A 534,985-nucleotide genomic window follows, 5' to 3' on the forward strand; every position below is an offset into this window, starting at 1 on the left:
ATGATACGTGTGTTTTTCTTTGGGTGACATTTGATATATACGCACACAATTTTTACTTGTTCAAATGATGTAATTAGTTAATTATTATATATGTGATATCAAAGCATATGTGAAGTGAAAGACAGGATCATTTCATTTAGACTAAAATCAATACCATTTCCTGCATTTAGACTGTAAAACGCTTTCAAAAGCGTATTGAACTTGTCCTTCCATTCGTCTCCCCTCTCTCTCTTTCACAGACCAAAAAAGCGCATACAGCCCATAAAACAGATACGCACACCAGAGATGCAATAAATGCCGATGTTACTTTCACAGGTTAAAAGAATCTTAAAAGAAAACAGAACAAAGATACATTAGAGAAAAAAAAGAGAAGAAAAGGGAAGTGAAGGAAAAACATGTTAACTAAAAAAAATACCAGTTTTAAAGTTCCACTGATCAAAACTTTGCATAAACAATGACCCAGATGACACAGATGCATTTAAAAAAGGTGCTCCTCATTTAACAATCTTCCACTGACTCTACAGTTCCCCACAGGTCTAATGAGCGTTTTAGCATCTTTTAGCTCATTTGTTTTGTTTTGGTTCAGTGTTACCACTCTCATCTACCTCATTTTCACCTGTTATAGTTCTGATTAACCCGTCCAAAGAGCAGATAGATCAACATTTTTAACAGGGGAACAGAGGGAAGGTGTGATGTCAGATACATCTTTCATGAGTTGTTCAGCTAAGTAGAGCTAAAAGACAAGAGATATTGGACTTTCACAACCCTGAAAAAACACTATTGTTGCTTAGCATCTGCTGGATATGTTTATACTGTAGGCAACTTATTAGTAGTCAAAGAAAAAAAGGAAAAAGTGCAACATTAAAAAGGGTTTTGACAAAAATATGTGCTATTAGAATATCAACTATTACTAATACCCCTGTCATTGGTCGCAGAGTTTAGTTTTACCTGCTGTTAGTATTCCAAACATCACGAGGGCTGAGGCAGCTCCACAATCAGCTCTGGATGTACAGACTAAAAATAAAACTGCTGAGAGTATATCCAAAGAGGGCTGGATATGTGGACAGAGATTCATTCCCATGTATCCCCAACCTGAGAGATAAAGAGCTAAGAAATGCACATATGCATATTACGTCAGAGAAAGAGAAATAAACAGAGAAGGAAAACAAAACATCTCAGAGAAAGATTTCCCCTTTAAACAGGTTTCCTGTCCACAAGGGACACACAGGAAATAAAACTGATTTAAGAAGGAAAGTCTCTCTATCTTCATCCATGTTTAATAAGTCTCATTGAAAATGTCTTCAGAACCATTTAGATTAAAAACTGACAAATCAATTTCTACTGAAACAAAATAAAAGTTATTAAACGACAAAGACAAATCCTAATTACAGTGCTACATCTGGACCAGTGGATAGTTAACAATACCACATTGAAACTGTTTTGGAGAAGTGTAATTAAATCTTACGCCTGCTGTGATATTCTAACATCAGCTCTGTGTTGGATTAGGCAAAGAATAAAGCTGATTCATTTGTGGAGCAGTCGGCACAAGCTCTTCTCCACATTCTAACGTTGATCCTCTCTTTTTCATGCACCTACCTAAGTACAAATTAGTCCAGGACGGCTCAGGTAATAGCTCAGTTGTACCGGTGTCACAGTCTCACGCAGCGGAAAACGCATCCAACCGGCTGCCTGAGCCTGCAGTGAGAGATAAAAGCCAACATATCACGAGGTAAATTAGATGACACCGAAGAGAGCGGCCCAAAAAAATACACATCAACACTTCAGAACCAAGCCTGACATCGAGATTTAGACTCCCTGGCGTGTGCTTTTGAGCTTCCTCAGCCATTCGGGCCCCCCCACCAGCACCTCTGGCAAGCATACACACCAGATCCAAGCGTGTTCGCTTACTCAACCACATTTAAATAAAAATCTTTAAAGCTGCACCAATGAATGTTGTTATATGAAAATTAGATCAGTTTACTATATTTTACATAAAAGGGGTCGATCCTACTGACGAAGCTTCAGAGAATCATCCACCGAATACAGCTTTCTTGAGCTCTCCAGCTCTGACTGTAAATAAAGTTGGACTACGTCTCCAGTTTCTGCTATAGCTCAAAAGTAAGGCTAAAATATCTTGCGTACGGTTGCCGCTGTATTGCATTTAGAGCCAAAGTCTTTGCACTAGTGATCATGGTGTGGAGCCACGATATCGAGGTCCAGCTGATAAATGTGCCTGACCAACAGCGAGTCGTTCTCAGCTGTCAATCATTGCATTTCAACCTATTATTATGGTATCAAATAAACAATTTAAACCAAACTTACTGGAAAAATAAGCACTTGAACAAATATCAGTGTGATAAGAATTACTTGTTTGAAGTGTACTTTGACTTGTCAATTTGGTCCATGTCCCCTCCACTAACATTGAGGAGGCAAGGTTTATGTCCTACACTGCACCCAGCCAGCAGGGGGCGAGCCACATGATTTGGCTTCACATTTGGGGAGCTGTCCTGCCGTCCATCTTTATGTACAGTCTATGGTTTTGATTACGTCAAACTGCTCTCACTAACCTCCTTTCCAGCCGAAGCCGGTTCCGCAAGAACACCAGGATGAAGCTACCCTGCTCTTCTTATACGGCACAGAATTGCCAACAGACAAAGGTCACAACTATCTGGTGAACATAGTGAAATATTTCACTGCTAAAGGGACACATTTTATTTCTACACATGAATGCATCATGTTTGTAGGAAGCTGAAATAGGCTGTTAGGCTTACTAACATGTTTCCAAAGGTTCATACTGCAAGGTGATAAGTCACCGTTGTGTTTACAGCTTGTTGTTCGACCCAAAGTGGTTGTAAAGATAATTCTGACAGGTTTAACATAATGGTAAAAGTTAGATTGGAGCTCGACTATCATGGATGTAAGATAATCCACATGAATCCTGAAACACACCGAACGCAAAGCTGATACAAACTTGACATCCTCTTTGTCCAGTTCTGTTCATTTGTGTTGGCCACATCTGGCTCAGATGACTTCTTTTCCTCATGTGCCGTATCTGCTTTAGTTATTAGTCTGAATCCAGTAGGAAAAGATCAAATTAAATCTAATTCGATCCCGCCTACATGACCGTATACATGTACGTCAAGTCTGCCAACAGCCCCACTCTCCATGAGGCCTGAATGAGGACAGCAGGTTCTGTTTTAGTCATCTGGACCGGCTACAGATACTCCCGTGTTTTTGTTCCAACTTATAAATTAGAAATGATTGCTCTGCAACGTATGATCTAAAGCTCTACTGACAAATAGAGCACAGTTGGAGACATCCAGGCTCAAATATAAAATATATTTTATTAAACCTAAAAGCACTTATCCGTACACGCTAAGAGACACATGCCGCGCACCTGGTTAAACAAACATAAATTCAGATTCTTTTAATAAATTGCCCTTAATCCCATTCTGACATCGTCTGACACTTCATTTCAAAGTAGAAGCATTTAAACTGGCTAAAAACCAACATTACCCCGAACACAAACACACACACACACACACACACACACGCAGGCTCTTGAGTAACACCAGATACCACATGGCTGGTTTAATATCCAGCAGTAGCTTTTGATTTTTACTGTAATGAAAGCTGCAACATGCTCTTCACAAGTTGATCATTGGGTTAGTTGAAGCAGGAAATAATTTTTCTTACACTTCGCTCTGCTTCCCCACAATTTAAAGAAATAAACACAACAAGAATTGGTGTTTAACTCTGGGAGCAGTGTTTGTCTGTGGGAGCTCCTGGAGGAGCAGTAGAGACTTAGGATGAACATATGGTTCGCTGCGTTCTCTCTGTTTTCCATCTTTCTCCTCGCAGGTTTCTACAAAACAGACCAGCTGTATCTTTCCCATCATCTCCTCCTCCTATCCTCCTCCTCCTCCTCCTCCTCCTCCTCCTCCTGACTCCACGGTGAAGGATTCTCATCCCTCAGGCAGATCTTGTACGATAAGACTCTTCAATTTCAAGCTTTAACCTGTAGATCGCGTGTCCTCTTTTACCCCAGCCAACTTGCTCGTCCTCGTTTGGACCCAGTGAACTCTTCGGCTCTGCATTGCTACTTGTCTTCATTTGCGTTATCGCTGACCATCCCCATTTTCTGCCTCCTGTCCAGCTTCATCCATCTCTTTATCTTCCACTCTTTCATTCCGTGTCATTCCTCCCTCTTCTCCCAATAACATTCAACCTTCAGAGCTCCCGCACCGTGCATTTGTCACTGACATTTTGGACATGCTGAGTTGCCATGGTTGATTAAAACCCTCTGTGACCAGTGATCCATATTGCTAGCAGCATTTTACTTTGATACTTATATCTGAAGTTGTTCTTCCTTCACATAAAGACCTGGGGGGAGCAGTGACTCCTCTTAGGTGACTAAACTGGGGTATACAACATGTTCCTGCCACATTGTTGATTTCCTGTGATGCAGAAGTGATGTAAAATCCATTAAAGGTTGTAAAGGCAGATGATATCAAATATAATTTTTTTGTGAACTTTCTGGGCAAATGAACACAATAGATTAAGATTAACTTTTGTTTAAAACAATTATAAGGTCTTACTATCGAGGCTACTTAGTAAAATCGATAGCATTTAATTTGTCCCTGAATTTAGAAAAAAGGAAATTGTTCATGATATCAAAACAATTTCATATGAAGGAGGTATTTAGTTCTAAACTCTGAAGCAAATCAATAGTCAATCAGTGCTGATAAAGCTACAAGAGGCTTAATTTCATGTGTGATAGAGGGGCCAGGGCACAAGTCATCACAATGAGCCTGCATTATAGCACACATTTATGCATGCATAATTAAAGGTTTCAGTGTATAATTACTTGCTGTCATGGAACATTTTCTCCGTCTTTTATAGACAATGCTGACATTGGTGCTGTCGCTCATGCAAGTCCATGGAACCCACGTGACGTTAAGGTCACCGGACCTCCTATCGCAGCCAGAGGGAACAATGAGTGAAACGAGAACAAACAAAGCACACACGGGCCGTTTTCTCCATCAGAGCAGTCGTGAGCGGTTATCAGTGTAGGAGGGATCTCAAGCCCTCCCTCATCACCATCAATCTGTCTAAATGACTCTGTCTCTGCCCGGCCTCTCCGCCGCTGATGCCGCTCGTCCATTTCCACCACACGTTTGATCTCCCTCCGGGTCATATCAACACGTCCCTCACTGGCTTTCTCCCTCTGTAATTCCTCTGTTTACAACCAACCCCGGGCATTTTTTTTTACCATTCCGCTATTCCTCCTCTCCATTCTTCACTCTCTCTCCCTCTATCTGCCCTTACCACTAATTCATGTGCATTTCTCCCCGTCTCCCAGTCTCCCCCCCCACCCTCCTGCCCCTTGATGAGACTGTTCAATGACTAAGTGAGCCCTGCTGTGATGGATAGCCTAATGGGAACGGAAAAAGCATTAAAACCATAACTCACACGAACATAATGTTCTGAGGATTTCGGTGAGATCCACTCAAGATGGTCCTGTATGTTTGTTTGTGTTATCTGTTTTTCGCTGCACACCGTCTTCGTCCCAACCAGACAGGAATTCACCACCCTCTTCTTCTACATGTGCCATTACTTAAATGTTTGGTATGTAGTTTTTTCCCCCCTATCTGTCTCATAGGCCATTTGTGTCATTTATGTCTCAATTAGGCTAGAGGTGAGCCACTAGTCGCCACAACTTACCTTACCCAATCTGTAATTGTTCCGTTTTACAGGTGTATCTGGACCTAAAAATACAAATATTAATACACAAACACGTTGGTTTTGCTGCTCATTATTCCACATATCAACTTGATTGGGACAAAACAGCTAAACTAGACCTGCTAAGAGATAATTAGCTTAACAGTAGCTGTGTCCCAATTCAGGGGCCTCATCCTTTGGAGGCTGCATTTGAAGACTGCTTTGTCTCGGCTGTCCCGTTTAGAGGGCTCCTTCAAATGTAGCTGACAAACGTGTTCTTCCATTCCTGAGCAACTACGGATCCAACGGGTCGATCTTTCTAGGGTCAACCTATCCTAGGATTCAATGAGCACCTCAAGGGCTCATAGAAGCTAATGGGGATGCAAGTAGGAAATCCTCCGTCGACCCACTGTGAGGCCACACCCCTCGTAATACGAGTAGCCTCTGGAATGGGACACAGCTGCTGTAACATTGATGATAACTGCTGCAAGAAGCCTACTAGTAATATTTGTTAATGGCAGACAGCTTTGTACGTGATACATAAACAAATTTAAGATAAAATAACAAATGAAGGGTCAAATATTGTTGCTTGTTTTTAATCTCTCACACAGTTTGCGATCAAAGACAAAGAATTCTATCCATTTCAAATTTTTGTGTGGTTAACTACTCTTTGCAATTTGAGGACAGGACATTTTATTGGAGAACTTCCACGAACAGACACACAGAGGCAAACATTAATTGCACACACAGCCATACACAAACAACTCTATTAGTGAAGCTGTGTCCTGTGAAAAGGAACAAACTAATGAGGTCCAATCAGTGACCATGTTACCACTTTCAGAACCAGACGCCATGGGCCTGTGCTATGTACACACACACACACACACACACACACACACACACACACACACACACACACACAAAGGATACCCCCTGGAGTGAAAAAGTGGAAAACTGCACCCAGGTGCTGGTGTCAGGAAAAGGAAATTGACAACTGAGTGTGTGAGGGGTCAAAGGTCATTTTGCACGTGTTCCACATGAAACCTGATGTAAGTGCAGCAAACTATATGCAGGGCTCGGTAGAAGCGTTACTCTGCTTCTATCTTAAACACACCCACATACCCACACACACTGACAGCCCTATCAGTAGTACTATTTGCAGTAGTAGTGAGTGAGTAGTGACTTATGTATGGCTGTTCCTTTACTTACAAAATAATTCCCTTCCAATAACCCTTACAATGGCAGATTCAAGCATGAGTATCTGCAGGTTCATATTTTTCATTAGCTTGGAAGGTAAAAACGTTTGGACTATTGGTACAAGTGCGGACTTCCTGATACTCGACACACAACAAAGGCAATGTGAAAACAGCTGGGGGAAAAAAGCAGCTGCTTCCAATATGTGTTTCAACCATAAAATACTTAGAATCGCACTGCAAAACAAGAGAGGTGCCTCCTAATCATACACACACATTTATTCTCTCTCACTCTCTGCAGTTTGAAATCACATATGAAGCAGATTACAGGCCTTTATAGTTGTGGATACACTGAAAACCTTTTCTTTCTTTTTTTTTAGCGGAGGGGGGAGAGAGAATGGAAACAGACATGTTGGAGGAGCAAAGGTGACGTGAGCTGTGATTGCAGGAGGCAGATGATTTTCCCCGATTGCTTGCAGTTAAGCCTCCGTTGTGACAGGATCATATAATATATGTGCATTAGCTTATTCGTCGCCATTATCGCGCCCTTACCCAGCATTACAATCAGTTCTATTAAAATTCTGCACAAGTCATCATTAGGCAGGAAGCAACAGTAGTAAAAAACACAGTGCATTACAGTGTTCATCTGTCTATTTCTCTAATGAATAGTGCCCAGGCTTCAAACTGGTGCTCGTGGTGTTTTACAAGAGACAGCTTGCCATGAATAACGGTATCTGGGCTGCGTAACTAGGCAGCTCTCACATAGCAGACTGTTTGTGTCACAGACGTATAGGAATAGCAATTTAAATGTTGAAATTTATAAAGGCCGAGCTCCAGGAGTGAGTCAGGACGTTTTTTCATTCATGAGAAGTGGATCAAACGGCGAACGGTTGAGGAAGGTCGATGAGAGGCAGACGTGGATCTGGACCTGCTTTGCTTAATGTTCCTTTTTTTTTTTTACGAGGGCTGTTAAATTGTCTATGTAGAGTGGTTGGCAGGCCCGATCGCACACTGAGAAACACATTCTCACAACCCTTCACCTGTCTACTTTCAGCATTCGACAAACGCTGGCATCGAATTTGAGAAACCGATAATTTCCAGAGTGCTCATTTGTCAACGCCATTCTTTCCCCCCGTCTGAATCAGCCTCAGTCAAATTCATAGAACTACATTCCTTGGTTTTTACTTGCAGTTAGGTTTAGTTTTATGGTTTATGGCAGTTTTATATTGCCAGTGCAGGAATTTCCTATTTGAAATAGCTTGGTTGCTTTGAATGGCGGGTCAGGAGAGGAAACTATTCTCTGTTGGGGGGCAGAGGGACATCACACGCTCGATTTGCTCATGTCTCCATGGAAATAAAAGCATATCATTGTGTACACAATCAAAAGGGTCCATGGATGAATCACTCACCATGGCATTTGAATATAGTCGCCAGCTCTAAGATGTGGAGCTTTATTTGTTCTGGACATGTCTGTTTGTAATTATGGCATTTTCAAGCACCTTCAGCCCAAGTGATCTGGCCCTCAAGTGAGAGTGATCACATCAGGAGTTTGATTTACTTGCCCTGCCGAGCCTTTAATGAACGCAGACTACAGCAGATCTCCCTAACCCTCTCTGGTTCGTCAGACGTGGTTCATTCGAGTTCATCTCACTTCCAGTTAAAATTGGCGAAGCTAAACTTTGTTTTCTCCTCTGAACAGCTCCCATGGGCTCCCTGTTGCCTGGATGCCTCGCTCTCTCAGAAACATGCATGAGGGGAGGTAGGAAAGCTATGCGAAAACATGATCATTGTTATCATAATTGGTTTGAACCCAGTGCAGACTGTCGCAGGCCGGGTCTGAGCTGGGCACTTCTCACATTTCTCTCGTTTGCCAGTCTGAGCAAACAGACCTTAAACAGATGGTCAGCGGTGACAGCCCACGTAGATTAAAGTGGATGAGGGTGTTAAGTGTTTCAGACGGGCTCTAAAAGGAGGAACCTTTAAGGGGAATCTGGGGCAGTCCTGGTCTCTCTCTCTCTCTCTCTGCTCTTTCCACCCTGCCCAAGAGGAAGGTTTAGATTGCTGTGCGGAGTGATGGGTCCCACTGCGAGAGGCTGCAGCGCAGGGTGGATACTCACAACCGCTCCACAAGAATAACAAAACCTCTACGGGCGGATTCCGCGTTGTGAAAAGTTTGGCAAGTTTGGTTTCTAAAAATAAAACAAAAAATTATTCAAGTAATTGTTATCCTCCCTTGATCTCCTTTAACATAAAACAATTGCGCTCTGATTCGTTTCGTGCAGTTGTGGCTTTTGTAGCGTCGGCCTCGCGGGACAGGGTTGGGTGACATGTGGGGCAGATGAGGAAGAAGCTATACCCAGACCAGAGGGAGGGGGGGGGGGGCTGAATGTCACCTTCAAATCTAGCAGGCGGATTGATTCAGGGCCTTTGGGGAGCAGCGGGAAAATACCTTAGCCTGACAGGAGACACTAAACTAAACAACCAGCGTTCCCCAGGGAGAGTGTTTAACTGCAGCTCGCTATGAGTTATGGCCCCGAGGCAATTTCTTTTAACATCATACTTTGTTTTATATGGCAGAAAATGTGTTTATGTTTGAAATGTACATTTCAATATACACAGCACTTAACCTTATATATTGAATGTTTCCTTTGAATTGCTGGGACAAATTCAACAACAGTGCAGATGAGTGATGTGAAAATATATCAACAGGCTTTTACTGTTACACATAATTTATCATGTGAGGAATATTTACATATGTCTCATAGCAACCTTTATGACGATCATCTGGAAAGGATGTAACAGTGATGGGGTTTTTTTTATTACATCATCCGTTTTCAAGTTAAACATAGTCAAAAACGTGTTTATTCCATGTATTCAGTACATGATAAAGAGAAAAGCCTGTTAAAGCTAGGGTTGGTAATCCTGGAAAAACTAGCAAAAGCATGCAAACGATACATCCAACCCACTCTCATCGGCCCTTTCGTCAAAGATAGGCCCTCGAAACAAATGCACGTGCACTGCCTGACAAACTACTAGCTCTCTGTGACTCGCTCGCTTACTTCTGGCTATTGTCTTTGCTTTAGCGGTGTATGATTGTGATGAATCTGGTAATTCGGTCCAAAGTAAATGATTGGTCGTGTTATTACAGTCATGCAAGGGCCACAGATGCTATTTCTCTTCTTTTTTTTTATTGATGGCTTTCAGAACGTGGAGAGGATTTCAACGAATGAGATAAAAGTGTTTCAGAAACATCTTAACAATCCTACCTTTAAATGTTTGCTGCAAATGTACACTGCATTTGCGTGTAGTGGTTAAAGAGGCCGGGAACGAGCTAAAACAGGACTCCCGCATCTTCAATTAATAAGTAAAGTAAATAATTATGATCGGTGGCTTCATGTTAATTTACTGTCCATCAGGCAAACCGGGACAAAGCCTGATAGCGTGTCTTTAAGTTTTTAGCGCCCCTCTTGCTGTGCCTGCCATTTGAGGTGTACATGAGAGTGTGCTGGGCTCACTAGCCTTTTAAAAACCAAGCAGTTAATGTGCGTTCACATCATATCAGTAATGGGAAAGTAATCCATTCCGATCTTGGGGATCCCCCACCTGCCAAATCCCACTTTAACTCCTTGCCTGCATCTTTAGACATATTTTATGTGACATGCGAAGAGCATTTTAGAATTGGGATGTTGGCGTGTTTTATGAGGAGATACTTGTTTTATGAAAGAAAACTGGACAAAAGTCAAACCCCTCTCTGCACACAGCCACAACCACTTTTCACTTTCACTCCCATTCAGTTGTGTAACTGAAAGCAGACTCTGTTTAATATTTTGCTAATATTTACCCTCATGTTGTGACGGAACACTGGAAACAGTCCAATGATACACTGTCTATTTCTGGACACTTAACCGGCCAGAGGCGGTTTGATTGTTAAGCCATCTCCATATATAACCAAATCCATATACCGTCCTCCAACTGGACTCGCTGAGACTGCCACTCAGTTTATATCTGCTCGATGCTGTCCTCTGCCAAAAAAGATCTAATCCCAACGTCCTCTTCATTCCGTCTTTATATGAAAAACGGAGTGCAATAAAATGTGTGTGTACTCTTTTTATTCTGCAGAAAGAGGCCACAAGAGGAACAACGGTCTCCCTCGGGTTATTACGCTGTCAGCAAGTTTGCACAAAATCATTACATTTCGTCCTGTTTCCCAATACAATCACTTTATCCATCAATCATTTCATCTCATATAAATCTCATTTGTTAATACATTTTTTCACATAAATTCAGCAGCACACTTGGGTTTGTGGGAAAACTTTTTTTTTTTCCCAACTCTCTTGTCTTGGAAGTTTCCAGATTTTCGCAATTCTGGGACATCACTGAACATAAAGTGACATCTGATAATCATCCATTAAGAATAGATGCTGCGGGAAACTCTTCCCGATGTGCACAGTGGTTTGAAGTCAATTAACTTAACCAACAAAATAGAATTAAAATAGAATTATTTTTGAAACAAAAAACACATTATGGTTCGAGGATGAGGTAAAACTTACTTTTGTTTGTCTTCTTTCAAAGAAGCTGGCAGTTATTCCTGTGAAACCATCATCTATACATTGAGGCTAATTTCCTATGACAATCAGTCAATGAATCGTGCTCGGACTGGTGGGTGCTGTACATACAGTGCATGGATGCCTGTATGCTGAGCGATGGGGCCACACACTGGGTTTCAAAGCTGTCGGGTCATTAAGCGTCCACACAACAGTGGCAGTGTGGAATGCTTGCGAGATAAGGGTTCACGACTCCACAGTGCATTGGAAAGCATGCGCGAGCTTAACTGACTTTCATACCACACGCTCGTCCTCTAATGTAATATTAGCATGGGAACGAAAGGAAGCACAACTGAGGAAGGAAGAAAATGTAGAAATTTGAAAGTATAATAGGGGTTTGTTCCTCTTTGGGAGTATTGATCCCAGGAAGCAAACAAATAGCCTTCAAGCTGGATGTGTGACAGGACGACTTCCGCTCTTATTATCCTTGGAGAGTGTAATTTCACTTGTTTGAGTCCGTGTGACAGGAAAGTATTGAAAAGAAGCAGGATGTGCTGAAAGCGAGTTTGTTGCCCTGCGGTGACGATGTCTATTCAGACTATGATTACATGGACGATCCGTGGTGTAAGTGTGGCCTGAATCTTATATTTCACATTAAGAGATAAGGCTGGGTGGGCCTTTACATTGCGTCGGAAAAACAGCAGCAATATGAATTATACCATGATTCTGAGCGAGCCAAGCGTGCCACTGAGGAGGTAGATATAAAAGTTGGGTCTTAACAAAGAAAAAGAAAACACATTTGATAGAAAAATTCCAGCAGGCAAACAAAGCACAAAAGGTCGGGCTGAGGCTGAATCTCAAACAAACACGAGGTAGATCCAAAAAATAATCAGGATCACCACTCCAGGCAAAGAGGAGAGCACCGGAAAGCTGAGGCACAGAGGAGGTGGAGGTGAAGTGGAGTATGGGGAGGTAAAGGAGGAATGGGGAACACGTGCGCAGGTGATGGCAGCAGAAGTCAGAACATATATACAAGAACAACTGGACTGAATCAAGGAAAAGGACAATTGAGCAGACTACAAATATTGTAGATGAAGGAAATGGAAAGCAGTGTTTTCCAGAGAAGTCCAGAGAATTCATTCAAATACTCGTGTGAGAGAGAGGGAACTGAACTGCAAGGGCCACTAAAACTATGAGGTCTGACTGTCTGCGTGGATGGTAACAAGTTTATGGACGATAGAGGAGTCTTGTGTTACTATGAGAAGTGAAAACTTTTTTTTTATTTCAGTATGAAACTGTGGTGGGACAAGTTAGAATATGGCAGCTTGGATAGTTAATGGTATGTGAGAGGCAGAAGATCGGTGCAGCGCTCGCTGAGCTGAAATTCTAAATGTGTTAAATTAACTAAATGGTGGTTTAAAAAATAAGTCATAATATTTAACTTGATTTCCACATTTACAAACTAAGTAGTGCTTGTACAAGTGGAATAAAACACAAAAGGGCAAATCAGCGGCCACTTTTCTACATGCAGCGAAAATTGCTTCCAGATAGATGTGTAGGTGTGTGAGAAAGACAAAGAGTTTGCAAATTGCAAGGTGTGTTAGCTCTGACGTAATGAGAACACTTTTGTGCCATTAGCTGTACAAAATGTAAACTCCAGGTTGCCTCACGAGCTTTTTCCAGTTTATCTCCCGGACTTTTAAACGATACGGTTAAAAGCTTTTGAACGGCTGGTAAGTGAAGCGTAAAATACTGATATAAGAGAATTTTATCACAAACCGTATGTTGTCTTTTCTATGTACTTTCCAAAATATTATACTATTATTAGACTTTGAACATGCACAACATGCATTGGCAACACTGGTCATGCCAATAAACCAACAGAGTGGGAAGGGGAGAGAGAGGAGAGGGGGGGGGGGGGGGGGGGGGGGGAGAGTGAGAATGGGAGGGAGCAGAAAGTTGTCAGAGAAAGTTCCGAGTTTTTGCTCTTGTGGTGAGCTGTGTATATTTTTGAAGCTCCCTCCTCCAACCCCCTGCAAACAGAACAGGAGGGCTGCAAGAAGGAGGAAGAAAGTGAAAGAGGGAAGGGTGGTTCAGTGAGTATGTGCTGGGAAGGGGTGTGTGTGCATGTGTGTATGTAGAGGAACACCACTCGCTCGCTCTCTCACTGTGCTTTAAGAGCGTTACCACTTCAGCCCACATCCTGGAGCTGGCCACCCGCCTCTCCACTCCTCCTCTCCTCTCTCCTCCAGAGCAACGCATGGACTCCAGCAGCTTGAAGAGAAGACAGTGAGGAAAGCAACTTTTCAGGAGAGAGATAAATGGTGGGAGGGAAGTCTGCTGTCGGTTTCCTGGACTGAGCTGCACGTGGTGGAGTCACAGTTATCTTTTCCTGTGTGTGTATATATAAATATATATATATACATATGTGTGTGTTTTGTGAAGTGCTGGAGCACGAACTGGACTGAAGTAGACTTGTGGATGCAACAGCAAAGAGGAGGACCAGCTCAAAGAGAAGAAAGAAGTGATAAGACGCAGACTGCAGTGGCAGGGATTGGACTGAGGAGACCGGAGGTTAGAGATAAAGAGGAGGAAAGTAGAAACTCACCAGACCTGACAATTGTCTGCTCTGCCAGTTGCAGCAAACCTCCTTCTCCCCCTCTCCCTCTCCTCCCCCTGACATGGGCCGCCTGCTGGCCCTGACCCTCGCCTACCTGGCCCACCTGCTGGCCGTCGCCATCGCCTCGGAGCGCCAACAGCACCGCGTGCAGCACGGCCCGTGCAGCTACACCTTCGTCCTGCCCGAGGTGGAGCACTGCCATCCCCTGAAGGACTTCCAGGTCACCAACACCCTCCAGAGGGACTCCCCGCCCGAGCCCGAGCCCGAGCCGGACCCGAGCCAATCCAAGCCGGGTAAGGCCCAGAAGGAGAGGTCTTCCTGGCAGGAGAGGAAGCTGGAGAGTCTGGAGAGTGCGATGGAGAATAACACCCAGTGGCTGCAGAAAGTAAGACCCCTGAACTGTTACCTAAAATAACCACTTTCTCCTCTGTCATTTCACATCTCTTACTCTGAGTTTTGCTCTCAGTCATTCTTGCCTGGTAGGGGAAAAAAAGGAAAGGACAACTATCCGATGTTCAGTGCTTAGCTGGGATTTCCTGGATGCTGTCTGTGTGCACATGTGGCTCCATGACAACGCCTGGTGTACGAGTGTTGTTCTGAATTTAAGACTACTGGGATACCAGACGTCCCTGTTGCATGCGAGAGCAGAACAGACAAGATGAAATAAGTTGTGCTGATGTGAGGTGCTGGCAAAGACACCTCAAACAGTTCTAAATGATTGTTTCCCCCCCCGCACGTAGGCAACGGGTACACACAAACATCACCCCGGACTCGTGATTCAGTTGATTTGTGAACGGAAAAAAAACTAAACTAAAACTAAAGTTAGTTAAAATAAATATATAACACGTTTCCCTCTGTGGGAAAAAAAAAAAAAAAAACCTTGTTTATCTTTGGGAGACACATTGCAGCATGTCTCTTTGCTGGGCTGTTGGCCTTTGCGGTTCCATTTAGCTGGGATTATGACTGACTAAATGAAATGATGCGATTAAAAGTGGCTTCACAATAGTGTTTTCATTGCTAAGGTCATCGGGGCACGGAATCAGTGTTGGGCCATTGTCTGGCACTGACTGACTGACACGCCGCCCCTCTCCACCCATCCCTCTATTCTTCTCTGCATCTCTCTCAGAATATTTATGGCGGACACTTATCCTCGGGGCTGATTATAAGCGCAATGTTTAGATTGGCCGACTGAAGGCAAACACGCTGATTATATTGCAGAATTTGAAAACTGTCAAAAATGAATGCCGCGGCTCGTCTGTGTTTTTCCTCTACCTTCCCTTCCCCAGTTCTCCTTTTTTTTTCTTTTGACACTCCATTCCTCTCTATCCATCTCCTTCACTTCTGGACACATCTGGACTGCTCCGCTGCAACGGGATGATGAATGTGTCTCATCTCACACCTCGAGTCATCGAGCATTAGATCCCCAACTCTTTGTCCATCTTGTCCGTGCTCTCCTGACACACCTGTATGAAAAACACACACTCTCAATTCCCCTGTGCGCATTCTGTCTGATGCTCAGCCCGAGAGCTGGAGACCTAGCTTCCACGGGAGGCGTCCCAGGAGGCCACGCTGTATGTGCATGTGTGCGATTCAGAGATGGAGACGGACACAGATAAGGGGCGAGATAGAGCACACACTTCCTCTTGCACACAGTATATTATTCCTGCGTACAGCCTGCAAAGCAAAAGGAAAAAACGTTGAATAAAAAAGCTTCACATACAGTACTGCACTTATCTTGGGTCTATTCCCGTCACCAGAGATGTGATTAAAACCCTGCTGACAAACATCGTGCTCTCTTGCCAAACTTCCTCCGCACGACGTTTGGAATGAGCACAAAGTTCCTACCTTTCAACGTGTTGCCCCCCCCCCACCAAGCCAGAGTGATGCATAAATTACGGCAGTGTAGGTCGGATTTCCACACAAACACGGCATCACCTTTCTAACCTTTGACCCCAGATGGCAAAGCCTTTTCAGCACCTTGTGGAGCTCATTAACCTCATCTGCATAAGTGTGTGGGGGGGGGGAAATGGGTGACGTGCATGCGGAAGAGCTTGAGGCGCGAGTATGTCGGTGAAACTCTGTACGATCCCACTCAGTTCTCCTCTGGGATGTTGCAAGTCTTACTGTGAGCCTTCCATCCAAAAGTAGGAGCGCGCACACACACACACACACACACACACACACACACACACACACACACACACACACACACACACACACACACACACAAATCCGCCATGTTCCACAGAGGAATCTTCAATTGGATGAAGTGCAACGAGGCTGCATTAATGTTCCACTTAACTTATTTGCTGTTTCCAAGAAAAAAAATCGGGTTTGTTTTCTTTTGAACTAACCCCCAATGCAGACCCCCCCCCCCCATCTAGTCCCTTCCGCCTTCTGATGCCCTGAGGGCTTGGCAAAAGAGAAGTGTGCATGCTTTTGTTAGTACTTTTTAAGAGGCTGTGGAGATTATGAGAAAGCAGAAATATTGCACAATGATCAGGGTGGCTTTACCACCCTTGGTGACCTTTATGTCACCCTCATTACTTAAACAACTAAACCGTTTTTTATTTTCTTTCCTTTTCTTTAACACGCGCCATTTTTCTCCACCTTTAAAAGTCTCAAACTATGGCCATAGACCTCCATCTTCAGTAGAGCAAAATGTGATTTCTTAGTTACCTCTCATGATAAACTGAAGCATGGATAAATTTGGCTTCATATGGCTGAGGTATGGCTTCATCTCGGAAAATGTACATTGAAACAACACTACACCCATGCTAGTGGCTCTGTTGGCCTGTGTTTAGTCACAAGTGGTGTCTGCATTCTACCATGCTAATATTTAGCTTGACTCAGATGATGTTTATCATGTTAAGTAAATACGTAAAATGTATTTATATTAGCACCTTTCCCAGACAAGAGTCAGGAAGTGCTTTAAATGTTAGTTGAGCAAAGTGGCACTGAACACAAAATACATTTAAGGCTGTTGGTAATGTCATCAGTTTGATGAATAACTCCGGAATCAATTCCATCCAGACGGTTCTGATAAATATTAACCAAAACCACAAATGTTTCTAAGAAGAAAATTCAGGGGAACTTCCCACAAATTTAGCCTGTTAGGAAATCACAAATATGATTAAAATACCTTTCCGGATAAATTCACATGTGAAAAAAAAAAAGACGATCCATCGTATTTTCATGAGTGATATGTTAAAAAGCTTTCTTGACCTTCGTTGAGATCTGATGGAACTAGAAGCGGGTCGTCCTCTGACCATAAGGCGGTTCAATCCCTGTCTCCCCTATTCCGCATGCTGAAGTGTCCATGAGCTAGATACTGAACACCGAATTCATACACTTTGCCGACTGTGAATTAATATTGATGGCAAAACTTTACTTTAAAGCACTTTGAGTGGTCATCAATACTAGAAAAGTGTTACACAAATACAGACCATTTACCATTTAAATGTTTTTCACTCGAGTTAAAGGAAAATATGGTAAGCATAGTAACAGCAAGTGCAGTTTGAAAGTGAAATTCCCTAGACCTAAAACTCTGAGCAATATATCTGCAAAGTTTGAATTTGATCAGAAGAGAGAAAATTGAAATACAGACAGAGATTTATAGTTAGATTCTTCAGTCTGGGCCAAAATGGTGGACTGACTGACCTCCCTAGAGCCTTGCCTCTAGCGTGGCCAAAACTTCACCAGCAACATAACAAAAAAAGACTGGTAACTCTCCTGGTTACTCGGGATTACCCACAAAGCTGTCAACCCTTTTCACAGAGACAATTTCTGAGACAGAAAGGAGCTGATTGTGAATGAAATGAAATCTGAGGATTGTCCAGAATAATTGTCTCTCTCTCTCTCGAGATGTCACTGTTGATTCCTGTGAATGTCATTTTCCCAGTGCTGCCGGGCACCGCAAACAAAATTTGTATCCTCCCCCCCCCGTCGGAATTGGGGTGAAGTTTTCATAAAAAAATGTTCATTCCCGTCCGTCACAATCGTTCAGATCCCGGTGTGCCTCAGTCCATCGTTGTCATTTCCCCCCACAACACCCGGCAGATATGTTTTCACCGTCTCCTGTAACTGCGGCCGAAAACAGATGTGGCACAACAATTAAGGTAAAACGATACAACTCATGTGATTTCTCTCTCCTCTGTCCCTCTTAGACACAATGAAGTTACGCTTCATCCCAAATGTGATTCATGAGGCTGCATAGTACCGCGTTTGACTGCAGCCATTAATGCAATTGGCAGTGGGAGACGGAGAGTATCAAGACCTCGGGAGTGAGCTCTGTTCCAGACGGTTGTAATGGGAACACTTTGGACGGGCAGCAGACAGTGGCTTGATTACACCAGGCTGAATATCACGCTGGGATCTTTGTTTCTTCCTTTGGACTTGGCTTTAATCCGCTTGGTAATCGCTTCAAAACTTTCATTATGGAAGGATTTAAAAAATATTTTTCTGCTGCCTTAGTTCTCCTAAAGTAGCAAAAATGTGAGCGATGGATTTACAGACCATGAGGGAGGAACGAGGGAAAGTTTGAAAGACAAAGAGAGAAATATTACTCGCAGGGCAAACAATTAATTGCAGATTCATCTCTATATGTCGGCTTGGATTGGTATTTTTATGAAGAAATTTAAACTTTTCTGTTACAGTTGGTGATAATCCTATTCCATTCTGTGATAGATATTTGTATTGGAAAAGAAAAAAACATTCTTTGTCTCATTTGAGTGCTCTGAGATTTCGGTGGATAGCCGCTCATTAGCTGGGTAATTTGGAATGCTTGCTCCGGAGACTTCATTTTCCAGTCATGTGGTTTAATGAATAAAGCCTCATCTTTTTTTCCCTCCCAGAAAAGTCATAAATATTAATCCTCCCCCCCGGTTCGATATTCTACTTTCCCTTATTGCAAAGGCCCGGGACCATTGGCCGTTAAAACATCAAACAAAATTCCATCGTTCACGGCAGGATAAGCAGAATTTGTCTTCCTGGTGCCATTTGCTCAAACCGACCCCATTAATAAGAAAATCTATTTATTGGAGCAAGATGGATGCCAGCCTATTTTTACTCCTGCTGTAACACATGATGGGTTTTCGCCAGTGTGTCTTTCTGTGAGCTTGTGATTGATTCGAGTATATAAGTGACTTTCCCCTAAGTCCAGCGCATGAATATCCTGATGTCAAAACCCCCAGAATATACGATTTCTGCTCCTCTATCTTCACATTGAAATGTCTGTATATTGCATCATTTTTTTATTGCCAGTTTGACCGATCTTGCCCGAGGAACACCTGCAGATGTATGGATGGATGGATGGATGGGTGGATAGATGGATGGCAAGGCATACGCAGTGCCCTGGGGATAATGAATTCTATGCCTTTGTCACAGTACCTGAGAAGATTGATGTGACAAACACAGATTACTCTTTCATCTATTTTGGTCCGGTTCTTTGCGCTTTTCAGTTTAGTCCAAACCAATCTAACAGGTGTGTAACGTGCCTCGGACCAAGGTCCGGAACAATGGACTCAAATTAGGTTTGGAACGGAAAGAAGTCTCAGTCTGGATCAAACTGAACCATGGTCGGGTTCGTTTGCAGTGTGAAATCACTTTTTTCGGACCAACTACAGGAAGTTGAGACAGCATTAAACATTAGAAGAAGAAAAAGATGTGTGGAGAGCAGAATAGCTTGCATAAGTCTTCACCCCCGTCTTCTTAATGTTTGAATGATGAGGAGGTTCCTTTGGTGCATTCGGACTAGTGTTAATTACTGTGCCTGGAGTTGGTGATGTTGGCAGTATTTCCATAATAATATAAAAGTGGCAACAAAAATGACCATTTCTTCGTTTCAAGTGGAAAAACCCACCGAACACGGTGACGTCACATACAAGCCCATATCAAACCAGTAAATGTCAAGAATTGTTAGACGAAGCCCAAGATGGTGACTCATGTATAACAACCTCAAGTCCTTAGTGTGCTTCCTAAATTGTAGAATGAAACTGACTAACCGGATCAAATGTACGTGAACCTTGGTCCAGACGTTCAGGTGTGAAAACCCCCTCACGTTGCTGCACCAAGCTTGGAATTATACAGGGACGTTATCTGCTAAAACATGATCATGGCAACAATTTGACATTGTGGTTAATATTCCCAGAGTCCGTCTGTTGTCTTCACAGCTGGAGAACTTCATCCAGGAGAATGTGCGCTCTGGGATGGAGGAAATAAAGCGAAGTGCGGTGCACACCCAGACGGCCGCCATGCTCGAGATGGGAACCAACCTCCTCAGCCAATCAGCGGAGCAGACTCGCAAACTGACGGACGTCGAGACTCAGGTGAGGTTAAGAGCTTGCGGCCAATCCAAATGCACAACACCCATACAATAAGAAACACTTATGAAATAAATTGGCGCATAGCTAATTAAATCAGATGTAACCTGCTGAGAAGCCGTGCCCAAAGGTTGCAACAACTGCTCGACGACAGCTGCTATTTGGTTCTGCAGGCTCTGATTGACGCAATGAGACGAGCTCGGCGCCTGACAACAAGCCAATTAAAACATAAAGCTCAGTAGCACAGCACAGATGTGTCTTCAATCATGCCACAGAGCTGTTATTACAGACCAGGCTTGTTTTGGTCCTCGTGCTTTTTTCTTTTCCCTCGCATCAAAGTCGCTATGAAGCGGCAACCTGTACAAATATCTGAGCTGCTTTGTTCCAAGTTTTTTTTTTCTTTCGTTTCATCCGCAACATCAAAACATGTCACAGGTGCTTGTGAGATAATTCGTGCTAAAGTGTTGATTCTAACATAAAAAAATGAGCGTCATGAGCCGTGTGCTGTGCTGTGCAACACTGCTTATCTGCCTTTTTTTCTTTTTATCCATCAGTCTCTTCATCAATATTATTCATCACTCCCGTCCGCCCTTGCTCACTTTGACAAAGTTATTCTCATATTGTTATTCAATCTGTAGGTGTTAAACCAGACAAGTCGCCTGGAGATCCAGCTGCTGGAGTACTCGCTCTTCACCAATCGGCTGGAGAAACACATTCTCCTGCAGACTCAGGAAATCTCACGGCTCGGTGACAAAAACAGGTGAGCGGTCACACTTCAAAGAGACTATACAAGTACATTTTAGGCACTTCAAAACTTCCAAGGTGGTTGTGCTGGAAGGTACAGGCACCTCATTTTCGGGCTGCATTGTGTTAGTTGGTGTTAGTGCAGCAGCTGGATGTAAAGTGGTTTTCATCCTTAGACACTGTGACGTCACGCTATTGTTTATGCTCTTTGCTTCCCAGACATCACCAATTAGTCCAGACGTGTGTCTGCCATACTTGTGTTTACCTTGGATTCTCTCTGAGAGCTTTAGTGACTGTAGGTGGCGCTATTTTCTTTGCACGTCTAGCTGCTGTATTTTTCTTTCCAGATTGCAAATGAGCTGGTGTGGCCGCTGCAGGAAACATAAAACGCATCACTTCCTGTGCACCAAACAAAGAATGTTTTCTCAGGAAAAAGCTACTTCGCGCAAAAATATTAGAGGCCTTCAAAAAAAAAAGGGAGACATACTGTGTCTGTACATTCACACGCATGAGACCAGTCCCTCTGGAACAACTGGAAAACAGCGTGTTGACTGACTGTGACCGACCAGAGCAACAGGGCACTTAACGACAATATAATCCCTATTCTGTACACGGGTGCGTTTGGTGTGTTAGGAGGAGTTTCCCATTCCTCTCTCTAGGAACACGAGGTCAAGCGGGGGCCAAGCGGGGGTTAAGAACAGGCCGCTCAGCAGTGTGAAAGGGAGTGGGTGTTTTCTATCTTTGTATGTGGTTGTTGATCATTCCATCCATCTGTACCATAACGTGACCAGGGGAGAACACGGTTCCCCCGGCGCCAACACCTGTTACACATCTGGCCCTGCGTGGCCCCCGCTCTGCCCTTTCGCCCCATCCTCCTTCAAGTTGGCTACATGTGTATCCGCCGTGAATACGTCTCCACGAGGGTGAACTCCGTGACGGGACGCGTGAATTAGAAGGGTCATAGTCAATTTGCAGCCAAGCAGCTGTAGAAGAAAAAGGGAAGTGCAGTGCTTGTCGGGGGGGCTACTGCTGCTGAGCCTGCAGGGCATGAAGCCTGTTTCTGAACTGCTGCCAAACTCAAAAAGAGAGAGTGACATGTTTGTTTTTATAGGAACTACATGTTAAATAGTATTGACAGGAAGTGCAGCACATAGACAGCCGGCTAACAGCAATATCTGGATGACAGTAACAATCAATATGCGCAAGATCATAGGAATTAGGGTTGAGCTGCGCAGAATGCAACGCGATCCCAAATATCATATACAGTGAACATATTTGTTCAGTCAACCACCACACATGAACGCTTTGTTTGGGGGGGGGGGGGGACGCATGAATGCACCATTTGTTCCCTCGCTTTTCCACATTTATTGAGCATCCCCCCCCCAAAGAAAAAAGGGAAGTGATGATAAAAAAATGATTTGGATTGATCCGCCGTTCCTTCCAGGCCACGTACCTGGAAGTCGCTGCCCCTTAAGTGGGAGATTGAGGACACAGGTTCAGAGCGGCAGCCGCGTGTGCACGGGCCTGAGAAGTAGCTTGTTCAATCTGGGTCGCTGGATTTGTTCCAACAAATAACGGTTGCAGAGTCATTAGTCAAAGCCATAAAGATCAGGCGGCGGGGATTTATGATCTTCATTTGGGAGTGGGGGGTGTGGCAATTGTGCACACACACACACACACACACACACACACACACACACACACACACACACACACACACACACACACACACACACACACAAACATTATGAGATTGTTGCCTCATGGCCATGATCAAGAGGCTTAGCATGCAGGCCCATCTGTGAGCACTGCTGCAATACAGGTGTTTATATGGTGTTAGCCCAATGAGGCTGTCGTGCTGATGCCTATTAGTCATCCTCATGTAAATGTGCACATTTACGCAACCTCCACTGTGAAAGCTGAATGGATGGATTCTCCTCCCGCACCCTCTCCAAGACGCCTTTTAGCACTTAATATAATCTTGTGATTTCCCATCTTCCCCCCCCCTCAAGTGCACTGAAGAATTTTCATCTGAATTTGTTTTGTTTGACAGTTTTCTGGAACAGAGGCTCTTAGCGCTGGAGGCTCGGTACGGGAGGGAGCGGCAGGGCCTGCAGAGCGAGAAGCAGCAGCTCCAAGAGCTCCTGGAGAGGCAGAGTCGACTGGTCGGTCAGCTGCAGGGCGAACTGGGCAGCTCCACGCTCAACAGCACCTCGCTGCAGAGGCAGCAGGCCTCGCTCACCGACACTGTTCAGCAGCTGCTGGCCATGGTCAGCCACTGCAATGGTAAAGCTGAGGGATTCATTATTTTTGATTGAACAAATCGTGCTGCCAACGTAATTAATTTGAAACAAAAGGGAACCAATATGCATAACAGGAGGAATGTTGTGTAGGGATAAAAGAGATTAACAAATATTGTCAACAGAATTTCTGTTTCATTCCAATTCCATTTCCTCCTCGGGGCCAAAACGACTCATTAACAGTATCAATAAATGGCAGAAATTCATTAGACAAACAGGAGATTTACAGTATTTCAATTAATCAGGAAGGGATTTGTGATTTAAGAAAATCAATTTAACATGAAAATAACACCTCGAGCAGCATGTAATTCTAATCTCACACACACGAGGTACATGCATGCAGTACATACTCTCCCACAGGCTTGGGTTAGGAGAGAGCTCGCATATGTGGTCGGGATTTGTGTGTAAAAAAGCCCACAGGGCAGCCATCTGTAAACACATGGCTGCCTATTTTTTCCCCCCCCACCAGAAATCTCCAGTTCGCCCAAAGAGGAGTCGCTTGGTTTCAGGGACTGCACGGAGATCCTGCGATCCGGAGTGACAGCGAGTGGAATATATAGCATTCTCCTCCCCAACTCCACCCAGACCGTGAAGGTAGTAAGGCTTTAAAGGTCACTGGCCTTTTTCTGGCAAATATCACGTAACAGACTGTGACTTGAAACTTTTTTTATCCATATGTCTTGCAGTATTTAGCAATGGGATCTTTTCACTTGTACTAACTTTGGGTTTGGCCCAGACTGCGTAATGGAAAGCTCACACACACGCACACGCACACACACACACACACACACACACACACACACACACACACACAACATAATGACATTCAGCGGGCTTTTATTATGTTTTTGGACCGCAGTAAACAGAGGCAAGGACAGGGTAGTCTGAGGTAATGGCAGTTCGCTCGGCTTTTTTGCTACAGAGGTTGATGGAAGTGCCACGCTGAGTTACAGAGATAAAATAATAAGCAACGGGAGCATTATGCCCTGCAGGCTTCACGGGGAGTGAGCGCACGCCGCTGAATGCAAAGTCAGAAAAGCTTAAGAAGTACCGCCGCTGACCTGCAGCAGCAAACTCAGCGATGGCATCGAACAGCGGGTCATCCTTTCTTTGAATCACAGGGAGCATTCTTGGCTGGGATCTTCACACCCAGAGCCTACCAGGGAAGAAGAAAGATAACAGTGGCATCCCTCGCAATCGAGTTTGCTGGTTGGCACCATCTCCCACTGCCCCTGTTTCCCCCCCCTGTTCTTCCCCTTCATTTCCTGTGGGCAAGGCAGCGATGTATTGGGCACTGGTGCCATGTGTTTCCTGCCAACTAGGGCCGACGCACATTTCCACCGGTGCAAGTTAGCGCTCCCCAAATCAATACTGCTTTCACTCTAATTCATCCGATTCCAACGAGGCGGGCGAGCTGGGTGGCTCGCGCAAAAAGTGGGGCAGATACAAATTGCCCTATTTTCGAAGCAGAGCGAGCGGAGCGTCCTCACTTGGAGCGGAGACAAAAGGCGCAGACATGTGTGATCTGTCCACGTTGTCTATCCGTCCAACCTTTTATCACCACGGCTGTGAAGAATGATGCCGTTCAGCATCTTTTCTAATTTTTTTAAGACCCGGTTGTGCATACTTTTTAGAATTACACACGCACAGGGCTCATAAAACACATGCAGGCTTTTCTCAGAACTGATTTAAAAAGTAATTATTTTTATCCCCAGAAAGCAGCCTTGAAAAAAAAGATCACATTATCTTTTTCTTTTCTTTTTTCTTTATTTAAAAAAAAAAAATAATAATGCTTAAGTTGTCTGGGTATTTGAGTTTTATTGTAATGGATTTGGCCTGAAATGACTCCTTGCTGGCCAGTAATAAAGTGTGTTTGAGGTATTAAGTACAGATCTGGTCTAAATCCGAGTAACGACCACACTTTGTAAAGTGAATTGAATTGAGAATTCCATTTTGTGTCCAGCATCTAAGGCCATAACATTGGCTTTATGTGCCAGACGATTATCACAGCACATCGCCAGTCTGCACTGTTTTCTAAGGTTAAAGATCCCGACTGCCATTGGACCTTGATACAGCTTTGCTATTCATGGGGGGAAAAGCGCTGGAAACTCTCATTTCATTTCGAGCAGAAAAATGGCGAAGCAGAGAGAGAGACCCTGTGGGATTCCGCCCCCATGCCAGCATCTATTCTGCTCGACTCTTTGAGACAGGTCACACGGGTTTGTTTGATGGACCAAATTCAAGCGACCAAGCAAAATCAATTCAGGTTCCTCAGTAATTATCCCTGTCGCAGGTTGTGGAGGTTGTTGAAATGTCACTGACCAAAGTCTATAATCTGAGGTGACAACATTATATAGACACGTACATATAACAGTCCAATGCTGAGGTGCGCTAAGTCCATTCACTTTGATTGAAGACGAATCTCGGATACAAAAAGCATCTAATCTTACCGCCCGCGGGAGCGATTCACACAGTCATATAATCACTATACCTAAGGGAAGCTGGAAAGTGTCCAGTTTAACACCTCCAATATGTAGAACAAGTCGACATCTCAAGTTCATTTTCTGATTTGTTCTTCCAAGCAGATCTGCATATGGCAAAAATGTGCGGGCCAAGAACGAAAGAAAAACAGCGTGTGTAACCAAAAACGCAGATGCCTCCTCCTCAACCCCCCCACTCAGGGGGATAGGAGAACATGCTGATATGTTAGTTTTTCCTTCCCACCTGGGTCATATCATTTCGTGACACCCTGAATCCCCCCCCCCCCCCCCCCCACACACATATTTCGCAAGGCTTTCAAGGCATCCTTCAAATAACAGAGAAACTGTAGCGTGTTTTATTTATTTATTGTTGAGTTAAACTGCTACAAGGGTGTGATAAACCCAGTGTAAACTACCTTCCCAGTGTTATTCAACAATTAACAGAAAGGAGCTTTTAGCTACTGAAGATTCAGATACTGGGTGAATATTGGACTTTGATGCAGCAGGTCGTTCGAAACTAGACTCAAAATCAAAGTATTGTATCTGCAGAACATGTACGAATAAAATGAAAAAGGTTTGTGACGAAATTATATAAATTAGGTTTAACATTTTGACCAAATAAAACCCAACTGTTCCTGCTTCAAAGTAAAATTGTTTCCTGATATAAATCTGGAAAACTCCAAAGAATCAACTTTCAATATGTTAATTCTTTATGTTTTAGCCGTTTGTTTAGTATTTAAATACTTTTGTTTGCAACTTACTCCCTACTTTTCCTCTTATTCCAGGTGTTTTGTGACATGAAGACGAGAGGTGGCGGGTGGACGGTGCTGCAGCGTCGCACCAACGGCTCCGTCAACTTCCACCGCGGCTGGAGGGACTACAAAATGGTGGGTTCCTCAGACTGTAGGGTGAGGGGGCAGCGTTGTCGGCGTATTAGTGGGACAGGAGGTTCCAATAACTATCCACAGGCGGTTTGGCACTGGGAGGCGTGGGAGGCGACTGGCCTGTGATCCCAGGTGACCCGCGGTTGTTGTATTTGGCCGCCCTCATGTTCTCTACCACCCCCCATGTTATTGCACCTGCTCGCACTCCCTCTCCCTGTCAATACTCCCACGTACACACACACACACACACACTGTGTACTTCAGTGACCACAGAGCACTACTGTTTGTATCAATAGCTTTCTTGCAAAAGGAAATGAGTGTGATGATGACAGTAACAACATTTCCAAATCCAAAACCCAATTCTCAGACTGGATACAGGAAGTTACTCCACCGCTCTGACCGAATCAAACACACACTCGTTTTTTTCTCATGAGAAAGATTTCTCAATAGAATCAATGTTCAATCAATGGAGCTACAGAGTTAAACAAATGCTTTCTGACTGTGTTCTATTGCACACAGAACATACGAGCGAGGCCGTTTTTTTTTTTTTTTTTTGATTGAGCGCAGTAGAGATTCACGTCTCACCCACACCAACAAATCAGTTGCCACAGTTTGGATTGGACATGAAAAGCGAAACATGATAAAGAGCAACAAAAAAACCCCCAAACTCTTTCAAGAACAATATTTTTACAAGTGGATGATAAATATTTGGCTCCAGTCGGGGCGTGGGAGCACAGGGCCCCCCCCGCCCCCCCTGTAGATGGCAGATAACATATAAACCAAAACGCTTCACTGCCCCGGACCAACCACTCTCTATAGTCCCAGAAAGTGTTGATCAAATGTCGCTGATCAAATGATAAAAAAAAAGGCTCAGAGACTCTCAGTTGACCAGTGACAAAGGGAGAGTGTGCCAGCGAGACAAAGTGGCTTAGAATTTAGATGTAAGCGAGAACAAAATGTGTCCGTCTTTTCAAAAGGATAAAGAAATAAATGTAACTTCAAATAATTGCACTTGATGCTTTAATAGCTATTGACTGTCAGTTACCTTCTCGAAACCATTTGGCCTCATCACACCAACGAGTCCACTTCTTGCATCCGTGTGCGTCGGCTGAAGTGTTATTGTACACTCGACGGTCCTCGGAGATTCATTAATCGAAAGCCGCGTGACGTCCCTCCTCTTAGGCCGCCACTTTGAACGGAGAGTTTGCGTGTCGTTATCTTGCTCATTATTTACATGTGGTTGATAAATGAGTTGAAAAACGTACAGAGTGTCTCGGTAAGGTGTCGAGTCACCAGAACAACATTAATGAACTGTGTGTGTGTGTGTGTGTTTAAAATAGACTCAATATGTCAGACATGCAAGTTTTGTGATTATTAGAATTTGAAAAGTTTCTCTTTCATTATTCTTATCATAAGATTTAAAAGTTGCAGGTTTAATAATCACTGCCTTGTAGATTTCCACTTGTGTTCATGATGACAAACTCCTGTTATGTCCCACTGTCCAATTAAAGCTCGATGTAGTGTCCATATCGATCCTATTGACACCTCTCATGTACCCTTTAGCTGCTGAGCTGTATTGTTAATGTTATATAACAATATAAATTCATAGATCGATAGAACAAGCTGCTGCTGAGCTCTGAGTGTCCATAATAACCTGATATACAGACATTTTATTGTGATGTATATCAGTTTAAATGAGGGCTGTAGAGACCTACTAGTGACAGGATGTTTTAAAAAATCATTGTTGCAATGGTGGCTGGGGACGGGATGCGCTGTCGAAAGCACCGGAGTAAGTATTTCCCATGTTCTCCTCATGCAAAACACTCAATTAGGGTATTTGTCAACTCTAAATGAGTTTGAATGTGAGCGTGAGGGTTTGTTTACACATATCGGCCACATGATAAGACTGGTGACTCCCCCCATGACCCTCGAGAGGATCAGCTGTGTAGCTGACGGACGGACGGATGCTGCCGTGGCGGTGTTCAGTTTGGTTGAGAGCCACATCCTCTCATATGTTCATATCATATCATAACCTATTCATGACCTCCTTTGTTTCACCGGCCTGCATCTTTAACCACAATACCACTAAACGTACATTTTGAAATATATTATTTCTTATATTTCTACTTTATCATGATATTTAGGGGATCATGCATTATAGTTTTTCCTTTGCCAAAAATATGACAGAAGATTTATTTGAATGCGAAGCTCTGAAGTGAAAAACAAACAGTGGTTCGGTCCACAAAGCCAGTTTTTTATTTCACTCTGAGTTTTGCGGGTCCAGTCAGAGCCATGATGGAATATTATGCTAAATTAATGTCTCTATTGACCTGCCCCCGTGCTTTGGGAGAGGAATATCAGTTGACTACCTCAGGCCATCAAAATGATAAATGTGGCTTTTTTTAAATTGAGGTCCATTTTTAAAGTTACTCCAAAAAAAACACTTGGCAGGTCTGTGGTAAAAAATCAGCCCCCCCCCCTGTTAGAGTATGTTCTCCTTCTATTGTTTCCCTGTCTTTGTGTGTAACCCAGGGCTTCGGGGAGCCGTCTGGGGAACACTGGCTGGGAAATGATATCATCCACAAGCTGACGAGCTCCCAGGAATACGGTCTGCACGTCCAGCTGAAAGACAGAGAGGGGAACGAAGCCTTCTCCCATTACGATCGCTTCTACGTAGACGGAGAGAACCGCAACTACAGGTAAATCGCTCAGCACGACTTCTATTATTAGATTATTCTCTTCATAACTGCATTATTTAATCTTACTTGTAATGATGACATGTTTGGCTCAAAATCCACTCCGAGAATTATAAAATTAGCTGTTTTGTTAAGTAGTAACGTGCGATATGACAAAATGCTTAGAAGAAGAACTTATTAAACTCCACAGTCTCCAATTAAATTCTTCTACTTTTTCAGGAATCTGACATGAATAGAACGATTATGAGGGTGCTTTATTTCAGTTAAGTGTTTTATGAGGAGCCTTCTACTGGGAAAAGTATAATTGCGACGCAGTAACACCCTGTCAGTTGTTGCCTTCTGTTTGGGCGTAAGACTCTTAAAATCACGACTTAGATTAGAAACCGTTATTAACATTTTAAATTCCTTTCTTTTCCTCCGAAGTGTTCTTATCCCCGAGCACTGACGTTAGAAGGAACCACTTGGAACGTCTTTAAGAATGTCATTCAAAATAATGAGCACAGCGGAGGGGGCACGCTGCCACTTTTTTTTCGCCTGCCATCCATTTCTCTCTTCCCCATCACCCCAGCTACCATTGCCCCCTGAAAATCCACCAGAGTACAACAGAAGCGCTCTGCGATACCTGCTCCTGCCAGGAACTGACAACACAGACAAAGCTCCCCCAGAAACCCTGCAATCACTAACAAGATTATGTGTGGGTGAGCTGAAGCCACGCCACCTCCAAAACAGCCGGGAAAAAAGAATACAAACCAAATATAGTTACGCGTTTCGATTTCATGTAAATTCGCAGGGATCTGCCCTTGAGACTGATGCGCCGAGAGATGACAAATCATAATCACACGTGGGTGTTGGCTTTCCAAGAACCCTAATAGCGCAGCAAATTGCATTAGCCCGAGTTTGTTCCACATAATTAGCGCGATGAAACGGAATGTTTCACAATTCCGCTGTGGGCGACACTGTGTGAGGTGAAGCACCTGAATGAATATAATCGCCTCTGTAGCTGCAACCTCTGACATCATGTTCTGTTTAACCAGCTCAAGATGTGCCAGCTTTACTAGCGTTCTCCACATGCCGGCGTCTTCCGAGGGGTTTCTGTTATTAATCCCGAACCACAGCTACGGTGCTGTGAAGCCAGGCGGCTCCTCAGCTGCATCGAGCGCGCGCTCCCCGCAGCAACACGGAGGTCTTCACCTAAAACTCATTAATATTATTCAAACATTAATCATCGGCATGACAGACCACTTTCCCCCTTGAGTAAGCCAAGAATAGCTGTTGTTAAAGTAAAGCAATGGTGAGCATTCCTTTCAACGTAACAATATTTTTCTTATTGAAGGATAGAATAACAATAAAGGGCGACCGTCACCTTGAATAGGATTGGCCTGTGGTCTGTGGTGTTGGTGGAGTAGCTGAACCGAATCCTCTGGAGGTCATGGCTACTGCAAATGTACTGGGGAGGAGAATGAGCACAGTTCACAGGCTAATCCTTTCCAATAGGATATCCTGTAGCCCTGTGGTTGCCGTGCTGTCTAATTTGATAGCTTTTAATTTTCTTCACGAGGCCGATCCATCATGAAAAGAAAAGAAAACACTCTCAGAGAAAATATCCTCTCATGTATAATTCCGCTCTCTCTGCTATTCCATCATTATTCACGTACCCCGGCGCTCTCACTCCCGTTCTGCCGACCCTCGTTATGTGTTGGTCGTGCCAGGCGAACTTACAAATTCAAGATTCTTCATTTAGTCATCAAGGACAGCTTGTCCCCGGGCTACAGAGGGTGGGGGGGGGGGGGGGGTTCACATAACTCAGGGCGAGTACTGCTCTAACAAGTCAGAACGACTGGGCAGCGGAGAGGAGAGGCCGGACAGCGAGGCTGACCTCCTCACCCGCTTCTTTCAAACACTGACACACATGGTCAGACAGATGGAAACATATAAACATGTGAGTTGGGGTTGTGTGGTAATAGAGCGAATGAATTTAACGTGGTCAGAGGTTGCTCTCAGACTGCTTGTTTCACATGGCACAGCATGGAGGGAAAATAATAACAGGTTCTTAAGGTTCGTTTTTCTTTTGTTGAAGTTTGGCAACAGTCAGGAACAATGGGGGGGATGGTGCCTAGTATTAAAATTGATGTTACGTGCCATAGGCTATGATCTCTGAGAGAGAGGATATAACCTTTTACTTTTTTCAATTTATCTTTATTTACCTTTGTGAAATAATATAAAAAGTAGGGTTGGTAAGATGTTTCGGAAACACTTTTGATCTTATTTGTTAAAATCCTCTTTACATCCCAATAGCCATCGATCAAAAACTAACAATTAAATAAAATAAAAAAAGCTGGTGTCTGTGGCCCTTGCAGGAATAAACACAACCAATCATTGTATTCGAACTAAATGAAATGATCGGCCGGGGGAACCTGTCTGTCACTAATCGACCTGTCTGCTTGCAAGCACCCTGCCTGTGCTCTTACTGCACAAGTCTTCAGCTGAAGAGACATACATTGCTGAAGCCGAGACAAAAGTTAGAAGTTTGTGAGCGAGTCCCGAAAAAAGTGGCAGAGAAAGTGCAGCCAAAGTTTCCCTGTTCCATTACACAAAAAACAACTCCCACTGCAAAACAATACAAGAAAAGTGTGCGTTCATGTGTTTTTGGGGCTTTGACGAGTGGGCAGATGGAAGGGGGTTGGATGAAATTTGTAACCTGCTCTTGCTAGCTTTTCCAGGATTACCAACCCTAACTTTGAGATGCCGCGTATTTACTGTTTGCCAGAATGAGTCATGTTATATAAGTGTGGACAATTCAGACAAACAATTTAACAATGAAGGTTTCTAAACAACAACCATAGGCGCCACAGCGACAGAGAGTCGCACTCACTGACTCAGATATTTTTTGCCTCTCTCTCATCCCGTCGGTATCCCGTGGTGTTAAGGACTCACAGATCAGCCCGTGTGGTAAACACTATGGTGCTGTGTTCACTTAACAACACAACATTAGAAGATTTCAGACACGCTGAAGTTCAAAGCGTTTTTTCCGGCAGTAACCAATCGCTGCCACTTGAAGCTGCCAACAAGCAACGTTTTCCCACCACAGCTTTAAATAATGAATAGAATTGCCTGGGGCTGAGTTTTTTCTTTCTGAGTTTTTTTCTTTCTGCTGAAATTCTTTGCACTTCTTCTCCTCCACACAAAAAAACCAGTCTGCACGCCGAGGGCTTCAGCGGCACAGCTGGACGCACCAGCAGCCTCACCCACTCTGGCACCCAATTCAGCACCAAGGACAGAGACAACGACCAATGCACCTGCAAGTGTGCACAGCTGGCGTCAGGAGGTACACGGCCTCCCTCCACTCGTCCCAGTCTGTGTCTCCCTGTAACCCGCCTTGTTAAACATTTGTATCCACCCCCCTTGTAAATCTCCCGGGGGGCTGCGTTTCATTTTCCCCGCGCGCCTGTATAAAGTTACTGCGGACTTACAGCTGTACGTTCGGGTGTTACATTTCATGAGCTGGAAATCAATTAAATCTGACTTTTCCCTTGAACTTTCTGGCACGTTTCCCCCCTCTCCAGGTTGGTGGTTTGAGGCTTGTGGCCCGTCCAACCTGAACGGCATGTACTACCCCGCCTCGTCCAGCGTGGTCCGCTACAATGGCATCAAGTGGTACTATTGGAAGGGTCCAAATCTGATGGCCACTACGACAACCATGATGGTGCGGCCGGCAAACTTCTGATGGCGAAGCTCGTTCAGGATGTCAGTCACCTCAAGTGGATATCACGGATAATGCCCAGAAAATGGGGTATTCTGGGAGGAATCAGACAACTCAGCTTCTGGACATCTTGGATGGGTGTTTTAGCAACTGCCTGGGGACACACAGACTCTCAGCAGAGGAATGTTTGGGAGATTCCCGAGTGAGGAATTCCACAAAAAAAAGGTGCCCAGACTATATTTTAATAAGGACTTTTGCTTAGAGTCCAGCTGAGAGAAGAAGGAAATATAGTGTATGAGCTTGGCTACCGATGACAACTTATCACAAGAACACAAATCTAATTCTGCAGTTACACATTACCAAATACTCAACCCAAAACTTAATCCAACTAATAAACTGATTTACCTATTTTGATATCAAAATATAAAACCTTGTGTTGTGTATTTGTCTATTTGCTGTATAAAGGTGTTTTTAGGCAACATGTCACCACTGCATATATTCACAGACAGCTATGTGTATAGTTAACAGAAAGTTATTTAATTAAAATATATTCTCGACCAACAATCTTAACATCGCACTCAATACTTTATAAACTTTGATATCATGTAATGTCTGTTTTTCACTCCCCCATTATTCTTCACTGATTATATAACTTTATTCCAAGAGACTGCAAAGTAGTTGTACTTTAAAACTGTTCAATTCGTACAACATGTAACATTAAACAACCCACAGTGACTTACAGGGTTCACCAGTGTTTATAAAACAGCAAAAAGAACAATAACAGGCCCTTTGCTGTATCTCCCAAAGGGCTCTTCACAAGGAAACATCCCCGATTCTTTACCGTCACACCTCTCGTAAAACTTTATTTGTGAGAGATTTTCGCTCATGAAAGCACATCATGCACTTTCACTGGTGTAATCTGCTTTTCAAAAAAGCAACATTTTGTTATAGCATCTGGGAACAAAAGTTGTAAATTCATTTTTTTTTACTCTGATGAAACAATAAACATTACACACAGTGTTTGGTGCCTGTAACCCTGCAGTGTCAGGCGCATGTTTCCATGGAAGTTATGAACATAAACTTCAACAAGCCTCACACGCCGGAATCGGGAAGACAGACCTGCCCTGCAACATTGATCTGATGAATCATCCAATAACACTGGTCCCAGTGGTGCCCATTAGAGAGAAGGTTTCCCCTCAACAAACAGTGACCTGCATCTGATGGTAAACGCTGGGGACAGCAGCCGCTGGAAGATAACACAGGAGTCCACTGGCTGCGTGTACAGACACACTACAGACATACAGAGAGGCGAGACAGACAGCGAGACTATAGATAAACAGACAGAGAGACTATAGATAGACAGACAGACTACAGACATACAGAGGCGAGACAGACAGAGAGACTATAGATAAACAGACAGAGAGACTATAGATAGACAGACAGACTACAGACATATATACAACAGGCAGAGGCTAGACAGACAGACAGAAAAGACAGATGGACAGACAGAAAGACTACAGACAGACACAGACAGACAGACAGACAATAGTAGACTAATGATAGACAGACAGTAAAACTATAAACAGACAGACAGTCAGTTAAAGATTCCATGTTCTCCTTTTCTAACGTCTGCAGATATAATACAACAACAGAAATGCAACATTATGTGTATAAAGACCTGTGAGCCAGTTATTGGTGTTTGCAGCTTCACAGATTCTTAAACTATGAGAGAGAAAAAATATTTGCTTTCTGATTATGGAAAATATATAGTACACAACACTGTGCACGGCTTCATTCAGTTTGTAAAGGACTCATCCAGGCTCCTGTGATTTACTACTCTGTTAGGAAAACATGCAGTTGCCGCTGAAGATGGTAAAACTACTCAAAGAGATAACGGCGCTGCTACAGTGGCCGTCCACATCTTCTGTGTGTGTGGGTAAATACGTGATGCAATCATGCCACAATCTGCGAGGAAACGACAAATATCATCACAAGTGGATTTGAGCACCAGCTATGAATATATGATGCGCTGGTCGTGACGACAGACCTGAGCCACTTATTGTAAAAGCACACACACACATGCATGCACACGCTCCGCTCGTATGCAGTGACCCCATTGCTAAACAAGTTTATTACGACCTCCAAGGGCTGGAAAGGCGATAGATCACAGCGGGGGAGGCCAGGGGTGAATCCATCAAAGAGACTTTAATAAAGACCACTTGATTTGGCCTGCTGGCTCAACAGATGAAATGGCTGTGTTCAGGTCCAGTGGAGCAGACAGGAGTCTGGGCCGCATCGCATCTCTACTTGTCCCTGTTTATTAGATGGGTTACTTGTCAGCACACAGGCAGAGAGAGAGAGAGACAGAGAGATTTAGAGCTGTGTTACCAGATTCTCGATACTTGGGACTGTCTCTTATTATTATTATATATATATATACACACCAGCTCTCATGACAGGGGGATTCCCAGCAAAACGAGGAATCGTTCATTTTGCAACTTTTATTACTCCAGAGATTATCCCATACACATAATGGGTAAAATGACTTTTTAGCTCTCTTCCCACCTTTTGCACAATCTTATACTTACACATTTCTTTGGCAGGTCCATGGAAACAAATCTATGTTGCTTGGACAAGTATTGCTCAAACCCAGATGACTTAATTTTGAATTATAGTACTAAACAAAGATTTCCAAAGATGCAAATTATGCCATTCAAGTAGAAAACTTGTATTGGATAAAAGAAAACATGTAAAAGTCCCTTTTTTCAAGGTGTTTGGATTTTAATTATTTATTCAATGTTAGATGACTTGAATGAAGCAATGAAAATCAAGAATATGAATTTTATGCGGTTGCATAAAAATTGCATTTTTTTCTTACTAACTTTGAAGCAGCTTAAAGGAACAGTTTTGTGTCAGTGATGAATAAATTGTTGTGCGAATAAAGAAACCAAATTCGACCAATCAGAAAGAGAAATCTGTTTGTGGGTGGGCGGACGGGGCAAAGGAGGGGATGGGCGTGCACACGTCCTCCTATACATTGACCAGCTATGCATATTAGCTGACGTGAACCTAGGTACTTTCTGCCCTGCTGGTGCTTTAAACCTCAGCGGAGGATTTATCATCTGACCCGGCCAGACAGATAGATGCAGAGGAGGAGCGAGAAAAATGTACAGACTGCAGGAGAGGCAGAGCCAAGTGCTCATAAGTCCTTGTCTCTCTGTACTTCTGCTCCAGTGTCTTTGATTCATAAGGGGTATGATAGTTGGCCGGGCCAAGGACCAGGTATGGTGTTTTGGCAGGAGGAGGAGAAGAGGCAGGGCTGGGGGACTGATTTGTAATAGTCGTCCTTGCTGTGTGGTTTACTGTGTCAGCACGCAGCATTTAACGGTGGTCATCGAAAAAGCAATACCGTCCATATATCAGCCTGTCACGTGAGATACATCAGCTCCTGCGTCTCCTGAGTTACTCTTTATAGAAAGAGAAAAGGCAAAGCGGCAGTCGTCATGTCATGTTTGAAAAGGTGAAGACAGGAGGACAGGGAGGGGAGGGGGAAAGAAATGCCACCTCGGGCCACTTGGGGGCACTGGTGGCACAAAGAATCCCTTCCTCTCTTGTCAAAGAGTTGTGGTCTTTCCCCCCACCTCCAAAGGCCTGGATTATATAACTATATATTCATTAACACACCTTCTGCCATGTGCTCCCTTCCCAGCAGTTGGTTAACTGAAGGCAGCGGAGGAATTAAAGGCTGGGGTGGGCAGCTGGGTAGGTGGGTGCGGAAGGCAACCTCAGGAAAATCACATTAGGATCCCTCATGAGGAAGAGCCCTTTAACTTTAACTCAACCGTTGACGATGAAACGATGAAAATAGATGTTCAATGACAGCGTGTGTTAAATTTTAAGCTGCTTCCTTAAAAAAAAGGAAGTGAGACAAACCTTTGCTGTCAAGAAACTGAAGCGTCGCTGTGGGTATACGGCTGAATAACTTCAGTTGTCTTGTTTTGCTTTAAAATAAACACAGCGGCTCTTATTGAGGGTAGAATCCAATTATAGGCACACAAAAAAAAAAAAACCTGACTCCAGTGGAGCTGTTGTCATATCAGCTTGCAGGCGATTTCTCCTTCTGTTTTCCTCTCTCATCTCTATCTTTCTATCTCTCAACAAAAAAAAAAAGAAGAAAACCTAAATACTCTCAGTTCTTTCCATCCCTTTTTATGCAAACAGCTTCTCTTCCCAGACTGAGTGATGTGGTAATAAGACATAAGGCAGACAGAGTAGAGGGGCTCTGTTTCTGTTCGGCTAAATGTCGGAATGGGCAAGACGTGACACAGAAGTCGCTCCGAGTACGGTGCCGTCATTAAAGACGCCGCTCTTCTGCAATCTGACAAGCAGCCGTCACCACTGGGGGGGGGGGGGGGGGGGGGGGGGGGGGGGGGGGGGGGGGGGTGTTGTGGAGTTTACAGAGGATGAGGCACGAACGAAGCAAAACAAACAAACCAAAAAACAACCCCGACAGCGCTGGGGAAACAAAGTGCATCGTAGGCGACGGAGGTCAGAGGAGAGTGGCGTGGTTTGTCCGTGCTAGTTGACAGCGTCGAGTCACATTTTAGAGGAGTGATGTGCACAAGGATGTCTCCGAACACGCACAAGCACAAGCACCGTTTCTCTCCCATCAGCTACAACCACTAGATAAAGCTCATGCCGTCTACAATAGCTGGAAACAGGAAAAAAATGTCACCGTGTCCCAAAAGAAAATCCCATCTCACGGCACCGGCCGAGCATCATTTGAAATGTACTCCCAGGTTCCTCGCTGACCAAGTTCACCCATTTATTCCCACACTCCATCTTCGCCCTAGTGGAAGCTTCCAGCTGCATAATTTCCCATCAGATGCATTAATGTGCCTGCCTACCCCCTAGAAAAAATATCTGCAGGAACTGTGTGATGCTCTCAAGTCAGCACGGGCCCGAGATCCCCGTGGAAAGTTACCGGCGTCTACTTTGAATCAGTGCTGCGAGGAATTCGAGGATGCTCAAGAGACAAGTAGCAGTGCTATAGCCTTCAAAGGAAAAAATCGAAAAAAGACCAAAACCGACAATGTGTGTTTAGCCAAAGCCTTGTGATAACCTGTTGCTGTGGAGTGACACTGCTTTAACTTACAATGCCAAGCTGCTTTTCGAATACATTAAAAAAAAAGTACATTCATACAGTTTTTTATTTTATACATTTTACCATTTGAGGGTTACAGGGGAGCTGGAGCCAATTCCAGCTGATAATGGTGAGAGGTGGGTGACACCTGGGACAGGAAATCACAAGGTCAAACAACCATTCACACTAACACTCACACGTACAGGCAATTTCCTAATCGGTCTATGGACTGTGGGAGGAAGCCAGAATACCCAGAGGAAAAAAACACAGGGCGGACACAGGGTGGAGACACAGCAGAAAACATATAAACTATTTGAAAATGTAATAATAATATAATCTGAATATCTGCTATACCTGCTTGTTTCCACTAATAACCTTGTTTTACTGTTACGTCCCATGTGCAATACCTCTGTAGAATGTGCAATTACGTCACTTTGTCTTTTTCACGTGCACCCCCACACTATTAATGCAAATAGTATTGTATTTCATTTTTGATTCGACTTATAGTGAGCTCTATTTTATAGATTTTTTTTTCTTTGTCTTACTTTATAAGTTCCCATGGCATTGCTCTCACTGCAGAGCTGACCTGTAAGAGTTAAACTTGAAACCACTGCTCCACTGCGCCGCATTTGGAACAAGTGGGGTAGGGCCTGGGAGCCAGAGGCAGGATTTGGCAGTAAGAAAATGTTGAAGGGTGCAGTTATTAGTAACATATTTTTTGACACGATTTTTTTATATTGCCACCATTAACCTTGAAATTAAGTTTATATACCAACTAATTTTTCATTTCTTCATTGAAACGCTCCTGCCCAGAAAAATTTAAAACAAATTCTATTCGTCAGTGCTCTCTTGACCCCTCGAGTTTGGGATGTGAGTTATTAATCAAAACAGGGGCAAATGCAAAATTTAAAGTAATGATTTAATAATTCATAAGGACAGTCGCCTTTTTAATACCAAGTACGCACTGCTCACAGAACAACACTGTGGGCAAATAAGAGCTGAATATTTAACTCAGTGAGATCTGCAGCAATTGCAAGTACACATACCGGTGTATTAATGTGTCTCAGCGTAGCCACCATCAGTCAAGCCATGTTTAGATGCACTGTATATATATATATATATATATATATATATATATATATATATATATATATATATATATATATATATATATATATATATATATATGTACATGCATATGCATATTCTGCCATAGTTGGTGCATTTAACCTCAGTGCTCCAGTATGTGGGAGAGGCAGCTTGTCTCTCGGGCATTGTGTTAGTGTATGTGTGTGTGTGTGTGTGTGTGTGTGTGTGTGTGTGTGTGTGTGTGTGTGTGTGCCCAGGTCATCTAGTATGTGGGCAGAAAACAGACGAGATGCTTTCTGGAGCCATCACACCGCCGACAGTCAGTAGTCACCGTGGAAAAACGTGGCACTGTTAGAAAACTGTTTTCTGCCGGACGTAGGCTTGACTACATCAAAAGAAAGTGAGTTCATAACAAGGCCAACAAACATAGTTTTCACACCTAACACTCCTGCTGTATTTAGATGTATGTGCCTAGTTACTTTTCTGTTCCGTTTCGATGCATTATGGTTATTATGATTCCGTGTCCCTCACCGTTCAGTACCTGGCCAGACAAATCAGAACAGGTTTCTCTCCCCATATACGGCCAAATGCCAAGAGCTCTGCAATTACTGCTGTAATTGGCTTGGATTGGCAATTAGTACTCAGCGTGAGTCAGAGTCCAAAACACACATCTACAGACAGATGTGAATTCAATCAAACCACCGCAGTCCCTCACTAATGCACTGGTTAGAAAGAAAAAAGCAGTTTTCGGTTCTTTCTGCTCAGAACACCTTGATGAGGTTACAAAAAGAGAGATGAGAGATTCTGTACCTTTAATACTAGCAAATGTTTTCAGCTAATTTTTCCAAGTTAATTAATTGGCTTGACAGTCATCAGGGTGGCGCGTGTCAAAATGTTAGAATGAATGACTATGAAACGGATTGTGTCATCTTTGCCAGGGTTAAATATTTTCTTTTATTCTATCAATGTGTACTGCCAACAGCTCCTAACACTCTTCATGATATCTAATACATGTAATCGGTGTTGCTGGGCGTGCTGGGCAGTTTGTCATTGGTGGTCTGACATAACAGGCATCACTCCGAGTTGCCCATGCAGGCTCTAAGGATTGTTTGCAGTCTTTGCCTCTGTCATGTTTTAACAAAGGAGGTTCATTTTACACACTTGAACTGGTGTTGAGCACCGCGCCTGAAGTCGGTGATGCTGGTAGAAACAGTTGCAGTGAAAGTAAACAAAACGAACCGGCTCAATCCTCTTCTCCATTCAAACAGAAAGACGACCATCTGCCAAACTGACATCACGCAGATGCTTGTGTCCATCTGCTAAACCGATCAATATCCAGTATAGGTAGAGGCAGCCCTTGAAGGTGATGACTAACATATGTTGTATAGGTTCTCTACCACGCTCCCTAAACTGCAACTTGGAATCCAAACTAACCTGATCGAATGTAAACAATGTAACAAAGAGATGAACCTTGCTTCAGACCAGGCTGCAGCACACAGCCTGCTTTGTTTGTGAGATGTATTTCCACTTTCAGCACCTGAGGCTCTGTGCAGCTCTGTAAAACAATAGTTAAGACGTTTCTATGCACAGTTACATGTGTATAGCTGCTTTCAGTTCCTCCATATTTTCTCCGGAGGACATGCATGTGTGAACTCAAATGTCCGAGAGAGACACTCCGCAGTTTCTTCTGACTTTCTCCTCTTGGCCTCCTTTTATAAAGTCTGTAGAAATTCAGGAGAATTCGATGTGAGAACACAGCAGGGGATCCCTCTGGATTCACAGCGAGCGAGTGGAGGGGTTCACGACTCTTCTAACCTGTGACAGACGCAAGAAGAAAACAAAACAGAACAAATATCTCCCGGTGAAAAAGCTGTGTCACACACGTAGAGGACACCAATGATGATTTGTTGCTGTTGTGAACGCGTCAGTGCAGAGAACCTCCCACTGCGTTGTGCGTATGTGAAGGGCACTCTGGGTAAACTCCTGATCCAATTCTCTGGACTTTACCTGCAAGTCGTGTCTGAAAACGGCTTTGGATGAGATGCCGTCTGTGGTTGGTCAAGGTGATGAGACAAACTTGTAAAGAAGAGACATTCTTGCCCAGCTACATTCAACAGTCCTGTACAAATGCAATATTTTGAGAAACTGCTGTGGTAAAACAATGGGAATTGAAAGATGGACAAACATGTTGAGTGATATAAACCTGTATCAGTGTTAAGGCGCGACTAAATTCCTCAATGAGAAACATGCAGCTGTCTGTGACCTCAATGACGAGTCCATAGAATTTTGCAGAATAGGCACGATGCACTCAACAAGCAGAAAAAGTGATAAAAACACAGAAAGAAAGCAAAACTGCACGTACAGTCTTTTATTTTTAAATGGTGGTTGCCTTTTTTAATTACGCACTATTAACAAGAGATAAAAAACAAACCATTTACAGCAAACAGCAACATAGTGAAATATAAACGAGATGATGCAGTAGACTAGAGGGACACAGACTCCCCTCACACAACCAACAACCAGTACCATGTAATATCATTTAATTGCAGAGCTGCAGCTCAACCAGTTTGAGACCCGGGGCCATAAATGCATGAATAAATCAGACGACCATGTGAAACTGGCTAACAGCCTAAACAAGCAATGCTTTATTATTTATACGCTGTCTCCTGTTTCATCCCCACCTTCTTAAATCACGTGTGGCTGGCTCGAGACAACCATGTGTACTTATGTGTGTCAGAAATACACGTGTTCTCACAAAATGATTTTCTGTTTTATAGAAATACTAGTTTATGTGTGGTAAGTATTATATACATGGTTTTCATGTGTTCACATTTATATGTGTGGCTCCTACTCGTATTTTGGAACAAATTAGTTTCTATTAGTTTGACACAAAGCAAATATTCAGTAGGTGATATTATTGCAAATTTCCAGCTTTGGAGGTAATACGCAGACATAATAAATAAATAAAATAAAATGACAAATAAAAATGATGGATACAATAAACTATTTTGATAATAAATCAAGATTTCATACTAATTTTAAGGTTAAACTGTAAAAAAGAATGGTTTCAGTTTCTAAAATGTGAGTATTTTTATAAAATGAAAACATTGACTGGATATTATATATATTGGACTGGCAGCTGATTGGACAAAATAAGACATTTAGTGATGTTACCCTTTGCTATAATGATAATTATAATAAAGAAAATAATAAATGCCGCCCTGTAACTTGTGTTCAACCTTCATTGGGCAACGGCTAATGAACTCATATGTTAGCCACTGTTACAGGCCTGTTCATTTTATATCATGCTAATTGTACTATAAGGTTTTTGTGCATGACACTGATAATAAGAAACATACATTAAATGACATGGCATTTGCAGATTGAAGGTAATGTAAAAGGCAAGGTTCCATGTTGAAAGTAAAACACTTCATGGGGTTAATACTGCTAAAGAAAAATCCTCTCGTGTCTTTTTAGTCCATTTCCTCTGCCACCACTCGTTACTTTCCTTATAAATTAAAAAGAAAAACCCATTATTGAAAATAATTCACAGATTTCCATAATACTGAGCCGTTCGCCAATAAGCCAAGCAGCAGAGACACTGCAGTGTATGATTTACAAGGGCTGGAGCTGCTCCAGAGTCAGTTAATAATAGAACAAATCCTGAGACAGTATGACAGCGACCATTGTGATTTACTGGGCTATAGGAACGTACTCAGATTCAGTCCTGCGCTCAAATAAAACTCATTTGAATGTAATATATCTTGGGTAAAACTTCGGTAAAGCCATGGAGCCAGGCACCAATTCAGTAGCAGTGGAGCGTTGCCAGAAAGTGTCACGTGCTGACACTTACTAAGTTTACATGAACACGGATATTCCGATATAAACATGATAAAGCTAATAGTCTCACTAGGACACTGCCATGTAAACCCCAAATAAGGTCATACGGAATAATCAATACGAAAATAAAGAAATGTGGAGTATTCCGACCTTAGTGTAATTGTTGAGTAATGTTTGACCATCCTCACACATTACTGTTTATGCCACTATATATATAATGTGTATTGTATATTATAAAAGGACAAGGGAATAGTGCCTGTCTAAATTCCATGGATAATAAAAACCCATGCTGTCTTTTTCCCTACAGAAGAAAATACCTTAAAACAGCCCCTATACAGTACGTCTCATTGTTCACGTCAAGCTACACGAGCACTTTTCTCTCCTTAATCCCTGCGTCTGTTTCCTCAGCCTTTTTCTCTCCTTATCTGTATGCCCCTCGCTCTCTACCATTTTATTTTCTCTGCCACACAGACAGCAACACACTGCGCGTAGACACCATGAATCACACTACCCACTTGCGACTCTTCCCAGAGCTTTGTAATGGCTTTGATCAATAATTGATCAAAGGGGGGGGGGGATCTTCTAACTGTTCAAAGAGTGTAAGGAGCATATGGATGCAAACCATTTTCACTTTCTCCCCAGATCCACATGAAAAGAGGAGCCACTCCGTAACGCTATCCACCCGACACACAAACTGGTTCCACAGTAACACGTCTGACAGCTGGAGGACCTGCCAAGTCATATACATCCGATCCCAGACAAGCGGGCCGCCGCGGCACGTCACCTGCTGGGATCTTAAATGTCTCGGGAGCTGAGATTTAAAATGTCAAGGCCTCGGGGGTTCAACTGCTTTCTGGTAGCAAGGGTTTTTCTTGAGAAATCCATCCAGGTTCAACGGTTCGGCCGTTGTCGCCGCCACTTGACAGCTCTATTTTCTGGCCCATGAAAAGAACATGTAAGGTCGTCTCCAACGGTCATTGCTTGCGTGTGCTGTGGTTGTGTGTGCACGGATCCAGAAGTGATGCGAATGGCGAATGACGTGAGTGAAAAAATGTTAGCTTTTTTTTTTGTATTTCTTGATTCTCTTTCATCTGTCCATCGGATCTACGGAGCTTTGCTTAGAAAAGGATTTAATCGTCTCTGCTGTCTTCTCCCTTTTAAATATCCGTCAGCCCTTTTGAATCACTACAAAGTAACTACAAAGTAATACAAAGGAAGCGGTTTGGTGAGCACTTGCTAGGTTAGCCTGCGTGTCTGTTGATGCAGCGGTGCGATATGTGTGCAACTCCAGTGTGTATTCGCTCCGGCTGTCAGGTGAGCCGAAAGGATTCCTCCGCATCCCTCCGCCCTCTCTCCACATGCTCGGCCTCGGGGACCCGGAGAAAAAGGAGAGGATGGAGAATTTGAAAAAAAACAAACACTGGAAAGTAGAATAGCAAGTGCCATTGTCTAGGAGCTGTTTACTCAGTCTTCAGGCTACATGCTGTGTTTGAGTGAACGTGCATGTGCGTGTGTGTGTGTGTGTGTGTGTGTGTATATGGCTGTATGCTCTTGTGTTTACTCCCCCTGCTTGTGCGGGCACCAGGTGTGCTATCGCAAACTGAGCAAGAGACAATACGTGTCAGTGAGAGGACTAGGGAGAGAGAGAGAAAGAGAGAGCCAGAGAGAGAGAGCGAGAGCGAGAGAGAGAAAGATAGAGTTGGCGGAGGAAAGTAAATGAAAAATTCATACGGCTGCAGGTCCCAGAAGCCCTTCTGTCTTTGCCAGGAGTCCTCAGCTTCAAACTGCTGGGCAGGGGCGGTGGGACTCTGCCAAAGAGATGGTAGGAGCGTGCACACACTCACACATACACACACCCACACAGAGTAAAGAAGCTGAGGGGGCAGCAGAGGTGCTATCTAGGAATAGGGAGTAAGCGGAAAGGAGAGTAAACAGCACAACAGTCAACATTATCCCTTAACAACAACAGGGTGTTCGGGACAGCATCCTAATAGTCCTCCGGATCCTTTTATAGAGGCCGCCATTACAGCCGAACCCCAGTCACTCCTGTCACAGCGTGTGATACATTGTGTTTGTCTCCTAAACCGAAGCGTGTGCACCGGAATAAAGTTAAAACCTTTGCTCTTTATAGCGGACATCGAAATAGTGGATGTGATGCAAATTGTGCTGAATGAGAAGCTCACTGCTGAGGAAAGTCACAATGCAGGCACACTAAATAAATCACAAGATAGGGATCTTTGTAATTATAAAGACAACATCGAGATGCAAAGCAGGGACACAGCCCTGAGCCAACTAAATAAAAAAAAAAGACACATACAGGAGGAAAAAAAGCAATTGAGGAGGACGAAGAAGAAGCCTCCTCTTCTTTTCTCACTATACTGCAGCGTTGCCATAGCCACTGCTGCATCCTTAGGATGCCAGGGCAGAGAGAGTTAGGAGGAAGGAAGGAGGGAGAAGTTTTACAGCTTTAACTCTCTCTCTCACTGTGTGAAAGTGGGTCAACAAACACACACACCCACACGCTGACTCACACACACACACACACACAGAGTACCCATCATTTTTCCAAACTCCTCAGCTCTTACTCATCCCTGCGCTGGGATCAAGCCCACGCGTGAGGTAGGGTCTTCAAGAAATCTGGCTTCTCTCCAAGGGCACATGAAAGCGAGCAGAGAGGCAGAAGACAAACAGAGTGTTTGACATGGATTCTCTAACGCCCGTGAGATGTGCGTGAACAGTAAATCCAATCAAGATTGTACACACACTCTGCATGAGCGTGTTTGATGAATTTAGCATCTAGACATGTAGCATCTAGACATATAAAGTTTTTTTTTAAAAACCCAGATCTTAGATGCTGTCCTTATGATTGTTTTATTATGTTGTTACTTTTAGGATAGACTTTTTTACAGAGCTCAATGTGAAAATCTAGGATATTTCTCTTATTTGCTTGCATGTGCGTGTTCTGCCAAATTGTACAAGATAGTGTTTTGGAGAAATCAGTAAAATGAATATGCTGCAAGTAGTAATTTGAAAAGCCAATCATGGTTTAAAAAATGGGAGAAGAGTGATCTGAGGAAGAAGTTACTTGTTTTGAAACGCAGAATAAACACAACCAAGATCCTGACATTTTATCGTTTGCTTGCTAAAAACAAAAGTTCTTAAGTTTACTCTTAATAGTCAGTCACTGTAAATTATGAACAACAAGAGTTCTGTTTTTTTCTTGTTTTTTCCTTGAAAATTGTGAAAATATTTGTTTTACTGTGAAATGCAGTTCCAACTTTTAAGGAATTATAAGTTTCCTCTACAAACTCACATGACTGAAATCATATCTAGATCTTACAGAATCGTATTATTCAGTTAACCAAGGCATCCGCTCAGTCACTCTTTCCATCTGTATTAAACATGTGATCGTGTTCGACTGTCTTTGTTTGTTCTGGATGTATAGAGGAGTTGTGAGGAAACACTGGAACTACAACAGCACTGTGGATTTAGTTTTGATTTACTTCACATTCCATCAGGGCACTTCTTGTGCTGCACAACTGAAATATATTTTCTTTTCTCCCAGGGGGAAGGTAGCTCCAAAAGACAAGTCTGCAGCTACTGGTTGGGTAGAAACACACAGTCTGCACAGGAAGCTGTGGGAGCTATATCCTGGAGAAGTAGGATGATGGATAGCAGGTTAAAGTCAGAGTTAAACTACTCCAATAGCAAATAACAGTAGGTGTACTGCACATAAGGCACAACTACACACACAAGCAATTCTTAAATATCTGCAGTTGTGTAGGTGTCTATTTGAAATGAAGAAAATCTGGGGTTTGTTACTAAAACAGTTCTGAATTTGAGCCAGTGTCCTGTGGACCTGCCGTGCTTCTGCCTCTATCACCAGTTAGGGAGGACTCAGTACACACATAAGGGGATTATAATGTGGCCAGGGATGAGGATCTGGAGTTAAAAACTGGCTAAAATAAAAACAAGACAGTCGTGATTAAGGTAACTTGCAATGCATTAGTGTTGTCAACTGCAACAATGATTAAATAGCAAAAATCATAATTTGTGCATTTCCATATTGAAATCAAGGTGTTTTTTTGCTTTCATTATACAGATGGCTGTCAGATTAAAGGACAGCCCATACAATTCACTGATTATCTATTCACCACTATGCCGATGGAGGGGTGGGTGAAGTGTTTGAGTCCACAAAACACTTTTAGAGTTCCAGGCGATACTGCAGATGCTGCAGATACTGCAGCAGGAACTAGGAGGAGGATACAAGAGGATATTTAGGCCAAACACATGGTGGAAATTACGCCATTTTGAGTCAAATTTGAATGTCGGGCGCTTACAGAAACTTGGATGATGCGGTATGGAGGCATTTTCCCTCAATCAGCATAGTGGTGAATAGATAACTACAGAATTTTCCATTCTGGGTGAACTATCCCTTTAAAAAGGATAAAAGAAGACAATGCCCCAATCGATAGGGCACAAGGGTTAACTGAGGACCTTCATTAGTATGAAAATAATGTGAATCATAGTCTATGACCTCAACCCAATAGAGCTCCAGAGACTTCGATAGAATCAATACCAAGGCACATGGAGGCTGACCTGACAGCACATGGTGGCCCAATACCTTGCTGCGACACTACACTACTAGCTTTCCCCTTATTTTGTAATCCGTCTGTAGATAAGCTTTCTTACCACAGTCAAGTAATATGTCAATAAGCAAGAACCGTTATCGTAAAGCATAATGGGAAACTGTACACAGGTTATCTCAGTGACAAACAATCAAATGTTAATAGCCAACTAGAGATGTTCTAATACGGTACCAGCATCGGAAATGCCTCAGAGACAGCCGAAAATGCTGCGTCGCACATCGCTGAGTATGTGGATCTGTCTACTGATCCATAATAATTAGCTTCCTCCAAATTAAACTGCGATTTTCTTTTCCCGGGGAATCACTTCTTACTGAAGCATTAGCCAGAGCTAGCTACATGTCAGCTACATGTCAGCAATTTCGTAAAGTTCCCAAGTAAAACTATGACGTGTATGGTATATGCAACACTTGAGTTTTCAGGGGTGGCACTTGTGTTGCCAATGACAACACTAGCAATCTCATAAAGCATTTGAAGAACCATCGCACGAAAGATCACGAGGGGTTCACCAAGGCGGGGGGGGGGGGGGGTAAGATGGGGTAAGATGAACTGCAGCAGCAAAGTTTGGAAACTGCATTCAACGTCCTGACAAATTTGACAAAACTTTACCCAAACCAAGAAAGATATCCAACAAAATGCAATGGTTCTGGATCTGTACTGTAATCTTAAAGAAAATCTGTATGCTAACACCTGACCTCTTACTCTGGTGTATTAAACACAGAGGATCACACCTGAGGCAAAAACCCTCTCCACAGCTCTTGACTCCCCGATACCCGGCACTGGTGGTCATATGTAGGTCATGAGGTCCTTCCATCACCTCGACTGTGGACATCCCTCTGCAAAAGACGATTGGTTTATCCTCGTGGTCAGGATGGTCATTTCCCTGTCAGAGAGGAATCAGCCCCTGGAGAGCCGGTTGGACCATTTACCAACAGTGCAAGACATATGGCACATAAACGCATGACTACTCTCATGTGCACGCACATACATAAACACTCAAGCCATTCGCCGACATGACACAAACCCAAGAGTGATGAGGACAGACCCAGATGTCAAGGAAAATCACTTTAAAGCCGAGTGGGTACGTGCGGGTATATGCGAGTGTGAGTGTGTATGTGTGTGTGTGTGTGTGTGTGTGTTCGCCATTCTCCAGCGCCCACATCTCTCTCTCTCTCTGTGACATGATGAGCATGTGACCGGAGCAGGGGAGCATTGAACTGAGTCATAGTCTCCAGGGGGTAAGTGTGATGATCAAGAGGACCTTTGGGAGAGCAACTGAAGCTTTACCTAAACAGCCTTCCACTCGCTCCCAGTCATCTCCTTAACCACTCACTACCCCGGCCCCATAAATTCATAGGCCCCGTCCCCGTGGACCCATACTTCTGACGGACGTCAAAGAGAAAAAGTTATTATAGACTGTTCGTCCTGGTGGGACTGGTGGAAGATACATTTGATTTCAGGATGTGACACAGAGCCAATATAGGGAAAGGCATTCTCCTTTGTTCACAATGTTCTTTGTTACTCGCTTTCATTCTCCATCACCCTGTGGCCTTAATACGCTCCTGTGGGCTTCCTCTGTTCTATACCACCCTCACAGAATATTCCCCGCTTGCCTCCCTTGACCCCCCTCCAGACGTCGGTGCCCACAGTTGCGGCCTAAAGCCCGAAGCGTGCGGCAGGCACAGAGACAGCAGCTGTGCATGACACATGTTCACCACAAAACTCCTCTCTTTGCTTCATTTCATCCTCCTCACTCTTCATTTCACTCCTCTTCTTCCAACTCCATGTTTCCTTTCTCCACTGGCCCCTACCAGTCCATTCAGAACAGGTGATCCCCCAGAGGGCCAGTTTGACACCCTTCACTAACTCTTCATGCTGCATCCTCCTCATCCTCTCTCAACCCCACGACTGAAACTCTGTTGTCAGTGACAACCAGAGACATCTGTCCCCAGAGCCGGCAGCACAAATTGAGGCGGATGCCTCAAGGAAAGGTCCAAACTCGGTGAAAGAGTGAAAAGACGCCGAGGGGCAGCTGCCGAGGATGATTCTGTGAAGAAGTCAACTTTTCAATTGTTATTTGTACAAAGAGTTTGACTGTGTTCTACAGCTTGCTACTGAGTCTAAAAACTACACTGCATCATGTATAAGTCTGGATGTGGAGGCACATACTCAATTCAACAGGAAGTGATACATAACAAATCATTTACTTTGTGTCATTAAATATTAAACACATTAAAACTCTGCTTGATGAGAAAAAATACATTAGTTACTACATATTAGATTTGAAAAATGTTTTTGAAAGAAATTAGCTGCTTCCTGGCAATTTAAGCAATTTAGGAGAGACATTCTTATTCTGCACAAAACGAGGCTTATTTCTTATATCCCACATGTTCATAGGTTTATGTTATTGAAATACTTCCTTAAAGCTTATAGCTGGCAACTACAAATCCCCTGAAAAGACCAGAACCTTCAAATGGTTTGTTTGTGTTTCAACTTTCTCAGCCTGACTCCAATTCAAGGCCAATTTGCTTCCCAAGTGCTGTAGTAATCGATGGGCGTTTTACGGGATTTTTTAACAATAAGTTAAATACAGAAATTTCTTTGTTGCTGTTGTTGTTACGGACATTTTTGGAAGAAAGACCCAGTTTCCTGTGAGACGGTTACAAGACATGATGATATGCTACCAAAACATTTGTGGTGTAGTTCATTTCTATATTACGACTTACATCTTGCCCTCGTCACCTTGCGTCTGTCTGCAGAAAAGGGATATCAAACTATTTGTACAACTGAGATGAAGAAAATTGTTGTTTTAACATTCAAACAAAGAACATGTTCTGTTACAATCTTCAGGGAAAGACTGTTGTTTTGCTTAAATACCGTGAAACCTGCATCCCCTCATGGATCAACGTCAATGCTTCAAGCAATATTTTCAATATTCTTAACATTTACCTTGAATAAATGAATATTTGCTTCAGTTATCAGTAGGGCTGTCGCTTTTTTACAAAAATCTAATTTGGACTCTTTGCTTGCTCTTGTTCTCCCTGTTCATAACAAAACAACGTAACACTAAAGACTTACTTTACTTACAGGTCAAGAGGTCATGCAGTAGGTCAGGCTCACAGCGATCGACCTTCAGATGGTCTGATGCGCTTCGAGACTGAATATTTTGAATTTGAACAGGTCATCAAAGTTCAACTCTGAACTTTTTTTCCCCACGTTCGACTGGCTATTCGGATTTTGAATAAAAAGTGACAGCCCTAGTTTCCAGGTCCGGATACTGAATGGAAAATAATGAAAACAGTTTTGAACGTCACATTTATGGCAGATATATGTAGTACGGCATTTTACACCGACACCAAGTCTGCTGTCACATTTAGTTAGGTTTACATTTTATTTAAAACATACAGATTCTGTTCCTTGCAAATGTCATGTCCTTATTGTGTTGATACATTTAGGAAAAGTCCATTAGTCCATTAGCAGTCCATATTAAACCCTATTTATGATACTCATCAACATCACACTTGAGCCGCACGTCAGTATAAGGGACCTTTGAATGTGATTCCGTATCAGGGAGCTTCATCTGCCTGAAGGTGCAGAGAAATGAAATCCATCAGGTCTAAATCTAACTTCGATATCTCTCAACGCTGGGCCCCTGACTCCAGCAGTTTGTTCCATTACCATTCCAGCGGGTTTATCTAAAATATGCCTTTTCCAGCTCATTATGCCCACTTTAGACTCCCATAAGGTCATTAATCCCAATCACTGTGTTCATTTTCACACATGCCAAACCATTATTCTGCACTTGGCATATCTTTTTACCCTTCTGTAAGGCTCTCTCGCTCACACACACACACACACTGACACACACACACACGTATCGCCACAGCTTCCCTCTACTTAGTCATTCTGTTTGTGTCGCGCTGTCTTTTGATTGCATAAAAACATAAAACACAGTGGGGGAGGGGGGGGGGGGGGGGGGAGGAATCACAAGATGACAATGATCAGAGGAGATCTTTGCCAAATACAGATTTACGGACTTGAAATGTATCTGTGCTGACACGTTGTAGCACTTCTCAATACTGCGAGTGAGATTAGCGAAGCAGATTGTAAACGATTCGCCCTCTTCCAGAATATTTGTCGCGTCGAGGAGTTTTCCAGCGTCGGCGCTCGATGCCTCGTAGATATTGTTTAGAGAAGAAGCGGATCCGTTAGGGCTCTGTCACACTGGGAAACAAGACTATTCCAAAACAGATTAGTGTGGGAAGTAAAGCTAATAGAGCTATGTGTTATAAATACCACCGCCTGTCCTCCACAGCAGCAAATCAAACAAATATTCCTAGGTAATGTGAGGCACATGACGGTACAGTATGTTTTTGCATGCTTGTGCGCCTGATATACAAGTCCATATGTGCGTATTTCCTTTGAGTCTCGGCATTGCTGGAAACCTATATGATCAATGTCAGGGTGCTGAGCAGTCCATTGGGGATTCGGTTTGCCGGGGGTTGCAACAGAGCGGGGATCAGAACACACAATCAGAGCAGGAAGATAAAGAGGGAGGACGATCAATGAGCGTGATTTAATTTGGGACTCTTCTAAGGCGTGCCAAAGTTCTCCAAACGGGGATTCATCTCTCGTGCAGGGTGCGTTGCAGATGTAGTAGTAGAGTATTGTCACACTTTTAAAGTAGCATGGCAGTCCAATACAAACCCTATTGTCTTCCCTCTGTCTCACACACATACGCACACTGATGCCGGCAGTTTAGTATTCTCACACGCGACCCCGTGGCTGTGAGGGAATAGCCTTGCAGAGGTTTTGCAGAAGAAAAGCACAATAGGAAAACTCATTTGAAGGGAACTCAGGAGCACAGGACCCACATTAAGCTCAGCCGCCGGCGTGAATGAAAGATCATGTCACAGTCATCACGGTGTGTGCTGGTGCGGGGGGGGGGGTCCACATTCACTCACACTTGAATGTTGAAGTGGAACCCCCCCCCCCACTGCATGTGTGTGTTTGTGTGCGAGAGAGTCAGTGGCTGAATAAAAATAGTGTATGAAAGGATGAAAGTCGAATCAAGGGTGGAAAAAAATAAGAGAGTAATGTATTCAACACTGTCCCCCGACTGAGATTTCCTGGGTGCGTTTTTCCATCCTTCATTCAATGGATTTCACAGCTTGCAACTTTACCAGACAAACTGTTTTCCTGCAGTTTACTCCACAGTTTTAACAGAATATTGATTCCTCAGGACAGAAGCATTATGTATTCAGCCCTGGATACAAAACACACCTGCCGGAGTGTTTTCACTGCAACTTACTTCCTTAACTTTTTACTTGGACAGCAACACAAAAAGTTGTGCGGCTGAGACAGCTTGTCTGAGTTGAGGCGGTACCGCACAGCAGACGAAATCGTGTATGCATCACAGTGTCTCAGATCACGATCCCGCTTTTTGCCAGACAATCCCCCGTGTGAGCGTCTGCGTCCTCGGCAACCCTCGGTCAGGGGGACACGGCCTCTAATTCCACAGAGGGCATTAACCTCCTCTTTTTTTCCCCTTCTGCTCTCCGTCTCCGACCATACAGTCACAGATTTCAGCCCATTTTCTTTTTATTTCCTCAAGGTCAGACAGGAGGAACACCTGTGAGATTCACCCTTTGAGAGAAATACGATTTTTACTTTATTCTTCACTTCTTCTGTCCCCTTCTGTCCACCCCTATTTAGCCAAGGTCAAGGAGATTTTTTTGCAGGTACTCCCCTTTTTCCCCAGTTACTCCACATTTCCTATTGTTTCGGAAATGTCAGAGCAGGGGGTCTCTGAATAAAACATCAACTGTGTCTCACTGCTGCTGAGCGAACTCTATAAAGGGAAATTCTTGTGACACGTCCGCTCGGAAAGTGTCTGACCCTCTCAGTGACTTTTGAAACATACTCAATCACAGTAAGGGTTTCAGCCCAGGGCAACAATGCAGCTGTAACATGCATTTTACAGCTCACACTGCTCTTTTCAGCTGCTCGGCACACTTTGAACTGTGACATCTTTCTGAAAAATTGGGTGTACCTGACTCAACCGGACTAAGTATGTTAGCTCTGCCTACAAAGAAGTTAGAAGGAGAAAAACCTTAAGGCCAGAGGGACATTCTGAAGCTTTCATTTATCAGTTCCTCTTTTCATGTATTTAATTTATTGGGCTCAAAAAAATAAAAACTAAGAAACAAACCAAAAAGCAGTCATATCAAATCCCAGAGAAATAAATTCAAATAAGGATGCTCTGAAAGGAAGAAGAGCATTTCTACCCCCTCTTTTTTGCTTCGAGATTAATATTTGTGGTTGATGATCTAGTATAAATAGAAAATTATTTTTGGTCATATGGTGGAAATGATGTCATCATGACATCACTGAAATCACACAAGTCTGAAAATGTGTCTTATTGTGTAATACATTTTGCAACCAACAATATACTTTATTTTGAGGAACCAGTCACTTGTCACTATATGGTCATGACGATGTCAGTATGAAATGCCATTATAACAATATAAAAATGTTAGCATTGCCTGATTGGGGTATTTACAGCATCGAGTTTGCATCGCACCCTCAGACACTTTTATGCTTGTTTGTCATTGGATGTTTCCGATCAGTAAAATCCCGTATGCCGCTAAGAATATTAATAAATCTACCAAAGTCAAATCTAAAGATAAATTACCATTGCAGACATTCACCACTTCATTGAGTTTGCCCCTCCTATGTCTAGACTGATGTGTACGGGAAATACTTTTTATAGCAAACCACAAAGCGTGGATGCATTACCAGGAAAGAAGATGAAAAAACAGTCCTGGTGACACAGCACAGGTGCAATCTGGTTCGTCTCCATTAAAAGAAATAAATCATCTAAAAGGCAAAGCTATAAATCAATAATGCAGAGTATTGAACGATTACTTTTACTGTAAATGCACATTGCATCTGAGTAAAAGAAAATGTGTTCTGTCAGAGATCGACCATCGCTGTTAGCCGCCAAAGGAATACGCCCCTCTACAGCATTCCAATGTTCACTAATCGATTAGGCCGAGTTCACTGCCATTACATGTTTTTCCATCCGTCCTCTCTCAACAGCTGCTGCTTAAACTAAAATTAGGTCTTAAGGGCGTCCGACCACATGACGTGGAACGAGCTTAAACAATCATTTCCAGTGGTGAGTTTCTATTGAGTTTTAATCAAGATTTCTACTTTGTTCCGTCTTCTCTCACGGTTGCCTGGCCTGCAGATTTTACAGGTCAAGGAACCATTCAGAAAGCTTTAATTAGCTTTCTCAAGCTAATGAGTTCTCAGGCATCATACAAATTGCTCTGTCAAACCCTGACTTTGAGCCAGTTCTTGCCAACTCGGATTGTTTGGGTGTGAGCTCAACGGAATAAAGGACTTTTAATCATGTTCAAATTCATTACCCCTCAAATGAGTAATGTTTCATTCTGCTCGTTTTTGCACCTGACTCGTGGTTAAAGCTGCCCCTTTGCCCGTGACAGACACCGCCGGCCTGTTTGGTGCAACTTCCATCATCATTACACTGGATGGATCCATCCCCGGCACATATTGAGGGGGAAGTTGTAATAACAAGTCGAGGCTGATGGACTGAGAGCAGGGAAAAGGAGGCGACACAGAAGAAAGGTAATTTCTGACTTGGGAGTAAATCCAAGCGGCGGGTGCCTTTCGTGGGAGACAGTGGGGCAGCGAGGAATCTCAGACAAAAATATGAGCTTTGGTTTAAAGATGAAAAATGCCACTATGACCCCATTCCCCTTCTCCACAGATCCAATTCAGCTTGGCCTAAATAGGGATGGGTATTGCCTAATCTGATAACTTGCCAGACCTGAAGTGTCTTCTCAAAACCAGTTTCCTGCTGGAACTGAATTTCAATCGTGTGTGTGGCGGTAAATGAGGGGGAGATTTATGTGGCCGCGCGTGGGAAAAGGGAAAAGGGTCCGTGTGACGAGGCGGCAGCGGCAGCAGTCACTTTGTACTTTGTCACATTTACAAAGACGGCATTAGGGCTTTGGTCCTTTTCACGCGGGGACGGACTAATGTTGCTGGTGTCCAACGCTGCCGTAGGAGTCATTCTCATCATCATTGTCAACTTCAGACTCAATGTCATTGTCGTTTATGTATATATTCATGTGAAATTTTACACCAAGATTATTGTACTACCCTTAAGCTTATGCCTGTTATGCTTTTTTTGGATTGGAATGTCTGGGTCATATCAAGCTTTTGAGGGGGTTAAAGAAGAGGAGACAGACAGCAAAACGTCCGGTCGTTATTTACCTCTCTCCATCTCTTTCTCCCTATTTCTCCATCCCTTTTTCCCCCTCACCAGCCTCTGATGTGAGAGTGATAGAGCTTGGAGCACAGCCACTCGCTGTCAGGTCCCGGCTAATGGAATCAACATGGTTGACGGATAAACCCGCCGCAAATAAGTTGTCAGAGCTGCGGGTCCTTCATCAACCTCGCTGCCATATGTGGCACTGCCTTGACCCCTCCCGACGCCACATCGGGGGGGGGTGTTTTATCTTCGGCGCGCTGGAATTACATTTCAACTTTTTATTTATTAATGTATACTTTTTTGTTCTTTGTGACATAAAGAAGTGGGTTATGGTTGCACTCGGGGTCAGAGCGATGTTCTATGGGACGGGTTTACGGGACATTTCTCCACTGAAGACTTGAGTTTAATTATAGAGCTGCACCTAGAGATTTGTTAGGAATTAATAGTTTGGGGAATGAACTCATTTGCTTTCTTGCCGCGAGTTAAAGAATAAATTTGTATAGTAAAACTAGCCACAGCCAACAGTTGGTTAGCTTAGCTTAGCGTAATGCCTGAAAACAAGGGGAAAGAGCTAGCCTAAGTATGTCTAACATTGAGAATATCCACCTAACGCCGCCCTTAATCTCTCACTAGTCTCTGTGTTATACTGTATTTACTGCCAATTAGTTTCCCAATTAATCAATAAATCTTGGTTCGATTTTATAAAAAAAAAGTGAAGGATAAGAGGACGTCTTTAAATGTATTGTTTTCTTTAATAAATTATTCGAAAATGTGCAAAACTGAAAAAAACAGCAAATCATCACATATCATTTCTGGCATTTTGCTTAAAAAATTACTCAAATGACTAAAATGTTCCAAACTTTTTGGGTCAACAGACTGATCGATTAACAAATATTGACACATTTTTGCTAGTGGTTTTACAGCAGCTATGTGCTGGACTATTTCTTAGCCTGATTTCTTGGCTGCCTGTTAATCAGTGACAACAATAATCCAATCCAATCCAATTTCAATGTTTTGTTTTTGTACAAGTTATATAAGATGTTAAAGATATAATATATTGATGAATATTAAAAGGAGCTGCAGGTAGGTGGATTTCATTTACTCGAATTTGCTGTTTCCCCCTATATCAAATCTATTTCCAAGAGAATGGAATCAAACTTCTCTTCAAACTCTCGGTAAGAAAGCGTATAACTGAATTTCCCAAATGGGGAACTTTTCCTTAAACAGTGGGACGCGCTGAGCCCAAAAGTTTCTAAATCCCAACTTTAAATACACAGTCTGACTTCAGAGGAAAAGATAGGGGATGTGTTTAAAAATAGAAAGAGAAGAAGCTGAGAGATTTAAGCCAATTCACACGAGGGCAAATTTACACGGCAAAAAGCCAAACACAGGTAAGATAAGCCGAGTCAGGCCGAGGTAAACCCGAGTTCAAACATCAGACCAAATACCGAGGGCATAAACAAAGACCTTGTGTTTGCCCGGTTTAATAATTCTCCGTCTTCAGTGTGTGATGTGTGTCTTTCACCGGGCAGCGCAACATTCCTCAGGCCCCCCCACGGCCAGAAGAGAAAGAGGGACGAGGAGAAAATGAAGACATGTGAAGTGAAGCTTCAGACATGATGCCTTGCTGTGTCCTCTCTCCATAGAATAAAGCAAATGTATAGACAACGCATCTCGCACAGCTGTCCCCCTAGAGACGGTGTCTGTTTGCTTGTTTTATGGAGCTGCTCAGACAAGAAAAGTCCTTCTGGATAGATTTAAAATAAAGATCTGTCTTTTTTTTTTTTTCCCACATCTACAGCACGATATGTTAGACTTTTTTTCTCTCATGACGCAACCCTCTCACCCTGTAGCCAGAATCTATGAAGGCAGTTGTGCTCAGCGCCAGCCTGCTGCTCTGCTCTCTCACTCAGAATCAATGGATCTGGGCTAATCTGTCAAACCGGGGGGGGGGGGGGGGGGGTCGGCTCCAGCCTCCCTCGTCCACCGTACATTTTGAGGAAGGTCTACCAGTTTTACAAACAAGCGCTGATTTGATTAACAAGAGAACGCATGCGAATTGGAAAAAGGAACTAGGTCAAGGATTTCACACATGCACCGCATCCCCGAGCGGCTCGCTTCACTTCCTCGGAGCTCCACCAGGAGCCACTGCAGATCCACCCGTGCTGCGTGGAGACAGACAGACGGAAATGAGTGTTGGGGGGGGGGGGGCATGCAGGGAGGTAAAAAGAGCTCAATGTATTAGATCAGCCACCCCACTGGCTTTGTATACCAACAGCTGTGCTCTATAACCCACTTGACAAGATTAAAAGTCCAAACATATAAACAAATAGACAATCTGCATCCTGGCTTGGAGAGGCTCAGTCATGGAGCCCGGCCCTCCCTCCCCCCCTCCGTCTTCTCCTCCTGCACCTTGTGAAATGCAGATGAGACGGCGAAGAGTGTTGGCACATAATTTAGGGGCTGCTTATGCGATCACAAAATGTGACCCACTTCAACGTCGCGCTGACTAAAAGACGCAAGATTCTAATAATATTTCAGGAGACACTTCATAAATCCTTAATAATATCCCGGGCATGCAGATAGATACAATCCCTAACCTCCCCGTGCTCGGCTTGTGCAGTTGTTTGCAGACGGAAAGAGGAAAGAGGAAAAAGGATGTTGGATGCAGAGAAATGACTAATGACAGATCCAGCTGCTCAGCAGTACATCTCTTACTACACAGCCGATCCTCCTCCGAGCGGGGGCATCCATCCATCCGTCCTCTCGCTCGCTGGCGCTTTGTGTTTTTTGTTTAGTTTGTTCTGACATGTTAATGGGACAGCTGATGGACTGGCAGCCTGATCCAGCCAGAGGGGCAGGGGTTGCTGGGTTTATTTTATTCTGACAGCGAGAGGGAAGGTCAGCCCGCTCATAGCTCACCTGCCTTCTCGCTCTCTTTCCCTCTGTCTGCGTTTCTGCTCCCTTCCATCCCTCCAACCTGATTTCTGCCTTTGTCTCGTGTGCTTCCATCTCCCACGGTGTGTTTTCGGGCTCATCAGTCTCAGCTCAATCCCTCTCTCTTGTTTCGAGCCCCTCTGAAACGTTCCCCCCGATGATTGGCCGACGGCTGCGAGGGAAATTGGGACAACAAATTAGTTGAACTTTGATGCAATACTGAAAGTAATACCCTGCAACAAAAGTAAGAGAAGCTCAAATAGCACCTTCTGCAAGGGGGAGGGAAAAAAAAAAGCTGAAGGCAAGAAAAGCATTATGAAACTCACAGGACTAATCTCTAGAAGAGTTTCTACAGCCTGCAGACTGCCAGGAGGAAAAATGTTTTGAAAGTAAGTACACTGAAAGAAAATACAAAACCAAACACAGGCAGAAGCAGACACACTGGATTTGCACCTGTACTGCTGAGTTTAAGTTGCTCTCCTGGAATTGTTTAAACCCTTAAAAATCCCAAATCGTTCCTCAAAATGACATATTTAGAAGTCAGAAGTCTTTTTCAATAAAAAAAGAATCCCTTCATGGCCTTTAAAATGGTTTGGATGCAACTCTACACCTTTGGCTCATTAAGTAAATGCAGATCTATGAATACGCAAATTAGCCCAAGCCTGCAACCCGCCCACCCACCGAGCTGCTCGCCCGCAGCTCCAACCCCACACATCAAACACTGTGATTCTAGCTTCTGTACGCTATGGATAAGTGGGAATATAGCAGTAATTGAGGCACACATGTACGAACGACAGATTGTAAATAAAGATGGACGACATAACAGCTCCCATAAAGTGTGGCCAAACTCTCTGTCGCCCCCCAATGGCTGGCTGCAGTAGTACACTTACAATCATTTTTTTCTCCAAGTTGATTTCTGTCACTTTAGGTAACTCTATAACACTGATGTATGTTCAAGTGTATAAAAACATATAAAACACGATTATGATTAACACCTGAGGCCCATATATCCTACACTGAAACAATATGGAAAGCTGCATACTGCACATTGGAGGGATTGGTTACCTAGTTACCTTGAAGTTACAAGGTAGAAATACTGGGACATGATGTATCTTGTATCATAATGAAAAACACCACGTGGACATGTTAACAAGGTTATAAACTTGATTTTCATATATAATATATAATATTATCCTATTCAAACACATGAAAAAAAATCCAGATCTAGATAATTCCATTGTAGCTTCATCAGGGGTAGTTGGGCCTTGGTGGAGGTATGTCCTCTACTGAGTGGCCTTCCAGTTTATCATAAGTTATTTATAATTAATAGCTATTTAATGGTTTAAAATAAACATGACTTCTGTTGGCTTGTCAGCAGTCTCCTTTTAGTCTTTGATTTACCAGGAAGCACAAACCTTCTGAAACATCATAGAAATATTCTTATACATTACATTACATTACACATGTAGGACATGGTTCAGTTTTATGACTGATATTAAGCTGGCTTTTAAGTAGTAGAAATCGTTAACTAATGATTAAATTATGGGTTCAAACATGTACGTGCGTGCGTGTGTGCTAAAATAGACAGTATTTTAGATAGCCAGTAATAAAAGTCAGATTGTTATCCTGGGAATCATGAGGTATTGAGTTTCTGAAAATGTGTCCATAAAAATGCAAAGAAGGGAAGCTGTTGCCGTAATGTAGCCATCAACCAGACCATTAGCAGCAGCCAGTAAACTCCAAACAGATGAAGCTCAGTCACATGAAGGAAGCAGAAAAAGTAAATTATAACAGTAAACAGGTATAAGGAAGGAAGAGAGAAAAGGAAGGAGGGATGATAATATTAAAAAGAGCACTGGAAAGAGAATAAAGGAGACAAAGAAAATATAACTTGTTTTCCTTAATTATCTCTCTCCATTTATTTACTCTCCATCCTTCCCTTTAAAGCTGCAGGGCCTTTAACACCCTTAATCAACCTCTCTCTCCCCAGCAGGGCCTGAAGCCATCTTCACTCGCCTACGTAATTGACTCATCGTGTTCGAGAGGCAATAAAAGTTTATGACTATTAAACATATCATCAAGCGCGCCGTCTTTTTTAGCAAACTATTAGTGGGGGGAAGGCACGTTGTGAACCAATAATTAATTGCTTACTCTGGGGATGCCTAATTACCAATTGTTGGTGGTATTAGCTGATTAGTGGGTGGATTTGACAGCCCTGAAAGGCTGTCAGTTGACAGAGGAGAGGATAGGGCATCCATTGGTGCTTGGAGGTGCCAACATAATTGGTCTTTAATTTTTGAAGTGTGCAGCGCGCACAGTGTGATGGCGGGCGGAGAAGTGACAGAGCTCTTGTATGAATCCCAAGGCTCCCCGTTGATTAGAAAAAAAGAAAAGAAAAAAAAGCTAAAGGATAATTAACTGCTTGCTTAAGCCCCGACGACATGACTCACATGTTAGATTCTTGGGAGAATCGTGCAATAAGTGAGATGTATTGTGTGCAAGTTGACATTCCCCCACATTTCTCAACCCTCAAGGACGTTTCTATATTTCGACACAGTCTCATCCGGGTGGCACCTTGAGGTCAGGACATATAGAAACAGGCAAAGGGCGCTTTCTCCTCCTCTGTATAATTGAGTGTATTTTTAGGGTTTGGCTTGAAATTGGTATGGGAGACAGGGGTGTTGTTCAGTGATCCATCCTTTGGTGCCAACCTTGGTGGCCGCGGTGACAAATTTAGACATAGAGGGTTCTCCTCCACCAAATTAGATCAAGCCAATGGGCCATGAAAAACCTCTCCCCGTGTCCCTGAGAAGAAGGAAGCCAGAGCGCTAGAGAAATTAACTTCCCGAGTCAGAAACTCGAGCAAGACGTCTGCAATCAACTATTTTATAACAGTTTATAAAGCTGTCAATTTAAGAATGTGGAGCTACGTAAACATGAATAACCGATATCACACATTATCTCGGCAGTTGATTCTATGTTAATATTCAAGTTAAATGTGCACTAGCTTATTTCTGACCCTAACCAACCAACACATTCGTACAGAGACAGCTTGTCAGATCTGTGTCCCGAACGACTTCCTCATTCGCTCATTAACTTCTGCCTGTATTTGACTCCATAGCGAGCTACAAGTTATTGAGCGCTTATTAATTCTCATCAATGTTGGTATTATGGGATTTTTTGAGGGCAAGTATATAAAGTGTATAGCACATACATGTCACGCTCAGAGTCAGGACACTCAGTTAGAAGGAAAGTGGGTAAATTAAGTACAGTAAATAAGGGGTGATTTGCCTAATTTGAATTTTTTATTCTGTTCATTTCTTTTTTCTTACAGCTGTTTTTACAAATGATGTTCTAGCAATAAATGAACATTAAATTATATATTTTTAAATTGCTCAAAAATAAATTGTTAAGAAATACTTTGCGTGCATGATATACATTGAAAAGCTTTGGTTTAGTTTTCAATTTGAAGATGTCACCTTTGGCTCTAGGTAATTGTGATGAATATGTTTCACTATTAACTGAAATTTCATGCACCAATATTTCTGCCAATAGATCCCTTTCACCTTAATATTACACACTGAACATAATAGGTGTGTCTCTTCAGCATATAATTTGCTGTCTCATCCTCTGGCACCAGTTTGATATTACAGTGCTTTTTTAAAATTAGATGTACTGATTGTTCCGTGACTGTAACGCCTGTGGAGACATACCTGGAATAACAGATGTATTATATATATTGAATATGTACAAATGCACTTCAACTTGGAATAAAAACCACAGATGATTGTCAATTCTCTATCAGAAATTTAGGGTCACGCTATGGAGACATGGTGACGTAGGGGAAGAAATACAAACCCGGAAAGAGATACTCAAGGAAGGAAGGGCTGGCTCCAACAGGAGAGGAGAATGCAGACAGAAAATAATCGTAGGGTAGGAGACATTACTTTTCCCTTTTAGGATTAAGATAAAAAAAAGAACTTGTTGCATTACTGAACCAGGGAATGGGAGGTCCCACTTACTGCTACTCTGCTCCGGCAGATTTCAGTTGGCCGAAAGAAAGTGGTGAGTCATTCTTTTTTCTAAATTCAGGGAGGGAGTGAGCGCAGGAATTAGTTTTGACAGAGGGATTGGGATCTGACTGAAGCTGCCTTTTTATCAGTTAGTTAAACGGGGTCAAAGCCTATCACTTTCAAAGCAGCTAATTTGGCACAGTGGCAGCTTTGATTGAGAACGACTCAGATCACATTTTCATCACTTGGTGTCATGAATGGAGCTGGATGCAGAATTAAGGTCGAGAGCAATTCTTTGTATGCGAGGCGGCTGAATGTTCACGTTAGTAACATGTTTAAATGATATTAAATGTTGAAACTGGTTTTTAACATTGGGGAATTGGAAGCCTTTACGTTTTTTAGTACCAATCAACATTTTAGTTGAAGTAACGTGAAAAATGCCATTAATATTTATAGCTGCGAGTACAGTCGATAGCGTGAAATGCCTGAGAAATATTCCCTGTTTAAGCTATGGAGAAAGTGATCAATATGATCTGCAGCCTGTGCAGTCCTCTGTGGATGATATATCATAAGACATGCATGTCAGGTATTGGTCCCTGTGACAGCATTGTCTTATCATTTTCACAACCTAAGCTTCAAAGCACTGTGAGAAGATCTTTCTGATTTTCATTTTTGCCTCAAAAAGTTACTGTGAGAATCAAACATTCTGTCAATAGTGGAAATATGGAAAGAAGAAATGGATCATTTCAAACACATGAGATGGTCTCTGTCTGCAACACTGGTTTTGCTGAATGGTAAAAAGTGTTTTAGAAAAGATGGGAGATTGGGAATTTTTGTTTTGCATTAGCTCCGTGTCTTTTAAAGGTTATGGTATTTTAAAGATGCAAATATATGCTAGTTATCTAAGATAAAAGATTAGTAAGTAATGGCGAGTTCAGGGGCTTTCAGCATCCTCACAGTTTTTCTTTTTCTTCACAACATGTGGTCACCTAATTGGTGCATTTAAGCATCGCAGGTTGAAAGTGTTCCCGATGATCAAGGCTTATCTGCCTAGAAAACCTGTTTTTATGATGGTAACAGTTTGCCCTCAGGCAGGGTTAAATACTTCAAATAGGGGTTTCCGGTTTTTCAAAGTTTGCTAAATATTGTCTGCTTCTTTGGAGAAAGATATTGAGGATGCAGAGTTCACAGAAAAGTCAGATGAGAGCAGAGAGAGAGAGAGGTAATAAGGACCTGGACGGATAGGAACAAGTTTGGACTTTTTGTAGCCCTGATGGCCATAAACCAGCAGAGGGGGCCTACCTGTGGGAGCCAAAGCCCCAAGGGCCATGTCTCTTCTTAACAACAGTCGCAGTCGCGTTCAATTACCGTTAACTTACAATCAATAAGATGACCTACAACACATGAGTGGAACTTGGCTGCCTTCGCTGATGCCTCCATTTTGGCGGAAAAGAAAATCTTCTTCCACTATAGATTTTCCCCTTGTCCTTAGGCTGGTCAATTACATCGATAACTCCCAACAACAATACCAACAGAAGGAAATAAGGTGGAAGGAGCTCCTCTGTGAGTTCAGTCCTGCTTCTCTCTTGACGTTCTGCCAGGCAGGTTGTAATTTTTCTTTTTTTTTTGTGCTCCCCTGTCCCTTTCACAGCCTTCCTGCAATTTTGTAGCCGTCAGAGCCTGGCAGCATGGCAGTTTTTCTGCACTCCCCTCACTGCGTATCACAAGATGGAATCAACGCCTAAAGGTTGGCAGCCAGTGAGACATGGCCTGTATTCTAATGAGAGCACAGAGGGGGGGGGGGGGGCATAGTGGTTATGGTGGCTATCTATACCCAAGCAGAGTTGGTGCCAAGCCCCCATGCCAATGTGAGTAGCAGTTTGTTGGGAGCGGTGGGAGGTCTCCGCATAATCGCTTCAATTTGTATTCAGCAGACAGTTAAGTCACAGGAAATCCATTTTTAAGTTGGGTTGATGAATCTGAAGCAAAAAAGAAGTGGGTGTGGCAGAGCTGGAAATTCAGAATGGTTTCCAATCATTCACAGGCAGCTGTAAAACTTTGGCGTTTCCTATTTTTATTCAAACAACCTGCTGCGAGCGTGTGAGGTGTGCTCGTTGTAAAACCTAGAGGTTATTGCAGAAGAGCAGGATTAATCAAATCTAACCCATAATCAAGTGCTGTAGAGGTCAGACATCACAATGGAGGTGGGCTTCCCTGCCGTGCATTATGAGCATCCCTTGTTGCTAATCCCTCTATCCCTCGCCTTGGTGAAGTTAAAAGGAAACTCTATAAGCGGCCCACTTTCATTCATCATTAATAATATCTCCTTTGTGGAACCTTCAGAGACGATTTGCAATTGTTACGTCTCTAAAGTCAAAAGGCCGTGCGGTGCAGAGCTCGGACAAAAGGTTTGTTGGAGCAGTTCAGCCCCGACAAAAGACTAAAGGGGCGGAGGAGATGAGTGGTGAGGACGTGGTTTGCTGCAAAGAGAGAGAGAGAGGCAATGTAAGGTCTAACATGCAAAACAGGGTCTGTCTGTCAGCTCACGAGTTGGAACTAACGCTTGTTCCCCAGACAGGAACATCAGAGGCACAGGGAACTTTCAGGGATATTTGATGATGCAAGTCACGCGGAGAGACACTGGAAAATGCCGTGAACACTTAAAACAACGAAACCGTTTCTGCCTGCCAAGCAATGGAGTAGGCAGATAGCTATTGATCAGGCTGTCTGTATGGTTCGTAGTTGATAGCACCAACAGCACTGGACTGGGCCCCCGTGTAATGAAGCAGCGAGCAAGTCTGAGAATCGTTTGGTAGATATTCAGTCTCAAGAAGGTGATAACTAAGTGTTCTGTCGACACGGGACTTTATCGACGATGAGCTTTGTGTGGGAACAAAAAGAATGAGAGATGGAGTTGGATGAGGTCGGAATGCTACTCCATCAAATCAGGTAGTGCATGTTCTTGTTTTCAGAGCACATAATGATCAACTCTGATCGTGTGGGAACCAGCAGTCCATGTCGAAAATGCTTGTTTTGTTGGAATTCAATTACTGAAAACTGCACAGGATAGAAAACGGATATTTTTGGTTTGTCATATTTGCAAAACTGTATAACATACAAGTGTACTGGTTTTTAAAACATGATTTGTAATCAGGCTGCTGCTCTTGTTAACACATGAGGGGGGTGGGCGTGTCCCCTCCGTGTTGGGGTCTGTTTGGATCGGCCACATTTTGAATCAGGCCTATTGATCCTCAGGCCTCTTTAAAGTTAGACCGTCCTCAGTTTTTCTACAGATCTGCGCTTTCTTTTTTAGAAAATCTCTGCATGTCACATGCAACATCTTGGATCTATGAAATCCTCCAGTTGCTTTTGCATGGAATCTGGAAGGAAGTGAGAATAGAACTGCTGCTCCCCAACATATCACACCAGACCCTGGGTTAGAACCGGAAGCATGTATCCATCTAGTCTGTAAAAGCCTTGTTAAACGCCAATAAGCAGTGGAGGACTACTGGGAGACTACTTTACAAAGACAACCCAGCCTCCAATCAATGGTAGAAAATGGATTGAGGATTAGGTTGCAGGAATATATATATGTCACTAATCATTCCCAAAACAAATCACATTTGTTAAGCACATGGCTCCAGGATAGCGACCACCTTTTAAGGTAATCTGGTTTCATGTGAACAAGGTTTTCCACTAGTGCATACAATGTCCAGCTGGATGAGAATAGCAGCCAGCTGGTGACGAGGGGGGGGGGGGGGGGGGGGGGGGGGGGGGCTCCTGAAGCTGCTGCTCAACAAGGTGAGATAAATTTGTACGCCATCACACACTTTTGAGGCTGTCTTCTTTTTTATTTAGAGAACAGATTATAAACCAATTTAGATTAACTTGCATTCTAACTTTCAATTAACATTTGTACACTGGTAAACTTTAATTTTATTATAAATATTTACAGGAGTTGCGGTTTTCACAGATGTTTTATCTTTAGGTTGGTGTTCCTTCAGTGATCATTGTTCAGCAGAGGCAGCGAGCTGTTAGCCAAGCTGCCGCTAACATTAGCACGAGCTGAATTATACACAGAGGGATTCCTCCACTCCAAAACAACATCGAGCAGTTTCTCTTCGGTGTTTCTCGGACGCTCTTGGGCAGATAGAGCGTCTGCAAGAGGGGCTGTTAAATCAGCCCTTGTCCCTGAAGATTTAAGATCCAGATGTCTGATGGATAAGATCCTTCAAGGTTATGAGGTCATAAAAAGTGATGGTGACTTGACTTAAAACACTAAGACGGTAGTTGGCTGGAAATATTTTATGCCTGGCAATCAGGACAACAGCCGGGACTTATGGGCAACTCTGATGCGCATGTACTGTACTCAGTGTTGACAAAATGAACACTGATTGGAATGATCCAGGAGCTGCGATAAATGCCCCTTCGTGCACGAGAAGCGCACTTTACACTGACAAAGCGGTTCATTTTCTCAGTCTCCAAGCCGTCAGGATTCAAATGAGACGGGGACGCTTTCTTAATGCAAACACTCAACCTGCGGTGGTCCCGCTGGCTCCAAATCAGTGAAATATCCAAATGAAATGAATGTACGTTATCAAGAGCCGGCAGCGATGCAAGGACGATTCCTCTTGCCTCGTGTCAGAGGTGATGAAATGAAACAACGGACATCAGCAGAGGGAATGGATGTGGGCAGACTTGCATGTGACACACAGCGGAATTATGTGGCTGGCTGGCTGGCAGTGGCAAAGAAATGGAGACGTATCTGCGAGCCCGACGATTGATTGTTATCCCCTGACTCAGTTGAACACAACCCTTCATTTGTATGATAAACAGCCGAGCACTTGTCTGTTGCTTTCCTTCCATCCCCTCCCATTTAGTGCTTAGCTGTTGCATTATATGTAATCCCTCTATCATGTTTATCCCTCTCTCCCACTTTTTTAACATAACATTACATTACATGTCATTTGGCTGATGCTTTTATCCAAAGCGACTTACAATTAGCGCATTTCACATCTATAAGGGGCCAGTTTTGGGGTTCAGCATCTTGCCCAAGGACACTTCGGCAGGGGCTGAGATTCGAGCCGCTGACCTTTTGGTCGGAGGACAACGGCTCTACCCCCCTCAGCCACAGCCACCCCCACTCTTTCTCTCTCTCCTGGTTAATGTGTCTCCCTGTATCAAATAAGAGTCAGTCGGAGAGAGGAGAGGAACCATATTCAAAACTCACCATCTAATTGGCGTCATGTAGCTCCAGCAGACACTTCAGCTGTGGGTTTCTCAGAGTTTTACTCATGTTAACATGAGGCACGGCCTGTGGGAACGCGGAAAAAGTGTATAACATTTGTGTGCAGATTGTTCGTATGAATTTGTGCGTGTGTATGCGTGTGTGTGTGTGTGGATGGGGGGGGGGGGAGTAATTAACTCGCTATGTAAATTACTATGTCTGGCTGCCTCTCACAGTCCATACAAGCACACAGCCCACCTCAGGCCATGTCCCGTCGAGTGTAATGTGACCATTGCAGCCCCCTGCACAGTCATGAATAAGATTATATTAAGTGGCATGGAGTCATTTACACACAATGACTACACTAGACCGCTGTGAAGGTGAAACCGCTGACGCCATGCCAATTGTGGTTGTGCTGCCAAAATATTTCTGAAGAACACCCACGTTCATGTGTGGGTGTAGGACTGTGCAAATGGGTTTTTGTCTGTTGGATGTGGTAACAAATAATTAAAATATATTCTGTATTCACTGCCCACAGCAAGCACATTTTTCTTTTTGTTCCTTTTCTGTGAACTTTAATGGGCTGGTGTTTGTCTAACAAATTACAGACATTCTTGCACGGCTTTCAAAAGTGCAGAAAAATGTGTCCCGAACCTCTCACCCAGCACAGCTAATGAATCATGACACACGACACACACGACACACACACACACACACACACACACACACACACGGAGAGAGAGAGAAAACACGGTGGAACAGACAAGCTGAGAGAAAAAAAGTCACATGAAGCACGGTTAGTTCAAGCATTGTTTTGAGCCAGTGCAAGATGTGAAAGGATATAGAGGCACAGAGGCAAACAAAAAAAACGAGGATAAAGTCACAAATGTGCACACATCAAAGTTGTAGGAGTTCCTAAACTGAAGTGTTGAAGAGATCATTGTGTATGCACTAGGAAGAAAAAAAAGACTGAAAAAGTTGTACGTGTAACGCACTATGATCAAAAGTGACGGGTCACATTTTCAAAATAAAAAAAAACAAAAATCCATTTGGTGCGCCGACTATACCCCCTGCCACCAGCAGCACCCACCCCCCGCCCACGTGGCCCCGCGGCCCCCAGCCCTTGCGATTTACAAATGCACAGTTGCTTGATGTTGGCTGTTGAAATAATGAGGAGCCTTCTTCCTGCACAGCACCTTTGATATGTTAAAGCACTCAAACTCACCAACTGGCAGCAGCATCTGAGCCGAATATGCTTTGCCTCCTGGAAACTAAAAGGGGAAGAGACATCAACAGAGGGGGGGGGGAGGGAGAGAGAGAGAGAGAAGGGGAAAGAGGGAGAGCAAACTGTTCTTACCCCAACGAAGGGGCACTAAAATCCCAATGTACCATTACTTCCTCATTCGGACCCACTCTTGGATGATTGACAGCGCCACTAGCATGGAAATAGATTTGAATAGCTGCAAGACTCCCAACGGGCAGCTTGGCAGAGGAACTCCCTCTGGGTGAGTGATTGGAGAGGTTAAGTCAAGATCGGGCTTGCTGCCTCACCCAGTAAACCGATACTTGAGGACAAATCGTGGACCTCTCTGCTCCTGTGAAACAGCGAGACAAAGCCTGACCCCCTGCCCGGGCACTTCCATATTTTTAACTCTCTTTCTACATGCGACAAAGGCAGCACACTTTTACCTAAGTTATAATTTACGATGTCTAATCTTGGATCGGACCACATATGCTTTTCTTAAGAGGAGAAAATGAAGCCAGAGGTGCTGCTGCCAGGGGGGTGTAATGAGAATATCATCTCATGCTCCAAGCCAAGCAACGGGTTGCCTTTGGTTTAGTAAATTGACATAAATCTCCATGATTTCAAAAGATGTAACAAATTGTAAAAGGTGCATAACGTCAGATGCAAACGTTTTGCCTTTCTACCTCTCTGGAAAAGGACCTCCTGCAGCCGGACCCCGATTTGCCGTGGGAGATTGTTACGTTATGCGGTGGCAACTGGTGGTTGCAGAAGGGTAATTCGCCAAAATGGCCACACATGATTGTTATTTGCATGATCTTGTTCATATCTAAAATAAAAACCATTATAGTTATAGCATTCTTTCTGCAGCAGAAATCCACATCCTCTGTCTTCCACCTCATCATTTTTGGTTGCGTGTGGTGCAAAATGGAGAGTGGTGTGGGTTTTATGGATTTATTTCGCAAAGCTTGATGAAAGACATGTTGGATCTTTTGTATTTTCAATACACAACACAATTTCAGTACATTTATCGTTTATTCAGATTTCCAGCCTTGCATAACCTTTAAGCTTAGGTTGTATAGATTTTAGAGATATTCGGCTTTTGACAATACTCCAAAAATGACATAACAGTAAGCAAAAATACCAATGTAGGCACTGGAGGACCAGAGTTCAAAGGGTTTATAAGTATTATGTGATCAATGCAGATAGATTATTTCTTATATAGGCACAAGTTCACTTTAAATGCTTCTCCATATCATGCAAGGACAGTGGCATCATTTCTAGAGCATTTTAACATCAGAGACACCATCGTTTACACAATTAAACTGGTAATAAGACGCTCTGAAGCAAATTGAATTCATAAAAGAAAAATGTGACGAAAGTCACAAACTGATGAATAAATGTGCCCGTGCATAAAGAGAGATATCAACAAACAACTTGGAAAAACATCTTCGAAATTGATGCATTCATTAACATACTTAGGTTCTATATATACATTTTAGGAAATCTAAGGATGATGATTGCTCATTAGTGCAGTAAGTGCTGAGGGCTTATTTATGCTGCACTTCCCATATTCAGCTTTAACACCAGGGCTCTGCATGTTTAGCTGTGGTGCCAATCATATCTGATTACTGCTTTCCTCAGTGAGGCTTAGGTTCAATTAGATGCTTTTAAATCGCGCCTCAAATATATGTTGCACAGCACATCGACTAATTATGAGACGTACAGGGTTTTTATGAACATTTTCAGACTTTAATATAATAACTATATATAAACCAAAGGAACAGGGGGTGGGGATGATGCTGAGAGTTCTGCAACACTGTGGAGAGACTCTGGAGAGAGAGGTTGCAATGTTGAACAGTGCGGCGGGAAAACAAAAAGTTTCTGGCTCCATCTGGGGGTCCCAGCAGGTGCAGTCTTTCTCAGCGGGCTGGAAACATTTAACTTATGTGGGAGATGAATCAACTCAATAGCTTTATACTCAAGAGGGTGGGAGGCGTAGCTCCATTTGAAAATGTCCAAAAATATAAAATAACAGTATAGCTTAGTGAACTCCCTCTTAACTTGTAATCCAAGTTTACGCTGATCCTGTAAAAGTGTAATTTTAACTTTATCCAAACACATTTTGAGCAGAGATAAATATTATTTTTTAAACAGATAAATTTGAACACAAATAAGCTTTTCAAAAACATTGTGAATCATCCAACTCTTCCACCGCAAATGCCAGAGCTCACACTTTGACTCTTAGTTCCAAACATTTAAAAGAAAAAAGTTACACTTTTAATTTCTACGTGAGGCTTTGAGGACGTAGCCTTGGAGAAACAATGGAGTTCACATTCACTCTCTCCCTCTGTTTATTTCCCTGCTCCGTCATTCTGTCTTGCCTCGTTTCTTTCTCCCTTTTTCACCTTTGTTTTCTAATGCTTTGGCCAGGGAACTGATGGGGAGAGGGAACAAATGATACGGGGGACAGCCGCCCATCTCTCGGCTGATACAGTATTGATCCGCGGCTCCCATCAGGGTGAAAAGTAAAGGCCTCCATGTGTGGATTCATTCAGTCCATACACACCGATGGAAATAAACACACACGTCCACGTAAATCTGCTCGGGGATGAGCTGGCACTCTGACAAGCGCACAAGGTTTGCCTACTTCCTGTTCAATTATTTTTTGGTATACGTGTGACACATTCAGATGAGTCTTCTCTGCTGTGATACCGGTTAATAGGGCCGATTATCCAGAATCAACATAATAGATATAAACATCATCAATTCCGCTCGTTGTACTTCCTTTGTGACAAGTAAGACATTTTATGTACAATATCTATGACACCATTCTGACCAGTCAAAACAATATCTTTAATTCTGTTTCAATTAAAACTCAAATTTTGACTTTAAATTTTGACTATTAACATTCAGACTAAATTTGCCATTTATGTGTATGGGGTTTCTCATTATAGATATCTACAATTCAGTTGAATTATGACCAACTTTAATTCAAGTCCCAGATATCTACAATTCAATTCTGACTAGTCATACTTCAAGGTCACGATATCTGCAGCACCATTCTGACTGCTTCAAATTTAATTTTAAGGTATCTTGAACTGAGGCAAATTAAAAAGGTAGCTTGAACTTGAATTATAAGCAGTCAGAATTTCACTGTAGACACCTGAAACTCGTAATTAAGTCGCAGAGATATCTGTAATACGTGTAGAAAGAACATTGTTCAAGAAGAGTAGCATATTGTTATTCGAAGAAAATGCTGGAAAGATTCAAATCTAGCTTTTTTCTTTTTAATCAAAATAATAGATTATCAAAATAGCTGGCTCTATTTTGAACTAAACAATATTTGACAACTCTGGGTGCTGGTGAAAACCTCACAACAAAAAGAAAAGCTGGCCGAGATCTTCACGGGTTACAAACAGATGACGGCTGTGAAAGACAGCCAGCTTTAAGATGCAGCATATGTTATGTACAAGATGACAAGATGTGTGGGGAGCGCCGTGGGCAAATTTGACAGTAGATTAATTATACTGAATATGTGGCCATATCGCAAAAAAACTCTATAAACGTCCTCATCAGCAGCCTCTCCGCAGCAGAGTTCATCGACAGAATACAGAGGTCCGTCTGTGAGGCAAACAAGTGTGTGTGTGTGTGTGTGTGTGTGTGTGTGTGTGTGTGTGTGTGTGTGTGTGTGTGTGTGTGTGTGTGTGTGTGTGTGTGTGTGTGTGTGATGTGTGCCATCTGAATCTATCCCAAAGATGAAAAAAGACGAGGAGTGATGAGTCATTTCCAGCTCATTAGGTTGGCTGGTGTGTTTGTTTGTCTGCAGAGCGTAAGTGTGCGAATCCCCAGCACTCTTGGCTTCCTTCTCGCATGGTACAGTGGTTCTGTCAGCGTACTGTGTCGTAACCAGCCTGTTGTGACACTTTAATTATGTCTACACGTTCTTATGCTTTCAGTCAGCGCACCGACAGCATTGATTTTAAATGACATAATTCTGAAAGCAGGCAATTGCCCTAGTTTTAAACTCGGCCGATTAAATTTGACTACGGCTGGTGTTATACTTCGGCAGTAACGGGCGATGACGACCGTTTTGATTCCATCTCAACCCTGAGTGAGGTTGTTGCCGTTGTTTCTTCGGGTTTGTGGAGTTTTTCCTGAGCGATCCAGTAACTGTGCAGGGTTTCTCTCTCCTGACAATACCACACTTTTTTCCCCTCTCAGTGACATTATACCTAAAGTGGGTCCAAATGTCAACCTGGTATTCTCCGACCGAGCCGTGCTGTTCCCTTCATGTTCTTTCCCTGTCGCCGTTTGTTGTCCAAGCTCCGACAGCAGTAGTGTAAAGGTGTATTCTGTTGCTATCCAGGCCGTCGCTGTCGGTGGTTTGTTCATGGATACACTGCTGGTGTGCAGTCACTGGGAAATGGTCCGGGTGCACAGGAAGAGAAATTAGCTGCACAGCCTAGTAACAGATGATTTGACTCCAAAAACCAAAACATCTCTGTCAATTTTTCTTTCCTGTCAATGAAAGTGTGTGGATAATTTATTTAAACTTTTTTTTATTCATGATAGGACAAATATAAGAGGCAAATGTGTTTTGTAATTTCCATGTGTTCACTTTACTGTTGGATCACCTAACTATATTTCCTGTATATTTCACCTACAGCAGGGCCTGAAATGTATTTTTAGAAAGCGTTTCACTTGTGTGTGGGGGGGGGTGGGTCTGCACTTTTTTGTGGGGGTTCTACAGTTCTTGTCCATTTCTTACCTCCGATTGCACATAGCTGTTCGTCCAATTTAAAAAAGGGATTCTCTGAACTACACTGCCGTAATTTGTCTCTTCCTCCTTCCTCCCCTCTTAGCGGTCATCTCTCCATCCTGGGTTTTTCTCGCAGTGGCTCCCTCCTATCTCGTCTCCATGCTCTGTTTCCTCCGCTTCATATCTGTCCACTTCATGACAACTTGGTTGGGGGAAAAAAAAACGAACCACTCTCCGGGAGGGTCAAGCATCAGATTGGTGAGGTTTGTATTACTCAGTGGATTGCTCTACGAGGAACGACATTTTAGTGGCGACTTCAAGTTGACAAATTGTAACAGAGAGTGGTGAAAGGCACAGCGCTGTATATTTTACAAATCACGCAGCTCATTTCATTATTGTTCAGTCCGATCCACTGATATATTCTGAACCTTGTTGTTAGACTGCTTCACATTCGTAAAGTTGCACTTCAGAACATGCAATTTTACCTTTCAGACATTGTTTAAACACCTTCAAATAATTAATAGATCTTGATAAAAAAAAATAATCAGGCACATTCAGGGAACTGATTTATGAGGGTGGGCCATTTGGTGCGGCTTGGCTGAATTCCAGGGGACAGCTGCACTCCACTGTCGTTTAGCTGTAGCTCGCTGTAGCTGTGGACATTGTTTCCAACAGTTAAGAAAACCTGCCCTGCTCTATAGCCGTCTTGTTCAAGGGGATGTAATTGACATAATGTAAATAAAGCTGACGTCTCATTTATATCTTGCCTGACTGCTCGAGATCCACCAAATTTCCAGATCTCAGCTATTAATTAGCTTAAAAGAAAAATAAAGACTAAAAGAATATGATTTCCTTACACTTCGGCTTATGAGTAATTTAAAAAAAGAGTTTCCAATTTAATATTGAATTCAATAAAAGTCCAAATAGATAACCCTCTTTAGTCCCAAATACAATTCTGTCTTATAAAATCTTGACCAACTGCACCAATGATGAAAAGCTAGACCAATAAATAGTTTCAGCCAACAAATTGCTATTTACAGAAAATATGGTACAGAGACGCCACACAGTGTTTGAGGTTCAGTTACAAATGCGTGACCACGAACAATAAACAAAGCACCTACACTTATATCCTCACTCTCTGCTCTGAAGACTCTTCGGTCCAGGCAGCGGTAGGGTTCTTAAAAATAAATCAACCTGCCAGATGTGGGTCCCCTGAGACGTGTGAAACGTGTGATCATTGTAACCCTAGAGGTAAAGGCTGGCACGGGGAATCATATAAGAGAGACTCTATACAGCACGGTGAACCTGCGTTATAGCTGCACGATCCCATAAACACTGGGGTGCCATATCGGAAAACAACCCATTTTGTCGTTTAGATATGAAGCATTTGAAGACAGGCAAGTCACTGGTGTGTGTGTGTGTGATTCACATCGACAAAAACAGGCATGTCAGTAAATGTGGCAGTGGATTGTGTCATTACTTTGGCTCCATCCATCCATTCAGCTGTCAGCCTCCAGCTCCCATGTAAGACTCTCTCTCTCTGCCCCGGGTTCAGGTGGAATAATGGTGGAAAGGAGCACACAATTCTGGTCATTCCATTACATACCCTGGACATGATTCCCCATGAATCGCAAACATATATACACACACACACACACACACGCACACACAATCTCTCTCTCTCCTCTTCTTGTTGTAATGGAACTCTGTAAATAGGGCCATTCCGAGTTGAGCAAGCTTCAGGATGAATTACACTATATAGGTTCCACAAGTCAAGGCAGCAGTGTAATGGATTTTTCCTCTTTTCATTTTTTTTTGTATACCCGTCTCTCTACAGTGTTATGTATTCTGCCAACCAATGCATGTAGTGTATGAAGCGGCTGAGGTGTGGGAACAGAGGATTAGATAAAAAAAAAACGAGGTCTATTGCTCCGAAGGCTAATAAACTCAGTGTTTCTGTTGGGCAGAGGAGAGATAACTTTGTCCTTGGCTCGCTCATAACCTCATCAGAATCGCTCAATGAATCACCGAGCGCCATAACTCAAGGCAGGGGCAGTTGGGATACAGTTAAAAAATACCCTTGGTGGTGGGGAGAGGTGGGGGGGTGCATCTCGGGTGAAATTGAGTTAAAAAAAAAAAAAACATGTTTGAAGGTACATATAAAAACACAAGCATTAGTTTCTTTTGCATGTAGTTTCTCCAGATGAATTTATGACGTACATACACAGTCCCAATTCAATGAGAAGAATGCGTGGTGGACAGATGAAAAGTTGATCCTTCAATATTTGCACAAATATCGAAGGGGAGAGATAATACTTCAAATTCAAGCTTGTATTATTTCCCCCGAATTCAAAAAGATAAATCATATCCTCATTAAGTTAGGTCAAAACAAATGTATTTCTATGAATATTATAGTCCAACAGATTTAGGTATTGGAGAATAATATCAGCTGATGTGAGCAGGTATCAGTATTAATGTTTGTAGAGATGAAAACTTATTTCCAGAATAAATAGCATTTATGGTTACATTTTATGTAAAAAAATATTTTATTTTCTTAATTCAACTGCTATGTTTTGTTGTGCTTCTGTGTTTTTTTTCTATTTAGTCATAGTCTTTCATAATAACCTTTGTGGTTCAACTGTGAAATGTTAATGCATTTCTTTAATAACGACATCTTAGGAATTGTGTTATGTATATCGACCAGTATATTGGTACCAGAATTATTGCTATTGGCCCCAAAAGCCCACATTGGTCGGGGGGTGTAAATAATTACCCCAAAATTTTGATAGGGAAAAAGGATAAGAGACACAAGACAGAAATAACACATGCTATACAAATAAGGTGTGAAGAATTGCAGCTTTAATCACACATGGCTTAAAAATATATAGCAGAGCTGACAGTTTACAATTGAACCTCGGTCTTCTGTCACTCCACGGCCCAATTAAAGTCCTAACTGTGTCTGTCCGAAAATAATCTGTGATTCCTGTGTTTGGCACCCACACACACACACACACACACACACAAACACACACACAGAGAGAGACACACAGACACACAGGTAATGTTCCTTGTGAAGACTTTCCAGCTTAACTTGTTTCAGACAAACTCAGTCGGGGCTGAGCTCTAGTTGTGGAAGAGAACTGTGCGGCAAACAGACTTACATTGTGAATTAACAGGATTAAGTGTTTTAAGAGGCTTGTCAGGTAAACCTGGACCTGCCTGCCTAAAGACTGAGGCTGACTCTGAGCTACTTTCAGCCACTTTGAAGTCTCAAACTATCTCATCCATGACTGGCATATCAGAGAGCCAGCACAACACAGCTACACAGGTACAGCGCTGTGATTTGGCATGCACCAGTATCAGCACAGTGCAGCGAGCAGGAGTGAAGGTGTGCACCAGCAACGCCTCAGATGAAACACATGCAAACTCGGGGTTTAGATACTCCCAGGACGTTTGACATATTGCCAGCTTTCAGATGTGCAAAGCCAAAGCCAAAGAATATATTTAAGTATTTCAGTTATTAATTTCTTCCTCGTTTGCAGTTATTACAAGATTTAAGAGACAGAAAAAATGTCTACATCCGAGTCGGACATAGTTTTAATAACCGGCTTCTAAGACATAAATTAAATTACTGATATGAAGATGAAGATGAAACAACTTTATTCCATTGAAGTAGATTAGACATTTTGTGAAAATGTAGCTCCTGCTCTCCAAGAAAACATTAAAAACATTCACACCTTCACATTCTGACAGAAGGCTCATAGATTTGTTTTTCTTGTGTACAAAAAAGATGTGTCTGTTTCAAACTGCGCATCTGTCACTGCTCACATACTTCCATGCATCCTTTGCATTGGCATGGCTGTTTAGCAATACATCCACTAGATGGCAGCGCAGAGTCGATGGTTCCTGAAAACATGTCTACGATGGAGGAGGTTAGGATAATGTCATAGATGCAAAAGGAGCAGTTTCTCCCTGCGCCCGGGCGAAGAAACATATTCTTTAAAAATTCCGCCATTGTTAAAATGTCTTCCTCGCGACCTATAGTCCTCTCGCTTGAGCTATTAGCTCCACTGCCCCCTATGTTTTTACGGTGGTACTGCTCCATTTTGTCAGTTTTCATCCGTAAGCTTTCAAAAGGTGTGTGCAAATACAGACAAAATGAACGCATGAAGGCTCCCTCTGTATATGTGTCTATTGTGTCCCTGTCACCATTTTTAATCAAATGCACCAATACCCTGCATTACCTACAAATCACATTAACGCCAGTAACAAAAAAATATGGAGTGGTAAATATAGAATAAGGTAATCGAGAAAACCACTCTACTATGTCTGCCTTTGATTTTTAGACGTATGAACCCTGGGATGTAAGAGACTGAGAGGTGGATTACTGGAGGCAAATGGAATCAACTGCTGCTAAATTAAATGTAAACTTCAGGGATTTCCATGTCACATTATTCAGAGAACTGAACATACTCTGCAGTGGTCTATAATGCTGAGTTCTACCAAAATAGCTAAAATGTCCCACGGTGGTGATGTGTACACAAACTGTTGTCTAACACCCTAATTAAAATGACTGTTCCCTCTTGTGTCCTACAATAAACACAGTTAAGGACATGTGAATAACAGCGAGACCGAATGGCTTTGTTGAACAAACATCATATCCAGTCAGCATCACTTGGTGGTTTGCAGATCAGTATGACCCGATCTTTCAAATTCTGTCCGACCCAACTCAGCAATCCAATCATTCTAAAGTCAACATTGTATTTTTATATGTGAAATTTAGGACTAATATCATTTTCTATAAAAAACCTTTTACTTAATGTTGGCCTGACTTGTGAAGTCGTAGTCGAATTTTCATCAACAACAGAAAAGAAAAAAGACAAAAGCTACAATAAAAAGGACAATTTACAACATAATGCCTTAAAAAATTTACCAAATCAAGTTACAAGAGCGAGAAAGATAGAGGACTAGGGCTGAACTCAACCAAAGTACTGTAAATCTCAATCAACTGAAATTCTACCTACATTTTCAACCAATCGACGGGTCTGTGACGACAGCCATCTTGGTGACAGTTTTAACGCAATTGAGGTTTCCTCAGTTTTCCTCAAATATTTTAACTGACACATTTGTTCCCACTTAACTTCAAATAAGAATATGTAAAGGTACCCAAATATGAAAGGAATCCAAAAAGCAAAACCTGTTGGTGTAGCACATTTTAGCCGCCTTAAACATTGCTTATGCAAATACCGTGTTTACCATTTGTCTTGCATTACAGAACTCTGACACAAAAAAAGAGAAAGCATATAATTATGGCTTCATGCTGGTTTGCCCCTATGATGCCATACTGTGGGGGTTTGATTGACAAGTTTAGTTGCAGAACAATTAAAAGGAAGAAAAGATAAAAGATATTTTAGTATATTTTTACCCTACCTGTGAGGACACGTTGTCCCAAAAGAGTTTCTCAGTTTTAGATTCCGGATAAATGTCCACATATAAGGGGTCATATTAGTTAATGGATAGAGCACATCCATGTTTAGGGTCAAAAGACCACAGGCCCGTTTAGTGTTACTTCATGCTGAGATGACTGCAGTCAGAGCGGGGAAGTCAGCAGGCCATGTTTTGCCATAATCGTGGGTCATACAGAGCAGAGATTGTTAACTGAATCACCACAGTCCCTCATTTTGAAGGACTTCCAAACTGAACACTGCAGCCAAAAATATTTTAAATGCTACCGTTACCCATTAAGCTTTGGAACCAGAAGCGAAAGTCTGCGGCAGACTTTGGTCGTTGCTATGGAAGCACATTATGCATGGCTTAAGTATGAATAAAACTAGCCTCGCAAAACTTCACCTAAACTGATTTTCTTGACACATTTTGAATTTCAATCACTACTTCGCTTGTGACTGCACGCTATTACCGTCCCTTCCTCCCTTGCATGTTTAAAACTGAGCTGCCAATGAAAATGTTCAAACCTGGAAGTGCATAGGTTATTTCCAACAAAAGAGTTTGCAATCCGTCACTTTGCTCAGCGACAAAGTAAACACACTTTTGCTGCCTCAACATAAAAGCCCTTCAGTGAGCATTAATGGTTACTGACACGGCATTAGAGTTGATTACAGCATGGGAGAGGGGGAGCAGGCCAATCAGAGAGCGACGGAGCTGAGGGCAACAAGGAAGCAGGAGCGACAAAACTACTTGAAGTTGAACATCGGGGGCCATTTAAAATACCATCTCTTTAAATAGCCACATATGTTGAGTCAATTTACCGTGATGCTAAAACTGCTTTGATGAGAGCAGGGACCATCCGAGTCTAAAACAGAAATAGGTTTGCTAAAGTGTGACATGCTGCACTGGAGGAAAACTGCAGTCCAGCCCAAACAGGAACTCTGGCCCCCGGCTGCTCACTTTCACTCCATCACTACATGTAAATCTAAATGTCCTGGTACAACGGCTATTTAAATGTAGAGGAAGTGAGCTGTTGGATCTGTGAAATGTTTCAACTTTACCAATATTAAATGTATGTGGTATTAAATGACAGTGGGGTGTTTCTGATTTGACTGTAGACGGTGAAATATTCAGTATCGCACTGTTTAATGCATTCACACATGCACACAGTGAACTTTTCTAGACTTCACCTGGAGGAGATGAATGGGAAAATGCTAATGTGCAAACCAGCTGGACTGGACATTAAACTGACTTTAACCGGTCGGCTCCTTGTACAAAGTCCATGTTGTATCCAATTGTGTCAAGACTAAAGGTAATTTCCATGAAAATGCCAATAAAAATTTCTAATTGAAAGACATTTGTCAACTCTTGGTAAGGGTCAACTGTGAAACTGTTCCATTGCATACTTTTTGCATTATGTCCTGACTTCTGCATGATCTGCTCAGGCAACCCTCACGTAAAATAAAGCATTTTTAGTGTTTCTAGTAGAGGAAATTCACATTCACATTCTCCTGTTGAGTGATACATGTTTGAAAGGGAAACTCTGCACTACGTCCAGAGAGTCAGGCCTTAGTTCACACGAGAAAATGGCTATACAGTATGAAGGCTATTAGAGTAAACCAGCTTTCTACCAGCAAAGATGTGTGATCTTCTCTTGTGGTTTGACAGAAACTCAGCACAGAATCGCAAATGGGGGAAAACTGAATTGTGGACTGAATCTGAAATGAACATCAGTGAAGCTGCAGGAGGTCATCCTTCCAGCAGTCGAAGCAAAAAAGCCTCCTGGATCTAACACACAGAACGAGGCAAAGCAGCGTTTTCTCCTCCCTGTGACTTGATGCTGATTTACCCTTTAAAGGTTCAGTGTGTAGAATTTAGTGACACCTAGTGGTGAAGTTGCATGTTGCAGCTGAATACCTCTCACCTCACCCTCCCCATCCAAACATGAACGAGAACCTGTGGTAGCCTTCAGTTGTGATAAAAACTCAAAGGGTGTTTAGTTTGTTAAGTCTGGACTTTTGTAAAAAACATGGCGGCCTCCGTACAGAGGACCCGCTCCCGATAAATAAATATACAGTATATAAATATAAAGGGCCCATTCTATGGTTAAGAAAACAACAATACGTACAATTTAGATGAAACACAGTGAAAATATCACTTGTATTCTTTTATTTTCAATTTCTCCGCAAGCCCCGACATTCATATTCGACTCGAAACAAGGTCATTTACACCATGTTTTAAGCCTAAAAGTCCACCAGAAGAGGCTAAGCTAGCAGACGTAAGCATTTTCGACGGCCCCTGAATGCACCTCGTCTGAAGATATAAACTATAAGAACACTCTGAAGGGGACATAAACCTTGTCCCATGCTCCCATGACAGCTGTGAGAGGTACAAGCCAGCAGAGCCATACACAACATTAAAGCTCATTAAGACCCTATAGTTACCAAATAAAAATAGATGATCGCTTGTGGAAATATAACAACTATGCACATAACGCAGAACTTCAGAAAAAGAAGTTTATATTCTCGGTTTCCTGCACTTCCCAAATTTAATTTAGATGCAATAAGTGAGCTAAATGAAAAACTATCATCACCAGGAGCAAAGAGTTCCCAGGTGGTGCTACAGTCGCGCTACAGGGCACAAAGTGAAAAAAAAAAAAAAAAACTGCAGGGAAAGAAAGTTGCAGCTCAGCCACTGAGATTGTCGAAAGATTAAATTTGAATCAAAGCACATTATGAAATAATTATTTTTCCTCTAAATCTTCTTTAAAATGATTAAAGCAGCCTCTACTTCAAGCACACGAAGACACATCTACATGTTGAAAAGTTTGATCAAGACTTTCAGCGAACAGGTAGAGAGATGCTGCTTTTTGCTACAGTTTCTACAAACCACACATTTTACTATTATGATTCAGAATAACGTCAAGAACACAGAAACTAATAATAACTGCATTTATATTCAGAACTAGAACCTGACAGATTTTGGGCTGATGCTGATTCTGATGTTAGGGAGTAAAAAATGGCTGGTACATTGGCAATGATTCCTAAGATGTCGTCATCAAACCTTTATTACAACAAAAGTTGTTTATGAGACTTTATATTTTAAAGTTTAACAATACACTTTATCATGATTTACTACAAATAAAAAGAAAACACAAATTCAAATGTATTGAACTTCCATTTAGAAAGTTCTATAACAATATTGGCTGTGAAAGGCTCATATCTGCAGATTTGTATCGGTCAGGCTCTACAGCTGGACCAGCTGATGCTGTCGCCAGAGTTTTGATTGTTTCACTGCCCACGACGTCTCCTTGAGCTCCGTTACAAGTTAGAACTTAAGTTATCGGAAACACTTGAAATTGGCAGAGGTGTGGAATCATGCCGCAAGGCGTCTTTGACTTTCACGCTGAATTTCTCAACAAGCCTCCAAAACTAGAGTCACACTGAATGTTCGGTCCGCTGATAGGATTTGTTGATCCAGTAAAAGGTGGTCACCTTGCTCAGGCTTTCGGACCCTTATGCTTCTAGTTCAAACAGCCTTCTGATCTATGTAATTCGTATCGCCTGAGGAGTGGGTGACATTTGAAACTAATCCACACAATGTGATTTCCCTTGGACCTGCTGTTTCTAAGGCGCTGATCATTTGAGAGCAGAAAAGAAAACAACTTAACAAAGACACAAGGAAAACGGCGTTCTTTAGAGTATTGCCCTGGGCTTGACCTTGTGAAAACAGAGAGCGGGATGTTAAGGTGGGGTAGAAGAGGAGCTGAGTAAATGTGACTGACAGGGACAAAGAATATATACAATCACTTAAGGACAAGGGAGGAGTATTATTATTGGTATAATACTCAGAAGTTACTAAGCCTGCTTCTCCAAAGACGAGTTATAGACACACCCATTTACCTCTGAAGTACAGCAGATCCATCCTAGAAGAGAATTATAGGATGTTGTGACCTCAAATACAACTCAAATGACGGCTTTATTATGCCGGGCTCCCGACTGGGCAATCAAAAAGAATGAGAGTGCTTTTTATTTTTCAAATGTTCCGACTTATTGCCTGCCTGTGATTTAATGTACTTCTGCAGCACAGTGTGAGCATTTACAATTTTAAACACCGAAAAAGTTGTTTATTCCCACATCCTATCTTACGTGTGTCCCCTCTCTGCAGGCTGGATCCGGTCTAATTTCTGTTCGGCTGTATCGCACAACCTCAAACTGCTCGTCGGAGGTATATAATAATGTTAAAAGCAATAAAACGTATCTGAAATTTGCCGTCTCAGCTGCGGGAGCGGAAAAATTAGTTTCACCCCGTTTCTATTCCAGTCTGATCAGTCAGCAGAGCTCTCATATTGCAGCCGCCTGGAGACCAGGTGTCAACAAAAGGCTCCTCTTAAAAGAAGGGATGATATACCTCTCGAGTGTATAGTATCTCCCTCTGTTCTCTGTGTTGTGTCACTGTGGCAGGACTGCTTTACTTCTCCTTGTGTTTTGATGTCAGCTGATGACAGAATAACTGCCGTGTGAAAGATAGCTTTTATACGCCTCTCTGTGCCCCAGGGGAGTCTCAATCGGCGGCATCACCGCGGCTCGGTCAGCTATCAAGAGCCGCGGATGACACTTCAGACACCCAAACTGATTTCGCAGTATATACACCGAGATGACGTTATTGATTACTTCAGATTTTATAACGTGTGTCACAGTTGAAGCGTCGTTTTTATGAGCGAGAGTCTGCGGCTGAAGAAATACAACGTGGTAAAGCAGAGGTTCAAAGCCGTAACAGTCTGGTGAGACACTTATATTGCATTTTTTTATAGTGATAAACAAATACACTTTTACAAGATTAACTGTTTAGCTTCAATGTTGTATTGGATCACATTTTATATTATAAATCTGTATTTCCCCCTGTGGTGGCTTGCTAAGATCAAATTTGTCCCGTCACAGTTTCATAATGATCCAAAAGACTTTTTTCACACTTCTGAAAATAACAGTAATAACAACCCTCTCTCTCTCTCTCTCTCTCTCTCTCTCTCTCTCTCTGATGGACAGTCCTCAGCATGACAGACAGATCTCAGCATAACATCGGTAGCTTCTGCTTCAGCTATGCATGTTCCCGCTACAGCCGCGCAGCGCTCAGCAGGCGGGCAGACCTCGGCCTATACACACGCCGTCTCTGTGTACCTGTCATGTACGTGGGGATAAGGGGCGTGCGGCGCGCGTGTTCACTGGGCGATCACAATAATCAAACCCTCATCGACCTGACACCAGCCCCCAGCCTCCCAGCAAATACTGCCACCGAAGATACGAATGGGAATTCTGCGGGAAGCAGCGGATCTGGTTTGAGTTATACAGAGTGTAAAATACATAAACGTTCACTTATGCTAACAGCAGTAAAGCTGCAGTCAAACAGTGTATTAATAACTACATCCAGATGGTTCATAAATGACTGTATTGGTATATTTCTAAATATGTATCTGATTTTCAATCATTAAATAATTTCAACAACCCAAATGGGAACAATTACCACCACACAAACAAACACACACACACCAGGACAGCTGGGTTGTATCCTTGGGTTCGAGGTAGAAAGGGAGGAAGACAAACTAAAGCAAGAATACCTCTTGCCACCTTAAGGACAACATTATTAGTCACTAGAAGGGGGGGGGGGGGGAGTCATGCACTGCTGAGTGTTATTTTTCTCCCTCCTATCAGCGGCCTCATCTCTCTGTATCTCACTTCTAACCTGTCTCGCTCACTCTTCTCGGGGAACTCGTTATCTCCTAGCAGAGAGGTCTTTGGTCTCACAGAGGCCAAGGAAAGGATCATTGCTTCCTAGTGTGTGTGTGTGTGTGTGTGTGTGTGTGTGTGTGTGTGTGTGTGTGTGTGTGTGTGTGTGTGTGTGTGTGTGTGTGTGCGTGCGTGCGTGTCATATAAGTGTTGGAAAAGGAGAGGTGTGATGCCATAATAAAAGCATTAATGGAGAGGTAAGGGTGGAAGGGCTCCGATAGGATGAAATACAATGTCAAGAGAGCCAGAGATGAACTGGAGGACTTTATGTGTGGGAATTCTTTTTTGAAACTCCAGCTCCTTGCTGTTATATTTTATATCCTCCTTCTCCTTCCTCGCCATGTCCAAATCTTTCTTCGATCTTATCCATATTTCTCTTCTCCTTCCTTACTGCCCTTCTCTGATCCTCTGACAAGCCGTCCTTCAGTCGATCATATTCGGCCTCCTTTTTTTCCCCCCCATCTCCCGGTTCTGTCCGCAGTGAACCGCAGCAGGAAAGCTAAATACACCGAGTGCCAGAGAAAGAACAAATAAGCAGGAGATTATATTCCCATTAAAATCTTGGCTGCACTCATTGTTATTGACATGGCAGAGATCCTTGCTCCTGGAGGGCAAACAGGAGAACTTGTGCATGAATATGCGCACGCACACATTTTTCAGCACGGTGTTGGTTTTAGCGATGGCTGTCTGCTCTGCTCCCAATAACACATCCACCTACCTAGAAGGTCTGGCTTTGTTGGGCTCGCTTGACAGGCCCCACTATCCCCTTGCGTTCCTATGAAAGTATATCAAAGCTCTGGAGCTCCCTTCGGATCACAGGGAGCCCGGCTGTGATACAGAGGCAGCTGTGTGTACATGTGCACACTGAGACAGTGCGATGTAAGTAAATACACCCAGCAGGCGCAAACACAAAATTGCTGCAAGGACAAAACAAACAAAAAAAATACACACACACACACACACATAATTGCACATAAAGTACTTACAAGCACAAACACACAGCGCCTTCACAGCCAGCCGAATTCACCATGAAAGGGAATGAGGGGCTGCTGTTCCACTCGATGGTCTCGCAGTGCGCGCATGTGGCTTGTGTGCGAGAATGAATGCGGAGTGTACTCACAAATTTGCATGTGGGGGGGCCTTGCTTGGCGTAAACCAAAAAACGCAGAGTGATGGGAAACGAGATCATCATCCTCATTCGGCTGGGACGACGCTGTGCAAAAGAGATTGTGCACCACTGATAGGTGAGTTGAACCGAACCATTAAACAAGAGATACTGTATCACTGTTCAATCTGTAAAATAATTCCACGTAAAATAATTCAACTCTGGGTAATACACACAAACCTTTGCAGAACACACACACACACACCAACTCATAAAAAGGGACGGTGACGCTTCCCTCGCAGTCTCCTGAACCCGTCTCTCAGCAGCTGGGCCTCTAAACTACATTCAATCTGCTCTAGCATTAACATTATGTCTTAATTTAACAATAGCCAAACCAAACCACATGATGCCAATTTTGTTCTGACGTCTTTTTATTGTTAGGTAAATAAAAAAGGGTCATCTGCTGCCTCTGTCCCGTTGTAACTTTTATAATCACAATTAACACAGAATCAACATCTGTTGGCTGTAATGGAGGTCTCTATATTCTCTCTGTGAGGTTTGTCACACCGATGCTTTTAGAAGCTAAAGAATTCGTAATGTTCAACTAATTTAGTGGTAAGCAGAGAGTTTGCTTTTGATAGTTACCAAAATAAAGTTATTTTTCTTATTAATTAATGATCTAATTTGTCTTTGCCATATTTTCAGGTAGCTGTACAGGGGTGTAGGACAATAATGGTAAACATGAGAATCGCAGTGTTTTGTTGTATTATTATTCTCAAAAACACTATTGATTTTCAATTAATAGTTAAATGAAAAGCTGTATGGCAGACAGTGGTTGATAGAAAAGTAAGAACCCAAAACTCCAATCAGCAAAGGCACCAAAAGTGCTCTTGTTGGACAAGTCGCAGTTTCTAAACCACTTCTCAGAATGGGAAACCAGGCCAAACACGAGTCTGGGTTAAGACCCCTGATGACTGAATCGCAGCACGGTGCAATGCTATTATTAGCATTAGCAAAGCTAGGTGACAGATTCACTTATTTTCCAACCACTGGTTGAATCTGCTCCCACGGTGGACAGAGCGTACAGAAGGCACTAAGGAGATCCTTGATATATATATATATATATATATATTCAGTGAAAAGTTGAATATATATTGTTAGGTCCCACTTTTGCTCAATGACAGCATGCAGTGATCTGGCACGGACTCCACAAGTTTGTGTAAAACTTGAGTTGACATCATGGCTTCTTGTCATGTCACAGTACGCCCGTCTTTCTCAGTTTTCAAGTGTCCGATAACGATCCAGAGGGTTGAGGTCAGGCGACTTGTGGAGGACAGTCAGGTCTCCTTGCTTTTCAAGTAGGTCTTGCAAAGCTTTGAGATGCTTGTGGTCACTACCCTGCTGTCGTGTGAATCTTTCTCCACAATGATGTAAAGCAGAGGGTACAGTGTTTCTTTGATGAACGGAGTGGTACTTCTCTCACAGGTGCCCATCTCCAGACTTTCTGTCAGGTTGATACACTGTCATTTCCTTTTCTCTCCTGTTCAGCTCCTTACATGCACCCCTCTGTTACTGCCATGAATCTCTTTTGAACGTGGATTCCTCAGTAAATAGGAAAGTTTTAAAGGCGTCTCCTATGAGGTGCTGGTATTTCTTAACCCAGACTCGTGTTTGGCCTGGTTTCCCAGATAAAAAAGATTTATATATTAACTCAGGTCACTTTCGGTCTACCTTAATTTGCTTTGGAGTGTTTGAGAGTTTCATTGGACACTTTCACTTAGTTGTGATGCAATTGTCTAATGAACATAAGCATAAGCATTGATGTGCTTGAAACTTGAGCTGGTCAATGACCCAAACTTGCGACTCTTAAATGTTTGTTTTTCATTTGACTTGACATCGCTTCTGGATGTAGCTTCAGCTAAATGCTTTTGGATCCTCAAACTAAAAAAATATTAGAGATTTTCAATATGTCCTCTGGACCCCACTGCACATGTAGGTTAATTAAGATTTTTTAATTACTTTGTATTTATCTGGCAATTACATTTTTTATGATATAGGCAAATATAAATGTATTTCCTCAAATTGCACAGAAAGTAGTGCTATGTTGTAGCAGGAACTGTGATAAATGAAAAAGCAGATCTCACTCTTCTGATTGCATAAAAAAATAACTATATGTTGAGTTGTTCTTTGTACTGCAACTGATTAAGAGAAAATCTAAGCATAAAGAATCGTTAACCGTGTATCGTGACATATATCGTCTCGCTAGATTCTTGCCGATATGCAGCCCTGTAGCTGTATGATGTGTATATGTGTGTCTGGCTGAGCCTGATAGCATAAAATATTGATCGGAGGAGTCCCACACCATGGCACCAGGGGAGTGTCCGGCCAGGCGGCGAGGGCCGACAGGCTTTCAGAGTGAAAAACACTGCATATCGCAGCCGTATCCCTGTCTCATTTAGACGGTCCTCAAAGGCCCCATCAGGGCTCCTTTTTATCTCTCTCTTATCGCACCATACGGGCTTTCAGACTCATTTGTGACATGGATGCCGCACACTCTTCTTCGCTTTACTCGTTTGTCTACACAGTCTGTGTCTGCAGGGAGAGGCTGCAAGTCTACAGCTGTTTTTTTTTAACTTTGAAACTGCAAATGGGAGTTGTATAATAGAGGTCATACGATGTTTCTTGCTACATACAGGATGGAGCTTTATGTTAAACACTGTTTCTGCTGTGAATAAACTATCCTAAATTCCATTCATCGTGCTGTACTGTTGTCAGGAAAACCATTGAAAACAAACATTGCTTGAATATTTCCACACAGGTCCGGACAAACATTTGAAAATGATATTCGGGTTTGGGTCGGTCACGTTGGCTCGGCTGATTTTTTTTTTCACGGCTGTAATCGTGGAAAACAAGCAATAACCATGTGTGTCAGGGACAGGATAACACAGTTTGCATCGACTGCACCAGGCTCGGGTCGCGTTAGGACAAAAAAACACAACATCGGCTCGGTTTGGATCCTCTCGTCTGTTCCACACAGACGAGCCAAGTCAAACTAACTCTAACATTATTGGGCTTTAGCTAGTGAGCAGCTCCAATTTACATATACTAGGCGTTTTTTTAACTGGTTATGAAACGGTCTCATTTTAACACCGCCACCTCTTTATGAACAACAAAAGTAGATAATCAGGGAGAAAATTGGCTTTTTCTATAAACTATTCTTAATGTCTGTGGTTAGGTCGGACCACAGGAGCATCAGCAAAGCAAATAAATACAGAAATTACATAAAAATAAAGAAAAACTGGTGATAAAGCACGAGCTAAAACGCGAGTCAACCTTCGTCGGGCATTCAACAGAGAATTACGTGATCCGGAAGTATTAAAAAACAATCCTGCATTGACTTTCTTCCTCCAAAACAGTTATGGCTTATGGTCATTATATTTGTGAATTGCAAGATCATGACCTCATCGCTCTGCATCCTGGCCAGACCGAGGTTTTTTTACGACAGAATACAGTGACAACACTAACGCTTTTGTCCACAGAGGAGCCAAAATCAAGGAAAATGAAAAGTTCCTTGTAGGGGCTTTAAACTGTGTTGTATGACCGTAAATTAAAGTGTGCAAGTGAAACAAAAACTAGCACTGGACTGCATCATGCTGTCCGGATGAGACTTATTTGCAGAATTAAGCTTCATCCTCTCTCCCACTCTATGTTTTCCCTGTGCTCCGCCTCTAACTCTTCTTTCTAAAGTCTGTCTTGACTGTCTAATCAGGCAGTGGTCAGCCTGTAGAGAATGTGGGGTATTTTATCACGTAACCACCACTCGGGTTTCTCGGAAGCAGCAAGAAGAATGGGAGATAAAATGCATAATGCATGTCGGAATTCACGTGGCCATGTCGCTCCATAAATCAATGACTTTTCTATACTCTCTAGCTCTTAATGGCACTTGAAAACATCAAAAAAACACACTTGATCTTAAATACACTTGAGCATAAAACACAGGGACAAGAGAGCACAAAGAAAGTGAGAGGGGGGGGGGGAAGCTTTATAACCCTGCACTCGCCCTCTGTGCCTCCTATACTTTGACAAGACTTCAAAGCAGAGAAAGTGCCCATCTGCCTGGGTGTATCAGCGGCTTCTGGCCTCCTAGGTCCCCACAGAGAGATAACCATGCGTAGCTCTAAACACCCCCAGACAGACCCTTATCCCTCTGGCTTAATGTCCTTGCGGCTAACGGTAATGCAGAGAGATGGATGGCTCCGACCTATCCCTCCACGCCAGGGTCCCTGGCTGTGAGATTGCATGCCTGATACTATCCTCCATCTCTCCGTCTGTGACAACCAAACTCCAGCTCGCCCCCACCCGCCGACCCACACCCCCGCACCCGGCCCTCTCAGATCGATGCGGCTCACTGATGTGCCGTCCGTCAAATCCACGGGCTAAGCAATACACCACCTACCTACGAGGAGTGATGTGTGCGAGACAGTGCATGAAATGGAGGTAACAAACACACACACACACACACACACACACACACAAGCATGCACACACCTATATGTGCCCACCAGTTCCTGAAATGGATCACTCAATCTGGTGCCAAACGATGAGCATTTTTCCTGGCGGTTGTGCCATCTTTCTCCCCGGCGCTCCGTCCCCCCAGCTCTCCCTCTACTCACATCCTTGACATGTCATGATCAAATGGGTGCTTTTAGAGTTCAGCAGTTGACCTGGACTCCGAGAGGCCGCCCTTCCATCACGTCCCCCCCCCACACCCCGTCTTCCGACTTGCATTCTTTTATCACTTCATCCCTCCATCACCCCTCCATCACCTTACATCCTTTTCTCCATCAACAAACCCGAACATTTCTCCTTCACTAGGGACGGATAGTTTCCATATCATTCACCTTAATGTGAACAACCCCCCCACCCCCACCCACCACACCCTTCCCCAACTCATCCTCCCATGCTCCACAAGGTACGATAACCGACTGGCTGAGAGGGTAATGGTGAAATGGGAGCGTGGCCACAAGCATGAAATGAAAACATGGGAGATCCACAAAAAGAAATCTATCTTGAACAGACGCCAAGTGGGAGCTGAGCACCGACATTCCGTCACAGAACCCTCAATGTTCCAATTTCCCAGAGAGAATTTGAAGTTACTATATTTTTTACGTGTGTATTAATTTTAGAGATGAAACATTTCCATGTGACACACAGCAATGGTAAAAATTCACACTCTAATGTACTGTAAAAAAAGTGAAACCTAAGCATCTCTATCACCCCCTGGTGGCTGGCTGTAATACAGGTCATAATTTAAATAGTCAAAACACGCCCAAAAATCTTTCTCAGAGGGTTTCTGTCATTTTAGCTAGTTCTTATCTCGCTAATATTTGTTCAAGTGTTAATTTGTATGGTAAATTTGTGTTTTAACTTGTTATTTGATAAGTGAGGATTGACAGCTGAGAATGACTCGCGATTGGTAGAGCTCGCACATCTGGGTCATACAGATTATTTACACACCCACATTATAATGACAAATAAAAAAATATATAGAGTTGTGTTTCTAATTAGACAACCTCTCCTTATACATACATGCACACACATATACACACACACACACACACAGGCATGAATAACTTTTTAAACTTCCTCATTATCCCCAGTACTTTGTCACTTTCAAAAAAAAAAAGCCACCACTGAAAGCAGCATTTAATTTATATGTGCAAATTGTGGTTAAAGTTCACTCCTCCTCTGAATACAAATTCAACCAAATGCATGCCATTATTGATGGAAGTGGATGAAAGGCGGCAAGAACCGAGGCAATTGTTCCCTTTTGTTCCACAGATCATCCGCAGCAGTCGCACTGTGGAGTAACAATATTAGAACTTCACTCTTTCGCCCTGATTTTTACGTTAGAGTTTGTTTGTGGACGACCAAAAACTAACAGGAAGGCTGCCCTATTCATCGCTGCGTACATTTACAATAAACAGCGTTTTACGAGATTAATGATATGATACACACGCAGGACGCCTCGTTTAAAGTCGGCGCTGCATATGGCCGGGGAGACGAGCTGTGGTTATACGGGCCTCCAGTTGACTGTGGGTGTCCGAACTTGTGCGTGAGGGGAACCGGTGCAGCGGTGTAAACGGGGGGGGGGGGGCGCAGTGTGAGCAATAAAGGAGATATTTACTGTAAATCTTTGGCAGCTAGGGGAGCGATAAACATCACAAAACACAATCGGCTGCTGCTTTAGTGCTGCCTACGCGTCTGTTCTCCTCCTGAGGAGAAAGGGAGTCAAGGAAGCAGAGGAGAGGGAGCGAGTTGGGCCAATCTGATTCATCGTAGATTGGATTTTACTAAATTGGTCAAATCTATGAACTATTTCCGATAAACACAGATGTTGAATCCTGAAGCTGAGGGCTCATTAAATTCAATTTGATTTGAACAAGTAGCCAATAATTTGATCAGATTATCATAATCCAATATTACCGATTTATTTTAGATCACTATAATTTCACTGAGTTGTCACAGATTATAAAATATAATCATCTTTTCTTCCAGTAATTTGCTTACTAGCCAAACACACAGCCATCATGATAAAGACCAAACTAGAGTACACGTTTTAAATTAAATTAAAACAACTAATTAATTTGATTTAAAAAATATAGATAGCTGAATAATAATTCCGGTCATTTTGTTTGTTAAGAACTGAAGTCCTCCTCTACTTCCAGTTTCTCAAAGTAGGGTATTTGCTGGTTCCCTTTGTCATATGTAGTTGTAGACTGTTATCTTTGGAGCTTTAAAATAAACTAGACATCTGGAGATTTTTCTTTGGACCTTGTGATGGTGAAATAAAACTTTAAATCAAACAATAAATCAAATAAATAAATGCCAGATTAGATGATAATGAAAAGAGTTCTTGGTTGCAGGCCTTATTCAAATGTTAAACACAAACAATAGCGCAAAATAGGGACATCCACCCGAGCCAAAAAGGAGGCATATATCATATGATTATAAACATGAGAGAAAATGCCAGTTAGCAAAGTTTAACTGGTCCTCTAACATTATGTAGTAGGTGGCCTTGATGGTACTGTCTCTGTTCATGCCTTTAAAAAGCAGCTGAAAACTCATTTATTCAACATATCTATTGTGTAGCCTCCCACAGTCTAGTTCTTTGTTAGTGTGGGTCTTTTTATTATTTCATTTTCTGCTACAATTGTACTTTTCGAAAGCACTCTGTGAAATGTGCTGTACGAAATACACTTTTACTTACTTTTAAAGTAAAAATTAACTTTAGACATTGTACTTATATTAGTTCAAATCAAATTGGAAGAATCACAACACATGACATACACAGCTATATTTATACTCGGCTGTATTGATTTACTTGATGCTAAGTACAGATCAGTGGCAGAAAATTAACTGCCGCTCTCAACGTTTACATTGACGTCCAAGCACATCAACACACTTATTACCTGAATTGCCTCTTTCTTAATAGAAACAGCCATCTCTATATCAGTCCTCACTAAGTTAAAGGATAAAGCCTCATTAGACAGCACAACCTATCAAATCACAATTTGTCTCAGAGGGCTTAACAAGGTGAAACATCCTCTGTTCTTAACCCTCAACAAGAGCAAGGAAAAACTAAAAAAAAAAACCTATTAACAAGGTAAAAAATGTAGAAACCTCAGAGCATGTGAGGGATCAGTCTCCCAGGAGGCACAGAAGCGCAGTAGATGCCGCGTGTAACTGAACATACAATATTTATAACATTGATTACAAGAAAGCGTTTTAAGCAGAAACGGAAAGCTGTGTCAATATTTAAAGTGTTCATACATAAGAAGGTGTCTAATAGAGACGAAGGGAGCAGCAATGACATTTATAATGGAGGAGCTATTGTGAGTCTTGTTGTAATCATAGTCCATGAACAGCCGCCACCACGATCATGATCCACCAAGATCAACAATCCACCATCACGATCACGACCCAACTATCAGTCAATTTCATTTATTATTTATTGTCAATTCTGCCACATGCACAGGACATAGACGGGATTGAAATGCTGTTTCTCTCTGATCCCCCGTGTAAACACATAAGTAAACAGAACATACAGTATAAGTACGCAACATAATAAGTACTCACACCACAGACTGAAAATGTCTTGCTTTTGTATTGATATTAGTATTGCTTCAGTTAGTTATTGTTTTGTTTGTGTTGTGCTATGCATGTTATTGTTAATTGACTGACTCGCACAGGTAGTCGTATTATTTTCTGTGGGTCATCTTTGTATCATCTAATTTTGTCAAGTTTGAAGAATATTAATTTTATTATTTGTAATTTTTCTATGAATTTCTTTTCATCTGTGCTGAATTAAAATAAAAAATAAATAAAACTAGTAAATATGAAATGGTACTGCAGGCAATACAAATCTCAGGATCCTTAACCAGACAGTTATATAACATCACAAGCACCTCAGCCACTTCAGCAGCAGGAAACTAGGCCCCGGAATGAGAAAGCAACAGAGCAGCGAGGGGCTGAGTTTAGCTCACTTACCAGTATTTGAAGAGGTCCATCACATTTAATCATGGTAGGACGTTGAATAGCATCATTGAGTTCTGCTCATTTCCAAGCAGCACCGAGGTCCTCCTCCTCCACAGGTGTCCACTCTCTCCTCAGGGCCTCCTCCAGTTTCCTGTGCAGCCTCCGCAAAGTGAACAGATTCCACGATGAAGCACAGCGGCTGCTATTATCCCAGATACTCTCCAAAATACTCCTTTTAAAAGATATCATTGCTATATTCCGCTGTGGTTTCTCTGGCAACACATGCAGCAGCTTCCACTGTTGTCAGAGTTTGCCACGAGGTCTGGAGTCAGTGCACTGCCGCCTTTCACCACACAACCTGAGTGGCGCTGTTTCACCATTTTTTTTAAAAACACACTAAAACCCCTGAACTGACAAATGCATTAAATGTTTAAAAAAATTAAATAAAAAAACGACCCAAACAATTAGTAGTTTGTGCTGATAGGGATTTTCATGTTATTGTTTTTCTGAGTAACAGACTAAAGCATTTTCTTTATTATTTAACATTTACTGAATCTGTAGTTTGTCACTTAAGCAATCAGATATTTTTATCACCATATACCTGAGTGCGGTGTCACCATTTTCAAGACACGTAAAAAACCCTGAACCGACACCCTTCACATGCATTACATGGTAAATAATTAGGAAAGGGCTTTGGTCTGTTAGCTGGGTGAAGAAATAACAAAAATAGAATGTAACTTGTTAGTTATATTGTAGTAGTTGTTGATAAATTATCACTCAAACTTGTGAAAGTCACGTTCTGAGTCTGTTGTCTCGTGTATCTAACTCTGTGGGACATGATCAGAAGCTAATATAATTTCTACCCCATAGTAGTCACTTTATTTTGTATTAGTGGAGGTATGCTCCATGCAGGCTTATGAATGGAAAAACACCTAATTTACTGCAAACTGTGATGATTGATGCCTTCTCACAGCGAGTATGCAACGACTTTTGCTTGAAAAAAACTTGAAAAACCAATCCAAATCGAAAACATAATTTCATTAAAAACTCAAAAGAAATTAACAATTTGTAAAATCCTTAAAAACAATTATGACACCTTGAGTGGGGGGGGTGCTGTTTTTTGACCCAGGATGATTTTGAAACCTGTTAAGACAGAATAGACACTAGGTGTGTAATGAGCAGAAAACCCTAAATATGAACAGCTACTGTATGGACACGTGAAGGATGCATTGCGGAGGTCATGGCAGGCGGCGCTGGTGCCAGGGCAGAGACTGTAAGACTGATGAGAGCGTGCCATCTGTGCGGCTCTCGCAATTTCTCACCTCACTGATGCACGGCACCTAAAATCTACTCCTTCTCCCTTCTACCTTCCCACCTTCTCTCTGTCTACTGTCAACACGGCCTCCATTCGTCTGCAACCAGCCATACGTCACACTCCATCTTGTTTCTCTGCAAATTTGCCTGCACGTGTAATTTCCCTGCATACTTGCGTGGATTTCCCAGTCACTCGATATACTGGGGGAAACATCTTGAGGTAAACGAGTACTTGGAGGGTCTCCTAATTGACTAGGAGGGCACTAACAACAATTGACAGTTGGCTACAATATGGGGAGCTGCAGAAATCGCTTTTCAATCGTGCAGCAGATAGAGAGAAAATGGACACGAGGTGGGGGAGAGAGTGACCTCAGCACAGAATCAGTGCCCCACAATCACTGATAAACATCCCTTAAGGCAAAGAAGAGGTCAGCACCCAGGAACGGGCGGTGAGATTTTATCAGGAGAGCAAACCCCGTCTCGGACAGAGCTGAGAATTTCCTGCCCGGACGTCCATTTACCAGAAGCAGTGGAACGGTTAGAGAAATGTGGAAATGGGCCCAGGCAGACAGAGTGAGAGAGTAGGAGAGAGAGAAATGGTAGAAATCAAATGAAGGACATAGAGATTTCACACTTGTGTATGAGTGCAGGCAGTCTTATGAGCCACCGGCTCTTAGAGAGAGGAATAACAGCTCGCAGAGGAGACTCCAAGATCCTCGACTGACCCAAACAATCCTCCACCAACGTTTTGGGAGCGTGCACTGAAAATCTTTAAACCCTTTCCTCTCAGCTACCAATGCTCTGTCCTTACCTGTGTTTAAATGAGAGCTAGAAAGTAGAGTATGAGCAGAAAGCATAGACTGTATATAAAGATGGACGACACATATCTTCCTTCTTCCATTGAACAAAAACAGACCTTAATTATCACTGACACAGATGCTGCTGCTGTTGTCATCATTTGGAGCCAGAGTCAGCACAGTAGTGATTGTGAAGCTGAAACAGGCCCTCGACCAATCACAAATCAGTATTAGCCATCAATCATGATGTCTTACCCTGTTTTCAAAGCATCAAATAACTCAAACCAAACTTACCTGAAAAATTTGTCAAACTTTGTTGTTATAATAACTACCTAAAAAAATGAGAGGAACCATCTTTAAGAGAAATGTATTTAACATGTACTGTGATTTAGTTTGGTCCATGCACCATCCACTAACGCAAAGGAGGAGGGGTTTATACTGAAGCCAGCCACCAGGGGGTGATCAAGATGCTTTGGCTTCACTTGTGGGGAGCTGTCATGCCATGTTTATATGCAATCTATGACCTTAACCATAGGCTAAACATTGTATATGTGCTTCCTCACTAATGAAACTAATTGTTGGGACTATGGCGACTATTTAGATAACGTGCCGGGACCCCAGGAACTATGATTAATCAGCATGAGCTGCTTGTGCCTCTTACTCTGTGTTTCTGATTCTGGGGGGGGGGGGGGGGGGGGGGCATTGTTTATACTGAGAACAACATTAAATAGGTTGAAAAAAGCTCTGCCATCTTCTCTTTAACAGAAGCAATCCTCCTATTAAGCCACAAGAGTTGTGTGAGTAAAACACAACATTAAAATTTTCGGCTACAAACAAACTCCAAAAAAGCCAATGGGAGCTGCAGGTTCAAGCGAAAGCCTAATCCTCTGTAGGTTCATAAAAAACGAGTGGAACTTTTCGCACCATCACGTTGTTTTCACATTGTCTTTTCAGTCAGACAATTCACGTTTGAAATGTTTATTGCTGCAGCAGAGGGGAAGAGTTTGGCGTACAGGCCCCGACTTCATCACTTCCCCAGATATTGAAAAAACAAAGGGAGACATGGGAAATCTTTGCAGCTAATATAATATTGTTTATTATAGAGGATTGTGGAGAATGAGGCACGTCACATGATTAGAGCAGTGCAGCTCGAGCAGACTCGATTGTTGCTCTATTTCATCCATTGTCCTTCTCGGGTTGATGACCTATACCACAGTCAGCCACCAGGGGGGCAGAAGAGATGGCTTTTTGGCTTTTGGAGAACTTTCATGTCGTCCATCTTTATCTGTGGCAGGAAAAGAATAATAGTTGTGGGGCAACCCTGTTGATTTTGTGTGTGTGTGTGTGTGTGTGTGTGTGTGTGTGTGTGTGCGTGCGTGTGTGTGTGTGTGTGTGTTTTTGGCATCAGAGCTTGTTACGTTGGATCTCTGCCTGTGTGAAGTTACAAAGCCTGAAGCACCCAATTATTGCCAGGCACTGTCAGTGGTGCTCATAGTGTCACATACATATGCTGCACGGGGAAGTTCAAATAAATGAAATGTGGTGTCGCAGAACAAAGACCGTCTCTTTTCCTGTGACCCCTTTCTTATGTTTGCATTGTAAGGATCATGAAGACATCGAAATAGAATATCTATACCGTGATTTTGCCTTGTTTCTCCTCTGCACTGCACTAACAAGACACCGAAGCCGAGCCCCCCCAAAAAACAAGATGTGTTTGTCTCTGAAGTACAGATCAGGAGTACAGAACCCAAGTGTGGCTGCTGATCACTGGATGCCTTCATGTAATGTGAGTTGTTCCTTCTGCAAACTCCCTACTGAGAAAAATAAAACACTGTGCCATCGTTACAAGAGTTTTAGGGATGAAATAGTATCCATTTACTCATCAAAACTGACGTAAATTTCTCACCCGGGCAAACGTTCCGTCAATAAATCGCCCGACTCTAGCAGGACATATAAAATGAAACTTTTTCAAAATGTTCTCAAATGATCATAAATCCATCTTTGAACAGCTTTAAAATAATCCAGAGTTGTGGCCGGCGGCTACGAGATAGACATGATTCAACGACCCGCGAGCCGGCCCTCCCTGCGTGCATATCTTCAAGGTTACTGCTGAGCCATTTGTTGCACGTTAGATAATTGACTCTTAGATGAGGGATAACCATGATTTATGGACAAAGGGAATACATATTCCTCCATATTTCAGTGGTGATTTATGGCTGCAAAGAGCCTCGGTGATGGCCATCTTATCTGATTGTACATCATGCAAAGTAGTCGATCAAGTTCCTGCAATCAGTCACACCTCGTCCGGGGCTAAGATGACAGGGGATGAGAGGCAGGGGCGACTCTCTCTCCGGATTTCTTTGGGGCTACGTAAAGCTCTTTCAGGCAAGTGATCATATGCATAGCTGGGTAAACCATGGCCAACCTAAATCACACCCACTCCGACCACATACTGGCCAGGTGGTGGGATTTATTCCCCTCACGACGGATAAACCTGTGGCATTGGAGTGAGATTCGTCTCATGCAGGAACGGTCCGCAAACATATTTGACCTTTTTTCATGTGCTTATTTTATATTTCTGCTCTGTAATGTGGCTTATTGGCAATTTTAAATCTTCAAATTCAGTTCGTATGTGCTTCTCTTTATCATTAGTCATCAGGCAGAGGGGCTATTTCCCAGTGCTTACATCATTTCTTTTTGAGTGGCCAATTCATTCCCCGCTGCAGTAGGCTGAATATTGAGCCCTCTCCGTCTGAGAAACTCAATATTTAATTTGGTCATAAGTAACTGACGAGGAGAAAAACCTTAACTCCCTCTTGACCTTTTGGATGCAGATCCTTAATACTTGCTCAGACACCATATGTGTGTGTGTGTGTGTGTGTGTCTCGGGCAAGTGTGTCTATGTGGAAGCGTCGTGCCATCAATTATTAATTCTCCATATCTAATTCAGGATCCTGTCCTCTCATAGTCAGGGGAGTGCTCTCCTTGTGTTGGAAAAGAAATGGAACTGCAGGTATAATAGATGCCCGTGTCCTCGTGGAAAGGATTCGGCCCAGATTCCCGTCCTCTCACACTCAGAAGTGGATATTTGGCAACCATGTTTAAAGGTCCCATATTGTAGAAAGTGAGATTTTTATTTCTTTCAAAAATGTTTGCATCAGGTCTAGGTGCTATGTAAATATGTAAAGTATTAAAACGCTCAATCCACAGAGAAATGCACTCAACCCAAATTCAGAAATCTAGGTTGTCACAATGGTTCAGTCAATACAACACCATTCTGGAAAGAGCAATGAATCTACAAGACACATAATATGACTATGAATTTATTTATAAATTCACAAATATAAAAGAGCTGATATAACTCCAGCCAATCAATAAACATGAATTGTATCTTACTGATTTACAGTCCACATCCTCCCCTGATTCGATTTAATACCACCACCTCTGGCTGTACCTCTGTCCAATTATTTGTCATGTGAACCTTTGTCTTGCCTCTGGCTTTCCCCCTGCCTCCGTCCGTGCCCTCACACAGTGTTTGGTTTATGGTGTGCACTTCCCAGATGCAGCACTCCACAGTTCACGATTCCACAATATCCCCAAAGCAGATAAATCCATAATGGATGTCCTTGCTCAAACCCACATTCTCGCTGAAATTTGCTGCCCGTTTCTATGGCAAACAGCTACCGTCTCCATTGGTTCAAATCATTAGAATAAATCTTTTAGGTTACATTTAAATAGCAGGGCCCATCTGCTCTAGGGGTGACTTCAGTATGTGGTGAGTGATTAGAGGATTCACAGTGGGGGAGCTTACAGTGCTTACTATTCCCTTTACCATGACCGGATGCATGAAAGAAGAGCAATGTGATGAAAGTGGAGCCAGTGCTTTCATTTCTTCTGAGCAAATGGTGGGGGATAGATTACTCCATGTCCACACAAGGATCCTATGTTTCAGTTTGGGTTCACATCATGTTGTGTGGAGCCCCTGGCTCGTGTCCAGTTCTTCATGTGTTGCAATTCAGACCTGCACTGAAAGGATGGGAGAAATGAAGTGACAGGGATGTGTTACATTCGCCTGGCAAGCTGACAGTCAGTAAAGGATGAAGTGGGATTACACAGAACCTGCTAACGGGAAGCAACGCTCCCCAATGATTTGGGGAATTCTTCTCCATTGTGGGAACCTTTGACCCACAATGTTGCCTGTTCGTTAATTTTACTGGATTCTGTTGATTTGACCTGTATAGATGAGATGGAAAAGAAGTTCTGAGTTGCCAGAGAAGGAAAAAGCAATGATGAGTTGATACTGATTAATAGTTTGAGGGTTTATTATTATGCAATGCAATTGTGCCATATGCACATATCTTGCTATTGAATGGAGGAATGTGAAATTGGCTATTATTAGCCACTTGTTTTTGTGCAGGTGGACTGCCACACTTTATTCTGTGCATATCTTGGATATGCACTGTAAGATATTGTATTCTAAGTTACTGCATCTTTTATTTTTATATAAAGAAACCGTAAGTGTGTGTTCAAACCAGGCATGTGTCTCTATTTGAAGACATTCTAATTGGAAAAGAGCATCATGCGAGGTCAGGTCAAATCTGCATCTCAACCACCGGCGGTCAGAGTTTCAGGTGTATTCTATTAGTAACCACTGATATAGCCGCAGGCTGCAAGACACAAAAGGCTTTATTTTTTCAAATATGCATTAGCAGTACTCCCCTAGACCTGTCAACAGACTGTGATGCCTTAAATTCCATTTTGAAAAGATATAGGTTGAAATACAATGAGTTAGATCATAACATCAATGTCAGTGTCATATGTGTATATATGTGTATTTAGCAAATTTTTTAAAATGTCAAACTATTTCTTTAAAGCTACAGGTGACACCTGTAAAAGCTGCTAATCTGTTGGCTAACTGTAAAACATATTCTTAGGACTTCCCAAGTCATGGATTAAAAGTTAGTTTAAAAAAGTCTCCCTTAAGTTGAGGTATGTTTTTCCTAAACTTAACTTATGATCCTCAAACTTATAGCTTTACATCGTCATTGTGTTCTTTAACTTATTTCAGACTCCTGATCTCCCCTTTTCCTCTCTGGCTCCTCATTGACAGGCTTCATATAAATGTTTTACTCTCTCAAGTAAATACTGCAGGGAGGGACGTCACCGCTAGACAGTATCCACACTTTTTTTTTTTATCTTGGCATATAACCTGTGTATACTGGATATAACAACATAAACAAGCAACGACATGAGCAGTATAAACCTCATGCATACTGTATATATCTAGACCTACAAGGACCGACATGAAGACGTGTGCTGAGCAATCATATACTTACACAACATCCCATGTGCTTCCTCTTGCTCACTCTGATTGACAGTATTCCAGTCCAAACCCCAGTAGATATCATTTACTGGTTCATGCGTCGACATTGTCAAGGTCCAGTGTTGCTGAAACAGGAAATGAGAGCTCATAAACCCCTAGACCAAAGTATTGGACAAGTTGGAATTTTGTCCTAATGGTAGCACTACATGAGAGTTTAAGGGAATGTCAAAGTTGTTGTTGATCCTCCAAAGGGGAACGTGAAGTGTGCAGCAAATGCATTGGCAATAAATCCAAAAGTTGTGGAGTTGTACAATACTGACAAATATTAATTTTAAGTCAATCTCATGGTTGCATTAGAGGAACAGTCACTGGATCACAGTGAGTAAGCAGGATTCATTGACTCCTATTCATCCAACTATCCAGAAATAAAGCCGAAATATTCCTGATACGAAAGCTGCCATTTTGTAAAGTAGCCATTGAGGGATGGAGCCACAGTATTGGCCAATCACATGTCAGTCTCAGCTGTCAATCATGACATTTCTCACCTTTTGTTATAGCATCAAATAAGTGATTAATCAATGTGATAAGAACTACCTAACATGACTAAAAAACATCTTTAGGAAGAAAGATTCGATGCAAACTTTGACCATATAGTTTGGTCCATGTCCTATCCACTAATATGGAGGAGGGTGGCGTTAATGACCCATGACTGCCGCCAGCCACCAGGTGGCGATCAAGACCCTTTGGCTTTACTGATGACATAGGTCACAAATCAGCATGGCAAAGCTCCCATGTGTCCGTATGTGTGTGTTTTTTTTTTTATGTCGACTCCAAAAGCATGTACGGAAATGACACACTCAACTCAGGGCAGCAGTCATGACTCCGGGCGCCCAAACAAAAGAAGTCCTCGGCCATTTGACACGTTACACTGTTGACTGCACTGCCGCCTCACTTTCACTCGGCCTCCCATGACCATTACGAGGGGAGACTTGACAATCTCCGTCTCGTTGTGCTCCGCTGGTGCTTTGTTACAAAAGAGGACTTTTCGGTAAAACCACTTAGAGTGAGTGTATTCAGCTTGAATTGATTCTATTATAACACCAGTATTAAATCTTACATACATCATTGTTGCACTAGAATGTCTAAACAGCCTGTCGACTTGTTGGTAAAGTTCTTCGGGATCTGAAAGCTTAATGGCATGTTGTGAGTATCCTTGCTTGGCTAAGTGCTTGTGTTTATTTTTTAATAATTCATAATGTAGCTCGGGTAATTATCCCTGTTGAAAGGCTTATTTTCAACATTATTAATTTATTCCTCAGTTATACCTCAATTTATCCACTGATGACATTTATAAAAATACAATGTGTGGACATGATATACTTGTGGGAAGTTGTGTGCTTGGCTCAGTAATGTGTGTGGGAACAAGACTAATATGACTCATAACGTGGCCAAGAATAGCAATGCGTTCAATTTCACTGTTTATATTATCTTACAATACCATGTGGGTGATGTGCTGAGGAAGAGCTGGGATATTTGACATTGTCCACGTGTCCGTCTCCTGTGACTCTGTCTTCACAGTGATAAATGTAGATAAAAGTACGGCCGCTCTGCCCAATGAAGAATAGAAAATAATATTTGAGGACCCCAGGCAACCTTTCATTGAATCCATCTTTTCTTTTGTTGTGACTGCAGCTTTTGTTTTCGTATAAATCATAGGCCTGTGAGTGGTTATTTTATCAGTATATAAGATAAGAATACAGAGGCAGGCCAAATGGTCAAGAAATCTAATACCTGGCTGGGATATTATTTTGTCTTCTTTTTTGGAAACTAATACTGACTGGATATGAAACTGGCAAATAAGATTTGAGAGCCATCTGCTGAAAACACATCTTTCAAATGTACCCGGCTTACATAAGGGTTTTGCATCAGCCAGGAAAATGCCACAGAGACACAGGGCACAGTCACTGCTCTTTGACCTGTGCCGCATTTATGCCCGCTCAGCTCTCGTCAAACCATTATCATCCACATAACTGCAAGCGGCAAAAATACTATAAAGGTGACAAAAGTCAGCCAACATTGTTAAAAAACATACATTTGTACACTGCAAGCATTTTGCATTATTGCTATAAGTGACTAAATGCATGTGACATTAATTGCTCATGGTCATTTGCAGAGACACAAAGTTATTAAGGGTCCGGGGCAGGGAAGACAACAGTGACTCAAGGATTGAAGGTGAGGAGACAGGTTAGTTGCCGATTATCTGCCCAGATAATCCTGAAGTGTGAGGGGTCGGAGCCCCCCCCGATCTCAAATCATAAATATCAAACATGTTTGATCGGCTCTGATTACATCCATATTTTATTCTGAAATCACGTTTAATCACGCAATTGTTCCACACTCCAGTTAAGAAGGTGGCGGTAATGTGCCTAAAAGTTGTTGGCCAACCGCCATCAAAAATAAATAAACTATGAGTAATTGTGAGTTTCTGTGAGATTTCAAGTCTCTGGAATTGCCACTTTGAAATCGCTTCGTACTAACGGCAAGTGTGTGTGGTCTGAAGATTATTTGATTAAATACCGGTTAAAACTGTGATTATGTTTGTGGTAAAATCGATTAAGAGGTAAAATTCCTCTAGTGTGCAGCAGCCCTTAGACAAAAGTTAGACAAAGGGACGTGGGATTGCAGGTGTGACAATGAGCACGCACACATGCACTCACACAAACACACACACAAACACAAAGCCTCCTAAACCTCATCAGTCAGTGAGACGCTACACAGACTTTTTTACTGTCTGAGTGTTTTTGAGACCTCAATTTGAATGGATGCTCCACAAATGAGTTTCCTGATTGCGAATCGTGTCTCATGATCTAACATGTTTTCCTTCACAAGCTCACGCTTCTGTTAATAAACATAATAATCTAATTATGACGGAATAAACAGTGCAGCCGTCATAACAGCTGTTTAGGTGACAAGCATAATAACTTCAAGTGCTTGATTCAGCTGCCGCTACAAATAAATGTTCCTTTTTTTCATTACAAGGCAATTATCCAAAGATAGACTTACTAATCGGTACTTAAGTGCACACTTAATTGTCCCAACTAGCATACATATCAATAGTGCTAATGTGTTTATATAAATCTTTTTACTTTTGTCTCAGCTGTGTGTGTGTGTCCACGTGACCTTTCTCACTCATTTTATTTATTGATTTAGAAGCGAGTTTGAGAGCCACGTCCTGCACTGTAGCCCTGGACCACCCTGCCAGAAGCAAACGCTGCAGTGGAACTGAACTGTTGGCTCTATAGCAGGCGGAAAGTGCTTTCAAGATTTTGCAGTTTACTGTGTTTTAGTCAGAAAAACGTTGCACTTTATTGAACCCTTGTCCTCCAGTATCTATCTGCCAGACAGCTGGATCTATTAAAGTGATCTCAGATGGACACAGAAGTAAAGTTTTGGATTGTGGGCATTTAGGGGGGGGGGGGGGGGGGGGGGGGGGGGCGCTGTATGATGATGTTTAGCAGCACAGATAAAGCAAGAAAGTCAAATGACATGAAAATAAATATGGGGAATTTTTTCTCCTGGTTAGATCAACTATTTAATGAACCTCCCTCTCCTCCGGAAATAGTGAAATATTGAATCTGTGATGTACAATGTATCCCCCTCTCCTTTAAATACGTACCTTGCAGGACCCCAAACTGCAGTGAGCTCCCTGAGTTTTGTTAAGCCCACCCGTGACCCAGTTCCGTGTTCAGTCTGCTTTGAATATTTGGCAAACATTGGACTCTATATATATATATATATAAAGTTGGTGACACATACTTTCAAACGTGTTTTCATTCAGCTGGCAGGAATTTGATGTCCCACGGCAAAAGCTTTTATCTTGCCACGGCAGAATTCTGCATGTGTCGATCATGCTTACCCGGGAAAGAGAATGAAGTGCAATCATATGAAAGAAAGAAATCGACTGTGATACATGAACTGCAGGCTACCTGGAGCCGGGTATTCTCTCCGTTCAAAAAACTAAACCGCCGCAGCTTCACAGGTTTGTTTCATGAATGTCATTACTTTACTTCCAGACTCACAGTGTCTTTAAAGCATTCAGAAAAAAAACCCAGTTCCTCAAGCACAGCCTCATTTCCATCATTCCTCATTGCTTCTTGACGGCTCCTCATTCTTCCTGTCAGCCGTGTGCCACTGGAAGCCTAACCGGAGGCTTTCAGCAGAGGCAAGGCTTACTCAGTGTGATGAGACTGCTTTTCATACTGTGCTTCCCTGTAAACAAAATGAAACATTTATGAGAGCTTTATGCAAGGCATCAGAAGGACCCCTGTCTGTGGCTGGTGGAGGGATATAATGTGCCTCTCCTTACTCCATCCAACCTCCTCCTGCTCTGGGCACTGGGCTAAAAGCAATGATGCCTTGTTAGCTCCCAGCGAGAAGTCAGCAGGCCGGCATGGCTGACAACATACCCCCCCCCCCCCCCCCCCCCCCCCCCCCCCCCCCCCCTCTAATACCAACTGAGTACATTCTTGATTTGTGATCAAAGGAGACCCTATCTGCGTCTCTTTCTTTTTATTCCTCCATCTATGGCCACATTGATCTTGTTTTTTTCATCATCCCATCTTTCCATTTATCTTTCCAACCGAGGCTGTTATGGCCAACACTCAAAAGGTATTTATCTCACAACGCCCGACGTGTTGGAAACAAAACACTAATGTTCGAGTGAAATGATCTCTCCAGTGGTCATAAACCACATAATTTAGGTACTTAACTCCAACACTGATATCACCTCAGTCAGAGAGGCTGAGGACACGTTCTGGTTTTTTGGCACAGATCCTCCGAGTCCAACCAGCTCCAATCCCCCCCCCCCCACTCCTCTGTCGGGCCAAAGTTGATACAGAGCCATCAATTCCATTAAGCACTGGCCTGATACACAAAACTAAAGCTCCCCTTTAGAACAGGTCTCTGAACCCGATAAGAGTTGGCCAGGAAATAGACTGAGTTGTAATTCATGATATGTCACCGTCTCAAAGTTTCCCTGCCCACCTTCTCCCAATAGATAACTCCAGACAGTTCTACTTTGTGACTTAATTACAGAATGTGGTAAGTCAGAGATAAAGTCATCTTTTACAGGGGGGGGATTTAGTTTGTCCTAGACTGAAGCACAAAAATAGAAGGTCTGAGCAAATACTGAATGTCCCTATTGATTTCTGCAAATTGTCGTAATAAAAGAATACACGTGATTTTCAAGGTTTCTCATCCACTGATTATATAGAGGATTTGTCTCACAGGGGGACACTGAGCCGATTCTCTGTCTTAAATAGTGTCTGTTATATGAACAGCAGCGTATTTCTAACACATTCCAGACAGCCTGTTTGTTAACTTGCAGATGCCCTCCTGTAAGTACACTCGTGTTTTGTATCGCAACAAGTGTGGAGCAGCGTACAATGCATGCAGACAAAGGCCCGCAGCAGGTTGACCGCGTACATTTTTTATGATTAAGTTTCAGAAACCCTCAGAATTTCTAAACTGACAACAATATTCCTCCTCTCGGTGTAAATTAGATCAAGTGTCTTCAGTCTTTCTAGTGCCACTGAGCACTTAAGCAACAATCAGGTAGAATGTTAACCATGTTCATATATTGAAGCGCGTTAGGATAGTAACGCTAATCAGCAGTTAATACAAATAATATAATAATACAGTTGAGGCTTTAACAATATAGCAACAAGCTTCAGCTTCCTTTCAGTGGTCGAGTAGTGGAGTTCAAGGTCACCTGACCCAGAGAAGTCCTGCTCTGCTCCTCTGTGGGTATTGAGGTCAGAACAGGAAGGAAGTGGTGCGCCCAGGAGGCAAGGTTAAGGCTGAGGAATAGCATGCTGATGAGCACTGGAAGGGCTGTGGGATTGGGAGCAGTTCAATTACTGTTACTGTAACGCCCGATGAGAGGAGAGCAAGAATGTCTCAGAAAGCAGGAAAGCACAAAGGGGGAGGAAACTCGGCACAGCAGAACGATGGAGGTCTGTAAGCAGGGGGCATTGACCACCCCGCTCTTTTTAACAACCACCACATGTTGCATCCAATGCTGTGTGAAACACTGCACTCCATTGGCCAGCTGGCCCATTCTGTTGTCATTGGTCAATTGCTTCGGTGCATGTAGGAAATGTCGGCATCCATTCTTGCTTTAATTGGCTTTGTTAGGGGAGTGCCAGACTATACGTTCAGTGTGAATTATGTAAATGTGGGGCCAACATTTTCCCCCTAATCCCTAATAAAGGATTATCTTATTTTATAGTCTTATATATTTTGGGGATCTTTTACATACACAAAAAACTTATATAACATACAAGAGGAAAGTGAAAAACTGATAAAAGAATATTATGTGTCCTTTAAGGTTCATTTAAGGCTAGGTGTGTATGGTTAATGCTTAAATTCCATAATATGAGGGGAAAAAAGTCCAGTGACTGTCTTTGAAAATGAAACGTGTTTCTTCAGCCATCCTCATTTTACCATTGTGGATAAAGGAATAAAATCCACCAGGGTCGACTTTAGGCTGGAGTTCCTCTGCTAAATCAAGAAAGTTATCTTACGAGAGCCGAGCAGAGAAAATAAAAGTCCCAACTACCCCAAATTACTCAAAATCACAGTTCTTCCTACTTTAAACTTAAACAAGCTCGTAACTTTGCAATATCTTTGGATATCCTGTTCCTTTATCCTCTGAAGTGTTTTCTAAGCAGTCACAAACCCGCAATGAATGCAAGGGGATCTTTAGGAATAACATTTTATTTTTCGAGTACACACACCAGCTGAAATGATTTCCACTCGGTCCTTGAATATATTCATCTGAAAGAACACGAATCTTTACAAGTAACTGGTGGGAGGGATCACAAGCAAATACAATGAACACTGCAGGAGGCTGATCACATTGTAACAAGTACATGAGATTACAAGAGGCTGACGAAACAGGACATAACCTCTTTTCTCTTCTGTTCGACAAATAAATAAATTTCCTTTTTTTGTTACGGGAGGGCCGCAGTCCTAAGAAGTGATTATTTTCTACTTGAATACTCAGGGAGTTGAGAACTTTAGAGGGGAAATGCTTGTGTTTATGTGTTGTTATGTTTCAAGGTTTGCTGTCAGTTGATGCACTCAGAGGGGAGAGGGAGAGAGAGAGAGAGAGAGAGAGAGAGAGAGAGAGAGCAGGTCGGAGCTGGAATGTGGAACACAGTGTTCCCAGCACACGGTGCAGAAGCGCATTTGATATTCTCGCTGTTGGAGCTTGTGTCCAGATTGGTCTGTTGAATAGACAAAATGTGCTACTGCAGAATTTAAATTTAAAATGCTGTTCAGCTCTTAAAACCCATCCCAAAACATAGAGCCGTTGCTTTATTTATTCAATCTGAAATGCAAAAGGAGCAACCCCAGTTAGTTGTATGTGATTATTTCTGCAACATGATACTTCTGCACGCATTTTCCAGGGAAAGCTCAAGAAAAGCTCAGATGTTGCTGTGATCTTTTGCAAAGTAAAAAGTACGAGAGGCAAGTGTCTGCTTCCAGTGGCTCATTATTTCAGTAATTATGCCAGTAAACAGATTCACACTTGGATGGAAATGGACGGCAAAAAAACTGTGTCCAAGTCCGCCAAATGTTGTCCCCCACCAGCTTCATCTTGCATTTTGAGTTGTGGGACAGACACACTTTCCCAGGCCCCCTTTTGCAGATGGTGATTAAATCTTTAATTGTCAAGGGGAGGTGGGACTGTGGAGAAGTGCGAGGAAAAACTGGCAAACAGATTTTTAATTATGGCCCACTAAATTAAGATACCCAGATTCGGTCCCCTATCTCGGGCTGATCTATTCCTCCTCTCCCTCTCCCTCACTCTAATGCCCCATGGCTCTGATTGTATTACTCATTCAGAGAGATCATCAGTCATTTCCAGTCACTGTACAACACGGCCACATATCATAACGGGCCAGGAACGAGAGAGGGAGGGAGGGAGGGACAGCGAGAGAGACACAGAGTGAGGGACACTGGAAATGGCCAAGAAAGAGCGAATATTAAATTAATTCCAGAGGATTCCTCCTCTGTTGCATCCTGCAAATATTCTTGGTGAGACGAGGAGAGTCTTCCAAGAATTACCACGGCTGTGTTTAGCTGAAAAATTACACTACAAACAAGACCATGTAAAGTAGTCGTAGGACATTTGTTGAAACAATTGTAATTAAATGTTGAGCAAACATGTAGGTCTATGGCTCATTTATCATTAATTATGAAAAAAAAAAAGTCATTCTAATTCTCTGAACAATGTGCGATATTTGTTGGAACGTCCATGGCCGCAAAACTAAGAACTCTAGGTTTTTGCCTCACCCAAACCGACAGGCTGGATATAATTACTGAATAGTGCTCAAATATATATTTTTTGGATGGGACATGGGCCGAACCCCCATGTCCCATCCACTCACATGGAGGACAATGCAGCCAGCAACCAGAGGACAATCAAGATAAGTTGACTTCAGTTTTATTGTCGTGTCATCCATCTTTTTTCTACAGTCTTTGCTCCATACGTGTATACGGTAATGTGTGTGTGTGAGTTTGCACGGCAAGTCTGGAGATGCACATACACATACACCATAAATAAGTAATGCAAGCATCATCGTCTGTATGAAGCCACCTCTGGCAAAGCATCACTATCAGATCACTCACTGAAGCCCTTCCTTTAACACACACATGCACACACACACACGCACACGCACACACACACACACACACACACACACACACACACACACACACACTGAGTGATAGAGGGTTGCAGGGGCTGATTTGCTAGATGCTTAATTATATGGCTTTAAAAATCCCCCTACTTGTTCTGGATCAGGTGTATCAGAGTCACATTGACCTGAGGCAATCCATACTTAACATGCTAGATCACATACTGTATCTGTGATAGTGGCTTTTACTATTTGATTCAAATTGACGTGTTAGTTGCCATTAAATCGTATTGTTATTAGGCTAATGAAACACTATGCACTCACTTATACAGTCACTATGGATAGTTCATTATGGAGAAGCCAGGTTTTAATATAGTCCCACTTTCCTCAAGTGCAGCACGTGTTACCCTGGTTACGTCATTTCTCCATTTCCTGTGAAGACATATAACTTCTGGAAAACGTACTTATTTCATGAATGGCAGCAAAACACAGACCTCACAAGTACAGTGTATCAACTCTAGTATAATAACGTTACTCGGTTCAACCCTTAGAAATTAAAAAAACATCTTTCTCAAGAGCAAAAAACAACCACCTCCTCACATTTATTTAAAAAGAAAAGCCTCCCTGAGAAATGCATTAGCAACAGGCACAACTTCTAGTTTTTAATCTATAGTTTTACCCAGTATGTTCACATTGCCCTATTTTTTAATGGGTATTTTTCTTTATTGTATTTTACATTATGTGAATGAAGTTGTATTGCTCGTAAAAACTGCACTTGTGAAGCTGGATGGCATCATTATTGCTTAATCTATTTACTATAAACAGAACACTTGTTAACTCATTTTATGACTGGACCATGAAAAGCGGTGACAACCACCAAGATGTGCAGGCAAACAAAATCCACCATTTTGCTCTCAGCTGTCAGAGAGGCGGCGGAATACGAGGGGAGTGAAATGTTGTTTTAAACAGACAGCGTGAAGACGGGCCGCCGCAGAGTTTGGGCCCATCAGCGTGGTCATTAAGCGGACTGTAATGGGCCATGATAGAGGCTCTTCTGCTCTGGCGCCGGGTCGGCGGACCTGCGGATCGCACCGCCATTATCGGCCGACGGATCGCACCATTATGCCCTTGATGGAGGGGAACTCTGGATGTGGCAGGAAGAGACAGAAAATGGTCTCGGTGCTATGTCTGCAAATCAAGCAGGTGCAGGAGAGAGGGCACATTCATGCGCACGTGCAGAAACCCACTTTTACATTTATCATGTAGACATCCTCGTTGTGGGGTTTTGTATCTTCATCATGCATTAAGTGAAATGTTGTCAGGATCACACACCAAATAGAATTTTGTTAGAAAAGTTATTTTTATTTCTTGAAGTGTTGGCATCTGGCTCCAGCCCATCCTCTACAGTCCACCTTTGTGTGTGAATCCACTTCCCTTTTTTTCCCCCTCCTTATTATTATCATTCATATGGCAACGCTAAAGGTCACGGACATCTGCATGCAGCCGGGAAAAGTTGAACGTGAGGGATCGCGGGAGGGGAACGAAACAAAGATGGTGAGTGAGAGGATGACAGAAATGCATTCACCGCTACACAAGCTAATCACAGTAAATGTCAGCCCAGCCACTCACTTCTGCCATTCCTTCCTTATTTATTTCATTCCCTGCCACACATTTGTCTGTCCGGATGACTTCCTGACAAAATGAAATGCGTCTTTTTTTCATTCGTCTACATGACTAATGAGGCAGGCCTTCTGAAGAAGCCGAGGAATAAAAAATAATAATAAAAAAAAAAAATCGGTGCAACAAGATTGACTCGGGGAAAGGAAAATAAACCAGGAACCCTGAGCTGCGGCCGTCTTGTATTCTGGCGTGCTCCATCTGCTCATTATTTCTCTGCCCTAACCAGCATGTGTTAGGTTCCTACTGAAATACCGTGTCCTAGGAAGGAGCATACACGGGTTTTCATGTTTTATAGAAATCAAATGAATACAGAGCACTTTCTTCAGTGACATTCAGACACTGATATTTTCTGTAGGCCCAGCTTGAAAAAAAAACTCCATCCAAAAACTTCAACAAAAAACCCGCCCACCCGTCCCCCTCCGCGTCCCTTGAACTTATCTCGTGTCCAAGTTTTTGATGGCCAACCATGTAGCCAGCGGACATCGCGGCACTCATTAATCTTAGAGTGACTTTCCTGGTGGGAGTTGGGGAATTGTAGCCTGTTATGTATCTCTCTACATCTTACTGAGTGCTCAGTCCCGCTGCCAGCAGTGGTCCGAGGCAGTGAAGAGGAGCAGGAGGAGGAGGAGGCCGGTCTCGGTAGAGAGGAGGGATGTGGGCAGCGTGAAAACCCACAGCGGCTGTAGAACAACACTCGCGCGGCGCGGCAGTTAGCCAGACAAACAGCGCTGAGAGACGCACTCGCTCAGCTGGTTTCCCAAACTCATTTTAGAGAAAAGAAGGGGAAGGGGGGGGGGGGGGGGATTTAATTTCAAAAGGTGGTTGATTTCAAAGTTGGAGATTATTAATTTCATCCTTCCCTCCCTTGTGCAATCTGCTTCATCTGTTCTCCTCTTTGTCTCTGATTGGGCTTTCATAACGTGCACGCAAAATGTTGTATCTGCCGGCCAACCAATCAGGGCAGGCGGTGTGGACGTGCCGCTAATCGTGGTCGTTTGGCCAACTCTTCAGCTGGAAGCCAACGGGAATGAAATTACTGTGGCAAATTCTCAAAGCCTCGGAAAAATTCATGCAACTTCATAGACGAGACAAGACAAAGATAAAATAAATATCCAGGGGCTACCATACTATGCAATAAACAGGGATCGTAAAAAATATTTATTGACAATATTTTCCGTATCCTTTGTAACCTGCAGCCCATATATCAGGCTTCCCATTAATCTACATATAAATGTCATTAAAAAAAATGATAACCCTTGATATTATCAATCTGAACTCTGCATCTAATAATTAAATAAACTTGAAATTGTTTTTTATAAACTGGCTGTATAGAAACCATACTTTGTCATGCATGTTTTTGTCAGTATTCGGTCCCAGTGATTGATTTGTGCTTCACCAGCAGAGACGTAAAGAGGTGAAACAGTTTTTCTCCAGCACAGTCCCACCATGCCCTTGTTTCGTGACCTTTTAGTCCATTCCATCGATTACCTCCCTGGCTTTTAAATTCATTCGCACTGACTGCTAAAAGAAAAAAAAGAAAAAAAACAGGCTTCCGCATACGAACACACTTTGCTGCGTGCACGTACTGTACGCATGCACGCCTATACACATTCTAAACACGAAATGATTAATGATCAGGCCTGGGTGGGTCCACTCCGCTCACGTGGACTCTTGAAGGGATGCAATGTCTGCAGAAAGAAAACGCCTGTGTCTTACTCAAAATGTTCTGCTTCCTGCAGAGTTACACATGGTAGAATAACCTGAAGTCTGATTTTAACCATTTTTGACATCAGCGGGCAACAAATTATACTTAAAAGATAATCTGACAGAACAAATTTTGGACTTAAGCACGTGCTAAATTTTTTATGTATTTGCCAAAATAATGCATTACCCAGAAAACACGTTCGGCTTATGCATGGGTTAGCAAAAACGTTCCACATGATCACAAATCTTTTACTCTGCTAAAGTAGGAGTCTAAATAATGAGCAACTGAGCAAATGACTGTAGTATAAGAACCACTTGTTATGAAGAATCCTCTTTGACAGCGACTTCTTTCAGGAAATCACATGACCAGACGTCCTATGCAACCTAGTAACTTTGTCCCTTTGGCTCAGGCTATTCTGTCTGCCTCACCTGTGTGTGACGGTTGGGTAACGTCTTGCCGTAACCCAGTCGGGCAGCCTGCATGTGACGCTGGTCTGAGGTGAAGGTCGAGCCTCGCGGAAGCTTTTTTCTTTTAGAGGAGGGGTGAGGAACTTTCAATGTCCCACTGGCCAAGCACAGCCCACAAGACCACTTTTTCTCTCTGGCCCTGGGATAAAAAAAAATAAATAGAACAGACACAGAAAGACATAACAAATACAACTCAACTAGTCATTGTTTTGTGTGGGATCACTGCTCAGTTTGATATGAGGGACGAATTATTGTCTTTACCAAAGTTGAGGATTACTTTTTTTGTTGTTTTGGCCAATTTCAGGTGAGGGCATAGCACCATCATCATCAATACCATCTGACATCATCAACCCGTCAAAACTATATGATCAGACATGCAAAATATATATGTATATATTGGAGGGAACATATCTATTTTGATATCAAAACCCAATAAAGGGTAATATATTATGTAAATAAGTTAATCAGGGGGCTAATCCTCCATCTTGCTCTAACTGAAGGTGAAATAGAATCACTTCTTAAAATAATATGAAATCTAACATTCTGCTATTGTTGTTGGCCATTATCAGAGGCAAATGTAAAAACATGGGGCTGGCAGTAGCAGCAATTCAGCACCAACGCTGGTGGTATAGACACACACACACACACGCAGACACACACACACACACACACACACACACTCTTGCAGGCCGCAGAAGTTCACCGAGTTATCCGTCATGCACAGATGAGGTAGGCGGTGTGCTCCAGACGTTGCACTCTCCAGAATGCAAACTTGTCTTCCAAAGCGCCACCTCGCTTCATCATCTCTGTGAGGGCAAGTAGACTGCGTACATTTCAAACGCCTTGAAAGTGTATTGAATGTGAATCTACTCTCCACTCTATTCAGATCGTAAGTACCGCACCATAGATCGTATCTGTTACATGCAAGGAGCTAAGTTTAAAGGTACAATGAACTGAGGTCAGCTGTGTCAAACCGAAAGTATATTTCAAGTCTCCCCTTAAAGAGGAACTTTCTTTTTGAATAACATCAACATTCAGCTCCATCACAGGCTGTCTAACAGTGAATAAACCGTTTTCTCACAAGCAAAATATAGCCAGCTAATTAACTTCCCTGCTGATGCATTGCTTTGACCCTTGGCAGTGAGCGGGGCGTGTGCGCTGGGCGCCATATTGCTCATGTAGCGCAATATGAACAGCGGTATTAAGAATTAAGACCACTTACTGTAAAAGGCAAACACAGATGTAGAGAAATCCACAGCAGCCGGCCGTGAAGTGCCCACAGTCCGTAAGTGAACCGTCGGAGAGTCTCATCGAGGAAGCCATTAACTGAGCTATGATGCTTGTCACCCTGCATTTGATCAATGCCCGGATTTTAAAGCCTCTTTTAAAATGTCACATCTACTTAATATCACATTATTCACCAGATCGAGTCCAGGCCTTTAAGGTTTTTCATGCCGTCTAAAGCGGTGGCCCATTCCCCCTCTTGTGCAAAATCGGCAGGCAAATGTCACCTGAATGGTAATTTGTGTATTGAACATCAAAGATTTTTGTGCCCGTTTTAAATGTCCATTCCACACGCTGTATAAAAAGGGGTAAATATGAGCTTTTGTCTTGAGGGTTTTATCCAGTCAACTAGCAGTTGAGCCCATATGCTGTGTGTAACAGTTTGAATATTTGAAAGATCATATAGTTGTCATATACACAAATGTGTGCAGGGTTCTTACAAAACCACACAAACACAATACCGAGCCCTTATTTGCTGCTGTTGTTGTATCCCCCTTATCCAAGTACATGAAACTAGCACTTGGCTTAACACTAGAGGGCTCACATGCATTGCCGTACAGTGGTGCTCCACTTTGTTTAAGCATTGGGGAGGTTGTTAGAAATCTCCCTCTCTCTCCCACAGATAACTGTCCAATGTATTATTGATCATGCTTTATTGTAGCAAAACATCCCCATTTTATAGCAGAGGACAAAAAAAGATACTGAGTAGGTGGAGTATAACATAATATCTGAATTCATAAGCAGGACTGCGTCGCATTGCGTGGCACCGGAGTGCAATTTGAGGACAGAGCCAAATCAGACGGAAGATTAATTTTATTTGTTTGTTTTTTTTGTCACAAATCTAGATGAATTTCGAAGGGGGGCTGAGTGGGTGGGGATGGAACTGGAGGAGGAATCTTAGTGGTGCATATTTTTTTGGTGTGTGCAAAAGTTGTAAAGTTTGTGCTTCCGTGTGCACGCTCCATCTCACTGCCGAGCAAATCCTGCGTCGCGGCGGCGGCGGCGCATGCACGAAGCCCGGGCAGGCTGAGCAGCTGGTCTCCCCTGTGGGAGTCATTAGCAGTGAAGCTCATCCTTTTGTCACACACTCCAGTGTCTGTCCCTCACCTCTCTGCCCTGTCGTGCCCCCCCCCCCCCCACCACCCCCCCCCCCCCCCCCCCCCCCCCCCCACCACCACCACCACCACCACACACACTCTCCTCCGCACACCTGCCATTACTTCCTTCTTCTTCTTCTTCTTCTTCTTCTTCTTCTTCTTCTTCTTCTTCTTCTTCTCTCCGACTTCAAGGCTCCCAGGGCTGGCTGCTCCCATAGAAACTGAGCTAGATAAATAGAAAAAGAAGGGGAGAGAGAGAGAGAGAGAGAGAGAGAGAGAGGGTGAATGAGCAAGATAAAGACGGGCCGGGAGAAAACAGGAACACAGCATGAGGGGGAAGAGAGGCGGAGGGGAGAGAATGAGGTCTGTCAACCTATTATCAGATTCCTGGAGGATGCTCCTATCCCAAACATACCTCTCCTTGTACCGGCAGAGACAAAAAGAGAGTTTCGCTCACGCTTTCTTCCTCTGCGCCGGTTTTCGCATTTGTTATTTTCTTAAAACCCCTCGCCTCCCCTCGTGCGTCTGTCCTTCTGGACCGCCTGCCTGCTCTCACTGCCTCTCCGCAGCCGTGCCACAGGGGAGAGTCAGTTATATGAAAGCCTCTTCTGCCCTAATCTCAGCGTGGCAGAGAGGCCGGAGCTGGCTCTGCGTCAGACCCCCACTCATTTGCCCCCCTCCCCCCCCCCCCGAAATAAAAAAAATCTCTGCTCATACTTACTGCTGACAGTTTTCCAACACACACACACACACACTCCACCACCAGCTCCAATGCTTGTCTCCTTTCTGGCTTCGGGCTTGTGACCCTGCTCAACCTTGCCTGTACTCATTAAAATGTAATTCAAATTGTTTGTCTGGCCTCCCTTATGCATAAATGTAATAGATATTTTAAAATTGCATTGGGGCACTAAGAGGTGGTACTGAAGGGAGGACAGGGAGAACGCATCTGGTTGGAATGTCGCTGAGGGAATCAGTCCCCGGCGTCATCGATATCAAGACAGAAAGCGAACTGCAATTAATCGCAGGGGGAATAGAAAATTGCCTCTTTTTCCTGTCGGGCCGCTGACTTGGAAATACTACTGTCATGGCCCGGAATTGAGGAAAATGAACTGTATTCCTAGTCGTGCCTGTCTCACTTGGGATGGTTTAGGATTCCTCCCATGAGGGCCGAGGCCATCCCTCACCGGATCCAGGCGGAGGCAAGAGCAGATTGGGAATGAACTCCCTCTATGGATTTTCGCTCCGAATAAAGTGGCTCATTGCCTCCAAATGGCCGTGACCCCGACACAGTTAACCTGGCGATTTGTCATTTTCAAGGACGTCCACTGGGAGTTTGAGGAAATTGGCCAACTTGTCGTCATCCTTCACTCCCTGATCAGTAACGGAGGCGAGATGATGGACACGATTGAGCATAACCTGAGCATAATCCCTTATCCCCTACGCCTTATTCTCTCCTCATTTTGTTTAGACATATTTACACACGACCACAGCGACGTCTGAAGTCTGCAGCCACAGCTTTTGCTTAAGAATCCCTGCGTATTCCTTTTCCAGCCCGTTAATCACAACTGCGGCTACTGCACGTGGAAGCAAAGTGACGTGGGCCCTCCCTGCTGGATAAATGAAAATACCATTGATTTCCTATGGAGGCACGGTGCCAGTGCACAGGGTGAATCAGGTGTTAATGAATATCAATGTTAATCTAATGAAGGAGCAGAAGAAAAGACAGGAGGAAAGGCAGGCTTACATCAGACTGTATAGATGGACCTTGAAAAGTTACTAGAGAAGGTTCAATAATTTAAGACTTTTAGGGGGCTTTGCCTGAAAAGAAATTTAACAATATCAGGAAATATCTTGTGTAGTATTTATATATTTACATCGAGAGAGACATTGTCGGAACATGGTTGTTATAACTTACTGTACAGGGCATCAGAAACTACTGTGTTGCTTTGTCAGCTGCAGCCGCTGTAGAGTTTATGTTGTTTATACATCTCTGTATTTTCTGCTGTTTTATTCTACAAGAGGTGGCAGCTATTTGATTTATGAAGGGTATTATTGCCACATAAAGCCTATGGACAGCCACTGTGGTGCCCTGGTGTTACTCTTATTTTGTCCACCTCATTTGTATCAATGAAGGTAAATAAATATCTTTGTATAACACACAATACAGCAATACTGTATACAGCTCAACCGCACACCACACACACACACACACACACCCTCACCCTCTACAATGTTGATTCAACTCTGAAATAAGTTCAGCAAATGCTTGTGAGTGTCTGTGCCATAGTTTCCAAACATCTCAGTCCAGACTAAAAAGTCCAGACTAAAAACGCTGCCCCGGAGTTTTCTAAATTAAAGAAGCAGCTTTTCCAAATGTCTCTGTTTTGGCGGCTCTCTAACTAGTGAGGCTGCCAGGCGTAGCCGTGGCGCTTTTGTATGTTGGCCCTGTGATACCCTGGAGACCTATACAGGGGGCACCCACTCTCATGCCCAGTGACCGCTAGGATTGACTCCAACCCCCCCTTGCAACCCTCAAAAGATAATCGGAATAGATAATGGAGAAACTTGTTTTTTTTTAGTGTACTTGACTTGAGTATAATTCCCCAGTCTTCTTTCAATCCCTGTATGAATATAACACGTTTTTATTTCACTGTAGTTTTTTTCTATGTAATTCAACTTTCACAGTCCTCAGCAACTTTTCCTTTACCCAGATACACAGGAGCTTTTTTTTTTACTTTATCACAGCCATTCCTGTTGGCCATTATTCCCCTCCAGTGGAGCGATTATCGGGCGGCAGGGTGAGGCCTGTCGTCTCAACACACACCGGGTCAAAGCAGACTGTCCTCCCCTTGCTCTACTACCATTGTTAATTCTCTCCTATTTTACACCATTGATCTCCTGCCTCCCAGCCCAAACATCCAGGTCTTTGTGGAGCTGTTAAGCTGCTCCGCTACTGGACTTTCTGCCCCCTTGTTGCGAGCAGAGTATCGATTCCCAACTCCTCATGAACTGCCAACTCGGTAAAAAAGAAATGAAGAAAAGGTGGGAGGGCTTGGTGCGATGAATGGGACGATGCTAATGAATAACACAGATTTACAGATAAGGCACAGTTATGTATTTATCTGGTTCACTTTTTCTGAGATATAATAAGCATTTCGCACAGTGTAATCGATATCCCCCCTCTGGTGGCTTTTTCTAGTGTGCGAAAACAAAGTCTATTCCACTTTCAAATAACTTCTTCTCTTGCAAAGACCCCCAAACAAAAACACACACTGACAAATGACAATGTTTGTGAAGCAACACATTTTACAGGATTGGGGAATGGTCACACACATGCAAATGTTTCGGTGGCACATTTTTCACCTTGTGTTCACTTCCAATCTGAGAGCGAAATTTGCTTCCTGTGCCGAGGCAACAAAACATTGCTTCATCATAGGTGTACTTATAATGGAAAAACTCCACAGGGTTTGTGCAGCATGGATGGTACCAGCTTTGCTTGTCATACTTTTTATCCTTGCCCTTTTTTATTCCGTCAAACACTAGATGTTCCTGTTTTGAAAGTCAAGAAATGAACCTTCAAGCTGAGTGTATTTCATGCTTGTTTTATCCCATTTTTATTTAAATCACCCCGACGACTGACACAAACTAATGAATATGTGAATAAAAATCAAACACTGGTGAGCAAATGTCCCCTTTAGCAGACAATAAAGGAGATAAGTGAGTCTTTGTGGAAGTCAGCAACCCTGGAGAGTCATCCAACCCCCCCCCCCCCCGCCCGTCCCTTTCCTACCTGCGTATTCAAGTCAGCGCTGCAGCAGCGACGGGGAAATCAGAGCAGCCCAGACATCGTTCTGCATGGCGACGTCCTTCAGCTGCCTCCTGGGGGACGGCCAGGCACTTCCAGGTCAGCTTCGAGATGTCCTTTCTCCAGCGTCTCCTCGTCTGCCCTGGGATCCCCTCCTACTCAATCGCATCCACAGCGCAAGTGGAAGGGAGACGGCGGGGAGCCATACTTACTACCTCATCTGGCTTCTCTCAGTCTGGAGGTGCTAAGGGGTGCTCAGCAGTGATTATGGGTGGGCCGATCACATCATAGTCTGGGATGAGACTGTAAAATAAGACACGGTATTAGTGGAAAAATTGACCAGGAGTGTAAACGGTATACTGCTGCTAAAAAAGGTGGCTATTACCTATTGGCCTTATGTAGGAAAGAGTTCCTGCGGCATTATGGAGTTACTTAATATTTACTGTAAATTCATTAAGACAAAATGTTTGATGAGAATAAGTGAAAAAACATATTTTTGAAATTAGAATCTCAAAGCCACATTTTATAGCAGTGCTTGTATCTGGGATATTCTGCTTAATTTTTACACAGTGGGCAGAATTGTGTAAACACAAATGTGACAAATGTGTTGATCATCTTTAATTACAGTCTATGATTAACACTGACTAATACTACCAATCTAATGTTTAGCTGTTAAGCCACGTTTACCGTTTTATTTTAGCATGTCAGCAGGCTAACATTTACTGATTTCAACAACAGCTGGAGTAAAAGCAAGAGATCACCAAAGTCACCTTGATGAATTATGAATGTCTGTACAAAAATTAACGATAAATCATCCAATAGTTTATAAGAAACATTTCACTAAATCCACTGAAAGCCTGTCACCAAGTCAGTTGGATTCATCCTCTGGGGACCATAAATATCAATCGTGAGTTTTTCTTTAATCCATGAAATCACGGTACGACATTGTCTCAACAACTGAAATCATTCCATCACTGCCATATTAATTGACAATAACTTATACCCATCTTCCCCATTACGCGTGCTGAAGTGTCTTTGGGCAAGATACTAAACCCCAAATTGCTCCTGACGGCTGAGCCGGCAGTGTATGAATGATGTGTGATAGAGAAAGTGCTGCAAATAGATGCACTGTACGTGTGTGTGTGTGTGAATGGACAAACTGTACTGTAAAGCACTTTGAGTGGTCATCAAGACTAGAACAGCGCTATATAAATACAGACCATTTACCATTTGCCTGTCACGATAGAAGATGTGTGCAGTTTATAATAGAGATCTATCTAACAAAACAGAATTAACCTCCTAAGCATCAAAGCCTCCACTGACATCTAACATAATAAAACACACGCACACACACACACACACACACACATCTCCGCTTCTAAAAGAAGAATGTTGGTCAGAGTGAGGAGAGCAGACTCAGCGCTTCACAGATCCGAATTCCTTAAAGATTTTACTTTGACTCATAACAGATGGTAATTAGGTTGGAATAAATTCTTCCAAAAAGTCAGTTTAGACATCAGCCCAGATCGTGCGAGAGACAATAGACAAGAGACAAGAGGCCCGGCCTTGCAGCATTGATTAATGCTACGGGTTTAACAAGTGAATCTGTTATCTTGAAAGGCTTCACAGGATTGTTGGTTCATGGAGATGAGGGTAGAGTAAAACTGCTGTTGCATCCTTATATATCAGCCGCAAATCCTTCATCGTGCCGAGGGACATTTATCAGCATCTCATTTATGAGAGCATGAGATTTTCTATGCTTTACCTTGGCCGCCTGATTTTTATCATTCAATAACAATGGGAGCACACGCACTGTGTATATCACATTCAGAGCAGTTTGTGCTGCGAAGCGTCAGTTCCCGTTAAGCTGAAAAAAAACGTGAGACAGTTTATAAAATATAAAATAAGACACAACCAAAATGTCTCTGAGGGCAACAATTCTATTCTGTACTCTTACAGACATCTCCTACACCCCCCTATACACCCATGTCCACATGCCTGCATTAGCCTAAGCCAAATTATCCGAGGTGTGTAACATAAGCCTCCGCAGCGTGCCTCATGTTTAATAAAGAGATAAGGGACACCAAAAATACCCATTGTGTGTGAAGATATTGTCGAGCATTAAGAGAGGTACCTACAGCCACTAAAGCCCAACCTCTTCTAATTCCAACCTAAGACGTCTAAGTAAAGGGAACCAGGATCGTGCAGACGGAACCATAGATACTGTATGTTCCCAAGTGGCATCAGACAGACGGTTCAGACGGTGGTTAAAACAGCTCCATATGGATGCATTATTAACATTAATCTCCTGAAATGAAAGTGGTGACATGTTTCAGGTGGAATCTGAGGAGCCAAGACTCATATCTCTGTCACATTGTTTGCATTTGATCTGGTTGGTTTTAGTTTCACATTGCAATTTAGGGAGCAGCCTAAAGACTTTTGCATGACATACCATATGTCCTGTCATCATCACATACGGGGGCTGCGTCAACCTACTTGACATTGAGTGATTTGTAGACGGGCGTGCGTCTGTTGGCGGCATGTTGTCAATTCAGCGATTGTATTTGCTAACTTTTTTCAATAAAATGTCTCAACCAGTTCACACGGTGCCACTGTAATATCATTATGGTATTAATACCAGGAAAATGAACGTCAGGAGGGAAGATTTCAAACAATCCTGAGAGTCCTTTCCACTTTTTCTTCTTCTATTGCGGTCTCAACATTCTGCAATTTGTTCGAAAGTCTGAAAATGCTAATGATCAGAACCATGGTTCATTTGATTCGGACAAAGACCACTGCTTTTGATCTGACTAGATTCTGGTTCGTTGTTTCAGACCGAGAGACCATTCATGTCTGTTCTAACACTAAGCTGAAAAATCCGTATCTGTACCAAACAAGGTCTAAGGACCGTTTCCTGTGTATTTTTTTCTTTCCTTCTACCCACAAACCTTCAGACAATATCTTCCCCGAAGATTGCTCCCGTTTTTACCGTTGATCCTTGAACACGTCAGCTGTTAAACTCTCTATCACCTCTCATTACTCGCAAAGTCATCTCTCCAGAAAGTCTATCCAGGCAGAGGGACATTACAGCCGAATACAACTTAACGTCTCGCATTGTTCTGTGTGGGATCATGTCCGACAGCTACAGAAGGAGAAATATGTCAACAAGTTTCCTGCTGTCTTGACGCATCTCGGATACTGTTGCTAAACCGAAGTTGATCCTCGCAGGGAGGTCTGCCTGCCCCTCTGCACACACAAGGCTGCGGGCACAGCGTGGTAAGCTTGTTTGCGTTTCTGTTTTTATCCATGCATGTAGAGTATCAGGAATACAGCTGAGCGCACACACACACACACACACATACAAACTAATTGGGGTGTCTGTTGTCGTACTGACTCTTGGGCCAGCAGCTATTGTATGCGCATAACCTTAACTTCCATATAGCTTGTTAGAGAGAATGTGTGAGTGAAAGGGAGGCGGGCTGGGGAATGTTTTGGCTTTGAGCGAGTAGTGCTTCTCTCTCTACCCCTTTAATTCCCCTCACAGTATCCAGCGCTCCTTCTGTTCCTCTCAAAGAGATAAAAATCTTTTAAATGTTTAGACAGACAGATTGAACGAGACAAGGGAAGGAGAACTTAAGGAAGACAACAACCTGGCTTTACCCGTATTGTACCAGATGAATCAAGGGCACGGCGGTAAATCCAACCTAACTTTAAAACTCTTAAAGTTCTCAAAAGTGACTTGACCATCAGCAGCAATTAATTATTCAGTGTCAATAACAAAGGGCTGATACAGTTTCCTCAGAAAAAAATGTGTTGCCTAATTCCTAGGTTGCATGATGTCAAACATCGGTAAAGACTTTCATGACAAAGTTGGACAAAAGCAATTTTTCCAAGCATCACTGTGGATATTGAATTTGAATATTTATAACCTCTTTCCATTCTTCATCCTCTTCCTCAACTATGTTGTCTTTCTTTCTTCATACTTTTATTGAAATTGATTTATGAATCAACACGGCCAAGCAACCTCCAGTACATTTCCACATCCTTGTAATTATCTTTTCCATTTTTTGGTTTTTTTACACACCCACCGACACAAACAAAAGAATGAAAGAAGTAATTACATATTCGTCCATACAAACACACACTGGTAGATAATATTCGTAGAGGTATACGGGCTTACACACAAACCTATTCTCAATTATATAAAAAAAACAAAACATAAACAACATAAAGCCAGACAGTGAATCCCCCCCTGTCTGGTTCCCTTTTGTATTCACATACATCTTGATAAGGAGCCTTTGACCTTTGACCTTTACTTGTGCTACAGGGATTTTGCACATTGTTTTGTGACTATATTCGTTTTTTTTCAAATTTGCTGCCTTTCAAAGGATTATTTCTGCATCGGTTGTTATCAAAAGCCAATCTTTTTTTAAACAATGGTCAATTATATTTAAAGCACACCTCGTGTCATCAGCTAAGTACCTGTTGTATACAAAACTGCACTGGTCTGTATTTAGTATATGTGGCATCACTTCTTTTAACCTCTCGACTCAAGTATTTGATTTATTGAAGTGTGTTTTGATCAGTGTAATACGATCATAAATATGTATAATGATCACTCAGTACAGTCCTTAGGTTCTGTAGGGATGGTTATAGACTCTATCTAAGACTGGTATTAATAATTCCCTAAATATTAGTCAAATTCATTTTTTAAGTTCCATAATTTGTCTTGTGATATCACTTCTATGAGGGACATATTCTTATGTGGAATTTCTTTCTTTTTAGTTTAAGTTTTCCTAGAGAGTTTCCATTTTCGTTATCTCCATTATCTCCACAGTTCTGAGCTTTTCCTTTTTGTCGCTGTGTGATAAAAGCAGTATTAATATTAAGTTTGCAGTTCACCGTGCAGGAGTTTAATTCATACTTCAAGCTCCTTTTATAACTTTCCTTTGCAGATTCAAAGGCTAATGGTTTCACTTCTCAGTACAGCTTCTTCTCCTCATGAGGTGATCTCATTTATTTCCCCCTGTATCGTTTAGTTCAAAGCAGTGGGTTTTTTTTTCTTTAAACTTCGATTCCTGTTAGGGGGAATTATTCATTCTCCATGTTTCTTTTGCTTCGAATTTAGCTTTGCCTTTGGGGTAACAGTTGCATGATCACACACTCTCCGCGTTCCCATAATACATGGGCTAATAAATGAACGCAAAGCAGTAATCCGATCTGCTGAAAGTGGAATGTCTACTAGAGATATATGTATAATCGTTGGTTTGTGGATGCAGTGCTCTCCATACATCTATTAGTGTGCTGTCTCCGGACATATTCTCCTGAGTATTGCTGCAGCCTCACAAGTTCCAGCTGCTGAGTCCACATTTGGACCCGAGTTCAAGTCCCTGCCAAAAATAATTATTCCTTTCCCCTTGTGTCATAAATTCAGCCCCTTCATCTGGGGTGTACAAAACATTCATCACAGATAATTCAATTGTCTCTATTTTCCTCACAACTAACATAAACCATCCTTTTTCATCCTGTATATGATTTTCTCTTTTCAGAAGGGAATATGGGTTCCCCCCCCTTCTCGCTGATCTGTATACAGATGAAAATACTTGAACATTAACTTTGGCTTTTGAGTCATTTTTCTATCAAATTGCTTTCTTGGATAAACGCCATATCTATGTTTTCTTTCATCAACTTTTTTACACATGGCTTATCGTAGAAAATAAGCAATATAGTATGTTCGAACGTTTTTCTCGTGCACAGGAGACACAAGCTACTACAAGGCAAACTAACAAAGTACAAGGTTTACTTCAGGCAAAGGTTGGCTGCAGCAATACCACTTGATGTGACTGAGAGATCTGGCGAAGACCGAGTGCTGCCAACGGGCGAGTGGTGGTTTAGATGATGCGGAACAAGTGCGTAGGAGAGTCTGGTGGGAACATGACCTGAAACCATGCCAAGCACACACACACACACAGGTCGGGACAGCTATTCTTGTCAGGACACTGCATATACTTCCATTCATTGTGGATAGAAAAATCAAATCCCTAACCATGGCCAATACCTTCCTAACCTTAACCTAACCAAGATTCAGATCTTAGCCAAAACCAGGACCGCAAAAATGATGTTTGAGGTCCACTAGTCCCGAACAAGGTCAGTTTCTATGCTAAGAGGTCATAAAAGAGGTCACAAAAACAAGCACACACAAACAAACACTACCTTAAAGTTTGGTCCATCCATTCCTCATCGTACGGAAAAGTGTACAAATAAAAGCATTGAGCAACATGCCTCGCCTCTTCCTGTTCACTCACAGCTTCCTTTTTTTTTCAAAACCTAGCTTTAGAGTTAATTAAGTTTATTGCTTTGACTTTCGAAATTCCAGCATTTTGGAAAAGCAAAGGGCAAAAGAGTTGTCCCTTAATTTGGTTTTCTCACCCCCTCTCTCTCCATCCCTGAGATAGAGACAAAGAGGGAGAGAGAAGCCAAAGTCGATTAGAGCGTTATCAGTCCCCAAACAGAGATTGTGAATTGGCAGAATATCTCTTAACTGCCAAAGTTAAAAAAGCAGAGGCAGATTGTGACCAGACGCACAACGTGCGTTTGTACACACAGATACACAGAAGCCAGAGTTTTTAAAACAAATCTGCAATTCGGAAGGCGTTTGTCATATTTTCAGTTTTAGTGACTTAAAATGCCATTCGCGTGGAGACGAGAGGAACAGTTGCAGTGAAAGTAAGCAAGTAAGTGTGTTTTCAATTCCTCAACATTCTCTAGATCCAATCAACCACCGCGAGTGTCTAGACCAGTGGGGTTTTCTGAACTGTGCACGGCCTCACCCCCTCTCAACCTTGATGAGATCCCCAGGACCTGAGCACCAAAGAGACTCTCATTTTATATCACATCACTTTCTTCTTATTGTGCATGGCAATACATTTTGTTCATTTTTCAACCGAAGCCTCTCCTGAGTAACATGACAACTGAAAATTAACAAATGCTCCCTTCCCTCTCTTGGGGGGTTATTAGTGCCACTTGTTCTTGTCATTCTTCCTCCTTTCAGGCCTCCGGGTGCCTCCTCTGGGCCACTGCAGATTTTAGATCATCCCATCTTAGTTGAACACTTTCGGTATCGCTGGAGCGATGGAGCTGATATTTTCCTTCCTGAGTTGGTCCCTAATCGGCTTACACAGACCTCGCCTCATACGTTTCACCTTGGTCATAAACTCATTGTGGAAACGTATTCTCCTCCCTGTTAACCGTAACTCTTTCTTATATCCACGTAGCCGTAGTGGATTTGTTTCTCTTTGTGTCATAGTTCATGAAGGCAGCTATAATTAGTCTTGCTTGATCCATGCTGTCCCTGAAGATGCGGCGGGCCTGAGTGATATTAAACCCCTGTGATAAATACCGCAGCAAACAATGGAACAAACCAGCAAACCTGAAACACAGAGAAATCCAGGGAAGTTAACAAAACAGACGGAGAAGAGTGAGGGGCAAAGAGACTACACACAAAAGCAGACAAGGATAACCGAACTCAGGTGAGACAATGGAGACGGAGGGAAACGAGACTAAGACAGGAAGTAAAACAAGAGAGACACAAGCAAACATCTTCAGAGTCAAACAGGAAACAATCAACTCAGAGTGCAACCAAAGTCCAAACACAAGGAGATTATAAATCCAAACTCAAAATCTAAATACCACCAGTTCAAAATTGAGTTCAACACAAAGTTTCACAAAAATGAATCAAAAGTCTGCAGAGACATCAAAAGTCTCTCACCAGGTCCGACAGTCTCTTTGAAAGTATTTTACAATAACATTTACGACACACTTTCACTTCTTACCACTCCGTTTTACGTTTGCTTTCCACTTCCTCCTCTTCTTTCAATTTCACATATTTCCTTTCCCTTGTTTCCTTGTTCTCTTTTGCAATTACTTTCTCTATCACTTCTTTTTCTACTTTTTCTTCCCGTTTTGTCTTCGTCCACTTTGACATTTCATCTTATTCTTCCTTCTCTTTCACCTGCATTTTATGTGCTTCTTGTATTTCTCCTTTCCACTTCCACATCTTCATTTCCCCTTTATCTACGTCGCCCACTTTTTCTCTTTCCTCTGCCTCCACTTTCTTAACCTCATTCATTTCTTTGCTTTCAAATTCCATTTCCTTTCCTATAAAATCAGTTCTTTTTACACTACTACTTCCATTCAGCTCCTTTTCCCCACTTCTTCACAAACACACACACACAAGATACATATCAGGTCGGGTGAAACACTTCTTACGCTCTGCTAGTGGTTGCCGCCTGATAACAAATTATAAAGTTCTGGTTGGCACAAACAAAGCATAGACTTCTGTTTGACAGGAAACCGATTATAACAGCCGGCGCAGACTCTTGAACTGTTTCCAGTTCCTTCCGATCTTCTCCAGACCTTCGTCGTTTGGATTTCTGTCAAACCAAAGTAGGTTTGGAGCCATCACCTTACTGCTAACTGGGAAATGGATGGAAACGCATTACCGCCTGCTCGGCCTGCCCCTCCTGTCCAGCGTTTCATCTCTCACTGTGATTAAATGGGAGACATTTACACCTGATTTGTTAATTCATCAAAATGGTACCTTGTGGGATACAAGGGGCTGTATTAATCACATTTTGGGCAAATGCATGTTGGTTTGCATAAAACTCAAACAGGCGCGCATTGCAGATTAGTCTTCTGGTGCAGGCGCCTCGGCAGAGGCTCGTCGCATTAATTTATTGCCCCAGTCAAAAAGTGTGAAGTGAGGAAAAATGAGAGGGGAGTGACTGAGAGATTCTATGTGTCTATTGCAGATGACAAGTTACACGGCGAATACAGATGATTTTACTTCGAATATCAACCAAAGATCTATGAAAGTGTTTTTGAGACGCAAAAAAAATCAATTTGAGATACAATAGATGAAGTTAGAGATATGAAACCTGCTGATTTGTGAAGTCTCCTCACAGCCCCGTCCACTTTAAAGAGATTGGCGAAGAGTGAATGGTAATCAGCTCGAGAAAAGCAGCAGCGTGTTTGTTCGGAACAGTGTTTATGGCTTGCAAGGGAAGAGGAGGTGGGCGGTTGCTGGCCATCTTGTTTTCCCCTCCTTTGTCATCTAATTTGTCTCATAAGCACAAGGTTTTATAACAGTCGTTAGAAGGTAAATCCCCTTGGCTCAACCTGCCACAGTAAAGCACTGGCATTCAGAACTTGATAAATGGACACTCAACACTGGTTATTATGATGAATGGGAATTCACAGTGCTAACCCTGCCAGGTATGGAAGGAAAAAACGAACCGGAGTAAAAAAATTCCTCTCAAAACTGCTGCCAATGGCAAATTGGAAACTGATGCCTACAGGGTCAGTTGACATTCACAGTATTGGCTTTTATTGGATTGTTGGACTTGCTGGAAGTAAGGCCACTTTGAAAAAAAACAAGATCCATTTCTAAAAAAAAAAAAAAGTTTGAAAAAGAAGTTTAAAACCTCTAAGGTCAGTTGGGGGGAAGGAAGAGTAAATAAACAGATCATACGTTACCATGGTGAACGCGGGTCGGTGAGGGTCCTCAGTTGTTTCGCCATCAGTACACGTCGCTGGGCCTTGTCCTGCAGGCATGGATGTGGCCAACCGCAGCATCACAGCGACTGTATTGTCATTAGAGAGGTACACTAGAGAGAGAGGAGGAGGAGAGAGAGGTGCGATGCTGCAAAATACATTCTGATCAATGGGGTATATCAAGCAGCCGAGGGAGAGGATGAGATAGAGGGAGCGGAGAGAGGCAGAGGCGGGGAAGAGGTACAGCATGGGGCGATTTAATCACAGCCATCGTGGCTGGATAATAAGAGAGGAGCGGGAGAATATAAATAGTGAGCGAGAGACTAATGGAACTCATTTTTGGAGAGTATTTAACCTATTTCAGAGAGAATCCAGGGTAATCAATTACAAGCGCTTTTAGCCTCGGCCTCAACTTTAATTACTCTTCAAATGTGATTATTCTCTGACATGCTACCTTCGTCCTAGAAATAGATATAATATTAGCGACATTAAACTGTTGGCTCTTCCCTGCGGCAGCTCACTGGAGAGCCAGACGCAGAAGAATTCAACCAGCACGACTGTGGATTCCTTTTGTATATGAATGCATGCACGCAGGAGTGTACTTTATTATTTCAGCTGCCATGTGTAGGCTCCTTGCACATGTCACCTACGTAGGACTAAGCTGTCATATCTGTTATTTTTATTCATGAATACTGACTCAGAAGACTAGCAGCAATTTTGAAGACGTATAGGTTCCATCAGCGGCAGCAGCTGTAGGGATCTCCAGAGGCATCTTTCACAAAGTAAGTCCAACCTCAAGGCTCTCGTTGGTTAACTGTACCTGGCTTCACTGAGCCCGACATTAGCAATCCTAGATAAGGGGTATAAACTTCCACGCATTAGAAACTTTTTGCATTTCTTTGTCCACTTCAGGACAAGATCATGTTTGAATAATTATTCTTTTGCTTTTTCATTGATTAGCTGATGGACAGTTTGGACAGACTTTGGTGATATGCAATTAGGACACTCCTCATTCTGACAACCAAGAAATGAGAAATAAAAAAAACTAATCTGCATTTAAATTAGACTTCCTACGTGAAAGGGTTTGTTTGATGAATTTATTTTGAATAATATTTTTAAATAACTTTTGTCCTGTAACTATTCAATTAACCAACGACTACTACACGATAAAAAATAATTTCCATATAAGCATTTAGCTAAAAGCTATCTGCACTCAAATGAAGGAAATTTCTACTCAAAGCATTTTTTATTTTTGTCACTTCTGTAAAACTTTAAAAGGCTTCTGAGAATCTTAATCAAGTGAATAGGAGCTGATGTTAGGTTTGTCACCAAATAGGCATACACTCAGAACTGCTAACAATTTCAATTCCCTCAACTGAACTGTGTTTTTCCAAGTTAGTAGATGCCAGCATGCGTACAAACTAAACATGATAAAGACAATGGTACATGCCAACATCAGCATGTCACTCTCACGTTTTTTTTAGCTGTTTTAAGAGGGTAGTGCTCTGTGCCCTGATTGACACTGTGCAACTTACCGAAGCATTTCCCTGATCTGAGCGACACGTCGGTAAAAACAGCCCAAATACAAGAATAACAACCGACAATACTAACCTGTGGGAGCTGTTACAGCCTAAAATCCTCTGTCCTCAGCCACAGTGTCAGCAGTCAGTTAAAGCCTTGGCCTACAGGTGTTCAGTCAATATGTGCTCAGAGTCCCCGTGACACAGAGGAGGTCTGTTAGAGTCACAGTGCCAGTCGAGCAGTAGGCCTGTTTGTTTGACAGTGAACCCAACACTAATCCACTGAATCACTCTCCAAGTGGAGGAGGGATAGAAATGGCTGGAGGGCGCCATCCAGAAAATATGCAACTCTGCACTCCCATTTAGTTCCGGTGAGACTTAGTGTGATGAGGCTGTTAACCCAACACACACACACACACACACACACACACACACACACACACACTCACACAGTCAGATACATTACATGTCGGATGGATGAATATATATAGATATGTATCTGTCACAGAGGACATTAATTGAAGGCGAATGCGATTGCATACCGACAAAAAACTCAAGCAATGTTACTGTAATTGGGTGAGAAGGGAAAAAAGCTGAATGGTACGCAGGAATCTTCTCGAGTGCCAATTAGGAAATTGAAGAGTGGAGGGAAAAAAAAGATTTGAGTGATGGGAATGTAGCTATTTCACCAGCTAATTCAAAAGGTTTCACAAACATGTATTTCTAACGTTTGTAGACACGGTTGGTAACCTTGCATTTTTCCTTTTAATAGCTTACGTCAATCTACGCGTCTCTAGTCTGTGGGTATGTTTTTGTTTCCAGTCCTTCTTCAAATGCACCACACCGTTAAATTCCGCCGTCAGATGCAGCAACAAGTAACAATGCAGCTAAAACGACAGAGTAGCTCAGACAATAGGCCTTTATGACACGACATTATCAATTAATGCAGCTTTGCAGATAGTCGAGGGCATTCATCACTGTGTAAATATTACAGTGATTAACTTTTGTTGTATTTCTATGAGAGATCCTATTAGAAATCACGAGTCCCCGCCTCTCCCCTCTGGTGGCGTGGCACAGGGCCCTGTTGGCAGAATGCTGAGGGTTGGGGTTGGTGGGGTCTACCTCCCGCTCCTAAAAATGTCCAAGAATGTCCCTCCTCAACGGACAGGCTTCCTCCAAAACGGTCTAAGACTGGTCCAAGGCAGGATGAGGCACTAGATCTGCATGGGCCAAAACCCTCCTCTGGTCCTGGGCGTGGCTCAAAGCAACATCCCCCCAAAAGTGAATAGATAAGCAAATAAGTAAAGGCAGGCTCGGAGCTGGGGGACCTGGTAGGGGGGGGGGCTTTGCTCGCCTCGCTGCTGGCCCGGTCTGGTGTCACGACTCACCACTGTAGAGATGTATGTTAGTTATTATAATGGTTATTATTAAATTATATGGTAACAATAATAATATATATATTTTAATTTTATTCTTTTTTAAAGGTGATTGCAACAGTATTATATCATATCATATTGGTTTATTATTACTTGTATAATGATGTTGATAGTACATCATATATTTATTGAAACTAAAGTATTAACACCACATCTTTTCCTCTCTCTCCGCTACACACTCCCTATACCTCAGATATTAACTTGTCCAAGACCACTTAATATGGACATGTACCATTGTCAAGTACCATGGACTCATGCAGACATCACCCCTATGCACATGCACACACACATATGCACACACATTCTTAATCTCTAACCCTAACTGCTTTGTTTTTTGTATATATAATCTCATTCTATACGTATTTCTGTATGCCTTATCTATCTTGTACGTCACTCTTCTTGTCACTATTTTCCCTATAAAAAAAGAAAACAAAGAAAAGCAAGAGTCCAAAACAGTCCTTCCATTTTAACAAACTAACAACAAGTTAAAGGCTTTTATAATTAATAATAATACACTATACTTTAATTTTATATGTTTTAACGTCACTTTGCACATTGAGCTGCTCGAACATTTTACCAGCAGCAGGGTGATGACTGTTTGCAGCATGGCAGTGGCAGACTGACCAGGGCAGCTCCTCATTGGTGGTTTAATACTGAGATCAACAAAAGAAAGTTTTCACAGGAAAAAACTCGAAAACCCATTAAAAATCGCTTCATCAATCAACAACAGTGGAAGTTAGCGGCTGGCTGTTAGGACACATTAGGACATTTCACAGCTAAAGAGACAGATGGTTTCCTCAGGAACTGTTGGACAGAAAAACCGACTGGGGCTGTACTCAGCATGACACGAACATGACTGGACCAATTCAATTATATCTCTGTATCTGCTGGATGGGTACGCGACTTTGAAAATTCAGCTTGATATGATAGTGTTGTGCGCACAATTTCTACTTCTAGAAAAGCGGTCAAAATTGTCAATATACGGGTTAAGGCAGAACTGATGGAAGTTTTCTCGATGAGACATAGTCACATCAGGGTGATTGAGTTATAGCTACGGGGGGGGGGGGGCAGGCTGGAGCATTGGTTCTTGGTTTGAATCCTGGTATTGACCAGAGCCTTTCTGTGTCGAGTTTGTGTGTTCTAGCTGTTTATGCGTGTTATGCAAATTGGGGTCAAGTCAATTGAAGACACTAAATCGACCGTGAAAGTGACTGGTTGTTTGTCTCTATATGTTGGCCCTGTGATAGACTGGCGACCTGTGCAGGATGTACCTCACCTCTCACCCAGTGTCGGCTGCTGGCTCCGGTCCCCCTTAAAGGATAGGTGGAGGAGTAACAGCTACTTTCAGCAAGTCGAGATAAACCATCGAGAGCTGGTTCTACACACATTTCTTGGGAAAATTGTGTTTACAAACGGTTCCATCTAGGAGCAGCACAAGTCGTAGAAACCCTGCACGCTTCTCTTGAGCCATTCCATTTTTTAACGAGTGTAGCATGACCTTTTCTTTACCCTCTTTTTTTTTGTCTGCCATCCCTCCAGCTTTGGGTTGGCTCACTAACACTCCTCCTAAATCTGAATCGAGTGAACAACCATAGCTGCAGACTCACAGCTCTCCGTACGCATCCCAGCGGATGAGCACTCTGTGACTCAGAGATGGCTCGACAGATGGATTATATCCCTGTTGTCAGTGCCTTGCTGCCGGCCATGAGGCAGAAGTGTTGATAAAGGCATGTCAAAACAGTTGTAGAGTGCTCGGACTATGAAGTCCACACTAGGGGGCCAAGATTATGTCGTCCGCTCCGCTGTTTCGAGCATGACTTGGAGTATTGAGAGGAAAGAGGGGAGAAAAATCACACGTATTTTCTGGAAGGAATGTTTTTTTGCTTGTGATTCTAAGAAAGCATAACGATGGCACTTTGTGCGGTGCCTCAGAAAAACATGCTGACTAACTGTTCTTTGGCGACCTTGCATCCAGTTTGAGTGTGTTTGCATGTGTGTGTGGGGGGGGGTGGTAATAAAGAAAGGTGGGGGCGACTATAGACGACGCGCAGCTTAAGTTTAATTGCTTGTGGTGGCAGTCAAAGTCAATATGCTGGTCAATGGCCCATGCATTCCGCAGGTTCATTTCCCCATAATTACTCTACAAGCGCCCGGCCAATGCATAAGTCTGTCATCATTAAAATAATAAGAATGGGTTGGGCACCGAGGACTGCAAGAGGAATGGAGGAGCAAATGCAAAAGAAATGAATGCATCAATACTACAATGAGTCAGTACGAGGGGAGGAGATGTCCTGGCACGGCCGAGGCACAGAATTAAGTGGTGGGCAGATCGTTGGTCTCTCCCACACACACGTAATCACACGCTCACACATGTTTATACAGGACATGCATGACGAAACGTGGCCAATGCAATGTATAAGCACACTTTTTAAGTGAGCTTTTGAAATACATCACTAAGAAAATGGCTTGAATAGAAGGGAGGTTTTTACAACGACTGCCGGTTAATTCCATAGTCCTTCAATCTAAGCTGTTAGTGGCTGCATATTAAGTAAAAGAAAATGTATGAATTAAAATTGAAATGCATCAACTAACATCCAAGGCAATAATCACGACTGTAACTGAACATCTGACGGCACCTACTGAACGACGAGGTTACGACTTCCGCGTGAACGACAATTCCCCGCATGTATTTTCGACACAACTGCCAAAAGCATCTGTGCCTCGGGCAAAGCAAACTTTTTTTTCTTTTGTGCAATTGCGGAAATTTGATCAGATTGGCCTTTTCCATTCAGCCGTCCTAATTGAATTCATATTTTTGGATCAAAAAATACCTGGATGGAAATCCAGTTATTGACAGAAACGTAATAAGCTCCACCAAAGCAGCAGCTCGGCTCATCATACTCCCCCCCCCCAAACCTGCTGGACTGCAGCGTTACGCAGTATGAATATGAGGTGTGTGTGTGTGTGTGTGTTGTGTGCGAGGTTGTGTGCGTCCTCTGCGGCGTGGCCATGTGTTCTACAGTCGCTGAGTGTAATCCTCGGCCTTTACCAGCTGCCCACAGGTCCTTCAAAAATGTCTTCCTCAAATTAAAAACAGGTGGACACAGTTTGATTAGCTTGTTAAAACACACCTGCTACACACACACACACACACACACACACAAAGTTATTGGAGCCTCTAGAGCTGAGCTAATTATTGTAGAAGGAAATATTAGTTGCATTAAAGCTTTTCACAGGTAAAAAAAACCTGCAGTGATCAGCACCCTAATGCTCCTCTGTGAGGAAGATACTAAAAATAGACAATATACAGTCGACTATTCCAGCTCACAGTCATTGCCTCTTTGTTAGACACTGAAATTACTGGTGCTCATCTTATCCAAAATAGATTTTCTTTTGAAATATGACGGCCATATAACCCCACCGCAGTTCGGTTTTATCGCTCCTATTTCCTGTTACAAGAGGAATTTGCTTCCAGAATACAAGCTGTCGTTGCGTTAGTGGGGTTCCACGGAGAATTAAAGGGGGACCAGATAAAACAAATTACACGGACAGTAACAAAGCTTTAAAAAAACAAACAAACTCCTGACACATTTTGTTTTATAAGCAATACAACCGATTTAAAAGTTACTGTGAAAACTGTATTGCTGTTCTCAGCAAAGCAACATGCATCAATGCAATATCACAAATTGGACTCAGAAGCGCAGACATTTTTTTTTCCTGGACATGTTTTAATGCTGTTGTTGTCGAGGGAAGAACCCCTCTCTATGATAAGCACTGCGCACGGCTTATTTGTCGTTGAATAAGCCGTTAGACTTTTATTTTTGTTACGCTCAATATCCTTTTATGAATTGAGGCCGTTTTTGTGTATTTATTGGACTGTGAAATTTAACTTACTCATTCGCTCCCATTTAACTTTATTTCATGGCCTCCTCATATAGCCCCTGCTTTTAATGCTGTCCTAAACTGTGACTTAGTAAAAATGTGCATTTAGAAACTGCACACTGTTGCCGTCTAATGCGTCGTAATCTGAACTGCAGACGCGGATTCCTCAGAATTGGTGGCATTACAATGCATTAATTAAGCTTATAGACAGCCTAATTATCGAGCAAGTATCTCACCGTTTTATGGTTGTGCTGTGATGTTCCCACTGGCTGCTTTTAAAAAGGCACCGGAGACATTCTCTGCAAAAGCACTTTATGGTGTGCCAGCAGGTTAACAGCTTTTTGAAAGCCCATTGAGTCGTTGTTACATCTAAACGTTCCCACACATGAAGCGTTATATCCCTGTGTCAGCCTTTACCAAAGTGACCGGCATGTAAATGTCTCTCAGTGTGTGTGTGCGTGTGCGTGCGTGTGTGTGTGTACAGGGGGCAGCTGAGTTTACACTGTATTACGGAATGATTCTCCACCATCACCAATGGGGACAAGGGCAATCGAACTCTGGCACTTCATGTTTTAAAAGCTCATTTATACATCAAACGTACCTCTGGTAGATAATAAGACACCATAATAGATTTTTTTATGAAAATGCATTACGTTGGGGGTGAAGCTAGTGCATGTGCACCCTCTTCCCTTCCCCTCATCTCACCCTCCAACAAATCCCCCTCTCCAGCAGCCGTGCGCCGGGTCCATAAAACTCATTCATATGAATATTTAATGTACAACTCATGTAATGCAAATTCGACTTTGTTTTATTTTTCTCCCTGTCCAGTCCATTATTGTGCAAAGCCCAGAGACTCACTGGTGAGAAAGCAAAGGCTTCACTCACGTGCCTCCATTACCTCAAAGACCAGACTTCGGTGTCCCAATGCAGACCAGACAAGGAGGCTGATTTCATGCATGGTTTAGCGTTCTCTGAATTGGTCTGGTGCTAATGGAGACCACATGTATTAATTATCATCTAAATGCTTTTTTGGGGGACGTGGGAAAAGGGACAAAGACAGTTGTAGAGTTTTCAGGAGCAACAGCTGCTCAAATACGGAAACGCATAATAAATACAAGTGGTATGTGGGCCTTTATAAAGGAAAATGGTAAAGGTCAACTTGTGATCGTTAGAGTCTGACGGCCAATACAGAAGAATCAGTATTTTAACATCATAAGCATTTTTCCTGAAGCGGCCAAGAAAACGTGAAGCACTGCAACTTAAACACAAGCAAATGAAGAAAACAGGTTCAAACTGACAATTTCCTCTGTTCTGTGTTCTGTGCCGGAACTATTTCTTCATCTAGCCACATCAGGGTGACAAAACAGTCTTGAGGAAGTCAATGAGCTCGGCTGCTTGTACCGTTTTTACTGTCCAGTTTTAATGAAACAATGCCAACTTCCGCCCACTGGTTAGGTTCAGGGCTACTGTCAGTCTGTCATTGCTTTCGTTATATAGAGGTGGTCATTGTTTAATCTAAACTGGGTGAGTAAATGCTGCTTGGCCAAGAAATGGCTCCCACTCCCTCCCACTGTCCAGAAATTAAGCCAAAATATCCTGTGTGAGCACGGCCATCTTTGGAGCTGGAGTCTGTGCAGTAGCAATCGTAGGAAGGTGCGAGTTTCTCTCCATACACATTCTCAGCTGTCAATTATGACATTTCTCTAATATGCTAATTAAAACCAAACTCACAAGAAGAATTAACTCTTGAACAAACATCAGTGTGATGGGATCAACCGTAAAATTTACAAGGTTTTTAGTCTGGTCAGTATCCGACCAGGAGGCGATTGAGACGCTCTGGCTTCACCTTTTGGGAGCTTTCATGTCTCCTGTCGTTATATACAATCTACTGTGCGGCCGACTGAAAGTGAGGATTTGTTCTACTAATGGTGAATTATAATAAAATCATTTACATTTTCAGTAGCTGATTTGTTCAAGTAAATTAAAGACAAATTCCTTCCTGCTTTCAGAGCCCCATCTCTTAAGGACTCTCTGCTTAATCCCTGCTCTCCCTTTGTGTTATACAACACTACCAAATCAGATGTGTTATTATTATTTGTTTATTTAATACGTAGCTTTGTATTATATCAGACCCTGAGGTTTCACATGAAGAGCACATGTGCCAAAAAGACTTGGCAAGAAAAGATGCAAATAAGATTACAAAAATCCATTATCTAGTATTTGAGTTAATTTTTCATACTGTCACTGAAAAAAATCAATGACACTGACCAATCAATATGTGCTATTTAATAAAGGGTGTGTGTTTTTTCTAACCTTCCATCTTCCACATCCATAATTTAATTTTCCCTAACTGGGAATTTGCAGAGGGCGAGCAGGTGAATGCAAATGACGGAGAGCTTGCATTTATATGCTAGTCTGCTGTTACGGGCTTTGAAACAGCAGATGGGCAAAATGGTGGACCCAGGTCGGTCCAGGCCCCCAACCCTCCCCTTTCCTTCTGTGCCAGTGTTGCGTTGCCAGGTTAAGAGTGCCAGAGTGCTAGCCCCTCGAGGACTTGGCGAAGCAATCTGTGAAGAATTGGTAGCAGAGGTCAGCGTGTGCGGTTAGCGCCCAGCGGCAAGCCAGCGCTGTATCCAAACCTCTGCCTGTTTTGGCAGAAGAAATAGAAATGTGAAGGTGGGAGGGTGGAGGAAACGGGACTGGCTAGAGACTGCAAGAGAGAAAGATACAATTTCGTTTACCAGTAAATTAAAAAACGCAACTCAGGAAACCTGTTGAGGTGTATAAAGGGATAGTTCACCGAAAAATATAAATTCACTCATTATCTACTCCCCGATATGCCCATGGAGGGGTGGGTGAAGTGGTTGAGTCCACAAAACACTTTTGGAGTCTCAGGGGTGAACAGCGTTGCAGCCAAATCCAAGACAATTGAAGTAAATGGTGACCAATTCTTCAAACGTAAAAAAAACAACAGAAAAAAAAAAACATAAAGTGCCTCCATACTGCTCCTGTGGTCTCATCCAAGTGTCTGTAAGTGATTTGTGGACTCAAACACTTCACCCACACCTCCATCGGCAAAGTGGTGAGTGGATAACGAGGGATTGTTTTGGTCAAATATTCCTTTAACAAAACGAGAATACATTTCGAGAATACAGTTCAGCCTGTGTTTCTGGAAGACAAAAATAAATAAAATGACGAAGGTGGCGGTGGTGACATTTCTGTGATCATGCAACTGATCGATATGTTTCATGAATGTATTGATAAATTCATCGGAGGAAACCATCTCCGATCTTTCTCTCCGTCTCCACTTTTTTTCTCATGATCACTTGCAGGTCTTCAGTGAGCAATTACGGTTGGAGACATAATGTGAACGCCACTTGAGGCTAAAGTGCTGGTCATCGCTTTATAGGCACATTTACCTGATTATTAGTATGCATGATTCTGAAATCCCCCTCCTCCACTATATCCACCGCTTGGGGAAGAAAAAATCTGCAGGTTTCCTGGTCTGCTGTATAATATCTGCAAGACAGTGTGTGTGTGTGTGTGTGTGTGTGTGTGGGGGGGGGTGGTGTGTGTGTGTGTGTGTGGGGGTGTGTGTGTTTGACAAAAGGAGGTGGGGAGAAGGTTGATATGTCAAGAGGCAGCACCATGTCTGAAATTGGATCTATGCTAGTTAGCTATTCACTTCACAACACTATGCAGCGCTGCAATAAATGACATTTGACAAACACACAAATCGTTCCTTGGCTCCTTCTGACCATTATGCTGTTTGCAGATTTACCAGATCTGTTTTGTTGCCGGTGGAGATTTAGCAACAATGTTTTTGAAGCTTTCTCCAGCTGCCCTGAAGACTGACTTAACTGCAAAAAAGAAAAAGAAAAATCATATAAAAAACATTTATGCTCCATTCCAATTATTCGTAAAGCGAGTAAAAAAAAAGAAGAAAGAATGCTATTTGAAGTATTTGAAGTCATTAGTGTAATGATTTAATTATTTATGAGTGCCTAGGCATAACTTAGGATGGGGAAAGCTTTCAAGATATTATTGAAATGAAGTGCAAATGGTTTTTTTCCTCTCCGTGCATGTTAGGCCTGGAAAATAGGTTTTCAGTCAGCTGTTTTTTTTCCACCCCTCTAAGATGGGAAGAGAATCTTAGCTTTGTGTACATCCTCCATTGTCCTATTTTTGCCTTTTCAATTTTGAGTTCTCCTCCCCATCAAACCGAAAGCCTGTCAGCACATTTCCCTGCCACTTCAACTTACCCCTGCAGCTTATGTCTGTCTGTACATGCTATGTCTACGCATTCAAGATTAAAGCAACACGGGACAAATTCAATAAACAGAGCAGGTTGGACAGACGTGAACCTCAGCACAGTGTCAGCGGAAGAGAGATTACATATATTGAAATGCAAAGAGAAGCAGCGATTGTGTCCTCTTGATTCCCACTGTCTCAAATGGAGCCTTATCACATGGACAGACACTTGTTGCACTTGTGCTCTTCTTTGATACCGTTCAGTTTTGTGCCGTTGCCAGGTACCTTTATTCACGGGACTGTGGCGCAGTTGCCAGTCAGCCTGCGCGCACGCTGATTCCTTGGTTTTTTGCCCGTTCTCGATTGAGCACGGGGCGTAATCCTCAGCGTGTTTTGCTCTCGGCTCAATCATCTGGAATGACAGAATTAGAGAGGAGGCATAGCAAAGTGCCTGCAGGGAAGAACAGTTACAGTCATGTAACGTGACTGTTGCATCTTACTTTTTTCATCTACCAAGAGTTTAAATACATTTTTACCTTCTTTTGTGGAACAGCAAGCATAGCTTACTCCATAATGTGCATTGATTGCCTCAACATCATCCATAAGTCATCCAGAGTGGCTGCTCATCGCGAATCCAGCGGGTGATGGAGCGATGGGGAGGTGAAGCTTGATTTGTGCGGAGGTCACAGCGTGCACGGCAGATATGACAAACAGCTTAATTTCAACATTTCCCTCTCCTTGCTGTTGGAACTCCTGATGTGAAAATGGGATCTTGAATACATTTGCATTTAAGCTAGACCAAAAAACCACTTGTTTAAACACAGTTGTCCTGCAGCTTAAACACACGCACACAACATAATGGTATTTTGCAAATGTACTTATTACTTACATACAGTTTTAAAAAAGTGAAAATAAATACAGTGTAATAATCCAAACCACAAAAGACTGCCTATAAAGGTAATAGTACAAAAGCACTTATAGTCAGTGGTAGAGAAAGTATTCATAACATTGTTATGCAGAAGACATGTACATAAAAATAAATAAAATTATAAAATTATATTGCAGTGTGATGCTTGATATAAAAATACACAGAAAGCTAATCAGTTGCGCAAGCTAATGTAATGGTATCATACTGTATGTGAGAGCAAACAAGGATAAAGTTAGATATATGCTTTATGATCTATCCTTCTATCTATCTATCTATGTAAACATACACTCACACACAATATGTATATTAGTTACTGAACACTTCTGGGAATGGCCATGTACTGGGCAAATACTCTTGATTATAAGGGAGTGGAAAAGGTCAGGCCATTTGTCACCGGCATACCTGGTCATTACGGCAGCACCAGTGGAGGCTATGACAAATGAACCTTTCTCACTTTAATGGACTTGGCATTCTGGTACTCCGAACGCACCCGGGAATCAACCAAGCCACATTCAGTCACTGCAGCGTGCCGGATCACTGCTGACCTCTTCGGCCAAAGAACCGGATGGAGTTAACAAACACCTGCTCCGAAGACGGGATATGTGTCGGAGGAGGACGTGGGTGGAGTTGGATGAATGGGAGAGCGAGCGTTGTGATGTTATGCAACCTTCTAAAAGACATTTTTGTGGAAGTAGAGCGTGGGAAGATCCTATACTGTTTCTTTGTGACTCCTTGTCTTGATTTCCATCGTTGTGCGATTCTTACTCTGAGTACTGTTGTGTGGGCATCTGGGGATAAGCATGTCTAATGCTTTTCACACTGCCGAACCGCAGATCCCACCCTCACCTAGAAATATTTGAAAACAAAATTAGGCTACTGTAAATTTTGGCTACGACTCAAGCTGTTTGCACAATGGGAGCGTTATCAATGAGGGGAGAGAGCAAAGCGGCTCCTCCAGGGACCTTGCATTTTCCCATTGACAGCACACTTTGCTCTCTGGCCGAGCCCCAAACACAAGAGCGAGCCCCCAGTGGCAGTAATTACTGCACCACTCAACCGAAATGACAAATGAACAAATGTCACAATACCACGGCCTGCTCGCTCCCTCACACGCACACACACACACACACACACACGCGCACACACACACACACATTGGAATCTAGAAACCGTCTCTCCCTCTCTCATCCACACACTCAAATAATGAAAGTTTTACTGCGGGAGGACAATCAAACAGAGCAGGTGAAGGCTGTGACAGGTGTACACACCCCCTCTGTGGAGACAAACTAAGAGATGGCATGAAAAGCAGAGAGCGAGGACGGGAGCCTGTTAGATAGCCTGTCAGAAAGTGGGCAGCTACGTCTGTAGCAGCAGGGTCGTACGCCGAACGCTAATTACATTGATGAATGGCGTTGGCTGCGCGTCCCGGTACCAGCAATTTACGGCCTCTGTGACCCTAACTACCGCCATACATGAAGGACAAAGCACGCAGGATGCAGAGAAAAAGAGGGAGAGGAGGGAGCCAGAAGCTCTTTCTCTGAAAAAAAGATTCGATGCTTGTTGACATTAGAGTCTGTACGATCACCACTTCATGGAGCCCACGGCGCTAATTGAATCTGCACCTCCACCCTGCACCGAACCCTCTTTACAGCTGGCAGGACCACCCTCACGACATTTGTCTCGTCCCACCTCATGAAACATGACTCACTTAAACACACACTGACTTGCACACAGAAGATGGAACACACTTGCACAGCTTTATTTCCTGTGTGTGTGTGTGTGTGTGTGTGTGTGTGTGCTGTGTGTCACTATAGGCAGAATGAGGAAAGAGAGAATATAGAGAATACTGAAGATAAGCAAACGAATAACTGTGTGCGTGCTCGCGTTTTTTGTGCGGCAGAGCGAGAGAGCAGGGCTGCCCCGTGATTGATTCTCCCTCTGTTTCCCATTGTACGCATCATCAAAGGGAGACGTGGTGATCTTGAATACAATTAGGAAGGCTCAGCCCTGACACTACTGTAATAAAACAGACCTGGGAGAAGGAATGAGGACGTCAACTCTGGCTGCTGCATCTGCACTTTCATCTATTGCCCTTTTCCCATCCTTTTCTGTTGATGCGATGGATGTGCGAACCAAGTGGGTTGGATGACAGGTCGAACTTTTCGGGCCAGAAGCTTCTTGCATCTTCTCTGTGCAATACCACTAAAACACAAAGGGTTGGAAATCAAATATTCCAAATGATTTGCTGGCTTCGAAGCTCTGTATGTAATGTGAGGCAAGTGTGGAGTTTGCCTCGAAGAACAGCCAGAGGATTTCAGATTGTTTTCTTTCTTTAAGATTTTGTGCAAGCTATTAAAACTTTAATTATATTAATATGAATCTATTATATGACATTATATTAATTAATTATAGCTACGAGCTATTGTTATTATTGAGAAGGTATTAAATATGCAGTTATTCTGGAGACTGGTTATGGCAGCTCGTTGAAACATGGCAGTGTAAGCGATATAAAAAATGTGTCACTGTAAAAAAGGAAAAATGGTGATCCATCTCAGCTCACGCAACTTGTTAGTTTACATATGGAGAGGAAATTTCACAGCTGGATGCCTTATCTGCAGGAAAATCTTTCGATGCGCCTAACTCAAGACATAAATAAATGGAAATCCACGACCAACCAGTAAGCGGTAACAAGCTGAAGTTAGAGGGTAAAAAAAAAATTGGTGGCTGGGGGGGATAGGGTCCAATTTGGCTTCTTGGCCATATTTTTTGATCAAATATGAGGGGGGGGGAAAGAGTTTGAGAAAATTTGAGGGTTTTCATCTTCAAGATTTTTGTGGCAGGCATGGTATTTCCTATGATTACTTATAGCAAACAGACCAGGTGACTTGACTGTAATGTTCATTTTGAAAGCAACAGCGATTCACTTTCAGTCAAAAATGCTCAAGTCGTCACAGCAAAGGGTCGACTGTCCACTCGGGCCATTCCAAAATCTATCTATGCCCACAGGAACCCATTTACAGGACACATTACTGGCTTAAACAATGAGCTGCTCGGAGAGTAAACGAGTAAAATATCACAGAGAGGATATTTAGTGAAATTATCTGCAGGAATACTAAATAAAGCAGTTGGCACAGGAGCATCCAGATGAAACTATTTTTAAATCTATCAGGAGACAAGTCAGTGTTCATCTTCTTGGCTGCACATGACCAACATTTACATATGAAATCTATAGTCCCCTATATGAAGACTAGTAAATGGATATTTGCATCATCTATCATGATTAAAGCATTTATCCGACAGAAAACGATGCGTGTTTGTTTAAGTCTAAAACTACTGGGAGGTGTAAGATGTTCAAATGAAGTACATCGTTGTTTTAATTTTGAGGCTCAGAATGAAGAAAATGCAATTAGTCTCTTAAAAGACGAAGGCAAAACAGCTTATTCAGAAACAGGCACACAAACAATGACAAGTTACTTGAAAACTAATAACTGCCAGTCACTCCAATGTTCGTCCTTTAGAGGTTCAGTGTAAGATTTAGGTGAAAGGGATCTATTGGCAGAAATTGAATACAAAATAATCCTGGTAATGTTTTCATTTGTGTGTTTTTTTACCCTAGAATGGGCCCTTTATGTTTAGTTAAATACTTCATATTTACATCGGGAGCAGGCCCTCTCTCCGAAGTTTGGCATATTTTTTTCCATGGTCCAAACTGGACAACCCAAACCACAACTGAAGGCTAACACAGGTTCATTTTCATGTTTGGAAGGGGAGGTTGAGGTGAGGGGTATTCAGCTGCAACATGCACATCACCACTAGGTGTCACTAAATTCTACTCACTGAACCTTTAATGTAGGGCCAATAAAAAACTGACCTGTTACATTCAATCAAGCACTGAGTCAATCATGTGGATCGTCCAGCTAACCTGAGAAATCTTTAATACAAATGTGATTCCTATCCTGTCAAATTAGATGTGAACAGCAAGATACTAGTTGGATTTATATCAGTCTCAACAACCAGTAACACAGTAACACTGACTGCCAATAAAAAAAAAAAGTTTTCGTGACATTTAATGTTGCAACATGTAGGTGTTTGCTCTTATTACATACTGAATATTAGCATTAACCACTGTTCAGATCACTTTCTCATCGCCAATCACTGCAGTATCCAGTCTGGCCTGATGACCCTTTGTCTTACAAGCACAACAATGGTTAACAGTCTTGGCAAGTGACCATCAACGTCAACTGCTACTGGCAAGAAACCACATTCAACAGCAGAGAAAACGTGCAGTGCATTTAACCAATGCTGCATTACTTCTATTTTAATAACTTAACATGTATATTTTTCTTTTTTTTTACATCTTAGTTTTGTACATGTTCCATCCATTAACATGGAGGAGGCAGGATTTGTGAGCTATACTGCAGCCAGCCGCTACCGCAACCCGGAGATGAGACTTGACGGGTACATTCTACCCATCTGCGTAGGAGCTGGCTGGATTGAGTTTTTGTTCTAGTTGGATGATTTAGGGCCACATTCCCTGGGCTGTACAAAACACCCATAGACTATACAGGCAACACCCACTTAGAGCACGAAAGGAGGCTGCAAGTGTGGCTGATGAAGCTCGGTTCTGTCTGAGATGCCGATGCTACTGGGAGTGAAAATCATCTATAGAACCCTTAGCAAAAATCCTCCACAATACACAGGAGGACAGCCACATTAGACACAGTCTGAGATTCCACCACAATAACAGATTCAGAAGCTGTCTCTTCCCTTTTGCAGAAGAAAATCCTGCAGCAGAAAAAGAGACTGTATCTTCATTCACTGACCAAGCACGAAATAAAGTTATTACTCCAAAATCTCCGAGACGTCTTTGCCCTGTCTCTAACCCGCTCATCTAGTCGTTGCTATAGCGATAATGATTAATCATCACAAGACAGCCAGGCCACATTGGCAAAGGGTAGGACATATGAAATAACAATAATTAATGCATCTAATTATTAACACAAATAGCCACAATTAAATCCTGAGCAACAGATTTGAACACATTTAAGTTTTCAGGAAACTATAGTTGGCTTGAGAGGTCGCTTATACTGCAAAGGTGGACTTTGTGCAGGCTGTGCACAGAGCTGCTTACATTATGAGTTTAATAGACAAGCTGCTCTGCTGTAACAAGATAAATGATGACTTGTATTGTGATGAAGAGAATAAATGAAATTCCTATGTAGACAGTCAAACATGTGAAAGGTTCTCAAACTGCAAAAAAAAGTTTATATGAAAAACATTTCTTTAAAGTTGTACCAAAATCTACAGCTTTTGTTAACTGAATGTGATACATTATCAGTGTTTCTATCCTTTAATATTTGATTGCAACACATTCAGTCAGACATGTCATGCAGTTCAGCTGCACGTTCCTCCATGCTTCTCCTCAAGGGGAGGCCTGTTGCCAGGCAACAGCCCAGAGTGTATGATTAAAACTTTGATTTCCAATCTATCACCTGAGAGACTGATGTGGCTCCTTCCCTCTGATGCTCTGCAGAGCAGCTGGGATGTACTCATGCACAGCCGCTCCACACAAGCCAAATGAATCTCTGCTGTGAAATGAAACATTTGGTTCACATGGTGTCAGGCCACTTCATCCTAAACCAACCTGACATCGAGCTACACCTTCAGAATGCCATTCTGGACTGCGGGCCAAACTTGTGGCCAACTGACTGCTTTCAATTTCACATTTATTTATTTTTTGAGGGAATTTGTTTCCTGCTGCTGCACGCGGCCCTTACAGAACCTGCAGGAGACAGAATTTCGTCAGTGTGGGCTTTTGTCCATCTTGCCTCGACTCCAGATAAAAGTAAGGTTGTTAGTGTGCGAGACAGATAAAAGGATGTACAAAAACCTCATTCATGTCTGCTTTGTAGAATAACGACGGCCACACAGATGGAGGTGTTACACCCAGATTTCATCATGATGACTGATTCTAATCTGTCTGAGATGCTCTCATGTTCTGGGTGGCAATTTGAAAACGGAATGGAGGAGGAGGAAATAGAGCATAGGTGTGTGTGAGGGTGTGTGTGTGTGTGTGAGAGACAGAAAGAGAGAGAGCCTTTCTAGGTTCCCAAATGATGAACAGTGTCAAGGCACCTTAACAGTTTGGCTCCAGGCAGTGTAGTGATACATTAATGACATATTTATCCCTGGCAAGGCACGTCTGTGGTATTGTGTGTGTGTGTGTGTGTGTGTGTGTGTGTGTGTGTGTGTGTGTGTGTGCAATTTATAGGCGTCCAATATCTATGTGTGTGCTATAGCAATGTGAGATTCCACTAAATGCTCCCCTCTGGCATCTGTGGCATCCCAATAGGTAGGAAATCTAATGTACAGGCCAAAGATGATGAGATGGTGGCACGGAGTGGCAGGGGTGGGACGAAAAACTGAGATGAGATGTTGAGCTAAGAGGAGAAAAAAAGAGAGGGGGGGGGGTGGGTAGAGGAAGTCGTGAGATGGAATGAAAGGGAGAAATGTGAAAGATATTTTGTAGCTTCAGGCGACAGGATGAAAAAAAATATAGAGGCCTGAGATTAGAGTGAGGAAGGAGACACGAGGGGGCTTGACAATGGCCACCACATTTAAAGCGAAGATGGGGAGAAAAAGGAAAGTGGAGAAGAGATGTTCCCGAATGATGACAAAAACAAGCATCTGTCAGTGTGACAGGTGAACCACGGCTAAAAAGAAGCATTTTATGACCTCAAGTTCTTTACCCCGAGGTTGAATATAATGCACGTTGCTGTCTTGACCAGCACGTGACATCTCATAAACCAGCAAGCAGCTCAATCAAAGAAAATTAATATCAAAAATTAAGAAACTAGAAAAGATAAAGATTTCACCACAGTTTTCCCATTGTAGCTGGCCTCTATGTGGCATGTTTTTAGCAGAGTGACGCAACGAGAGCTGCCACCCGACATTTTCTGGCATGCTTCACCCAGCACAGCTATAACATGAGCCGACATGGAAGTGTTTGGACAGCAGTGTACAGCAGGAAACCCTCACACACAGACCATAATCTGACTTTTTAACTCTCATCACCTCTTAAAACAACAAAAGATCAATGCTGAGAAGTACTTTCCTACATCGGTCAGATTTGATCAGTATGGAGGAGGATACTGTGGCCGAAACCTACATTTTACCCCAGTTTGAAACCATTTTACAACACACAACAAACTTGAACAACAGGAAATGCACTGAATGAAAAGAAATCAAATATTGTAGAAAACGCTGCTAAACTGCTCTCAAAATGTTACTCTAGAAAATTACATGGAACTACAGTGGCACTCTAATGAGATCCAGCAGTCCCCTTATGAAATCACATTTAAATTGGCTGAAACTGGATTTGCTTGTAAAGTTGATAAAATAAGATAAGATAAGATAATCCTTAATTAGTCCCACAATGGGGAAATTTGCAATATTACAGCAGCAAGAGTTTGAAGACTCAGACATAAAGTCACACTCATAAACAGTCCACAAACATGCCTGATTTGTTTCATTAAGATCCATGACTTATTCTCACAATTTTAAAGAAAGTAAAATGAATCTGCTTTCTGATCCAAATCCGCACCAAAATGTTGTTCCCTGTGTCATACTGCATCTTCCACCAAGTTTCATGGTGAGCAGTCAAGAAGTTTTTGTGTAATCCTGTAATAACAACCACAATGACAACATTGCATGACCCCCTTGCATGAAGGAGCGGAGGTAATAAAACTTTCAGATTCGTTTTTTTTGCCTTGCAGTTACATCCCTTGTCAATAGGGGGTACTGTAGTCCCTTAATCATCCCCGTCTTCCAGCATCCTGGAAAAAAAAAACTGAAATTAAGCCTGAAAACTACAAACCACTTCGCAAGGATCAATATTTATTCACTAGTCTGAGAACAGATTAGTGAAGATAATATCAGATACTTCAGGGATTTGACCCATTGCCCCTCAAAATAAAGTATTCCCCTTTTTCATGTTCTGCAGACATGACCTGGTTGCACCCAACCTGCCAGAAATATCATATTTATATGTTCTTTACAGATCTGAAAACATCTAAAGGCTAAAAAGATTTGTTAAGTCACAAGAAAGTAACAAGGGGAAAACATACAAAAGGCAATACAAGTTTGTTGGAGAATTGTTCTATTCTGTTGTATCCTGATGTCTGGATGAACGGTCCATTTTATTTTTCAATGCAAAAATCCTGGTATAAACTCTGCATCTCTTTGTTGGTTGCATTTCTGCAGAAGAAGTGATGCACAGAGCAGTTGGAGACAGAAGACGACACATAGGCCTTAGGCAAGTCTGTGGTTTCCTCTCAGAAACTCTCTCCTCTAGAGAGCGGGACGGGGAAACGCTCTGCACCACAGGAAGCCGGAAGGCGGGAGGAGATAAGCGAAGAGAGGTGCAGGAAAAAGCTGCGATCACTTTTGTTATTATATATTTTGACTGCTGTCCTCTGTGTGGGCCCTGTTCATGAGGTTATGTGCGTAGCAACACTCAGAAACAGCCTGAAGGCAAAGGTGAAAAGAAAACACATTCCCACATGTGACATGTCGTTTTGTAGCCCTCAGTGAACTGAGCGTTGATTTATAAGTTTCCTATATTCTTTTTTTTTTTTACACAAGGTATGAATGAACCAACTTCTTAACTGTGTCGTCGGCTGCATTCGTAGATCGATTGCGTCACAGCGGCGCAACTAGACTGTCCCCATTCGAAAGGCTCATCCAAATACGTCCCATGATTCATTGCACTTCAGTGACAAATTGTTTTTCACAGAGGTAATGACGGCAAAAAGTGAGGCGAAAACGTCAGGAGGATTTATTTAAAAATCGAAGTACTCAACCGAACAGCTAACGGTACACGTCAACCAAAGAATGATTTCGTATTTAGTTTGTTGCTAGGCGACAGCTGTACCGGCGGGACAAGCTAGTAACGCAATTAGAAGACCAGACTGTCTCATTTCGGTTCGGCCGACGAGGCGTATGCTGCCGTCGGAGGATGCAGGAAACATCGGCTGCGTAGAGCGGGTCCTCTGCTGAATTGAGACACAGCTCTTGTGTTCACATTTCAGAGATGGTGCGTGTTGTCACTATAGAAACCGAGCAGCCGGCCTCAAAGAGCAGGATTCCTCTGTTACCGGTGTGACTTTGCAGTATAAGACCCACAACTTTTTTTCAAATCAGAAACACAGGCTGAAGTAAAAAAAAAAAAAAAAATCTTAAACTCCCACTGCTTTGGAAGACAGAGCTGAGTCATATTTTGATTCTTTGAAAGACAATCTGGAAAATGATGAAATGTTGGTTAGGCCAGTGTGGGCTGTTCAAAAAAGTATCAAGACATTCTGCTTTGTCAGATTGATGAAGGATTTGATCTTGACAGACAGTATCTGACCGACAAGGTTTTTCTCCCTTAACAGCTGCACATCGAGCTGTGCGACACACACGGCTGCTATTCTAACCATATGTTTCAGTGTTGCTCGTTGAACGTGCTCATATTTTCAGTGAGCTGAACTGGTCAGTTTGAACCTGAGTGATACTCACATTTTACGGCACCGTAAAAATAAAAGATTTTATTTCTGCATAACAAAATGTGACAGTTTTTGAGTGAATATCCCCTGTGAAATCATGCTGTTGTAGCCAAAAACCTCCAGCAATCCATAGCACAGCATCTGAACATTATCCGTGCAACATTCTATTAAGCATGGCAAAGTGTTAAAAAAGTTAAACTCAGGGGAGGAGAAGAAGAGTAGGTGGTGGTATGCACCCGAGATTGTTATAAAGTGACACAGAGACGATTGATAAGCAGCTTTAACCGATTTATGGACTAAAACAAAGCTTATCGTGACAAAACATCAGCGGTAAGAAGTAACTTACGCATGTCGCTCTTCGATGTGAACTTTGTTTTCTATCTTTAGTTTTTATCCAAACTTGTTTTCCCCTTTTTGTAGACATAAAGTTGACGGCTCTCCTGCCGGGTTGCTGACGGCATTGACAGGCGATGTCAACTCGCCAAAGCACTAGCGGTTTCATCTTTAGCTGCACAGGCTCCTGCCATGGTCACACCAGTTCTCGGCAGGCAGGCAGAACTCGGCAGATCCCTGACGCGGGAGCTGAGAGGATCAGCCAATAGGGAATGACTTGCACCCCCTGATGAGGTAATCATGAGCAACTATAACTCCTCAGAGGAGGAGCAAATGGGAAAATTTCAACACCTTGCCAGCCAACCAGCGGTCTCCCTCACGCACTTACAGACATTTGCATTTTTAGAGTTGATTACCACTGTTGTGTTGCAGCCAAAAAACATTATTCACAGCAGTATGAGGACTCCATTCTGATTCCAGCTGTAATATATTTCCCCTTCGTCCACAAGGCACTCTGATCACCGAGGTCATAGGTTGAGTGTGTGGGTGGTCATAAATATACATTTGCGTGCTTCATCTTTACATCAGGGGCCTTTGGTAAAAATGTGTTTCATGTCAGAGCAGCTTCAAGACTTTGATACATCAGATAAACTCCCTCTCTCTGTAGCTGGCAGTAAAGTTAGCAGCCATGTTATCCTCCTCTGAGAAATGACTTTATGATTTTGCGCACCTGAAAATGTTCCTCCTTATGCTTTGGAGTCATCTTTAGCTTATTAGGCTGCAGTCATTGACAACTAACTTTAACTACAATCAGAGAAGGGTGTCATGTTGCCAGACTACAGTACAATAAAAGCCTTGGAAAGCACAGTAGTTGGTCCTCGTGGTTCTTTAGGTGCAGTGAAGTATATAGAGAGACTGATGCCTTGCAATAATTTAACGAGGATAATAAAATACTGCTAGATCAACTTTATACCACTATCATTAAAATGGGACTTTTACAAGTGACTTTACTCTATAACGTAGACTGTGTGAACGACATGACAGCTCAAAAGGTGAAGCCAAAACATCTTGATCACCCCCTGGTCACTGTTCGCAATAAACCCCGCCTCCTCCACAAACTAAAGATGGTTTCTCTTCTTTTCACACTGATGTTTCCTCAAGTGTTTGCTTCAAATAAGTTATTTGAGGTGAAACCTCACAATTGACAGTCAGAAAGTGAAATTATTGATGCTCTGAGGTAAATGTAATGAAACACTGAATAGTTGGATCATAACAGACATGATTTTCCATGGTAACAGTGAGCTCCACCAATTAGAGATGTCGCTATCACACACAAGGATTGTGGGAAGAGTTGTCCTTCTCCTTGACATCACAAGTAAAATGTGTTTTTTTCTCAAAATCCAGTTGATACCATACAGACTTGTGGCTTCTACAGAAACAAATGACATTTTTTCATAATCTTGTACCTTGGATCGTTAAAGTATTTTGGCTGATATTCAAAAACTATATTCAGAAAATGGATAGGACTTTTACTTCTGGAACAAAGCTGTTGAGCTCTAGATCACACGTCATCAATTCCTATTCCTTGATGTTTTGTTCCTGGGGTTTAATACATAAAAAAATAAGCCATGATACGGTAAGAACAGCCTCGCACTGGTCACAAAACAGCCGACGCACAACAACAAAGTTGGTGTTTGCTGCTGTGAGAGCGCAGTAAGCCTGGTACGGAGAGAAAGAATGATAGAGGGTTTTACGAACCTGTCTACAAGGATCACTGAGGTTCGGATTTCACTCTTGGTCAATCCCTGCATGCGGGGAGAAATCCCTGTGTCTTTAGGCCTTTGCTCAACATTGGTGCAACCACAGCGGTGCTGTTGAAAAAGATTTACAAAGCAAGCGGTGGAAAGGTGTTGATCCATGTGCAGAAAGGCCGTCTCTCCTGCCCTACCCCTTCTGCAGACCTGTTGCTTAATAACATTTAGGAATAATAATGATGAAATGTGCCTTTACTTTTGAGCGCGACTCGGGTAGAGTGATGCGGTGTTCCCTCACACTTGTTCAAGATTTGAGTGGATGTGCTGCTCCTGCTTCATCCACTCCCGCTGGCAGAGTATGATTGAAGTGGAATGACTGATAGTTTGATTTTACAAATACCTGAGGAGCTGAACAAAGCACCGTGTCCAGCGGACGTGGCACCCTATGGGATTGGTGTTTATGTGACCGGGTGCCCACAGAAGCAGCTGGCTGGGAGCTTTTTCATTATGGAGAGTGTAGTTGATTGCATTTTCTCCTGCACTCTCTGTAGTGTCTAAATGGAGCCACTATGCACTCATCGCCTCACCACCATCACAAGAAGCCGCTACAGGTCTCTATAAGTCCAGTCAATTTGGGCAAGAAATCCCAGAAAATAAAGTTTTTCAAAATTTTGGAACAACATAAGACCATCAACTATCTCTCTGACCAAATATGTAATTGCAAAATGCCTGAGTGATCTTGGCAAAGGACTCAATCTGTCTTCCCCGTTTATATACCTGTGCCGGGGCAGCAAAGACAGACACATAATCACAGTTTAAAGGCAGTGGGGAAATAAAGTGTGTGAGGCGGGATTGATGTGAAAAGAGTGTAAGGACATTAAACTGTCTCTTGAAGTTGCAATACTCAACAGAAAACCAGCTAATCAGATGAATCACACTGTGAAAAGAGAAGAAAGAGAATGGGGAGACACTGTATTTAGTGGTTTTTAAAAAGTTACCAGGAATATAATCAAGCCATTTTACAAGCAAAAGGCTGAGTGGGAAATGGTGATCTACTCAACCAGTCAACATCAGAGACTGTATATAAAGATGGACAACACATCTTCCATTTTCTGCACTATTCTTGAATGAAGCCAACATATCTTGATATAAACGCCGCCATCTTGCACTTTTTTGGAGCCAGAGCTTGTGCAAACACTCAACCAATTACAATTGGCAGTTTCAGCTATGAATCTTGATGTTTCACCTCCTTTTAATATCATCAAATAACTAATTAAAAGTTAGTGAAAAAATTTGCAATTGAATAAGCATTAGTGTAGTAAGAACTACATAAAATGCCATAAAATATTTTTGAGAAAAAGTTATTTGATGTGTATTTTGACATTTTTATTTAGGTCCATGTCCCATCCACTAACATAGAGGAGGTGGGATATATGGCCTATACTGCAGCCAGCCACCAGATGGCGATCAAGACGCTTTAGCGGCACTTTGGGTCGCCTTAATGTCGTCCATCTTTATATAGTCTATGGCTTAGGCCTGATCTCCATCGAAGTCCTGGTGGAGATGTATGTATTCATGAGCTCACTGTGTACACTGCTGATAAAAACACATACAATGTGCTGTAAAAAATCCATGCATGAAAAATAAAGGATACATGCAAAACCAAAAGTAAATATTCAATAATATTACTTTAGCTAGAGTCACGTGAAGCCTCTGTATCTACAAAACAAATAATGCAGAGAAAAACTAAATCAATACTGTCTGCCTCAATGTGCTCAAAGAATGTATTTTTTGATAAAATACATTTATTCACTCAATGATTATTTTAGCAACCGACTGCGAGGAATCAAAGTGATGGACAGAAACAAAATTCGATCAATATTGCGCATGATTTGCTGAAGATATAACAACTAAGGCCAATAAGAGGCTGCATGGGGTAAAATGGCTTTTATAAAACAGAAACATGTTATTGTGCATGCAAACTGCTTCTGTTTGCCACCTTTTAAAATGCTCCCTGCTGCGCCTCCTTCATAACAATAACCAAAAATAAGTCGTAGCTACAGGGATTTCTGGCAAAATACCCTGAGTCAGCTGAATTTAATTAGAATAACCCCCTAATCTCCATAAATAAGTATGTTTTATGGATTCCTCATTCATAATTTATCTTCTCTCCAACTCCAAAGCAGGGGGGGATACAAGTGCTGAGCCATCCTCAATTAACAATGGGGCTCATCTGATCTTGTTATTGACCCCACACAAAGCTGATTACTTCCCCCGCACACCTTTCCATTTCTGCTAAGTCATGCATTTGCGTCAGATGATCAGGGTCACAGGATAAAACACTGACAGGGAAGTATCGGATGTCGAGAGGCCGGGAAGACGAGTGTCAGTGAGCTCAGGAAGAGAAACTTGCTGAAAATTACTAAGTAGAATGGGACAGACAGGACAGGGTGCTCTGCTGTGGTATCTTGTACAATGTTAGTTCAGATTTTTTGCTTAAAAAAACAGTCAGTATTTGAAGTGGCTTGCCGAAGTAGCTGGGTTTATGAGTCTATTGAAGGGATTTAAAAAGGAATCTGGGATTATGGTGATTGCTGGTGATTAGTTTTGAGAAATAGTTTGCTCTTGCTATTTTATTTTTATATTATTATAGGAAGTTAAGAGGTCTTTCATGTATAAGTAGTGGACATGCAGTCTAGTCTTTTCCCACTTACTTTCCGATTTTCTGCACAGTCTTTTGAGATCTCGTATCCTATCATCAACCCATGGAGAGGTGTTGACAGGTGATTTCAGTCTTGTTTTAATAGGGGCTTTGATATTCAGTGTGGTTTGACAGAGATAATTGAAGCCATTGAGTAAAACAATAGGACCAGATGATTCGTAAGGGCTAAGATCAAGAAGACCTGTCCAAAAGTTAGATGACAATTCTGAGGCACTATGTTCATTTAAGATGCGTGAGCTTTTAGTAGCTTTGATGATTTTTAGGGCAACGTGGAACAGGGACTCCAAATTAACACAGAGATGGTCAGAGGCAAATACGTCTTCTAAGGTCAAGGAATTGATGCTCAGATCGAGGATAGAGACAAGATCTAATGTGTGACCACGGTTATGAGTTGGACCAGTCACAATTGAACTAAATTGAAAGACTCAGTATTGTTTAAGTATTCAGCTGAAACACCATTGGTTACGTCATCAATGTGGATATTAAAATCACCAACAATGATGGCTCTGTCAAAATTTAAAACAACGAAAGATAAAACTTCAGAGAATTCAGAGGCAAAATAAACATTTGGTTTGGGAGTGCAATAAATTACAAGGCCAAGGACTGGAGCAGTGCTACAAATTATGAACATAGCAGCCTCAAACCTAGAAAATCTATCTGTGGTAATGGGGCTGCAAGTAAAGCATTTTTTTTACAAACAACAGCTAGGACACCCCCCTGGCCATTATCCCTGGGAGTGCTTAAATATTCATAGTTGGGTGGGCAAAGCTCGAGCAACTGGGTTCGATCCCCAGCTGTATTTATATGTTTTCTGTTTGGCCTATAGTTAATAACAACAGGGATATAATAAGTACCCGGCGTATGTGGAGTCTGGGCCTGACTGGGAATATGGATGGGATTTGTGATGGTTGATAAGACATTTTTTGGTCTTTCATTGTTTGAGACATAAAGGGTAGGGATGCTTAACATAGGTTCAGGAAGAGTAATAATGAAATGTAATAATTTTCAGATCAGTTTATATTGGTTAGTTGGTTTTGGGGGTGCTAGTGGGAGTAGTACTCCAAGGCCGCACTCGAGGAAGACACTTCTAGGGGGCGTGTCTTGAAAGTCGACAGTCAGTCTCGTGCAGCAGAATGTACAACAGGCTGTATGTTAGCCGCTAGTATTCGCCAGCCTAGCGCATTGGGATGGAGCCTATCGTTTTTGAAGAAGGAAGAGCGACCCCAGAACAGTTTGAAGTTGTCAACAAAGCCAAGGCACTGAGCTGAGCAGGTGGACTGGAGCCGGCTGTTAAGACGATTCTGCTAAAGCTAAAGCAGCCCAAGGGGAATGGTGGTTTGGAGTAGAACAGGATGAAGTGAGACACAGTCACAAGGCACGGATAGCATGATGTTTTGTTAGCTTAGTAGTCAAGTATAGGAATATAACTTAAACTGGATATAATTGTCGCGTTAAAGCATGCGATGCTGGGCGGAAGTGACGTTGAGTGGAGGCTATGCTAACTGGAGCGGCCGGAGCAGGTAACTTAGGCTGTAACTCAACAACCTGATATCTGATCGGTGATTTCTGACGTCCTGCTACAAAGATTGTGTTTATATTCCAAGATCTTACCTGGTCGAGTAGCACATACTTGGTAGTTGGCGGATTGAGACGGAGTGTAGCTTGCCGGAAGTGACTCAGGTAGCCGCGCAAACTGTCTGAAACTACAGATCCTGGGATCCGATCGGTGAGATCTGCCTCCTTGCTACAGGGATTGCATTTGTAAGCTACAATATTACCTGGTCGAGTAAGAGAAACAAGTGTTGATTTGGTAAATGTCGATTCGAGATGGAGTCAAGACAGAGCTTCTCAGTGGTACGCACAAGGCCAAGGCATGTGCAGTTAGAATCTATAAGGCCACTCTGAGAGTTAATGCATTGTGAACACATATCCCTATGAATAAAATCAAACATGGTTTCACTAACTGCCCTCAACTGAGAGAAGCTTGGGGCCAGTCGGACGTAGCACAAGCTACAAACGTTGGAGGTATTTGCCCTGTGTTTACTGCTACTAAAGTTTGGAAAGGTAAAGGTCAATCTATCGAAATATGGGACGCTGTTCAGATCGAGCTAGTACCTCCAGGAAAGTTGCACCAACACAGGGGATGACGGTAATGACGGAACCACCCGCCAATAAACCAAAGAAGAAGAGCTACATCTCGATTTGCATTAATTTTGCTTCATTCTTGACCTCTTAACTTTGCATGACTTTTCTTCCACATGACACCTGGATGAAGTCATTACCTCTAATCTACCTAAATTACTAAGATTAAAAAAAAAAGTTGTTTGTTTTGACAAATTCTTTAACTTCCATTTATAAGATTCTAATATTTTCCAGAAGGATTTTCCATCTTCCATACATGTCAGGCTGTATTTGGGGGCACCAGTGAACGCAGCATGTTAGTGTTATGTGACACAGAATGTTTAAATTCCTGTGGACTTCAATAAACCTCTTCATTTTCTTTGTCTCCTTCATCTACCCCTACAGGTGTCTCTTGGAACTTCACAGACGATTGCCATGGTAAATAAAGGTTGAACAAAAAAAGAATGATATGCCAAGCAGAGTGTCGTGTTTGTGTCTGGTAAACTCAAGAAAACTGTTGTTTACATCTCCCGTAATAACCTACACTATTCTTACTTAAGCATACACAAAACTGCCATAAAAATCTGCCACCTGAGATCACCGCTACTGAAATGACGGGGCAGAGTATCTCTGTCACTATGGCAACGTAGCTGTGGAAACTGTCTTGTTAGCGGTGCTATTTTTCAATCCGGCAGTGAAGTGAGGCATGGCGGTTTGTAGTGGTGCCTCCATGTCGAGTGCTTATTACCTGACTGAACAGACCCTCGCCATGTCAGACATTTCAAAAGGAGCAAAGCCTTCTGGGTCGGGGCATTGTGTGTCATCAATAAAGTCATTCTAGTTTCGTGTGATGGCGGATAAATCCATATTAGCATGGACATTAAGTCTGCAGCTGGAGGTGTTCGCATCCTATTGGTTAGTTAAGCCTAAAGCATGCATTCCTAAATCATGTTGTGTCCTAATCACTTGCCACTGGCGTAATAAGCAAAAGAGTTGAAGTTGGTGCCTCTCTGTCTGGGCATCTGAACTAGATATGATAGTCCCTAAGCGTAGACACTACAATGGTGGTCACCAACCTTTTCGAGCCAAAGATCACTTTATAATTCCAAACCTAAGTTGAGATCTACAACCCTGATATCTTCCAAAAAGAAAAACACTTCGGAGGGTCATATTTATTATTTTTTGTAATTTCTTTTAAAGGCTGAATGTACGAGCATAAATATACACATTAATGCACAATATTTAGCTTCTTGGTTCAACAATATGTTCCGCAGAGGAGCTGCTACATGCAGCACAATCTTTTTACATAGGCTTTGCCTTGAACATGGCCATACATATGACTATTTCCTTGTATAAAAGTACCCCTGTGTACTCAAATAAATACCAGTACTATATAGTATGAAGCCGTGCATCTTCCGCTCCTGCAAATATTTGAAAATAAAAAAACTTTTTTAAAAACAAAACAATGGATTCGGTCAACAGAAAAATTGGAGTGCTTTAAGGCCTACATAAAAATGGTGCAACCATTTATGTTTGTGACATAAATTTAACTTCAAAACATTAAAACTCAGGTGAAAGATAATTTAATTTTTTTTATTCTGCTGTGAAATTTCAAATTAAAAGCACTCCAGCGTTTCACTTTATGAATCCATTCATTTGTTCTAATGTGGCTTTGATTGTAATGGACAGACCGGAAGGTTCAGGTCTTCATACCGTTGTGTCCTGGTGTTAAGCTTAGTACATAATCGGAATTGTTTTGAAGGAAATGCCAGTGAGTCCAGAGAGTTACAGAGATCGACAGCGAAGACTGTCGAGATCGACCAGTCAATCGCCATTGACGCGTTGACGACCACAGCACTACAATGCACTGTTGGTTGGTCCTTAATCTATAACCTTATCTTGGGTACTTCTTGGAGAGAAGGGAGTGAGTGTGGAATTGGACAGGATGGTCAAAAATTCCTCAACACCCACTGTTGTAGTGGCAAGAATATTGACCGTGAAAGGTCTTCTTCTTATCGGAGGGATATACACTGGGGTAGTGGTTGTAACTAGCATGCCAGGTATATCTGTCTCCATAGGCATTTTGGGCTATTTTCCTCTCACGATCCCACTTGTGGTCAGGATCTTTACTGTTACCCATCTTCGTCTTAACCCCTGACCCATCAGGTCCTCTGGTCTGGGTGGTGGTGCAGGGAGGTAGTTTGGTGAAGCGGGGCGGCCCCTCAACATGAGATGGACGATTCTGCTGGACGGGGTAGGTGGTTCTGAAAGGGGGCTGATTCAGTGACCCACTCACTGTCTGACTGTCAGAAGGCGGGATTTCTTTCTGACATACCTCCATCATTTGAAAACTTGACCTGACACTGCAATAAAATCAAACTATTCATCAGCCAGGTTTATCATGCATGTGAGATTATTAAGATACATGACTTATTTAAATGACCTGCATATGAAACGTATCTTCTGCACCCCTCAACAAATAAACAATATTATATGTTTAAAACTTCACATTGACTTACTAGTGGCTGTGGTAGTATCCTCTGGCAATGTGGTGCATGCTGATGAATTTATGCTCCAACACCTATTGGGGTGTGAACCGCATACTGGCCTTGAGCTGAAGCATGCCCTTCAGCATGATCACAAACATCCATCTATCATTGCAGTTGGCAACTTTAAATGAACCACTGAAGTTCCCCGTCTAAAACATAAATTAAGTTAAGGGTTATTTTCAGGCACCTCCAGAGGAGATACAAATGTCTCTTGGACATTTTTGCATGTGTAAGCTCATGTTGAATGATCTAAAACAAGACATACATGCAGGAGGTCATCCAGAGAAGTCAAAATAAACGTCCTGTTCTCCTTCGGCTCGATCCCTGTGGCATTGTAGTACTCTCCTGTTGTCTGTTAAGAAAGTTTTCTTGTTAGCAGTAATATTCTGAGCACATCAAACTTGGACAAAAACAGAGAAGGAATCCAATCTTTTACAGCGAAGCAGAAATGTGAAAAAGAACCCATCAGGTTGTTTTATGTACTTACTTTGAGTTTCCAGAAAGTGTCCTTGAAATCTCTCAAGAAAAACATATTAGTTTTAAGTCCTCGGTCGAGCATGGTGTCAGGGGGCTGACCCTGAGTCTCCACTATGTACTTCATCTGAAAATACAACACAGCTTAAAAATCAGTCTCGCTGAAAGGCCACTGATTTATTTCTATATCATGAACATATTATATCCAAAATTTCAAGATAATACAATTTCAATAAAACAGGAATCCAGATTCTTTGAATAATATGTACTGTTTCATATTCCCTCTGTCCAGGGAAGAGCATGTAGCCAAAGTACAACGCGGCAGCCATGCAGCCCAGAGCCCACATGTCTATGGCCTCTGTGAAGTGAAGTCCCAAAAGGACCTCTGGAGACCTGAGACAGAGGTGCAACAACCATGATCACATAGGTATTGAAGTGGTTTGACAGACACCTTTAACTGTGACTTTTACAGAGTACAACGCCTCACAGATACATTTGTGTGAATGTTATGTTTTATTTCTCTTGCCATATAGCTGCATGCATGTATGGCTGTTAGAAATGTTTATGAATGTTATAATAGTTTATTACACTGTTATCAAAATAACTAATGTTTTTTTTTTTTACTGATCCTTCAGTGATTACCAATAGATAATCAAACAATATTTGTGTTATTCACTTTCTGCCTTATATTGTCATTTGGTTTTCCATACAGTGAATGTTTATTGGGTCACGGTGGAGATAGGATATGCAACCTCGCCCTTTAGACATGAGGTTTCACAATTAAATGATGGTCGCACAAAGACTCATCTCACTTTTAATACTTCATTACTTCTTTTGACTTACACTTCATTTTCACTTCTTTTACTTAACTCTTTACTCATCTCTCACACTTAGTTAATATAGCGTATAGCGATAGTGTCTCACTGTTCAAGTTTATCTATAGAACTACTTTCTATTATGTGAGTTTAAGTGTCTTTCCTCTGCGATATAAATTTTTTCTTTAAGCCAAATCAACAGCTGCTGATATTATTCTTCTGATGTGGTCATCTTACACCATCACCTAGATTATCACCTACCCATTTCTATAAATCCAGATGTTTCATTTATTGCTTGTTGCATATTCACCATCCTTGTAAATATTCTCTTCCTTGGAGTTAATAGTTAATAAATCTCATATATGTTTGTATCCATTGTTGCGTTGTGTGTTCTTTTGAAGTAGAGAACGCGGCTCCAATGAATCAATAATTAATGACTCGTGATGTGAGACAGATTTTTAATGAAATTCTATAAATCAGGGTTGCTGATGCCCCTTTTTACGAGTGCAAATTCATCTTAACGCTACAACCAGCATGTTTGAATAAAAGTAATAAGAATGAAAGTGTTCCATATACTGTCCAGTAGCCTATATATGAAATAAACACATCTGACATTTGTAACTAAGCAAACGGCTTGAAAATCAGATGTCGGGCCCACACCGGGAAAGTGGTGCCTAGTACACCATCAAGAGATCTGTTGTGGATCTAGGTGCTCACTTGTATGGAAGGCTCTGAACATTTGCGCACAACTTGGCAGCTGACACGTCACGGGCCAGGCCGAAATCGATGACTTTCACTCTGAAGGGCTCCCGTTGCTGATCAACCAACATCACGTTGTCTAACTTGAGGTCTGTATGGATAATACTGGCATGCTTCAAGAGATTGAGTGCACTGGCGATCTGAAAGGTGATTCCAGTCATTCATTTAATTAAAATGCCAACAGTGTTTCTCCAGTATATATTTTCACACTGAAAGCAGTAGGACACACCTGCTGGACAATGGGTCTGATCATTTTCAGTGGGAGAGGAATGTAATTTCTTTCTTTCATGAAATCTAGAAGAGTTTTGTCCAGGTACTCGAACTCCAGGCAAATGTGTCCTTTATCAATGAAAGACCGGTACCACTCAACCAAGTTGCATTTGTTCGGGTCCAACGATTGAATTTTCTTTAGAACAGCCACCTGGATACACAGACAGATTTTATATAAATCCATGTGAAGTTAAACAAGCCAGTACACATGTATAGGTATTTCTCTAAATGAGGTTGAACAACTTTATAAAGCATTTTTCTAAAAGATGGTACAACCCAAATTGTGAAAAGCACACCCAGACTCCATTCCTACCTCCTGATTCGCTATCTTCACATCACTGCCTCGATTCTTGATCATTTTGATGGCCACAGTCTTACTGTCCTCCATCCTTAGGCATTTTGCAACTTTACCAAATGAGCCCTGCCCAAGGATACACTGCACCCAGTACTTGGAAGACCCAGAGGTGAGAACGGCTCCTTTGTCCAACTCGTAATGCTTGGTAGGTAGCTTGGAAGGCATATTGGAAGTCCCCATTGGATGACAAAAAACTACTAAAAAAACGTCATTTTCTTTGTTTAACTTTTTCTTGTTTTACGGCAGCTGTAGGTATATAATAATGTTGCATTACACGTAGTGCATCTTATATATTGTGTGCAGTGACTTTGATCTGTGAAAACACTCTAAACATTTTGGGTCAAAGACAAAATCAAAGACCAAGATCAAAGTAATAGTTTCAAGTGACACAATATTTTGAAATGAATGGCGGTAATGCACCAAAGAAGAATAAATGAAAATGAAATATTGATCAAATAATAAAAATGAACTGAAATTAAATAAACTGTAATACTAATATGTCATTAGTAAATCATGAATTTTTTGAGAACAGTTGAAATGCTGAGACTCACAATTACTAACAATGTTTTCTTCTTCGTTTGGTTTATTGGTGCGCGGCAACCAACTTAAAGGTACATTACTGCCATCTACTTCAGAAAATGTTAATATTTTCTGGATAAAAGATACATTTTATTATTGTATTTATTTCCTCATCCTCTTTCTGCTCATTGTTTCTGTACAGGTAGGATAAAGAGTCTCCAAACATTTTCTTTTGGTCATATTTTGCAGAAACCAGCAGCTAGTTGACAGATGAGACTTATCTGAAGATGGAAAATGTTTAATTGACATTATTACAACCACTAAGCTCAACTTGACATGTATAATACAATTGGAGTAAATATTGCAACATGTTACCTCTCACAGAAACATCAATCTATACCCCTCTTGAATAGAGGTGTGACATCTCTGAAGAACTGAAGTCCATGTGATATCTTGAGGGTTAAGTGTTGAGAAAGCAGTGGCATTTAGGCCAGCAACAGATAACTCAATTTTTTGGCCACTTGGAGGCAGCGGAAACAAGCTGGTAACACAACGTAGCCACATCAACTGGCCCGGACCGGCCCCATCCACCAAAATGTAATGTTTGCTTATGAATTAATCAAAAAGTTACAGAGCAACATTATCAGTCATATGGAGACAATGTTAAATCCATTTTAGCTCTGGTTTTGGTTTCAACCAACTCCCTGTGGAAACCCCTGGTTCTTGAACTAACAGTTTTGAGTTTGGTGCTTGGCAGTGCACAGTGGGGTTTTTTCCAGCATTTTCACTGAAAACAGTAAGGCCTAGATATGACATTACGGGAGCAGTGAGAGAAAACCACACCAGGAAGGACACAAGATCAAAGACCTCAAGCTGAACCGGGCTACAAAGTTCTGTGAACCCAAATCATCACTTTAATCAATGTCTTTCACATGGTCATTTATTACATTTCCGTAACATGATGATTGTTGCACTTTAAAGTCTGTGACATTTTGAGGCTTAGCTTTCAGCTCACACCCGCCTGATAGTTTTCAAGAAAAAACTCAAAACTTAGAACAGCACAAATGTACCTGTCATTGTTTGCAGTCACCTTCTTACCATCCGTGAAACTGTAATAGGCCATTTCTGCGACTGCCTTTCACTGTCATGTATCGAGTGCCATAACAGCAAATAAACATTCCAAGTTAGTCATATCACATTCAGAAATTTTCCCATTTATTCAACGTTTCAAGTTGAATAAATGGGAAAATTAAAGACTGAGAGTGACAAAAGAAGATTGAAAAAGAGATTAAGAGCTGATCTAAGTCTTCTTCCACACCCACATCTCGGGTATCTCTATCTCATTACGCCACTCAGTGAAGACACTTCCAAATTCATTATTGTCCTATTGTTATGAGCCAAAGATGGTGGTGTATAGAGACCCACTGTTGACTGTTATCATTGTGCTCGGATTTTCGTTTTACTCATTCATTGTTTTAGATAATGAGAAGGTTTCTCTACTTCTAAGTTACCTGCCTTTTTTTCTCTGCTCTCTTTATCAATTAAATCAATGTATTATTTGTTATAAAGAAGAGAAGAGGAGATTATTGTTAATGCACATTATTATTTCGCCCACAAAAGGTTGCAACTTCAGCTGGCTCATATGTGTTTTATATTGATAAATTTCATTAAATGAATAAAACAATCTCAGATTTGAATCCTTTCTGCCTTCAAACTCCTGTTAACCACATGAATCTCAGATTTCTCTCCGATATTTATTTATAATTGCTGCAGGTTAGAATTCCCACGGTGTATCAGCTGCAGCAAGCAAGCCAGCCGCCCTCGGACAAATTCAACTGACAGAGCAAATACAAATTTCCTCTCATCAGTCAATCCCTTCATCCTTGGTCCAATGTCTTCTGGGACAGCACAGGGTGGATTGCCTGATATTAGCCAAGGCACAGGCCGGCACACTGGGGGGTGGATGTGTGATGTCTTTGTGCTTTGATGTCTCCTCGAAAATCCCAGCTTGACACAGTGAAACAAGTGGCAGCGGGAAATTGAGTGGACTGATCCCAAAGTGATGCCGCTGCCTGACCCACGACAAGCACAGGGAAAATAATTAAAGAAAGAAACCAAATAGGCCAACACATTGTGATAAGGTTTATTAATTGTCTAATTTAGTGTTTTTGTGGCCATTTACAGTGGGGACAGAACTCTCAGTGCAAAAGCAGTTTCAACAAGAAGTTACGTTCACATCTGATTGAACACTCTCAGCCTGCTAAAGCTGTAAAGACTCAATCTTTAATTTCTCAAAACCACACACAGCCTCTGAGAGGAATTCAAGTAAACAGCTCATATATTTTAAATTGAGTTGGGGACCTGCTGAGTCCCAAACGATCTTTGCAATGAGTCTTGCTTTTCAGTACAGCGCCACGAGCCCCCCCTTATTAAAAAGAGCAACAAAAAGGAACATGGCTGCCGGACACCTGGGTAATTGGCAGCTGTCGTCTCCGGCAACACGGCGGAGTGTATAGCTGTCAGTGTGATGTGTCAGACTCTGCACGGTGATGAAAGCGACGCAGCTAATTGTCGCCACGTAAACAATCAAAGAAACTCTGAGGACCCATGAAAATATTTTTCTCCATTTCTCTCCCATTCCTCTCCCTCAGATCTTCTCCCATTGCTGTTAAAAGGCCTGAGGGAAGTGTTTGTGCGGCACGGTAAAAACAGATGTTGATGATTTGATGACTGGCGTTCCAATGACTGCCTCCTAGTGGGTGTATGTCAGTCAGAATGTAGTTGGGCTGAATTAGCATGTTATCTCGTCGGCTCATGGGAGCGATGTCACGGGAAGCGCCAACTGATCAGAGGACTGAAATTCAACAGACGCGATGATGCACATAAAGAGAATTATCAGTGAGACGCAACTTTACGGGAAACCCAAGAGTGGATCCCCACCACAGCACTCCAGTCGATCTTTCAAATGAACTCACATGAGGATCAACCATTACGCAGTGCATTTGAGCAGAATCAGATTCTAACCCGATGAGGAGGCAATCATGGAAATGAAATCAACAGCTTTTTCTGATCTGTATCGTCTCCCCCGATTGCTTCAGCCAAGATTAGTCAAATCTGCAGTAAGCCATAGCAATACCCTATGTCAACCAAAGGTGGCCCCGACTTTGTTTTGAGCTGTTTGGGCCATATTCACTATTTATCACATGGGCCATAATAGATTCATATCCAGATTACACCTTGCATAGAGCATCACAAGCTTGCCCAAAAAATACGAAACCTTTGATTGGGACATTTGGGCCACATTTGCTATTTTACGTCGGCAGCTTTAGGCTCACATCCATTTTGTCACGAGAAGGCCAGGCAATCTGTATATTAGTCAGTCTTAAAGTAGAGCAAGGCATTCAGTTAATGATATATATTGATTTGGGACACAAAAACTGAGGTTGTGTATTGTTTTTATAAAGTCCAGTCTTATGGACAGAAGGCCATAAGACTCGTGCTGTGAGGAAAAACAGTCTTGCAGGTCAGTTTGATTAATTATTGTGGGACATGCAGCACATGCAGTACATACACAGTGTGTACACAGTATACACACTATATACACTCACTCATTTGAACCACCAATTTATAATTTAAACACTTTGCATGATATTGACTTCTCTACTGATATGAACAACATGTTGTTAATCAAAAGACGTTTTTGTGCAAGAATGACATGTGAAGGTAAAGACAACCCTTCCTTATGTGGTGCTTTATGTGTTTCACTTATTAAAGCAGTTTTTTTTATGAGCAAATATCAACCTCTTTGTCAGATGTTACACTTTTCTATATCTGTATAAAAGCTGAGATTAGGGCATTTTCCCAGCAGGTCATGAGTACTTCAAAAAACAGATATAAGGACTGCGAGGCATTTTCTGCTGTCATCATCATTATCATCTGTGCAGCCGCAAAAAAAGTGACAACTGAGGGAACGTTTGGAGGCGTACTTTCATGTCTGCACTGTCACAATATACAAAACATTAAATGAAGAACTACAAAGAGGTCCAAAAAGTTTTTGTGACTATAAAGTTGAGATCAGTGGTGCATTATTAATAAGGTAACTGCTGAGATTTAAAGTTTTTAAAATCTAATGTCTTGTCCCCTGCTGTTCTCTTTTAAAATAAAAATATTTGCTCAAATAAACAGCTGTAAATATATGTGCTTATATATGTATATGATATATGATGATATTATGACTATGGTTCTGATCCCTTTTCTAATATGATGAATCAAAAGCACATTTGTTTAAATAAAGTTTGACATAGGATCCAATTAAGACCTTCTATGCTTATTAATATCTTAAATTACCGTAGTGCAGTGTTGTCTGATTTGTTTGCATCTGATTTGTTTTCCTGTTGATTCTGTGCAAGTGCCTGACAACAGGTGCAGAGAGAAAGTCTTGGAGCCCCGTCACCCCAACCTTCATACAGGATTTACACTGAGAGGCCACAGCCTATGATCTCAACCTGAAGGACAATATCAACAGACGTCTTTTATCTTATATGATTTACACCAAATGAATAAGACTATACTTCAATGAGCCAGAAATCACCACTTCAGTGGAACTTATAGGGGTTTGGACGAGCCTGATTTATGGAACATTTTCTTTCTTTCTATTTTCTAAAAACAGAAATCGATTCTAAAGCCCTTATTTACAGGGTTTCTCTCTGGGCCTTAAATCTACCATGTTAATCAATATATCTCCTCATTAGCTATACAAATATATCAGTCATCCACAGATGGCTTGGTCTTGATACAAACAGGATGAGATCCTTCCTCTCAACACAGACTCATTGGCTATTGAACCCTGTGCATAGGACATTCAAGCTACTCACTGGTCAAACGGGGTGTCAGTCAAAAGCCATCTTGAAAACAAGAACTGCGTTACAATGGTATCGGGACTTACATACGGAGAATGTTAGCATTGTCGTCCTCATTACTGAGATTTTGCCTTTTCTCCCTGTGTACTTCTCCCTGGCTTCCTCCCACAGTCCAAAGACATGCAGATTGGGGCTCGGGTAACTGGAGACTCTAAATTGTCTGTAGGTGTGAATGTGAAAGTGAATGGTTGTTTGTCTATGTTGTTAGTTGAAAGAGTGAAAAAAAAAAAACTGTGTTCAATAAAATCCCCCACAATTGAAAGTAGGTTTTATATTTTATTCCAAAACCTTCAAAATAAGTTTCAAGTTCAAGAAAGTAGAATAAGCTTAGACACAATGCAAAGCATCATATACAGACGGATAAAATACATTTTATATATTGCAGACAAGCCATGGTGGGTCTTACATATGTACAGTATGTATGTAAACTTTTATTTACAAACTTTTTTACATATACAAAAAGCCTTGTTTCTATTTTTCTTTGTATATATTTATATATATATATTTATATATATATATAGTTTTTCCATATACTCCCCACTAGCATTTGTACTACAATAATGAAAAAGAAAAACATTTACATATATGTCGATCCATTTTTTTCTTTTTATATTACAAATGTATTTTCATAAAAATATATCTCTGTACAAAAAAGGTTTTAATTCGTTAACATATTCTCTTTTTCTCAGAGTCACACTCTCCCTCCGTAGTTGCTCTCTGTAGTAACACAGTCTGCTCACGTCCACGCTTGTCCATTTCCTTTACACGTATCCCTTTTGGTGTACAGCAAGAGAATGACACTCCATCACTGCCTGTTACTGTTTCGTGGGTTTATTGAGGCGTTTAAGGGCCATGTTGATCTTGCGTCGGCGCAATGGGCTGTCATGCCTTTCAGCCTCGCGTAGTGGAGACCTACCGGACTGGCATGAAATAATATCATGAGAAAGAAAAAAAAAAAAAAAGACGAAAACTCGGGACCTTGCAATATCGTCGTTACCATGACAAACACACAGGAATGTAAAAGTCTCTGGTAATAAAAAGCAGCTCTCTGTAAATATGTTTGCTATGTTATACACTATAGATAAATTGGACATTCTGTTTTTATTTCCAAGGATGACACATACTGCCATTTTTTTTTTTCTCCATTACTGCACACAAACAGGGGAGCAGTTGACAGATATTGAACACGGTATAGATAGATAAATTCTGATGCACTCAGTGAAATGAAATACATTCAGTGGTTTTTTTCCAGCAATAACTCCGGCGACAAATCATACCAATCCTTTCCATTTATAGAATAAAATTCCTCTAAGCCCCGCAGCCTTTGAAAATACACCCCGCCCCTCCTCGTGGTTAAGTCCACTAGACACACTGAAATGGGCAGAATAGTGGTGGCAAATTACATTGAATGGGCCTGAAAAACACAGAGAAGCGTGGCTGTGATGCTGCCGTCGATAAGCGGTGACAATGACAAAACAAAAAAGGAAGATTGTAAATGACAGTTGATGCAGAATATGTCAAAACAGCATGACTGATGCATTTCTCTGGTTTTCGGTAAATGTGCGATGCAAGTGAGAGCTGCAGCTGCAGAAAGAACCTGGAAGTATTTCCCCCGACTGTGAGGAAATTCAGTGAACTCGCTGGAAACTCAAAAAAGGCCGTAGCCGTGATGCGTTTCATTATAGAAGAGATGGTGAGCAGGAGAGAACTCCCGAGCTGCGTCGGGCTGATAACGGAAATGAACTTAGGATGAGCGGAGTTTCGCTCTTAAAATATGCAAAGAGAACCGGGAAGTAGCCGGGGCCGCATGCTATCAAGAAAGACCGTCCCCCAGCTCTTACAGCGCGGCTCCATCCAGAACTCACTGATCTCCATTTACACAGGACTGGACTTTCTCTTGAGAACTCTCTGGATTAACCCAGATAGGTTCAAAAAAAAGTTTCTATCGGCCCATTAGGTGAAAACCATCCCCTGCAGAATCACCAGCAGGGATTTTAGAAAATGTCTCTGTCCCTATTAAAATTGTGCCTCACTAATGGAACTGAATCAATTCTTAATCTTAATTCTGTTATTTTGCCTAATATTAATCGGGTTGAATTTAGATGATTTTCTTTGGTTAAAACTGGGAAATTTTTTTAACAAACACGACACAAGCACAAGGCCAAACATGTAGCAAAGCACATAGAATCCAAGACATGGATCCCTGCACACCAAAATAAAGCGCTAATAAGCACGCTGCTCATGACGGAAAAGCTAAATAATAAAAGGGGTGGGACAAAAATGAATCGTTACTCTAAATAGAAGCCAACTTTTCCTGCATGTAAGATCAAAAACACCAGTGCAAAGAGCGCCAAGTTTATTCAAGTCGATGAACAGTGTGTCAGGGTCAGACTGGTGGAGCAGGCAAAACCACTTCTCTCCAATCGTCATATCGAATTGATGAATTCTTTAAAAAAACAAACAAACAAAAAAGAGCCACTGGTGCTGGTTCATTACATCATGGGGTTGTACCAAGGCACTATAATGAATGTAAAGTGCTTACTGGAGACTGGAGGAGCTACAAAAACAAGAACGGTGTATGAATCCGACTATTTAAAAACAATTTCTGAACTCTCTCAGCCTGAGCCCTTGTTTATGAAGAACAATCAAAGTTGCGTGAATCGTGTTTGTCCAATCCAGTGTTTAATCGGATAGAATCACTATTATCTAGGAGAAGAGGCCACCATCGCATTTGTTTGTTTAATATTTAACGCAGTTTGTTGAAAGTGTTGCATAATGTGTGTTAAACAATTTCCGGAGAAAGACCATCCAGAAGTGGCCTTAACCGACAGGGACTGGAATTTAATGAAGATTACTCATTCTGCGCAAATATCTGGAGCAATTTCAGAATTAAGACAAAAAAAAATAAAAAAACCGCACAGGGCAACAGGCGCTTAAACACTGAGAACTGAGCACCGGCGCCTTCAAGACGAATGAGTGCAACTGTTCCTCTCTCCTCCGTGAAATCTCCAGGGTAATTCAATCGTTTCCTTTCCCATCAATTCACGACCGGAGCGGGCAAGTGGCAATATTCTATCTGTAGTGTCGAGATAAGCGAGAGCTTTAAAAGTAATAAAAATGTAAAAGCAATTACCGACCCACGGCGGAACTGATTGAAGGAACAATAGAGTGATTTGTTTCATTTGTTGAAATTCTGAGAGAAATCATGTACTGTGGGTGATTGTGAGGACTTCATTAAAAAAACAGGTGCTGTGGAGGTTGATTTTGACTGGGAAAGACATTTATATCTTTATATATATAGATATATGTATATATGCATACACATATATGGCAAAGAGTACATGGTAAATGGAGCAGTCTGGGAAGTAGACTGCTATTTTGGGAGGCAGACATCACGTAATTGAGGTGCTGTCCCGTCAGCGGTAATGGAAAGATGAATTCTGTTTTCGGTATGGGGTTCGACAATGAAGCACAGCTAAATTAAAGGAAATTGCATGTAATGTCTCAATTTGCTGCAGTGAAATTCGAGCACTATTCACCCCACTCAGCATCCACAGGATACACAGGTATGGGAAAGTGGTAAATAGCTGGGAGCAGCGTGTTTGAAATCCAGTGGGCTTCCTTCCTTCACACACACATACTCTCACACTCACACACACACACTCTCACACTCACACACACACACACACACACACACACACACACACACACACACACACACACACACACACACACACACACACAATACGGGTGTCATTCACCAGCCAAGATAGAGTCCTGCCATTTTGTTGGAATACTAGTGTGATCCCGCTCCCTCCTGTGTGGCTCTTTCAAAACACTATTTTCTTTACATCACTTCCCATTTGCCATAGATTTAAGGAGTGTTAGCATTAGAGGCATATACATCATATAATCATTTCCAGCTAAATGCATGGGTGGTAATCAGTGCGGCAGCGGCCTCCCTGCTGTCACAGCTCTGATGAAGCCCTCCGCATCATTTTCCTGATGAGCAAAGACAAAACAAAGCCACATCACTCTTTTTTTTCAAAGGGCTGGAGCTGTCAGGAGTTAACTTGGGAGGAAAAAGAAAGATCTGAATGTAATCCACGGGGAAAACATCACTGATTCCTTCATTCTTCACACTCAGACGCCTCCAGGAAAACAGGAGTCGGGATGATGACCGCTCGTTTGATCTTTTGTTTTCCCGAGGCCCAAGTTTAGGCAGCTCGCTCTCTGCATCTTGATCTCAGAGACACACAAGCGTGTACCTTGAAGCCGGAGGAACATGTGAAGCGGTGGATCCGGGAGGAAAAGAAACGTCAACTTGACATCAGACTTGGAAGTCTGACTTTTGGAAATGAAGCCAAAAAACAAGAGAGTCAGGTATGACGTGGTCCCAAGACATTTGTTTATCCATTGAATTTCCTGCTCGGACCCGACTGATGTCTTTTCTCTCCTCAGAGCGACAGTGGGCGGTTTTTACCAGATGCCTGTGAAGCAAATCTGACAACATTACCTCTTGGTGAACGATCACCACACACCGAGAGGAGGAGGAGGAGGATGCATGTTGAAGCAAGAGGCCGAAGGAGCCTTCGGGTTTTGATCTCTTGCAGAATCTGTACACTGTCCTCAGATAGGTTTTTCATTGACTGGTGTCCAGAGCATCCAGGGAGACATGAGAGTGAAGCTCCTAAAACCCACATCTTTGCATTTCTTAAAGTAAAGTGACAAATACAGGAAGAAAAAAACAGAAGAGGTTTTATCAAATGATCTGACGTGTCTGGTTGAATCTTTGGGGCAGCAGACAGGAGATATTTTGGGACAGACTGCAGCCACATGTGCAGAAATACACACACACACACACACACACACACACACGCACACTCTTCCTCTCATATACACGTAAATTCTCTCTACAAATTCTCACTAAGTGCTCTTGTCAGCAGCCCTGGCTACCTTTTAACCCCCGCTCTGGACACAGCTGCCTCAGCAAACAGAATTTCATCCCTGCTTCCAAAAAAAAAAAAAAAAAGGATGAGTCAGGCTTGAGAAGTAATGACAGAACGTGGTGTATCTTCAACATGGCCTTTGAAACTCACTGAATTTTTTATTCATCCTCAGCCAGAGACCTGGAGCCTCCGTGGAAACCTCTCAACAACCTCTGGGAGCAGACAGTTGTGTGTGTGTGTGTGTGTGTGGGGGGGGGGAGACAGGGTTCCCAAGTACTGATCACAGAAAGCAAGCAGCGCATAAAAAAAAGAAAGCAAAAATAAAGCCAATGGAAAACAGAGATGCATGAATCCAAACAGTCCAGACTGTCTCTTTCTGACTCGCACGGGCCAACGACTGCCTCACAGTTCACTTGCACAGAGATCTCTGTTAGCTACTGGTCAATTTCTTGACTCAAAGTTGACCATTAAATTCCCTTTGGGTTTAGGCGGAGGGCGGTGAGAAAGGTCATCACAGCTTTGCTTCCAGCAGGGACTCCTGGCGGCTGCAGTTTCCGGTGGAAGCGTTTCCTTAAAATACGGAAAAAAACGATCGAGAAACCATGTAAAAGTTACCAAAAAAAAGAAGCATTTTGCTCTTGGCATTTGTTACAGTTGCTGTTGGCTTCACATGGTTTTTCCCTTTTTTTTTTTTTCTTCCAACTTCCTGCGAGTCAGAGCCTTCGCCACTAGAGATGGTTCTTGAATGTTTTTCAGCGAATAAAGTAATCTTTGTCTTTCCCTCTGCTCGCGGAACGATGGATGTCCTCTGTTGGCAGGCAGGCGAAGATGTGGTGCACCTCTCCTCCCCTAGGTGAATCAAGGATGAATGAAAAGATCTAACACAGGACGCGGGTGTTGGAGAAGACATGGGTCACAGGGGAGGATGAAGGAAAAGAGTAATGTACATGGAAAATAGACAAAAGGGGGAAAAAAAAAGGTAAGCAAAACCGAAGTAATGGAGACGATAAAGATGAAAGAAATCACACAGAGGGAAGATAAAAGCATTAATGCGATACTCTCAACAGTGTTAAAATAAATTATACATATTCTATCTTTCCCAATACAGTATAAACAAACTAAACGGGTCCTTTTTACAAGAGATATGGATCAAAGGGAACTGCAGATCGAGAAATCAGATTCCGTTTCCTTATCTGCAGAAGATTGTTGAGGGATTGCAAAAAAGTTTTAGTTTGTTTCTGAGAAACAGTGTCTCGCTTGATAACCTCACCTACTGTCATTGACATGTGGATCTAAAGACGCCTGAGGATCTCAGTTGTTCCCTGTACCCACAGATGTCTGAGTGATGTGTGATTTTTACCTCTGGAGGAAGCGGTTGCTATACAGCTGTGCACACTGTGCTGACGGTGAACTCTGTCTCACTGGCCAAGATGTCCGTGGGTTGGATGTTGCGGTCGTACATGGGGTTCTCGAACGTAGCTCGTCCATTAGTGTTCTCATGGCCCACGTAACCGTTGAAGGGGACTTTGGGTCTTCTTCTACAATGAAATGAATCCACATAATCCACAGATGAGTTGTGTTCACGTCAGCGTAGGACAACAAATTTGAAATATGTACAGCGGAGATACAATATGTGTCACAATATGATGGACTGTTTTTACAGGACGAAAAGATGGACACGTGTCACTTTTTTCCTCCCTTTGTAAAAAAAAATGAAGCCAGAATATCCTGGGCACAGGTGCCACCATCTTGCGCATCTTGCACATTACAACGGAAATGGGACAAATATAAGAAATAAGCAACTATTACTTACTGGGAAAAAAACATTAATGTGATAAGAACTACCTAAAATGACAGAAACATCTTGAAGAAAACGTTTTCTTTTTCTTTTTTTTTGTTCATGTCCCATCTGCTAACACGGAGGGGTCAGAGTTGATGAACTATTATGTTGCCAACCACCGGGGGGTGACATAGATGACTTTAGATAAAGTCTATTGTTCACACAAGGGAAGCACTGACTGACTCACTCATTACTATTTCAATCTATTATTCTAACTTAAACCAACTACTTTAATCTGCCTGTATAGGAGTCACAGATAATGATTTCCTCATTGGGATCATTATGTGCCTCATGCAAAACATCCATATCAGGTGAATATATCTTGAAGGGCGAATGCAAAAGTAAGAAAGAAAGAAATCAAGCAAAAATGTTGGTTCTTTACAGAGGTGATGTAACCCTTGACTCAAAACTATTTGGATTTCGGAAGAATTGCTGAACTAGTAGCATCAGCACTGATGTCATAACGTTGCTGGCCCATGATGTCGCAGTGTGAAAACTCCAACGCTGTGATGCTTACCTGTGTTTGTAGAGGTACAGAGCGAAGCCTGCAATGATCATAGCTATAAAAGGCACTAGGATGGCTGCCGCCACTGAACTGCTGTTGGAGGCAAAGTTGTAGCCTGGGTTTTCTCTGCTGGGATCTAAATTCTCTGCAAGAAAAAGAGATAAGACATTAAGCCTTTACTTCAGTAGGAAATGACTGCAGATATAGTACAGTATAAATACCCTATAAATAATACAACACTAAGACCAAAACACAAAGTTCACAAAAGTGAAAGTGCAGAGAACTTGACCTGATAACAGTTCAAGACAAATAGTAAAAGTAAAAAACTCCATTCGTTAAAGAGTTTTACCAGTTTGTTTAAACATTTCTTTCCGTGCTTTATTTTAATTTCCCTCCCTTCGAATTCCATTATCCGAACAATGACTCCTAATTACTGGCATCCAGAGCCAACAGCTATTAACTCATTTCAGATTCACTCTCCAATTCATGGAGGTATGTCTCTGCGGCGGCAGCAGCAGCGACGGCGGAGGAGTGACAGTCCACCTGTTTGCCACAGAGTGCCAAAAATGCTCCAATAAAGCACGAGTGACAAACAAGACGGAATTCAATTAGTGGGTTTTTGCGGGCGTTTGCCAATCAGCCCCCCCGCCGGATGAGCTCCAGCACACAGCACAGATGCACAAACACACTCACGGCTCGCAATCGCACCAGCGCAGAGTTAAACAAAACACGAAAAAACCTCTGCAAATTGAGGAGGGTTGTTTCCAAGACGATCAGCCCACCTCCCACACTCATATCCGTTACCCTGGCACCGGCCCCGGTCCTGTGTTTTAATAAAGAGCTGTTGGCTCAATCAGTGTGCAGTGTGGTGGTGGTGGTGGGGCCTTGTGAGGCCAGTGTGGGTGGGGGGGTTCTGCACCTGCTGTTCAAGTACCTTTCTCATCACACTAGATTTTCACATCCACTTTCACGCAGCCTTCTTGCTGTACAAACATAATAATTGATGTTAGCAGCGCATACCTTCATGCTCAGTTCAAGAATTCCTGCTCGGATCGGATCTGTGTTTGCAGCGACGCTACTGCAACCGCGGCTTTGCTTTTTAAAAGCTGATTTTGAAATCTGCCTCCATCACTCGCATCAGCAGAAAGAAGACAGCCAAATCAGCATTATCCATTTAACTTATTAGCTTGATTTGATAATTTGGGATAAATGTACCAGTACGAGGGAGGGAATCTGACCATGGAGGCTCTCAGCTGCATTTTAAGTTTAGCCACATGTCTCAGACACATAGTTCTCCACGTGTACAGGCTGTCGAGACTACTTGAAAAAATTATGTTTCTTAATGAACCACAACTAATGTGTTTAAGTTAATGCACATCAGATTGCTCTGCACTGAGAAGTGGGATGAAGGCTAACTTGAGGAGGTTTATCCAAAAAGTCTAAAACCGCTTGTGAGGTGGAAGAGACGTGATGCCTAGTCAGTGGTGGATGTAGCATTATTCTAAGTCAGGGGCCACAAGTAATTTGCATTAATGTGTCCCATCAAATACATGTTTCATCTCTTCATACATAGGCTACCATTGACCTATTTAACTGGAGTGTAACAGTGGGTGGCAGCAGTAAACCCGTGGTGTGACCTGCCATGGCAACAATCATTTAAGAATAGGTACAAACCTCCCATCGTATTTTTTTTATAATTAAGCTTTAATTACAGCATTTTTATGCAGCAATGAAAAAGTGCATCAACACATGCATCTATAATCTTACACATGCTATATCTCTCCTCCACGTGTGCCTTGTTAAGTAACCGTGGGGAAAACAGGGCACACACACGCGCCCTAGGAGTCCGGATCCATGGAGTCAGGATGTACAGATTTGCTGTTTACATACTGTAGCAATAAGAAGAGTAATCACAGCGAAGGAGGATGACGTGGGTGGGATTTCTAAGTCATGAACATAAAGCAGAATATACCGATAGCTGCGGCTTAGCATAGGTCAAGTTGCAGAAGGAAGCAGAGAAGGACAAGAACGGATATTTACTGTGTCAAAGCAGCGTGACGTGTGGTCACTTGATATGAGAATCAGCACAAAGAGCTGTGCCGTGCGTGTGGGTGTCGTTTTATGATTATTAATCCTGCTTGGGAGCTGTGTTTGCCTCTTTACGCTGGATTCACATCCTCCAGACGTCTTCTCGCATTTGCAAAAGTAAATGAATGACAAATCCAACACCGCAGATCACATGCTGTGAAAGCAATTGCTGCTCTGCTCAAGGATTCTTCATTCAGTGAAAAGTATTGGCACAGTTACACCTTATTTGTTATTCGGGCTCTTTGCTACACAAACCAAAACTCTTTAAAGTATCATAGAAAATAGAAATAGAAATAACTTTGGGGAATATTTTACCTTTTATACAACCATTCAAACACTCAAAAATAACTGGATACTTGGCTAGTAAGAGATTCTTGCAGCTCAGTGGTGGAAGAAGTATTCAGTAAAAGTAAAAGTCAAAATTTCAAGCCCATTCTTAAGTAAAAGCATATCAATAAAATGGATTGTTGCATTTTACTGCCGTAGATGTCTCTGTAGATGTTAGAGGTTGAACTCACTTTATTTACTGTTGGCTAGTTCAATATATAAGATGATAATGAGTCGGTGTGAACCACGTATCTCTGAAAAGTAAACATGAGCTCAGAAACACAGCCGGCTTTCTGCTTTGTGATGATGCATTATCCAGCTCACACAAAATTTGTGTTGACACATGAATTAACACCTCATTCTTCACATCAACACATCTGGAGATACATGTAAACCATGTATCTCCAGATGTGTCATCTGAAAAGTATCTTAGGTTGTCCTACAAATATAGTGAAAAGCACAATACTTCCCTCTTAGATGTAGTGGAGTAGAAGTAGAGAGGTGTATAATTACCAATATAAGTACAGTATTCAAGTAAATGTACTTAGTTACTGTCCACCACTGGTGCAGCTGTGTGTGTTGTCTAGTTCATGCACTGTAAAGCCGAAACATGGCTCTGAGCTGACTGAGGGGTTGAGAGTTTCCTTTCTGATTGAGGTGGAGTTAAAATGAAGAGTTCACTCACCCAGCCTCTGGAGACCAAACTGGCCAAAGCTTTTGCCTCTGACAAATCCCTGGTACACAAAGGAGTTGGATGAGGGGATGTAGGACACCTGGGGAGAGAGAGGAATGGAAGACAGACACTTCATGTGTCACATCCAGGCTTTACAAAGGAGCGTATCATCCGAGTGTCAGAAGCCGGCGCATGCAGAAAAATGAAATATCATGTCAAAGGAGCTGAGAGGTGCTCTTATGGCTGACATTTAATATGACACCTTTTTCTGCTCAAGAGCACAAACATCAACACACTCAGCCGCACTGACTGCACGCACACACACACACACACACACTTTTACACAAGAGGAATGCTCCACTTCGCACAAGACAGGCGTGAATGTAAAACACGCGCATAAAAAACCACACACTCACACACACACACAGTCGCATGTTCATACACAAACTGTGACCTGCTTTCTTAATTATATATGGAGTGTGTGCTCACTGGAGGTGCCGGAGGTTGGGGCATAATACGGGAGAGAGGAGTGGAGGGGGAGGGGGAGGGGGAGGGGGATGTCTGTCGAGTACTGATTACCAGGCAATGATTTAAGTGACATTTTAATTAAAGAGAAAACTCTTGGTGGGCCCTCCATCTCCCCAGAGTGACAAGGTGTATGTGTGCTTGTGCATATTTCACAAAATATTCACGTGTTTTTGTGTGTGTGTGTGTATGTGTGTGTCTGTGTGTGTGTGATGTAACATCGCTGCAGCTACAAAAGAGAGATGCTGTATTGAGCCCGACTCTGAACTTGCACTTACATGTCCGTCCAGGGCCCAGTTGTCTATTTTGAACTTGTTGACGAAGATCTCCACGGGGCCTCGGATCTGGTGGATCTGCAGCAGCAGCTGAGCCTCCTCCTTCTTATATGTACCTGCAACAGCAAACAGCATGACAGTGGTTTAGGAGCAACAGTCACAATGACCAGGGATCAGTGGTCGTCCCACGTACCTGATTAAAAACTTAAGGTGGTGGTACTTTTGAAGAAGAACATTGTGGAATACTCTCCCCATTGATTTCCAGTGTGCAGTATCTATTGAAGCCTTTCAAAAACAACTGGACGCCCATTTATTCACACTGGCTTTCGTCTCACCGTGTACATTGTACTGTTTGATTCTATTTGAATCAAATAAATACTAATTTCTCTTTCAATCTTTCATATCTGATTATATATTAATATAATTATATATTATGATAAAATAAATATTTCATATTTTTGATTCTCAATGTAACTCTTTAATTTCTGTTTAAATGATTCTTCTTGTATAGTGTTATGTTTATGCTTTTACAATTTGTCGTGATGCCTTTCATATTTTATCTAAAACACTTTGAAATGACTTGTTGAAATGCACCGTACAAATTAATTAGCGTCTCCTTTGAATCCACATGTTTTGATTGTGTTTCACAGTGTTTAAATTGCTCATTTAGTGTGTAGCACTCCTTGCTGGTGTTATTCAATTAATGTGAAGCACGTTCTCGCTTGGACCTGAAGAGTTTTATGTGATATAGCGACAGTTGGATGGAAAAGGTTGGGGAAATAACATAATTAGCTGATTGCTGTTGAAGTGAAAAGAATTTAATACAATTTTAAGCGTCTTTATATTTATTGACAAGACTCAAAATACAACATATATAAATGAGATTTCTCTTCGACTATCAATGTATGCTTTCTTTTCCTGGTCATGTCCATACATCACTTGTTAATGTTCCATCTATCCTTACTGATCTGTTGGTCATGGTCACTGGACATGTAAACTCCAGGACGTCTCTTTCACAGATCCTGAATACTTTCTATGTGTTCCGTGTACATAGGAGGAAAGAAACAAGTCTATAGCGCCTCAGGATTAATGTCTCACGTGGTGTGTGTGTGTGTGTGTGTGTGTGTGTGTGTGTGTGTGTGTGTGTGTGTTTGAGAGCTACTCTATGTAAACGTCCATTTCCTCTCACATGCATGCTGAGAGCAAACACTGTCCTAGCACAGTATTAAAGTACCTCAACTGTCTCTTATTGTCTAGTTTTAACCTTCATCATGCAGTAGAACCTTTTCCATCGCCTCCATAAGGAACTCGATGTATTCAATTTTGTCAGAGATAGAACATTCGAGTCTGAGACAAATTTTCACAGTTCATGATTGTTTGTACAAAATGGAGGCAGAAGTCTGACATGAAGATAAAAGACAACATTTGTGAACTAAAAGCATTTTAAGAAACCATCATTGTACTCAGGAACTCTGTGAAGCAGCCAGATGGCTTGATTCACTCTTAAATCACTCTTAAATCGCTAGCATTAGGGACTTTACTGACTCTTTACTGACTTACAAGACAGGTCAAGAATTGTCATCAGTAACTGTCAGCTGACGACATTTCCACAGATAATAAGTTCTCTGAAAGTGAAGCTGATTGATGCCTACATAGCAACGGAGACTATACAATTACACTGAAGCACTTCTATCTTGAAATCACTAATCAGTCAGTCAGGATCTGTAAAACCAAGAATAATTTTCGAAGAAACTGTGCGTCTGCTGGGTAGAGAAGCAGATTAAATCCCCCCCATGTGACTACAAGGCAGCGGCAGGAAAGTTGGAGTGGTGGAGGGTATATATGTCCAGCCAGGGTCTACATAAAAAAAAAAACATCTGCATGAAACCTTACCTGTGACCTCACCTAACCATAAAGTCAACATCTGGATAAGCCAGAGTCATTTAGGAAACAAGGGATGTGGACGGATGGAAGTTCTTCTCACTTCTTCTCAAGCTTTTAACCCATTGTTGCCTAAACATCCTACAGACACTTGGAATGTTGTGTTCACTCCTCCTTGTGTGTAACCGCCCTTTTGTCGACTTGACTGGAGCTCACACACTACTGTGTCTGTCGTGGCAACTTTTGTTAACAATTACAAATCTTTGATGGCACTTTGACAGAAGACAATTATAAACTTTGAGAACACACCTCTGCATTTGTTGGGGACTATTTTCAGCAGTGAATTTAGTGCACTAGTGACTATTTACGGAAAGATAGTGTATATAGAACTGACTAAAATTAAGCTACAGTGCCCATATTCATGGTAATTTGGCAACATGTCACCCGTCCACCCTGGCTGATGTGCTTTTAAGGGGTTTTGGAAACTGAGACCTGCGTTTAATGCATAAAAAACTGTTTTGTTAAAATTAGGTGTGAACAAACGTGATGTTAAAATTTACAATAAAGTAACGTGACATTTTTTACAGGTGCACGCACATCAACAATCTATAAGCCTGAATCAGCAACATTACTTTCAGTAGAGAGTGTGGCACTCAGTTTGTAGCCCGTAGAAAGTAAGTTTAAATACACCATAATGAAGATTGATGGCACCCAGGTACAGCGGAGTGAAGTGTCCAAGCCGTTTCCGTTGCAAATTCTGTCTTAATGATCACAGCTGCACAATGATTATGCCACGGGGGGGGAAAAAATAAAATGTCTGCTGCTCTGTAACAGCGGCAATGATCAGCTCCATGCAGGGAGCACATTCACTCCTTGTCCTCACTTGAATGTGTCTGACAGAAGTCTGTTTGGATAAAAGGCGAAACAGGGGGGGCTCTCATGTGAGAATGATGTCTAATACAAACGGAGAAGAGTCACGCAGAGTGTGTGAATGTGCGAGAGGTGTTTTTTGAAGGGGTTGACTGTAACTTTAGGAAAAACCCACCTGCCAGTTTGAGTTCCACTCCGCTGTGGTCGATGAGTGTCCCGTTAACGCGGTTGCTAAAGGGCTCGAAGGCAGTTATGCTGAGCATGGCCGGCTGCTTCTTCCCGAGGTACTCGTAGGATCCCCTCCACAGAGAGTTCTTCGCAAATACTCCACCAGGGACTTAAAGAAGGGGGAGAGGTGTAGCAAAGTGCAAGCATTTACTAAAATTCTAAGATATATTCTAAAAAATATTTTCATTTCTTAAAACGACCCATGGACATTGATCAAAAACTGACTTCCACTAAACTGTGAACCAGGGAGGGAGGTCTGTTTTGCTGATTTGAATATATTTAAGATCAGAGGAGGAATTAATCAGTGACACAGAATAAGTACTACATATAACAGCAATAATTTACTATCATTACATACTGTAATAGAGATCAATACAAACCAATTCAAGTTTAGTGATATTAAATTCTTTTTGAAACGAAAATTGCCAGAGCAAACATTTTAAAATGAAAAAGGACCTGTCTCACCTGGTAATTTGGAGGGTGGCTCCTGTACTGTCCCCACTGGGCTCTTACCACTTGGGCGGTTATCAGCTGCAGGGGACAATAACGCAACATTAACCAAAGACAATACTTCAACTATTTATCCTTTTAACAGGTGCAGTGTGTTTAAACTTTTTAAACACAGCAGCGGAAGGACTCCACCACCTAAAGTACTTTCTGTCTACCTCCGCACCAAATAACCCCGGTGGAGTGAGGCGTACCTGGGACAGGTCTTGCCCAGGTGTCCCTGCAGGACCACAGCTAAGTTGGAGACACAGTTTTGTAGCTTCAAGGGGAAGTGCTTTAATAATGCCTTACAACTCACAGGGGGGGCCGCGGGTCTACATCGCTGAGTAAACGGTAACACCCACACGGACATGCAGTGTTAAGAGGGCTTTACACACCACTGCACCAAGGACGGGGGACACTGATGGTAGTTTGAGCACAAACATCACCTTGAAAGAAAGTATACAGACACAAACGCACACACTCCTCCAGCCTTCCACTTTATTAGCTGCCAGTCTTTTGAGCTGCCCCTCCATCACTGCACCCACAGGCACCGTTAATGTCCCATACGTGTTAAGGCCAGTACTCTTTCTTGCCTTTCACTTAATGGCATAGACATCACCCTCTACATTTCTCTTTAAGCCATTAGCATTCGTCTACCCGAGATAATTGTGTGTCGATGACTATATTTTTTCCCTATATGTATTTAGGCCAATGCTTAGGGGTGTCTTAATGGCAGTCCATTTGTCTGCTAGACCTTGTTAACACCGCTTCGCCATTTATAAGAGGTACTTCTGCTAACCTAATCAATGGGATGCATTGGTCTAATCAGGTTTTGCCCCCTTGTTAATGTTTCAAGTCTTGTATGTGTGTGTAGCTCTGAGTGTGTGTGTGTGTGTCCATGCTGTGTAATTGTGTGATGGATGAGCCATTCTACCCTGGCATGTGTCTCAGAATAAGCAAGTGTTAACAGAGCTATTCATCAACATTAGCTGAACCCCCAATTTCCCAACCTGAGGCACCACTGAATTGGGCACCAGTCAAGATCCCAGTGGTTTCAATAAAAGCAGCTAATAGAAACTGCACTTTATAAACAAGAGGTGAGATGTTTTAGATTTTTAATACAGGTGCTTCCCTGGGAAACTGGGTGTGCACACTTCTGTGGTGTGTGTTTCTGCCTGTATGTTTGTGCTTGTGTTACCACGCCAGCAGGTCAGACACATCTCCATAACCAGCTAATCTCCACCAGTCTCCACCATCACGCCATTCCCATGCCGACTGGCCTGTCATCCAGCTCTGTTGTGCATTTAAGTAAAATCTCCTGGATTTTTGCCTGGCTTTAATCTCACTTTCTGACAATTTAGCTCCAATGGCCTAAATCCAACCTACGTGTTGGTATTCACTCTAGTAATGTTAATACTATTATTGAAATGAGCAGCAGCAAAAGCAGTAACAAATGCATGTATACACATATTTACATTCTTAATATCAAATATTATCCCCATGCTCCCCTATAGATGGAACAGAACCACGTCTGTACCTGCACACAGAGGTTGTTTCCCTGTCCAGCTCCCATCAGACCTGCAGGTCCTGTGCTCTGATCCTCCGGCCAAGTAGAAACCAGGCTGACATGTATAGATGAGCGTGTAGCCAAGAGATGGCAGCTCAATGGCTCTCACATCAGACTGGGCCGGCAGCTCTGGTTGGCTGCAGTGGTGGGCTGGAGAGGAGAGAGAACGAGGGGGAGAAACGGATTAAAGAGACCAAAGAAGAAGAGAGCGGGATCTTAGGGAAACAGGTTAAAGTTGGGATGAGGAGATGAGCCGGGGGAGAGGGATCAGAGGCGTACAAAACAAAAGAGAACAAATGCAGTGGAAGAGATAAAGTGAAAAAGAGCTCCTAGGTGAAGACGTGGGGTCAAGAACAAGACACGGGATACGTTGGTGTCAGACTTTGAGTAATGCAAACTTTGGCTCAAGGCTTTGTCTCCCACTCTGCTTTATGCACTGTATAGTCTTTTTTGCAATATGAGCATATTCCATTCTTACCGATGCACTCGGGTTGAAAACCACTCCAGGTGAGGTTGGGCAGACATGTGCGGGAAATGGAGCCCTGCAGTAAGTAGCCCTTCCTGCAGCTGAAGAACACAGTGCTGCTGATCTGTAAGAGGAAACGCAGGAGGATGTGGACAATGGACAAATCTAGTGCAAGCTGATTATGCACACACACGGCAGATTAATGATCACGTCATTATCGCACTGATTCAAAGGAAACATATGACCTCGACTTTTGGAGCTGAGGTAATATTATATTAGTATATTGTTATATGATGTGTTTTTTTTTAGCTGTAAATTAAATCATATAACAGTTAATTGATAAATATAGTAATGCTGGTTTTGAAATCACATTTATTACCACATTTATAAAGACAAATATCTACATTTATGGATTGAACATGGCTCATAATGCCGCATAAAATAAAAATGATGATTACTTAGAGTCAACCATTCGATATGTCTCCACGTCGTGACATTTATGTTGTATATATGTTTAGAAAGTTTAACGCCCTCTGATCAAAGGAGAAGTCAATCATGTGAGAGGTCAATAATATAAACCTACAGTCAACACGGGCAATTGTAAGGTACAGTGATAAAGGAAAATACCACATATTCACACCTGGTAGCCTTGACTGTTGTTCTGATTTCCAAAGAGAGGAGCGCTAGGGTCTCCACAGGTAGTGTGCGTGGGATCTGAAACACACACACACACACACACACACACACACACACACACACACACACACACACACACTTCTTAAATAACTGCATCGACTACCATGTTAAAGCAAGTCCCATTTATTACACATATCACCTGCGATATATATCACCTTGGAGACATTGCGTGGGAATTTTCCCAGGTCTCGTGTGAAACACTGAGAGTACAGGCCATAAATTACCAAACACACAGACACACACACACACACACACACACACACACACACACACACACACACACACACACACACACACACACACACACAGGACCTATACAAGTGGACATATATATACACACACAGTCACATTCACAAATCCTACAAAGTCTTTTATTGGTGATCTGAACCTACACTGAGTCCCTGCTCCGAGAGGCTTATAACACAATGCCAAGCTCTCAGGCCTTATCAGTCCACACAGCCGCATAATCGTGACATAATTTCCCCCACAACAACAAATGTATTATATTCACCACCTCAAAGTTAATATTAAATTCTCACTGGGTCTCATTTCCTTTGCAGCCTACGTTGCGTTGGGAGGACGATCAAGGAAGCTTCAAATTCCTAATCGTGACAATAAAGCTGAACATATACACCATGCTCATTATATGCTAGTTACCAAGACCTGGGGGTCAGGATGAAATATAACATTTCTTATTTCTCAAGGGGTCTCACTCAGCCTTAGTGCAGTCATGTTTGAATCGAGAGCCCAAACAAGGGAATGTAAAGCTAATAAGAGGTTGTGCAAGAGTTCTATTTTAATTGATTAAATCTCGAACCTTTCCCACGTGTCAGGAGTTATAGTTTTCCATCAGTTTCTAAACCAAATTGCTGATAAATGATGCATTTAAGCGGAGAACTTATCAGTGACCCGAGGCTATAATAAATTAATGTTTAAACTAACTATTATCGGGTCAAAGGTTTTCATGTTTGCATATTTTACACCTTCCTCACTTTAACCCCTGGATACCGCAACGGACCTAAGGGCTGAAACGGTGCATTTTATTCGATGTGCTTTGGTGTTTTTGTCGACGCAGCGAGATTTCCTTCAGTGCTTCGGCGGAGAGTGCTTCACAAATGATATTACTCTTTAATATTATGTTACAGAGGGCCAAGATGGAAGTATGAAATTCAATACGGGTGCCAGTTTCACAAAAGTGTCTTACAAGCACTTCTTCCATAGAATTCACAAATGGTAGCAAAGTAACGTTTCGTTTTGCAACTAGGACATTGCAGATGATTCTGTGAGCTCTACGGAGTTTTTGCCTGCTCATGCACATTCATCGGTGAAACATGTTAAAATGCACAGGAGAAGGGATCGGTCTCATATTGCAAATGGCAGTTTGCGTGTTCCAGGCAAGTTTGGTGAAACTGGGCCCTCGTGCGACACCGCATCATGTCGCCATGGAAAATAAAGATCTGGCTGAACCGGCAGTCATTCTGAAAGCAGTGTTCTGAGCTGTTTTAATTAATTAGACGGATAAATCATTAAATCTTGTTTGCTGGGTTAAATAGTTTCTGCATGCGTTATTTTCTTGATTGCGAAACGCTGGGGAGAACATAAGGGGTCAGAATTTAAGCAAGCTAATGGGTGGTGGTGCTAATTGTGTTGTACACATACAATACTTGTTCTGCTTATAGAGGCCATAAACACTGATGTCAGCAACAGCCGTTATCCGTTTTGTATCTAATGGCTTTGGCTATTACACTAACGTATTCTGACAAATTCAGCATGTTAGTCTCACCGTAAATGGAGGCACAGACGACGAGCTTACCTATGCAAGAGGGTTGTGTGCCACTCCATGTGCCGTCATACTGGCAGTATCTCCTGGTAGAGCCCACCAGGACAAGAGGCGGGTAGCAGGAGAAGGAGACGGAGGAGAGGTAGGTGAATCCTCGGTCCTCTCTCCTCCCCTGGGCTGGCATCCCTGGGTCTCCACAGAACACAGCTGCAAAGATGCAGGAGAGAGAAACATATGTGAATCGAACGTCACGCATACATACTGCAGGCCGACATACTGTACCAATCAATGACACTTACGGAAGCACTGCGGCTTCTCCCCGCTCCAGTTGCCGGTGCCCTGGCATGTTAACACGGTGGGCAGGGACAGCTGGTAACCTTGGTTGCAGGCGTAGCTGATGCTGGAGCCCCAGATGAAATCTGTACCCACGACCTGTCCGTTGGGGATGGTGGGAGGTGCGCCGCAGACGATCGCTACAAAGAGATGCAGAGGCATTGCAGGAAAATTAAGTCATATTATTTTAACAACACATTATATAGAAAATAAAGCAAATTAGTTTTTTATATATATATAGAAAAGTAGTACACACAACTTTTTTAATTTTGAAAGAATTACTTCACAACCCAGATCACAGATTTCCCTTGCTTGCACCCCAGCCCACAGGGACAACCCACTTGTAATTCAGAAAACAAAAGGTTCACAAAATGGCAAGTATCATCTTTAACAGAAAAACAAACCAAGGGAAATACAATAAAAGAAAGAAGAAAAAGAGAAATCGATTATCGACCACTGCAGCGCGGCAGATGTACACTGCATTCATATTATTATAAATGGTGTCATGGATTCCAATCCTCGTAAGTATAAGCGCAATGGAAAATTACTGTTGTAACAATAACAACATCAGTACCATCCATTTGCAGCTAAAACTCTACACAGCTTTACCTTTGCATTGTGGTTTAGTGCCGTTCCAGGTGCGATCCTTGGTGCAGATGAGAGTGGAGGCCCGGTCGGCGTCCATGGTGAAACCAGGAGAGCACTGGAAACTGACTGTTAGGTTGTACGTGAAGTCGTTCCCTACCCTCACCCCATTGGCTGGCACTCCAGGATCACCGCAGTTGATTACTGCAGAAAATATATAATTAAAACAAATAACAGCAAGTGAGAATAAATTGAATTGGCTAATGCAGCTGACTTGGAAAAGTTGAAAAGTTTGAAACCTTGTCATTGTCTTAACCACATTACTTGATGCTATAATTATATTTCTACATTTCCCTGTGCTCGGTAAAGCAGGAAATCAATAGCAAACACACACTTAAGGTTAATACAAACAAGTAAACACACAATTTTTAAACGAAACACCGCATTGAGCTTTAAAGTTAATGAACTGTTATATGTGCTTGACCCAAGCAGTTCACCTCACCAACAAAACTTAATCTAAAAAGCAATGTAGTTGATGAGTCTTCACAGGCAATTAGCACTTCATTTATGGCCCAACCACTTCTGGATGATAAATTTCTACCCTGTATGAGTTTAAAAATATTACTTAGTTTGCAACTGACAGACTTTTCAATCACCACCACCCCTGGTGTGATTTAAGGCTTTTTTTTTAATCTAAAAGCAGTGTCCTTGAGTGCTTTGATAGTCTACAGTTGAGAGCTTTTAGGCTGCATCGAGACTAAATCTTGTGATGGGTATCCCTCTGCAGCACCCCCCCCCCCCCCCCACCCACTGGCTCCACAATGTACCACATTTATCCTTGGTTATACTTTTACATCCTGCAGGGAAAACAGTGTGACTGAGCAAAAGACGGGAGAATTCCACTGAGTGACTCAGCAGCGTCGCCGTTCGGCTCTGCTGTAAATGGAGAAGGAGAATCCCAGGAGGGGCGAGGAAACTGGGTCTCTTGGAAGTGGGATGTCTCCCCTTGACCGAGCAAGTACTTGTCCGTCCCACTGGGCTGGCAAGCTGCTACGGTATGTCTATCTACCCTGGAATAACACCTACAGGGCTGAGATGCACCGAGATGATAATATTATCATAGATTGTCATTGCCAAACAGCCCTAACCCTGCCCCTGATGGTAGAGAGCTAAATCTAACTTTTAAATTAATTATCCTCACAGTTTTTAGGGCTACATACAGAAGTTTGAAAATGTATTAACTCTGGTTCAGATATACCTGCTGTCCACACTAAGTTGAGAGCCGCTAGATCTGCAAAGTCTGGAAACGCTGATGGTCCCATTTTCAATTAGGGTTTAAACTTGGACGGGCAGAACCGGAGATGTTTGGAAACAATTGACGTAGACACAACTTCTTGCTGATTGTTTTTTTTTTGGTCATGAATAGCCTTCACTGATTCGTCAGGCTGCTATAACATGACCCTCTCCCGGAAGAAAGCAGCCGGCATCAGCCTCGGGCCAACAGTGTAGAACGCAACATGGATAATCAATTACAAGCGTCGCTGACCCTGTTAGATTCTGTATTTTACAATAATACAACTGTTTCCATGTGTAGGAGACAAGCTATTATTCAAGCAATCTCATTTGTAGCCTTGCTCTTTCTGCAACTAATGACCAAATGTCTCCATGTGGCCCAGTGATATCATTTTCAGTTAGTGTTAGTATATGGACGGGGATTTAAACTGATATGGAGCCAAAACATTTGAAAATAAAAATGTAGTAGTATGGACGTAGCCCAAGCTACAGCTCAAATGGAGAGGAAACTCTATCCACGTCTGAATCCCTTTTCAGCCTATAATTTGTTCCGGATTAGCAGAAATCATTGAACTAAAAGCGCTCCTATTCACATGTCCCCGAAGGTGTTCCCGCTGAAGTGTGTCAACATATATCCTTTCGCTCCCCACGGAGTCAGTGAGTTCTGAAATCCATAATGGCGCCGCTCAGGGGTTTTATCCTCTTCATTGACGAGAAAAAGGTTCTCTATGTGACCTCTATTTGCTCGGGTCTCTTGGCTCTGCCCAGCAGCTGTGTGTCTTTTGTGAAACATGATGGCAAAGCGCTGTCAGTCAGCCCTGTGCCATTTCAGGGGATCATTCCGCGAACCAGTGTCCACTGATCCAGGGGAACCACATGAGTCCTTCATTGTTATAAAAGTACCAGCTGTTACAAGTGATTAACATGCCCCATGATAGTCATTGTCCCCTCGCATTTCTGGCCCAACATTACATATCTTGCATAATATTATCTACTTAACTTGCATGTCCCTTCTCTCTAATCCTGGATATGTATTCTGATGGTGCTGCCATGTTCGACCAAAGGGTAAACCAGTGTTGCACTACACATAAAGATCAGATGCGATCAGATAGAGAACTTAGATGTGTATGAGCCAAGAAAACAGGAAAGCATCCTATAACTGAGCATGAAGAAGTATTTAAATATGCACAAAAAAGACACAAACTGTGTATAGATGCGGTTTGGTTCCTTTTTCTGTGAGAGCTGTTTATTACCTGAGCACTCAGGCATGTTGCCGGTCCAGGTGCCGTTTACGGTGCAGTGTCGGGAGAGCAGGCCCGTGGAGTAATACCCATCCCTGCAAGCGTAAGTGATGGATCTGGAAAACGTCAGGCCGTCGTGGATCAGGATCTGGGCGTTCCGTGGAGTTCCCGGGTTTCCGCAGGAGATCACTGAAAAAACGAAAAGAGACGGCAACAGAAAAGGATGAGGAAATATATATTTACAGACTAAAGGCTCATTCGTTTTACCTTTACTTTCCAAAAGAGATATGTCCGTTTCAAAGGATGTAACTGTCACCTTTACATACTTCCATGTGTCTTTTACGTTGGCATGGTTGTTTAGCAAAATATCCACTAGAGGAAAGCGCAAAAGTCAAAAAGTAACATCATGTTTCATTGGAAATTTCTTCCTCGTGTCCTTTGGTCGTCTCAGTTGAACTATTGGCTACACAGCATAATGAGCCTGAAAGGGATAGTTCATGATAGTAATGAGTGAATGTTCATTTCTAGGTGAACTATCCCTTTAAGTCCCTAATGACCAGTTCAAACTGTTCTCATTTCACTTCTTTTATCCATTCAATTATCTCTATATTAAACCTGTCTTTCTCACAACATTAAGCCCTAAACCAACAAATTACATTTTTGCACCTAGCACTGTTATATTCAATTAAGGTGGTTAAACTCATGCATAACTTCTGATCAGAGATCACTAAAGGCAATAAACCACCAATATATATCTTGTATCGTTCTTCTGAGTGTATTTGACGAATCACAAAGTTTTAGTTTTCTAAAAGGGCCCTTTATCCCATATTATTTAGAGTTTTATATTGCTCTTAATATGCATTTTGGTATGACTCCCTTAAGCTAAGAAAAATATGGGTTGATATTCTACTATGTAACTTTTATACTCCACGTCTCTGCTTTCCTTCCGTTCCACCCAAACACCCCCTTCCCCATATTCCCCCGCGTCCTACTTCACAAGTAACTCCACTTTGATGGACACATCCTCTGCTCAGAAAACATCCCACAGTGTCTGTCCGTCCGCCACTGATGGTTCTGTTCATTACAGTCTCCAGCTTGCCCTGGGCCCTCAGAGACCCGTGGGCATCGCCCCGCCGTAATGACCAGATGTGGCCTGGCCCCTTGAAGTCTGTGCCAACCGAGAACAGGTGGGCAACCTTGGCTGGAAGGCACAGTGCGCACGCCACAGAGGGAAGGAGACGGAGCGAGGCACGGGGAGAGAGGTGGTGCTGGAGCGAGAGGAAGGGGTTATTTGCGTGTGCGTGCATGGGGTGCGCTGGGAGCACGAGTGAAAACTGCGTGGGAGACGGGACGGAGCTTCTAGAAATAACACTGTCTAAAATGAAGGAGAGAAAAGGGGCCATGCGCTCATTCAGAATGAGAAAAGGTCAGGAGAAGAATATAATATAATATCAGTGGTACATACTGTATAACTGGATGTAGGACGTGCCAGCTGGAAGGTGTAAAACTGCAGCTAAGTTTATGGCTGGTTTTTTATCATTTTAGTGTTGCTAGGTGATGAGTCAAAACCTGCTGTTCATGCAGTATAGCCTGACGTAATGTGAATGGAAAATAGAAAAGGAACTTGACTCTGTGAGGCAACAAAAATAGATCCTAAAAACGTGACAGCTGCAGAAATACTGTAAAAATAGAAAGCCATGCATACTGACAGCAAATTAATTGATTGTAATGTAAATCAGGCTAAATTTAAACACTTCCAAATAAAGAGTTTGTATAATTTTTGCTGCATAATCTTTACTTGAAACAAAAAGAAAAAAGAATTGTCCACCAGTTAGCATATCTAAAAAAGCAGCATCTAATTACTTGACAAATGACTGTGAATACAGTATTAAGCTTAAAATGTGCAGTTCAGGGACGGATTCTGTTCAGATCAGCTCGCTAGTAAAAGACAAGCAAGCACACATTCAAAACCTTTACTAATGAAGGAAATTATTTGGGTGTCTACTAACCCATAATTAACAATCTATGCATAAAAAAACCAATGCAGTGGGAGTGGTTAAACTTCTGTGCACTGTTACGCACCAACAATTAATGACGGTACAAGTTTGACGAGTGCATAACTACTACATTCATTTTTGTCTTTTTTTTTAAAGGCATTTCTGCTTTTTTAGTTTTCACAACTTGTAATGATTATGATAATGTTATTCATTTTTATCTACTTGCTGTTTTTTGTAATCCCACAAGGTATCGTTGAACATTGTTGAAAGCTCTATACACATAAAATGTATTGTATTATTATTATTATTATTATAATTTTCGTTATTATTATACATCTGCAAGTGTGAATTGGGGAGAGAACATGGGGAAAGAAAATGGCTGGGCTGGAACCGAAACTTGCGGCCGCTGCAGGAGGACTGGAGCATCATGAAAATTCATCACTTCTCAGTAGCGTGGAGTTAACAGTGTTGTTTTCTGAATCAAAAACGTGTTCAGTAGCAAAGCCCTTTTAAAGTGATCATTGATCATTTACATTGATCCTTAAAACAGCAGTGAAATGGTGTCGTAAATTTCCTTTTTGCAATGTTGGTGTAGCTTAAGTTAGCATCAGTGCATTGAAGCTTCATTTAATGCAGAGTAACTGTTAGCGTAGCTCACTACACATGCCAAGTAGCTTGACCAGATCAACGAGGCACTTGTTTCCTCCAGCTCCAGACCGACCCAGGCCAGATGGGTTGATGTATCTTTTCCATAGTCTTGTGGCTCTGCTGCAGGACGTCCAGTCGAAGACGTCCAGAGTACTTCCAATGCACTCAAGGGGAAATCGTCCCGATCAGATTCCTTAACAACTGACTGATTTCGAGGAAAAGGAGCGTCTGTTTTACTTCAAGCGTTTCCCTGGTATCCAGGACACTCACTCTGTACCTAAAGGGTTTGACTCCAAGTGACAGATGGAACTTTGAAGCTGCACCTTGGAGATCAGCTCCCTTTTCACCACAAATTAGTGGATACTTCACCAATCAGCCTATTGATTCAGTCTCACCATCACCTCACATGATCCCAACATTTATACAACCCTGTCTGGGAAAAATCACAGTGAATCCACTCAACTTACAACCAAGTTTGCACACAAGGCTCCCACTTACATTATATAAGGATCAAATAGCCAGGAAGCATTACTCTCATTGCCACTTATTCCAAAAGCTACTACTGCAAGACATGATAGTTGAAAGGCATGTAGACGACACCTAGACAAGGCCGAAATCCATGATTACTCTCCTTCCAAGCACTCTGGCAAAAACATTCCTGTAAATGCTGAATAATCCTGCTGTATAAAGAGTGTGCATGACTTTTCTTTTTTTTTTTTAACATTAGAGTCCTCCACCCCCTCTCCACTCCTTACCATGACACTCAGGTTGGGTTCCCACCCAGCTTCCATTGGCCAGACAGGTTCTCTCCGGGGAACCCTTCAGCATGTAGCCGGGCTCGCAGCTGAAGCGTACGGCACTTCCCACCGTGAACTCTTCTCCCAGACGGATACCATGCACGGGAACACCTGGATCTCCACACAGCCCGGTGGACTCTCCTGAAACAGCACGAAGAACATGTATTCATGAATGGGAAAAAATGTAGCAAGAAAAAAGGTGCATTCTTTATGACAGTATGAGAATATCACTCCTGTGGAGAACAGCACAGGCACTCCTGCATGAGTGATGTTTACATATTAAACACAATGATAGAAGAGTAACCCAGACCCCCTCCAAACCAATTGCCTCCCAAAGTTATACCCCTCTACCTCGGTAAGGAATGATTAGCTCAGCAAATACATCAAGTTTCATTATGCCTATTTGTTCAACCAGCAGAAAATATGCAATACGATTCATCGACCCGCCATATTTTGTGCTTAGGTACATAATTCCTTGTCCTGAATTGAAAACACTCAGAGACTGTTTAGTGCGTCTGTGCACCGCTCTCACCAAGAAGCTGGTCAACATCACTTTAATAGCGCTTAGCTAAGAAAGTCGGGCAAATCTTTACAAAGATGTTGTGTTTATTGCCCGTTGAAAGAACACTAGCAATCCCCTGGATATATATGAGTGTCATGAATTGTGACATTAAACTGTCAGCATGCTGGTTTATTGTCACACGGCTTGTGGGACTGTGCGCACGCTCCGGTTGGTGTGTCCCTGTCACATCTTCGTGAATGTGGTCGTATTTGTGGACTCGCGTGTCTGGACGACCCCAGGGCCTTTTGCATGGGGATAAGATATACTAGGAACCTTGAAGTGAATCGCTCTACGGGGAGGGGAAGTATGTGGACTGATGACTGCGATGTTATAGTGCTTCATAACCCAGCGGAGGTGTGGACATCCCTGCTCCTCAGTCAAATAAGACGAGATTAAAGCAGTTTTATGGGGGGACACTGTTTTTGCCCTTGAGGTCTGTGGAGCAGACAGGCAGCTCCGTCTTTGGTCCACCTACTTTGCTCATTACCTGCTAACAGCTGCCACACAAACAGTTTATTTTCTTGGCCTGGCGTAACGAGATCATCGGTGTGACTGGGAGGCGATATTACAACTGACTTGAGTAAGTGTTAAAGGCAGACGGGGAGAGAGGACGACAAGCTGGGCTGTGCAGGACATTGCTCCAAATATTAACAACCCGAAGCTGTTTGTTCACAAAATAGGGATTTGTTTACGGGTTATTTTCCCCTTTATTGATCCAAACCCTCAGTCAGTCAATCTGGGTGTAGTTTTCCGTACCAGAGCAGTGTGGCGGCGAGCCGCTCCACTGGCCGTCCAGCTGGCACATTCGCGTTGTGTTGCCGATGACGGTGCGCTGGCCGATGCAGCTGTACCGGATGACTGAGCCTACTGTCCGACGGTCGCCGGAGATCTGGGCGTAAGGTGGCATGCTGGGGCGGTCACACAGCACCACTGTCCAATCAGAGAAGAGAGACGAAAGGAAGGTGAAGATGTGAAAAAGTTAAGTAAGAAACATAAATTGTTTATAGCATTTTAGCACAATTACAGTGTATTGATGTTACATTGGATTTGTTAGAATTAAAGTATTTTACAAAAACATTATTTTGAGACCATTACTAAATCAAACTGAGACTGAAAATGTTGTAAAAGGAAAACAATATTTCCTACTCTAATAGAATTTAACCCAGCAGGAGAGGTACATTTATTCGATCCATCATTTAGTGACTTACGGCCGATTAATGCTTCTGCGTCAAAGCAACGCCGTAGGTACACACACGCAGCCTAAGCACGGGGCTTCAAAAGTCGAGGTACTCACACAGGCACTTGGGAAGGGATCGGTCCCACGTTCCGTCCCCCTGACAGGAGATGGAGCTGGTGCCCAGCAGGTAGTAGCCTGGGTTGCAGCGGTACGACACCGTGGTCTGGAAGCTGTAGCGATGCGGCCCGCTGGACAGCACCTGCCTCACGCTGTTGTCTACGTGGCCCGGCTCCGTGCAGTTCACAACTGAAGAGAGGGAAGCAGGGTAGGTGAAAAGAAAGAGACAAAGAGAAAAAAAAAGGCATCTTGTGTCAGCATTTTAGGTTCAATTTAATAAATTATATGAATTTTCTTTTTGGTCAAAGACTTGTTGTTCTGACCCTTTTTTAAACTATGATGTAGATAAATGTCTCACACACACATATGGGAATACACCCAATTTATAGGCAATTTTTCTCTTGCATTTACTCTCGTGTGTCTGTTAATTTCCTGATCTACTACTTCCACCCATCCAGAATCCATCCATCCACCCCAAATGAAGTAGGAGGCAGACTCCGGAAATAAACATTTGCTTCATTAGAGCCAGTCTCCTGCTGGCCGCAGTGGTGCAGAGATGGTGATGGATGGAGAGCTCACAGGAGAAGAGGCACCATGTCAGTTTAGCACCAGATGGGGAGAGTTAGGGAAGACGAGGATGAGGGATGAGTGAGGAGCGAGGGACAGCGAGGGGCGGGTGTGTGTTACAGAGTTAGAGGCGAAGAGACCCTGATGGCGCAGAATATATTAAAATTCATGACAGAATGTCAGGCTGTGGCTGCTACCAGCGCCGATCCATCTCGAGTGTCTCAGATCCGGGAGACGCGAAACAAAAAAAACCTTACATTGGCTCGATTAAGTCAGAGCGCAATGAATTACAGTTACTGCTCAGTCTTTTTCTATATTGTAACAGCAACAAATAAATGTGTACGATGATGCCAAAACTCTAATGGCTTCTAAAACCGTGTCTGAGAGTGCCCACGCAGCCATTTTGCCTCGCCAGTCTTGCCACCCCCCCCCATCCTCGAGTGTGCCTTTGCCAATGCCAAAAGGAACCCATTGTATGCTAATGTGCCTAAAAGCTCTCTCGTTCCATGCTCCCAAGCAGGCCAGCGCAGCTAAATCACCCCCCCAAATACCTATTATAATGTATTCCTTCCAGTAGAGAGCTGACCCGTGGTGCCATCATTTACAACTCACTGCATAATAACACTATAAAAGCGCATTTGAAGTAGTGGAGCTGCTTCAGCACGAGACTTTCCGAGCTCGGAGTTCAGCTTTGAATGAATGTGCTCCGGCGGCGCGGGCTCAGAAGGGATCCAACAGTCATCTCAAACAACTGACCTTCTGGTAAAAAAAAAAAAATGTTGTGCGCGGCCCAGTGGGCAGCAAGAGAGAGGAAGCGAGGGGATGAAAGGGAAAGAGAGAAACAACAGTGAGAGGCGCAGAAGGGGCTGAGGGTAATTCATCTCTGCTCCGCTCAGAAGTGGGGACCCCGGTCGCCCTCTCCTCCTCCTGGTCTCCTGCCAAGAGACGGCCCTGTAAGTGGGGTGTCTGAGGGTGTATTTTCCCCCTGTCCTGTGTCTCTTACCTTTTATCGCTGGAAGACAAATAAACACACTCAAGTCGTCCAAACAGGGTGTTGCTGTGGCTCTGTGACTCAGATTGCTAGTGATTAGGGGGGGATAGGGGACTGGCCCCGGCTGGTGGTACTCTCTCCTGCTTCCCTGCATTATTGATGGAGCCTACAGACTCTTGTAGTTAAAATCTAGACGGCAGAAATCATTACCTTTCTCTGATTGACTCCTGCCCTGGCCTCACCTCTCTTCCTGCCGCCTGTATCCATCCACTCTAAGAGAGGAGCCGACGGTTGAGCTTAGCCGAGGCGAAGGTGAGATGGATGAGGCAGACGCCGTCAGAGCGCTTCGAGTTCTCCACTCGGGGGGGGGAGCAAGAACGTGGCAGACAAGGAGCGCACGATTCACCAAATATGTCTCGCGTGCTGTAATTAAGGTGATAAATCTGATTGAGGATAAGACTTCTAAGCTACTTATGTCTCCACATCAACCGGAGAGGATAATGTGGCATCAAAACAGATGCCCACACCCACCCACACAGAGAGAGCACATCGAGTCTCCAGCGAAAATGCATCCAAGAGTCAGCGTCTGCACGGAAACGACGGCCAATGCTAATACGATGTTACTACTAGAGCGTGGAGATTTAAGGCGTATGTCTGGGAGAAAATCTCCCTGCTTTATGCATGCAGCCGCCACTGAGGAAGGATTCCTGGGAGACTCGTGACCTCCTCATCCTCACGTCTGGAAAGAAAAAAAAGCCAAATCCTTTCTCTCCTCATTTAAAACAAAAATTATAAGTCAACCCGTCACTGGTTCTGCCACCGCCTTGTCACATTCGTGGGCCCGTCCTTGCGAGCGGCGCCCTTTTTCTGTGCCTGTCATGAAGCCTTCAGTTGGTGGGGACAGATGTGGATTTGTTGCTTGTCGCAAAAATAACACCGCCAAATTAAAAAAAAGTCCTTGCTCTGCGTGTTCAAAGCGGAGCAGGGTACTTCTTATTCTGAGCAAAAGACAAGAACGCGAGTCTCCCAAGAATCCTGTGATTGTTTTTTGGCCGCGTCTGCATAGTTATTAACCAAGTGTGTTTCCTTGACAGACAGGTGAGCCTCAGAGGCAAAGAGGAAATAACATCACATGTAAATATTATCTGGAACCTCCAAGGACAGTGAGCTTGAGACAGTGGTAATTAAAAAAAATCCATGTTTTTTTTCCATTTCAATTTCCCCTTCCTAATATGTTTCTTTCAAACTCTTGCTCCCTCTGGGCGTCCGTGCGCTTCATCTCTGCGCTGCCCGTGATTGGGGTCGTTTGTGGTCAAAGAAAGGTTTGACCTTGTACGACACAATAGGTAATTTAATACCTGCCCCAAAAATAAATGGGAGAGAATACAAAAAGAGAGCCGTACTCCCACAGGCAAGTATATGGAAATGAGCACACGTTTTTTTAAAAAAATGCTCCGACTCTGCATTTGGTGACAGAGCTGGTGTCATTGGCTTATTTAGCTCCCACACATCATAGCAACGACTTAAGAGTTGCTCTGCTCTGTCTATACGTTGCTGACGTAGCTGCACTGTGATCACAGGTGTCACGATCCATCGTCTCCTGCCTCGCTCCACTTCATCCCAGTTGCCTGACTGTCGGATCCACCTCCTCACCCACAAACACCTGTTCCCTCATTTTCACAGCCATTTCCAGCAGCTTCGAGCCAGATTGTCTGCTTACATCCTAGTGTGTTTTCCCATTTCCCCCCCCCACCCGCGCCTGCATGTTTCTGTACCCGCCTGCCTGAGAGTCCGTCCATTTGTGAGAGAGAGAGTCTAGTCTGCTTCAAGTAAAGTTCAGTCACTGAACCTGCCGACCAGTTTCTGCGCCGGGGTCCTCCTGCTGCCCTCAGCTGTGACAGAAGGATCTGTGGGCCGAGCAGACCTTTATGTTTTTCTGCAGAGGAACTTAATGAAGTGACGCCGCCCATATGCATGGTCTTCAACTCTTCTGCCAATAAGCCCTCCAGCATGTAGCAGGAAAAATGCAGCTCTGGCATTGGCACAGAATCTTGTGTTGTCTAAAGTCTTGGATGATGAAGAGTCCTTGCCGTCGCAGATTTTGTGGCCTCGGCAACCGCAGTGCTCGCTTCCTCCCGTTCCGGTACATCAACTCTGCCTGCATCCCAGTTGGCTAAAGAGTTTTCTGATAAATTGATGTCTCTCTCTCTCTCTCTCTCCCTCCCACCCTCACTCACGCACGCACACAATTTTGTTTTCTGAATTCGCTTCTTCGTTAATACAACAAGGGCAAAGCAGCACTCCCCTCTGAGCATGGTGGAAATCTACGTGTAACCACAGTTGATAGTGTCAACTGGACCCACTGGTAAACAGCATCTTGCATCTGTCCTGGGACTTTGCAGTTATTCTTCCCGTTAATCCGTAGCCATTAGGGTGCTCCAGAAATTAAATGTGCGTTGACTGCTGTACTTGACACTTACTTTTACACCTGGGGAGGGTGTTGCTCCACTGCCCGTTGCCCTGGCAGGCAGATTTTACCGCCCCCTGCAGAACATATCCAGTGTTGCAGACAAAGCGCACAGCATCATTCAAGTTGAATTGGTTTCCCTGGGTCAGGCCGAAGATAGGGTTGCCAGGATGCCCACATGTAATGGCTGGTAAAATTCAAAGGAGAGAAGAGAACAATCACGTTAGCGCATTTGCAGAGCAGTTGGAGGGATTTAGAAGTTTAATGTTAAACACCTGGATAAACAAAGCCCGGATTAGCTTAGTAACCGTCACGGAAATGCTTAACTAATTAGTGCAGACACTGAAATTGAATGATGATCCAAACCTGACAGGCATCAGGCTCCACCGTGGCTGAGCATGTCATGATTTTCACCCCCGTGATTTGATTAATTGTGATTAATTTGATCTTTAGTCAAATGAACGTCTTGTGAAATGAACATTATCATTGAGGAATACTGTATTTTTTTTTTAATAATGACCACATCTTTGAAAAAGTCATGGTAAAACACACTGGCTTCTATAGTTTAATTTATGCAGGGGCTTTGAAAAAAAAAAAAAATCTTCAATAACCGAAATTAAGTAGTGATCAGTGCCAGATGGTTCAAGTCTAATTACACTAAAGTGGTCGTCCATGGCGATCTTAAAGTAGCCTGATTAAAGCGTCCCTTGGTAATATCTGTACAAAACTATGATGTGCAAAGCTATTCAAGTGAGAAAAGTCATCAAGCTTTCAACTTTTTAAAACCAAACCTGTGCTCCAAATAGAAAAGACTCTCTGATTCCCACAGATAAGCTAGCTACTGAGCGTCATCACTGGGCACTTACGGACGCAGACAGGGGTGCGTCCTGACCAGCGGTGATCCTGTTCACAGATTCGCACCGACACCCCGATGAGACGAAATCCTGGATTGCACTGGTACACAACGCTGCCTCGATAGTTGTAGTTCTCTCCATTGATCTGCCCATTCACTATGGGCTCCGGGGAGCCACAATGCCCAGCTGTGGTTGAATGAAGAAAGAAACAGTCAAGGTCGGACAAAGGCGTTTCAACATTTTGAGGCAAACTACAGGACTTTTTTGGAGCTGAAGATCTTACCGAGACATTGGACCTGCGTTCCACTCCAAAGCCCGTTTGACAAACACTCTCGTACCCGGGAGCCCACCAAGGTATAACCTGTGTTGCAGGAGAAGATGGCCGTGGCTCCATACACAGTCAGCGTTCCAATCTTGTTGCCGTTCGGTGGAGTCCCAAGATCCCCGCAGGAGATGACTGAAATGGGAAAACATTATAATATGAATATTGCAAATCCCATGTGGTCCAAATAAAATCAGAAATAATCATTTGTCTTGTCTGGGAAATTATTTTGTTTTGCTTTCGTCCATTTTATTTGGTTAGAAGATTCATGCCTGTTTAGTTATGTTTTCCCAATTTCACAGTGGAAATAAGATATGTTTGGATGCAATTAAATCTCGAGGCTGGTAAATTAATTTTTTGGCCGAGGATTTTCTATTTTTTTTAGAGCAAATGAGGGAGTTAATTCAAACAGCGTCAGGAAAAATTAGTCGACATGATTTGCAGTTTTCACTTACTGCCACAGACTGGGCGTGGATCTGGGTAGTTCCAGGTGCTGTTGGCTTGGCAGCGAATGACCCTTTGACCCCTGTAGTAATATCCTGGGTCACATATGAGCATCATAATGGCGTCGTATTGGTTTTGAGTTCCGTAGATCAGTCTCCATCTCCCATGCTCCACAGCGGAGTGGCCGATGTCGGGGCAAGTCACGGCTGAGGGTCAAAGGTCAAACCAAGATTATTAATTCAAATCTAGATTGATTTAATGCTGGTAACATTACGGTAGCAGTGTATCTGGTTAGCTTGTCACAAACACACAACATTTTATTGATTTATTACTGGATAAGAGTGACAAACTAGTTTCAATCTTAAACCTGATGGGAATATTTGGAACTGAGGACAAGTTAAGAGATTGTAATAGTACCACCGATAGTGCAACTCAACAAACTGGTACAAAAAAAGGGGAAATACTCACGTATACATCTGGGTGGGGCCTCGATGGGGCTCCACCTCCCAAATTCCTGACAGATCACTGAGGTGGTGACCGGCCCGGCGAGCAGGAACCCCGGGTTACACTGGTAGGTGGCTCTGGCTCCGAGAGAGAAGTCCTGGCCAACGACGCTGCCATTGACCGGAGGCACTGGCATTCCACAGGACATGACTGGAAGGAAAGAGAAATGTCCATCAGGAAGGGACGGCGAAGGAAATGCGGTCGGTGGAATGAGAACACAGGTAAGTATTTTCTAATAGCCATTATTTTATGCAGAGTGCCCGGCTCACAACAGGCTCCCAGTGCAAACACGAGCCCAGGGCCAGCCTTGATGTGCGGTAAACATTAGCTCGGGCCGCCATCTGCACAATAGTAAACAATCGAGTCGAGCGAGACCACGTGCAAATTCATGTAGCGATTACACCTGCTGCGGACTTCGACCAGACATTGAATGGCTGCGCTGCCGCTCCCAGTTTTCACTCTCAGCTGACACTGTTGATGAGGCCGGCTGGAAACTAAACTCAGGCAGCAGAGATTTCATGTGTTTGGAATAAAAGAAGGAAAATCTGAAATTGAAAAACCGTGAATAGATGTGTTTTTTTTTTTTTTTACAATGCCTTTGACTTTATATGATTCAAGTTTACTTTCATATAAAAATACTTTCAAACTCTCAATCGATATTGTTGATTCTTGCGCAGCCACGAGGTAATAGCTGTGACCCATAAGACTGAAATAAACAGTTCAGCTCAGGTAAATCGCGCATCATTAATGTGATGCATTGTTGTCTTCAAAGCATTTTTTGAGGGATGGCGACGTGAGCTTCCTTCAAGCACGCCTCAGGCTGAAGGACTGTTGATGAAGGCGCACTCTCAGCTCACTTGAATCCCAAGTAAATGGATTTGCTCCCACTTTTTTTCAATTAAATTAAATCAGAAAGATGAAACTAACAAAATAAATTCGTCTACCAATTGCTTTGCATTTGAAATATGAAGTTAAAGTAAGGAAAATACATTATTGACTAGATTTTTAGCAACTACCACCCTCTCATCCCTTCTTCGTGACCTGCTGCTACGACGGCGCCCTCACCTTGGCACAGCGGCACTGGAGCGTTCCACTGGTAGATCCCCTGTGCGCTGCGGGTGCACGTGGCGCTGCTCTGGCCAATAAGCCGGAAGCCCTGGTCACAGGTGAAACGCAGTGTGCTGCCCAGCTTCGTGCCGGTCAGGCTGTGCATCGTGCCGTTCAGGGGGTTGCTTGGAGGGCTGCAGTAGGCCGCTGTGGAAAAGATAAATAAAAAGAAATAGATAGAGATATAAATAAACATATAATAATGGAATGCAACAGGCATAAAAACCAAGTAATGATGCAAGGTGTTGCTGAGGAGGTGAAGGATTAATGTGCCTTCAGTAGCACAGATTCCCACATCTCTTGTGCATCTGTCTTCTACGCCTGGCGTGGCAAAGGAGGATATGTATTAATACCAGCCCTACGAAACAATCTCTTTAAGGTACAAACTGCAGACGAGAGACAAGAGAAATTGATTAAAGCAAAGTAATGCTCTGCAAAGCGAAACAGGAGTTTGTCAGCAGCTAGCGGAGGAGGATCATAAAAGTGATGGATACATAATAACGGCAGCAAAGTATCTGTTTTTGTTTGCTGGCTAAATTGGCGGCTGCAATAATCGTTCATCATCCGAAATGGCGTGAGCAACAGGTCCCTGGTTTCCCAAAAAAAATGGAGAACGCTCGGGCCTAAATTGCATTTCTGCACATCTGTACAATAACACGGCATGACTACACACATGCTGGAGACGGAGAGTTTCAGTAAAAGAACGCAGGGCAGTTCGAAAAAATATGTGATGGTAAAGTATGCAGCATTGTTGGATGGGAAGTGGACCATGGACACAAAAGATAACACGTTATCATTTACACTGAATTATTACGACCACGTTACATTTCTATAAAAATGCTAATTCCGACTCCCACTGCTCATATCTACTTACGAGAAATCCCTCACTTTCAAGTAAGTGGGAATTTTGAGCGTCGCGCAGAGACAATCAGATAAAACTCCCTCACACTGAAGCCATGACGATGGTGTAATATGCATTCTGCGTGCATGGGATGATGCTGCCTCACCTAAATCGCTCCGGCGAGTCGGAGAATTTGAGACTTTTCTAGAGAGCTCGCAGACGACTTAGTGGCACAGAAAGGTTTGACATTGAGGTTCACTAAGAAGCAGATGACACACAGCAGGTGTACTTTTGTGAAGCGCTGCATTCGAGTGTGAAAAGGTTGTCATCGCCACAATCATCAAGGGATGAATGTCCTCCTTGAAGCCTCCGCGAGTCAGGAATAGAACAAACCTGATGTTTAAATCAAATGATACTGAATCTGCTCCTCCTGTCAGTCACTGTGACTGGCGGCTCCTGAGCCAGCCCTCGAGTTCAGGTCTTCACTTCTTTCTGAGTCTAAACTCAAATTGCGTCTCTTTCTGTGTTCCTCGCTCTTTCCTTCTGCCTGATGCAGCTTGTCTCAGTGCAATCAGCCCTGCAGGCCAGAGGAACCGGATCACATGAGCAGGTGACTGCACTGGAATGGATAATAGAGAGGACGAGGGGGGGAGACTGGTGGATGTAGAGAAAGGGTGAGATTTAGGCATCGAGAGATTATGGTCAGGAAAATAGTGACAGATTGTTACAAGCGAGAGAGAAAAAGCAGTGGATGGAGAGAATGACGAGAAAACTGAGAAGGGGAGTTTTCCAGAAGAGAGGTTGGAGATGGAGGAGCGGCCCGTGGAGAGAAAAGATGGATTGATGAAGATCACAGCTGAATACATTGAATCTGCCGGCGCCATCTGTTTCTTCCCCCGCCTCCCGTCGAAAAAAGGCAACTCCACACTGACCACGGCAACTCGTGGGTTCTCAGCCGTCACTTCGCCCGTCTGTCACTTCGCCCGCCGTGGCAAAATCCATCACGGTTTTAAAAAAAAGCAAGACAAAAAGAGGGCAGGGAAACGACAGAACATCCGGTTGGGGAGAGACAGAGCGCTCCACGGAGAGGAGGAGGAGAGAGAGACGATTAGTCAATCTGGCTGAGTGGTGTTGATACAGCACGGAGGGAGCCTTTTAAATATTTACACAGTCATAATTCATGGGCGAGTTATGCAGGTGTCGTATATACCAACAGATCTTTCACGGGAGCGGGACAAAACACAAAAATAATAAGAAACAACGCTCCGCTAATTCCCCCGGCCTGTGCCGCACAGCGAGGAGTGCCGCAGATGCTCGCCGCCCCCGCTAGGTTGTCATGGAGATGGTTCATATTTCGAGCTGGTTCAGCTGCAGACGGAAGCTCAAATGTTGGACTTGTTGACTCAGTAAACTATGAGATTGAATGTACAACATCGTCGAAGAGCAACAAAGCCAAATATCAGTTCTTCAGTAAGTAGTGAAATCACTTTTTGCAAAGAAGTCCCACCTGAGTAGCGTATCCGGAAGCCTTTGTGGCTGGTGGTGTGATCGAAGGACCAGTGCAGGTAGACCTTGTTACTGGAGCTGGTGATGCTGAGCGGACTGGAGTAGTTGCCGCTGAGGGTGATGAGGAGGGTGCTCTGCCGGGACGGGCCTGCAGAACAAAATATGGAAAGAAATGTGAAAGATCCGAAGAAATCCAGCCGACAAAGTTTCATGACTTTGTGCAAAAGAAAAAAAGGCACCAATGTTTTTAAAATTATATTACATTCTGTTACTACTACTTTTATTGGTTTTTATGTTATTTCTCAGACATTTTTTTTTTATTTGTGAAGCATTTTGTAAAATTGTTCTGGGAAGTACACATAAATAAACAACAACACAACAGATAATGAAAATGCTTTCTCTATTTGTGCAGATTTAATTTAAAAAAACACTTAATTATGACGTGAATCCAATTTTTTCGGACTTATTCGATTCAAGGGATGGTGCTAATCAAGATTTGTTTAGCTTCTTGCGGCTGGAGCGGACAGATTCTGCTTGGTAATTGGCTCAGCAGCCCCGAGGTGAGCAAACGCCTGCTCCCCTTCCACTCGGCACAAGATAAAAAAAAAGCACTAATCAGCAACAGCAGTGTATACGACCGCCATTTTCTCAGAGCAGCCTGGCAGAGTTGCTGACTGTGCCTCTAATCACATGCAAATGTACAAGGCAGAGGGAGATGTTCTGTCACCATGAAAGGGGAGCTTGTGTGTGATTTTCCGTTAGTGGATGCCTTGTTAGCGATGGTAAATTCAGCTGTCGGGATCATTTTAGCCCATAATTGTGGACATTTGTGAATAAATGAGTCTTTGAACAGGGGATTATGGGGGGGAAATGCCCCAGGGAGAGGCGGTCAATAGACTTCTGAGATCAGCAATGTCAGAAAAAAATAAACGGATCAGGGTGCCAATTAAAATTTATAGAAAGTTAAAAAAGCCAAATTAAAGATGACCCTGCTCAGCTAAACTGCACGAGACCACATGTGACCGCATGTGACCGCATGTGCGCACGCTGACTTCAGTGACTCACCGTCGAAGATCTCGAGCTCGTCGAACTGACGGCTGGTCTGGAAGTGTTCAATGGTGAACGTGATGTTGTAGCCCGGTTCTACTTTGACCACCCAGGAGCAGGACTCAAAGTGGGGGAACCCGTTGCCCGGGGACTGGCTCATGATGACTCCTGTGGAAGCTGTGAGCACCTCGTTCATGGGACACGTCACTGGTGAGAGAAACAAAAAAAGAGTCAAAAAAGTTAATGATAGCCCATCTATTCCTGACATTATCTGACATTGGATGAGAGCTGATTTATACGTCTGTCTAACCAAATATATGCAGGTTTTCTTAAACGAGGGTGAAAACATGGACTCCTTTCCCATTGCCAGTAGAGAAGTTTGCCTTTCTGTTTTCTTTTCCTGGTGCCTCGTGTTCAACATCACAAATAATCCTGAGACTGAGGTGCTCTGTCACTTTGTTGACTTGCCAAATTGGCACGTTCACCCAGGTGTCACTTTTCCATCACTTCCGATCGGAGCCAGAGCCAATAAAATGTTTCTCTACGTCTACTGCAGAGTCATCGGACCTGGGAGTGGATTCTGATTGTAGCCATTGTCGACAGAAGTCAGATGTAATTGGCTACAGTGGGATTTTTGACCAGTGGAAAAGGGGCTATGGAGACAAACAACTATTCACTCTCACTTTTACACCTATTTCAGTAATACAGGCAATTTAGAGTCTTCAGTTAACTTAAGCTGTGGGAGGAAGATGAAAAAAACAGAAAGGTTTGAACCCACAGACTCCTTGCTGTGAGCTGACAGTGCTCCTGCCAACCACTGCACCACCGTGCCACACCGAGTTAAAAATAAAAATAATAATAATGATATAAATAACAATTTGAATTTCAGCAATACTGACTTGTTTGTTTTTCTTTGCTGATAACTTCTAATGGCTGTTTATTCTCTGTGGTGAATTGAATTTACCTTGAGACACAAATTGGATTGCTTTTATCCATACTGCTGTTGGAGGGCGACTCAATGTGACTAAAAGCACAACTAAGCTAATTGTCATTCTGGTCCTGATGCTGGTGCAGGAAAGACAGATCCAGGCTATGTCAGTCCAGAAAGAAGGATAATATAACATCTATGTTACTGAATCGCCACGAGCCGGTGTCCCCTGTTGTCCCCCCCCACCCCTGTGCTTGGTATTATATGTGGGACATCTGCGTTACATCCTTTAAGGTTTCATAGTGGTTTCAGTTTACACACACACTCCTGCATTGTTGCTGCAATGCTGTGAAGCCGGCGTCTAAACTTGCCTGAGGGTTTTGCATATAGAGTGAGAAGCGATGTCCCGACACGCGAGGAAGCTGACGCTGCGACGACCACACAATACGAGTTTCCTGTTGTTTGTGTACCTCACTTAACGGGTAATGAGCACTGAAGAGACAGACCGTGAATAACGGTTTCCAGAGCAGCGAGAGATTCGCGTTTGTTTTTCTTATTCGATCACACAGTTAAATCAACACCCCCTAATTACAATTTTTAGACAGAATACTGACCGATAACTGTAACCGTCAGGAGGGTAGGATGGAATGCAGGACACCGTAAGATGCCACAAATGTGATTGAACGAGAAACGTCCTCCTGCCGAGCCGGAGAGACGCCACCACTTTTAGACGTACGCAATGCACGAATCCCACGGCCCCTGATTCCGACATTTTGACATTACGCAGAAAACCAGGAGAACCGAACTCCATCAAGGCTGCCGACATTATTAAAATAATCAATATCCAGAAAATGTTCTTGTCCTCTATAAAAGGTTTGTGGATATTGATTTAAAAAAAAAAAAATCAATATAAACATTTATTAAGTTAAAACAGCCGCATCCCTACATAATAAACATTCATCTATAATATCTGTATATCTACACACAAGCACGTACAAACACAGACAGATGAACTTTAACCTTAAAGAGCACAGCCATGGAAATCTGAGTGGAGAGCCGCTTAAAGCTGTTCACTGTGCCACCAGTGTATTGATGTGACTATCACAGAGTGCTGGATTTAATTGTCAGCCGAGATAATGTTACTACGAATACTAGATATTCAGTTTCCCTCTCGTAGTGGGACAGGAGCTCACGCATGCCTAGGTCTAAAACAGTGTGTGTGTGTGTGTGTGGGGGGGGGCTCTCTGGCTCTATTGGATTGAGCGGCCACTTCAAAGTGACTCAGGTGCTCTCTGCATGCTCATACATTATATGTGTGTGTGTGTGTGTTTGTCAACCAAAGGGTGGCAGACAAATTTCAAATGGATGCAAATGTCCTTGTTGTGTGTGCTGCAATTTGAACAGCCGAGCCTGTTCTGCCTCAGGGTATGGGGAGCTCTTGGTACTTGCAGCTCCTACAGTGGAGAAATATTGAGTCGCATTCTAGCAGTGGCTCCTTTGTGGGACAAATGTGTGAGTGCACGTGGGTGTATTTTGTGCGTGCATGGATACGATTGTGTGTCTGTGTTAGCAGACGGGGTGTAATGCCTTCTTTCGGTGGGTTCATAGGGGGAAGACGTTATTAAATCTGCAGGAAAAAAGATTATGGCAGACAGCCTGGGTTAAACTTTAGCTTTGGTAAATAATTAGCATTTGTTTTACCTCGTTTGCTGCATCAAGGGGTGTGCGGGGGTTTGTTGCCTCGGGAAAGCTCAGATAATGTCAGGTGAGATGTCACCGACAGTAAGGCGTGTTAAAATGACTTCAAAAATATGTTCCTGTCAAAGCTGAACCAAACGTTACCACTAAAGGACAAAACAACCACGTAGTATCTGCAAAGCTGTTTTGTCACACTTTCATATTGTGTCTTTTTATAAAAGCAAACAAACTACTGTGCTGACTCAAAACACACAAAGTGGGAATTGAAGTTTATGGTAGGAACAACATCTCAGAAGCGGATTTCCGACATGAACTCAGGAAAATCTTCCAAAAACCCGGTCCAGGCATTTTCTGGATTTCACATATGCAGAAGTCAGATGGAGATTGTTCGGGTCAGACGTATTGAATGACAACAGTAAAATTTAGGTGAGAGGCACCTGGGTAGAGCATGCAGGAGCCAAAACATACCATATAAATTGTTTTGTTGTTTTTGTTTACAGCACATCGGGGTCAGCCCTTTTCACCCAAATCTCTCAAATCTCATTGTCTTTAAAAGTTGACTTCCTCGTGTGCATTCTCTACGTGTATGAAACCTCTTTTACATCCTGAGATATTTGTATTCTTTCAGTTTCGTATCCGGTACATGTTATAAATGTGATGGACTTCAGAAATTGCTTGGTGGACTTGCTTTCGGACACTTTCCTGCTGTATTCTCACGGCAAAGTTCCGCAAAATGTCGGGAGCACCGGATTCGGACATTCACATCCTCACATACATAATTTCAGGAAAACTTTCGAGCATGTCTGAAAGCAGGTAGAGATTCCACTTTCAGCAGCATCAACAACAGCACAGTAGCATGTGGCATCCTCGTGTTGCATAGGATGTTGAAATTGGAGATTGACAAAGTATTTCTTACATCGAGCTTTGGAATAAAAGTGACAGTAATCTCCTTCGATCCGAGACTTACGGAAGACATTCAGCCAGTTTGTGAAATCACTCACAACCTCGGGCACCTCGGCGGATGTGAGGCAAAAGGTCTAAATCCATCACCGATAGTGAAACAGATTTTGCCTGGAAGCAGCAAATAAAATCTAAGAGTGAAGTTCATTAAACGATCAATTCTCGGGAGGACGAGATGCGTGTTGTCGATGACCTTTCACGGAGCTCCGACGTGTCTTCAAAACTGCCTTCAGCTTGTCTGGGGGCCGATTAAAAGAGACAGGCAGGAGGGCTCTTATCAATAGGCAAGCTACTTATTAAACTAATCCACTTTGAAATGAAGCGTCAGTTGTGTTTGGCTGTAAACAAAAGGGTACGAGGGGACAAATCCGACATCTGGAAAAAAAAAGGCAGCTCGCAGCACACGAGGTGAGATGAGCAGTGATAGGGGCTCAAAATGAAATTTCCCTTTAATAAGACGGGGGGGCGGAATAAACGGGGCCCGAGGAATGGCAATCTGCGAGACGTCCTCTCTGTTTGTACAGAAAATTGCTGGTGATATGTAACAGCTTCCCGGTGGAAAACAAATGCATCGGAAGGCTTCCACGCAAACGAGCACAGACGCGCACACATGTGCAGCCCTTCGCATTCGTGCTCCCCGGCAAACAAGTGTGCACGTGTGCATGTACACATCCACAGGCTGTACAGTTTTGCAGTATTGTCAATTTAGTGTGTGTTTAATTAGCATAAGCAAAGGAGCAATAACTAGCTGACTGAAGGGGGCGGGCCACGACTAAAGCCTTAGCGTGGATCAGGAACTAACCACTCTAAGAAGTCAGGGATGACAATGGAGATTTAAAAAAAAAGGGGGCAGCACTAATCCATTCTGTCGGACGAAAGGAAGTTGCGGGGGCAAAAAAAAAGAGAAAAAAATGCAGAGAACAAATAAAAGAGAGCTAGCCGGAGAGGCGAGGGAGAAGAAGGAACCGAGTGGGGAAACTAATGTGATGGGTGATTATGCAGGTTTTAACCAGAAATCTGTCTGGGGGATAAACTCGGGGAATTTGGATCATCAGGAGTCATTGTGTTTTATTAATGAATTCATGCAACACTTTCTACCGATGCCGCCGCTGCTGTGTGTGCATGTGTGATGCCGGAGCTCCCTGCAGTCCCAGCAGGCGGCAGATGTAGTTAAGGGCTGTGGGTCCAATACGATCCTGTTTAATCAAATGCTCTATATGAATCAACCGGTGGCTCCGATGGCAGGAAACACCACTGAGGCTAAATCCATTTGCCATTGTGACTAAATGAAATAAAGAAAACAAGTGTGTGTGTCTGTTTGTACGAGTGTGTGTGGTGGTGGATTTTGTGTCTCTGCCTGCAGGTCGGTTTCGAGAGAAAAGTGGGGAAAGACGGAGACTGAGACAGATTTGGATATTGATTGACACCCGTGCGTTCAAGTGTGTGAGAATACACCGCGGCGTGTTTTGAAGCGAGAGAGGGACCGAATAAAAGAGAACAGAGGGGGGGAATAAAAATGTTACGTAAGAGCAGGAGCCTGACGCGAGCGGGGATGGAAGAAGCGGCGGGGGAGCAAGGGAGGGAGGGAGGAGGAGGGGAGTGCAGACGGAGGGGAATGCAGAGGATGAGAGGGGGATGCTGGCGCTGAGGGTTGGGGGGGGGGGGGGCGAGCGAACACTGCAGAGCCCGGCTCCGGTGCTGCCCTCTGGAAGAGGATCGCAATGACAAACCGCCTCAGCCGCCGCGCAACCCACACACAAGGTTGACCGGGCGTTTATGTCTAGACTGTACATGCATGGTTGTGCCACTGTGTGTGTGTGTGAGGGGGGGGGGGCAGCCTGACGTGCAGCGAGGGTTGTGCTTGTCAGAGCAAGAAGTGGCGATTTGATCGGTGCAGCTGCAGCCGCCACGTCCCCTGCATTTCAATGAGCTGTACACATCTTCACTCCAACCCCCCCCCCCCCCCCCCAGTCTCTTCCCGTCTCTCTCTCTCGCCCCCCCCCCCCCCCCATCGCTTTTTAACTCCTGTCCCGCCATCCTTCTGCTCAATTAGCAGTCTCTCTTTCATTCTCCTCCACCATGTGCTTTAAGTTTTTCTCTCTCTCTCTCTCCATCAAGAATCCTTTATCTTTGACCCTCCTCTCTCTCCCTCTCCTCTCCGTTTACACTCTGTACCTTGACTTTCCTCTCCCTCACAACTTCCCCCAGCTTCTGTCGAGTGAGGCTCTCCTCTTCATCAGGCTGCTCTGTGTCCCAGTGCGAGAAAAAGTGACAGGTTTGCAGGTAGGAGTTTTTTTCGCTGGAGCTAGAACTGTTTGTGCCCAGTCTCCCAGCACAAGGGGAACCATTAACAGGGAAGACGAGCGCTGAGCATTGGTGTAGATTTGCAAAGGGAATGCAGAAGTGGGAAATAACTAGTAAAAGTACTTTATTACTGTACTTAAATACATTTTTTGGGTATCTGTACTTTACTCAAGTATTCTAGCATTTTATCACAAATGTCTGTATTTTCTACTCCTTACATTGGAAGAAAGTGAAAAATCAGACCAACAAAACATTTCCCATCCCTGTCCTTATTAAAATGGTCATTATATATCTTTTTTTGTATTATTTGAAGTAAGAGTGGTTTAATTTAAATAGATCTCAAACTACATGAATGTGACATGAGTTTCAGTTTGCACGGATAGAGTCGGTAGGACTGGCCTTCAGAGGGCTACGTTTTACTTTTATACTTTGAGTACATTTCATAGACTGTACCTTTATACTTTTACTCCAGTAAAGAAGTTGAATCAGTACTTATACTTAAGTTGTCTTGAACATGAGTATCTGAACTTCTACTCAAGTAAAGAACGTGTGCACTTCTGCCACCTATGCAGAAAAAGCATTCGACCGTCAATCACTGCCATTAAAATTCATATTTCTAAAAATGCTAACAAATTCTAAATGGAAACTTTCACTTGCTCATGTTCAGATGCAAATATCTGCAGTTAAAGTCGAAGCAGTCAAAAGGCAAACCTTTGCATACACAGGATTTTCCTTGCTCATTGTTTTTTCTTCCTGACTTGAATTATGACACTGCCAGGCTCCGCTCTGCCTCTCACTGGGTGGCCCGGGTACTTTGTTCCACATCTTCATTATTGGCCTATTCATAGATCCTCTTCCCCTCTCATTGCCCTCCTTCTTTCGCCTAACTCCTTTTTATCTCTGCTCTTTCTTCATCTCACGCTGAGAGCATTTGCATATTTTTCCTATTTAGCACTCAGAATTATCAAACTTTGCCAACTCCTCCTCATCTACCGCAAAAAACCCACAAACAGAGTGAGGCACATAAAATGACAACGGCAAAGCGAAATGGAGGAGGAGGAGGAGGAGGAGAAGGGGGGGGGGGGCGAGAAGCAGAAGGCATTTCAGAAACTTTGAAGCAGAAAACAACGTAGAGACCCCTTTATGCACCCACTTTCTCGCCCAGAGGAGAAGCATTGCACACGACATTCAGTGTTATGAGGATGTGTTGGGAACACCGCACTCATTAAGTCCTCTGGGACGATGATATCTCGGCATGCGGAGAGCACCGCGGCAGCCACCCTCAGCCTCGTGGGAATGAAGTATCATCCACGGAGATAGGAAGTGCTACCAAACTGATTTGTGGCAGCTGCTTCATGACTACAGGCGGAAAAAAGTCCCCACGGGAGGCAGATCAAAAAAAAAAGAAAAAAAAAGAAACTGCGACTAGAGTCTGTGATTAGATCAAAAATGATAGTGGCTACTTACAACCCTGCTGGAAATAAACAGATGAAGGGGATGTGTCACCTTTGCTGTGATGTATATGTGAAACATCATGACTTAGTGGTACCCTCTGATAAGATGACGGCATCTCAAGAGGCCTACTATTCTGCAAACAAAAAGCATTTATCCACTATGATGGGTCGTAATGTGCAGCTTAGAGAAGAAAGTGTTACTGTTTTTCAAGATCTAACTGTGCGACTTAAGGTGGAAATCTTTTGTTATATTTTTACATGCATCCATTCATCCAGGGGCCAATCCCAGTGGAGCGAGAGGTGCAGTACACCCTGGACAGGTTGCCAGCCCATTACTGGGTCAACATGCAAACAACCATTCACACCTACAGTCAACAGAGTCTCCGAGTGACCTAACCCCAGTCTGCAGAGTTATCGGAGAAAACCCCTGCAGACATGGGGGGAACATGCAAATGACATTTTACAACTTTACATACTGTTTTCATACTGGTGCAAATTCATCCCCACTGGAAATATTCTGCAAGAGAGACGACACAGACCCACACTATTACTGTGTCAGTTACATTCTGCGCCATTATGTTGTTGGGTCTAAATGGGCGTCAGTGGAGTTGGAGAGAAGACCAGGTCTCAACCAAGCCAAGAAGTTTAAAACCAAATTAAACCAGTAAAACAAAAACAATGTTTTCTCAATGTTTTAGTGTCTTTATGATCAAAAAAGATCTGAACTTATTAAATTGTCTTTACATGATGTCTAAAGGTGAATAATCTTTTAATTATTTACCATGTCGCATGAGCTAAAATCCCCAAAGTGAAGCCAAAGTGTCCTAATAGTCAGCTGAAGGCTGCTGAGGAGGTCATGAAACCCGCCTCCTCCATATTGGTGGACGGGACATAGACTAAATTATAAACATAGACTGACTCGCAATTGGTCGTGCACACATATCAGCCGGACGTTGCAAATGCACAAGATGGCAGCGTTCATGTCTGGGATATTTGGGCTTCAGGATGTGGAGACGCGTCATCCATCTTTATATTCAGTCGATGGTGTGAACAGGGTCTCTTGGATACGTTTATCTCAACTTCTCAAGCCTCAGGAGCTTCACTCACCATCACACGAGGGCGGAGGCCCCTCGAACTCCAAGTAGGTCCCCAACCGGCAGGTCAGGATGCTGTTTCCGCTCAACTGGTAGCCTGGAAGACATCTGTAGCGCACTATGTCACCTGAAGGGGGAGATGGAGGAGAATGAGGTAGATTCAATGACAAGTCAGACAAGGTGGCAACAAGCCAACATTTCTTGAGAACTAATCATGATCCATTGTGTGTCGGTGAAAGAGAAAGTTAACGGTGGAGAAAAGTACCACAATAAATCCCCAGTGGGAGTCCAATAGATGAAACACTATGTCTGTGTCATTGCCTTTGTGTCTCTGAATGATAATGAGTCAAGGATGCATGCAAATAAACAGATAAGGAGAATTAATCTCCATTGTCTTCCACAGGTGAGAATGAAAGCACTTGCCCCAAATCCCTGTAGCATTCTGATTATTTTGCCAGAACCATTCATTTATATACAGCTGCCTCAACTCCGTTGGTGATGTAGCCTTGGGTGTGCATTCAAACCCACTGGCTTATGGGATGTGTAGTGAAGTTGGGGCAAGGGGAACCTGTCGAAGCTGGAAGGTGAGGTGACAGCCGGATTAACTATTCAGAATGCTGCAATTCCACGAGTCAGGATTGGACCGGCGTCTCTTACAACAAAAATCAACTGAGCCTTGACAGCAGTGATTGCGTGTGTGTGTCCGTGTGTTGCGTGTAAATGTGTCTTTTTTTGTGACAGCATTCCCACCTACCAATTTTAAACTCTTTGCTGGCCATCAGGATCTCCGCATTAGGGATGATAGGGGGAGGCAGGCAGTACTGCAGTCTGTACGCTTAATGAGAGAATCAAAGACACGAGGCGAGTCAAACACAGAATATATATGAGATATCTTGTAGAAATAGGGATCAACCGAGATCATTTACATACCTTGATAGCTGATACGGAACAGTCCCCCCTTCTCTGTGTTACTCCGGAAACGTACCAGCACCTGATTGGACGTGCTGCTGGGCGGGTCGTTGGGCTCGCCGTCGGTAAACACCCCTAGTTTCCTGGCCGTCTCCTGCGGACCATCCCTTGAGGAAGAGAAAAGTCCCGAGTTAACTATAACTTCAAAAAATAACGATACTCTGGAGATGCAGCGATGATAACCACGGGCGCTTTCTGTCAACCGCCTCCGCTTAAGTGCTCGCTCGGTCTCTAACCAAACAGCACCTCGAGAGTCTGTGACGCATGTGAGAAAAAGCAAAACATGGCCACGTGCCAGACTGTTGTCAAGCAGCTTCCAGCGGAGGAGTGTAACCAACCTGCGTTCACTTCATCAAACCCAACGCAATTACATCGGGCTGCTCTGCGTGATTATGTTGAAATAAGGTAAAAAAAATTACAGATAAGCGTGGAATGACAGGTCTGGATTGTGCCGTTCCTGCTAACTGCCATCTGAGGAGAGTGTCTCTGAAAGCTGCGGCCCAGGCTTGGCAGTCCCCTGGCGTGGGCATGGCCGATTAAGCCAGCTCCCGGATTCCTGCCACAACCATTCAGCTTAAAAACCATCTGTCTTTGGCTGTCAGACTGGGTATGGGCGATTACAAGCAGCTCTGGAAACGGCTGGCTAGGGACCGCTGCCTGACAGCGCTGTGGCCAAGCCGCCATTACGGGGCCCATTTCCTTGGCTCAGTAGTTCAGTGGATAGATACAAAGCGGTGGTAACTGGGAAACTGGGGAACATCATGGTCGCCCATCTTGGCTCTGCGGGAGCTTGCTGAGAAATATCAACACAGTGGGGGCCGTTTATAGAAGAGCAGCAATCGATAGAAAGCGGATATTTTGGCTCGGTCGCCATGTCGACTTAGGGACTTAAACTCTCCGTGGACCAAAAATCTTCACACTGATTTTCTATAAGCAGCCCAATCTGCAAAACATAGATGTCACCCCGTGCCATGTGCACTTTTCATCCGAGTCAAGTTGCCAGGTTGGCTGGCACTCAGATCTCCGGTCTCACTGAGAGCTGGGACCTTTGGAGCGAATCCCGGGGAGAAGGGATCAACTGGGATTGGCAGCCATCATGCATGCAAAATCTTGTCTTAGCTCGCACATATGGGCGGCTCAGGCGTGCATTATGGAGGTGATGAGAGGAAGCTTGACTCCTCTATTCTCAGTTAGGCAAAAAATATATGCACACCTACCACATACCACAACATTTCCGCCAGATAAAAAAAACAACTCTGTTTGCCTCTGCTCTCTCCCACTCATGTACTGGAATTAAAGGAGAGAGGGGGGGGCAGGGGAATTAGAGCCGAGTTAACTGGACTCTGACTCTTTTCATACCATTGAAGAGAGGCTGACATGATGGAAAAAGCTGCAGGTGTAAAAGGTGTGAAAAGAATGAGTGGGCGCCAAGGACATCAATGATAAGGCATTACGAGGGTGATAATAACAAGAAAAATTAATTCCAAACAAATTAATGAACATGGAAATATTTCAATGAGACGTAAGAACATGAAGTACAAGGTTCAACATTTTGTCGAGATTGCCTGAAGAATTAGGTTTGACTGTTTTTAGAAAAACTGGCCAAAGAAAAGCATGCACTGTAAAGGGGCGCTGCATATTCATGTCTGCTGTATATGCTCCGATGAGGCAATGCTAACGTATTCATACTGTAATGCAAATTCATAATGATGCCATCGTGACGTCATTTACACCATGTAATGACAAATTCCTACAATGTGATCCTAAATTATTTTTAGAAACTTTTTTAGTGTCTGTAATGCAATAAGATGCAGATATACCATGGAAAATGCATTTTCTAACTTTGCTCAATGTAATTTTCTGACTTCTTCATGACATAAATGATGATTTGATATGGAATAATTTTTCTGATCAATATAAATTTGAATTTGTCTCCGTAGCCGGATAATGTGCAGATATATATTTGAAAATGTGTTTTTTGAAGCATCTTTTACTAATCAGCTGCCACATTTAAGGAGATATGAGTTCCGCAGACAAGTAATGTGGAGGTCGAAAATAAACACAGCATTTGATAAAATGAATTTCCGCCTTTCCAGCTGTCGACAAGCCCTGGGAACGGTATTTACTCACCAGACAGTGAGGAAGTCATGTGGCCCATGAACCTGCAGCAGGGTGAAGTTGAGTTTGATGCCAAAGCCAGAAGACACGGTGATCAGCCAGGAGCAGTCGGCTGAACTCGGATACTCCTCTGGGTACCCCGGGGAGAAGACGGTCCCGTTGTCAGACGTGATGTTCACACCACAGGGCACTGAGGGAGGGAGACAGTGTTAATAAATCAGTAGGCCAGGAATACAACAGGAACGTGATACACAATTCGGCTCCCATTGGACGAAAAGGGGGATTTTTTTTATTCTCTCTTCGTCTACTTCCCCTTCTCGGTGTCCCATTCCCCCTCTTCTTCACTCTTCCTCTAGTGCCCAGGCGCTTGTCTGAGCGTAAGATTAGCCAGTAAAGCTTGTTAGGAAGTGGGGACTTGGATAGAGTGTTTTGCTCAGATAAGGCCTCAACCCTTTCCCATTGGGGGGAGAGAGAGTGCAGAGATGAGTCGAGGGGTTAGTGTGCTCTGGGCTTTTGTGTTGTTTGTGTGTGTGTGTGTGTGTGTGTGTGTGTGTGTGTGTGTGTGTGTGTGTGTGTGTGTGTGTGTGTGTGTGTTTGCATGTGTGTTAGGCCTATGAAGAGTGGATATGCATGAGTAACAGGACAGGTAACAACTGCATGTCTATGTCAAATCTGACAACACTGGAACCTAACAAGCCCAGACAGGCCGGATATCCTGAGGTCCAGAAGAAAGTCCTGCAATCCCACGCAAACACAATAAAACATGCACACGCACGCACACACTAGGAATAAACCCTTAACCAGCCTCAAATCTACATGAATAGCAATGGCAACTATACTTATAACATTCCTGAAGAACTCAGGAGGTTCTCGCCAACTTAACGATTTACCAAGGCTAACACTTCCGCTGGCGCCCTTAGAGAAAGCTCACATTCACAGCGGTGAGGCAGGGGAAATCGGGAAGGAGTGGTAAGTAATCGCGGGAGTGCAGGCATCTCAAGCAGACCAGACGGGGCATTGAGCTTGACGGCATTCCCTTGGAACGCCAACGGGTAAGAGATCGTCGGCAGAAGAGGCAGCGTGTTTCATCCCCATGTTTCTCACTCAGGTTCCATGCATGTTCATGTAATACAGTTGCCTGTTGTAGCCCTGTCACTTAATTTGACGTGTGATTTGGGACATGTCCCTTCCCCGAACATGGAGGAGGTGTTGCTCATGAGTGCCATGTTTCTATATTGATAGAATTGCATAGATGATAATAGCAATAAACTGCACATTAAAACTACAGATAAGGTACCGCAATGTGATTAATAGTCTATTATCTTATATTATTTGCATATGTATAAAGATATTTGCTCCTGTACACACATAAAAACACATGAAATCACACACACATAGTGGCAGTAATACAAAAGAAAAAAATAGCAGTGGGAGAATAAACTACCTCCTGTTGCCTCTGTCATGCTGCCTTCTCACTCTGCTGCTCCCCCCCCTCACTCCCACTTATCTCCATTCTTGCCCATTCAAAGTTCCAGTGTCACGGCCATCACCTCCCTCTGTAATTTTGCCCTCCTTATTGAATAATCGACAGCCGGAGCGTGAGAATGTGGTTCAAGGACGAGGCCAAAAAAAGAAAGCGCACCCATTACTTTTCTTCTCAAATTGGGCCCTATTTTCTCCATCTTTTATTTGTCTCCATTCCTCTTTTGCACAGTATTGATTTTCATTGTGGAGTTCCTCGCTTCATTAATGGGGGATGATAATTCACTTTAATTGCATTATTCATAATAGATAATCATTATCTCCGTGGCTGGAGTTTGCACTAATGGTGTAATAGCTCAATACGTCCTAAACAGGAAGTTACTACGTTATTAGTTCAGTTCCGCAATAATGAGGCCGTTTAGATTGTATTTAGTGTTTAGATTATTTAAATGTTTTAACGCGGTTGCTTTAAGACAAACCTCGGATCTCTTACCTTCGCAGCGAGGGAACGGGTGATCCCAGTTGCGGGTGGTGCCATGTTCGCAGGTCAGGATGGAATGACCCATTAGTTGATACCCAGGCAGACACTCAAAGGAGATGGACTGGCCCACATTGAAGCCGGCGCCCACCACCACCCCGTAGCGGAAAGGCTCCGGATCGGGACACTCCTGTAGCTCATACGCTGAGAGAGAGAGAGAGAGAGGAGCAATTAGATCAGTTATTTTAAATCAGTCATCGATTTCCAATTAAGGCTGTAGACACTTTTATTACCCTCGCCAAGGAGGTTATGTTTTCACCCCTGTCTGTTGTTGTCAGTAGGGTGACGCAAAAACCACTGAACTGATTACCATGGAACTTGGTGGAAGATTAGACGTAATACAAGACATTTGAATTAGTCATATAGCCTTGTCAAATGTTGAGATCTTAATGTAGCATGGACAAGCAGCCCCCACTAGCCAATCAGATGTAATTTGAGTCGGACGTTTAGATCCTGCCCTCTCAGACACTCAGACACATACACACACACACACACAGACACACACACACACACACACACACACACAATGTTTCAGTGGAGATCCTTCGCCTCCTTTCACTTCCAACCAGCACCAGCGAGTAGGAGAATAAAACATCTGCTTTCTGCAGTGAAGCAAATCGCAGCATCGCTTCGAGTAGAGTTCAACTTGGGTGAACTTTGCATTAGCTTATGAGTAATTGGGCTCTAACACACAAACAGAAATGTAAAGGTTAAAATTTTCATATTCATTTTCTGTTATTCTATTGAGCATTTAAAAAAATTCAACATCGCATTGACAATTAAAGAATACAAATTTAGAAAATTGTATAAAATATTTAAATTTAAACTTTTTCATATTTCATACAGAAGATTGTAATGATAAGCTTCACACAGCAGTAGAATGTCCAATAAGTTAAACTTGGACACACAACAATCAAAAAATATTCCGCAGTTTTCTGTGTCCAAACGGCAACAAAGCAGATCCAGGGACTGACTGTTTCTAGCTTCCTACTGGTGGGATGATCACCATGGTTGCTGACCAGCTTTCTGATCCAAAATGTTGTCCCTGCACGAAGCCTGCGAGCAAATCACACAACCACCACTGATATTCCTCAACATAAATAAATATGTAAATATTCTGCTTCCACAGCAGCTGGACGTCCTCTATTTCTACTCTCCGTCTTTAATTCCCCTTCCCCATCTGTCTGTTGTTCTTCCTCCCTCTGCTCTGCCTCCCACTCACTTGTTCTGCCTCCTCCTCTTCCTCCTCAGACAGGATTTTTCAGACATGAAAAAAAGTTTTGACACGTGCCGGAGGAGTGTGTTGCAGTGATCACAGGCAGAGTGGGTCAATAATGCTTATACGTTTTTTCTTCCTCTATAGATACAAAAGCAGAGCAGGCAGCAAGCCTTAGAGAGCAAGGATATAAATATGACAAAAGGAATTGATTTCCCCTTGTCGGAGGTAACTCGTGCAAAAGTGGGAGTCTTATATAATGCAAATGTGACGCCACATTTATATGCTAATATACACATAATATAATTGCACAATGCTGCCTTTCGATTTGTCGGCTCGTTTGTCGAATCGCAAAACACAAACTTCGTGCGCCTGTTGCATTCGTGGACGAGGGCAATTTCCTCCTCGCAGCCATGCTGATATGCACTGACGCCTTTTATTGGCACATAGTGAGGAAATCTTTCAGGGGATCAACAGTTTTATATACAGAGATTTATAGATCTGGGGAATTTACTGGCTGTGTGGGCTGATTACTTTGACATAGTCAATTCGGCAGGCTAATTCAGTAATGTTATGGCTTTACATGACTACACCTCCCAGCGCAGTGGCATTAATAATACATAAGTGAACATGAAGGGGGTGAAAAAAGTTAAAACTGCCAGGGATTATATATCATTATGCTTTTAACAAGTCATACATCATCTCTTTGACATTGATGCTTAGAGTGAATATGTGATTTTCAGGGAAATAGCTCTGACCATTACAGTTACATTCATTGAACCACATTTCATTAAAGAGCATTTAAAGAAGCCAAAAAGCTCAAGTTGCACTGAAGAAATGACTAGTTTGAAGATGCTTTGCACAAGAAAATGACTAATAAAACTGATACTGCCTCAGCTCTGCAATTAGCAAAATTAAGTCTCGGTGATTATGATCATTATTATAAATATATATTAACAGAGTCTATTTTTCCGTCAGAGACGATCCACAGGCGGATCATAATTTCCTGTTTCTATCTCCGCAATCTTTTTACAGGAGCTTCGGGGGACGCTGCGTCATGTTGGGATTCTTACCCTGGTACTCGAACCTGAAACCCGGTTTGTTCTGCGAGTGGTCACTGTGGTAATATACTGAGGTCTCATGGGAGGTGGTGAGCAGGGAGGTGGGAACGTCCTGGCCGCTGAATCTGCCAATCACGGCGCTCGTATCGAGGGGCCCGTTGCGTATCTCAAGGAAATCATGGTTGGCCTCGGTGGAGAAGTTGAGGAACTGAAGGTGGGCTCCTGGAAAAGAAAGGCAATTAAATTCATGCTTTCCTTGAAATATCACTTAGGTAACTTCATATAAGGTACATGAATTTAGCCATATATAGTTTTTTACAACTACAAATGTCACAATTCAGGCTACAAGTAGTATAATTAAATGTTCTTGTGTGTGACAAGCTCCTCTCGTGACGCTCACCGAAACCAACTGGCAGGTAGATTCTCCAGGTGCAGTCGCTGTTGCTAGGGTAGTTGCCAGGGAAACCAGGACTGAGAATCATGCCCTCCATCTCCTCGCGGATTCCGCCACATTGCGCTGGCGGAGGGCAAAAAAAACCCATTTCATTAGCATCTGCTAACAGTCATTCTCTAAGATTAAAATAATTTTCTCAATGCAGTGCTTTGTTTAGCGGCAGCAGGCGGCCTGTTCACTTTACACCAGACAGAGAATCATAGTCTAATGTCAGATGGTTCAGTCTTAGATGAAGCAGATCTGAAATAGTGTGTAATTTTAAACTAAAGCAACAAAGCGTGTTAAAGCAAAGTTGGACACTAAAGTCTGAGGGAAGAAAATATTGAAACAAATAAACCATATAATATATTTTTTTAGGTGAGGTTGCATTTCTTGAAAGTAAGGTGAGACTGCAGCAATTCATTTTGATTGTAATAATAAAAACCTTTTATTTAAAAAAGTAGTTAAAGAACAATGAGGCTCTTGCTCCTCTACTTGATATATCAAAATTCAATACACTGCATCTTGTGCCTTTCAGTTTACATCACTGATGGATGAATACAATTTTGACTCTTGCAGATACCGAGTGAAAGAGGAGATGGGATCAAGAACGATGAAAAGAGCGAGAGATCACCAAAATTAAAAAAAGATGAAAGGATGCTGAATTAGCTGACGCGAGGAAATGAGAAAGTCGGGGCTACTGCAAGAACCCAACAAAAAGGCAAAGGCGGGAAGAGAGATTAAGAAACAAATGGGACAAACAGTTTCTGTAAGTCAGGGAGAAACCCACATGGAGGGAAGCAGAGTGACGCACCATTGTCTTTTCTGTGAGGAATAAACGAGGGGGTTAAATGTTACACTGTAGCAGCAGAAAAAAAAGAGCCCGAGGTAATCAGGAAACTGCTGATGCTTGTGAACGCGATGAATCTTCCCTCGACCCCAACCAATCACAGCCTGAGACTAACTAGGCAGTAGTAGGTTGTTCCAATAAGCGGAACCCGTTTGTCAAGGTGCTCGCACGAGGCAGCAGGAGAATGCTGAAGGAACCTAACGCGGTTAAATTTAGCACACTGACACAAGTATAAAGACTGCGTATAAAGATGGACGACAGGATCTGTTCCCCAATAGTGAAGCCGATGCGTCTCAATCACAACCTGGTGGCTGGCTGCAGTATTGGTCATAAATCCTACCTCCTCCACGTTAGTGGGTGGGGCATGGACTGAAATATAAAGTAAAAATACACTATAGTTCTTATCACTTCGTAGTACGTCCAAGTACTTCATTATTTTATGCTATGGAAATGTGGTGAAACTTGTGATTGGTCGAGCGTGTGCAACGGCAGGACCTCGATACTGTGGCCGAATGCTATTCTGCAGATTCTGGCACCAAATTTGCAAGATGGCCGCCTTTGTGTCCGGAGATATTTTATATGGCCGTCTTTATATACAGTCTGTGGTGTGAGCGATGAAACAGTAATGGAAAGATAAAACATATCTTTTTGATATATGTACCAGCTTGGCACTCCAATGATGCTTTTTATTCATAACATGAATGTCAAAAATTACAGTCTGTGCACTGGGACCTTGGCCTGTATGATGACTGAAATGAAAAGCGTGTGAAATGGCAGAAAAGCAAAAGGTGACGGGAAGAATGAAGAAAGTCTTTTCTTTACCGATGCAGAGAGGAGGCGGGTAGTTCCATCGCCTCACGGTTCCAGGCATACAGGTGATGTGCGAGTTCCCCTGTAACGAAACATCCGCACACAAACACATGAGACAAAGAGTGCAACAAAGAACAGGCTGGATTAATTAATTTGTTCTTCCCACTCTCGCTCATCTGTTGCTCTAATTATTTGAACCTGATGGCTGCCTCCACAGGAATAAATACGTCGACTAAATGACTGCATCCATCTGAAGTGACGGAGAACAACAGAGAGGCTGCATCACAGGCATATAAAGATGATCATTCAGAGGGAGGGAGAGATTACAGAGGAGTTTCACTGGTTGCTGTTGCTCTGCCAAAAAACAAGCAACAAAAACAGGCATTTAATGAAAGCTCTGGAGTTGACTTTCAACACAGTGAGGATTAAAAAAAAGGAAATAACATTTTGTTTTTAAATTCTCTAATCGAACATATTGGACTAACGCAGATGACCTTTAACGTCATAAAGAGAGGCAGGTATGGGCAATGAGTTGAGACCAAGTAACACTATTCTAATGTTCTATTTCTGATCAAATGCTGCTGCTGATAATGACCTCAGATACCGAGAAGGATGAGAGTTTAATTTCCTCCTTATCTCATCTACCGATATGTCCGTGGCGAGACTTTATGTCAGATGTGGCAATTTATCCTTGTAGAATTTCTAGCGGCAGAGAGTGAAAACCAAGAAACCTTCATAAAAAAAAAGAACTTTCTACATTTAAGAGTTGGCTTCCAACTTTCCTTTTCGATAAAGCTTATAAATGGAGGCGGCTCAGGTCTTGGACCAGCTCTTAGTTATGCTGCTATAGGCCTAGATTGTGGGGGGGGCTTCTTCTTCCTTCTCTCGCTCTTCATCACATTAATCATTCATCAACACAGGATTGCGGACTTGATTTCTTCCCCGGAGTCCTTGCGGATTATGATTACATATAGATTGTTAAACTCAATAAACAACATGCCTGCCCACATACAATTACTGGCCATGCCTTTATCATTACAAATGTCACTGCTGCTCTGCCTTCCATTCACCCCCTACCTTCCTCTTTATCATAACATTCATTCATTTGTATAATCTCATTAAACATTGATAAAGCTCCCCATTAATGTTTGACACTGTCTTTCCTCATGAATGTTTTAAAACGGCGTTTCCCATTAAGTATCTATATTGTGACTGCCCACCATATTCTAATTTGTCCCGCCACAGTTTCATATTCAACCAAAACACGTTTTACACTTTTTGCAGCGTGGTCGCTCACGCTACCGCAAACTACCGTATGCTCACGCTGTGGTCCATAATGCTTTTACCGTCCACGCAGACAGTCAGACCTCATTGTTTTAGCTGCAGTTGTGGCATCAATGTGTTATTTTCTCTCACCTGAGAACTTATCTTTCGCTCTTTAGTCTCTGTACCTGTCAGAATCTGAAACCATTGCACCCACATCACCACCAGAGATTTAATTAATTCTGTGGTTGATGTGATCAGTTACACGCGATTTCACTTCAGTCTGCCCTGGGACAGGGAGCCCTCACGTGTGACTCTCTGAAGTTCCTACATTTGTTTTCCAATGTAAAAAAGTGTTTAACCTAGTCAGGTGTGATTTGTACATATTTGCAATACAAATAAAATGTGATGTAGGATTTGCTATGCACAGCGATAACGCCACCTGAGAGGGCTCAAAATAAAATCTTTGATGGAGGTCAGGATGATAGGTGTCTTTCCATTATCACAAATTTTAAGTGTGAGGTAAACACAAATTTGAAATCATCCCCTCAAACCATATTTTACGAAACAGGCTTCATGCCTCATCTGTACCGTAATTTATCAAAACATGCCATCGTAGCCTTTGGACAAATATCTGTAACAATTAGAACAAGCTAAGTAAAACTGGTGAGTGACACAAACCAAACCTGGTATTTCTGCATGAGGACATGCAGTGAGGGCTGATGGGAACACACAGTCCCGATACGCTTTGTAATGCAAAACAGAGAGGGACCGAGAAAGTTTTTGTAAACTGCTGCATCCAATGTGCTCCACAGATGTCACCATGGTGACAGTGGAGGCACTGGAGGACGTGCGGGATACAGTCAAACTTGGGATGCTGAGGCGAATTCTGAGTTTCTAACAAACCGGCTCCCCATCCCATAAATTATAACCAACATATGGCAGCTACCTGTCTAGTTACCCATCCTGTCTTTGGAGGAATTTAGGAGGAACACTGTCACGCATCGTTACATCCAGGTAGGATGACAAAGACGAATCGTGACACATCATCCCTTAATCTGTAAAACCGCACTTGACAATTTTCGCAAAAAAGAACACTGAGCTCAGCACATGCTCATCTCCTGTCTGGTGCCTATTAAAGCTGAGGTCAGGGTACTGCAAATGTTATTGCAAATATGTTTACACTGATTTCATCACATTTACATAATCAGAGCGTAAAGTTCACTGAGGCTTAAAAATGAAAGGATAACTTCCAAATAAACTTCTCGAGAAGAAGCTGTGAGTTATCTGGCAACGTGCACTGGTCCGCCCAGTTTACCTGAGTTTCTTTGACATTTTGCTTTATTCACTGCCGTTTAAAAAAAAACGTGATCGCTGCTCGGGGAGATAACTGACAAGAGGGAAATGTGACAGGAGCCGCGGCGACAAAGGCCAGAAAGGGATAAACATCGCCGTGGTTTTTATGGTCACTTATGACTGAACCGTATCTGCAGGTGGCAGATGTTACCTGTAGAGTGTATCCAGGTTCACACTGGAAAGACACCACGTTATTCATCTGGAGACGCTCCCCGACTTTGATGCCGTTCATGGGAACCACAGGCTCTGGGCAGTTGGTCAGAGACACAGCTGAGGGAGAAAAAGGACACATCAATATTAATAGTAACGGACTTAAATATGACAAAGCACACTGCAAAATGTGGAGAGGGACACAAATCTGAAATGTCCTTCTCCTTATCCCATCCTCAGGCTGTTCATATTTTTGTATCAGGTGGTTAGGAACCGCTTTTTCACTTACTTTTGTATTCCAGCCTGAATCCGGCCGCAGACACACTGATATCAGAGAAAAAGTGCAGGTAGAGTTGGTTGGAGGTGCTGTTGAGAAGCGCTGGAACCGTGGTGCCTTGGGGAGAAGATTAATAGTTGAGTTTAGCGATGATATGCCACTGCATCGGCCGGCCACAACTAAGTGTATAAACTACTGGCAACAGCTGAAAAGGTGGTTCTTTTTGCATTTACCGATATAAATGAGTGTGTGTGTGTGAGAGTGTGCATACAGAAAATATGTATTCATGAATGATTGTGTAAAGGTGCATTAGGATATTTGGGGGAGCAGATGCCAAATGGAAAATGGTATGACCTTCTCGGCTTGAACACAATTCAATTCCATTGTGTGGGTTTGTATTCAGCTGATAATAGTAGGCAACAAATATTCATCCAAAAAAAAACTGAAAAGAAAACACAATCCCACAGTAACCATCGCATTATACAGATATGACCTAAAATTGGTCGTTAACTCAGTCTTGTCATTTCTCTTTCATGCGTTTTGCTTCAGGGTTTGTCTCACATTTACTTCTGGTCTGTTTCCAAGAATAAACAAAAAAGATGAACTCCCTGTTGCCTTGTTAGGAATGAGAGTAAGTCAGATACTGTGAACAAAATTCTCTTTTCTGCAGTTTGGGCATTGAAATAATTTGTATATGTGTATTGTGTTGTGATGATGGTGTTGTGAACAATAAGTACAATATGCCTGTTATTCACGGGACAAATGTGAGAAGGACGAAATCAGAAACTCAAACCAACTTTTAATGTTGCTGCCACGATGAATTGTGGGACGGCATTATTCTCCTTTCCTTTCATAAAGGATGGTCCAAAGTTCCCTTTGCTAAAGGAGATAAGTTAGGAAGCACTGAAGCTCCTGTCCTTATCATTCAGAGAACGCGAACAGCTGTTATCACTGCTGGAATATTTCCGGGTCATTTCCCTCAGTTAGGAACCTTCCGAAGCCAAATGGACCATTCCAATGCACCCCTAGTTTGACGGTGTAGTGAAGCAGCATGGGATCATGGGAGTGATTGTCTCACCATCATTTGCGGTTAAAAGTCTACCTGACAGGACATGTTTCACGGATGAGGTAACGTATTCAAATTGTATTAACATTACACAGCAGGTCCTGAATAATTGTGATTCAGCTATCACAAGGAAAAAACCTCAGACTGACTAAGAGTGTGTTTTTCCTACATAGGTTTCCCCTGTTTTTGATTGTTGCAGAGACGGACAAAGCCGTGAGTCAAGCAGATATAACGCAATTAAAAGGCGATCAAACTGAAACAAATCACAAAATGTGGTATTTCTCTGAGCTTGAACATTGTTTGAAACATTTTGGATAACATAAGAACATAAGTCAAGGTCGAGTCATTTTTTTATGAAGAATCACATCTTTAAACGCTCTGAATCTAATTCAGTACCGTCACGAGTGAGGCTCCCATTTTTTAAACACCGTGCGCACCAGTTAACAAAATGCAGCGTGAGCTCCACGTCCTAGATGCTGCTCGCTGACAGCTGATTGCACTATGAAGTTGCTTTTGGCAGAGAAGCGCTTTTTCCAAAATGTGTTTCATGTCTAAGATTAAACACATGCAGGGGAAATAAAACTCACACGAACAGACGCATAAACACGGCAGTACCTGAGAAGCTGCCAAGCATGGTGTCAGTGTTGTCTCCTCCGTCAAACACCTCCAGTGAATCCCAGTTCTGCTCGGTGACAAAGCTGATTACCTGGATCTGAGGAAAAGGAAGACACAGAGGGAACGAGGGGACGCGGGAGGAACACAATTAGTGACAAGTTGAGGCAGGAAAAAAAAATGACAGAAAACATCCGAACTGTAGAAGGATGGGATTTAGTGACACGAAGGATAACAATAAATTCAAGAGTGTGTTTGTGTAGGAAAACCGAAAACATTAGGTTGAACGGTGGAAGATCAGTGAGTGGGAGAAGACGGTATGTGAGAAAAGGGGCCTTGTCTCGACGCTAACAAAACTAACTCCTTGTTAAAATGTTACAAAATCCCCCATCACGACAAAAGATACTTCTGTTTGCGAAACAACATCCCAAAGTCATCAAAGCCACGCAGGACTTTGCAAACAGCAAAAGTTCATAATTCTCGGAGGAATACAATAGAAGTCGTTTTGCAACACATGTCTTGCTTTCTTTGCTTTTATGAAAGCACCCTGGAAAAGGCTCTGTTCATGTGGTGGGCACTGGGTTTTGCAAATGAAGAAAACCATAGGACAGCTGCAGAGAATTTTGAATATTCTTAAAGGAGCGGCAGGCTCGGACTTTAACTCAGACTCTAACAACTGCTACCTCTGTTGGGAAAAATATGTCTGAAAACTTGTGTTCGGAGAGTTTGGGAGTTTGCCTTTCACATATGAGAACGGAGCGGGAGCTTGGTCGGGTCCGACTCGTGCACAACAACAGGAAAAATGTCCAGAACAGTCATGTGGGGGGAGGGGGCTGGGTGAAGCGTGCAGGAGGCAGGACATGACGTAGAAATCCCACTTTTGAGGCCACGTGTTTCTTTCTTTATGGTACATGCACCAGCTTTGGCCTTTATCTCAAAAAGCTCTTAAATCTCATTGGCTTTCCAGGTTTACATCTGCGTCAGAGTAGGACACCTCTTTTTCCTCTTCAGTGCATGTGTGAAAGCAGCTCACACTGTTAGAACAAGACTCGGGTTGGATGGAAACTTGTTTTTGCTGTGTGACAAATTAAAGTGAATGTGTGAAATGAGGCTACAATGTGCCATCTACTACATCTCTGTCCTCCGCATTTAGCTACAGTTCATCCATTCTGGCATTGTATGTGTCCTCCTTCGTTCTTTCACTCTCTCCAAGCCTCCCTTTCCGTTCCCTCTCACCAGCTAATCCATTCCTCGGCCCTCTCCTCTACCTCTGACGGTAATAGATCGGATACGAGCCAATTAAAGGGGCGGTCGGGGGCCCCGGCGCATCCCGGGGAGACGAGGCAGATCACAGATTGATCTTTCATTAAGGGGGCCGTGGCAAATGTGCCGGCGAGGCACCTCACTCCTCTAAGTTCTCTTCTGGATCTCGACACTTTGATCTAATGTGTCTCCGCTCGCTGGTAGAAACAGCGAGGGAGACACAGAGAAAGCAAGGGTGAGGGTGTGAAACAGATGAGGTGGAGGAGGAAAAGTAGGGACGAGGAGGATTCATCTTCAAAGAGTATTGACAAAACAAAAAAAAACAGCAATCCCTCAACGAACACCTCGTATTTAAGCAGCACAAGCAGGGAATGTGTGTACCTGTGTGTGTAGTCACAAATCACCTCCAAACCTTTACCTCCGTCTGGTGTATTACAGTGTTTGAATTTACATAAAATCTCAGTTCTTATTGTTCTTCTGTTTCACCCCCTAGCTGTTGCGTTGTGTGTTGCGCAGCATGCTAAGCGCGCCTACGGGCCACCTCGCATATTTGACCTGCAAGGACAGTCAGCTGAGGTGGGGGAGCTAATAGCTGAGGGACGCCACTGAGGTCATTAGCCAGAGAGGCTGAAGCATAAGCCTAAAACCTTTTTTTCCGTCAGGCAGATCCACAGGGACCCCGACCGGGTTCCTGGTGCAGTTCCATCACACACGCATCAAAGAATAGGAAAATGCAAACTGAATTAAGTCCCCAGTTCGAAAAAGTAAAGTAATTCAAGAGGCAATTATGTACAAATTTATTTCAGGTTGGGCAATCTTAACTTTCTGGTATAGTGATCTGCCAAATTAAATTCTGAGCCACTGTGAAGTCTATAGACTATCATTTAGCAGCTCCCCTGTACCCAGAGAACTGTAAATGCTGTACTTTGACATAATGTCGGTAGCGCCGTTAATTGGATGCAGAGCTGTAGTGGAGACGGGTTTAGGTAAATAAAATTGGTTAATTCCTTTAAGTGTCTGACCAGAGGCCGTTTTAACTCATATCTGTTAGAACTGGACCCAAACGCAGACATACGCAGAAAAAGCAGGAAATGCGGGAACAAATATTTCATCCGAAACCTGGCTTACACTAAAGAGCGCTGGTAAAATAACATAGGCAATCCAAACAGAGCCCAACTAAACAGACAACATAGACAGGGATAGCTGAAGACCGGTGAAACACATCGGGACAGGGGCAGATGATCATAAGGGCAGGAAACAGGACAAAGACAGGAAGCAAAGCAGTTTTAAAATAAAAGAGGAAAGAAGTGGACTTAAAGTGCAAGCAAAATAAATGCAAAGTCCAAATGAACAAAAGAAAATTCCACAAATGAGGAGATTCTGAGACTGTAACAAATGTAAAAGTCCAAAAGTCCTCCAGGCTACATCCAGACTACTGCATTTTTGTTTGAAAATTGTGTTTGTACACAGATTGCTCAGATAATAGCTGTTCTCCTACGCAGTCGTGTGGACGCCAGGTGTATCCATGGCGTTTGATGCTTTTTCAAACAAAAAACGCAGTAGAATGGATGTAGCCTTAGAAAAGCAGGCTTGGGGTTTGGATTTGTCAGAGGATGTAAACGATTTACACTTTGCCATGAACGCGGATGAATCACATCTGAAAAACCGAGAAAAATAAACTCTGTGGAGCAAACCTGGATTCCTGATCCTTCGGGAACAGTGATCTTCCACACACAGTTGAGGCTGTTGAGGTACGGCTCGGGAAAACCAGGAGATAAGATCGTCCCAGTTCGATGGGTTAGATTTCCTCCACATGGAACTGCAGGGGGGAAAAAAGAGAGGAGAGAAGATGTGAGTCGTGTGAACAGCAGCACATCATTTATCTCAGCTGCAGACTGCAATGTACAAATACACAGAGAGTAAAATTAGGTGCATGCATACAAGCACAGATCAGTTTGCACAATGAATTGAACATTAATTAATCTTCAATTGAATATTCTTCCTCAAACCTACAGCAGACGTGACTCTGCGAGGACAATCTAAATCGAGCACAGGGAAATGTAATTCTCCTTACCTGGAAAGAAAAACTAAACCGAACTTAAATCATTAAATCTCGACCCGGATAGAAAACCTCTTCCTGACTATACGCACCACATCCGATCCACCTGTCCGTGCGAGAAACATGCAAATCACGCAGACATCTTCCCAGCGTGTTCTGCACATTTACACATCTGGTGACCGTGTAGGAGCATCTGCCACAGCTGCGTGTCGAGTGTGTGTGAGAAAGTGTGTGTCTCTGTATGTAAATGTGGATCTCGCCATATGTGTGTGTGTGTGTGTGTGTGTGTGAGACCCTCAGCAGTGCCTGCTACCTACGTGCTGCCTGGCTGCATCTCGCTGTGTTAGCGACAGGTGCTGGCTGGCAGCCCACATCTGTCTCGGCCTAAGATTTTTATACTCAACGAATCAGTTTGGAGATGGAGAGATGAGACATTGCAAGAAACAAAGTAAAAGAAACACAGCCTTGGGAATGCTTGTGTGGGTTTGTGTGTGTGTGTGTGTGTGTGTGTGTGTGTGTGTGTGTGTGTGTGTGTGTGTGTGTGTGTGTGTGTGCGCGTTTGAGTATTCATGTCCTACCTATGCAGCTGGGTATGGAGCTGTTCCACTGCGCCAAGGCATTGGGAACAGTTAAACATTCGATGGCGCTCGATCCCTCCAGCATATAACCTGGACTGCACTCAAAGCGGATGGCGGCGCCGGCAGCAAAGTTGTTACCCATGCGGCGGCCATTCCGAGGCTCAGGGACTGAGCTGCACTGGGTGGCACTGGTCCGTGGCACAGCTTCGGAGAACCGCAGGGAAAGACAGGTTGATTTGATCTTGAGCACCATTTTTCTAATATAAAAAGCTGTTTTAAAAATTGCTTTCTTAACAGTTTATTCTGCGTAGGGTTTACTATAAAAAGCACTAATTTATCAGCGTCAGTTTGATCACAGGATGCGCCAAAACAATTAACACAAAATATGATATTCAGCTTCTCTTTGCCTTCTGGTTCCTTCAGCTTACTTACAATAAAATGCAAAAAACAAATTAATTAATTATTCAAGAGAAAAGTCCCTCTGAGGCGAATAGATGAACCAGGGAGTTCAAGCACAACCATATCAAAAGACTGCCATCCTTCTACAGTGTTAATTCTCCACCACACACATTACTGCTGAACCAGTGGATGAAGGTGAGTGCAGAGAGGAGCTGGGGCTGTTAGAACAAAGGATCTCCAAAAGAAACCGGGCAGCATAGGGTTTGTTTGTCTGTGTGTGTGCTTGTGTGTGTTACACACTTACCCTGGTACACCAAGTGAAATCCTTTGGAGGTGGACTGGCCTTTGGCGGTGAAGCGGATCAGGATTTGATTGGTGGTTGCTAATGGCAAAGACTCGCCTGAGATGGAGACAAAGTTCGTTTTTTTTTAACAAAGTGCTGCCTTTAGTTTCTATTCATGTGGACACAAAGAAATGCGTTTACTTACCATATATCATCATTAATGCCGTTAACTAACAGATATTCTCCTGATCGGTCAAGTATGACGACATTTAATAATGATAATATCTTTATATAAAGCGATTCTCAAAACAGTTACAATATATAAACAAAGAAGTCAAATAGAAAATTTAAATAAATTGAAACACAGACGTAGATGAATAAATAAAAGAATAAAAACACTTCACATGAAAAATGTCCATGTGACGGTCACTGATCATTTAGTGACTCTGTGTCCAGCATGAAAATTGAAAAATGCAACAGAGGAAATCTGCGTGTGATTGAGTGGCTTTTCAATTCAGCATGCTTACAAGGCATGTAACAAGAACACATCAAAATATTCAAATGCATGATGGTTATTAGGATTAGTCTTTTTTTTTTTTTTCAGATAGGACCATGTGCTTATCGTCCAACAATTTCCCTCAGCGACGTTGAAACCTGACCACAGTCAATCTGTGAAAAGTCACGTTCGGGGGAAAAGAACGAGCCTCGAATGTTTTGCAAACTCACTTTCCTGTTCTTGCTTTCCTCAGCTCTGAAATAGATTTTCTGTTCATTTATTTTTTACTTTCAAACCTTGACTATTGTAACTCGCTACCTCAACCTCCCTGTTAACCAATCATTACGGGAGAACCTGCTGCTGCTATTAAAATGGTGCGGCAACGCTTCTAAGTGCTGCGGAACCGCCTGCAGAGATAACACCTCCCCTCTATTTGCGTGACATATACAGAATCAAATTCAAGGTTGGACGTATAACACCTGCTGTGTAAGGCTCTCGGCAATCAAGCCTCTGCTTACATGGAGCGGAGGTGTAATAGCACACCGTACAGGCAGGACTGAGGTCACCTGACCGGAGCTTCGCGGCCGTCCATCTGTCAAAATTATAGAGCGAGCGCGATCGAGTTTTGTTGCCGCAGCATTTCAGCCGATAGTCAGTCAACCATTCGGGAGCGAACGCTGCTTTAAATGGGATCCGAGAACTTGTTTGCGCAGACGTGTCCTTCAGTAGCGTCTGTTCGATCTGTGTGTGTGACGTTTGTTTTTCAGACTGAATGTAAAGCATTCTGTGAGGTTTGCTGCATGATGCTAAATTTATGACAACTTACTGGGAGATTCCGTGGTTCAGTGCTTTTCATGACTGCTTTTTAGTTTACTACAGCACTATTCCTTAAAGGACATCTCTGACCATAGATAAAATATAGAATGGTGCTCAGGGCCTTCGCAAGGCCCGACATTCCTCTTATGAAACCAGATTTAAATTGACTACATCCAAATTTCTATTTGGATCCGGACCAAATTTCACACATACATAAATACCAGTCCCCCAAACATGTCTGATTTCATTTATATCCATGATTTATTCTCTGAGAAAACAATAAAAATGTTGCGAAATTGTCTGTTAAAGGGAAATAAAATACATCCTTCCACCAGGTTTCATGGAAATCTGCTCAGTTGTTTTTGCTTACATACAAATAAACAAACAAACCCTCAAACCACCCAAGGAACACATGGACAGGGGTGAAACCTGAGAGAACTACACATTCTCAGAAAGAGAATATGTTGTTACTGGGTTAGTGTATCTAACCAAACAGTGGTGTTCGTCTGTTGGGCCATTTTCTGTTTTTTTTATTGGGAGTTGTGTAGTTTTTGTGTAACCCAGCTCAGGGCCCTAAATCCATGTGTCTACTCAATGCTGGGATGAAAACTACCCAATCTGTGTAGGGTGTGACATTACTACTTTTTAATTATCCTAACCAGTTTAAGTGTTCAAACCAAAGAAAAACCAATGCGGTCTTCCATCTTCCTGTGGTGGAAAACTATTTGTTGACTGACGAGGAGCGTGATCCGAGGTGAGGGCGTCTCCGTCCTGCTGTCAGCGTGCTGCTGGCTGACTGTCATTACTCTGTGTCTGTTTGCTGTCGCACTGTAGTGGGAGGCGGACGTGAGTAAATCCAGAGGCAACAACTGTGCGTCAGCCTTTGTGTGTCAGCGAGTCCGTCCCATCCGTGCATATATTTTTTTGGGGGGTACTTGAATATGCGCATTTTTAAGAGCGGTGTCCTTAGATAGCACCGGCAGCACGAGACGCGTCACCGCCAGATTGTTCAGAGTTCGTCCGTCTGATCCCCGAGGCATGCTGGGTAGCTTATTAAAGGAACTCCTTGCTGCGTGCTGTCGTGGTGATGGCGTTTCATAATTCGCTCTGCAGCAGGTACACCCGTCGACGCTGATCAAACACGTGTCAGCGTGTAACTTATCAACCCCTCTGGCCGCTCTCCAGCCCTGAGCCACTTTGCCCTTAAATGATCCACCACGCTGGAGTATGAAAGGCTTCACGAGGACCGAGCGGAATTCATCGTCGGAGTTCAGCGGCAGTTTGCACTGATTCACGTATGGCAGTCACGGGGAGCAGTGTGAGGGATTAACACTCAAGCTGTTAAACCACAGTTTTTTAAGACTTTTTTTTTTAAAAAGCCCAGCAGGGATTTCAGGAAGTGAGTTTTACATTTTATGAATATACATGTTTTTTTGCATTTATTCAGCAGCATGCTCACGCTGAGACAAAAGTACCAAAAATTCAAATTAGCAATAGAAGTGTTCAAACTTAAATAAAGTGGAATGAAAAATGGACTGCGCAGTTACTTTTGATGGCAGAGTGAAAATTGCTGTTTTTTTTTTTTTTTAAATCACTTCAAAAATTTGCATTTAGATAAGTCTCCCTTGATTTCTTGATTCAGTCCCCCCCCCCCCACACACACACACACTACCTTTCTTTTCTAATTCCCACCTTTTATCGTGCATTTATTCTGCTCTTCTTTTTCCCTCTCACTGTTTTCTGTTCGTCTCTGATAACTCACACTCATTTCCTTTTCTCCTCAACAGACATGGACGTGCTGAAAACATAATGTTTAAGGTGATCTGCTTTTCAAGGTCAGTGTTAACAACAAACTACATTAATGTGATTTACTGTGTCGACGAATAGCATCCTGTCGACCACTGAAATGCTCATTACCTGGCGATATGTTTTACTACATGTAATCACGGCTCGTGCAATATATTCAGACTGAGTGGGTGTTTTTTCTTTATCAGCTCACAGACGTGTGGAAATTGATTTGCGAGTTTCAATGCATCTGCAGAGTAGGGGCAGGCGCACGATTCGGGACGATGCCTCATCTATGCTAGTTACACCTGCGTGCACTTCTTCAGCCACAGTGTCTGTGTGGGCTAAACGTGTCTCTCCCCTCGACCAAAGTGCGCCCCCGCTCCACGCTGCCACGCCTGGTTAGGGAGCTCCGTGAACCTGCCACCAGGATTCTGCAGTTAATATGGCATCCTGTTTATTGAGCTGTAAACTGGATTTTCTCAGGCTGCCCTGGACACAAACCAAAGTAATCATTTTGCGTTTGTCGAGCCTCGGGGCTGGGGGCGGGCCGAGATGAAGAGCCGGCCCAAAAACTTGCACGCTCTTTAAACACTGAAACCCCCCCCCCCCGCTCGCGCTACGTCTATTGTGACCCAATCTGCACAGTTGCGGCATTTATCACATCCATGCATCCGCGGTTTTACGACACCGTTGGAACAGAACGGATTTGCTCGCCCTCACTCTCTCACTTTTAACCTTGCGACTGCTACCCTTTTTTACTTTTCTCCATCGCCTTACATTACTGCGCCATCACGTTCTTTGCTCTGTTTGCATCGGTGCTGTAACTCTGCTGCACACATCTATTCAGAGATGTTTGCCAGAGGAGGGGGATTTCTGAAGTTTGGATGTTGAAGTTTAACTTAAGGATTAAGGACAAAAACAATATCAGGATAAGACCCAGATAAAGTGTGAAATAAGATCAGAGTAAATTTGGTGTTTGGACTCGGAGATGTGTCAAGAGTGGTTTTCGGGATTTGGTTAATGTCAGACCATCGGGTTGGAAAATAGATTAGTCAATGGAGTGTTGTTCCTGGGTCTTTATAGACACTTATCATCAGTGATGTGCTCTCGGGATGAGCAAGGGAAGCAGTGCTTGGCCAGTTAAAGCTAAAAAAGTAATTTAGTAATTTAAGATACCAAAGTAGATTCATATTTCTTCTTCAAAACAGCGTTCTGTTTGTTGTTGCCTTTTTGCATTCATGTTGTACTTTACTCCCCTCTTGTGGCCACAGACGGCTATCGTTTCTGGAAGCTAGGCTATCTACTCTCGTCTTGATGACTCATCTTTACTTGATGGAGAGAAGCACTTTCTCTATCACACACACTCCCAGAGTTCGGTTCATCTTGTCTGAAGACACCTCAACACACAGAATCAGGGAGACTGGGATCGAACCAGTGACGCACTGGTTAGTGGACGGCCGCTGGCGTTGTTGTTTTGAATTGCACTTTAGCTCAATGCAACTGAACAACTCATTCATTGTGTTTTGATGATGTGTGTCAGTGCTTGTCTGCATCTTGTTGTTTGGTCTTCTTTTAATTGCCCTAAACTAAATTGCCTTCAGGATATAAAAGTGAAGTTGTATTGTATTGTGTTGACTATCATTCCAAAGGAATAATGCTAATGCTCCTTCAGCCAGTAATGGGTGTGAAAGGTGTAGCTGGTTCTTTGGCTCTGATTTCCTCTTTGTAAAAGTCACTGAACACAACTTCCACTGCTTCCCATGAATATGCCACTGCTCTTCATGGGAAACTGGGATTTCTCATCAAAACTAGACAATAAGTGAGTTTTTAACTGTGAATAATTCCTCACCAAAGGGTATAAATGCTTTTATTCTTGTCATTAATTTTAGGTATTGCAACAATTTTGGTGCGTGACCATCTTTTTTTGGGCTTGTTATCGTGCTGCAGAAGATTTATGCAGCTGTTTTAGTGGTTCAGTGATGGATAAACAGCTGGAAGCAGACAACAGTTGAGAAAATGTTATTAATCTGGCGCCGATACTTCAAGTTTGTAATTGACCATTTTAATAACTGTGGTAATGTCACTGTCTCTTGATGAGAGGGAGGAAATCAGTGTGGGTGCATTTTGTCATGGGTGTGTACCCCCGGGGTTGACGTGTGTGTTTGTGCACCAGTTCAGGTGGTTATCAATGCAAATCCTCTGGAGCCTGTCTGCTGGTGTGTTGTCCCTGTGACTCTGTAAGTTGTTGTCACTGCTGAATTGTTTTTTTACAGCTCACTGGAGGAGCTGCCTGGGTCAGCAATTTGTCTCAGAGTTTAACTGGTTCCTTACGAGGAGAATAAACAACATTTAATTTAGTCTCCTGTGGTCAAAGTAACGGTGAGAGGGGGATCGAATCCTCAAGATTATTTGCTGGTAATGAATATGAAGTAAAAGGTGTTTATGAGTGTGTGATTATGATTTTGTGTTTGTGGGTTTTGTTTTAGTACCCGTGTGTGCCCCAGACAGGGAGCTGAGGACACGGGAGTGCTGCGTCGCCCCATCGTAAACCTCCACGATGTCATTCAGAGCCGTCTGGAAGAAGGCGAACTGACTGAAGACCACTGGAAGAGACAGATAAGGGAGGGAAGGGAAATTCATTAAAATTACAGAGCGCATCACACTCCCATCGAAATCTGAAATGTTTCCCAGAAAAAAAATGTACTTTGTAGCGTCCACATTCGAAAGAATATGCTCGTTTCTCTTCAAGCGAATGTGGATTATGCCAGCAGTTATGACAACACGACCGAATGGTGATATTACACAGGGAGATCAGCAGCTCTGTGTGGGTTCGATGGCTCGTCAGTAAGTGAAAGGCCCCGGCGGTGACAGCCAATCTGTTCTACAATGTGCAGCCGGAGCTCCACCATGGCGCTTTCATTCCTTTTAACCAACTCATTCATCGGCCGTAGCCTGGAAATATTCGGCCCTTTCACATCCCATCTATGTCCAGTTTAGTTGAGGTGGGTATTTCAGGTTAAAGGGCTGGATGAAGGGAAGAGGGGACGGAGGACGATCGCTCTCCATTAACCGACCCTGACCTCTGTATTGAGAGGGATAGCGTGTTGCCTTGGGGCCTCTGTGTCATTTTCCAGGAATATGCAATTGTGGAATTTAATTACTCCTATTTCATCGCTCTCGCTCCGACTTCATCGAGTTGAAGTTTGTTGCCCACAGGATCCAAGGAGACAAATATGGGTGACCGTCCATTGATAGAACGGCCGTTGTGACCTCTACATTCAAAAGACTGGGGTGAAGTGCGCCCACTCGCCGGCTGCTGGTGCTGTTTGGTGTAATTTAACAATAGTGGGAGGAGAGCTTTCCCTCAGAGGGCCGCTATGCTGATAAGAGACTACTAGAGAGCCAGAGGGAGGAGAGAGAAAGATCACAGAAAAGGACAAATTAAAGCAGAGGGCCGGGTTTCCGCAGGTTTCAACAAGTTCAATTTAAGATTTTCAAGACCTTTTTCGGACATAATTAATACGATTTAAAACCTATAAAAGGAACGACAGATATGAAAGAATATGAGAGTCCCAGAATTACTCAGACGCCCCCATAACTTGGAAGGTGTGAAAACTGATTCTGGGTGAGCTGGCCTCCCCTTTTCTCCTCCTCATCATTATATCTTTATAAAAAAGCTTTAATCATGTGATGTGTATTGCTTTTATATATCCTTATTGTCATTATTATATTATTCTGATTGTTCACGAGTTGCATATTGTTTGTTGTAAAGCACTGTGTTATATAAACTTATTATTTTCAATATAGACAACTGGGTTTCCCCACAATCCATGAGTGACATATCTACACACATTTTCTCTTCTTCTCCTTTTATTCCCTTCTTCCCCAATTTGTTCAACGGAGGTAAAGACACAACACGTTCTGTGAAAGGCCGACAGTTTGAACACATACATTCTAGGAGGTTAAGGAGGACTGCAGTGTCAGATCTGCTTGAGCTCTAAACACTCATACTAATATATATGTAGTTTTTGAAAATAATTATATGTATATATTAACATTTTTACTTTTGCCTCTCATTGCTGTCTTGTCTCTTGTCTTGTCTCGTGCTCTGTCGTATTGTTGTTCTTAGTGTGTTACTCGATATGTTCAGTAATTTGCAAATGCAATTATTTTAACGCCAGTTGTTTAATGAGTTTTCAGTACAACTCAATAAAAAACAACCAAAACCTAATTTTAAAGTGCGATGCGAGTAAAGTTAACATAATTAAGACCTACATTAATGTCTTTAAGAGCTAATAAATGACATATCAATATATTCAAGACTTCCTAAGGCCTAAAATGCAGGTAACCAAATCTTGGACTTTTTTAGACTTTTAAAGTGCAAATTGTCGGGAAGGAAAGTGAAAAATGTATATTTTTGCATGTTCAAGCTGTGTCCAGCTTCTAGATTGTTTTTTTCCTCTCTGTATAATTTGCTGCTTCCAAACTATCAAATCCCATATTGCAAGCAATCTGTGACCTTTCGGTTGGAAATGCCAAAAAGTAGCAAAACTCCAGGCACTGTCTTTCTGACGCCAATTATTTTTTGGTGAATATGTGTGTGTGTGTGTGTGTGTGTGTCTCAGACGGACATATTGTATGCCAAGTGTGTAAGACAATGATTTAATAGGTCCACTACAGCAATGTGAATGTGTCTGTATGGCAATGGGATAGAGGGATGTGGGAACTATCTACCACTGTGCGATGTCACCACGCAAAAGAATGTGCAATAAAAAGCACTAAAATTGCAATTTAAGAGGATGGTGTGGGTGGGAGTTTTTCACAGACTTGTTTTCTCCTACACATGTCACTGAGAATATTCATTTGTAGCCCATAAACACCGGTCTTCTTCTTTATTTCATTATATTCAGAGGTGGGAATGTATAGAAGTTAGTGAGGCACTTGAGCATAGTTTGAGCCGAATAAGGGCATTTTGTGCGCTGTAATAGTTGGATCTTAATTAAAGACACATAATTACCTTCACGTATAAACTCAAAGCCACAAACAAGCATGCACAATTAAAAAACCTGCAGAGAAAACGCGGCAAATTCGGTAACACAATGCTCTTCCCTTGCTTACCGTAATCCTTAGGCACAACCACAGTGTACAGGCAGGTTCGTGAGTTGCTGTAGTTGCCAGGGTAACCGGGAGACAGGACCACTCCCTCCAAACCCGAGTACTGTCCTCCGCACGGAGCTGGGAAGACACGGAGACGCGACATGAAGAGACGGGGCAAACACAGAAGGAAGGTCTGAAAGCCAATAGTGTAAGATTCCATTTCTTCCCCCGCCTCCTGTTTTCCACCTCCTCTGTTCCATCACTCCGAAATTACTTTTCTTGTCTGATTGGGCTTTGGGTGGAAGATGTCCCTGGTGTTTGCCACGGTGAAATTGCAATGTTTTCCAAGTGTCCCTCTGGGTTAGGCCTGTACGCGGTGAGGCCCGATTCTCCTCTCCCGCTTAAAGCCTCCTAAAAATGCTCTGAGCCAAACTTTCATATGTGCATGTTTTTTTTATGTGAAAATGCATTTATTACTTCACTCTGTCAGAGGCAGATTGGGTCTTTTACCAGCGTGTGTTAGTGGCATCGTGGGAATGTCAGGGAAGGGCCGGGATGACGCAGGTTTTGCCCGTGAGTGCGCGGAGCAGATATGCAAAATAAACAGAGCCGTCTATCCAACTGCGGATTAAATTAAAGCTGCACCCTCACATCTATTAACATGAGCAAAACCCACAGAGGCCAAACACATACCTGTAGGACATAGATCTGTGAGGAAATGCACATGATCACATGTGCACGTTCACATGTGATAAATCTATAGGGCACTGCTGTGTGGTTTTATACTCCCGCACCCCCGGTCTGTGTTTACCAATGCAGATGGGCTTGGGCTTGTTCCAGCTCGGCTTGCCGTCTCCTCCCATGATGCAAGTGAGGGTTGGGTCTCCCTCCAGCGTGTAGCCGCTGTCGCAGTGGTAGGTGACGGTGGAGCCCAGCTTGAGGTCGGCGCCCGCCCGCGTTCCGTTGCGCACCACGCCGGGCTCGAAACACGACTCCCTGGGGTTCTCTGTGGAGGGAAGTAACGCGGCGGAAAATCAGCGACAGAAGGGAACACAAGTCAATGTACAATAAGCTGTTTTTTTGCATAAAGCTTGAATAGAAATATGTCGAAGGTTCCTCATAATCTCTGTTTTCTTACTTCCCTCCTTTCCTTTTTTTTTTCTTTACTCTGTCGCTTTCCTCTCGCAGTAAATATATCTCACTGACTGCCACTTTCCTCTCTAATCCTTGACGGTGTCCCCTCATCTGTGGCTGCTGGAGGTATGTATGGCAGCAGAGACAGACAGGCAGCTGATTGAGAGTGGCATTGCTCTGGCCCAAGGTCTGCTGACTGCACACAACTGCTCCTCGCACAACACTTCACTGTGCAGTCAACTAGAGAAGACAATGCACATACGCAAGCTTTCTCTCTCTCACTCTCTTTCTCTCTCACTCTCTCTCTCACCCCTCCACACACACACACACACACACACACTGTATCCAACCACATATCAATCACCCCTCCTGAGGTCGTAAGAAAGATGTCTCGCTCAATCTACCATCACATTGTTCTTAGGTGGGGAAATGTGCATGTGAGGGGAAGCCTGTCAGTTTGGCACACTTCACACCCTCACAGCTAAAATAAACATAGGAAAAACGCCCAGAGCAATTTAATTCAATCTTAAACGCGGCCTCACAGCAAACTTCAATATTTGATGATTGAATACAAACACACACACACACACACACACACACACACACACACACACACAGACACACACACACACACACACACACACACACACACACACACACACACACACTGCTTGAAGCAAGGTGAGTGTAATGTTGTCTTTTGTTTACTTTTTGTCTGGAAGAGAACATTTTAAAAGCCTAAACTATCTCAACATCAACTACTCAAAAGCAAACTGTAAATAGTTCACATTTTTAAAGGGGACATAGCATGCAAATTCCACTTTGTTAGTGCTTCTACAGGTTAATGTGGGTATCTGGCATGTCTACCAACCCAAAAACTCTGGGGAAAAAACACTCGCGCGTTTTGTTATGGTTCCTCTAAGTCAGAAACGTCATGCTTGAGCGACTCGATTGCGCTTCCTGGGTATTGTGTCGTAACAAGGAACTGGAAGTCTCCCTACATGGTCTTGATTTTGTGTTGCTACGCTTGCAACGATCAAATGCCCTTGGTGCTCTTAAAGCAACGCACACACTCCCTGCTAAATCTTCTGTTTGCATAGTGATTATATCACCGGCTTTGCCTTATGGAAGTTCTAATCATTTATTCATGATGTACACGATGAAGCTTGATGCCTATAGCCTCTTAAGCTGGGAGCTGGAGACCCGCTGACCAGACAGGATGCTGCCCTTCATGGTTGAGCAGCGTGCTGAGGCCGGCCATGTGGCCCGCTCTGTCTGTCTGTCACCCAGGGAAACTGCTCCAGACAGGTTGGGCCCTTTCATCGGCTGATTTAAAACTGACCCTCTCCCCACAGCCGCCGACCATTTCACCACCGCACCTGGCACGGGACAGCGGAGGCGTAATGGATGTAGCTGGTATTAGCTCGGGAACTGAGCCGGGGGACAAGCTAGTTTTGAGAAGGTTGGTTGCCACGATGAAAATGGCTGATTTACCTAGAATGGCACTCAGAAGAGCACATATCTCTGCCCAGGTCCAACAGTCTCCTTATTAAACCATATATAAATTCACCAGATCCAAGTCACAAGTCATCAATATCAGACGTCTAGTAAAAATTGTCATCAATATTTATTAATTATTCTCCGAGAAATCAATTAAAAAGTAAAAAATAACTTTGAATCTCGCAACGATGAAGGAGGTGATAATAAAAATCCTGGATCTGCCCCCTGATCCAGATCCACACTAAAAATGAGTTCTTCCCTGATGCATAATCAACATTCTTCTACTAAGTTTCATGAAAATCGGTTTGGTAGTTTTTGCGTAATCCTGCTAACTTACAAACAAATGCTGATGAATACAAAACCTCCCTGATGGAGGTTAATAGAAAATACATTTCTTTAGCTCTGTGTGGTGAGAATCTTTCCTCTGAAATTTTGATAAAGCACAAATCTTCAGCTGCCCGAATTTTTCACCTTTTTATTTTCATTTAATTTCTCATTTGCTCAGTGAGAGAAAGGAGGGATACTCAGGGAGGAAGACGTGGACAGAGGAGGAAGGAAATGGATCATAGGAAGTAGCTCTTTCTTTTTCCCACGAGACACAATGGTAAAGAAAGTGAACAAAAATCCTGATCTATTTCACATCCTTCCACCAGGTTTTGTATTTTCGTAATCCTGCTCACTAACAGAAAAAAACAAACACGGAGGTAACAAGCCTTGCCCTGTGACATTTGCGAGAGAAAACAGACAAGAGACATTAACAGTTTGGGAAAATCCTCAAAGGGGCTCTGATAGCGTGAAGCCGAGGCACCCGCTGAAGGTATCGGATTAGTAAGAGATTGTCAGTGTGTGGGCGTCGATGTCTCTGTCTGTGTGTTCGAATGTGGCTCAGGCATGGAACCCCTGTCTCCCTGCATGTTGCAGAAACACAAACACATAACGATTGCTTAGTTAAGAGGCTGACGGCCCGACCAAAACGCCGGCTGTGCCAACTCGTCAACTCGCCGCTTCCCCCCCTGACCAAACGCAAACCGAAACCTGCAGCCAAACGCGTTCTCGCGCCATGTTGTTTGTCTGAAGCCGAGGAGGTAACTTATGTATTATTTGGTTATGCTTCATTAGTGTGGAGAATTGAAAGCGGGGAGAGGGGAGTTTTTTTTTTCTGAGCCACACACTGGGTCCATCTGCTCCACCAGATTGGCCATACAGTATCACACACACAGTATCACACACTGCAGTAAATAGTGCTGGGAGTGAGTTAAGGGGTAGACTCTGTAACGCGGCCCCGACAAAAGACTGCGTGTCCATGAATCAGAGGGCTGTCGCACGGGAACAGGTAGCTTTTTCAAAAAAAATCTTTCAAATTGCTTGTGTAGATGAAAACCCATCTGGACACCGGCCAAGAGACAAAGAGCCCGGGGTCGATCTGGAATTGGTTAAACGTCTGATACCTTAAACAGCTCTAATTGAGGCTGGGAAGATTTAGGGAGATTTAACAGTGTTCTCTCAAGCAAATCCCTTAACGAAGACGCTCCCGTCTAATTTAGAGCTTGTTGTAGCGTCCGTATATTTGTCAGGGAAAAGGCTTCTAACATACAGGCGCTGAGGCCTGAGCGGCTGAAACACATAAACGCAGATATCTCATGTCGTATGCTCGCAACAACTGGCCCCTCTATAAACGCCTGTGATCATTCGGTGCCATGTGTGCAGAACAGAGTGCCACATGTAAGCAAATAAATTAGAGTCCCCCCCCGAACAACATGCTGCGGTCAGCTAAGCTTAGACATGAGACAACAGAACGCTGTTTGCTGTAATTCTTTGGAGAAGCCTTTTGTGCCGCTGCAAAGCACTAATCAAAGAGCTTAGGCACACATGCTGGCAGCTTTTCATTTTCATAATTCTCTGCGTTAGTCAGCTACGAGAGGAGGCGCCGATCAATAGTGACGCCCGAGCAGGCCACGGCACAAATGGCAGGGCGGCGATCGGGACGCCGCGGCGCAGACACCCCGTTCTTTTCTCTGAGGCAATTTTCACACCAGTAATCTCGCTCGCTTTGGACCAGACACAGACAAAGTTGAAAAAGAAACAATCTGCAAGGTCGATAAGCAGCAGAGGCTAAATCCATTCTAGCCGTGCCAGAGGAAGATTTTTTTTTAAACACGAGTTGCTCAGGGAATAAAACCTCATACTCTATTTAAAATCCACAATGGACTTGAGAAAAAAAAACAAAAAAACTAGTGATTAAAAATTTAACACACGCAAACACGGACACACAAAATCCTATTTAGTTTTCTCCAATGTAAAGTACTCCCACCCCCCCCAAAAAGTTAGTTGTGCAAGCAAGAATAACCCACCTGTGTACTGCAGCACAAATCCATTGCTGCTTAAGGAGGCGTCGCTGCGGAAGGCCAGGAAGAGCGTGTTGGAGCTGCTCTCGATGCGCTCAGGAACGTCTGTGCCGTAGAAGCTACCCAGTAAAGGGCTGAGGGAGTCCGGCCCGTCATAGATATGCAGGAAGTCATAACTGGGCTCCAAGCTGAACCTAGAAACAGGCATCACATAACATAATGTAAGAGAGTAGTAATTATTAGTATTGTGATTTTCAGGTTGGCAGCAATGATCAAAATGCTGTTGGATCTTACTGGTTGAAGCTCAGAGCGATGACATAGTCCTCTGTGACGGACACTGTCCAGTCGCACTCCCTCCCATGTGGGTAAGGCTCAGGGTAGTCTGGAGACAGGATCAGCCCGCTAGGTCCGGTCAGATTCCCACCACACGGAGCTGTAAAATGAAGGCAACTGGTTATAATTCACAGTCATAAATCCAACATCAAATGTGAAAGCTTTTGAATATAAACAAAAAACCCATTAGAGAAAAAATGTTGACTTAAAAGTAGTGATTTGCCTCAGTCTGCCTTGTTCAATTAGTTCTTTATATGCATTATTTGTCCTTTCCCTTAATTTTGATAGACCCAGGGATAAAGAAACAGGAAATGTTGTCATCATGTCGTCCATCTTTATACACAGTCTAAAGTTAAAGTGCACAGGCAGCGGGGATACATCTCAAACCAACCGCTGATAAAAAAACAACGTGAGAAGAAGGAACAATGAAACAGCAGGAACAAAAGCGTTTGTGTTGGAAAATAGACTCAAATGAATGGCTGTGAATATAAAGTTTGCAAATATATGAAAGTGATTAACCCACATTATGATCTCCTGCTGCATGTTGTGTGGTGTCCCTGCAGGAAGTTGTAGCGACAGATGCCTAATTGAGACGGAGCTGATGCCTGTTGTCACTGGTTCCCGCACGTTCTCACACGCAAGTGTCAGAGAACTGAACTGCCCGAGCCCGGCACAAAAAGAAACGACGAAACTAATTCTGTTAAGCTCTAATTAAACAGGGCAGATAATTAAAAGGCCTCAGCTGCCACGGCTAACTGCGTTACGTTGTTTTGCGGCAACAAGTGAGATCGTATAGACCTATAAATAATATATAGGAGACTAAAAAGAGTCTGTCTGAGTGGTCTGTGTTATTAAGGAAACGGGATAATCAGATCTCTGTCTGCTGCAGTGATTGCGGGGGAAACGTCTGGGGAACACAGCAATCGGGTTTGCCACTTTAGATTCACTTAAGGAGTCCGTTAAGTAATCATGTTAGGAATTACCACCGTCTTTGGTAAAAGTCAGACCAGCAAGAGAGGTTACACCGTTTTCTAGAGATGATACACTTCATATGATAACTTTTACTTTTATACGGTTCTCCTCTGTCTTTGCCCATTATGAAACATACGTAATGAGAGAGCTCACTTATGCATCTTGTTATCTTGAAAGATTAGTCTCTATTCAGGCGTTTTGAAAAATGGCAGCAGTGTATCTATTGAACTTCCCCACTTGAACATTTCAAGACCAAAACAAAAGTCTGTGGCATTGATGAAACAGTGGAAAACTCTGTGTGTGTGTGTGTGTGTGTGTGTGTGTGTGTGTGTGTGTGTGTGTGTGTGTGTGTGTGTGTGTGTGTGTGTGTGTGTGTGTGTGTGTGTGTGTGTGGCGATACGAGTACCTGTGCACGTGGGAGGGTCCGGCTGCCAGAAGAAGCGGCCGTTAATCTCCGTGCATGTGATCCTGTTGAACCCCTGCAGGATGTAGCCAGGATCACACTGGAACGCCACGTGGTCCCCGGGCTCCCTGCTGTCTCCGCTGCGGGTGCCGTTAGTGGGCATGCCCGGGTCATTGCAGGAGGTTGCGGTGGAGACTGAAGGAGGAAGACGGAGCCCAGTCAGTGGAAAGGACATGGAAGTGATGCTCAGCTACAAGATGATGAAGATATCATTATCATAGTTCACAATTAAACCGGCGAGTGTTGACTTCTCTCTCTCTCTCTCTCTCTACACAACGTTTCCTTTACCTCCCTCCCTCCCATCATCCCTCCTCCTCACCAGAGAACTGCAGAGCGAAGCCCTGCTTGCTGGTGAAGAAGTCGGTGGTGAACTGCAGGCTGACGGTGTTGAAGGTGCTGTGAGCGTCGGGCGGCAGCATCGAACCGCTCAGCTCCCGCAGCAGGACCCCTCCGTCCTGGGGCCCGTCCCAGATCCGGAGCACGTCGTGGACCTCCTCCGTGTGGAAGACCAGGAAGTGCAGACTGTTGAAAAGACACAGAAGAGACGGTTCAGACGCCATGACAGCTGGGAGACAACAGTCCCTCTGAATTTACACTTTAACCCTCACGCATGTCCCCTCACAATTCAGCCTTTATAGGGCGCAACCTCAGGCAAACAAAATCGGTTTATTTCCCCATAGAGAAATTAAAAGGTTGGCTCTGAATACCACCTCCTATTAGCTTTTTAATGTTGTTCAAACAAATCTTAGATCCTTTTAATCGCGGCTAATTGTAACCAATACATTACAGTGTTTCCATGAACAGCTTTATTGAAGAGGAAGATCTAGGCTCCATTTGTTCTGTCACATAACGTTCGACTGGGGATTCAGATGGTGTTTGCTGTGTTTAGAGACTAAAATTAGATATAACGACAACAACAACAGAAGCAGAAGGTAACAAAAAAAAAATTATAATAATAATATCCAGGCAATTTAGCACTACAATTCATTATTGCTAAAATATACAAAAAGATAGTTAGAGCCAAGGAGGAGGAAGTGAATGCATTACATGGAACTGCTGGGGATTTAGAAGAATCAATGCAAATAAAAAATGTGATTAAAGGAGACAATAAGAACGGAGGAAAACACCGGGCCGAGTATAAAGGAGGGAAACAAACAGCATTCAAAGTGAATCACAGAGCAGCTTTGAATGGATGTTCCACAGTGTCAGTCAAACAGACATGTCTGCCACGGCATTTAATAGTTTCAGTCTAGACGTCAGGAAAACGATGCTGTCAAAGTATCTTCCCTTCACTTCTTGCCGAGACAGCTGTCAGCCAGCTGGTAGTCCACTGGATGGGAAAAGCACTGCGGTTGTGTACATGTATATGTATTTGTGTGTGTGTGTGTGTGTGTGTGTGTGTGTGTGTGTGTGTGTGTGTGTGTATGTGCGTGTGTCAGCCTGAGTGCAGGGGACTCCTAATGTATTGCTTGAAATCATATATGTGAGTTTGTGTAAGTACTCGCTTTCGACAGGCTCAGCAGGACTAAAAGTACAGAGGGTGGTATCTTAGACTGAGGGTGACGTTGACATGGACTCCTCAACATAAAGGAAAAGATTTCTGAGCTTCTTTATTCTTTGCAAATACATATAAGACATGATACAAAAAGAAGAAAAACATGCAAGCTCATTCAAATGACATCTTTGATTTTCTGCTTCCCTCTGAAACACAGATCAAGGACAAGTCTCGCATGCTGTCAAAATAAAAGAATACAGTGGAATGCATTGAGACGAGTGTGCGTTCAAAGTAAAGGAAGCACTTTAGTGTGTCGAGCTGAATCCACCTGCTTCACACAGAAATAAAGCATCAATCACAACACGTGTTTTTTTTTTTCCTTTTCGAGTTCATAACACCAAAGATAACTGACGATTCAAATATTCTCCGTCTTGTGTGCATTTAGTGAGAAAGTATATCAACCCACAGGTATCCAAATATTATGGCTTTTGTGCTTCCATGGTATGAACAATCATATCAAATGTAGTGAGTTTAATTGAAAATCTATAATGGAATCAATTTAATTACTCAAACCACTTTCCTGAAACTCTCCCTTTTGTGTCAATATTTTTAATTCGATGCAAACAACCGGAGATGTTCTGAAGTTGCTGTTATAATATCATATTATTATAATAAAATAATAATAAAACTGTTTTAATAAAATAGACCTTAAGTTAATTATTTTAAATAGACAAGTCTGTGAACCTCTGTACATTCCAGTATTGTGTCCACCAGCTCCAGCTCAGCTTATTATAAACCTGTCCAGTGGTCATTTACTCAAAATACCATTTCACATTCAATGAGTTGAATGGTGATCTCTTCCCCAGTCATCCAGAGGAAATCATGGCACTTTGTGTGCTGTTAGTGTCCTCATCGCTCTGCACACACACATAAACAGAGCCTTGAGCCAGGGATGATGCAGAGAAGAAACAGCAACCCACCGATACGTCGGGTTTTAGCAACACGTTCCCACCATCTCTGCATAATTGGTGTCAGACTCTGATTTCCATACCGTCTGATGTGCGAGCTGCAGCCAGGGGCCACTCAACAATGTGCTGTGCGTGTGGATACTGTACGTAACCTACTTGACAAGTCCTGTCGCTGCGCTTGTGAGCGAAGTGCACGGGAAAAAACAAACAGGTGCCGACAGGCGATCCAGCACATCCACACAAATGTGCACTGATAGGTAGAGTTAAGGGGTGTGATGCATTACACACTCGAACATGAGCATCCGCGCCTGCAAAGCGGCTGAGGGAGCAGAGACATGCGTGCATACAGTGCACACATTAACCTCCTTATCTGTGTGAAGCAGCGCATCACATGTTTCCAACCTGCATCATACAAGCGACAGTGTATATCATAATCCTATTCATTGTAATCGCCCTCCCCTGCATACAGCTCTATTGCTTATATTCATGGAAGCACTGAAGATGCCTTGCAGTATACAGTTATCATTCGAAGCTCAATACAATCTGTAAAATTGCAAATGGAAAGCAACATAAAACTAATAAATAGAACATGTTGGAGGAGATAGAAAACAGAGCAGGCTCTATCTATTTACATATCCTGAGTATGCTGGGGGGCCCCCGCGCTTGAATTAAAAGACTCACAACTGTGTTTTCTCTGAGGCACAGAGAATCAAACCCTGAAGTTTGTGGTCAATTAAAAGTTAGCGAAGAAAATCATTTTGTTTGTTTAGAGTGGTGGCAGCATTGAGAGTGGATACAAAATCCACTCAGTGCTTTAAATGCAAAATACAGGTATGCTGGGCATCGTTCTAATCACACATCATTCACACGGGTCGGGGGGGCAGTATCTTGTCCGAGAACACAACCGGGATTCAATCACTGACCCACTAGTGGACGACCTGCTTTTCTTGACCAACTACTGGTTGTAGTGGACCCTGAAATGCACCAGTAGAAGATGGCGGTTCTTCTTGGCTTTCGTTTTTTTATCTATATCAGATACATCAAAACACATCATCTTTTCTGGATATATGTACACATACTGTACAGAACAAAAGTATGATGTAAATAATCTGCATCCACATAAGTCCTGTTGAGCTACAGAAACAACACGATTAAACTCTGATAGATGTGGCTGTGACCTCATAACGTCCGAGTTAGCTCCTGCACTTCCACCAACCAAAGGTTGACGTTCAAAACCTCCAACCCTGTCACGTTAGCGTCTCAGGCAGTTAGATGCTTGTTATGCAAATGCTGATGTGAAACCCTCAGGTGTGCAGCCCCCCTCCTCCTACGCCCCACCTCCCCACACTCTAGACAGGAGACACCGAGGCGTTTCGCAGGATTTGCCACCATGAATAAAACAAAAACAGCATGTTTTGTAATACATGTACAGGTGTGTACCATCCCGCGGAGAATATGAATCTGCATATGTGCAGCCGGCGTGCTCACATGTGTGTACGCACACAGCATTGAGGGTGTGAGTGAGCATAGAGGACGGGCCTGGGGATTTGCATGAACAATGTCGGAGTCGAGCTCCAATCACGTGTATGGTTGATGCTGACATGCTGAGAGGTCTCGTGTTCTAATGCAACTTTCATGACTGCCACGGCATCATGTTCTATTCACAGATTTGAGTGTTGAAAGGAGGATGGGAAAAGGTGGGTGGAAAGAGGAAGGAGCGCACCAGGGGAAAGCAGAAGGTGAGGGGAGGAAACGAAAAAAAACAAGCCCAACGTTCATGGCCACTCGGCCGCCCGAAGACGAGGATGATGGCAGGAGGATAAGAGGTTGATGGAGAGCAGAGGAAGCTCTGAAGCATGGGGGGGGGGGGGTTTGTGCCGAGCGCTCGGATGGATGGGATGGACGTGGGCTGCATGTTGGGATAATTGGTTCCTTTTATACAAGATCTTAATGGCGTATCTCTCCTTGTCACTTTCCAAGAGCGAAGGCTTGGCAGGGCGGCAGCGGTGAGATGATAAGAGTGAGAGCGGGAGGGATATAAAAAAATAAAAAAATAAAAGATGTGGATTCTAGCACATATAACTCATATTGGAGATGTTGGATGCACCCAATCCTCTCGGTGGAGATGGAGACCCCGCTGCCATGGCTACCTCTAGATCTTGCGCGGAAGAGAGGGCAGTGTGTGTGCTAGAGTTCACAATTGTTTAAAAGCTTCACGGATTGTCGTCAAACTTCATTTCAGAGGAAAGACGGAGAGCAGTGAACGCTTTCCAGTGGGCAAAGTCGATTTAGAGCTAACTCCTGCACTTAAAAAAAATGCTTTGGGGGGTTGGGTGGGCTTGGTGGGGGGGGGAGGGACACAAGGGATGAATTAAACAACAGGTTTTTTTTTTGAAGAGTGGAATTACTGCACGTCTCACCAAGGAAAAAGGAAAATGTGGGTCTCGGTGCTCGGTTAGCGTTTTGCGGAATCATAGAAAGGCGTGTTTTGAAGTTTACGGCTGAGGGCTCTCCTTTACACTTGTCCCTCTTTTAATGAGATAAAACAGTTCAATCAAGTGTCAGAGGAATCGCTGCGAGGAGGCGGGGGAAGAGAGGAATGGAAGAGATTACTCAGGTCTCTTTTGACTCTGCCTTAACTGTTCTGTATTCATACGAGAGAAATAAAGAGAAATTGGGAGCAACGAGACTCTCCGGCATGAATACAGAGCAGTGGAGCTGCAGTCACGAGTCCTGTGGGGAGTCTTCACAGTAGGTGTGTGTGTGTGTGTGTGTATGAGGATGATAAACAAGTGTGTATGTTGGGGTGCTGTATGGATGTGTGTGTGTGTGTGTTTGGGATATGAAGGGATGAGGAAGAAGAGTGACGATCGCTTGCAGCCGCCTGCTCGTTCACGTCTATTGAGATTGCGTGTTTGAAGCCAATCTGACGCTGAGAGCCAACCTCATCAACGTGTGTGGATGTGGCCTCTGTGGGACCGTCCCAGTGGGATCATTCATCAAGGCTGACTGAGACACACCCACAGCACGAGACCTTAAAACACACCGAGCACAGCAGACGGTGTAACTGGCGTGCGGCGGCGGTGGGGGGGCTGCTTCTCTTTGACACCTGAATAAAGTTGTGCTCACGGCACTTTTTTTGGTCAGGTCAAGTGCTGAGAGGCACATGATGTAATGTCGTGTAAGCTGTGCTATCATACGGATAAAAGACAGTTCCCAATTACTTTCTGGCGGCAGGAGGTGTGAAAGTGGGAAATGAATCAGAGAGAAAAAAAAAAGCAGAGGTTAAGGAAACACACACTCATGCATTCACACACACACACACTCACACGAAATGGAATTCTTTTCCTTTATGTGCATATGCATTTGAGACTGAGGGTGGTTTTGAGATAGAGCATGACAAATGCGCTAATGGGTGTTGAACTGAAATGGGAAAGTGGTGTATGTGTCTCCTGAAAGGAAAAAATCCACCTAAAAAATAATGTTGTTGGTTTTTTTGAAATTGTATTTTAGAGCTGGGATTTTGTCATATTTGAACAATTCTCTCCTTATCTCCCATTTTGTCCTACAGCTTATATTCCCTGTTAAAGTTGATGTCTTCAAAGAAACGCTTGTGCTCCTCAGAGGCAATTCCACCAAACCAAGAAATGTATTAGGACACAGTAACAGTACTGTACTCCCTTTGCTGCCAAAACAGCCTCAGTACTTTGTGGCATGGAAGAAGTTGGAGACTTTCTATGTTGCTCACATCATTTCTGCAGAGTTGCCAACAGCAACGCTGACAATCTCCTGTTCCACCACCATCCCATATCCTCCATTGATTCATGCTACTGATGCCAGATTGTGACCCTGCGTGCCTCATCAGACGAGGCTACGCATTTCCAGAGAGCGGTCACCGGAGTTACCGCAGCCTTTCTGTCAGCTTCATCCAGTCCGGCCATTCTTCTCGGAACTCTCATCGACACTTTTTCATCCGAGGAGATTGGCAGCTTCGGAAACACTCTAACCAGCTAATCTGGCACTAACAATCATGCCGTGGTCAAAGTCCTTATTCCCCATTCCGATAAGAGCTGTGAGCATTACCTGAATCTCTTGACCTACCCTGTATCTGCATGATTTCATTGATTGCCGTGCTGCCGCATGATTCGCTGATTGGATCATTGCATGCAGGGGTAAAGGTGTTCCTTGAATAAACGGCTTTACTATACCAGTGAGTTTTTTGGTTGAAAATTTAAATATGAGTGATATGTGTACTGGTTTAAGTGTGGACTGGATGTGTGTGGAGATTAAAAAAAAACAAACAAAGCAAATCAATAAATGAGGATTTATGCAGCTCCACTGTAATGTACTCGAGGAAAAGTTCCACCATGCACCTTATAACACCTTATAAGGTCTCTCTGCTCTGCACACACTGTCTTAGTCATATTGGTGCCTTGTGAACAGCAGTCGGTCTAAACAGCACATGCATTATAAACCCCACTTTATCACCACATTTTAAAACCCCGCAGCTCTCAAGTAAGCTTCTTGCTTAATGCTAAATACCAATTTTTAAGATGAATAAATATGGCTTCATTGTGCAGTGTACCATGTGCCCTAAATCCCTCATTTGATCTCTGTAGGAGTACCTACTCAATGTTCCATTGGTGAAATGGATCGTTGCCTCCATTATCATCCCTATTCCTTTTATCTTGTTATTATCTCTTTATGGCTGCATTCCGCTCTCTCCCTCCCACCCATATACTTCTGTCAATAACTCTCAGCAAACCAGTCCATCGGCATTTTAGATGTCTTCTGTCGCACGGCACGACTCCTGGTCTCGCGCAGACCCAGCGTGGTTTGATTAGTGTGCTACCTTCATCTGCAGCATGCGATACACAAGGAATCCCTGAGCTAATGCATTGCAAATTCCCCTCAATAATGAATTTGCGTGGGTAGGATCAAAGGCATGGATATGGAGCGTACCTTGCAGAGGAATGCCTGGGACCCAAATGCAGAGAAGGCACTAATGAACCTAAACTAACACTCTTGGGGGACCTGGGAATGTCAGATGCGCGAGTTATGAGACAACATCCACACTCCAGTACATCCATGCAGATGAGCCAACCTAAATGTATAATGGATTCAGAACTCTGAGGTGCAGTGGACCGAAAACTATACACAGTGCAGTCATAAAGTCTTCGTATATGCATTGTGATGCTTTGGACCTAAAAAGCACCTGAAACAACCGAATACTAAAGATGGCGGCATTCAAAGCATTACAGATCATTACCAGTACTGAAACCAAAAGTCTGCTACATTCTTTACAACAGATATCAAACACTTGTGTCGGAGAATGACGTCTATAGACACAACATGTATGTTGTGAATACATAATGTTCAATTATGAACGTGAAAGTTAATCCAATTTATAAAGAGAAGAGATTACAGCCCTCCCACTTAAACCATCTATTGTGTTCTCTGCCTCTTTCACACGTTTTCTGCTTCTACACATGTACTCAAGGATTTAACTGCAGTCTCTGTGAGAGCACTGCGCCCTGAGCACAATCCCTTCAAGTACACTTTACATGTCAGTTCTGTCCCCTGGAAACCACAGGACGGAGCGCACCGAGCACATGTTTGCAATCATTAATGGATGGACTGTTATTGGTTATTTCGATGTATGGATTACAAAATAGGAATAAACAAATGCATGCAGAGGTTATGCAAAGAGAGCAGGAGGGCAGATCGTTTTCCCTGAAATTCATGAAAAGTCAATAGTTTAAAAGCTGGACTTAATAAAACACATTATGGGGGATCTGCTGACTGTTACATGACATGAGCCCATTTTCTCTGTAGGGTGAGACCAATAAGGAATCCATATCCTTGCACAGCCCATGATAACACTCAACAAACCACAAGACCCCAAAGTCTTGGAAGCATCCATAGATTCCACAGGATGCAGTTTGGACGATGGACCGTTGTCTGTTTTGCTGCGATGCCACCGTAACTCTGCCTCTCATGAGCAACTAAAGCACCTGTACAAGTCCAACTCGATATATACGACAATAAATAAATACAGTGCTAGAGCACGAACTCGAGTGGATTAAATTGGCTAACAAAAGGTATCAACCGCCAACCCTGAGCCAAAAACCATTGCAGGATCTCGCCGGCTCACATTTCATCAAGTTCAGGAAAGTAAAGGCTGTAACATCTGTAAGCCAGAGTTTGCTTGGAGCACTTGACTTTCTTTGGTGTCGTCTAAAAGCTGGAGGCTCTAATGTGGCATTTCCCCTCACTCAGTAGTAACTCAACCACTGGCCAACCGCAGCTGACCGAAGATTGATTACACAGCAGCCTGTGAAAGTGATGAATACCACTGCAAAAAAGGGGGGGCTAAATTGGAAGTATATTGAAAGGTGGTAGATTGAAAGAAAGGCTGGTGGGAAGAAAAAAACCAAAAACCAGTGTAATCAGGAACCTAGAAAGCATGAAAAAGGAAACAAAGGAGTGTTTCTCAAACCTAATAGTGCTTCCAGGGGCGGCCTCGATGCTCCACATACAGTGCAGGTTGTGCTCATAGGGAGCTGGGTAGCCCGGAGACAGGATACGACCGGAAGGCTCATCCTTGATGGTGCCCCCGCACTCCGCTGGGGAAAAAAAGAGAACAGACAGAGAGATTTACTGAGGCGAACAAGGAGAGCGAGCGAAAGCAAAATGAAAGCTCGTCAATGCTCTTAAAGTCCAATTAATAAGCAGAGGCGGCGAGGATATACCAGGAACCGGCATACCAGGAACTGCATCATGCCACTTCCAGTAAAGTGCTTCACATCGCTTTCCACTCATCGTTATTAATTACTGACATAGCAGCCATACACTCAAACATGATGTGTTCTTGTTTGCATCTGGAGAAGGAGGGAGAGCAGCCAACTCAATGCACTTTAATATATATATGTCTTTTCTTGGCTCAGCGACGGCAAAATCGCCGTCTCAACGATGATCTCATCTCGTTGCCTTTGAAAACTGATGGGCTCGTTGACTGAACAACACAACATCCAATATATCAAGTCAGGTTCGGATATTCCAGCGCGCGCGCGGCGTGTGCGGGCGCGGAACAGAAGCACGGTTGCCGTAATGGGAGCTGATATTAGTATCTACTGGGCAATGTGAAAGGCGATAGATCATAACAGCACGGAGGAGGAGTTGTCATGAATCACCAGAGGACACTGAGCATGTTTGCCGGTGTCACTGTAGTACTACTAGTAGTCAAGAGGATGGTTGGAGTCTCATGTCACGGTTTAACATGGTTTAACAAGCTACATCTAGGACACCACGAGGTCAAATCAGCTGCCAAACTATTTTGTCAAAAACTGTTCAAGGAAGGGAGGGGTTCTTTTTCAACCTGAAGTGATGAATTGCCATCAGAAATGATCTGACGCTGAAAAGCAATTGTCAGGCCCCCTTCAATTATCCACCTAGCGCCCTAATCCAAAAATGTGAATGGAAAGAAATGAGAGAAAAGGTTCCTCGACAACATCGGGTTTGAAGTGTTTTTGTTCGCACTCTGAGGCCATCTCAGCTGACAGGAGGAGGGTGAGAGTGCTGCTTTTCTTCGCCCTGAGAGGAAAATAGCTCCTTCAAAAAAAAAAACGGGAGAAGAAACGGAGGTCTAGGAATCATACTGATGATGATGGCGATGACGACGGCGGTGAAATCCATCTGTGTGTCGAGCGAGCTCTGTACACACACACACCCACAGGCAGACTGGCAAGAGGGAAGTATAGGAACTAACTGGATTACCATAAAACGCAGACAGAGGGTTCGACAGGGACGAGCTGTTGTTTTCCGTGCACAGACGTAAACATTTTGACACCTTTCATTTAACAAACGCCCGTTCCCCTTGTCTGCGGTCTCTCCTTTGTTTTTCCTTCCCTCTTTTCTCCTCCTCTCTCTCCCCCTCACCACCATCATTATACGTCTAAACAGCAATAATCACCGGAGTTGGCCTCCGATCATTTTTGCTGTCAAAGCATAAACTCCTAAAAACCTCACACTCGCCCACGTAAACACACACTTATTGTAAACAGAGTAAATGCTTTGTTCCAGACACGATTTTAAAGATATTTGCTTTAAATGTCTCAAAAGGAAGAAAAGGAGGACGGCAATTTGTGTGTTCAAATTGGCCTCTGAATGATGTACAAAGGCCTTTAGTCTTAAGGTATTACTTTATATAAGTATTTTCTATTTGTTATTTTTCAAGTTGTTCCATATTAAAACGGCCAATCAGGTTTTACTTTCTAAGTTCGAGCTGTTTAAGTGAAACAAGTTCATCCAACTGATGACCCTTAGACCCTTGACAATCATATATAATGTTGGTTTGACATTAATGTGTGGAAATGTGAAGTTATATAGAAAACACTTAAAAGCAGTTCTTTACACTGGATAAACAGGTTGATTTTAAGTGTAAATAAAACACAACCCTGTAAACACCTTAGTGCCCGGCCTGCTCAGGGATTCAACCTTGCAACCTCCCTCCTCTGTGACTTTCAGGACGTCAACTCTCTCCTCTGTTTTCAACTCAAATTCCATCCTCCCTCACTCCCTCCCTCCCCCGGATGCCGCACCACCTTTCATCTGTGTTCGGCGTGTCCCTGCTGCTGGAAAATAATCCCACCATTACAAACACAGGCAGTCCCGAAATTCACTCTGTCTGCCGGGCTATCATCTGCAGAGAAAGGGGCACGGCGAGGACAAACGCGTTCGGAGATACACAGAATGCATGAATGTTGTTTATACCCCAGACATGAAATTACCTGTCAGTCTGGGATGAAAGGGGAGCCGAGCAATATTATTCTAATCACCTTGGCTGATGTTACAGGGCACCGTTCTGCCCGCTTTCCTTACCGAGCTCGCGACTGGTTTCTGAGAGTCTCTGTCAAGGATGTCACCAAGAAGCAGAAGATGCAAAAAAATGAACAAAATCGCTTTGGGTTTGTTACCATGACTCCACATGTACCGTGTTCATGGTTTTAATCATTCTGAAAATAAAGCTCAGCAGGTTAACGGGGGATGAACTCAAATCAGATGGATGCACCGTCTCTTTAACTTTTATGGAGAAAGGTTTGGTTCAGAGTTAATTGTGGAAGTCTGCTCAGCTCGGAGAGGTCAGGGTTAAGCACCTGCCCATGAGCGTTGGTGTGTTGTAAATATAAGAAATGTCAGTATAGTAAAACAAAAAGGGGGGGACTTTGCCTGCATGATGCAATATGAAGATGACGAGCTACGCAGCAAACAATCATTTCTGAGGAGATAACGCACTGAATAAGGTGCTGGGAAAGCAACCAAATGAATATCCCCAAAATAGCATCGCTAAAAAAAAAAACAATCCTCACAGCTCCTTTAAACCTGCAGCAGCGTATTCACATTGTTGTCGGAGAAGGAACTAGGTCAGACTTTTTTTTTCTTTCCTTCAAAAAAGAAAACGGGTTTGGATTAGCGGTGATGTGCCAGACAGTCAAGCAACCGCTAACGAATACTGTATTGTAATGTTATACAACACTGCTATTTTACATAACCTTACAAGTTGATGGACTTTAACATAACACAATCTCGGCAAAACGAATTTGCCTCAGGGGACGACGGCTGATATGCTGGCACTTCTGGCATAGACAGTGGCTTTGCAGGCCAAGACGCCGTCGACTGTTTGCCGTACACTGTTGAAGGACGACTATTTTCTTTTATCATGAGTCAAACGTTTGCCCTCACGAAACACAAACAGTGATACTTTGACATTTTGCCTGATCTCTAATAAAAGCTGTCTTCATGTTTGGTCAGAGACTCCTGACCCTAACACCTTGTCCCTCGCCTACAGATTCAGCATATTCTCATGCAGTTAAGGAAATTACACTTTACAGCATTAAATATCAATGATGTAGGTACACGGGATGGTGCAGAATAACATAAACATTACATTCCATAATGTGCCTGACATTACTACATTTAGTCATGGACTACAACAAAAATAGTTCTGAAGCACTTTACTTGAGAATTTCCATTTTATGCTAATTTACACTTCTGCTTCCCTACATTTCTGTGACAGCTTCAGCGACTCATTAGTTTGACATAAAGATTTTTTTAAAAAACAAAATGCCCTATAGAGCTTGATGAGTTGTTTACCATCAAACTACCGACAGTGTGGACGCTCTTTGGGTACAAGCTGGCCAGCTGCAAGATTAAATTGCCGCCCACATGTTCATGCATTTTAATCAGAATCATAACGATGAATATATATATAGTTTATATATGTATAAAACATATAAACCTTTTGCATTTGGGTCATTAAATGCCTGTTTACCTTTCAAATAGCCTACACTCTACATGTAAAGGTTTGACACGGCCGCCCAGGTCGCCCACATTGTCACACCCTCCTCCCCTCATGTGTACCCCCTCAGATCTTCACTGATCTCAAGAATGCCCCCCCCCCCCCCCCCCTAAAATCCAACTGTAATGGACATTAAACAATGCAACACTGAGATAACAAAGGAACTGTAATGCAAGGGCCAATCAGCAGCATCCAAAGTGTATGGCACTGCCTCAGGAGATATATGTAATCTTTTTTTTGTTTTACTTTGGTTAAAACATTATCAACATGCCCCCTCCTCCAGAGAATCTTTCGATGTGTTCTCACATGGGCTCATCCGGACATTATCTGGATTTTTTTTAAGAGAACGTCCGCAGCCTCTTACTTGGACATTTGCGTTCTCCCGCCGGAGAATGTAAGGAGATTATCCGGAGTTCAGTACATGTCAGAAAGCAGCTTTGGAAGAGCATCGGACTCACCAAAGCAGATCGGGAGGGGCCTGTCCCATGCCCTCCTCTCCCCCCTCAGGCAGGTGAGCGCCTCGGGGCCTTTCAGAGTGTAGCCCGGGTCACAGCTGTACGACACGGAGCTCCCTGCAAAGTGACCTTTGTCCTCCTTCTTGTAGCCAAACTGGGGAACACCTGGGTCCTCACACTTCACCAGCTCAAAACCTTGAGAAGAGAGTGGGAGAGGGAACCAAACAAGTATTAGGAGGGAATCGGATAAGAATGCGTTCAGGGGATATTTATGTGGCAGAGGAAACAAGAAGACAACAATGAATTAGCAGATTTAAGATTGGCTGTAAATACGAAATGTAAAGTAAGGCGGGTGCGTTTGTTTGGAAGGAAGACAGCGTTACTCACTAGTGAAGTGCAGCTCAAAGCCTTTACTGGTGTTATCTGTGTTGCTGATGAACTCCAGCCACATGGAGCTGGAGGTGGAGTTCAGGGTTGTGTCGAGCAGCTCGCTGCCTGTAAACAGCCCCAGCAGCCGAGCGTTGTTGCTGCTGCCGTCAAAGACCTGTGAGGGAGGGAGGGAGAGAGAGAGAGAGAGAGAGAGAGAGAGAGAGAGAGAGAGAGAGAGAGAGAGAGAGAGAGAGAGGGAGGAATTAAGATGATCAGTTATGCACACATAGAAACGCTAACCAGGCTGCTTCTCAATTCAGGGGCCGTATCCTTTGCACGTTGCATTTGAAGACCGATCCTAACCTTCCATCCCAGAGAAACGCAGGCTCCAATGGTTGGTTCCTACCTGGGTCGACCGATCCCAGGATTCATTGCGCTTCGGTGACAAACCGCTTTTCAAAGAGGTAATGGTGCCGGCAAATGACGAGACGTCCAGCGTTAGAGTGTCACGCTTCAACTCAACAGAACAGATAACGCGACGCATATTTTGTAAAAATCAAGGGGCATTAAAACTTTCCCCGTCATGTTTAAATTCGCCTCTGTTGCTAGGCAACAGCATTCAAGGCAAGACGAGCTGGTGGCGCCTATCATGGCAAGCATGATCATCCCAGACCATCTTATTTGGGTTCAGCCTCCCAAGGACGCAGCCCCTGAATTGACATGCAGCTACGGAGAGAGGGTGTATCTCTCCCAACCCACTCACTTTGAGCATGTCATCCTCCTCCAGTCTGAAGTCCCGCGCCCGGAGCTGGATGCCTTTGCCGGGCTGCGTTTGGATGGAGTAGATGCACTCGTGATTGTTGCCATAGTAGCCGGGGTAGTTGGGTGAGAGCAGCACCCCTTGCATGCCCGTCACGGATGAGCCGCATTCAGCTAGAGAAAAAGAGAGGGAGCGTAGCAAGAGACAGACAGAAGAAGAGAGAGGAGGAGAGAGGAAGGGAAGAAGAGGAGGAGGTGGTGGTGGTGGTGGTGTTGGAGAGAGCAGAGGACATGTCAATCGCTATATGTTTGAAACTCAGAGGGAACTTATTCATGCCGTCATGCAGAGGGAGACGGGAGAGGGGATGGAGAGAGGGGATATGGCCACTGACTGCACCTGAATGTTGAGTGGCACATCATCATAATCACACCGCAATCTGAATATGATTAACAGCGGTGTCGGCTCTATTTGAAAATCACCTTTTTTCCCTGAATCGAATCAGGGAGAGAGTGACAAAAAGCGAGGAGGGCGGGATTCCATAGAAAACATATCAGAGAGAATTGAAATGACCACTATTGTGCGCAGAATGTGAGCTTCACGAGTGCGGCAGGGTAAGATGAGGTGAGGTCTGCTCGGGGGGGGGGAGTATAGAGAGGTATCAAGTTTCTGATATAAGGCTGAATATAGTAGATGTGTGAAAAGGAAGAAATATGTCATGACTGTCATCCTTTAAAGGTCTGGATTCATCTAGGAGGGGAAAAAAAACTGAACGCTACAATACTATAGAAAGAAAAACGAGGCAGTCGACTGAATGTTAATACATTTTTTTGCCGTTTTGTATTTCACAGGAGCGTAAAAACTGAAAAAGAAACGAGAAAAATATCAGGAATTATTTGGTGTGACTTGAAAATGTGTATGACTTCAACTGTAATTACTTGTTTCCGACGCAGTGTTGAAAGCTTAATGCCTACAAATTACTTTCTGAGTTTAAGAAATAAAAATAAAACTGTGCAAAATATCCTAAAGAAGTAATTAGTAGTAGCTCAGTGCCGTCTCCCATTTGCAACGACTGTAAGTGTGTTAATAAGTACGTCAATCATCATGAAAGTCTGTGCTTTACCTACCATTAGTACCATTAGGATGAATACATTCACAACACATCCATCGGAGCATCAACACACTGACCTAAATCCCTGCAGTTTGATCAGTGATGTTTTCCGAAGGCGCCCGCAACGAGCAGCGTCGATAATTAACATGTTTTCAACTGCTTAATGTCGTCCTCATTAGAGGTGCTGCTCTGTGTAATTTGGACAAAGTCAAAAGGGCTGATTCTGGGAAGCTATCCAATGAGCAGACAAAAAAAGTGGGCGTACGGAGGGATGGTAATGAGGAGGATTGAAAAGGAAGTGCTTCATCGTCCAAATGTTTTTTTTCTCTACACGTCTTAATGAGTGGGTGTTAGTGAGAGGGGCCGGTGTGGCGTAATTGTGATGGAGACCTCAGGGGGGAGTGAAAAAAAGCCAAAATAAAGCATGTGACCACCTACCAACACACCTTGGCAGAGGGGAACTCCACACCCGCCTCCTGCCCCCTAAGCACACCACCCTCGCCGGACCCTCCAGACGGTAACCTGGGAAACAGGAGAAGATGAGGGCATCGCCCACGCCGTACTGCAGGCCCTTCCTGGTGCTGTACGGTGGGATTCCAGGATCCTCGCATGGCTCCAAATCATACTCTGGCAGAATGAAAAGAGTGTGAATGCACATTAATCCTAATAAACTGTATTCATGCAGCTCTTTTCAAAACAGTGTTTTACAAGATGGAACAAAGAAAACATTAAAAAACTGTTTAAATGTCAAGCAATCATTATTCAAAAGAAGCCAAATATAAGAAAATAAATAATCAAATAAAATAGGGGTTACAATAATGCCATTTAATTAAAATAGGTGTCATAAGGTGACTCAACAGATAAAAGTCAGTTCAGAGCACAAGATCCATAAACGCACATTAATAAAAATATGTTTTTTAAAGCTTTTTAAAAAGGATAAGGAGTCAGCCAGTCTGATCTCCTCGGGCTCCCTGACAGAAAAAAATAAAGTCACCCTTGGTCCTCAGTCTAGAAATAGTGATGATGGGTGTTTTTTCTTTGTACTTGCTTTTATTACCAAGACTACATGCCACTTCCTATGGTGTGTAAACATGTAAATTTAACCAATTACTCCTTCTGTCGTGTTTTAAAAGGCTCCCTAAACTGGTTTCACATTTGACCTGGAGGGTTAACCATGTTTAAGTAAGTTGAATCGCCTATAAAAAACAATTTGAAGATTTTTTTTTTTTAATCAGGAGACCAAACGTCATTTATTACATTTATTACAGCACGATGTGCCTCGGGGGGGGGCCGTCGGAAGTAATGAAATCTTCACATCATTCAACCTTTCATCTGTTTTACAACTGTTTTTTTTCCATTTGTCCTAAAAAGCTAAATATGTTATGTTATATGTTTTTACTTAGATGTTTATATCAGGGGGGCATTAGGTAAAGGACCATCTGTGCTTCATCCTAATAAATTTATGCCAAATTGATTAACGTCTCTTGATGTTAACGCTTTCAGATTTCACTCTCAAGTGCACGTAATTACATAGAGACACACATTGATGATTATTTTTCTCCTCGTCTATGGTCGCTCTCTCCTAAGCCTGCTTTGCTGTTTGTGTCAATAACCTATTGAAACAGACTCCTGTGATTAAAGGGTCACAGAGTGTGATCTCTTCTCCGTAACGTCCACTCTCAAATTGCATCTAAGTCTCTTAATGTTCTGATCTGTCTCAACCCCCCGATCTCGTTCTCAGTCTCTTCTAAACACTTCAAGTTGCTCTGTGGCGCGGTGAACGGCACCCCCGGCCCTTTTGAGTCACCGAATCCCTCTCACCGGAGAAGGTGATGTTGAATCCCTCGTAGGAGACGGAGAAGTCGGAGAGGAAGCGGATCTGGGCCGTGTAGTTTCCGAACAGGCCGGCGCTGAGGGGCGACGGCAGCGTGGAGCCCGTCAGCCTCCACAGCGGCTGAGAGAAGCTGCCGTTCTCCGTCACCAGCAAATGGTCGTGAGGGCTCTCGAGGTGAAACGTGTGGAAGTTGAACTGGACACCTGGAGGAGGGAGGAAGAAAGAGCCGATATCAGTGTGTGCTACTGGTAATGTTCTTCAATGTTTGTCCTCAGGAAAAGTAAATTGAAAGTTTTTGTGCTTGTCTTTTAATGTAAATATATGCAAATAAATATATTGCTGTTAAGCAGTTGCATATAAAACATTGCATTGATTCCCCTTCTTTCTCACCAAACACATTACACCCACGCCGAGCGAGCATCTGCAAATGAGGCTGTGTCAATTCAATGCGAGCGCTCTATCAAAGGTGACGTGACCAGAGAGTCGTCTCGCGGTGCCTTCGCCGCAGGCCAGGCTCTCAGCCCTCCAGGCGCCGGGAGACAATCTTGTCCGACAAAGTAAACAGGCCTCTCGGCGAGGGGAAGTGACATTGTAACGGAAATTGAATTCGACTGCTGCGTGTGTTGACACGGAACTTCACCGCTAACCTTTGCCATGGGAGGTCTCGATTATCCAGGTGCAGTTCAGGTTGTGCGGGTAGAAGTCTGGAAAGCCAGGCGACAGGATGGTGCCGACGTTGCCTTGGATGTAACCGCCGCACAAGGCTGGCGAGCAGAAGCACGCCGGAGACGAATGGAAGGAGAGAAACGAGAAAAAGGGGAGATGGGTGAAATCAGAGCGGGCACAGGAGACGGAAGTAAAATCCCAGAAAAAGTTTGTCTGTGCATTTACAGTGTAGTAAACCACACTTTACAAGGGATGCCCTTCAAAACAGCATAAAAAGGAGAGAGTGGTATCATCAATATCATTACAGAGTGGGCAGAAATCAATATCGCCCTTAAACACAAAAGAATTTACAGATGAGGAAAAAGGGAACGATCAAAGGGTAAGCTCACTGCGGCACATACAAAACATTGATGATGAAATGAGGAAGAAACTTTTAAAAGCCAAAAACAAGAGTTGTAGAAAGAAACGCTATCATCCTATATAGATTTTATAATAAGGCAGACGTATATAAGGATTTTAACGTGATGCAATACGAAGCAAAGTGCTCCAAACCATTTCTCATCTTGAATCTGTAAAAAAACATACAATGAATTAGCTCTAATCCCATTTATGCATACGGAGGAAATCTGGCAGGCGACTACTCATTTCTGGGTCAATATTATGGAACGTACCATCGCAGCTAGGCAGGGGGCGGCTCCACTGAAAATTGGGTTCGCACTCTAAAGGCTCAGTGTCACTGAGTGTGTAGCCGGCCTCGCAGCTAAATGTCACCAAGGCGCCCACGTAGAAGTCGTTGCCGTGGCGCTGTCCGTTGACAGGTATGCCGGGATCCACGCAGTGATCCGACTGCAGCTGTAAGGCTGGAGAGGAGGAGAGGGACGTCAGAAAACAGGAAGGGGATCAACGCATGATCAAATACACATAAGTAAAACACCACCTGCCTTCACTGTAATTAAGCTTTTATTCTGTTTTGAATAGTGAAGGTCAATGGATGTTAAAAGCAGTGGTGGGATGTAACAAAGTAAATTTACTTCAGTTTTCAGGTACTTTTCACTTTTACTCCACTACTGTACATGTATCAGCAAATATCTGTAGTTTCTACTCTATGCATTGTGTTACATGTTTGCATTGTTTTATATATTTTCAAAAGTAATGAATAACGGGAGGGGAATTCGTCCACTGATCCAATCAGATCAGACAGGTAACCTTAGACCCCGCCTTCTGCGGCAGCAACAAACATAATGACTCAGTAACAAGCATTCACTCTAAAAGTGCTTTTATTTTGAACACTTAAAGGCTATTTAACAGGAAGTTCTTAGTTACTTTTACTTAATTAGATAAGTTAATTTGGTACTTTTACTTGAGTACCTTTTTGTCCATTTATTTGTACTTTTACTTCCGTAAAATGCGTGTGTACTTTGGCAGTTTACAATCCCATAGCAGCTCCGATAAATAATTTACACAAACCCCGTTCATCAACAGGAATTAACCGATGAGAATGTTTCAGAGCTCCTTCCCACTCCACCATGCAGAGCTCCCAACCAAGTAGTGCTCACAGTGAATTACTGGAGCTCTGCAGAGATTTTAAAAGCAAACTGTAACCAGTGTGAGCCACACAGGTGGAAATCAGAGGAGGATTTGTCTCAAGGGTTGAACTTGATGGGATGAGGATTTGTGTGTGTGTGTGTGTGTGTGTGTGTGTGTGTGTGTGTGTGTGTGTGCGCGCGCAATAGGCAGTGTGTATATATAATTTTGAGCTTGGCGATGTGTGTCATATCTGAGAGAATAATCTCCACCCATTTCCTTTCTAATTATAGGTGTTCTAATACGAATGGCGTCATGGTGAAATTGAGAGCCTGCAGAGATTATATTTACAGCCATGACTCCCAAGATTTTACTAGTGCGTTGAACAAGCATCACTTCTTTTCAGTCTCTGATTTAACTTGTATGTGATGGAGTCATCTCTATTAGGGTCTGTGGAGCAGGGGGGAATGAGCTCTTCTTTCATCTACTGTATATCTGAAGGTTTGACTTCACGAGACTTACTTTCATAGCGAATGCGGAAGCCGATGTCCGAGTGGCTCTTGTCAGTGGAGAAGAGGAGAAACACGAAGTTGGAGGTGCTGATGAGGAACTGGGGAACCTGGGTGCCTTGGTAACTGCCGATCATAGGCGACGATGGGAATCGCCCGTCACGCACCTCCAGCACGTCGTAGTTGACCTCCGTGCGGAACCTGAGGACAGGGAATTTTTTATTGAGCGTGGCGGCTGCTTCTGGAAATCTACCAAAGGGGGAAATATCAACTGAAATGGTAACAGTTTTTAGGCACGTTCTATATTTTGGAAAAATATCAATATTTACACGGTTGGAAAATGTGTGTTTAAGGAAATTAGCACAAACTGAAAAGTGGTGTGCTTTTCATTTATGCCCAAGGGCCTCAAAGTGGGTTAATCAAATTTTTGGGATAAATGGCCAACGCTAAGTGTAATTTGGAATTGATCACAGATGACAAAATACATACAAATATTTACAAATCCACCAAATTTGAAACCAACTGGATAGATCCCCAAAAATTTGATGAATATATTTATGAAACTGGTGTGAAATTAGCCTGAAACTGGCCTGAAAACTGCCTGAAACCTCATTACTCAAGTGAAAATATCCCTGACGTTAAATATCAAGTCAGCTCTGAAGAATTATTTGGTCTTTGTTTATTTATCTACATGAGCTGAAAGGTCACTGCCGCCTCATGTTTCTGACTTTGACGCTTGAAGGAAACTTTAAGCTTTTAAACCAACTTGTTAGCTTTTCAACATTGTCAAACCAGGACGGTTAAAATTAAATTATTTCCAATTTGCACACGTCTGAGCTGTGGGAAATCCTGAAGACATTTGGCACGCTTTGGTGAGTGCATCTGTGCGAGCGCGCCCGCGTTGGCGTGTGCACGTGCGCGCGACTGCGTCCGTTCGTGCGTCTCTGCCTTTGTTGCCAGAGCCACTTCATCTTCAAAGCCATGAATAAATTGCTCAGTTTCGGAAGCATGTCATCTAAATGAAGCGGTTTGTGATATTTTATTGATGTTACATAAAAATTAAAGAGCAACAAACATTTATGTTGTATTCATTTTGCATGGCGTGCGATCGTGGCGGGGATGGGGATGAGATGGGCTCGCAAGGATGAGCTGAAACGAAACACTGATGTAGCGTTTGATCCAACGACTGTATGTCGCCCTCTCTCTCTCTCTCTCAATCGGGACAGAGAGGGCCTCCTCTCCCATCTCCTCGTTTCCCCTTGACAGACCATCACCATTTACATACTTGCAGGTCCTGGTTGGATTTCTTTGTGTGTAGATGTGGCGGGTATAGAGTGGGTATCAAATGAAATACTAATGGGCACTTACTAAATAAAACATAGTGGTTTCCCAATAGGAGATGTATGTTAATGTGCATTAGATCAAGTGCTTTACCCGCAGCGATGGAAGACAGATGGGAAGAGATTAAAGCAAGTGGAGATAAGCACGCACACACGTGTTGAAAATAAGGAAAAGCGAGAGAGAAATTCAAACTTGTTTCCAAGCGTGAAAAAAAAAAAAAAGAAGCGATGCTATCTGGGTGACTCACTTGTCGAAGATGATCTTAATGGGGTAGCCCGGAGGAGCCTCGATGATCCATTCACAGTTAAGGGCCTCCTTATAGAGTTCTGGCCAGCCGGGGGAGAGGATGATCCCAGTGGGAGCCTTCAGATCTCCTCCGCATGGGGCTAAAGGAGAGAAACGGTACAAAAAAAAACAAAAAAACAGCTGCTGTATGACAATGTCCATATATGATCCCATGCACTCATCCCATTTCTTTAACTGCCGGGGTCTATTTATTGTAAATTGGTGACAGCACTTGAAGGTTAACCATTCCGCCTAAGACCGGGCCTGTTATTGCGTGAACGCCCTGCGCACACATTATGTGTCGGAGCGACTGCAGGAGCTTCTCCCCCCCCCCCCCCTACGCTTTTTGTCTTTCAAATCTGTCGTTTAACCCCTTCCCAGGAAGAGAAGAGGTGTCGCTGTCGCACCCATCAAACGGGGAGCGACAGAATATCCCTGATCGTTAGCACAAAAGACACTTGAGCACGTCGACCCCTCATCTCGCTTCGCCGTGCGCGTGCCGATCCTCGACCAGAGCGCACGTGCAAAGCGGAGGGCTTAGTAACAGTGCCAGCTCCTCGCTCTCTTTGAAGAGGAATGATTTAATCAGCCAACTCAGCATATTGAAGGACATCTATAAAACGCATTACGCTACAAACACCGGGGTAAGATAGATGGTCTCGGAGGAATACAAAGCTGCTCGGGCACACGGGGGGGGCGGGGGGGGGGTTCCTCCTTTGCATATGAGTGGTGAACTAGATTAGACCCCTTCAGACTCCTAACCATTCAGTCCAACAACCTACGCTGGTTGAAGCTTAGCTTTATCGTAGCATTGTTAGCCATATTAGCCTGCTATGTTTTGCTGGAAATAGTTTATTGACTACGGAATCAGGAAGTGGTAGTCACAGCTTGTTTTCTGTCTTGTCTTTTTATTGATTATTTCCCTTTTAATACACTCTATTTAAATGTTTGATATTACTCCCTGTAATACATCTGCTCTCTCTTAGATTTCACTATTTTATTCTCTTTTAAATGTATTTCTCTTTTGTTCACATTTATTTAGCTTTGAACTCATTTTTTGAATTTCTGCCTTTGATGTTTCCTCGTTGGTGTCTTTGGGAGTTGCGCGGGTGTGCGTGGGCAGCTGGGTTTGCTTGTGTTTCTTGGGGATGTTTTGCCTTTAGGTTCCTTCTTTGGCTCGACCACCACGAGTGGGTAGTTACATAGGTAAAGAAACACAGAGGTTAAATGTCTGGGTTCCATCGAGGTGCACCGGCAGGTCCAGGTGTCCATGGGCACTTGTAGGAGTTTCCTAAGTCCCTGTTTTTACTCAATGTTTAAATTAAAACAACACGCTGTTATTTAATCAGTTTACAACAGTCATATACAAGCTTTAAGAGCGGCCACCTGGGTGGGAAAGAAAGAAAGAAAGAAAGAAAGAAAGAAAGAAAGAAAGAAAGAAAGAAAGAAAGAAAATATATGTTCATCTTTCTCTTTCCACCTCTGCATATCTATCCCGGTGGTCTCTGGAGTTTTACTTATCCACTCAAACTGCAGTTGTATGTAGAGATTCAGGGAATTTTGTTGATTATTGACATGAAATTATTTTAAAAAAGCCACTGCAGCAAACAGACATTACATTATGTCTTCACAGAGCCGGGTGGAACGATGCTCCACCGCTCCTGTGTCAGCTACACCTTCACGTGAGGGTTTTACTTTGTATTTCTGCAGACGTGTAGTTTTATCTGAAGGTCTCTTAGATTTCCAGACCTTATCTTGATTTCTACATTTCATCTTAACCTCCATTTCCTGATGTCGTTGCCTGTGATTTCATGGCTTTTTCATTCGTCGTCTTTTTTCTGGCTTTTTTAGTTCATGTAATAAAAAAGATCACATTCATGTTTAGTATCCGTTTGGTAGAGTGGTTGTATTATATTTTACTGAGTCAACAAAAATATTGTTTTCACTCAGGGTTGCCCAGACTTCCATACGACATGTAACTATGGCAACAGCAGCGTAAATATATCAACACATACCTGTGTAATATTGGATAGAACATATTGGATAGAACATATGGAATAAAAATCCACTCAGCTAGTTAATATTTACAATAACTCTGTCGGCAAATCTTATGATTTTACTTTCCTTACATCAATGTGTGTCCCCGGCGTGAAGCTTCACCTTTTGTCACATAATTAAAAAAATTTAAAAATCGGAGGGTGAAGCCAAAACGTTGCCGCGGTAACCCCTCCCTTACCTACCTTCACAACGGGGGACAGCGTTATCCCACACCACGTTGCCATCCTTGAGAATGCAGGAGACGGTTTGAGAGCCGTGGGTCTTCACGAAGCCCTCCTCGCACAGGAAGGAGATGGAGCTGCCCAGCTGAAGGCTCTCACCGAAGCGCTTCCCGTTAACCGGGACACCGGGGTCTGGACACTCGTTGTGGCGAAACGCTGTCGGAAACAACCCAGAGAGAATACGGCATCAGTGTGAAGGTAGAAGCCAGGAGAGTTTCTTTACTAATTCCAAAATATAAAAAAAAAGGAAATTCAACTTTAACAGTGCCACTCTTTTGAAAAACGCTAGACGAACAGATCACATGCGATTCTGCTGCCATTAATCCTTGTCACACATTGCATTTTCACTGCAAGGATTCTAATTTCCATGGAGAATCTAAAATAATTACCCAAGTTTCTCGACCAAACTTTTTCCCTCCACTGTCAGCACTTAGTAATGCCGCCGTTTAACAAGAAGAAATGAGTTTCACTTAGTGAGTCACATTGATTCAACCTGCTGCAGTAATTCCAACGCGTGGGAAACCACAGCGTATGCAAATCGTCGGCGCCAGATGACACCGCTGAATGATACGTGGAGCAGACAAACGGGGGAAATTGTTTTCACACGTCTGCAAAAACTTTACCTCTCAGGCTTCTTAATGAGGAGGTACGAGTGAGAAGGGGCCGCGCAGTCACTATAGAAGAGGCATAACCCCGGAACAAGGCATGTAAACAAATACATCACCTGCGCCTCTATCTCTCTCTACATAATTTCTCACTCTTGTACACACACACACACACACACGTGGCGAGGTGACGCGACGTGTGGGTGTTGATAAATCCCTCTTCTGCAGCCACTGGACCCAAACAGAGTGCCCGCCACACCTCATCCATCACGATCATCCTATTTATTAACAGGCAAAAATCCCCTCAATACAGTTTGGCATGTCCTTAATTAACATGAATGATGGAAGTTGTCTGCTCAGCCCCGCAACCCCCACGGAAAAAAAACCTGCAGTTAGACGCCGCCGTCGTCAGGAACCAACCGTCAACTTCAATTAACCGCTCTTGACATTCATTCGCCTGCGCAGCATTGGTTATTTATGTGTTCATCTAACTTGCTAATTATTGCATTAGTTGCCACGTGTGAGCCGCGCCGTGGCGTTACACAGACACCTGGGCCGAGCTGATGCTGTGAAAATGAGCTGGAGCCCACGACCCAAGAGCATTCTGGGTAAGCTGAGGTATGTTGTTAGCATATTCAAGAACTAAGAGCAGGAAACAGAAGCAGTCTTGAGGGCACAATGCAATTAGAATTAGATTGCATTGGTTTAAATGAATATACAAATACGGATGAGTAAGTCTCCACGGCTACAATAACAATAATCATTATATTAAAGTAACTTCCCCTCTGAGTTTTGGCTAAGATTAAAAAAAATGCCTTGAGAGCGGAGTGATGGGAGGCGGGGCTAAGACACCTTCCGCCGTTTGCTGGCGGCAAAGACCACGGTCCTCCGGAAGCGACTGAAACACTGGCACAAGTGACCGGTGCCAAAACAACTGGGGCTAAACCTTGTCTGAGGGGCATGTTGGTCCTGAGCCGGTACACCCGCCGGCACAGGGGGGTGTCTCAGCCAGCTGTTCAGTGTGTGTGTGACAGACAGCTGAGGGGCAGGAGAGGATGGGGCACACCTCTAAAGGTAGACGATGTGCTGGTTGAGGGATTTAGTTTCAAGATAGATTTGAAAATCAGCACTTTTTTCCAATTTCCTACTTATGTGCGGTCACTGGCGCTAGGGGGGGCTGCCCACCTTTGATTGGAGGGTGGTAACTTTGTTTGTTAACTGACACTATGCAAGCGTTGGTTAGATAGATAGCATTATGAGTATAAAGTATTTATTGTGAAATAAAACCAACATTAATGTATTAATCAAAGAACAGTCGTATAATTTACTGCTCAAAAAACAAATCTAAGTGTGCAGTGTCTCCTTAATACTACAACTATGGGAGATGCATACATAAATGTGAGCGGATCAGACAATCTTGTGTGCATATGCCGGAGCAGTGTGTAACTACAAAGATTAGTAACTGGGACATTTTGTGCAGTTTGTAGACATCCCGGGATTAGAGAGATAAAATCTTTATTCGGTAAGATTAATTTAGAGATGCTGTAATCTCCGTGAGACTCACCTTGTAGAAATAAGGTTAAATAGCGCATTTATTTTTTATGACACCCAGTTAAAAAAAAAGAAATGTTACGTGTATTTCTCATTACATGATTTTAAGATTCAGTCCTTTGGTTCAAAGGAAATTAGGTTATTGTATTAGCAAGGTTTCATATTAACTACAACTGTATTTCTGGGGTTTTATAAGTCCATGTGCACTGGACACTTCTATGGGAACGACCATAAATACCATAACTACCTAACCAATAACTATTACTACTAATAATATGTTCTCAAGCAGCTAAATGCCAGAGTCTTCTTCTACTATACTGAGCTGGACCAAGGGTGAGAAGTACAAACTAGAGGCTATGAAAACAAACTGTCTAAATAAAAATAACATTTTATTGCGTGCATGAAATTGACTCGCACCCTAATCTCAAAGACAAGTCGTACTGAAACAAACCTCCCGACGGCACCATAACTATTTATGAATAGCTTTGTGGGTTTATAAGGTTAGGGCTGGACTCTTTGTTCGCAGATGCTTATTTTGGGACGTGTAAAACAAATAAATTGCACAGATTAGCCTCTATTTCACAATAGAGCACATGCGTTGAATACAATAATTCCGCTGCCAACCCCTCACGGTACAGTATATCCATGAAATGGGCTCACCAGCACGCAGCCAGCCTGTGCTGTGTAAAGAGTATAAAACCCATCCGGAATTTCCTCAGAAGTCAGCAGTTACCCAGAATAGAATTTAATGAGCGCAGCCACAATGGACGTGTCAGGTAAGGGTGCCGCATCTTTGTCTGGGTTCTATTTATAAGTCTCTATCTAGACAATAAAGACCAGTTTTTTTGTGTTGTGTCTTTTCTCTATATGACTATGCATGTGAGGGTAAGGACGGGTGGAAGAGTGTATGCACTCTGGGGGGGAGACCGGAGTAAACACAACATCCAGTCCAGTTTGTTACAACCTTCGAAAAACTCCTCCACTGAAGTACTTACTCGTAAACGTGATGTTGAAGCCTCGGTCTGTGTAGGTGTGGTCAGTCAGGAACTCCAGACGTGCCACGTGGGCACTAGTTGTTATGGGAGGAGGAAGGACGTCACCGGAGAAGGTTCCCAGGATCGGAGACTCAGCCTGACAGGCAGGAAGAAGGGAAGAAGAAGAAAGCCTGCTGAGATCGTACACATGATTATACAGGCTGCTTTTCCTACTGAGAGCACAGTAACTGACAGACAGGCCAGTGGATGAAGTTGCACAGAGAAATATTCAAAATAACTGAGGACAGCAGCTTATAACCCGTCACTACCTTTCCTCCATCCTTGATCGAGAGGAAGTCAAACTGTTTCTCCATGCTGAGATCGTTGAAGGCCAGATTGATTCGGCTCTCGGGGTTGGAGATGATCAGCCACACACAGTGCATGTTGTTTCCGTACTCCTGAGGGTAGTTGGGAGACAGCAGCACCCCGGATGGAGTGGTGAAGTTGAAGAAACAGGAAACTGTCGGAGTGATGGAGAGTTGAAGACATGAAGAATGAGCATTGAGACAATATAATTCGATTTGACTGAATCTGAATACATCTACTTCATAAACCATAGACATCTAAGATACCTGGGAGGAAGTCATATGGACACAATGTGTTATCTTGTAGAATAAGTACATCCAGGTGTACGATGACGTTAAACTTGCTAAGAGCACATTGCAACTGTAAAAAAAGAAACTCGTGAATACCCAGATGCAGAAGCAAAGTGTTTAATGGAAGTTGAAGAAAGTCAAATTTCCAAAAATGGTTAAGTTCAGAGGTAGGCAGAGTTTGGACTCCTCTAAAAGGGGGAAGTGATTTATTCAGTCCCTCATGACTCTGCATGCCTCTCATGACACTTTTGCCAACACACTGACAAACACAGCATTGACATCAAACACACCTGTACACTTATACTTTGTAAAAACAGCATCAGTTGGTCTTCGCAAAAAACAAATGACTATAATTGTTATTTTCATATCGAGCGGGGGAAGTGAGATCCGATCACAAGATGTCACAGGAGACACATTCAGGACGCATTTTATCGTCGGGTGCGACGAGACGAACTTGTGATCGACTCTCTCAGGGCCGATGTCTGAACAGCACCTGAGGGCTGGTGAGGTTGTTTGATTGGTCGGTTTAAACTGGTGTAAAGTCCTCCTGTTGGCTTGAATCAAGGGGATGCGAATAAATATCTCTAAAACCTAATGCACACAAACAACCTGGCAATGACAAAAAGACAACCCTGCCGCATTGTGTCTACACGACTACGACATATTGTTAAATATTAATCAAATAAACATCCTCTCCCTTTATTATGTAGCCAAACTGACTCCGGCGCCAGGAGCCACTGTCAGTCAGCTCAGTGATGTTTATCTAGATACTGCGGCTTTTTGTCCACCCCTATTATCTCATCAATAATACAACAGAGGGTATTATCTGCATGGTCAGCTCCCTTTTACTTTTTTCGCCCTCATCCTCCAACGCTCTCACGCTCGGTGTTTGTCTTTCATGGCGTTAATTAGCTAATAAGCCCCCCTATTGTTTCAGAATCCGCAGCCTCTGCTCTGCAAACTGTAGGGATAATCTGACCGTTTTATTATGCAGCCCTCCCCGCACTCATCGGCATTCATTTATGCGCCGCGTGAGCAGCGTTGTCCCTGTGCGTGTGTGTGTGTGTGTGTGTGCACACGGTGTATGGGACTTACAAACACAGCTGGGTTTCTTCGCCGACCACTGGTTGTTCTTCTGGCAGGTGATGTTCTTCTTGCCGACCAGCTCAAAGGCAGGCAGACACTCGAAGTACAGCCGGTCCCCGTGACGGAAACCTGCCCCCTCCCGTTTGCCGTAAGCTGGGATGCCAGGATCTCCGCAGCTGCCCTGGTCGATCTCTGCGTGGTCAGGAAACAGGCAGATTACTTACTATGCAAGCCGTAATGATAATAAGCAATTTCAAGAAGGGAAACATTAGTGTGGGTTGTATAAATAAAGACCCGTCCTTATTACCTGGTGTCGTAGTGGAGATATAAATTTAAAGGTCACAATGTAATTTGCACAATCCAGCTCCCTGACCGCGCTCACTTTAACTCCTATATTAAATGAAATTGTAATGTCATAGCAAGTTATATTTAACACCATTAACAATCAGGTGGGGGCCTGTAGCACATGAGAGGAATATTTTCTCCTCTTTTGCCCAGAAATATAGATATATATCAAATAGAAGAGGAGGGGAGGGCTTCTCATCCGAAGGTTATTACTGACTGTTGCCTCCAGCAGATATTGACAAGATGCAACTGCATAGATAAGAAGTGATCTGGAGATGCAGGATCGCACGTTCCATCCAAAACATATCAAACAGGGCTATATTCCGCTTTCAGGCAAATGTGAGTTCAGCTGTTTGACACAACATGTGTCCGTAGAGCGCTGAACGTGTGTCCCGGGATGACACATCTTAGAGTAGAGAAACAAAATAAAAAGTTCTTCCCTTGCAAGAAGCATTGAAGGTCACATAAGAGGAGGAACAGAATGTGCTCTATGGATAATCTGTGCCGAGCATGAAACGAAACGCAGATTATGGGATATGTTGCTTCTTGTGTCCTCCAATACCGAGATGAATAATCAATCTTCATTTAATATCTGTATGTTAGCGAAGGGGACAGGATTTATTTGACCTTGATGGACATGACATGATTAACATGGACATGGACTTAATGAAAGTAAGAAAACACAACAACACCAACATGGTCTTGTTTAGCTCTTATCTAGAAAACCTTCTATGAATTTTACATTACTGAAGAAATATATGACAAATGGAGTATTTTTTATTTGGAGGTTTTATCAAAGGGATTTACAGTACAGCAGCGAGTCGCATTCGCCCGTCCACACCCACACCTTCATACAGCAGCGCTTTCTCTATCACACACCGTTCATACACTGTCAGTGCAGCTGTCAGGGGCAATTTGGGGTTCGGTATCTTGCCCAAGGACACTTCAGACTGGAGGAGACGGGGATCAAACCCTTCTGGTTAGTGGACGACCCTCTCTGTCTCCTGAGCCGCAGCCGCCCTGTAGATCCAGTGTCTTTTCGGGAACAGATCGAGTTTTTTCTTCCTACAGTTCAGTCTTCAGGTGCTTTTCACCACTTCTTTAGTTGATTTGTGGAAACACCCCAAAAAAAAGTGCCGGCTCATCTGATGCACACCGGGACATTAGTGCAACACTTAAATCTGATTATCGACACTATCAACTGCTTGTTGCAGGTGACTGTAGCATTAGAGCTTGCGTTTCTCTCGATCAGATGTGAGGGTTCTGCAATCGTTAGAAGTTGGGTATTGTGTAAAAAAAGTCATCTGAGAGTCCTTACGTGAGCATGTCCTCAACACTAAGTGAAGTTGAGTAATGTGTCCTCAGCTGGAGAGTGTCATCAGTCTGGTCCTCACCTCAGCTCCTCCGTGTTTTGCATAAGAGATATTGTTCCTGTCTAGAACCTTAGACCGGATACATATAACTGAATGGATATTAGCAATTAACTATGGATGACTCAGTGTGCGGGGGTCATTACAGGCTGACAGGAGAGACTAGCTTCTATACTTCATGGCGATAAAATCAACGTGACGTCTCAGGATGGATTTATTTTTTTTTTTCTCCATTGGCGTCACCTTTTACCCCCCCCCCCCCCCCCCCCCCCCCCCCCCCCCACACACACACACACACACACACACACACTCGATCATCTTTCAAAAAGTCTACCTTATCTGTATCTCTCTATCTCCCGATCAAATGTATCCCTCCCTTTACTGAGTGCTCTCACTTGCACTGGAAGCTGACGTACGCACTTTCCGTCAGAAACGCACAGACACAGACACACACACACACACACACACACACACACACACACACACACACACACACACACACACACACACACACAGGCACCTCCATGACCATCCTTCGCCCTTAACGCCGCACCCGCCCAATTTCATTACGCCGAGATTTATGCGCATCCCTCTCTTTCACTCACTCTTCTTTCTACTTTTCCCGAGGATGCAGTCTGCATGTGGGAATGCTGAGGCATCCTATCGAGGGCTTCCAGATGGGGAAACACAGAGAGCGAATAAGATCATCCATCCAGGAAATGACGGCAGGGCCTAATACGGTTTTAAATCGCACCAGGGGTGATGCTGGGTATAAATCCATACCCGGCCCTAATGATGATCATCATTTAGAACACATATTTAGAGCTCACTGCTGTTTGGATGTATGGCTATCCTGAGGCGGCCTCACTCACAAGACAACTCATTGATCTTACACGTGGAAGTCACCTTTAAAAAGGAGGGGGACGCCGAGAGCGGGTTTTAAGCCGAGCCTGAGAGGAGAAGGAATGACGGGGGAATGTGCGAGATCCAAAAGAAACCAGATCGGGGAGGAGAAACCGGCTACGAGCGCAAAAACCACACGCACTGTATGACCCAATCATACAATCACTTGTTTGACACTGCAGCAGATTCACGGCAGCGTTTAAAGTAGAGCTTTGGCGAAAAATGGAGGATATAAATGAGAGGGGCCTTTGAAGTGAAGTCTTTTGTGGACTGCGTTAATCTGCTGTTATACACATGTTAGCGGATGTATCTGCGTCATCGTGGATGAGACGATCTCTCAGGCGCAACACACACAGAGGCAGGACAGAGCGAACCTGCGCTTGATTGTCATGAATAAGGGAAGAGACGTTTGTTGTTGTCCCCCCCCCCCCCCCATCTCCTTGACATTCCAGGGTAATCCGAGCGTTGTTATGGCGCTCAAACTCACATTACTGTCAACAACTGCGCCGCAATTGCTCGAGGCTTAGGATCACACAGGGACTTTGATAGCCAAGTATATTTGTGTAACACACTATCGCACATAATACCTTGATGGACTCCATATACCTGCAGTTCCATTTGGGCCTAATTCTATCAGCACCATTTGTGGGAATGGGATATATTTGGTAGTTTCTCAACTTATTGTAACTTTATGGCCCAACATGCTTCATCATGAACTCTCTTCTTGCTGCACTTTACCGAATCTAAACCCCAGACTGATACTGAAGAAAAGAATATAAAGGGCATCCGGTGCCAATCCAAATCACGACGCAGATTTCAGTTTCTCATTGAAGGAACGTGGCATTTTGCCGTGTTAAGAACTGAAAGTGTATTGTACTGGGGTTAGGTTAACTTATTATGTGTGCAATGTCAATTTATTTATTTCTGTGTATTTAGGAGTTTTCACACTTCACATGTTCAATCTCAACTTTCAGTGTGCCTTTGCAATAAAAATCTGTTCTTATCGTCAACCTTCGTTTTTTGTGCTTTTTGTAAAAGTACGGATTAAACACCGGCATCAGCAAACCCCAAACGAAACCCTCCCCTATGACCTCTGTGTCCTCGATGTTAGCGCCCCTCCTGCTGGTGCATGCATTCATACATGGTGCATCCTGTACATCTAATTGTTTTCGCATTACACACACTGACAGTGTTGGTAAAAAGCCCTACAGTGGTGCTTTAGCCCTGCACATGATTTTCTTTGCAAGCATTGGAAATTCATCTGAAAGATTGAGGCCACTGCAGAGCATGTGCAAAGATGCTGATGGGTAAAGAGGAAGTGTGTGTGTGTGTGTGTGTGTGTGTGTGTGTGTGTGTGTGTGTGTGTGTGTGTGTGTGTGTGTGTGTGTGTCCTGGCATGACGACGTTTGCAATTACACTTGATGATCAGCCTTAAAATACAAGTAATTGAGAATGCAAATTAGATTTCGGGTTGCTCCAATCTGGGAGGTGAAGTGGTTCAAAGCGCCTCTTCCCCTTCATTAAGTAGAACTCATTGTTTTAATTACACTTCGGTGCAGCACGCTGCTCCACTTTCTCTGTTATTTTTACTGATGAAAAACAAGCATCTGTGGGCAAGTGAGAAGACGCGCTGTGCTTCGGAGATCAAACCTCACACACACACACAGAGACAAGAGAACACACGCGCACACACCGATTCGCAGACTCCCACCGTCGCTCACTTTTGTCTGATCTCATTTTCACACGTGCATGCCAACATATACACAAATTAATTCACATTTGTTGAAGTGTAGACACACACACACACTCTCAGATTAAGCAACGGGGCAAATGTGTCATCAATCTGCAGTGATCTGCGGTGACAGCTGATTGACTGTTTCTGAACAGTTTATTCCATGAAGTAACTGCCGCAATTTGTGCATAGTTAGTATTGAACTGTCAATTTGGGGTTTCATTTACCGACAATCGTTGCTCGGAGTCGGTCAGAATGAAAAAAACAGCTCACCTGCAGAGCTCCTTTGTGTTTGCATTGTCAAAGAGAGATCTCTATTCCTATGTTTTATTGAACAGCTCTGTAATCTAGCTGCCAGGTGGCACACGTCAGGTAGCAGGGCTTTAAAGCACCTTGCCTATTTTTCTATGACACTTCTAAGGTCCTTTAAGTCGTTTACTAGACAGACGCAGCATCTCTAATCCTCGTGTTTTTGAAAGCAAGCTGAGGATGATCAGAATGCAGGGAAGGGCAACAATGTTACAGTCACCTGAAGCAAAATGTGTCGGAGCTCATGATGTCAGGGAGTCGCAAGGCGGAGGGGTACATGACCCAGAAAAGACATTTAATTCCACTCGAGGTCGTCTACGAAGCGGCGAGACAATATTATTGTTTCCTAACTGACTGTTTCTGTGAAACTTTGAAATGATGAAGCACCTCAGGGTCATCTGGAAAAAAGTTCCAAAGACAGTAACGTCACAAGGATGCCACTTTTATATAACTTTACCTCTTTTAAAGCTATTTGAGAGTCAGTTGAGACGGGGGAACCTCAGACAAGCCAAGTTTTTTCGTGCAGCAAGCGGGGCCAGCCAGGATGTGTGAAGGCTCCTTACCTTCGAAGGAGACCTTGAAGCCGAGGGAGCCGCTGGTGTCGTCTGTTTTGAAGTTGAGCCACATCTGGTGGCTGGTGCTGACCACGAGGTCTGGTGTGGTGGTACCAGACAGGCTTTAAAAAAGAGACAAGAGGACAACAAATCCCTTTAATGGTGGTCATGGAAATACCGGATGTTTGAGCTACATTTAAGCGTGTCAACTGTGAAACCAGGATAAGTTGTGTGTTATAATAATTATTATAATATTATAGTTATTATAATATAAGCATGGTTTGCACTTACTGCTGAGATCTAGAGTCACTGCTTTTGAGCCCAAGGTCACGTTTCTACTCCATCATTAAAAAAAACTTAAAATAAAACCTGACGTTAGAGTGACACCAGTGAACTTTTTAACACGTTAATGTGTTGTGGATTTAATTTTAAATAGATAAAACTGCCATACTTGCCCATCAATCTAAATTCAATAACCCATAATTTACAAAAAAAAAAGAAAGTCAGTCCCGTCAGGTGCATCCTCTTTGCTTAAATTATGCTTGAGAGATCTCTGCTTTGGTTCAACTGTGGCCGAGCCAGAGTCCAGACTTAAACCCCACTGAACGTCTGTGGAGACCTGAAGTCCGTAGAAGCTTCCCATCATTCCGAAGAAGCCTGAGAGGCTGTGCCTGGGAAACTGGGATAAACTTTCCAAATCCAGGTTTTCAAAGATGGTAACAACTTTACCCGAGTAGACTAAAAGCTAACTTCTGCCAAGGGGGCTTCTAGAAAATACTGAAATATGGTTCTGAATACTCAAGTAAAATAATTCAGTTTAGAACATGGCAACTCTCTCGAAGGTTTCCACATTTTTTCCCCCTGTTACATTGTTTTTTTTTTCCTCAGTCTAGTTGAGGGTTAAGGGCAGAAGATGTGCCACCTTGTTAATCCCTATAGATGCGAATCATGATTTTTGAATAGGGGCTTTACAAATCACAATTTGATTGATTGATTGATACATTTGCTAAAATGTTGTCAGTGTGTTGTGACTAGGGCTGTCATGATACCAAATATTTTGTAGTTGATAGTACGATAAATCCCTTGTACTTCAACACACACTCCTTTATTAAAAAAAATATATGAACATAAAAAAAACAAGACTGGCTATGTGGCTATGTTTTAACAATATTTAAACATTTTAGTATCGAGGGCATGTCTGTCACTCTTGGACTTTTACTTTCAAAGTATTTGAATACGTGTCTCAAACTGTAGCGCGAATCAAACAAACACAAATTAAGCGTCAGTAGTGTACGTGGCCTAATAACTTCTGATTAGTGTTGGTGTTTACTGCTAACATGTAAAGTGAGCTCAGGTCAGAGGGGACACTGAGGACAAGTGGCGGGGTAATACAGCACAGGACAGGGACACTGGACATGTAACATGTGTCTGCACTAATCCTTAAGCAGCAGTGGCAGTCCGTATTGTCTCCGGTACTATGAAAAAAAGAGTGACGTTTTCTTGTGGCATCCCCTAATTGTCATTGTGGTTGACAAGGAGGTACAACTATTTATCCATCAGCAATTCAATCTACAGCACAATACAAGATGCAGGAGAGGAAGAAGTGTATTTTCTGTAGCTACTGTAAATATTCAACTATCTGACTTCCCCCATCAAAGATAAGTGCTTTAAAACTGTTGCAGGCACTTGCAGCCTGTGAAAACCCTCTAATGCTAAATTGTTGGTGCCAGGAAAGTGGGAAATGAGGGCAGGATCAGTCAATGCCGCAGACGTAATTTAATCCTATCTGAATAGTAATTCCACCCAACTCTAATTACTAAGTGCATAGCTGCAGAGTAAGTGATTAAGGGTTCTACTTCCAGTGGCCGTACATGGGAGTAGCAAGGACGTAGTGTTGGACAAGTCGGGTCGGTGTTTTGTTAAATCTGTTTCTGTCAACTCGTCTCTGCACGTGTGGGAGGAAAGACTAAATTGTTTCCTTGTTCGTGGAAGCACAAGGGTAGAGTTTGCATCCCCTTTGACTTATACATTCCTGTATTAAATGCTTTTCAGATGAAACCTGACCATACAAGAGGATGACCACCTGACTAACCAACACAATGATATTCACTTAACATCACATCACATTTTCTTTCTCTGAGCTATTTCATTATAAACAAGGAACTGAATCACACTGGACACCGTGTCATATTTTATCTGCAAGATAATTGTTATAATGCACATCGGCCTCTTTAAGGTAATCGTCTTCCTTATTACAATTATGTCCCTCCCGCACGAGGACATCATTTTCCTGATGGAAATGAAAAAAAAAACACGTTTGTGGAAGATTCACACCAAATTGTCCTTTTCCATTATCAGACTGTCACTGAAAAGGGTCTCTCAAGTGAGGGGAAAAGAGGGCACTTGATTGGTTGTGACTCACTGCCTATTAACCAGCACATTTATGACTGTGCTGCTGCGGGGGGGTTACGCGCCTCTGACCGTAAAGTTACAAAAGAAATAATTCCCTTCACTCCGCGCACGCTTGCCTGCACCGCTGATTCACAAAAATATAGTCCCGAGTTAAACTGCGCTGATAGCTGCAGTATATTCTCCGGCTCGAAACCGCTGTGGTTTGTTTGTGCGCGAGAGGCACGTCCAATGGCAGAGTCGCTCGCTCTCTTTGCCCGTCATAAAGAAGTCCATAACGGCAGAGGTACTCCTTAATTGAATAGATTAGGTCATTTTCAGTTTGTGCGTGGAGGGAAAATATTAAAGTGAGAAAAAGCTTCACACATCACCGAGCCCCTCCTCCACAAACCTTTCCCTAATTTATCTCCCCACCTCCTCCACTTCCATCCGGGAGAGGCAGCCGCGCATAAAAATAGATCTATAAAAACTTTATTAACGTGGTAAATTCCAGCACAATTAATAACAACATCCTGTGAATTGTTAAGGAGCATCTGCTATTGCAAACTCCATTAGGGTGCATCAATATGCAGTTTGCAATGTTGCGCCACATGGCTGTGATCTTGTTTTTAACATCGAAGAGAGTGATGATTGACAATTGCGGCATCTATTTTTCATGCACCACTGCATCAGGTGGTGATGAAATGAAAGAGAAAGAGTACAACAGAGGGAAAAGGGCTGGAGGGTAAAGCGGGGAGCGAGGGGTGCTGCTGGGTTGCAGGGAGAGTGGAGGAGGAGGGAGGAGGAGAGGGATGTGTGCCAAGAAAGAAGAAAGGTGAGGAGGAAAGAGAAAGAAAGAGACAGAATACGATTACATGGGACACGAGTCGCAAAAAATGAGAAGCGCTGCTGGAGAAGGTGGTGCGGAGTAAAAAGCCAGAGGAAGTTAGAGAACAGACGGGAGATTAAGGGGCGAAGAGGTGGAGGTCGAAGGAGTCACTCACACGTGGAAGATGGTCTTCTGGTCTCCGATCACCTCGCCGTCTCCCACCGTCAGGGTGTCGTAGCCCCGCTCTAGGTCAAAATCTTCAAATGTCAGCTTGATCACCTGGACAACAGCGGGGACATCGCCAAGACAACCATAAGTGGCAGACATTTCAAACCCCTCCCATCTGTGACTTTCCATCCCTCTGTCCATGAGTCTGTCATCTCTCAATCTCCTCTGAGTAATTGTCTATGCTCATTACACGCTGTGCATATGGTATCCAACACACCTGTGCTTTGCTTTTCATAAATTTCCCTTCTTGCAAATACTCACGAATCTTCATTAAATATGACTCCAATCAGAATCCAACGCCTTTTTCCGGTGTGTTTACTTTGCAACATCTGACTTCCAGTCTGGCGATTATAAACTCTCTCCCGATAATCCGATATCTGATTGCCTGCCAGACGCTCTGCGTGACCCCTACTCTTTGCTCATCAAATCAGCAGGTTGCAGACACGTTTGTGGCCAATTTAGCCAGACGTACGACGACTTTTAAGCACATCGCAGAGATGTGGCAGGGGACTTCGGGTTGTCCGCAAGGTGAATATATGCATCGTAAAAGGTCAAAGGAAAGTTTTTTTAAAGATTTACATATTGGATTTTAAGTTTCGGGGAGGAAAAAAAGACACATATTCATTTCATTTTTTGTGAGTGTGGGAGAGAAGGTGAAACGAGCTAAGAAAAAATAATAAATGTGCCCTCGCTGAAGGAAGCAAGGGGTGAGTCCAATAAAGACAGACAAATAAATACGATTTCATTATGATAGCACATAATGTTGATAGATAAAGACAAAGGTGCGGAGTAATACGGCAGACTAAAATATATATATAAAACATTTTTAAAAGCAAAAGCAAAGGCAGGACTTGCTTTGACTCCGATTTTTAAATTAGCTGCCACTGATTTCCGCCAAATACCTAATGTTTTCAGAGGGCTGAGAGAGCAAGGCCTAATGAAAAAGCTTATATAAATGCAAATTGCATTCTGTCCTATGTTAAACCCGGTGCCTAATGAAAATTGCCAAGGTGGAGAGGAGAGATGGATGGTGTGCGGGAAAAATGGGTCCGATCACTCGATAAATAGAGTTTCATACCCCGAACTCATCTCACATCCGCTATTCAACAGGTGAGGCACAAAGGAAAGCAATTACATACATACACACATATATATATATATATATATATATATATATATATATATATATATATATATATATATATATATATATATACACACTTTATATTGTTTGCAACCTCTAAAAGTGTCTGTGATATATTGGTCGTTTGGGAACAAGAGACCCCAAGTGTCCCTGAAGCTGACGGGTAACGTCAATGAAAACTAAAAATGGCTGCACCCGCTGCCATCGGGACGTTATGAAGCAGCAAGAACCCACATTAGTCATGATGTCACGAGGTGGGATTTAGGTCTAGAAGAGCTGTGTCACACTCCCGCCCACCTCCCCGTGTGCGGTTCCGCCTCAGTCTCCCGCCCCGACCTGGCGTCTCCTCGGGCCGGGTCGGACGGGCAGGAATAGAAGCCCATTACGTCTCTAAACAGAAAGAACAGCCTCGCTCCATCTTCATCTGGACCAGACACGGGGCGAGAGACAGGATGCCTGCCGGGTATACCCAAGGGTGTCTGTGTGTGTGTGTGTGTGTGTGTGTGTGTGTGTGTGTGTGTGTGTGTGTGTGTGTGTGTGTGTGTGTGTGTGTGTGTGTGTGTGTGTGTGTGTGTGCGTGCAAGCAAGCAAAAGGTGGGGTTGGGTGGGGGGATGCGCCGTTATCGCGCTGCCTCTAACCTCACACGGCCCCTCCGTCACTCCTGCAATGAGCGAGCAGATTTGTACAACCATTTTGTTTGACTTCACAGAAGGATCTTTTGGCAGGAAATAGCAGCTGGGTGGCCTTGAAAACAACTTCAAAGTCAATGGCCTGAACAGAGCAACGATGACACATTTCATGATATCCTCTGAGCATGTACTCCAAACCTCTCCATTAGTCTTCTCGCCGTTTGTACTCTTCTCTCCTTTCCCTCTAACAGCTCTCTTTTGTCTCCTGTCGGCTCAGGTCCAGGGTTTCCCTTTCTTTCATTTGCCTTATCGCTCACATTTGTCCACAAGTGAGCTTTCAGTTGCTCAACCAAATAGCTGCACTGTTGCTTAAAATTTGCCTTTACCTTAGATGCGTCTGCGGCTGCGATGACCCACGTGCAGTTGGCGTTGTTGTCGTACTGGACCGGGTAGTTGGGAGACGTGATGACGCCGCCGGGTCCTCTCAGCTGACCTCCACACATTGGTGCTGCAGGAGAGGACACGGGGAGTTTGGTTAATGTTTAAAGACACATTCCTCATTTAGAATCCACAGAATGAAGCTGCGGGTCAAAGCCTGCGTTGGATTTCCTGTTAAATCCACAAGTCATGATGCGGTTTGGCTGCAGCTTGTGCAGAGTCATCCCTCAGCTACATCACCCTCCACACCTGTTGAGGTTTCATATTACTCATAGTGGCAATTGTATATGTTGGCTTGAATTATGTATATTTCACATTTTCTTGTTCCGTTCAGAAACGACCTGTGTGGGTGTTCGACACTCAGAACTCAGGCGACATGAGCATCCTAAAGAGCATCATAATGAGACGATCTGCCAAATACAACTGTGAAACTAGTCAAAATGCATTTCTTACATCCACATAGGAGGTTATGTTTTCCCCCGTGCGTTGGTTTGTAGGTTGGCTGCATTGTTTGTTTGTTTGTCAGCAGGACTACACAAAAACTAGTCAACTCAAGTTAAAACAGCACATTGCATTTGACAAATACAGTCTCAATGTGCTTTAATGACAGAAAGCAAAGATACACGATCAATATTTGGAATGACTTAACATATCATTTGAAAAATAATTAAAGAGAATAAAATAAATTAGAAACAAATAAAAGCAAATATAATAATATTGAAACATTTCAGGGAAAAGGGAGAAAATGTTACTATAATATAGTTCTTTAAAAGGAAAGTGACAAAAATATTGATTCAGGAATGATTTAAATAACTAGAATTATCGCACTGCAGTTTTTTGCCTCCGCCAACCTGTTCAGTTTCTGTGAACATATGAAGGTCAGTGTAACCTTATCTTTGACAACTGAAACACAGTAACATGAGGTCATTGTGACCTCGACCTTATTACGTCAAGGCACCAAAATCTAATCAGTTCATCTTTGAGTTCAAGTGAAAGTTTCCAACAAATTCAACGACTTTCCCGGAATAGTCTTTTACCACACCATAATACAAATCTTTTCTTTATATGTATATGTGTGCTTTTTGTCTGCTTTTAAAAGAAACTGTTGAAACTGTCGACCACGAGTCACGTGGTATAGAATTACAATACTGAACAGAAAAGGACGGATGGGACATGGGACAAAAAAAAGAACCAATTCAATTTCGACAGATCCGGACAAAAAGGGGCGGACACAAGATTTTCCCCCCACTGTCGATATGGCAGATTGGTGGAGGTATGTATGCACTCTACTGAGTTCCATTCCAGTTTAACTTTACGTGTGACTGACTAAGCTGCAATCAAGCATCACTTCTGAAAACTGGCAAATGGTTGCTAATGACATTGTGGCTATTATCATATTTTAAAACCGAGAGCAATCTAAACACAATCACCTGCACAGCTCAATTTAAAGACCCGTCTTGCCAATTTAATGTGGTGGAATTACAAAGAGATTTAATCAAAACCATAAATCATCCATCCATCCATCCATTATCTATAATGTTTTACTTTTCAGCATCAGCGTAAGAGGCAGGTTGAACCATAAATCACACACGTCTCAAATGTACTGCGATGAATATTGTCAGGCTAAGAAATGCAAGTAATTAATTATGACAATAAAACTAACTAGAGGATATCAGACTCTGCTATTGTTAAAATGGGTCACGGTACACAAAATCACGCCGTTAATAAGATTGGGTACAATCCGAAACTTGTGAGTTGGAAAACTTATCGTGATAGAAAAAAACATGTTTAATATACGTAATAAGTATCACACTTTAATATTCTCATTGAAACTAGTGGGGGAGTCGTTTTGGAAACCAAGCTTTTAAGGACAATGTGACTTTTCTTATCAATGCCTGAGGGTGTCTGCATGGCGGAACTATTCAAAAACCCCTTCAAATTAAAACAGAATTCGTAATGAGCACTTTGAGGGGCATTAGTGTGTACTTGTGTACAAATGTGGGGGGGGGACAACCTGAAGTATTTGAAAGGGCCTGAACCAGCTACCCTGATTTTAATGAGTTATGTCTGTAAAACAGGACCTTCGGGTGTTCGAGCCCCGCTCGGTGCTACACCCCCTCGCCCACCAAATCACCCCTATTAAAGTGCACAGAGAACTTTGCTGAAGTTAAGGGGAGAATAAAGTAATTAATATGAGTTGTGCTGACAGTGAGGGTGACCTTAATGAAAATAATACAGCACAGAGGAAGCCCAAAGAAGCAATCGCATCCACTCCTATTCCCTTTAATCATGAGGATCGTCATTGTGGCCGACGCGGCCCAGCCTGTGTGTTCAGCGACAGGCATATAAGTGCAGCGAGATAACCAGCAATCAAAATCAGTGTCACCAGCAAGAAAGTGTGAACGAAAAGGAAAACAGTGGATTTCATATCAAGAGAATCGTTTTTTGGCAGCAAGAGCTTAAGTCTTTTTTTCCAGTTCTAATGATAGTGCATTGTTTCGCCCTCTGAAATCAAACCATCGCAAAGCATATCACATGATGTGTCTTGTGCTGTGTATTTAGGTCCAATATTTTGATATACTCTGTAAAAGGGAGTATTTGATTATCTGGTCGGACATGCACAACTACTGCATTTTAGTATTTGTTAACTATTCCCAAACAGTAGTCGACTAGTTGATTAATCTTTCTTTTTGTTACGCGAAGATGATTAGATGCGTCATGAGAGTAGTTGTTCACATACTTGCTGTGCACTACTATCTGCGTACTAAGAATGCTATCATTATGAGTTTTACTCTAGGAGGGCGCACCGCAGAACTCGTACAAAACTAAGAAATTTGCATTTTTTTTAAATAAAAAACATGGCGACACTTTAGGTCTTTTGTTGCGCCTGTAGATGCATTGCCACTGATGTACCACTGCACCATGGTTAATCCACAGATGAATGACTGGAGTTACAAAAGTCACAAAACATTGGCAAGGTAAAAACTACGCACAGTGTGGTACGTAAAAGCACAATTTAAAAGCATTTAAAAACCGCCCACATAGCCCAGGATTTTGAAGGGTTCACGATAGCCAATTCTGATTTAGGACGCATCTCTTCAATTATTCCTGGACGATGTCTGATCTTCATTTTGAGGCAGAACAAAAGTGACAAAGGTTAAATGACGATGATGGAATGTGATATCTTTAAAGGGCAAATTGTGCTGACATTTTTGCAGGTGTCATGTCAATCTTCACTGTTTCTTTAGATGAAAGTGAAAAGCAGCTGATGGTGATAGTGGGGCCTGCACTCGGGGAAAAAAAAAACTGTCAGTTTTGTGTCATTATTTTAAATCAAAGAAGAACAGAAGACAGATGTGCCAGAACCAGGCCCTCGTCACCGTGTCTCATGTCAAAAATCCTCTTTTGTTATGACTGATAGTGTCTTAACTGAGATGAAGCACATTTAAATAATCCTTCTGACATCTTCTTAGTGCTGTAATTTAATTTAAGTGAGTCTAAGAGAAAAGTGGGCATTCTTGAATTTTGGACAACATGAAAAAACGATTGCACAGTGATTGAATTGCACAAACCCTGCAGGTGAATACAGTATTATCTCACAGAGGCGATGGTGTTCAAAAGCATGAATGGGGAAACTGGTACAAAATGGGAGACAGGTCTTTCCGGGGAAAAGGGTCAAAGCACATGAAAAATCACTGTAATGAAACTAAGGGTTCCAGGTTAGTACAAGTCAAACTTTACTGTTAATAACCTACAAATACAATCTCATATTTGCTCTTCTGCTCGTGCACTTCCTGATGCTGTGATTGATTAATTAATGTCAATGTTGGTGCATGCAGAATTGTTTACCCTAATTATTTCAACCTTTTTGGAGTTATCACTCAGTACTTTACAATTACAGGGCCATTCTATAGTAATGACAAAGCATTTAGTGCTGTTGGATCAATGAAACAACAATCAACCACCACCCACCAACCTTTTTTTTTTTGTGCATCTTTGGGCAAAAGGTTGTGAGCCCAAAGCTCCGTGAAGCTGAGGAGAGCAACTTCATTCACTGTGAATAACCTCTTTCACTTCAGCACATTGCTCCCACACTATCATCTCAAGCACTGTTATTAGAAATACACTGATTATAGCTGCTTAAAGGGGGAATGACTAGAAAGAGGTTATTTTGTATGGCTTGTGTTATCTTTCCTTTAAGATACCTCACTCCCGATGGTGCAGCGCAGTGTATTTAAACCCTATGGATCTGTTCTGTATAATTTGACAACTCTTTCTGTCTGCAGTGAGAGTGTTAAGATTAGTATTGACGTGCAGAGCTCTATTCAATTGAAACTGAAAAGAATTCCCACCTGAAAACGATGCCCTAATTTCTTTTAGAATGCATTAAATCATTAAAAAAAATATATATATTATTGAATATAGGATTTATATCAATATACAAGATCCAATTAACCAACCCCCCTTGGATTCTGGGAGGCGTGTGCACTGTGTGTCTGTGTGTGTTAGAGTGTGGATAGAAGAGCACATCAGGACCAGATGGGTCAGGTTGGGTTTGCAGAAGTTTTTTTTATTATATTCTGGATGGGCTTTGTCCCGTTGGCTGAGCTGTCTACTTGATGTTGTACGCTGAACATGCTTGAAATCAGGGAAATCATCTGAGATGGGTTAGGTTTGAAAAAAAAAAAAATGACTCTGTTAGGTTTTGCAGCCCGAGTCAAACTCTATGTGTGTGTGTGTGTGTGTGTGTGTGTGTGTGTGTGTGTGAGAAGGAGGGGGTCACTAGTATACACTGACCATTGTACAATGTCCCAATAAGGATTTTCACATTATTTTAGACCATTATCATTACAATATTGTTTTTCATATTTACATTGCAATTGCCATGTCATTTTTCACAGTGCAATTAGATTGTATAGAGAAAAAAATATATATGTTTCAAAGTCTGATGTACCATCGAAATAATTATACTTCCAAAAAAGTGAAAAAAACAAATCCAGTCTTTTGAATTCACTTCACTTTCAGGCTGAGAACTGAAACTGAGGAGAGCATGAACATCAGGAACACCGTACAGGGAGCCTGACCACTTTCCCTGCCTGTCACAGAGTGGTCAGAAGGAAGACATGACTGATGGGCAGCGCCGCGCCACCGTGGCTATACAGCAGGAAGCAAAAGAACACTAGCCAAAGGTCAAAGTCACGCCAGTCACCGGAAAATAACATAGAAGAAGCAAACGCATCACCATCACAGTTCTGAGTGTGGACATATAAATGGAGGTCATATTGAGAGTAACTCCATTACACACACACACACATGCGCATGGATGGACAACCCACAGGTCAGTCCTTACCTCTGCATATGGGCCGATCGTCACTCCAGCCCACGTAGCTGTCCGTCACTCTGAGACAGCTGATGCTCTTCGAGCCCTGGAGTTCGTAGCCCTCATCGCAGGAGAAATGCACCGTGGCTCCTCGCCTATACAGAAACAATAATAACATTAGCACCACAAACGTTTCCTGTAAAAAAAAAACAGCACTTAGCTGTGAGCACAGATGATGTATATGTAACAAGAAAAATACAAAATAAAGTACACATTAGCTGACTTCCTGGCTGTGATTTCCAAAAAGTGCTGCATTGTGGGAGATGGATGTTCCCCATTTGTCTCTGTTACAGTTGACCACTGCTCCGAGCGGAATGAAACTCTGTAATCCCACCGGTAATATCGGCGTCCCACAGAGGCAGCCTATTAACTGCAGCGGCTCAACTTTGTTTTAGTGTACACGTTTCTCTACCTGGTTTGGTTGCAGCGGCTTTATGGGGCGTGACGGTGGATAATGGGCAGTTCCTGATTTTGTCATAGTACCCAATAGTGTGGCCACATTTCCAGTGAGTCCTCCCAGCTCACTGCCGATTAAAACTCACATCATTAAAACTCACATTTGTAGAATTCCCCCAATTAATACTGAGACTGCTAATCTGAGACCTGTGTTGGAAAAAAAACCCCTGCGTGTTATAATAAGTCAATTCATGTTAAAATTGTACTTAAAAAAAAAGAACCAGTAATTTACTAATAATTACTGATGTTATTCATTTAACATAAGCTGAATGACTGAATCAGAAAACATTGTGTTGAAGGTTGAAGTTGCTTATTTGAGGAACCTTCGCACGAGATACAACAGAAAGGACTGAGGCAAATGAATGCAACGGAATAGAGAATGAAATGACCTTGATATGTGTTTTCACAATCCGTATGCCTTTATGTTGTGTAGTAACACTGCGTAGCTCATGGAAATAAACAATAGTCAAGTTATAAAACTGTAAACGCCTCAAAGACAAGTGAGGTTTCAAAAAAATGTTATATAACTTATTGTCTATTATTCATAATGCAGCAATCTATAATTATTTTATCTATTGAGTTAGAGATGGCACTTCATTACATTAAAGGCTTCTCAAATCATTCTTCACTTTATTTTACCTGAAGTCTGAGCCTTTTCTTTTCCCTCGATCTGGGATCCCCGGGTCTGGACACATGTTGTGTCCTTGGGCGACACCCATCTGCGACACTAATGGGAAAAAGACAGAGAAAAAAGGCTTAAGGACAGATTGGGTAACAGTTCGCTGAATTAGGGGAAAACTGACATGCATATTAAAATGCCCAGGCATTTTGCCAGGCAAGTCCTGGCAAGAGGGAATTAAAAAAACGCAGGGTCAGAATGGTCTAAATCCACATTTGCTTGTTTAACGAAAGGGGGAAAAAAAAGGTTGTTGCACCTGGCACATGGTACAACTGTGTTTTACTTTGTCTCTTAATTGATCATTGGTGTGTTTTGGGTGCGACAAACCCCAACATTCCCTTTAAAAGTCAGGTTGGTGTGCACTCGAACCTTCTCTGCAGAGGAAACCGTTTCCCTTTGAGCAGATCATCTGTGTGTGCACGTTGTGTGACCTCCTATATGTAAGGTGCATATTCCTGTCTTAAAGATGAGTCCCTAAAATAATAGTGACCACTGAGATCACTCACAAATCACTTTTCACTAACTCAAGATCGCAGTGCACCCACAATGCACCAGACCACATCAAATACGACCATGACACTCATGGGTGCTCAGATGGGTGCAGGTGCATTTATGAAGGCGCTGGCATGGACACTTGTTTTGTGCATTGCAACGCTTTGCATCAGGTATTAGTCAGGGCCCTCATTGTTCTCAGCGTGTTTGTTGTTAACTTCCTGCCCTCCGGTCGCCAATGATCACCTGATGCCGTTTTATCATTACAATGTAAGGTTCAAAGGCTGATGAGCAGAATCGGTGCTAAGAGCTCCCTTACTCTTTTCTTATTGTCAAACGAGTGCTTGATATTTGCACTGCACTTGCATAAATCAACTCGTTTAGCACACACCTTGACCCGCTTAACATTTCTCATCCAGAACATTTTATCCCCGGGCACAGTCCTGGTGCTGCTCGGTTAAATCATGTCACCGGGTGCAAAACAGTGGAAGGCAACGTGCCAGGAGGGGTCAAATAAACTCGGGCAAGCGGGGGAGCCCATCTGACGGACTGGGAGGGGTCAAAGGTCCGCGGGGGCCAAATCAATGCGACACCTGCTCATTGGCCACGGTCCAAGTTTGATGCGAGAGAGTAATGGGTTCAAAAGCAGAGGCTCGCTGCCGCTGCCAGGGCGAAAGAGAGGGAAGAGAGGAAGGACGGCAGAGGAATGAAGCTACTGTTGATTAAAAGAAGGAGGAGGCCAGTGTTAACTTCTTGACTGTCAATGTCATGTTTACTCACATCTCTACAGACGACACTGTGGTTTATCATATTAACAAAACAGATTGCGAACCCTATATATGCAATGTGAACATTGTAAGATAATCAGTCAATCAATACTTAATCATAGCAGCAGGTTAAAGCAGTGACATGGTGATAATGCAGCTGCAAGGAGGCTGGTTGGCAGTCAGTAGATTATTTTAAAGTACTACCATTTATTAATTCCTTTTTTAAATGTAATATACGGTACATGTTGCTTTAGATATTAAGAAAATACAAATAACCCCATTTTGATAGGATTTCAAGGTTTGACTGCATTTTACAGTTTGTATGAAAAGTTATCTAAGTAATGAACTTCATCATTTTGAACTCAAAACCTTTTTGCCTGTCTTTCCATTAGGGGTCATGGGCAGTCACATAATATGGAAATGTTATACATAGGGGATCGTGAAGTGGAGGAAGGTTTAAAGAAAATAAAAAAAAGTATTAAAGGGACGCAAATGAAAGGAAAGAAGAAAGAGTGATTTTTCTCTGAGAAACACGAGGATTAAAAGCAGAAGATGAAGTGGGAGGAGGAGGTGGATAAAATGATTTAAAAAATGGCCTTGAGGCAGGATTACCATTAATGCACCCCTCTTTTTGTCTAACAGGTTGTTCTTAAACCCTCTAACATCCATCTCTGCACGCCGCTCTCGTCAGGTGACTCGCCGCCGTCAAGCTATTAATGTCCCAGATGCTCAAATAACGCCGGGATCGGATAACAGCGAGCAGCGGAGTCAGACAGGCGGAGGGAGAGGGAGAGAGAGAGAGAGAGAGAGAGAGAGAGAGAGAGAGAGAGAGAGAACAAGGGCAAGGAAGACTGCCACGGTGAAGAGAGCCACCAATGCAATTACTGCTGTCCATTTACCATTAGAACAGCATCTGCAACAGACAGTGCGTCCTTTGTGTTTGTACCTTTTACAGTCAGTATTTACCCTTTTCTCTGGCCAAGGAGTGAAGGAGGATAAAAAGAAAAAAAAAAAAAAAACTTTTAAATAACAAGGAAGTTGGGGAGAGTGAGAAGATGAAAAGGACTCTGGCATCTCCTCTCATAGGAGGACGCAGACATTGTGGAGTCGACAGGCATATTCAACGTGTATTGAATTACTTGTACAAGTATTTTTTCCCCACTGTTAAGTCAGTTACTCGTGGCCACAAGAGTCGCGTCTGTTCTTTACTGACAGCACTGAAGCTGAACTGAAGAAACCTCTTGGATTAACTTCTACTATCGAACTCCATTGTTATGCAGTGCTCACTCTCCTTAAGAGAAAGATCTAATTATAATAGTATTGTCCTAATTCACCCCTTAACCCTACCACTTGGTCCTACTCCTTCGTTTTGCGTGTTGCTGTGAAAGGGTAGTGTTGACCCATTTCTCTACGTGATGTAGGGGTAGTGGCCATCTAGCCCTTCAAACACACCCCTTCAACCGTAGTGTATTCAGGACCCAAAAAAAACGAAGGGGTAGACAGAAACTCCCGAATGCTTTACAAACGGACGGAGCGAAACACCACGGTGACCGCTGCTGGTGAAATGCTCATACACGTAAGTGTGAAATCTTGCAAAAATAACGGAATATCTTAGTTGAATCCAGGAGCTAATAAAAATGTAATTTCAGGAAAAGCGCTATTCAACGTTCTGAGGGCACATGACTAGCGAAGGGCACTTCAGATCGAGGGGTAGGGCCGAGAGGGAGGAATTGGGACGGGGGACTAAGTGTAGATGGTTAAGTCAATCGCTCCCGGTAACACACACACACATCCTTATCTTTACCTGATCTCAGGCACATGTAGTCACCAACATATCTAATGCACACCGTCACGCTCCATCCATGTGCACTGGACATGTAACTTTTCCCTCAAATGTCACAGGGGGGGACTTCATAGTTAACAACTTCACTATTATTGTTTAGAGTTTTTAGTGGCACAAGTCAATCTGCAGAAGCTCCTGATGGAGCTGCCGAATTAGATGTGCTTTAGTCCACACTTGCAAGAAGTTTTTTCTTTTGAGTTATTCTCTTGTTCTCTCCCGTGATAACTCAGTGGCCTCTGTATTGGAAAAGTGGAACAATTATTTTCAGGCCTTTTTCTTTGCAAAACACGGCAATTAAAGTGTCTGACTTACACACTGATATCTTGTGGTGGTTGTCTTTGCTGGGCAGCATCTTTACACCTCGCGACTTCAGCTCAGTCATCTTCTTCACTGCGGAGGGAAAACAGCACAGACACACATGAGCGACAGAGAGCGCAATTCATGACGCCCACGCATTCCTGCCGTGGTAAATACCTGCAGCAGATGAAATATACAATATATTGCTCTGTACCTCCCTGCCCACACCTGCTTCACGGCAACTTATTATCGCACTAAAACACAATATTTGAATGCAACGTCCATCTGTAAAGGTCATATTTGTATGGCGATATGCACGATTCCCATAGAATATCATGTAATGAGGGGTAAAGGGAATAACATTACTATTTGATATTAGGATTTTTTTTAAGGCAGGGTCTGCAAGGAACGATGTGAGCTTTAAATTAGTTTCCTGATAATTGCAGGAAAAAATAAAAAATACTAAGTCATCATTGCAAAGTAAGCGGCTCCTCTAAATGCATATTTATTCATCACTTTTAGCAGCACCGTCAGCTGGTTTTGTGCACACTCACCCTACTTAATTACTCCGACGCTTCCTGACAATGGAACTTTTACTTGTTTTGCACAAATGTGTCTGATCCTTTGCTCAGTTTCAGCAGCATTTTAATTCAAAGCTAAACTGAGACATGTGTCGGGGGGGGGGGGGTGCTTATTGTGGGTCTGAAAGAAAGATCACAATGAAGGATCTTTCTCAGATCTGGTAGAGTGATTGCAAAAAGGAAGACAAAAAAGATATAATCGTGTTTGTATTGAGCAAACCAAGCTAATAGGTGCAGTGTTTGATTGGGGCTGTTTTCTCTGCGCCATGTATAACGGACACAGAAGCAAGACACAAAGCCAATGGAGATATTCAATCATGCGGCTGCTGTGGAATCACGGGCGGTGTCATGATGAGAATGGCTGGTGGGGGGATGGTACTAGAGATGGAGTCAGTGTTTAATCTAATTAAAGTATTAGTCTCCCATTTCTCTCTGATCTTCTAAACATATTTATCTAACACTGAACCTGTAATCCCATGGGCTCACCGCGTTTTCTTTTCCATGTTGATCATGCCTCCCCGCCCGCCCCCATCTCTCGCTCTCTATATTTTTTTGCCTCTGAGATTTCCAGCAGCTGGCTGGAGGTGAGATCCTTGGAGATCACCTTTATTCTGTGGACGAACTAATCCTTTTTCCCAGCTCATCCATTCTAAAGGTTGAATGGACATCGCCCGTGATTCCCGAACCCTCAGAGAGCAATGGGATGGGGTAATGGATGTGCTGGAGAGAGAGAGAGAGAGAGGCTTCTGTGCATGTGTGTGTAAACGCACATCTTAGAAACCGGTAAACAGTTTCTATGCTGTAGCTGATCTCTGTGTTTGTACGGTTGTGTGTGCATAAGAGGGGAAAAAAAGGAGTCTGTCAATCTTGAAATCACAACTTCTGCCAACATACTTCAATAATTCCACTCGCTGCCAGTGCAGTTTCACAACCGGCAAAATCTTAGGACAAGAAAGAACCTGATTATCCGCAGAAATGTTTATTTGCACCAGAAACTAGATGAAAATGTCAGTCAACCATCAGATATTTTCTCTCTACTGGATTTAACACATATTGGTGCTTTCTCTGTTCAGTTGTGTCTTGACAGTGAAGATAAAAAGCAAAGGGGTCACTAACACTTCCCTGCCCTAGGAGCAAGATCGTGGTCCACAAATTCTAAGGCCATCTGCCTCTAAGATCATGAGAAACATTTTGTACAAAGTTCACATTCTGGCCCGAGGGCAGCATGAGAGGAAAAGTTCAAGTCCAAAATGGCAAGACTGTTTCCTCTGGAAAATACAAATGTGCCTAATTTCAGGGCCGGGGGCTTGGTTTTGTTATTTCTTGCATGTGGGTGGAAATCAGATTAGCCTGGTTATACCTTGGTACTGGGCGCTGAACCCTCTCAGCTTGTGGTTGCCGTCGGAGGTGAAGTGCAGCCGGAGCCAGTTCTTGCTGCTGATGATGGGTGAGGGAAGGTTGGGGCCGGTGAACCTGCGGAAACAGAGACAGAAGAGAGAAGTGTCCTTTGTTATTAGCATATCCGCAAATGAGTGCTTTGAGGTGTAATAATGCGAAGGTAGCAGATTGCAAACGGCTGTAAGAATTAGCATACGCTGTAATCATAATATAAGCACTGATCAGCTCCCTTGTACGTGACGGCTCTTTCAGGCATTTCCAAAGTCACCTCAGATATTTATTTAGTTTCGGTTGTCAAGGCAGCGATTCCAGTAAAAAAGCAATAAAACACTAAATGTAACTGTGTCGTGTTTAATATATACCAGTGTAAAAAATACTGTAATTGATACACACATCATTTTCTTCTTGCTGCTATTTTGCTCAGTAATTATCTGCAAATAAACATGGAGACACAAATTTCTCTGTCATTAGCTATTCGCTGTTATCATCTGCCACTAGAAGGAAGCGGCTCTGCACCTGTGTCTGCGCCACATTATGCAATCCGTCAGATTTCCCATAAAGTCAAGTCCAATGGAAAGACAATACATTATGGAGGCTGGCGGAACCTCCCAGTCTTCCTGGTGATTGCCTTGTTTGTTCATGATAATTACACTAACATTTCAAAAGGAATGAGGACATCACATAGGAGGTGTTAAGATGCTGCACCTTTAAGATCTACTAAATCAAGAGGAAATGTCATTTTAATGTCTCTTCACCAAACGACCTAACAACTAAAAAAAAAAAAAAAACAGCGACTGGGAAAGAACAGTGGTGGCATTTGCAGAAAAAGGGCATTTAAAAGCAATGTTGAATTTGACTCTTGTGTTATACTTTTCAAATTGTTAAAGCCAACATCATTCGTATCTTGAGACACACTAACACAAGCTCCAACACACACACACTCCAGTATGTGCACCTATACCCTCTTGCCACATTCGAACGAGTGCGAGCGGTAATTCCACTTCCCCAACAGCAAATTAAATTTCCCCAACTGTGTCCACCTCATCTCCCAAACCTACCTATCTGCCTCACTTTATAGAGAGGATATATACTAAAGGCACACCTCCACCCAGCTCTTATTCATACTGCAGGAAAAAACACAAACTGTAATAGAAGCAAAGAAAGAGAAAAAGAGTCCATACCTCCCCCAAGGCCCAACAGTCCCCTTAAATTCAATTGAGCTGCTCTAAACTGCACACACTTATATATGTCAGCCCCCTTAAAATGCACGATTCTTCGTCAACATCTGCGACTTATTCCATGGGAAGTCAACGGAAATGTTAGAGAAAGTGCAAATAAAAAACATTCTGGATTCGCCCCAGGATTTAATGGGTGGGGTTTAATTGAATCTCCCCTGATCCAGGCCACATCCTTCCACCAAGTTTTGTGGAAATCAGTCGTGTGGTTTTTGCGTAATCTCGCTTACAAACAAACAAAACAACCGACAAATGGACGGACAGGGGTGAAAACATAACCTACTTGGCGGAGGTAATAAAGGAAGCTGCACTGTGTCGTAGCAAAACGTATTATTAGAGCTGAACATGGACGCAGGGAAAAATCAGTGAGTGGAGAACAGTTTTTCGACGGCGTATCGGACAAACTCCAAGTGAGACGAGAGACAATGAGGAAATGATCAAGAAATATGGCTTTCAAAATGTCAGTGATTTAGCCTCGCTGCAAGCAGAGGCAAAAAAGAAAATGTTGACGAGTGTAGAAAAGTGATTATGTCGCTGATGAAACCCCGAGCATTTCCCTCGGCTCCCGTGGCTGCTTCCATCCGCTCGCTTGTAAGTCAGCGAAGCCAATGACCTCAATCCTTGGCTAAGACATGATTTCCATTGAGGCGAGCTCCACTAATCAAACAGTAATGTTCACATCTCAAAAAGGGTAGAGGTCAGGGTCTTGTGCACGGACGGGGGTCGACCCTATTTCCTAACTAGATGAACGAGCTCCGTTTAATACAATGTTTGGAAATATGTGTGTGTGTAAAAAACAGATTAAGGAAGGGTGCGACACACACACACTCAATGACAGCAACAGTATCAAATCCAACAGCTCCTTTGGCGTATTTTGAGGACACCTTCCAAATGACTGCTACACTATCCATTGGTTATAATCCAATCATATACACCGTGTCTTCACTGGCATTGTATTGCTGCTCTTTCTTCATACTTGGTCATAATTAAAGGTATTTATCTGATCAGATTATTATTTCCCTCTTCCTTTCATATTGGCCCAGAGGCTGCATGGGATAATGTAAATTAAGCGGAAATGTTAAGTCATTTTTTATGACACCGGACTTGATTTACAACGGCGAGTACAAGAGTGATAAAGTGAGTCAGCATGTCTCTGGGGATGTTTTATCACTTAACAGCAGGGAGGGGGCTCGTGTAGGGTCCGGCGCATGTCACCTCCGGCTCTGAGTACTTAGCCGGGACCTGCGACAGCTGAATAGCCTTGCTAGCAAATCTCCTGCCAATGAATTGCCGTAGGCTACATGACCCCGCCAACCAGCATAGATACACACAAAGGCCCCCAAACACCAGATCCAAGTTTGTTTGTTGGTTTATCGGCGGGTGGCAACCAACGTCAAGGTGCATTAATCTACTGGATCTACCACTTCTTCTTCTGTACACGTACTCCCCCTTTTTAACATAGGGAGAAATGTAAATGTCCCTTTGAGATCATAGAGCAATTTAAGCTGGAATCAACTCTCATTAGCACGCAACAAAAAAAAACTGACGACGGATTTAAGATTCTAACAACTGTGGCAGTGACCGAGGATCAAGAACTGATGGATATGCCATTAGGGATTAGACGATTAATAAATATGGGATGAGGGATGAAAAGACCACCATAAATAACATTTTGACCCAATGTCACATCTGCCGTTTCCCATTTCAAAGTCCAATCCCAATTTTTTTTTTTCTTGTTTGAGACATTGAAGTTCCAGGGTGAAAGTGACCACGGGGAGCGACAGAAAAACTCCTGAGCAGGCTGATGGAGGTCTCCTGAAGGGTGGGACTACTATAGGTCCTTTTCACCTCGCCATCCCTCTCTCTCGCTCTCTCTTTCTTTTTCTCGCTGACCATATTAGATTTTATGTGGAATTGTCTTGAGAGTGCAGCGCTAAATCAGTTTCCATTTCCCGGCCCCCAAAGCTCCTCGGACTGAGACTTTTGATGATTGTCCAAGAAAAGAATGTCGGGCAGGGCAAGGTGACGGAGGCGGCCGGTGCCGCTCTTGACTGAGGGGGCCGAGCTGTAAACCACACATGGTGGTTTTCTGAAAACCAGCTTGGTTTCAATGCAGCTCTTTCATCTGAATCATCAATATTGTGTGTCATCAATATTAATAAAAAAGTCTGAAATGGTTACACGACATCTGATTAGCGGGTATCTGAAATCAGATTTGCAAACCCCCCGTCGCTTAGACTTGTTCTTTCACTGTTATATTAAGATCGAGGGTCTTGGGAAGACGCAGGACCAGTCACAATCCATTTTACGCAAGCCTAGCACAGAGACACTCTCCATACTGATGTGATGTGACTCATTAAATTGTTAATGCCTTTCGGGATTTTGAACAAAGGTCGTCGTCATCAGGCAATTCAGCAACCTTTCCTCGGTGAACAGGGCTTTTTTTCCTGCTTTATATTCATCGTTTCATGTCATCTGCTTTCTGTTCGAGGGGCAAGGTGTCAAATGACTCCATGCACAATCAGTACTGGGTGGAGTTTGCGTGTCAAAGGTGGCCGACTCTGCATTTGGATAAAGCAGCATTAAATCGGATATTAATTGCGATAGAGCATCTGATGACCGAACGTGGGTTCATGTGTGGGTGTTTGCATGGGTGTGCTGGAACGTCTGTGTCAGTTGGAGCAACGCAGGCCCATCAATCGGAGGTCTGCTCAGTATGCAGGTCCTGGTGATTACAGAAGACTGTGGGTCACGGTGACTTTACAGCCAAAAGTCGGAGCATTCTAATGAGGCTTCGTGAAATATAGCACATGCCAGCCCATCCAGACGTATATACAGACAACACAGCTAGTGTATTTTCACTATACAAACACGTACTGTATGCAGATATCAATAAATCCTCTCTCCCCACACCCTCCCTGTCTTTTCACAAACACACATGCACGTGGCACATCTTTCCGAGGTAAAACTAATCAGTGTGGAAGACCCTTAAGTCGAGACCGGCATTATTAATGTGCTGGCAGTGGAGCTGTAACTGTGACCTTCAAATGTAACTGAGATCAGACGAACACTGGGGGTTTAAATGAACCACCACTTGCTCCAAACAACACACATAGAACCCATTCATTTCTTCAAACAACAACCACCCGGGCAGTAAAAACCATCAACTTTACACTATAAGTCAAGGCCAGAGTATTAAGAGAGGCCTTCGGGGCAGTTATGCCTCCTGGGTCTGTGCTGCACCAGGAGGCGAAGCTCTTGAGTGCAGAAAAAAAAAGAAAAAGAGGCACTGCAGAGGAGGCTGAAACCACCGCTGGCCAAGTCAGTATAACTGCAGACCCATCAGAGCCAGCATGCCTACTCTTCCTTTAAACTCCCTGGTCCAACAGAGCTAAAATGTCTGTTCTTCTTCCTCTTTCAGCCCTCATGCATTATTCATTCACAGACCTCTGGCCCCATCAGAAAGCCTTGTTAAATCTTCTGAGGGATTCCTTTCTTCCTCTTCCCACAACTCATTTCTGCCCTCACAGAACATATAATATGGACACTGATTGAAAGAAATTTCCTTTTGGGAAGAACAACGCGGCAGCCTTCATCTTGGCTCCCCCCCCCCCCCGTATTCTTTTTTTTTTTTTTCTTAGCCTGGCTAAAAGCTTCCTGCAAATACTTAATTGGGTTTCAGTCATTTTAAAAACAATGGATACACACCTCAAGCGTGGGGATAACTCTGTGGGGACAATGTGCCACACAACATCTTGTCATTGATAACCAGCTGTCAAAGACAACTATCTCTTTTTTAAAGACAGGGGAAATACGAGGGCAATGGGGTCTTTGTTTGATGATGTGCTCTTCCAGTTTTAATACCTATGCAAATGAACACTAACCTTATTGGCTACTCTGCCATGTGGTTTCATTAGCACCAAAGAGAAATGCAGAGTAGCCACACAAGAGCAAATCTCAAGCTGTATGAGGTCGAACTGATTATTTTTTTTTTGTCTTTTCTTACAAGTACACGAGACACACATCAAACAATGTGTCACATCCGGAGAGAACGTCAGCATAGTTTTGGGCCACAGCAGTGATCTGTCACGCTGACGGTGAGAGAAGTGTCCTGTGAGGAACAGGTTCAAGTCAAGGCGGCAACAGTTCTGCGTGGGGGCTGATGAATAAAAGAATGATTTTTTTAGTTTGACCTGGATTGCAGTAATTACGGTCTACAGTGTGCATATGAAACTCAGAATATATCAAAGGCTGGCGATAAATTGTTTTCTTTCTACAACTTACGCACCCATTTATCAAACCCAATTTTTCTTTTATAGGTCCTAGCTTTTGATTCACTTAGATTTTTTGTGCAGTCACAATCTGCGGCCCTGTTCAGACCTGGTAACATCTGTCCTGAGAGATCCAATCACATCTGGACAGTGTTAAGTTGATCTGTTCACACTGTATGTGACCAGTTGGGATCAGATCTCACTTTGCAGTTGTATATGCAAATAAACACGTGTGTGTGTGTATGTGTGTATCTGTGTGTTGGTATGAGCGAGAGAGAGATAGACAGAGAAAGAGAGTGAGCGGTGTCAGGAGGGACTGAATCGGACATCTAGGAAAAAAGAGTTTACCAATTTTAGAAATGTATAAATCATCATGTGGTGATCAGTGTTAATATTGTGGCGGTGGCTTCTAACAAATTGATGTATGGACCCTGAGAACCGTAAAAGTAGGTTTACACGATTGCATTCACACAGCAAAAAGAATGTGGCCACATGTGTCCCAGACAATAATGCCATTTGAGTGATTGGATTTCAGGACTTGATTTCACTCTTACCATTTCCTTGGATAACATTTCATGGCAATCCATTAAAATGTTAAATTCTGGAAAAAAAAACAAGTGACCCACCCCAGAGAAGAGAGCGACCCCATTACTTCATCCGTCACAGTCCAATTTGAGAGAATCTGTCTGGAGAGTTAATCAGTTTCACGCACTATGACCCCGCCAATGCAATACATCATATATTGCAGAGAGATATTTTGGTAGCAGCCTAAAAAAGAAGGCGTGAGGGCGAGCAGACAAAATGGGGCCGAAACATAAAGTCAAGTGGCTGAAATGATGGAAGAATTTAGTGCCGCTTGTTCCACAGTTGATTGCAGCATCAACGTGATTTATTGCTCTTGCTCAAAAAGTCAAGGTAGATGCAAGCAAAGTCACAGGGAGCAGAGGAGAAGTGCTGCTGAATGGACTGTGGGACAATAGCGATGAGAAAAACCAAAGGGGAATTATTCAATGAAATTCAACCAAAATGACCCTGCACCGGCACAGATTACTTGTTTGATTAAAATGAAGCCAGCGGCAAACGCAGGAGTAGACAAGCTAGTGGCTGTTCTCTCCATTTCTCTCCTTCTGTTTAATCCCTTCTCAAACACAGCCGACATTACGCCGTCACCTTCACCGCTGAAGACACAAACACACACAACAGGTGTACACACACAGCGCATCACACTACTCAAAACAATATGTGCGCACACTTCTCGATGGCTGTAATTGTCCGCGCAAGGTATTGGATATGTGGTTAACAAGAGAAAAACAAATGAGTTTCCAAGGTCACTCTGGGTGGCTGTGATAATTGAGCCCTCCCTGTGGATCTATCAAACACAACAATAAACAGAGGCCAATAATATCCCCGGGCCCATTACAGGGACATCATCCCTCTCTTCTACGGGAGGCTTGAGGAGATATAGAGCGAGACCAAACAAAAATGAGGTATAAGAGAGACAGTCACAGAGTCGTCTCAGTGTGACAGAGAGAAGTCAATACGAGAACAGAAAAGTTGTGGTTAAAAAAAAAAGAAGAAACCATGGTGAGTGTTACTTTTAAACAGGTCCAATGTTCAACTTTCCCCCTCTATCTAACACTCCATAATCAATGTGTTACCGGCCTCGGTAATACCAATCAGCCACCGCGTTATAAACCAGTCACAGGATTTAATGTAGTGTCAAAATCATTAAAACCGCTCACAGGTTTTAATGTTGTGTGTTACAGAGTCAGAGTGGCAGTCAGGGGGGGGGGGGGGGGGGGGGTGGGGGGGTTCTCCATTTGGCTGCATATTCCTTTTCAATACTGGAAATAATACAATAAAATGACACAGAGACAATGCCAGCTTCAATAGAACCGGCTCTTATCATGCAACACAGTGCAGCGTCAAGCGGTGCCATGTTTAGCTGTCTAAGATATTTGTCTTATATGATACAACCACGAGAGTTTACCAGAGAGAGCTGTCCCTTAAAGTTCACAAAAAAGCTTGAGATCTGTTACCAAACATATAAAATGTTTAAAAATGACATGATATGAAAGATGAGAGGGGCGTCCCACACATCAGTAGTAGGCTTTTATTGTATTTTTCATATACATTTTTTAAAAAACAAATAGATTGAAATTCTAAATATGGAGCTACACCTTGCAGCCTTTTAGCTTAGCTTAGCATGAAGATGGATCAATAACTTGCCTGGCTCTGTCCGAAGGTTAACAAAATGACCAGCACCTCTCCAGCTCATCAGTTAACAAATTACATCTCATCAAGTGTGAAAATGACAAATCGTGCTCCCAGTGGCACGTCGAATTATCTTTCTCTTTAAGTATTAGAACTAAAGTTTATATATCAGATCGCCTGTCAGTGTAAGACGGACATTCATGCGACGCTGGACAATCACTCTCTCTCTCCTTCGCTCCGCATCACACTCGTTGTCTCTCTCGCTCTTTGTCTTCCCTTGTGCTTTGTGTGTATGAGCTGTTTTTTTCAGAGCGAGTCTGGGATGATGCAGGATGCGAGGAGACAGGTATGACCGCACTAATGATATTGAACCCAGCAACGGTATAAAATCCCCCGAACAGAGCCGACACACTGTATTCCCCCGGATACCAGAGCATCCTGAAAGAAATACATTGTTATGGTCTGCTCATCGCTCTCTGACTCCACGGCCGAGACCCCCATCCGCGCTTTCATCACCACTGTCCAGAGAACCTCCATGTGGCTCCAGCATGTGCAGAATTCAGCTGCTAAGGTTCTCACCCAAACAAAAGCCAGACAGCAACGCAACAACTAATCCAAAACCTGCTTGACCTTCTCCATCCCTGCACTCCATCTCTAGACCTACAGTCCTCAAGGTCCTGGACCACAGGTCTGCTCGCCATCCCCCTTGCACCAGCCTGATGGTTGCAGGGTGGTCGGCGTAGCAGCCCCCACACTCTCTCCTCGAGAATCACGATGCCCCATCTCTGTTCACAAAGACTTTTGACCACTACTTTCATCATCCCCGGCCAGAATCGCTATGATTATCCCCTGTCCTTGGTTTGTTTTCATTTTATTCTCCTAAATCTGTAAAGCAGCCCCGGGTACCTTGAAAGGTATAATATAAATCCAAGTTATTACTTTTAGAACAGGATCTGTTGGGATGTTTCCTGCATCTCTCTTTGTGTGTGTGTGATTGCATGTCCATCCACAGCCCATACAAACAAGCTTCAACTGAAACCATCTTTGATGCAAACACATCCTGGACAGATTGGCAGAACGTATTTGCATAATACATCACTTCAGAAGCAGGACGTCTGATACTTTAATCTGAATTGTCTGATCGATTTACAGAATTCTGTGCTGTGCAGTATAACCTCAATGACACGGTATCAGTTTATGTGTACCGAAGATAAGTGCTGTTGGTTTGAGGAAATCTATGCATCGTTTTTCTTTGTGATAACTTTTGAGGTTCGTGTATGGATATTAAATGCATGCATGATTTAACAGCAGCCCATTAGTAGCAGCAACTTACTGGCAATCATAAAACCAAATGGCATATAAACCTATGTTGCTATACAATCTGCTCTCGTGCACTTTTTTTATAATGAAGGCGCTGAAAAGTGCCGAGTCAGAGTTTCCCCTTTAAAACAATAAGCCCCGAGGCGCCTGCATATTAAAGAATAGTACAGTAAATAAAGGTCGGCATTATGTATAAAGCAAAGCTAATTAACGACAAGTGGGAGAGATATACAAAGAAATGATGACCATTAAAGTCCCTCTTTGCTTATTTTGTAAGGCTGCCGGCTCAGGATTAAAAAGCTTGAGAGTTCACATTCTTCTCATCATTTGATGGTTATCGATTTTATTTTGCCTATTTTTACTCAACACAGTTGCTTGAGCATATGAAAAGTAGATAGGGGTAGGATTAACGATAGACATGCGAGTGCTTGGGGGAAGAAACAGCTTGTATATCTCTTTTGAATTCAATTGCTTCTATCCACACATTTATTCTCATCCCCCTACTTCAACATACAGCTGCTGCTTTACCTGTCGCACGTCCTCCAGTTTTTCCCTTATCACTTACTGGTGCTACTTATCAGGGATTCTTGACTCAATTTCCACTGCGCTGCTTTTCCCTGGCATCTTTTCAGACGAACTCCGACGAGGCTCTTACAGAAATAAATAGGACTAAAACTCTATTTCGTGCCGGCGCCAAGTTGTCGATAGCGCCAACACGGACCCCTTATTCTGTGCCTGCACCTGTTCCAAAATCCAAAGGCCGCCCCCACCTTTTGCACCGGGGTAGGCGGAGCAGAGCAACCGAGGCTTCTGCAGGTCAGGTGGTGCAGGGAACTTTTTTAGAAGAAAAGAAAACACGTTACCGCCTGCTCAGAGCGATCGTAATCACAGAAGCAAGCAGCTATAGAGACATGTATGTGACATTCAACCACAGAAGATAAAAGGTGACCTCACAAAAAAAACGTGTTTAACTGTGCCCGTTTTATTATGAGGTAAGTATTCAATCCAGAGGAAACTTTGAAAGGTTTAAAAAATGCAATTAATTTGTAATCGTATATGTAAAGTAAATAGTTTGCAAATGGTAAATGGTTTGTATTTATATAGCGCTTTTCTAGTCTTGATGACCATTCAAAAGTGCTTCACGGTACAGTTTCCATTCACCCATTCACACACATTCATACAGTTCAGCACTTTCTCTATCGCACATCACTCCCACACTGTCATGGGGCAATTTGGGGTTTTGGGCACACGAGATAGAGGAGTCGGGAATCGAACCACTGACTTAAGTTGGTAGACGACTCACTCCAACTCCTGAGCCACAGCTGCTCACAAAGTGGATGTCCAGCATGTTCTTTTCTTATTTGGAGGTGACGTCCCTGAAACCATCATAGAGGTCGGAGAATAAATGTTCCTTTTATAGTTTACTCCAATTTGTATTCTACATTTTTTTTCTTTATACAGGTCAAACAGTGTGAGCTATAAGAAACATTTCATTGTACTATTACTTTAAGTATTTTGTTTTCATGTGCACCATATGGGCATGCATTGCAGTCTCTCCAGACATATAAATCGAACTTTAAAAGGAACATTATTTGATATGAGAGATATTGTGAGATATTTGAGGTTTATATTTGTGCCTTGCAACTGTGCCCTTCTGAAGTCAGCGTCCTTCTGGTTGTAAAGCCGCATGTTGGGCTGCCTCCGGCGTGTGGCAACGAGCCACTGAGATGAGCTGGTAAAGAATCGTGGATGAACCCGGGTGGAAAATCTGGTGTCACAATAACCCCCCCCCCCTTTCATCTCAGCCAGACCCCTCAGTCCCTTGTGGTATTACTCACTCAAAGCCCGGCTGTATTACAGGGCACATCTTTTTTTCCCTCGTGTTTTCTCTTTAGTGTCCAACTTCAGTTTTTCATGATCTTTGAGATCACTACAGCATCTCACTCGGGTTGCGAGGATTGATGCGAGTTGTGAGAATTCCAGCGCGGACGAAGGTGGGAGGAAGGTGGGAGGAGGAGAGGGAGTACGAACAAGCAGGAGATGAGTAGCTTCCAGGGGACGGAGGGAATGAGTCATCCAGGCACCGAGAGCAGTGAGAAAAAAAACTAAAAAACATATAAAATTCACTCAGACCTCAGCTTTCAGTGGCTCTTCCTCCGTACAGGCTGTCCACCCACCGTGTTCTCTCTCCCCAGGAGCTCCGCGCATTTGTTTTCTTTTAATTAGTGCGAGGGTCGCTGACAAAGCCATTCTTTTGTGCAACCATTCAAAAATGAATCCAAATACATGAACTGGAAAGATTCAGGAAAAAAAAACGATAGGGCTTTTATCCCACTGTTTTGTTAACTGGCCTTTTGTTCGACTGTTACTCTTGTTTTTTTTTGGGGGGGGGGGGGGGATTAGGATTTGTTCTCTGTCTTGTGCCATCACTCACTGTAATCCCTCACTCGGTCTTACTCCGCTGCTTCATCCTACTTTTGGGACAATATGCGAGGCAAATGGATGCCATCGTCAATGCTCTTGTCTTTTTTTTTCTATCTCAAACATGAAAGTCAGAGAGAGGGAAGACGAGCCTGAGAATGAAACAGGCTGTTGTGTCGTATATTTATGGGCTGTAAACGGTTTAGGGAAAGAATCATATTTCCTAATCGATATTTACATGGCCAATAAGAAGACAGGTTGTCGAAGTGAGATTAAATGGCAAATGGACCGCGTTGGGATAGCTTTTAGTGCTTTACTCTGCAAGTTTCATTATGTATATTAATTTATATGTGAATCATTCTCACAATGCTGTTACAGCCATCACAGGCACATTTGGGTTGTGTGTCTTGCCCAGGGACACTTGGGACGGCAATGTGGACTGGAGGAGCCGGGGATTGAACCACTGACTCTCTGCCCATGAACAGATGAGACAGTTGAACTGACTCCCAACCCTGAATCTAGATTGGTGGCACTGCCGAGGAAGTGATGGTGAAATCAAAGTACTCAAACAACTATTGGTGACCAAGGTGTGAGGTTTAATGGCGCCATTGTTTAAGACAAGCACAGAAAACTGATTGAGGTGTAGGGGGATATGCTTGGAAGTGGGACCAATTGTCTTTCATTATATTCAACCTGTCCAATAGAGCCTGAACTGAACTGATCCCAAAGACCCTGTTTGGTCCTGAGCGACCCAATCACAAGTGGGCAGCGCTAAGCTCAGGTGGGAAGTGGGAACGCACACAAATGAGTCCTGAGCTCCGATCACTCAAACCACGTTGGGAGGTGGTCTGGGACTGATGTGGCCACGTACGTGTTGCTGTGTGAAACGCCTTCTCGGTTGACGTCCTGTGACCCGCTGCAGTTTCACAATAAATCACATATCTTTTCACGCTCGTCAGTTATCAAACGTTGATTTGTTTGTGACCAGCACCTAATGATTTAGGTCTTCAGTGTCAGAAATGACAAATGTGTGAGATCCAATCACACAGGAGACAAATTCAGGACGACAGATCACTCAGGACGGATGTTACTTCCAGGACCGAACAGTTCCATAGTGTTTTATAGATACAGCTTTAAAATATATTCATCTCTATCAAGTGTTTGTGCTTTTTTTTTTGTATTTTCCTGTCCAATGTTGAGGGGGGGGGGGAGATTCCAGGTAAGTATTAAAGTCATCAATCAAGTAAAGTGGAAAGGGAGAGCACCGTGAGGAGGGGAGAAGAGCGAGGGTAGAAAAACCTGGAGGTGGAGGAGAAGAGCTATCTTTTCCACATTACCCATGACCGTGACCGATTTGTTGTAAAACTACCATCCAATTAAAAGAGAACTCTCCATCTGCTTCCTCTTGAGTCAGCGCTGACCTTTGACCCTGCCCCACCTCACCTCATGCGTGATATATGCACTGCCTCTGCTCATTGCAGGTGTGTGTTAAGAGGATAGAAAGTACCCAGGAACTACCGGAGTTCACATGAACACCACGCAAGGGAATTTAAGTGATAGAACACATATTGTAGCATTTTCTCGTTTATATAATGAACCTTAACCGCTTTCATGGGAACAAGAAGACACTTTAATTGCACTTCAACTGAGGATGATGGTGCCATTTAAAAGCAGAAACATGTGGAAAATTCAATAAATGCAGTCTTTCACTGTCAGTCAAATTTTTTCTAAAGCTAATTACATACTCAGAGATAAACTCACAGCACTTGACTACATATTAGACACACGGGTTTCTAAGAGGTAAACACAAAGGGTTTGTGAAAGCTACAAGCAAATTATCACGAGGCAACGAATGCATGCGCACACACACAGTGGTGTTAGAGTCCTCTTCACACGCCGAATCCCTGCACCCATCGATCTTTCTTAACGTATGTACAGCGATGGAAAGCAAATCGTATGTGCTGAACAGTGGGTGATTTAAAAAAACAAGCCTTCATGTCTCCTGCCTGTAATCAGTTCAAATGAATGCACATATTGCAAGTGACTGGGTCCCTTTAGCTACTTTCTCTCTGGGCTTGTTTTAGACTTTTAATAAGGCTTATTTTACACTGGCTTGATAGTCTGCTGGTGATGATGAAGATTATTACGGTGACGAAAATAATAATTACAGCCCGTGTATGTGTGATACGTGCACTGTGCCTGTACTTAAATGCTGCGGATTCCCAATCTCAGAGGAAAACAAAATGCTCATTGCTTGTCACTGACTAGGACACACTGTGCTGTGGGAAATATATATAAAATGTGGGTCCATGGAGGACATTGCAGTGGTTGCAGTTTGAAGGGAGACACATTATCCTCATCCTCACTTCCTCACTGTTTGGATTAATGAAGCCTTAATAGCCCGTGTCATTAGGCTGGGTGGCCACTGACTACACTGCAAAACCCTGGAGATTCTTTCATAATAAAACACTGTATAGGCCACTATATACACATAAAGGGGAGTGCGGGTCCAGGCCACTGCCAACACACAAGTGCTCTTCTGTTCGGTCCCAAAGGATCTGTCAATTCAGGGACGTCTGCCAATCTCCGTGGAAACTTTAAAGGCAATGAAATGGAGCTTCGCCCGCTCACCCTTCAATACCATCTTCATCCAAAAAGGCTGCTGATACAATGACACCCAGAAAAGGTGTAAACATGCCTTCATTTCACAACAATTACCCTCTGGTTGTAAGAGTGGATACACATAAATCATTCCCATGACATGTACAGCACCGACACACAATGATCAGCGCATGTGTACACAAACAAACACACATACATACACACACACACACACACACACACACACACACACACACACACACACACACACACACACACACACAGACACACAGTCATTCACAAAAGACACACAAAAAACCTGGGCGAAGGAGACGTACAGTATAAACACACTCAGACAAACACTCAGTGGAGGTTCTAACTATGTTAAATGAGTAGTATTAATCACCCCGCTCTGTCCCCGTGGTGATTATCAACACATTCATCAGCAGCATGTCTGCCAGTCAGGTGTGAGCATGCCAAGCAGAACAAGGGATGGGGGGGTGGGGGGGGGAACTGGGTGAGGTGGGAGGGACAAGACATGAAAAGACTGGAGATGGGGGGATGCAGCTCTCCGGGTGTATGATCTGAATTCCTGTGGGTCAGTCCAACTATGACATGTTTAACACCGGAACTGATACACCAAGCAAACAACTTATTATACAATTACAAATTAGCAAAATGAACCAAATGCTCAAGTGCACTGTGTTAAGAGGCTAATATCATAAGCTGAGTGTGCATGCAGGGGCTGTATCCTTTGGCCCATCCAACGGGTGAACCCTTCCTTGCCCAACCGACCCCAAGATCCATTGCACTTCAGTGAAACTGTTGCAAAGAGGGCATGGTGCTGGCAAGCGACAAGACGTCCAACGCTTCAGTATCTAGCTTTTACTTAACTGCACAGCTACAGATGGACGGCGGCTGCGGCTCATTTCATGACCCATTCAATAAAAGACAGAAATGCCAAATTTAATCGCTGCTGCATGTGAATCCTCACGTTAACTTGAAACATTCAAATGACAGAAAAACACATTATTTATTCAGCCTTTCCTTAGTCATAAACTGTGGACTTAAAACTGTGTCAAAAGTCCAAGCACAACTTGTCATAAGAAAATCCAAACTGCGTCTCTTTCAAACTGTTGGTCTTTTTTGCCAAGTAGGTCTACTTTATTAATATCGTACATTCGGTCCCCTATGGTTGTATTAATACATCCACAGCCTTATTATTGCTATGTGGTTGTAACAATTTGACGCTCAAATATTTCTATCAGTTTGTTCAAATTTAAAACGACACCATGGCAGAATCCTGGCACAGGACCGAAGCACTTTAACCTCGTGGAAATAGCAGGATGTTGAAAAGTGCAACAAGAGCAGCTGTTCAAATGTAGACGAGAGGTGCTCTGAGCAATCTGAGCAACCCACATCAACCTTCCCTGGCCCTCAGAAGCACTTGTGTTTGAACAATGCTCACACATCGCGCTGATGCCTGACCTCTTCTGCACAACATTCAAATATCCAGACTCAAGTGTGTTTCCTCCTCAGGAAGGTGAGGCGGTATTTGGTGTGCACGCAACAAATGGCAAATCGGAACTCACTAACAAAATGGATAAGTGCTGCAGTCGACAGAGCAAAGGCATCAACCTGTGCGTAGACACGCACAAAATCAACAATGTTAGACATCTGCGCACATGCACACAGGTGCAGCTGTGGTGGTTTGGTGACAGCTGTCTGCTCGCTGTGCACGCCGTCACTCGCCTTCCCTTCTCATCACCGTGTCTAGTGTGAGGGTCGTCACACAGCGCTCCCCTGCCAAACAAACAAACGCTATTAGCCCCCCCCCCCCCCCCCGCTCGATATAGCTCAGCTCAAAGCGCACGGTAATTGATATTCATTCCAACTTCAAAATTCTAAATGGTAAAGCATCGGTAATGAGACTGACAGCGGTAACGTCACTTAATTGGGACAGGAGCAGCCTAATGGCATGACAATGGCGGCACCATTGGCACTGTTGTTAATTTCCCTCTCATTAATATCGGAGCCATAAGCGGGAGGCACTTAAGAGAAATGAAATAGGTTGTGGGGGCGGATGCGTGGACGGAGTGGCGCAGAGAGAAACTAAATCAGTCTTCTGCCTTCAATTCAGCAAATAAAAATAATTCACTCATTTTGAATTAGAGACAAAAATATAATACATAACACCATTTAACTCGCAATTGTGTGTCCATCAGCGTTTACTGTGTGACTCATACGGAGAAAGCTTGCTGTATTATGTACACGAGTGTCATTATCGTTTATGTATTTTCACAGTATCGAGTCATTAGTATGTGGTAAATGAACCAGCTGACGTCTACAAAACCTCTATTCGCCTGTCACTTGACACCAGACAGTCGAGGGAAAGCAAAGGCAAAGCGGGGTCAATAACTACTTGTATTATTCTTCCTTCCAGCTCTTCGGAAACCAGCGGGGCAGCTACTTTAAAGCACTGATGAGCATCGTATGCGAAGGCACAGGAAGGGCACGGTGTCTTATGATAGGGCAGGAAGGCCTGACAAATAGTGATCACAATACACAGTAGAAAATCACGGGAGGGGTTGTAAGTACTATCCACCTATGTTATGTATGTTACTGCAGCATTTCCCATTAATAATCCAAGTAGGTTTCCAACTGAAGAAGAAAATCCGAGAAAATCCGATCTGGACATTTTCACAACATGTTCACAAGAACAGGAAAAATCTTGTTGTCTTTTGAAGATGACATCTTTGTTGCTGTTCTCTGCTTGTATGGCCCATCTGTCTCATCCATGAGCTATTTGCATTCTTTTAGCTTTATTCAACTTTGAGTCTGGCACGTGTTGCGTCATCAACAAAGACACTTTCCTGGGTTAGGGGTTTGCGAGAAAGGTTCCGGACATGTCAGGGGCAAAGCTCTAGACTCTGGCAGTCCGCCATATTTTCATTACAACAAAACAATGTGTTCCACTGTTGTTCTCTCTCACAGACAAACACATCGACCATCGGCAACACCGGAAGTTATCCTACCTGCGTTTTTGGCCCATTAAAACATCCAAACTTTATCAACAACCTTGGCAAAGCAGACCAAATTTGCCGTAAATTGCGCATTTTAAGCAGACAGACCTCAGTCTAATAGCAGCCATGTCTATGTCCATGTGCTATGTTGGTGTACACAGTAAATATATATTTGTCATATAAATATCTGACTTCAAATACACAGCAGGCTTGTGCATAAAGTGCCACACACTGCAAAAAAAACAAAACAACCATAGATAGATCCAGTAATTGCTACGGCTTGCACTTGCTGCTCTATATCACGACTGCATTACGGTTAAAAATACCTCTCATACATTCGGTACCTCCGGGCCATCAAGGCATCAAAGAGCGAGTGTGCCTCAGCTCTGCCATGGTGAAAGTGATTACAGCCGCTGCGACAGAGACCTTGTGTTAGCTGTCAATCAGCATCAGTCTTCCCCTGACAGGCAGAGAGCCTGTGGAACCGCAGTCACACGTCATGTTGTACTGTATGTCGCTTTCCTGAGTATGAGGGACAAGGCCCTGCGGTGTAGCCCCGTCTGCTCGCTGCATTCCTGGAGTGAAACGGGTCAAAGTCACCAGACAATAATTATCAACAATTGCATTTTCCAAACCTATCTACATCGGGATGCGTGGCGAATATTGAATTGCAGTGATGTTTTCTCTGATGAATGTGCGTTTCTTTCCCTTTTTCCTGTAGTTAGTACAAGAACTCTGGTATTGAGTAAATGTGTTGCACAAAAAAGGTCACCGACTTTGGCTTTTGCAAAAATCAATGCACTTAAGAAGAAGGTGTACAGATAAATTACGGTTTCAGACTGACAAATACCAGATAGCTTCACACAAAAGACGATAGAAGCATTTTTTAGTTTGAATGGAAAACCAAAAGCGTGGAAAGAGAGAATTCTTCTTTAAAAGCCACGGTGATGACAATTACTTGCCACTTGTTCGACTATTCTTCTACTGTTTAACTCTCAAGTTTCCGTTTTAAAAGATTTTTGTGACACTGTGAGGAAACGCCAAACGAGGAACACAGTCCGTCTGTAAACAAGGTATACAGCCAAAATAAATATGCCACCGCCGGCCCATTTGTTTGAACAGAGGCAATCAAAAGGTATTTCATCACTCTGAGCAAAACACGAGTCGCTGCGGCGTCTAAGAAAGACAAATGTTACATCTCTAAATGATATGACATCCCAGAAGTAATACCCAGAGCACATCATTAACCACCGCTGACAGACACTGTATTTTAACAGCGGGACTTTAGTTTGAGTTCTCAGGTTAGAATTAAAATCAATGATATCCATTTGCCAATGCCAGACGGTTGCAGAGAAATATGATCATTTATCGTGTACGAAATGAGAAGTGCAGTGTATCTCCCGTTGACTGGCGTGGAGAGAGAACGTGGAAACAACACTATATAAGACACATATGTGTATATTGTATGTATAAAAGAAGACACATGCATGTTGTGCTGCCTTCCCTCCACCTTCTCGATTTCTTTGCCTCATAAAAAAAAAAAAACCTCAATCACGACAAACAATCCCACCGGACTCAATTAGCTACAGTTAAAGAAATGGCGTGACTTTAAAGTCATGCCCATGAGCACCCGAACATCTCCCCACTAAGAAATATATCCCATGTGTGGGTGTAGCCGTGTGTAGGTGCACGCATGTGTGTATGTGTATGTGACTTAATCCTCACACTTCCTGTGTCCTGGGATCTGCCACGGAGCTCCCTGAGCAGCAGTGTGTGCTTGATAATTAGCCTCAAATTCAGCACTTCTGTGAACACACGCCTGGGTTGGCAGAGAGGAGTGTTGCCTCAGGGAAGGGTGACTGCTATGAGTGACTATCATCCACTCCCCCGTAACCAGTGGCAACTTACAATAAAGTCTTCTCTTCTTTCCCCCCCCCATCGTTCTTCCAAACAGAGCAGTGGGGATCAAGCACTACGGGGCCCACACCAGCAACAAGTGGCCAGGAGTTTAACCAGCTATTACAATGGTTCACACTTTCCTGTGGAAATGAACCACAAACCCAAGTGTTTTAAATGCCAAGGCAGATGATTAAGTGAGCGAGCGGCCGGCTCCTCTTTATTTCCAAGCCTACTTTGCCAAATGCTGATTTCAGGAACATTGCCCGCAAGAAGTAACATTAAGAAAAGAGAAATAAAAACTTTATTTGAGACAGATAGATGTACTGGAGTCGGGAACCCTCGGGGGTTCTGAAAAGAGATGTGAAATAAATGGTAATGCCTGCTATTATGCCTTTGTTCTTTTTGTTACAAGTTGCCTGTTACTATGCCTGTGTTCTCCATTTTTAAAAGATGCCTTCTAGTGAACAATTTTCTAACTCTGTTTAAAAAAATAAATCAAACTAAGTCACTTAGAGCGAACCATAGTGCCTTATAGCTTAGGTTGCAGTCTGCCACATGCAGGCAGTGGTTGAGTGAGGTTATAAGAGGTCATGAGCCCAGAAATATGATAAAGTAGAGTGCGTGAGAGAGCAGAGACAAACAAACATGATTTATGTGTTTGGAGCTTCAAAATAAATTACTGTTAAACTGTCATTTGGAAATATGATAAATGGTCTGTATATATATTGAGCTTTTCTAGGCTTGATCACCACTCAAAGCTCTTTACGGTACAGTTTGCCGTTCGCACTGTATACACACGCTGTATACACATAGTATAGTGCAGTATACAAACAGTGCATCTATGTGCAGCACTTTCTCTCTCGCACATCAATCACACACTGACCGGTCAGTATTTTGTCCAAGGACAGTATGTGGAATTGGGGAGACAGAGATCGAGCAGCCGACCTTCTGGTTAGCGGACGACCCGCTCTGCCCCCTGAGGCGACACCAAACATGTGATGGAAATGGAGTCGTACTCTGAAATTTGTTAACAGCGTTCGTTTATAATAAAGGGTAAATGTTAGTTTAATATGTATTATCAGCTATTTACTGTATTCTAAACATTTAACAATGTAAATGTTTAGAATAGGGGACACAAACAAATAACTTAACACCTCTGTAGCTAAATGCTGCATCGTGCATAATTTGAATCTCTTGCATGCTGAGTGCAGTGGAAGTTAGTGGAAGTTTGTCCTCTTGATGACAGTATATGATGCAGATAATTACATATAAGCAATATATTGTATATTTCAAGACAGTAAAGTTGACTTCAGTTTAGATATTTTACCATTTTTTACTCTTTAGTTCCTAAATCATCACAAACAGCGTGTCGTTCTTACTAAAATGATCAGATTTCCCCACAGGATCATTAATGTTTCATCATCTTTAATCCAGTTTAACTCTGACACGGAACAGCAATTGCTCGGCTCGGGGGAGTAATGTACTTCTAGTATTTATTTTCCACATTGTATAGCCCACAAGGCCTCGGTAGAATTGTTAAATGTTAATAATTAATGGACTCTGCTTGGTCATCTCCTCGTAGTCAACAATGGTTTGGTTTCACTCCGGCTTTACACGAGAGGGTTTACAAAATAAACTTTCAACATCATTCTCGCAATCGTCCAAATTTTCCTTTCCTCGTTATTAGATGAGGAAGATCGATGTGATCTGGCCGCTGCAGTCAAATAAATCGTGGAATGACGCTGCACAAACACTGTTTGACCTTGGTGTGCTCTGAATACCCCGGACACATAACTGTTTTTTGCTAATGCTCAGCAGACTCTCGGTTTCAGTTGCCCTGCTGTTCTGTGAACCCTCCATCCTCCGCATCTCTTGCTCAGCCTTCGCTCCACCACCCCCCCACCCCTCTCACATCGGGTGCCAGCGTTTGTTGTCCCACGTCTCTGCTCCGCTGCCGTTTCCCTCCTCTTCCCTCGCACCTTTGATGTCGGGGCCACGGCTAAAGCCTGAGCTAATCTGCTGTGGGGCTTCCTGAGCCGCAACCGGGCCAAGGGTTGGAATCAAGAACATGGCACAGGGGCAGGAAGGAGGGAAACATGAGGAATCAATGAAGTGAGAGAGGAACACTGCGAAATGCGTCACCTAGAAGGCCCCCCTTTTATAAATGTGTTGTTTATTAGAAATCAACTCTTGTTTTATTTTTGAAAAAAACATGTTTACAATCTATTTTTCTGTGTTTTCATTTTTTTTCTTCTTCCAGAAATCGATAATTGGAAATGAATTGTCGATGTCCTGAAATTACCTAGAGAAAGATGGATCACTGCAGTGGCAATGCTCTGTTTATTCCACATCAGCGGTAAGACTTCTTCCCCCCCTTCAAGATTAATAATGTTTCAAAATAAACTCTGACATTTATAGATCTGTTAGAATTGCATATTTTTCTATGGAAGACAAAGGGGACAGTTTCCCAGAAAACCTGACAGAGCACAATAGGCAAAGCAGTTTTATTTATTAAGCACCTTTTGTACTCAGAGGTAGATCCAAGGTGCAGTGCAGGGATATTAAAAAACAACATGGAGAGTTTAAGAGATTAAAAGATGTAAAATAAATAAAAAGGATGACATCTGTATAAAAATAAACATAAGTTGTTGAAGTGAACTAATAATGCGTATATAAATGTGTAAAATAAAAATACAAAACAAAATAGAATTATGGTTTAACCTTAGATTTGGTAAAATAGCTTTTGTGTTTTTGTGTATAAAATAGTTTTCAGTCTGTATAACATTACATTACGTTACATATCATTGAGCTGACGCTTTTATGGAAAGCAACTTACAATAAGTGCACATATAAGGAGTGTATAGTGATATAAAGAGTGAATGAAACCGATTTTAGAAGCATTAATGGACAGATAAACACAATGACGAGGCTTACAGCGGGACAATGCAGCATGTGCTCTGTGATGCGAGGCGTTACACGAAGGGTGGAGATGAAAAAAAGATGAGGATGGTGTGAGCTGTGAAGTGCAGGCGAAGAAAAGTATAAGAGGAGGGGAAAGCCATTGTGTCAGTGAGCTGCATGTAAAAAGGAAGGATAGCAAAGAGGCACAAAATGTATTAGCTGTGGTGTAACCTATAGACTATAGCCCCCGCCGCCATCCCCATGGCTTCCACACCGAGAGGAGGGACGGCAGAATAATCCCTCGGCAATACCATTTATCTGCCTCGCCTCGATAGGGCTATTTATAGCACATTAAAGAGGTAAATACAGTATGCCTCCACCTCCAATGCCAAACGTAAAAACAGCCTTCAAAGTAAAAGCTTCTAACAGGATCAAGTATTTTTGAGTAGAGGCAACAAAGGGGAAGAGAGAGAGAGAGAGAGAGAGAGAGAGAGAGAGAGAGAGAGAGAGAGAGAGAGAGAGAACGCAGCAGCTCTCTCAGTCAAAGGTTATCCAGAAACATATTCTTCACATAGAATACTGACTCTGCTTTATCAGGGAAGACGCACTTAAGTTCGGAACTCATTTGAATTTACACTGCAAAGAGAATTCATAACCATACGAAGGGATCAAAACGTTTCTACGTTACAGGAGCTAATTATGGATACAATAGATGGAATCCAAGAGAACCAACGCCACTGACCCAGTAATTTCACAGCAGTTTTTTTTTTTTTTAAGCATAAAAATCAGCCAATCGTATATTTCCAAGAGAAATCCTTGTCCTACATGCAATATATTTAAGTATGCGTGGCCGCTAATAAGCCCACTTAATCATCAAGGTTCGCTTGTAAAAACAGAGAACTGCAGTTCATAAAGGAATTTAGAAACAGGACAAAACTAGGAAAATGAATGCAAAGAAATGTGAACAGCAGCACATAATTACTCTGAAATATAAGACCTCTTGTGCACCAAAATTAGAAGGTATCCACAGGGTTTTTTTAACACAGGAAAACCAGCTAAAATAATGCGAGTTTGCCAAACTGTAGAAAGTCTTGACAGTGTTGCATTTTGCACCATAAGAAGAAACAAAATGCTGTTCGTCATTGTTCCCAAGATTTGAAAAACAAGTACACAAACACTCATGGCTGTTTTTGTGCCATCGCCTCGAAGGTCAATGTGCGTCATTAAGTTGTTTCGAAAATGTGCAGTGTCTAGACTGACAAAACAAAGAAGCAGAAGAAGAAATGAGCCACGCTCTCCCAGGTGTCAGGCTACCGTCAGTGCCCACCGGAAGCCGGAGACGTTAAAAGCCCATGTCTACACAAGGCCTAAAATGTTGACTTTATGGACTTTAACTACATCTTTTATTTCCATGTAACTTTGTAACAACTTGACTGATTTGATTAAATTGAACTTGTGGGTTTAATGTATTTATATATATATATATATATATATATATGAGTTTAACTTGATTTAATCAAATAGACATAATTATAATCTAGGCATAGGCATCATTAAACCCAGAAGTGGAGTCGGAATAAATCAATTCCCATTGCAAACAATAGACAGATGTTAGCAGGTTTTTGACCAGTGGGAAAGTGACTTCAAAGCAGACAGATTCTGGTCAGTTAGACTTTCATGAAACCTCACTGTTACTCCTGCATCTGCAAAATATGAGGGAGCAATTTCTTAGGAGGCCTCCGGCTCCAGCATCGGACACCAAAGTGCAAGTCAAACACACAATGCATGTTGCCAGCCATGCGGACCCACGGATCAAACACAGCACTCCATTATGCAGCATCCTGCACCCAGGGCACGTCAGCAGCAGTAATTAACATGACAGAGCAGTGTGAGCAAACAGACAGGGGGCGAGGATCCCCACACTGGCCTGCAGACATGACTACCCTGCTGCCTCCACCACACTGACCAAGGAAATAATCTGATTTAATGCCCGGTTTCTGTTTATTTATGGCTACACAAAAGACGGGCGACACAACAGCGTTTGTGCATGTATCCATGTGTCGAGCTACAACACAGCCTCGGAACCTGGCCCTCCGTCAAAGAAACAGCTTCATCCCTGATCCATTTCATCCATGCAAACAGCGCACTAATTAGCCATGCTAAGACAATTCGCACAGTTTTTTCCTGGTTCACTGGCCACAGCACCTTCCGTAATCCTCCGTTATCGCACAGTTGGGGGGGGGGATAGTGAAGCTAATAACACCGTGATATTAGCAACACTGATCTGCGAGTGATAGAGGCAGGCGGCCCCGGCCGTTAATTCTGTCTGCATGAGCCCCAGACCAGACTAATCCCTATTTTTAATTATTTTTTATTCTCCTCGCCACCCTTCCTCCCCTTCTTGTCAATGTTCTCTAATCAGACCATCTAATTAAAAAAACAGGAATGGTGGCGAGCAGGAAGCGTCTGTGTCTCAGACGGGTGTGATGTCAGTGGTGCACGTATATGTAGCACGTGTTGCCAGAGGGGCGATGATAGCCTGTGTTATATGCTCGAGTGAACTGCATGTTTAGCAGGTGTGTGCAATGCATGTTTGTCCACTTATCCTTTTCATAATTTATATTCAAAAACATTTGCGATTGACGGAAGAATGACAGTGTTTTAGGCTACATCCATACTACCATGTTTTTGTTTGCAAACAGCTTTTTCAAACCAAAATTATTTCTGTCCACACAAGCGATTTGGCTCTACATCCGTTTTAATCCCCGTCCATACTAACACACCTGAACACTTATATATGATGTGACCACTCATGTACACTGGGCATGCTCGTGCCTTTTTTTGGTGGTTAGTTGCAAAATAGACGCTAATTGCTCGAATAATAGCTCATGTAAAGAAATGTAAATAGTTGTATAATTGTAAAATGCAGAAATGAAGTGGACAACAGCTGTTAGCAAACACAACAGGGTAAGTAATTGAGTATCCATGTTGGGTTCTACACAGGGAGTCAAGGCTAGTGCTGCTTGTTTTCCTCCAGCAGAAGGTCATGTGATACGAGAGTAAAGAATCAGCAAAGGTTAGATTGTGATCTAGAAGAACCAATCAGCAAGCGGTTTCTATGTCCTCGTTTGCATATAGCTCCGTTTATGGCCGGTGCAGACTATAACACAGCCCCAGAGTTTTCAAAATAAAACAGGTTTAGTATTTTAGTATTTTTACCTTGTATTTAATGTATTTTGATATACCTGGCTGCTATGGTAACTTAATTTTCCTCCGGGGATCAATAAAGTAATCTATCCGTCCATCTATCTATCTATATGTGTAGCAGAGTTCAAGCATGTTTAAACCAAAATGCAGCAGTTTGGATGTCGGTGCGGTCTGGTGCGCTGACTAGGTCCCCGTCACACCAGACGTGTTAAAGCTTTGTCGAGATAAAAGTTTTCTCTCGGTCTCTGTCTTTGCTTCTGTCTCATTCTGTCAGTGGAGAAAGTGGGATTAAGAAAGATTGCAGTGCTGAGAGATCAATATGATGCCGACACCTCTCTGGCGCTATCCAAAAATCTCCTACCGAGCAAGGACCCACGTACAGAGGGGGGGGGGGGGTCTAATGGATCACACAACCACTGTATAACTTCAGCTTTGACTTTAACCCCTCAAGAAACGCCTGTTGTATTTTCCAAAAAGTATAATTGGATGTTCAAAAACATAATGAAAAAGAATAAATTGAATTTATGCGTCTCTCACAAAGCAACAAAATCACCTGCGCAGAAACTCACAGTGGAAAAAAAAACGAACTAATTATGTAATAAAAATGCAATTAAATCATAATTCACTATCCAACCTGCAATGCAATAAAAGAGCTGAAAGCTTAATGTAATGACTTTTTACCTATAATGCATTATTATATTTTACAGTTATTACAGGTTATTATGATTTGTGGCATGTTCTTCATGAAAATGTAATAAATGAACATGTTTCTTAATTATTTTGTGGCATTAAAAGATATTTGCTTGTATGCACCAAGATGATAATTCATGCTCACAAGTTATTATGTTGTTTGTTCAGTATAACTCACTAATAACTGTGCAAACTAGCTGACAAAAGTCTAAATGACGACACTGACTGCACCTCAAAGTGCAGCTAAGGCTTATTTTACGGTAATCGACGCCATTGCACGTCTCCCTTTGCCTCCCCCCTTGTTTATTGATGCAGTTGGTAAGGGTTTTTATGGAGGCACGCCGCCGTGCCGTCTCTAATCTCCGGTCAAGCCACGTTCACCCGAGTTCATAAAGGTTCCTCGGTAAATATATCAAGGTCGGCCGAGTGTCACCTCATACAAAAAAAAGACGACCTCAGTGTGATGAATAGGCAGAAGAGGGGCAGTCAACCAACACTCTTCAAATACACAAACCCAATCACAGAAGCAAACACATGTGCACATGCACACACTATACATGTCCGGCTGCTCCAAAGAATATATATTACATTTCAGACCAGCAGACACGTCCCTGCTTAATTTCCCCTTCTTTCTCTTTTGTTTCTTTCTTTTAATACCGCAGCCCAATTGTGATCCTAAACTACAAGGCCATCTCACGAATGATCAGCGTGTAGAAGAGGAACCCCGCTGTGCGAGTGATGTGTCCTCAAAGGTGAGAGTGAGACAGTCGCTATCATCTCTATCGCCTGCATCAAGTGTCTGGGCTCTCAAGGGACCACAATGACTCAGCCTTCAGGACCAAGGGCACATGTGTGACGGCTGATTCATGTGCGGACCTACGTCACTGCAAATACTCTTTAGTGTAAAAATAATCGGACTGTTTCATTCTGCCAGGGATTTAGTGGAGACGAGCGAACAGTGCATCGCTCCACTGGTATCAGCACAACGGCGTTTGATACAACAAAAGCAGGCTGATTTGCATTGGAAAGAAGGGGTGTTATCGGACGCCCTTGGGTGATGCTGTCACGTTAAATTACCAATCAAGACGGCTGGATTTTCAAAGTGAAGGCTGCGTATGTGTCGTGGTTCATGCCCTTATTTTGAAGTTGCTATGTGAAAAAAAAAAAAGAGAAGGATGCAGACAGAGAACAGGGAAGTGTTGTGGTTGAGCAGTGACCCAGATCAGACTGTGACATCCCCGTCCACCCAGGGGACACTCAGGGACAAGATGTTCTGCTGTTACTGCAGCACGGCCAAACTGCAAGCAAGGGTTCACCTTTAAAAGTCAGTTTGTCTTCTATTTGTCTTTATATCTTTTTTTTCATCACAAACACAAGCACAAGTGATGTGTTGAGATAATGCCACTAATACGGTAAATGCAAAAATATAAAGAATAATCACAATAATTATATAAAAATGGTGTTATCAAATGAAATGTTTTCTTTCCTTTCCATTTCGGTCTGGTTTGCAAATGTTAAAGCTTCATTCCACATCTCAGTGGCAGTTAAGCAGTTAGCGTGAAGCAGTTAAGGTGGAAAAGCACATTCTGATGCAGAGTTCAGATTACACAACTTTGAAAGACATTGGATCACTCAACAGTTCACGCTACCCGACTTGGCTTTGTGTGAGCTTGAGCTTGAGTCGTGAGTTTGTATAACCAGGTAAAACCAGGTTGAAAAAACATTTGATCACGACACACACCCAACATTTTTTACTTTACTTTTTAGCGTAGTACTAAATTAATTACTTTAGTACTTCACACAAAAGCAACATGCAAAAGTCCTGCGCTTTGATTGACTGTAGTTACTGCAGATTATTTGTATTATATATTTAGCCTGCTTGAAATGTATAGTCATGGCAATGTCCTGGCGGCCTTTCATTCAAGAGTTCACACATTGGGGATCCAATACCGATTTGGCTCCGATCTTGCTTTTGTTGCCAACTTCTGAAAGTCGTCTGCGAGGGAAAAATCGGGCTAAAAAATGTCGGTCACTCCGACATAACACATCCCGAATAAACCAGAAAGCATCTGCTCTCTTTCAGTTAAAAGGGTTTAGTCGACGACAGGTGCCATTAGTCAGTATGGTAGCCTGCTTTAAAGGACCTGTTGGATTTTTCTTTTCACTCCTAGAGAACCTCTTCAAGAGCAATGTGTGTGTGTGTATGCGTACAGCCACACACACACACACATCCAATAACACAAGCAGATGTAATGCAGTGACTTGGCATTGAAGAGCTGTGTGTACTTGTCCTCCCTGCCCTGCTTTTACAATCTAATTGCCGTATAGCCGGTGTCCTCAACAACCGACCACCGAGTGCGTTGTGCTGTTGGCCAATTGATTTCACGTGTTCCTTTTCCTCCTAAGCCTCTCCCCCTCTCATCCCTCCCTTGTCCTATTAATCCATCTCAGCTAATTACCGTGATTGATTAATCGAGTGCTGTGACGTCCCTCACGGTCATGTAAAGCTTAAAGGCACGAGAATGTTGCAGGAAACAGGGGATGTTGCAAGGCGCTGAAAAACAGTTTCCACGCGGCCATTATTCTCTTTTGATCACGCCATTATAAATAAACCTCTGAAGCGAGCCATTCTTCATTAGGTTAGCAGCACTTGAACCAGGAAGTGAATCAAGGGATCAAAGCAAACAGCGGGATGAAGCATCAGCGGAACCGGGACAACAACCGTTTTCACAAAAGTGATAGATGATGAAAGATGCCGGGAACAGGAGATTAATTGGGGTTTTGAGTGTGTTGACCCTTGAGACTTTCAGTTTGAACAGTTCCACGTGTCATATCCTGACATGATTAATCAAATTACATAAGACAGAAGACACTGTTTAGTAAAGAAGATAAACAGACCCTGTGATCCAATGTCCTAAAGGGCAGATATAAGAGTACGGGGGATTATAGATACAGAGAAAAACAGTGAAAACACTTGGATAAGAGGATATTTCACAAATAATATTATTTTATACAGCCACAAATATGAGATTTGCAAATCTGATATGGAAGATGTCACAAGATGACACTTTTAGCTTGAGAAACGGTGCATCTCAGGAAAAGCCGTTAGAAGAACCCGGGCGCCAATGTGCGGAGCTTCAAATGTGTCTCTGTGTACAAATCAAAAGCTATTAGTGCATCTGTGGGACTGTTAAAAAGCGACAGATTGGATCCCAGTGGTGCAGTGCTTAGTAAACACAACTAAAGAGACACCCAGTCAGCGCACACTGATCTGGCCCATTACCTCTAACCTCTGCATGTTCTCTGGTCTCAGTGGGATCGCGGGTGAGGTAACACATGGCTAGACACAGTCACATCCCCATCCAGGCTGCCTGCCTCGGGGGAGCTGGTTTATGGGTAACACCAAATATCGCAGAGTAAATTGCCACGCCTGCTGTTTCTTACCACAACACAGACAATCAGGGACAATTAACGATAATTAATCATCAAGACGAGGATGAATCTGTGGTGTGTTATTTTGACATTGTAACCACAAAACGGCCACACCAAGGTTGACACAACACGTGGGTTAAGATTTGACCCGTTTCTGCTAACCTTGCTCTCTGCACTCCAAATCCCCTTTTCCGTCTCCCGCTCTTAGCTTGAGCAATGTGACAGAGCGAGTAACAAAGTGCGGAGTGCTGCGGTGAGCCAATCTGCGGCACAGCACCAGGTGTTGGAGATAATGTTCCGCCGGAGCATTCCTTGGCGGGTGGTGCAGAGTTCATCATGGCTGCAGTTTTTGATCGATGGCACGTTGCAGAATGAGTCCTCAACCGAGTGCTGTTGTTAATAAATCCTGACTCAGACAAACATACTTTGAGGGGGGGGGGGGGGCATGGCGGCGAGAGTGGCAGCGACAGCTATCGATCGGCTGGTCGGGCACAGGCCAATAAGCCAAACTATGGTTTTGGATGAATAAAGCTGACAAAGCAGGAAAAGAAAGTGGTGAAGAATGAGAGAAGCATCCAAGAAGACAGCAGAGCTGATATTTTGAAGTATTGGTCAAAATAAAGTTAAAATGGCTAAACTTGTTGTTTTATCGATCAGTATCTAATATTCAGGTGGAGTAAACAAATTCATTCCTCAGGTTAAATCATTACTTATTCCAACATATAGGCTATATATGCATGAATGTGTATAAACATATGCACTGTTTATCTGTTTGGCAGGAAATCCAACATACTGTGTGACTAATAACACCACAAATGAATCAATGAACCTATAGATTAAATGGAATATTAAATCATATATGGGCCCAAATAAAAAATGTACAATGGTGCAAAAAGCTCTACTGTATGTTCCCATTGAATTTTTTATTTTTATTTAATTCTGTTTAACTTCCATACATCTGAAGTATTGATTATACAACAAATGGTGACTCCTCAGGTTCTGCTAAAGGTCTGAAAGCTGCATCATGATTACGTCGTAGATGAGTCCGGAGAGTCAGAGAGAGAGAAGGACGAGAATCTGGATGCAGCGAGATACAACACGATCGGGGGGCTCCTCTGCTGTGTTGTCTTTGACGTGATGATCTGTGACGTGCGTCAGGGCTCCACCAACATCCCTCACATCAGCCGTGAAACATTTCCATCTCGACCCAAAGTTTATCTCTCCCGTGAGCCCGCTGCATTGTGAAGTTGGGAGAAGTGCAGTTGTGAGCTTTTAGACATGGCACATCATCCCCATCGCAGCAGACATGCAATGTTAGGGGAATACACGGGTCCTCCGTGACTGTTTGTGAATCCACAAATCAAAAGCAAATCTCCTGACATGCTCTGCACGAACACCTTAGGGGTGCGTCTCCGAAATCAGGGAAGACTTTGCCGAACTCAGCGCACGCTATTCATACTCCGTAGTTTGCTTTTGTTTTGGGATGGATTGCATGTTGGTTTTATGATGAGAGCCCCGCTTACAGTAAATTACTTCAGAATGTATAATGAAGGACTATAGACTTTCATTAGACAATCAGATCAAACTACCCACTCAGATGCTTTATGACGCCCATCGAGCTGGGAGGGGGGGAGAGAGAGAGGGGGCGAGAGAGAGAGCCTCCGAAAGAGGAAGAGAGTGAGAAGGAGAGAATTGCCAGAGTCAGAGCCTCCTGGACGTGACCCGACTAGTGATGTTGCAGTGAATTACCGGTAAAGCTGCAGAGCGAAACGCTTCCTTTACTCCGCCAGTCTGAGTTGTGAGAAACAGGCCACAGCATAAGAAATGAATACAAAATAAAAAGAAATGAATTCAGCATTCAGGCAGAGGATATGCGCTCACTCAACTATCACACAGTAACTGTTTGCAAAACACATCGATGCTAAGTTTCCTCTGCCGATGCCCTGTATTCACAATAACCGCCTTAGTGGCTGAACATACATTAAATGATGTTTTCGAGCGGGTGGATGGGTGGATAACCGCCGATTGTTGTGCTGCCAGGAACATATTTGTCATAGGATGTGTTTCATAATGGGAAAAGTGTATGATTGGCAGCCAATAGCTCATCGTTGAGTCCCGCTGGGAGAGAGTATGGAATGAATGTGTTAACCCCCCCCCCATGGTGAACAGCTGTGATACATACATATGCACACAAATCTGGAAACGGGTCATCTAAGGCAAACTGAAAGTGATTTTTAAGCTGCAGTCAAACCCAAACTTGGATCTCATGAGGCAAAATTGTAAAAGAAAAAAACTAAATAAACTAAAAACTAGACCAGACTCTTTGAAAACACAAAAACAAAAGTTGAGGCATTTATCTCCACAAAAAAATGAAACCTACTCATAGTGCTGTTACTCCCATCGGAAGCGAGAGAAAACAGCCCCTGGACTTAAAAAGCTGTTCCGAAGACAATTGGCTCACTCTCAGGTGAGTCAACCCAACAGCCAATCAATATATATCCAGTGTTCTGTACTCTGCTCCAACAACTCTTTATCTCTTTGTGTCTCTCTCTCTCGCTCACACACACACACACCCACCCTCCATGGTTTGGGACAAGATGACACGTATCAGCGCAGCAGAGATAATCTATATGTTTGCCAAGTGTCAGTATCTCGGGTCCGGTGGGTGTGCGGTTAAAAGAGAGAGGGGAGCGGATTGGAAACTACCTACAGAGATCACAGATCATTGGATTCTCAGATCTCCAGAACATGAAGAAATGAGTTGCATTTTACCCAGCGGAGCTTTCTGTTGTCAGCGATAGATGCATGGAGGAACAAAACAAAAATTAAAAAAAAGATGAGGAAAAGGAAAACACTCACAGGAAATAGAGTTAGAGGAAAAAAGTTACTGGAATGAAAAGCCAAGACACAAGTTTTAGTTTTTGGAACACTTTCTGTAAAAATGGTGCGATCACTGAACTGTGACATGGAATTTTTTTTAGAACAGAACGCAGTTTTTTCGTTTCATTTTTTTGTTTCAACCAAGGGAGTAATGCCAATATTCAGAGTGCTTTCAACTACAGACTCCGACACTTTATACTTTCTATTTGCAGTATCCAAGGTGCTGCGGGAGTTGCTTTCATCATCTCGAGGGAGTACTGCTGGTGGATGAAAATGCATGACGGGGCTGTGCAAAAACAATTCTGCGCCAAAGAAAATTACAAGTCAAATAGCTGTGAGTTCCACTTAGCAGCAAGCAGGCGAATGAGCATCTGGCAATTGGTGAGCGTCGGGCGTTATTTACATTGCCTCAGAGTGGATGGTGATGGGAGAAGAAAATCAATGTGGATGCAAACAGTGTAATCGCAGAGTAATATGTTCCCCTGGGCGAGCCGCGCCGAAGACGTCCTGTCAGGGTAATGCAGAGTGGAGGTGGAATTCAGTCGCTGTTTTCACCAGCTCATCCCACTGCCACATTCAATACGCATGCACATCTCCGTTCCTGAAGCCGGCCTGCGAGCCTGTCTTTTTCCCCGCTGCCTTCTCAGAATGCCAACGCTGCAGGGCCGCCAATCAAATCGCCGGATGGCACGGTAAACAAGAGCCCAAGTGAGCGAGATCAGGTTCACTTATGCAAAGGGGTGATGCGGGTGATGGTGATTGATGGTGTTTATTCTGGTTCTTTTTCCTCCCGCTCAAAGCACGGACGCAGACACAGCAGGTGTGTATGTGAAGCCCGCTTTCTCTCGAGCTGTTGCGGATCGATCAGCGAAGCGTGGCTTTGACCCTGACCCTTGGCCCCCCCTTCTTCTACCGGACCAGTCAACCTGTCTGTCAGGTATCAATCAATACTACACCTAGAACTCCCCACAGATTGATGTAAGGGTAACCAGTGGGATGGTGGGATGCTAGCAAGAAGCCAGGTAGAAGTCACATGCATTCTCTGATAAAAACTCATGCACAACACTTCCATGTACAATCAAGTTTTAAGACAATTATTTGAATGTAAAGTCAAAGTCACATTTAACAGCAAACCTGAAAAGAAGAAATTCTATAAACTCAACCATGACTGTTCATAAAGATGGATGACATGACTGCTCACCAAAAGTGAAGCCAAGGCTTTGGTGGCTGGCTGCAGCATGGTTCATAAATCCTGCCTCCTCCATGTTATTGGTTAGATTTTGACCAAAATAAAAAATATATATAAGTACAAATATATATATATTTTTTTTTTCTCAAAGACGGTTTCTTTTATTTTTGATAGTTCAAGAAGTCCGAGTTAAGTTTTCTCCTGACAGCTTGGTTTTTATTGGCTGTTTGATGTTATAAACATGGGGTCACACATCACAATTGACAGCTTAGACTGACTTGTGATTGGTCGAATGCGTCGGCAGGACCTCGCTGCCAAGGTTCTATTCAATGATACCTACTGCGCAGACTCTGACAACAAATGTGCAAGATGGTGCCGTTTGTATTCGGAATAGTTTAGCTTCATTCCTGGATAGTGGGAAGTAATGGCGATGCGTCCTCCCTCTTCATTTACAATCTATGGTAAAACTGTGAGACCAGTCCAATTATATGTCGAGAGAAGGAGGGAGAGCACGATCCTCCAGCTCCACAGTGGGGAGGGCTCACAGCCGTTCACAGAGAGGATGTGAGCTTTAGGTCAGCACCATCATCAGCGCTCCACCTGACCTCTCTAATTATCCACCGGTTGGAGAGCCGTAAACCCTCCACTTTCATGTCCATCCTCTTTTCCAAAGGTCCTGCCCTCCTCTCCGCTCCTCTCCGCGGGTGTCGTGCTCTTTCTCGCTGTTTGAACCCTGTCGTCCCCGTCCGTCCATCCCAACTGCTCCGGGCTCGCTCCAAAATTATGGATACGCAGCTACTTAAACGCTTCAGAAGTAAAGTGACTGAGTTGAAAAAGGGCTGGTGAGTTTTTTATGTTTTGGGACGAGATGTTTTTTTTTTATTCAAACTTCATGCTGGTGAAACTCAAGCCAGCATGACTGGAGAGAAATGAAACAATAGAGGCAAGCCAGCACGTCTGCACCGTGCCCTCTGTCCCCTGTGTTGCCATTTCCTTGCAATGTGCATGATCAACTGTGACTTGTGCTCCACGACTCTTGCCAATAGCCCTTCTCCCTTCCTTCAAGCCACTTTCCCCCCCCCCCGCAGTTTCCCCTCGATCTCTAAAAAAACTGTGCAACCTCCCCGCAGGTGTGCTGCCATAGGCGCCCCCCGGCATCACTCAACACAAAAAATGACGGCGCCTTCTGAGATTCGGGCGTCCCGCAAGACAACAGAGAGCAAATCAAAGTGTGGGACAAGAAGCTGATGACATTGTAAAACATGCAAGAGAAGTGCAGTCAAGCTGCCGTCTGTGAGACGCCCGACCTTCAGTCAGCCGTGCAGACATTCAAAGAGACTTTAATACCAGACTACAAAGCACGATTCTCAGTCAATCAATCAAGTTCTCCTGGGGAAGTGTCATTGCCTTAACCGCGGAGTGAATGAGTGAAAGTGACACAAGTTTCCGTGAGTCACTGGGATATGTCTCCTCACCTGTTCTTTCTGAGCCTGTTTGCTGTATCAACAGTTCTCCATCCCTCTTCCTTCCACCCCCCTCTCTCTCTCTCTCTAGGTCTATGTGCATTCCAAGTGTTTAATAGCTCTGCCAGTGCTCTGGCTTGTCCCTTCCAGCCGACTGCCTGTGGCCGCAACTCCAAAGTCTCCTCTGTCCTCCCTTGTTGATCCAAACTGTCCATCTCCGTCAAGATCCGGAAACTAAACCTGCAATTTATTCACTTTTTAATCCAGGACAAAGAAAGTGCACTGGATTTTCCTAGTGCACGTGTGCGTTCATCCCAATATTACCCCATGTGCGTTAAATGAGTGGAGGAGTTGTGGCAATGCATTGTGTGGAAGAGTGCGTCTGTTGTGTGCAAGTTTTGATGAGTGCCAGGACAAATATATCAGTGTGGCTGAAAGTGTGAATACTTATTTCCATTTGGGCCCATATGGGTTCCACAGTCTGCAAGAGAGAGAGAGAGTATTTGTAAGTGTGTGTGTGTGATTGTGGGTAAAACGACACTATGTGGCTGGCGGTGGTAATCGAGCTCACTAATTACTTCCTGAGCTGAGAGAGTTGTCAGAGAGAGGAGGAGCTGCCACAGATGGCGAGAGACCCGCCAGGACATCCGAGCTCTTCATCATTAGAGGCGAGCATGTGTGTCTGTGTGCGACTGAGTAATTGACGGAATGAGTGAATGACCAAGATTGAGTGTTCAAATTCAACTGAGAACAAACCACAGACAACATGATACAAACAGCTTTGAACATAATCCGATGACCCTGATGTTAGGATCTATTCTTATTCCTCTTCTGTTCCCCACAGACAGCAATAGTCGAGAGGAAGTCACCCTGCTTTCCACTTGACACACCCAGCCCCCACCGACATATTCCAACCACCTCATTCCCTCGTGTGTGAAAGTGCCTGTGGGCAGGTGGAACACCAGTGGACTCCCCTTCCCTTCACGTCCCCAGCACAGTTCACACTCCAGACCAAATGCTGCAGGCGGAAAACTCACCACTGCGAGGAGCCGTCTGTGCCGCTGACCTCCAGCAGGTCATAATCGTCCTCCAGCTGAAAGTCGGAGAACACCAGGGCGATGGTGTCCCCCGGCTCCGCCAGCACCGTCCAGGTACAGTCGGCGTTGTTGTTGTACTCGGCGGGGTAATTGGGAGTGGTGATCACCCCGCTCTGGCCTCGCAGCGTGCCCCCGCACCCATCATCCGCTGCAAGAGAACGGAGGAGAGAGGAAGGATTACCAAAAGAGGGAAAACCAATATAATCAAAGACGTGTGATGCAGAGGTAATTGAAGGTGTGCAGAAATATGGAAAGAGTGAGGGTGGTAATTCGGCAAATAAACACAAACGCTTTTGTAACAGCTCAAGTTTGACCCAAGAAACGGTCAAAGTGAAGTCTTTTGTCTCTGGTCTGGTCTACTCCTGTGTTAAAGAGACCAAGAGGTGTTTCATTTCAGCCAAGAAACCTAACACAAGACAGCGGGCAAACCCCATTTAAGCCGAGTGCTTGGAGTTACATTGCACAACCTTTTAAAACGTTACAAAAGACCCACAACACGATGCTCTCTTAATGCAACACGAGAGCCGCAGAGTGAAAGAAAGACGTGACGTTATAAAACCACTAATGTATTATGCAACATTTCATTTAATCCTGTATTTTACAGAATTGCCATGTTAAAACACATTAGTATAAAGTGTCAAAAAGGATATTCTATATGGACACGTCAATTAAGAAAAATGATGATTAAAGCTGATTAAACCCCTTCGAGAACACTGTCTGGGCAGAGATGCTCCTGACTGATAACACTGACACGGACAAAATGATTCAGCAAGAAAAGTCAAACCAAAGTGTGTCACAGAGACTAAACTTAGAGGGAACTTAATAAGGGGAAGTTTTGCCAGGAACCTTGTTTGCTTTCTAGCATGAAATAATAAATTGGAATATTTTTTTTTCCAGCTACAAATTATGTTATTTTTCTTTTTGGTTATTGCTCAACTGCATATTTACAAGATCCGGAATTGGAAATTCTTGCAAGACAATGACTTGCAGCGTATTGTTCCTATGTCTGAAATCTTCGCCACGGGCCACCCACGCGATTTTTGAAAATGCTCCACGGTGCATTTACAGTCAGCAGGGAGCGGGGGAAGGATGCGTGACGCAACCCAATGCAACATGGAGGGAGGTGATTAAGTTCTGATTAATTCATATTTTTTGTTAATCAAAGCAACTCTTCCCTCCTCGAGACCATTTTCAGCAGAACATTAAATAATGAAGCGTGCATTTAATGTCGTGCCAGGATGATTCTCCTGCCCAGTTTCTGATATGTTCATTATGGCTTTTTTTTTTTTTTACAAAATCGCATCATGTGATCTGTGGACTGCGATTCCTCTGGTGGAAATGCAGACTTGATCACCACAGGATGTGCTAATAAACAGAAGGGACCCGTCCAAGTAAGTTTTGAATGACACCCCCTGAATGTGTGTGTGTGTGTGCCAGGGGTGATGTGGGATTCATTAGTGGCCAGCTAGTGGGGTGTTTCAAAGAGGGGGGGGGGGGAGGAGCTCAGGGGCGCCGGGCCCTGTCTATCATCCATCCTACCTGTCACCACGGCAACCCCCCTGAGGGAGGCCGAGGGAGTGTACGGACGAGCGGGAACCTGTGAGGTGTGAACTTGAATATGAGGGAAACCACAACAGAAGGGCGAGGAGACGGGGGGGGGGGGTTGAGGATGAGGAGGATGACAGGTGACAAGCGGGGATGGGGCGAGAGGGAAGGTGCAGAGGGAGGTCGGACAATGGAGAGAGAGAGGGAGATGGCGAGAGGGGTGACAGGTGATCGTTGCAGTGGGAGTGACAGGAAGTGGAAGGCAGACAGAAGAAAGGATGAGGAAGTGCATTGGTATTCTACACCAGACAGTTTCTTCACACTTGAAGGGAGGTATCTGACTCTCCTAACTCTACCCTTCACCTTGACTCACTCCTCCGCTCTCTGCATTTTGTGCCGGCGGCCGGCCGATGCGAGATCCCCACCCCAAAGGAAAACTAACAATGGCTATAGCATTGACCATATGAAACCAGAAAGGACTACTGACCCCTTCATTCTGTGAGGGTTCTTCCCTCAGTCAGTTGTCGATGCTGAACAGTGCATAGTTTTTTTGGGGATGTCATTGTTTTCCATTTAGAGCAAGGAGCCACACATTCCTTCGATTGTCATGGTAACCAAGTTATGGAAGCTAGAAAGTCATTAACTGTACTATGCATGGAACAAAAATTGTGTTCTTCACTCAGTTGTAGATATTAAGAAGCTTTTCACTGTCAAACAGATCAATGTGTATTTCTGTGTCAGTGCAAGGGGCCATTTTGATTCCTTTGAGTGTCATGGTAACCAAGTTAAGGGGAAAACACGAGCAATGCATGTAACGTATAAAATCATTCACATTCATGCATTGCAAAATAACTCATGTTCTTCAGTCAGTTACATATATTAAGGAGCTTTCCACTCATGAAGAGGACGTGGTGTATTCGGATGCTGGCACAGTGTATGGAGCCTCTTCAAATTCTCTGAGTGTCATGAGAAACAAGTTAGGGTTAATGCATGCAAGGCTATAAAATCTGATATATGTTTACTCGGCATTAAAACAAATGCATGTTCTTCAGTCAGTTGCATATATTAAGAGGCGTTCTACGGTTGAAGAGTACGCAGTTCATCTGTAGGATGTCAGTGTAAGGAGCCACTTCGATTCCAGTGTCATGGGTACTAAGTTATGGGTAATGCTCGCAAGCTATAAAATCATTCATGTTTGCTATGCATTGAATAGAAAATTGCAGGTTTTTTCAGTCAGTTGTAGATATTGTAGATAGTTATTATCTATGGCCTGGCAGTGCTGGCACACAAGGCCTTCTCCTCGGTCCAGAAGCGTGAATGTGCCAAAATGTTCTCCAATGCTCCCAAAGAAGAAGGCTGTTCTGCTCTTTCATAAAAAGGGGTTTAGGGACAATGACAATACACTTATGCGTTATGAAAGAGCACTCAGGTGTATATGTTGATTTTCATAGGGTGCTGCCAGACCTCATTTGACCGCAGGCACGACTGACAGTTTAAAAAAAAACGTATTGGCACGTAATCTGTGGTTTAATCTGTGGTTGTTTGTTTGTTTTTAGTATCACACAGAAACTGCTGACCTGATTTCCAAGAAGATTTTGCGGATCGGTGGGTCATGACCCAAGAAAGAACCCATTTAAGTTTAGTTTGGATCCAGATCAGGGGGCAGATCCAGGAATTTCTTCCACTTTCTTTAGCATCGTTTTTTTCAACATTTTCCTTGATTTCTGAGTGTATAATTTATAAGCTTGACGAACAACTGATATTTATGAGTGTGTACAATTTGCTGCAGCTCCAATTATATTACATTACGTGGTATAATCACATCCTCAAGTGTAGGAGCATTTTTCTTTCCAGGCAGGAGCCAAAGTGGGCAAAGAGAAGGAGAATGAAACATCTTGAGTCTGGGGCGTGAAAAGCAAATACTCAGTGATTTATGGTGAAAACACGGAAGCAAGAACGATGACAGAGCTCTAGAAAGTATTTGTCTATGGAAGGTAGGAAATTGGGTTGAATGAGATGACGAAATGCACACATAATGATTTCACATTTGGCTGTAGAGTGCAGGCATGTGCACATGTCAGCATGCGATCGGGTGGGAGGGGAGTGTGCTGGCACATGTTGCCCAGCCATGTGTGCTCCTATGTGCGCTTCCTGACTCCCAGCCTTGTTGCAGATGGCACTGTGTCTCAGCGCTCCGCTCAGCAGGCACACTGACACAAACCATTGGCCACACGGACACGCACACACACACACACACAGAGACACACAGAAAGACAGCAAACGGACATACCCTGACATGCAAACGTGCATGGGTGTGCCGCTCATGCTTTTAATTATGCACAAATTCACTTTCACACAAAGTGAAATCCTGTGAATGAGACACAATGATATCACCTTTGCCTACACTGAACTGTTTTCCCAAGCTATGTCATGTTGAGTCAGACAACACACACTGGCAGGTGTCGCTGCCGCAGGGGTGCTCGCTAACGGTGAGGGGAGGACAACTGGCACGAGCACCTGACTGCGGGCGACCACATGCGGTCCTGTCATGGTAAATAAGATATCAGTGTAACCGCAGAAAACCTTGTTAGGTCATATGATGGCAACTGTAAATAAATGGGCGTGCATGCTATATGATGTTTTATCAATTGTGAATCAAAGACTATAAATGGGTTGACTGGTCTTCATTTCAAAATCAACATCAGTGTTGCATTTACATTATAGATTTTTTGATGGTTTCCAGAGGCGACGGATGCAATGTCATATTGACTTTCATGTTCCAGTTAAGAGATCTTTATAACCCCTCAGCACATAATCAGCTAAGGTATGTACTGCATTTTATATGTGGTTTCACATACGTAAGTCATACATTGTACTTCGCAGAATTATGTTTGACAATGTAATTCTTGCTACTTGTATGAAAAGGCAACAAGTGATGTCACATTTGTTTGATCCAAAAATGACGCAGGCAAGTCGAAATGATGTGAAACTGACAGTGAAAATGATGAAGTTAATTCATGTTATATTTTCTATAGGAGGAATGTCTAGTGACAAAAATATTAGTTTTGAATAGGTCACCTATAAAAGGTGGGACATTTGCATAAAAAAGCAAACAAATCGATGTCTCATTTCGAGTTTGATTGTAATGATTAAGATAATACTTTAAACTTATGAACTTGAAATGAATAAGGGTCAAAACTGTATTTAAACTTGTTCAGGGCCCCCAAATATACAGGGCCGGCCCCTGATTCTGATTCTGCTGTTGGTTTACCCAGACTTTACAGCTGATGGAAAAAATAAATGCAACTAAAGTTTTACTGTTTTTTTGTGATATTTATCCATTTTAACATATCATTAGACTCAGATTTTATGTAATATTTATCAGACTACGTTTGCTCATCGGTGGGATATCTCTGAGCTGACTGACAATTCTGGGGCTTATAAATATGTTTCTTCCAATCCATTTACAGTGAGTGCAATTACAATATTGACCTTGTGGGCCAAAATATTCCAAGATTAAGCCTTGAATCTTGTTATAACAGTTTTATGACAGTTTTCCAGTGACTCTCTTGCATACCTCTGCAGTAGGGGAGGGGGAAATCCCAGGCAGCAGTACCGGCTGAGGTGGCAAGGCAGGAGAGGGTGGTGTGACCTTCCAGCACGAAGCCCGGGCTGCAGCTGTAGCGGATTTTGTCCCCGATGTTGAACGTGGACCCCTGCTGGTGGCCATTGAATAGCTGTCCAGGATTACCACACGTGTAGCTGGGCAAAGCTGAGAAGAGAGAAGGGGGGAGTGAGAGGGAAGGGGAAGGACAGTTAATGAGGCAATTTGTGGTTGGGTCTGTGGTACTGCGTCACGTTAGTGCTGACAAGAGCCGGAAGATGAGGGAAAAGTACAGAAAGCATCTGGTGACACATAACTACACATACATTATTGTATTTATATCTCAGTGAGGGCAGTAATCAGTGTAATGCATTCACTAGCCCCTTACTCTGATCTCAACCATCACAAATAAACCCTTATATACCCTTATCCTAACCTCAGCCTAAACCTAATTCTAACCTTAATCCTAAAAGCAAATCTTAATCCTCAAACAGGCTTTTGAAAAAGTGAGGATCGGCGAAAAAGTCCCCACTCTGTAAGGTCAATGCAGGAAATGGTCCTCACAAATATATAAGCACACACACCGACACACAACCCTCACACACACACACACACACACACACACACACACACACACACACACACACACACACACACACACACACACACACACACACACACACACACACACACACACACACAAGCCATCTGCTCACCACATACAGTCCAGACCATAACTATTTGGGCCCTTTTTGTTCCTCAGTCTCTCTCCGCTTCAGCACATTCAATTTAAATTAAAACAAGGTACACTGCATTAAAATATGAGCCAATTCTCAGGGTTTCATTTGAGTATGTTTGCATTAATATTGTATAACTGTGTGAGATGGAGCTCTATTAACACACTGCCCAAATAGCGGGACTTCTCATGCCATCGGATGTTTGGCTACTGAATGTTGCATGGGCAGCTGTGCGTCGACTGCTCACTTGAAACCCTCAGTCAACAGGTGACCATGCAAATGAAGTGCACGTTGGAAAGGTAGAAACTGACAACCAGGTATATCTATGAGCAGAAGTCTTGTGGATAGCAGAAATTAATGGAGAAAAAGAAAAAGCCTTTTTAAGACTTCGCACAATGTCTAGAATACTCTCCAGACGCCGACTTAATGAGCATAACCTCCGAAGACTCGTCAAAAGATGTGTAACTCTTGATAAGACAAAATAAAATGATGGGAAAATCTCCTGACCCAAAGCCATCTCAGGAACATGGCGATGGTTCTGACTTGGGTCTGTAGTACGGCTGCCAAAGGAACTGGCACACTGGCTTTTTACTGATGGTTTCACTGCTGACAGAAGCAGCAGGAACCAGTCAGAGGTACAAGAGATCATTCTGTTCCCGGATTCAGACAAATTCATCAAAACTCATTGGAGGACATTTCATGACACAGCAGGACAAGGACCCTACATGTTCAACCAAATCAACCAAAGAGCTTCTCAGGGAGAGGAGGTAGGAATAATCCTTGACCGGCCGAGTGGGTCGCCTGATCCCAGTCCGACTGAACAGTGTCCCACTTGGTGAGGAGCAGACTGAAGGCAGAGAGATCTCACAACATGAGGCTGAAGGAGGCTGCAATGACAGTCTGAGGGGGCATCAACAGGGAAGCTACAAAGTGGATGCTGATGTCTGTGGATCCGAGACCTAAGATGGTCATCGACTGCCAAGAATCTTCCACACATTATTAAATACGATGACTTTATTTGACTTCCTGTGCATTTGTTAAATTAGCTAAAGCGCTACGTGCTCAAAGGTCTCCCACACAGTTCTCTCGATATTGATGTACACCTTACTCAAATTAAAGCTTAGACTTGGCACTTTAATGAAATATCCATTATTTCATTTCCGACGGCAAGTGCTGAAGCACAGAGCCTGAGCACCACAGAATGTGTAACTGCCCCAAAACGCATGGTCTCTATTATATCTGGCCCAACAATGACTTATTTCAAGAAAAAACACAAATAAACTTTTATACATTGTATATTTGTTGATTTAAAGCCCACTGCAGTCACTCAAACACTGAGCGACGCCATGTTGACCATTGCTGCTGGTCCTGAACTGTACTTGCATGCAAATAAGTGAGGTCAGTACTGACAGCACAGTGTCTAATTGTGTGTTATTATGCAAATCAAGTTCAAAGTAAGTTCAGCCAATCTCTGGCTCCCCTTGTTCTCTTTCTTCTGTTGTTACGTTCCAGTAAATGACACACGATAGCTTCTGTTCTCCTCGATGACACACATTAGTGTGGGTAACCGCCCTAAAAGACCATTAGCTAAAATACTATATACGTGTGCATCTCAAACACACATGCACCTTGGCATCCAGCTTAGTCGCCCACCAACCCACTCGGCGAGGGGAGCTGGCCGGAGCATGTGCTGGACTTTGGATGAAACTCGGTCTCTCCACAGGGACCGGGCTTAGATCCAGAGGACCGAGTGGCTCCTGTACAGCAACACAGCTCACTGGCACCTTACCATCACACTCTTATGTACACTCTATGTATTTATGGACGATCAAATGAAATGTTTGCAGCTTCGCAATGCATTTCAAAAGAGTTTTTCCAATCCAAGGGAAATCAGCTCATTTTTTAGCCTAAGCAAAATAAAATGTTGACAAAAACAAGTCGCATACGTTTGGAATTTAGACTAAAACAGCCTAAATAAGGTTAAACAAGAATAAATAAGGAATTGAGACACTGTAGTTCCATTGTCTTTTTCAGCAGTTATATTTCCACGTCACTCAAAACTAGTAGATTTTGAATTTAGGTTTAATCTAGAGCCTAAAAAACAAATTATCTCCTCTTTCTTGCCCACTAAACTAAGGCCTCCTTAGAGCAAGGTCTAAAATAGACAGATCAGTCATTTTACCCAAAAGTGCATCCCAGAGCTTGAGCTGTGGAAGTAACTGGCTGGTAAATAAACAGACTGCACACAGCCTGTGCCCAGTCCACCCATCACACAACAAACACGACCTCCGAGGACTCGACTTCAAACATCACAAAAGGTAAACTTCAGCTACAAAACTGTGAGACAGCGGGAGCCTTAATGGCGCTATCACAGATTGGGCATGAACTCGCAACTGTCTGTGTTCGTCCATGCCCGGCAATAAGGAGGTCGGCAAAGGACATGTTGGAGATGGTGTCCCTGATTGACAGAATACAAACTCTCTTAACCTCTCACTATGAAAACATCTGTATTCATCAACTTCAAGTTTCAAACAAAACTTAACATTTTGGATTAGTATCAGAACTGCCCATGTTTACAGGCATTTTTCAACCAATTACATTTTGACCAGCAGCTGCCAGACTAAAAATAAACAAGTACCTTACAATTAAAAAATCCAGTATCAGCATTGTTGGCCGGCGGCAAAACACATCAGCCAAATCCTTGTTGTCCTCCGCACACATTTCCTTGTGACTTTTAGATTTTTTAAGAGGCTGTAAAAAGGGTAAAATCAGCCTCGGTTCGCTTCGGGCAGAAAACTGCAGCTGCATGTTGCTCTTCAAGCTACATCCCGAGCATTGATTTCACAGCAGGTGTTTTCCGTCACCTGCTGAAGGCGGAACACCTGCTCAGACGCAGAAGATTCTGCCCCAAATGACTCGCCGCTGAATTACCTTTTAAAATACCTGGTTAGTGCTCGGGTAGTCTCCCCCCCGGCCTAATCCCGTAGTCTGGTGGTGGACTGACTTGTCGCTTTCAGGCTCCACTGTGCCATAGCCTTTATTTTGACACCGCCAAGGCCGCCTTATTACAGCCTCCCTTCCATCACTACCACATTAGCATATACACAAGGCCTGATTTGCATTCTCGCCACCGGGACTCCGGATTTAGTGCTGCAGCACGGCGGCAGGGGGTTGCTCCCCCCCCCTGCAGTCGTGGCCATGTAAGCAGGATCACTTGTGTCAAAAAAAGTTTGAGGAATATTCTAGAGAACGAAGGGGAAGGAGGGTCACGTTGAGCAACGAGCGGGGTGTAGGGATAGAGCACTTTCTCACAGTCAGACATTTTGACTTGTCAAACGCACATGTAACTAAAACACATTAACACCGGCTGCATTCCACTGAGATGTGCCCGGTGCCAGCGCCCTGATATCCTACATGCTGGCGCACTGGCACAGATTACTGGCACGGCGAAACGGAACGGAGACATCATTAATGCTATTAGTTACACCTATGCGTTTCACACTACGACAAGTCAAAATGTCCGCCGCGAGAGGATCTATTTTGGGTTGTGGTGGGAGAAAAAAGATATGAAGAAGATGGCAGCTCTGTGCGAAAAGGCTGTGAGAGTTACAAGGGGACAAAGTGCGAGCGAGTGACAGAGAGATGAACAGGATGACGGATTTCATTGCATTGGAGCTGATTGAGGGCACAACACCGAGTGTCGGTGTGTGCGTGCATGCACTTTATATTTGTGTGCGTGTGCATGCGTGTGATATTCCCATCACACCCTCCATTTCAGGTTATTAGTTTGGGCAGTAAATTAAGTCTAATAGTGCCATTACTGGTGCAATCCCCAGAACAGGGCTATGCCTGGAGCACTGAAGTGGCAAATACCGTTTTTTTTTTTTAGGCGACTAAGAATCATCAATACTTTCTTTATTCCTGCAATGTGAATTTATGTGTCACCTGTGAACATCAAGAGTAAAAAAGACAGACAGTTTTTGATAGAGAGCATCGATACAGAAACATTCATCGTTCATAATACACCTGAAAATCACATTGATTTGCTCTGACGCAGTTGCTCTCCCACCAAAGAAGGCATAATTTTCCTAGCCGACAAAAATACAGTTTATACAAAGGTAAAGTATCTTTTTAAATACACTGAAGCTTAAGAACCCTGCTGAGTTTCTATGCAGCTAAAGCCAGGTAAATCAAGGCTGCAGTGTATAAAAACAACCAGCCTTTCTACCTCCCCCCCCCCCCCCCCCCCCCCCCCCTTTGTTTGTGCTTTAAACTAATTTATCACAACCTTTTTCCATTTATTCCTGCAGGCTAAACCCTAAACGGGGAGGGAGCATGAAAAATATGCAGTGAAACACTAAGAACCCACACAGAGCAGCTTGAGAGAAATAATGAGAAAACAATTTTAAAATATTTTTGCGAGACGACTGCGCTTTGCTCTCCATTCATTGCCACCACCTGCACCACACACTTTCACACATCGGAATTATTTCACAATTCCAGCAGATTCAGAGCCTCAATGTGGAAACTTAGCAGCACGTAGTGGGTTCTGCTTTAAAACAGAGGGGTGCCATCCTTTCAGGGTCCACCCCCCACCCACTCCCCCACCCACAACCAAAGCACTTAGGTGTTTGTCATGGCAGGTCCATAAGTCACCAGGATGGGAGAGTGTGTCACGGCCCGTCCCTGGGGCCCCGGAAGCTTTGAGCTCTTCCACTGCTGAAACGGCAAAGGATGCTCCTCGTCCATCAATGCATCCCACTCTGCGGTGCACACTAGCTAACAGTAGAGCCGTATGCACAAGCTCGACACACACACACACACACACACTGAGAGCAAGGAGCCCCGCCATCCATCACGCCATCCGTCCGTCCCTTACATCATCTCCTTGCATTCTTTCATTCCCTCCCTTCTCCTCCTCACCCCCTCTCATCCCTGCACGGTGACTGGGGGAAACCAGGACAGAAGGAGTAGGTATGACGCTCGTCTCCTCTGGGATGACCTTTGACCCTAATAAGACTGGTGCTCTCTCTTCCTGGGCGTCTTCGAGCCATGCTCCTCAATTTGTCATCCTCTCCTCCTGAGGCAAAGGGGACTGGCTACATACCTGATCACACTGCAGAATCTATTCGTCACAAAACAGCTCTCGGACAAAAAAAAAAGAAGCTAATGCTGCAAAATAAAAGAGATTGTGAATGTCTAACATGAGTGAGAGGCTTTGTATCAGGAAGTGCTTCCAATTTTATTAGATGTATGGACACAGTAGCTTGAAATGGTGCAGGGGGAGATTGAAGAAGGGTACAAGTAATATATTATTCCCCTGTATTCAAGCCACAACCTCACCGCTCAAACTGTGCATTATGTGTTGGCCCCTCAGGACCAGTCTGACTATTGTCAAAGACGAAGAAGTTGATGTTTTTTTTGCTATATCATTGTTATAATGGCAAACCTCCACCAGGGCCAACAGTCCCGTTTAATTCAATCAAGCCAAATTGCAGCCTGGTAAGAATTAGGAATGATTCATCAACATCCATGAATTAGTCTCTGGCAAGATGAAAAACAACCTATTGGGTGAAGTTTAAGAAAGTGAAGTCGGGTTCTTCACTGACCCATATCACATTCTTCCATCAGGTTTCTTGCTAATCCATTCAGTTGTTCCTGCTTAATCTTGCTTACAAACAAACAAACCAACAAACAACTGGATAACGATGAAAACATCAACCTCCTTGGTGGAGGTCACACAGGAAAAATGTATCTCTGCCATGTCGGCCATGATAGGAGTAGGAGGAAAGATCGAACACACAGGTATGTTGTCCAGCTTGACCAGCCTAGCCTCCATCTTTTAAAACAATCAGGCACAAGTGCAGTGAAATAAGAAAGGCACCAAGTTTGTGGAATCGACTTGTGGACCGTGCTTGAACTGGATGGCCTGAGGATGGCAGACCTACATTTTTTTACATGTCAGAAATTCATCCGATCGGCTGATGGTTTGTCAGTAAATATCTTCTCGCTCCTCGCTGCCCCCTGTGCACTGCACGACAAACTCCGCACAGCACAGCTGAAATTCAATCAGACTCTAAAATGAGTCACCTCAGAAATCGGCACAAAAACAAGGTTCGTGTCCGCCCAGATTGAGACAGATTTGTTTATTGTGACTCTGAAGTTACAAAGACCTTCGCTGAGTGAGACGCCTGCCTGAAGTAAGTGAGAAGTAATATGCTGAGGAAAAGAGCAAAAAAAAAAGTGACAAAACCAGCTGGGTAGACAGGCCTATCTCAGTGCAGCTGACACCACTGCAATCACCCTGTCTGCCAGGTATGGAACTGCAGAGAAAGACACATGATTGACAGTGTAACCTGGCAGGAAAAGTAGTTACACGTAAATGTGTCGAGAAAGCTACCGTGGAAGTTTAGAATAAAAACCCACGTACCAGACGAGGAACTAGCTCTTTTTTCTTTTTCTATGGTCTCACATAGCTCCATTCCCTCACTTTACCAGCTACATTGTTTCTCCTTCAATCTGAATCCTTTTTTTAGTCAAAGTTCCACCTTTGTTTAAAAAGAAAAGAAGCGATACATGGAGGGAGGATAGTACAGTCTGGGAATAGTGATTAAGACTGACCCACAGACAGAAAACAGGTACAAATAGACAGATGGAAAGAAATAAATAGTTGCAGCTTTATCATCAGTAGGAATCCTGCAGCACCTGGGCCTAGAAACAAGGACACAGAATGACCCCAGACTGACGCACAGTTTGTTGTGAGTCTAAGAAGCCCAACCTGGTTTTGGGATGATTGAAAGTTGGCCTCAGAACATCTTACTTCACTCTTTTTCCCCATCCTCCCTTCTCCTTCCCTCCTCATTTTCTCTCCCTCTTCCTTTCCGCTCCGTCTTCCCGCCGTGTATTTGGAAGTGACATTGCAAAATCGATCCCAACACACAGGTACATTAGCTCAATAAGCCGTTTCTGCTTTGTCAAGCAGCGATTCAATCAATGCTTCCTGTTCCCCGCACATAGGCCGGAGAAAGGCGGGCAACTCCCATCACTTTAGGTTAGAGAGGCTGAGGAATGCAAAAGGGAACTTAGCTGAGTGTGTGTGCATGTGTGTGTGTGTGGGTGTTATATGTGCATTATATTGCAGAGAATAAATAAGTATAGGCTATATAAATTTATGTCAGAGTTGTTTTGAATGCAGCTAATTGTGTTTACGCCATATTTTAGTTCATAATATTTAAGTGTTTGAACACAGTAAGTGTTTGAAACAAAGTTGTTGTAGATGTGCATCATTGTTGCACCAATTCATCTCTCCCATGGTGTATAAATACGCATTGAGACACAACATGAATGCAATAGTGACAACACGAATGCACAAGCCACAGTGGAAGTACAAAAGCCACACAACAGAAACCCAATCACAACAGAAGTGAGCGACACTGACAGTTGACAATGAAATGAGAGTTACTTTCTGTTTTTTTTTTTCTTTCTCCAGTCAAGTGTTTGACGTTTGTGAAAACCTGGATGAACCAGCTGTCGTTTAAAGTTTGATGCTTGTCTGTTTGAGGAGGAAAAATGCCTGTACCACTTCAGAAGGAACAGAAAATTGACCACAGAAAGTAACTCATGCCATTATAGTTGGTGGGACCTCGCTGCCACAGCTCAAACGCCGTGGTCACTATTGGGCAGATTCTGGCTCCAAGTGACGTCAAATGTGCAAGATGGCACATGTTTGGCGACATTTGGAGGAGCCTTCGATTTGGGACAGCCTAGTTGAGCCTAATCGACGTAATTGGTCTACAAATGCGGCTTCCGAAGGATGCAGCACCCAAATTGGGACGCAGCTACAGTCCATGCTCTGTCCCCGTGTTATCACCAAATTACATTAATATTCATTTGTTTTCAGGTTTTAAAGGAGCACGCTTTGTCACGTTTTAGTTCGGAATGTCATCATAATTCCATCATTTCATTACTGGGTTGTGTTTTTCGGCAGCACTACTTTCCTGCAATGCTCATTTTCCAAACTCAGATTTGAGGCAGTGGAGAGAGACACTTATCGCAGCCACCTTCGATTTAGATGGGCTGAGGGAAAGCGAGTCACTGCCTGAATGGTTTGGGGCTACAGATCCAACTTTGAAAATCCCTGTCTGACTTAGAGCTCAGCTGCGTGTAAAGCTTCTCTAACTTGACAACAGGCGAAGTTCTAGAGAGGGGTTTGTGCCTCTGAAGACACACACACACACAATCAAACACAAAAAAAATGCACACAAATACAGACGGGAATGAACTCCAGATATCGTCATTTCCCATGCACACAATAGCAGGTGCGGTAAAAATGGCCAGTTGCTGTGTGGGAGGCGGCGAGGTGTGAAGAGAGAGCTCATACAGAATTGATGGCTGCCGACAATGGCTGCAAAACAGAATAATGTGCCATTCAGTAGCCATTCACTATATATGAGACTAAACTAAGAGGGATCAGGGTGCATGGGAGACCTCGAGGAAAGCCAGAAGACAGATGAGAGGCAGGACTGGAGGAGCTGGGAGGGGAGATCGACACGTATGTGTACAGCCTTCACTCTGTCAGGGTTGAAGCATCTAAATCCCCCCCCCGGCTCTCAGGGCTTATCTCTCCACTGGCATTACTCTTGCAAACAAAAATCAAAGAAATCCAGAGGTCACGCCTGCAAGTTCAAGTGCGCAGATGCACACGGACACGTTTGTCCACAATCGGAACCATGTGAATACTCACTGCACCGGTTTACTTGAAAAGCTGCCCATTAATGACTGTGTCTGCTGATAGCTGGTGATGCTCAACTACTGCAGTGTGTCATCCATGAAGCTTTACTAATTCAGTAGATTATGTCTGTACACTGCAATAAGTTACAGTATATCCAATACAACAACAAATGAATACAACTCTATCAACTACACAAAACAACATCACATAAACAGGGTAGCCAGTATTCAACTCTATCATTTGAGAGAATGAGGTGATTAAAATGTTCTGCAGGAGCATTATAGCTGCAGCTTAACTAATTACATTGAGTGCGGAAACCTGATTTTAATATGTATTTTACACTCAGTGAGATTTAAATGTTGCATATTTAAGGAAAAGAAGTGAGATGTTAATCAGTGGTTGAATCCTATTTGAGAAGTAGTGAAACATTTTGAAAACTGGGATCAGTGTATCCCTGTATTATTTTTGTTTTCTACGATTTTTCTAACATACACATTATTTGAAAGCCAATATTTCCACTTAATGGTGATGCTAGAGGAACGGCCGGGAATCCTAAAAAAATATTATCATCCATATTCTGGGGAAAGAGAATACATAAACAAACACCAAATGATATGGTAATCAGGTCAGTAGCTGTCAACACATGTGCAACACGCATGTGTGATGCGGAGGCAGTCGACCCTACATCACCATACTTTGGTCTCGCTGTAGGAGCCACAAACCAGAAGCCAACTATTCTGCTATCTGTTTTGTTTTTTTTCTCTCTCTGTATTTTGTCTCCCCTCAGCCAATCCTCTCTCCCTTGCTCTGCAGGTTGCCTTGGAAACAGTAAAGGCCCACCAGAGAGGACTTAGTGGAAGGGGAAGTGTTGATGCGTGAATATGCAGGTTTGTGGGGAATATGACAAAACAAACACATTTCCGCTTACAGAGGCAGTACATCTGTGAATCTCCGTCATGTGAACATATCCAGGTCATCCTCAAACCTGCACCCACGTGTTCTATACATGTACATATAACACAAACACTGCTGACCCCTCCATGTCAGGTCAGCGGGTCAAATGCCACTTCAGACTGACGTCCCACTGAACATGTGCCCTTCAGTCCTCTTTCCTTTCCCATCAGTTTTGTTATCTGACTTGTGCAGAGAATAGAGAAGTGATGGCTTGATGAAGCGGAGGTGCACTGGAAAGATTAATCGATACTTTCACTTAACCTTGGCTTTTCCCCTAACCCTCTCACTTGCTCTCTTTCGATTCAATTCAACGGGTGCTTTGTTGGCAGGAAGGAAAACATTGTTGCCAAGGCATCAAAATACAATTTAGCAAAGTACACAATGACAAAAAAGAACAAAACAAGAACAATCAGACGACACCAAAATCAATACACATACATATATTAATTATATATTAACAGTGTGTCTGTGTGTGTGTGTGTGTGTGTGTGTGTGTGTGTGTGTGTGTGCAAAGGTCATTGAGTGTACCCCAGGTTGTGGTATGTTGACACATACACGTGCCCCATCACCTTTTCATTGAAGTTTTGTCAATTTAGAGATCTCATTGAAATCAATGACATTTTAACCAGCACAGAATTTGCATTACTTACATTTATTTGTTAATGTTGTCTCCATCACATGCATAGACTATATATAAAGACGGAAAATGCTTCCTCTCACTGTCCAAAAATGGGGCCAACAAATAGTGGGCATATGAATGCTGCCATCTTGCACATTTGAAGCCAGAGTGTGCAGAGTAGAGATCGGGGGGTTGGAGTCGCAAAAAATCAAGACTTGAACAAACAACAGTGACAGAAACCATCATAGACAAAATGTATTTAACGTGTATTTTGAGGTTTGCTCCATGTCACAATCACGAACCACCAGGGGGTAATCAAAAGACATCTCTCTATCTCTCTCTCTCTCTCTCTCTGGTTTCCAGGGATTTCCAGATTCACTACACTTCAAACCCCTGCAAAAAAATATTCCTTTGATCCAGACCCACTGGCCTCGGAATCAAAAGCTTATCCAGCAGTGATGCAGTGCTGTGTGTTCTGAGGTTGATATTGACATCTGGTGATTTCCTGCTGGTAATCATACCGTGTGTACTGTGTTGCATGAATATTAAATACACACAATTTAGTTACTTTATCCAAAGACAACAATGGTAGTGTTGTATTGTTGCTATATTTTAGATTAGTAGGACAAGTAAGAAGCAAATGACACACTCAAGTCATGTAGGTGCGTAATACAGCCTCAGGTAAACATTGGCAGTTAAAAGAACGTTTAGTTTCAGGTGTGCGAAGCTAAAAGTGCACATTAACTCAAAAGTCCTGTTTTAAAAAATACCAAAAACCATTAATATGCAGTTGAACCATGTCGTCCATGTATCTCTCTGGAGTTCTAACAATTACATGGCGTGTCAGTCTCAGAGTTTAATATCTGATTGCTGAGTGACGCACAGCCACTGTAGCTTGGTAAATCTCATCAGCTAATTCAGATAGTGTCAATTAGTGCTGAAATGAGCCCAACAGATGCTTCGATATTTTAGAGATGGTCTCTCACACTTGTCCTTGGGAAGGCTGTCCAATGATACATGAGCTTCGGGGAAATGTATCCGTCACGTAGCTTGATAGCTCAGCGATAGAATGACCACTTGGTGTTGTGTTGTGTAAAAAACAAAATAAACAATGGGCGTGCTGGGGGCGTGGCTGAGGGTGGCGGCTGTATAGTTGTGACATCACAAAATCCTGGGAGTCTCAACAGCTCGTTTTACGGCTCAGTTTCTAGATGCAGGCTCGTGTGCGTCATTACTCAGCTCCTGCATTGTGCGCTGTTCTGCTCATGTTGCTCAGTGTGCTTCCGCCTACACCTCCACCGCCAACGGAGCGAGAGAACCACAAATCTTCTCCACATTTCTTTCTCATCTCTACTGGCTTATTGCACTAGTTATGGAATTTTGATACCATTGATTGCAAACAGTGAGTCATGTTTATGACTTGGTGGGATAAAGTAATCAATATGACAAATTATACAGTATGTGTTACACCATAGTAGGAAAGATTAAAGGAAACAGGATCCTGTAATTGTATTATTCCGACAGGATAATTGGGGACAAATTCAACATTATAGTGGTTATTGTAAAAAATCGAATGGCAAAAACATGTATTTTTGCTATTATAAGATCTGAAGGGCTCAGTTCTCTGTTCCAAAGATGTGGCAACTCTTAATTAAGATCAATACTAATGTATTAATCATACATGTCATGTAAATAATACACTGTCTCACATTGTAATAGAGGTCTTTTTGGACAAAAAGGTAGGCAGAAGTATTTTAGTCCTGCAGAGCGAGTATCCTGTGCCAGACTGAAGCCTCTTTACTCCATGCTGCTCTGCATTTGGCTCAACTCTAACTCACAGCGCTGCCTTTGCTCTGTACGCTCCGCTTCACCACTTAAATCATCCTGTCATCTTCATTTCTTATGGTCACATTTTTGTAAACCAAGGGCCTGATTCTGCTTGTGTGGCAGCTGGCAATACATAACAGCTTGTTTCTCGTGGAGCAGGAGTGTCGGTCGCCCACGCTGACCTGCAAACTAGATGAGCGAAGAATCATGAGGTGCGTGAAGAACCTCTTAAGAAAGATTTGTTGGTCTCGCCATAGATTTCCAATCTGAGCGCACTGCTCTACCTGTAATATGAGCGGTTCAACTGGTTTCATTTTGATCTTCCGTTGCATTTCAAGAGCAGGGACGCTAAATTGCCCTGCAATCATCAACAACCTTTTGTGATTCTATAATAAGCTACATTTGGCCAATTATTGAACGGTAGTTAAATGCGGTGAGTCATGCAATCACAAAATTGCAGTTTGTTTTGCTCCGTTGCAAAAGCTAATTTCTTCACTTTTGACTCTTAATAAAAACTTTCCTCTGCACTACTTTACCTTATTTCCTCCTAACATAAGGTCACTTTGCCTCATTTCACATGGTTTATATTTCGTAAACATCTCGTCTAACTTCTCCGTATTGTTCCTTTCCTGCCTTTACTCCGTCCAGCCCCAAAAGAAAACCGGGTGAGTTTTGCAACAGACACCAATACATGTGGTCTAGGTGGAAAGACAACGATCGAATACTTTATTCAGACCCATCAATATCCTGTGAAAATGATCAGAGATGAAAATCCAGCACACATTCCGTCGTGTAAAGAAAGCTCCGTGCTCATGCTGAAGCTGAATCAAGGGGCATTTGGAATAAAGCTCATGAATAAACCACACGATCATCCTTTTGTCACTCACATTGTTCAGAAGCTTATACCCAGTGTATGTAAAGCGGGAAGCCACGTTCAGCTCACACAAAGGGAGGCCAATTTTACTTACTGGGTCGCCCCCAAACATCCCCACGCCTCCTCTACCTTTGACACGACACCTCAGCTTGTTCCCAGTCCTCGCCTCATTACCCCAAACAGCAACTGTGGATTAAGGCCTCAAATAGAGCACGGAGCGATGCCAAATGACGGGTGAGAGCGAGACACAACACAAACAGGTGTGCCTTGCCTTTACGCTCCAGCGATGGCGCGTTAGCACCGCGAGCTTCGGCGCGATGCTCGTCAGGCGCACAGAGAAAGCTCAGCGTCTGTGTGGCTACATGTGAAAGATATTGGTCTTGTTTGTTATTCGTCGACACCTCCCCGTTGTCTATCCTCCCTCAAGTAAATCCACCTGAAACTGCTCGGGCTGCTTTCCCTACCGCTGGCGTCAAAACAATGGAAATGCAACAGAGTTCGGCAAACATTGATTCTCTATAAGTGAAGTTGAACTAGAACAAACACAGCGGACCCATGCGATTGTGTGGAGGGAAGGATATTATGCACTGCTTGTGTGTAAACACTTGCGTGTGTGTGTGTGTGTGTGTGTGTGTGTGTGTGTGTGTGTGTGTGTGTGTGTGTGTGTGTGTGTGTGTGTGTATTTCTGTGCACATTTGCTCCTGGCTTATGAGTCTATGTGTGCAATTTGTAAAGGTTCTGCACAGTGATTTATCTCGGTATACACTGAATTATTCAAAATCCAATCCAGGACAATCAGCAAACCCATATCGAGTCAGTAACCATGATTTCACACATTCAATATGTGGAAACTAACAGCCATGGCAATTTAAGTAACTGTGACAACTAACAGATTTAAAAATATCATCTCAAAAAATCTATGACAAGACTAAGTCAACAAAGGCGCATCTACTATCACAACTTCCCTGAACCAATGCACGAGACCTTAAATTTGACCTCCGACATTTAGGTGGCTAACAAGTGAAGACTCGACAGTCGATAAGGTCTGAAAGGGATGAGTGGAGGGAATTGGCAATGGCTGATCGATAAGTCTGGTCTGATGAATGGCCGTGCGTTGCGGCGGCCTAGTAAATGGAGGAATGATTAAACACAGCAGCCAAGAAGGAGCCACTTGATTGATATCAATTAAAGTGATGAGAGAGGGAATGCACTGGTTACTGTTCATAACCGTCACTGGGTATCTCATCATGGATGGCGAAATGCGTGCAAGGCAACCGTAATGATGTTTCAGATTACAGGGCTGCTTAGTGATAAACGTGAGGATATTTATAATGATCGTGCGCCGTCTCTCTGAATAACTGTTATACCCAACAGTTGGACATTTTCTGGATCGATAAGAAGAGTAAATAAGCCATTAAATAACGCGCTGCCACAAACAATAGATGAGAAGTCTGATATTACTTTGCCTCGCTCTGCCTCCCTCCTGCTGTAACTATACCTCATTTAACCCATTAGGACCGAGGGCGCTAAAACCTTAGCACAGTTTGGAAACAACCACCCAAAACCTGAGGGTTTGCTGAGGAGCTGACAGAAATGCCAAGGTTAACAAAAACATTTGTCTTTTGCCCATTCCACTGAACTTCATGAACATAAAAAAAAAAATAGCAATAAAGCCTGGAAAATTGTTCCTCCTCCTCAAATATGTCTCTTAGCAACTAAGCCTTGGTCAGCAGGTCAGCGGTCTGGGTCTAAATCTGCGTCATTGTTATTTTCATTGCTGTTTTCGTCAATGAAACTTTGCTGTAACCTGCTTCAATAATGCTCCCCTCGTTTAGACCGTCAGCCATTGTCTGAAACAATACTTAAAAAAAAACTTTTTGCAGGGTATCGCCCGGTGTTAGAAGATGCACAGCTTCATACTGGCATTGAGTTGAGTACATAGGCCTACTTTTATTGGAGCAAATATAGAGTTGTACTCATACCAGAAACATCACGTAGCAGCTCCGTGACAGACACGCAGCAGAAACACAACCTGTTTGTACAACAGACGCCTGTGAGACGTTGCAGCCTCAACACTGTGTGGCACAGGTTTAAGAGCGCTAACAAACATAATGCATTTACCATGAAGTCTCGTGTCTCTGCCATGAGTATTTCAGCGAATCAGAATGTATTTCATCAGTCACATGCCCTTAAACAAGATAACATTGCGGATGAGACGCCCACATCTCATCCGGCTCTTAAGGCTGAAGCACACAGACATCGCACCCGCTCTTAAAAGTATCTACATGCATGTGTTGTCTGATCTAATTTAGTTAATAGCTTTATACTCCAACTCCCCTCTTCCTCTTCCTCTCTATGCATCCGTGATAAGAGACTGAACATGACGTGAAAACATTACAATCCAAGCACATTGGGATTCCCTCGCGCCCGAGCTCCCCTCCAGGCCTGTGCAGCCACCCAATGACCTGAGTAGACACAAATTATCTCCATGTTCGCCTCACAGCTTTGCAGCACATACTCTGCGCTGCATCGACACTTGGTAGTAAAGGACACAAATGCCAATTAGATTAAACACGAAAAAAGGCCAAATACAGTAAGAAACAGAGGCGCTGCAAAGTGTTCTACTTTGTGCTGTGCAGCTCCGTGTAGAGAAGATGATTCATCACCCCTGTCTCAAATGTGGATATTGAACATACTGTATGTACACACACACACACACGCACACCCATATGTATTCAGAAACACGTCTCTACCTCATCCCAGCTCAGAAACAATGACACCCTAATCCGAGGACAATATAGGCACTAATCCACACAAAAAAGGGATTGTACGGAGAGACAAACGTAGGAGCGAAAGGGGGGGGGGGGGAGAGCAAGCACGCTAACAAGCAAAGGAGACTAATCCTGATGAGAGATACAGGCCGGGAGAGGAGGATCAAAATGACTGTTAGGGAGGGCAAGACAGAAGGAGTGAGAGAGGAAGCGGGAGAATGGACGTTTGAGAAAAAGAGAGAGAGAGAGGATCATCTACTTTCTGTCTTTGTCTGTATGTGGGATGCGTATCTTGCAAACCATTCATGTAATCGGCTTCGCAATTTGATATGTTTGTTGTAAAGGACCCAGGAAGGTGCAGTGCAGAGTTGAAACTGATATGGAAACGCAAAACGTTCAATATTAATACAAATTCTATAAGCAGGCAACCAGCTCTGTAGCAGTCATTGGGGTCGGGGCAGTGTGCCGTCAGTTTTGGACCGAATTGAATTCTTCTACGTCCTTGGGTCAACTACAGCAGTGGACAACAACTGGGTCGGACTACGGGTCAAAATCGCCACCAGGTCATTTTGATATTTTAATTATTTGACTTCAGCATATCAGACTAAGACTGACCAACGACGGGTACAGATCCTCGACATGGCAAGACCATTCACAGAATCGCTTCCTGTTTGCCCATCTGTCTTTAAAGTAAAAGCATAAGTGATCACTTTGTTTCTGCAATGTTTTAAATTGAGCTGAATGGCATAGCTTTTATTTCTTGCTTAACCGACCTGTTTTTCATTATAAGAATAAACATCGACTATAAAAGCTTCACTACAGATTAACCAGGTGGGACGAACACAAAGTTGTCTAACGTCTCTCGACAATAAAAAGTGACAGTGTATTTTAGAACTGATTGAGGAGGACTCCCTAATGACAGGGAATCATTCTGACAACCCACTGCTAACAGGCACTGCACTAGCTTAACTGACAGAGATTTGAATTGAGATGTTGACCAACTCACAGTGTCATGTTACCAAAAAATAAAACCAACAATGAGCCTTTCTACTTTTCCACTATTTACATCCAAGGTGACTTTTCCGGACTTCTCTTTCTTCGATTTAATTGGCTCCTGCTGTGCCAGTAGCCAAAACATCAAACTCCAGCCCAAGTAATTAAATTCCCCTGTAACTTAAGCATGTCATTTAGATCCCTAACTCACTTACTGTCGTTGAGGTTACCGAGCACTTTGTACACAGAATTAGATTGATCCCAACACCCTCCATTGAACAGAGGGCGCATTTTCAAAAGGTGAACTCTCACCTTTACTTACAGCAGGCTGGCTGATGGGAGAGGGGGTTATCTCAGGCGGGAATTAATTACACCAAAGTCTATCATCCAGAGGGCTGAGCAGATGACATTTACAGGAGGCCAACCAAGGTGCTTAATTACACACTTTCATAAAGTGGCGGAATTAGTGTGCCAGACTGGTGCCAGATATAAACAGCGGAGGAATAACAACACCAGCAACCTTTCGGAGGAGTCAAACCAAACAGAGAGAGGGGCTGGAGTGTTGCGGGGTGACATTTCATGCAGTCAAAACCCAATAACAAAGTGCTCTGTCAGAGGCGCGGGAGCACTCCGGGTTCTTGGTGCTTTTTGAAGGAGATGAGCTCACGGACTAAAAAATGCATGGCTGCGGAGAAGGGGCGAGGGCTGTGCAGTGCGTAGCGGCGCAGCGAATGTGCCATGTGAAGTTCCCTGTGTTCTTCTGGCCTCCTTTTCATGAGGCATCTCCAACGTGGGGAGGAGGAAGAACGGCTTCATTCATTACCTCTCGGTCGTGAGCCATCCTGGTCTATCTCTTAGACTTCAATCCCTGTGCCTCTCTTTCTGTTTGTCTCTTCCAATTTGTATACTTTGGAGTTAATTTTCTTAACGACAAAAACACCATTAACAAGATTAAAACTAAAAGTAAAGTACCACTGAAAAGTAAAGAAATTTTTAAAATATATATTTTTAAAGTTAAATACTGCATCTGTGTGAGCACACTATGTCCTGATTAGTAAAACTGTTTCCTCTGCCCCCCAAAATATCTCATATGATTTGGCCACCCGACCTGTTGCGCTTCTATCACAGCAAAATTATGCAACGTTTTTTTTTTCCTCTTAAAAAGACTGCTTTAAATTCAAACTGTCTTATAATTACACGTCTTACTAAATGCTAGTGAGCTGCTAAAACTCCCAGAATCAGTCCCAGCAACTTCGAGAGCAATGCAGATCAGTTAAAAAGACTTTGAATTCATAAAAAAAAACAACGTTCATCTCTGATATTCAGTCAGTTAACTTTTTTAAAATATCAAGAACAGACTTTGCCGTATGTGTTTCAGCGACAGCACTTCCAGTTAGTTAAGCAGAGGATCATGAGGACCCACTCAGTCATATATCAGTTCAGTGAGTGGAACTACACAGACTCAGGTCAAGTGATTGAGAGGCTTTGTGTTCTGTACCTTTACAGAACACGAGTAGCAGCAGAATAACACTGTTGTTCAGCAAAAATGTTAAAAAATGTCCTTCAATAAGATACACTGCACAAAGTTGTGTGTCACTCATTCACGTCATCTCATGTTACCTGCCTTTGAGAAAAAAATAAATGATGGATTCAATTCATCCACCAACCATTCAGAGTTTAGTCAAGAGGCAGCAACAAAACAGAGGAGAGAAACTACAAACTAGAAGAGCACTCAGAGAGAGAGAGAGAGCATACCGCCACCAAGGCCCCACAGTCCCCTCATGAAACCACATTTAAATTCACGAGATCCAGAATTATATGTACTGTAGGTCTGCACCAAATTGCACACTCGTAATTATCAGTCCCCGCATGAAATATTCTCTGAGAAATCGTTGAAAAAGAACCTGTATCACGATGTTAAAGAAAGTGGAAAAACGGAACAAAAATTGTACTGGTTATTTTCTGACCCATACCACATCCTTCTCACACCTTCTCCTTGGCAGATGTAAAAAGGTAAAGGTATAAAGTGCAGAGGATGTGGAGGTCACATTAATGTTACTCTCAGTCGGCCATCTTCAGTGGAGTGAGCAAATTCAAGGCTTATTGCGGTCAGTCCGTCTGAATCATCTGCTCCCAGAGACAAAACTCCCAGTATAGATGATATAATATAAAGTCTCCTCTCAAACTGAACCCAGGAAATGACCAGTAATGTTAGAGAACCAGCGAGAAATATCCAGCCCAGGAATGACTCAGTGCTCTGCAGTGAACAGCTCAGGAAGCTGCAGCGATGCCAGGTTAACACAAACGACTGAACTACATCAGATTAGAGAGAGTGGCTCTGTTCAAACAAGCGGGGTGTTTGGAAACGGTAACTGGACTTACTGGAGTGAGTCTGTCTGTGCGACTGCGGAGCAGAGTCACACGGGCACCAATGCGAGACACGCCTGTAACCATGGTAATTCTACAGGATGGCGCTATCGTGTCACTGACGACGACAAAACTCTAACTGACAATAAAGCAAATCACCTAAATGAAAACACATTTCTGTCAAATGACGTGCTGGTTTGAACTGAATCAAAATACAGCTGCCAAACTTAACCTTGCTATACTCTCCACCTTCTCCCCCTCACTTCTTTCTATAGCTAACCACCTCCTCACCTGCTGATGTCTCTTTTCCTCTGCCCCCCCGTCTCCATCTCTCTTTGTTTGGATGCAGTGAGGGTAGGCCCTGTCAGTGTGTATTCTGTCAGTGGGGGAACAGCAGGGAGCGCAGAGGGCCTTTCACAGAAGCCAAACAAAGACAGGCATCCGAGAAACACCTCAATGTTCACTCTCCCTGACTGCACACACAGACAACCCTCCACAGCCTGTATGTGCAGTATAGAAATGCACTCGGAAAACACACACACAAACAGATGCACAACACTGCCAACGCATCCCGCCCACTGGCCGAGCGTTTCCCTTCAGTCTGGCTGTCACCGCGTGCCACTGTCGCACGGCTCATGCCTCGGTCCCTTCCCGACTTCTCCACCGACATGTGTTCAGCCCATTACAAGGTCCCACTCATATGCACTCTCATGAATGCACAACACACTGTGCAAACACACACAGACACACACACACACACACACACACAGCCATGCTTGCTGCAAGCACTCTGTCAAACATCCCCACATCACACTGTGTGAGGAAACATGGGTGAGAGTATTCAGTTTTCTTTAGCTGTAACTTTGTCACTTCAAATGTGAGTATTCTTGTTTTCCTGGTTTGATTTAATTTCTATTTAAAGTGTTGCCAATATACAATATACACAAAAAGGCTGAGAGGTGACTCAGGCATGAAAGATGCTGGATTGAGGTCCGATCCAACGACGCTCAGCTACAGGTAAAAGTGCAAAGCTGCAGCATTGCTAATAATAATAATAATAATAATAATAATAATAATAATAATAATAATAACAATAATAAGCTTAAACCTGTCATGTCTAGTTCACACAACAACATTTCTAGCCCTAGACTAATTTTGGGACAGCCTACATATTTTGGAACTAGCGGACAGAAGCCCCAGATCTAAGTCAAATTGGCGTTCGATTTACAGCAGCCAATGAGCACAATGCATTGTGTGAATTCTTCAAAGATGCGATTTGAAGGGCTTGCTGACATGTCACCTGTTCCGGTTTCTAGAATATCTAATATATCAAGAGGAACCAACGGCAACTATAGCCAATCAGAGCGGACCAGAAAATCCTAGTCAGGGGGTTCTCCTGGTGAAAGATTGTGTAATCGCCCCATGTTCTCATTCAATCATGTAGTTGTTAAGACTGTTAAACAGCAAGTGGAGTTTTATCAACTGCACAGAGATCGGAGGATTTTCAAAGATTTTATTCAGATACATATGCCCTTGAAGGAGCCGTCCTTTTCAAACCACGTGAAACCTAAATCACAACAGGCACACACTAATAATGCAGCAGGTATCTTCTCTATAATTCAGTAGCCCTGTTCGTACCTTGTGTTTAAATGCATATCGGTGGATAAGTGGACAGGTGTACCTGAGACACATTGAGATCTAGTCACTGCATTCAAATGTGTCCTGGGCCACATCGGAGGACCGCCTACTCAAGAACGTCCTCTGTGTAAGAGGATGTACGTGTGAGTTCCTACAAATTAAACTGGTTCTCAAATAGCGGAAGCTGGCTGTCCATGGAGAATGAACATTTTGAAAAGTGTGGCATACACCTCGGGTGTAATTCATTCTTGTCGGACCAGGCCCAGGAAACAATTTTGCAGACAGAAATGATCTCTGTGTTTGCGAATGAAGAAGAGAAGTGAGATCGGATCCCGTGTGGTCACTGGAGAAGCACACATGCTGACGCCAGGTAGGAACAGGGCTCATGTTTACGGGATGACCACACATCGATTGTTGTATACTGTCTCGTCCCTAGTGGGGAGCAGAAATGTGGCCACCCATGCAGGCAGTAATGGAGAAGTGGTGTTTTAGATGGACATATGCACACACTTCTTGGGCTGCGCGGAGGCCGTGCAAACAAACTCCCCCAAAGCCACAGGTTCACCGGGATGGATGACCCTCCTGTTCATGCTCCGCTGAGCAGCAGATAGATCGTGCTATGTTTGAGGGTGCACTCCTGTGACCACTTGTGCGAATGGCTGTGTACTGTGCAAGTATGTCCGTGTGTATGTGTGTGTGTGTGTGCGTGTGTGTGTGTGTGCAACTCCCCAGTGGAGGTGTTGCTGTTCCATCCACTATCTGGAGAGCAAAACAACAACTTGTCCTGACCACAGACTAGACCCTGTCTTACCGCCCACTCACCCAGAAAACAAATAGAGGGCAAGAAGGAATGAGGGTAGAGACCCACAAAAAAAATTAGTATCATCTCGCAGCACTGCAGCGGAGCAGACGTGCCTGGCAGTGACTTACGGGGGCAATGGGAACTGTCAGGAGCTCTCTTAGCTCATGTCAGTTCTATAAAAAGAGAGAACACAATAAAGAAAATATGAAAAATAATCCCGAAAAGACTCAGATGTGGGATCCGGTATCAAATATTAACATTACGTGAAGCAGGGAAAGAAACAGCTGCAAGCGTTTTTTTAAACAACTACACAACTCTCTTAACTCCAACCGCAGCAGTCGTTTTAAGTTACGAACAATCTGACGCATGATTACACTTGAAGTAAAGTGCAAGGAGCCGCTGTTGAACGTCACCTTTCTGACGAGTGTACAAATAATTTAGGGTGTTCAGTCAGAAACATTTAACTGTGTCCACGGAGAAAACAAGATACATAGACGTAGAGAAACAGAACCAGAATTCCCTTTTTTTTCTTCATATAAATCCTGGAATATAAAAAAAGTCTAAATTCTAAATCATAGATAAAGTGGTAGATGTGAAACCATGCTTCAAATTCAAATGCACTGTGGGAAAGTTGTTCAAAATGTATCAACATCTTTCGGAGGATGTCTAATTGTTTCTAGAACATTGAAATGTGTTATATAGATGTGTGTTGTTTGCAAAAGTCAGTGTGCATGCATGACGAAGTAGTGCGCGTGTGTGTGTGTGTGTGTGTGTGTGTGTGTGTGTGTGTGTGTGTGTGTGTGTGTGTGTGTGTGTGTAGTGAAGCTCCAAAACAGTCTTCATTAGGCTGCCGGAGAACTGCCGGTCAACAATCAGCCATTAATTAAGTGTCAGAAGCACTTAGCGGTCAAACACGCTGGCAGCCAGTTCTCATGGCAGACGATCACAACATTTACAATCTGCTCACACGGACGTGCCAGACCCACCAACATTCTCCAAGTAAATAAGTAAATACAGTCAGTGACTTCGCAGCCGTAACAGCTGGACTTCCGTTTAACTTAAACTAGGTTCTGGCTTCCTCTGCAGCAAACGACCCACGTGAACATCCATGATAACATGAAGGAACCAATTGTGGCTCTGAGCTGCTTTTCATTTGTGCCGCGACCTGATCGGACCCGCCGTCTCCATGACAAAATTAGAATGGCGCTCTGCTCTTTTTTTTGTGTGTGTCAATCTGTCATGTCCTGTGCAATCAATCGCGGCAACTGCAGTGACATTTCAACGTTTTTCAGAAGCTTGTGTTTTCTAGAGAACTGTAACGACTAATGAAAGATGGCGGCATCAGGTTTACAAAGCAAACGCTGTTTTGTTGGAGGGTTTAATTGAAAACTTGCAAAGCTACACTGTTGAATTAGTTCTCTAAAAAAAAAAAAAAAAAAATGTTGAGGGAGTTGATGAACATATTTCACAAGGCCGGGGTTTTTGCTTTTTCTATAAAGCAGAAAAATAACGGATCAAGATGGTCTGGACCTGGTTGGTTCGCTGGGGGCGTGTGAATGCACACAGGTAAACACACACGTACACAGCTTCGTTTGCAGGAAGTTCAAGTCAGGATGCTGTGTGGAAAACGGTGTGGTAACAACACAGGCGAGTGAATGCTTGAAGGAGTGCAGGTATAAGTAAACAAGTAAAAAAGGTAATCTTAACACGCCTGTAGCCACACACACACGGGACTGTGGCCACGTCTGGAGGCTTCTCAATGCCCCTGATGTCTTACAGTAGGTTTCTATTCGAGGCGCTAACAAACTCTTACACACGTTCCAGCTGCAACCCAAATTTCCACTGCTTCCTGTGGAGCTATTAAATCACCAGCCAATGAGCAGAGGAATTAAGCCTGCAATATTTGCATTGGGATTCGTTTTTTATGATCACGCTGAAAAGAAAATTGCCTCGTTGCCGTATCCCTTTTGAACTCCCGGCATAATTAGAGGTTGAGTTGTCATGACAGCACAACATGCTAATATGCCATGCTTATCTCACAATTGTAAATTAGTTTTAAGTATTATTATCATTATCACTGTTTGTATTATATCCCAGCATCATTAGGACTCAATGGAATCATTGAGGCAAAATGGGGAAAAAGACAGTTTGAAAAATCTTGTTACTGTGCGAGAGACAGTAAGAGGAAGAGGGGGGGAGTGATTAGCATGAAAACATAGAGGCATCAGACGCCTTGTTTTCAGAGCAGAGGAGAGGCTGCTGTGCATATGTGCATGCATATATTCACACACACACACACACACACGCAGAGTGCATTCACACCCTGCTACACGGTGCGGCTCCTTTGTATCTCTTTACATTCCGCGGTGTCACAGCTCGGTTGACGCACATTCCAGCACAACGGTTTCACGTTTCAATCGGATTTGATCAATGGTCCGGATCAAAGAGCGTTAAAGCCGTCGTCACTCGGGGTGCTTTCTGCCGCTTCCCGCTGACGGTGAGCCCCCGTGAGACATTTAAGGTGAAGTGACACTCAGTGAAAGACACAGGCCATCAGAGAGGCGGCTTCAAACAGCAGTGCATGAGAGATCAATTAATTCATGGAGTGGAGCCAATCACAAAGTTCACCGCATGCAGATACGACACCTGCTGCTGCTGCGCCGTCCCTGTCGGGGGAATATTATTTCAAACTGATTCCATTGCATTAATATATTATATTGTCTGATGTGGCTACTTCTGTCCAATTGAAATTTTTAAATCATCATGACACTTTAACGGTTGCTTTATGTATTTCAATTACATGTTCGATTCCAACGTAACTTTATTACATAAATTCAATGTAAAAGGTCATTTTTTATGAAGTGTTTTCTATCATGTTGAGTTAGTATGAATAAACCTGATATGCCTAACTTGAGAGTGATTTGATTCATACATTGTGTTTAATGTTTATATTTATGCATATGTTTCACTTCATTTAATATGTAATTTCATATGTAATTGAAATACATAAAGTCCCACTTATTTTTTTGAGCAGCAATGTACACAGGAATAACAGAATCGTTAAGTGTCCCAAGAAGTTATGACCGTTTGACGGGTTTCCCAGCAAAATACCTGGAGCCTGAAATGGAAGCAGCTGAATGTAACTCACCCATCATTCATTTTAATATTATCATCATCTGTGCTTTTACTACTGTGACATATCACGACGTGTGCTGAGAGACGGGCCTATACGGGGATGTGCTGCCGCCATGGAAACTATCTTTCTATAAACTGCATGACCACGTTTATTAGTCCAATTAAAACCTAATTAAATATAATTGATAGTTAAATACTTATTTATGTACCATAGTTTATAAAATAGCAACATTAAAAACAGGACCAGTAACTTACTTCAATCCAAACCTCCATTTTGCAACCTTTCATGGCTCATTTGATTCATCTATGTTAAATTAAGTGTATCTTCAGTTTAGTTCCGTCGCAGCCGAACCTCTGCTTGTTTCGACATAACAACAAAAACAGCCTGCAACTGTTGTTCTATGGAAGCACCAGTCTCACATTGAACTAACGGTGGCAACACACAGACACACACATGCATGTGCATAAACCATATTCTTATTCAAATGTATTTAATGAACGTGCATATATAACACAAATAACAAAATGTTTAATATTTGGCCGGGCCTGGTGCCATCTTTGAAATAGTACGATGCTTTGTTTACATCTTGTATGCTTGTTTGTTCATGTTTTAATTTCTCTTGTACATCAATGATTATTTCCTGCTGGCGGCGACTGGTCACATTTAATCTGTAAGTAGTCGGCATGGTTTGTGGCCAAATTTAATCTCTAAAAAAGCAGACCGCCTTTACTGATATTGCGAGAAAGCAATATGCTAATCAAAATCATTTAATCAATCTGTGTGAATTGCGTTTTGGCAAACAATTGCTTTAGCGAATTGCTCCTAATCGCAGCCAATTCTACCAGAGCGAGCAGCAACAGGGAAGTATCACTTAGACGCTCAGCAGGTTATAAAACCCCTTCAACCCCTCCCTGTAAATTAAACACACAAACAGGGGCCATAATACACCCGCTTAGTTAAAATGTGCGCAAGTCCCCGCGGAGGGAGATCAGGACAGATTTAAACCTGGTTTATACTGATCGCTCGCCTTTGTCATCGCACGTTCGTTTGGCCAACTCCTCGACTTAAGGGGAGAGGCCTCATTTTTCAATTAACCAGTGGACTCATTCATGCTTCACTGCTCTTTCATCGCCCTCATCAGCTCGGCCCCTGCCTCTCTCTCTCTCTCTCTCTCTCTCTCTCTCTCTCTCTCTCTCTCTCTTTTTCTCGTGCCCGATATGAAAGCGGGGCGGCGGCGGCAGTGGTCGATGGCGATTAGATGAGACGCTACTGTAGATCGGTACCGGTGGATGCAGGAGAAGGCGATGTTCCTGGGAGGTGGCTGACTAAATGGTGACCTGACTAATTCACCACATAGTCATTGATTGACTGATTTTTTTATTCCATTCTATATTCAAATTCTTCTCTCTGAAGCCCCCATCTACATTATACAGTTCTATGAATACATAGAATACAACACATTTATAATTCATGTCGTATTCAGAACTTGCATATACTGTTAATAAAGGTAAAAACATGTAAATCCTAATTTCTTCCCACTATTTTAGACACCTGCAGTGACTTGAAACTAAGGAGGCAGACTGCTCGAGTGTTGCTGCAGGGCTGGCTGTGTCTTTTCTTTCGGCTGACCCAGTTGGGAGGCACATTGACTATGCAACTAAGACACAGACGGAAGAGAAACTTGGCAACACATGACTTGATAATCATCACGGTGATTTAATATTCAAGAGAGAGAGAGGCAGAGCGAGTGATAAAATTAGGGAGAAGGCAACAGAACATGGGGGGGGGGGCGCTGAGGGTTGAGGTTCGAGGTGCAGCAGGAACAGGGGGGGAGAAGAGGAATAAGGAAGGAGAGAGACAAAGATGGAGGGAAGGAACGCAGCAAGACATGAAGGGATAAGACTTCTATTCCCAGCAGATATTTTCAGAAGCTCAGCGCGTGTTTCTAATTCCCTTTGCCTCTGTTCGACTCCTTCTCTGTAGCTACAGATTAAACATGAATAAAGAGTTTGCAAAAGAAGATGGTGAGGAGGAGAAGGAGAAGAATAAGACTGAAAAGAGGGAGTCTGGCGGTTGCCATGGCTACGCGAGGGGAGAGATTCCAGAGTGGTCTCAGCCATTACGCAGTGTGTTGGGAAGATGGACTATGCAGCACTTAGGCTTATTGCAGTGTGGGCTGAAAAAGAACAGATATCTAATATAGACGAGATGGGGCTCGCACCAAAATGGTGGATGGTGAGCGCAGGCCTAATAAAGACAGGCTGGAGAATACGCAGGTTTTACTGCAAACCGATGTGCCGAGAGAAGCCAGGCAGGCAGACGGAAAAAAAGACATGTATCCTATTTGAGAAAACGGATGGACATCTAGTGAGTAAAATTCAGACACGCATACTAAGAGGGTGCACAGACAACGCATGCATGTATGTATCTGCACCGAAACTCAATTAGAGCTAGATGCATCCTCCTCCGGTACAGCCAAGTGCAACCACTCTATTTCTACAAAGCCAAGACAAACAGCTGTTGTCTTTGGCCAAGCAGTGGGCTCCCATGTAATGATCAGGCACAGCAGCTAAAGATAGGACAGTGGAGGACTAATAAAGACTTAATTTCAAGCTTGTCCCTGTAAAAACCCACAATTAATGACAGATGGGTCCTTTAGGAGCTTAAGATTAACGTGTGTGCAATTTCTCTCCAGCAACGACCGTAGACTACTTAATAAATAATTCAAGATCAGTATATATTTGATTTAAAAAAAAGGAATATTCATGAAAGTACTGTCTGTGGACTCACACCAATTTGCAATAAGTGATTAGTTCATATTTACCAGTGGGGTGGTTCTGATATTACTAGGGAGTTTATCTCCAGGTGATTGGAGCCAATCGGTTGGGGGGGTGGTGGTGGCGACACCTCTGCAATAGAGCACTGGATGATTGTTGTGAGAACGTGCACGGGGAAAGCGTTATCTACAGCGTTTATGGAGAATTACAGAATCCACAGACGAGCCCTGCACAAGACCATACAAAGAAACATCACAGACTCCAGAAGGCTTCAGCCAATGCCTGTGGTTCAGGAGGAAAGACCCCAACTGGGCCCCAAGATGTTAGGGACACACACCCTGGGTGGTACCCAGGTCCGATCTGCCTGTGGTGGGCCTTCCTTAGAGGAGCATCTCTTGTGATTAAAAAGGATGAAACACCCGTAGACATCAAGGTACACAACTGATGATATGTCCCTAACATCCGCTGGTGGTTGGCAACTCAACATCGAACTATAGCTGACGACCTTCAGACGTACGAGGGATATTTTCCATCTTGTCAACATTCTAAAAAGCTGAATCATGTCTGCGCAGACGGTAAAATCTTTACGGATGTCCATCAATCCCCGGGCCACTGACGCGGGTAAGATTTCACCTGATGGTCAATCTGACTGAGATGGAGAGTGAGGCCAAGAGCGCTGTCCTCCTGTTCTTGTTGATGCATTCAGTGTCAATTTTTTTTTTATATAAAAATTCCGGTCTTGGGATTTCATTATCAGCACCAAAGACAGGATGCACACAGGAAGCCCTTTCTCTCATTGGAGATGGGGGACGGCTGAGAGGGGCTGGCAGGATTGGAAGGTTATTAGGTGGGATGTTTTTAGGTCATTTTGGTTTGAAGAGGTTGGCAGCTTAGCTCATCCATCCTATGAGTTGCCTCCTGCCTATTTGTATGTATGAATTCCCAACTGAAGTTTGAATCAGAAGAAAATGTTATACTTAGGCTGATGACGCAGCAGAATCATCGACTGTGACGCAACCAAGCTGTGCTCTGCGTAATGCCAACTAAACACAGACATAACTCTTTGTTCTTCAAGACACTATTCTAAAGTTTGTTTTCCTGTGGGGTAAAAGTTACACGCCCCACTTGGCCGTTTCTTGTGGAGAAAAGAAACAAACCTGACAACTGAGAGTATGTCCTGCAAATAGCATTAAAAAAAAGGAAATTACCGCAATAACAAAGATGCACTGATATAAACATAATTTGAAAAGCTTTTTATTGTACAACTTGGTCCATTAAGGACTATATAGTTCACTAAGGAGGAGTTATTGACATGCAGCAATAAGCTGTGCTTACTGTCAGACAATAAAAGCAAATTATTTACAGTAGAATTCAATTATGCATATAGACATGAGGTTTCCATATCACATTTTATTGCTATAAAACCGGGCAGCGTGCAGTTAGAAGCGAGGGAAATAACTGGTCATGCGCTGATATATTTGTTTATGAGTATATTTGGCTCAAATGGAGTGAAACAAACTGCTAAAATAAAAAAAAGAAACTATTGTGGAGGCAGAGGGAAGTAAATTGGCAAGCAGAGCTCTAGCTACATGGAAGAGCATGAGAAATGACTGAGGGAGTAAATACAGGACAAAGACTATCGGTTTCAACGCGGATATAATTTCAAAATTACCACCCGAGGAACAACAGATATCAGTAACTTCCTGAGACGATACGCAGCCTGATCTGTGATTATGTGCAATCTGTGGTTGTTGCTTGTTCTCAGACTTGTTCCCTGCTGATCATTGTTATCCTTTTCTAACTGTGAACTAATCAAATCAAAGCACAACAGTGGCTCGGTGCCAGCGGCTTCTGGTCAAACCGACTGTACACAAAGTAGCGCGCCCGCTTCTGTGACATCTGCCGGGCGTTTCCTCAGCTTCCAGGGAAGTTCAGTCGCAGAGAAAAGCTATTTGGAACTTCAAATGATTCGTGCTGAGGGCAGGTGTGAGTCTGTCTCTTCCCACAAACAAGAAGAAAAGATTTATAGTGAAAGTGGATCGGGCGAATTTTAAATTAAATCTTTAAAGAAGACTTATTATGCTCATATTCAGGTTCATATTTTTAATTTGGGTTATTACTTCAAAAGGTTTACATGCTCTGATGTCCCTGCTCATTCTGTCCATAGCTGCAGCTCCTCCTTTCAGCCTCTGTCAGAAACGCTTGGCTCTAGATCCTACCTCAACTTCTGTTTCACTCTGATCTATTATTTTCATTCTTCTTTTTTCTTCTTTTCTTTTCTTTTAGTTTTTGTTCCACTCTTTTATCAACCATTTTATTATATCATATTCATTTGTATTTTTCTGTCTATTCATTTCTTTGTTCATTGTTATCTCCATTTGTCTACGTGAATTAGTCGCAAATTGTTTTAAATTGTTTTTTGAATGTCTGTCTTATTATCATATTGTCAATCTTATGTGAAGCACTTGGAATTGCACTAACACAAAAATACCGAGATGAAACGCTAGAGAAAGAAATGAGAAATGCATAATACATCTCATTTAAAATCTCCTTCATCTCTTCTCTAAATGTTTCAGACATTACTCAATCTTACATACAAATGTCACAGACAATGACTACTGATGTATTCATGAAAAGAAAAGTATTTACTTTGGTCGGCATGGAAAATACCCCAAAATACTGCTCTTCCTAACCTGCTGATTTTAGGCTTGGTGTTAATCTAATCAGAAACCAGATGTAGCAGGTCCATCTCCAGCGTAGTGGGATTTCGGTGGCACAGAAAAGTCAAAGAAGCGATATAAGCCATGAGGAAATTGTCAAAATGGTTCAAAGGAAGCAGAGAATGGAATATAACAGAGCGTGATGAAGGGAAGCAGAAAATGGCCGGGGCTCTGCTTTATCTGGCGATTGAGGAAAAGAGTTCTACGACTCATAAATGTGCATATCCTGTGTGAAATGAAAAGCTATCGGTGGGAGCCCCCCCACCCTCCGTTCGGCTACAAACGAACTGACACTGTGCTCTGCATATCTCCTGTAATCTTCAGTGCAGTATCACCTGTCAGCACAGCGGGGGGCCTCTCGCTCTCCCCGTGAAACACAGGTCATTGCGGTTGGTCTCGCCAGTGTCATGTGAGGTGGGTGACAGGTAATTATGGCTTTGCACACGTTTCCCATGGTGCTCAACATGCTTGATATCCCTCATCCTGTCTCCCTGGTAACAAAATCAGATTACATTATTCCCTAAGCTTCATTGATGTATGAGCATGTCAAAGACTGGAGCGTATAACTGCATGTTGCATTAAAACTACGGAAATTCATAATTTAAAAAATACTTGCAGCTCCCGACAACTGTATCATTCAAGGTCAGAACGCATACACGTCAGTTTTGTTTCTAGTGATGAGCACTAAAGTAACAACGCGCCCCCCCCCCCCCCAGTGGAGTTAACAAACAGTCTCTTTCCTCCTTTATCTTTTGGTTTTTATCTCGTCACGCAATGTGGTCTCGGGCCTCCCGAGTCGCCTGACGTTGCTCCATCGAGCCACATCCCCACGTTCGTAATATCTCAAAAAGACTGACAGACCCCTGTCAGGTAATTAGCCTAATTAGTCGCTCGCTTGTATTTCCTTCCCTCCCCACTCATCAGGCTCGCCTTTTTCCCCCTGCGTGGGCTTGAAGCGTGCCATCATTAATATCATCCCGCCACGGGTCATAAAGCATTCCACGTCACCGCGATAAAGGTTCCTGTCCTGGCCTGGGAAGGGAGAGGCGATAACCTAGCTGGCTTTAAATTTAATCGTCTCAGGATGCAGTGAGTTCAGTGCACACCGCTACCTTTGCTGTGCAGTGTGAGTCACGCTATACACCATTATTTCCCCTTCACACTTTGTTTTCTCCCTTTATTTAAAAGATGTTGCCCTTGTTCCCTTAAAAACCAGCAACAGGAGCGACTGAATGATCTCATCACATTTGAAATTATTGCCATAAATTACTGACACGAGGGCAATGAGTCACAAATCTGAGAAGGAGCTTATGTGCCTCATTACACAAGTAATTTGACATTTGTGTTAAATGCATCACATCCACATTTATGCTGCAGGAAAGAAAAGAATAAAACAACAATACAATTTTTTCTGAAACCAACATAGAAGTTGCGTTACCTTCATAGGCGGCTTTAAATCCCTGCCCGCTGACTGCGTAGTCAGACAGTAGCCACAGTGTGAGCCTGGAGCCTGTGCTCACAATGGGTGAAGGCAGCTGGAACCCCGTTAACCTGAGAACAAATGGACAGAAGGACAATAATGATCAGTCAGGACAGGAAAAAAAAGGTCCAATCAACAGCCGAGTTGGTCGCAAGGTCAGGTACGGAGCCCGCTCGCTTCCGTCAAGCCAGCTGTTCCCTCAGGCATTCAGGGATAGCGCTTTGTGTAACGAGGCTCTGAATCATCCACAAATTATTAAAATGCCAGGACCTCAACAGGAGAGAAAACCTCAGTCTCCCTCGGTGAAGAAAGAGTAACTGCAATCATATATCCACAGAATGAATTACAAACACGCTGTGGGAAGGAACCGACAGATGAACAAACATAAAACCGTCAGACTCTGAGTCAACAGATATTTCTAATAAGCATCCAGTAGTTTTCAGATGTGGAATCAACTGGAAAAGGAAATATTTGTTATTTGTAGCTTTGTCGACTTTGCAACTTCAATACTCAATTTTCCTTTCATTTCCAAATCTTATTTTACTATCAGTCTAACACAATAATGAGAAGCTACTTGTAAATAAAGGATATTTCAGTCACACTTTAGCATTTCAGTTTTCCCCCTGTTTATATGGTTTGAGTCTTAACGCAACAAAACATTGGGTAGCCCAGTTTACAGCTCACACTATCGCCAATAACACTATATTATTTCCAAATTATATATTTAGCTAACGTCCTCCGGAGTTTTCAGCCTCTTTCTTTAGCGATAGTTGTCGACAGAGTCGGTCATTAAGATGTGTTAAGTTTCAACGCTGTTAGATGAGACTTGGTCCTATTGTTTGTAATATGTAAGAAGACATGCATTACTAATTTAATAAAAAAGATCATGGATAAGATGTTAGTGCCCTCTTGTGGTGCAAAGTGTTAACTGTGTGACGTGAGCTTGAATGATATGAGATACAACATGTGCCGTTTTCAGTTTAAAAAAAATAATGAAAATTAATACTTTATAATGTATTGCCAGCTTTTACATGGCCAAACACATGTTTGAAATGGGAATGTATGATGAAATATTGTTGAGGATTTTCCGTCTGTTTTTATAGTTTAATTAACAGTATTGCCTATAAACTACATGACGGATTATCCCGAAACTTGGTGAAAGAATGCGGTATGGGTCAGAAAAGAACCCCTTAAATTTTGGTGCACATCCAGGATTGTTTTTTTACAGGGCTTTTTCCAACATTTACGTTGATTTTTTCAGAGGATATATAATATATAGATCAGGCATATCATTCTTATACAGTCACAGAGTCAAACTACAGTGAGGTGTTTCTGATTCATTGAGGTAAAAGCAGACAGACTCACTCAGTTTGGAGACGCTTAATAAATCACTGTAACAAGTTAACAGCCTCCGAGGGATTATTAACAAGTGCACAAAAAGGACGTTGGAAACAAGCTATATACTTTTGAGTAATGAGTTTTGTCTTATTAGCTTTTAACAGGAGGTTTCATATGTTGCCAGATTCTTCTGTGCATGGATATATATGAATGAGTATCCTGATTTACAGATTCTAATAAAGGACAATGCTGGTCACTTCAATTTTGGATCGTCCTTGAATTTACCCTTCCCAAGTGCCACTTCAATTTTCTGCTCCCACATGTTTTCTCTCACTCCCCGTGCATAACTCTCTCCACAGTCAGCGTCACCCCTCCCTTCCATCTCTTAGCGTTAAGAGGCCACAGTGTTTCACTTATTCACATTAAGTATCACATTGGAGGTGGGGGAGGGATACAAAAAAAAAAGCCAAACACCAGTGCGGGTAAGATGAATTGGATGAAAAAGAGAAGAGGACTCTAATATATGCACGATTTCACTCCTCTCTGTCAGATTGTCACGGTGGGATATCAGCTAAACGATGGGACACATGTTCATGCAAATAGCCCCTTCGCTGACCGCAAATTGAGTTGGAAGGCAGCCATCTTGGTTGAGCAATGCACTGCGGGGAAGGCGGGGTGCATAGAGGGTGTGATGGAGTGGCTGAATAAAGGGGGGTGGGGGTTCTGCAAACTAGAAGGGATTCTTGGCGCTTCCAAATCGTGATCATCTGGCAAAAAACTAGATACGAGGCCCGAGTCGGTTGGGTGAGAACAAAACGGATACCTCCAGACAACACAAAGGAGCAGGCCTCACATATGTGGGGAGATTAAATATTGTCATGTGATACGGACTGTGGCGAGCTCTGCTGCCGGCGTTGTGAAGAAAAAAAAAGGCAGACTCGGGAATTGCCTGCTATCAAGAAAAAAGATGCGAGATATGATTGTAGCTGTGCGACACAAAAGAGCGGATATGCAGCGCAGGTGTCTCAAGTGAGTGGTAAACTGATGGAGAGAGAGAGAGAGAGAGAGAGAGAGAGAGAGAGAGAGAGAGAGAGAGAGAGAGAGAGAGAAGTTAAGAAAAATAGCACAGTTATGGGAAATCATCGGGTGGTTCTCGACTTGGGAAAGCTGAGTAATCTCAGACACAAGGGCCTCTGAGGAGGAGAATGGGTGGATGTGTGTGTGCACGGCTGCATCCACACTAAAGAGTATAAGCTGTATGTGTGCGTTAGTGTTTGCATAAGAGCATGTGTATGCACGCATGTGTGTGTGTGTGTGTGTGTGTGTGTGTGTGTGTGTGTGTGTGTGTGTGTGTATAGAGAGAGCAAAGGTCTATTAAGAGGGCTTTCCACCTGACTGGCCTCAGCATCATCTCAACGAAGACCCTCTGCTTCCAATTATCCAACCAGTGCCCATGGGAACAAGAGAGGGGGTGAGACAGACAGGTGGGGGGGGCAGAGTATATTTGAAGAAAGATGGCTGCATGGGAATGGACTGGAGATATTGTAATGAGGAGAGATGGCAGCGGTGAAGAGCGGGTGGAGGGAGGGCGGAGTATGGAAAGCAGGGAGGTGAGGGAGACATGCAAAGACTAACCATCAGGGTTCTCTGAGCGAGGATGAGTCATGGTGAGAAACTCCTTCATTAGGCCTCAACGCTACTCAGGGATTCATGCTCATGATGTCACACACACACACAGGCACACGCACACACACACACACACACACACGCACACACACACACACACACACACACACACACACACACACACACACACACACACACACACACTCATTTCATTTGAACATTTCCAAGCATGTGTGTTTGTGACAGTCCCATCCCTCTCCCTCAAATGTGTTTCGTCCTTTAACCTCAGTCAGTGTGTGTGTGTGTGTGTGTGTGTGTGTGTGTGTGTGTGTGTGTGTGTGTGTGTGTGTGTGTGTGTGTGTGTGTGTGCGTGCGTACTTGGGGTGGAGGATAAGCACAGTGCTGATACAGCAGATTTTCACCCAGAAGGAATGATGAAGACGAGGGGGAAAAAAAAGATGAGAAGACTGAGGAAGAAAAAAGGAAAAACAGATACAGCAGCAAGATTTTGATGGCCGAGTAGAGGGGAGACATTAGCCCATAAATGATGGGTGCTAAGAGAGAGAGGGGGAGGGAGAGGGAGTTGAAGTGCCGAGCGAAGAACAATATGTGTAGGTTTTCGTGTGTTAGTTTAAGTGTGTGTGTGTGTGTGTGTGTGTGTGTGTGTGTGTGTGTGTGTGTGTGTGTGTGTATCTCTTTCTTTATGAGACCCTACGCAGCTATAACTTGTCAGCGGTCAAGGTAGGGACCTGACACTCGTTTGCGCTCTAGCATATCTGTGCCTATCAGACTATATACAAACACTAACACACAAAAAAAGCACACACACACATGCAAACACACTCAATCACACACATGAATGGTTCCAGTACTAGCATTTATTGTTTTTAGGCAAAATAAAAATGAAAACTCAATTTAAAAACGACTAAAACATAAAAAATATCAAACTGTTTCCGGTTTGCTGTGTGTGTGTGTGTGTGTGTGTGTGTGTGTGTGTGTGTGTGTGTGTGTGTGTGTGTGTGTGTGTGTGTGTGTGTGACTCATCACTGGCTCTCCCACCAGTAGAAAAAAAAAAAGGCTGACCTGTGTGTAGCCTGTGTAGCCTAGCAGAGGTTAAGATGGCACTCCATTCCCACAGACATGATTTAATTCCTCCAGTTAATAGGACGACTTTCACAAGCAATTAGACTGTATCTCTATCAGCCTTCTTATCCGTTCTCTTCGGGTAAGCTGTAATGCACCACATCACTTCTCTGGAGGCCGTGATCTCGCCTTGATAGAGTTTCATAGTTAGCCTTCAGCGTTCTCCATTTCAGTTAGAACTCGTGGTGTTAAATCCGAATGCCTGCAGACGTGTCACCAGTAATCAGAGGCTTTTAGTACTTTTCGCTTGAGCTCATGGGATTGCAGCATCTAAAAAGGTCCGTCCTTGTAAAAGCGCGTGATAAAATACGCCACTTTTTTTCTTCTGCATGAATGGATTTCTGCTTGTTTTGGATTCATCACGTCGCATTGTCCAGCAAGTATACACACAGCTCCACCACCACCACCACCACAGGTGAAACTAGCTAGAGGGGGCAACAGTTTGTAACTCTCATACGCAGCCCTCCGCAGATCCCACACGCCATCAATAATTCAAACAAGACTGGCATCCTCCTGAATGAAAAGGGCTCACCACTCCGTCTTCCTCCTGAAAAGAGGTGCGCTGTGGCAATGCGAGCGCTTGTTAATATTCAGACGTGCGCGACATCACAAGGTATTTGCGCATCGGGGGTTGAACAACGAGGGTGGGAGAGTCTCTCTCAGATGTTCCTGACACTGAATGCTGATGCGGAGATAATCAACCGCAGTCAGCGCCAACTGAGAGACAAACCGCAGTGAAGTCATTAACAAACCAGGGTCTCTGGAGGAGGAGGGGGGGACGGGACGGTGGGGGAGGGCAGCTGATATAAGGGGGAAGGAGCCGTCTGGATTGGACGGTGAGGGGAGTGGGAGAGTGGCTGGTGAAAAAAAGGTGGAAACGTAATGTGCAGAACGATTGAAAAGCCATGAATGGATCAGTCAATCATACTTTATTTATACAGCACTATTCATACAAACAAAATGAGACACAAAGTGCTTCAAACAACCCTCTGAAGTACACACACGGACGCACACACATGCACACACACACAAAGCAAGTGCTTAATAGAGCACTAAGAAAAGACGACAGGACCAGCTGGGGGTCCCGGGCATATAACCTCCGTGGCTCTTTTTATGTTACTCCCCACCAGTCAGCTTGTACCGAAGAAGCCCCATGGACAGGCAACAAAAGCAAGCCCACCTGTCCAACCCCCGAACACACCAATGAGGAGACTGAAATACAAATAAAATGTAATTTAATTAAATAAGTAAAGCAATTAAGAAAATGAATTGGATAGAATAGAAATAAATAGAAAGATTTATATAATAGGAAAAAAAAAATCCAATCGTAAGAGATAATAGAGTGAGGTGATTTAAAACAAGTATATAACTAATAATTGAAAGAGAATTTTAAACAAGTGGATCATTTACAGTGATTTAAAGCATCACTCTGCAGACGTGTTCACGTCCGGGCAGGGAAAATGCACGGGCGGCGACACAGGCCCGATTAGTTGTCGCTGTGCAGAGAGACTCAAGTCATCAGCAGTTGAACTAAAGGATGTGTGCATATGAATGAGTGGAGGAGTTATAGAACACTGTACCAGCGGCTTTGCTACAGATAAGCGCTCCGTACTCTTGAATTGCATCTATTCCTTCAATCTAATTCCACCTAAGGGTTGGTATATGCAGTTATGTCTTACACACACACACACATACACACACACAGATTTACTTCCCCTGGAGTCCCCGCTGGTCAGCAAGTGAGTGACTGATGTGACTGCTTATCTCCAGGCTATCTGCACTCCATTAACAGTGCATTACATTGTCCTGATGCTATCTGCATCTGCCCACCAACATGGACACCTGTGAGGCAATACGGTGGGCTGCACAGTCCCCCTCGTACCACGTTACACACATCACATTCAGCAGATAGATGAAAATGGAGAAGGCCATGCAGGATTTGTACAACTTCGTATAACGTTGCTTGTTTTGTAAATACATGTACACAAATGCATATGAGACGTGACATAAAGTAATATCGCCGACAAATATGCATTTAAGGAAACAATATATGCAATAAAAATGATGATTACAAGCACCGGTGTAGAATACTTGACTAAATTATGGCTCAGTAGAGAGATGGATTAAAAGGAAAAAAAAGAAAAGGAATTGCATTCTTTGTTCATTTGTTCCCCGTGCAGAGGAATAAGTCAATTACACTTACAGCAAACAAATCAAGGCTGACAAATGAAACAAGGTGACGTTCATGCGTCCACTGTGTTTTACTCTGCTCCGCACAAATCGCTTCACAATAATCCTCAGGCAGAAAGGAATTAGCGGTGAGGAAAAAAAAAAACTAATTCAATGCCGTGCCACTCTCGCCCTTAGGAGAGTGACAAAGCTAAGTGGTAGCCATGAGATGCTGTTGTTTACTCGCCAGTGTGTGTGTGTGTGTGCAGGTCTGTGCGCGTGTGTATACATATCCATACTGCATGGAAGGTTATAAATCTACTATTGATTTGAACAAACACACTCAAGTTTATAATTTGATTCTATAATCTACAATATCATACATTTAGAGTACAGACCACAGATTTTATACAAAGATGGACAACGCATCTCCACCATCTCCCAGTATCCAGAAATGAAGCCAAAATATATGAACGCTACCATTTTACACCAATGATGTGTTTTGGAGCTAGAGTCTGCTCAGTATCTATCAGGGGGTGGAGCCGCAGTATCTAGGCAGTGTTGATACACCAGCTCGACCAATCACATTCAGTTTCACTGTGTTTTTACAGCATCGAATAACATATTAAATCCAAAATTACAAAAAAAAAAGCACTTGGAAATGCATTTGTGTTATGTACCTAAAATGATTCACCATCTTTGAGAAAAATATGTTTTCACATTTTTAACAGGCCCGTGTCCCATCCGCTAACATGGAGGAGGCAGGGTTTATGACCTGTACTGCGGCGAGCCACCAGGAGGCAATCTAGCCGCTTTGGCCTCACTTTTTGGGAGCTGTCGTATTGTCCATCTTTAAATGCAGTCTAGGGGCATGGTCACATTTACGTCACCAAAGTTGAACGCCATGTGAAGCCACACTGCAATTTGCCCTCGCCACAGGAAGCAACTGTTACATTCGCCCCCTCGCCCACACAGATCGGAATTGAACAGGAGCCGGAGGTTCATCACTGAAACATTTGCATATGTGTGTGACCGTCCTCGTCGGTTCAGACTCATCTATGTGAAAATGATTCCAGCCACAGTCACAGGGCGACGCTTTGCCTAAATAAAACACAAAGCTCAACGAAGTCCAAATAATGCGTCGATGCGTCAGCGTTTCTCTCAGGTTTAACAGACAGAGCTGGCTAAGTGCAGTGATGCAGAGCAAAAGGCACGATGGGAATGTAAGTGAAGACAAACACACAAAAAAACGCTTATGCACACAATCCTGGCTGCTCTTCTCCGAAATCTCCCAGATTAAAAAGATATGATGCAGCCACTTAGGACAGCACACAGCTGATGAAAACCCTTGAGCCTTGCATTTGTTCCCTGTGCGTTTCTCCTCCTGTCTTTGACTCATCGTCTGTCTCTGACCTCGTCTACTGTGTCGTATCCGCAACAAAACCTTGTGGACTCCTGTTTGTTTACTCTTGTTGTGCAGGGCTGTTTTTCCATCAGCCTGGTAGACAGACTCTGCTTCATCCATTCATTCATTCAGCCTGATACTGCGCTCCCGTTATTTTTCCCCCTACTACTGATCAATAATGGGTGACGCACCGATGCCATTTTTCTGTCAACATGGAAGCTGCAGAGACGGTTGCTAGGAGCAGTAAATGTTTTATCAAACATAAAAACAAACAAATATCATTTTTTGAAAGTCAACTTTTTACAAACCTCAACCACACTTATTTTCGATGCCATTTTTTTCTGTCGCTATTTTCCACAAGTGTAATGATTATAATGATGACGGTTTGATGGGGATTTTACTGTGTGTTTGGGAAAGGCCCCCCTCTCCTGTTTCGACGCGATAGCACCCCCTGTGCCATGCACATAAAGATATGGTTTTCTGACTTGCACAAAAAAACTAGACAGGCCAGCACACGCATATGAAATGAACTGTAAGACAGACCTTCAGTTGCTAAGTTCACACTACACTACATCCTCCTCGACTCAAACCCTCCATGCATTATGACTCTTTCTGTCCGAACCTGACCCGAGCTGCACTGGGTCTGTCTTACCCTGTCCATCACACTTATGGTTGCTGCTTGATTTCCCCGATTACAGACATGCTGTGTAAAAAAATCTGGGGGGCACCTGACCACTACATATACCTTCACCCACCTTAAGCTCCGATTGGTTAAAGGTGGCTGGAGTTGCCACGGGCTGGGAATTTAATCAGCGGACAATTCTATTCGCTCTTTGAAGAGTTCACACATAACGATTGGCGACCACTAATCGGGCCCCAATCGGAGAGTTGTTGCTGAGTCGCAAAAAACATTGGCTACTGGCAAAACAGGCTTAAAATGGTGTGAACTCAGCTTAATGCTCTTGTGGCTCAATGGGTGTAAATCCCTGCACCCAGGCTAGAAAGTCTATAAGCAGTAGTGGAGGCTAACAGCATCATATCAATGCCCATTGTTTTGAAATCAGACGTTTTCCTGCACACGTGCAGTGATGCACTGACGTTTCTTCCTAAGACGTTTGATGACGCTCTGACTCTATATTCAAAATGTGCACTGGTCTCTCTTTCTTTTTTTCTCTCTCTCTCCCTCCCTTTAGCTTTTCACTGTGATCCTCAGTTTCTCCCTCGCTGCGTGGAGGGATGCCACTAATAAACCCCCAAAACAAGCTTGGGTAGAGGATCTGATTAGCCAGTGGGGCTAATAGGGACACGGTGACCGATGGAGCGCCCAACCGACGCTATTTACTTTCTACCCGTCGCTCTGCTGTCGTTCGTGTGGCAAGGATGATCAAAGAGCAGCAGAGGGAAGGAGACAGCGAGGGGAAAAAGAGAGAGGAGGAGGAGGAGGAGGAGGAGGAGGAGGAGGAGGAGGAGGAGGGGGGATGGCTGTGGTGTGTTTGTGTGACTGAAAAAAAAAAAAGCACTGGTTGTGATCTAGAAGTAGCTGCAGGCTCTCGCAAACGCTGATGTGCCCAGACGCCATTCGTCTTGTGTCTGTGTGTTGTTGACAGCCTCTCCTTACGTCCCTCTCTGCCTCTAGAACTCAACGTTAATGTCCTCTGTCTCTTCGTTGTGCAGCCCTCAACATGTCTGCACTGCAATTCATGTAATTTCTGTACAGACCCATTCACACTCTTCACATTGCTTCTGATGGAACAGCTCACTGAAACTTCCCTCACATCTAAATAAGCACAAATGCAACTGGCCCCAAAAAGCATTTGCCTATTTGTATGCCATGTGTGTGTGTGTGTGTGTACGTGCATGCACCTTTCATCCATTATCACATTTCACAAGGTGTTTGGATACCTAATTAGACTGTTATGCTCAGTGTCTCCCAGGGATGAACGAGAGAAAACAAAGGGAAAGAATGAAGTCAAAGAAGGAAAATATAACCGCGGCAGCACAAAGAAAAAAAGGAAAAAAAGGAAAAAAAACAAAGAAATAAAATGCAAAATCAACAGAGGCTTGAAAAATATGCCAGGGATTTGCCTAAGCTGGGAAACAAATGGCGTGACAGTGTTTCACAGTCCCATAGATTACAGCTAAAGGGAATGTATTTCCTCTGGTTTTAGCAGTGGGGTTTTGGGGGGGGGGGGTAAATACCCACGGTTCTATGCCCCCATATTGTTGTTTTGTTTCTTTTTCTTTTCTTACATTTTTCCCTGCAGTGAGAGGGAGCTAAAATGGAATGTTTTTCAAACATCACACTTCAATTGAGTTCAGTCCGAGAAATGATTTCACACACGCAACAGACACTACTCTTGCTTTGCCAAGTAAACTCTTGTCTCCATGAGTTTGCTCAAGACAAGGTCAAGACAAGTCTAATGAAAACAGTCTGGGCAATTTCAGACAAATAATAATACATTATATTCTTCTACAAGGGATACAGTGTATGCCTGAGGATGGGATTCTTTTAAATTGTCTTATTAAAGGCACAAAGAGATTTTTTTAGGATTATAAAAGAGACTGATATCAGACGTTGGCGAGTCCATTTCAAGATATTGAGAAACATCAAAAATTCTAAATGAAGTGGCAAAAAAGACATCAAATGCTAAAATGATTTAAATCATGTGAAATTATGTCTATTCAATTTAACCTTATTTTAGCGAAAATGCTCAAATCTCCAAAATACAAAGTATCAGGGTCATTTCAAGAAAAATAAATCGTAAAACTATGACAATAATGTCAAAATAGTACGCGAATGAAGTCATAATTGAGAGGGATGTCGTAACATTACGACAATAGAGTAATAATTAAAAAACTTAGCCTAACATCCTCATTTTGACGCAGGCTGATCTTCAAATATTTCCCCTGTGAAATGACACTTAACCCATCTCTTAGTATTAAAACTTTGTTTGGTAAATTCATTTACTTTTCTTACTATTTCAACTTTATTTTAGTAAATGTACAAATTTGTCCTCGTAATATTATTTTACTCTCTTTATTCTTCAAATGTATTATCACACATTTACATATTTTTCCTCGCAATATTACGTTTTTTTCCTTAAATATTTGTTTTCCTTTTAATTGGCCCTAAAAGTCGGTGGCTGCATTGCACAGCTGAATAACCTATTGGTTTCTCACCATGGCTGCTGAACACACCTGCAGTTCAGTCAATAGCCTTATGCAGTTATTTGTCTCCCTATTTGACTGTGACATATCAGACATTGGAGACACAAACAGGAGGTGGGCCGCAGGTCTGCAGCTCATCATCCAATCAGGACGGACATTTCTCAGCAGGCGGAGGTGTCCTCATTGTCGGCATTTTGGATTTCTCCAGAAACGGCTGTCGCTATATATTGCAGATATGTCTAAAGTTGATTTGGATCATTTCTCATGGAGGCAAACACTTTTCAAACCAGACAGATTTTAGTGTCTTCTCAAAGGAACGCGTGATTAACAACATGCATAACGACAAATGGCAGAACATACAATCTTACATCATCAGTGACACACAGATGAAGTATCACAGCAGAGTGTATCACTCCATGTCTGTGCGCTGTGGGGAGCTCTGTGCGAGAGCTCTTACCACTGTCATTTTGTCAAACGTTTAAGGCTGAAGGGTTTTTTATGCATTTCTGGAAAGCGCTTGAGAGCATGTATATGATGTGTGTTCACCACTACTTACATATGCATGAGAAACCGGATTATATATAAACAGCACAAGCACATCGCCTCAGACTTTATAACATAAACCACTAATTACGGCAGAAAGAATATCGAAGAAACAAAGAAACCGATTTTTGATTCTGGCATAGAGCATTGGTTAAAATACTTTTTGGCATTTTCATCCATGGAGAGAGAGAGAAGCCATTGATGCACAATACTCTGTATCAATCTCATCTAAACAAGGAATGAATATGTATTATCTGAATTAGTTTGCAAAACAGTCACCTGGTTTTGCAAAACAGCCGTTGACCTGCAGGTGCTGACCTGATCCTTCAACCACCATCGCCCTGCAGTAATGTGACGTCAGCTAAAATCAGGCTGACCGTGCAGGATTGGTTGAACAGAGTTTATACCGGAGGTGAATCAAGGCTGCAGCACGGCACCATTTAGAGCGATGGAAGCGGGGTTTCACTTCAATGGAAGAGAAGAATGGAAATGGATCGTTTCCACTGATTTGTCTGATTTGTAAAAATGCGAACAATTGCACTTGGTGTTTCATCCAAACACGATTTCACCAAGACAAAGCTGCTGCATTGTTTCCTAGGCGATGCAACAGACACAGTCCCCACTACAAGATGGCTCTTTTTCACAGAAATTATGATTATTACATAAAATTAAAAGTAAACCTCCACTACAGTTTGATCAATCTGAAATTACTGCAAACAAGCGAGGTAATAACGGCAGTGAAATGAGCTACGACACGAGCCCCGCCTGCTCTTCCCACTTCTCCAACGCGCTGCGCATGCTAAACCTGCCGCGCATGCGCGCTCACGAGTCGCGCTGCGCCTCAGGAATTGTAATTGGAAAATTGTGACTGACGAGATTTGCATAAGTTGTCACGCAAATCAACACATTGAATTCCCTGCAGTGAGAAACGCATAAGATCTGCCTCCCACCATCCCTTTGTAAGGTGGTTTTTGATCAATTTGTTTCATGAAATTCTTGTATGAATCGCTGTCAAATTATATGTACATACTCGTTGGTACTGTATGTGCTCATCAAGATTCAAAATAAACTACACACATGTAAATGAAAACAATGCATGTCAATTTGTGGGTTTTGTACACGGGACTAACTTTGAATAGATGGATTTTTTTAATCAAATATTTGTAGATGACAACATTTTCAAATAACTGTTTCTGATACGATCTAGTCTATGTTTGGAAATATTTCACATTTGTATGTTAATTTTCTCTGCTGCTGTGCTATGCATCAATAATCAAAAAAAAAACTATAAAAAATTGTCTCCACCAACATTCCACCAATTTCTGGCCAAACAATTAAACTTATTCAACCTAATTTTGATTTTGTCCCATTTCTTGAATACTTGCATTCACATTTTAGTAACTGGAACGGTACAAGGCAAAAGGAATAATGATATATATATATATATATATTATATTTTTTTAACTGGCTAAAATGAGACCAGGGAGCACCATGGGGATAATTATACCTTTGTTTCTGGTGATTATATTTTCACCCCTGGAGACTAAAATTATCAATAGGCCGGCCTTAACAAATAATGAGGTGCATTCCCACAACACAAAAGAATGTGAGCGAGTAGAGGAGCCCTGAGAATGACACATCTTCTTGAAAGGGTGCAATGCGTATTTAATTGTTTATCTCGGCAGGAAAACATTTCATTTCATGCCGCTGGTGAAGTGTTTCCTGTTAAGAACATTGATAGGCCCCGGGACAGGAGAATGTCAATAGCAGTGCACACAATGAGTGATACGCAGGATGCAGGGGATAAATTCACAGCCATCTAGTTGATTATTTCTCTAATCTGGGGTTACGGGGCCTAATAATTCTGCCTCGCAGGTGAGCAGATGCCATAAATCTCCACATCATTTCACTTTTTTTTTTTTCCCCGGCGCAAGATGATGAAAAACAAACTATCACTCTTCCCCCTGTTTTTAGCAGTCTGTCGTTAAAGCTGGCGTTGATAAGTGGCAGTCTCTGCATTAACAGCCCAGATTCAGAGGACCCATAAATCCAACAGTGTGCATGTGTGTGTGTGTGTGTGTGTGTGTGTGTGTGTGTGTGTGTGTGTGTTTGCTTGCATATGTCTGGGGGTGTGTATGAAAAAATAATCTACCTACATAGATTACATGGATGTGTACGTGGAAGGTGTTGAATAAGATGCATAATCATGACCACTTCAAAGAAGTAAAACCACACAGCCTTGAAGCCATATTTCTCTAGCACACACACGCACACACACACACACACACACATACACAATATACTCCTTCAATAGATGTTGCACAACATGTTGACATAAAGCATGTGGAGCTTGGGTTGAACGCACAAAGAGGAAACGTGTGTGTGTGTGTGTGTATGCAAACACATGTTGGAGAGCTGGAGTCATTTTGCAAAGTATGTGCGGCACAATTGATTGATGGTCAAGGCCTTCACAGAAGAAGAATTACTGCCATGGCGAGCGCTCTCCAGCGGGACGTGTCGGTGTACGTCAGCCACTCTCACCCTGACCTGCAGACATTGGCCCTCTTCAAGCTTGACTCATTGACTAACATTGTGCCCGCTCACACATACAGTCGGAGACGTGGAGGCACACTAACACAACACACGCTGCGAGGGATATGGGAGAGAAACAGTCACTACTGTTTATATACATTTACATTTATGTAGGTCTGCTATATGACTAGCATTAGCTTAGAAGTGATAAAATAGGACATTATCGCTGATTTAAAGCTAAATGCATGCAAACACATCTCTTTTTATGTATAAGCAGGTGGTATCGTTGAAGAGAAATATGATAGAAAAATAATGCAGCTGATCCACAAGATGATCAAAAAAACATGTTAGGGCCTTTAGTTACTTAAAAAAGGAAAACTGCAGTAAATGATGTGTAGGTTTTTATCTTTACAGCCTTATAAACAACATTTGTCATTCTTTACTAACTAGGAGTTATTTTTTTCTTTGAAGCAGCTACTTTTTATAATTGTGTGTGATCTGAAAGGCTTCACTCGTATTGACGAACCCACAAAGAACTATGGCACAGATAAGCGTGTACATACGCCAGAATCAAAAAATCCTACATATTATTATCTAATCCCCATAGTGGAAATAATAAAGGAATTGGTCTGGGAACCTAAATGATATATCCGTCCTAAAACAGTTAAATAAAGTGACAGAAAATTATGTCCCTTAAAACGCATCTGAACCAAAATTCTGATGACTTCCAAGACAGAGGCTGCACCCTTCCAGTTAGGCCGAGATCGGTTCAGTAGTTTTTGCGTGATGACAAACAAACCAACAAACTAAACAAACCAGTTATCACCTGACCCTGTTCCCAGTTCCCCTCAGTTTCCAGCATCTTTCAGGCCCATAACTTCACTGTTGGGTTCAGTCACATCACTCTTGTTAATGTCGCTTGTGGATGCATCAGGCAGCTATTTTGAGCAAGAAAACCTCTGAAACCTGACTGAACTCCATTAGCACAGCACCCAACAACAGACGAATTAGCTACCTGGGGAACATAGTGCAGCATTTAGCAGCTGAAAAGCAACAACAGAGCTTAAAGGAGAGCGAATATTGGACCGAAAGACTTGACTTGGGCACAAACGTGATTTCTGAATGAAAGCTTCATAACTGACACATGACTAAATGAGAGTAATTTCGGGTTTAAATTCAGAATAGGTCATTTCCTGCCGCTATGGGTGTCACAACCAAAACAACAACAAAAGATGGAGTTTGGTGACATTGTGACGAAGTGAGGGATTGTGGGAGTCTTTGTCATTGCCATCATCTCATGTGAGCATTCCTTCAGTATTCATCATTCAAAAGCTTTTTTAGCGGTTTAGAGGTTTCCTTCATTCTCAAACAAATCGGGTAAAACAGCTTCACATTAAGAATCTATGAAGTGTTGCTGGTTCTTTGTCTCAGAGCGGCAGCGAGTCGACCTTTGCACTTGTTTCTTGTAAGATCCAGACGTCAGATCAAACTCAATTGGTCGACATATATCAAATATAACCAAGATGTAAAGGGGGAATTTGGCCTCAGATTTGATTTTATAAAGTCCATTTGTACAGCTTTTGGCAGACAACCGCAGCGCTGATGCATGCACAGCATGACACCACTGAGAGGTGTAAATGATCAAATGATCAATTAGCGGGGAAAACATTTGTTTGTTTTTCATGGTGTGTTTTAGAGAACAGATTTGTCAAGCTCAAATCCAAAAGACTCCAAACAGAAGCAAAATAAAAGCACACAAATAATCCTTTCATTCCTTCTCATTCAGACACTGCGCTTTCAAATCCTTGCTTAAAAGCGAATACATCTCAAAAACCTCTGTGACTCTGAGAAAATTACAGGGTTAACACTTTTCCAGCCCACTGCTGTTTACTCTGTGCTTAGAAGTGTGTTTGTCTGAAGGCAGAGTGTGTGTGTGTTTTCTTTTCTGAGTTTGCGAGTGTGGTGTTCATTTTATCTCTATTCCAATAAAACGTCATTTTGTGGACACTAAATCAGTTCGCTCAGATGGGCTTTATACCAGCCTTGATCTCCCTTTGTAAGCACAGTCTAGCCGTACACACACACACACACACACACACACACACACACACACACACACACACACACACACACACACACACACACACACACACACACACACACACACACACACACACACACACACACAAACAGATAAAGTTGTGTATCCATGACTTAAGCTGTTTACAAATGAAGTCTGGACACTTTCCTGGAATTTTGTGGAGGGGCTGCATGTGAGCATATCGAGTCGGTTGTCAGGCAATGGACGCAAATCTGGATGAAAACAAATATCTCAGGATGAAAATAAGAGGCGCCATACACGTAGGAGAAAAGAAAAGACAAGAACATTCAAGAGCTTGTGACGTTAAGGGCCTACGCTGGTGTAAATGTGCTGTAGACACACACACTTTGGTTTCTACAGCGGGATTTACACGTCATGTCCTGCCTCCTGCTGCTCTGGACATTTTCCTGTGAGTAGTCAGTGCGCAAGACTCGGACAATCTCCTGCTGCGTTCTTCATACGTGAAAAGGCAATCCACAGAGAAAGACCAGACCCGATTCTTCAGACATTTTCTGGAGTTCATTTGTAAAAACTAGTTTTATATCCATTTCCTGTAAACCCACTCGAACCATTCAATGGCCTAAAATCTATCCTTAAAACATGTCTCCACCTTTAAATCTTAGGACACAAGCCATAATGAGGACAGGTCCCTATCACTTGCCTTTGTAAACAGATTCTGAACACACACAAGCTGGTATTGTGACACCCCAACCCCTCACAGCCCCGAGGCCTGACTGTAGTGTTACTGCCACTCCCAGCGCCATGCACTAGTGCTCCTTATTTAGGTCCTATCGAGCCCGCGGGCGGAAAATCTGTCTCTCCCGCGCCTCCTCCTCCTCTCTCACACTCTCCTGCCCCTGCCAGACTGCCAGGCCTTAAGTCCCCCCCCCGCCCCCATCACTCCATCACCGAGAGGGAGGCATAGTGGCGAGAGACGCCTTCGCACACCCCAGTAGCCTTTTTCTCCCTCTGCTGAAATGTACTCAGCGCTCCCCCCCCAGTTGGCAGTTACAAGGTGAAATGTGACACAAAAGTGGAAAAAAGGGGGCTGCTTTTTACAAGTAAGAAATGTGCACTCGGAGTGACAGTGACTGAGCTGGTGAGGGTTCAGTGTTTTCCGCTTAAGGTCAAGTTGGCTGTTGCTTTAGTCATGGGAAGCACTCTGTGACTACAGTGCTTACAACACCACAGGCTCTGTTTAACCCTGGACACGGGGGCTGCCGGGGTCTCGGGAGACGTTCCATGACAATTTTTATGAAAAAGAAAAAAAATAAGAATGATTGCAGATAGATGTCCACACGACTTATCATTTTTGCTGAATTCATTAAGTGTAATTAACCATGGCAAACACAGTTCTGGCAGCAGACGTGAGGATATTAGGGAGAGGGGAATTAAAATGGAGATGAAGAAACAATTTTTTTGGCCATGTGGTAATGCAGCTGCACCCTTTTGAAAACTGTCCGTCCAGCTGATGTATAGTAAGTGCTCCTTCATCACGGAGTTGAGGGCCAGATGTTGTAAACACTCACATCCATAAACTGTGTTGTTGTAAAAACATTTCCTGTCAACAAGAAATAAGCAATAACACAGATTTGGTGAAATTATGATCCCGGTTGTGTAATGTTGCTCTCGTGTGGCTCTCAGTGTTTCTTATGTTAACAGGGTTTAGTTTGAGCACCGGTTTGTTGCATCACGTGACGGTTGTGTAACAACACAATGAAGGTGATGAGAGCGAAGGACGACATATGTAAAACTTGGAGAAGATGGATGGAGATGTTCCAAGACCATTTTTTTCCTTCATTGCGATACCTGGACTTTGTGTATACCGGGTACCAATCCAGTACCAGGGCATTTAAAACAATTACTTCTATAGGTTTGTTAGCAGTGGTTCGCTACAAACCCTGTGTGGAAGTGATGATGCTATCATGCTTGTATGGTCTGGCTCAGTTTTTAGCATTTAAAAACAAATACATACAGAGAATAATTCAAAGCCATATAACTTTACCATCGACAGACAAATAAATACATCTGTGGAAACACGACAATGAATTCAACAAGTTTTTTTGGTTTTCTTTCTTGCTTTGGGGTTGTCTTTGCATTTTCCAAAGTTTGCTGCTGTGGTTTGTCTTTTGTTCCCTTTGCGTTGGTGAACTCCTCGTGCTCTATAGTGTGATGGTTCTTCGAATGCTTTATGAGATTGCTATCATTGTAATAGGCAACACTAGTGCGACCCTTCAAAAGTCTTGCATACAGCACACATCAGCAACTTGTGGGACTTTCCAGTGTGAAACATTGCAGACGCTGTAGCTAGCTCTGGCTGACGATACAGTACCAAAAAAAACACTTAAACGAGCAGTACTTTCCAGAGGCAGAAAAGCACCATTGCTATTTTGGAGTGCTGGAGATGGAGCGATTTCATGGAAAAGAAAATTGCAGTTTAATCTGGAAGAATCTAGTGTATTTAAAGACGTGGTATCGGATGACATACTCTAGATTTGTGTCCTCTCCAACGCCCAAGCAATGCTGGTATCGTACAGGAACATCTCTGGTGATGTCATTGTGATTTTGATACTGCAAAATACTGAATACTTAATAGAATTGCTCCCTGGATGAATCATTCTACAAAGGAAAATGTCCAACATCTGTGTTCAAAGCATGACCGTATTCCCTTTCACTCATCCAGCTAAACAGAGATTTGAGATGTTTTGGCCAAGCTTGTCATAGAATACGAAGCACAAAGTTAAAAAAAACAGGCTTAACAACACTTCTTAAAAAATAATTATTTTTGTCACCGGACAGCAATGTAAAACAAAAACATAATTTGTGGTTTTCGGAGTTATGTGGTGTTGCTATTTCGTTTCACACACAAAAAGCAGGGCGCTGTGTTTTATTGCCACTAAGGCCCTGCTCATACCTGGAATTAAAACATGTAACTGGCATGAGAAAGCGTTTCCACATGTGCCTCTAGTCATCGTGCATAGTTTCTGTTTGCAGAGACCATATGCTAATATTTCTAACCAGTCAGAGTCTACAGATGTGAGTGGGAGTGTGTTGGGCCCACTGTAGTACTCATCTCCACCACTACTCTACGAGCCTCTGCTATGAAATATTCATCGTTTTAGTCATTTGAAGTCAAGACAAATAAGTCAACGTATGGGTAACACTGATTGTAGAAGCGTAAAAATACTTTCAGGTCATTATAATATTGTAGCGGGACTGAGGACCTGTGTTTGCTCGCGGCTAAAAGAATGTGGCAACATGCGTCACCAAAGACCCACATGTTTTACTAAGCGTGAAGAGGGCCTATGATGTTACCAGGACACGTACAGAGAGCAATAACAAAACTGTCTACCAACACTAAGTCAACCCACACTTTGAAACGTCCATTGAAACTCCACAAATATGAGATTGCTGTAAAAGTTTTCATCTCTGGAACTTTTTTCAAGTTTTCTCACTTAATTTAAAACCAATCCAATGGCATTTTCTTAAATTAATTTCAAAATATAATACAAAGTCTAAAATATAGTATAAAGTCACACTCTGTGATATTCTAAATGAATAAATACTAACTTTATATTACATCGACGTTTGAACTACTTTAGTCTCCAACACAGATTTTTCCTTGAGTTCACTTTTTCCCTACTACATTTTGTGCCTGTGTGAAGCTACCGAACACATCGAGGCCACACGATGCACTTAACCACTTACTCACAATACATCTCTGAATATTCATGAGATTATTATTATTTTTTTTTTCTTTCTAACTAAACAAAACTTCCATCCTATTCTCTCTCCGATTCTCAGGTGTCATTCGGGATCCGGAGTTTAATGAAGTGCCGCAGCAACGGACTGACTCATTCATGCATTTCCTAAGGAGCGAGCGTGACTCATAAAGAATATGCACACTCACAAACACACACACGCATCAGTGAGCACACACTGTGTACTTAAACACATAAGCACACATCCTGTATGAAGCCGGACTGATTTGTGGGCTGGCGTTCACGAATATAACAACAATTTCATCAGCTTTTCACTGACGGCGGCAGACAAATTAATGGGTAGATAAACAAATCTAAAGAAAAGTGACTGCTTTGAAAAGAGAAATCAGAGGTGATCATTTGAATATGAAGTGAGGCAAAACATTCATTTTTGATGACGAGCTGAGATTAAAAGGAGCAATTCTCCGAGCACCAAGCAACCTATGGCGTGGTACACATGAAAGGCTGATGAAATTCAGCGAATGCAGTGTGCAGGACACAAAATGGAGAACGGGCAGAAGAGATAAGATATTAAAAAAATAGGTGTGGGGGAAATGAGAGGAGTGAGGGAGAAATTGGAGGGAGAGGAGCGAGAGAGATGGAGAGAAAATTACATTTGACACAAGCGGGAGATGAGAGCAAAAGGAGGCCTGAATTATCAAACGTGCATCTTTGTGTGTGTGTGTGTGTGTGTGTGTGTGTGTGTGTGTGTGTGTGTGTGTGTGTGTGTGTGTGTGTGTGTGTGTGGAGTTTTTGAGTGAAAATACACATGCATGTTCTGACAGACTGCAGCTGACTTGAGAGAGCTGCCTCTTCCCAGCTTTTCCAAACTCACTCGCAGATAAAGCTTGAAGTCTCACTTTTACAAAACGCCTCCCTTGGAAGTGAAGAGCGTCGGGTCAAAGACGACACAGGCAGAATCTAAAGGAGATCCGTTTTTCCCTGTGAAATCCCGAAACCGCTTTAGCTTCTCCATCCCTCTCATCTTGTCTCTCTATTCCCAACAACCTTTTTCCTTCTTCCATTTTTGTTCTTGTCTTCCCAGATTCCCTCCTCTTACTTATCTTCATAGCGTGTAGACAGTGAGAGTGGAACGCTTTCCCTCCGTCCCACTGGAGCATCAATATACAGCAGAGCCCATAGGTCCAAACAGGAGAAAAGGCTGAGGAGAACAGCGCAACACCGATCCATAATGGATTTTCTTCTTCTTCTTCTCCTCACAGAATGGGAGGCGCAGCGAGGGGAAGGGAGTTGAGGGAGCGGGTTATCGACAGGGAGAAACAGAGAAGGCCTACAGAGTCTCAGAGCGGTTTCAGTAACAAAGGCCCTCACGAACGTTTCAGTCATCTGTCTCCTCAGGGCTTCCATAACATTAAAGTATTTGCGAGGCTAAGCTCAAAGCAGAAGGTGACAGGAATTAAAAGCAGCTTTGGTTTGGCGCCAACTGATCAGATGCGGAAATTGTTACTAATTGATCCAGTGTGTGTGTGAGGGTCTGCCAAGAGGTCTGATGGATGCGAGCAATAATGTATCAAAAGACAAAATGCATCAGTGAGTTGCAGCTCTCTGGCTGTATCTCGTTATTTCAGCTAATATAAAAGAGAAGTCTGGCTTTTTTGATAGCAAATTCAGGCTAGAAATATTTATTTCCACGGTCTAAACTCAATGAGCAGGAAACTGCAAATCAGTGAGACAATATCTGAGGCCTGCTCCACTTTAAATGTCGATTTGTCTTTGTATTTTGACCTTTCTGACACACACAAACTGGGTTCTAGTAAAAAACTGATCTTTTGAAGAACTCTTCTTGTGGTTGAGGATGTTCAGAAACATCTCAGTGTTGATGTGGAGACGGGGAAACTGTCCATTCACTTGGAGATAGGCCCGAAAAGTTGGATTTTTTTTGTGTGGGTGCGTGTTCCAGTTATGTGTAGGAGATGCAGACATGAAACTACAGCAGGGCATAATAAATGTTTAAATAAAAGTATTTAAATATTATTTTATGATAAATCATTGATACATTAATGGGGAAACTGGGCTATCTGTAATCACACTGATGATCATCAATCATCTGCACAACCCTAGTAGTTTGAGTCCAATTAATTTACTGACAGGGGTAAAAACATGAGCTCCTTGACAGAGGTATGACATAAAATAAAGTTAAAGACTAAATTGACTGATAGCATTATTGTTGTCATTCAATCACTTTCTATAAAAATCATGATTATATCGTTTATGAATTACATGTGATCAAAAAATCTGATAGTGTGACAAGCCTAGTTTAACTGTACAGCTCCTCTGGCTCTATGTTGAGGAACAGCCATCAGGCGGCTGTATAGAGGTCACTGCTACGGCCAACACACGTCCAACACAGAATTCACCACTTCTGATTGGCCAGCATGTCTTCATGGTGGGTGGTCATATCGCCACCTGTTGCATCTGCATATTCTTGACAATGAGATTTTATCGTCTGGTTAAATAAACATTTTTTTTGTTTTGTTTGTGTAGACAGGATTCCTTTTTAAGATCGAAGGAGGAAAGCCCCTGTTTTGATAAACACCAGTGTGTGTGAGGACCTGAGCTCAGTTTGCAAAGTTAGCACAAGGCAGCACTTTCCCAGGCTGCTAAATTGCTGGTTTTACGGGAGAAGAATGACGCTGCTGATTCAGAAGTTGTTTTTTTTTTGAGTCGTCACACACCCAAGTGGTCTTTATTTAATTTTGCTGGTAGCTCTGAGGAGCAAAATGTGCCCAGAATTCCACTGAGTAAACCCTGATGCAGTCACAGTTTCCACAGAGGAAGTCTTGTATTAGTCACCAGAGGCTTTGCCCGAACTGCCAGTGATTAAAGTCTCCATTATAATTTCACCTCTTCCAGTTTCCAGTCCGCTGCCTTTACCAATACCTCCAAGACCAAATGAGTCTTTAAGGGATCATTTCAGTTTAAAACAACTCTGGGTTTCATTTGTATGGTTTGGGGCGATTTTAGTTATTGCTCACAATCGTGTTGTACCTACTGCAGTTATTGCTGAAATCAGGGGAAATGATGACAGCACCACAACAAAATGTGATGATGCAAGGGATAAGTGGTTGTATGAAAAGATATGTTGTAAACAAGAGTCCAGCCACTATGAAGCAATCGGTCTTCAAATACAGAAGGATGCGGAGGCCCTTGATTCGAGACATAGCTTGTATGTTACAGTTGAATGCAGATATTGATCTAGTAAATGAGATATGTTTAAAAAGACTAAACACTTAACAGTTAAGTGTTAACACAGCGTCTCTCTACCTTCTTTTCATGCTGGCTGCCCAACAATGTAATACATATACTATGTAATGTATTACAAGCATCCAACAGTAACTTTATGTTCAAAGTGTCACTGTTACCAGAATAAATGATTTCCAAAACCAACACACATGCGCACATAAAGTCCAACCTTACCGTGTCCTCAGGTTCCCTGGGCTGGACGCCCCATCATATACAGACAAGAGGTCAAAGTCCTCCTCCAGGGCGAAGCCTTGAAACACCAGCTGTATCCGGTTGTGCTCCGCCGCCACGATCACCCATGTACAGTTGGCGTAGTTAGGATAACCGTAAGGGTAGCCGGGGCTCTCTATCGTCCCATTGGGACTGTTTAGTGTGTAGCTGCAGTTTTGAGCTGCGGAGAGAGAAAAAGGGAAAAGGTGGTTATTTATTAAAAGGGTTTAAGACCTGTTCGAATAGCTTGCACTGTGGAGAAATTATGAGTTTTAAAAAACCCCGAAAAATAAAAAAAACACTCCTCCGGATCCTTGAATAGAAATGATAAAAATACACACACAAATGCACACCACCAGTCAAGTGCTGCAACATCCATTATCACCTACAGCATGCAGCACAAGCCGTTAACACAGCGGTGCTAAATGGCTCACGACTCTCCCATCTTTCGCCACCTCCATCATCACACACTTGTTCACTCACCACATTAGTAATAGGTTCCCACATTAATACAAGAAAGAGCTGGGGGAGAGAAGACGGAGGGCAGCAGGGGAGGAGACACACGCGCACACACACACACACACACACACACACACTTGAATACCACAATTATAGTACTCATCTTGCATGTTTCTTTCGCAGCCGCTCAAACCGCCTTCAATCTAAAACTTTAATTGCGTGTGTTGCCATTCATCACCACTGAGAGTGGGGGTGGGTGTGTGGCACGCGAGCTCCGAAGGCGTGTGTGTGTGTGTGTGTGTGAGTCTCCCACTGATGTGAGCACAGCCCAGACTTTTACTCAATGTTCATCAAAGGCATTTAGTTGTAATTCATCACTAATGTGGACTGATGTGTGATTGCACTTTAAAAAATTGTGCAGCTCCGTGTGTTTTCAGTGTGGATTCTCAGTGCTGATGCGCAAATTAATATCTGCAGGGATAGCATCGTGGGTAACTAATTACAACTAATGGTCACGGCTTTCTCCTCCGATCAAACATGTTGATTTTGGTCCAATCCCATTTCACCCCTTGGCCCTTCCCCTTTGTTTTGCGTGTCCCAGTGTAGGGGTAGGCTGTCCCAATACCTGTTGGGACGGAGGGGCAGGGCTAAGGGGCTTTATAGCCCTCCAAACGAAGATTTTTCAGACCGACACTTCAAACAAAGGGGGACCCAGAATGCCTTGCGAATCACCGGCAAGCTGGGAGAGAGACCCACAAATGTAGTATTTTCTCCATTAATAAGGATTACAAAATTATGACAATGATTGTAATATATCATTTCAATGTATTATTGTAATTTCTTTCACAACAACCTTAAAAAAAAGATTACGAGCGCGCTAACGTTAGCTAGTGTTCTTTTTTTTTGCATGATAATCCTGTATTTTCATATCATTTCATACGGCAACCCCCCCCCATCGAAGACTACTGACGACGTGTCGGGTTTTTTCGCGACGACTAATGATGATGTAATGGCTTCTTGAAGTGCTGTCACAATTCGTAGGGGAAGATTTCAACCACTACCCCTTGTGACTCCGTTTCAAGGGGCCAAGATAACCCTCGAAAATAAGGGGTAGGGGTAGGGCCAAGGGGTGAAATGGGATTGGGCCTTAGTCTCTTCAGTCGTTAGTCTGTCATACAAAGATGACAAGAATAGTGAAGACGGAATAATGAAATATAAACACCGCGGACATGAGCTGTAGCGTGTGACCTAAGACTGCAGGAATACGCCGCATGCAGAGTTGATTCTCCTTTGAACAAAAAGCCGAACGCAAGCTCAGTTAAGGTCACACAAAAGGAGCCTGAATAAATGAGCATCCTCACAGAGGTACTAAATTAGATTGTCATGCAAGAATACATTCTATTTATACAAACGATCTGTATTTTCCCTTTTGTTTGCTCCAGCCACAAACCTGAATCATAATGCAGCCTGATTAAAATGTAATTAGGAGGATATAATTGGAGGACATCTGTTATCAGGGTAACCCACATTATTCAACACAAACAATGCAGCTGTAGATATACATTTTTTGTGCTGTTCATTTGTATCCCCACCCACAACCGTGTAAATGTCTATAGCAAATCGATGCAATGGAAACGAGCTCAACTACCTGAGGGCATTCAAAAAAACTGGAATCTTGAGTAAACACACTGCAGCTTTGAAACATGTAAAAGTGAAGCCGGCTTTGTTAAATCCCCTTCAGGGGAAATGTGAGTATCATTGAATAATTGAACGCTTGTGAAACACACAGATTCTGTGCTACTTTGTGTGCTCGCTCTCTGATGGGACGAAACAAGTCCCAAAGATCCAAAATCCCTCCCTCACGTCTCGATAAAACCAACAGTGGTTTACAGGTAGAGGAAAGTAATTTGCATTCCTTTCAGTGTTATAACACAACTGAAATAAATAAAAGTTTTTTTTTTTTTTTTGGGTCTTCTTTTAAAAGAAAGTACAGAGAGAAAAATAAATGACAGAAAAGCATTACAGTATGAACACGGATAATCCCTGGTTAGCCAGATGAGCAAACGCTGGATTTGTTTTTCGCAGCAATAATCAAGGCTGTTGTTTACGATTTCAGGGCCTATGTGGCACATTTATGAATTCTGAAATATCGTTTATGAAAAAAAGCAGCACACAAACAAACAAAACCAATATTAGCTTTTTGTTTCTGGTCAGCGCAACAAATCTGTATCACAATACGTTTATTTAAAAAAAATGTTGGTGGGCTGGGGGAAAGGGGAGATGTCAGGAGGTAAAGATCCACATTGTCTGGATGGCATCAGCATCAGCATCAGCAGCAGCAGGAAGATAATAGCATCTCCAGTCACAGTACATCCATCATGCCACCGTTGACTCCCCGGGGCCCGTCTCAGCAAAAAAACCTGGTAGGGGCCTCTCACCCGTCAATCTTCAACGCTTCATACGTGCTTGACCTCTTCCAAAAGATGCTAATGTGCTCACACTTGAACCCATGGACACTTCAAGACACTTGAGCCAGTTGTTGCACTGAGAGTTCAGCTCTTTTGTTTGGCGCTGAGATCTGTGTAGTGGAGTTTTGGAAACCAAACGAACAACACCGTGTAAAATAAGATCGGTATTAACAGTGCGTGTGTTATAGAGCGCTGAAAATAGTGTCATTACAGTGTGGGCTCGCGTTTCTTCTCTTCACCTCCCTCGTCTCTAACCACCGACCAGCGGCAAACACAAACAGACCGGAGCGAGCGCTATCGCCGTCCGATCTTGCATAAAAGCCTTTAAATAGGCCCAACGAGAGAGCATCCACACCCGCCATTACCAGCAGGTCAATACTAATATCCAAGTAAAACCTCCACCTCCAACCCTCCCGCCTGATTTTCATATACACAGCCCGGTCAATAATCCCTCATCATCTCCTTCATTACCAGGCCTCTATCAGACAAATGCCAATCAATGGCTCACGATGGCAGAGCTTGATAGGGGTCAGAGTGGACTGTGCACCGCTTGTACATAGGTAATGAGTTGGGTGGGTGTGGGCTGGGCTTGATTACAAAACAATACCAGCAAGGTTAAAATGGCTGAACTTTTATTGTTATCATAAATATCATCAGTCTCGGGATTTAACTGAAACGCTACGGTTAAGAAATTACTCTTTGACACTCAAGACAAAGCTCTCGGTGTTCAAAATGAATGTTTTTTAGATTGTAATCGACCCGGTGAGTTTGAGCAGCAGAAGTGAAAAACGCCAGGGTTCATGTGTTATTAGGGGGACGGAACATGTTGATATATACGACAGGTGATCAACCAAGCAGCGGAGCAAAGAATCTACCAAGCAAAGAATCTACTGAGTCTGCCAGAGCTCGGCCAAAATGCTATTTTGAAGTGGGCGCACCTGTGCCAAGTGACCGACGCTTAAATCGATAATGACGCACGCAATCTGGGATGAAAGACAAGGATGGCACTTTCAGAGAGTTTTTTGGGGTTTTTTGTCACGTTTTATCCTCCCTGAAAAAACGGGATGCTGAGAATCGAGTTGGACACAAAAAAAAACCAGACACATCAAAGTTCACTGGAGAACTCACATTTGCGGACATTAGGGACTGATTTACAGCATCATCAAGTTTTAATTTCCACATTACGCAGTGATAACGGGGATGTTAGCCAGATGTTTGTCTGCTGCGCTGTCGAGTCACACTGATCCATATTCTCCTTGGATCTTTGCAGCAGTAACTCACAACACAGTTTACCATCATATAAGATACAAGTGTGGTGGAGGAGGTACACACGAGGCACATAAATCTCCACAAAACCCAGAGCCTTTGATTAAGTAGATCCAGCACTCGGAGCCTGGTTGAATTATTTAAGCCTCGCCCAGGGTGCATTATGAAATTAGCTGCTGGGAGCTGGTGACCTACTCTGAAGCCCCTCAGTTTAAACCTATAGGGAAGAGCCCATCCTGCAGATGACCCCAGTGACACACCATAAAGACCCTTCAAACAGACTGCTGGCAGTGCTGTTTTAGCACAGTTAGACCACCGGCAAGGTAGAAGGTCATATTTTCTTGTGAGAAACACAACAAAAGTTGTGTGAGTTCGGGTGAACCATTATGAGCGTGGTACAGGAACTGCTTCAATGTGATGGTTCAGCAAAACTGCTAAACTAGTTCCAGTGGTTGGTGTATTCTATCCCACAGCATGTGTATGGGGAGTATTTGCATTGCCTCGTACGGGAATGTTAAACTATAAGCTCGATAACTGTGGATGTTCAACAGATATGTTGTCCACTGCTTAGCCCCACTGTGCCACTGGCAGCGTCCGCCTGGCAACTCCGGCGTGCATGCTGCCAAATAGGTGTCTGACCTTGCCGGGGCAGCGCTCCAGGTGTGTGTGTGTGTGTGTGTGTGTGTGTGTGTGTGTGTGTGTGTGTGTGTGTGCAGGTGCTATTGTTTGATTTGCCAGGGCAGTTGTTTAGTAGCGGGCCCACAGAGCTGCTGCAGTGCGCCGTGACACTTTGATGAATCGATGGTCACTGTGCTGCGCTCAGGCAGGACAGCAACCCCTTAGAGCGGAGGAGGGGGACAGGGAGAGAGCCAAAGAAGAAAGAGGGAGAGGTGGCGGCGACATAGGCTGAGAGACACGGCGTTGACTGACTGACTCTATGGATGTTTGAGAAAAGCTGTAAGACATGACATGGGAAATAATAATAATAATAATAGAAGCAAAGGTGAGGTGAGGGACAAACTAGGGGGGGAAATGCTCAAAAATAGCAGCGGAAAAAAGGGAGAGTGGGAAAGTAAGTGCTTGTCAGAAGGTCAACGAGAGGAAGAGCAATAGCCAGTGGGCGTAAATGAGTTGGAAAGAGGAGGAAGGCTATATCGGAGTTGTTGTGTTTTTCTTTTTTGAAACTATTTTTTGCATCTTGCTGCTCTTGTGCGTCGAGGTCACAGCAAACAGCAAGTGCGACATTCATAGCAAGATCGAGCTTAATCTGCACCGTTAGCTAAAGCTAGAGGTCTACTGGGGGATCAGTGTGTGTGTGTGTGTGTGTGTGTGTGTGTGTGTGTGTGTGTGTGTGTGTGTGTGTGTGTGTGTGTGTGTGTGTGTGACTGTAAAGTGAGGTGAGTGCGAACACATTTCTGTACACAGAGGTATTGGTTGTCTGCACATGTATGAGTGTAATCCCTATACCCTGACTGAGTACGGTGTCACATATCCTCATGTAACTGCTCTGCTGAGATACAATTACACTGACTACAGTGACGCTCAACAGGAGGAAATGATATCTTGGGGAACATAATCCCAACGCCGCATTCACATAATGCCGCAAAGACACAAACAATAGAGGCAATACGGAAGTACAAATCTCCTTTCTGGGCCCTGTCCCCCTTCTTTTTCTCCCTTGTTGCTTTATTCATCCCCGCTTCTGTCTCGTCTCCTCATCTGCAATTCAAGTTTGCTTTTGGACAAAAGACAATTTTGCAGGGAGCGTCCCGTTCCTCTAGTCAATAATAGAAACGCCTAAAGTCTAAAGCCTCGCATGAGGGGATACAGCTAAGAAGAAAGTTATTGTTAGAAGTTAAAGAGAGGTCCCCTTGGAACTTCAGCACAGTGAGTCTGTGACACTGACATTAAATGTAAAGCCGCGATTTAGAAACACTAAAGAAAATATATAGAAATTATCAATCAAACGCCACAGGAAATTATTGTTGCACTTGCTGTCCTAACATGTGCAGTATATTTTAATACCGTTATAACACCTGGAAGTATCACTACTATTATTATCAGTCTGACAATCAATCAACCTCAGTTTATTTCCTGTCCACAATCACAGAGTGTTTGCTCATTGTGGCAACTGCTGGCAATCGTGAGATATAATATTGTAAGTGCCTTGGCTTCAGATAATGCATGTTCTGATTTGGCGCTGTAAAAAATAAAATTGCACAGCTGAAATATGGAGTTCAGCTCTTTTTCCTAATTCTCAAGGGGAACCATTAAGCCTTGATATATGGGGTCCATCAGGAGCCATATACATAGCAGGAGCGTCCCATGGGAGCAAAACATGGAGTAATTTCCAACCCAACAAGTGAGTCCCGGGGGGTTTATTGAGTAACAAAGCTGTCTAATATCACATCCAACTTACCCCCATGAGTAAACTTCAAACAACCAAGTGTTTGTGTGTGTGTGTGTGTGTGTGTGTGTGTGTGTGTGTGTGTGTGTGCGCGTCAGTAACTGCCTCCCTGCTGTGAAGATAAACCCTTCCGCCCCATAGATCCTCTCAGCACCACTATTTGTCTCTTGACGTGTCAGCGCGTATGTGCGCCTTGACCGCATCATATCCAAATTAACCTCTAGATGGCCGCCATTAAAATGGAAATAGGCAAGCTCAGCGATCCTGCTCGCCTCAATACATTAGGCTAATGTCCGGGCCAGGACCACAACGTCTGCCATTACAGACAAGCCAAATGCAGTGGAAGGCGCTAGTGATAGGCTCCCTCCCACTGACTTGCCCCCTCCACCGCCACTCCGAGGTCGTTACCACTGGGATGAATGGTAAATGTTGTTTTCTTAAAGGGGCAGCAAAGCTCGTGCTTCCATAATGGTGCACATGCAAAGCTAGGGACGGTCTTCTGCATGAATGTGAGATTATCTTTGCAAACACAGAGAGTACTCAAGCAAACATACATGGATTTTCCACAATACACTCAACTGTAAATTAGGGAACACAAATCTCTGCCACGGTGACAACGCGGCTGCTTTCTATGTGGTGTTGTCCCAGTTGTGGCGCTCACATCTAGGACTGTGGCTGTTTGTTTTTTTCAAGATCTGTTGACGCCTATGGCAACACGTAGTTAATACAAACGCATTTACAAAAACCCGAACACACATTGTCACAACAACATAGCTGGGGGGCGAAATGTGTGGGGTTAGGACATAAACAACACCCACGTGCAAAGTTTAAAGCCTCAAAGACAATGGCTGTATGCTGAAACACAGTAAAGGCAAGCGTGCAGAAACGCACACTTGCGAGAGTGCATGCGCACACTGCTGCCTGGCGAAAGAAGCACAATGGAGCATGTGTCCTCTCAGACAGAGAGGAAGAGGAGGGGGAGGAGGGCAGGCAGTTCCTTCCAGCTGGGTCATATTTAACCAGTGGTATTACGATGCCAGCCAAAAGGACCTGCAACGTAGCCACCCACCCAGCAAGAGAAAAACCAGCCACCCACACACTTTGACACCATTTCAACCCATCCTCTCAAAAACTCAACAATGCACCCAGTTCCAACACTGCTTCAACTGAGGGAAAACTGTGTGGATTCTACATGTTTTTCTCCTCAGTCCTTGTCATCGATAAATTCAAATCGCCCTGTGGTAAGTTGGGGTTACTGTGAACAACGCAGGGGCCTCATCCACCCGCGCGCCGAGGTTTCCAACTGATCAATGGAAAGTAACCCCTTCCGAGTCAAAGGCACGTTACAGTCGATGTTCCTCCCTTTCTGAAAGACCCTGTTGTTTGCAGGAGAGGTTATTCAGCTCTGATAAAGACGCGCCTCCCACACACAACACAGTGAGGTGGGATGCCTGGAGAAATGTGTGTGTGCGTGTGTGTAAGTGTGTTTTTTTTATGTTTATGCGTGTGTGCGCATTTGTATTGATGAGGAAAAGATGAGGTTTCTTTAAGAGAACGTGAGGAGGAGGAGATAAGTGCAGTTCAAAGAGTCTCATTCACTGATCTCGTCGACTAAGTTTGAATGCTGTTTCCATGACAACGGGGATACAGGAGAACACATATGAAGACAAATCGCCAACCTCAATTACTTATTATTGCTCGAGTCTGCCTTAACACTTAATCTCACACATGCACACAACCCCCACACGGCCGTGCATAATACACCCGTGCGTCCTAACACACACACACACACACACACACACACACACACACACACACACACACACACACACACACACACACACACACACACACACACACACACACACACACACACGGTTCATGCCTCAAACAGCTTCTGTTTCCTCATCCTGTCACCCTGCTACTTATAGAAAAAAAGCATAGTTATGTTTGACGCTAATGTGCGACACAGCGGAAGTCAATTATCACCTCATTTTCATTCCCCTCACATCTGACAGCCAGGCTCTCCGAGGTACTTTTGACTCAGCCTATGCTGGAGAGCCATTGCTTTTTTTTAGGTCTTGTCTTGTATTTGCACTTAAAAATACACTCTCTGGACTCAAGCATCCATTTTACCTACTAATCCAAATCCGTCTGTCGGCCTGCATGTGGAACGAATATCTCGAGAGCGGTCCATCTTTTCAGTTTCACCCTTTTTGTATTTTTAAGGACCCAAGGGAGTGCAATGTTTAATTTGGTGCAATTTTTGCACATGATAAGTTCAATATCCATACAAATTTAATTAACAGACAAACAATGCTTTGCAGTCAGTGGGGGCGGGACTTAACAGGCAGTCTGTAGAGCAACTTGAACATATCTTCTTCTCCGTCCTCGGATAACTAGAGCACTGTGAGGCGACTGGTGCTCTGCAGGCCGAGGCCGAGAATTGAATGTTTCACCGACCCATGATGAACGTGCACTTTAAACATCATGGACAGCTCAACATAGAAATAATCCCAAAAACTACCATAATTAAAATCTTAAAAACTCAAAACTTCTCACAGGAAGCCACATCAATTAACACTGTTACAGGCAATACAAATTAAGACAATATGGGGGAATCTGGAGCATTCGAATTAGGGGACTTTATTAAAGTAAGAGACCTCAACCTACCGATCAGTGTGTGTGTGTGTGTGTGTGTGTGTGTGTGTGTGTGTGTGTGTGTGTGTGTGTGTGTGTGTGTGTGTGTGTGTGTGTGTGTGTGTGTGTGTGTGTTTTCATGGACATCTGATCCTCTATCAGCAGTGTGTGTTTAACCTGAGAGGAAGCACTGATCCAGGGGTCAGGTCATGATCATCCCAGCAGGATCGTTGTATCGGACGATCAATCAGCCTCATCCCAACTAACTGTAAATACACTTTGACCTTTCAACTCAGAACCTAACTGCTCCCCCAGGAACACTCCAGTGTCAACTGAAGACTACATGCATCACACTCAGGACATAGTTTAAATAACAATAATAACTACTGATTCACATAATGTTTTATGACATTGAATTTCCTCACTGCCAGTTGCCTTGGATTTGAAAAACTTGCATTAGTAATGTGCGTGTTCATTGAAGTCAATCAATATTTCTTTTTTTTTTAATTGTGAGACAAAAATACTTATCTTAGCTTGTATCAAATAAGCATTGAAGTCTACGATAATTATTTAAGATAATACAATCGATAAATACATGAACTCATTTTTGATCATTCAACCCCTGAGACATTCCAGGTACAGTTTATTTTTGGCCCAGTTCAGATCTGGTATTAACATCCGTCCTGGGAGATCCGATCACAAGTGGACAGCTTAACGCTCTCGTCTGTTCACACCTGGTATTAGAAAGCATCCAGATGTGTCTCCTGGGACCACTTGTGATCGGATCGCACTTCTCCGCTTTATGTGCAAATGATCACGTACAAAATGTGTGTTCGCAAATTCCAAATTTGATTGTTTTTACCCAGTTTGACTTTACAGATATGTTGGATGACAATGTCGCATTGTGTGTCGGCGCGAGCAAGAGAGAGAGAAAGAGAACCAGCTCTGCTATGAAGACTGTTTACCAATTTAAGAAAAGGGTTAGGGGTCAGTGTTGATATTGGGCTGGTAGCTACAAACAAATCAACATATATGGACACTGAGAGGCAGAAATTCACATTCAAACTGTAGCAGGTCAGAAGACATGAGTCAGCGGTTCCCAATTTGTGGCCCAGGACACATTTCTGTTCAAACAGCAAAAAGAAAGATGTCCAAATGTGTCCCAGATCACCTCGTAATGTAATCTGATCGATCAGATCGGACACATCTGGGCGAGTTCAGACCTGCCCAGTTGTGATTGAATAACTCAAGACAGATGTTAAAACCAGGTCTGAACAGGATCATTTGAGATTAGCAAGCATTTGTAAGTTAAACATCACTTTACCCTTTATCTCTCTCTGCTCCGACAGATACTGTGTCCGGTCCGTTTCAGCAGTAATGACGTCAGATGCTTTCCACTCACTTACGCTTATTGGGAATTTATATCCTCCGTGGCAGCAACACACGAAACATGAGCCAACACACAACTGGTGATTAGATTAACCTCTCTTAGTAGTGACTATAACATACGAGTGTCACACCACGTTGATCCTAATACACTGAGATTTACAAATGAGCCAGAATAGACATGAATAAAAATAAAATAAATCAATCCAAAAACTAAAAGTGGACCCGACAAGTTTAGAAATACAAGGCTCTCCACCTCCCCCTCTATCCACCCCTACATGATGACTCTACCTCTTTGCCAGAGATGGACCACCGACAGATTACCTATACGTTGAATAGAGAGGGACGTGGTACAGGGAAAGGTGGGGACAAGATACCTCCTGCCCGGGATCTAATCTTCAATCTCTGGGATCACTGGTATCCGATAAGAACAGTGTAAATCAGGAAGCTGAAGAATCCCCTGCCTGAGCGTTGTGTCTGTACAAGACGGATGGGGCATCTACATCCGTCTCTCAGGTTTCTGGGGATTTACAGTAACTGGAGCAAATTCCCATGTCTGATAACAAAGAGGAGAATCTGAATCAAGATTGAGACTTTGCTTTCATACCCTGGCTCGGGGGGGGGATGTAAGCTCTGGATTTTTTGGGGTATTATTTATCGTGACATTGGGTTATCTAGGGAAGATTGACAAAGCACGTATGTTCCTTTCCTGACACGTCTTGTCCAACAGCAGTTACAGGGCGTGCACATCTAAGAGCTGACCAGTACAACAGACACCCTGGACAAGATATTAGAATAAGGGAAAGTTAAATGAAAATCACGTTTGCCTGAAGAATCACGTACCCTGAGAAGGCACTTTGCTATAACCTTCCATCCAGTGTCTTTAAAGGAGCTGGAAATGCTAATAGCAGATAGCTGCTGTTAAACAGAACGACTCAGGGGAGTGTGTTTTGAATGTGAAGCACGAGCGCTGCCAGAGCAGAGCAACGGTGCTAGATTTATATTCCCTGCATACGCAAAGCAGCCAAAATATACATTTATTAATTTGATGCCGAGCTCAGGGACACGCTGGGAGTCATGTTTGAAGGAAACAAGAGTATTTCTCATTTGTTTTCCGACAAGGTGTTTCGCTGCTTGTGTTCGATGTGAGCTGCTGACTTTACAACCAGAGTCCTTGGATATATAAATGCCTCGGTTTCAATGTGTACGCCTCATATGTAATGAAAGCAATCCTTTTTTTTTCTATAATGGTAATACCATCTAAATGTAATACCGTTGTTAAGTCCAATGCATTCTCACTCCCAACTCATCACACACGGAAACACCTTTCAATGTGCAGGGTACGCTACAGAAATATTAAACTTACAAACACTTGTGTGGAGGCACTGACGGTGCTTGGTTAGAGCTCTGTCTCAATTCAAAGGCTGCGTCCCTCTGAGGCTGCATTCGAAGGCCCACTGTGTCACAGCGGTGCGACTAGGCTGTCCTATTCCGAAGGCTCCTTCCAACGCGGCTGAACAATGGGCTTCCATTCCGAGAAAACAAAAGTCCAACCTATCCCAGGATTTAACTTGCTTCAGTGATGAACTGTTTTCCCAATAGGTAATGTCGCCGGCAAGACGTCCCTTGCTTGGGTATCACGTTTCAACTGAAGAGCTAACGGTACACATACCAAGGGGCATTAAGACTTTCTCATTGTTTCCAACTTCAGCTCTGTTGCTGGGCAAAAGCCATAAGGGCTTGATGACCTGGGGAAGCCGATCACAGAAAACTTTTGTAGATCAGGGTTCACAGTGGAACCAAGGAACCAGTTGGTCTCCGTGGGCCGGGTAGACAGAGTCCTCCACAACTATGTTTAAGGAAAGGTTGCAGTGTCCTTTAATCAGGTTTTCTGCAGGTTTGGGCAACTTAAATTTGAAGACTTTTTAAGACTATAATGAATGAACTTCATGACCTGTGTCAAGTACCACAGACATAGAGGAATACCTAGAATCCAGAATTACTTACACTTCCCGATAATTGAAGATACGGTAATTAAGGTTGATGGATGAAGTGTTAATGGAACTTTAACATAATTAAGACATACCTAAATGTATGTAAGTAATACTTTAACATGTTTTAGATGTTTTTAGGGCTAAAATTCAGGTTATTGAATAATGTACTTTTTAAGACCAAGAGGAAACCTTGGTAATACAGAAAAAGTCCACTGTGACTTCAAAACCACAAATCAACAGTCTGTGGTCTCCTTCAGTCATGTGTCAACTTTAAACTTGCAGCAGAGAACAATGGACATCATTCAGACCCCCCCCCCCCTCCACATTGAAACATGATGCAATGTTACCCAATAAGTTAAAAAGGGAAGGACACCAAAGGGTTCCAAACAAAGCACAGTGACACTGTGGGAGAGAGAGTGTTTGTGTTTACTAGAAGAAACAGCAGAGGAAGCCATCGCACTTTATTGAAAAAGAATTGGATGTTCCTCATCATCTCACTGAGTGCCTCTTTAATCAAGAAATTCTGCACACGTGCGTCCAGCTAAGTTCACGAGGTCTAATGATTCAGTTTGTGTTATGAGCATGTGCATATGTGAGTGTGTGTGTGCGCTTATGTGAGTGTGTGTGTGTGTGTCAGCGGTGTGGCTGTGATCAGTGTGACAAAGCACAGTGACAGAGCTCTGGCCATCTGGAGACAGATGACAGTGTGAATCATCAGAGAGGAGGATGGAGGAGGAGGTGGTGGTGGTGGGATGGAGGGAGGGAGGGAGGGAGGCGAAGAGGAGAAGGTACGAAGGTAAGACAGAGAGAAGAGAAGCATGACGCATCAGCAGGTAGGACGGGAAACAAGGGGAGCTGACGAGGACGAAGCGCTCGGATCATCTGAAAGCTGCGTACATTCTGGCATGCACGCACAAGCACACACACACACACACACACACACACACACACACACACACACACACACACACACACACACACACACACACACACACACACACACACACCGTCTCTCAGTTGCCCCTTTTGAGTTAGCTAATGACCTGCTTGTCAACACTTTAGTCTAATCAGCCTGGAGTGAATGGGGATGGCAACTCACAGACTCATCCAAACACACCCATACATGTGCCCACAAGCTCACTTACATGCTGTTAGATGTGGAAATAGGAGTCTGCTTGATGCCTGATAAGAAATTGAGCCCTCCAAATAGGTCACTTACTAAAGAGAGGGGAAAAATCGCCCGGCACTCAAAAGGCACAGAAACACAGGGCCCAGATTATCTCCCAGCTGGTGTGAGCTTATCGCCGCTCTACTTCAACAGTTGTCTTCCTCCTCTGCCTCTTATTACCTCTCCCAGTCAGTTCCTTCCCTGCTGCTCCACTGTTTTCTTCCTCCCTGCTCCTCTATATATCCATCTTCAACTTGACCACCGCTCACTCCCCACCGTGCCCTCTGCTCTGTGCAAGTAGGCAAAAGCAGCATCTGGGGCGATACACGCCGACTCTGGATCCCGCACATTCCTCAGTTTTGAGTAAATACATAATGTCATCTGATTCTTAGCTCCCCGTTCCTTCCTTTATTGCTCAACGGTGAATATAGAGAGCAGATGGGAGACAGGAAGAAATGGAGCGTGCAGGTAGTTGAGAATTTGAGATTGAGAGTATCCGGCAGGTGGGAGCGGGAGAGGTGAGGGGGGAAAAAAGACAGTGAGGCACCATTATAGACAGAATCAAAACACAAATGAGGCACTTGGGACATATGGACTGATTTGTGTGAAGGTTTGGTTATACTAGGGTGTCATAAGACATATGAACAGCTGTGTTCAGAAGACCACAGAACTATCTCCAGTTTAGCTACCACCCGTCGTTGTTAGGGAGCTAGTACAGGTGTGGTGATTTACAGAGGAGTTTGGGATCTTCCTGGATCTTAGGGTGAAGATCCGTCTGACAGATTTAAATAATAAGGACGTAAATCAGCTGTGACACATTGTGAAGGTGGCCGATGAGGTCATGGGCATTCCACATCCACATAGCCAACTTGTTTTAGCCCCAATTTGGCCGACACTGCCTCTGTGTCATCCGGCCCACATATCATGTGGAATAATGGCACTGGGGCAGCCCGCTCCTGTTTGCCAGATCTGGCGAGCTTGCCAAAAAAGGGCCACATTTGTTTTGGGGTATTTGGGCAGCAGTTACTATTTTACAAGTGGGCCACATCCATTTTGTCGAGGCCAAAAGAAAGCTAGAGGTGCTGTATCATTGCCTGAGGTGGCCCACATGATGTTGATCTTTCAGCAACATGTAAGGAAAGGTCATTCCACACAAATCACTCCCTGCACTGAGTTTGAAACTCTTCTTTCAGGCCGGATATTAAGAGCAGCTTGTTATAAGTGCAATAGAATTATAAAAAACATGTGGTCCCCATTCAATGAACCAAAACATGATCTTTTTATGCATCAATTCTACTCATTGCAAGATCTGACCAAGACGGTGGTGTTGTCGTGTTGCACTTTGGTTAGTTTGTTTAAAGTAGACATATTAAGAGCATATCTGTATTTGTATTCTAGTATGCAGTGTTTTGTTGTCTTCTGCACCTCACTGCAAGTTAAATTCCCACACCTGAGAAGATAAACAACTGAACTCAACTGAGCAGAGTCCCCATAAAAGACGATCTATTACAGTCTGTTAGAGCTGCTTTCCTCAAGAGCCAGTAGACACCTTCAGATTTCTAGTGTTTTTTTCAGAGACAATGGACGAATGAAAAGCAGCAAATCTTCAAATTTGAGAAGCTGTCGTTATAGGTAACAGCCTCTTTGGCATTTTTACTCTAAAATGTTTGTGAAAAGGATCTGAAGTCTGTGTGTAATTGAAGGTTTAAATGAGGCCACTGAGCTCTCCACCGATGAGCAGCTGTTACTGAGGCTGTTGGCTGCGGGAGCTGTCCGTGGTGCTGAACATTGGCAAACGCAGCAGCGCCTGTCGCTGTCCAGGTTGCTGAAGGTGTCGCCGCACACTGTTTCTACAGTTTCACTCTAACCCCCGCTTCTATTCTTACACGAGGACACGAGATCATTCGTTTTCAAGTAGTCACAACAGTTTTTTTTTTTATTGTTTTTATAAAACTCCAAAAACTGATTTGCTGACGTTTTTCTCGCTGCGTCATTGACTAGAAACGCACAGACGCCTCACACACAAACACACACAAACACAAACACACACACTTTCCATCTCTTCCTCCCGAAGCCTCACGACTGCAGGAACACAAGCACATGTCATGAAGTTTAAAAAAAAGAGAGAGAGAGATAAAAAAAAAAAAGGAAAGCGAGCATCGAGCCCTCCAGTCCTCATAACATTTCTGCAAGTTTCATCATGAGCACAACACGGTGCCTTTATATAAAAGGGGAGCGTGGCTGAGGGGAGAGGACCATGCACGAAGCGTGATCGTGCCTGTAAACGGACACGCTGAGCTGACTGTCTCATGCGCCGCTGACGAATGATCTAATGCAGTCGAGCCGAAACGCGCACGGATGAAAGACGCGCCGTCCCCATCTTGCTCGTCCTTTCCTTCCCCACCTTTTTTTCCCCATCCCCGGCCTTTTGCACGATCTCCTCTGCGCGTTTAATAGAATAGAGGTTGATTAACGCGTATTGAGCGACGACTCCACTGGGACAGCTGGGTTTGATCCCACGGAGACGGCGCACTGCTCGCCTCAGATCTCTCTTTCACAGGCCTCTCGCACATCTCTATCATTGCCTGCGCGGCCCTTGGGGGACGATAATAAGGTTACGGGGGGAGTCTTAGAGAATCGTTTAAAGGGAGGCTGGTTGACAAATGACGACGGTTGAATATTTAAAAATAAAAATAAAAAGGCGCACAGGCCTCATGTGACGCGTATCAAACACGGCCTGCAAAAAGGGGGAATGCTTCGTTTCAGGCAACAGCGCAACATGTGTCAGCCATGGCTGGTCAATCAACTGTCCGGCCTCGCTTTGGAGCGTGGAAGTGGAGAGACGCCACGAACCCCCCCCCCCACGGCCTCCCCCTTCCCTTCCCTCCCCTCCCCTCCCCGCTCCGCCTCTCAGCATAGTGTGAGGCTCTGGTGCCGCTCAATGGGAGGATGGGGCAACTGCTGGTGGCAGCGGCAGCGAGGGACGCGCCGGACCACCTCAGCGCCACGGCGTGTGATACACTCCACATGTTTACTGGCACCGTTTAAAGTAAACGCTGTTACTGTAGGAGAGTCCGACCGGCCATTGCTCTCAGTAGATATGCGCAATAAGTTGGAGTCGCCTCCAGAATTGGGCTCAGGCGCCAGGAGAGTGCGCAGCGATAATAATAAAATAATGTCCAAAAAAAGCTCCCTAAAGCGCAAATAAAGCAAGCAGCCTCCCACGGCCACAGCCGCAGTGGGATCTACTCCGCGAGAGTGAAAGTCAAGAGGGAAGTGTGATGGTTTCGTGTGGACAGAGCTGAGTGTGTGATAAACCCACATCTCACCCCAAAACCGTGTGGGTGGTTGACGACGCAAGTTTGATCAGCGGCGGCTGGGGGGGGGGACGACAGAGTGGGTGTTGCGCGGTGGGAGACACGAGAGGCGGTCGTTTCGTGGTGAAGAGTAACGCACCAGCTTGGATCCACGCACACGCAGCAGCGATGAGATCATGATACGGCCCACTGTGCTTTGGTGATGCTGATAAAAAAAAACAACCGTGCCTGTCCCAACCCCCCCACCCCACTCACTCACTCGCTCGCTCACTCACTCTTGTAACTATGCGTTCTCTCTCTCCCAACCAAAAAGGTACGAGTGGGCGAGCGCGGAGCAATGCCTCGCTGTCAAATCCACACTGTGGCCGTGGCAGTATTCTTGGCTTTCGCTAAAAATAGTTCCCATTCCGCGGGTGTGGAGCCAAGACAGTGATAGAACGGTTGGCTCCCGGTGCCAAAGGACCTGCTCAGGACGACAAAAACCATCGCGGCGCTTCCCCCCTGAAAAGCCCAGGGCCCTAAATCACGACACACGCGCACACACACACACACACACACACACGAGTGATGGAATTTAGTTTAAAGACAAAGACAAACAAAGCAAGGATCAAATCACGGATCAGTAACTTGGGAGTGATCTTTTTGAGCAACACGCCAGGATTACAAGCAAACTGTCAGGATAATCTGTTGAACGCTGCCTGAGATTTCCATTTGCAATTAATCAAGGACAGAAAGCCAAGAGTCAGTTAATTAGGCCTCACACACACACACACACACACACAACACACACACACACACATACACACACTGAGATGACAAAAGAGGGGGACAAAATACACACTAACTCTTATTCCAAGGCGTTTAGGGAAAGTGGAGAATCTTAAGGGGTGTCTTATTGTATGGGGAAACTCAGAAGGCACATTTTCACTCTCTCTCACACACACACACACACTTGGACCGAACAGCATCATCATCCACCGCCTGCTCCTGCACCTCGGGGGGAGCCGAGCAGGACACGCTGCTGCTGCTGCTGCTGTATAACGTCGCCTCCTCTCACCCGAGAAGCCTCCTGGTGTTTCGGAGGCAACGTTCACACATTCACAACAGCTCGTTTTAACCCGACTCGGCTCCACACAGCCGCCTTTTGACGCACGGTCCTGCAAATGGACACGCGTGAGCTGAGTCGGGGATTGTACAGACAGAAGCTCAGGCACCAAAAAGAACCACCTCTTTGTGTATTAATAACTTTGGGCGCTGGGACACCGAGGAGAGGCTGATCCACAATGCGCCTGTATAGGATGGATGTATGTGTGTGTGTGTGTGTGTGTGTGTGTGTGTGCGTGTGTGCGGTTGTGTGTTGGCCGATGCTGATTTGCATTCAGTCAGGGATCGGGGAGGGTGGGCGCAGGAGCGTGGGGGTAAACCTGCTGCATTTTTGCATCTCCTCAAGCGGCACAGTCGCGGGGGACTTACCCTTCGCCGAGGCGGCCAGTAGCCCCATGTACAAGAACAGCAGCCGGCTCCAGCGGTGCGCCTGCACTCCCGCCTTCATCAGAGCAAAAATCCGTATTCCGTCCCCTCTCCTGCATGCGCATTCCGCTCTCCTCGCAAGTCCCGGTGCTCCGTCCCGATTTGAAGCGGCGGTCATGGCAGGGGCTTTAGATTCTCCTCTCTGGTGTGGCGGGGGGGGGGGGGGCGCGCACGGTGGGTTTTTCCTCAGATGGTCAGAAAGGGGAGATTCACTCGGTGTCGGCGCTGAGAAAAATCCCAATGCATGGAGGAGGCTCGGATCTCGCAGCTGGACTGAACCATGTCATGCGGGGACCGAGGGGTTCAGAGTCTCTGTCTGAAGAAGATAGATTTTCACACCTAAAAGGAGAGGAAGGGGAGAAAGGAGGGAGGGAGACCGAAACGGGGGAGACGCGATTCGAGTGGCCACTGGGCTACCTCACATGCGTAAAGAGGAGAGGACAAAAATCACGAAAATCCCTCGTCCGCTCCACATAGGCACCTGATAGAACCAGAGAGCGACCAGGAGATCCCTCCTTCCAGTTTATCCCACAGCTTCTATGTCCTTCTCCTTAACGTATCTCCACTTAGTAACAGCAGCATCTGGGGTGCCGATAATCCACGTCTGGAGGTATCGTAGGAACGAAGGAGGAACGGAGGAGACGCACAGGGGCTGCAGGGGGAAAGGTTTATCCGGATCCGAGATTTCCCAAAAAATCGCCTTGTTTCAGAAGTTCTCCACCGACGCTGGGGAGCGCGGTCAGTGCTGGCTGTTGTGCGGAGGGAACGATGCGCTACTGCGTGTATTCCCGGTTTCGCAGCGCCTCGCCACCGCGTCGTCTCGGGTCTGCGCGACGCCAAGATTCAGACTGCAGCCCCGCTCCCTCTCTCGCTCTCTCGCGCTCTCTCTCTCTCCCTCTCTCTCTCACCCACTCACTCTATCCCTCCCTCCCTCCCTCCCTCCCTCTCCCTCTCTCTCCAGTCACATCATATGCCCACATTTTATAAAGTACTGTGGTAAATATCAAACTTGCACCACTCACAAGTGATCAAGATAAACAGTGTGTGAGTTTAAAGGTCAATAACTGACCCATCAAGCTATATAGACTGTCATTTCTCTATTGAATCAACAGCAATATTAATATTAATATTAATAATAATAATAATAATGGATGGCGAGATGGGTTTTGTCTAAGATTTGGGCCATATGGTCCATCCATTTGGACCAATCATGGGGCTGCCCGGCACTTTAACACAGACGTCCACTTCCTGCTCACTACACGTGAAATTGATGCCTAACAGGCTGGAACCCCTCGCCAGTAAATCTGAATGTTATTTCCACTTCTGCATATGACCGGTATAATTAGTTTTACGCAACGCGCCGTGCGTGGAAACAGTCGGGATAATGAAAGGTGAGCCAACCCCTGACCCCTACATGCAGGAAGATGGAGATCATAAACAGTCTCCCATGCAACATTACATGAAACTACAGGGCAGCTCCCGCTCCTTTGTTTTCCGGGACATCACCGGATGCTGCATGTTTCCAGGTTATAGAATCAGCTTTTCTATAAACACATATGGTGAACTATAGGAACATCTAATAGTATGGCCTATTATTTGTATTCATGGGCATGTAGGCAACAGTCCATCATGTCTCCAAGCAACATTCATTCATTCGCTGTTCATTAGAGGTAAATAGTTAAACAATAACGGCAGGAATCACCATAGAGATCATGACCCCTGACCAGCTGACTTAGCATTCTGGAATTTCAACCGGTTGCCATAGGAACCTGTCAAGATCACGGATACTGTTTTCTGTAAGGACAGTGGAGGTAAAACAAACGATTGCACGCAGCGAGAAGACTGACGTGTGTGGGAACGTCACAGAGGAAAATGAGGCAATCTGTGTTACCACCAGTTGATCTCAAGAAAAACCACTCCAGCACTGATCCATCCACACGCTCCGTACGACGTCTGTGATCATGTCTGCAAAAAAACCATGTGGAGCAGAGCGAGTGTGGCTCAGGTCAGAGACCACCGGAGACAACGCAGATTAAAGACCCTACACCACCGGAGGGCACACGGAGTCACCGGTATGAGACAGAGTCAGGCACACAGACATCTGGCAGCCCCCATTATACACAATGAAACACAAAGGCTGTAGTGCATCTTAATGGAGACCCGTGTTAATCACCGTGTCCTGGTTCTTGTATTGATACTTTTTACATTGGTCCTTTGCAGGTTTATTCGGTCTTTATTCATCAATTCATTTCCTTCTCAGTAAAATCCTCTCACCTTCCCCTCCAAGACAAATGTAGCCTACTTAGTAGATGTAATTAAAGAAGTTAATGTCTATATAACTTAGGATGATGCTGTTGATGGTAAATTATCCTGTTTCCATTGTGTTCTTAGGAATTTCAAAAGAGTTTGTGTAGAAAGTGTTACTAATACTGAAATGCTTTATGAAGGTCAGGCCAATTGATATTGCATGTCCGAAATTATGGATTCATTATTGTTTAATAAACATTGATAAAGTCAATTTATTATTAACGTAAATGCATTGTTTACTCTGAATATTTTTAAAGGTCAGTTATAAGATATTCATAAGAAAAAGTGTTGGGTTGCCAGGTTTGGGGAAGTTCTAGTTGTTGGGTTGCATTTATACTTGTGTGTTTGGTTTAGTAAAGCAGTTAAAGATTACGGCAACCCATTAATAAAGGTTCCTCACTTTCTAATTATCCATAATGTCTGTAATTACAAGGGGGACTATAAGATAACTAATCTATATTGGCTAATGGGTTTTTACTCTAACTAGTTAGCAGTCTATGGGGGGGGGGGGAATTGTGAATCAATGGATGAATTGGAAGGAGGATGTATTAGAAGTTAGGGCCTGTTTCTAACCTGGATGCCATCATCGCAGTGTAGATCAGGTGAGCTGCTGTGCAGTCGTTGACCCACTAATGTTAATGTACACCATCTGCTCGGCTGCCACCAGGAGCTTCAGTGACATCTCCGTTATCATAAGCGTCCCGGGCCTCACCGGACGGCGTGTTACGCATCACGGTTCGGCGGTCGACAGGCTGGTTACTAAAGAATAGCCTCATTAAAAAGTCATGGTTTGAAGTGGGTGCTGCACCACACGCACAGCGCGGCGAGCCGTGGACCCAGTGATTCATCCTCTTTTCGCAAAATGTGAAGCTCGGCGCTAAGTCCAGTCGAATGTGGCAGTAGAATGACAGTATTCTCTTTTTAACTGATTGACCTATAGGCCTATTGGTTAACCAGTTAGTTTAGAATGATGTGAAATACTCTCATAATGAGGCATGGGATAATGTTAACCAGAATGGCACTCAGTAGAGCGTATTTTATTATTTTATTATTTGGATCTGCACCAAATTGCACACACTCATATAATCAGTCCCCCAAACATGGCTATTGTTATCATCAAGAACCCATTAATTATTATCTGAGTAAAATGTTGAAATGTCTAAAAAAGAATGACTAGGTCCACACCAACATTTTGTGAGTTCTTCACTGACCCACACCCCATCCTTCCTGACTCATGAAATTATCCGACACATTCGATTTTCTCTATTGAAAATGCTTGAATAAACGATAGCGTGAGGAAGTTAACCGTGTTGTGATGGAGACGTTGGTGTGATGGTCTGCTGCGTGTCCTCAGAAACAGCCACACCCCCTCATGCCTGTCTCTCTCTGTGTCTAGGGGCTGAGGAGCAGCAGAAGGTGACTGATGATCTGGGTCTGAAATACCACACAGAGTCCCCCCCCCCCCCATTCCTTGCTCTTATCTCTCGGGCCTCAGAAATTCCCACCGAGCCCCGTGATGGAAGCAGAGATGAAACTAAATGAGGGAGAGGCAGAGAGGAAAAGAAACTTGGTGAGCACAGTGACTTTGGTGGCTAAAGTTGTGTTAGCTGTAGTCGATTAAACCGCCGCTTTCCCAACAACAAACTACAAAAACAATTAGATCCAATCAGTTGTGTTCTATTCAAAACCTCTTCATTAAACAATAGCACTGTTGTCTGTTTTTTTTTTTTACATTTGCTGTCATTTCAGGGGAAACGTGTGAAATGAAAAATAGGTGACAACCCCACTTCATCTTGGGCAAGAGTAGCAGCTCCAAAGCAGGAGGAATCTTCTGACCCGCTGGCCGACTCCCCCCCCCCCCCCCGGTCTTCCCAACGGATCCCTCAGCATCAGATGCTCCCCATCAGTGGAGGATGGACAATTTGCCCCATGAGGCCTCCTCCATCTGCACAGGAGGTACACAACACAACTCTCCTACCAACCACCTGCTTACTAGAGGGGATAAATCAGCCTTGTGTCTCTGTCCAGCTTTGCTCTTCACATGCATCTCCTATGTCTGACTTAATAGTCTCTGGTGCTCCATACACAGAAGCTCATGCAAACGTTCCTGTACAAAAATGTATTACACACATTGGTAATTAAAGGCAGGCGAGCGGCAGCAGAACCTGTCCCAGGATGAAACGCTGCCTCTTAGAACTTGCATCAGTCCAGCTCACAAAGTTTTACCTTTTTCCCTCAGCCTTTTTTTTTTTTTTTTACAACTCAATTAATGAAGCTCTTTTGTTTCTGCCACAAAGAAACGCAGCTTCGCCACTTCCATTTACTTCCCTGAGCTTTAGACCCACTTCCTGATCATGAAGTCGTGTGCTGCTCAGTGCCAATCGCAATCCCAGACACACGCACTGACGCACACATGCCAGCGTTGCATGGCTCCGTGTAGGTGCTAAAACACTGTGACTCGGCATGAGCGTTGCAGAGAAGTGCACGGTGAGCCTCCCATATACTGGCTGCTGCTGCAGAACAGAGCAGTGGACACAGATATGAATTAAGTCAAGAACAACTCAAGTGCACAGTGTTAATTTTTCGGTATGGAGCATGGCTTGTACAGCACCTACACTCTGCAGTGGTGTCATACCTCCAGTTTTCTATTGATAGCAATGTATTTTAGCACTTTTTGTCATGGTTTATGTGGTCTTGTCTTAAAATTGTGTACTGTCTTGGATGGATGCCTTCTCTTTTTATTGCTGCAAAACAAATCTACCTACGGGTACAAATAAAAAAACCTAACCTAACGTATACCTTTGCTCCAGCGCTCTAACACTCCATCTATCTGTATATATTACTGTTTGAAATCCTTTCTGCTTCAATCAGGTGCATGACAGTCTCTGAAAGCTGCTCGGCTCTGCTCATGCATGTGCATATGTGATACATACCGCTGGTACTCCCCCCAGCGCTTTGCAGTCAGTGCTGATATGACAGAATTTACCCTCCGATAACACATTCCTGTTGATTCAATAGCACTTTGCTGAACCCCCTGAAGTGAGTGACTACTACCGCAAATACCAATGCAGCGGAAGAGGAGCGCATTTCGATTAAGGTCGCCCTTTGCGTCCCACTTGACGTGACACTGCCCAGGCAAGACAGTGCACATGTGAAATGGGTACAGCACTGATCCTCTCCTCCCTTGCTGTGCAGTTGCAGGTACAGATGGCGTGGGTGTAAATGCCAGGACCTGGGCTCGCGTTGCCAAAGCAGGCATGAGGGGAGCAGCTGCCCTTCAGGAGAAAGCCAGACCTTGCACCTTTCAGCAGATAGATCCCAAACAACAGAGCCGGTGGTAAGTTTATACCTCGGCATCTTTCTCCAAGTGCAAGTGTGTCGAGAGCTGTTGTGTCGAGGGGAGCGGGGATCACGTTGCACGGTGGGCCGCATAAAGAATTCATCATGATCATCACTTGTTGAGCGTATTTATTTTGCAATGCTTGCTAAACTGAAGTAGGCAGCACGTCCCCCCCCCCCCCCCCCCCCCCCCCCCCCCCGCCCTTTACTGCGTGTAGCATTTTTAAACATCAATATATTACTGTCAAATCAATTAGGATATCATGGAACATTCACCAGATGTAAACAAGGCTGCACTTGACTGGCGGTCTGTCCCACTGTCCCTGTCTGTGACGTCAATGAATTTGTCCCTTTTATTGAGATCAACACTGACACAGGTCCGGCAAAGTCAGTTGTCTGATAACGATAGAAATACAAACGTGTCAATTTAACAATATAGACAATTGATGTAGGCAGTTTTCAACCAGAGATTCCAACGCACGTCTATAGATGAAGTCATGGTGTATTCTGTGTCATTACATCTTTTAATTAGGGGAATTGATTTTCCAACTCAAACATGACTAACCGAGCAGACCCCCACGTTCAAAAAAATATTCAACATTTGCTTTCAGACTTGTCACTCATCAAATTTGGCTCGACGTACTTCTCAGAGATTGTAAATGTGTACAGTCACTCCGTCAAATTGTGCTTTCGGGTTTGCCAGGTCAAATTTGCATGTCTGAGTGTACCGACACCTAAACTGAATTGCCTCCTGGGAGAGGTTTGGATGTTTGCAGTATTATTTTAGCCACTGTGAGAACTTTGCAAGCGTATTTGGAAAATAAACATCCCTCGGAACTCTCACTGAATTCATGCAAAGTCCTCAGAGTGAAGATTACAAAGCTACTGATGCTGCTGAATGAACAGCGTACAAGATTGTGCATGATCAAAGTAAAAACTCCTTTTTTAAGTTGTCATGCTTGTCCTTAAAATATCAGCATCGCAAGCAGACTAGTAGCAACTGTAAAAACTGCACCAAGACAGCAGGTGGAGTGTTAAAATTATTTTACACAACCAATAAATCGTAACTGCCCACTTTTGAATCAGTCTTGTTGCCTTTCGTTTTCTCCATTGACGTTTCGAAATATCCCTATAAAAACAGCCCTCAGCCTGGAACCAGGCCAACCAGCCTCGAGATGATTCATGACCACAAATCACTTGATTCAGATGAAAAAGAAAGTGGAAAACGGGAAAAAAAATGGTACGAAACTGTACATAATCATTTTATGAGTGAAGGAGCTACACATCCCATAAACCAGTGCAAGTGAAGGCTTCTTCTTGAGTTTAACCTTGTAGTGTTATTCACCTATTTCTTTTCCTCATCTCTAAAAAAAAAAAGAGAGGAAATCGTGGTCTAAGGTAAACGTATCGTAACGCTAGATGAACAGATTGCAGCCGACATGATTGTTGCGGTTGTGGTAAACATTCAGAGACATCATTACACCTGGAGAATGTGTGTAGTGGAATAGTTCTCCTTGACATTGTGAATAAAACATGTCCTTAAAATGCAGTTTATATCACACGTACTTGTGGCTTCTACGGGAGCATGTAACATCTTTTTACAATCTCGTGGCTTATGGTTACAATATTGTGACTGATAATCAAAATCACTAGTTGAGCTCTTTTCCTTTTGTGCATTTAATCTTTTACTTCTTTGTGTCTTTTCACAGCCAGGTTTCCTCTCACTCAGAAATCCTCCAGAGTGACTCCTCCCCACCATTTGACAAATTTCTGCCCTGTTCCTCTGATCCACTTCCCAGTTAGGCCTGTCCACCCCACCATCAGGTAAATCTATTATAGAGATGTAACTGATACACACTTTTCTCTGTGGGCTGATGTGTACAGTGTCATTTGGCAATTTCCATATCTACTCATGAATAGTTATAATGGCTACATATCCAATGAGCCATTTGAATGGTTTACTGGTTATATGCATTTTCAAAAGTGCTCCAGTGTTCAGATGTTAAAGGGATAGTTCACCCAAAAATGAAAATGCACTCATTATCTACTCACCACTATGCCGATGGAGGGGTGGGTGAAGTGTTTGAGACCACAAAACGATTTTGGAGCCTCAGGGGTAAACAGCGTTGCAGCCAAATCCAATACAACTGAAGTAACTGAGGATTGACTCTTCAAAACAAAAAAACAAACATAAAATGCCTCGATAGAGATTTGTACTTATCCTGCATTATTACTTGGTTACAAGTAATTCAGAGCTGATCACTCAAACGTCAGCTCTCAGTCCAGCAGTGCTGCGAGATGCTGCACTGTTGTCCCTCTCAGTGCCTCCATAAAAATACCACAGGACAAGACTCTATAGTCACAGTATAGTTACCTAGTCCATTTCTAGCCTCTTCAGTGTCATTGCCTCCAGTGCTGTGAATTTATTTTCTTAGTTTGTCTATGATGTGAACAATATTTATGTCGAGAAAAAAAACAGTGGTTGAATTGGATAAGGCTCCAAATCCAATGATGTGAGTGGCCCTGAGGCCCGTCCTCGATCATTCGGTCAAACTGTGCTTGTGAAAAACCTGTGAACTAGCCTCTCTGTGGCTGCCTCATGGCAAACGGTTCGTGTCACACAGTAAAAAAGCCCATCAAGCTTTTCACAAGGTGAAAAAATGACTGAGGACCTTAAACAATCTGACCCACGACCAGATGACACTGAAACTCCTGCTGTCCCTGTTTGCAGCGTGTAGTAACGGGGTTCAATCATTTCTGTGACTCAACATTTTGAGAAACACACACGTGGGTTTTTTTATGTCGATAGTTAAACACTTTTTTACACATCAAAATCAGCAAGATCAGCATTAAAAATATATATACTATTACTAGAAATATTTTACTACTTGATTTGGTATCTACTTTATATACCTGGTGATCTCTTTGTCTTTTAGGGTGCACATTCAGTATGGTACAAAAAGCTGAAGCTCTTATTAGGATTTTACTTCAGGAACTGGCAGATTTTCTTTTAAAAACTTTGATCCACGGTGGCAAAGTTGATTCCACGAGTCTTTACGCTAAGCTAACAGACACCTGGCCCCTTCGATAAATGTGGATCGTACAGACAGAAGAGTGGTGCCGACCTCTTCATCCAACTTGCGGCCTCTTGCAGCAAAACGGTTGAGGTATTCTGTCGAGGTCGACCTTATGGGATCAATTACTGACCAGGAGAAGTCTTGAGCTTGACTTTCCGAACAGAACGTGAAAACAAGTGCATATTGCAGTTTGGAATAGAGTATTTTGAAATTCTGCTCCGTCTCTGGTTTCCCAGCATCACATCTGTGAACACGGAGCTAACGTGCTAATTAGGAGGAGCCCCTGACAGTGTTTTCTGCTAAAATATTTTTGTTAAGATAACAAGTATAAGGAGGTACTAAAAACTGTGTGTTAAGGGTAATTTCCTGATGTTGTTTAAGCTCCATCTTGGTCTTGATTCCGTTGAGACTTTGCAGAAAGGCTCACAAGATTGTTCTTTATTCCACATGTTCACACATCCCATACTTTTTTCCCTCTCCCTCCCTCCATCCCTTCCCACTCTGCCCTGACTGCCTATGACCTACATGTATTTAAATTTGGGTGGCACTTCCTTTTACCATATGCTGCTCTGACAGTGACAGCGAGGCCCGCTGCACTCTGAGGCGCGTCCCTTTGGCCCCGGCACTTCCAATCCAACAGGATAATTACTGAAGCCGCGATGCACATTCCCCCTGGGTGAGAGTGGCAATATGGGGGTCTCTCGGTGTCAGCTGAGAAATGAGATGCAAGGAGAGCGAGCCTGACAGAGAGAGGGAAAGAGGGAGGCTATAAAATATGTGCAATGATGGAAAGAAACATTATAAAAGATTTATTTTTGGCAACAAAACAGCTGATGCAGAGATGCAAGTACACGTGAGTGTGAAAAAGTTATGAATTATTTTATACACTGACGCGTTTTGAACTTGCTCTCTCTCTGTCTTTCTTTCTCACACACACACACACACACACACACACACACACACACACACACACACACACACACTTACACGCACACGTCTGCCTGTTCTTGCTCCGTCGCTGACCATAACTGTAATATTCTGAATTTAAAAGTTTTACAGAAACTGCCAAAGGATCTAAGAAGCTTTTTATAAATAATCAATCTTAAGGGTATGGATGAGGATGTGCAGTGAATGAAACTACAAACACTGAGGCCGCTCAAGTACAATCAAAGGTCTTACACATATGTCTAAATCCCGAGTGTCTCAGCCAGCCCAACAATTATTTAGCATTGATTGAAACCTCAGCTGCCCCAGTGCTCATATCCACAACATCAGATACTCCCTTTCAGAGAGAGCAATTAAGTGAAGCCCTTTTATAGTGTTGGGGAGTTGGCATATCTCGGGTGCCGTGGCTTCCAAAGTAGAACAAATAAATAAAATAGAGCAACAAATTGACAATTAAGAATGCCTGCACCCCCCCCCCCCCACACTTTTGGCAGACGGAGAACAAGAAGTGAGCGGCCAAATGGTTTGGTTGAGCAGCCTGATCGATGGGCTGCTGCAATAGTGGGGTTGTCCGACACGAGGCCCGTTTGGAGGGCACGCGAGAGAGAGGGGGGGGGGGGGTTTGGCGGGAACAAGGCTGGTGCGTTTGAGCCCCGTGCGCTCTTCAGTTTGTGTAAGTGTGTGCGTGAGTGGCAGAGACACGGGCTAACGTTTTTTGTTCCCCCTCTCACGTTCCTCGCTCTTCATCCAGCTAATAAGCCCGTCTCCGAGCTGTTGCTAGGCTACACAGGTCTGTTGTTATTCTCTGGCAGGTGGCCTTTCTCTTTCTTCCGTTCTACATGTGTGTGTGTTTGTGGATACATTAAAGAGTGTTTATTTGATATCAAGACAGAGAAATTGAAAGAAGTGACAGGACGGTGAAACAGAGATCAAGAAATGTGATTAGAGTTTGACACATCAATAACACCGCTTGTGCTTCTTCACCACAAACTCTTGCGTTTTTCTTTCAGACAACTTTAACGATTATTTTTTTCTGGTGTGCATTGGTGTTACAATTTACCCGTTGATGCATCTGTTTGTGTGTTACCCGGAGTCTTTCAACAGCAGCATGTCCATTTGATCGTAGACGTTATTGATTCTGCTTACGTGAACTCATTTGGCCGAGGCAATCTTTAAAGTAAAAAAGGCTGAGAAATCTTGTAACTAGGCAACGAAATAAGGCTCTACATGTCGTGAGTAGGTGCTGTAAAGGGAAATACTTCAAAAGCCCCCACCCCCCACCCCCCACCGACGAATACGGGATGACTGTCCCTCCGGTGGCTGTTTGCACGGGGGTGGAAATCGAACCTCGAGCAGAGCAGAGCTAATAGTTTCCAGGGCAGAGAGAGATCTCCATAGATTGGTTTTGAGGTGGGCATGTGAGCCACAGCCTCGGTCATGGGTTCGATCAATGTGTTTGTTCGTAATCAGGAAATCAGTTCTTTGCCTCTCGCTTCTCCAGCCCCCCGCGTTAACCCTTCAGTCCCCCCCCGGGTGAAGATTCCTCGGACCTTTCGCAGCTTCACATAAAATATAAATGGAGAGAGAGGACAAAAAAAAAAAAGAAATAGGTGAAACAGTTAAGGTTTGATTTATTAAATAAACAAAGTCCTGGGAATCCAGACGAAGGAACAGGATGAGTACCTGTTGCTTATGGTTCTTTGTAAACCAGATTATTATGTTATGCTGTTATATATATATATTTGTTATATGTAAAATCTTACATTAAATAGTGGTACTGACCCCATCCACATACATAATTGAATGTTTGCCAATTTAGGTCATTATGTAAAAAAATGTCAATATTCTGGGTGAAGGTTTTTGTTTGCGCAAAATAGGATTTACCAAACTTTTAGATGTTAATTTTATACATAAAGGGTTTAATGATAGGCTATGAGAAAATACTGTATTAAACAGGAATTTGAATTATTCTCTCTTTTTGTGTAAGGAAATATAAGCTATAATCATACTTGCACTGGCTGCCTGTTGGCTACCGCATCAGTTAAATGGGACTGAGTAACAGCTAACTGTGATTGCTCAGCTGGTTTCCTGTGTGTGTGGCTGCTGAAACTAAACCGATCCAACAAACTATTTCAGAGCCGCAGAGTTTTCCACCAACAAAGTAACAACATGAATTAAGTTGCTGATCAAATGTAGCAAAAATCCTAACCTCATTTTGAGAGAATTGTGAATTAATGCTACATTCCCCAATTGTTGTGCAAATGTTACAAGTTGGTTTATTGAGAAAAAAACAGCTAGTGGCGCCAATTTCCCAGCCAGATACCATTAAAACACAGAAGGAGGAGAGGTTGCGTAAAGATAATGGAAAAGAGCTCTAGTTAAATTGCAAACAGTGAAAAACAATGGAGACAAATGTGACACTATTCTTATTGCGCCACACAAACTTTCCTCAGTGGACATTTTAATCATTTGAGTCTATTCGCTCTGTTGGTTTTCAGTGCACTTTGTCACATTTTGCGCGTTTGCAACCACTTGTCAGTCAGAACCACAAATTGACACCACCTTTTCATGCATTTTACGTGCCAGTGCCAAAAGCTGGCACTGGCACATGGCTCCAGAAAATCTCTCGTCCAAAATTTGGAACATGTGAGAATGGTGGCTATTTTCTGCCACTGAGTAAAAGCAGCAGCAGCAGCGAGAAGCTTTCCAAAAACTCTCAAATGCAAAATAAAATGACTTTGAAAGTAAATCAATAAGAAGCTAACTTCAAGTGGTTGCTTTCTGTCAGCTATGATTTCCTTCTGACAACATCCCATCCCCCTTTTTCCTCTTTTGAGTGTTATTGGCAGCTGGCAAACAATGAATTAGTTCATTTGATTAGTTCACACTGGTGAGCAGTGTGGAATAACGGCCGCCAAAGTCCTGCACCGGGTCGGGTACCTGCGGGCGATCAAAATGATTGTGCAGTATTTTTAATGTCTACATCAGCTTGAATTAAACCTAGCTAGAGGCAAGGATTTATGTTATTGTGAAAACCTACGACACCACCTTTGAACCCCATCACACAACGCCGGGATAACTGTCAGTATCGACACTGAACTAGCTTGTACATCACAACGGTTCACAAGACAAAAATAGCAGGTGGTGAATATGTTCTCAGGGCTTAACCGCGCGTAAAAAAGTCGAACAAGTATTTGCTTTTGATCGCCACATGCCAGGCACGCGGTCGATGAGGAAACACATTGTCACAGCACCTGCAGTAGCAAAGGTGCTGTAAAAAATTCAATGATGCTATTCCACGAACGCAAATCAATCACAGGAGGTCACGGAGGCCATAATCCAGTTATTGTAGCATGTGTGTTTAATCATGGGACATATGTTAACAGGTTTGGTCTGGCTGGTCAATTCCGGTACGGAGCTTTGCAGATGTGAATGGGTGTGACAAGTCGGTTCTGATCCTGTCGAAATTCAAGTTGGCTCTTATTATCTTAAGGAACTGGCTTTGCACCTGTACAAAAAAGAAGGGCTAGAGAACACGTATGTAAAAGATTCTATCTCTGCATTGAAAAAAACACTTAGATATTAGCAGTTCTTAGAAGATAGTAGTCACAGACACTGAATTATCAGCAATACATTCAGTTGAACTGTAGCATGGCTCCATAGAAGACATAGCACCTTTGAATACAGGCTGTTCAGCTATAAAACAGTAAACCCACACTCTCCTGACAACTTTATAGGACTTTTCCGCACCATTGGCAGTTCTGTGATATTGCAGTGAAGGTGTTTTGTTACCTTTTCCAATGGAAACCCTCCAAAGTAATTTGTCCTGATTGTTTTCCTGAAAAATATTGCTGCATTTTTTTTTAACTTCACTTCCATTGTATTTTCTGAAATACGGCACACGGACAGTTCACTGAACTCATCTCTTTACATATTCATTTGGTTTGCCAAGGCAACGCTGCCCAACCTGGTGAGACTGTTTATCCACGGAGAAATACCTCCGACCTGCTGCTCATTGACACTTTCTTGGCTTTCAGACTAGTTCAACATTGATTCCTCCTTTCACATCCTCAGGCATATTCTTAATCTGTCTTTTTCTCCCCCCCCCCTCCACCTTTCTTTCTCTGTCTCTCTCTCCACCCTTCAATCACTTATCTAATCTCCTTCTCTCCCTCCAGCGCTTTGGAGCCGCGGCACACCGAGCCAACTGTCCTCCAGGATTCAGATGTCGTTTTTCCTTTCCAACAGGTGAGGCTGCTAACAATCTCATTTCCTCCGTGTCCCCGAAGTTTGGAGCCAGTTCTAATCTGCGTCCCTGAATTTACGCCCAACTGTAGTTTACGTGGGAGTCTGTGCAGGCACGCAGCAGCTGCGACTCAGCTCTCCATTGATTCTCACTTTATTTCATGAAACTGCCACCTTGTTACATATAAAAGGCGCTGCCATCGCACGATAAATCTTCCTCAGGAGGGATTAAACATGCTTCTGCAAGGATGATGCGAAATAGAAGCCACATTAGTCGACATATGGATCCGTGCATGTGTGCTCAAGTGTTTTTTTCTGCGTCCATGCATCGGAGTGAATGTGTGTGCCGACTAGCCCCATGCTCTGTAATTGAATAAAGGGTAAAAAAGGATTTTATTTGTCCGGGTGTCACTCCTGATGGATGCTCCTCATAAGACGAGCACAATCAGGCATCATTCCTCATCTTTCCTCCCACTCCTCACCCTTCCTCTCCATCATATTTTATTCGCTTTAGCCCCAACACTTGCTTCTCCCCCCCCTTTCTCTTTGTTGGCACTGGTAGCTCATGGTGTCACAGTGAATTTCATGCCGCCACATGTTGTGTCTGTTCTGTCCTAATTGAGGAGGAGGCAGGCTGTCTTAAATAATAAGTCGGACGGCCATCATAAGGCAATGCAAAAATGGCTATAGGAAGGACAGCTTTTCACCCGCACTCTGCCATCATATACACATCATTTTCCACTTTAATGACAATACATTCTGCATGGGGCGGATGGGCGAGGAGGTTTTTTGAGGCCGCATTACTATTTCAGCGGTTTCCAGTGGTTTGGATACAGTTGGTGAATTCTTTTTTTCCTCCATACTTTGCATGTCATGTTTTGGATGTGAGCCACTGTGGGTGCTGCCACAAGCTCTCCAGATCTCTCGCACTGTGTGCACAGCTTCACACATTGTTAAAGTTACATTCGTTCCAATGGAGGGGGGGGGATGTGGAGCCTGTAGCAGGCTAGTGCCCCTTGTGGCTATTGTTGGAATGTCTCACTAATCAGGACAACTCATTTGTAACAGCAAATACATTTTGAAGGAAAAAGTCACTGTTACCGGATATAATTTTCTATTGTGGTATATTTAGCTAACGTACATCATTTTGACACGTGTGTAAAACATAATGACAGGTTTAAAGCTAGCGGCGCCTGATTTCTGGACTCTCAGACTTCCTAAGTATTATTCCATATGTTACTCGTTAAGTTCTCTCCTTCTGAGAAAGCTCCTTGACCTGTAGATAGAGGGATTTCCATCTTTATGTACGAAGCATGTTTTGAATTAGATGCCCCTATGTGTGACGTCATTTTATCTCAAGTCTTGAGCGTTAACAAGTTCCCTATATGAAAGCTTGTCCGACACCGGCGACTCAGGCTTCTGATTTGGCTGAGAACGTCTCCGGGTATCTAGATGCCCGTCCTGACCTGTAACTTCTGTGTAATAAACTTTATTATACAAGCAAGAACGGTGTCCGCGGAGATTCCTTCATCATCATCTTCAACATCACTGCTGCTTAAATATACGACACTATCAAAATAATGAAAATATGTTGTGAATTCATTTAAATCAGATTATCAGTAAAATGTTCGTATCCAATGTATTCTTCCACCAAAGTATCCAATCTACAGCATTTAGCTTCTTTACAGTTATAATTAGGAACTTGCAGCTCCTGGTTAAGGTTAGTTAAAGATGGTGGTCCGGTGTTAAATCAGAACAAATTCACAGTGACTTCAGACACAATGCATTTATTTAACTTTAATAAATAACCAATTTGTTACTGAGACATAGCCAAAGATGTGGCTGTGGATACACACTCCGGTCTCCAGTAGTGGAGAGTCTGTCTGTCGGTCAATAGACAGATTTTGTCACTGCGGTAGTATCACAACTGTGCAAGGTGCAGTCACAGGGCTGCAGCTGGGATGTAAAAGAAGGCTGTGTTTGAAAATGGCCTTAGTCCATGCAAGTGTGACACCTGGGGGGGGGGGGTTTGGAAGTAGAGAAGTGAGTATAAAAAGTTTGCTCATGTGATTCCCATGTTCCAGATTTGCTTGAATTAAATTGTTGCATTTGATGAATGTATTCTCAAATTATAAATTGAAGAAATCACATATGTAGAAAGTTTCACATTTCTCTAACAATATGATGTATACTGAAGGCGAAGGGGTGTGCTCACCCGTAGATCTCTGTGTGCGCATCCACCATCATTCTGTGAGGAGTTGCTTCATTTGAATAAGCATCTGGTGGCACTATTTTTTTCCAGTTGGTGGCCATTAAACCAGTACAGAGGGGCAGATCAAGTGATTTAATGAGTTCCTACAAAAGGAGAATCTCCTGTGTTCCCGAGAGAAGACATCAAATAGGGTGATGGGGCCCCACCTGTTAAATGCCCTAAAACAGATTTTCCGATTAGACCATGAGCAAAATCAGCAAATGCATTTTTTTTTTTTTTAATTAGGTGTGTGAAGAATAAAAAAACAAAAAAACAAGCGGAAACATAAATCCATAGTGTTGAGTGATGGCCAGAAGCATCATCATGCCTGAAGCTAAATTTGGAGGTGGCCGGGACCACAGACTAAGATGCTTATCACCAGTCTGTAACATTTAATATTTATAGATTCAACACTTTTTCTCTGGCTTGTTAGTTGTGACAGAGGAGGTGAGGAATTATCACAGCCATCAGCGACTTTGCCACAGTTTCTCATGCTGTTAAATTGCCAGCTTATCAGCTTTCAACAGGACAAAGATGACACTCTCATTAATGTGGCTGAGCACCAAAACCGAGTGCATATCTCCGAGTCGGTTTACTTTCTGCGGAGCGCCGTGTGTATGTGCGTGTGGCGGCGGCGGCGGCGGCGGCGGCCTCCACCTTCAGAGCCACCGCACACCGCCAATGGTTCTTTAAATCATGACTCAGAAAAGTGTGACCTAGCCATAGTCATCTGTATTCATGGCATGTAATTACTGATCCACAGTGGGCTGTGTCTTTATTTTAAGTGCCGTCTGTGTGCGCGACAGTGTCTGTAAGTGTCTGCTTGTGATGCATCATACATCTGATAGGTGTAAGAAGTTGGAAAGGAACTCAAACACTGGCCTCATTCACCTTGTGTGGTGAGCAGCCGTTGCCGGAGGGGCCCATTTCTCAGTTAGCTTCAAACAGACAGTCAAATAGCTGCTCAAAGGACACCACGCGTCTCACGCTGTCTTCTCTTTTTCCGTCTCCTCTCTTGTAAAGTCGGGCAGAAATATGCCTTGTTGTGGCGAAATGAGTAAAGATTTGACTGAGTCGATGAAACCCCCGCGATTAATATTTAACAAAGCTCTTTAAACTTACATGGCACCATTGGCTCGTTGCATCAGAAGTGAGGGAAAACGAACAACACAGAAATAAATGAGTGGGGGAAAATGAGGAAGGAAAAGAGCCTGATCCTCCAGGAGAGGCTTTCAACTCCGTGGCTCCGGCGCAGTTGGAGTTTTTGGCCTCCAAGTCGCTCGTGCACACTCAACCTAATGATGTCTCATGTTGATTTTCCATATTTAGAGCCTGTGTATGGGGATACACAAGTCCTCTGTGGGTCATGTGGTCCCTTGAATATCATCACTTAGCAGGAGAGACGGTGACAGCAGATCCCCCTCGTGTCTTGACATACTAAATGAGAAAACATGCACCCCGTGGTGCATGGAGGCGCACGGAGCAGAGCGAAACCTAGCGCACGAATGCGGAACGCCTCCACCCACCTTTTTTTTGTGCAGGGAGGAGGAGATGAAGGTGCAAGAAGAGAGTGTGATGGGGTAGGTGAGAGGGAAGAAAAGGCAGAGGAGAGGAGGAAGAGAAGGGGATGGGATGCTTCATATTTAATTCCAAGGCGTTCAGCGTGTTTATCTGATGCTCTGATTTAGGTTATCTTAAGCAGAGTGGAACCGCAGTCTGACTCTTTAAAAAGTTGGGCTCAGGCACCAAAGATTCTATTATCAAACTTTTCATTTGATTCCTTCCTCATTTTCTTCATATCTCGTCTTCATTGATAATCTGTTGGAAGCTCGAGGCCTCAGATGGGACCAGATGTGGAGGTCCCGGATCTTTATACCACAGCAAAGCGTACCAATAACTGCTATTTGTGAATTTGGTGAGATTTGTGAGCAAAGTACTCTCATCTCCCAAGATCTGATAGGACGGGGTCAGTTGCAAATGACTAATTTTATCATTTAATTTAGAGATGGACTACTATGTTGAATCATCAGAACCGAATCCTTAAAGCTGCAATCGGTAGTATTTCGAAAAGTACGGAAAGTGTGTTGAGTGATAGTTTTTTTTCCAGGTTGACAAAGATGGCTACTTTCTCTTCTGGCCCAAATATGTACAATTATGTAAAAACAACCTGATACTTGCCTATGTATACTTATATAACTCCTGAAGATACCATGATCCGAATGAGTGAGTATCTTTACAGGAACGTGAGATTTTTAACGAATTAAACTTACAGACTCCTCCCCCCCTTTCCGCTCCGAAGCCGTCTCCATAGCCCCTCCCTAGTATACTAGGGTGCCTGAGAAGGATAGTAACTAAATCAACCAGAAAAAAACAACGACAGTGTCATTTCACAACTACACTTTCAGCAACTTTGCAAATGCAATAATATGACGCTCACCACCAGTAACAGTTATAATTTAAACACGCTAACATTAGCGCGACTGCTCCATCACATACTCAGTAAACCGCTACAGCAACATTTAAGATGTGCCAGACTCAGGACAAACATCAAACTGCTTTCTGGTCATTGCTCGCATTGTGCATGAGCAGTGATTGACACTCCGTCAGACACTCCCCCTGACTCTGATTGGTGGTTCAGAAACGAAAGTGTATTTTTGCAAAAGTTTCCTACTGCACCTTTAATGATTAAAACTGGATCTACGGTTGTGCTACATACGTGAAGTTAAGGCCACATATGTTGTCCAGGTGTAATTATGCATGTCTTCTTTTACTTTAACTAACTACATATCGTTACTACAGGGGCTGAACACGTGGGGGCCACGATAACTACGAATGGCCAAGTGTGACTGGTCAGCTCCAGCTAGTTGTGTCCTCTCCTGCAAGTTTCTGACGCCAGTGAAGATTGTTGACAGCACCAACGATTTTTAAAGAAATATCCACGTCAAAATTTCAGCCAACACGTGACCACTGCTCGTTATCACAGCGAATGAGACAAAGTTCAGCAAGTCCACGGAACAGTCTCCTGTATTCGTTAATGAGACTAAGTGGACGGCCCCACCGTCATTGTGTCGTAAATGAAATAATGTAAACATGTTTACTGGAGGGGAATTTGATTAAAGCAGGACACAGCTTGATAATATACACTCCGTCTGGGGTTGCGGTAGCGTGATCAATCTGAGGCTATAAATAAATCCATAAATCAAAACCTGGGCTGTAGCATTCAGCGGCGGAGCTCGAGTTAACCCCTCGTAAGAACTCCAGATTGTGTTTACTTTCAAACTCCGTTCAAACTAATGGATTTAGATTACATTTGAAAAAGCTAACTAAAAATGAAGCTGTTGTTCCTTGAATGTGTCAGGAGGTGTGTGTCTTCTCTTCACACACAACTGCTACACACCACCTGATCATGTGTGGTGGAATGTCATCACTTTGGCAAAGCTTTCATTCCACTGTCAAGACCATATATAAACTGTATATAAAGATGGAGGGCATGAGAGCTCCCAAAAAATGTTTTGATCGCCACCTGGAGGGTACCTGCAGTGTTGGTCATAAATCTGGCATCCTCCATGTTAGTGGATGGGACACGGACCAAACTGAATAATCTAAGTAGACTTAAAATTTTTCTCTAAGAGGGTTTTATAAATTCTCATCACACTGATGTTAAGTATGTTCAAGTGTTTCTTTAAGGTGCGTTAGCTTATGTCATGGTTGACAGATGAAACAGCATGAATCCATCCCTCCATCGTTACACTACGCAGAATCTGGCTTCAAACAGTCAAGATGGCAGCGTTCTTTACCGGGGTATTTTTGGCTTCATTTCTGGATAGTGGGAGGAAGTGGAGACGTGTCAACCATCTTTATATTCAAGTCACATCAGCATGTTCCGATTTTGTTTATGCATCTTTGCAAACGTCTGGGAATAAAAATGGACATGACGAATATTGGCAGAGTTAGAATGGACGACCTGTACAAGGGGCAGTCGCTGCTGAGGTCGACCGATGCCCGTGCACACTGCTGCTCATGCATTCTTTACAACAGCAAATGTAAAAGACTTTCCTGATCTTAGCAATAAGTGAATCACTTAAAGTACCAATCACTTGTCAAAAAAGGAAGCACAAGTTGGATTGGTGCGTGAAGATGAAGGGAAAAGAAAGAGGCCAGGAGGCAAAATGTCCAATTTATTGTGTTTTCATCGAAGATTAGTTTAGAAGCAGCGTTACTTGCAGCAGAAGGACGATTCATGAGAAAAAGGAACTCCGTGATTCAATTCGGTTTTCTATCATCAAGCGCCTTTCAGCCGCACCAAAGGCAGAGAACAAAACAAAAATGTCTTTGAAATGAAACAGTGCAAGCTTTTTCAATCCCTCCTAAATTCCTCACTGCTTTTCATCAACGGTTGTTTCGTGCCACTCTATTTTCCCCCCCGTATTTCAAATGCCATTTTCCGTCAGCCACCTTTTGTGCGCCTCCAGTGAGCATGTGGGATTGAGGCCGACTGCAGCAGCCGTTGATAACCGGAACCCGGCAACAAACGGCGAGGGCGACTACGGGTGTCAAAGTGTCGCAGCCTGATCTGTGTTCGACACAAGGCAGGGGCGAGAGGTGAGCACTGCAGCATTTTCTGGTTCAGCAGTGTCATTTGGGGAACACAAGGAGGAAGAAAGAAAATACAAGGAGGGACACAGTTTTTTACAGGTGTTAGATCCTTTTCACCCTCACTGTCTTCATGCTCTTTTTCTTTTCTTCTGCTGCTCACCTCATGTCACCTCCCTTTTTATCTCCCTCACAACTTTCCCACATTATCTCCCTCCTGTTTCTTAGTTCAACACCATGTGCACAATAGTGTCTCTGCATCTGTGCTTTTTAGTGTTATTTCTTTTTTTTCTTTTTAGTGTTATTATTTGTTATTTTTCCTCTAATAACATGTTATATTAACATATAATTGAGTTAAACGATACCAATGTGCATATGTAAATCTATAGCTTGGTTCAACTTCTGAGTTTACTAGAAGCCAATATTCATGTGTGCATTCAGAAAGTTTTCAAACCCCCTTCACCTTTTCCATATTTTGTTAAGTTGTAGCTTTCTGCTATAATAGAAAAAATGATACGCTCAAGACATCAAAATGACAAAGCCCCCCCCAAAAAATTGGGATCAAATCAATATCATATCGATATATGTAGTCATACCCATTTAGTACTTAGTTAAAGCACCTTTGGCATCAATTACAGCCACTGGTCTCACGATGTAACACAACAAACGGACTGAGTCGTTGTCCGGAGAAAGTCCGAAAAACAATTATGCAGACATTTGACAAAGTTTCCCTTTCACCCATGAACAATGCAGCAGGAGAATCTCCGCTCAGATGCGTTCACAACAACATGAGTCACTGGAGCATTCAGGTGAGAGGGGGGGGCACAGCAGGCAGAAGAAGGACGTAACGTATATATTCTGCTGCAGAGATCACATGTTTTTGTCTACAGCACATCAACACCGGCGTCGGCCCTTAGTACCAAAACATCTCTTGTCATCTTCCTCTGTGTCTCCTACATGTTCGGCACAGCTTTGTCATTCTGAGACATGTGTTATTTTTTTTTGTTTTGCATCTGTCAAGTGTTACAAACGTCATCTACATGCACACTTTCTCGCGGTGAATGCTGCGGAGGATGTTCTGAGAAACTCCAGAGAAACTCCAGAGCTTCTCACTCGGACATTTGTGTTCCCACACACAGAGGCTGTCAGCAGAGGATCCACATTTCAGTGCATGTCTGAAAGCAGCAGAGGCTGAATATATTTAAATCACTCATCCATTACGTTTAGCTAACAGTTTCTTTTTTTTTTTGTTTACTTTTTAACAAACTACCTCAACTGTTTATTCATTCTAATATATAACTTGATTGTATAAGTTGAATGCACTTATGGGAAGTCGTTAGGTCGTTCTTAGGTTGTGCGTTTTTGGTGTTAATTAGTTATTTGACAAATGCTGTGATTGACAGGTGGGACTGACTCACAATTGGTGCCACATCTGTAACAGCAGGACCTCTCTACTGTGGCTCCATACCCGGGTTACTGCTGTAATGATTCTGGCTCCAAGCGCACAAGATGGTGGTGTTCATATTCAGGATATTTCAGCTTCATTTCTGGTTAGTGAGAGGAAGTAGAGACGTTCAAATTAAACTTGAAACTTAATGTTTTTAGCCTCAATGTTCCCTGTGATCCTCCTCCTAGTTACTGCTGATCTTGCTGATCTTGTCTCATGAGCACTCGTAAGTATTGCTGATCTCATCTCTTTTACTGCAGCAGTAATTTGGGGTGAACGATCCCATCAACCGCAACATGTGGCTTCAAACAACTGACTCAGGTTGATTGTTGATGTAAATACAGTGGGCTAAAGATCAGCATCACACCAAATTTAAATTCCTGTTTGTTTGTTTTCTGTCTTCAGAAGAAAATCTCAACTTCTATATTTTTTGTTGAGAGCAGTTGAGTTAATTAGATGAGTTAATTCCACATATCCTTCTGTCAGCTGCAGAGATATATCCCCTGGTACAAGTGATATTTGCGAATCACTGGCTGAGATTATAAAAGGATGAGAGGATACGGATATAGAGAGTTGAAAGATTTTATTCGTGATGCCGGCTTTTGTTGGAGAGAGGTGGGTTTTTTGGCAAAAGAGCTTGTGAGAAAAAACTGTGTGGGATGTTTGTCTATGAGGAAGTAAGAACAAAAAAAGGGAAGGAATATTTTTTTTTCTTTTCCTCATTGACCGTCAAACTGACAGCGCAATAGGCGGATCACTGCCAGGCCAATATTTCCCTGTCATCCAAGCAGCATCCGAATGTTATCCTCGCCTTGATATTTTCTTATTTGAATTTCATCGCATGGACGTGAGCGAAGACACAAAGACGCACACATGGTGCGGCGAGCACACGGAGTGACGTGGACACATGCAGACACGGTGACGTGGACGTGTGCATACACACACACACGCGCAGATATACATATTTATGAGATCTCTCTGTCTCTCCTTTCACACTCACAAAAATTCACATATACCCACACTCGCACACCAGCCGTCCTCTTAGGCAAGTACCTGCGGTTAATCACTCCTCACAGAAACGTGCACGGAAGCGTGCGCAGCCCCCACACTACAGTGGGATCAGTGAGGACAATCAATCAGTAATACAGCATCTTCTGACAGCTCCCACGTTTCTTCCATTTGCCCTCTAGTGTCTTAAATATTTAGACTGTTTGACATCAAATGCATACATGAATGCAAATGTGGCAGATCTCAGTCCCTTTATCAGACACACACACATGCACAATAAAAAATAAACTGCGTGGAAAAGCAGCAGGCTGCAGTCAGAAGCAACTCGTCTCAGAAACCAAAGACGGGAGCAGAGCCCCTTTGTAGTTTGCAGCTTGGTTATTGTACAGTCAAGCACAATTTTGAACCGCTTGATTTGCGATAGGTAGAGGAGAGCTTGGACACTGTGCAGGCTGTGAGAGTGATCTTCTGATTGTTACTTCAGGAAAATTGTCTCTCTAGTCTTTGACACACAAGAGGGGGAAAGGCAGTGTAAAGCATGCTTTTATGGCAGTGTCTTATTCTCCTAGAAAAGTGAAACCAGCAATAAAGCAGTGTGAACACAGCCCTCTGAAATGCTCGTCTATCAAGTAACTCATCTCGGCAACAGTCAGCACCACTGCACCTCAGAAGGTAACATCCACCTCGGTTTACTGTGTAGCTGCTGTGTTTTCACTCTCCGAAAACAAACACCACCATCTTTAACTGCTGATTGATGGGAAGTTTATTCCTTGTGGCATTTTAAATATTCCAAGCCTGGCAAATTGGCTTATTTCAAAATGGCATCAAGTCCACATATTCTGACCTTGTCCCTCCGAAGATTTCCAACAAAACGGGCATGATGAATGAGCTGATCCAAATGAGGCTAAACAGAGAAATAACAAATGTAAAATGCTGGCTCGGAGGAGGGCGCAGAAGAAAGTGCCTCAGAACGATATTTAGGGAGGTGGCTGGGAGCCAGCCCTTTTTGTATTTAAGTTTCCGCTGGAAAATCAATTTGCTATTTGCCAAATCATTTATGCACTCAGTACCTTCTGTGTTTCCATTGTGCTCCTGTGGTTATTAAAGGTGTCTGTTATTTGCAGTGAAATATTTTAATCTCTCCCATCATTCAGGCCCGAGTATAAACATTCTGCAACTCATGAATCCATTGATGCCTTTCAGAAGGCAGCGAGCGAGGCGCTGGGTTGTGGGGCCTCATCACCCGCTCCTTTTTTACACAACCGCCGTGTTTGAAAGCGGCTTTTGTGTCACAAATCGCTTATTTCATCTCGGGGTGTGTTTGCGCGGCTCGTCTAAACGCGCCCCCGTGACACGCTGTGTAATCACACCTGTAGAAAAATGGCAGCCGCAAAAAGTAAAGATTTAATGAAAAGAAATGCAAAAATATCACCTTGACTCCCGACATCTCAGGGAACTCCAGAGAGCGAGCACTTTTATTTGGGTGTCAGGGAGACGCAGAGTTTAAATCAGGCAGCGAGGAGTCATCCTTGTAAAACATTGAGTAGTGCACTTTAGGAAACCGGTCCCTTTAAAAGAGACGTACCCCGGATAGACGTGCTACATCACATTACACTCCTCCCTGCACCCTGCCTTGATGAAAGCGCTTGTTTGAGCCTCGAGCCTGTCATTGTTTGCGCTACCCAGGGTTTAGCACTGAGCTGCGTATACTGTAAAAGTCCACAGCAAACACCGGAGCCTGTGCCTACCAGAGCCAGCCTCCTCCTGTTGCAATTACTTTTGTAAATTCCCGTCCAAAAGATTTGTGTGCAAATATCAACCTGTTGGAAGCTTGGCGCCTCTTTAACGCCGAACACCATGTGTGGCATCCAGAACTTGTACTTGTGTCAGGATGTCTTAGAAATGTGTGTAGTATGTCAACATCTATTTGCAATGATGTCAGCGCATTTGCCAAATTTAGCTTCGGAAATTAAAGCGCTCGGCGATTTAAAAAACCTTGTGAAATGGAGAATGTAAAAAAAAAAGAGAGAAAAGAATTCCATTTACTTCCTGACACAACACATTATGTGCAATTATCACATTAGGGCAGCAACAGTTGCGCTGAATGGAGTTTTCAACCTCTGAACTCCGGCATTCAGAACACTGTGGGTTTGTATATATCAAGTCAATTACTATCTATGAAGCACTTATTACTCCCTGCAGGTGACGTAGACACAAATATCAGACCCTTCAGCAAGTCTAGCTTTCAACTGAATTTCCATTGATGATTCATTTGAATGATATCTATTTACAAAAAATGTAAAAAAAATGTAAAAAGGGACTAACTGTAATTGTTCCATGGCTGGTGATGAAGAGAATAGTGAAGCTATTATCCTTTTTGTTTTACCCAGGTGTTTGTCTTCAGACTTTGGTTTTGCCGTGGCTGCTTGCCACAGAAGGGTTTAGCGCGGCCAACTCAGGAGCCTGCTGGCAGTGACGCCAGCTCTGTACCGAGTGTAAACCGGGCCCAGCAGGTAGAGCCACGGGGATACGGAAAACAAGCGCGCCCCTGCCATGGTTTCATGTTGCTTTAAACCATATTATGACGCTTTGATGTGTTATTTCTCACAAAAACATGTTTTTTCACAGAGGAAACATTCAAATATATAAGACTAGACCATATTCCGGTGATTAATAGACTTGTTTTCCAAGAAGCTTTTCAATAAATGCATTTTAACAGTTCAGGAAATTGTTGTGGCAGCACCTCAGAGAGAGTGCTTGTGAAATCTGATTGGCCCCTGAAGTGCCTTTTTCACTTCCTGACAATAAAAAAAACTTCATTTTCTAAGCTTTTTCATGTGCTTGAAAAAAGGAACAACTTTTAAAAAATATATTCAATGATGTTTGGTCGAAGCTAAAGAGCTAACAGTAAAAAAATAAATGGCATAAATGTGAATCAGGAACTGTGCATTAATGCTGGACTTAAAACTGGCCCCTCTGTGTTAATGTGGCCCCTTTATGACCCCTGGTTTAGAAAAATCCTAGATCCACCACTGCTCCCATTCGACTCTCAGAGACTCTAGGAACCACACGTAAGCCTGTATTTAAAGAGCGAAGTGCTTTATTGGGATATTACGATGCTATGAGCTCTGGTCATTAAGGGCTTTGTACATAAGGAGAAGGATTTTGAATTTGACTCTGGCTTTTCAAAAAAGGGAGCCAGTGCAGAGAAGCTAGTGTGGGAACAGTATGATCCTCCTCTGCACGTTGCTGTCAGCACCCGTGCTGCGGAATTTTGGATCAACCGGAGGCTTTACACAGACATCCTGATAAAAAGGAATTACAGCAGTCTAGTCTAGAAGTAACAAGGGCATGGACTCGTTTTTCAGCATCCCTTTGAGGGAGGATGTTTCTGATGTTTGCTGGTCCTGTGATAATGCAGCTTTATTTGTGAAACTGTAAAAGTGACCTGCAGTAATTGAGCTGCGTTAGAGTCCTGCTGCATAATGACTGATTTAACCGATTTTTAATCTTATAATCGTCAGAGCACACGAACTGGAGGATTCGGTGAGAGCGTAAGAACACACATTTGCCGTTTGATTCCAGAACCTTGGAATGTCACAGAAACTTGTTTTTTGATGGCGGTTGGTTCACAACTTTGGACGCATTACCGTCAGCTTCTGAACAAAGAAAAACAAACATGGAGGACAACTGAAAAAAGCGAAAAAGTAAAAATTGAAATTAACTCTGGATGTAGTTGTGGCTGAGAAGGTGGAATTGGCTTAATACATTTTGCAGCCGAAATGTATGTTTGTTTTTAATCGCAGCTGTACAAGTAATCAACATCCGGTTGGCGACACTTCCCGGTCAGCTCGCTCTCATTTCTATTTCTATTGTTGGTTTCACGTCAGAGACGATTATCGAAATTATCAAACATGTTACAGTTCCAGTTCGGGGAGGCTCAATAGGTAGCATTAAGATTATTTAGTAAACCTCACACTTCAGGATTATTTGGGCAGGTAATCGGCACAGACTGATCCTTAGGCTGAACCCCCCCCCCCCCCCGCCCACGGGGAGGGTTTGCTCCTTACAACAAGGAGCAAATCGGGTCCAAAATCGGGAAGATTATCTTCTAGTGTGCAGCAGCCTTTAGATTGTGTGGGTAGAAGAAGAATGTCCAAGAGACTTGCTTTCTGTTCGAGACAAAGGACAAGTCCTGGTCAAACATATACCTCCAAGCGTCCTTAGAGTAGAACTGGAGGAAATATAATGTCGTACATACATGATCATATAATGTCTGAGGTGCTTTGGGTGAAATATTCACAAAAACTTCAGCCTCTTCTGATTCAGAGGAGCAACAGTGTTGAGTGTCGTGCGCAGCAAGATCATCAACCGTGTGGGAGTAGAGTTGCGATGGCAGTGGAGTAAATAACTGCGGAATTATATTCTTATACTTGGTCACAGATTTAGATATACACAGATTGTGGGATTCTTTGTGGTCCATTATTACCAATTCGAATGTAAGTAAAACTGCTCACACAGTGGAGGGTTTGGGGGAATCTTATTAAATGTTTGATATCTCTGCCATATGTCAGAACAAGATCGAGGGTAGTGATTAAAAACAGCAGAGTGGGTTCATTTACATGTGGAGAGAAGCCAATTGAGTCTAATAGTGAATTAAATACAGAACTGGGGCTGTTGCTGTCAACATCTACATGGCCGTTGAAATCACCCACTGTAATTACTTTATCTGCGCTAAGCACTAACTCCGATAACAAGTCTGGAAATTCAGATAAATATTCGGAGTGAGGGGGAAAAGGAGGATGATTTACAGTGAGCAGCAGAATTGGCTTTTGAGTTGGAAGGCTTTTAAATGAGCTATGACTAAATGTGGGTCTAGGGCTGATTAATAAGGTGGAAAATGGCTGTGACCCCTCCTGCGCTTCGAGGAATGTGAGAGTTAATATAAGTAGCAGGTGCTGATTCATTAACACTATACCGACATGTTCCCCTCGCCGCAAACCGGTTCCAGCAGCAGCAGTCATTTAGATGATAGCGATCTAATATTTAATAGTCCATGTTTAAATGCACTGATTGTTTTCATTCTCATTAGATTTTAATGTATGATGCCTCTTCTGAGAGGATATTTCATTTATTTGAGAATAAAAATCTGCTCCATTACTCAATGAGAGTTTTTTCTCATTCCTTTTATTACTTTGGCAACTTGCGCGGGCACCTCAGGAATTTGGGATTTTTCAGACGGAAATGAATTGATTCAGAAAAACAGAGGAATAATCTTGTTAATTCAGGAAAAAGACCTGTATTACTTTATATAAATATAGTTAATTCAGAAAAACAGAGCAACTTCTTTTTATCAGGAAAACATGAACAAATCTTGAATTATTTTCAAAAAATAGAAAACAATATTATAATATATATCTTATAATGAAACAAGTTGATGTTTTATCATATTAACAGAAAAGTTTCTTGTTAATTTCAATAAAACAGAGCTGAATTAGTTTTAGTACAAACAAAGTAATATCGCCAATTTAGATAAACAGCAGAATTAGTTTTCTCATGCTTTTGATTTATTTGATTTAGGTGGTCTGGGGACGGCTGGGTGACGACTTTAATAGAAGCCCAGAGAAGCGTATTAGACTGAAACTCCATCTCCTGATCTGGCCTGTCATGACTTTGGCTGTCTAATAAACTTGCTCAGACATGAGAGCTGTCTCTCCTCATCAGACCTGGTCTTCCCCCAGAAAGTCCGCCAATTATCTACCATGGCCACATTGTTTGCTGGACACCGACTGCACACGCAGTGATGTGGATGACCCCAAACTAATCATGGTCAAACATGGTCATGTTCAAAAGTTTGTCTTTGTACATATACAATAAACAGAAATGACACAATATATTTACTGCAACTTGCAAGAATCAAAGATCGTGATGAAGTTCATGATGTAACAGAATTAAAACTAATTGAAACACAGGAGAGAGTTTCAAAGTGCATTACATGTAAAGACGCTCTTAAGTAGGTACCTCTTAATCTGCGAGTGCCTCTATCAGCATCCCTAGTAACTCTACAATGTTTTTGGTACACACCTCTAATGCCATACGACAGTTTTTACAGCCATCTTAGTCTTAAAGCAATAATAGCTGCTATAACTGCTTTCAGACATGCGCTGATCTCCAGAGGTGTATGTGCAAACGAAATATGTCGGAGTGAAGGCGTCCTGAGTTTCCGCAGACGTTCTCACATTTTCCTCACTGAATATCGGAGATCAAAGCTCTTTTTGAATGTCCTTTAAGTCCTTTTAACTGGTTTACTGTTTGATATTATTCTAGAACGTGCTGGGTCTGATTCTTTAAGGTGTGACTATCAGTCGGGCATTCTGGGTGGGGAGTGGGAATGAAGGCGGCAACATTCTTCCTGTTCCAGACACATTATTAAAGTTGATATTTTTAGGTAAAAGAAAGTTGCGCAGTGTTGTTGTTAAGGTGCATTTGGGAAACAGGGCCCAAGCCAGTTAAAGGACAAATAAATAAGTAAAGTGTATAAGATAAAGTATTGTTTAGTCTCTTATGTCCAACTGGTGAGTATAAAATATAAAAAGGTTACCTGAAGTTCAAAAAGACATAAGACCCAGGATTAAGATCACAGTCTATATTTGTGTGGGAAACAAATTACGTCCCATTTCTTATTCACTTAACATCTGTGTTTGTCTGTTCTCCAGGCCGGAGGTAACTCATCTAAACACAACTAGATGAGACGACAACCGCTGTGACGTAGCTGGACGGTGAATAAATCCCCTCCCTTCTGTTTACTGTCCTTGTTAGTAGCCTAATAAACAGTTGCGTCACACAGCCACAGTTCACTTTCCTGGGTAACCTACTGCTCTTCTGGGGCTGAGCCACAGTGAGGTTGTCAAGTGCAGGCAAAGGACACGTCCCAGTCAGTGTTTTAATTCATTAGCGAGCATCTGTATGCTGTGCACACACGGGTTAGGCCCTAAATACAAAATGCATACTGTATGCACTTTCCAAATGAATTGAGCGATGCGTAGTAAAAAACAAAATCTCATTGTGCTGTGGTGATAGTGAAATGGCGATTATTCAGCAGTGCAGTGTCATTTTCGCCAGCGGACCATCTCATACATAATGCATCCAAATCATTGCATTTTCCTCCATTCTGGGATACAATACATATTTCATCAAGTCAGTGAAATATTAAGCACTCTTATGATTTGATATTCTCTTCCAAGGGGGATTTCGGTTTATATATTTTCCTCACATCACTCCACTCTCCCCCGGGAGCAAACTTCCGGGGATGTCTTTATTCAGCGTGTTTGTTTACTGGAGAGACGTTTGATTGGTTAATGCTGGAGTAATGATCAATGAGGCAGCCAATCAATTTGAGAGATTATCAAGGCTCAGGGGCCATTGATCCATGAGCGGGTTCACCGCTGAATGGCAGATTGGGCTCATTCCAACTCATTTGATTGAAATTAGAGAAGGTAGAAAACTGTGAGGCTCCCCCCCGCCCTGCCATTTCAGATGTCAGCCATTATTAAGGTGAAGGAGGCTGATGAGACGTTGGAGGGGAAGAGGTGTGGGGGACGTCAAGTCAAAAAATATAGAAGCAAAAGAATGTTTTTTATGTGTTTAAATAAAAAAAGGATATTTGTGTTCTACAACCTTGCATCGTTTCATCTGCACCGTCTCAGAGGTGCCGTGCTTCATCTTTTTACGGCGCCATCTTGTCATAAAATAATCTTACAACTAATAATCCTCACCCAAATGTCAAAAGTTATTCGTTGCTAAATATGAAAAAAAGTTTGCTGGTTATAAAGGTTTAAGCGGATGTGGTAAAAATCTGACATTTGACTCCAATGTTTTTGTCATTTAGAAAGAAATCACCCTCTGGCTGATGAGCTGGTGATGTTACCTTCAGCAGCTTTAAGACGCGCGGTGAAGAGACGTGATTTCAGGCGCACTGGAGGGAGGATTCAGGGCGATGTGTGCCATTGAGACTATATTCATAAATAATTGCCATCACAATTTATAGGGAAAACTGCATTTATACTACATTAGCCTATTTATTAAGGATAGTAATTTTGACCTTTAGGGAAGTACACTTGTTCACTTATTTGCCGAGAGTTAGATCAAAACAGACTCTCTCTCTTCTGCAAGCACTTAGCTGTTAGCTTAGCATTAACACACTGCTATTCTGACACAAGATAAAAAAGCATCTCTAAACCTCACTCATAATAAGAATAATTATAAAGAACTATTTGTACATGCATTTCATAGTATACAAATAATAATAATATATATTTATAATTATTATTAATACGATTTAGAGACATGAAATAATGAAGAACAGAAGCTTGAAAAAAAAACCTAAAAAGACAAGAAAGGACATCAAAATAATAAACAGAATAATCTTCAAAAGCGGAAAACAATGATATCATAGAGAACTACAACCTTTATGAGCTCCCCCTACTGGTGGTTGCACACCCGTAAGTGTGTGGGGGTGCAACGGCCTGATCTACGCTGTTTTATTTTTGTTTTTTTAAACCAGTGTTAAAGACATTCAACATTTCTTTTGATCAGACCAGTGGTGTCGGGAATATGGATTTATATCATAGACTGTAAATAAAGACGGACGACATGACAGCTTTCCAAAAGTGAAGTTGCAGAATCTCGATCGCCTCCTGGTGGCTGTCTGAAGCATGGGTCAGAAACCACGCCTCCTCTATCGGGATACATCAAATAAATAATTATATCGCTCTGTCCCATGATCACGACTGAGCAGACACTGGCTACAAATTATATCATATTTTTACCATTTCTAGATACTCGGAAGCAGACACGCGTCGTCCATCTTCAACTACAGTCTATGGTTTATATTTTGACCCCAATGTTAAGCACCAACATCAGGAGTTTTGAAAATCCCCCCAAAAAAAGATTGAGCATCCTTCTATATTTTAACAAATTCTGCTCAGGCATGTAAGAGACTTGCCAAATCAAACTTAAAAATGTTGCTCTTTAATTAGTGACACCCTTAGGGCAATTACTCTAATGTGCTATAACAGCAGCACTCAGAGCTGATACATCATCCCTGTAAGCTTCATTAAATCCGGTCCTGTGATGCTCGTGATGTCACCTGAGATACGACGGCTGACGGTCCATTAACACAGCCGCTCACTTCATTGTGCGGCGGACAATGATCTATTGTGATATTCAATCTGTTCTTTTTGCATAGCCTTTGTCACACATGCATCATTACCGCCTGTCACGAAGAGGAAGTTATGTCATCTCAAAACCAGAAGCTGCTTTTCTTAATACGGGCTTCTAGACAGCAAAGTTTGATTTTGGAGGATAAAGGGGGGGGAACTAAGTTACAAGAGTCCATTAGTAACCATCAGGACGAATGCCTGACACTTTCGGATTGACCTCATTGTGCCAATTAGGCTGGCGACCAATCTCCATAATAAAATCTGTACTTTCTGAGTAAGCGCCTGACAAATTGTCTTCCGTCTTGGCAATATCCATTTCATTACAGTGACACTGGTATTTGAATACCAACAAGGCTGCTTTTGTCTCACAACCTGTGGTGCCAGCGTGGCAGGTGTTCAAATTGATAATATTGGCCCAGGTGCAGCTGAACCGAGGAGAAACAACAAATGTGACCGAGGCGGCGCAGCACTGAACTGCTCTTTATGCAATGATAGGAATAACAAGTGATGGATCGGTGAAATGGGGCTTTCGGCACATTTTTGTAGAAAATAAAATACAAAGTCACAGGTACAAACTATAAAAAACACTGTCTGTGCAACCTTGTAAAAAACAGTCAATTATACTCACAAGCTTCCAATATGAACCACTATTTCAAAAAATAACTTTGAAAGTAATTATATATAATTTGAGCAATTTATGGGACTTGTTGGGTAGTAACCACCTTCTTATCTGTTCAGCCCCCCAAAAATACTACTTTCTTATTGTGACTTTCAGCAATAATAGAGGTGGTCTGATCATTCACTTAAATGAAAATAGGAATACCACTCTATCAAAACTAAATTAAAAGTTTGCGATCAGTGTACTATAACAGTGTACATCTACTTACAATGTACTGCTGACCTGTAACTCCTTTTTTAATATTACTACTATTTACTGCTAAATAACAATAGGAATACATTTAGTGAATTCCTTCCATAAAGATGCAACAAAATAAATATATATAATTTTTTATGTTTGGTTTCTGTGATTTCAACAACTCTCAGAGATCCTCTGATCAATCAAAACCGACAGTAAAACCACTTTTTTTATATTTACCCTACAGTCTGGAGGATCAAGATCACTTCCTGTATTGATGAGGTTATGTTTTCAACCATGTCTGTTTCTTTATGTATCCACAGGTTTATGCAGAGTGCTGATCCCAGTTGCACCAAACACAGTGGAGGCGTGGAGCAGGGCCCCCGGGAGAACCCATTGCATTTTGGTGCTGGTCAGATTAATTAATCGATTTTTTTTTTCTCACTTTCCAAACTTCCTCAGCATGTAATGTATGAATTACATATCTATCATGTTGAAATACATGCGTTTATACAATTTAAGGTAGTAATTAGTGGACTTCCTTTTTGTTTTCTGTTAGAAAAGCAGCATATAGTTGTTTGATAAGTTCTTTAATTTGGATTCTTTGATGCCAATGCTCTTGTTGATTTTTCTTATGTAAGACTGTGATAAAATGCCCAGATTAGGGCTCTGCACTGAAGTGTGTTGTTTGAATAAATTGCATATTCTGACTCTCTTATCGTCGGCCTCTGTATTTCTGTCACTCCCGCACCTAGTAATTGCAGTTCTCTCTCTCTTGAGAGATCAATTTGCTGAGACACTCACAGATGGTAAGTGTCGAACAAGCTCTAAGCCAATGTTCCATTTTGTTTCTGAATACTTGTTGCATAACAGCCCTGTGTCTATATGCTAAATAATAAGTCTTGGATTGAATACATGGATTAACACTCCCTTTTTTTTGGTTAAATGGCTACAGCTGGAGCCTTTGATCAGCACGGTTGAGTGGGGACAAATTGACTGATCTGAATGATGGAGACATGGTACATGGACAAGTTGCTGATGGGATGGTGGAAGCTGGCAGGAATGTTTTAGAGCCTCCAAAGCATGAGTAATTAATAATGAAATTGGGGAGTTTTGTATTTGAATGCCTCATATGATGCGTTGATACGTAATAATAAATAATACATTTTAAAAAAGCTGTGATTTGTGTGAACATCCCTAAATATTTTGTCACGAAAAATGAAATTAAAACCATACAGTCCACTAGTTCCACTATAATCTACTATTTCAAGCACTCACAGTGTCCAATGAGTGTATATAAAGATGGACGACATGACTGGGCCTCAAAAGTAAAGCCAAAGCATCTCTATCACCACCTGGTGGCTGGCTGCAGTACAGGTAATTAATCCCACTGCCTCTATGTTAGGGGATGGGACATGGGCAAACAAAAGTCTAAGGAAATGTTAAATTATTCATTCTCAAAGATGGTTTCTCTCATTTTAGGTAGTTCTTATCGCACTGACAGAGGTTGAAGTTCTTATTTTTTAAACAAGTTTGGTTTAAAGTCGATATTCGATGCTCAAAAAACATCATGTGTCAGTGAGACCACTGCGGCTCCATCCCCCCCGATGGCTACTGCACAATCTGGCTCTAAATGTGAAAAATGGCAGCGTTCGTATCCATGATATTTTGGCTTCATTTCTGAACAGTGGGAGGAAGTGGAGACGGGTCGTCCATCTTTAGATACAGTCCATGACAGTAACCATCAGACCTGTTACAAAGGCAAACAGTAGAAAAAGCGTGGCCTCGGTTGCCCTGATTGGCACCAAACGCTTTGAAAGTTATCACGAAAAACTAACCTTATTTGTCATGGTCAAATAAATGCATGAATAAAACTCAGCTTTCATAAATTCTGACATTAGAATCACTGAGTACAAAATGACAAGGACACTGTTTATGATAACGAATGTCCTTGCACATACTGTGGAAGCAGAAGATTAATGGCCCTGTTTGACCTGCAGCGAGTCGGATGACTCATTGAGAGACAAATTCAGAACAAAAAAAAAAATTATATGCGTGACTACGTAAAAAAAAAGAAACAAAAGCGACAGAAATAAGAATGAAAGCAGCACATGTCACTGCAGTTAGCGACTTTAGCTTCTAGCTGACAGTATGTGTGTCTTCAATTAATACTACACATATGTCCAGCAGCAGCTTCTGACCGTGCCCATGTTGCCATTACTCACTGATGGTTTGCAGTGGCTCCCCTCAGAAAAGGATGCAAACCAACATAAAGATAGAAAAAGTCGCAGGAGGGACTCATCCGGCCTCTGTTGTCAATTCCCCCCCCCCCCCCCCCCCCATCAGTGTATATATGCATATACTGTATGTATGTGCGCATGTATGTACCATGTGAGTATATCTCTAAGTGTGACCCTGAGGCCTCATAAGACGTGTGGCACATAAAAGAACCTTTATTCCATCACCGGCCATCAGCGTCCTACCTCACAAACAAGAGCGCAGGGGGGAGGGGGGTTGGCCGGGGGAGCTCAGAACATGGCGGCATAAAAGGCATTCAATTAAGACGTGAACTGCTGGGTTCATTAAGCATGAGCATGCTGATGAAAATGACGGTCCATCAAGAGAGAGTGCTGTCGCAGCCCGCGCAGGCATGCACTCATACGACCCACTCGCTTACTATGTAAAAACTCATCCGTGCCCTGATATAAGTAGAATGAAAACTAAAACCGGTCTAAACAGATGGGAGACTTATACGGAATTGATATCTGATCTCTCTAGTCTCAACCCACAAACGGCTAAAGTACCTTTTGGCTCTGTTACTTCATCTGCCTCAACAGCATCAGGCGGGTGCCGCTGTGAGATAAGAGGGTGCTTTTTGAAAATGCTTTGCTTCTTTGCAGGTGCCTGTGAATGGCTCTTTAATGCTAATCTTTAATATTTGAGTTTTAAAGAGCATATAAAGCCGAGTGTTGGAGCACGAGAATAAAAAAGCACAAAAAGATGAATGTGCACATCCCAGCTCTGATCACCTCTGTGTGCCCTGCACAGCAAATACCAGAGGACAGGCGATGTGGAACATGAAGCGCTTTGTGAAATGGAACATGAAATGCCTTGCCAAAGACACCCTACGCTGTCGGATTAAAACTGACATTACAACAGGTATAATTGTGAGGGGAGGAAAAAGTGCAAAATGAAATGATAAAATGTGTGTGTGCTGTGTGAGGAGCGGAGAATATGTCTTTTTCTTCCTTTTTTTCCCCGAGCCGTGTCAACACCTCCTCAGCACCTAGGGGCGCACACGCATGCATGTGAGAGAGCGCAGAGCGGTGATGAGCCGTCTGCCCTTTCACAATGTATTCATGCCCTCCTTCAGCTGCCTCGCTTCTGGCGGGAAACAGAACATATGTGCGCGTATGGCGCATGGAGGTGTGCTGAGCAGTATGCTGACAGCGAGCAGTAACGACGGCGTGTATTCACGGCGCAGGTCGTTTGAGGCGGCTGCAGGCGCCGTCTTCGTAATAATCAAATCAGCTGTTTGTAAGTGGCCTTGCCCTTAAACAACTCCCTCTTTTTCAACTTTCCCTGTTGTGATTGAATGTGCACACTGCTTTCTGTCCAGCAGCACACAGTGAAGAATTCCTCTTGCAAAATTAATCAGCACGTACAGCTCCTCCAACTCAAAACACCACATACTGTAGGTCTTAACGCTCACGGTTCGGTTGTGTTAAGGAAAGGATCAAAATATCTTTTATCTGATCTCAGAATTCATGCATGTAAAAAAAACACGCTCGTTCATATGATCCTCGTGCACAGAACTGTATCTGCGAGCGGAGGGGCACACTACAGTCAAGTCAGTGCTCTGCAATTACAGCAAGGGAAAGCTGCCAGTCATTATTTTCTCCAATTACGACATTTCCCGGATATATTCTCGTTTCTACCCTGCTGCCAAGAAGCGGGTTAGAAGGTCAGAGATAGGCAGGGAACTGGAGTGCGTTAAGTGGCCGATCGAATCTGTCACCGTCCCCGACACCAAAGTCTCAGAATTCAACTTAACGAGTGAGCGACTGTCGGGCTGGTGTTGAGCAGTTGCGAGCGCGTCGGGAAGCGGGGCGAGTTTGCACTTGTCTCAGCTCCGTCGCTCGCGGGAACCACGGTTGTGCACGCGGAGAAGAAACGCTCACTGGCTTGTAGGATTTTGCACATCATATGTGGTGTGGTTTTGACGTGCATGAATTCTGAAACTAAATAAAAACCCCGTAGTTAAAATGAGAGAATGAGAGATTTTTTGAATGAGATACTGCGACTGGACGGATGTTGGTTGCAGTGTCAGTACAGTGCATATATTTGTACGCGTATATGTTTCTGTTTGCTCTTGTGTTTGTATTTGTGTGCGAGGTTGTCCGTGTCAAATCGCTGTGTGTACTCGGTGGGAGAAAAAAATTCCTGTTTTAAAAAATTCATCCTCTGAGTGCAAGTGAAATAAATTGACTGTAGACGGAGCATTTATTTTTTCCATTACTCCCCTCAGACTAAGTACGGGATCATGTGGCTTCTAACAAACACACGAATCCTGCACCCCTGCTCGGTGAAATCCTTTTTTTTTAATAACCAAGACAAAGACTCGGGGGGTCAAACAAGTTTCAGCCTCAGCTCAGTCCCTGTGTTAACTGGGGAGCTGAGTTGTTGCAGCCCGGTGACCTTCCTGCGACCCGGCCGGACAAATCCACTTTGATGCTTAAACATTTTGACCTTTACCTTAAGTTTCTCTTAAACTAGATTTAAAATAACAACGATGCACACACTTTCAGCATCGTGCGAATTGCATTTAAACTAGATGACTCTGCAGGTCGTGATTCACATACAGTGACAACGTTTAGTGCCAAACCGAGACGTACTGTGCCCTTTATGCGGGGAGATGGAAATTAAGGGTGAGGAAGTCAGGGCTCCGGTGGTGAAGCGCACCTTACTCAAATGTGGATGACCAGAGTTGTTTCCCCCCCCTGTCACCGGCCTGCGATTTATGTTTGCTTTGTTTTTTTTTAACTCTAACCACGGTGCTTCTTTCAGCTGAACAAAAGCTGCAATGGACAGATACTGTAGGAAACGTTGGCAAAGTCTGTGGTTTTGTGGAATCATGCAAGCATTTGGTATCACGTGTGCTGTATATTCTTTATCGGCTTGTTGCACAGTTTCTCATATCTGAAATTGTCAAAGATAAGATGTCAAATTTTTTTATGGCTGCACTGTATCAAATTGTTGCTGTCACGGGGATACCGTGTATGGAAACATCAATTTTTCCAATAAGCTAAAAATAGGAAAAAAAACCTCCCTTGCTTTTATTGTTGTGATGTAGTTACCTCATCACCTACTCCCACAGGGTTTTTAAATGTTGCCTATATGTGGCCGAAAATGTATAAGATGTCCACCCTTAATGGAACACTTAGTCCTTCAGGTTATTTGAAACATTCAAAAATATCCTTTTTTAAATATACTGTACATGTTTTTCGGTGGTGGTTTTTTCCGTCCCTGTTGGATTATGCAGATTTGAATTTCAAACACTACTTCAGATGATTTCAGAGATCACTCAGCCTTCAGCTGGGAAAAGGCTTTTTGATTCGACCTTTGATTGGAATGACAGCTTGCACATTCCCAGCTCTCAGAGGCAAATTGTGGCTAATTCCTGCTTTTCACTGGATTATTGATTCAAATATGTCTCCGCGTGTCAGCTTCAGAAGAAGTTAATTCACGCTGCTATTTCCTTCTGACATATTTGTCCTTTTAACGAAAACCATGGCAATCGATGAACAAATTACTGCCTCTACACTTTTGAACTTTTTGCTTAATAGATTGGATTAATTATAATGTCCTGAGTTGGAAAAAAATATAAACAAGAAATCGGCAAATCGGTGGCTGCCTTGTGTTTTGCATGAAGTCGGTGGCATTTGCATTTTAATTGGCTGGCGGAGAGCTAATGATAAAAGACTACTGCTAAATGTGACTGGGAACCCAGGCACAGCAATTAGTATTCTCCAAATGTCACGTCTTTGTATCTGGATGCATAATACACAAAATGTATTAGACGCTCTGTGGTTGCACAGAGGGACCATTACACAGTGTAGGCACATCTTGGGTACCTGTGCTCCACCACAATTCCCTCAATCGCAGCGCGACGGTATATATCACTTTAAGCGAAAACCAACAATCCCAAATGTGTTTGTTTCCACAGACGACATATTCACATGGGGAGTTGGAAGAGTGCATTAGATCTGTCTTTTTCTTCCCTCACTCGGCGAGTTCTAGTGCATATTCACCTTAAACAGAACACGACTACAGATAGGCAGGAAGCGCAGTACAGTGGCAGAAATTCCCTAAAAGCTTCTATGAAAAATATTTGCAAAAACTAGATTTGTTCAAATGATTCCATTTGCAAAAAAAACCCCTCCATCATTATTAATGGAAGAGTAAACAAGTTTAAAGACTCGGGCCTGTGTTGCTTTTGCATAGGATTTACCCATTGATGTGAGATTAGTTTTTAATGGCAAATTTTAATGGATTGGGAAAAGGAATGAATAATTTAAAATGTAACTGTCATAATTACAAACAGGAGCTCAGATGATTGACAGATGAGCGCTCGGCCTTCATACACAGCGAAATCCTTGATGATGAATGGAAAGATATTCGCATCAAAGAAGAAAGGAGGGAAAATGAAAACAAAGTGCCTCAGAGCCGGGCTGGAGAACATGGTGCAGGTGGTTGCTGTCCATTCGAGAAAAAAAATCCTCAATGTTACCTTCTAAAGGCGCTCTGGGTCTATAATTAGCTCATGTACTTCAATTGTAAGATTCGGAGCGGAGGTAAACAAGATCAGAATGTCACGGGTTTAAATAACACTCCCAGTCATCCCAAAGGTAATTACACAGAGGTCAATGAGCAGAGGGTGACCTAAAAAAAATAAATGGGCATCCGCAATCAATATTTCACGCCTTCACACATTGACGGACACACGCTTGCACACTTGTAGGCGTCGTCGTCGTCTCTCTGCCAGGGCTGATCTGTACACTCCACCACTCGAACACTGCTCGAACAGAACACAAGGAGCAAATTACATTTTAATGGCCCTTCTCTGTTATTAGTGCCGCAGCATCTTTGTGCGCAGGAGAACAAAATTAAGCTTTCAACCTTCCCCGTCCCTGTGCCGCTTTGCCTGATGTGATCAAGGCTTCCTGTCGATGTACCCGCAGCTTTTTGCCCATTTACACGTGTATTGTACATTAGGCCTCATAACTGAATTATAATTGAATCAGTACTTGTACAACAGTTATCACAGTGGATGATTCTAACATAGCATTGTGTGATATATATATTTAACATGGTGTAAGAGCTATATATATATGTACACACAGAAACATATGGCGTGAGATACATATGTAAATGTTCATATGCATATGTACCTGCATATACTGAAACATATGGTGGGAGATATGTATATATACACAAAACAAAACAATATCTGCCTTCTTAAGTGTTGGTAGGGTTATGCTCATATTATTATATCTCATTATACGCTTTAATGCATAAAAAAGATGTAAATTACATCATACGTGAGACAAAATTATGTTTTAAGGGCTAGCCACTACCAGTACAAATACATGTTTTCATTGTTACATGATAGAGGAATTGATTTAGCCAGCTCAGATACTGTGTACATAATTAAACTGCCCTCTTGGTGCAAGAGCCTTTCTTATGCACGATTAAATTAGAGCACACAGCACCACGTGTATTAATTTGTGCAAAAAAACAGCCATGAGGACTTATATTATTGTGAAAGCCTTAACTTCTGCAAAAATTACTGAGTGCCAACACCGAACTAGCTAGTGCATCAAAATGCATCACATTAAAACAAAAATAGCCAGTTGTGACTATGTCCTCAGTGGCTTTACTGATTATAAATATTGCCACAAATTATTAGCTTTTGATGGGCACAAGCAAGGCACCTCGTCGCTAAGGAAACACACTGACAGGTGCAGGAGCACTGATACTTTTCTAAGAACACAACTCAACTACCACAACGGGAGAATGACGAGGCCATAAGCCATTTAATGTGAGTGACTGCGAATGGAGCCTGTGTGTTTAGTCACTGAGGACGGGTCAGGTCATGGGTGGATTAGGGCGGATCCGAATTTGACTTGGAGAAAATAGTAGGTAAACGGAGGAGTGCGTTGTGGAGCATTACTGGTGCGGTTTGCAAAAATGGACGTGTGCAGGACTCTAATCGTGTGGTTTTTATCATAAGCTACATTAGCTAAGCTGAACAGAAAATCCATGGGTTAAACAACAGGCCAAGAAGTATATCTATTTATCATCTAATGCAAAACATTGGAGCGTCACCCAAAAGGAAAGAAAATTCTTGATCCATGTCACTGCTCATCGTCTTAAATTGTCTTACAAACTTAATATGTCCACACGTAAAACAACACAGTTGGTTTGAGACATTTTCTCACCATCTTTGTTTTACTTAACCCCAGACACCACGAACAAACTCAAACAGAAGGTTCAAGTTTTCGGCAAAGTTTCTACATTTCCCACACATACATTTGTGAGAAATTCATTTATTATTTGTGTGACATTTCAACATGGCTACATCGCAAAAGCAGCTCGCTTGACATTTTCTGCTCAGCATTTCATATTAATGCCCGCACAATCTCAGCTGGAGAGTATGAGCCTCTAGTGGCCGACACCTTTGAGCAAACACACATGAAACTCTATATACAACCCTTCCTTCATTTTCAGCATGGGTTGCTGCATGTTTTGCTTCTTGCCTAGTCCAACTATACAGAAATAGATATGCATAAAGAAAACTCTTTGCTTTTGCTTGTTGGCCATAACAGGCACACACAAGTCCTGAACAACTACTAAAAGAACACAGGAACCACAGAAACAGCTGGAATGGCACTCAGTAGGGTGCATACCTCTGCCAAGGGCATTATCTTACAATGTTTAAGACAGTGATTACAAAATTCCTGTATCCACACAAAGATTTAAAGGGTTCTTTTATTGGCCAGGACCACCAAGTTTCGTGGATATATGTTCAGTACTTTTCAACCAAACCAACCAACCAAGGTTGGTGGAGGAAATCATGGAGGAGAGATAAAAAGTTGGCGACTGAACTATTAACCTTATAAACCGTGCTTGTATATGTTAGTTTTGTTCTCGAGTGTGTAAATGTTCTGTTCTACTGAAGAAAGAGGGAATCAGTACAAACATCGCAGAGGTGGGAACAGAGATGCATTCACGTTGTGTCTGATTGAAGTGCATTTGAACATTACCGGTGTATGCACTGAAGAGTAATTGCATGATTATGCATTTATAAACAAATAAACACACTGAAGTGCACTTGAACGGTGATGCATTTGCTAACCCATGCACATACCAAAGAACATTTTAACACCGATGCGTTCACTGACATAATGTACATGATTAAGTAACTTTAAAAGTGATGCATTTATGTACGTTAACATTGAATAACCAGCAACAGATTGAATTATTTCTGAAACACACTTTGATATATACATACTAATGTATCTACCTAGCCTAGTGAATTACTGGTGTACAGGTACTGGTGTTCTTCCTGAAGTCCATTTGAAGAAATATGTGTTATGTGTTTCTCCTCACAGGGATAACTCACATATAGACTTTAAACTCTCTTGCCACTTGTTCTTCAAAGACATTGCTAAGCCCTTAAGTCCTCACTATGATTTGTATTAACTCATTAGAGTGTGATAAACATGAAGAGAGATTTCAAGACAACCAAATGTCGATGTCCGAAGGACATAATAATGCCATTAAGACATATGTCAACATAATGGTCGGAATACTCAATATAGATTATTGCTTATCACGAATATGACCTTATGTGGGTAAAGGTAATCAGAGAATATGGTCACATGGCAGTGTCCTATTTAAACGTTTGTCTTAAACTGGTTAATATTGGAATATTGGTGTCCATGTAAAAGTGTCTAATGAAAGCTAAGCACACAATTTTGGGCAATGTCTTTCAGCACCGACTGTTACAGATGGTATGCACATGAATCCGCGTGAAGGCAGGTGAACACACATTCCTGCCCTTACGTAAAATTGAATAATGTCACAATGTTAATGTGGCTATAAATATCCTACACCTAGTTGCTTTGACCTATTATTATTGAAGTTTTTAAAGTTATGTAACATATGAGAATTGCATCACTGATTTGTGACAAAACAAGATAATAAATTGTGTAAATGATCAATGATCCACCCTATCTATTATGCTCAATGGGACCCATTGAACCAATGACATTGATTGTTAAACCTCTCACCTTTGACCTCGGTTTGTGCTGCAACCTAAATAATTATTCATTATGACTGCAGCTGCATATTCCTTGTAGCCATAGTGTTTGCTAGTGAGCCTTAATCGACTTTGTAGTAATTCCTTTTCATTGTGTCTCTTGTGTACCGTTTGCTGGTCATGCTGTTCTCTGCGTTAAAAATTATGTTACCCTCCCCTTTGACAGCCAGCCTCATCTGCAGCTTTCCACTGACATTGACTGATTCACAACCAAGACAAATATTAAAAAGGACAAAAGACAGCAGAGAAGGACAAGGAAGGGAGGACGTACACTAAGAAGAACCGAGCTGGATTACGAGTCCACCCTCCAATTTTGCCTTCACTCGCTGGCCCTCAGCTGTTCCCATGCATCTGTCATGTCTAGTGTTCTAACGACAGGGAGTAACACTTATTACGAGAGGAGGAATATTATCACCCCCTCTGTCACCAGCAATCAGTGGAAAGATGAGGGCTCTAATCAGAGAGCTGCTTGACTGCCGAAAAAGCCTCTCCTCGGAGTGATTCAAAATGTTTCTGATGCTGAGATGGGTAGGTAGACTGTGAGGGTCCTAAAAGTTTTTAGTTTAGTCGGAGAAGGGAATAAATGGTTCAGTAAATTAGTCTCGACAAAATAAATCGGTAGATACCGAACGGTAACCAACAGTCACATCACCCATTTTGGTCACATTTTGGTCAGCGCCATCTGTTTATTTTTTTTAAACGATAAGTAACTATATTTGGAGGAGCGAGGGGGGGGGGGGGGGGGTGCTGACTTGAAGCTCGGAGCCACTGCATGACCACCGACACCTTCGCCCTGCACCCAGGGGACAGGCCTAGCTCACACGCTATCCACGCGAGAATGAATACTGTGCTTTATTGTCTATTTTACTCTAAATGGAAATATGATTTACAAAATAAACCTCATGCTGTGAGAAGTAGGGTCATTTTGTCATTGGCCTCGATAGAAACTGACGACAACCAGTGGAGTCGCCCTCTGTTGGTCATTTGGGAGAATACAGGTTTCAGGTACTTCCGCATTGGCTTCACTTTCTGGCCCTTGAGTTTACATCCATCTAGATATACAGTCTGTCATGGATACACTTCACGTTAAATGAGGTTACTGGAAAGTTCATTTTCCACCATAATACAAGTGGGATTCTCTGTACAATATGGGAAAAGTTCATATTGCAAAAGGGTAAAAAACAATGCAAACAGCTTTTATTGAGCATTAAATATAACTTACAAAGATCACTTTTCTAATATCATCAGTGTGGGATGAATGTGTCCTGCTAAGATACACATAAATTCCCTCGTCTCATCTTTCTAAATCAAATCGCTTTTTCACTGTTAGTCCTCAAAAACAACACATGCTTTGGCAGTAGATTTTATTTGAGATTCCACTTCTTGGGACTTTTGGTTGAAAAAACGTCTCCACAGCTGTCTGCCCAGCCCGAAACAACTGAAGTGTCTCTGTGTCTTCTGTTTCACTTGGAGCAACCTCAAGGCAAGGAATCAGCTCTGCCAAATCCTCGACTGAAGCACCACATAAAGATTTCTGATCTAAATGGAAAATCCCAGTGACAAGGCAAGCTGGCATCTGTGAATGATTTCATTGTGATTCAAAAAGGCTTCGCAAAAAGACATCAAATCCTCTGATGACAACAGAAGCGGGATAAACACTCTCAAACTTTCATTTGTCTTCCCCGGTTCTTTCTTCTATGCATTTATAGTAATAAAGCAGACGTACAGTGAGAGAGAAAAATGGTCGGCTAATCAGTGTCAACTGAAACTGTCTCCACAACTGTCAGATGCAGTGTTTTGCTTCAGGGCACTGAGTTTGTTGTATCTGGATATGTTTTAATGCTGTAATCAGGGAAGGTTGATGGCAGGAACGGTCACATGAGCAGTTCCTCAGATATCAGAGGAGCAGATGGGAAATTTTGCCTCATTTAGATAATTACTTCATTTCATGGCCATCCATCCCAAACTACACACTGATCAAATCTATTTCCTAAGATCCAATTTGTGTGCGTGTGTGTGTGTGTGTGTTTACAGGGGTAAATAAAAACAAACACATTGCCTGAAGTTCTTATCTCTGAAATAAGGAGGAGACTTTTATTATTCATTAAGGAAATCATTTTTTTGGGTCGGTATAAGAGACTGAAGTGTAATATTATTGTAGCATTCACAGACTGGAAATAAAACAGCCATGTGCTATTTGTCTTCAGTTTTGAGAGGGTACCATCTGTGTTCATTCCCGGGTCAAATGACTCTGCAGTAGTCACGGATATTTATCGCTTCCAGCTCCGATCAGCCATGATGGAAACATGGAGCCCGGGTGGACACGCTAACTCTCATCCCTTTTCTGGTGCAGGGCTTTGACACCGGTCATGGCTCCTCCACCTGTACCTTCTACAACTCTTCACCATCTCTGACACAAATTCCCTCCATCTCCATTCAAGTAACGTTCAAAAATTATTTAGTCAGCGTTCATTTTGAATAGACGTGTTAATAATATTCTAAAGAAGTAAATGAAAGTAAATCACAAAGTCACTGGCCTGTAAGCTGCTTTGTGGAGTTCTTTCACCCTGTTTTCTGGCACATTTGTGACATCGAACTTGACCAGAGAAAGGAAGAAGAAAGGAAGAACTCCTCCTCCGGCAATGGAAATGGAGTCAACCCACGTTACCTGCATTAAAATAAAAAATGCTATATACACAGGGGGCAGGGTGGTGTTGAGGTTAGCACTGTCACCTTGCAGGAAGAAGGTTCTTGATTGGAATTTGGTTATTTGGAGACTTCTATCAAATCAAAGTTGGTGTGAATGTAAGAGTGAATGGTTGTTTACTGTATGTATATTGGCCGTGCAATATACTTGCACCCTGTCCAGGGTGTACAACGCCTCTTGCCAAATTTGATCAGTCCCCCAAAAACCCCAACAAGATAAGCAATGGATAGATATATTGGAGTAAAAACACAATATGGCAGTGAGATAGGTCCTCTCTGAAAACATTTTGTATGGCATTATATTACTGTAAACTTACAACCACGAATGATCCTTTTAAAATATCTACTTTATGAAATACCCACTTGATATATGCAAAAACGCCCAATTGTTAAGATGTAGCAACAAAACTGTGCAAAAATTCATAACTTCAGAGAAAAGTGTAGCCTTCTTTTCTTTTTTTATAGAAAAAAATGCAGATTGGTTTTGAGTTACAGCTCAGACAATATTTATGAGGACGATTCGGACACTGAAGCAGGTGGTGTGAGACGCTGACCGGCCAGATGTTTACAGATGTCATGCGAGTACTCTCCACAGTGTATGTCCCCTCAGAACATGGCAGCTGAAGCTACACTGATAGTTAATATCTAATTTATAAACCACCTACTTCTGAGCAAAAATGAGTTTGTAAGGACATGTTATTTCATGTGTGAGTTTTCTCGGCTGTTGCTAGGGCGATCACACCAGTGCATCAACTGGTATCCATATGACGACAGAAGAAAGAAAAAAAATCGATGGCAGTCCGATGATGATGATGAACAGAAAAAAGAAAATGGCAAAGTGTGTTGTTCAGTATTCCTCAATAACCACATGAAATCCTTAACTAGTTTGTCTTGATTGACTGAAAAAACTGCAATTAGCACCAGTGGGCAACACAACACTACACAACACATCCCCAGAGAAACAGAGAAGTGCGATGTTTGGTGTCTCGTTCCCTCACTCAGTCGATTCTTCGGATCAATACAATAATAAAACCATTCCATGCTTTTATTACTGGAATAACCTAGACAGCATGGCGAGGAGGAGGGGGGGGGGGGGGGTTATCCTGCTCCCATTCCCCTGTAAATCGGTCTTCCATTCTACTGATTACAAATATGTATTCGGACACTGCATGTTGACCCCGAAACACCTCCCTTCACACACACACACCGCAAACACACACACACACACGCACACTAATCGATGGTGGCCGGCTCTCCAGTTGTTTAACCCGCCTGCTGCTCCCTCTTGAGCGTGGAGCAGGTGACACATCACATTAATAAATAAATAAGCAGGGGGGAGTGAAGCACTCATCACAGCGCCAATGATGGTCCAATTATCTCATGGCAAACAACGCTCTGCCATCATCATCCACAATCGAAGGAATCAATAGGGCTCGGAGCGGTGATGGAAAAAGGGAGGGGGGGGGGGGGGCGAGGGCATGGCGGAAAAACAGAGGTGAGGCAGAGAGAAGAGCGAGGGAAGAAAAGTGACACGGAAACATACGCACATGGTGATGTAACGGACCCTCTGGTGGCCATTATGGAAGTCGCAACTCTTGTTTGCTATTCATACAAAGTGATTGATTAATCTCAAGCTTCATCTCCTATAACCCCACAGAATTAAGCACAATATTAATTATGTGCTAATTTTACTGAATACTGAATTGATTATAAAAGCTGAAAAATCACAGTATGTGCCATGAGTTGGGATTGTTTTTCAAATTATTTTTTTCCAGGATAAACAAAGATAACAGACAGCAGCAGACACTAGTTTCTGTAAATCTGTGGATCTGGTAGTTTGTTTTTCTTCGTCAGCCTTTGAAAATGTGAAAAAGTGATTGAAACCTTTTACAGTATTCTGAGATAAATTGTATCTACCACATAAATTGTAATTAGATCTTTTTAATGGTTGATGATTTTAGTCAATGAAAAGTCAAAGGAGAAATATTATGATTTTTGTTATTTTCTCTTACATATAGACTGTTGTGATGTTGGATGCCCATGTTAAAAATCGCCCAAGCTAGCAAACTAGCCTTGTGCTAAGAAACTATTTCAAACATCTGTCAGTTTTTATCAGCTGTTATCAGTCATCTGTTATCACTCTTTGTTTTCAGTGTAAAACAATATCAAATATAATGTCTCAACCATTGATGGTTCCACCTGAGTTAAAAGCATGATGTGGCCCACGTTATATTCTGCTACAGGGATGAGTTGGAAGAAAATGTGTTTATGTGCGAACTGATAAATGTTGATGTGACCTTTTTGTCTATATCCAAAAGCCTAACGCCTGAGTTTCTGGTATGAATAATGTGTAATGTATTTCCTCAGATAGAAGTAGGTCTATACACTGAAACAAATGCTGGGACTCTATGGTGTGGTGTGAAGTCATGCATCTTACTGTCCTACAATAACAATAAAAAACTCACCAACTAACAACTGAATGGATCAGCTAATAGAAACGCTGGAGTGCTTTTACTTTGAAACACAAACAGGAAGTGTTGCACATAAATGTTTCTGACACATTCAACAAATGGACATTAAAACTGTGGTGAAAGACCATTTACACAGTTTATTTTTCGGTGTACTGCATGTGGTATTGGGAGAAAATAGGCGAGACCCCGACCCTCTAGAAGAGCAGCGCGTCTCACACGCAGGAGAAGCTCCTTTTCACATTTTACTTCTGAAACGGAACTTGGAAGGACCAGCACCACCTCTACAGACAGGAAGTATCTCGTGTGGATGAAGTCCCCCGGTGGATATTATATCTGAAATATAAATACCTCGTCAGCTTTGAAGGCAGAACATTTGCTTTAGGGACAAGACCTATTCAGTGTTTCAGTGTGAAACCGATCTTCAAGCCTGCGCCTTTTCACTTGTAATACTACTCAGCTCACCCTACACCCACACTGCAGTGAGACTTATTATTCTGTTAGAAATACAACTATTGTTTCCACAAAATAAGAGGAAGTCCAGGATGACGCCCACTGCAGTTGCTGTGTGACACAACTGTAAAGCTTCTATACACACACACCAACACCATAACTGCACACTACATAGGGTACAGAGGGAAAGATTAACAAAGAGCAGAGGCGTGACAGGGAGAAACGGATCAGACAGGAGAAGGAGGGGAGTTTGAAAGATTGCGGTTCAAAGATAAAGACAGACGCTGGTCGAGGCTGAAAGTCAGACTTACTGACAGAGTAGAAAAAGGGAATATCTTAACATTGCACTCACCACAAACCAGAACCATCTTTGTAGGTAATCCAGCGCTTGCTGCCGCCGGCGGACTTTAATCTAGTTTTGATGATGGTGGAGGGACAGTTTTACAGGTTTCTGTTTGTATAAATGGCTTCAGGTTGGGAACAACAGTGTGTAACAGGCCAATTTTTTCATTAGGGCCACAGGGTGATTTCCCCTCCTTTATTCACCACCGGAGAACTTGGCTGTGATGAAGCTGAATTGTTATAATGTCCCCTTTCACTGTTGCTTCCACTATATTTTCATGAACTCATAACGTGTCTTGTTTCCTGAAAGCTGGAAGGAAGCAGTTAATAGTCATTAGGGAAAGTGTTCAACGCACCAGAGTGCATATTTCAGTCAAATTGGCAGTGGGTTCCAATACATGTGCATGGTCGCAAGCTGCCAAGATTATTATTACTCTTTGCAATGTAGCACAGGAAATGAAATCAAGAGTATATTCAAGTTGAGTATAAGGCTCCTGTTCTTTTCCATGTTCTTTCTGTGGCTCGGGAGGTAGAGGCGGTCGTCTTCTGACTGGAGAGTTGGTGATTCTGACTCCTCTAGGACACATGCTGAAGTGTCCTTGGGCAAGACAGTGAACCATAAATTTGCCCTAGATGGCTCTGAATGGTGCTCGATAGAGAAAGCTCTGTGTATGCACTAAAAATAATTAATTCATAAGTCTAGCGCTATATAGACACAGTCAATTAACAGCTTTATACAGGATAAAACAGGCGAAAACTTTTACACAGTCCCTTACTGACACAAGAGCATAATACAATTTTTTTTTAGAGCCCATCAAAGTGGGAGGTTCAACTTCTACGACCTAACAGTTGACAGCCAGGCTTTATTGTTAATTTGATATTGATAAAAGCCTAAATTAAAGCCGCAGACTCAGTACTTGAATATGCCTTCTCAAAGTCAGGCTGATGAGCCGTGAGGACTTGTCATTGTAATGAGCGAGCCTCATTATGAACCAAATCACCCCGTTCTCTTAGGAATTCAGCATGAAGAGCACGCTTTTAGGTAATTAATCCACCACAGGGGTTTAGAAATGCTGCCACCGCTATCGGTACACACACACATTACTGTGCCGGGCTCCGTTCGCTCATCACCTCAGCGCAGGGTCAAGAACATGTTAAATGAGACATGTTCTGCAGCTCCTCGACATTTTAACATTTAAAGACCTGAGCTACTGGAAGTCCATATCAATTGTTACAAGAGGTCCTGCACGTTAAAAAGAACGAGGTGAAGGCAGGAAGTGCAGAACAGAACGGACTGAAGAAAGTTTTCTACGGGAGGACAGCCTTGACAAAGACAGGGACACGGAGCATCATTCATTGTATTTCAAAATAAACACATGTACCCCCAAGAAGAATGCAAAAATATCAAGCCCTGTCAAGCAGGAGAGATGTCACTTTCCAAACAATCCATTTGAACTTCTCCCATGCGGCGCCAAATCAGGGTATCATTCGAGCTGTCTTGTTTTGTTTACTCCTCCATGCTTGCCAGTTCCAATGACAAACAAGTGACATGCTGGAAAAAAGAAACGCTTGAAAAAAAAATCTGTGCTCTGGGAAAGCTGTCATCCAGAGTGCCGATGTAAAAGTCAAGCAGGACAGAGGGGATTGTTACATGTTATGATAACAGATGCATTTACTCCCAACATCAATGTTTAATCTGCAAGAGCTATGGCCACTTCGACTCCACTTTAGATTTAATTATTAACACAGCAGGGCGGCCGACAGCTCGGCTTCCTGTCAGATGTGGGGAAGAAAAGAAAAGGATTTTAAAGCCACAGCCCTGAAGTTATCTGATCTTATGCAAACGGTGTGTGTGCGCGTAAATGGACGCACACCAGAGTGTGTTTAGATGAGGCTGATGACTGTGCTTGATGTGGTGGCATCTCGACACCTGCGCTACCATCTGTGCCACTGCACCACCTGTGACCGCTGTGCCTCCTGGCACACGGCAAGTGTCGCACAGAAAGTGTGATGAACACATCTCACTCCCGTCCTCTGGGAGGGAGAGACAAAGACTTTTTCATGGGGTTTGATATAAAACACGAGCAAAAAATAACTATTTTCTATAGTTGGGCCAAAACTTAAAGGCTTAGATGAGAAGATAAATAACTCTAGGCGTAAGACATGTACTAGCTACTAAGTTTAGCTCATTTTAAAGGTCCCAGCTTTGTATGAAGGTAACAGAATCCACCTCACAGCAGCTCTACAGATTGCTAATTAGCACATAATATATAAGGGTTAAATCATATTTTATCATATCATGTGCTGGACTACTGTCAGCAGGTCATTTTTACATTGTCACCTTTCTTTTATGGATTAAAGCAATTACGTAAAAAGAATAATAGAGTTGCTAGCATGTGGACCCCAGGACGACACCTATGCAGTAGAAAACCAAATGCTTGTTGATTAAACGTGGTATCTCTCGAGTTTAGATGGTCAAATCTTTATGGATGTTTTAAAAGTCAACATTGTAGGTAGGATTTCTCCCAGTGCTGCTGATGGTCAATCTGACTGTGACAGACTGTGACAGAGAGTGCTTTCCTCCTGTTCTTTAAGATGCCATTCATTCTTTAAAAATAAACTGCGGATCCCACAATTTTGTTAGTACCATCTACGATAAGATGCTCACCTGCACACACACACACAGACACACATTCTCTATCTGCCCACACAGCACTCTCTCTCTCTCATAAAGGATGACAGAGGCCTAGACAAAGAAAGGAGGAAAAAAAGACGCAGGAAAAGAAAAAAAGAGAAAATGAAAGCAAGGAGAGAAACTGAGAAGAAGCTAATTCTGCTGGTATACATTTATTTAATGATATTTTCTCTGAAAGTGGTAGAGAGAGAGAGAGAGAGAAAAAACGTAATTAGACAAACACAGCACACACACACACACACACACACACACACACACACACACACACACACACACACACACACACACACACACACACACACACACACACACACACACACACAATGACAACACAGGCCTCTCAAGCAGTGCCACCTTTACTGCCACTACCAGCCGCACCGTTCCGTCAGCACGGCGTGGTGTCCTCCATGCACGCCTTGAGGAACATGGAGGGACATGGCTGCAGCGTTTAGAGCACTGCTCACATCCACAATAGCAACAAGAGCCACCAGAGAGGGCTGCCACCCCCCGAGGGCCACTATGCACCTCCTAAGTGGATCACTCTGCGTTGTCACAACGTTTTCAGGAAGCTCAGTGGGACGGGGCCGTGTATTCCTTTCATCACCAGCAAACCTAAATGAGCTTTGTCAGGCTCGCTAATGCATGCTGGTGGCTCTGCAACTTTCGCTGAGCGTCTTGCACACGTTTGTGTATGTGTGCATCATTCCTATACCGTGTATCTGCTCTGTGTGAGGAGCACAGGGGAGAAGAAAGGCTGTAAATATTCACCTTCGCACACAGTACTTACATATGAGGCCAACGCCAGGTTTTTTCCCCCCACTGTTTGTTTTGCAGAGCGGTTCACAGTGTGGTCAGAGCTGGTCAAGGGCAGAGTTGGACACTAACTCAGCAGGTCAGCGGCACTAATCGCTTCTGGCCATTGGTTAAATGTCCCCCCCTCCTGTTTCCCTCGCACACCGAGCGGGGACATTATAATGATGAGGGTGTAAGATGGAGAGAGACGATGGCAATAGGGAGGAAAAAGGCAGCCAGGAGGTTAAAGCGAGGGAGAGGAGGCTGGAGATCCTCATCGGAGAGGCAACAGGGATAGCTGGGAGTTGAAGAAGAGGGGGATGAAGATAGTTTACGAGGTCGAGGGTCACAAGTTCACGTCCTACAAAAAAAGCCATTGTTCTTTTAAGGTATTTTGGCCTCTCCGTGCATAAAAGCCTCAGCTTAATGTGTGTAATGTAGACGACTGTGATGAAGACTAGTGAGGAAGTAAAAAGGGTTAGGATGGGGCTGATAACGACGCAGACCGAAAATACTCAGGGTAATTATAACGATGGCTCCCATGCTTTCACTTTCAGCCGCCGCTGCTCCGGTCTTTGAGGTTTCCTGAGGTTGACACAAATCTCTCCGACTGAGTGCTTTAGTCTCCGCAAAGCTTCGCATTAAGCCACTTTATTTTTTCTTCCTCCCTTATTCTAATCTGCAGCCTCATTACAATATGAAAGTGTTAAAAAAAAAAAAGGCCCAATGTGGATATTTGCTGTGATGTCAGCTTCTTCGGCAGCGGAGGAGTCGGAAGAGGGAAGTTACAACAACAACCCAGGGACACAGCAATTAAGTCTAATGTTAAGGCTTTGAAGTCTTGTACCTGAGTCTGAGATGGCCCATATAAAACCCCAATACAACATTTTAATACATACATGTCTGTAATATTTGTCGTTACATCCTCAGTGATGCAAAACACTTGTGTATTTTGTATTTAGATTTTAAGTTGCAATAATTCTTAATAATCACTTTTATCTAATGATATTTTATTTTCCTTCTCTATAAAAACCTCTCTTATTCCGTTTCTCTGACTCACACAGCAACGCACATTCACACACACTATCCCTCGCTCTTTTTCTCTCTCTCTCTCTCTCTCTGATATCCATCTCTGCAGGCTCTCTCCTGGTGGGTGATTAGACGTTAATCCCCTCCCGGTGTCTGGGTGTGATCGTTCCCACCGCGCTGCACCCTCGACCCCTCGGCGTAGACTTGCATCCTTCACGTGAACTCACACGCATTCCCAGCGCACGCACACAAGGACGCACAAACACACACACACACACACACACTGCGTACCGCTCGTCCTCTCGGCTGCCTCCTTCACACACCGCTCCTTCCTATCCTCCAAATCTTCTCATTTCCACTCCCTCTCTCCACTTCTATTATGATACCCTCTCCCTTTTTTGAGTTTCTGTTCCCGGCTCTGACCCTAAAACTCACAGCTGAAATCACAATTTAAGACCTTAGAAACGTATTAAAATCTCTTGAATGTAGTTATTAGAGATCTTATTTCCCCCCACTCAGTGACAGGGTTCTTTGGGCTGCATACTTCCAACTGTACAAAACAGGATTAGTCCACAATGTGGATTTTATCTGCGTTACTGGTGTTGCAGCACAATGTGTGTTTTATCTGCTTTATTAAATACAAATGGACTTTCTCGCTGTAAAGTGTCCAGTGCATTAAAACTGCCAAGCATCGTTTTATTTCTTCCTCATATGATCAGTCTATATTATATGGTTCTTTATTGAGCCACAAATCCGGTGCAGCCCGAGCCAGTGTACCACAATAAGAGCATAAAGCATTTTTGGACAATCCCCTGCATGGTTCAGCCAATTTTTCAACCTCGCAGTGGAGAGTAGCTGTGGAGAGTTGTCTGCATTAAGTACATTAGGTTTTCAGCAGTCATCCTCGCCAGACTTCATTGAAATTTGGGGGTCTCTAAAAAAAAGGTTGTGGGAATCATTGGTATCAATTTGAATGACAAGTGAAAGTGAGCAGCCTTCTGTCATCTTGGGGCGGCTGTGGCTGAGGGGTAGAGCGGACGTCCTCCAACCAGAAGGTCTGCAGTTCGATCCCAGTTCTAATTCTGCATGCCAAAGTGTCCTCGGGCAAGATGCTGAACCCGCATTGCCGTTCATAGATAGAAAAAAAAGGGCTGCTAATAGATGCACTGTTTGAATGTGAATGGGTGAATGGCAAACTGTAGAGTACTGTAAAGCTATTCTAGTCATCAAGACTAGAAAAGCGCTATATAAATTCAAACCATTTTCCGTCTTGTAATTTACTGCCATCTTGTGGCTGCACTAGGCTACTGTTGCAAGATGCTAGCTTCATTACCTGGGTTAGTGGGTGTGACCCAGGGGCGTAGGCAAAACCATTTGTTTTGATTGGCCTGCAAAAAAGTGACTAGGTCCTCTTTTCCTACAAAAGGGGCTTTAAAATACCTACAACGGAGCTCAGTCTATATAAGACCAATGAACTTCCGGTGGCTTCCTCTGACCTCTGATAGGTGACTAGCTACAGAGAAGTGTGAGAAGTGAAGCTTGTCAAGCTTCCTTTGACTTCCACTAATCATACATTATCGTACAAATGTGCAGCTGCATGCAGAAAACCCCTCTTGCAAATTAACAAATAACTACTTCAAAAGACTTTTCATCCTATATTTACTGTTATATTTCGCTCTTCGTGGATCTTCCCTGTTTGATTATAGTCATGATGATCATCACCATTATAAAGTCTCTCACTTTCCAGCCATACCTGCAAACCCCCTGCACCCCTCCACCCTGCAGCACTGCAACAGGGAGCGACAGCAGAAGGACGAGTGTCGGAACAAAACAGAGGCAGCCAGTCACACACTTACACCCAGTGCAGATCTAAATATAGAGCGAGCATCTTTGTGTACAATGAGTTTAACTTTCACAAACAGGACATCTGGCATGTTCACTGAAGCCATGTAGAAACTAGGCTGTCTGTTGGCATGGTTTTCCCGATGAGGATCTTCAGGTGTTTTATTTATTTACACATACTTAGTGAGTTACTGAGTCTGTGTGTGTGAGTCCATATGTGTCCTTACCTGTGCATGAGAACACACATGCAGCAAGCGAGGAACTGTGTGTGTGTGTGTGTGTGTGTGTGTGTGTGTGTGTGTGTGTGTGTGTGTGTGTGTGTGTGTGAAGACGAAGAGAAAGATAAGGAGGACTTGACTGCAAATCCCTGCAATGTCATTCTAATTCAAACACCGGATGATTTACGATCATCTGTACGTTTTGAAGTAAAAGTCATATGCAAACACACTTACAATTTCTCATAACATATTCAAGAATAGTCTGATCCATAAATTCCCTAAACAACACTTTCCTCAATGCTTCGCCGACTCATTTCATGACAAAAAACGAATGCTTTACAATGTGCCATTAAACAGCTGCAGCTCCTGAGCTTCAAATCAGCAGCCTGTGCCCGACTTTTCTGTTTTGGCAATACACACAAACGCAGAGTCACGGTCACACGCAAATGCACCAGAAGATGAAAACCAGCGGGTATAGAACAACAATAGGCAGGTACAGAGTCACACTGTACTGTCACACAGCTCCCGTCAGTCTATAACTAGGCCGCCACACTGAGCCCGCCTCACACACAGCCGGTGGGTAATTTTAGCAGACAAAGGCGCCGAGCGTCTCGCGTCTTCATGCACCCTGACACAAACGAGCGGCCTCGACACAATACCTTTTTCGATCACAATGTGTTGGTGTTTGCGTTAGCGCTGCCTCCTCAATCAGGGCGTCTTTGTCTGTCTCCTTCGCAGAGTGGTCGTCAAGACACTCAGTGTAACAACTTGAGACAATTTCATAGATGGGACTTTTCTATGTAGTTCCAAAGTACACAGTAAGCGAGGCTGCTAAAGATCAGAAAATGAAAAGTGACACATTTATTCAATTGTCTTTCACTTGTCATTTCAGTTTAAGTTGCTGGTAATTACTGTCAATATTCTCTTTTTCTTTCATTAGTAAAGTATCTGCTCTTAACCTGCCTGTTTGTTAGTTTTCTTTCCAAATGTATTAAGATAAACCCCTTGAGATTTAACATCTTGTTCAACATCCTCTTTGTCATAAATGCGTCCATTGTCACAATTGGAAACATCAATTACATTAAGTACATTTAGAACTTAGCTCCAGAGCACTTCTTGCCTGTTTATTTAAGGTTTATTAATATTGAACGTATCAAGCGTCCAAATCACACCTGATTTGACACTGCACTTTCTTGGGCCCTAATGCAAGTGTCAAGCCGATAAGAGGAATGAATCTGGACATATGTGTTACAAACATTTAAAAAAATGTGTGTGTACATACACACATGAACACACATACAGGCTTGGCAGATACTTGGCTTCTGACTAACTGCTTGCACACCTCTGCAGGCGCCAGTGCCTTGAGCCGAATTATCCAACACATAGTGAGCACTTACACAGCTCTCTCCCGGCTGGGGCCACACTGAAGGTGTCCTTTTGCTAACAACACTGGACGGACACACACCTACACGTGTACTCACTCTCTCTCACACACTCTCACACACACACACACACACACACACACACACACACATTCCTGAACACTCGCACCCAGACGCTGCGCCTGTGTGCACACTAGTGGAGTAATTACAGACATTTTAATCACTGAACTCTACTCCTGTGGGGCACAGCAGACATAGCAGGGAGCGGGCAGAAGGGGAGGCCCTTGACTGATTTCAACCTTGGCTTAATGATCGCTGTTTGAGCCTGAACGCTTTGCTGCAGCTTTAACGGCAGATGCCCCCTCTTTTCAGGGAGCCGTGAGAGAATCAAGGATAGTGTGCCATGTGCAAGGATATGCTTTTGATGTGCAGAATGGATTTCAATGAACTGAACGCATTGTTGTCTTATTCAGGGGAATAAATAGAGACACTCAGGGACGCGATATTGTCCTGGGTATTTAGATGGATGGATTCAGAGCTTAACAATCACTGCTGGGGTTTCAGAAGCTGGAGAGTTAGCGGAAAGCCTTGGCGAGATTGAATTTAGAAAAAAGGAACGAATGCTTCATTTCATTCGTCTAGTCTGGTGTTTTATGAGCAATTGTGCTTTTTGAACTGTTAACCTCCTAATCACAATAGTGAAATAGCTTAATTCAGCTAAAACCAAAACCAAACCTCCAGCCATAACTTTTCTGCTTTTGGGTATCAATGCACAAATACAAATCAAGAGGCGAATATTGCAGGAAAAATTAATGAAACCCTCAATGACTTTGTTTAATAACATTAAAATATATATAACAGAGACACTCGCACTTCACCGCTTCCCCACACACAGCTCTAACTTTTCCAAACTCCCTTATCTAAGCTGACATACTGATACTTTGGAAAAACAAGGGCCGGCTTCGTTTCACCTGCATTTTGGTCCACGTTGGTGGAGGGAGAGGAGAAGTACACAAAGCCATGGAGTGTGTTTTAGATTGCTGGGCCGAGCACCCCGAGAGGACGAGGTCTCTCCTTGACCCCCCCTGTGCCTTGCTGTTCAGTAGATTAGCTCAAGCACAACAGAGGCCAGTGCTATCGCCGGCTTGCAGCCTCCTCGTCCCCACTGGCCACACAAGATATCGCTCGCACGCACGCACGCAAAGTCACACAAATGCACACGGGACACACAAACCTGTGCGCTACTTGCTGCCACGCACAGGCACGCACATCTTTGGCCCCCATCCCTGTCACTGTGCCTGAAGGTTCATTAGTGACACTGAGGCCACTTCAATAGGAGCAGCACTTTCAGAGCACCCCCCCCCCCCCATACACACAGACACACACACACTAACTCAGACACGGTTTGCTGCTTCTATATGAGAACACACATCTTTATGTCCATACAGTATGTACATGCCTTTGAGTTAACATACGGAGATGAAAGCATCTGTGTCTTTCTGACCCCCTCATCACAGAGTCCATGTGACGACCATGTGGCGCGGCACGTCTCTGAACTCCCACTAACCAGCAGGACTTCGCACTGCAAGAAAAACTGATGTCAGGATCAACAATTCACTACCTAATTACTTCAAGGTCAATTATAGCGCTGCTCTGCTTTGAAGTTTCGCAATGGAACATCAAAGGTGTTTTTTTTTTTTTTCACCTCAGGATTTCAAAGCAGCGAGATGCCACAGACTAATGTAAAAAAAAAAGGGGGGGGGGGGGGGGGGGGGATGTGAAAATGAGGGTAGACGTTGTGGTTACATGATTTCGATGCAAGGACAGGGAGGGGGGAACATGAGAGAGACAGAGGGAGCATTTGTCATATTTATTTCATAAGATATTCAAGGGACTTGTACGTGATGTTTGAGGTATTTGTCATGTTCGCACTTTGCTTTTGGACATAATCTCCTCAACAACAGTTACATGTGAGGTGAACGCCGTGATTCTGAAGAAAAGATCAATAAAAACACAGGCCGAAAAAACACAGGCTGAATTTAGGGGCTGTGAATAATCCAGCTCTGGTCAAACATAACACGTCCTCTGTAATTGCCATTTTATTTTAGTCTTCTGGCCTATTTGCCTTTCTCTAATGATGTCTAGCAGTTGACTTTGAAAAGCACATTCTCAGCCTCACAATTTACAATAATTAGGGCCCGAGCACCAAACAGTAGGAGACAGTGGGAGGCCCTATTGAAATTGTTTATTTTTATTAATTTTTTTCAGGCAAATGAATTGGCTTTTTGAGGGCTTTAACATGCTCAAATTGTTACCAAAGTTTGCAGAAAATTAGAAAGTGGTGAAAATTTACTTATTCTGGAGTAATTTTAAATGGGCGTGGCAAAATGGCTCAACAGCGCCCCCGCGCCCCCTGGAACGTGTTCACATTGACCGATCTTCACAAAAATCGATACACAGGTGTATCATGACCAGACAAACAAAAAAGTCTGGAGGTGCAATTTGAAAAACGCAACAGGAAGCCCGCCATTTTGGCCATTTTTCACATTTTTACTTTGACGAACTTGTCCCAGGGCTTTCATCAGATCAACTTCAAATTGAGATGAGTGTCATCTAAACAAGATGGAGATAAAAACTACCTCAAAGATCGTTTTTTCGTCACACGGTGTGACCGTGGCGCGTGGCGTGGCGTCAAGGTTTGATTACACGCCATCAAAACACGAGGTTCTGTATCTCGGACATACATGGACCATGAATCCTCTGATGCTGAGCCGTCAACAAACAACTCCACTCCTGCATTATCAGCATCAAAGGATTCAACAACAGATTAAAGCCCTCAAATTCTCACCAAAGCATGTGCTCAGGCCCATTATTATAATAATAATAATAATAATAATAATAATAATAATAATAATACATTTTTATTAATTATTATTAATATTTTATATTTAATTTTCCTCCAAGAACAAGAAGCATTAGGCGACAAAAAGCTGACGACTTTATGAAGGTTTTATTATTTTTACACAGGGTTAAGTTACGTGTGTATTTTTCCTCTGATGACATTAACACATAATAAAAACAAATATCAAAACAATAAAAAAAAAGCTCTAAAGTTTTTGTTGGTATGTTTTATATTAACAGAACAACTTTAAACACTGTTTAATTGATGGTGAATAGTTTTGAACTGTGATAAATTCCAGATGATTTTGGAGCAGCAGGTTTTTTCTCCTCCGACAATAATGTCACAAAATGTTCTTATAGTTTTAATGTCTCCTCGCCGTAGACACCTGGTGGCCAGTGGAAGTATGTTTTCAGTTTGTCCGTCTGCGCGTCATATTCTTGTGAACACGATATCTTAAGACCGCCTCCGGGGACTTTCTTCAAATTTGTCACAAATCTTCACTCGGACTCGAAGATGAACTGATTAGACCAGTAAAGTCTGTTCAGTGACTCTTGTTCAGTGATTTCATGGACACACAATCAGTTTGTTTCACCTCCATCTCACATGTGGAAAAGAAAATAACAAATAATCAGCTCATTGATGAGGATCAGGATCAATACAGGTTCTAAAACATCACAGAACCTTATTTCTACATTGATTTAGAAAACAACAGCAACATTAGTTCTTTCAAACACATTCATGTCAGTGTAATTATAGATTTCTGTCTTTACAAAATGAGAACTAAATATGTGTGATAAAGGAAGGTCAGTGTTTGATTGACAGCTGATCTCTGTGCGGAGCAGAAACGTCACCACGACGAACTTTGATCAACAAACATGGAGACAAAAGAAGTTAAAGATTTAAACACAGAATCTAAATCACTGCTTTTAATGACTCAAGTCTATTTGAGTTTACAGAGCTCTGCTGTGGCTCCATTATAAACCCCAACTCCAGCATAGAGAGGCTGAGTGAATGTGGCCTGGACTCTGTGGAGGAGAGTCAAGGTGTCAGAGACGCAGTAGAAGGACAGGACACCTGCACTGTGATCCAGGTACACTCCTACTCTGGAGGGCAGAGGACCTGACACTGGAGTGTTGATGCTGTTGTAATAAAAGTTATAACTGTTTACATAGCAATATAACGACCAAGATTTATCATTTGATCCAAATATACATTCAAGTGAGTTTCCTGCTCTGCTGATATTCTTGTATGCGACTGCTACATCAACTCTCCCTATCACCTCCACCCCCACCTCCACCTCCCAGTAACAACGTCCAGTCAGACTCTCTCTACTCAGGACCTGACACCAATAAGTGAATCTGTCTGGGTGATTAGAATAAGACTGTTCTACACTCGTTCCTGTTACTTTCCTGTTTCCCTCAGATAATAACAGATGTTTGTGTGCTGTGTTTGGATCCAGTGTGATTTCCTGTGAATATTTTAAGAAGTCAACTCTGTTCTTGATCTCTGGTTGTGGCAGTAAAACGTCCACTTGAGACACAATCTGTAAAATCTCTGTCTCTGTCTCACTCAGAATGTCCCGTAGTCGACCTCTGACCTGTGACACAGCTGCTGTCACGTCCTCAAAGTACCTCAGAGGACGGATCCTGAAGCTGGATGAGTGTGTAGATTCACTGAGTGGTGACAGTGAGGGGTAGTTGTGTAGAAACTGGTTGTGATCCTCTGTGTCTGAGAGCTGCTTCAGTTCATGGTCTTTCCTCTTCAGCTCAGTCATCTCCTGCTCCAGTCTCTCCTGAAGCTCTCTGACTCGACTCACTTCAGTTTTCTGCTGGGATCTGATCTGCTGCTTCACGTCAGAGCTTCTTTTCTCCAGCAGACGGATCAGCTCAGTGAAGATCTTCTCACTGTCCTCCACTGCTTTATCAGCAGAGCCATTGACGGCCTCCTCCTCCTGTTGAAGCAGCTTCACATCTTTCTCTCTGTCCTGGAGTCTCTGCTGGATTGTTTGTCTCCTCAACCCGAGCTCTCTCTGCCTCTCAGTCCTTTCTGCTGCAGCTGACACTGTGTTGTGGTCTTTATGTTCATCCACAGAGCACAGATAACAGATACACTGCTGATCAGTGCGGCAGAACATCTTCATCACCTCATCGTGACGAGAGCAGATGTTCTCCTGGAGCTTCTCCGAGGGCTCCACCAGCTTGTGCTTCTTCAATGGAGCTGACTGAAGATGAGGCTGGAGGTGTTTTTCACAATAAGAGGCCAAACAAATCAAACAGGACTTGAGAGCTTTCAGTGTTCTCCCAGTGCAGACGTCACAGGCCACATCTTCAGGTCCATCATAGCAGTGATCAGCAGGAGCAGCTTGGAGTCCAGTCTTCTTCAGCTCCTCCACTAAATCAGCTAACATGGTGCTTTTCCCCAGGACAGGCCTCTGTGTGAAGGTCTGTCTACACTGAGGGCAGCTGTAGCTTCCTCTCTCCTCCTCTTTGTCCCAGTGGGTGTTAATACAGCTCATACAGTAGCTGTGTCCACAGCCAGTAGTCACCGGATCCTTCAGTGGATCCAGACAGATCGAACAGCAGAATCTTTCTCTGTCCAGTTGATTTTCTTGCTGCGCCATTTCAGCAGTTTCACTTCCTCTAACCAGAAACAGATCTCTGCTCCTCCCCCTCTCATTCACTTCCTGCAGTGACTCATCTCCCACAGTTCACAGCTTGTTGTTCACTGGTCCTTACACTTACACAGGAGGAGACACAGAAATATCCTGACTGGGAGGAGCTGGTTGTGTCTGAGGAAGAAGTTCACTACGATGAGCTGTTGGTGAGTTTTTATCTGTGTTATCACATTTCAAAGTGAATAGTTGCACTGGGAACTGTCACATTCAGCTCACAACAGCACAGGTTGTAAGATTCACATTCTTCGAAGTTTCCAGAAAAGTTAACGAGTCTTTTCAATGGAATAAAAACAACTTACAAAGTGCCTCACAAATGAAAAACACAAGTAAAAATACATTAAAACACACGTATGAAAGAGTTAAAGTATAAAAACACTACAGGTGACAGAAATGTAATCATGACCACACTTTAAAAACTAGAATTAGATCAAATCGTGGTACGATAACAGCACGTTTGAAGTTTGGATTTAATTATGAATAAAACCTCTTCACTGAGCTGTGCATATTACTGTGATTTGGAATAAAAAAATCATTACTGGAGAGCGATTAGAGGTTTTACATTTGTTCGAGTATTCGACTTAAACATTTCTTCTTTCGTAAAAAAATTGTAATTTGACAAACTATATGTCAAAGTGAGACTATTCCTGCAGTGAGAGTTAGAGTTAGAAGTTCAGATTCTGGTGCATTCCATTATGATAGTGTGCAGTGTAGCAAGCCTCCACAGTGCAGCGAGTTTTGATAACGACTGGGAAATGAGACGTATCACACGAGCATCTGATGACAGAGGTCGCTATCCTTGCAACCTGAATTTCAATGTGCAATATTCCATTCTCGTGTCCGCGGAGGGTCCCCGGAAATAATTGCACATCCCTGACATCTGGGCGCTCATGACATTTCACATCTTCTTTTGCAGGGGCTCATCTGCCAGGCTTCATGAAAAATGCTGGCTTAATGTGCGCTAAATTGCTGCTGGTGTCTCACGATATAACATTCAAAAATAAAGAGACCCAACCTTGCTCAAGAGGCACACAATGTGCTGCATGACCAAAACCATGTAGACAATTACAACAAAAAACAAAAAAAAACAGCAGCAGGCTCATAGACCAGTTTTTCTGTGGTTTTATGAACATGAAGCCATTTGAACATCAGGGCCAAACACATATTTATTCACATGGACAGGGTTAGAAATCAGAGGACTGTCTGATAGGAGGCGACCTGCACACAATGGGCCTCTCAAACATGAATGAGAAATATGGCTCCATTATTACAGCAGCAGCGATCCATTCCAAATTCTGCGTGAAATCCATTAAATATCAATAAGCCTTCAAAAGCCGCTCAAGTAACCGTGTGTCATTCTGTGTGACCCACCGCTCTCCTGCTCGCTGGTTTACGTTCCCCAAGTCATTTACTCCTGCAAACCATTCAATTTGCGAAACGCCCTTGTACCGCTTCTGGTGCAGAACTTGGAATAAAAACGTTATAAACAAATATAAATCTGAGCTGAAACACGACTCGGTAAGCTTTAAATCACCCAGCACTGCATCGTTACAAACAAATGGGTCATTTTGCACCACATGTATGGACCATGCATGGATTTACATGTACGTATTAAATTGATTCAGAGGCGTTCACACAACACGTCGTCCCCCATTAGCCCGTCTCCTCCTTCCCACTGTCTAGAATCCACCAATCACACCACTGTTTACCTCCTCACTGGGTTGGTGACAGTCAGGGCAACTGCTTGCATGTCTGCGTGCATGGTGGAGTAAAAAGCAAGTGGGTGGGTGGGTGTGGGGGGGGCAGATTGGTGGGTGTGTATGATGAATCCGTCTCCCTGCACCTCTCTGCATTAGCATTGCTAATGTGAGTAAGTGGTTTAGGAGTGGTGCCATGAGGAATACCAAGTCAATCTGGCCACAGCTGAATGTGTAGGGATTGTCTGTACTTGGATGTAGACGGATTCGCGCTCTCCCTCTCCCTCTCTCTCTCTCAGACACACACACACACACACACACACACACACACACAAACACACTACCCTGAATGTCAATGAAGAACTGCCAACTACTGTGGTACTCCTTCATCAGGGGTCACTCAGAGAGAGGGAGCTAGCAGCAGGGAGTGTGTGATGGAGTGTGTGTGATTCTCTACCGAGTGTGGCAGGGTGTGCGTATGCATGCTCGGTCATCCACACACTGTATGTGTTTTTGTACGCCTGCGTTTTTGCGCGTGCAAGACAGCAATGTGTGCCGCTGCTGTTTTTTGGAATGAGGCTCCTAAATAGATCTGGTGGGGTGTTGCATCCTTTACAAGGAAGGGTACAGAGGAGACTCCATGGAAGCCAGCAGTGCCGCACTGACATCCCCCTCTTGCCCTTGAGCAGGAAGGTTTTGTGTTCCCTCAGCTCTTGCTATCCCACCTGGGCTATTGCACCGCGACACGGTCCCAGAAAGCCCAGATTGTCACCCCTCTGTCCCGACAGCACCTGAGTTTTTCAGCATCCATCACCCCTGACCCCCGCATCTTCCCACAATGCAGCACGGCAAGATGAATGAGCCTACGTCGTGGCACTCCGCAGGGTGGCCCATGATCCCACGAGCAGCCACACTTAGGCTAAGCAACTTCTGGACCGCCATGGCCTGGAACTTCTAAAGTGATATATGAGATCTAAATACTGTGTGCTCTGCATATCGCCACACAGGCACAAACTTTGCATAGTGTAGATGTCACGCTGGGTGACTTTCATAAACTGAAAAAAATGAGTGGGAAAAGGTGACTTTTGAGAAAGAAAGTAGCTCATATCCGTAGGTGTGCAATCCCTACAAAGTAAAGCATTTTGACAAGTAGAAAATGTATAAGCAACCATTTAAAAACAGCCTTGCATGAAGGATTCCCCACAGGGGATTGAGTCCTATACTCTTCAGTATGTCCTGCACATGCACACTGTCTAAATTGCAGAGCAGACATGTCTCAACATCCTTTCAAAATCAAACGGAGGCACGGCCTATGTTCAGATACATGATTATGGTAATCTCGTGGATAAAACATGTAAAAGCAGCGGTGCCTTGTTCACGTCTGACAGCCTCTTTTGCGGCGAGAGGCATTCACGTCATAATCACCTCGAGTCACACCGTTCCCCAAGGACAAGACAGACGTGGAGGGAGAGAGATTCAGAGAGACGTAGAGAAAGTGTATGGGAGTGAGACGCCGGGAAGAAGAGAACATCTGATCCTTAATCTCTCCTGTCTGCCAATGTTCAGAATGGTCTGTCTGAGACTTATACAGAACACGTGAAGGAGGCATTAAGTTAACCTATTGTACTCCACACCTACACAATATACTGTATTAAGCATGATATCTCTCTGACTACTTGAATCTGTACTTTTCAGCACAGGAGTCGTATCTGTACGCCCAGCTACACCGTATATATATCTTCACATTTACATGTCTGCCTCCATATACGTTGACCTTCTCTCACCATGAGTGTAAGTACAAGTGATGGCTCGATACGACGGCGGGGCTGTCAGGAGGAGTCAGGGAGGTGACCAGTCTGCATGCATTATTTAACAGAGCGGGGCAGGGAGGCCGGACAGCAGGTCAGGACCTGCTGGAGGAAGACCCGGTGCTCCCTGGGGCCTCGGCTCGGTGCCAGCAGTCGCCCTCCTCTGGCCAGAATCAGGAATGTGGGAGTTCATCTCACATTCAGTAGATTCCTGTTTTATTTATTTATTTAAGTCTGAAATAAAACTTTGGATTTGCAGCTCTCACTCACGACATGCTCTCACACACCACATTTTAGTTTGCAGGATCCACATCAGCCTGAATACGAAGTTATATTAGAGAGGACGTTATTTTAAATTAAAAATATATCATTAAAAAGTAAAAATGTGGATGTTCCAAAAATGTCTCCTGCATTTAAATTGGTATTGCTTTTAATGCTATATGAATTATTTACTCTCACATGTATATGCGAGTAGATGGAGGTTGGATAGATTTCCCCACTGACTTATAAGCAACCAAAGCATTTTAGGCATTTTTACAGATTTTATGGGTGGTCATCCAGAAATCGTTGGCCCATAGTCACAGACGTAACTCATTTTAATGAAGTCTCCACTTTAACTGAACGTTCAGATGGTGGTTGACTTAAGCTGAGTGAGGCTCCAGCAGATGTAGCAGAGCAACGCTGACTTCTACATCGCAACTAATTTGTAAACGTATGGCAAACAGATATAATAATGTCGCTTGTAAGTTAGGGAGCATTAATCAATAGTACTGATGAGGTCAAAAGCATTGACATGTATATCAGTAAATTGTTTACTCACAACATATTTCAATATACAATCATATAGCAAGTTTATCATGATTTAAAGTGAAGACTTGTATCTAATATTTACCCCAAACACTAGAATATTGATCAATCATCAACAAGCTTACTAGTTGTAGTATTTCTGCTTCTACAATATTCAGGTCGATGCTCTATCACATGACCCCCTTCTATAGAAAAACAACCGTGTTACACTGTTTCTCTATCTCCCTGACAGCAATAATAATAATAATAATATATTACAATAATACAACATTGTGTTGAAGTCAAGCTGTAATTCGAGCAATATGTGACAAGTCCTTTGCACGGTGTGTTTACACCGGCAAGCACATGCCCAGTGTACCGGAGTAGTCATGTGATGTGTTTTCATGTGTGTTAGTATGGAGTTACCATAGTAATCAAAGAGATTGTTTGAAAATGTAGTATTATGGATGTCGACCAAAAATGCATATTCTCTACACTGTTGGCAGTTGATTTCTGTCTTTATATGACTGTTCATGTTACTTTCTCTAAAAATGTATTAATTAAAAAAGCCTTTTAAAATAAACTGCATTAATGTGTTAAATGCAATCATACAGTCTGTGTATTTAATACATTCCTCGTTTAAATAATGTAAATTGAAGAGGAGCAGATGCTGAAATCACGCCCACATAAACTGATGAGTTACATGCATAAGTCATCAAAGTGAATATGCTGCAGGACTCCACAGCATCTGCACTTGTTGAAATCACCAAATGGGCTTTAAATTGAATAAATGAGGTCTGCATATTGCTTCCGCATGAAGCCGACCATGTATCAAGTCAGGAAATGAGCACTATGCTGAAATTCGTGCGCCGAAGTTTCCAACACAACTATTACTCAAATGGGAGGGAAAGCAGAATCCGTGTGCCCACCAATGATAGAAGATGAGACAGCAGAGTGAGGCAGGAATGCTCGTGCTGTCAGTGGACTCGCAGAAACCCTGATGGAGGATAAGGACGAGAGAGGGTAGAATCAGAAATGAGGAGGAGGAGGAGGAGCAGAGGTGCACAGTGGCAGGAGGGCAAGAGAGGACGAGCCAGGAGGAAGCGTGTAAGAGAGGAAAAGTAATGGGTGAGACGAAAAAAGGAGGCGGAAGAGACACAGGGTTGGTTCGAGGGAGGGTTGGAGGGCCTCGGGGGTTGTTAGTTTTAATTGGGCTTCAGGCTCCGGGACACGCAGCGACAACATCAAAGGTCAGATATACATCAAGCACTGCTGGGAAATGTCGGCCCACGTGGGGAAGGGCCACAGGGCAGAGGGAGGAGGGAGAGACAGAGAGGCCGGGAAAGGCCATCGGTAGCAGATAAATTTGAGCGGGAAACAAAACAACTTTTCTCCACTTTAATAGATGTTCTGCAGCAGGAGAGAGATGGGCAATGTGACTGGTGAGATTCCCGATTTGTGCTATCGCCAACAAAAAGCCAATGATAGGACAAAGGCACCGGTGAACTAATCTCACTAACGAGTATCAAAATGCCTGTGCAATGGTGCTCCGTTGTTTTCTTCCAAGCGAAACGTTATTTGTGAGACATCTTAAAGGATTTACGTCTTCAGTAATGAATAAGCCTGGGCTGCCGGCAACAGACGTGGCAGGGATGTCTTCTAGTTTTAAGATGAATCAAAGGCACCAATGTGCTCCGACCGAGGTGCTCGTTGGATTGTAGAGGAACGTGCGTCCAACAATTCCTGCTACTTTTGAAAAAGTGAGCAGAGGTGAAAAGGGAAGCAGGGTTTGAAGTATTTCTCTGAAGCTTTCTCTTATATTTATTACATAACAATTTCCCTTATATTCCTTCCAGCAGAGAATCTATGATGGCCCTGCTTTTCTCCCCATTTTCAAGTGCCCTGGTACAGGACAACTATAAACCTTCCGACTTGGTGAGATGACCCTGCCTACAAACTAGCTATTATCATGCATCGCAAATGTTGCTTGTTTTTTGGGGTGTGTGGGATTAGTTGGCAAAAGGAATGATCTAGAAATAAATAAAACAAATCTGGAAACAACTTTATATTCGAGAGTTTGAGTGGCAAAAAACATTTTCCCATAATTCCACCAGCATCTGTAAAAAATAGGGACAAACCTTATAATCCTCCTGACACGCGGAGAGCATTGTATTTAAAACAATTACGACGCTATTTATAACGGAGAGAGGCACTTAAAGACCTCGGCGACCCATGCCCTCGGAAAACAAAGCAAACTAAGCATGGCACTGGAATTGGTGATTGACTCTGTCGTAGTTGTAATGACGGAAGGGGTGACAGGTTAGCTGCTGTCAGGGAGACAGAGAAACAGTGTTAATTAACAGTGGTTTCCTCAATTACTCTCGTGTCAAACCAAGGAGATGTGAGAGCATGTGTGTAGGAGGGACAGGTGTGTGTGTGTTACTTCTTTTGTGGGGACCTACATGTGTGTTCCTTACGGGGACAAAAAGCAAGCCCGCATAAATTATTTTAAGAGGATCAAATATTTCAAGGTCAGTGTCAGTAAATTGTCATGATTAGGTTTGAGTTAGTCAATGTAATGTCTTCTGAAGTCAGAGACGTGTGTGTGTGTGTGTGTGTGTGTGTGTGTTGTACACTGACAGGATAACTTCAGGATTAACCCAAACTGACACCTTCTGATAGACTTGATGTCAGCCTCATCCTCTGCTTCATTACTCCCACTGACATATACACATAGAAATGCACAAACGCAAACACACCCACACGCTCACTCCCTGCTGATGTCGGCCGTGTTGCTTTGGGGATTGGCAGAGCGAGCGCAGCAGAAAGAGGTGCAGGGGTTGTGAGAAACACACAGTCGAGGCTGATCCTGCCTTTTATTCGCTGCGATGAAATCAATCATCGCTCCCGCACGGGCCTGTGATTTATGATTAGTGAAGGATTTGGATTGTGTATATGATAGAAGTGCATGTTCTACACAATCCCGTGGTGCATTTCGTGACAGTGACATACTGTGTAGTCAGTGGTGTAAACGTGACTTTGATGGGCTCTGGTGTAAATAGTTGTTTTTCCTGGGTCCCTCACTACATCATAAGGACTTAATTTGTAAGATAGAAATCCGAAGGTGTATCTGAAGGGTAACACAGAGCGTCACGACCACAGTGGCCACGGAGGTTATGTCACGAATGAGCTTTGAAAAGCATTTACCTCACAAGTTCTCTTGAAATGGATATTCCTATTTTCCATGTAAAAGAAACTTTGTCACTCTGTTCCACCAAATAAGTCAATTTCCAGTCAATTAAAGAAAGCCTTTATGTTTGAAACGGAACAGTTGTATCTTTGCTAAAGGCAAATTACCTTTTTTTTTTAATTAGGAATATAGAAGTAAAACCTTGCAGCAAACAGTCATTGAAATTAGCACTTCTTTCAAATGTTAATTGGGAGTTTTGCATTCAACTGTAGATACATTTAGCATATCTTATGTGCAAAGTTTATCAGTTTTGGCAGCACCACTATGGCTGAACAGATAAGAGTCCTGCCAAACGTTTATTAGGGATGGACATTTCAGTGACCTATTTAAGCGGATCATTAAATCTGAATTATTACGTTATTATAATGTCATTATGTAGCTCAGCCCGGCTGTAGCCAGTCAAAACAAGGCATGAACTTTGTGTCTTGCATGCATTAGATGAGAATATGACAGTGTGTTAGTGTTTGTGAGGTTGATGCATTAGCATGACCGTACAAATGAAATGTTGACAGGATTATATCCTAAATTTGGTATTGAAGTCAGCAGCAGGCGGAAAAAACTGTCCACCTATACTTTTTTTAGGATCTGGGTACTGCTAAGTAAAGAATAGACACCATTTTCTAATGTAAGTTTAACACCCCTGAGGTATAAAAAAGGCCAAGTGTCTCACCCTGACAGACTGGCCTTAATTTTGTCTTGACAGGTCCCGGTGCTGTGATGGTACATGTAGCACCAGTGGGAAAAGAAGCTTATGTCTAGGCAGGATTTCTGTCATTCGCTGCATCTAAATAAGAGATACTGCAGTAACACAATTATTTACTTGACTTTTTATACACTTTAAAATCCTGTCACTGGGTACATTTAAATTAACCAACAAAAAAAAAGCCAACACATACAGAAGATAGTGTGCAAGCCACACTCGTTTGTATGTGGTTTAACGACTCATGAACACGGACATTAACGTTCAACTTACTCACAGACCATGACATATTTTCAGTCTTAGCATTACTGGATCAAAGTACTGCATTCAACAAAGTAAACCACAACATATTAGAAAACTGGCACAGCATTTTTCCTGGTTATAGCTAATTACACATCAAGGTGGGGAAAAGTGTCATGTGGAGTTCCCCAAGGCTCCATTCTTGGGACTTTTCTGTTAAATGCTTCCACTATCTCAGATTGTGGAAAACAACAAAATGTATTACTGTAATTATTCAGATGGTATAATTTTACAAAACCATATGACCACGGGGCAATGATTCCATACAAGCGCTGAGAGTCGAATTGTATAACCAATTGAATGGCAGAGTAATTAAAGGTTAAAATTCACACACCAAGTCAGAGATATTGATGTAGCCATGGACTTTTAACGGTCACATTAAGACCAAATTAGTCTATCACCTTTCAAACATAAAGGATTAATGGACGTATGACTCAGCAGGATTTGGAAGGTGTGTCTATTCAATCAAGTTGACTAATGTAATGGTTTAAAGGTGTCGTTCAGACATTTGCAGCTATTTTGGATCACTGCTGCTTGAGTTCTTGCAAAGACCAAGAAAGTGCATCACAGTTTTTCTTTTCACGTCTTTTGAAATGCTGATGTTGGTTTATAAAGCACTGAATGGTTTACACGTGAAGCTGTGCTCAGTTGCTCAAGGTCTGCTGAGACTCACTGTTCTTTTAAACCAAGGCTGAAGACTTCTCCATCCGCCACAGCCTTTTATTAAATCAAATTACTCATTTCTTTCACTGTTTCTTTTACTGTTGAATGTTGTTTTTTATTTTCTATTCAAGTCTTTTTAAAGTTCTATCCAAATGCTTTTTTATATTGCCTTATGTTGCTTTTATATTTTTGTCTTGATGCCTTTATATTTTATGTAGAGCACTTTGAATATCCTCGTTGGTAAAAATGTGCTGTACAAATAAACTTTTCTCGCCTCGCCTTATGCCCCTAATAAAGGATGCATTATGAGGATGGGAGAAGCTAAAGTGGGCAACACATAGCGAGACAGATGTGGGATGTGACGACCGTGTTAACTCCTGAGCAGCATGTGCAGCCTCCCTGCAGATCAACAGCAGCATTCTGTGCTAAATGCGTGTAAATGCCTGCAGGAATCATGACTGAAGGTGCCCAAGGTTATATACTTGCCAATGAGATTTCTTAATGAGCTGCTAATTTCAGGTCATTACGTACATCAGCCGTTAACACACCATAAACAAACAGACCACGGACATGAAGAGGAGTGACTTAATCGTTAAGAGGTAACATCAACAGTATAACTGCTGACACAACAGCTGCAGTAATTTGTTCAGCTTTTATTAAGAGGGTGTAAATAATTAATAATTGAAGCTCCACTCTCACACAAGGCACGGTGCAGTTTCCTAAGGTGCAGGAAAGCGCTCATGATTCCTTGACCTGGAAGTGATAAAGACAGGACGGCAGGCAGAGTGCACAATGGGGGGGCGTGGAACCATCCATTTATACTGAAGTGTGTGTCTGTTGAGTCGAGTTGGGTTTCACCTGTTTGTCTCCTCGGGCTGTAAAGTAACACTGGAGCGAAAGATCAAATCAATTTAGTAGTAACCCATTGTAACCAGGCTATAGAGAGAGTAAAGGTTGCTTTAATGTCCTTATATGATTATAATATTTAATATAATTGAACATCCTCGGCTCAAGGATTTGTACTATACAATAAGCCCATTCGTAGGCCATTGACATGTAATATCGCTTTTATTGAAAACAAAGACCAGCTCACAACAAGTGATCCGTCTGGATGGACAAACATGTGCATTTGTGAAATGTCAGAGCACAAGTCGTGCGTGAATTCCAGTGAAATGTGGGTGTTTATTGATGCCATGGGTTGATGGAGTGCACCGTGTGAAAGCAACACTACCGAGTCTCTCATAAAAAGATTTAAAGGAGTTGAGCTTTTGATGGAGGGCAGATGGGCACCATCCACTGATGGAGGATCATCTCATAAACTTGGCACAGGCGACTTCAAGGAATTTAAGACCTTCAAGACCTTCAGAAACCAACCAGCTGGATCTAACCGTTCAGAATACAGTGTGCAACGCAAATGTTACAAAAGCCGAAAATGTCCCATGTGAATGCTGCCAGTGTCTAGTGAGCCAGACTCATTAACACACGATGACTTAATCCAGCAATGATAATTCATGCGCTAATTAATTGCAGCAGCATTGTAGATACAGACCACCCATGAAGCACCAACGCCATATTGGCATCAGTTTCAATGATTGAAATGAATTACATATTCTTTTTTTTTTTACATATGACATATCACACTTGCCCCCATTTTCATGATGAAGTAGAAGAGGAGGAATGTGAAATGCTTACGATGATTCTAATTCCACTTCATTTTACAACAGAAACCGTCTTAAACAGTGTTTTATAGACTCAACAGTTTAGTATCTCACTGCCTCCTTCACACATAGTGTCAGGATACTGTTGGTCACCTCAAGTACCGAGTGTTTCACACCCACACACAGAGGCGTCGTGGTTCTGCTTAGGCAACAAACAGGAGTAGTTGCGTCCCAGCCAGCAACGAAGCTGCAATAATCATCAGGGGAAAAAGAAAATGCGTTGTTGAAAACCAAATATCCCAACCACACGAGGGGAGACGTTCTGAACACTGATGTTACAACTCTGTGGCAACTGTACAAATAAAGACGCACAAATTTGCACACCTTCTTATACCTGACAGTCACCTCATCCATAGATGGTTTTATGACATCAATTATTATACCTATTCAGTCACATCCGAGGAAAGAGGCAGTAAAATCCTACACTGGCTGCATCTCCACAGAAGCTCAACTGAACCTGAAAGTCAGTTAGTGTCTGACTGACTTTAAGATTGATAGATGAACACTGTCCCGAAGCCACTGATGTGTCTCCGAAGTGTTCTTGCAAATGTGTTTCTCTTCTTTTGGGGGGGGGGGGATTTTCACGGTGGAACTGTAGACTCAATAGCATTTTTGAAATGAACTGAACAGAAGAAATATAAACATAATCAACTTTGACATCGTTTGTTTGAGTTTAAGCAGAATCTTAATTTATTGAAACACTTTGGGTCTTTGTGATCCAAAACAAGTGGGTTATGTTCTCATTTCCTTTGTGCAATAAATAGTTCAGTGGTGTTCAACCATGCTGACACTCGAGAACAAGTTCCTGTATTTTTAATGGTTACAGTCATGTTTTTGTGGGTTTGATGTGTTATTGAGTTGACATGTTCTACAGTATGTCAGGGAGAGTGACTTGACAAAAAAAACAATTAAAAACGTTCATATATCGTGTCACAATGTGTCATCAGCTTCAAAACAACCCCCAAAAATAACTGGAGCAGAAACAAAAAATTATAACAATACAAAATGTAGCTCAGATTTTTCCATGCACACATTCAGAGACAGTGGCTTTTATACAAAAGACAGATTTTCGATAAGCTCATAAAACACGATGCAGTGTTTAAATTTAAACTACCCAACAACATAAAGAGAAGTTAAACACCTACAGCACTAAAATGCATTTTACAGCTTACTGCCTCATTAATCTGACACTGAAAGCTATAATGCTTTTAAAAAGTGCAAAACTATATTGTCTGATTTAAATACAAGATTCCAGTTGCTTTTAACCACCACTGCTACTAGAGGAAGAGGGCATGAAAGTCACCGTGTAGTGGCAGAGGAGACGACTTGTGCCACACGGGGATGGGTTCAATAAACAAGACGATATTCAAGGTACAGAGGATAAGGAGAAAAATCTTCATCCTTAGATAACCTACTTTTAGATAATTTCTTATGTCACCATATCAGACTGACACAGACATTTGCAGGTGCTGATGTCCGTCATGTCAACAACATTCAGAGAACCCCTTCCACTTGTTTTTAAAGTAATCACACAACGATAAAGCAATAAAGCAAATTCAGTTTCATTTTACGTTGACTGTTAAATCAGAGCAAAAAAAGGATGTAGTCTATCGCAGACAAACAACAGCTTCAGTGCAGATTAACCAGGTAGGATGAACACATTATTTCCTGACATCACTCTGCATCATGTTTATAAAAAGCTGTGCACACAGCATCCAGCACACAAACAATAAAAAGTGACAGTATATTGCAGAACTGTTTGAGGAGGACTCAATATTGACGAGGAATAATCCTGAAGTAGCTCCAGAGCATTACTTGCTCGCAAATTGTCTCTCAACTTCCAAAAATTACTCAAAATGCTATTTGACTAAAGTCTCATCTCTGAAAAGACAGTTATAGAGAGCAATGTTTTTCTTTGACCAATTTCTAGCATCTTCCCCTCAAACATGAATTCGTAAACCAGACCTCTGCATCCGTCTGATGCACTATACGCATATGGAGATTTGATGGAGACATAATAAACTGCTCGTCTATACATGGGCTGGCACTGACTTGTTTACATACGCAGCGTTCACACATTCAAACCCATTCAGCTCCGCTCACAACCTTGGCTTGGTTGACTGTCTTATCGGAAAGACGCTCATTCAGCAGCTCCCACGGCACATGGCCTGTGTTGCTGTAGAGACGGAGTGGCAGCGGGCAGAAAAAGATGATCATAGCTCGTACACAGCCTCTCTTCCTCACCGTTTCTTTTTAAGGTCGGATTTGGGGAAGATTTAGAAGGATTGCAGAGTGGGCACTGAGAGATCCGGCTGTCCTCGGGGTTTGTTTGAAAAATGCTCTTTTCTGGGGACTGGCACTGGTTTGTTTTGGTTCATATTGCCCCTCTCCCACCTTCGACACACTCCAGCCTCCTTCACTAGTTTTTTTTATTCCTCTTTTCTCGACTGTAAAATACTTCAATTTTCACCAAAAAGTAACATTTAAAACAGACTACAAGATCTGTAAAAGCTGCGTTTATTTGCCTACCTATGAGCCAGGTTGGTTGGTTAGACAAGAACATGTCAGAAAACATTGCTCTACAACTTTGTACAGATTCATGGTGCCCAGGGGATGAACTGCTCAGATTTTTGGTGATTCTCTAACTTAACGTTTCCTTTTAGGATTTTGTGGGAAATGATTTGATGATATGAAATGATAACTTTGGTGATCATCTTATTTTTCATCTATTGGCATCATCAGTTCAACATGTTAAAATGCCTATGTTAGCATTTAGCCTAAGGCACAATGAATGCTACAGTAGGCACAGCCAAGCCTAGCTGATAACATGGCTAAAGACTTTGAAAGAGCTTTAATATGTGTTTAATAAAAATATTTTCACATTGTTATTTCATACAATGTCCAAAGGGCTATTTGAGGGGATGAACGAACAGAATTAGGATGTAATTATGCGGCTTATATTGGTTTTAACATTACAAACTAAAAGCAGTTCTGTGAATATTAAACTTCCATTTACCAGGGGTTTACAAACGCATCTGCTAGTAAATGATCATGTTGCTTTCCATCTGCTGGATGAATTAATAAACAAGAGCTAGTTTGCTAAAAAACTTTAAAAGTGATGAAATGAGTAACAATGTTTTTTTTTTCTAAACAAATTGTTTTCGCTGCTAAAAGAAAAAAAAAAGATGAATTATACATCTTTTACAACTATTCATTCTTTAACCCCACAGATGATCAAGAAGCTTAAACACTGTCACAACACAGTGAAGTGTCTCAACGTGAAAGAATAGTGGTCTAACCTAAAGTGTGCATTTGTGCTTCAACAGAATTAAATCACCTTATCAAATATAGATGGCATAAATGATACCATGACTTGTGAGTGTAAAACAGAACTCCTCATAGATTATACGACCTAAAGGAGGCCTCCCGGCACAGACAACAGATTAAGGGTGAGTTCAGCCGAGCCTGGTTATCACGTGTGCACAACCTTACCTTTCATCTTTCCTGCTCCTTGATCCCCCCCCCCCTCCTCCTCTTCCACTTTCTTCACACACGGCCTGGTTTTCTTTTCTTTTCCTGTTGTTTCTTCCATGGTTCCACAGCGCTGATCCTCTTTTCCCATTTTTGTCCATCACTCTTCATTGAGCACGTGTCTGTGGAAGGTCAATTGATCGGGTTTGGGACTGCTGGAAATGTTTCAAGTGATTGTTCATGACACACACGCACACAGTGTGTGCGCACACACACAGAAAATGGGCCCTTCACTTTATCAAGGGCAGAAGATAAACAACTCGGGATAGGGTGAGAGGCAAGGTGGGGATGTTAAATGTGCTGCTCTAAATGTCTTCACACGCCGCCTGTTAACTGATGCTGAATAAGGGCATCTGTCCTTCTCAGGAAGATCCTGGGCTGTGTGTGTGTGTGTGTGTGTGTGTGTGTGTGTGTGTGTGTGTGTGTGTGTGTGTGTGTGTGTGTGTGTGTGTGTGTGTGTGTGTGGGTGTGTGTGTGAGCTAGAGTGTGAGCTCCTACCTACGTACTGTATGACTGGTGAAAACCTGCTGTGTTTGCAGTCCCTTTCTTTGCAGCACAATTGGCCAATTAATCAAGAGGTCAATTGCACAGTTTATTTCAGCAATTGAGAATGTTTGATCTGAGTTGGAATAACAATGAGGCCACATTTTATAAAATGGACAAAGATGTAAATAAGGCTTGATATAATATCATTTGACAAACCCCAGTGCTGCAATTGATTATATTAGTTTAAATCACACACAGAGACTATACTGTACTATACCCTATCAATATGGTTACTAGAGATTAAACGCTGTGAAAACATACTGATCACATTATCAGTATTATCGCTGTATTGTTGCTGAAAATGTTCCAAAACTACTGATACACAAACGGAAGTAATTTCGCCAAACATAACATATTAACATAGAAACATATTAACCATTTATAAAAAGTAATAATGTTAGAGTTTAGAAAACAGATGATGCCACTCATGACAATCCTCTGTTATGTCATTCATGGCTAAATTGTTATCAGATTCCTTCTTCAAGAGATCTCACACACATCCATGCACACGACTGGTTCTTGTACAGTCAGAGCTGATGTGAAGTCAGCCAACTTGTGTGAAATGGCTTATTAATAGAATGAATAACACATGGGCATGATTAAGGATTACTATTTAGTTTCTGTCTGTGCTTCATATTTACGTTTTGCACAGAGGAAGAATGCTGAGTCTCAAAATCAAAAAAAAAGACAACAAATGCAGAATAAAAGTGGAAACAGTGGTTGAGGTTATTTAAATTGGAAGGGTTGAGGAGCAATGATGAATGTGGAGATCCTTGCAGTCGCCTGCACCCTGCCCTTTACTCAAAAGAAGTATTGGTATTAGTCCTTGCCGTGGCAGCAGGAGATAAAATAATAGTGCAGTAGTTCTCATACTTTTAGTATTTTTCATGAGCCCACTCTGCCTTATTGCTGTCCTGCTCGGTGCCAGGTATAAATTGCAGGGCTGTAAGTAGTCATTATTCTGATATTTAAGTTGTTATCACAACCAAGGAGGTTATGTTTTTACCCCTGTTTGTTTTTTGGTTTGTTAGTTTGTTTGTAAGTAAGATTACGCAATTACCGAATTACCACGGAACTTGTTGGAAGAATGGGATACGAGTCAGGAAAGAACCCAAACAATGTTGGTGCAGATCCTGATCATGAGACCGATTCCAGAATGTTTTCATCACTTTCTTCGATATTGTCACATAGGGCATTTTTTTAGATTGGACATTTTCACCAATATCCTAGGGAATAATTCAGGGATCTTGATGGGAAAAAAATGTCCATACAGTATATAGGGGACTGATATCTATGAGTGTGTGAAATTTGGTGCAGCTTGATTGAATTTAAGGGGAATATAGGTCCTTGGGGGAAGTATACGCTCTACTGAGTGCCATTCTAGTTATCTTCTTTTTTTTTTTTTATTATTGGATCAATCACTATGTCTATAAAGCCTATTAATATTTATGAGTCAGCAGGATAATGCAGAAAATACTGAACTGCTCAGCACCAAAGTTTTGGGTAAGGGGGGGGAATGGGCCACGTCTTTTTGGTGTAAATACAATGAAGACGGCTGATCCAGTATTACATTTTTTTTAAATATAATTTTCCTTAACTTTGCAAAATGTTCATACATGCATTTCCTAGTGGAGGAGGAATAATAAAAGAAGATATTATTTTGAGAATTGATGAAAGATGCAGTAGCCAATTTGTGATGTCACACCCCCACATTTGCACAATGAACTTTCTCTATTTTAAATAATCAGCATGACCGGCTGGCTAACCTGCTGTCCACTGGGGAAAAACGTTTCACTTCTTATTTGTTCAAAATTGCTGTTTAATGCAACAGAGAATAGTGAATAAAAGAGTTACAGTGAAATTGAGTGCTAGATAGCTACTGGTATAGCAGTGGTTTCGATGATAATCCCAGCAGTCGAAGCGGACACTCACTGGTTTGGTGTGAGCATGAACAGATAGTTCAGAGATAATGTTGAGTTTGTTTCATTTCAACAGGAACATGCGTGTAGTGGAGCGGAGGCGGCAGGAGAGGCAGGTGGAGCCACAGGGGCTCAGGTAACATCCTGGTGATAATAGTGATAATGATTTGTGTTGGAAACTCTCTGCGTCTTCATTATGTTTCATGTTATGAGCTGCAAACAAACACAGGACGCAGCAGGTCCTGCCAGCGGTGTGCATGTTGGAAGACAAGGCCAGCTGTGTCTTTGTTGTGCTTGTTTTCTCACCTGAAGGTTTAGGATACACTATATGAAATTATACTCCATGTGTTTGGGTTATTGAGGTTTATGGTGAATAAAATAATAATATAAAATATATTAATCAGTAAAAATCAAGACATCAGCAAATGTAGATAAACCCACCAGCTAATCTTGAGTGTGTGCTGTTGTATAGCTTTCCATTATTAAACATAACATTAACATGGAGACTATTGTCTAATAGACTGTGAAATGTAGAAGCTTTTAGGATTCGTCTTTAACATACAGGACAATATTTTTTTCATGGGAAAACAAATAAATACATTTATGATGTTGAAATTCAACTTTTCACGACAAGGCCATAAGATTGGGAAACGCATCGAGCACCAGTGGTAATATTTGTTGTAGCGGCGACTGAATCATTAGTAGTCACAGTTGTAGTTCCTCTAGGGAGGCGGAGGGACGAGAGATGAGACATGAGGAAGTTAAAGTGGGGAAAAAGTAACAGAGAAGGTCAGAGGCAGAATGAGAGGAGAGGATATCTCAGGATGCACAGGGGGAGGAAGGGTTAGGGATGCACAAGGACAGAGCAGGGGCTGTGTGTGTGTGTGTGTGTGTGTGTGTGTGTGTGTGTGTGTGTGTGTACACTTCCTCTGCTGTACATTTAAAGTGTCTGGCTTCAAGGTGCCCTCTGCCACACACATACAGAGATAGAGAGAGAATGGATATAGATGGATGGTTTCATGGCCTTTGCTGTACACTTAGCTGCAGGTTGGGGCAAGTTTTTATTTATTTATTTTTTTGTGCTACAGAAAGAAGGCTGCCCTGCTTCAGAGGGGAAACGGGGTCATCTTAAGAAAACTAAACCAACTCTACTCGGCTTACTAAGTGACATTTGGGTACATTAAGTACACACATACTTACAAACACAAACTTTCTATCTATACATTTTTATTTAGTGGCAGGACAACATTCTATTTGATTATTTGCATACACCAAATGTATTAAATACAGTGTAAACCGTGATATAGCATGTACAGGGAGGGCTTTTGGTTGTTAAAATACAAATTTCTTCCAATAAGTTTATTGTTGAAGTATTACGGCTGATAACCAGAGATGGTTGAGAGTTATTTGAGATTATATTAATTGCTGTAGGGTGTTAATAGTATTAGTGATTCAATCTCTGAATTGTATATGGGTTAGGGTTAGGGTTAGTATAGGGTTATGTTTATTTCTGGAAAAAAAACTGCAATCACCGCCCAGTTTTATGAGGTCACAGGGACCTTTGGGTACTGAAATCTTGTCAAATCTTGTTTAATATTTATTTTAAGTCGAGAAATTCCCTAAAGACAGACTTGAGATATCATTTCCAAGAGGCCAAAAAACATGTTTTGTGAGTCCACCATGTTTGATCCCCCAAATCTCAATCAGTTAATTCAAGAGTTTATTCCATATGGATGTTCCTGATAAATCACATTCGTAAAAACATAAAGTCACAGTGACCTTTGACCTGAGACCACCAAAATCAAATCTTTGAGTCATGAACGTTTTGTACTGAAGTGAAGGTGTTTCTGAGATGTCGCGTTCACAAGACCAAAGGTCTTTGACCACTAAATTCGAATTAGTTCATATGTGAATCCAACTCAACCTTTGTACCAAATTTGCCTTCTTAGCTGTCTTGAAAAGAGTGGAACAGACGGACGGCCGCTGGTGCAGAGGCATACAAAAATCAAATCACTGATGGTTTACCAAGTTGTGCTTTAATGCCCAAAACTGTTGATAGCAGCAGATCCAAGTAAGCAAGTTGCCTGTGATTGGCAGATGAAAGACGTCTGATCTGCGACCTCTCGACATATTTTCAGTGATTCCACAAGCGAGACCCTGCAGCTCAGGCTTCTTCTTTCCCTCTGTCTACAATCTGTATTCTGAACACACTGCTCACGTCCTGCTGAATACCAGTTCCATTAAGCAATATTATTATACAAACATTAAATCTCGTGGCTACCTGAGATGTGGAAGTTTTCCAAGACGAGTTAAGCTCAGTGAAACTCATCATCCCCGTCTGCAGGCCTAAGCAGTTTTCACTCACTTTCCAGACATTGCCCCATTTGTTATTTTAAGTCCTTCATTGTTGCGATGAGTTTTGTTTTTGTGTTCTTGCACTAAATTCAACTTTAACTGTAAAACAAAACAACGAGAGTTCTGCATTGCTCAGGCGTTGCCAAGGCCAAGTATTCTCCTGAGAGCCGACATTTCTCACATTCTGCATTTCTCTCTCTCGTGCTCTCTCTTTATCTAACCGGCTTGTCCTCACATCACTCCTTTCCTTGCTCCCAACCAACAAAGGGGTTTTCAAAGCCTCATCATGCAGACGGCCTCGCCTCCTGTCTACCTCCTCATCCTTCCATAGTCTGTAGATAACAATCCAAAGGGTCAGATCTCACCTGATTGTCAACCCTCTTTTTATGTCTCCACATTTCTTACTCTAAAAGTTTTTGGTGGTTTCTATTTTTTTTTTTTAGATAAATGATGTACTTGATATGATTTCATATATGCATATAAGGGCAAATATATGCATACACATTTTCATATATTTATCTTTAATATTTAGGTCAGCACTTGCATATTGTCTCGGCTTTCCGAATGCTCATTTTTGCATGTTTGTGCTAAAAAGGCAACATGCCCTGCTGTGCTAAACATATTATTACAAACCTGGTAAACTGTAGACATTACAAACCCTTCGTTCGTCTGGTTGGTCTTTCCAGAAGTCATTAAATAAGCCCTTGTTTTCTCATTTTCCTTTCTCGTGTACTTCTCAACTTTCTCTTTGGTTATCTATCCTTCGAGGGTCGTGGAGGGAGCAGGAGTCAATCCCAGCTTGAACTGCGTGCACGCAAAATGTTGAACTTTCTTTTCAATGTGTCGAGAACTCCAGAGCGAGTCAAACAAACACAAAGTAAACTTCAGCACTGTTCAGGTCCTAATAACTTCTGATGATGGGACGACATGCGGCACGTTACGAGGATACCGGACCTATAATGTGCGTCTGCCCCAATCCTGAAGGAACGATGGGCCGCTGCTGCAAAACGAAAGTTACGGTAACCCTGCCAACCAAATACTGAACATAGTAAGCTTTTATAACACAATTATAACTGACAAAAAATGTGACGTGTGAACCAAAAATACTCAGCATGATAACAACAACACAACAAAGTGCGCAAGGTGAACACAGCTAAACGAGACATTCTGTGCTTCTGAGCAAATTTCAAACCTGTTAGAAAGGAGAAATACTAAAGGAAACTTGCCGCCAGACAGCAAGCTTACAAAAGCTAAGTCATCAAGGCAGTCCCAACATGTCAAACCCTCTGATGCCTGTAGTAGTATGAATACTGTGGATTTAATACGAGAACCTGGATATGAATGATGTATATATACAATACTATACATTGCATTGAATTCCACTGTATAGTCACAGCGCCAGGTGCATAATTCAAAAGGGTTGTCTTTAGTCTCCATATAAATCAGTGGTGTGCTTTGGTCATTACACGAAATGAACCGATCGAGTGCCATCTCCCATTCCGTTAAAGTCAAGTGTGGTTCAGGTGTTCAGATTGTTATTATACTGGTGGATTTTGCCAGGTAGTGAAAAAGAAGGAGTAATGGTTTTACTTTGCGCTCAAGCAGATAATCTGTGTGAGTAACGAGCAGAGTGAACGTGTATCGTGCACCCTCCCCATCTAGCGAGGTGCATATGACCATCTTGATAATGAGCCTTTCAAATTACAGTTGACTTCACATTTTTACTGACCAGGCTTTGACCAGGCTTCTGTTGGATAAAAAGTACCGCTGCTTTCCGCTCCCTCAAAACAGCAATGTGACAATAATGTGCCTGATCGCTCCTCATCTTTAGATCTCAGACACCCACCGGTGCACAATTGCATTTACTATCCAAACAAACGTGGGCACTCGACAAGAAAATAACAACTGTCTGAACCAAGCAAAGTTCCATGTTTTGTTCTTGCCACCACTTTGCGCTGAGTGTAAGATAGGGCCATGTATTTTGTGTCAGTCACATTTGCATTATCTTAAAACTTCCTCTGAAAGCCGGGGGAGAAGAAAAGAGGTAGAGGAGATGAGGACTTAAAGGGATAGTTCACCTAGAAATCACTATGGCGATGGAGGGGTGGGTGAAGTGTTTGAGTCCACATAACACGTTTGGAGTTTCAGGGGTAAACAGCGTTGCAGCCAAATCCAATACAATTGAAATAACTGGGGACTCCTTCTTCAAACGAAAAAAACAAACATTAATGCTTCTATACTGCTCCTGTGGTCTCATCCAAGTGTCTGTAAGCCCCGACATTCAAGTTCGACTCGAAACGTCATCATTTACACCGTGTTTTTAACCTAAATGTCCACTGTTAGCAGTCATTTAGAGTAAACAAAATTGTGAATGACGACGTTTCGAGTCAAATTTGAAGGTCGGGGCTTATGGACACTTCGGTTATATTGGATTTGGCTGCCGCAGAAACTCCACAAGTGTTTTGTGGACTCCAACACTTCACCCACCCCTCCATCGGCATAGTGGTGAGTAGATAATGAGTGCATTTTCATTTTTCGGTGAACTATCCCTTTAAGACAACAGCAAAAGCATGTTACATAAGGAATTTAAATACAAGATAGAGGTGAAATATAAAACTTTGCAACTTATAACAATGTCCCGCTCAAAGCTGGTGAGAAATGTCCAAAACCACAAGTGTAGAAGTCAAAAGTAAAGTCCATTTACCGGTCTGTGCACTTGGTAAACTGACCATTTCCTGTACTATTGCTGCATACAAGTCCAATGGCTTCTGGATTAAAACCAAACTTCTGATTTGAAGAGATGCTGGAGTGGAGGCAGGGAAGTGCCGTTTGCCTTTTTTATTATCTAGATAGAAAGATACAGTATGAAGAAGAAAGACAAAACAGGGACGGAGACGTAAAAAGATCAGAAGGACACATTGGGATGAGTTCTCAATATCCGTCAGCTTATGGTTTACACGGGCTTTTCTAATGCCTCAGTGAGCTCAGTCGGGCATAGCTTAGCGATGTGCTTGCCCTTAAACATATGAAAATCGCCTCCCGTCAAGCGTGCAAATCAGCATTTTTAGAACGCACATGCAGGCAGACATGGACTCATGCACACACACACACACACACACATTTCAGCATTAAAGAGATGCACATTTACACACTTGTCAACATTACAATCCGCGCATGTACGCAGACACGCACACACACACTCTGAAAGTCACATTGTGATGCCGTTAACTGCCTTTTATGCAGATTGAATACGAGCCCTCCGCTGATCAGAATTTGATATGTAACTGAAGGGAGCAATGTCATTCAAGCTGTGCGAGAGCACCTGTCAGCGCACACAGCTGCCACTGCTGCCAACGCTGGGAAAACCAATTGACTTTCATCCTGCCTGAGGATGTTATTTACTCCGCATGTGTGTGTACATCCCCTGCATGTCTGTGCTTGTGTTCGGCGAATGGCCTCACACGGAGTGAGAGATGAAGAAAATCCTCCAAAGTTAAGGCATTAGTCCGGTGCAATTATGTATGTATGGGTTTAAATAACATCCTCACACTCGTGCACATACACACACACACAAACGCACCAGGCATCGCATGTTTCCAGATAGAGATGACATTTGCTCGCACCCTGACCTCTACAGGTTTTGTCCCACATGGAACAGATGTTGCACACGTGACACAGCACACTCGTGCACATCCACGTTCCGCACAACAAGCCCTACGCAGCAGATATGCTGTTTACTTGCGTGTTAAGACCCTCTTTGATATTCCGTGCATGACTGCCGGCTGAGGTTAGCAAGCGGATCACATCTATTACCTTGCTAATTCTACAGCTTGGCCTTTGCTAATAAGATGCATTTTCTCCGGGAGAGTGAGTGAGAGAGGGAGGAAGAGGAGAAAAAAGGAGGAGAGAGGGAGACGAGGAGAGAAAATGAGACAGGATGAGCAATCAAAACATGTTGGCAATGACTTAATGAGTGAACCTCGCCATTGTAATATCGGCCTCAGATAGTAATTGAGTTAACAAAAGTGCTCTTCACTGCACAGACTCCTGTGTGATGACAAATTTAATGTTTCCACTAATTTGAACAATCCTCCACTGATACATTAGCCCCCCCTCCTGCATGTAACAAACACAATTGTATCACAGAAACAAGTTTTACTGTTCACAATTGTTAATTGTGCATTGCTTTTTTAATATTGATTGATTAAACTTGGTTTCTGCTTTCTGGAAAATAATCAATGAATGTTGTTCTGAATTGAGTACAGCAATTCAAAACTAGGGCAGAAAACCAGTACTTGTGACTAAATTGAATGAAAATCAAATGCTTGTCTTAAAAAAATGTAACCCCAAATTGTACATGAACCCATGAACACGAGCAGCAAACAAGTATCTGGAAATCCAGATCCAAAGTTCCAGATCACCAGTTTTTTTTTATTCTGGAGCCATTCATCCTATTTTTACATCTCAGAAGCAAAACTAGAACAATAGGACACAAGAAGATCAGTTATGTCACATTATTCCAGATTTAAAATGGCCAAGAGAGACAAACTCATGCTATGATGTAGTCACTCGTGATTCTTAGTTACCTAAGCTCTTCTGTAAACCAGGTACCTGCATCCATCCGACACTTCCATTTTTCACATAATTTATTCTGATCGCGGTCTCAATGCCAGGTACATGAACAGCACCTCAAATGTTATTTGACACAGATAATTCCTTCAGCTCCTCCTGAGGGGGAAACCCAAGTTATCCCAGCTGTGAGATGTAGTCCCTCCAGCACCCCCCTGGTGTAACCTTGGGTTTCCTCCCAGTCATTTTAAAAGGATAAAGAGCAGGAATCATCCCTCTACCTCCTCAGCTGAATTCTCTCAATGTCAAGTATCACCACCTCCACCAAAACAGCAACAGTGACCCTCATTTAAGCTGCTTTACTAAGCTGCTTGACAGCTGGATAAGGGTCGGTGCTCTCCTGTTACAAAAACGTTAGCGTGTAACCAGAGGTCAGTCTCAAACACCTGACCCCTTTCCCTTGGAATAAATATTTTAAATTGATATCATAGTAAAAAAAAAAAAAATTAAGAAATAAAGATATCGGAATAAATCGGTGACCATGATCCGGAGCATCCTCCAGATCAACAGAAAACATGAGACTGGACCATAGATTTAACATAAAGACGGACACATCACGGCTCCTTAGAAGTAAAGGTTGTGATCCACTATGGTGGCTCCCTGCACTATAGTTTCTGTCATTTAAGGTAATTCTTATCATACTGATGTATATACAAGTGCACATTTTTTCATGAGTGACAGCTGAGATTGACTTGCAAGTGGTCGAGCATGTGGATCGGTGGGACCTTGACACTGCAGCTCCATCCACTGACTTCTACTGCTCAGACTGGCTCCAAAAGACGTCATTGGCACATGATGATAGTGTTTGTATCTGGGATATTTTGAGTTAATTTATGCATAAGTGGAGGAATTGGAGACGCGGCGTCGGCCTTTACAGATATCATGGGACTGGACAAAAACAAGTTCCCATGACAGCTTGAGACGATCTATGAGACGATAAGAAGCTTGAACATTTTCCATGCAGGACAAACTCCACAATTGTCTTTCAGTCTCCTTGTGGGACCTTTGCAAACAGTAAGAACGTCCACACGTGAATTCCAAATTAGCTGGAAAAAGCAACCACCAGTTATTACATTGGAAAACAGGCATCGCCAAACCCACCAATCCAAGGACAGTGCAGCCATCCCTGCAGCATGACAGCCCCACGACACCCGAAGTCTTTATCTGGTCCGAGTAGTTACTTCGGTATCTCTCAAAATGTTAATATATTAAACAAGAGTACGACATAAATATGTATGTTTAAGTGACAGTGACACTATTTGGCAAGCATGGTTCCTGGTGGGGCTGTAATAGTATCTTCTTTGTTCTTCATACGCGTATCACGTTACTGATGCTTGGATGCATATGCACACATCAAACCAGTGCTCCATTTCCTCATTATAGAGTGTCCTTTAGTGGAGAGCGTACTCCAGCCTCACATCAGCTTCACATTACAGTCGATTACAGTCTAATTGACTCTTGGTTACCACAGATACCGTACCCCATTGTTCGCTGGTACCTAGCAGAGTAGTCTTCACCGAGGTCAACTCGTCCTCCGTGATCCATCACAACACGGATGGCCGGAAAGACAGCTTAGTGGTTCGTGGCTTTGTTTTTTTTTCATTTTGAAAGGACTTTCTTGGTGGAGTGTGTCACGACTGATCCCCTCCCCACCGCATAGTAAAAAAACAAATGGAGAGCCAAACAACTTTACAGTCAAAGCAGGGACAATGACACCATAACTCCTGGATGGTGAAAGGTAAGAGTAACCAGACAAGCAAGGCTGCTGAAGTGGAACGCTTGAAGGGTTTTGTTTATTCTTTTCTCAACAGGAAATGAAGAGAGTTTGAGTGGCTGAAGGAGGAAAAGAACCACGAAGGAGAAGGTTCCACGACGTCCAAATGAGCACACGGTACGTCTGTTAAAGTGCATTCAACTGCATCCTCGATAGCTTACACAGCGGGCCTCGTATGAGCACTGCAGACTGGACTACATGCCTCAGAGGAATTTGTGGAGGAGCAAGGGAATGTGGATGTTGGCTGTATTGTAATTCCAAGCCTCAACACCCGCTCAGTTTGTAAGCATGATCCATTCTGTATGATGAAATCCTTGGAGAGGAAAAAAAAAAAAAAACTTTGGTAGCAAATGAAAATTTCATGGCCCAGTGCTTCCACAGCTGCCCGGGTTAGCGCTTCCATTTCATGTTCCCACCCCCATGGTAACAATTTTTTTTTTTTTTGTCAACCTCTTCCACCCTCTTTCATTCTGCCTCTACACACACACACACACACACACACACACACACACACACACACACACACACACACACACACACACACACACACACACACACACACACACACACACACACACACACACACACAATGATCTTTTACAATCTCAAACAAAATGAATGAAACATCAGTCCCTTCAACCATTATTGTCAACAAAGGTTTTTGACTCCATATTGTTCTGTGCATTCCTCAAGCACACAAGAGTTTAGAAAAAGGGACTTGATCTAAATAAATAATAATAAAATGTGTTTTTTTTAATAGGTCAAACAAATGTTGTTTAAAGTCATGGTTTGACATTACACTGGAAGGCAGAGAGGACACATGAATAAATAAAAGCTACTCAAGTGTGGACAACGCCAGAGAAGAAAAGTGAAGAAAATAGTGACAGAAGACATGGACGAGGTGGGAATAATTCTGAGAAATGAAAGGAAAAGTTTAGCATTGGTTGTTTTAAGGGTAAATGTATGTAAATGCTGTCGGCTGCTCTCTTCCACTTCTACTCTAAATAGTGGGATCACTTATTGTGTCCAACACAGGATAACTGTATTCTTACACAAGCACACAGCAGCCATTAATCAAACCGTACTGACAGACAGGAATACCAACGAGAAATATGTAAAACATTTTTACTTTCAATTCCACTGGAAACAAACAGTTGTTTTCTGTCGTATCTGCTCACAGCAATACAAAGTGCTGGAATTAAAAAGGAAAATGGGGATTAGGAAACAAAAACGCTCATTGAAGTTGGGGGAACGATTATGATTAAAGTCAATAAATCACAAATGCTCCACATGACCTTCTGTCCCATTCAGCACACTTGTTTCCTATTAATTACCTAGACTGTTTACTTCATTTTGGTTGTTTTAAACTATTTAATCTAGCACAGTAAATGTACGATGTTTGCCTTTTTTTTTTTTAAACCTGTATCTAAATGTGAACAAACAATGTAACCATTCAATTTCAATTGTATTGCGCCAAATCACAGCATACATTATCTCAAGGCACTTTACATAGCAAGGTCCATAACTCCATAACCAATATTTCGTTGGCATGATTTTATGTATTACATCCATTTCTTTTTACTTGTGTGTTCTGGTTGTCTCGCTTCAACTATTGACTACACTGCCCCCCATGGTATCAGGTGGTACTACTCCGTTTTGTCCGTATATATAAGCTCTCAGAAGCGTGCACAAATACGGCCATAAATAGAGTACAGACAGATTGCTCTAATCGTTTCCATATACATGTTGAAAGTTAAACATAATGGAGCCTTTAAAGCTAAATGTCAATGTTTAATTACTAGGGTTGGGTACCAAACTCAATGTTTTTAAGGGTACAGACTGAATTACGTCACCGGGTACCGATTCACGTTAAATCAATCTGTGCCAAATTTTGGTACCTGTGAACGCATCTCGGTGAGAGAGTATGTATACGTGAGTGAGAGTAAAGGGAGAGTATACGTTAAATAAAGAGAGAGAGAGCAAGACCATGTGACTCACCCCTGGAACGTGATCAAGCCAAGCTCATTTCTGATCAGTCCGGCCGCAGCAACACCGAGGCAGACACCCAGGGGGCCATGCACAGCTCCACTAAGTTCGCTGACAGCATTCATTTGGATCGTTTCATACATGTTTGAATCGTTAAAATGTTATGTTTTTACCGTTTTTATCGGCTCTGTCAATTTACTGCTCCTGTAAGTGTCTCCATCATTCGTGCTGCTCCCTGCCAACCGAAATTAAGCCAAACCGAAGCTAAGTGACCAATCCAACTTGTAGGGGGAGCTCAGTCGCTGGAAAAGCCTCCCCAACTGTAGCTGAGCTGTAAGGGCGGGGGGAGACGGGGAGCAGGAGAAGGGCCATTTAAGAATATTTTTAGATCTCAGTCAGAAAATGACGAAGGAAGGTGTACAGCCATTTTAAGGCCATGAGTCCAATTCTGTCAGGACAAAACTTCTGAATACGTATTTTTGAGGGATACAGAAGACTTTTAGAGGGTTTGAAAGGTTTTGAAAATTGGTAGCTGGTCTTAATGTTAGGGCAGACCAGATCTCAGTCTGAAACATTGGTAAGGTGCTTTACATTTTTTATAGTTTCAAATATGATCCACGGCTTTGGTATGGAAATCCAATGTTTGGGCCTCAGTGTATGCATGAGTACATGTGGATAAACCACATATTAAATGTCAGTAGATGGAAATATGAATGCAGCCAGATTAAAAAGGCTCAGCAATCTACACAGTCTGACATGGTCAGCTGCAGAGGACAGAGGAGGCTGAGCACATAAACAGGACTAAGAGGAGAAGACAAAGGAGACATGTCAAACACGTGAACCAAAGCATCAAGGCTACTGCTTAGTCCCATCAAGACCTCGCAAAAGCAGAAACAAGGACACAAACAAAATCATGTGTTAGAATTAAAGACTTTATTTAAACATCTTCATATTTTACTGAAGTATATGTTTGTCAATAAGTACAAATAATGCATGGGCAGAAAGTCAGGGATTCAGAATCCTGCTGTATCTTAAATCATTCCCTCCCACAGCATAATCAGGTTAACTGCAGCGGAGTCATGCTTTTGTCCTTGACTTATCAAGGGAGGCTGACTGATTCCAAGCAATCATTGGCTGCTATTGATCACATTGATCTGACGCTCACCTCACTTATGTCCTCTGACCTCTACGCAGTTTTACTCTGAGCTTCCCGTCTGCTTCTATAACTGCCTCCCTGCAAGAGGCGCTGCTTGTCACCTACAGTCGGGAAGCGCTCGCAGCCATCCTGACTGCAGCAGGAAGCAACGGGAGGCATGGAGTGTCACTGTGTCGGCCCTCGTCTTTTATGTCTCTGTTCTTCTGTTTAAAGGAGAAAAAAAAAAAAAAGGCTAATAGGCAGGAAAAAAGGACGACATGGTAAGGGGAACACTGACTGCACAAGTGACGGAAGGCTAACAAAAGAAGACAAGACACGACAGGGAGAGGAGAACAGTAAAAGAGAAACTGAGAGAGTAAGACGGTCTGCAAGAACAAATCAATTCAGATCTCCTCGTTGTGTCTTTTAAAGCCAGCTAAATCTCCACAGTGAGGCGAGCACGGGATATCAGGGAGACAGACACAGTGATCAGCTCAGCTTGAAAATAACCAGCAAGACAGTCCTGACAAAACCAGTGAAACAAAAACCCAAATACTCAGTGTGGAGCAAATGTAACGCTAATATTAGGCTGGGGGGGGGGGGGGGGGGGGGGGGGGGGGAGTGAAATGTATGTTGTACGTTTCTTGTTTTCCTCCAGTAACAACATCCTCCATTAGCTATTCAATGCAATGTTATTTGTACTGTGCCGATAATAACATACATTACATCTCAAGGCACTATATACACAGCAGGGTCGAAACCGTACAATATTATGGAGAAACTCAACAGTCCCAACCTTGAGAAAACACTTGGCAGCAGTGAAAAAAAAAGGCAGAGACCTCCAATAGAACCAGACTCTGTGCACGGCCATCTGCCTCAACTGGTTGGTAAAAAAAAATCATATAGAATGTCTCCATACTTCTCCTGTGCAGCGTCATTTACACCATATTTTAGCCAAAATGTCTTAAACGCTCGATTTTGAACGTCAGGGCTTACGGACACTTGGATGACACCATAAGAGCAGCATGGAGGCATTTTACGTTTGAAGGAAGTGGTCAGCAGTTTGTTCAATTGATTTGGGTTTGGCTGCAACGCTGTTCACCCCCTGAAACTCCAAAAGTGTTTTGTGGACTCAAACACTTCACCCACCCCTCCATCGGCATAGTGCTGAGTAGATAATGAGGGAATTTAAATTGTTCGGTGAACTATGACTTTAATCTCTGACGGACTGGTTGTTACAATGAAAATAACAACAGTGATACTTATTGTGGTAATGGTGTTATTAATGATATCAGCAGAACCCGTCAATAGTAGTACTAATGGTGAGGATTAAATGCAGTAATGTATAAATGTAATGACAGTGAACTAACACTGAGTGAGCTATGACACATCTGTGGTTATCTCCAGTGGAGGTGCAGGTGGCTGTAAAACAGTGTAAGAGACAAGCTATTAGACACTTCATTATTTAACAATAAATTATGCAATTACCTGTTACTGTTTTTAAATCATATAAGTAATAGTGTCACCATTTACTCATTATATTTACATTGCTCTAGTATGATACTGTCATTGCATTACATTCATAGCCGTGGAGCAAACCACTGTGAGGCAAGGGGAGGAAGGGTTCAATCTGTCAAAGCTTAAGAATGCTTCAGTTTGCGTCTATAATTAGCGAACATGGGTTCACTGTACGTCATATTACTATTTTTAAATTGTGTAAGCACTATCATTGCTTGTGTTTGCAAAGATATTGGGAAATCTGCCCCTGTGTGCCTATAATTAGGGAAAACAACAGACTTGAATCGGTTTGGACAAAGAAAACAGGTCAGATTCTGGTCGGGTTTTGGCTGATTTTCACTTGATAAAATGATGGCCTGATCCATTCTCTATAGTTTACACACCCTCCTTAACAAACCCCAAGCGAGACCTAAATGAAGCTACAGTAATGGTTGTTCAGAGCAGCATTAACCCAGCACAGGGGTTTTCAAAGCCCCACTCACCCGCCGATAGTGCTGCTATTAGCAGTGCCTGTTTAACAAGTACAGACAATTGTAGAGACAATCATCACTGGAGTACAGTAACAAGTAAAATAAAAAAATATGATTTACAGGATAATGATATAGATATATGGTGAGGGGGGGGTTTCAATAATGTCTACACAGATTTTTTTCACGATGAACAATTGTATGAGGATTTTCTTGGAAAAGTTGAGTCACACTGAAAAACATGTGAATTGTGTTTGAGTTCAGTTGGACGGTGGTGAAATTTACCACAGCTGCCGTCCTTTGTGAGGGAGAAAAGAGCAAGTCCTTTTATAAGTCTATGATTTTGAGAAGTTCCCTACATCTTTAAATTAAGCCCATTTTGATTCGATGTTTTGGTGGCAAATAATGCAGGGACCTAAAGGTTTAGCTACAGTGTGAAGCCCCTCTGTGAAACCGCTTAACGGGGAGAAATAGCTCGGGAAATTTGGATAGATGGAGGGAAACAGTTCACTTCTACAAAGGCACCCAACCACTGTATCATTACAACATGAAAAGCGAGGCCCTTGTTAAAGGTTGCCGACTGCCACATGCCCCACCAGTCGTTGGTGCCATTTAATCCCCCCTGCTGGGCTAGTAAATTCCCCTTTAATTGGAATGCAAATACCACTAATACGATTAACATACCAAGACTTCTTTTCCTATGACCGCGCCAAAGAATGGAAGGGGAAATTAAATGATCCCAAGAAATTGAGTAGAGGGTTCACAAATGTCACATATACGGGAGAAGTGGATGTGTGTGGCTGTCTCTTTAGAGTCAACAATCTGCCTCTATTGTGCACTTATGGGAGATTAAAGTGAGGGCAACAAAGATGGAGACCAAGAAAGACACAACAACGGGAAGAGAAAGGACAAATTTGAACATCATTCATGATTAGAGGCAATAAAACCAATAGTCGTCCATCAGCAGCAAAATATAGCCAGCAGGACGGTTACGCTCATATTATTCTGTGTGTACGTCTGCACACATATGAGTGTTTGTACGAGCGGTTAGTCTTAACACTATTGATTTTCCTTACTGAGGATAAAGGCTCATCAGGCTGCTGAAATGTGATGGGATGTCATATCGGGATGTCTCTGGGCAGATGGAGGGGGCCGGGGGGGGGGGAGGGCGTGGGGAGCGCTGATGGGAGGAGAGAAAGTTTTAAGTGACGCTTTAAGACCCATTACGGAGTGTTTGCTGGAGGAAATACGGGCAGCGCAAGCAGAAGCAGATTGTCGATGAAGTGGAGTGGCGACGGCGGGTAAACCACCGACTCAGGGCTCACTGCGAGGCTCATGGAGGAACAATTGCAGAGAAATCGCTGAAACGGAATGCGTGGTGCCACAAGGTTACTTTCGGCTTCATGAAACTTTAAGGAGGCATCAATGTTTAAAATTTTGTTTTCCCAGCCAGCGATTGCCCCCAAACAAATGCGAGGCTCTGTCAGCCAAATTGTTGCGCCAATCAAAGCTAATGTCGTTAGCTTGCCAGATTGTTTCCCCCTCATAACCCTTTTGTCTGCTTGACACTTTTCCCAGATTGATGTGTGTGTTGCAAGGTAATATCTTTTAATCGCGGGTCGGATATATAACCCGGCAAATTCTTTTTTTATTTTTTTTTATTTGATATCCTTGTCATGATTGATAGATACCATCAAAATTAAAGGCTCAACTTTGAGGTCAGGAAGAGTGATTTGCTGTCAGCGGTTCTTTAATAGTGAAAGGAGAGCGGGCGAGTCGTTTCTCTTTGGGGACAGTGAGAGAAAGGAGATGAGGAGGAGGAGGAGGAGGAGGACGGGGAGAGGAGGAGGAGGAGGAGGAGGAAAGGGAGGGGTGGTGTTGCTGTAAAGGGAGAAGCGTGGAGGAGAGCGTCTTATGAGGTTATTAGGTTTTAATCAATATGGTGTATGGCCAGAAGAGAATTGGAAAACAAACCTAATCTAAGAAGCAATACGTCTCTCATTCATCTCCCAGGCCGTCGCCCCCAGTGGATCTGCCAGGCGCCTTTCGCCACCCCCCCCCCCCCGCAACCCATACACATCACAGCATATGTCAGCTTCCTGTACATAACAACCAACTAAACAAGGCAAAGCAGCTGATCTGAGCACCACTTGATGTGAACTTGTGGTCTGTCTAGATTATTTTTAAATCTACATCAAGTGCTTACGGAGTTCAAGTAGGGCTACGTTTATTCAGGCGTCTGCACAGGTTGTTAGGCAGACGCATCAAACCGACACGCCAGAGCAGATTCACCGTTTACGTCATTTCACCAAGTACTTGAAAGGTACATCTCTCACAAACGATCTGTGGAGACGTGCTAATCCTCAGGATTTACCAAGCTCAAGCTATTTTCCTAAATCTTTTAAATCGTCTTCTCCTTGCTACCTGACCAAGAGTCTTGTTTGCATTTATGCCTCATTCATAGGAAAGATGTCACGGTGACACAGAGCTTGGAGAGCGTGAGCGTTGGTGTCGCATTTGCTGTTTGTGAATGAGTCATCCTCCCGGCTTCATTATACTTTGTCCTTGAGTCAACAGATGATTTGAGGCTGTCCATTAGTCAGTTAGCCACAGAAACAAACGCCAGCCTTTAGACATTTAAATCGGTGTGTACAAGATGCTAATAAGCACATCGGCCAAAGAAATAAATTACATTATATTCAAGAAGATACAAAATATTAGACTTAATCAGGGATACAATGATGGAGTCCTACAAGAATGGCACCCAGTAGAGTTCATACTTCACCCAACAGTCTTCTTAAATTTAATCAAACCAAATTGCAAACACTCATATATATATCAGTTCCCTTAACGGGCCAGATTTTTTTGATTAAGATCCATAAATGATTCCCTGGTAAATTGGTTAAAATGTCAAATTAATTATCACAATGTGATGGAAATGAAAACAAATGTCTGGATCCAGCACTTTGTCTGAATCTGCACCAACATTTCACCAACCAACGGACGGGGGGAAAAATAACCTCCCTGGCAGAGGTGATGATTCTTTATCAGAACTGAAGAAAACACAAACTAAAGAACTGGAAACATTATTGATTATTATCGATTGGTTTGTAGACGTGAAGGCCTGCGTCTGATGTTGGTGAGTTAGTGGCATGTTGAAGTTTGAATGGAGAAAATTAATGAACCAGTTCACTTTGGTAATTTTCATTTTTTATTGTGATTTCATTATGGTATTACGACCAGGAAATTGAACATCTACGTCATTCAACCAATACATTGTCTGTGGCGAAGTCCACAGGCTTCTTCTTCTTTTTCGTCTTCTACTGTTTAATTTTGTCTCAGCTTCCTGCTATTGATCCGGGAGTCTGAACTATCCCAAATACATAAAATAAAACTGGAAAAGAAACAAGCCATGTTTCAGGTTTGATCCAGACGGAGACCACTTCTTTCACCTTTCACACCTGTTTGGTTTCGCAAACCAATTATAGAAGTCTTATAGACGCCATGACGATGATCATTGATTTATGATTAATATTCTACATTATGTCGTTGGGTTTGCTGATTCACTGGTTTGACATTTTCACCTTCATCCTTCTATATATTGCACAGCGGCTGGTGATGAGCCAGGTGAGAAGCTGGGCTGATAAGTACAGTACGACCCCAGGTACTTCCCTCTGGATATGTAGTGGGCATGACCAGCCGGGAAACGCCCCGGAGCAGATCCAGGGCACACTGCGGGGACTACATCTCCCTCCTGGTCAGAGAGCACTCTCGGTTTCCCCCAAGTAGTTCGGTAATTGCTTTGGAAATGATGTCTGGGCTGCTCTGCTCACCTTTTTTTTATTTTTTTTTAGCAACTGTGACCTATAATAAATATTCAACATGGATAATCAAGTGGAAGAACAAATCGCTAACTACAGATTGCAGAGTCTATGATTACAGCGTCAGAGTTAGAGTTTTGACACTCGTGTACACATTCGTCGCCGAATACCAATAACAAGCAGTTTGGCGGAGCTGTGTTAGCAAACAGCTCAGTTTGAACACCAGTGTGTGATTTATCTATATGATATGGAGTCAAGCTGCTGTGGTTATTATAGAGATTTTAGTTGACAACAGTTATATTTAGTTATTATAGACACGGTTTTCAATGATTGGGGGGGTTTCATAATGTTTTGTTCAATGACGCCATCAAGTTGGTTATTCCATCTGCCACATTCCGGCACACGCACACACACAAACACACTCCAGTTGATAGAATCGCTCATGCATAAAGGCAGCGGACACTGCTGCATGTACATTAAATCAGTTTTGCTCCTGCCATCTTTTCATCTAGAGGCCTGTAGATCACTCAACATGTATTTCTGCACAGCATGAAATGGCATCATGTTGTACATGACATTGGGGGGATTTGTAGAATGCATAATGCACAGCTGGCTGCAAGAAAGCTTGTGTCTAGTGTGTGTATTAATGTAGGTAAGTGTGCTTCAACATTTGTTTTTCCTGGTCAGGTGAGCTAAACACACAAGCTGTTTGGTATCAACATTCTGCTTTAAATAAATGCTGTCATGCCCATTCGCACCTGGCTGGTATAATAAGTGCCTTGCCTGGGGGCACCTCAGTGGGGGTTGTTTAGTGTCGATAACTTTAACCCTGCTGTTTTCCCTCCTGAACACCAGTGCGTTACATCAGCATGTTATTGTGCACAGACGCGGATGCAACAGTGCCCTTTCCCTTACAAACTGCCACCACACCACCCTTTGGTCTTTCCACGTCGCAACAGAGCCCGAGAGAGCGATGCTGCAACAGAGCATGTCTAAATATTTCAGCAGAGCAGATGGCCAGGACTTTGTCTGTACTCATGGCGAAATTAAGGAAAATCCAGACACTGGGGGGTTCTCAGCTCCCTGCAACTTTCGACAAACTGTAACGACGTAGCTGACATTTGTATGAGGTTGTAGATATATTCGATACTTCAAGTCCATTGAGCGTTCAATCTCGTGGGATGACAGCCACTCGTTACGGGGGAACAGTTTGGATGACGTGGCATCGAGCAGTTTGAAATGAAAATGAGGGGTTTGTGCTCTGATTTGTAGAAAGCTGTTCTGGGTGACTTAATTGCAACCCTTTCCTCTTAGGACGTGCTCTTGAGTTCAAGAATTGGAATCTTAGAAATCCTTAAAATTATTGTAACAATGGGTCCATGATTTCAGACAAAAGTAGACAAAAGCAGAAGTTTTGCCAGGGAACTGACACTTTTTTTGATCAGAGATTATCCGCTGCAGGCATGAATCCACTTCAGCAAACCTTTCAATGTAGCTCAATTAGTCCGTGCACTTTTCTGAACTGCAAATGTTTCCAGCTGACTCATTCTAAAAGCAAGAACCTTGATTATACTAATTGATGGCCATCAGTGGATAATAAACTAAAACGACAAATAGTCAGCATCCTCACGAGTTTATTATCCATGAAGAAATCATGGATCATTTTTTTATATTTCTGTATAGCTATTAAGTTCTAGTATTATAGCTCATTTAGCTTAATGCTAGATGAATGCTTGTTTAATTTATACGGTTAAGGGAAATGACTTTAATATAAATACTGATGTGTTAAACAAAACTTTTTTTGTTTTCGGAGCATAAATATCCCCAAATCCAATTAAAAGCAGGACGGAGTCTCTAACATGATCATACAGTCATAAAATCCAGGACCAGCTTCCAGAGTCGTGAAATACAACACAGTAATAATGTGAAAATGAATCTATCCTGTAACCCTGAAAAAACTCTGCAGTATGAAATGTTCTTTGGAAATACTGGTAGCATACCACTGTAGGTATTAAGAGTAGTTTTGCTTCTGCCACTAACACGTTCCATTGCTAAACTGTGACGGGATGATCACTGTTCCAGAGAGGTTCTATAGCAAACGGTCAGTTGTTTGATCATCTTCTATTGACGTCAACCAAAATACCTCTATCCCATGCAAATGGCTAGTGAGCCAAGCAAGGCCACAGTGAGTGATGAGCCCACTGATACCACTGGCCTTGCAGCACTAGTTAATGGTAATGCAAGGTCATTTTTAACACACTCAGATCAATTAAGTGTAAGCAGAAATACAGAGTTTAAAATGTGGTTCCATTCGTCTGTAGTGTTTGTCTCTTTCTGCACCTGATCCTCCTCTGCATGGAAGGTGCACACGTCTATTAGTAATTTGCAGCATTTATTCAACGACGTCTTGATGCCCGGCCAATTGAACCGAAAATGAAATGTCCATTACATAAACACATGACCTCCTTTACTCATCTCAAAGCGCTGAATGATGAGTACGTAGAGAGGCAATTAGTGTATTATAGAGCTAAAGCAGTGATTCAGCATTGAGCTGAAAGCCCATTCAGTGTTTCAGGAGGAAAACAAGGGGACAGAATAAGTGGCCTGAACCCAGCTGTGGTCAAGCTCAAGCTTGCACATTATGAGGAAAATCGGCGTTGTGCGAGAACATTGTGCAACAGTGTGATGACGATATGAACTTGCAATAAATATCGATGTATAAATGTACATTTGCTTCGTAGTCTCCAGCCATCGTGCTAGCTAGCCTCAGTCTCCACCAATTACAGAGGGCAGCTGACCACCAGGTGGGGCTTCATTTGATTGGCCAAAAGGTGTGACTGCACGGGCCCCTGCACTCAGGCTCCGTTTGATAAGTTCACAAGTTTCTGGAGGGCTTGTGTTGAGGGAGCAGCATTGAGGCAGTCGGGGTTCTCTCATCAAGGTGTCGCCCTCATAATGGTACATTCATCTTTTCAGTACAGAAAATTGCATCTGGCTCTTTGTTCGTGCTCGTTTTATCTTGTTATTACTTTTAAAAAGAATAAACATTTGCACCAGATCAGAATAAATAAAAAATAGTTTCTAGAGCAGTAACAATATTTACAGCAGCAAACCAACCAGAGGACATAGACTTATTATTTCTGTGGGAACAAGTGTAAAGCAAAGTAAATTAATTAAATACTATATTCCTGACATGACATGTGAGCTGAGGGAAGTTGAATAAAGAACACACGGGTGGTAAAAGGTAAAAGCTGCTAAAATGTGGGCGGCTGCTGTCTCAGCGTGTTTCAACATCAGATTCAACAATCTGACACATCTGAACTAATGAAGCTAAATCAGTCTACTAACAGAAAGCCTCCATTTCAGGCTTTTTTTGTAACAATTTACTTTTAGAATAACAAGTGTACTGTTGTAACAAGTGTACTGTTGTTATTGTTGTGATACTGTTTACTGTGTAAAAGATATCACAGTGGACGGGGTAGTTTAAAATATCACTTTACTGTTAAAGAACAGTTGTGTGAAAAAAGGACTCTTACTGGCTTTTTACTGGTTACACTTATAACTATGGCCTGGTTTAAAGAATCGTTTCATGATTAAAATCGATCTTAATTTAAATGAACCGATCTCGATTCACAAAAAGAAGGAATCGTTCATTTAATATATGCCTTTTCCCATGAGTGACTCCCTTTTACATAAGAACAGCGACAACATTTTAGTGAGTCACTTCTCTGATCTCATCTGTGTCTGAAGACGGAGCGAGACAGTATTTACACAAACAAACACACACACAGACACACACACACACACACAGAGTGGAGGGAGGACACTTAGACAGGGGAATCTGACGCAGTAAACGACGACCGGATAGTTCATAGTGAATTTCAATAATGAATTTAGTTCATACTAATTATCTACTCACCACTATGCCAATGGAGGAGTGTTTGAGTCCACAAAACACTTTGAGTTTCAGGGGTAAACAGCATCACAGCCAAATCCAATATATTTGAAGTAAATGGTGACAAATTCTTCAAACGTTATAAAAACAACAGAAAAAAAGGTATAGTGCCTCCACACTGCTCCTGTGGCGTCATCCAACTGTCCGTAAGCCCCGACATTCAAATTTGACTGCGAAACGACGTCATTTACACCATGTTTTTAGCCTAAATGTCCACTGTCATCCTCCTCCGGAGACACGTTTGTGCGTGGATAACCCCTGAAACTCTAAAAGTCAAACATCCTCCATCAGGAGTAGATAACGAGTGAGCTTTCATTTTTGGGTGAACTATCCCTTTAGTGTGCGTCTGTCCTGATCCCCATAAAATGGTGGTTGTAATTATTCAGCGGCGGGACATCGCTAAAAAAGTGAACGTAGCATAAAATATGAATCGATAATGTTCCGTCTGCATCGATGCCGAGGCGCCCACGTCCGCATCGCGATGCATCTAAGAATCAAGACATTTCCCCACCTCTATTTCACAACTATGTTGTCAACATTAGAAGTGGGGAATTTATCATTTATTATTATTTTGAGTGAGTAACTTCTTGCATACCGGATTCAAATCTGTAGGAGGACAGCATTTTAATGGCATACTGTAAAATGCTGCATTGGCTTTATTGGACCAAATGACTGATGATTCTGCGCAATACAGGACAAAAGAAAACTTGGAGCAAATTGTTACCACTTTGTGTATGATGCCAAAATTCATAATGCATCTTCCTCATTGGCAGAGATAGATCTATAATACATTAGCATTAGGCAGGGGGTCAATGAATCATAAATAAGACTTTGAAGATCAGAATCACCAAGAGGGATCTGTCTGTTTGCCGCCATCTCTTCCCCTCTCTCTTTATCTCACTCAAAACAAGCCCACACAAAAACATCTCTATCTCCCACTTTTAAGAGATGCGCTGGATAGCACTGGGAGAGGATGAAGGAGGACGAGAAGCAGCAACTGTCTCAGCGGCAGGATAGAAAGGGATACAGGCAGAGAGAGATGTTAATAGAGGAAAAAATAGAGACATGGAAAGAGAGATGGGGAGGAGGAGTTAATAAAACTGCATTAACCTTACTGTAATGCCGCTGTACACCCGAATGGGCACCTCTTTACCTTGACACATTTATGTTCTAATTATCTGCATCATTGAGGTTGATTGATTGGGCTAATATGATACGCATGGTACCAATTTAGCAAAGAAACCAATCTGGGACAGCTTTTGTTGGCACTTTGAATCCTCCTTCACCACGTTAGAACCTCTGTTTATGTCTTTTGCGTTCAAAGTCAGTTTGACTCGAGCCAACTTGCGCTGTTTACGAGTGCTGGTGACTGAACCTCATCAATCACGTATATATCTTGGAAGCGCTTGTTCTTTTTTAAGGATGAACAATGATACGATTTGTAGCAGTAATTAATGGCGACGAGACTATTTATTAGAGGAGAAAAGACTTTAGTGGTGTTCACTCAAGTGTGAAGTGATCTCCCGTTCGCTGCGTTCATTTGGGGGGGGGGTTGATTAATAATAGGTGACAGGAATCAAATGGCAGACGTTTGCGATTACATGGGAGCATGCCAGTTTCCATCTTGGTAAGATTGTTATCAAGGACAACAAGACAAACATTGCATAATAACGCAAATCAAAGACCAACGACTATGTGTAATACTGTATACATGTGGAAGTATATACATGGTGATTTCTCCAGGAAAACCAAGTCCCCAAGAGAGAGGACTGACACTGTAAATCGGTCTGACCTAGGTTACACTTGTTCAAAACCTGATTCAAACCAATGGGTAAATTCAATGACAACCATCTAAATGGATGTAGCGTCTTGACTATAGGCTGCAGGAGAATGCGCATTTTGTATTTCCACCACATCCCCAGTCGCCCTCTACAAACTCTCCCCGGAAACTCATCACATTGCAGCACATTACGGGAAGGTTGCATCCAGCATACTGCAGGCCTAAACAGCCGATCATTAGCATTAGATGTACCGTATACCTGGGATCGCGCCAAAGTGACCTTGGCCAGAAGAAATTACAGGAAGTATGTTTAAATTCATGAAAGCGAATGCGTAAAATTTGAGCACGTACGCGCACACGCACATGCCTGGAAAGGCACATCTGAGTGAGCACCAGTCACCTGTAGTGAATGAACCACTTTGCAGGCGATCAACACCGCCATAAAACACAAGGAGCATGTGTACTGCAACACCCAACCTTTACAACAACGCAAAGGGCAAACGGGTCGCAGATTACCTCCAGAGACCAATGATACGTGTTACAGCAACGGAACAAGCCTTTGTGACTTCTTCACTGGACACAGGAGCATTGGAGACTTCATCGCCCTGCTCAGCCAAGATTGATGACAAACATGAAATAGATATCTGCAGTGATTCTGTTGGCAGTAAAAAAAAAAAAAGCCTGTACAGCGTTTTTTTCCGGCGGCTGGAGAGAGAGACATTGAATGAAGTAGACATGTGGTCATGCATGGAGGAGGGCCAATCTTGAGAGACCTCGCCACTGGAGAGTAAATCATTTACGGACGCAGACACTATGTGTGTCTGCGTCCGTAAACTCAAACATGTTCAGGGAAAAGGGTAGAGAAAGGGAATCTGAGAGGGCAGGGAGGAAGAAGAGCGTAAAGAGTTATGGTGACTGACGTTAAATAGCATATACATCCTAAATTAATTGTGTAGGAATACATGGACATGTGCAAAAACTTGTGTGTGCTGGTCTGAAGATGATATATGGTAGTATTGAGTTCCAATGTTACCTATTTGAACCTAAATGTATCGCATCTTACAAAATTCGAAAATAGTGGAGAAGTGGAGCGATCAAAACTGACAGGTATATCAGAGAACTTGATCCAAAGAGTGGTCTTCAAAAACTGAAAATAATAAAGCAGCTTACCGAAAGGCTTTACACTCTGCTATACAGAAAAATAAAACAAGAATATCTCTGTCAGCAACTCTGTCAAGCTGTTACAGTTTAATACTTAATGCGTATCCAAAAATCCCCACAGAAACAATAACAAAGTCTTATTTGTATTCATTTGGTCCATAAGGGTCGACTGATTAATAGAACCAAAAGATTGTGTAGTATTCCAAGTTGTGAATATTGTTGTGTGATGTGCAAACACAGACTGTCGGGTGGCTTTTTTCGCAACACTGGTCTCCAGATTTCTCTCCTTCAGACTCCCTGGCTTTGGGTGTACTTGTTTCCTTCTTCCTTTTACTGCCTACAAGTTAGAAGTCTCCCTGCAAAGTTCTATTCACAACTCCCTCCAGGAGCCTCCAGATAAAAACAGCCAGCCCACCTACATGAAAAACTCCTGATCCCATGATTTTCTTGTTATAGAATTTGCTGGTATTGGCTATTACCTTTGTTGATGACTCTAGCCTGAAGACAGGCATGTGACCTATCCAAGGAGAGAGCAAGGTAGCTTAGTTACTTCTTAGCCAATGCTAATTAGCTATTTAAAGGTGTGAAATGTCCCGTCTACACAGAATCATGGGACAGGGGTTGTCATAGGTTTCCTGGAAAGAAAAAGATAAATTAAAATCAAACATTTTTACGCTTCTCGGTGTCCATACGTTGATTTGGTAATGACCACCGTCACAATATCGACACTGAAAACCACATGATTTATAATTTCCATACGTTGATCAAATCTTTTCTCCCAGCACAACTGCACGAAATCCATTCCTCTCTCTCTCTCTCTCTCTCTCTCCCTCTCTCTGACACACACAGATGCACAGTCAAACACAGTGACATCGAACACCATCTGTCTCTACATTCAGACTGGGTAAAAGAACATCATCTGGTCTTGGCAAACACAAATTCTACATGTGTTTATGTGCAAATGCAGTGGGAAAGTGAGTTCCGACCTCACAAGCGGTATACGAACGTGAAAGAATGACGGGAATGCTATGTTGAAGCTTTTTGTGAATTAATTGGCCTGTTGGGTCTTATTTGGATTCAACGGCTATTTTCTTTTGGTGACTGAGAGCGAGCCGGTGAGAGGGACGGCTGAGAGACAACGCGAGAGAGACAGAAGCCTCTGGTAACTGATTATAACGGCCGACGTAAGCAGCCCCCCAACAGGTGAAGTTGTTTTATCCGTGCGTGTGACTTGGTGCCAGGCGCAGCACGCCCGGTGAACAGGTGGGAGGAGAGGAACAAACAGGTGTGGTTCAGCTGAAGCAGTGGAAAGCGAGCTGTTGATGTTGCTGTGCTGAGAATAGACATCTCAGAACCACGTCTGTTCCTGAAGAACAGCTACTCAGCTTGCACTTAGCAGATCTTTTTCAACAAGAGCAAAATATTTTTGGAGCAAAACTTTTCTGATGTTGAGACTGTTGTGTCAGAAAAGCTTCACCTTCGGGTCATTAAACCCCTGCAGTGATGTGAAGGCAGCAGGACTTGTGTTAGTGAATCTGCAGCCTGCACACTTCACACCGACCAATTGAAACTCACCTTTTTTTTTACTAATACATAATCCTGTGCGTCATAAAATGGATATCCAACTTTTGCATGCATCTTGTAGCTGTTGATGTTGCTCAGCAGTTCAATGCACACACTGCTATCAAGGAGCCTCAGTATTTTCGATCCAATTAATAAAAAAAAAATAACATAATGTGAGTTGGGACTTGACATTGTCCTGTTCCTCAACATCCAAACAACATCTTAATGCCCAGCCCACCTCCTTTTTTGTCGGTGTCTTCTACGTGTACGGCGCCGCTTTTTCACCAGGAGACATTTGTTTTCTTTTTGTTTTCAGTTCAAAGCGTCATCACAAACCCCCTCACTCGCTTGCGGTGAATCCAGCGGGGGGGATCCCCTGCTGTGCTCACACATCGACTTCTCCTGGATTTTTCTACGGCCATTACATTAGGCGGCCAGGCCGAGAAAGTCTGCACGCTAACTATCAGACTGACTCTATGAATAATTCCATAATGTTGGTAACATTACACAGCAGCCGGCCAAACATCTAGTGAAGAAGTGAAACCCGACACCATGGCTGTCTCAGGTAATTAGCATTGCATAGGCAGTACAGGTGAAGGAACAATGAAGCCGCACAGGAAATATCCATACTCGGGTCAAGCTCATCTTAAAGGCTGTGAAAACTTAGCTAAGCTCCAGCAGGCATTGTGGAAGCAGCACGAGCTGTTCAAGTTCAGAAGAGTGAATAATGAATGAGATGATGTTTTTTTGTTTGCCTTTTCATCTGTACTAGTTATCATTAGCCAGGTGGAAAAACAGATTTGAGTCACTGTGCTGCTCGAAGGCTACTGACTGCTACAGGTAATGTTGGAGGTGGAATGTTGTCTTACATGTGGTCACTGCATTGCCATTGAGAATACATCAACAGACCTTCAGTATCTATATGAAAACATTGACCATTTAATTAGTTTCCTCTTGCATGACCTACACATTATTGATTATCTCATCTTCAAATTCTTATAAAAATGTAGATATGAATTTCAAATTATGGAAAATGCAAATGTTTTATTTTCTTTTATGATTCTAAGATTCGGACCTGCTCACAGAGTCCCTCCCTGCATTCACACGCACCAGCAGCTGTCCATTGCTTTGCTCGGTGCCATCTTCTCACCCTGTCAGTCAGGGAAGGATTTTCTGACCTCATGAAACACAGATTCCTTCCTTCCTTTTCCAGTTTAGTTCAAGGAGAGCTAAGTTAAATGTAGTCTCACCAAGCACTTTAATAGGAACATCTGAACACCTCCTTATTCATGCACGTATCTAATCAGCCAATCAGGAGTAAGCAAATAGATGCATGCCGATGGAGAGGTCAGAGGAGAATGGTCAGACTGGTGGAAGCTCACTCAAAACATTACAGGAGCTCAGACAGCCACTCTTTACAAACTGTAGGGAGCAGGGAAAGCATTTCAGATTGCACGACTCATCAAATCTGGTCATGTTCAGCTCCTGTCAGCAGCAGTGGACAGAGTAGAAAGTGTAGCCGGATGAGATGTCAAAGCTTCTTCAATCACCACAACTAATAGTGATTGTTATAAGTTTGATGGTGCGTTTCGGGGCAGTGATCTGTTTACCACACATTCACACTGGGAACCGAAGACAATCTGCAAACAGACCAGACTGCACTACCTGTCTAATTAAACACCCTTATTTGAAGTAGAAGTCGTTAGCTTGCATGACAGTCATCAGATATCACATCAAACATAAATAGAAGCACTAGATCATAAGCAACTTTGCAAAGAAGCAATAAATTATTACTAAAAGCCATTTTTTATATTTTAAATAGTGATAAAAGAATAGTTGGTTTCGTGCGAGACTTAGAAGTATCAGTGCTTGTGTTATTTATGCTTTGCAACTTTTGAAGAAATGTCTCGTCACTTCAAATTTGATGCCGAACAGAAACACAGGCAGGGAAAAGGAAGAAAACTTTAAAATGCACAGTGGACAACAGCTGAGCAGAAACACAAGAGCTGAACAGCAAATCTAAACAAATTGCTTCATATTTGTTTTCAAAAAACAGTCTGAGAAGCTTTTTTTTTTAGGGTTACAAATGTGAATAATTTGTATGTTTTGCTTAGTTTGTTTCAATCTGGAGGATTCATTCGATGGACAGAAATGTAGGGCAGGCACATATAAGCATCTTGCCTCTGCCTGTGACTATGTGTATAATATGAAAAATGTTTTAATGACTGAATAAAAAAGATGCTAATACCACTACTAGTAGAATATAAATTGGGTCATCCAGTGTGCTGTACATCACATCCATCCAACCCAATGCTGAACGGTCTCGTCTTAACATCCCAACAAAAGAAATGTGTAATGTGAATATTTGATATGATTAATTGCATTTCACTGTAGAAGCACAAAGCTGTGGCAGGGGGCAGATGCCAACATGAATGAGAACAAACACGACGATGTGACATGGCACGCTGCTTAATTAAAGACAGTTTGCCTTTAATTTGCAAACCGTGCAGCGTTGTGACCTTGTGTGACATCAGACTACAGGGTGTGCGTTTTGTCTTTTTTTTTTCTCTTAAAACAGATTTTTTTTAATTAAATATTTTACAATTTGCATTGAATAAGATGAAGGAACAGTGTGAACAAAGTGGGTCCTAGTCACAAGCTGCTCGTGTGAATTATCTTAAGCTTCTGGAACTCATAAATCCTATGTGTGCACAGCTGGTTTGCCTTTGGTTGCATCTCTTCAAACTTCCTTTGTGTTTTTATGTTTATCCGAGGGGGCTAACACAGATTTGCGGTATTGAAATGGAGGGAAATCTGAACATTTACATCAGAAACAGCTTGATTTATCAATACATTCACAAAGTTATCTCACTTAATCCTTTTTACACAAAGCCCCCCCCCCAGAAAAAGAGCCTGATTTCTGCATTCACTTGTGTTTTGTTCAGAGCTCCCTGCCGAACTCCAGCCGATGTAACCAAGTAATTATGAAACTCCGAGGATCAAGGGCTATGAGCTCACATGGAGACCACTCTGAGCTGACAAAAAAAAGCATTTGTGCTCGAGGAGTAGGCTCTCCATCACCCCCCCCCCCCCCCCCCCCGGTGCCTCTTAGTTTCCTGCTGATCATTCTTCTTCAAAAGACTGGGACATTTCCTAATTGGCTACCTGTTCACTACACTGAACGGAAATATCTTAATCCATTTGGACTCGGATGACAGCAGACTGCTAAGAATGAATGGTTAAGGTCCATCCATCCATTAGCGACAGCACTTATCCTTCGAGGGTCGCTGGGGGGGCGGGAGCCAATCCCATCTGACATTGGGCGAGAGGCGGGGAACACCCTGGACAGGTCGCCAGTCTATCACAGCGGCTGACATATGGTAAGAGTAAGAAAGCCAAAATCCAATGTGGTCATGATTATAACTGACTGCAAAGGGATAATGGTAATTATATACTTAAAAAGTCAAAGAAACAATCATTCTTCACACATCCTTTTCTTCCCCGTCATGCTTTAGCTGTATCAGGGAGTGCTGAGCTGCTTCTGTACAACCTGTTGAAAACCTTACAACCCTGGGGCTAAGATCTAGTCAAGTCAACTTCATGAATCCAACAAGAAATTGAGGAATCTCTGATTTGAATTCGGACTTTGTTAAAAGATTTCCAACTGATTAATCTTGAGAAAGCTCAAGAAATCATGTTTCTACACGTTGGTTTACTTTAAGAAAAAGGTGGAACTACGCTACTAGGGCAGTTCAGCACTCGGACAATTTAGAGCACAGACATGACAGAATTTAAGAAAGGCCAGCAGAGCCTAGAAAGTCAACTACAGCAGTAAGAAACATGTGGTGTGGAGTGTCAAATTGGTTAGATGATGCTACCAAGCAATCAGCCACTGCTGACAGGTTTATTTTGAAAGGGCACTGTAATAGTATAATACCACAAATCACAAATTTGCCTCAAAGAGGCTGATAAGTAGAGGATACAACACCTTCTGTCCTTAGACCTTCAGTTCAGATGTTGAAAATGAATAATTAAGAAAAGAAAAGAATCTGTATAGCCGACAGAAAAGGTTGAGAGCCGACAGAAAAGGTTGAGAGACGGAGATAGCCATAAAGGGAGGTGGAAAGGAAAATATAAAATCCCCAAGCATAAACAGTATTATCTCTCAAATACTTCCAACAACCTGATCTTATAAGAGAAAGATATCGACCTTAAAGAGTGTTTGTTCTCACTTCACCACAAGAGGGACAGCCACCGCCAGGAGCACAATTCCCATCCGTCCATTCTTCCGTCCTGTCGAATCTCAGGAATGTCAGGAAAGAATTTCACAAAGTAACAATCAACCATCAACTTGGACACAAGGATTAACTGAGAAGGATTTGATGATCACAGGTCAAGGTCACTGTGACCACACAAATAAATCCGGTCATTAACTCAAGATAGGATCAAATGAATGATGAAATGTGACACAACTGTGTTTACCTATTACTCTAATATCAAAATGGCTGCTGTAAAAATCTCGAATAACGTTTTACACATGCGCATGTTATAATGTGGCAAAGCGAATGATTAATGACACATATCTAGAAATTGCATGTTGTATTTGGCTCTATACTGTTAACCAGCTGTCTGATCCACGACTGCACCGCACGTGTTGATATAACTATTGACTGATTATTAGGCAGATTAGCGCACATTCACATAGGAGATGAAACATCATTGAGAAAAGACATTGTGTTTGAAAAAAACAACACGACATCAAATGAATAATCGATAGAAAAATTTAAAATCCTCCCAGATGTTTCTGCGTTTTTCCAATGGGATCCCTTCATTATTATCTCTCTAATCAGAAGCTACAAACAGAAAGTAATTTGAAGCAAATGGCAAATCACTCATTCCCCGTCTTCCTCCTGATTGCAAGGTGAGTCAGCTACTGTCTGCCCGCAGATGATAAGATATTGATCAACGTCATATCTCTGTCACTCGGACTATTGGGCCCATGATGAAAGTTCGAACAGATAACAGGAAGGGATTATTACGACGGGTGATAACATTTTATTAACAATTAATCTTTGCCTGCGTTGCTCTTTGCTGGAGAACTTTCCAATGAGAGACGTGGGAGTCACAGAGCGGTAAATGTTCAACAGTAAGACAGAGGGATAGAAAATTCTGTTTGTTGGAACTTATGGGCAGGCGTTGGTGTTTAACATCCATGACAGCGACAGGGACGCGGGCGCTGGGAGTGTTTTGTCTCTCTGCCAGTGTCCTCCCTCCATTCAGCTTGTTAAAGGCAGCCCCATGTAAGCGCCCCACCGGCCTGTTAGGGGAGGATAATGAAGTAATCCATAGTCATTACTCAAGCATCACCCTCGGTGTGCACAGGCCGCCATGGACCACTTAGCTGGAGGTGTGTCAGTGTGTGTGTATGTGTGTGTGAGCGTGAAGGAAGGCATCCAGCGAACGCATTGGTAGCCAAGTGGGTCACGGGAGGTCGGCGTGGGACACAGGGACAGCGTCCACGGGGTGGGTAGGGAAAAGGGTGAGGGGACAGGGAGCCCGGCAGGTTGTAATCGTGGCTGTTGTGTTGTACTTTAATCACAAGTGAGGGATAATTTGAGCAGTTATTGATCCCCGTGCCACGGCAAGGGAGGAGGATTTCTCTCGGCTGTTATGACCCGATGGCCCGCGGGGGAGGAGGGTGGAAGAACAAGGGAGAGTTCAGGCGGACAGTAGGTGGAGGTGGTGGCAGGCAGGGCGAAGGAGGCTTTATGTCGCCATAAAGCTCAACATTATCATCCTGACCAGCCGTCCGGGGCCCGAATGTGTAAATAAGCACGGCGGCACGTGCTACATTCCTAAGGATGCTGATTTAAGACTATTTGTTTTGTCCGCCTATTTATTTTGCATGACGGCACAATTTACAAGTGTCAAGCAGGGCACGGCAGCAGGCCTGATACAACACCTAACACAACAGCATGACTCACAGCCGGACCCAAAGCCAATTCCCAGGTATTAGAGTGCTTTAAGTTTTATGATCCCCCTATCACCAAACCTAATATAATTACCCTGCAAGGGCGCTCTGTCTTTCAGCTACAGGGGGGGGCGAAATGGGATGCTCGAAGGAAAGGGGCCGGATGCAAGTGGGTGACAGCGGTGAGCGGATGAGTGGCAATGAAGAGGGGCTATATAAAGAGAAGAGATACACATCATGTGCAGGGCTTCTTTTTTTTGTATGCATACCGAAGCCCCTCACACCAACACACAGACATGTATTACACACCCCGAGCCTCTCGGATGGTGTTAAGTGGTAGTCCGCGGTCGTATGGGCAGTGACCTTAGCCGTGTTGTTATTAATTGCCTCATTATTTTAATTAAGAAGTAACACCCAGTGTGAAGTGGAATTGACAGATCAGCCTAAGAGTCTTGTGTAATTAATAGAGTCCATTCTGAAGGTCAACCCTTAGTGCATCTGTAAGGATCATGATGTGTGTGTGTGTGCGCGCGTGTGTGCGGTTTCCCCTCTCTGCTATTTTATCATCCTGCATGTTGTTGTATGAGACTAGTATGATTAGCTCCTGTCACACTGACCCATAAGTCATCCCCCTCGTGACGCCTCAATCTCCGCTGAAATGCGAAATGTGTCACTGTGGCCACAAGTGATATACGCCGCCATTATGAATAAAATAACCATCGTTAGGATGTCCAATACTGCATTATCTCGGTCCCAGCCCCTCGCACTCGCAATGTAGGACTCCAGGCCCGCAGCCGCAAGGTCAAGACGGGATTTCCGAGTTTATGTTTTGCCCTGTGTTCATCCTCCAGAGGTCACGCGGCAGTTGCGGCAATTATTATATTACCCATTCCCTCTGGCTGGAAATTGGAGTGTCCCTCACCTCTCCATCATCTTGTGTTCTTCACGGCTTCCGAGCTTGTTCCGGCCACGTTTGTCTACCTTGCAGCTCGAGGCTGACATGTGAGGGACACATAAAAAATTCATCCCGAGGTAGAGCCACCGAGATAGACAGGAGCAGGATGTCTGGGAGAGTGACGGAACGAGATGGAGAGAGAAGGTTAACACGGCGGCTTAAGGATTCACGAATGAGAAAGTCTGAGAGAAAGCGTGTATGACACATGAAGGATGTTGAGCCAGGATACGCGGCAAGAGTGAATGCTGGGGCAGCCACGTAAACAGTTAATGGCTGGACGGCCATTCTTCTTTTAAAAAGGTTAATTACATCTTATCTGCACACGAGAAAGCTGTGTCAGAGAAAGGGACATTAATAAGGCATGACAAGGCAGAGGAGCAGGTAGGGCAGCAGTCTGGGGATTGACGGGATAGACAGACGCTGCGATCCACTCGAGCTATACCAGCCAGCTAGCAGGAGTGGATAAAACGTCTAATCAGTCTTCGAGAGAAGAGAAAAGAGAGATGGAGAGAGGGAAGCTGACGAGAGATGAGGAATGGAGAGGGTGATATAATTGCAGCTCTTGTTTACCTGTATGCAAATACTTTTACTAAATTGAAGAATATCTGCATTGTGATCGCAAAGACAATCTCCTGTAACAAAGACACATTTGTCTTTGAAACGTCTAACTCGGTTCCAAGTACCTTCTCTGAAAAGACAGCCATCTGATAATGCACCATCCCTTTGGGGAAAATGTTTTGCGAGGAAGTGAAATCCAAGAAAAGAACGCTGAAAATAATCTCTTAGAAAATCAAAGCAAAGTGGGAACAAAGGAGTCGGCGCTCCAACCCTGAGTTAACGCAGGGATGAACTTTATATGTGCATTTTGTACGTATAAGAAGTCTTCTTTCAATGTTAATGCGGCGTCTGAGCACTTAAGGACCTCGATTTTGATGCGTGCATTCCAACAAAACCGGCAAGCGCAGCGAGACCTGGTTCTGTCAGTGTCACAGAGTCAAGTCTTATATCAAAGAAAACACGATCTGTGCTATCTGCTCCATGGTGAGGCTTTGTTTAACTCCAGACAGAGAGTGAAAGTGATGGGTGTGAGACAACGGCAGCGAGTCTGCTCTCCGCGGAGACACTAATCCTCGTGATGGCATTATCATCCGCACATCAGCCCACTATAGAGCAGGCAGGCACGAGTGTAGGATGTGCCGCTCACTGTGACAGCTGGGGTCTTTATGCTTGGGAGGGAGGAACAGCTCATTACTGGAGATGTTTTTCACTGTTTTGATGGGTAAACAGAAAAACCGCTATCAAAAGCCGGCGCTGACAGCCACCGCATTGCCTCCCACTTAATCTGGATGCGCATGAATGAGAAAAAGGATAATATCATCAGCACACTGTCATATCTTTTTTTTTTTTTTTTTTTTAAAAGGGAAGAGAAAATATCAGCTGTCCCTTTTTTCAATCAGTGATTTGTGTATCAATGGGCAGCTGTCAATGGGGGGTACTTTGAAGTGGCAGTTGGGAGATAAGGATTATTATTAGACTGCGAGGAGGTGAATGGAGATGCAGGTAAGGAGAGGCCGACGCCGCCTCGCGCTCCTCGTTCGCTCGCCGCTTTAAAGACGGAGATGAGAAATCAGCGGGTGTAAAAGTCAATTGCCTCCAACAAAACTTGCGGCGGATGATTGCGATCTAACTGTGGTGCAGTGATTGCGTTTTATTGTCCAAGTGCTTCGGTCCTAATAAGTCCCTGTGTCATCAGCTGGCAACTCACCCGTGTAGCCCCTTGCAGATGGTCCCAGCAAATTCATTGCTCATCAATCCATCACGAGCATTTTTATTTGCCTTTTTATTTGCTGGAGCATTCAGGAGAGGGGGAAGGTATTGTGTTGTGGCTTCTCCCTCCCAACGCTTCGAGTGAGAGGGAAGGGCTCCATCTCACTCCAGGAGGAGAAACTGTTACTGCTTGATAAAGCTTCTGTTGATTGTATTATCTGTAGAGTACAGTCAATGCGTTCACCTTAAAAAAATGATATGCTGGGTCAATTTAGGATGATTCATTATGTATTTTTCATACTTGCCAGCTTATTTCAAATCTGAAAAGTTGTCTGAAGCTACTTTTAGAGAAATGAATCACTGGACTTGTCATCTCTGACTGAGCCTCCATCACAGAAGAGTTGAGGAAAAAAGCGAACGAGCAGGAAAGTCACGGCTGCCCTTTCATACGGGGCGACCCCTCAGAGGCTTGATTAGGCTCATCCTCATCGGCTGAGAAGAATGAAGCAGATTTGGGTTTGCAGACACACATGCCTGGAGGCCAGACATCCCTCATTAAAAAGTAAAGCCTGTGTGGATTTTTTTCTGAGACTTTGTGTGTTTAAGGCTAAATTACTGCTACATAAAAAAAAAAAGGCAAAAGAGGGTAGGTGAACTTTTGAACACAGTGGTATCTTGAAAGCATACGTGTTCGTAGGTGCGTGTGTGCGTGTGTGTGTGTGTGTTCTCTGTACACACATTGTGTTTTTGTCACTTGGCAACCGAGCTTTGGTCAGATCCGACTCGACAATGTGCACTATGTTCTTGGCTGAATGACAGAGACCCCATTTGCTGGACACAAATTAGGAGCATTGTCAGGTGCTCCTAATTCAACGCAGCTCCTCTTCTTTTAATAAGCGTGGCTTTTTACAAAACTGTTAATAGATGGGTAGTTCTCCATAGGGGAATTGATCCTATTGTGGGTAAGAATGAGTAATGCCGCTAAAAGTAAGTTCCACTCAGTGGGTGCACATGAACTTTAACTCACACACTGTAGTGTCGACTCATGAAACTGTAACTCATTTTGAAAAGCCAGTTGCCAGCAAATGTGAATGGCCTCATACGGATACAATCAATTTACTTCCTGGCAAAGAAGAGATATGCAACAAAGAAGCAGAAATCAGCCAATGAAACAAAACGGACAGGCTGCAGTGTCTTTCTGTTGAGTAATCAAATAACTAACTAAAAGCAGGGATAATGTATATGTATAATGTATAATGTCTCCTACACAAATGTAACAGATCCAGACAATGCACAAATGGGAGCTGTAACCCAACTTAGAAAAGAGTTAACCACAGCAGATTTCTGCAGATCTCAAGTGAGTTGTTGCAAAAATGAATCTTGGAGACAGCACATCAGTAAGAAATAACCCATATTCATTTGCAAGGCAAATTTCTCTCCCTCTAGAGAAGCAGCCTAATGTACAGTACAGAAACGTGATGCTTTTTTTGTTCCAAGTGAAAAACGACACACCTACAGGCTGCTGCAGGCGTCAGACAGAGTGCAGCTCCAAATGTTGGATGGCTTTAAATTTGTGTCCAAAATTGTTCCATTTGATAAACGTTTTTTTTTTGTATTTACTGGCACACACGACTGTCGTCTGTCATTTTCTTGCTGTTGCTCGCTGTATTGACTTCAGACATCCCTTCTATCGTTTGGCTTTTCTCATTTATTTCATATTACGTAGAATATAAAGTCAAGTCACTTGATTTTGTTCATTTATTCTCTTTACCCCTTAAACAAGTTTCCTACACAGTGACGAGACAGATGGCGCAATAGCAAGAGTGGAAGCCGTCGCCTTTTGGCTCCATTTTAAAACACTGACATCAGGGTCATTGTAGTTATCTGTTGTTTTGGGGCAGGTCAGTAGAAAACCATAGAATCAGAGCTTGGCTTCGTGGCTGGTGGAGATGAGGCATTTGTAGGAAATACTCTTTGTACTTGTACTGGCTTTTGGCTGATTAAATCCAATCAGTTTACTCCCCCGTCATGTATGTGAGGCCCTTTTGAATCAAACTGGAGTCATTGAAGGAGGGAGGATCAGGTTTGATGAAGACTGACTTTTTCCAATCTTATGGCCGTAATCCCCAGGAAACAAGTACTTGGCAGGTACCGCAATACGGTTTCCTTTTCCTGTTTTGTCACACATGTCACCAGCACATTAACAGAAGCACACGTTCCTTGTTACAGTGACAGGTGTGACATATTGGGTACGGACAACATGAAAAAGGCAGAGAGCG

The 534,985-nt window shown here is 43.0% G+C and overlaps 3 protein-coding genes across 3 annotated transcripts; 1 reads left to right on the top strand and 2 right to left on the bottom strand.

The window, feature by feature from the left end:
- The first annotated feature begins 13,423 nt into the window (after positions 1–13,423).
- angpt2b (angiopoietin 2b) lies at positions 13,424–34,213 on the top strand. The gene is made up of 9 exons (XM_034599378.1): positions 13,424–14,463; positions 20,249–20,404; positions 21,037–21,158; positions 23,196–23,428; positions 23,912–24,036; positions 26,708–26,809; positions 29,339–29,505; positions 32,697–32,827; positions 33,066–34,213. The coding sequence occupies exons 1-9, from the start codon at positions 14,140–14,142 to the stop codon at positions 33,224–33,226; spliced, it is 1,521 nt and encodes a 506-aa protein (XP_034455269.1). The 5' UTR covers positions 13,424–14,139; the 3' UTR covers positions 33,227–34,213.
- A 141,574-nt stretch (positions 34,214–175,787) lies between these two features.
- Positions 175,788–418,628, bottom strand: csmd2 (CUB and Sushi multiple domains 2). The gene is made up of 72 exons (XM_034599719.1): positions 417,722–418,628; positions 399,108–399,324; positions 375,842–375,954; positions 343,431–343,625; positions 338,249–338,456; positions 302,428–302,540; positions 300,502–300,579; positions 297,048–297,135; positions 295,923–296,047; positions 290,521–290,642; positions 288,308–288,411; positions 284,925–285,037; positions 279,712–279,894; positions 278,290–278,480; positions 277,982–278,117; positions 274,792–274,986; positions 272,514–272,652; positions 270,939–271,126; positions 269,564–269,752; positions 268,874–268,990; positions 268,214–268,429; positions 266,831–267,019; positions 265,288–265,457; positions 264,543–264,699; positions 264,159–264,350; positions 259,843–259,969; positions 251,200–251,402; positions 250,824–251,015; positions 249,407–249,545; positions 249,119–249,306; positions 244,945–245,139; positions 244,155–244,271; positions 241,526–241,639; positions 235,958–236,053; positions 235,255–235,458; positions 234,312–234,436; positions 231,358–231,454; positions 229,689–229,793; positions 229,401–229,519; positions 226,643–226,712; positions 224,938–225,054; positions 224,550–224,759; positions 222,216–222,404; positions 220,253–220,430; positions 218,084–218,229; positions 217,908–217,988; positions 217,167–217,280; positions 208,734–208,922; positions 207,670–207,816; positions 205,280–205,468; positions 204,179–204,364; positions 203,722–203,916; positions 203,228–203,401; positions 202,957–203,130; positions 202,104–202,277; positions 198,066–198,254; positions 197,528–197,701; positions 196,168–196,350; positions 192,780–192,956; positions 190,258–190,437; positions 189,615–189,788; positions 189,349–189,522; positions 187,480–187,553; positions 186,852–186,963; positions 186,344–186,523; positions 184,783–184,848; positions 184,265–184,426; positions 181,342–181,454; positions 180,551–180,638; positions 177,463–177,595; positions 176,466–176,643; positions 175,788–175,983 (listed from the first exon to the last, which is right to left on the bottom strand). The coding sequence occupies exons 1-71, from the start codon at positions 417,894–417,896 to the stop codon at positions 176,484–176,486; spliced, it is 10,806 nt and encodes a 3,601-aa protein (XP_034455610.1). The 5' UTR covers positions 417,897–418,628; the 3' UTR covers positions 175,788–175,983; positions 176,466–176,483.
- Positions 418,629–479,146: 60,518 nt separating this feature from the next.
- Positions 479,147–480,900, bottom strand: LOC117770429 (tripartite motif-containing protein 16-like). The gene has a single exon (XM_034599886.1). It carries the CDS (start codon positions 480,898–480,900, stop codon positions 479,221–479,223), a length of 1,680 nt encoding a protein of 559 aa, XP_034455777.1. The 3' UTR covers positions 479,147–479,220.
- Positions 480,901–534,985: the final 54,085 nt, after the last annotated feature.

Source organism: Hippoglossus hippoglossus, chromosome 11 (genome assembly GCF_009819705.1).
Source record: "Hippoglossus hippoglossus isolate fHipHip1 chromosome 11, fHipHip1.pri, whole genome shotgun sequence".
Classification (NCBI taxonomy): domain Eukaryota; kingdom Metazoa; phylum Chordata; class Actinopteri; order Pleuronectiformes; family Pleuronectidae; genus Hippoglossus; species Hippoglossus hippoglossus.

Bases quoted from the DNA above. Each gene is read 5' to 3' on its own strand.
- angpt2b (XM_034599378.1), top strand. From the start codon at position 14,140: ATGGGCCGCCTGCTGGCCCTGACCCTCGCCTACCTGGCCCACCTGCTG. The intron at 21,159-23,195 runs GTGAGCGGTCAC...TTTGTTTGACAG, and splicing joins CGGCTCGGTGACAAAAACAG to TTTTCTGGAACAGAGGCTCT. The intron at 29,506-32,696 runs GTAAATCGCTCA...CAAAAAAACCAG, and splicing joins GGAGAGAACCGCAACTACAG to TCTGCACGCCGAGGGCTTCA.
- csmd2 (XM_034599719.1), bottom strand. From the start codon at position 417,896: ATGACCGCCGCTTCAAATCGGGACGGAGCACCGGGACTTGCGAGGAGA. The intron at 249,307-249,406 runs GTAAGATCCAAC...GCCTGTTTCTAG, and splicing joins ATCGCTCTGAGCTTCAACCA to GTTCAGCTTGGAGCCCAGTT. The intron at 203,402-203,721 runs GTAAGTGAAAAC...TTCCCATTTCAG, and splicing joins TCCACGCCCAGTCTGTGGCA to TCATCTCCTGCGGGGATCTT.
- LOC117770429 (XM_034599886.1), bottom strand. From the start codon at position 480,900: ATGGCGCAGCAAGAAAATCAACTGGACAGAGAAAGATTCTGCTGTTCG.